The sequence below is a fragment of the Cupressus sempervirens genome, chromosome 7, assembly GCF_028749045.1.
Source record: "Cupressus sempervirens isolate cs-2001-9-10 chromosome 7, ASM2874904v1, whole genome shotgun sequence".
Taxonomy (NCBI): Eukaryota; Viridiplantae; Streptophyta; class Pinopsida; order Cupressales; family Cupressaceae; genus Cupressus; species Cupressus sempervirens.
The window spans coordinates 931,700,240-932,276,955 of record NC_143124.1 but is presented as its reverse complement, the minus strand read 5'-3'; the positions used below and the strand labels follow the sequence as shown (position 1 = coordinate 932,276,955).

General features: G+C 36.2%; 4 protein-coding genes and 3 pseudogenes across 10 annotated transcripts; 3 read left to right on the top strand and 4 right to left on the bottom strand.

Moving 5' to 3' along the window:
- The first annotated feature begins 9,175 nt into the window (after window positions 1-9,175).
- LOC149550630 (uncharacterized) lies at window positions 9,176-47,361 on the top strand. Of its 2 annotated transcripts, none has more exons than XM_089793614.1 (11): window positions 9,176-9,262; window positions 13,075-13,178; window positions 13,579-13,629; window positions 13,737-13,865; window positions 15,005-15,202; window positions 15,450-15,555; window positions 45,328-45,492; window positions 45,617-45,782; window positions 45,929-46,254; window positions 46,390-46,479; window positions 46,641-47,361. In XM_089793614.1, the coding sequence occupies exons 4-11, from the start codon at window positions 13,758-13,760 to the stop codon at window positions 46,703-46,705; spliced, it is 1,224 nt and encodes a 407-aa protein (XP_089649740.1). In that variant the 5' UTR covers window positions 9,176-9,262; window positions 13,075-13,178; window positions 13,579-13,629; window positions 13,737-13,757; the 3' UTR covers window positions 46,706-47,361. The 2 variants fall into 2 exon arrangements, with proteins under 2 accessions (XP_089649740.1, XP_089649741.1); XM_089793615.1 differs by having other exon boundaries at window positions 13,565-13,629.
- Window positions 47,362-61,480: 14,119 nt separating this feature from the next.
- Window positions 61,481-62,167, bottom strand: LOC149550629 (copper transporter 3-like). Its single transcript, XM_089795126.1, has one exon. It carries the CDS (start codon window positions 62,127-62,129, stop codon window positions 61,743-61,745), a length of 387 nt encoding a protein of 128 aa, XP_089651252.1. The 5' UTR covers window positions 62,130-62,167; the 3' UTR covers window positions 61,481-61,742.
- A 17,064-nt stretch (window positions 62,168-79,231) lies between these two features.
- LOC149550627 (ribosome production factor 2 homolog) lies at window positions 79,232-100,304 on the bottom strand. Of its 2 annotated transcripts, XR_016354221.1 has the most exons (10): window positions 99,997-100,178; window positions 83,180-83,288; window positions 82,724-82,933; window positions 81,591-81,836; window positions 81,415-81,483; window positions 81,016-81,189; window positions 80,767-80,832; window positions 80,417-80,671; window positions 79,700-79,748; window positions 79,232-79,473 (listed from the first exon to the last, which is right to left on the bottom strand). XR_016354221.1 is itself a non-coding variant. In XM_089793613.1 (8 exons), exons 2-8 carry the CDS (start codon window positions 83,246-83,248, stop codon window positions 80,522-80,524), a joined length of 984 nt encoding a protein of 327 aa, XP_089649739.1. In that variant the 5' UTR covers window positions 83,249-83,288; window positions 99,997-100,304; the 3' UTR covers window positions 80,266-80,521. The 2 variants fall into 2 exon arrangements, 1 of the variants encoding a protein (XP_089649739.1); XM_089793613.1 differs by lacking the exons at window positions 79,232-79,473; window positions 79,700-79,748 and having other exon boundaries at window positions 80,266-80,671; window positions 99,997-100,304.
- LOC149550628 (translocase of chloroplast 108, chloroplastic-like) lies at window positions 86,955-88,403 on the top strand (annotated as a pseudogene). The gene is made up of 2 exons (XR_016354301.1): window positions 86,955-87,195; window positions 87,227-88,403. The product of XR_016354301.1 is annotated as a translocase of chloroplast 108, chloroplastic-like (transcript).
- Window positions 100,305-194,390: 94,086 nt separating the features above from the next.
- LOC149550625 (D-alanine-D-alanine ligase family) lies at window positions 194,391-527,278 on the bottom strand. Of its 3 annotated transcripts, XM_089793611.1 has the most exons (24): window positions 526,537-527,278; window positions 491,563-491,634; window positions 490,484-490,527; window positions 487,968-488,079; window positions 487,521-487,592; window positions 474,909-474,971; window positions 472,513-472,590; window positions 469,276-469,368; window positions 469,030-469,149; window positions 448,756-448,842; window positions 445,659-445,880; window positions 445,355-445,402; window positions 381,152-381,391; window positions 368,802-368,905; window positions 323,731-323,975; window positions 303,037-303,105; window positions 302,866-302,930; window positions 275,425-275,594; window positions 242,124-242,202; window positions 229,193-229,448; window positions 228,089-228,134; window positions 196,303-196,411; window positions 195,106-195,168; window positions 194,391-194,998 (listed from the first exon to the last, which is right to left on the bottom strand). In XM_089793611.1, the coding sequence occupies exons 1-24, from the start codon at window positions 526,873-526,875 to the stop codon at window positions 194,912-194,914; spliced, it is 2,883 nt and encodes a 960-aa protein (XP_089649737.1). In that variant the 5' UTR covers window positions 526,876-527,278; the 3' UTR covers window positions 194,391-194,911. The 3 variants fall into 3 exon arrangements, 2 of the variants coding, with proteins under 2 accessions (XP_089649737.1, XP_089649738.1); XR_016354220.1 differs by lacking the exon at window positions 229,193-229,448 and having other exon boundaries at window positions 526,537-527,041; XM_089793612.1 differs by lacking the exon at window positions 491,563-491,634 and having other exon boundaries at window positions 526,537-527,007.
- LOC149550626 (SUMO-activating enzyme subunit 1B-1 pseudogene) lies at window positions 342,159-342,923 on the bottom strand (annotated as a pseudogene).
- Window positions 527,279-527,559: 281 nt separating the features above from the next.
- Window positions 527,560-529,164, top strand: LOC149550624 (UDP-glycosyltransferase 86A1-like; annotated as a pseudogene). The gene is made up of 3 exons (XR_016354300.1): window positions 527,560-527,594; window positions 527,689-528,105; window positions 528,195-529,164. The product of XR_016354300.1 is annotated as a UDP-glycosyltransferase 86A1-like (transcript).
- The last annotated feature ends 47,552 nt before the right edge of the window (window positions 529,165-576,716 follow it).

Genomic DNA, 576,716 nt, shown 5'->3' with positions numbered 1-576,716 from the left:
GAGGACTTTCAACCGCCTCCCATCTTTTAGAGTTTATCAACACTTTGTAGCCATATTTCACACTATACTTTCCATCATTTGCAACTGCCCAGATTAGATTGTCATTCCTATCAAGCTGTTTGATTTTCCTATCTTGGATGATATTATTGTATGCCTTGATTTCTGCCAAATCCAGCTTTGCATCTTCTGGTGATTTCCAGATCTAGTAGGAATGGTCTCCCTTATAAATCTTTGTTTTATAATCACTAACTTCCCTACCCCATTGACTATATAATTTTTCTTTAAGAGACTCTGCATCATAACTACTATCTATCGGTGGGAGCCCATCCCAAGAGTCTTCCCAAAAAATGGCATCTTCACCCTTACCAACATCCCAAGTAAAATATTTGCAAATGAGGTCTTGACACTTAGTCACGAAGTTCCAACTTTCTGATCCTTTAGGCAGAGTCTTCATCCTAAAAATTGAAGTAGGTTCCCCTACATCCAAGTACTTATTGTACATAATTTTGGCCCATTTCTGCTCTCTTTCCATATATAGATACCAAATTGATATAACCCCTAGAGCTTCATTCTGCCACTGAAGGTTTTTAATGCCTAACCCTCCGCAAACCTTAGGTTTGCAAATGTTGTCCCATTTAACAAGGGCCAATTTTTTAGATTCTTCACAATCATTCCAAAGGAAATTTCTAAGGTTAGCCTCTAGCTTGTGGTGGAGAAACTTGGGGAGCAGAAGGCAGGAAAGTGGATATGTAGGGATGGAAAATAAGACCAAACTTATCTTCACCATCTTTCTTGCTTTCGTAAGCCATTTATCTTTTCAACAACCAGTCCTAGCTTTTAACTTACCCAAGATATTATCCCATACCTTACCAGATTTTGCACCCTTTACTAGCTCAATGCCAAGATACTTACAAGGAAAAGTTCCTTTGTTATAACCCATAATATGACAGATCTGGTCTTCCCACATAGGATTTGTGTTCAAAAAATAAATCTCAAATTTAGAGTCATTCACTCTCTAACCGAAAGCTTTCATGTATAACTCTACAATGGATCTAAGATTAATAGCCTCTACCTTTGAACTTTCACTTGGCAAAATTGTGTCATCTGCATACTATTGATGTGTAATACTGGGGACATTGTTGGTGATAGTAATGCCTTTAATTTTCTTATTGTTGTAAGCCTCAGTCAGAGCTCTCCCAAAGGCTTTGGCCATGATGATATATAAAAATGGAGACAAGGAATCTCCTTGCCTTATGCACCTGGAGATTTCAAAAAAGCCCTCTGGATATCCATTAATGAGGACTGGAATTTTGGTCGTAGATATACATTTGAGAATAAGGTTCATCCACTAGTGAGAAAACCCAAATGCTTCTAATATTTTACAGAGAAAATGCCAGTCCACCATATCATAGACTTTTTGGATATCGAGCTTCATAAACATGCATGCCTCTTTATTCTTTGGGCAGAATGAATCATTTCTTGAATAGTGAGAATGCCATCCAAAATGGATCTACCCGGTACAAAACTTGTCTGTTCATCAAAAATAATCTTAGGGAGGATTAATTAGAGTCAATTAGCTAATATTTTTGAAATTTTTTTATAAATAGTATTACATAGAGCGATAGGCCTAAAATCTCTTGGGTTTTTAGGCTCTGACTTTTTAGGAATCAAAGTGAAAAAAGAATAATTAATCTTGGATAATAGGGATCCTCCCTTTCATGAAGCTTCAATTGCTTCCCAAAGGTCTATACCTATGATATCCTAGCATTTTTTATAGAAAAATGCTTGAAATCCATCTAGACATGGGGATTTGTCTAGATTCATGTTGAAAACCATCAATCTAACTTCTTATAGTGATATCTATTTATTAAGCGCTTTATTATCTTCTGTCGTGACCAATTTAGAGATTACATTGAGCATAGAGGCTTGGGCTACTCTATTGGACCCCTCAAAATTATTTAAATTTTTTTGAAAGTGCTCCACAAAGATATCTACCATTTCTTTTGGATCATTAGTCAAGATACCCATCTGGTTACTAATGGTTGCTATTTTACTTTTGGCCTTGTTATAAAGGGTGGAGTTGAGAAAATATTTTGTGTTCCGATCTCCTTCCACTAGCCACCTTTTTCATGACTCTTGTTTCCAAAATATTTCTTCTTTAGACAGTATATCTTCTTGTTTAGCAAGCAGTTCTTTTTCTAACATATAGTTGTCATTATTCATCCCATACTTGATGATTTCTTGATTTAATTCCTCTAGTCTTTTCTCTACGTCCAATTTTTCTTTAAATATGTTATTGAAGTGTTCTTTATTCCATCTCAAAATCTTTTCTTTGTGCAACTTCATTTTGGACAGAAAAATAAACATTTTAGAACCTTTAAACTTACCTAGCGACCACCAATCTTTGACGTGACTTAAAAAGCTAGAATCTAAAACCACATTTTTTCACACTTAAACAAATTCCTAACCAGTTTAAGAGGCTCAAAAAAATCAATTTTGACAGGAAAACGATCAAAGCCAACAATAGGGAGAATCGAGGATTGAAGGGAGAGATTATCTGAATCTAAGTCTCGTTTGATGAAAAACTGGTCTAGTTTTTTTGCAATGTATGCAAAATCCTTCCATCTGTTGTTCTAAGTGAAATTCCCATTATTGCAAGGGATGTCAATTAAATTAAGACTCACACCAATTTTTGAAATCTTTACTAGATTGAGTGATCTATTGAGATCCCCCAATTTTCTCATTCATATTTAAGATAATATTAAAGTCTCCTCCTAATACAATTAAATTATTCTAATAATCTATCAAAAACTGTCTAATATCTTCCCGTACTAATCTTTTCTCTATATTATTAATTGGACCATATATGTTAATGAGGACAAATTTGAGATTTGATTTCAGACTTTTAACTAAACCACTAATCCAATGGTTATTTGAACTTAGTAAATCTAAAGTTACTTTCTTGTGATCCCAGATAACACCTAATCCTCCAGAAGCACCTACAGATTCGTGGAAATAGAGCTCCAATTACCTTGTGAATTTTCTAATTTGATTCCTTCTTTCTTGTTTAATTAGTTTCCTGAATTATTATCATTTCAGATTCAAAATGTTTAATGTTTTGTTTTAATATTCTTTTTTTGCTAGGGGCATTTAAGCCCCTATCGTTCCATGTTGTGATCTTCATGAGTCCTTGGGAAGGATCTTCCCCTTCCCAATGTTAAAAAGTTGGCTGATTTTTGGTTGCTCTCGGGCCATACCATCTGCTTCTTTGAGTTCCTTGAGTGATTTCCTTCCTCTTCTAAATTTCAACTTGCCACATTTAGAAGATTTCATTCCTTCAAGATTTTTTATGATACCCAATTGTTCCAAATTCTCATTTGCACTATTAACTATATTAGATTGATTATTCTCTTCAACCTTCTCTTCTTTGTCACTCAATTCTTGTAGTATCTTATTTGTTATATGCTAGTATTCTATGGAGACTTTGTCCTCAACCTCATAAATCCTGCTTGTTGTCATAGTGTCTGTGCTTGACTTATTTTCTCCTTCTAGAGATCTAAGGTCCCTTCTTAGATCTTCAAACATATAGTCATCCCCTCCCAACTGTAGAACTTGTCTTAAAAGATCTTCTTTTTGTGATAGACTTATTTTATCTTCATTCTCAAAGTCAAAAACTCAGATGAAATCTTCTGAAAGCCTTTCTAAATTTCCTTTTTCCTCCTCTGTAAAAACATCTTCTTCTAAGTCTTCTTTTTCTTCCAAATTCTTATTTAAAAAATCCTGGAAGATTTGTACTGGAATGTCTTCAAACCTATTTGATTCTGGTATGCAAATTTTGGTCTTATCTTTAGAATACTCTCTCTTTGGGGAAGGAGTCTGCCAAAATTTGTGAAGCCGCTTTGGGATCTTTTTATCTAATGTTGAATTCAATAGAGGTGAATCTTCCATCAGCTACTTTTAAATCTGTGGAAGGGGTTTGGTGAGTATACAATTTTCACTCACTAATCCTTCTCCAAATAAGTGAGATTGTTCCAAGACTTCAATATTTTTAAGAGGGGAAGCAGTGCATTTCTTGCCTTCCACATTGGTATCTAAGGAGTACTTCTGATCACAATTTTCCTTGGTTACATCTTTCCTTTTTTTGACCTTCCTTTCTTTCCTCTTATGTTTTTTACTCTAATCACAACTTCTCTGTACCAAGGTCCTCTTGTCTGAAATGGGGCTCTTTTCTAGTCTGTCCAACTTCTTTAGTTTTGGAGAGTGTCGCTTCTCAATATTCTTATCTGTTTTAATGATCCCTTATGCTTGAAGACTCCCTCTGATATTATCCTGATTTGTTGTAGTAATTCTTTGTTGATTCCCAACCATTTGATATGTAGGATCACATTCTTTCTCTGCTATGTCATTATTTGGCTCTTCATCCCTTATTTCATCTATTGAAATTATGATGCTCTTTAAGCAAGCACCCTTAGCTTCATCATCCTCTTGCATCATATTTAAATGCTTATTTTTTTATCATGGAGAGGGATCTGTCGAGATCTAAAGTCTTTTGAAGTGTACTAAAGGGTAACATCTACTCATCATTAATTCTAATAATCTCTGTGATCTTGCCCTCATATCTCTGGATGTCCAGATTGTATATAGATCTGTTGGTAATGATTTTAATAGGTACAAGCTTCATCTTGTTTACTTTACAAATAATTGAAAGTTTGAGGTTATTACATCTCTCAAAGGAGGCATCTAATCCAATTAACTCTCCCATAGGTTGACCTATCCTTCTAATGATACCTAATTGATTTAGTTCTGGAGGAATAGGGTTAATGAAAAGCCATGTTGGAATAACAAAATTTAAATTATCTTCATTACAGTTAGGAAGCCAATCAAGAAATTTAACAACATAACCATTATAAAAATAATCAGAGTCAGCAAGAAAAACTCTTTTTACATCCTCCTCACAACAATGAATAAAAGCCAATCTATCTGTATAGTGAGAGATACTTACCTGGTCGCCACAATAATCCTCCAGTCAATCGATTAGGTTGTGCAACTCTTCTTTAGGGCCATTCCAGTAGGCGAATAGATAGACCTCCTGACATTCCTGCCAACATTCTTTGCTATCTTGGTTGCTAATAATTAGTACCTTGTCTACTTGAGATGGTGGATTGACATAGGAGGGTTGAGGGGAAACCAGAGTCCAGAGAGAAGAAGGGTTAGAAGAAAGCAATCTGCGGTGCAGTGGAATGTAAAGACTAGGAGAAACCGACACCGAATTCTTCAATCGACTAGACTGAATTGTATCTTCGGTGAAAGCGAATCCAGTTTGTTGGGTAAAGAAGGGATTGAGATTACGACTCGCATACTTAGTGAGATTGAAGACATAACTCTGCTTCTCTAGGTCAAAATTTGAATGAATCAAATGATTTTCACTGAGGAGGGATGATGAAATAGTCAACCTTCTATGCCTAGGGCATAGATCCAAAACAAGATTTTCATCACGATCTTGTATGCCAGCTAAAGCAGAGAACTAATTGGCAACCTCAATGTCAAAAACTACTCTTTTTGGGTTTTCATAGCCTGAAAGTCCCGATACCCGAGAGCTGCTAAATGGGTAAAGATGTGCTCTATTTGCTAGCAGAGATGTTGGAACCTGGGGAAATAACCCTCAATTTTTGGAGAATGGTTTACTACGGGAGAAGTCTCTAGTTGCTATTCGATGCGGATTACATTTTTTTCACTACTCTGCTATTTGTTCTAAAATTCACTTTTTTCACCATTTTTCTGTTGAATTAGGAACAAATTTTTATTACATTTTAATAATATAAACTTACTAAAGATTAAAAATAAAAAATTATATATTTAGAGATATTATTTTATTTATAATATGGTTTTATAATATAGTGAAATAATTATTTATTAAATTAATTTAATATTAAGGTTTAAAGTAAAATAATTATTAAGTTTAAGGTTAATTTTGATATTGTTTTAATATAGTTTAAAATGCTTAAAATAATTTTAGACATGTAAGTAAAAGTGAAAAACACAAATACATTCTTTAATAAAAGGATTAAGAAAAATATAAAATATATTTGTATACAATGGATTGTTAATATTAGTAATTTTTATAAATGATATGTTCTATTAATGTGGGTAGTGCCTCCTAAAATATTGGCTCGTTTAGTCAAATTCGTGTTTAAGATGTGAAATCTATCAGCTAACCATTGCTTACATAAATAATTTTGATCATTTTATAAGTTAAAAAAAAAGCATGCTAACTTTAGAATATTTTTTAAAAAATTAGAAAAGAAAAAATACTGGAAATAAGAAGTTTTAATAATGAGTTAAGATAAGTATTTAGCCTTTAGACAAATACTAAGAATCCTTTTCAAAACAAGTGCCACGTAGTGGCTTGTATTTGTCGTAAATAAATAGTACACATGAAAAATTATTAGTCATAACTTTGTTGTATTTGAGAAATTATTAAATATGTGCATAATTTTCAATGCTGTGCAAATTGTTTATTCTATTAGTATTAATTAGCATTACTATATAGCTATTGTAAGTAGTATTCATAATTATTAAATTATACAAAACAAAAGTTATATATTTATATTATGCTAAATACTAAGAAGAAATATAGTTTAAATATAAGCATATAGGCCATGTTGTATTTTGAAATACATTAGATCAAATTTTATCTTAAGAATATAAAAGTAAAAAAATTGGATACCAAAAAAAACTAAAAGATAGCTAAATTTAAACCATATAATAAAAATATAAATTAGAGACATTAAATCTTGACTATATCTATTTTCTATTACAATAGATAAATAATTCTTAATATATGATTATCTTATATTCATGAAACCTATATTTGAATTCTAGTACTAAGAAATATTTTCAATTGGAAAGTATATGCTATTTTTTATCATGATCGAGAATTATGTAAACACCCCTTAAATCTAGATGGCATGCCATATCATGAATACAATTTCTTTGTATCTAAGTCAAGGTAAAGATTTAAAAGATATCCTTGGATAACTATTGATGGTAACAAGAAAGTAGGAGGATTAGTAACTCTCAAATAATGTAATATAAAACTAGTAATAAAACATATCTAATGCAAAGTACACCAACCAAAGTGAACAATATTTGAGTAAGGTATCATTGATCAAATATTTTAAAATATATAAATTTTCATAATCCAAGTGGGAATTAAAGGGCTTGAGTGAATATTCGTAATTGGCACAATATAAACCTTGAATATTTCCTTTAAATTAATAATACCTGGTGTGTTAATATATGTGTGTTACTATGATTTAATTTAATAATACCTGGTGTGTTCCAATTTCTTTACTTTGAATAACCTAAAAGTGGCAATGGATATATCACAAAGAATCAAATTTTAATTAATATAAGATTTGAAGCATGCTTATTCAAGAGGTACTAAGGTTCTTATTGCTAAGATTCCAAGCTTTTTACAAGTCTGTTTGCACAAAGTGATTAAAGAAAATACCATTTTATATTGTCAATATTTTACATTCATTATGTTGTAATTATAGCTTATTTATTTATTTATTTTATCAAAATCTTGCAAATTTATTTGTTTTCTTAATAAAAGACTATTGCCCACTTTTGTTAATATCAATCAAGTTTTTGTCATAATCTTATATTGACATATGAAAAACTTAAAATATATATTACTACTCCAATTCATTACTCTTCTTTGTCAATACTTTGAATAAACAATATTACTAAATAATATTTCTCCAATAATATTATTCAAATGATACTATTCTTAATTAATAAATAATAAAAATAATAAATGAAGCTAAACATCAGTAATATTTAAAAATTAAATAATATTAATATAGAAGTCAATCACTAATATAATGTATAATATAATATAATTATAATTTTAATATTTTCATAATATTTGAGATGATAAAATTTTTTATATTCAATTTATAATCTTTTAAATTAATTATTCTATTTTTATAAATTGTTAGCATTTAAAGTATTCCTATTTAAAAAATGTATTAAAATATGTTTGATCTATTTCATATTTTCATATATTCTTACCCAAAATATCGCTTCATATGAATATGCTTCCTCAAAATCCGCCCTATAACATCCCAAAGATATGAGCCAATAAAATTGAAGTAAAATAATTTTATGAATTTTAAAAATTAAAAATCTCTCATATATACATTAGAAATTTTTTAAAAGAAACTTAAAAATAAAAATACTAAAATATAATTGGTTGAAATAAATAAAATTAATCACAACTTAAGTAGAACTAATTGCAATAGTATATTGCCTACGCAAATACAATAAGACACAAATCCCATACATTGAAATTGAAGTATTTTAACACATTCCAACAAATTTTCTCCTTTACACATGAAAATCCTTTTCAAAATAAAGACATGAATCTATCATATTGCATGGCATCAATGGTTCAGATTTCATCCTTGCTAATAATCCAGGGATTTCTCCACCGACGATGACCAAATATCTTCTTTCCACAGGTCGGAGCAGACTTTAGAGCCTTTTCGCTATCTAAAAAGCCAAGTCCCTCACGCACTTTTTATTTTCGTCCAACTCTACCAAATTTATATTAATTTTAAATAATAAATCTAATCTCCAATCATCATATCTTTTCCACAAAATAATACTCTTTTTAAGCCAATAGAAGGCTTATCAACTGCCACGCTTGTGCTTTAGAATCATGCCACGTGTCTCGCCGCAGGGCCCGGATTCAACGCAATCATTGACACTAGTGCAAAGATACCCTTCGCCGTTTTCAAATAATTTACGGGGAGCAGTACAAACTCGTTTTAACCGGCCCACGTGGTTGCAACACTCTCGTGCCACGTGTATGTCTTCTAATGGATATTTCCTACGTGGCGCTGTCGGTATGTCCGTATTAGCAGGCAGCAATCAATTTTGGAACGGTGGTCCCCCAGGGAATTCTGACGGAGTAAATTAACCGGATTTATAAATAATCTTACGTCCGGCAGGAAAAATGGTGACCGGGGCGAGCGGTCGCAGCCACGGGCTTCGGCCGGTGCCGTTTCATGGTTTTCGATCAATTGTATTAAAACTCAGTTTGTCTTTATTTGAAAGTTTGTTGTTTTTATTTATTTATTCTTGTATATATGCCGATATTTTTTTCGGAGGGGGGTTTAATTTGTTGCTGTGTCTCCCGCTCTCGTTTCAATGCAGCAAAGCGAAAAAATTGTTTATTCTTATGTGATTTGAGGTATGTCTGCTTTTATTGAAAGTTTAGTAATCTATTTTGAATTTTGTGGCGGATTTTTGAGGCAAGATTGAAGAAATCAGTGCATACATTCATCGGAATCATCTTACGTTACATGGAATTTTTTTTTGCAGTCTCTGCATCTTTTTAAATGAAGTTTCGAATCTTTTGAATGGCTGCACATGGAATTTAGAGGTCATGTAGTTTGATGAGCTTAAGATGTGTTTGAATGCTGAAAAGGACTCGTAGACGCGAATCTTCTGTCTCTTGACGGATTTGTTTTGTTTTTCGATGAACTTCAAATCTCTTAGATAATGCAAATGGAGCACAAGTTATGCGTGATTTGAAGTATATATGATGCATCTGTTTACTGGAAACGATGGAAACCTGTCTTAATTTAATAGATTTTTCTTAAAAAGATTATTTTGGCAAATCCACTGATATAATAATTCACGACAAGTTTGAGGAGTATGTATTTCTCGGTGAGAAGCAAATTTTGGGTTCGCTTTTATGAACTTCGAATATTTTAAATCAGTGCAAATGCAACAATTTTTTGAAGTGTAATTTAACGTACTTGCGATGTTTGAATACGGAAAATACGTAATACGACGCAAATCTGTGCTTAGTTGACATGAATCGAGTAAAATGGCTTCTAAAAAACCATTCTTTTTGGTGTCTTGAACAACCCGCAAGTTTTTTCCTAATCTTCACAGATATTTTTGAGGACGCAGTTTGAATATTGTTGAAATTGAGTAAGAAATAAATCTGTCTTATTTTTACATTTTTTTAGGGCGGGGAATGAAATGGCTGGAAATGATAAAGTACTTTTTGGGCAATTACACTTTTTTTGAGCTACTAGAATACTTTAAAAAACGCAATTGTTTTTGGTTGTGTTTTAACTTTTGACATATTCTGTTTAGCTTCAAACTGTATGACGAAATTTAGAATTTCCAAGGAAAATACTCAAAAACTGCATCGTTACTCAAATTACAAGTTATATAAGGCATACGTTTAAAGCTGTTTAATTCTTTGATTGTACTGATATTACAGAGGCACTATAGATGTTATTTAGGTAATATTTTATATATTTTGCATTCATTACTATTTTCGCAATATATTAATTGTTTTTTCCTGCTAGAAAATCATGTTACTTAGTTTGATTTTCTAGATTTGAGATCTCCCGCATCGTTTAGTCTTGATAGAAGATACTCTGTTAAATTGAAGTGTGTTTGGTCGCAATCAATCAAATTGTGATTTTCTTTCGGAATCAAAGGCCTAGTTGATCCCATCCACTTTTGAGTTTATATAGATAGATAGCTAGATAAAATTTTAACGTCCACGAGGCTAAAAATAGCCTATGGGAGAGCAAGACAACTCAAGCAGACTTAAGTAACAATGTTCGTTGCTTGTGTAGGATGATGATGAGTCCACCCAATTGCTCAATGTACTCTTCGTCGAATAGGTTATGCCAAGAACTGTCACATATAGTGTCCGCAAATTTATCTCTACTACTCTTGTAGGCTTCACATTCTAAAATAAAGTGCTGTTCAGTTTCCACTTTTCCAGAATTGCAGAATCTGCAAATTCTTTCTTCCCAAGCCTCCTTTGGCCTCTTCCAACGTCCGGTCTCACAACGAAGTTGGTGAGAGTTGGTTCTCAATTGAGCAATAAGAATTTTAGCCCTCCAAGAAATGTTCCCTCCTATGTATGCTTTTTGGAGTTGATCACAAGCGGGGTTGAACTCATCTATATAATATAATTTCTTCCTTCCGATCTCGCTTCTCTAATTTCTCTTGTAGAATTTCTCCATGACAAAGACCTTTATTTCTTTATTATTTGTGGGGCACATATTGAATTGAATATTCCATTTACTCATCCATTTGATGTTTTGTTGCATCCATGTCCTTTTTCGCTGACATAGTGTGTCACTAAAGACCACTTTAGGCCATCTATCCTCTACCATTTTTTCGATTCTTTTTAGATAACTTAGAAGGCGAACCATAGCAAGTGCCTCAATAGGAGCAGCCCCCATTTCACTTAGCATGATATCATATGGAACAATGCTTTTGATTTTAAACTTGCTTGTGATCAAGCACTTTTGGATTCCTTCGGTTTGTTTCCATTGTGCTATAGTAGTGTTGCTGGCCCATAATTCACACCCGTAAAGAACAACTGGCAGCACAAGAAGACCGAACAAGGTTTGAATAGTTTTCCAATCCCACAACTCTGCTTCACGGCACCTATTCTGAAGAGCATAAAAAGCCTTCCACCCACCTAATATCCTTTTATACCTACAGCTAGACCAGCTTAGTTTTTTGTTGAAATCGATGCCAAGGTATTTATACTCCGCAACTTCTTCAAGAACACTTCCATTGTAATAAAATTCATGTTGGTGTTGTTTTTTATTATTAGAGAAAATCATAACCTTAGTCTTGCTGATATTGACCTGCATCCCCACCATTCCGCAAAAGCGCTCAAGAGAAGATAGATGATCTTGCAAACCATGGGCAGATTTGGCAATTAAAATGAGATCGTCCGCATATAGGAGCAGCTTTATAACAGATTCACCTAGCTGAATGCCTTCACCCTTTTGCATGTTTAACCACTCTTCCAGTTTGTCAATATATAAACCAAACAAAGTAGGAGATAAAGGGCAGCCCTGTTTGACCCCGATATCGCTCCTAAAACATTCTGAAATGCCATTTGAAGTTCTGATTTTAACTTTCACCTCTTCGTACATCCTATGAACAACAGCTCTGAGATGCATAGGAATCCCCAATTCTTCCATCCTAAACCAAAGCTTGTCTCTCGGGACGGTGTCAAAAGCTTTTTTAAAGTCCACAAAGCAACAAAATACCTCTTCCTTTTTCTCCCATTATTTTTCAATAATGTGTCTCAAAGTGACACAGTGATCCACTGTCAAGTGCTTTGGCCTAAAACCAGCTTGCCCTTTAGCACGTTTATGGTTTTCTTCTGCCCATTTGCTGATCCTAGTTTCTATCATGCTGCCAAAAAGTTTAGCAAAGAGGGGATTGATCATTATAGTCCTGTAGTTGGAGGGATTGTTAACATCACCACTCTTAAAAAGTGGTATTGCAAGGCTGATTGTCCAATCTTTCGGAAACCCTTCTTGGCAAATTTTGTTGAAAATTTTAGTGATGTGCGGTGCAAGAGTTTTCATACCCCACTTCAGATATTCTGCTTGGAGCGTAACAAGGTCTTTTGCTTTACCTCCACCTAACTTCTTAATCCCTGCCTTTATCTCTTGCACAGTGAAAAGATTTGTATCATCATTGACCAAAGGTGGCTGTCCCACTCCACCCTCTTGTTCATAAAGTTTCTTAGCATATTCAAACCATTGGGTGACAGTAATATTATTATTTTCAGTTTGTTTTCTCCTTGGTTGGAGTTCTTTCCAAAAACTTTTGGGGTTATTTCTGCCCAAGAAAATTAACTCCCCTCTCCTTGTGAACATATAAATTTTCTGTTCGATTTTTGTTCTATACCAATGTTTGTGTAATTGCACCCAGCAAAAGGCACGTCAAAAGAAAATGTGCTAACTGATCGACACGTCTGTGCTTTATTAATACTGAATAGTTTAAAGAATTTTTTTTCCGTTATCTACTTTGTTTTCGGTACGCTAAAATTCTCCAAATTATCCGAGGTTGCTGTTCTTCCTGTTTAATCGCTTTACAATATAAAGTCTAAATGCTTTGTAAGAGTTGGAATTCTGTGAGTTCTTTTAGCAGCTATATTTGGAAGTTTCTAGATTCTTCCTCATTTATGTCACTGACTTTCTAGTTGTGTGATTGAAGACATATCGTAGGCAGAAGACTTCACTATCAATTTGCTACAGAAATTAAGGCCAGAATTATGCTCGAATGAGACAAAACCAACAAAGTGAATGCGGCATTTGAAGGTACCATTCTGAAAGCTAGAATTAAATAATAGCTTTTAAATCGTTTTTTGAATTCCACAGCTTAGGGTTTAGCAGTTCCATTCTAAGTAGTAGGAGTTAAGGTTGGTTACCACTGTAGAGAACTTCTGATTTGTCGAACAGCATTGCTCAGGGTTTAGTATTTTTGTTCTTTATAGTGCGACTCCAGATTGATTACATGTGCAAAGAAGATTATCTAATTTTTTCCCATGTCGAGACCCCTGTAAGATTATACAAATGAACGATATGTGTGAAAAAGATTTTAAAGACTCAAAAATGTTAATTAAAGCCAATATTTTTTACTTAGTAAAAGTTTATATCATTGATATATACTGCATTTCAGTTTCTGCTCTTTCTTATCCTTTCAGCTATAATGATGCAGGGGAGCAACTTATGTGGTGCCAACTGATCAAAGTTTCTACTTCTGGATCAAGTATGGTTAACTTATTTTTGTCATAAATCGTTTGTAGAAAGTTCACCTCCTGATTTCACAAATAGATGAAAGGCAAGTTAATACAATTTTGATGTTGTTATGAACAGTACAAAATCAAGTATAATCTGATGCCGCAGCATCAATTATCACCTCCTCCACCAAATCACAACTCGAAAAACAAAGAGCCACAACCAAAACCACACCCTGATCCACCCACATCATCTCCAACAAATCAGGTATATATTTTTACTCTTGTGACCAGAGTGTTAATAGAAAAAGGTACAAGTTGCTTTTCACATTGGGTTTCTGATTTAGCTTCTGTAAAGTCTTGAATTGTACTTGCATTTCTGTTTTCCAATAGATCTTTGTACAGGTAAGGAATATATTCTTCTCTATTATTAGATAGATTGGGGATAAAACATGGATCCATGATACAATGGTATACGTTTTAACATCATAATGGCAAACAGCTATGTTTTTTCTCCTCCATAATGCAAGTTGTTTCTACTTGTAGCACCCTGAGGTGGTTACAACTTACTGGCAAACAGCTATGTTCTCTCTCCTCCATAATGCAACTTGTTTCTACTTGTAGCACCCTGAGGTGGTTACAACTTACATCAATTAGCTTTCAATTTGGAAAAATGGTGGCCTATGTTCCACGGAGATAGATCTTCACCTATTGTTCACCTTATCCCATGCTTTTATTCATGTATTGTTCTGCCTATAATATTGGGTTCATGGGGGCTAGGTTGAACATGAGTAACATGGATACTAGTTGAACCTAGCTCCCAAATTCACTTACAAATTGGAAAAATGGTGCTCAATGTTCCACAAGGATGGGTCTTACTTGTTCATCTCCATGCTTTTTATTCATGTTTTACCTATAATTTTAGGATAAAAGTAGGCATCCCCTTTCCAAGGGGGTTAGGTGGAACATGAGCGACATGGATTGTAGTTAGACCTAGCTGCCAAATAGATCAACTTCTTCTTTGTTTTCTCTTCCAGTCATTGACTAGGATAGTCTTGTCAGCAATAATCTCCCTAATGCCCAAGACTTTGGTTGTCTGAAATACATGGGAAGTCAAAGTTTTTGTGGTAAGCTAGTTGCAAGAGCAATTGTCTTGAAGTAGGAAGAGCTAATGCTATCTCTTTAATCTTCCAGTCCTCTTAATTTGGCTTACTGCGCTTCTTGGTGGATTGATTGCATAATAATTGAATACTTTGATGACATCAAGGAACTAGATAGAACTATCAGTGGAGTTCATCTGATATGTGAAGGAGTGTTTTTTAAATTTGTGAGATGAACTTTCTATCTTCGAAGTTTGTCTATTGTAAACATCTATTTGAGGTTATTATCGATAATTTCTTGGTAAAGCCTGTAGAGTCTCAACAAGATCAGGAGGAGCAACACATTTCTCAAGAAAGTGGAGATCAGATATCAATATTAGAATTTCCCGAAGAGCTAGGAGATCAAGTGTCAGAGGAGCCAAGTGAAACTCCTGTTACAATTTCAGGTTCAGAACCTATTTCATGCAGTGAAACCAGAAAAGTATCATGTGAAGACATTCAACTCGTAAGTAAGGAAACTGTATAGTTTAGCTATCCTGGATTTTTGGCTTCAGACTGTCTTTTGTGAAAAGTGTTTTATAGTTTGCCATTTACAGTTATTGCTACAAGAGGCCAAGTTAGATGTTTGAAGTTTTGAACTACTTGTGTACTATGAATTTCAATGCACAACTAGGATGAAGTTAGACTGTGCAATTCAATGGCATTAATTGCTCTTAAACCATTGTTTTGTTGCTGTCTTGATTATCTTGCAGGTTCAAAATTTGATAGAGAGATGTTTACAACTATATATGAGTCAGGATGAAGTAATAAAAACTTTGTTGAGCCAAGCAAGGATAGAGCCTGGCTTCACCAGTCTTGGTGAGTTCTGTTTTGTGGAACTTTTTGATGCTAGTGCATTAAATGTTCCTGCAATACCATTAATTATTATGGTAGTTGGAATGGATTTCCTAAGCTGAGTCTATTTATTGAGTGCTAGTTATTTATTTCAACAAGAAATTTATTCTGTTTATGAACTTTTATGTTGATTGCAAGTTCGTTTATGAAAATGACTTTATCGTTGGAAAAATTTAAGTCACGGTCATTAATCAATCAAACTATGGAAGCACTTTTCTCAATGCTACACCAAACAGCTTTAGGTTCTTTTGATCCAGTCTGGACATAGGGTTTCTATATCTTTGATAAAAATTGGTTGATGTTAAACGATCAATATTTTTTTACATCCAACTTTCTCCTCATGTTCATAATCAGATGATATTTGTGCTGGAGCACTTCAATATTATAGTTAATTTGGGAAATAGGTTGAAAGTAGGTTGGAAATGATTCTTTAGGACATTTGTCCTTTTGAAATAATATTTGCATTCACATCAAAGTTACTCTGTACAACAAATATTTATGATGTCTAACCAAAGATAGTTGCTATTTCCTGAGAGCTGGCGTTAAAGCAATCAGCAGTACAATATAATTGTGTTGTTAGCCATCAACACCAATATAAATAATCTTCATCTCTTGCACAAGTAGGTCTTAGGTGATTGACACCTTAAGGAATTAAGTAAATCTAAGTTGCTGGTCCTGGTGAACGGATAGGTTTGAGGTTCAGGTATGCAGGTACACAAAATTGTTTTATTTCTTGTTGGAAATATTGTCATTAATACTGACAGAATTGGAAGTTATCATAGTTATCAAAGGTGAGAAGATGGATGGACAAGATGGACAATGTTGTCATTGATGTCAAAGGCATATGAGTGAATTTGTTTGAAGGTCAAAGACATTTATCCCTATCAAATATGAAATCAAGTGGCCGAAAGTAAAGTTAATGGTTGTTCAAGAATGCAAGTTTACCCCATGTCATATTGGAATATTTGCAAGACTGATTTAAATTAAGACAAGATGGATGAAGGAACAGCATTAGTATTGATTTAGGTGCAGCAAATTTATAAGATCCAGTGAGTGTATTTTAGAAGCAACAAGTAAGTGATTATATATATTGTTAAAGGCTTTGTTTATTATTTATTAGAATGTTATCGTTTGTTATATAAGGTAGGGATTATCCTCATCAATGGGACAGACACTATTAAAGGGCACAGAGGCAGGGATATAGCTTAAAGATATGTTGAAAATAATAAACAACATTTTAGAAGGCATCAATTAAGATAAAGAATGGATAATAAAAGGCGGTGACTTTTATAAGGGTTGTCTCTCTACAAGAGATGTATCCTTTTGCTAGGATATGAAGATTTAAAAGATGTCTGTGAATTAAAGAGAAGGTGTAAATGTTGTGTAAAACATGTAATATAAAAAATACAAAAACAGCTGATCCATGGACACTATGTAGTTTTGATAAAGAAAATATATGAAAATAATTGCATCAAGTTTGGGATGAGTGGGATGAAAATAAAATATATAAAAATATCAAATAAATATCTAAAGATGAATAAAATGTTTAAAGAGTTGCAATTAGTTTATAAAAGGTAAGATTTTTTTTTTTGCTTTGTAATACTTTGTTCATTTTATTAAGTTGGGAAATAACATGGCCCAAAGTTCCAAACTATGGGTGGCCACAAAATAGGGGTACCACCATCCCAAAGAGCCTACAAGAAAGATCCATAAACCATCCTTATCGACAAGAAAGAGCCTCTAAAATCATGACACAAATTAAGCTTCTAATTTAGTAATATCCTAGATCCAATGAGTTTGACTCAAAAACTACACAGTTAAATCTTGATAGCAATATAACAATTTGACTTGCTATGGAAATTATCTCCTACTTATCCATTGATGAGCTTAAGGGGCTTTCTAATGAATGGTTCATAAGGCACAACACTTGGTGAAGGTTTTGCAAATGGGGTTGCAAGCAAAATGGGTTTAACCATGGAGGAAATTCCGTAGTTAAGCATGCTTAAGCTCGAGTAGTACTGGGATGGGTGACTTCCCGGGAAGTCCCGATGCATTACCTCTGTGAGCATCATCTAGATCCGATGAGTGCTAAGTGTTCTATTTATTCTCATGAGAGATGGATTTGTGTTGAATCACTAGTCATGAAACATGGCTCAATAAGTTTGACTCAAAAACCACACAGTTAAATCCTGATAGCATCACAATTAGTAATATCCTTCAAATGGGACTGTAGAACTATGTCTAAGGAGATATTCTTAGTTTTTCTGCCCTTTCTCCCTTTTACGATGTGCCAACCATCTTCTATATTGAATGCCTCCTGCCATTCCATCTCCTTTGATACCTTGGAGATATCCTCTATGTATGACTCCATTGCCTAGGTTTGATCATCCTTTGATACTAAAGCCAATTTAACAATATGAGTCCCTGCTGGTCTGTTTTTCTTTGCCTCCCTTCACGAGTGTTAATTTCATTTGTTTGTGCTATCTCCCTCAACTCTTCATCTAGACCAGTATTAAAACTTCCTTGGTTACCCTTCTTGAACAAGGGATAATTGAGGCTTCTGCATCACATTCTTAGCGGCAACCTATGAGAAACTATCATTTCTTACCCTTCTTCTGAACTGTATAGTGTTGTTGAGAACTTGAGAAACATCTTTCCACCATGAAGCCTTCTTAACCAGTTTATCTTTTCCACATTGCGTTGTCAAATGACCATTTTGAATGCACTTTCTACATCTAAAGGGAGCCGCTTCATAATCCACAGGTGAATCCAACATCCTTTTAAAGTTTTTATTGAGATTTCAGTAGGAAGCCCTTCAAATATATCAATTTCTACTTAAATATGAGCATATGTAAAGTGAAAGACATTTGAAGAGCTTTCATCCACCAACAAAAAATTCCCCCAAAGAATTTCCTACTGCATGTAGCAGAGAATCATACCAGAGAAATTGAGTGAAGTGTTAGTGCCTCTAGTGGGGTATTGGTCAGAACTTGAACGATCGTGGGTTGATTCTCATAGATTAAATGAGGGGTTGGTGCCTCCAATGGGTTGTTGACTACAAAGTTGTAAGGATAATTTATATAAAAGAATATTATGCTGTGGCTTTTTCCTGTAAGAGTTTCTATGTAAGTATTGTATGTATAACTACGTGTCATCATTCTTGTGTATGGGCTCATTAACATATAATTTTAAATTGACATGTATTCAAATCTTTTTAAAGCAGAAATAAGTAATACTCACAAATTCAATCTTCATAACTGCAAATGCATTAAAAAGAAGTATTTAAACACCTTATAACTTGCAACAAAAAAAGTACTTGTGAATTGAAATTGAGTGATTGCCAAAGACTTGAATGTCTATACAATATAAAAATTAATATTGACATTGAATAATCTTCATAATCCTCTTCAACATCTCATGTCCCCTTTTTCAGAGCTAAATAATTAATTATATTATTCTGAGCTAGGCCTAACAAAATATATATTTAAGAGACATCTTAACAACATTATTATAATTAATTTGAAAAGTGCCTTTAAATGCTTAGTTATGAAAAATGTTTTTTTAAATCATTGGAGATAAATTTAATCTAATGGGCCAATTTTGGAAATGTTTAAAAAGTTGGTGCTTGGCTTCATTTGGATTTAGATTTTAATTTAGCATTCTTCACTTTAGAGAATTTGTGTTTGAACTCATAACCAAAGACAAACCCTTGGTTATTTAGAGGTTTAAGAGGAAAAAAGTACCAATAACAAGGTATGCTTCATGAGGCACCTTTGATCCTCAAATCCCAAATTGATCCCAAAACTCCTAAACTTGTGCTTATTTGCACTATTAATCTCAACTACCTCATGACATGTTTAAGTACCTCTAGTGCTCAATTTTGACATTATGGGTTCCACAAAAAGGAGTTCCTTGTATTGAAAACTTTATTTAATATGTTGGACTTGTATGCATGTGTGCTTGCTGTAGAAACGGAGTAGACAACCTTAGTTGTCATCAATGTAGTGGTTATGGTTTGAGCTTGCATGACTACTTGCCATTATTTCCATGGTTTGTTGTAGGTCTCAAATATCCCTGCCTGTCACTCTCCTAGGCAGCTCTACACACGTGGCATGGTTTTTTGTGTGTGCTTATTTTGGATTTGATGTCTAATAGATGTGGGGCCATCAATATTCTTGTGTGGCATTCATGGTTTTTGATGTTGATTTTGACCTTCCTACATGAGGTGTAATGGATTTTGAGTGAGAATAGAAGGGAATATTAAATATACACCAAAAAAACCCTAGAAGGAACTTGTTGCAAACATGTGTATTCAGGCATCCAAATATGTGGATAGGAACTTGTTGATTGTAGGCCTAATGAAGATTACCTTGTAGATATTGTGTTGGAGGATGAAATCCATTTGCTAATTGAGTGATCTCATATTGAGGTTACGTATGAGCTTTAATTGTGGCAAATATTTGTGATATAAGGGTACTAGATCCTTGTAGTTGTCGATTGTGCAGTTTTTCATTCACAATTGTGAAGTCTTGTTGCAAATATTTTAATCGTTGTAAAGATTTATGATATTCAGTTACTAGACACATGTGGTTGTTAATTGTAAAGACTTACAATGCTAGTTGTTTGTGTAGTTGACTTGTTAAACTATAGAACTCCATAAAATCACATGCAACTGAAACACCTATTAGAATACCATTGGATTTTTGTATGCAACTTGAAAATTGTTTTGATGCAATAACCTCTTGAATGAATGAATACAATAACAATAATGGATCTCTATGAAAAGGAGTAAACAAAAATGCAACCTTAGATGAGGATTAAATAAGATTATGACAATTGTCTTATGCCATGTAACCAAAAAGGACATAACCTAATAATTAGAAAATACTCCTTTGTTTAGCTCAAGTTTAATAAAGTGAAAAGGGATCTTGTTGAAAATGTTGTCATTGATGTCAAAAAGGTATTCATTATTATTATTATTGATATATGAATAAGATTGCTAGAAGACTATCATTGATGTCAAAGGTGAGTAGCTGTTTGTTATAGGACAAAGGCCACTTCATTTTTTTTAATGTAAACACTCTAATTCCTATGTAGTTCAAGGGAAGACCACATTTCTTCAAGGTAGTTAAATTTAAGTTTGATTGTGGCCGACAAGGGTAACTCAGTAGTTGAACCAGGCCTGAAAGGATTTCATAAGGATAAATCAACATTCTCTTGGCTTTAAATTTTTGGTATGATAAGAATAGGACATCTTTACGAGGTATAATTGGTTGAGGTTTTTGAGGTCAAAAGTAATCAAGTGTGAAATTTTCATGTTTGGACAAGGGTTGGAAACCACTTACGCTTATGGTAGGGATTGCTAGAATGATTGAACATCACATGAAATCAATAAATATAGGGATATTGGTAAACGAAACATCTAAAGCATTTAGTTCCAACTTCAATTTGAAGGGTAATGGAACCAATGGTGGGACAAGTGCAACCATCATGCATTATAGTCAAGACTTTAGATTTATATGTGTAAAGATAGTTTTTTTGTAACCACACTAGCCATACGTTTTGGATCAATAGGCATCCCATGGGTGGGTTTGTCATTAATTTAAGAAATAATGTACAATAATTTATTGAGTGCATTCTTTATGATATCACTCGACGTAAAGAACCAAGGTGATATCAGGGACATGCTTAAGCTTGGATTTCTCTTGTTCTACATTTACTATATTGTTAGCTTGGTTGGATTGGCGGCTATTAAAACTATCATCATCAGGTTCAACAACATTTGTGAAATGGGAATGCAAAGATTAGTAAAGATTTGTTAGTTTTAATTAGTGGTGCTATGGATTTATTCCCTTGATGATTCATACCATTCAGCTCTATGATATTGAGTCAATGAAGTCCTAAATTTAATTTTTAAGATGCATAGTTCTCTCCTTATCATGTTAAGGAGCATGATGATATTGACCAAAGGTCTTCATGTTTAACAAAGGAGATAAAGGCTTTAAGATATCTACAGGATGGATAGCGAGAAGCTCAGGTATATTGTTCTTAAAAAAATTGAGCAAAATGTGCATCATCTTCTATCAACTTACTTAGATTCTCAATCAAGGGAATTGCCTCTTCAACCAAGTGATCTCTACTCATTGATTGTTGAAGACCTGCCAATTTCTTATCAAGCTACATCAGTTGTTCATTAGGTACTTGTATTGAAGGGTCATCCTCATCATGAGAAGCATGATAGAAATGATTTTCAGGTATGTTAGGGAAGATTAGTGTTGGATTTAGGGAAGATTCTCCTGGACTTCTTGGTGGGAACAAGTTAACATGCAACTTAGGTTCAACACCAGTACTAGTTAAAGCATGGGAAGCTTGGAATTGGTAACTTCCTATAAGAATCTTAGATGTAGAACAATGGGCTATAAATCTCATAAACAAGTATAAGCTCCAACAACACACATTTTCTCCTATGAAACAAGAAAGGGAAACTAGAGACATAGATAGGGAGATTGGTTTTTGCTTTCAATGCCTTTAATTATCCACAAGGTTTATTGCAAATATAAATGATAATGATAATTAAGTCATAAGTTGATAACTTCTTTCTGAAAACTTAGATTTAGAATAATAAATTATGAAACTCATAAACAAGTATAAGCTCCAACAACACGATTGGTCCTATGAAGCAAGAAAGGGAATTTAGAGACAAAGATAGGGCTCAGTTACTAGGTTCTGCTATTTATGCCTGAGCCTTGGTATTGGCGCAGTTTTGGTATTGGTTCTTCTTGGGTACATCTTGTATTCTCTTTGGATGCTTCTATGAAGAAGGGTTGGAGAGAATTCAGGAAACTAGGAAGTACCCAAGGATGGGATCCAAGCAAATATACCAAAATATGTGCATGCATGTGAAATGATTTTGTGCGTTATGTTTAATTGCTCATCTATTCTCTCAATGAATTTACCAAGCGAATCTCTATATCAAGCCTTTAAATATTTAGAAGCAAAATCTGAAGTACCTAAGATTGTGTGTGATGCTGTTGAGGAAGAAAATATGAATATTAAATGTCAATTGAAATCAGACTTTTCTGTATAATGACATTTTGAGACTTAGTATTTTCAATTTTGCAAATTATGAATATGGTATATGAGGTTTGTTATTTATAATTTTATCGACAATTACGGATTTACGAGTATCACTCTTTTTTTATATTTATAACTTCAATTTTTTGAATAGGTATACATAAAGTTGTGTATATATGCATACATACATATATCCATGTGTGTGTAGACATCTTTATGTATATGCATATATTTACGAACGTACCCAAACCGAATCCGAACGTGAACCCGAACTTGAACCCAAACCCAAGGAATATTTTGCCATACTTGTGTAGACATACTCGAACTGTAACTGTAACTGTAATTGACAACGTAGAGATAAGGAAATTTGTTTTTGCTTTTAATGCACAATCATCTGAAGAAGTATATTGCAAATTTAATTGATTATGATGCCATCAATTAACCAGTTAATTAAAAGATATGAAATGGTAACAATAATGCAAGTGATTAAATTATGTGAAATAACAATGATACGATAAATACAAGATAGCATTATTATGATCAATTAATGAATTCAAGCACATAGGCAATAAATTTCAGAATTAAATATATGTAAATCCGAAAATTTTCTGAATGAACTTGTCATGTCCCTTACACAAAACTCAGATCTACAAACTTAAGAACTCAGATCTGAACATGCAAATCATTAATAGTGCAATGAGTTGGTTTCACCAAAATGAAATGTTGAATTTGGGACCTTCGGTGTATGGATGCAAAGTAAGGCCTTATTTTTAATTTATTTTCACTTTTTACAACCCTTCACTGTGGAGCAATGTACAAGGTTTAATTATAGTCCTAAAGAAGAGCTGAACACTTAATTGTTCCTCCTTTGATTGGATATGATTTGATTATTTTTTGATGTGAATATGCAAGATCTAGGTCATGGGAGATTGATAACTTTTGGCTTAAACAGTAACATACGAAACTAGAAATAAACACAAAATTTCAAATCTAGATTTAGGAGATAGAGAACACATAGCTGCAGTCTGGAGTAGAAACTGCTAGAAATGGTTGTAAGGAGTTCCAATTTGAGGGTGTCTTTTCTGGTAGAAGGTTCCATAGTCTGGATCAGAAGGCTTTGAAAGACTTTAAAGATCAGTTCAGAAGCTCTAGACATGGTTGGAAGATGCCATAGTCTAGGGGTTTCTACTTGTTCAATATTTGAGATTATGTCATTGTTTGCCTTGCACACCTGTAGCACTCCCTGCAGTTGGATTCGAGTCAAATGCATGAAAAGATGGAAAAATGGTTCTTCTGTACAAGTCAAACCTTGTGTTGGTGTCTCCATCTCCTTTACAACAATGTTTGATGAAAAGAGTGCTTGTCCTCAGAAAGGAGAGAGCTTAAAACCTTAATGGAATTGCATGAAATGATAAAAGTTACCTTTGATATGAAACCCTTGCCTGCCTTGATGTTTCTTGATTAACTTTAATGCACATTGTAATCATGGTGAATTACATAAAACTTGATTCCTTGTTTGTAGACTTGTGCCCAATTGGCTTGTACATGCTTGGTTGAATGCTCAAATTTGTCGCTCATGATAAGACTTGATAATTGTTAGAGTTCAAATGAGGGATGGCGTTGTATTGAACATGCTTGGTTGAATGCTCAATTTTGTTGCTCATGATAAGACTTGATAATTGTTAGATTTTCAATGAGGGCAGAGTTGTATTTAACATGTTTGGTTGAGTGCTCAGTTATGTTGCTCATGATAAGACTTGATAATTGTTAGAGTTGAAATGAGGGAAAAAATTGTATTTATATCCAACTTACATATTTTCGAATTTCATTTTCGGGGAAGGTCAAATTTGGGGAGCTCTTTTTCACTACTTTCAAAGACAACCATTCTAATTTCAAATTTGGGCCCCCCTGTGAGGTTTTCACGCCATTTCCCTGTTGCAAATGGGGACCCCCTCTTTTTGCTTCCAGTCGGTAGCTTTAGGTGGTAGAGTCGATTCTCAACAATACAATTTTTTGAGAGCCTCTTAAAATCAAGATGTCCAAATATTTTTTAAAAATGGCAGTAAATTGGCCAAGGATGAGAACAACAAGATAAGAGTCAAATGTTGAGTTGAGAAAGTCATTGGCATAAAAAAGGGGAGGAAGGCTGTGTTAAAAATCTCTTGGTTAGATAAAATGGTTGTTCCAGCTTGCCAGATGAAAAGGTGGAATCCAGTCCCTCAAGCGGCATCTTTGCAGATGAAAGGGTGGAATCCACTTCCTTAATGGCAATGGAATGAATTACATTTATTGGATAGTGGAGCCAAGGGGTTTGATCTAAGTGAAAGACTTCAATTCAACGAGATGAGAGGCAAAGTTAGACAAAGGTGTGAAGAATTCACAACCAATCATGGAGCCCCTTCCTAAGGTTTAAGCAGCCTCAATAAGCAACCTGTGGCCCCTTTTTGCAAAATATATACTCAACATTGAACTTGCAGCCCTTATAATCAAACTTATGAAGCTTGGACTAATCAACAGAGCCTAACGGTGTAACGTGTGGGCCTGAATTATTATAACTAAGCCCAAGTTCGATGCAAGATAAGTCCTAAGGCAGGACTAGAATGAGACATGTGGCTCTAAATTGTAGGGTGGAGCCTAAACTCAACACAAATCAGACCTATACATGAAACATGTAGGCTTTGATTCATTCAAGGCCTGGCCAGACTAATTATTCAAACGTATAGACCCAGAGATCCAAATCAGGCCCTACAAGGTAATGTAGGAGCCTCAAACCATGAACTACATCTTGAATTCGATGAATTAAGGCCCAAATGCAGCTCCATAATAAGATGTGTGGGTCTGATCCATTAAGATTAACAGATCAGGCCTAAGTCTGTTGAGAGTGGGCCTAAATCTGATAACTAATCAAGTATGTCATTCTAATTTTAAAATGCATAGGCCAATAGAATGAAATATGTGGGCCTTAAACCAAATGCAAAGCCCCAGTATGGAAGCGAGGTCTTATGAGCAGACGTATAATGGCAAACATGTTGCTTGAGTCCTAAACCAGGTCCTAATTTCGAAGTAGCAGACCCAGATTCAGCTCTAAGTAAAACATATGGGTCCGTATCTCTAACATGTAGGCTCAAACTCCCTAGATCGGACTTAAGTCAGGCCCCTACAGGAAATGTGCAGCCTCATTAGCATAAGTTGTGGGGTCTAAATTCAAAGTTTAGGCCCTATACATGAAATGTATGGCCTTGAGCCTATAAGCCAGGCCTTAAACTCAATAAATGCAGCCCTAAATCTGGGCGCAAGGCAGTGAGATCAGACCTATATAATGAAACATGTGGGCTTACTGTATTGCACCAGGCCCTATAATCAATTGTATGGGTTTAGTTTATTGGATCAGGCCTAAATTCAAGCAAAGCAAGGCCTTCATCAAAGCTGAACATGTGGGCCTGGATCTAAATGAGCTAGCCCTCATAAACATAACGGGTGGGCTCAAAGCTGAAAGCATAGACCTTTACATGAAACCTTCAGCCTTGAACCCACAAACTAAGCCTTCAAATCAATGGATAGGACTCAAATCAAAACACATGGGGGCTGAAAGGGGACAACCATGGTACAAAGTTCAAGAGGGATGTTTACTGTACTGGGGTAAAGAAATTAATGCACACAGAGAATGAGCAAGAACAACAAAACTCCCTTTATTATTTGCATATGCCAAGAGATTACATATAGATGATGATTACAATGGTCCCGAAGGGTGTATAAATGCTTTTTGAAGAACCTTCCCGAAGGGGTCTATCGGCTACATGACAATTACCGAAGGGCTTGTCGGCTACATAAAAAGAACCTTCCCGAAGGGGCACATACCGACGACATACATCCTGACACACACCCTGTCGGCTACACAATATTTACCAACAACATACATCCTAACACACACCCCGTTGGCTACACAATATTTACCGACGACACGGGAGGCCTTAAATCCAAACATGTGGCCCCATCGTAATTAACAAGGACAGTTCGATGAAGCAAGGTCTAAATCAAGCCTAGTAGCCAAAGTATGGCCTCACTTTAAATGCAAATTCAAAATTGCAAGCCTTGGATGGATAATCATAATCAAGGGTCTAAGCTCAAGGCAAGGCTTCCCAAAAACAATGCAAAGCTCCTATATTCAATGCAAGACCTCATCCAATTCAATGATGAACCTCCCATAGGCCTTGATAGGCCTCAAATTCAACCAAGGGAGGCCCAAATTTAAAAAAGGATTGCATTTATATGAACATAAGGAGCAATTTGGTTCATTTAGAGGGCCTAATTTTGAAATTCGAAATTGCAAGTCAATTACATTTAAGAAAAGGCCATACATTCAATGCAAATGGAGATTTGTCATTAATATTGCCATTTAATATTTGATGGTAGAAATACAAATTTTTGTAGCCTTGAAAGATGAAATCAATTTAAGAGATCAACTGTATAAATAAAGCCATTTCTACACTTATTTTTTGCTTGACGTCTTTATCGAGCAATTCGAACCAGCAAAATGGCAGTTTGAGGAAGATTTATAATCAATTTTAATGCAGGGATGCATATAGGTACTGGTAAAAAGCAGTTGTCTGCAAGTTTTGATGCCAAAGGACTGATAATAACATTTACCAGCAAATAATTTTTTTATTTTGGTCATGTCTAGAAAATTCAAGGCTTAAAATCGAGAGATCAACACGACGTGAATTTTTACCTTTCTGCAGTGTTTTTGCTGTTAGAAACAGAGATATAAAATCATTTTCAGGAATATATAATCCTTTACCAGTCATAATTATGTACATCATAGTCATCTTTTTGTTCAAACAAAAAGGTGAAAATAAGTTAGGAGTGGTATGATGACGCGAAGTTGAAAATGATTAAACATACAAACATTTCATACAATTACAGACCCAAATTCGCTGTTCTAGAAGTTTGATTGAAAGTTTAGGATGACTGGTTTTAATATGCCAGCAATTAACAACTAGCAACCTTAGGGTTTTATTTACTTGCAAATCTGATGTAGTGAACTCAAAATTTGATTGAGGCCTTGTATTGCTGGTTGAAGCAGGAAGGAAGAGATCCAACAACAAAGGCTAAAGAAGTAAAAGATCCAACAGAGAAGACCAAAAAAGCCAAAAACAATGAAAGTGCCAAAACATGAAAATGAGCACAAATTAAATATGATATGCTGGAAATGACACCATAGACAAGTTTTGAGTCCACTTGGGAAAATATTAGTGATACAAACCTTGGACCATTTGACATGCAACTGATAAGGGATAAAATGTTTGGAGCCTATCAGTCCAAGGAGAAAAAAGATGATAAAAAATGGCATAGTACATGCAGCAATCTTCCCACCCCCACTTTAATATCAAATACTTACAACCTTACGAAAAGACAAGTTCTTACACCCAAGGGGAGTGTTTCTGTTTTGCTCAGAGCAGATGCTATAAGAAATGCTGTCAACATCCTTCAGTATTAGTTTGATCTTCGCAAGACAATTATGGAAAACATGAAGGAATATAAAAGCAAATCATGTCACTATATCAGTCTTGTCAACAAGGAGTGGCTAGATGGACCTAAGAGGAACTGTTCTCAGTTGCCCAAGCTAACAAGACAGGTTTTAGAGAAGATGTTGGGGACCTCATATTATTAAACATGGTAATGGGCAGCCAACATGCAACATCTTTTGAGTCATAAATGTGTTACTTCATAGAGATGATGTTTGGTGAAGGGATGTTTGATTGGGCAACTATGATTGGGTTGGTTTACAGATTTATCATCTAAATCTATTTTCTGACGCCCAAACAAGACAGTAAACACAATCACAGTTGAATCAATCAATCGATAGCCATCACTGATCAATTTTCTGCCTATTTCAAAAATGGCAACTCCCTTCTTATGATCAAAACTAAAAGAACTACTGTCATGTCCCCATATTTATAAGGTTTAATAATGCATATATGAATAATAAAATTAATAATAAAAAATTATTATCTAATTTAATATTATATATTATTAATGTAATAAGGAGATTAGTAATATATAATATATATTGATTAATATATAATCATTAAATAGAATAAAATAATAATTAATTAAAATATATTTAATGGGTAATTATTGAGATATAAATAAGCTATATCCTATAAACTTAAGATTGAATAGATTGAATCTAATATTTTATAGACAGCTATTTATATATATATATATATTATCATATATTCTAAAGTATAAATATTACAATTTGAATTTACATATGAAAGTATAATATGAAAAAGTAATAATAACAAACACATATATAGAGTCGTGACTCATCACAGTCACACAAACACATATAAGTTAATCATAGGGAGGAATTGTAGGGGGATAACACACACCAGACGGACAACGTGGACAAACAACAGTGCACAGGAGAAGAAGAACAAACAATCAAATTAGTAAAAGATAACCCAATTCGACACTTACTGTGCAAGAGGGAAGTAAAGATGCAGACCATCTGAAGAGTCGACCCATCGTATTTTTTATACCAACTCAACAGAAGAGGGATAGGCATATATAGGTGGATTTAGAATGAAGAAAATCATTCCCAATCAGCACGAGGATTTCTTGTCATACATTCACAGCAGAAGGGAAATACATTACTACGACCACCGCAATTGGAAGGTATCACAGGAGTTGAGATATAATAACAGACTTAAGGAAACCATAGCCTGTCAACCAGTATCATATGGCAATTAAGATTGAGAAGAATTCGAATGACTTACTACTAATAACAGTTGCAGTAATGATTTAGATAAAGCCGGGAATGAACACAAATCAGTTTGACAAGGACTTAGCGTATTATGAGAAATGTAAAATCAATATAATAAAATATTGGTGATATCACTCAGACTGACAAACATGTGATGGAAAGAGGAGAGTGAAGAGCGATGGTTGGGGATTCTACCATCTGAAAGTAGGGAAATAAATTCATGATTTAAAAATATAGTCTTCCAACATGGCATATTTAATAATCTTCTTATCGTTACCTTCTATATAAGCTCCAAATAGTCGGATGACATAATCAGATCTACAAACATACTTATGAATTCAATAGTCATCATCAAGCAACTTATCTTCTTAAGTATAAGATTGTTACTGGTACCCGTTGCATCCAATAGATTGAAGGAAAACATGTCTGGTCTTATACGGAGAACCATATTACTTCATGCGAGAAATAAGTTGTATTTTTGTACAAGATTTTGAGGAGGCTGTAGGTGATCTAAACCCTTTCCATTTGTCGCATCAGAAGTCTTATGTACGGAGGCTGTTCCAAATTCTTAGTATGATCATTATCAGTCAGTACAATCTGATATTTACAAATAGATGATCGTCAATATTGAAGTCGTCAGCAGTTCACATGATCACAAGAGACCAAGAAGGAAATCATTAAATGGGGAATGTAACAGTAGAATCTACACTTCTTGGAGAAAAAGAAATAAGAATGTTATAGACATGGACAATTAATGACATGGATGGAGAAGGAAATAATGGACTTAGAACAGGAAGAGGGAAAATAAAATAATGACATATAATCCTCCAACAAATATGAAATGAGGGAACCATTCAATCACATCAGACATGAGTAGAGGGACAATTATGTAGTTCTGAAATACTAAAGCTTTTATATATATTTTCAAGGAGTGGAATACACATGGATATAGATATAGGTAGAAATGATAGAAACTTTACAAGGACGAGGATCTAATTATGGGAGTTAAAAGATCTGTATTCATTATCAATCAACTAGGCGGAAGGAAAAATATAAGTAATTTTATAAGACTGAGTTCTAATTGAGAATTTGAGAGTAAATTATGAAAGGTCTCAACTAGCGACATTACAACTACTTTCTATCAGTTGCTTTAAACCTGAAAGCTAGAAGGTGGGCTTTTAACTAGAAAGCTTGGAAAGTTATTTAATGCATTGAAAAGGAAAGCTAAAAGCTAAGAGATTCCGACAAATTAATTTATCTGTCAGGAACACGTTCATAGATGAGCCTCCACATTCAACATATAGAAATAAAGAGAACTTCAATGCATTCATCTATTGCTATCTTCTCACGTGAAAAACATTCACACATTCTGATTCAAAGATCAAATTTGCAGATTCCAATATGATAATCGCATTGAACTTTTTCCTTCAACAGTAGAGCATGAGATATAACATAAATTAAAGTATTTGTAATGAGTCAATCAAAGTTCACCCAAAACATCCAAAAGAGCTCAGCAATCTCATATTTTAAACATCATAAAGTACCGGTTTCAAGAAGCATTACTATTAACTAGTTCCTTTTAAAATTGAAAAGAAAAGAAAGTTATTTAAAAATGATAAAATGAAAACTCATGAAGATTTTCTAACTCCCACAACATTCGAGCCTTGGACAGTTGTCGCATCATGCAACGCAACTCCCTTTTTCGTTTTTGCTTCCCTGACTCTCTGACGATACTCTAGGTACTTGCTAACATAAGTCTTGACTTTATCATAGTGAGGAAAAATAGTGACTTGTAACTTGATCCTCCACCTGGTTAGCCCCTCTTTTGTATCTCTAATCTCCTCAGGAATTAATATGTCTTGGCCCTTGAGAGCTCTGAGGATCCCGTGTAAGTTGCTTAACCTGTCAAACACCTTTGTGTCGCTCTCTTGAACTTTCCTAACCCCTCGAGACAATATCTCATCGTATTGTTTCTTAATCTTCTCCAATTCAACAACTTTCTCCTCGAACTCATTAGTAAAGTTCTCATCCAGGGAATTGAAAGTCACCTTTAATATTGACTAAATTGTGAACATATTGGTCGAGGACTTGGTTGGTGTAACTTATATATTCATTACACAGAGATAGTCTCCATTCCATAGATTATAACCAGGAGGACTAGATTTCAACAGGGTTGTCTGCAATTTTCTCGGTTGCTAACACCACAGGCTTTAATTCCAATATGTTCTCAACAGTTTTATCGAGAACATATAAATTGCTCTGTTCTTCTCTCTTCATCTATAGTTCTTGAATTAGAGCTTTACTTTTATTGGTGATGCTTATATATAGATTTCTGAGGGAGGTAAGGTGTGTCATGCCTTGTTCTCGCATTTGTTTAATCCAACTAGCTAGAGCTTGTATTTTGCCAATTCTATCTTTAAATTGGTTAAGAACCTCTGTTTCATGGAGAACCTGAGTAGAACTAGAGGCTTCTCCTTTGGTGGAGTTGATGAGAGGTCACAAATTCTTTCTAAGGTTGAATTTGTAGCTCACAATTTTTCTTCTTCAGCTCTTGCAATTAGGACCTTGACATGAAAATTAGCATGGTAAGCTTTACTCCCCAAATTAGCAAGTCCCATATCAACATGAGAGACATTGTAATCAACCTCGTTGATGACATTCATATTTGTATCTATAATAGGATCAACTATCTCTTAGACATGATGGCGGGTGTTAGCATCAACAATAACCCTGGACATCCTTTTAGTCCTTTCAGGCTTCTTTGAACTTTGGAAGATCAAGGCGACAATGTCTACCTCATCAACATTTGGAGTGGCCTTCTCTTCTTTTCTACCTTTTCAGTTAACCAGATAGGGGAAGTAAGACTTGACCTAGTGTTACCCACTCTTGTCGAGCCTACCATTGCAGATGGAAGGGTTACAAGTGTAGTAAGAGTAGCATAGGAGGGGATTTCCATTATGGATGTTATAGTGCTATCTTGCATGATTTGCTGATACACTACGTTAGGATCTTCTTCAACTTCCTTATGCTTTGCAAGAGTACTCTCTTCATCCATCTCACATATACTCTTAATTTCAACTTATTTTCACCAATTTGCTCTTAATCTCCACTACTCTATGTGTCCCTCTTAGCTGGGCTAATGTGTGTGCTCTCATCAGTTATAAAAAAGTGATAGATTCTCTTCTTAGGTGGGCGAAGGACCAACAGATGTTTCTTCTCTAACGTGTTTACCTTTCTTTCTCCATTTCCCTTCTAGCCACTCAATTGTCCTCTTTATTACAGGGTCGATCCAAGCTGCCAAATCAAAAGTCTCTGGCTTGCTCCAATCTACCTTAGGAATACATTTCTCTTTTAGCTCATAAAACTTAGGATCAATGATAATGTCATCTTCTTGAGCCTCGATAGGGATATTCAAATTGACCCCGAAGGGTCAAATTTGTTGCAGAGAAAGCTTGGTGAAACTTTTCTTAAACACTTCCATATCATCCATGCAATTTGCCCATAAATCCTCCAATTTGGGTTTGTGAATTGAAGTCCGGGCTCCATATAGGTTCTGCTTGGCGAAATCTTTATTGTCGAACTGGGTTCTTTCGGGTAAAGTTGGGAAGTGATAACCTTCCATGATCTTCTCAACACTTTTAGCAACAATTAGGGTTTTGCATGAATAGGACATAGAAATAGGAAAGGTAAAACCCTTCTTCCCCATGCTTGAGTACTTAATATTTACTGCAACCATTTGATGATAGACTTCTAGAAACACAAGAAGGTTAGAAGGATATCTAGGAAATCGTAGGGGCGCCTTCTCAAAATTCCCTATTCTTAGCTATGCGAACTATCTAAATTGGGTGAAAACACTGTCGAACCCTAGGAAAAAATTGGTAGCTTCTTGAGATAGCTTCATATTGGGCTTTTCTTCGAACTCTCTTACCAATTTCATAAGAAAAACATCATTCACTAGGGTGAAGTCTTCGTTACCTTTATTTGGAGTGTGTTGGGAAAAAAAATTATAGATGGGGGCTCAGACAAAATGTATAGGCTATGGGGTCAAACCGTCCCAGAAACTTCTATGATTGGTAATGAGGTATAATAACACGAAAGAGAAATTGAACATGCTATCAAGAGAGAATTCCTTTAGTTGAGTATGAAGGTGATAGTTCATAAGACTGACCCATGCCACAAACTATCAAAATAAACTTACACATACAAAATTCAAAACTCTCAGAGTTTGGGCTCCCTACTAGTCTTTGCAGCAAAGTAATTACATCTGCAATAGGCTCTTTAAAGTGGGATTTCTTCAACTTACTGGGCAACTAGGACTTACCTTGCCTCTCGGATTTGAGCTAGGTCTTGGCAATATCGTTGAGACAAAACTCTTTGAGTGCTTTGAAATACTCATGCCCAACTTCAACAAAAAGCCTCTCCTTCACCCTATCATAGGGAATGCCCAAAGCCTACATAATGCTCTCCGAGTTGATTTTTGCCAAATCCTTCTTGGTGGTCGTTCAAATTTCCCACTCAGTAGTGTTTTAGAACCTCGTGCATGTGGCTACCAACTCAGGACATTGCATGGCAGAAGGAAAAGCTCTTGTATGCACCAAACTGCTCTGAAGAAGCAACTGCTCCCAAGAATCCAAATCTTTATGTTCATACATCTCCATAAATTGATAAAAGTCTCCATACTCCATTTCAATGTCCTTCACCTTTGATAGTTGGCTTTGAACTACAGACTGTATGTTGAGGAGGAAGTTGAAGCAGGTAGCGCAAATGTTAAAGAATGATACTAAAACATCCACCACCTGAGTGATATATTAATTTGGATGGGACGTGCATAAATTAACCATCATTCTTGTTGAAAGATAAGAAATTTCATTCCAAATTGTAGGCAAAGAGGTGAGGAACTGATGTCGCAAAGGAAGGACGCCTAAAGCGGAGTTACATTAAAGTTTGGGATCCATCGGTTGCTTGATCGCTCAACGTTCTAAGCTAGCAACAAGTGATTGGGGCTTTTATGTTTGCAAAAACCTCTACTGAGCAATTAGGATAACTTAAAAAGTGTCGAGGGATTGAGAAATTATAAGAAAGAACATAACTGCGCGACAACTTCAAGAAGACCACGCTAGACCGACAATTAGGAAATGGACCAAGGCCGTGATAGGTTGGGTAAGGATTGCTTTGCAAGAAAACACTTCCAAAAGGGAGCGAAAAAGAACACCACTAACAGATTGATGCAAGAGTATTCTTGGGATGTTGGCAATCTTGCATCAACCAAAAGTATTTGTTTGTTTTGTTTGGTCAGTTTTAGTATCTATGGGAGCCATCCTTTAGTTTTTCTCGCTTTGAATTGCACAATTGGGGTGTTGTAGGAACTCTTTGGATTCTGTGTCTGGGTTTGTACCTCGATCCGTTCTTCTTCGATGGAGATTTCTTAAGTTTGGGTCCAATCCTATACAGTTCTTTTTGTTCATACAAGCATATTGATTTTTTCCCTAACTTGCGAAGCTATTCCACGATCGATGAAGCTTGATGGCGCATGTTCAGTGTTCCTACATTGGAGGCAGACCTCCATATTCGATATTCGATCTCACGTTATTTAATCCTTATCTAGAGTTCTTAAGGATTTAGGTCCTAACTTATATGCTATAATACATTTCTTCTTTCTTGGAGATTGCAATAGGTTTGGTTGACTCATGGCTTGCAATCTTGTACATATTTGTTGTAGTTGTTCCTTTGTAGTGGGTGTGAGGGTGGTGATTGGAGATATATAAGCATCTAGTTTGGATCTGGATTTTTTCAGTGTAATGGAGCATGTATAGTGAAAGACTATAAGTTGCATGTTGCAGACCAATTTGATGTATATCTTTGATTTTTTGATAAAGGAAAGATTGGTTTAGCATGATCACTATGTTTCTTGTTATTTGAGCTTGTTGTTTCTATTGTGTTGATTCATGCTGCATGGTTTGGATCATTTCCTTTGGGAAACTTTGACAATGATCAATGATAATATTGGTGAATAGTTGAGGATTGTAGGATGCATTCTACATGACCTACTTCGTTTATATGATGGATTAGATGTGTAAATACCCTGGATTAAAATGTGTAATGTTCTAGAAGCCTTCGCCCCAATCGCAACCACCATGCATGACGCTTCCATACATGTACGATGATGACTTGGACCGTATGTTGGTTCTGTGTCTTTGACTCATGCTGTATGGTTTGGATCATCTCCTTTGGGAAATGTCGGCAATGACTACGTTAATGATCAGTGATAATATTGGTGAATTGTTGGACTATAGGAAACATGAATGTATTCTACATGACCTACTTGTTTATATGATGGATTAGATGTGTAAATACCCTGGATTAAATTGTTTAATGTTCTAGAAGCCTTCGTCCTAACCGCAACCTCCATGCACGACCTTCTGTATACTTATGATGATGACTTAGATTGTATGTTGGTTATGTGTCTTTGATCGTACAGCCAAAATGTCCATACGATTGTTATCTCTACTTTGACCGTGTGAATGTCTAGTGGTCTCACAAACCCATATGACTTCTAGGTGACTGTTTCAGATGCTAGGTAGTCTTTAACAGGTGGGTTCATATAGTCACCCCACGCAACGATACGATATAAGACCATATGACAACCAGATCCGTACAGTGGAACTTGGAAGACCACATGGTGACAATAGAAAGTTAGTATGGTGTAGTTATAGCACTTGTATGGTATTACTCTAGTCTTGCTTCGACTTCTGGAAAACTACTGCGTTGTTGCATTTGTACAAGTATGGATTTGATAGTGATGCTTGATGTCAGGGAAGTTGGGTCGATGCCTTGTGGGTAACTTGATACAACAATTATTATTATGCCGAAGTATGACAAAGATCAACACTAGTACAACTCAGTGGATGGATCTTTTAAATAAATTAATACAATAAGTAAAGCAGGGTGAGGAGTTACTGCTACTGAAGTTGCAAATACAAAATAGGAAGGATATTGCTTCTCCAAAATTGCAACAACGTTGAACTCCAACCAGAATTTGTAAATACGAAGAAAATATAACATTCACAATGCCTACAACTATGCCAAACTTGGCGTTGTAATGGGGAAACTTCTCGAAGGGTTACAAATAAGTTGACACAACAAAACATAAAAAGGAACTAATTAAATAAAAGGGCCCTAAAAATACTATTATTAAATTCAGAGCCATATAACAATTAATTTTAATATGATTATTTAATTATATTGGGAATGTTATAAAATGTCTTGAGATGATAGGGACCAAGAAAGGAGAGTTGATGATTTATAACTTATCCTCAATTACATCTCCATAACAATGATGATTTCAAGAATGCCAATAATGTATTCGCCATGCATAACGTGAGGCTACTAAAAGGGAACCCATTAAGGAGATCATAAAAGGAAGTTAAGGATTTAGTAAAGAAAAACTTGGTTTATGGTAGATCTAATTTCCCAAATTCACTTATATCAAGATTTTAGGGAGCACAATATGTCCAAGGAAATTCCCTAGGTTCCCACCTAGCAAGTTGGTACTAATGGAAATGGCAAGATAATTGGTGTCCTATGATAGGAGTCAAAAACACAAGCATAGATCAAGGATATTGTTTGCATTCAGCCTTAGAAGTGAAGGTTGCCCATCTCTTCAAGCAATAGAGATAGCAAAAGGATAATTTGAATTTTATTCATTGGGATTGTATTAAGGGAGAGCTCACTTTGACGACCAACATTAAATTAAGAGAGCCTATGGAGTTCAATATAAGCACATAACATACATAGAAGATCAATGGTCCATAAGTTATGATATGGAGATAAAGAGGATCATTTTCCAGGATGCCACTGAAGTTAATCAAGTAAGCATTTGGATTCAAATCCTCGATCAAGTTGAAGATGATAGGCAATACCTTCAACTTCATTATGAGGCAGCCAAGAAAGGTGGTATTCCTCACATTGATTGGACAAATGAAATTGAGGAATGCTTGGATGCAGTGATGGCATCTATTAGAATATTCACTTAGGATTGGTTGAAAGGAATCTTCTATAGACTTATGAATTGGTGAAAGATGTGATTAACCTTGAGGAAGAATCTTTTGGATAGGCATAAGGGATGAGCGTTGGATTTAAAAGTCAAAATAGTGAGAGAGGAGGCAATGAACCTTCCTAAGAAAACGATAAGAAAAGAAGAGAAATTGTCAATCAAGGGAAACAACAAAAGAAACAAAAGTCTCAAACAATAGACTTCTTCAAATTAAGTACTAGATAGAGGTGCCAGTTCTAGTTGCAAATGAGTCGACAATTACTAAAGGTCCTAGCTATGTCTCGTTGGATTTAGATAAGTCGATAAATTCACCCTCTCAAGGGAACAAACAGTGGCAAGATGAGTAAAGGGAGATTATTAACATAGAAACATGTTAAGAAGGTGGGGAAATTCAACCACAAGAGGTAAATGCAAACAAAGAGACTAATAGGATAGTTCAAGAACAAAATCAAGAAGAAAAACACAGTCAGTTAGGGGAGCTCATTGTACTGGCTTCATTTTTGGATTGAACAATAAAGAAGAAAGGGGTTTTTGAGCAACCAATTGATAGTGCGGAAGAGGTATTGAGGAGGAACAATGATGGAAAAGCTAAAATGGCAGCAAAGAGGCTCTACCATGTTACGAAGGATAGTTCAAGTGCGTGCATTATGTGGGGTTCCATTCCAAGGGTAGCTATGGTTAGAAAAGACATGGAACCACAAGTTTGACATAGAAGAGTATGAATTGGGATAGACTATCAAGAAGCAGGAGGTTGAAGAAGCACATGGATCTATTCAAGCTCTAGAGGAAAGGATAAACAAAAATGTTTGGAAAGAAAAGAAAATACAAAGAGGAGAATAAGTGGTTAAAAGAGTATATCAAACAGATAATGCAAACACGCTGATTAGACTTTTGTTCCTTTAGTTCCTAGTTCTAGTAGGCAAATGAATGCCTTAGAAGGAGTAAAACTAACAGGGCAAGCAGCAAAGAAATGGGTGGCGTTGATATTTGAGGAAGAAAACAAGTTCATCGCAATGTTTATAAAAGTTTAACACTGCTCTCTTTAGGAATGAGCTCAAGGGATAGTGAAGCAATGTGAAGATTTTCTCATTAAGTCAAGAAGACACTCTCTCATTTATAGGTCTTTTGATAAAGGTACCGCTACATACATGGATAAAGGATCAAGAGTTGAAGAAAGGACAAAATGCCGATTTTCTAACTCGACATCATGCATCGTCGCACAAGGATGATGTACTCAAATAGATTGAATTTTATTGTATGGGTATGACAGATGTTATTTTGGAAGTAAAGAATGATATACTAGAGTATGTAAGAATTGTGTTTCATTTAGAGTTGAAAGATGATATGAAATTAAGTGTTGAACTACAAGGAAAGATGAAAGATATCTACTTCATGGAGACGAGTCCACCTATGTTTGAACATTTGGAAGCAACTACAAAGTTTATAAACTGCACGACCATTTGTGATACAACTGATTGGAAGAAGACTTGTACCACTTGTACAAGTGATGTGGGATGTCATGAATATAGGCTTGGATTGGTGCCAAGTATCCCAATGGAGGAGCTCAAGAAGATGGTGTCTAGGTCCAATGAATATGTAGAAGAGGATGAGGATGAGGGGAAAGATTCCCAAGAAGCGACTTGATGTTGGCCCACATGGCTCAAAATTCACTTATTGGATAATAATTAAATGCTTCATTTTGATTGGCCCATTTGGTGCCATGTGGCGAAGGGCCCACCTAACTCTCTTTCTAATTGGTTCTCAAAAGCAATTTAGTTTTGTCAGTGGTCTATTGGTAGGTGATTGCTACAAGATTCTACCTAATCTTTCTGCTCATTTGCCCATTTGTTGGTGCATCTTATCTATTGGCTATGCCTATTCTATTTTCTCGTTAGTCTATGAAAAACTATTGAAGTAAAAAGATCGCTGCAAATGTAATAACACTGCCTGCGTATTATGTGTGCTTCAAATGCAACAATCTCTCTTGCATTTATATTTGGAATGAGTCAAGGAGAGAGACATGTCCCTTCATGGGGCATATCTATTCATTATGAGGAGATTAATATAATAATAATTTCTTATGTAACCATTTATATGTGTATATGTATATTATATTATATTAATTTCTCCTAATAGTATTTTAGACACACACACACACACACACATATATATATATATATATATATATATATATAGGATCTAATATCTTCAATATTTTAGTCTCATAGGATTTATCCGACAGAAGCTACAAAACATCAACACTCCCTGTTAGCTAGGGAGGATAAACATAGGATAGATATTACACCATTGGTAATATTATGAATGGCAAATTTTAAGGATATCTTTGATCAGAAGATCTCCACCATTTTGATATCATGAGTATTGGCCTTCTGAATATCAACACATGATATTCACCAAGTACCTATGATATATCTATACAAACAACTCATAGACTATCAATTGAATGACATCTAACACTTAATTAATGATTGACAAGATATAATCTATCATGATCTATTTAAACATTAAATGAAAGTGTATATCGTGATAGAAAGATTTAAGTTATTGTAAGATCATCACCTTCCAATAACTTTAATAAATACAAGTGATAATCATCTGGAAGTTGTCACTTCCTCATGATGTACATTGGGGGCAGGCCAATACACACTTGATATCAAAAGTTTACATGAAGTCACCAAGGATACTGTCAAGTAGTGTTGTCATGACATGATCTATTTTGTGGATTATCATTATTTCGAAAGGCTAACATTTTATTCTCTTCACGATATTGTCTCCAAAGTTTCTCTATCGCTTTCGCCACCAAATCACTTAGACCTCCATTGGAGAAGATTGTGACATGAACAACAAGAACACACAAATGCCTAACCCTGTCACCACCACAACCACTTTGTTGTACATGTTTATCAGATACAACAACCCTACAAATTAAATACAATGAGTATACAAATAATTCAGTGGATCAAATACCAAGATCTTCGTAAAGTCTCACACCGCATCAGTGAGCATCATGTGCTCATCTTTTCCGTCAGAGATTATTCCAATTGTATGCCACCAATCTTACCTTCGTGTCAGCATCCGAATGCATCTAAATGCCTTGTTCGAAGTTCTCTCAAGAAGTTTATTAATAGGTTAAAGATGGTGAAATATGGGGCTCTCCGAACCTTGAGCATTGAAAGGAAATTGTGAGTCACATCAAGACAACATCATCCTTACATTCCATTCCTTTGCTTGGAGTCAAAGAAGGAAGAACCTTGAGTACCTATGGATTGCTGATATATTAGACAAAGAGGAAGAAATGATTGGGAGGATTGAAAGAGAAGCCCACAAAAGGCTAGAACGCGAAAGACAAAATTAAAGTTTGTTGACCACGCTATAGATGATGAAGAATGGTTCTCCCTAGATCACAATAGTCCAAAGTTCCCAAACTCGGATCCGGCCCTGACTCGATTTGTGAACTGACTTAGACTTAGTCATGACTTGGCAAAGCGACAAAACCCTTGAGATTCTTATGAAGATTTACCCTTGCCTTCACCCTTTTGCTACCATATATTGAAACTTGCAGGACCGACTCAGCTCACTGACTCGGACTCGACAGGGCTGAGCTTGCTCGCCAACCCGAGATACTCACTCAACTTTTGGAGAGTTTGGGAACCATGCAACGATCAAAAGCACAGTGGGAAACACTGCCAAGATAATATTGTAGCAAATTTACACTCTACCATGTGGGGACTAAGAGTGGACAATCGAGAATACTTGAATATATCTGATTTGCTAGACAAAGAAGAAAGGTGAGCATGAAAGATATGGAATTTCAAGGAAGGTTCAAATGTGAAAGGGAAATTGGAAGAGGGATTGAAAGGGAAAGACTAGCAAAAAGATTAGCTCAATCAAGCTTGGAAGAGGATATTAGATAATAGATTAAATATATACCATTTGTCATGACAATATATTTGGAAGAGGATAATAGATTAATCGATCCAAAAGTACACTTTTCATGACAAAAGATTAAAAAGAGGTTAGGGTTGAGTATTAGATCTTATAGACAACTTTGGCGCATTTAACATAAAATATGGACATCGATTCGGTACCAAGTGTTTGGTGGTGAAAGGGAAGCGCTTTAATATGATGTTGGCATCCACTTTATGTGCTAAAGCATTCAAAATGTATGTGTAGGGAAAGGGAGAATTTCCAAATATGATTCCTCTTTGAACTCAAAATAGATTAGCAAGGCCCAAAAGGAAGGGATGCCAATACTGAATTTGAATCATAAAAAGGAATGCAATATAGGGAAACACTATCTTATGGCCGTGCGTGATAATGCGTATGCAAAATTGAACTAATTGATTAGGATTATAGATCTAGATGCTAAGTGTATAAATCAGCCCAATTAAGATACAAATCTATGCCAAAATTATGAATGGAAATGAAATATAAAAGACTCACCTTGAAATGCATAGAGGAAGTTGTATTTTAGCTTTGAAAAGTGTGGATTCGGATCTGTAACTTAAAATGACTATAGATCTCTAAATAGAATGGAAAACCCAGAAACTGATTTTTCGGCCGAGGAGCAAAGAATAGGTCAACTTGGTGGTAATTGTTTTGGAGCAATTCTCATGAGGTCACCATGTTCTCGGGACATTGTCACAAAGTCGACCTAGATTCTGCTCTCGGAAAGTTATTTCCAAATCTGCAAGCACAATTTCACTATCCTGCTCTTGCGCACATAAAATAATGGTTTTTGTTGTTTTGTGGATGAGGGCTTGACCAAGTCAATCCCTAGATTGAGGAATCAACTTTAAATTGAGAAATGTAAATGTAAGCGACTGAAACAAGATAAATGTAAGTATTCAGCTTGCTTGTAAAAACCCTTGTCAATAAGGATTTTGCCTTGTTGTATGTTGTAGATGTTGAATTCGATATGTAAATGTAGGATATCTCCACAAGTTACAATGGATCTACCATAAGCACATCATGGAGCCATGGATACAAGTGTGCATCAATGAAGAAGATAGTGAAAGCCTTGATATAGATCTCCCTTGATGGCCAACAATATGCTAGATCCTGAAGAGGAAATGCTCACAAAGAATCCTTTAATGCTTGATGAAAACTCCTTTGCTTGAATGCCTTGATTGCAAAGAGTAAATGTAGCTATCATGAAAGTGGAGGATTGCTTATGGTTGCAAATGAAGCCTCCAAGTCTCCTTATATACTAGTTTTCTAGTGATAAAACAATAGGCCGACCAGAGAGCAAGAGTTAACTATTTGGATTCTCAAGAAGTTTTGGGCCCAGAGCCCTACAATCACTGGGGTTGAGGTGGCTAGGTAGACCTAGAACAACCTATTCCCAGAGGGAAGCAGACAAGCCACAAAAAGCCCAGGAGGAATGCATAAAGACTAGGGAAAAGTGGAAGAAAACATGAGAAAAGGGACATCGAGTATAGATCCATCCATGGTCCAGGGAGTCACTATGTGAAAGGTGCTAAAAGGTCTTAAAAGACAAGTGCGTCCATTTTAAGACGATACAATAAGGTGCGAAATGCCTTGGCACAAGGGACAAGTTCATTGGCACCCCTCACCCTCGAAGGATATAAGAAACTTAGAGTGGAATTGGCATCGGAAGCATCAATACCTAACAACGTAACCAATTTTTTGGTCTTTGATGATGATAAACACATATTGGAAATTTTTACAAATGCAAGTGTCTTCCAACACCATTCCAAAAGGAATGATCAAGTTAGAAATAATATTTGATGTGGATCAATTTCACACAATTAAGCATTATAACACTGAAGGGGGCGAATGTGAGAGAAAGTATACTTAATGTGATGAGAGAATTTCTAGACATGATAGCATGGAGCTATGAAGATTTGAAGACCTATGACCTGTCCATTATCACACATATAATACCTTTTAAGGAGGCGAGCAAGCAATTTCGGCAATGTGAAAGACCAATAAACCCCTTGTTGGAACCATTGGTTATCAAGAAGATAAGAAGCTCTTAACTGTAAAGATCATATTTCTAGTGTGACACTCAATGTGGGTCACCAATTTGTTTCTAGCCATAATGAAAACTGAAGAGATAAGGTTATGTGTAGATTTTTGTAGTCTTAATAAAGCATGGGAAAAATGATAATTATCCATTGTCATCATTGGATGAAGTACTGTAGATAGTGAATGGGTACTCGGGATAGAATCGGGTAATATGATCTTCTAATATTGTTTGTAAATCATTCATAAGGGATGGAGGGCTTTTAATATTGTTTGTAAATCATTTAAGGAATGAAGGGTTTTACTGATAGTGGTAATATTTTTTTTGGTGCGCTAAATAAGTTCTTACTTGCTTTGGTAACCAATTATTACTGAAATGTTCTAATGGAGTCACTTTTTTTAGTATCATGGTAACAACAACTAGGTGAAGTTGCAAAATCTAGGCATTCACTTTGAGAATATGCTATTTTCAATGTTATTGCAATGGTCATGTCTTATGAGTATCTATGATAGCTATGCCAGCTGTATTAAGATTTTATAGCAACTATGACAATGCACTTTATTTTTATTCTCCTAGGTGCCCATGCATGAATGGTTCTTGATGACAGCTCTAAGTGGGTCTTTAAGGTTATTATGGGCTTGCATGTTATAATTCCAAGCTGTAGGCATTGGATTTTGGCCACTTTGGATATCATTTCTCATTATTGCTCCTTTTCTATATCTTTGGTGCTTGAAGTGAAGTTTGCATAAGTTGATTGTGTATATAGGAGCTGCCGGATTGAATGCTAAACAGGAGATCGGCATTGATGTGCTGTAATCTCATTTTGTCGATAATACAAGCTTGTTCCTCTCTTCTTGTGTAGAGTCTTTTCTTGAGAGGGGTTCCCCATGTAAATATTCTCCCTTGTGTTTGCTCTTCTATGTCTTGATTTCCTTGTAGTTGGCGGATTTACATTCTTCATTTGGTCCACCTGTTAAATCTGTTGTTGAGATTTGAACTTCTATTAAATAGTTGTTTACCTTCTGATTTCTAACATGGGGAAAATTGCATAATGGAAGCATAAAAAATATATAAAATTAGATTTTCAGTGTTGTAGTCAAGAATTGAGGATGTTTATATTGCAATTAGCATAAAGAATGTAGATGGTAGTTGACAGCTATAATGCACATTAACTTTCAGCCTATATGTTGTTTTTTATACAGCAGTTGGCCAATTTTTAGTCAATTACAGCTCTATGTAATTACAAGTTTAAATGGTTTTCACCTCCTTGGAGGCTGTAGCTTGCTTAGATTTTCGTCCATATACTTGAAGGAGCAATGATAGTTCCAGGATGGCAATCCCCATCAATGAACCCTAGCTTAAGAGTTGGACAATAAACTTATGTTACATGGGGCATAGGGAGCACTGTTGATTTTTTGGGTTTTCAGTCTTGCCAAACCTTACTTGGGAGGACCTTCTTGGCATAATTAACCACCTTTGGTTTCTTGTAATTTTTTTTTTATTACTTTGCTTGTCCATTCCAGATGCTAAACCTTTGGTCAGCAGGATTTTGATTTTTTCGCAAACTTTTGGTACGTAATTTTTGTATATTCATGTTTTGTACCTTATAAGAACTTCTATGGGGCACTAATATTGTCCAAACTTACTTACAATTGATTGAAAGCTGTATGTAAAAATAGCTATTATGATTCCATTTTGCAACTTCTCTTGCAATTATTAGTAAAATTTAGTCAATAAAACCTCAAGTGTAGTAAATTCATTCTGAAGTTTTTAGTTGCACATTTAAAGTATGTGACTAACTTTCCTGCTCAATGTTCATCAATGATGCAGTGTGGCAAAAGTTAGAAGAACAAAACAACGATTTTTTTACAGCTTATTATGCCAGACTCAAGTTAAAGAATCAAATTATTTTGTTCAATCATCTTCTAGATCAACAGTATCAGTTTATGAAGATGCAGATGCCTCCAAAGTATCCTCTGGCACCCATTCATAATGGTATGCATCTTCCTGCGTCAGGGATAATTTTAGTTTTCTGGAATTACCCTTCTTTTCAGCTGCTTATATTTTATATTTGATTTCATGGATTGTCCTCATCCAATGTAAAACTATTTGGTTGTAGCACATCATCTTCCTATGGGTTACCCAGTATTGCCACAACCATCACTTATAGCAACTGGACATCCACACATGGTTCCTATGACTTGTGGAACATCTGGTATTCCAGCAATGAATGGAGCTCCTTTTCAAGAAAACTTTATCTCTTCTCAAGGGAGTCCTGGAACAGAGTAAAATGAACTACCTGATTAAACTTTCAGATTGTAATTTAAGCCTATCATTTAAGTTTTGAAATGTAATTTATGTGGAAGCTATTTTTTCATTAAAAGATGGCATGGATGTAATGACTATAAATATAACAATGTTATTGGTGCAGTAATTTGACAGATATGTCAATGGAAGTCCCTCCTGTTGTGCAGTCTCCTTGTACTGCTATATCATCTATGAATGATATGTCATTGAGCCCAACTTCAGTTATGTCAAGCAGCCCTTTCCCGTTCAATCCAACAGATATGTCCGGTATGGGCATGTCTATAGATGGAAATATCTCCTCTGGTGATGCTCCAGGTCCAAGTGGCATTGGTGCGTTAAACATGGTCACGGATGGGGAAAATGGTGGTGTAAGGGACTCCCTTAAGTCATTATGTCAGCTGCCTCGTAATTTCAGTCTCTCAGACCTCACGGCAGATCTAACACATGGAGGTACGTCAATGATTTTAGATCAAATGTTTTGGTAATTGGCAATAATCTTAATGGGCTTCCTTTTGCCACTCCAGTAGTTACGCAAGAGTATTGTAAGTATGATTTATTATCCGGATGGTTTTCAATTAAATGTAGATCTTGGTCCCCTTGGAAGTTATTCGGGTTCACCCTTTTTGACATCAGAGACAGAAGCTTACTTTAGGTCCCCAGACAAGGATGAATTAGGTAATTCTTCTTGGTCCTTACACAGTGATGGAGTGAGTTTAATTGTTCTCACATTCTTCTCTTGATCAAGGAACATCATTATCTATAGATTATTGTGAAGTATTTGGAATAGGCAGTTCTTACAGATTGCATGCTAAAACTGACTTTAACTGTCATTGCAGATGAGGAAAAAATGTTGGAATCTATCATTGAACCTTATCAATCTGATGAAGGAAATGAAGGATGATTTTGAGAATTATTCTTTTGTCCCTGCATGGAACTCTACGTTATAATAGATCATATTATTAGTGGGCCATTCACATTTATTATTGCACTAGGCATGTGAGTGCCATAAAATTTAATTTAAGTCTACACATATTCAGTGCTGGTGGCAGCTACTTGATAGCTAGGAATGAGTTATTTGTACATAAATTGCGGCCTTTCCGTATGCAAGATAATTAATGTTACAGTTGGTCTTGGCTGTGTCAAGATGGCTCAGCTGACAGTTTTGACCCAATTAATCTTGTGTAGATTCCACTTAACATGTCTTGGCAAATGCGAAGATTTGATATTTAATGGTTACTTGGGCAAATGGCATACCTAGTAACCTTATGCTCATATAGTTTTATTTTTTGCTGTAATGCCATTCAATATAGCTCTCCTTCTGTTCTGAGCTACTTTTCCATGGCTACAAACTGTTAGTTTTTGTGGTTTCGTAACCACCTTAGTTGTTTTTCCTCTTTCTTTTCATCTGGCTCTGCATGTTTCCGTTTTTGTTTTTTTGTTGTACTCGGACACCGTTTGGTGGTCTTGCTGCCTTCTGGCCCCTGCTTGTACTCTCAGTCCCTCAGACCCGCTTGTGGTCTCCTGTTGGACATTAATATATTATCTTATCTTATCTTATCTCAGTAGGTTATTTCGAATTGCTAGCGAAACCCGTATTTTTGCAGCATTGAATGATGTGTACCATTTAGTAGAACTACATTTGTAAGGAGTAGCTTTCTTAGATTATCTATAATTTAGTAACTCTACATTCCTAAACAATAAAGAAAATATAACCTTCAATCCTTATATTAGTTTCTATTGGGTTGTTTGTAAGCTTTTCTTTGAGATGAATACATGAATGTCTTCGGGGTAAAAATCTCCTTTTGTGATAGCTTACTAAAGTAGCAGAGAGTAGAAGCTAAATACATTATGAGGATTGAGGATGAAGAATGAAAACTTCCTTAGATGGGAATGAGTAAGAATGAATTAGGATCATGATTTTGAAACAGAATACATAGAGGACAAAAATAATGTAGTTACCAATTACTCTTCGATGATTTCCATCCTTGGCTCCATAAACCTAGTTTATGTGAGGGAAAAACTCCTATCCCACCAATAATAGAGTAAAAAAAGAAGGTCGATTGACCCTGCTGAAGATGACTAATTCTATGAGAAGTTCGATACTGGTTTTCTTGTGACTTAAGTTTTAGTGATCCCTTGTCAGGGCGTCGGATTTGTGAGAAGTTTTATACTAGTGTCTTTCCACGACTCAAGATTTTAGTTATCTATGTCAAGATATCATACTTGTGAGAAGTTTAATAGTAGCAAGTTTCAATCTTTGGAGTATTTAGTCACTCTTTGTGTTGGGTATCAAACTTGTAGTTAGTCCCATGGTAAGATTTCCCATGCTAAGATGTTTATTTATTATACTTTGTGGCTGCTCTTGCATCAGGGTATCAAATTGGTGAAAAAGTTCTTCATGTTAGTCTTTTTCATTTTAATTGGGGTATCATACCAAGTAGTACACTTTAGAGAGTCTATTATCTACTTTATGGTTATCAAACATGGTCGAGTTTAATATCAAGGCTTTGGAATAAAGTGAAGTACAGTGCTAGGGAAATGTTAAAATTTGGACATAAAATTTCCATGAAGTTCAATGCTAGTTAAGGGGCATTGAAGTCGAGAGAAATTTGATACGTTTGGGAGTGAGGAACTTTAGATGATACTTTGATAAAAGTCTAGACCCTTGCTAGTTAATTGTTTTGGTGCCAACGATGATGTACCAACCCTTGGTATTTTAAGTCTTCTTGTGGCAACATGCTTGTGCATGAGGTGCATAGTAGGTGTCTTTATATTTTGTTATTATATTTTGCCCACATATTTAGAATTTTCCTAATACTATCTTGTTTTATTGACCACAATTTATAGCTAATGCCCTAGTTGGGTGTCTTGGGTTATTATATATGGTATCAAACTACAATGTTCAAATGTTGGGAGCTTTAATTTATGTGCTTAATTGTGACATGTGTTTTATGTGGTGGTTAATTGCTTGCTATTGTAATATTTCATTATTATTTTCCATCTAACATTCATATGGTTTTGTACCAAACACCTTAGATATGCATTATAGATTTTATTATGTGGGATTTAATCTGTACAATGGCTCTATATAAATATGCCTCTTAGGCATTGAGTTATTAGAGTGGAAAAATAGATGTGATTCAAGAACCACTTAAAGAATCTACATTGTTTCTCTAAGGTTATTTATCTTCTCTAGGAGATTATTGCAAGATTTGGCCCTTTTTATAGATCTCAGTTTGTTCAATCCCTCCCTTTTTAGGAAATGAAGGATGACTAACCTAGGATGAAGAGTGTTTGAGGATCCCTTGACTTTATAGGGTAGAGGAGAAACCTATTTCAAAAGCAGTCTATGGGGGAATCAACAAGTGGTTGACAATAATATTTTAGCGGCACTTGAAATTGGAATTCATGATGCATCACTATCGTAGAAGTAACAAGGCTTAATGTCTCATCATGTACTTGCGAGGCTTTGCATCCACTTGTTTGTGCCAAGAGAAGAAAAATTATCGTATAGAAATTGCCACCATCCCTTGGGAGAGCTTCTTTGGAAAGGTTCTAGTCACATGACCTTTCAAATAATTATTACAAGGCATCGGGGTTGATTTAGATGAGTACAATTTTTCAAACTTAAGTAGTATTCAAGCTCAATCGGGATGATGTGATGCTCAAATTTTGTTTATTGAGATGATTGGATGATTGAATTAGTGGTGGTGCTTGAATTAGTTAGATACCTTGGAGATTTGCATGGAGAAGGCTAGGATTAGTGAGGAGAATTTGACTAGGGTTATTGATTGTCAGGTTGGAGTTTAGATGGTGCTTTTGACCCGATTACATTTTGGTGCACAAGGTTCTCAAACTCAAACTATGAGGTTATTGAAACTTTCAATGCTTTCTAGGTCTACTCAACTACAACAATAGTACATGCACAATTATTTGTATGCCCAAAAATGTGGGCATGATCTTGGAAGAAGTTTTTATAGGGATCATGCCTCACAACATGAAATGAATTCTCATTTTAGGCAACTAGTGTAGGATGGGTAGCCTAGTTCTAGTTATAGATGAATGTCTACTAGTAAAGCACATCTAGATTAATTCTTGCTCGAGTTAGTGTAGCATGCTTAATGTGTTTGTTAGGGTTACTTTGCAATCTCATTGAGATGTTTGTAGAAGCAAGTTGGCAAAGGATTGCAATTTTAGAACTAATAGAGACACATGTCAGTAGTTGCCTGATATTTATAATGGTGGATAACTATCATTTTGAGCATTAGAGTACCATAATTGAGATCTCAAGTATGTTGATTGGAGCTCATGCTTCCATATTGGTTATCAACATTTGTATTTGCTTATTCTTGATAGCTCAACATTGGCTAGAGGCATGAAGGCAAAGTGATAACCGATAGATTGAATTATCTATCATCACTAACAATATTCCTTAACAAATCACTTTCTACTAGGTTAGTTATATAAGTATAGGTTTAAGTACATGAGATATTTTAGTTCAAATGCCACAAAAAAGAACTTTGCAGATTAAAAAACTAAAATCACAAATTATAGTTATCTTATATATTTTAAGTCATCTATTTAAGTGCTCCCTAACAATACAATATTATAGTGAACATGCTCTTTATGTCTTTAGTATCATTGTTTCATCTACAAATCCCTACTACCACATATAAATGTCTACAATTTTCATATTATTATAACATTACTTTTATTTATTTTAATTCTATAATTTATTATCACAAATAAATTTATTTATCATTATGATTGATTATATTTCTTAGAGTAGGTGATGTCTCCCCTATAATTATCATTTAACTTGTTCACAAATTTTTTTTTATTTGAGCATATTTTATCTTTATATTGAAGATCATATCTTGATTTTTTTTTATTATATACATTTTTCTTAATATTTAGACCTCCTTATAATAAAATTATTTCTTATAAATGATAATTTTTTAATTTTTAAAAAAATTCAAAATATATAATTTATTTTTTCTTAAACTTCAAAATAGAATATAAAATCTATAATCTTTAATTTTTATTGCAGTGTAACACCAGTACAGGGGTATGTTGGGACGTAAGAGGATAGGGTAGGGAAGGGTGTTATATACTATGCACATAGAACTTGAAATGTTAGTTATAAAATGATGTTTTAGTATAAAATACAAAATTAAAATACTTGAACATAGAAAAATTGCAACAATATGAACTAGAATTGTTGAACATTCAACATAGTAACATAGTACATACTCAATAGTAACATTCAAAAATCCAAATTCAAATAGAAATTTGCGAAGGATGGGGTACTCGTGTAAAATGTCTCGAGGACAGATACTTCGAAGGTTGATAGGGGGTGTGAGTCCTCGCATTACACAATTTTATTACAATAATAACAAGAATTATTAGTACAAATACATTATAGAGACGTTAAACCAATCTACATTTTTAAAAAACTTATCAAACAATATCATCTTAAAAGTGAGAGATTGCAATAAATGTGAATAAATAAATATTTTTTGTAGAGTACCAACATAAAGTAAAACATAATATCAAAAGTTTCAAAGGATTTTATCATGTCGAAACGTGGGATAAGTCCATGTTAAGCTTCATATATTCACACATATAAGGAATGGTTGTAGAAACAACTATTCAATCATTAGAATGCACTATTGCACCCATGACTAGATGTTACATAACAAATTGAGGTTTTTTTTTATTTTGCACCAACAAAGATTATTTGTAATTTGAAATAGGTAACACAATACTTTTGATATTGATATCAAGATTTAACCATGTAGTTTTTGAGTCAAACTCATTGACCCATGTTCCATGAGTATTGGTCCACACAAACCCATCTATCATGACAATGAATGGAACACTTAGCACTCATTGAATCTAGGTGATACTTGATAAGTGCTAAGAGATTCATTCATTCTCATGAGAGATGGGTTCGTGTGAACCACTACTCATGAAAAATGGGTCAATGAGTTTGACTAAATAATTGCACAATTAAATACTAATAGCAATATTACAATTTGACTTTGTTGTGAAAAAACAACTCTTGCTTAGGGTTATTGATTACAAGGTTGGAGTTTAGATAGTGTCTTTGACCTAATTACGTTTTGGTGTACAAGGTTCTCAAACTCAAACAACAAGGTTGTTAGAGAAACCTTCAATGCTTTCTAGGTCTACTCAACTACGAAGGTAGTAGAGACACTATTATTTGATGGCCCAAAAATGTGGGCATGGTCTTGGAAGAAGTTTTCATAGGGATCATGCCTCACAACATGAAAGGAATTCTCATTCTAGGCAACTACTGTAGGATGGGTAGCCTAGTTCGAGCCAAATGATTGTCTACTAGTAAAGCACATCTAGATTAATTCTTGCTTGAGTTAGTATAGCATGCTTAATGTGTTCATTAGGGTTACTTTGCAATCCATTGAGATGTCTATAGAAGCAAGTTAGAAAAGGATTGCAATTTTAGAACTAATAGAGGCATATGTCGGCAGTGACACATAGTATTGATAATGGTGGATAACTATCATTTTGAGCATTAGAGTACCATAATTGAGACTTAAAGTATGTTGATTGGAGCTCATGTTTCCATATTGCTTATCAACATTTGTATTTACTTATTCTTGGTAGCTCAAAATTGGCTAGTGGCATGAAGGCAAATTGATAACCAGTAGATTGAATTATCTATCATCACTAACATTATTCCTTATCAAATCACTTTCTACTAGGTTAGTTATATATGTATAGGTTTAAGGTCATGAGATATTTTAATTCAAATGCCACAAAAAAAGAAGTTTGCAGATTTAAAAACTAAGATCAAACTATAGTTTTTGATTAAGGAAAACAGGTTTTGAAAGGAGCTTGAAACCCTTTATACAAAACCGAAAAATATCTCAATGTAGCCCGACCCAAACAATACTACAGCCCATAGGTGGAACAGGTCACCAAAGAACCAGGTGACCATGGTGGCAACACAAATAACACAATATACCTCAGCCACAAAAATAGGTTTTGACTGGGCACTTAAAACCCCATGGTTAAAAAAGAAATAGACAATAAGTCCCTAACCATGTTAAACTACAAAGTGCAATAGGCCAAAAAAGCCAGGAGAGCCAAAATGGGACAGGGACTCAAGATTTCCCTTTCGGTCCCTTCTTTTGAGAATGTAATGCCATATCAAAAGCTGGATTGGTGGACTTGACCTTTTTTCCTTTAACTTTTGTCCAACCAACCTCCGCCATACCAACAACCTTCTGTCACGCAAAGTCATAAACACCACAACCAGCCCCCAAAACCCCCGTGGCCTAGGGAGAAATCAGGGCCACATCAGAAGAAGGTACATCAACAACATCCAAAGACAGAGCCACAAGAGGGGCTATAGTCGAAACATCAGTGACAAAATTCGAAGGAGGCAGAATAGAAGAGGTTACCACTATTGGGGCAACACTCGTACCATCAACAACCATTGAATCCACCACCAAAGTGTCCTAAGACAAGCCACTATCCCCAACAAAGGGGACTTTCTGAATCGTGTAGTGATCATTTGAAACCCCTTTCCACCAAGTAGGTGACGTCTTCGGTCTAGATTTATCAGAGGAGCATCAGGCAGCAAGATGGACGGTCTTGTGACATTTCCTGCATGAGAAGGGGATACCCTCATAGTCAAGAAGTTGAATCCAAGAGCTAAGAGGGGAGACCAACTTAATCTTTTCAAGGAGTCCTTTGGAGACGTCAATCTCCACAAGAATATGAGCATATGTGGTCTGAAACCCATTGGAAGACGTAGTATCAACCAACAAGAAGTCCTTGAGGGCCTCCCCCACTGCCTCCAGGACTGAATCCAGCTATAGGTGAAGGAGAAGATTCGACAGTCTAACCCACAAGGAGATGTTATTAAAGGATTATGTCGATGGGTCAAAATCCTTATACCAATGTTTAGCCATCAAGGGAAACTTCTCCCCCCATGAGAAACCATGGCGCAAGATAGCATTTCTATTTTCAGTAGTACCGAATTTCACAATGAAAAAACCCCTTGCCACACAGTAAATCTAGGCAATTTTTTAAATGAGGGGCTCCCAAGTACGGGTGATCCAGGCGTGCAAATCTGACAGAGAGGGCCAGAATCCCTTGAAACAAAAAATAGTAGCAGTGGAAGAGAAGTCATCCACATAAGTGGAGATCTCACTAGCAATATTAGACCCTAAATCAAGCATTATCGGGTTACTTATATCGATAGGCACAACATCCCGGAGCCTCGAACGCACAACCTGACTGCCAAAGTGACCTCTAATGTCGGCCTCAAATGTCGGCCTCATAAGCAACTACATCAACGTAAGATATGGTGGATCTACTCGCAGCACCACTACTCAGAGCAATAGCCGCCCTAGCAGGAACAACTGCAGAGGAGCTGCCAAAACCAGCCCCAAAGGCAAGGGCAGGAGAGGACTGAGTTTGAATCCCATCTAGGGCAACACTGCGAAGGATGGAGTCGCGAGCAAAAGAGGCAAACACAAGAGCTGCCAAGCCAAATCCAGCACCATCCATGCCCAAGGAAGAAGCTCGCATTAAGACCGACACAATAGCAGAACCAAGAGCAGTCGCTTGCACAGACAAAGGGGTCATATGGTAAGATCAAACTATAGTTATCTTATATATTTTAAGTCATTTATTTAAGTGCTCCCTAAAAATACAATATTATGGTGAACATGTTCTTTATGTCATTAGTACCATTATTTCATCTACAAATCCCAACTATCACATATATATGCATAAAATTTTCATATTAATATAACATTACTTCTATTTATTTTATTTCGATAATTCATTATCACGAGTCATTTCATTTATCATTATGACTTTCTTACAGAAGGTGATGTCTCCCCTTTAAGTACCATTTAACTTGTTCACAATATGTTATTTGAGTACATTTTATCTTTATATTTAAGATCTTATCTTGATTATATATTGTAATAAATTTTTATTTCATATTATTTGGACCTCCTTATCATTAAATTCTTTTTTATAAATGATATATATTTTTTTAAAATTCAAAATAAATAATTTTTTTATTTCTTAAATTTCAAAATAGAATATAAAATTCAAAATCTTTATTTTTTATTTTGGTGTAACATCAATATTGGGGTACGTTGGTAGGAGTTTCAGGGATGAGGAATAATGGGCCTTAATTTTGGGACGATGGGGGATGGCCAAAGGACGGCGACGAGGGGAGGACAACAAGGAAGGGTGTTATATACTATGTTATATAGAACTTGAAATGTTAGTAATGAAATGATGTTTCAATATAACATAACAATTAAAATGTCTGGACATAGAAAATTTGAAACATAAACTAGAATATTGAATTCAAATATTAAAATTCAAATAAAAATTTGCTAAGGATGGGGTACTTGAGTACTCCATGTACCCCATACACGAATGTCTCGAGGATGATACTTCAATGTTTGGGAGGGGGGGATAATTCAAAATCTTTTGTTTTTGTTATAATAAAAACAAAAAAATATTAGTTCAAATACATTATTCAGACGTTATCCCAATCTACATTTAAGAAAAACTTATCAAACAATATCATCTTAAAAGTGAAAGATTGCAATATGTTAGAATTGGTAATCTTTCCTTGGTTGTATTTATTAAATGGGATAAACCAAGGTATCCCTTATGTTGTTTTTCCTCTAGTCCACATGTGAGGACAAGTCTATTTTGTAATTCCTTTATTAAGGAAAATAGTTATTCCAACTTAAGAGGATTATGACACTTGTTATGCACACACTTATGAATGTGGCAATCATTCACTTGGGAGTTACAAATAACTCCTCTTCTCATCTCTTTATAAGAGATGCTTCTCTCTCATTCACAACACACAATCACTATGTAGTTCTTGTAATGAGCCAGTGGCTCCATTTTCTCTCTTCTGTCTCCTTTTTTCATTCTTTAGGCGTTTGCCTCATTCATATTATTCACAAGGTGTTTTCTTTGCTTTCCCCTTTCAAATCTTTGTCTCCTCTTGTTGATTCATTGGTGATTGTTCATTCTTTCACTCTCTCTCTCGTTGGATCCAAGTTTATGGTAACTATTTTCACAAACTCTCTTGGATTAATTGTTAATTCTTTTATTTTAGTTCATTTCGATGTTTTTATTTCTAAGATGGTATCAGAACTACTAATCCTTGTTTTGAGTTTTATGTGATTATGGTTGTCATTCATTGGAAGCATGTCGTATTAAATAATCTGCATCTAGCTATCTCTATTAAAAAATTTAATAAATTTTTTTTTGCTCTTGTTTTTAACAAGTAGCATTTATTAATTTTAGTTTAATAGTAATTTTTTTTTTAAAAAAAAAAAACTTTATACACACACACACACACACATTATTATTTTCCTAACATTTAATTGGAGGCAACATTTAAATAATAATAATTATGATTTTTATTATAATTGATTAGATTTATTTCTATTCATAGTATTATTTTGAAAAAAATTATTATTTTCTCTCATCTATTTTTAATATTTAATATCTATATATTTTTTTAGAACTTGTGTAAATTTTTATTATTTTAAAATCTTATTATATTCAATCTTAATTTATATGTCATACCTATTTCAGTTTATAAATAAATAAATAAATAAATAAATAAATAAATATATATATATATATATATATAATTGTCCCTTCATATATTTAACTTATTTTAGTTCTTTTAGAAATTATGAACAATTTCTAATATGAACTTATCTTATATATTAGTTTTTTAGTTTTTTCTTAGAAATTTCTTTATTTTGTTCTCCTCTTGATTTTATTTTTAACATGGTATAAGAATAAAGAGGCACGATCTCTTTTACACTGTGGTTGTTGTAACCCTCGGCAGTATTTATGTAATGATGGTTGTATTGAGAGATCTGGAACCGCTTTGGTGAAGCCGCAAAGATACCTCTCCACCTCATCCCAGTTTCCATTCAACACCTCCTCCTCAAAATACTTGATATTAAAGAAGAATCCCGATTCCTGTTCAAGCTTGTGGACGCTCTCCTTGAATTTCTCCTCGTCCAAAAATTGCAAAATGAGGAACACCAGCTCTTTGCTCAACGACGTCATTTTTCGTTCGCCCTACATTGCTCTGATCCTTATTATTTTCTCGTCATATCAGTCCAGATCTTCAAATCACAAACCCTAACGCCTTCAGATCCCCACCGTTACTGTGCGAAACAAGTTTGGTCATAACGTCTCGCTTTGGGGATTGGGAAGGGAGGTCCAAGTCCCAAGCACCTCCTAAAAATTCCAGTACCTTGTATTTCAGATTCGACCCTTTGCTTTTGTCTCGCAACGTTCTAAAAAATTGATTTTCATGATCTTTCCAAAAAATTTTAGGAAATGCTCTCAATTTTTAGGCTATGTCCATTTTTGAGGTTTGCCGTCCTTTAATGATCTGAGCGATGTTGATTAGGAAGTTTTGAACTGCTTGTATCGATATCGATCGAAATAGAGAAATTTGGCAAAACCCACAAAGTTTTGGGGCAATCCTCAAAGCTATGGTGATGCCCACAAATCTGTTGTGTCCTCTTACGCTAACGTAAGGCTTTATCAAGTTTTTTTTAAGCTTATCTTTAGCAAAGTTTTTATTAACTTATTAATAGACCTTAGTTTGGTTTTCAATTTATCAAACAAGGCATGTTTTGAAAATTTCAATTCTAAGTGTTTTAGAATTGTTAAATAAATATTTTCAAGTTATAAATAATGATATACAATTTCATAGTTTTTTTTCTCGTAAAGTTTAATATAGCTATTTTATTTTGTTTATCCTTGCTCCAAACAATCTTTAATCTAAAGTTTTTTTGTTTTATTAATAGAATTTGAGCTCTTAATTTATTATGTTTGTCACTAATCTAATTTTTTTCATTTATTAATTTCAATATGGTCATATTGTAGGTTATAAAACTAATTTATAACCTCTATATTTGGTCTTTGATCATATTTAGAACTCTGTTATAAATTTACTTTAGTTAATTCTTTTATAAATTATTTCGTTGCGAGTTATAAAATTCATTTATAACTTGTACATTTGGCCCTTATTCATATTTAGATTTGTCTGACTTCAAGATTTTTAAAAATAGTTTTCATTAAAGGGATATTTGTAGATTCCTTAGTAACGGTTCTGCATGTTGCAGGATTATTATTCCTCTAACGTTTTCTTACAGGATTGCATTATTATTCGCCTGTTACAACAACTATTCTAAGTTGTTATTCTCTGACAAGTTTTTTATAACTCTTGATTAATTTTTTAGAATATTATTCAAAAGTCTCATAAGGGAAGAATAATTATCATAACCAAAACTTTCATTTGCAGCATTTCCTGATAAAGAGAAATCATTACTAACAAGAAAAGTTGTTGCTAATTAACAATGTCACAACATATTTTTCTATGTTAAAATGAATTCATGTAGACAATGTATTTAGTAAGTCTATTTCAAATAAAATGAGTACATAAATGTTTTTGTTCTTTCTCTCTCTTGCTATCATGATTAAACCTAAACCTATTGCATGCCTAACTTTTTTTTTAACCCTCTCCTCTAGGCCCAACCCCCTTAATAGAACCCACTGACTCCACTATAATCCCTATGTTGTCATCCTCAAAAGATGCCCTCATCTGAGGATGAACCCTTCGATTTTCACAGTATCGAACCACAACTAAGATTGCATCAAATAATGCAAATGCCCTACCCACCATCTCCTCTGGCAGTAGCCTTGCAATATGAATCATTTCCCTTTCAAAATACAAGCGATTCCTTAGCCACAATCCTATCCTCATTGTATCCAAAAGAGTCATTCGTACCTTATCCTCGTCAAAGTTCTTGATGGAAATTATTCCTCCCACCCATGCCTTTGAACCATGCAATGAATAACCACTGATTGCCTCATCCAGTATGGCTACATTCACAAAAGGTGGATTAATACAGACCTCTTCTATCTTCATCATCATCCTATACTCAAGTAACATATCATATATGTTTGAGTACAATATGGACAATATTTGTGTTTGATAAATAGGACGCGGTGCTCTTGGCCTCAACACCCCATCTCCTATTATGCTCCTTATTGCATGCTCCACCTCTCTAGGCATTGCTTGAAATAGTTCATCAAAATCTCCTCTCAGGTATGTTGACTCCAGTGGAAATTCCCATGTTAAAATGGGAATCATCACTCGAATATTCAGTACTTTGTGATCCATTTCCTCTCTGCAACCTGCATTAAAAATACATAAGGAATATAAGTTTTTTTTCTCATGTCAAAAAGATACTTTTGCATGCATTACTTTTATATGCTTTACCTTCACCTAGAATTAGCTCGACTGAAGTTTTTTTTGAGTAAAACTCTAAATGCTTCTCTCTACTTCATTCTCTTTGTTTGCATCTTATAGAAGTTTTTTTTCTTTTCTATTCGATTACATTGTTGACTGCCCAATGCATGTTAGAGGATTCTTTTTTGGCTTACTTGCAACTATCTATTCAAGTTATATTCTTTTGTAACTGCTAAACTTTTCTAATCATTGCTTTAACGTCTCTGTTCATGTATGCACAAAATTAAGAGTTTTTTAGTTGTTCATGTAAGATGCTTTTTCGGCTTTCATCATTCTAAAAATTCGGTTATGTTTTTTTTAAAAAGAGTACTCTATTTTGCTTTGGCAATCATTACTAATTATTGTGATTAGATTTTGTTATTTCAAATTTATCAAAAATTAATATTTAAGAGATTTTGTCTTTATTCAAAATGTTCATTCTACTTGATCTATATATATTTTTAAAGAATCCTCTCAATATTGTGACTTATCATTTACATATATTTATTTAAGTATATATGGGTGCACACATATATACCCAGATAAATATATAATTTTATGACTATAATAATTCAGAAATTGATTTATACCATTACAAAATGAATTAAGTACTCATGTTTACCCTCAATGGAGTTTTATACCTGATATACATATTTTGTTTATTTTGATCATCCTTGGATCTCTGCATTTTGAAAATAAAGTTTAATTCATTTTGATTGGATTATGAGTTATCTTACACATTTGCCTTCGATTTTATTGTGATATTTTGATCATTCTATGCACATGTTGGCACTTTATGGTTTTATACCATTGATATACATGATTTATATGATATTTGTTTTGAGTTGCATAGGGAGCCAATTTTTTTCAAGGATAACTATGTAGGTCCCCTCAGTATGACTGATACATAGTTTCCTTATCTGGCCCATGGAGTATACCTTCATCCTATATTGGTGTGCACTCATTTTATATGGAGTTTACCTCCATTTGATCCTATCTGTTCCACTTTGATAGGATAATTTCTTTATGGAGTTTCCCTCCATTTGGTTCTATTGGTTCCACTTTGAAAGATTAATATTTATATGGAGTTTCCCTCCATTTGGTTCTATTGGTTCCACTTTGAAAGATTAATACTTATATGGAGTTTCCCTCCATTTGATTCTATATGCTCTACTTTGAAAGGTTGATATTTATGGAGTTTCTCTCCATGTTGTTCCATTTTGTTCCTTAATGCGAAGATGATATTTTTATGGGGATATCCCATTCCAATCTCCTTGTCTCCTTGGTGTATGCTCCTAGTTGTGATTTATTCATGGTATGGCTTCCTACACCTTGCTCATTTTTTTTGATAGGTGACGAGGCTACCATATCTTGGAGCACTCCAATATTGGAGACTCTATTTGAGAAAGTTGTTTTGACCCATGATGATTTTTTTTCTCGTGGCAATGAAGTTGCTTGTCCATGATGGATTTCCAATTTGAAGGCAATATGTTGTTACATCCTCATAATCCATTCGTTTGAGTATCCTAACAAATCATGATAATACTAATTTGATCAGTATGTCTCTCTTTTTACTTTATTTTCATATATTAATGTGATAATGATCTGCATACTTTATTGCTTAGATCATGAGTCATGCATGTTATGGATTGATCACCCATTAACTTGCAGTGGGATGATTCATTAAGTGGGCTGTCTATATCCATGTGATTGATGTAATGTTGATGCAAGTATCATTAGTTGGCCTTGTCTGTGGTCATTTCGATGTTTTTATTTCTAACACAATAGATGTAAATAAATAAATATTTTTTGAAGAGTGCCAACATAAAGTAAAACATAATATCAAAAGTTTCAAAGGATTTTATTATGTTGTAACATGGGATAAATCCATGTTAAGCTTCATATGTTCACATATATAAGGAATGGTTGCAAAGCAATCTGTTCTAGAAACAACCATTCAATGATTGGGATGCACTATGATACCCATGACTAGACATTAAATAACTGAGATTTTTGATTTCACATCGATAAAGATCATTTATAATTTGAAATAGGTAACACAGTACTTGAGATATTGATATGAGGATTTAACCGTGTAGTTTTTGAGTCAAACTCATAGATCCATGCTTCATGAGTATTGGTTCACACGAACCCATCTTTCATGAGAATGAATGGAACACTTAGCACTCATTGAATCTAGGTGATGCTCGATAAGTGCTAAGAGATTCATTCTTTCTCATGAAAAATAGGTTCGTGTGAACCACTACTCATGAAACACGGATCAATGAATTTAACTAAAGAATTGCACAATTAAATACTAATAGCAATATCACAATGTGACTTTGCTGTGAAAAAATAACTGAATACTTATCAATGAGAACTCAAAACCTATATAGCATCCGACCATTAATGCCATGTTACATCCTAGTGGCCGAATAGTCATTTCCGTTCGATATGACTCGAAGTCATGATCCTTGAACAAAGCCTGCAACCTAGTCCTCATACACATGGACAAGATATGAAGGAGATTTGAAGAGTGTGGGGAGGAACAACCAATTCTTTTCCTTTCCTCTCAGCCTTTAGATTCTGGATCAGCTGCTTCATCATCATTGGCAAGCCTATGGAAGACATAGAAGCCAAGCGCAGAGCCCAGAAGGATCACAATAAACACCCCCAAGTTATATGACATGACAGCAAGCATGCAGAGATAGCCAAGTGCCACATGCAGGCCATGGCTGAAAGCGGCTGCCACCCAATAATAATTGCTGCTTTTTCTCTCAATGTGATGAGGATGATGCAGTGACATGTACTCCTTCAGAATGCTTATAACAAGCACCGCCATCAGACCCAACATGTACATTCCTGCATCGTTGCCTGGCCATTTTGGAAACACAAATATAACTTCTTTTCCCCAGTAGAAACTGTTTCTCATCTGCTCATTGCCATTTCCCATATCCATTTCTTCTTTGTTTTTCCCTTCGCTAGGGGGGATGTATATGAAGGATTCTTGGAGATAGAGACAAAGAGTAAGCGTCGATGGAAGCACCAACTGTGTGAAGAAAAATCCAGGCACCTGCGTACATTACTAAGTGATAAGTACCGATTATGTGATGAGAAATCCACGCAACCACGTACATTACTAAGTGATAAGATTGCTTATTTTTATATTATAAATATGATGCGTATTGTTATTATCATTAGTAAATAATTTTATCGTTTGCATGCAAGGATGCCCACTACAAGTTTTGTTTGACATGAAATGAATTGGTTAGGCATTTGGAATCTTAATATTAGATTTGTGTTTTCATTTAATAATGTGGGAGTGGGCTTAGGAATGATTTTTCATATTTATACTTCATTATTTTGCATTCCTTGCAAATGGAGATATGTAGCTTGTCATCGAGGGCAAACCTGGACACCCTCAAAGGCCTCTAAGAGTTTTACCATTATTATGGAGTCTATGTAATTTGAAACATCGTAGAGGGATTTTGCAAGTCTCTTTTCGGACCAGAAGGAAGCTTAATAAATAGAGGGTTATATAAAGGGTTATCATGAAATTTCAAAGGAGTTTTCAATGAGAAATTATGATGCATTGCTAAGTGGGTGTTGGATATGTTTGTATTCAAATTATCTTAGGTTATATATTTCTACGTTAAGATTGTTATGTGTCAATGACTAATAATAATCACATATAATTGTTATTGGTGTGGAGTCTAATTAGTTTCTAAGTGGGAGATTGTTGTGATGTGGAGCCTAATCAAACTCGAAAATTTATATTTTTTTCCACTTCCTTCGATGTGGTTTCCCCCCAAGATTATTAGTGCAGGGATTTGGGGGCAATGCTCCCAAGACAAGGTCAAGGGACAAAGCCCTTTGCAGAGTCCTGGGGCAGTGCCCCAGGTGTGATCCTTGTCGCAATATAGGGTGGGGTCGAGGGGCAACGCCCCCGTGGGGAGTTTTAGGGGTAGGAAGCCAAAAATGACTATTATTGTAAAAGGCATCGACTGCTATTTTTCTATTGGACGACTTCTTCTAGCTCTAATTTTGTAACCAGCAAAAAACTTGTTTAAAATGGCTTAGGGTTAGGTAGTTCATAATGTATGATGAGATTGTAGGTTCTTGCAATAGTATTGATTAGTGAGGGATTGTAAATTGTAATCACTGGATAGTAATAATATTGGAATTGTTGTTGGTGGATGTAGCCCAATGATTGGGTGAACCACGTTAAATATTTGTGTCTTGTGTTTTCTTCTGTGCTATTTATTATTTTCTGATAAGGTTTACATTTGCATGTAATTGTTATTTCTATCCGTGATTAATCCTAACAATAATTAGTTAAGAGGTGGTCATTAATGCTTAAGGATTATTTGGTTGTGTGAATGCAAGTTACGGAAAACATGCAACGACTCCCTCCAAAGCACGGTTTTTCTTTAGGCATCCAAATGCATGCATTTGCATTACATGCAATGCCTTCATCAAACTATATTTTTCCTTTAAGAGGTTAGTTAAAACATGTATTTGATTTTCCAAACCTTGATTTGCATTGGAAAAATTATTTTAAATATGTAAATGGGTTTCCAAACCCCAATTTGTACTAAAATGCTCGTTTTCTGACTTTTGCTTCCTCTTTATTTGGGCATCCAAGTTCAATGGAGCTAATTTTGTGAAAATACCTCATATTTAAAATCTATAATGGTATTTTCAAACCCTGATTTTGGCTTGCATGTATACATCTTGCACATGTGATTGGACTTGTCAACCATGATTGGATCTTCTATGCAAAGGCGTTACATGTAAAGGTGATTTTGAACCATAATTTCACCATTTCATGCAAAAATGTTGCATTTAATAGGGCATTCAAACCATGATTTTCATCAATTTTGCCATTTAATGCACATGTAATGCAAGGTTCAAACCACAATTTACTCTTGGGAGGACATTTTTGAACATGAAAATCATTTGGATAAGCATGATTTGTGGTTAGGAAAGCATTTGCAACATCATTTGCTTCATCTTGCACATGCATATGCATCAACAAACCACAATTTGGAGCTATAGTTTGAATTTTTCAAAGCACTTGATCTTTACATGTACTGACATTTCCAAAACCTAGTTTCAGAGACAAGAATTCCATTTCAACTTCTTCTTGCTCCACGTTTTGCTCTTTTCTCTCTAAGTAAGCATAGGACTTGGATTTTGATTGCTTTTCTTGATCAGTTTGCTTATTTGTTGAAATCTTTTAATCTTTATCTTCCATTTGTTTGAATGCATCCCTAGATTTTTGTTCCAACTTATTAATTTGTGTCAAAGCAAGAGATATTTTTCTTCTTTCTTTTTTTTTTTGTAAATACTTTGTGCGCTTGTTTTTGTTTTATTTTTGGTTTGTTTGTGAAGAAAATGATGTAAGTTCTACTAAAGAATGCAAGTATCTTTTCACATTTCCTACCTTCACATTCATTTCATTTCTAAATTTGCCCAACTCCACATTCCCAAATATGTAATGGGACTTCTAAAACCCTATTTCATATTTACACAAGATAAAAATAATGAGTTTTAACCACATGTGAATGCATTTCCAAAACCCAAATTTGGTTAAAAAGCACATTTTCAAGCATAAAAACCCTCACCCTACACACACTATAAAGATTCCAACTTGCATTATTAGCCATTCAAAATAAAAGCCCTATTTTGCCTACATGCAATCCACCTTGTAAAACCTGATTTTGGCCATTATTGCCCAAAATACAAGTTGTTCCAATCATTTCCAATCTTACAAAGTGTTCAATAAGTATCTAAATCATACATAGAACACTTATCCTCCATGGATATGCTATTATTGTCCAAACTATGAAACTCTTATGGATTCAACCCTATTGGAAGATGTTTTCATTATTTGGAATCTTCATGTTGCAACAAACTCTCCAAGTCAAGAGATGTTAGAATTTCTTCAAAGAATAGAGGCACCCTTTCAAGAAGGTATGCTTCAAATAAGATAAGCAATATTCATTTGGTCTCCACTTTCCTAATGGCTTCCCTAAAACCTAGTTTATGTGAGAATTAGTTGTGACAAAAAAAATTAAAGATGTTGATGGGAAAGTTTTTTTAGGTTTACATACAAACATCATTGAGAAGGTTTTCAAAGTATCAGAAGTTCCAGAATGTTCAAATCTAGCAAAGGGGAATTCACAACAATTGTGGAATGAACAAAGATTTGACTACATCAAGTTTTCAAATGACAATTGACAATTCATCAAAGAGAATTAGAGGTTGTCAAAAGATGCAACAACACAATTATCAAGATGGATGCAGTGACATGAAATATAGAAAATCTTGATCCTGTGATCATCTGCGATTGCATCACCAAGTACAAGGCCTTTGTTGATAATCTACAGGGTTGATTCATTCAAAATCAACATTTTCTTCAAGTTTATTTTAGCTTTGTAGTTTCAAAAGATAGGTTGCATGTATATCCCATGTGCATGTAACTCGATTGCACAAACCTTCAGTCATGTAATTTACTAAATCTTCTTCCTTATTTGACTTAGTCAAGGTGGTTGAGTTTATCCCATCCTTTTCTCCTATTTTCTCTCATTCCATTACCTATATAAAGGAGTGCCTTTCAAAACCATCTTTTATTGTATGCAAAAGAGCTTTGCCAAACTTGTGCAAGTATAATTGTGATTATGTAGTACAAATTTAAAAGCAAAGATAGTATTTTGTTTTGAAGCTTTGACAGGAAGCAATTGTGGTAGAAAAAATTGGAAGTTGTGACTGTAATTTGTGTCTATTATCTTTAATTCATGTTATTATTGAATGTTTATTAGAGTAAAGTGAGTACAAGAAAAGATTTGAGCCGAAGCTTTCACTGGGAGCAATTGAGGTGGTATAGAATAGAAGCTTTGACTATGGTTTATGTTACTATCTTATATTCACGAAATTTGTTACAATTAAGTTACTTTCATGTATTTGAATTGAAATAACTTAAAGGATTATAGCAAATAAATCATCTACTTCTGGAAGTCTGTGCACCCCAATGGTAGACATTCACCTTTAAAATAATTGAATAGAGGTCTATAAGCTTCATATCCATTCTTAAAAATTAGAAAAACTAAATATAGATCTAAGAAAATATGCTCTCAACCAGCCTTTGAGTTGGTGTTTGGTATTGGTATCATTGTTTCTAACTGTTAGATAGAAGTGTAGTTATAGAGATAAACTTTGCACATTACTCACTCCACGAGTAAGTGGATTCTTTCTTTAAATAAGAAGAAAGAATACCGATAACACCCCTTTACAATATCTTTTAACTTCTTGCTTACCTTGAGTTGATCCAAGGAACAGTGAGAAGGTGGAGCCTTCCCTTTAAGGTAGGAGAGACTTTGTCTCACACATAGTGGTTGGTCAACCTATTTTGAGAAACAATTTGCATAAATTGTTTGTTGCATTATATCCACCCAATAATTGCATGTTTTAATTCAAACTCAAATTTACATTTCATGTTCTAAGTCCAAGGGTGGTGATTTTGTAAGGCATTACATGTGTTTTTAAAAGCCAGGTTTATAGCATGTCATTAGCTCCAAACAACTCGTCATAACTTAAGGTGGAAATATTTATATCATCTACATGTATTATATGAGATCTTCTCCAAAAGGCTTGTTATGACTATTAGGGCATGCAAATGCACTTCAAAAATGTATTTTGATATATTATTATATGTAATCTCCTCCAAAAGGCTTGTTACGACTATTAGGGCATGTAAATGCACTTTAAGAATGCATTTTAATATATTGCATGTTGTGTTTAAGGAATGATGATGATTTTTAGTTCATTTACATAGTTTAAGGTGTATGTATTACATGAAAATGACTTCATAAATCTCTTTTTAAACCTTTGATATGTATAGGTGGTGATTTTTTTACCAATTTTCATGTTTTGAAATACCAAATGATACATGCAATAACTATCCTAAAGTCCATTATTTATGTTTTAGAAATAAAGAAACATGTTTTTATGAAAGATGTTATGTATCATGTCTTCTAAAACTCTTGAAGGGGCATTTTTAGCTCGTTTATGCTATAAAATATGCACCACAATTTAGATGGTCATTGCATCTTGTAATTTGCATTCAATAACTTGTGTTTTCCTCCAAGAAACTCATTTGAAGGCATTATAATTAAAACATGAGTGGAAAGAGGTTATGTTTGGCATATCTATACCTTTTTTTGCATTACAAAGCATGTCTATGATAGTTGAACCTTGAAATGGTTTAGTTATAAGCTGCAATATATTTCTTTCTTTTTGCTAAATTTGTGCATTTTTGTTGCCCATCGTGTACATTTGCCAAGCACTCAAATTTTATGTTGATATGTATTGATTTCTCAAGGAGAGTTAGTCAAAATCATTGCCTATATAAACTATTTTCAGAGATCTTTCTTTAAATCCAAAAATTATTTGGGTTTGTTTTCAAATATTCTCAAAGATTCCTAGAAGAACTTTTTTCTTGTTTTCCCAAAAAAATAAACTTCTCTAGTGCAATTTTAGGATTGTTTTCTTGTATATATATTTTTTCATGTATATAAATGCAAGTTCTTCGTTTCTTTTCCTAGATTTGTATGTTTTATTCTTTAATTATTGAATCTTTCTACTACTCTCTAGGATTTCATTCAATTTTCTTATGCAATTAGGATTAAAGAGGTTGTTGGTGTAAATACGTATTTACTATTTACACTTACTTAAGTTTACTTAGGTTAATGCATTATTTTATTATTTTATTTTGTGAGACACTTAGGAGTTTGCGCACCTAAAGTATGCAACTCTATTTTAGCAAATGGTGTCTACATCACTGATTTGCGTGTCACACCCTTGTAGGCTTATCCTCTCATCACCGCACTTACCTCCGTGCTTAATGGAGGATAACCCACATTTGGTGGACATGTGCTTGGTTGTATGACATATCATGTAGCTAATTATGAGACATTCTAGATGTATCTTAGAGGCCTTTATATACAGGCACTCCTAGTGTACTCTAAGCATGACATATTGAATGAATATATCATGATTCTGATCATACTCTCTCTTTCTGGTCTACAGTTGTGCTTGTGTTTGAGTTCTTAGTTCCTAGGTGAATTTTGGCCTTAGGCAAATACTTACAGAGGCTCATTCTAAGATTATGAAACATTCCAAGGAAGCAAGTTACTTCTTTAACATGCAAATGCAAGCTAAAAGTCTAATGTCAAACATATTGAATGTATTTTCCACACTTTTCAAAATGCTACAAAGGGACTTAAAAATCATGTTTTTGGTTTCCAAATGCTTGGCAGTTGACTTATATTGGGATATAAAAACCATACTTATGATCAAAACACCTTATCACATGTATATATATCCATTCTTTATTTATTTTATTACCCAAATATTGTCGTATGTATATGCATTGCCCCTAGATAAATTCATTTTTGAATCCTCTCTCCATGTAAAGAGTTTATTTTACCTGAGATCAATTACCCTTCACTGCTCCAAAGCCTTCCAGTTATATTTCCCACTTGCATGTTTCCAAATCTACACCTTATACATTAAAATAGATTTCTATAGATCCATTTCCTGAGGATATACTTACTTTTTGGGACTTTTATGTAATAGTTCCTCACAGAAACAAGCTTTCCATGTTAGGTGAAGTTATTTCATTGAAAGGAAAAGAAAAGAAAAAAGTGAAGTACTAGTATGATAGTTATCATAATTCCAACCCTCCTTCATAGACCTCATACTATGATGAAGTTTGAGATACAAAGCTTTCTCATCTAGATATGGAGGATTTCCTAAAAAGGGGTTGATAATGCTATAACTGGTGACATGGTTTATATCAAACAAAGTTACATATAGTATATGGTTTCAATTTTCCCTTTTCTTTCCCTATAATTAGAATTTGTGTTAGCATATCCTATAAATTTTGATTATGGTTCTAGAACAATCAGAGATGAAGATAGGAACACCATCGTGAGTGTTGATCCTAAAATCCTAGATAGAATTTTAAAAAAAATCCACATGCTACTATTGTAATGAGTATCTCAAAGGAGAAATCTCTAGAGAGATGGAATGATGATAACCAATATTGCATCAAGTATATCAATGATCATTGGTTGATCAATGTGAGGCCTAATTTATAAAGATGGCCAAAAGGAGTGTTTCACTCAACTTATCTCAACTTTAATGTAAGTTTTTAGTCCATTCAAGTATCTAGAAACTTTCTCATTTTCATCCTAAAATAGATGCACTTGCTCCAATGCATTTGTCGATGACTCCCACTCTTCCCATTTTGAATGTTGTTGATGGAGAGAATATTAACATTGGTTCTCCACATGTCCCTCCTTGATTGGTTGGTGTTTTTGTGGGGAATGCTATTGGTGTGGTGGATCGTCTCTCTTGTTGTCCCCTTCACAATCTTTTGTGTTGTGTGAAACCTAACCTTCGAGTTGTAAAAGTGGCTATGCTTCCATTGCAGTTGATAATGGAGATGGAAACCCCTCTATACTAGGGGTTCTTTTGTTGTTGTCAATGCTTGGGCTCCCTCTACTTCTTATAATGGTCTTGTTAGGGCTTTTGTCATTGGTTCCTGTGACGTTGCATGCTCCCTACTTATTAATGGGGGGTCTTTGGTTGATGGGGATTATTAGTCTATTGGTATGGTTGTCCTAGTGATTGCATCTTCATTGAAGTGTAGGGGAGCTACTAAGGCTTCTTTTGGGTCTAGTATAGTCGATGGGGGATGTCCTTCTCACCCAATTGGAAGTTATGCGAGGAAGGTTGTGGATGGAAGTGGTAGTGCATAGGTGGTTCCATTTCCAATTTGTTAGTCCAATGTCTATTATGTGTAAAGAGGATACACTGACGAAGATTAATCAAGTGATCTTTGACCTTTCATCTCATGCAACAGTTTACAGATTTAGGGGTTTTTGGCCCTCTCTCCTTGGTCTTCATCAATGGACTACCAAACATTGGGAGCCACTCATTACATATACAGTACATAGTTTTCCTTTAGCTAGGGTGTTTTTTCCGCCAAGTTTCAAGATGCTTTGGATAGACAACTATTCTTTGCAAGCATTTTTGATGTGGGAAAATCATTTCCCTTTCATGATGAAGCTCTAGCATGAGTATTTCAACCCCTCTTTAGAATCCTTCTACAAGGTGTCTATTTGGGTCAGGCTTCCCTACCTCCCCCTTCATCTTTAGGTAGATTATCTCCTTAAAGAAGTGGGTGATGCTCTTGGATATTTTTAAATAGTAAATGGTGAGTCCTATAATATCCTCCCCTCTATCTTTGATTGCATATTAGTTGACGTTAATGCTTCTAAGGGGTTGCCAATGGAAATTAAGCTCAAGTCTTCAAAGGTTTCTTGGATTCAAACTTTGGAATATGAGAGGATTCCTTTTAGATGCAAAAAATGTTTCATGACAAGGCATTTTGTAGCTAATTACGGGGCTAAGAAATTCAAATAGGAAAAGTGTTCCCCTTGGTGGAAGGATGCCTCTTCTCATCATTATATGGTTTATAAGGGCGCTCCTCATACAAGTTCATCCCAACAAATCAGAGTTGGTCCTAGATGGTGTGTCTCCCACTGAACCTACTATGGTTTCTTCCTCTTTGAAGGTTGTTGTTTGTTCCACTTCTATAGATGTTTCACTAGAGGGTGATGTCCCTGCTATGTGAAACCCAGCTGATATGGTTGTTGGAATTTTAGTACCCTATTATTTCATCGTCTTTTAATGATGTGGTTTTTTATGCTAGTGTTGGTGTTGCAGATGATTTTCATGTTATTATTGTACCTAAGGTACCTTTTTGTCACTACTATTGGAGGAGGTGGTATTTCTTTTGGTTCTTTCTATTTTTGTTGTCTCTACCTTTGTAGAGCCTGTTGTCCATATCATGGTTGGCTTTGTTTTGTTTGTTGTCCTTGCCTTTGCAAAACCTACTATACTTATCATGATTGGTTCTATTAGTTCAATGGAACTGAGCTCTTGGAAAGCTGAGGTAGCTAAGGTTGAAGAAGGATGAATTGCAATTAAAGGAAAACACTCAAATGAATTTTCTTCTTTTGACATGATCCTTAGATCCCATAAGAAGGGATACAAGGGGAAATCTTAAGTTTTATTGATTCCTTTTTGTTGGGAAGACAATAGAATATTTGTTACAACTTTTCTTATTTGTCATTTATATTTTGGGGGATAAAGATGTTTCTTGGCTTCCTCTCTCTTGGCTTCGTCCCATTTTTCTTGTGTCCAGTTTCTTTTTAAGGATTTTATTATTTATCTTTTGATGTTAGGTTTTAGGTACCTCTTTAAAAACCTGATTTGTATAAGGTTCTAGGATCCCCTTAATCAAAATATTTCTCTTTTTCATCCTCACTATGCCTTGATCTAAGACTTAACTTGTGAAATTCTTTTGTATAGGAAGCCACATCTAGGTCTATTTAAAATTTTCAACCTTATGTATACTTACACCTCATGATCTGCAAGAATAAATTGACCCTAATCTTTGTCACCATTTTGTCTCAATAATTGGTCATAATCTTACCAATCTTCACTCTTTCCACCAAGTCAAGGCAATCCCCTTCAACTTGGATTTCACAAATCTTAAATTCTTTTCTTTAGTAACCTCCTTATCCTTTTAGTTATTAAGGTCATCTACCCATTACTTAACCCTCTTAGCATTCGTCTTCCCTCCATACATAGGAAGATCCATTTTTACATCTGAATTTTCCCCCTTTACTGATTTGAGAGCATTTAATAACCTACATTCTTCATGTGGTAGGTCCTCTTCTTGAGGCCTTTCTTGTGGGTCTACATCTTGAACCATTCCTTTCCCTTCCCCCTTGAAGTCACTCACATCCACTTCACCCCTTTCTCTTATTCTCTCTCTAGATTTGATCCCTTCTATCTCATTTCTAAGGGCCTTTAACTCTCTAGTGATTATAATAGGCACACCTTTTGGAGGTCTTTTTCTACACTAACTTTTTCTCAATCTTATTTTTATCCAATCAAATATCTAGATGTGATATTAATATGATGGAAAGACACTTGGAAAGGTGGAATAATTCACTCAAATATGAATAAAATGTTCAAACACCCCTTTTGACACATAAGAACATTTAACAACTAGGTCCTAAAACAAGGATTTGGATTCCCACATGACTTTTTGGCCCAATATGGTACTTGAATCATTCAAGAATAGGAAAATTCTTATAATAAAGTTATCATCTTCAAATAATTCCAAACAACTCATCAACTCTTTTTTTACAAACCCAATTCATCAACTAACAAAGTTTTCCCTCGAAGGCAATCTTGCATTACCTCTTGATCGAAGAAGGTTAATACACATCAATATTGTAGGGGTTGTGTTGAGATAAAATGAAAGGTTTCTTGAAATCAAGGAACCAAACAACTTCATATCAATCACTAAACCAAACCCATCACTTCCTTTTATACCGGTTGCTTTCTAAGTGCACCTCAATTCTTGTAGCCCTACTCAACAAGTATTTTGACCAAACTTTTAAATTGTTGACCAAAGGTACAAACAATGTACCACTAAGATACCCTTTTGGGAGATACAAAACTTACTTTAAAATCTGTATGGGTTCCTTTGGATAGATAGGGGTAAAACTCATTATTCTCAATGACCTAATATGGCAATTAGGCCTTCTCAAAGCAATGAATCTTCAAACTTGTCACCTAACACAACCAATGCATGGAAAACTTCAGTTGTACTCCTAAAACACGTAATCTACTAGTTTTTTGTGCCTATCCTCTTAAATTTACCATTGCAACTCAACTTGCCTTGAAACCTTTGCAACATAATTTTGCCACATAAAGTTGTCAAAGCCACAAAATACTTCATTTATTATTGACACCATGTGGAACTCATTTGAAATACCTAGAATCATAATGTTGACCCTTGACCCTACAATCTCATCGAGAAGAAGAGATAGATGCATATTTATGACAAAATCCTAACCAAGTTGAGTTTCAAACCAATTTGCACCAAAATTGTTGTCATTCTCAAAGCTTAATGAATCTATGAAAAGAAAACCAAATGAAAGATAATTCATTAACCTATCCAACCATATGTATTTCATATCAGTACTAATTCGTACAAGTCTATACACTAGGACTATTTATAGAAAAATCATGGATTTCAATGAAAAAATCAAAGCAATTCTATTTTATACCCTTAAATTCAACAACTAGACATGCCTCAACCCAAATAGGCATAAATAAACAAATTACAAATTCCCCAACTACTTCCAATCACTTGTTGAAACAATTGACCACAGGGGGGGTGGAATCATAAAAGTTGCAAAAGTTACTCGAGCAATTTTTGTATTTTTTACAATCCAACTACCAAATGACCTCATCTTCTCCAAAACTTTGTCCACATGCCAAACATGGATTACAAACATGAAAATAATAAATTCCACTCCCTTCCCACATATTTGGAGGGTTTGACCATGTTGACCCACTTGGTCTTAACTGGTTACACACTTGGTGATTATGCCTTGCAACTGTACTCAAAACATTTCAAAAATTATCCATAGAACCTTGTTACAATCATGGGCATCATTATAAAGAAAAATCTTCAATAGGTTTCATAGACCCATGGATGCCTCTGCACCATCAAGCCATCTAAAAGCATACAAAAGACTTCTCATCCAATCCTCCTAAGTTGGGCAACCAAAATTCACCATCTTGAGGGATGATAAATCTATACCTCTTACAATTTTCATAACAAATAATCATTACTAACAATACTTACAACTATAATAGAATTAATCACAACTATCTAATAATGATGGATAATCATCACCCAGTTTCGTCATCCACCTTCTGTATGAAATGATGCCTTTAACACTTAAACTGTCATAGATTGTCATGAGTCAGTATATTATTTACCCATCATTAGTTGTCATAGATAGGTGTGTCAAAATATTTATTACACGACTCTTCTCACTCACCACCACAAAAGTTCAAGGTCTTCTAAGTGGGACACCTATCTCCATGTAAGGAAAAACTACGTCATTTCATCTTCCTAGAAGGATGATGTAGAGGTTCTTAATTCCACTTGAGATTCACTGTTGGTCTAATAGTTTTCACGAATAAAGGGCAATTATCTAAACTAAGCTTGCCTTCATAGACTAGAAGTGGCATATGATTTATCAACACAAGGACATATACTTGAAATGAGTTTGCAATATAAATGTGCTATGAGATTCTCTAAGATATTTTATTAGTGTCTACAATCAATTAAAGTGAAAGCAATTAAAAAAACTAAAAACATAACAATGTTGAAAATCAATCTAACTATATAATAGTGGCTATAGGAAACAATGCAATAACATAACACTTCGCTATGAATTTTGCCTCTACAACTATCAAAGCTAGAAAATACCTTAAGTGACCCTTGATTAGTTTATTCATTTGTCAAGAAAATCCCTCAAAATTTCATACACAAATAACTTGCTAAATTAAAACAATTTGATGCTTCTAATATAATTATTGTTGTTATTACAAATTTGTTATTGTAGAACGATGACTTTAATTCTAATTAACTTATGTTATCTACTATATAATTTGATTGATTAAAAATTTCAAATATATAAGCTAATTAGCTCTTTAACAACCATCTAATATGTGTCTTGTAATTCCTTTAAACAAGAAAAAGATTTACTCTTTTAAGTGATAACAAAAGAATAACTAGGTTTTAGAGTCCTATCACAACTTGTTTGTTGAGTGATTGGAAAAGAGTTTGTATAGATTTTTATAACAAAGTTTTTTTTTTTTTGAGATTTTGTGTTTATAAATATAATATAATTTATATTCAATTTATTTTTTACTTTGATTGTAATAAATGGAAGTTTGACTATGTCGACTTTCATGTCATTTGTTTTTATATAGTCAATTCAAATGAATAGTGCTTCTTATTCTAACTTAGTTCAAAAGATTTAAAAGGTTTGTTAGCCTCCTTTTCAATATTCCAAATAATTCAACACCATACTTCAATGAATTTTTTTTTGCCATTGCCGCTGCCCTAGCCGTGAAGGTTGCTACCACTGCCTTGGCTGTGGCCGCTAGTCGGCTCCTGCAGCCCTTGCCGTGGCCATTGGCCTGTTTTTGCATGCTCTTCTTTGGTTTGAGTTTGTAGGATGCTTCTATTGTTGGTCACTGGTCGGTTTCCTTCGTGCTTGTGATCCAGTTCGCTTGGGTGCTTTGCTTCGCTGTGCCGTGGCCGTTGGTTGTTGGTTGTTGTTTTGGATGTGGGAGTGCTATGCCTTCTACTGTTGTTGGTGGTTCTGGGTCGGCTTCTTCTATGCCTTCAGGGGTAGATCTACCTCTTATGCCGATGTGGCCACATTTGAGGCAAGTCTTCATGGTGCTGCTCGAGCTGCTCATTTCGAACCTTCTCGTCCCCTGTATCTGTTTCAAACCCTATAAGGGTACTCTTGGACTCTGAAACAATCGATAATATTTTAGATATGACAGATGAGCTCTCTTCCTTTGCTACTATCTTTAGATTTAAGGGTTTTTGGCCCTCTCTTTCTAATCTTCATGCTTGGATTTCTAAGCATTGGGAGCCAATTTTAGATAGTGAGGTCCACATTTTTCTGGTGGCTAAAGGATTTTTCATAGTAAAGTTTAATCCTGTTAAACACAGGAAGACTATTTTGTGCAATAACAGTTTTTCATGGGAGGACAAATATCCTCTTATGGCCAAACCGTGGCATATGGATTTTGATCTGCTTACTGAATCCTTTAACAAGGTTCCTATCTGGGTCCAGATACCGAATCTCCCAATGCATCTCTGGCTAGATTCAGTTTACAAAGCTATTGGGGCTGCCATTGGTGATATTTTATATGTGGACAGACACTTTGGATATCTTTCATTTGACACATGCTCGATTTCTTGTAGAGATGGATATTTCTAAGGGCCTTCCTAAGAAGGCTTGTTTGGATTCCTTGAGAGGCTCTTGGACCCAATTATTGGATTATGAAGGTATCCCTTTTCGATGTAGAAAATGTCATAAGACTGGTCACATTGCTGCTTGTTGTGCTACTACGAAGACTAAATCTAGACGACCACCTTCTTGGTGGTCAGGGGCCTCTTCTGAACACTATACGATGGTTAAGTCCAAGGATGCGCCTCTGGATTCAGTAGTTGTATCTGCGGATGATTCCTTTGCTAATGATCTTTTGGTGTCGGTGTTAGAGGAGGTTCTCCCTGTTCCTTCACCTGCCCCTGTACTGGATGTTCCTCCTGGTCTTGTTGGGGGCCAGGATCTTCCTGCCCTTGCCCCTAGTTCGGACCTACCTCCTGGTTCTGTGGGGGGCTAGTTGGCTTCGGACTCTTCTAGGAAGATTGTTGGTGTTTTGGATTCCCTTGGACTTCATTGTTCTGTTTCTTCTGGGGATTAGACTACTGAGGCAGCTAAGGTGGAGGATGGTTGAACTGCGGTAAAAAGAAAGAATTCAAGACCATCTGCTCCTCCTTTAGAAATGCACCTTCGATCGTGCAAGGGAGGCTTTAAATCAAAGGGCAAATCGTGAAATATCTGGCTCTGCCCCCTTGTTGGATCTTTACTTTTGGTTGGTGATAGGCTTTTTGTCACCTAGGTTAACCTTTGTTTGGGGGGTGACCAGTTCTGCTTTTGCTTGCTGTATTTTTGTTTCTGCACTTATTGAAAATCTTTAGACTTGTACAAGGTTTCAAGCACCCTTCAAAATTTGTTGTTCTTAATAAAAAACATTCCAAATAATTTTGAAATTTGAATTTCATTGAGAAACATAGAACATAAGTATATTATTTTAAAACTAATTTTGACATTTTTAGCACTTCTAACAACTACTAAATATTGACAAGTGTTGACTTGTTTCTCCTTTCAAGTTGCAGAAACAACTCAAATATCTTGCAAACAAATTAATCCTTTCAACATACATAATATTTAATAATTATCATTCATATAACAATTTACCATTATTTAAATATTAACTAGCCAAAGATACATCATTTATCATAATCAATGCTTCATCAAAATAAGGTGAAATTTGAAAGTATATTGGAATGGCATTATAAACATGGATTGAAGTGACACAAATAACAAGATAAATAAAGATAATTTATAGGCTTATTAGATGACAAGTCAAAATAACTACCACTAGTGAAAAACTAACGTGTGCAAACAAATTGTCCTTAGACTTAGAAATTAACGAAAGGTCAAATAAATAAAACAAGATGCAATGTTAGGGCTTTAAAAGACTCAGACACCACAATCCCAACAAAAGGAACATCTTGTTGGCATGTAGTCTCATGCAGCAAATAACTGAATCACGTAGCAATTGACCTTGAGGTACGAATGTTATCTCTCTAATGTGAAGGGAAAGGCTCAAGTCGCCTTTGCAAAGAAATCTGTCAAGGTTCTCAACTATATTACTGTTAAAACCCAGACTTTTATTGGTCTACACGTTAGATCCATTTGAAATTTGAAATCTAGTAGATGGTTGTCTTCTATGGACTATAAAGAATGAAATTGAGATTGCTGCTTTCTCTTAACGCCTCCTCTTTTATCCTAGGTACGAAGTGATTTATCAAAGTTTTATCAATTTGCGAAGACTACCATGAATTATTATAGTTCTTACCACGTTTCCTTCATTTGATGCACCGTAGATGTTGATTGAGAGGAAACATAAATGGTATTGTATACTAATGACGTTACAACCCATCCAGTACTCGTGCTCTTCAATCCAATCTATTTATGAGGTGCGTGGTCTCCCGAGAGTAGAAATATCAAGCCTCATCATAATTGCGTTGGAGAACAATTCATTCAATGCTCTACTTTATGTTTAAGATGATTGAAAAATAGCATCACAAAGATGTCTACATGGAAGTGGATGTCTTTCATCTATTTATTTTTTTCCATGTAAACAGTCAAAAGCCTGGAAACTTGAATTCGAATAAGATGAAGTATGAATTGAAGGCTTAACCTTATGAAAAGTGTCCCACAGAAGAAAAATAATAATACGATATAAGACGAGAGCATGCTTGTGCATGAGATTAAGATGACATGTCAGAGTTGAATCAAATGAAGATATATCAAAAGGGTCAATGGATGCGATGGAGACTTATACCAATAAGAGAGCAACCTCAGACATAAAGGTGTAGATAAGGAATGTGAGAGGGTCAATAGTCGTGTGGGGTGCGGGGTTCAATAGTTCATTCACTCGTGAACATATTATCTAATCTTATCATATATTTCTTCTATAAATTGAAATTAAATAATCTACAAGTAAATTAAAAAAAATTCTAAATGTTGATATAAATAATATCAATACTTGAAAACGTTAGAACTTATAAATGTTACAATAAAACACATATAAACCCATTAACAAGTGAAATAAATAGCTTTTTGAATCAAATAAAATATCATAACTATTTACTATATGTGTCACTAAAAAAAATGATATCTTTACCTAATAAAATAGAATGCTCACTTCAGCAAATAATAATATCTAAATGCACAAATTATACTTGTGTACAACAATTGGGGTAGACAAGTATATGCATTAAAATATTTCATATTAACAATTTGTCTTATACAAAAGTGGACCGCAGAGTGTGATCCGAAACATTGATGCTAAAAAACACGCGCAATCGAATCTAGAAACAAAATTATATTATAAATAGATTATGAAAATCTGATATTATTAATTTGTGTTATTACAAATATAAAAAGTGAATACAATATATGCCTTATATTATCTCATGAAATGTGTGAGATTGTCAAAAAGTCTTATTGTTCAACTACTGGTCCTTTTGTGTTTGATATTAGTTGTATTTTATATAATGATGTGTTATTTTTATAACAAATAATTATTTTGTGTTGAAGTTTTGTCCTCTTGTGTTGTATATAAAAGTTAGATATAAAAAATATTTATGATTACTAATAACTATATAGTCCATTTAAGTTATATATATGTTATATTTTATATAGTTATACATTATTGTATTAATAACAAATGACATTATTTAATTCAACTATTAAAGAATTCCTAGATTATGTTTTAGTGATGTTTAAAAGTACATTTTTCACACATCTTACTAGGTGTGCTATTTTACGAATTGCATGACTAGTCGTGTCTTCATACCTTAGTTGTAGGTACTCAAGTGTTTGTTTTGCATTTCAAGAAAAAATAGACTCTATGATGTTCCATACAACAGCTACCTGTTGATGAAGTTAGCCCTCGCGACTTCTGGTCCTTCTCCCCTGTGAAAAAGTTGAGGCAAGAGTCAAAAGTCCTCAACAGTGCATACTCAACCTTCACTATGCAATGACATTAGATAGCGTGCTCACACGTGAAATCATGAGAGAGATATTTGTTCTTGTAATTATACGAATTGATAAAATAGCAGATTAAAGTATAATTCATTAAATAAATTATTTATTTATTAGTAAAATGAAAAGCAAAGGTGAACTCAAAGTGTGTACATACATATTTTGGAAATAACTAATTCGCGTCTTCTATTCATCGTTTTGCCATGCTACATCAATACGTCAAAATTAGGCTGGGAATAAGAGTATAAATTGGCAACAAAAAATAGTTGGTCAATTCAGAAAATGTTACTTTTGAGCAATGGAAAGATAATGTTAAACACAATGAAAATGAACATTTTACAGGATACTTAAAACAATCAATGGAAAGATCACGTTGAACACAATGAAAATGAACATTTTACAGATTATATCTCGAACAATCGATATACAAGAAGTATACCTAACCAAACAAGTGATATATATTGCAGACAAATGTACTTGATAAAAAAAATGGGAAAGTAATATGCACTCATGTTCCTTCACTAGATTTCATTAACCACCCAAGAGTAATGAAAATCTAATTTCCAGACCTTAAGTACCACTGTGAGCAGGATAATCAGGAAACAAATAACAATCAAATTTCAGTGCACAATGAAGCTGGTCAATTAAATTAAGGTTTCATTGCCTAATGTGTAGATCAAATTCCTAACAAAATATCAAAATTTGGAGCATCCAAAAAGAGACTTGTTAAAGAAGAATAGTAGTCTTTGCCAAAATAACACTTAGAATTACAAAATACAGATTCAAGTGACTAGTTATCTGAAGCCACTTAAATAAATTACAGGTTATGTAACTACATAACTCATGGATTTCCAGATGGTAAAAAAAATCTCACCTTGAGAACAAGGTTATGACACATTCTGAATTTTAACAGAATGCAAGTCATTAGTTCAGTGTAGAAATTAAATCAAAATGGAGAAACCCCAGCAGTCAAAGATTTCTAGCCTGTTTTTTGCTTCTTGTTTGATGTTACGGAATTTGTGTTTTCGATTTCTTTGTGTGTTTTATTCTTTGAGGCCGACAAGGCAGCTGCAGCTTCTCTCCGTTCCCTCTTAAGACCTTTCATTTTGGCTAGGGCCATGTCTCCAACCTGCAAAATGGAATAACACTCGTGGCTTAAAACAGCAATTCCGGATCTATTTAAAGGGGGAGGAATCTAGAAACTTCCAAGGCCCAAAAAGATACCTCTTGCTTTGGAACATATATCTTTCCAACTTTTCCAGCTAAAAGGTCACCACTGACATTCTTCACCTGAAAATAAGCACCAAAGCATGCACATATCACATTTACCAATAATTTCTTGACAAAATTGAATGTAAATAAAACTCGGCAAAAGAAAAACACCAAAGCATGCACATATCACATTTACCAATAATTTCTTGACAGAATTGAATGTAAATAAAACTCAGCAAAAGAAAAACAAGAGCCACTTACCTTCTTGTTCGGCTTCAAAATAGCAGATTTCATGGCCTCTTTCCTCAGATCATCATTTGGAAGTCTATGCCGTCTATGAACCAGGTCCATTGAAGGCCCTATTTCGACCAGTTCAATCCGTGGAACAATTGTGCCAGACTTTTTTAAACGTATTCCACAGTGCATGAAACGAACCTGAATATTTAATCAATTGCAAGAAATTAAGATGTCATGACATTAACCAAAAATCTAAGCAGATACAACTATTTGAATCACTACACAAAGAACAACTACTGTGGCTTTTTTAGAATAACATTTCCACATGCGCACTTGGAATGACTATTAAATCTTATAACCAGATATTACAGAATTATACATACGTAAAATCTAATCTAGAATCAAGAAAAGACACTAGCAAACCTTATCATCACCCAAAGCTGTGCAGACAAATACAGCGTCTAGCCCTGTAAGATTTATTTTTTCAACAACCTGACCAACAATAAGATAACTTCGTTATGCACAACTTAAAATTAAACCAAATTGTTATATTCACTTCTGTAAACAAACACAGAAAACTGAGGAAATGGTAACAATACCTCCCCTCTGAACATATCAAGTAAAACCTCTTTCAAATGTTTCAGGTGCTCCTTGGTCTCAAAGCCTTCCCCAATAAAGGCAAATAAAGGTTTTGAGCCTACTTGTGGGGCTATTTTCTTCCCATAACCAAATGATTCCATCGAACTAAAATTTTCTATGCCAACCTCAATCAGATCATATACATGATGATCATACATTCTTCCCAAAACGAGATTGTTAGGCCGCTTCTTTGAATGTGAGCCAAACTGCAGCAATATGAACAGTAACTGAAAAAAAATCTTTAAAAAAACCACAACACAATTTCAGAATGAATATTTTAAGCTATGCAGAGCTGACATTCTTGTTGAGATTATGCATTAGGGGTTAAAGAACCAATTTTGGTGCATATACATGTTAAACTGTTCTATGTGAATCAGAAAGTATAATGTGTGCTCAACTGTTCAGTAGGGAGGTACCTCTAAAGCCCAAGAATCTACTCACTACCAATTATTAATGTACAAAGCTGTGAAGCGTGACCAATTTCAGTTCATCCATCAGTTTTTGGGCCTTTAAACATGTCAAACAATTCCCAAAGGATAAACATAAGGAATTCCTGCTTTGTAAAGCATCAAATAATGCGGATGGAGCAAAAGAACCAAAAAAGAGGTACACTTGCAGCACAATCCAAGCGCTAGAACACTGCAATCAGAAGTTTATAAAAGCAATAAAGTTCAAACAAGATTTTCACTACCTTGAACTTGGAAAACCTAAGGCCTTCAAAATTCTACTTTTATTACCGACAACATCTTTGTTGATGTATTAGCATAAAATTCTAAAAATGCATCAAAATTGTCCACTAATTTACCTACGCACACTCAGCACTTATAACCCCAAAATCTCCTTTATCATGTCTAGATGTACATTTAAGTTTAATTAATATTTTACACCTTCCATGAGCTGTCTCACTTTTCACATTTTTAATTATGATCAACCCACACATATAGCTGATTTATGATGGAGAGATGACAAAACATAGCAGGAAAAAAAAAGGAAAAGAACTAAAAAAGATTTATATCACCAAATTAGTATTGAAAGTTAAAAGGCACAATCCCCTATAAATATCACAGATTTGTAATGAAGAGCAGAAACATACAATGAATAGACTACAATCAGTCTTTTGGGAAAGAAATTCCAAGGTAGTTTCACCCCCACTCTCAAATGGTCGAATATCTCCATTCTTTTTAGTGTATTTGATGGCATTTCCACCAGCCCTCTTGAGATGAAATATGTCAGTCAAGACAGAATTCAGTACGTTGCTAGTCTTTGTGCCATGCAAAATTAGTATTCTCTTGACATTTTCAACCTGCACAAGATACCAATAGAAAAATTATAGGGCTTTATAAATAGTATATTATTACAAACCCCCATAAAGAAATTTATGCTTTGAAATTAAATATTACATAATATTATCTTGAAACAAAATTTGTTAACCTCCATGTTTAATACTACTATTGCACTAGACAGAAAATACGTCGTGTTAAGGGATCCAGCAATCATTTTGAACCAACAAAACCACAGAACTATATAATTTTCAAATATAAGTTCTTACCAACTTTGGAGCACGCTTTTCAAGAATCCTTCTTGCATGATTTGTCTTAGGTTTTACAACTTTCAACATCCTTTCAGGTCTCCAGAATGGCAAATGTCAATATATATAACTGCTAGCTCAGAAAAAGATCCATTGTCAGTCAAGTAATCAAAAACTCAAATGTTTAATATAAAGTTATAAACTTCTCAATAATGAATTCATTAAAAAATATAAAAAGCTAAAAATACTCAACAAAGAGCTCAACATGGACCTATTAAAACGTATCCTAAATGGAAAGGGAGAGACTCATGTCAGAGGATTTACATAAATTTGAAAATATATGTTTACTCAAACAATCAATGATGGCTTGAGGGACACCATCCTTTATATTTCCTATGCCAACATGCAGTTATGATTTTACTCACTTTCCAGACAACTTTTATAGACCAACCAACTGGCTAAAGGGAATCCCTAATGTCCCATTGGCTTCTATGCATTAACTTTCTGACAAATTTGTAGATATTCATGTTTCCCTTAAAACAAAATGAAAGGACTTTAAAGGATAAAGGACAGCATTCATAAAGTAAGATGGTCCAGAACCAAGACACATCTGACACAGCTAGTGCATGCAATGGTTCCAAGAAGAACATGACAGAGTTTGGTGTCCAGGTAGAATCACTTTGTAAACCAACAAACATCAAAGAAACAAATGCCTGCAAAGATTAACTGCCAACAATGACATGCTCACTGTGAGTGTATATTTATATGTAAGCAAACTACTTCGTCAATCTCTCATCATTCATTTAGATTTCTTTTGAATGGAGAGGATACAATCATGAATAAATTGTCACATTTGCTTAATTTTGCTACGAACTAGCTCAGTACACTGAGAGACATTTGTCTGGGTTAGATCTACTCAGTTAAATTTGTTTTCCCTGGTAATTATTTTCTGTTAATAACTTCAGCTAATATTACAGAAACTTGTCCACGACACAGTTACTTCCAACACTTCTAGAAAATCAAGAATGTATTTATCTAGTATATAAATAATTTCCATGGTGATGATGGAATAGTTGCCAATTCCCCTCTTTATCAACAAAAGAAGAAACTAAAATCAGTTCATAAAGAATAATTCTTGAAGCTGCCTTTTGGTCAATAACTAATATTAGAAGAAATTTTTCTCCAAATTGTCAATTCCAAGTATACTTGATACTAAATGATTTTCATCTAGTATATACGTCATTTTGTGTCCTAAAAGAATTGAAAAAAGGTTCCTACTGAATATTGCTCCCTTCCTACTCAAATTGCTCCAGTCTTCCAATGTGGAGTAATCACTTCTGATTCTCTCAAAAGGTATTTTTCATTGATGATATTACAAAAATTACTTTCCCATTCAACCTGTCCCTCATGAGCATTTCCTTGTGGTGATTTTGGTAAAATCAATTAATAACTTTAAGACTATGGCTACCTTTCAGCTTATCTATGTATCACAAATTTCAGTTGTAATGGTAGCATTCTAAGCTATGCAATAATATCTGATTGTTGGCACAAGTACAGAATTCAAAAGCTGCTTTATCCAACATTTTCTGATCTTTGGAATTGCAGTTTGCTTTGCTTGCTCAAATTGAATTCAGAAATTCCAGAATTTGAACCATTATTTCTTGCCATGATGATAGATCTCATTAATTCCATGGGTATCTATAATTATAAATCAACATTTATGGATATACCTAAATTTATTGAACTCCTGAAACAGCTAAGATGCCGCTGTGCATAAGAGACATGAATAAGTTAAAATGTGGCCCATGGTGCCACAACAAATCATTTCTGTAAAATTACATTTGTAAGATCTAGCAGTTACCACAAAAATCTTTCTGCCATAGTAAAACTACAGAAAAGAAGTTATTTCTATTTCTTTATCTACTTTACATTTATTGGTAACCATGATTAGTTATTATAGAGTTACTAATGTTTTATCTAAAGGATCTTTTTTCAAACTATGAAGTACAGTAACTCCAAAGTGTTAAGCATGGGAATTTTCAATGGTTAAAATGAAAGCTTAAACCCTAGAGATTTGTAAAGTTGTTACACTACGATTCTTGAATGTTGACTCACTAAAGCACAATGTGTTGCTAATGCTAACCATGGAGTATATGCTTTCAACACTTCTTTTCAAAATCGTGCAGATTTATAATAGACATTATAACAGAATAGTAAATTGTTACCGAGTGCAAATGTGTACAATGTTTAAGCCTGGACCTTCTTACAGTAACAAAAATCAAGTATTTTAATACTCATTTCTCAATTGGGAAGGAAACCTTGGTTAGAGAAGGCCTAACATAGGATGTAAACCCTGCCTGAGCATATTCCTTTAGAACAGCTTGTGGTTAGTTAAGAGGTTGCTGCACCAATTTAATGGCTTCTCATTCTGCCTGCAGCAATCTGGCTTTACCAACTTGCACGTCCAGATAAAAGGTGTCACTTGACTATTGGAGCAGATCAGCCTATATTATGCAGGCAACTAATCTGGTACACAAAACCTGTCAGCAAAATAATGTGACTACTCTCCTGAAAATATAAATCCTGCAATTGGATTCTTCTTAAAGTTTTTGTGATCAGTGGTTTATGGTGTCTATACTGTTATCTGCTTTCATAGGACATAGACTTATTTCACAAGTAAGCAGTAGCATGGATGGTATTGTTTGAGAATTTTGCTGGCACATATCAATTTACGTTGCAGAATTAGTATTGCAATTTTTTTTCTGATAATCCATTTCAATAATCAGTGTTTGATCCATTCCAGTGGTTAATAAACTAAGATTTACATGCAAAGTCAAGTATATTCTCTCATCTAAATGGTTTGGAATACAAATGTCATGGTTTTACTGCTGCTGTTACAAGTATTACATACGTCCATTGGTTAAAAATTGTTGACCAGTAAATACAGAAAAAACCCTAGGTTCATTTAATAAAATCCTAAGTTGGTTTCATTGGCACGAGAGCCATTGTTCTTGTCAACCTTTGGGAACTGCTGTAATACACATTCATGGATAGGACCAATAAAATTATGCAAAGGGTTGTCGGGCAAAACAGATAATTTCATTCCTCTGAGAGAGATTCAGTGCATTGTTCCATGACTCTCCGTGAGCCAGGTGAGTATCCTGGGTCGGTGAGTTGGGTCAGCCCTCTTAGTTTCAATATATGATAGCTGAAAGGGTGAAGGCAAGGGTAAATCTTGATAAAAATTTCAAGAGTTTTGTTGCTTTGCCAAGCCACAGCCGAGTCCAAGCTGGTTCACGAGTCGAGTTACCCTTGTTGAGTCAAGGTTGGGTCCGAGTCTGGGAACTTTGATTCTATGGTAGAGATGGTTTGCAACCTAAGAGTGATGAATCAACAAAGGAATGTTGGTTGAAACATAGATCCAAACAGCCTTTTGCAGGAGGATGTTACTCAGCTGATGCCAGGTTTTCAATTAATCCAGGCAACAAGAAAATCAAAGTCAATTTTTTCCAAAGAGAAGAGGCAAGCCCCGAGGGAGAACAGTCCATAGCACCACAACATGAGGATGAAATAGTAATGTATAATGTTGAATATAATGTCTTGAACCCATTCATCCAATGGGACATGTCCTCCATTAAAAATTATGAGATGAAGACAAGAAATGGGGTCAGAGAAGAAGGTATCAGACCAAACACAAGACATTACTACAGACCAGACCATTGAATAGGAACAACAAGGATCCAAGATTCAAGATTCTTTGCTAGAAGAAAATATTTTATTGGTATCTGATAATTTCATGTGTCGGCAAAAGATCGATGATGTCAAAATAGAAAAGACATCACTTATCAGATGCAAAGACAGCAAAGTGAAGAGGGACACACCAAATCATGCACAATCTTTTGAAATACCACCAAATGGGATATCTATCTTAACCTATCATCCCAGCTTGTAATCTCCTGTTGTAAATCTATATTCTGGTTTTGGTCCTATGCAAGCTCCTAGAGAATATGGGCATGTTTCACCAATGGCATCCCCCAAAAAATGAAGATGGCCAGTTCAATGTGTGTCTTGCCGACAAAAAGGAGCACATGCAAGGGAAAGTCCAGATTATTCAAATACAAATTTAAGCACTGTAATTTGAGCACTGTGCAGGGGCTAGGTCAAATTCGTAGCGCTGAAAGATGGTTATGGATGTTTTTTCATTTGGTTATGACAGAGCTAGGGCAATAGCAAAGCAACAGGAGACTGCTTACCAAGAAGATTTGGAATTTACATGTACCATTATGCTTTTAAGAAAAACAGGTGAAGGTAAGAGTGCAAAAAGTAATTCCGTTTTTGATAAACTAAAAGTAGAACAGGATGTTTTCCAACCTATTACAAAGAAGGTCAAGAACGTACTTGGAACCATTTATAGGAACAAAGCAAAGAATCAGAAAGATAATGGACACTCGGGCCTGATGTCCTCTCCTGCTGCTTATCAGAAAAATAAGGCGATTGTGTCAAGAACAAAGAACTCTATTAGAAAGTATCCTCCAGATTTCGTATTTTATTTGGATCACCTAGACATGCAAAATGCTAACTATAGTGATTTTCAGCTACTCAAATAAAGGCTTTTGAAGCTGTCATCTGGTTCAATACCCTTTCAGTGCTTACTCATTCTTCTTCAGGTCTCCCAGATGGAACGGATGAAGCCCCTCTTAGCTATGAAATGTTTGTTGCTCATAATTCTCATCCTTTACAACACTTCATTTAACAAGCAGTTAGTAATGTGATGCTCAATCCTGTATCATTAGTAGAGAATTGTCTATCCTCTAATGGAGATAGAATCAATGAAAATATTATACCCAGCCAGGAAGAAAGGAAGGCTCATTTGTTGTTATCATGTTCTGCATCCAAGGTTTTAAAAGAAGCAAATAAAATTTTGAAGCTGGAAGATGGCATCCCAGGAAGGCAATTTTCTGTAAACTTGAGTGCCCCAAGGTTTACTTATCTGATGTTGTTTCTTCTGCAATCATGATCACAATCACATATACTATATGACCAAGGTGTTGCTGGAGGTGAATAGTATGAGGATTGAGAAAGGTCATTTGACTCAGAAGATAAAATGGTCTTTTTCATTTTAAGTTTTAAGCCATTGTCAAAATCTGAGTTCAGTGACCTTAGCAAAGATCAAAGAAGGGCTTACTTTGATGAGCTTGAGTATTGTTGGTTACATCTGCTCTGCCAAATATGCAAAATGTACTAAATATGTTGACATTGTCTTCATGAGATTATAAACAAGAAGAAGCTACATATATATTTGCAAATTTAAAAATAAACATATATTGACTTTTATTCAAATAACTATAATAATTGGCAAATGCCACCTTAATTCAGGTAAATGTATGCTCTACTGTGCCGCTAAGTTGCAAGCAATGCAAGTTATCATAGTGTTACTCCAAATTTGAAAATGGCAGATTTTAAACTTTTGACCCTATTCCGAAAATATGGAAGCATCCCATTTTGAGCTTGTAAGTCAAAGTTCAGACCCAATCAATGCCATTGATAAGCGTCGAAAAATTCAAGGTTCTTCCCTTATTAGGAGGTCGGGCTTTCATTGAAGTCTGGAAATGGAAAAGACCTCAATGGTGTTCCTCGGTACTGATGTCATACAACTCTCCAACTCAGCATGCCATGACAATTTTTTGTGAGTCTAAACCAAGTCTGGACTTTCTCGATCCATTTGCCAAAGTGGTAAGGTTCCAAAGTTCAAAAGTTGCTCAACCCTCCAATATGCCTGAGGATGCGATCCCATTGACTCCTAATCAAAGTGCAAGGCTCATTCTTTCATGTGAATCTTTTCAAATCTAACAAGGTACAATTTCTTTAATGTTGAGGTGTAACGGAACAGATTTACTGAGGTGACAACACATTTTTCCAAACGGAAATTATTGCTAAATTTCAATTTAGAATACATAAGAATGCAATGAACTAAAACAAAAAACACAAAACACAAAACTTATCTTGGAAAACCTTCAACTTGAGGGTGAAAAACTCAAACCATAAAATCTTGATCCTTTATTGAATGATAAAAACAAATGCACACATCACTATCTTCTCATAGTTGATACTAACCAATCAGTCACTTAGACTTAACCAAAATCATCCAACTATCTCATGAAAACTGACTTCAAATGATCATGACATATAAGTCTATTGCGTTTCAATCATTTACAACATAATATTAAAGAATATAAAAAACCCTCGATACAAATGATAAACATCTAAAGAGATCTTCAACATGGACGCATGGCAATTTCGTTAAGTCTTTGAGAATTATTTGCTTATGATATTCTTTGTTGAAAAACATTACAAACAAAACTTTGCCCGAGATGTATATACCCTTCCCATAGAAACAAGACACAATCACCTCCATGAAAAATGAACCATTGGTCTTCTAAAATACTACGTATGACATGTTAGTAACAAAATTGAATCACTGCCAATTATACAGAAGCCCCAATGCCATGTAACTCCATGATCACTAAAGAGACCTTCACAAAATGACAAGGGACAACTATTTCACACAAGATAAAGACTCTTCAACAAATTCCCTATAAATGTTTTCCTTGAATGATCGCAAGACTTAAACACACATACATCTACCATGATGCCAATACAACTCAAACACAATATCAGGTAGCCATTCCAAAAAATAAATGATGTGAATGATAGAACAAAGGAAATGGTTCATAAAAGAAATCCACGTCCATGACAAGGAATGCATCCAATGTCTCATCTCGATATTGACTATAGCTCACTTTTGATAGAAAACAATTACGTCTTAGGAGAAAAGATGCAACTCCTGAGAATACAAAACGAGGAATCAAGAAAGTAGAAGAGACTCATAGCAAGTGCTCGAATAAAAAACAATGATCACAGTCCATCACTGTAGATATACTTTGACGAAAAAATTGTGTTGATTAACACAAGTATGAATAATTTATCTCTCTGCTACCAAAACTTCAACACTCCTTAGCAACAGAGAGATTATTCATATGTCTTGGCATCTCCTAATATAACAAACATAAAAGTTGCAACAAAAAAAGTGTCAATAACAAAATCTCATCACAAATTTTCTCAACATGTTATTGTCATCTCAGCATGACATTCACCATGGCTACTCCCAGAGAGTGAAGGAATGTGAGAGCTAAGTCATGGATTCTCAAACATGACATCCACCATGGCTACTCCCAAGGGTTGGATCCACCACAGCTACTCCTTGAGGGTGAAACAAGGGCTTTCACCTCAAACTTCTCTCACAAAGAAGAATGCATTAACAAAGGGCTTGTGCCCCAAACTTCTTTAGCAAAGAAAAATGCGCTAACAAGGGCTTGCACCTCAAACTTTTTTTGCAAAGATAAGATTAGATAAGATAAATTTATTATTGTCCAACAAGAGACCACCAAAAAGGTCTAAGGGGTTGAAGTACAACAAAGGAAACTAATAGCAACAGAACCACCAAATGATGTCCGAGAAAGAGTAGAACTAAAGTAAAGAAGAATGCATTGACAAGGGCTTGCTCCTCAAACTTCTGTCACAGAGAAGAATACATTAACAAGGGCTTTCACATCAAATTTCCTTGTCTTAGAGAAAAATGGATTATAGAACTTAAAAGAAACAACTAAATGTTGAGAAAGTCTGCCCAAGAAATAGGAACACGTTACCAACAGTCACCAAAAGAGCTCTAACTTCAAGCTACTCCACTCATTATGTGCACATAGTAAAAGGTCTACCAATATGCCTCGAACATAACTGTAACCGCGCGAAACATAAGGCCCACAAAATCCAAGCCCAATGCTCCTCCACGGTTGTGCACTACCCTAGGATGCTCCTACATCATTACACACACACACATATCTGATAAAATTGATATAACTTCTTAAATTAAAGACTTGAACACCCAACAGAAATAGAGAACTAGCTTGCTGATTACTTCAAATAGCTAACCAACTAAGGTCGTTCACCATCTCTTTGATTCCATATGAATTCTTGAATTTGGATGAGTAAAGCTCCAATAACATCTCAATCACAATTATAAATCATATCTTTACTATAGAATTTAAACCACAATACAAAATCTGAATAAGTACTTTGAACTTGAAAAACTATGTAGAAGAATCGTTCTTAGAAAGAAAACCAATGGAGATTCAACAATAAAAATAACAATTTTGAATTTAGAAAAGTAATACCTCAAAATAAGAATCCTTTTGAATTATCGCCAGATTCTTTACGAGGTGAAGCATCATCAATGTTTGTAGCAGCAGCTTGATGCTCTGGTCATGATAAACAATCTCCGGCAATGTGACAGTATTAGTCACATATGAAACATTGAATTCTAGAAAGATCCTTCTTCCTCTTCGGATCAGGAGTTGAATCTGAATCCTCATTCCTATTTCTCTTGAAATTTCCTTTTCTCCATTCACTTCCTTTGCTTTTAGAAGCATTAGTAGCAAGTATATGATCTTCTTCATGGTGAGATTTCCTCTCATTTCTTCTTGCCTCCAATCTGCACTCCCCTTAAATACAATCAGCTCTCAAACAATCGAACTTGGGTAATTCATCTCTTCCACTAATCCCTTGAATAAAGGATTCCCAAGAGTAAGGAAGGCCATTCATGGCCAACATAACTAGGTCTCTGTTCTCAATTGATTCTCCAATAGCATTAGTTGATCCTTTAGTTTTGTAATCTTCATAAAAAAAGATACAATAGGTTCAACTTTAGACAACTTAATATGTAGGAGTTGACATCTCAAGGCTAGTGCTTTGCTAGTGTTGGTGAATTCATATAAACTTCGAAAACATTCAAACATCTCCTTAGCTGAATTCAACTTGGATATGATATGTACCAGATGTCCTTTAACATAATCAATTAGAATCTTCCTTGCCATAATGATGTTCTTTCTCCATTTGCACTTTCTTAGTGTCATTGGTATGCTCAACTACATCAAACTTCATGTGGTTAAGAAGATCATTCTCTTCAAGCGCAATTAGGACCCTAAATTTGCGAGAAGTGAAGTTGGATGCTACATCCAACCTATCTTCAACTTTCAGTCCATTCACCATTGTAGAGAGCTGAAACAACCAAACTGAAAGTAGAGCAGAAAGTAACATGTAACTTCAAATATTCTGGTTCTGGATCATTTCCTTAGACCCTTTTTGATACCATGTTAAATTTCAAACCAAAATACATAAGAATGCAATGAACCGAAACATAAAAACACAAAACATTTTTGGAAAAACCTTCCACTTCAATTTTGATCTTTTATTGAATGCTAAAAATAAATGCACAAATCACGATCTTCTACTTGTCGATACTCAACAATCAATCACTTAAAGTTAACCAAAATTCTCCAAGTATCTCCAAGACATTGACTTCAAATGATCATGGCTTAACCAAAATTCTCCAAGCATTTCACAGATACTAACTTCAAAAGATCATGACTTATGAGTCTATCGTGTTTTGATCATGTACAACATGATATTGACGAATACAAAAACAATTGATACAAATAATAGATGTCTACAAAGATCTTCAACATGCACGCATGGCAATGTTCTCAAGTCTCAAAGAATTTTCTGCTTATGATATCTTTGTTTAAAAACATTAAAAATAAAACTCTGCTCGAGATGCATACACTCCTCCCATAGAAATGAGACACAATCACCTCCACGAACAATGAACCATTGGTCTTCCAAAATGGAAAGTAAAACATGTCAGCACCAAAATTGAGCCACCACCACTTATACAAAAACCCTAATGCCATGCAACTCCACAATCACCACGAGACCTTCGTGAAATGTCAAGGGATCAACAAATTCTCAATAAATGCTTTCCTTGAAAGATTGCAAGACAAACACACAGACGTCTACCATGATGCCGATGCAACTCAACACGATGTCGAGTAGCCAGTGTAGCAAATATGATGGCGTGAATAATAAGAATGATAGATTAAAGGAAAATGGTTCATAAAAGAACTCCACAACCATGACAACAAATACACCCAACATCTCTTATTCAGGAAAAACCTATAACATCTTAATAGAATAGAAGCAACTCCCGCGATTACAAAAAAGGGAATAAAGAGAGTAGAAGAGCATCAGAGTAAGTGCTCAAACCAAAAGAAAACGATCACAGTCCATCACTACAGATATACTCTGAGAAATATTTAAGTTGATTAATATAGGTATGAATAATTTATTCTGCTACTACCAAAAATTCAACAATTATTATCATCTACCGTCAAAATTAGTTGAAGGCTTATTTATCAACAAAGGTGGTGGTATGAAGACAGAGGGTGTCAAAGCCAAAGAAATGGATGATCTAAAGGCCTTTGCAGAAAACATGAATATCCTTGCAGACCAAGTAGTGGATCTACTAAAGACCTTGTAGCTGGTTTTGTGCTGTCTTTTTGCTTTCTTTTTGTTGTCTTTTTCAGCTCGTTGTTTTTAGCTACTTGTTTTAGCTTGTACTGCTCTTGGTGTTGATGCACAGTTCTTTTGGGTTTCTCAGTTTTTATTTTTTTGCTACTCTGTAAAAGGTTTCGAGTCCTTTAAAACCTGTTTTTACTTAATCAAAATGAAGGTGGTGGTATTTTTAAGTTAATTCTTCTCTAAAAAAAAATGATTAACCGACTATCCTTAGAATGGTGCTTCAAACAGCTGGAAAAGAATGGAATGAGGAACCTGCACCAATGGTTCAACCAAATTTAAATTGACTCGAGTGTGCAAGGCAAAGAAAAACAATAATGTAATTAAGATAGTTAGTATTGGGTTTGGGTAGTTAGGTAGCAAGGGGATGTGTTGGTTGGTCTCTCTAACTAACCAAGCACTATTAAAGAACATTTGAACATGAATGATGTGCTTGTTAGTTTTGGTAATCAGTAAAGAATACTATTTTCCCACGCAATCATTTGGTATGGTTATGATTGGTAATGATTTTTTATGTTGGTATTGAGGTCATTGGATTCATATTGAGTGTACTCTAACCATTCTACAATTTGGCATCGTTGCCTAAGTTCGAGCATGGAGGTTATATGACAAATGGGATGGAGTAATGGGCAGACCATTCCAACCACAAGTACAAGTCACAAACAATGAAATGGAAGAAATAACAATGGGAAGATCAAGTGACACGAGACTTGGTGGTAGCTTGGGAAGTTTTCGTCGATTAGTATGTGCAAAGGGAAGCCCAAGAGAGAGTGGTTCCAAAGAGCATTGTACAGGACGAACTTTCAGTGCCACCAACAACGTACAAACTCCTTGAACAAATACCTCAGTTCCTGGAAAGAAATTTGGTATGAGTGGAGGAAGAGAGAGTGAAAGTTCAAAGAGAGCGAAGAAGGCAACAAGTACTCTAATAGTTTGATGAAAGAAGTACACGTGAATTCCAAGAACAGGAAAATCCTAGGCGGACAACAATACAATAAAACAATTCATGCCCCTAATCCCAAATAAGGCCTCGAGACGAGTATCAGAAGAAAACATTGAAGGGGAAATTGCCCTATGGCAGTTTCTACATACTATGGAGTAGGAAGAAAGGCATCGTTGTCTCAGAGGGGTTGCTAAACTCACGTGCCAAACCAAACTGAAGAAAATTTGATTAAAAACACTATACGGGGAATAGCCAATTTGGCAATTCCAAAAGGACAAGGAAGGAAGGAGGGGTGGACCGACCTGGATACCCCAGCACGAGTAGAGTATCGTCCTACCCAAGAACAAAGCTCTAATCGAGAGAGAGAACTTTAGGGGAAAGGAGAAGTAACTGGGCCAAGTACTCAGGGAGTAATTCTGTCAAGAGGGAACATTGTCCCGTCAAGATGGAACACCATCCCAGAAGGAAACACTACCTTGTCAGGAGGAAAAAGTGGAAGAACTAGGATGGCCATAGACAAACAAAAACTTCCTAGATTCATAGAAGGATTGGAGGATCTAAGTTGACAGTGTGAAACATGCATAACTATATAATAGGCCAATGGCAAGAACAATGCAAACGAGTGGTTAAAGGCATTTCTCACCACCATAAGTTGCACTGCCCAATGATTGGTACACAAATCTGGAGGTCGGGAAGAAAGCGACATGTAAGGATCTTCGTACAACCTTTGAGGAAGAATTTAGACTCTTTAAGGACAATGACAACATAGCAACAGAAATATACAATACAAGATAAGGGGAAAATGAATCCATAAGAACCTAGAGTAGGAGAATGAAAGAATTGATTGGGAAACTAGAGAACAAACCGCACACAGACTAAAGAAAAAATGATTTATTGAGGGGCTTGCTTCGTCCCTACATAGAAAAATCAAAGTTGTACCACCACAATTTTTCACGGACGCTTGTAGTTGTGCTATGGATACAGAAAGAGAAAGCAAAACCTCAAAAGGGGGGAGGCATGGAAGTGAAAGTGAGGGTTCAGAAGAGAGTGGGGACGAGTCTAAAAGCAACCTAGGCATTGAGGAAAGATATGATGAGAATGATGAAGGAGATGACAACAAGGGGAGAAGAAAATAAGGGAAGGAATTATGGTGCACTGACTATGAAAAGGATGGACACAAAAAATGGTTTCCCTAGAAAGGTCTTCTATGACATATGTCAGGTATTGGAACATTCAATTAAGGACTGCCCCTATAATTTGAAGGCATAGAATGCTCAGGTATTCTTTACGCAAGGAGAAAAATCTACACCACCCTCCACTCCCCCATGGAACACAAACATGGATGCATCACCTGGAGGATACCAAAACAACAAGAGGGGAATTAATAACAATAGCAACAATAATACACTCAGGAGCCGAAACCAATATGATTCGAGGGGACGTCCCAAGATACAATGCAGGAAGTACAATGAATGGGGACATTTTGATCGAGACTGTAGAGTGGAGGACAAAATGTAGAGATGCTTTGCATGTGGTGTGGACCTGGTAATCATGGGGATGCCAATTACCCCTAACAAAAAGGTGTGAACATGCTAGAGATTGTAGACCCAGAGAGGGAAGTACCAACCATCACAAGAATGCAAGCCAAGAAATTCACATATCCTGATGCAGGCACAGAGAAAGAGAGATTTGAGGAAGCCAATAGGGATATCCAAGATACCATGGCAAAGAAAGGAACAATAAGTACTTCTAAAAACCCCTCCTCAAGGTTTGTACCAAAAACCAACATCATGCAGCAAGTACTAAAGGCTACTATACCAGCAAACATTGTCGATCTATTCGAAGCATTACCTCAGCTAAGGGTGGCACTAACACAAGGAGGAAGCGATAAGGAAGAACACCCAAGGAAGCAAAAATAGGGAAGGACACAAACACCTTATTTACCATAGGGATGGTGAGGACACCTACTATGGTAGAAATGGAGATAATGGGGTGCAAGTTGGCAAACACTATTGTGGATGAAGGCTCGAGCATCGATGTCCTCCCTAAGGAGACTTGGAAGGCCCTCAGAAAACCAACTCTTTGGCCACCCACATTCCAATTAGTAGGAGTAGATCAACATGGAATTAAGCCCATTGGGAAACTGATGGAGCAAAAAATAATGATTGCCACACAACAGTTCAATTTGTGGTGATTACTATGGAAAAGAAGGGGTATGATGCATTGTTAGGGAGAGGATGGTACATCACAATGAAGTCGAATCACAATTGCAAGAAGAATGCCCTTTCCATCGAAGTAGATGGACGTAAATGTACTATTGACATGAACAACCAAACTATAAGTTAGGGACTCACATTTGATTTAGAGGCCAAGGATGAAGATGGCAAGGGAGTTGAGCCAGATGAAGAAGGTATATTACGGCTAGGAGAATGCTCAAAAGATGAAACAAGTTCCCTCAATTGTTTATTTCACTAGAAAACGGAGGCTATGAAGTGATTCAACTAAAATGTAATATGCTACAAAGTCTAGAAGAGATGCAATCTTAGGAGGAATACTCGGGGTGCTATGAGGAGTACAAGGAGGGTTCAGCCACCCTGAATGACACCCCAACACACAAATTCAAGAAGGACAAAGAAACAGAATATGAAGAGGCTAAGCTGGAAAAGATAAATCTAGGGGAGGTAAACCATCCTAAGGAGATTCTCATAGGAGATGACTGGGACCCGATGTTGAAAGAAGCAACCTTTAGAATCTTCCTCGAATATAAGATTGTGTTCGCATGGATGTACAAGAACTTAAAGGGTGTGCCACCAGAACTATGCATCTATCAAATACCTCTCGTACCTGGAGAAAGACCAATGCGCAAGAGACCCTATCAAATGAACAAGAACTATGCGGCCAAAGTACACAAGGAGATCACTAAGATGCTTGATGCAGGCACAATACTCAAGGTCCAAACTAGTGAGTGGGTACTGCCCATAATTATATCCTTGAGAAAAGATAGGAACCAAATCTGGATTTGTGTAGACTTCAGATGCCTCTAAGTGCGGTAACAATAAATTACCCTTTTCCAATTCCATTTACTAACACCATTTTAAAAGAAGTGGCTAATCATGAGATGTATTCCTTCATGGATGGGTTTTTGAGATATAACCAAATTAGCATTACGAAAGAGGGCAAATTGAAAAACCACGTTCATAGTAGAGACGAGGTGTATGCATACAACAAGATGCCATTTGGGCTATGCAATGCATCCACCACATTCTAGAGAATCATACTCCACATCTTTGATGGAAAGTCGGAAGAGAATTTCAAAGCCTTTCTAGATGATTAGTCGGCCTACAATGATGGAGCAACCACCTCTCATGAAGTCACTTGCTCGCACGAAGGAAGTGTTTAGGGGTACATTCCTTAGACTCCAACAAGAAAAAGAGTTGACAAAAAGAATGGAAGAAGAGTGGGAAAGGGAGAAAGAAGCTCAAGCATAGAAACTAGCATCAACAGAAGAGAAATTGGCATCCACAAAAAAATATAGGATGGAAGCCTTGCGACTGCCACAAGGAGTTCGGGCTAAGCAGATAGTGGTTGAATGAGATCTACAACATTTGTGGCTACAAGCATCCAATTCAGAGGCGTCTTCCCACCCTATATTTTGAAGTATAGTTTTCTTTTGGGTTATTGTTGGGTAGTCGACTGGAAGATGACTTCTTTTGATGGGGGGAATGTAGCGCAAAATAAAACAATAATGTAAATTAAAGATAGTTAGTACTTGGTTTCGGTAGTTTAGGTAGCCAAGGGATGGGTTTTTTGGTCTCCCTAACCAACTGAGCACTATTTAAGAACATTGGAACATGAATGATGTACTTGTTAATTTTGGTAATCAAATAAGAAAACTATTTTCCCTCATAATCATTTGGTATGCTTACAGTTACGATTGGTATAGTTTCTTATGTTGCTATTGAGATCAATGGATTCATATTGAGTGTACTGTAACCATTCTACCGAATGAAAGCAATTTGACATCATCTTTGAATTATGTTTTGTGGCATGGAAAGAGATGACCAGCTATGTAGAGTATTGAAGAGTAAATTTTGTCTTGGGGCAAGAGGAAGATCTCACCAAGATTCACCAACTTTTCATGGAAATACAATTGGAAGTTAAATGCATTCTTTCTCTTTAGGACATTTAATTTTGTTTTTTTAGTATGAATGGGATCTTGTCTTTTTTTGGGTTGGTAAAATTGGTTCTATTTTAAAATTCAATTCTTGATACTATTCATTTTCAAGGTCATTGCTTCTGTAACTTACATAGTTTCTACTAGGGGGCATAGGCATCAATCTTATCTTGGGTCAAATATGGTAAGGCTAGGGTGTTAGTGGCTTAGTCGAGGACTAGTTCACATCATCTCAGATGCGAGACGGGTAGATGGAAAAGGCCTAAAGAGGAATGGGGGGAGATAATTTGCAGGTTTTGCAAAAAAATGCGTTGAAGGCGAGCATGAGCAAGCATAGTTTATTTGAAGAGGATAAGATGAGGTAGGCTGCTAGTTTGATTTTCAAAAGTCATTGCAGGAGATCAAATATGGAAAGGAATATGGAGTTAATTTAGGTTTTTTTGGCACATGGTCCAAAAGGTCGTTGATCTCATGGACGTCATTGAATTCCTTCATTCATTCATTCATAAATAGGTCTTACAGAGGCTAAGTAAAGGGCCTTTTTTCCAGGAGGGGGATGGAGGGGGGATCGGAATAAATGGGGAATAAATTTTTGAGATGTAGCTATTTTTAGTAGTGAGATAAATTGAACCTTGTGTCATGGATTTCTCTGCAATTATCATTATATGAGAATATAAGTCTTCAAAGTTGTCCATTGTCGTGTCCTTATGGAGAGGTATCCCAAATGAATAAAGAAATTAAAATCCTCATACAAGAAAACCCTTGCAGCTTGTACAAGATATTCATTGCGTCTTGGAAGAGAAGGGTACAAAGAGTTTGTTTAGCCCGCAGCCTCCAAAGTCTACAGAGATTGAATAGAAAAGCTTTTAGGTTTTATAAACAGCAAAGGCACCGGCAAGAAAAAAGAAATATAGAGATTTTCAGGAAAAAAAAGATGGTCTGATCTCAGCATGATACAGAAACCCACGCCCGACCAGAGAACTTCAATGGCACAGAAAAATACGGCGACAAAGTTGAAAGAAACATTTTCTTGCAGAGATAAATATGTACAGAAAACGTTTACAGAGATAACGAGCCCCAATTTTCGGTCATGAAGTAATCAAATGGTAGTTCAAAATGAAAGGCGCTCTCAAAACACTCACTAACAAAGAGCAGAATGCATTCAAGGATTCAATAGACATGCAATGAAAAGTTATAGATATGGTAAACAAGTACAGAAAATGGAGTTAAAGCCTTCAGAACCAAGCGTACCTGTACATGGGAATCTGCTATTATTTTTTCTGCAGAACTTCAGTTCCGAGTCTTAGACTGGCGGCTGCAGGAAAGAGAAATAACAGAAGGGAATGAGAAAATTAAGAGTTCGTCGCGTTTAGTATTTGATTACCCTATGATCACCGTGGAAGGAAAGGCTTTTTGGCTTAGGGGAGAGGCCTGAGAAACGGAGCACCCTAACTTTGCGCTTATCAAAGGCTTAGGGGAGAGGTCCGAGAAACGGAGCACCCTAACTTTGCGCTTATCAAAATCTTACACTAAAATTTTAAATCACTCCCAATTTTTTACAACAACTTATTTAGCAAGTTGTCTACTTATAACTCAGCTTTCAAATTCACATCATCAATTATGATGCCACATCAACATGCTTTTTGTCAAGTTGTCCAAAACAGTCCAAATAAAAAATGAGACCATTGATTGTGCAAAAAAGGTACCCATATTTGCAGAGTTGATGTGGCATCACATCATTGGTTACTTTTTAGATCAAAGGGTACATTTTCACTCTTTTTTTGGTAATCATCATTGTATTGACAATTTAAAAGTCACAAGTATTGGTGCAATGTTGTCAAAAAAATTGGACAATAAGTCAACAAGTGTAGGTATAAAGTAAACGATTTCTATCACAACCATTGGAACCCGTTCAAGTAATGGGTCCTCTCCTCTAGTCCCTTTCTTTTTTTTTCTTTTTTCTTTTTTTTCCTGGAGTCTATTAAAATAACAAGGGGCCCAAGCGCCAAAGTCTCTGCCTTTAGTTTGGTGAAGTTTGGTGTAATATCACTTTTGAGATGTGAGTGAAGATTATTTGTTTATATTGATTGATTTATATTAATTAAAATAAATGTAATTTTAAATACATTCAATAGTGTGAATAGATCAAATATATTATAATATATATTTATATTATTTGTTATATTAATAAATATGTAAATAAGTATTTTCTTAAAAGCAACAATTTGTTGAAAAGTCTACACAAAGTAAAAAATTAAAAAATATTTATATACTTAATTGTTATTAATCCTAAAATTTATTTATAAATAGATTATAAACTAATATTTACATATATATTAATTATATAAATAAAAGAATTATATTTAAAATATCTTCAAATATATTAATTATATACTTATGTAAAAAAATTAATAACATTTTATATATACATACAATTAAAAATAGTAAAATAATCTTACAATATATTTGGTAAAATCATTAAATTTGTTATTATATTGTAATATAATTAAAAAGTTAAATATATAAATATAATTTAAAAATAATAAAAATTTAAACATATAAATATTATTACAAAAATAATTTTTTAATTTATCCATAAAAATTAAAACTCGATTAAAAAAATTCTACAGAAGTCTAAGATACAATAATTATATTGTACAAAGATTTTGCATAATTAAACCAATATCAAACATATTCATATATAACATAGGTTGGGCATGGATAACCAGTCACCCTTAAGACCTTGTACTGCGAGTGATTTGAAATATAAATTATACAATTGTTTTATTTACTAGCACTTGTACTTGTAAGAGGTTCAAGCGATAAGCCGATAGATTATTTTATGAATAAATTATCATTGTATGAAATTGCATAGATCACTAAAGGATTCAACATAATTTTCTTATGATATATAAGATTGTTGGTCATGAAACAATAATTGTAAGGATGGTCCAAAAGTTGATAAGTAGGAGATAATTTCCACAGCAAGTCAAATTGTGATATTGCTATCAAGATTTAACTGTGTGATTTTGAGTCAAACTCATTGACCCATGTTTCATGAGTAGTGATTCAACATGAACCCATCTCTCATGAGAATAAATGAAACACTTAGCACTCATTGGATCTAGGTGATGCTCATAAGGGTGAAGCATCGGGACTTCCTGGGAGGTCACCCACCCCAGTACTACTCCAGCCTAAGCGTACTTAACTACAGAGTTTCCTCCATGGTTAAACCCAAAGCTTGCAACCCCATTTGCAAAACCTTCACCAAGTGTTGTGCCTTATGAACCATTCAATAGAAAGCCCCTTAAGCTCATCAATTGATAAGTAGGAGATAATTTCCACAGCAAGTCAAATTGTGATATTGCTATCAGGATTTAACTGTGTGATTTTGAGTCAAACTCATTGACCCATGTTTCATGAGTAGTGATTCAACATGAATCCATCTCTCATGAGAATAAATGAAACACTTAGCACTCATTGGATCTAGGTGATGCTCACAGGGGTGAAGCACTAGGACTTCATGGGAGGTCATATATCCCAGTACTACTCTAGCTTGAGCGTGCTTAACTACAGAGTTTTCTCCATGGTTAAACCCAAAGCTTGCAACCCCATTTGGAAAACCTTCACCAAGTGTTGTGCCTTATGAACCATTCAATAGAAAGCCCCTTAAGCTCATCAATTGATAAGTAGGAGATAATTTAACAACAGTGTTTAAAAGTGTTTAACAACAAAGGTATTTGTGAAGGTGAATAGCAGTTTATCAATATAATTGTAAATTGCCATTAGAAGCATGCATAATGTTTGATATATGTAATCTATGTAAGTAAAAGTAAGTGTGCCAAATTTGATAGTACAATGTTTTTGTATGGGTAAAACTTACCAGTGCCTACTTATTTCGATCCAAGTACCATGTGTTATAATTCAAGATCAAAGACAAATTGTAGAAGATTATTTGAAAGTAGGTCTTTGTTTAAAATCCCCAACCTGCTGAGACTATTGCAATCCAAGCAAGAAATATGCTACAAATTTCTATCTGAACTTTTCTACCATGGAATACATAGATCTCCAAAGGCAAAAAATTTCAATGACAAGGAAATTTTCAGATTCGCGTGAGGAATAAACCCACCCCCAAGAACTTGATCTATGCTACTAAGAAAAATGGTTGGTCCTTGTACATTTTCTCTACCGTGGGGATACTCTTAACTCATCTAACGTGGAACGTTATAGGAGCCTTCCTATTAGGAAGATTTGGATTAAAAAATTAGAGGGGAGAGGGCTTGTTTACTCAAGAGATGGGCATTGATCGACCAATCGCTACTACTTCATCATCACAAAAAAAGGACTTTACTAAGAACTTTACTTATTATGATGTCAAGGTAAGTGTCAAATGATCATGGAAAATGATAGTTGTTGACTAAATAAGATTATCAAAGCTTGGGCTTTACAATGGTTTGGTAATTTAACAATTTAAATTTGTTAAAGAATTATGATTTCCTTCTAGTTGAATTAAAAAATAATAATGAAAAAATCTTAAAATCACAAGCCTGGCCTTATTAATTAAATAAAACAAATGAAATGTAATATTTTTTCCATAATACCTAACACTAATCACCATAGATATGTAAACAATGAAGAAAGATCCCAACACTAATCAACATAAATATGTAAAAAATGGAGAAAAATTAGAACAATGTGTAGTCTATTATAGAAACTCCATTACACATTTCTAAGAATAGGTTACCAATTTTTATTCCAATAAGAGATCTTAGGTGACAATTAAATATACATCGCTGCAAATATAACAACATAGGAGATTGTCTATAAATCTGACTCAGACCTCTATACATTACACATATGCGATTAATTTGAAGCACAAACAATGAAGTTTGACATAGTAAAGAGACAAAAAGGTATATATAGATATGGCCAAGTTGGACCTATCTACGTAGATCAGTTAGATATCACACAAAGAAAAGCATAGCCAAATGCCATTTTCAAAATAAACGGACTACACATTTTTAGTTGTTTTGTACCTCAGTGGATTCAGGCACCTCTTGCTCCAACGTCTTCCATTTGGGCTTCAATCCACACTCCTGCACGACTTTCTTGCACTTACCAACTATGTGAAATGCCTCCCACATCATATCTTCCTGGTATTCTAACATCCACTCTTTAAAGCTCCTTACCAAAATGCTAGGCAATTGCTCTAAGCAATCAACAACAACATCTATCAAGTAGATATGCAATTCTTTAATATTTATGGAATCATGTCTTTCAAGTTGTTTGCATACTCTATACATGTTGTAACTCGATACAATTTCATTCCAGTCCTTTGAATCATGTGGTCCCTCATAAATAAGCCCATCTGCTCTTTCAATGTCTTGATTAGTTTCATCAACTTGTAGCAGCTTGTGGTCTCTCAACTACTTCTCGGCTTCTTTCAGTAATTCTTGAGAGACATTTCTAGCATTGTTAGTTGTGGATGCCTCATGCACTCTCTCAAGTTTCTTAAATTTGTTGTCGGCAACCATACTCACCAAATCGACCTCGAAGTCGAAAACTTGAGTCACATCAATATTGTTGGGTTGTTATGTACTTGAACTCTCCACAAAGTTCATTAAGTCCCAAGCTTTCTTGTATGGTTTTATAAACTCTTTCTTCTTGAAAGAAACGATAAGATAGAGCAAGGAACGAGAAACAATCCAAGTAAGTTAAGTGTGAAACAATGTTACCATGAGATAAGCAAAATCCAAGAGCATACACCAAGAGTTCAACAATGGAGACAAGGATTTATAAGGGGAAAGCAAAGAAAACCCCTTGTGAGTATTATGAATGAAGGCAAATGCCTAGAGAAGAGAGAGAGAGAGTGTTGGAGCAAAATAGCTCAATACAATAACATCAAATTGATGTGTAGAGAAGAAAGAAAGAGGAGCATCTCTTTTAAAGAGATGAGAAAGGAGTTGCATGTGTTCGCATGTGTAACTCCCATTTCTATGAATGCCACATTCATAATAGGTGTGTGCAAAGTGTCAAGATCCTCTTAAGGAGGATAAACTAAATTCCTTAATAAAGGAATTATAAAAATGAGTTCTCCTCACATGTGGAATAAAGGACAAATAATGACATGTCTTCCACATATGTACAATAGGACAAACTACATTTAGGGATCCTTGGAATATCCCAATTAAATACATCCAAGGGAAGATTAACCTTTCTAACACCCCCCCTTAATCTTTACTTGGGGAGCTTACATCAAAGGGTTGTAAACCCAAATTTTTACAATGAAATTGAAATCTCTCTTTAGAAAGTGGTTTTGTCAAAATATTAGCCACTTGATGTTCACCTTTACAATAAAGAAGAGTAACTTGCTTGTCTTCAACTTGTTCTCGAATGAAGTGATGTTGAAGTGAAATATGTTTGGTCCTTGCATGAAAAACTGGATTCTTTGCCAAGGAAATAGCACTTTGATTATCACAATGTAGAGGGGTAGGTGCTTGTTGAGGTAGACCCAAATCTTCAAGAAGTCTTCTAAGCCATAAAGCTTCCTTAGCTGCATTAGTACAACCTTTGTATTTAGCTTTAGTTGAGCAAAGGGAAATAGAGTGTTCTTTTTTACTTTTCCAAGAAATTGCACCTGAACCAACAAAGAAACAATAGCCACAAGTGGATTTCCCATCATTGGGATCTCCACCTAGATTGGAATCAGTATAGCCATGTAAAATAAATTCAGAATTGGCATCATAAAATAATCCCATATTAATAGTTCCTTTAATGTACCTTAAGATTCTTTTAGCAACTTTAAAATGAGTTTGTTGAGGTTTAAACATAAATCTAGAAACTAAACCAACACTATAAGCAATATCAGGTCTAGTAAGAGTTAAATAATTAAAACTTCCTACCAATTGCCTATACAAGGTTTCATCAACAAAAGGAGTATTCATATCAGCCATTAATTTAGTTCCTAATTCACATGGAATTGAAACATGGTTAGAATCATTCATCTTAAATTTTTCTAAAAGGTCATGAGCGTACTTTCTTTGAGAAAGAAAGATACCCTTAGGAGTTTGCCAAATTTTCACACTTAAGAAGTAATGTAAAATACCTAAATCAGTCATCTGAAATTTCTGTTTAAGTTGAAACTTAATATCAAAAATCAAAGCATCTGAACTAGAAGTGAGAATTAGATCATCCACATAAACAATAACAATGATAATATCATCTTCAGTATGTTTAATATACAAATTAGGATCATTCTTACTTCTAGAAAAGCCTTGAGAAATAAAGAAAGAATTAATTTTAGAATACCATTCTCTAGGTGATTGTTTAAGACCATAAATAGATTTTTTAAATTTGCAAACCAAATTTTCACTACCTTTCTTAACAAATCTAGGAGGTTGAACCATATAGATTTCTTCATGTAAATCACCATTTAAGAAGGCACTTTTAACATCCATTTGGTGAACAGGCCAATTCTTTTTAGATGCTAAAGCAAGAACTAATTTAATAGTAGGCATTTTAGCAATAGGAGCAAAAGTTTCATTATAATCTAATCCTTCTATTTGTGAAAAACCTCTAGCAACTAATCTACCCTTAAATTTACTAATTTCATTATTAGCATTCAATTTTGTTTTGTATAACCATTTACATGAAACTATATTCTTTCCATGAGGTAAATTGACTAAGTCCCAAGTTTGATTAACAATTAAAGAGTCATATTCCTCTTGCATGGCCTTTTGCCAATGAGGTTGAGAGTTAGCTTGATCAAAAGACTTAGGATCATTAGAATTCATAAGAGTAGTCATCAAAGCATAATTACAATAATTAATCCTTCTATGTTTAATTCCACCAAATCTAGAAATGTAGTCATCACTTTCATTGATTAAGTTTTGAGCCCATTTAGGTTTATGTTTAGTTGTAATGGAATCATTACTAGAGGAAGAATCATTATCAATAAAAGCATCATTAGTAGCTACTTGAATATCATTATTAGTAGAAGCAGAAATAATAGGTGGTGCTTGAGTTGTAGGGTTAAGAGAAGGAGGTTGGTCCTCCACCAACACAATTTTAGTGCCACTGAATTCTACATCATGTGTAGTAGAACAATCATGGACACCATTTTCTGCAATGCAAACATCTCTTGCAACTTTAACTTTGTTAGTAGTAGAATCATAAACACGATAACCCTTAGTGCTTTCATCACAACCAACAAAAATATAAGGAGAAGACTTAGCATCTAATTTATGCCTTTTATGTTTAGGAGTATGAACATAAGCAATAGATCCAAAAATCTGCAAATGATGCAAATCAGGTTTCCTACTAGACCAAGCCTCTTCTGGAGTAATATCCTTGAGAGCTTTGGTAGGAGTCCTATTAAGAATATAAGTTGCACAAAACATGGCTTCAGTCCAAAATTTATAATGTAGATTCTTAGCATGTAACATGCATCTAGCCATTTCAACAATGGTCTGATTCTTTCTTTCTGCCACACCATTTTGTTGTGGTGTATAAGGAATAGTAAGCTCGTGTTTAATTCCACATGATTTCAAATAAGAATGAAAAGCATTATTCACATATTCCTTTCCATTATTAGTTTTGAGAATTTTAAGTTTAAAACTAGATTGCCTTTCAACATATAACTAAAATTCAATGAATATATCAAGAACTTGATCTTTGCTATGCAAAAAATAGATCCAAGTTCGTCTAGAATAATCATCAACAAAGGTAAGTGCATACCGAGAACCTTGGATAGAGTTATTCTCCATGGGGCCCAAAAGGTCACTATGGACAAGGTGCAACTTATGAGTTGCCCGCCATGATTTACCACTTGGAAAGGGCTCCCTATGCATCTTACCACTTATATAACTAGTACAAGCAAACTTAGAAGGAATAATGTGAGGCAAGCCATCAACCATATTGCTTTTGTGCATTAAAGTAATATAATCCGAATTTAAATGACCAAGTCTTTCATGTCATATACTGAAATCAATGGAAGTATGTAAAGAATATCGTGAACTAGCAAATTCATGGAATTTAAATAAGTTGTCATTATCCATTTTAGCATGAGCAATCACTTGTTTAGTTTGAGGATCTATGACATAACATGTATCTTTATAGAATTCAACTTTATAGTCCTGACATAACTTTGAAACAGAAACCAAATTAGTTTTCAGATCAGGTACATACAATACATCATGCAATTTACCATTAGGAATAGTGACATCACCTAAACCTTCAACTTTACAAGTCTGATTATTAGCTAACTAAATAAGAATGTTAGCAATATCAGGTTGCAGAGAATCAAAAATTTCTTTATGAGAGGTTACATGTTGTGATGCACCACTGTCAACAATCCACTCTAAAGGTCTACAAAGATTAAAGCTACAAGTAAAAGCATGACGAGAATTATAACCAGTAGAGTTACCTTTTTTATGATTTGATTTTTGATTATGGTTACTGTTGTTCATAGGTTTTTTATCATTTTGCTTTTTAAAACAGTTATTGACAACATGACCATCTTTGCCACAATAAGAACAATGAGGTTTGGAATTTGAATGATTCCTTTGATTATTATTATTATGATTGTTATTATGATGATTGTTATGGTGATTTTTATTATTGCTATATTTGGCATGAGATTTATTATTGAAATTATTAGAATTATTATTATAGTTTTGTTATTATTATTATTTGAACGAAAATTATTATTATTTGAATTTTGAGACATAAATGCATGTTTAGTTGATTTAAGAGTACCAAACTGAATTAGCTTAGCTTCTTCCTGTCTTAATAAATTTTGAAAAATAACATAAGTTAACTGAGTAGTTAATGTAGGAATAGCAAGTTGTGCATGAACATTAGTTATAAACTGTTGAAACTGTCTAGGAAGACATTTTTAAAGAATAATATGAATTAAGCGAATGTCATCTAACTGAACACCTAAAGCAATAAGTTGACTTTTAATAGAATCAAATTTTAACAAAAAATCATCCATGGTCTTAAAATCTATATACCTGAGATCTTCAAGTTGATCTTGTAACTTCTTTTTACGAGATTCATCTGCACTGTCATATTTGGTTTGTAAAATTGACCACGCGTCATGGGCCTTAGAGCAATGTGCAATTAAAACATATAAATCTGGAATAATGGAAATACCAATTAACCTTAAAGATTCTTCATTTTTAAGTTTCCAAGTATCTTTTTCATCATGGGTAGCCGCTGAACCAGGTTCAACAGAAGGATCAATGGCTATCTCGAAGAGGTGTTTAAAATGAAAAATGAACGAAATGTGAGTTTTCCAGGAATGATAATTAGTATGATTAAGTTTTATTTTTGGAATTAAGGTTGACATTTTTATGGAAAAAAAAAATGTCCCTCGCACACAGAAATATGAATGAAAAAAAAACTAAAATTAATTAAAAAACTTGCTGATGAAACAATGATTAAGTTTTTGAAAAAAAATGATACAACCCTACAAAGAAACATTAGACTAATGATTAATAATTATTAATCTGAAATAGAATGATAGAACCCTGCAAATAGATGTTAGAAATAATTATTATTCTATAAGAAAAGAATAAGGCAGAGGCGTTTTAAAATAATGAAATGATTATTAGGTTGAAAAGAATGACTAACTAACGAATCCAACTAGCTATAATTAGAATTCCCAATGATTCGGAATGATTGAAGAAAAAACAACTATAAATAATTATTAAAGGTCTAATTTTTAAGTTATAAATTGATTTTATAACTTTGAAATAAAACCAATAAATTTTAAAAAATATTTAAATGATAAACTAATAAAGTCCTTAATAATGTTTAATACTTTAAAACCTTAAAACTTAAGAACTAAAAAAACTTTTTAAGGCTTTAAAAAAACTTAATATTTCTAAAACTTTAAAAGAAATGTAATACTCTTTTTCAAGCTTTTTTTAAAAAACATACTACACATTTTTTTAAAAAAAAACTAAAATTATTTTAAAAGACTTCTTAATAAGCATGCAAAGGCTGATATAAAATGTAATACAATTTTAAGATATGCAATACATTAATGTTAAGAAACAACTTAATAAATGAAAAAAAATTCTTCTTCTTTTTTGAAAAAACGTAATAAAACTGCACCCGATTGTTTAATATGCAACAAAAAACTTCAAACGCTTTTATCCAAATGCTAGAAAAGAAAGACTCAACACACTTATTAAACTTTAATAAAACCCTTCACACGCATTTGAAAAACACTAGATTAAAAAAAATGCAATAATTAAAACTACAGATGCGTTTTAAAAAAAATGTACTCGCAGGTAAAACCGCCGCACAAGCATTCAAATGTAGTTAGAGATTGATATAGCTCTGATACGCCTCAAAACAATGAATAGAGCATATAAAAAAAATGAGTTGAGCTCATGTCTAAGCTGTAGGGTTTTAGGTAAATCTGTGCAAGGGTGAACCTTAGGCGATTAAGTTGAGTTGAAATGCTTGCGCAGGTTCAAATCTTGCTGAAAGCCAACCATGGCAAATGGGTTTTATGAAATTGGGGCGCAATAATATTGCAAACTGAAGGTCTGCAGTTTGATCTTGCGAGAGGGGGATAGGGTTCGAACCTGGGAGAGGAAGAAACAATGAGAGATACAAATAAACAAATGAGGACCAAAAAAAATATGGTAGATCGGACCAGCTTGAAGTGCTCAAACCCTAAATGGAAGCTACAGACCTTGTGTGCAGCCTGGATCGACCCGAAGCACAAGCACCCTCAAATAGACAATGAAAACGCATGCAAAGCTGAGCAAAATAAAAAACAAACAATAATGAAAAATAGGAACTCGATTAAGAAGATGAAAGATTAGAAAAAAAATAGGGAGATGAACGGAAAGGTTCTAAAAAGAACTGAAAACAGCATAGGAAATATCCGATAGATACTCAAAAAAAAATTAAAATTTGATAGATTAAAATATATAGATTAAGAAATATTTTAAATTTTTTTTAAAAGATTTAAAAATATATATAGTTTAAATATAAATAAGTCTAATAAATGAAGGACAAATCGTAAGTATTCCTTACTATAATAATATTAGGGAATTCTTTTAAATTTATAAAAAATAATGTACAAAAATTGTACAATTAAATGCTACTCTCCACTAAAAAACTTAAAATATTTAAAATTAAAAAAATGCACAATAAATGAGTGCTATTTAAGGAATGCTCCTTGTTTTGGCGGCACGTCTTCCAAAACAAGAGCAATTTTTTGAAATTTTGATAGGAAACCCTTTGGCGGCAAGCCTTCCAAAGAGGGTTAGTCAAAATAAAATAAAATAATAAATGATGATAAAATAAAACCTGCACACAAAAGATGTTAGAATAAGAAAACAACCACAACACAAGCTTCTTCTCTCAATAACGTCTCCAACTAAGGTGTGCTCCAATGAATGGCAACCTTCAACACAAAACTTAAAACGAGGATTAGTAACCAAGCTCTGATACCATGAAAGAAAATATAAGATAGAGCAAGGAATGAGAAACAATCCAAGTAAGTTAAGTGTGAAACAATGTTACCATGAGATAAGAAAAATCCAAGAGCATACACCAAGAGTTCAACAATGGAGACAAGGATTTATAAGGGGAAAGCAAAGAAAACCCCTTGTGAGTATTATGAATGAAGACAAATGCCTAGAGAAGAGAGAGAGAGAGTGTGTGTTGGAGCAAAATAGCTCAATACAATAACATCAAATTGATGTGTAGAGAAGAAAGAAAGAGGAGCATCTCTTTTAAAGAGATGAGAAAGGAGTTGCATGTGTTTGCATGTGTAACTCTCATTTCTATGAATGCCACATTTATAATAGGTGTGTGCAAAGTGTCAAGATCCTCTTAAGGAGGATAAACTAAATTCCTTAATAAAGAAATTATAAAAATGAGTTGTCCTCACATGTAGAATAAAGGACAAATAATGACATGTCTTCCACATGTGTACAATAGGACAAACTAAATTTAGGGATCCTTGGAATATCCCAATTAAATACATCTAAGGGAAGATTAACCTTTCTAACACTTCTGATCATCTCCTTCTAGCTGTTCGATGATGATTATGAGCAACGATATTGTTGTCATCTTCGACCAACTCTCATTCATTGCAAGAAAATAGTCCTTTACCAACTTTACAAGTGACAAATCTTCATCCGACTTAAGTACAAATCTTTCTAGTCCCTCGCCTCTCTCCCCTGTTATGTGAGAATTTATTTCCCTAAAGCTTGCACCCTTTCTCCTATAGTTGTTGCGTGTAGTTTGCAATATTGAATACACTATGCAAGTTTTCATTCATGCATGCTCTTTTTTTTATTCTGTAAAAGCTGTGATCTATTTTTTTTTTCAGTAGTTGGACCTGTGCAACGGTGGATACATGGATATTGGAGTATCAGGAAATGAGTGGTTTTCTTTGGCGTTAGAAAATTGAGATGACAAAGGGGGATAACACATCATCATACCACTTATGCAGTTGTGCTTTGTTGTTGATTAACACAAGACGTATTTTCATATCTCCCCTGTGTAGAAGTTTGGAGGAAATGAGGGAATTGTGGAAGAACTAAGAGGAGAAATTGATGGTGCCATGAGGCCTGCCTTCCTTCCGATCACCCTTCTTTTTTCTACCTCAGTATTTAATTTAAGACACATCATGATCAATCAACCTTACAAAGGGAAAAAACCATTCCTAGCTTTTTCATTAAATAATAAATAGAAAACCAACACAAATGTTCTTTTACGTGCTAAGTTGTCATAAATGAAGAATCTTAAGACTTAGTCATTTGTGAAATATTTGAATGAGCAGAAGGATAACAAGGAGCTAAATTAGGCACAAATAGTGGAGAATCGCACATGATGTGGAGAATCCCATTCGACATTTGTAATACTGAGTCATAAGCGAACTCAATCTTAAACAACTATTTGTAAATGGTAGGGAATGCGATAAACAAATACATTCTAATTTTTTGCATGAGACAGATGACTGTGCATAAGACCAAAAAAATGCATTTATTTTAGAGCATTCGCTCCATAGGAGAATCCTACCGACTTAATTAAGATTGTATGACATAAATTGTTGGAAATGAGAATAGAGTAACTAAGAGGGGGAGGGGGTGAATCAGTTACTACAAAAACTTTCACAGTCCCTAAGATGTCTGAATATCCCCTTGATCTGATTAATATAAAATGCTGAAACTTGATAATGCAACAAATGATAAATATTAAGAACTGATATGTTATTATGCACAAAGCAATTTAGCAATTAAGAACACAAGAGACACCAGATTTACCGTGGAAACCCAATATGGGAAAAACCACCAATGTAACTAGATATTGTTTTTCACTCTTCTGAAGTGAGCCCTGTTAGGAGCCAACCCTGTTAAAGGTTACAAAACACACTGTTAGGTGTGACCCTGTTAAAGGATTTAATCACCCTGTTAGGAGTGGCCTTGCTAGAGGTCTTTAGAACAATTCAACTGAACTGTCACCTTGTTAGAGGATTTATTGAATGGCTGTTAAACCAACTCTGTTAAGAGATTTTGAATTCACTGTTACAATGGTTAGAAAGCAACAATAAAATGACATGCCATAAGGTACAACTTATCTTTGCTGATTATAGATTTCTATTATTCTTGGCTGGATCCTCGCTGATCAAATGCAACTTTATAGCTCCTTCAACACATCTGATCCTTCATCAGACTTTTCTTAACATTTACCTTATTATTTCATACTATAATTCACATTCATAACTTCTTCTTCACAATCACACACTTAATTCATAATTGAAATGACCATATATACCTTTCAGATTCTCTAAGTTGGCTTGAATTACTAACTATTCAAACAATTACAATAGTTTGCTAGAAGTAATTAATTTGCACATCCCAATACTGGCCGACCCTACATGGTAAACTTTGTTCAAAAAATAATTTCTGTGTTAACCGACTGAGCTCGGTGTATACAGTGAACTTCATGACAATCCTTCAGTCGCCGAGAGAACTCGGTAAGTACTGAGTTTCCTGAGATAACTGAGTGATCCCGGTGGAAACTATCCTTTGGAGACCGAGTGAAGCTCGGTTAATACTGACTTCTTCATGATTTCTTTGATGACCAAGTGAGCTCGGTGGAAACTACCCTTTGGAGATCGAGTGAAGCTCGGTTAACACTGACTTCCACATTTCCTTCGTTGATCGAGTGAGCTCGGTGATCACTGTCTTTCACCTTTCCTTTGTTGACTGAGTTAGCTCGGTTAACATTGTCTTCCTCATTTCCTTCGATGACCGAGTGAGCTCGGTTGGCACTATAGATTGCATTGCAGACTATCTGAGCTCGGTGATCTTGAGACTAATGACTGATATGACATTTGTGTGACATCAAGGACGACATTATCCAACATAAATGACATTCCACCTTATTTAATGCGATGTTTCTATTTTTTGGAATTAAAGTTATGGAATATTTTTTTTTTCATTGCTATTTTCTATGAGAACCAATAGAGTTGTAAATAATTTGAATTACTAAATTCTTGTAAATATAATTAAATTACCAAACTATAGCATATATAAATAAGTTTAAGAAATTTGAAATTTTATTGGAGAACTAATAAATATAGTTGCACTCAACCATTCCATTAGGTTTTGCCTATGGCAGGAACTAAAAAGGCTTGCGGTTAACGAAAAAGACTTTGTGCCTCTTAAATTGATATTATAGTTTTTCTAACATATGTTAAGTAATATTTCTTAAAATATATACTAACCTAGATGTAACGTTATTTCTTCTCCTTTTACATGTTATACATTGTAATCAATGTTTATTTCATGTTAATTTATAAAGTATGTAATAACTAATAGTTGCACACTTTTGTAGGGTGCAACGATTAGTCATAGATTCTTTGTGTTGGAGAAAGGGGAATTTTTCTTGTACATTTGAAAAAGCTAAAAAAATTAGCATGGACATTTTGAATCATAGCTTAAGATCCATCATCTCAATGTGGACAATCATTAAAGAATATGATCAAATAATTCTCACATAATTAAATCCAAAAATAATAATAGATTTTCATATATCATATAAATTTTACATTCTTAAATTTGTTCCTTATTTTTTTCTGTGGCAGGATTACTCATTATTGTATCTAGATTCTTATAATCACATAAAACATGGATAATGATTTTCAAAATCATGTTCCAAAGCTTAAATGAATTGTTAAGATGACAATAACAAATCACTTGACAAGTAAGCATGCAATTATTTCACCTCTTCATCCTCTATTTGCTTATTTTTATTATAAAAAAAAAAAACAAATGGAATGATTTTCTCATTCAATGTCATTATTTCTCCCTGTTCCCATGCAACCCCTTCAACTTCTAACTCTTTTCCTATTTTTAAAAGTTAATGGGTAATAAGTTATTATATGAACTTTATTGTTTTTGCACAATTTTGGGACAATGAATGTTAATTTGTGTTGCATGAAGATGATACTTAGAAAGTGAATTAGGATACAAAATCTCTTTGCAATGAGATGGGAAATCCATGAACATTAAACTGGTAGAGGGTAGTGGGTTTGTAAATGACAAGTTGAATTTCCTTTATTTTTTAGCTTTTGGATTTAGTTACCTAAAGCCTTTGATAGGGAAAAGATTACCATCGAGAGGAAGAAAATGAATTGTCCTATATGACCTCCAAAATCAAAGACAAAAACTAGTAAATTTGTGTGTGGTACCAACAAGTAAAATCTAGGTTGTAATTCGACCTCAAAATGAAGGTTAATCTCTCATGCTCCATAAGCCACTAAAGATGTAAAAAGTATTTGAAATCTAAATTCAAAATGTCCTTTGTGTTATCAAAGGTTCCAACATCATTATGCATACAATTATGTAGCTTAGGCTTATCTAGGCTATGGTGAGAAATAAAGAGGGAATCTACATTGGGGAAATTAGGTGGTTCATAATTATAGAAAGCAAAACCAATAAGACTAATAAATATCTAAATCACCAAAAATAAAAATCATTAGATCATAAGCTAAAGAATTTAATTTCAACTCTCAAAAAAAAATTCACGGCATGTACAACTTCAAAAGTTTGGAAAAAGGACATTGAAACCAAACACTTATCAATTAAGAATAACTAGATAGAACCCTCCAAAGAACTCCCACAAGATTCATAGCTCCTACAAAAGATATCGATAGATAGAATTTTTTTAATAAGTGAAGGGAAAAATTAAATATCCATATTATCTAGTGCTAGAAAAAGGAAATTAGAATAAAACAAAAAAAGAAAGGCAACCCAACTAAAAACTAAAAATGACTATTTGAGATTTTGGTCGGGGAAAAAAAAGAGGCGAACTATTGGCAATTTTTCTGGGAAAGAAACTTTTTCAGGGAGCAAAGCTCCCACATATAACCTATCAGCTAAAATATTTGACTACAAATGTAAAATAGGAGTAAGAAATCATTCCCTTCAAGTTTTGAAGATGTAATTGTAATTTGTAAAGGAAAAGGAAGTGTTAATGGAGTTAATTGTTATTTGCAAAGAGTCAGAGTCTCTAGTTGGATATTCAAGGTAAATTTTTAGAACAAAGAGTCAATGTCCCTAGTTGGGTATTCAAGGAAAGTTTTTAGAATAAAAGGGATAACTTTCCTTCATTTTAGAACTTTCTAGTCACTTTTGATCCTAGTTAGATAACTTAAACAATGAAGATATGTTGGGGCTATGTATTCTTTATTCTAGGTTCGATTGTGTATTCTCTCTTCTAGGTTTGATGGTAAAAAAAGATGACACAATCGAACCTAGAAGAAAGAATACTTGACATGGATTGTGAAAATTTGATATTGCTTGTTGAGGCAAGTTTCCACTTTTCCTTATGATTTCAAGAAGATGCTCCAGTCCTTTCGAGGAGGATTTAATTCACCTTCAATATCTTTTAAGTTGTAAGGGAAATCCTTTTGATAAGACAAAAAAATATAATTCATTTTTTGTTATAGTCATTTCTTTCTAAATTTTTGCTTTACAAAGAATTTACAAATTGGATTATAGCTCTTGGCATAGATTTTCCAGACTTGTAACAACAAATAATTCTTTCATTATCAATAAAAAGCAACACTTCCTTCTCATAAGTATTCAAATTCTTAGAGATCGCCGTTTGAAACTGAAGTTAATTTATGTGGTTTTATTCTCAAGCCCTCTAATTTTCTTTTATTCAAAGTTTTATTTTGAAGAGATTCCACTGAGTTGTGAACATGCATGGTTTATTTGAGAAGTTTGTGTAAATCAATATGGTTGTTAGGAGTTCTTGAATTTTGTTAAGTTGGTGATTCACCATAGATGTGTTTTTTTTTTTTTTTTTTTTTTCTAGTTTCAAGCATTTTTTTCCCTTTTCCTACTACACTACTACATTTGGGCTCCAATTTGACAATCACCTATCGCCCGAGTGAAAGTAAGATGAATTGGCCCTCATCGGATGGGTGTCAGAATTTTGCAATTGTAAATTGCGATGGCATGGGCTTCTTGTTCCATCGCAATTACAATGGACAAAGCCATCGCAATTTGGAAAAATCAAGGTGAAGAGTTCCTCTTCATATCATCAAATGTTCAATTGTATACCATCGCAACTACAATGACCTACAGTTTCAGTCGGTCATCGCAAGTCCAATGACATTGTCACAAGCCTAACGAGCATTTGGTCGAAGGGACATCGCAATGACGATGACATACAATGGTAACATTGTTGAAGTGACTGCCATCTGTTGGTGGTTGTCATTGCAATGACAACAACATGCAACGGTAATGTTGTTGGAACGATGGCTATCCATCAGACAAGTTGTAGCAATTGCGATGGATTGTTGCATTATCAAAAAAAAAATTACAAAACTTTGTAGGGATTACATAATCATTGTATGCATGAATGGTTGTCATACCAGCTTTTGTACAAATTTTACGAAGATCTACTCCATTGAAGCCCTGATAAAAGTTGAAATAATCTCAACTATACAATAACTAATCAAACAAAAATTACCAACTTCATATATTGCAGCTAAGTTTTATAAATCAATGAGTTTGACTATGGTGTCCCTCTGCATTGCCTGAAACTAAGAGATTCACATAGTTAGTTGTCATGCAATCATAGGTTAATATTGAGCTTCACTTCGTTTCAAGAATAGTTTAATATTCTCTACTAATCAAGGGCAACCACGTGAAGGTGGAGGCTCATTTGCTCCCCCCCACCCTCAACATCTAAATTCCCCATTAACATCTAAAATCTTTAAGAAATGATCAATCTTTAAAGTACGGTTTCAGACCTACAAAAGTGACATCATTTTCCAATCTTCTAGTGCATGTCATTTTTTCGTCGCATCCAAAATAAGATTCTACCACTCTGAATCGAGAATGCACGTGCAACTGCGTTCTATATGCACAAACAATAGAAAGAGCTGAAAAAACCCAACACATTAACATTTATTTAATAGGTTGGGTTTTTTCAGCTCCACTTGATGTCGTATGCATATGAATTGAGATTTCATATTGAACTATGGCGTCCTTCTGCATTGCCTAAAACCAATAGATTCACACAGTTAGTTGTCATACAATCATAGGTTAATGTTGAGCTTCACTTGGTTTCGAGAATATATTAATATTCTCTACTAAGTAGGGCCAACCATGTAAAGGTGGAAGCTCATTTGCCCCCCCCCCCCCCCCCCCGCCACACCCCCCCCCCCCCCCCCCCCACCTCCCCCAACAACATCTAAATTTCCCCATTAACATCTAAAATCTTTAAGAAATGATCAATCTTTAAAGTACAAAAAAGGTTCTAAACCTACAAAAGTGACATAATTTTTCCATCTTCCAGTGCATGTCATTTTTCCATCGCATCCAAAATAAGAATCTGCCACTTTGAATCGAGAATGGATGTGTAGTTGCATTCTATATGCATGGACAATAGGCACAGCTGAAACAAACACATCACAATTATATTTATTTAATTTGTCTATTAAGTTTTTAAAATTATAGACCATCATGAACATTAGAACTCTAGTTGCTATGGCCAAGAGAATGTTCATGATGATCTATAACTTAAAATACCTAATTAAAGACCTTTAAGAAAAAATGCAAACCTGTTGCATTTTTTAGCTACATATGATGTTGTATGCATATGAATTAAGATTACATATTGAACTATGGCCTCCTTCTACATTACTTGAAACCAAGAGATTCACACAGTTAGTTGTCATGCAATCATATAAGGTTAATGTTGAGCTTCACTTAGTTTCAAGAATAGTTTAATATTCTCTAATAAGAAGGTCCAACCACACCTCATGCATAAAATGAGTCCAATATTAAAAAATACCCCCTAAGAAATAATAGTTCAAGTGAAATAAACACATGAAAAATTAGAGATAAAAAGAGGAATGTACTTACCAATAGGCATTGCCATCGCATCTGTGGCCATGCCATGTGTTGTGCCAAGATCTCTTTGTTTATATACATACATACATACATACATACATAAACATGTACATATGTGTGTGTGTGTCTATACATATGCATATGTATATACATACATACATACATACATACATACATATATAGAGATTACAAGGGCACGACAACGAGATGCAAAGATCACAAGGGCACAACAATGAAATGCAGCAATCACAAGGGTACATACATACATACATACATTCATACATACATATATACATACATACACGCATGCATACATATATACATGCATACATACATACACACATGTATGTATGTATGTATGTATATACAGAGAGATCTTTTTTAAGGTGCTAAGTGACTTACCTCAAGATCCTCCACAAAAATAATGCAGACTAGGAAAAATGGGCAGAGTTCGCAATTTTTTTTACAAAAACATATCATAGCAAATATTTTTTGGAAAGAAATAAGCCATAACCCAATTAAATGGGTCTAGTTGCTGATTAGCTGGGTTGATTACAAATTCCTGTAGAATTGCCATCATATTAGGTACAATAAAACAAACGAGATGCAGAGATTAGAAGGGCATGACAACGAGATGCAGAGATCACAAGGGCACAACAATGAGATGTAGAGATCACAAGGGCACAATAAGAAAATCCTAGATTTCCACTGATATGTACATACATACATACATAGAGATCTTTTTAAAGGTGCTTATTATGGAGAGATCTTTTTTAAGGTGCTTATTACATGTTAGCACAATAGAAAAATTGATCTAGTTGCATACATATTCCAGAATAAAAATAATAAAACAATAAAACTCACTCAACCTGTGCTAAGTGACTTACCTCAAAATCTTACACACAAATAATGTAGAGTTAATGGTCAATATGTATGCATGTAGGGGAAATATAATGCCCATTAATAATGACATTAAGTCTGCCCATTTTTCCTGGTTTGCATACATACATACATATATATATATATACATACATATATACATACATACATATACACATATATACATACATACATACATACATCAACATCCTTTGCATGGTTTAGAAGTAATGTCATCGTGGCAGAGGCTTCTGCAAGGGAATGAGCCTCGTGATTATGGCATTTACAAAAAACAAATGGGGAATGATTAATGTCATGTTTTCTTTTCTTTTTTATTTATTTTATGCAGTCCTTCACATGGCCTATAGTAATATATGTATTGCATTTTCATTTGCTTTGTCATTGCAACAACAACATTAGATACTTGGGATCCTCCCAAGGAGAGTGTGCTAATACATGCATGGTTACATCCTTGGCTTCCATTGTTGGGCCAACATATGGAGCCTTTATATCAAACCATTCATTATAAATTGGGGAATGCACTTCATGCCTAGAATTCAAGTGATGCATCTACATATACATTTTTATCACCTTGGAAAATTGTATTTGATCCTACTAGCTGGGAACAAATGATTGTTCATTTTATTGTACCTAATCTAATGATAATTCTATAGGAATTTGTAATCAACCCAACTAATCAACAAGTAGACCCATTTAATTGGGTCATGGCTTGTATATATATGTATAAACATACATACATACATATACACATATACATACATACAAATACATAATAATAATAGTAATATATGTATTCCATTTGCTTTACCATTGCTTATAAGAGTGTTTCAAGGTTGGGAACCACTTCAACATCCTTTGCATGGTTTAGAGGTAATGTCATTGTGGCAGAGGCTTCTGCAAGGGAATGAGCATCGTGATTATGGCATTTACACAGAAGCAAAACTTGCTTCTTCAACTCCTTACACTCAACTCTTCACTAAAGTTATTCTTCTAGCAGTGAGAATAACTGCTACAAATTCTTGGGAGCCAAGGGACTCTAAACTTATGGTACATTTTCTAGAGACACAAGAGAAAGTACTACCAACTTTAGTACTTCATAACATTCTGAATCATATAGTGATGCCCAAATTAACAATAACAATAGATATTTGGGATCCTTGCACAGAGAGTGTGCCAATACATGCATGGTTACATCCTTGGCTTCCATTGTTGGGCCAACATATGGAGCCTCTATATCCAACCATTTGTTATAAGTTGGGGAATGTGCTTCATGTTTGACATTCAAGTGATGAATCTACATATGCAATTTTATCACCTTGGAAGTTTGTATTTGATCCTATTATCTAGGAACAATAGATTGTTCATTTTATTGTACCTAATCTGATGACAGTTCTACAAGAATTTGTAATCAACCCAGCTAATTAGCAACTAGACCAATTTAAATAGGTTATGGCTTGGGAATCTATTATTCCCATTTATCATGTGGTTTCAATGTTGGAGGCATATTTTTTTCTAAAGTGGCAATAGGTTTTGTATCATTGGCTTTGTTCAAATCTTGAGTTTAATGAAGTAACATAGGTTTTTAGGGCGGAAAGGACTATTTTGCCTCAAGCTTCTTGCTAATGAGAGGACAAAAAGTTAGCTAAATGTATCCCTTGAAATGACGAATCAAGTTAAAGAGGGCATGATTGTGGAACAACGTGGGGCTAGAGAAAATGTAAACTATCTTAGGGTGATGAAGCAACGCCAATTTGAGGCACTTCAATAGAAAAAAGTAGTAGCAACATATGCTCAATAACAAACCCCAACTTCCATGGGCAGTGGGGCTCACCCAAATAATTCCATGGGTGCACCAAATATGAGTTTGAAGGAAGTGATTGAAACATATGCACAAGAACATGACATCCAATTTTTCCCTAAAGTGGGATGCACACATGATGGTCTTCAAGTTTATGGCTTTGGAACTGTCAGTATCTATCTAGATTCTGTAAAACAACAAGTGCTTGCACAATATGGAGATAGTTGGGTGATTGCATCATTGGAGCAACTAGTTAAGATGCACCCTAATCAAGTTGGAGGAAATCTATGATAAACCAAGCATATAATGAAGAGAAAACTTGAATGTTGAAATGCTAAAATGAAAGCTATCAAGGATCAAACACCTATGCCAGAGTTACAACACAATGTGAAGTTGATTTTAGATATGGTAGAGTTAGTATTCATAAGTTTGATCATAATTTAAGGCACATGAGAGAGCTTGTGGAAATATATCCAGGAAAGTGTTGTGGTAGGGACTCTGACATTGGAGTCACTTGCAAGTGTCTATGAGAATTTATAGTCCAAATATCAGAAGGACTACAAGTTGTGCAATTTGTCATGTATTGCATCTACATTTAGAGGAATAACAAATTGTTCCTCATCTTTGTCTAATTGTTGGACACAAGGTGTGCTTGAAATAAAAAAGTTTAATCATCTGCCATTAGTGGATAGATATAATAAATATGCCAAAATTAATTTCTCACTTGTTAAAAATGTTCAAAGGCAAACACCATCTTACAAAGAAGACCATGTTTTCACATTCACAATGATCTAATGACCAGAGTATTCACCTAATTTGATGACATTTAATTTTATTGTACCTAATCTAATGACAATTCTACAAGAATTTGTAATCAACCCAACTAATCAACAACTAGACCAATTTAACTGGGTTATGGCTTGGGCATATGTTATTCCCATTTATCATATGGTTTCAATGTTGGAGGCATGATTTTTTCCAAAGTGGAAGCAAGTGATTGTTCTGGGAACAGGGAACATGTTATTCCCATTTATCTCAATATAGCACTAGAGGCATACTCTATGGTAAAATTCGTAGTCCCAACCCTTAGCACACAGACCATGTTCCTTTCCAATTTTGATCTTGGTTGGTTATACATCAACAATATACAATGCCTTTTCTTCTACACATACCTTCCTCTCACTAAATACTCTTTGTTCATAAAGCACATGAAAAAAAGCCTCTCATCAGTTTTAGTGCATTTCTATCCACTTTTTGGTCAGTTGAAGAAGGGAGAATCTCATGGTAGAACACAAGTTGATTGCAACAATGGATGGGTATGTATATGGAACTAATGCAGTAAGCTCTTCAAGATTTACATTGTACGAGTTGATTTTGGATGGGGAAAGCCATTAGATGTGTAGATTGCAATAATGAATGAAATTGGATTAATGTTTTTGTCATGTGGAAAGGACAAATGAAAAAACATTTTGATCTCCACTTGCCTTCCTCAACAGTAGATGCAAGTCTTACATAATATTCTCTTTGTTTAACTACAATGACTTGCAATATTCCCTTGTACGATGCAAATTTTGGGTGATGACTAGTAATAATTAAGGTTATTACTAGAGGCAGTCCACAGAAACAATACCAAAAGATCAATATTTAAGTCTATATATAATTTCCAGTAGCAATCCAACATATATGAAGGCCAGACCCATAATGAGACTACATAAACAAAATCTACAAGATAATTTACAACATACACATCAAATCATAAAACAAAATCTCTATCTACTTTATTGTACCAAAAGATTTATAATTTACATATGAACCATTTCAATTTGTATGAAACTCATCTCCATTGTTGGATTATCAGGAACTTCCAATCCTTTCATAACCCACACACATATGTACCAATTAACGTTGCAATTAAGAAACTCATCTCCATTAGTAGATCATAAAAATGAAATCCCTTTACAACTCACACTACCAAAAGCTCTGTTGAATCTACAAATAAAATACAACATACCCACCAATTCAAAATTAGTTCCATAGTTAGACAATAAAGAGATTTTCGTTTATAACCCACAACACCAAATGATAATCCTTTTAAGTCCATAGGGAACTTACATAAAACCATAATTGGGTTAAATGTGGGACATGTTTTAGTGTAAGCACACTCCCATTTTCTAAACATACAACTATACTCATAGGTTTCATCACCTAATACAAAATGTGATAAATTCTTATAATAAGATTAATAAAGAAATGAATGATAACAAGCAAAATATATATGGAAATTTAATAATGGAAGTCACCTTGAGGAACTTGTGTATGCTCTTGGCAAACATGTCATAGAAAATGTTCATGACCTTTTTTGCTTCTACATGTTTTTGCATTGAGCCTTCACACACCCGGTGCTCACAAATGTCTACTTAAGAATATCTTATTATTTAGATTCTGGAATATGTGTGTAGCTGGATCAAATTTTCTATTGTGCCAAGATCTCTACGTGTATATACACACACACATATATATATATACATATACATACATACATACATACATACATACATACATACATACATATACATAAATAATAGTAATATATGTATTGTATCAACATTTGCTTTGTCATTGCTTATAAGAGTGTTTCAAGGTTGGGGCCCACTTCAACATCCTTTGTATGGTTTAGAGGTAATGTCATTATGGAAGAGGCTTCTGCAAGGGAATGAGCCTCATGAGTTAACATATAATGTCTTAAAATAGTTAAGTGCTACCTAACTATGTCCAAGGTTTCTGCACACTGGAGGCATACTTTTCCTACCAGGCTACCTATATACCCATATCCATGGGATCAAGACCCTTGAACTACTCTCTCTAACAAATATGTAGTTCTAGTTTCTAATTGTTTTGATGTAGTTGTATTCCTATAACCACTGGTGAGCTTTACTCACCTAATACATCTCTTCGCCATCATACACTCACTCAAGCAAATCAGGCGGCTTTCTATAATTACAATACTATAATACCCTGGTACAACCTTTATGTCATAGTTTATAGTTAATTGGTGTAGTTTACAGTTAATGTAAGGTTAACCTATATACGTCCTAACTCACTCCTTATATAGTTATGTTTAAAAGCTAGTTTTGAAGCACATATTCCTTTTATTAAATGTAAGGTTGATTACCTGAACATCCATATGTGTATAAGCATGGTAAGTTACCTGAAATGTCATGAGATAAATATTTAAAGTACTTGGAATGTCCTCATTGCCTCATGCTACCCTTAGGGGAAGTCCATCTTCATTGATCAAGAGCAATTCATCACACAGGTACATCCAGGAATGTCCTCATTGCCTCCTGCATAAAATGAATCCACTATTACAAAATGCCCCTAAGAAATAATAGTTCAAGTGAAATAAACAAATGAAAAATGAGAGATAAAAAGAGGAATCTACTTACCAATAGGTGTTGCCATTACATTTGTGACCATGCTACCTGTTGAGTGAGTTTTATTGTTTTTTTGTTGTGCCAAGATCTCTCTCTTTATATACATACATACATATATAGAGATCACAAGGGCATGACAACGAGATGTAGAGATCATGAAAATGAAATGTAGCGATCATAAGGGCATGAAAACAAAATCTTAGATCTCCACTAATCTCCACAATCCACAAGATTTTTCTATATATATATATATATATATATACATACATACATACACACATACATAAACACAAAAATGTGTGTGTGTATATATACATATACATATACATATACATATACATATACATATATATGTATATACATACACACATATATATAGACATACGTACATACATACATACATCATACATTTGCATATGCAATTTTATCACCTTGGAAAATTGTATTTGATCCTACTAGTTGGGAACAACTGATTGTTCATTTTATTGTACCTAATTTGATGATAGTTCTATAGAAATTTGTAATCAACCCAACTAATCGACAACTAGACCAATTTAATTAGGTTATGGCTTGTTTCTTTCTTAAAATATCTGCTATAATATGTTTTTCTAAAATTTCTTGTGAACTTTGCCCATTTTTCTTATTCTGCATTATTTTTGTGCAGGATCTTGACCTAAGTCACTTAGCACACATTGAGTGAGTTATATTATTTGATTATTTGGATTGTGGAATATGTATGTAGCTATATCAATTTTGTTGTTGTGTTAATATGTAATAAGCACCTTAAAAAATATCTCTTTGTATATGTAGAGATACAAGTTGTGCAATTTGTCATGTATTGCATCTTCATTCGCTTTGCTAATGCCTATAAGATTGTTTTAAGGTTGGGAATGTGCTTCATGTGTGGCATTCAAGTGATGCATCTACATATACAATTTTATCACCTTGGAAAACTATATTTGATCCTGCTAGTTGGGAATAACTAATTGTTCATTTTATCGTACCTAATCTGATGACAGTTCTACATGAATTTGTAATCAACCCAGCTAATTAACAACTAGACTAATTTAACTGGGTTATGGCTTAGGCATGTACTATACCCATTTATCATATGGTTACAATGTTGGAGGCATCATTTTTTTCAAAGTGGCAGTAGGTTTTGTATCATTGGCTTTGTTCAAATCCTGATTTTAATGAAGTAATGAACTGGTTTTTAGGGTGGAAAGGACTATATAATGAAGATGAAACTTAAAAAATTGAATGTTGAAATGTTGAAATGAAAGCTATCAAGGATCAAACACTTATGCCGTAGTTACAACATAATGTGAAGTTTATTTTAGATTTAAAAAATAAAATGAAAACACTACATAAATCATTCCCCATTTGTTTTGATTGTGGAGAGTTGTGTGTGAAAGAGGGTGGAGAGCTTCGAACGGGGGTGGAGAGCTCTGAACGTTGGTGGAAATTTCATTAACGTGCCCTTGTGATCACTGCATTTTGTTTCCATGCCCTTATGATCTCTGCATTTTTTTTTGTGCCCCTAGTGGAGATCAATGGAGATCTATGATTTCATTGTCGCACCCTTGTGATTGCTATATTTCATTGTCATACCCTTGTGATCTCTACATTTCATTGTCATTCCCTTGTGATTTTCATGCCCTTGCTCTACAATTGCATTGTCGTCTCATTCCCTTATGATCTTTGTGCCCTTTGCACTACAACATTTGGGGTGAAATTGCGATGACAATTTGCGACGGTGGTGTAATTTTTGGTGTATTGGGACCCAAATGTAGTAGTGCTCTATGATTTTCTTCAAGGAAAGAAGAGGTGCCTATGTAGATGTTCTTTTCTTTCCCTTCTAAACATGTATCTCTTTATATTCCTGCAGCAGGTGATTAGAAAAGCTTCTCTTTATGTATATGTATATGTATATGTATGTGTGTGTATATATATATATATATATATATATATATACACACACACACACACACACACACACACACATATGTATGTGTTTATGTATGCATGCATGTATGTATGTATATATACATAGATATCTCTATTTATATACATACATACATACATAGACACACATATGTGTGTGCATGTATGTATATATACATATATATACATATACAAAGATCACAAGGGCATGACAATGAGATCTAGAGATACATATCTACATACATACATCTACACATACATACATACATACATACATACATGCACACACACACATACATATACATATCTGCACGTATGTATATATGTGTGTGTATATGTGTATATATACACATATATACATATACAAAGATCACAAGGGCATGCCAACGAGATCTAGAGATACATATCTACATACATACATATACACATACATACATACATACATGCACACACACACACACATACATACACATATGTGCATATGTAATTTTATCACCTTGAAAAATTGTATTTGATCTTTACTCAATTACCAAGAGATAATATAATCTGTAAGTACAAATTTTTGCATACTTAGTTTGGTATGAATAGTTTCAATTGAATTCGTCTGAGGAGAGTGAGTCTACTCATGATGATAATGGCTTCATGTATTGGGTCTTTAGAGGAGAGAAACTTACAAAAGATTAGATGTTGTTTATGGATATGGGATGATTTGTTTGTGATGCCAGTATATCCTCCTCCATATTGAATTTCTATATCATCAAATTGCTAGATACAAATTATTGGACTTGGTCTTCTAAAATGGTATGGGCTACTTGGAATTGTCAAACTTTAACTATTGAATTGTACATTCATATTGATGAACCAACACTTCAAATCACTAATTTCATGTTCAGAACCTTTGGCCTTTGAAATGTGAACTTTGATTTTGATTTGTGGTCCATGGAATATTATGAACCAAAATACACCTAAATGTTATTGGAGACATTTGAAAGCATTCACACAAATTGATATGAATCGTTCAATCTATATTACATAGTCTTTGAATTTTAGTACTTTGATCCAAGCCAAGAGCCTTTTGAACATTGAAACCACTAAACTGCCTAGGACACTGAACTTATCAAACATATTAACCTCCTTGAACTAATGGAACCATTTTGAAATAGGTTTAATGAGTTTCAAAAACCAAGAGGGGCTAAGATATAAACCTCAAACAAGGGTTGTGTGCTATGGTGGGTTAGGAGGAAGATGGTTGTGTGAATGGTTGATTGGGCAAGTTACAGAAAATTAAGATGTTAGTTGCAAGTAGTTTCATTAATTTGAGAAGGGAATCAACTTTGAAAGTGGAATGATCAAAATTTAATGTCCATCCTTATGATAGATTTCTCTATCTTGAAATATAAAATTACCTCAAATGACAAGTGAAAAATTATTAAATGTATGGAAAATTAGAAGAACATTCACCTATAATAATTTTGAAGGACAAAAATATAATAAAAATATAATTTGGTGGAAAAAGCCATGAGCTATGTGGCTCCACATTGTGGCTATTCCACTGTCTAGTAGTGGAAACTCTTCACGTTAAATATGAAGATCTTGAAATTAAAAAAAAAAGATAACTATCAGAGATCTATATTTGTGTTTTAGTAATAACAAATATATAGTCTAATTTTAAGAAAAATAATAGTCTTAAATGTATATGATTAAACAAAACAAACAAGAGTACTAGTTGTAGTTGTATAATTCTAGTATTATTGATTATGTTAAACAAAATGTTCAATAAAACAAGTATGAAGTAACATAAATGGATCATCTACTCGATCCTATTATGACTTAATGTGAATGCATCTGATCATTACCTGGATGATATTATGCACGAGATCTTTACTCAAACACCAAGAGATAATATAATCTATAAGTAAAGATTTTTGCATACTTAGTTTGGTATGAATAATTTTGATTGAATGCAAGGATAATTGCTTGTGTGAATTCAATATATGAATGATTAATTTAATTTAGCACAAGTACTATTCAAGTTTGATGTATGCATGCAAAGCAGTTCACATAGTGAACTGATATACATACATACATGTGCATATGCATACATTCATCATAATTAGTTATCCTTAAATCAGACCAAAGCTATTATATATGAACAAGAGACACACGTTTAGAAGGAAAAAAAAAAGAACATTTACATAGGTGTCTCTTCTCCCCTTGAAGAAAATTGCAGAGCAAGGGCACAAAGATCACAAGGGTACAACACAACAACGAAATGCAACGATCACAAGGGAACATCAACAAAAGCCTAGATCTCCACCAATGTTGAGAGCTCTCCACCCTCATTCGAAGCTCTCCACCCTCTTTCGCGTGCAATTCTCCACAATAAATTAAAACAAATGGGGAATGATTAATGTCATGTTTTCTTTTCTTTTTTGTTTATAATCCATAATCCACAATCCACAAGATCTCTCTGTATATGCATACATACATATATATGTATGTATGTATATATACATACATATATACATATATATACATATATATATATATGTATATATATGTAATATATATATACATATATATATATACACATATATATATATATACATACATATATATATACATATATATACATATATGTATATATATTACATATATATACATATATATACATATATGTATATATATTACATATATATACATATATGTATATATATTACATATATATACATATATATATATATTACATATATATATACATATATATATATATACATATATATATATATATATACATATATATATGTACATATATATGTGTATGTATATGTGTATATATGTATATGTACATATATACATATATATATATATACACATATACATATATACACATATACATACACATATATATGTACATATATATATATGTATATATATATATATGTATATATGTATATACATATATACACATATACATACATACATACATACATATTTACATACATGAAAACAACAATGCACTTTCTAAGAGTTTACAATTGTTCAACAAAATTAATGTTTTACAAGATAATGCACCTAAAGGACTGGTATCTCAGAAGCAAGAATATGGTGTTGAAACAATACAAAAAAGTACTTGACATGAGAGATTTGCAAGTGAGGGTGTTGACCAATCTTGAAAACTTGAATGCTTAAATAAGAGCTATCGATGATCAAACACCTATGCTCGAGTTACAACACACTGTGAAATTGATTTTAGATAAGGTAGAGGCAAATATTTAGAAGTTTGATAATCAAATTTTAAGGCACGAGAGTGAAGGAGAAGGAGTGGCTTTAGAAAGAGACTGCATGACAGAAACAACAACTAGACAACATAGAGAATATTATGGGAGCCACTGGATAGAATCTAGGAAAGTGTTGTGGTTGGTACTATGACATTGGAAACACTAGTTAAATTGGTCTAGTTGTTGATTAGCTGGGTTGATTACTTCATTACTATATGATCCAACGGTAATGTTAGTTATTATTTTGACATACATGAAAACATTATTATTATTCATTATTATATATACATACATACATGAAAAAAATAATGCACTTTCTAAGAGTTTACAATTGTTCAATGAAATTAATGTTTTACAAGAAAATGCATCTGAAGAACTGTTAGCTCAGAAGTAAGAACATGGTGTTGAAATAGTACATAAAGTGCTTGAGATGAGAGGTCCACAAGTGAGGGTGTTGACCAATCTTGAAAACTTGAATGCTGAAATGAAAGCTATCAATGATCAAACACCTATGCCAGAGTTACAACACAATGTGAAGTTGATTTTAGATAAGGTAAAGGAAAATATTCAGAAGTATGATTATCAAAATTTAAGGCACGAGAGTGAAGGAGAAGGAGTGACTTTAGAAAGAGAAGGAGGAGATGCTTTAGAAAGAGTCTGCATGACATAAACAACAACTAGACAACATAGAGGATATTATGGAAGCCATTGGATAGAATCCAAGAAAGTGTTGTGGTAGGTACTATGAAATTGGAATCAATTGAAAGTGTCTTTGAGAATTTACAATCCAAATATCAAATGCCTATAAGAGTATTTCAAGTATTGGCACAATCTCCCTACGATGATCCCAAGTATCAAATGCTTATAAGAGTGTTTCAAGGTTCAGAACCACTTCAACATCCCATGCATAGTTTAGAGGTAATGTCACTATAGCAAAGGCTTTTGCAAGGGAATGAGCCTCATGATTATGGCATTTACATAGAAGCAGAACTTACTTCTTCAACTCCTTACACTCAAATCTTCATTGAAGTTATTCTTCAATTCCTTGCATATACAATTTTATCACCTTGGAAGAACAACTGATTGTTCATTTTATTGTACCTAATATGATGAAAGTTCTATAGGAATTTGTAATCAACCCATCTAATCAACAACTAGACCCATTTAACTGGGTTATGACTAGTTTCTTTCTAAAAATATCTGCTATGATATATTTTTGTAAAATTTCTTGTGAACTCTACCCATTTTTCTTGGTTTGCATTATTTTTGTGGAGGATCTTGAGGTAAGTCACTTAGCATGGGCTGAATGAGTTTTATTATTTTATTTGGATTCTGGAATATGTATGTAGCTAGATGAATTTTTTTTTTTGTGCTAAGATGTAATAAGCACCTTAAAAAATTCTCTAAATATACATGTTTAGAAGGAAATACAAAGAGATACATGTTTAGAAGGAAAATAAATGAACATTTACATAGCTCCCTTGAAGAAAAATGCAAAGCTAGGGCACGACAATGAAATTTTAGAGCAAGTGCAAGACATGACAACGAAATCACAAAGCAAGGGTATGACAACAAAATGCAGAGATCACAAGGGCACGCCAACCAAATCGCAGAGCAAGGGCATGACAACAAAATGTAGAGATACACAACAAAAAAATCACAAAGAAAGAGCATGAAAATGAAATGTAGAGATCATAGCACAAAATGCACCAATGACAAGGGAACAACAAGGTTCAAAGCTCTCCACCCTCATTCAGAGCTCTCCACCCTCTTTCGTAAGCAACTCTTCACCACAATCAAAATAAATAGGGAATGATTTATGTCATATATATTTTTTTATTATACTTACATGATGTCACAATTATGACACTAACATCTGTATTGTGACGACATTAGGGACAATTGCAAAAAAAACATGAAAACTGCCACAAATTACACTGTCGTTGCAATTTAACCCCAAATGTTGTAGTGCCAAAGTCAATAGTTATTAGGAGATTCAAAAAGAAGTCAACCTTTGATCCAAAGATAGATCCTCATTTAAGAATTCCCAAATGTCAAGGATCATTCCATGTTACATGAGATTATTGAACATTTTTGTTTCACATAAGGGTGCAATCTATGTAATAACAAGTGTATGGAAAATACATGAAAATGATCGATTTTGTTAACTTATTTCTCAAACCTTCATACAAAATAATCCATGATTCTTGAACCACACCCAAATGATTCATAAAAGACATATTTAACTTCCTATATGCCTTCTAATTGACCACAGTTAATTCTAGCTGCCTATTCCCATTAATTTGTGTTCTTACGATATTTTTTGAACTAACAACTTTTTTGTCAATGTAACAATATTTGGAATATGACTAGAAAAATTTATGTAAGACCTTAACATAAACCAACATAGACAATATGAGTCTGTAGACACTCAAAAATGGTTCACATCTATGACTTCATCACTTCTTCATACTAATTTGTCCCATTTTCTCATTCTACTAACTTTGATCTTTTGGCCAGATTGACCATATTTCATCATTTGTATCCCCTTTCACATCAATTTCATATCAACTCATAATCATATCAAATCAACTCGAAATCACCCCAAATCAACTCGAAATCACCCCAAATCAACTCAGAATCATTCAAAATTAGTCCTAATCAACTTGAAACATATCAAACATCTCAAATCAATCATCATTTATCTGCTCCTAGGCATTGTTGTGGCTTTCAGTGTCTTGGAAACCTATCAACTTATCAATCTTATCAATCTAACCTTAGTACTATCGTAGCTCTTAGTGCTAGGTCAAACTATCATTCATGTCATTCAATCTTTGACATTGTTGAGGCTTTCAGTGTCAGATCATGGCATCATCAACCATTTTAATAACATTGACAATGTTCGTTGATGTTATTATGATCAAACCTTATCAATCAATTTCAATCTTGTAGCATTTACAATGTTGGTTAAATGTTACATATCAACTAATTCATGTCATGTGTCCTTGGCATGTTATCAATTTCAATCTATTGATCAATTTGACCATGGCTTTGATCTACCTTTTCATCATCTTATTCGATATCCATCATCGTTACATTTTTATCAAAGGGTACAGTCGCATTCATTTAATCAATTTGGCCAATCATCTACTAATTTTCTTTATAGGATTAAATAACCCATAATTTAATTCTATTATTCTCACTAATTATTCTTCCTAATTATCATCCTCAATTAATTAATTTTATTAATTAATTGATTCATTATCTGCAAACCATGGAAATTCTTAATTTCCCAAGTTCCATTTTCCATCATTAATTCCATTTTCTACTAATTCTTATTTTGTGGAATAAGAGGATTTTTAATTCAAATATTCCATAAAATACTCCATCATCATGACATTTGGATATGACACCTCGTGGATTCTCCTTTGACACTTGGCTGAGATTTTTCATAATCAAATATTATTACCTCTTACGCATGTCTCTATTTGGCTTCTTTGTCATAGATTCTTGGCTTTAAGTGGGTTGAGGTGTCTTGCGATGTGTCATAGATTCTCTTCCACATTTAGCCAAGTTTGACTTGCATGTGTCATAGAATCTCACAATTGGCATATTTTGTCATATACGTCATGGATTCTCAAAGGAATCTCTGGACACATCACATATCTATGGGTGAAAAATCCAATGCTCACATCCTCCATGTCAATTATAAATTGGACACTCTTTCTCTCATTTTGGGTCCTTGAATCAAAATGCTGAAGTTTTGAAAATCCAAATCTTTGAGTCTCTACTTCTTTGCATTTTGCATTCTTGCTCTCACATTCAAATCACAACTTCAAGTATTCTCATGGCATTATCCACATCATAAACTTTTGCTTCAATTTTGTGTGCACTATAGGCAACTTTGGAGCTACAATCATTTGGAGAAGAAAGAAGGACATGGGAGCTACAAACGAAAAAGGGGGTTTCTATTGCTTTCTCTATTAGTTTTGCTTTCATGGTAGACTAGTGGGTGCTAATATATGATTATTGAGTTTTGTGATTTGCTCATAGTGTGTTATGCATTTAACCCATTTTTTTGGTCCTACATTGGTGAACCCGACGTGAATACATAATGTCTTGAAAAAATCCTAAAAATCTATGACAAAAAAAATCCTAAACATTTAAATACGATCCTAAAAAAATCCCTAAAAATCATAAAATGTCCTGAGAAAATCACTAAAAATCACATAATGTCCTGAAAAAATCCTGAACATTCACATACGATCCTGAAAAAATCACTAAAAATCATAACATGTCCTAAAAAAACCCTAAAAATCATAAAATGTCCTGAATAAACTAGTCACACAAAAACATCAAATATCCTCAAAAACCCTAAAAATCACAAAACTCGTCAAAAATTTGCAATAAACCTTGTACATATTCACTGTGGATAACTATCCCTTTTGTGTTCACACTTGCACTTTGCAGACTAAAATCAAAGCACTACACTTCAATGCCAATCATAATATCTGAGCAACAGGAACCAACAATCAATCCAACAGATCACTATGAACTTATCAACTGAATCCACAACCAATGCTATCACATCATCAACCTGTCAAACACCATCTAAACACCTAAAACACTAAAAAGCAAGTAATAATGGACAAGGATGGCTGTTGGCTCACATTGTTTAGTGAGTGATTTATTTTTTGCTTTGTTTTTCTTTGATCATGTTCCTATGCCACTCGATGATATAAAACTAATCTATGAGACTGGCCAGGATGGTTCATGGTCATCTTTTTCCATTTCTGTCTATTATAATGTACCTTTGAGAGTCTGGGGCATATACATATGCTTTAGGAAGGACAAGGTCATTCTCTGTCTGCATTGTGCTTGTTTACACAAAAGGCTTGCATTTGTGCTCTGGCCCTTTATGCCATGATGCATTGCATTCCATTTGCCATATCAAAATAAAGCTCCATTTGACATATAGTGCACTTTCTAAAAGAAAAAGTCTTTCCATTATGCTAACATCTCTTCATCTCATCTTTCTTCTTCATCTCATTTTCCATCACCATAATCATGTCTTCTGATTCACCAAATCATCATCTTGCATTCATGCATTCTTGCATCATCCTACACTGTCAATCAACTTTCTGTGGCTTTCCACCTGGTTCAACCTCAGTCTAACATTTGTCTCATCATATTTGACCAAATATGACCATTTTTGATGATTCCCCTCATGTTATGACATCTTTACATCATTTTGGGCATGCACACACAGTTTCGGGTCATTTCGAGTCCAATCGGGCTGATTCTGGGCCCTGGAGCCTTTTAGGGCAAAATCTACCTTGTCAGGGTGCATTTGGGGTTCCCAAGTGCATCATTGACGCACTTGGTCATTCCAAGTGCATCATTGATGCACTTGGTAGAGTTTGGGCGCACTTGGGGACCTAGGTTATCCCGAATTGCTCCTGAAACCCCTAGGTTGCACTCTAGAGGTCATAACTTTTGCGTTTCAACTCCGATTTGAAAACCGTTAGTTGCATTGGACTCATATATTCCTTGTGAAAATTCATTGTTTGGTCACTTTATGGAGTGTTAATCCTTTCAATTACTCTTGGGCTCCTAGTTGCCCCTCGTCATGTTGATTTTGGCCCCTAGAGCCTTCTCGGGCACATTTTTGCACTTTTTGAGACCAATTGGGCTTCCCAAGTGCATAATTGACGCACTTGGTACTGTCATGGCACACTTGGGCTTACCAAGTGCGTCAATGATGCAATTGATTGAGTTTTGGGCGCAGTTGGGGACCTAAGATACCCAGAATTGCTCCCGGAGCCCCTATGTTGCACTTTGGAGCCCATAACTTTTGCATTTTAACTCGAAATTGCAATCCGTCAGTTGCGTTGGATTCCTATATTTTTTATAGAAAAAATGAACTATCATTTTCATAATTTTTTATTTTTCTTGAGTGGTAACCCATGCCATCACTCTCAGGCTCCTGATTGACCCTGTTTTGCACTCTCGACCTCATAACTTTCACATCTTAGCTCTGATTTGAGATCCATCAATTGCTATGGTTTTGTCTTCTTGTTGTCAATAAATTGGATCATCATATGCTTATCTTAGTCAATTTATTGTGGGGGCACCCATATATATCATCCCTACTGGGGCATGTTGTAGCTTTCTCATCAGTTATTCTCTGATACAACGCTCTAAATCACATTGTATCAAAGAGGGGCAAAATGTAGATGTTCAAAAATGGTTCACATCTATGACTTCATCAATTCTTCATACTAATTTTTCCCATTTTTCATTCTACTAACTTTGATCTTTTGGCCAGATTGACCATATTTTGTCATTTGTATCCCCTTTCACATCAATTTCATATCAACTCGGAATCATATCAGATCAACTCAGAATCACCCCAAATCAACTCGAAATCATTCAAAATCAGTCCTAATCAACCCAAAACATATCAAACATCCCAAATCAATCATCATTTATCTGACTCCTAGGTATTGTTTTGGCTTTCAGTGCCTTGGAAACCTATCAACCTATCAATCTTATCAATCTAACCTTAGTACTGTCGTGGCTCTCAGTGTTAGGTGAAACTATCATTCATGTCATCCAATCTTTGACATTTTTGAGGCTTTCAATGTCAAATCATAGCATCATCAACCATTTTAATAACATAGACAATGTTCATTGATGTTATTATGATCAAACCTTATCAATCAATTTCAATATTGTAGCATTTACAATGTCGGTTAAATGTTACATATCAACCAATTCATGTCATGTGTCCTTGGCATGTTATCAACTTCAATCAATCAATTTGACCATGGCTTTGGTCTACCTTTTTCATCATCTTATTTGATATCCATCATCGTTACATTTTTATCAAAGGATACTGTCGCATTCATTTAATCAATTTGGCCAATCATTTACTAATTTTCTCTATAGGATTAAATAACCCATAATTTAATTCTATTATTCCTTCTAATTATTCTTCCTAATTATCATCCTCAATTAATTAATTTTATTAATTAATTGATTCATCATCTGCAAACCATGGAAATTCTTAATTTCCTAAGTTCCATTCTCCATCATTAATTCCATTTTCTACTAATTCTTATTTTGTGGAATAAGAGGATTTTTAATTCGAATATTCCATAAAATATTGCATCCTCACGACACTTGGATACGACACCTCATGGATTCTTCTTTAACACTTGGCTGAGATTTGTCATAATCAAATATTATTACCTCTTACGCATGTCTCTATTTGGCTTCTTTGTCATAGATTCTTGGCTTTAAGTGGGTTGAGGTGTCTTATGACGCGTCATAGGTTCTCTTCCACATTTAGCCAAGTTTGACTTGCATGTGTCATAGAATCTCACAATTGGCATATTCTGTCATATGTGTCATAGGAATCTCTTGCCACATCGCACATCTATGGGTGACAAATCCAATGCCCTCACTTTGAGTGTTTATTATAAAATGAACACTCTTTCTCTCATCTTGGGTCCTTGTCTTCTTGAAGTCTTGGAAGCCTTTAGGTCCTAATTTATTTTAGATTTCTCACTCCATATCTTACATTCAAATCACAACTTCAAGTATTCTCATGGCATTATCCACATCATAGACTTTTGCTTCAATTTTGTGTGCACTATAGGCAACTTTGGAGCTACAATCATTTGGAGAAGAAAGAAGGACATGGGAGCTACAAGCGAAAAAAGGGGGTTTCTATTTCTTTCTTGATTAGTTTGGCTTTCATGGTAGACTAGTGGGTGCTAAGGTATGATTATTGAGTTTTGTGATTTGCTCATAGTATGTTATGCATTTAACCCATTTTTTGGTCCTACATTTGGTGAACCCGATGTGAAAATTATAAAATGGACACCCTTTCTCTCATTTTGGGTCCTTGAATCCGAATGCTTAAGTTTTTAAAGTCCAAATCTTTGAATCTTTGAGTCTCTACTTCTTTGCATGTTGCATTCTCTCTCTCACCTAAAATCACACTTCAAGTATTCTCATGGCATTATCCACATCATAGGCTTTGGCTTCAACCTTGTGTGCACTATAGGTGAATTGGAGCTACAATCATTTGGAGAAGAAAGAAGAACATGGGAGCTACAAACAAAAAAGGGGGTTTCTATTGCTTTCTCTATTAGTTTGGCTTTCATGGTAGACTAGTGGGTACTAACGTATGATTATTGAGTTTTGTGATTTGCTCATAATATGTTATGCATTTAACCCATTTTTTTTCTGGTCCTACATTTGGTGAACCCAAATAACCCAAGAATCTATGACGAATAAGTCAAATAGGGACATGTGTAAGAGGTAATAATATTTGATTATGACAAATCTCAGCCAGGTGTCAAAGGAGAATCCACGAGGTGTCATATCCAAGTGTCATGATGATGGAATATTTTATGGAATATTTGAATTAAAAATCCTCTTATTCCACAAAATAAGAATTAGTAGAAAATGGAATTAATGATGGAAAATGGAACTTAGGAAATTAAGAATTTCCATGGTTTGCAGATGATAAACCAATTAATTAATAAAATTAATTAATTGAGGATGATAATTAGGAAGAATAATTAGAAAGAATAGGATTAAATTATGGGTTATTTAATCCTATAGAGAAAATTAGTAGATAATTGGCCAAATTGATTAAATGAATGTGGCCGTATCCTTTGATGAAAATGTGACGATGATGGATATCGAATAAGATGATGAAAAGGTAGACCAAAACCATGGTCAAATTAATTGATAGATCAAAATTGATAACATGCCAAGGACACATGACATGAATAAATTGATATGTAACATTTAACTGACATTGTAAATGCTATAGGATTGAAATTGATTGATAAGGTTTGATCATAATAACATTGATGAACACTGTCAATATTATTAAAATGGTTGATGATGCCATGATCTGACATTGAAAGCCTCAACAATGTCAAAGATTGAATGATATGAATGATAGTTTGACCTAGCACTGAGATCCATGACAATACTAAGGTCAGATTGATAAGATTGACAAGTTGATAGGTTTCCAAGGCACTGAAAGCCACAACAATGCCTAGGAGCAGATAAATGATGATTGATTTGGGATGTTTGATATGTTTCGGGTTGATTAGGACTGATTCTGCGGAAGCTTATCATTCACTTGCCGAACGAAATGCCCTTACTAAAAACTATGTTTTAGTGGCCAAAATCCTTTCTATCCACTAGCTCAAGGGGTCACCCATGCCCGTGAAGACATCCTACATTCTTGTGGTCCTTAGTAGAGGCAACAATCCTTTGGGAAGTCATGCCCCTTAGGAAGCGGATCTTGGTAGCCCCAAGAAGTGAGTGCGCTGTAAGGGGGAGCTTGTGGTGCCAAGATCCTAGGTTGTCCGCTCTGGATAAGCGTGGCTGAACTTCAATTCAAGTAGGAATTCAGTGGATACAGTCCTAAAATCCTAGGTTGTGGTGTGTTTGTTCAGTTTTTACAACAGCTATCCTTGTCTTAATGTGTCTTGCGTGTGTGTAAAACATAATCAAGATAAAAGCCAAACTTTTAAATTTACACCTTGGATATCATTTGAACTTGTCAAAACATCACACATTGCCAAAACATTTCAACCTTTATCAAACTTTGCAAAATTTGGTTCAACACACTCAAACCTTGAAAAACATGGTGACTTGTGCTCTTAAACGTGCTTGGAAAAATGTAGATCTCACACTTGCATAGACTTCACTTGCATTCACCCTAGTATAGACCTTATTCATGCATCATATAGACTTAATATTGCACCTTTTAGTCCTCATTTAGTACCTATTACCTTTCATGTTGCATCCTTGTAGGTTTAGTTTACCTCCCTTAGTCTTTTGCATTCCCATCTCAAAATCAACACTTTGCATTCACCACCTTGCATCCTTGCATACCTATTCATCATCTTAACCACTTTATCCATCATTTTGAGTGTCCTAACCATCATTTTGAGCATTCATACTGGCCCTAACATTGTTCTCTACTATTTACCTCTCTGTGACATCAATCCTGAAACCATAGCTCCCAGAATTGCCTTAGTTTTAGCCCAGTTTACCAACTGCGCCTAGAAACTACCAATTGCGCCCAACTAGGCCCCAACTATGTCATTGACATAGTCTACACTATCTGGGCACACTTGGTGGTCCTGAGATCTAGTTTTGGGTTCTAGATAACATTTTGGGGCTTCAACAGTGTCCTTAGGTACCTGGTTAGCTCCCCTTGCACTAGCTTGCCCAGATTTGCATTCTACAACACCTAATCTTCATAACCTTCACTTAAGACATCATTATATACATCATAACCTTCATTTTTCATCTCCCAACCCATCCTAACATCAACCCCAACATCTTAGCTTCCTGGCATGTCAGTTTGGTAACCATACCCTTTAGAATCAGCAAACATTCTTCCTAGCTTACCAATTGCGCCCAGAAACTACCAACTGCGCCCAAAATGGCTCCAAGTGCATCAATGACATATTTGGTACTATTAGGGTGCACTTGGCACTGTTAGGGCACACTTGGGTACCTGCATGACCATTTTGGGCCTCCAAACTGCACTTTAGGACCCGAAAACTGCATCTAGGAGCCTCTAGAACTCCCTGCTCTGCACTTGACCCAAAACCGTATCCTGCACCCAAAATCCCCTTTTGCATCATAGGAATTGTCTGTATCACATATCTACTTAGCATCACCATCATTTTGAGTCCTCAAAATGTCATTTTGAACCCCCAAAACCTTTGAATTTAGTAAAAAATCTAGACAAAGTTTAAGTCTTAGAGTATCTCCTAGTGTTGATGGATAATGGATCTTGACTAGTCTTTTTCTCTTTTCTTATCATTTTCTTTGGTCAAAATCTGTCTATGTCTTGATAGATTTGACCTTGTCATCTTTTATCAATTTGATCTTTTCATCTTTTATCAGTTTTTTGGTCAAGATCCAAAGTCCTTTATCACAAGGTTAAACTCCTAGACAAAATACTTTCTAAAAGATTTTACCTAAGTTCAAAACTTTCCATATACCCTTGTCATAGCATAATCATATCCCTAGCATCCCCAAACATCATTTTGACTTACCCTAGTGGTATATCCCCTACATATTGCATTGATCAAAATCCTTAGCATCATTTTCACTATCAAACCCTATCAAATTGTCCATCAACCAAATTACCTTCTTGAGCATTTACCCTCATTTTGCATGTCCCAAACGTCATTAAAAACCCTAAAACACCATCCTTTGCATAGTCTACCTTGAATACACCTACCTTTAGTATCATTACCAAGTCCAAAACATAACCCTAATTGTCATTTTGCATACCTTAGAGTCATTTTCATCCCTTCTAGTCAAACTTCAAAACATCACCTTGCATTTTGCATTTGCATAATATCCCTAGGACATTTTCACTTTGCACATCAAAACCATAATTCATCTATCATTTCCTCACATTTCATAACATTCCTAAACACTTAAAAATTCCAAAAACACTCATATCTTGCATACCCACCACTCTAAATCACTCAAAACACTCAAAAAATTCCATTGCATTTTCACTCTTAGGTATCATGCCAGCACTTATTAGGAGACAATCAGCTCAGAGACCCGAAGAAATCTATCAACCTTTGTTTTTTGAGGAACAAGCACAACCAAAACCTCATCCAAGAAAAAGAACGAGCAAGAAAATCCAACAAACCTTTGACGAAGACCAAATTGAGGCATCACAACCATTACTAGTGGACCCCTTGAATATGTATCCGTAAGATCCTCATAATCAAGCTATGGCACAACAAACCTTGAAAAATGCACCTACCATGAGATTTCCTCCAAACACTTCCCCCACACATGGGATGGTTCAATGGAGTCTCAACTTTGAACCTATATTCGTGCCAATGCCACCAGGAGGAGGAAGTGTACCAACCTCACCTAAAGATGAACAATCACATTCCTTTGAATTCAACCAACCTAACACATCAAACATACAACAAGGTACTATACACCTAAGTTATGACTCTAACACTGATTATGGCATCACTGATGAAGAAATGGCTAGGGCATGTCAAGACAAAAGTTTTCGCAAGAACTTCAAACGTTTGGTAGCCCAAGAAATTGTCAAATTTAACCCAAACTTGGAAGGTTCTAGGTCCAAAAATCAAACCAACACAACTATTGAACATCCAACCCATGATAAATTTGGACTTAGACAAGGGAAAACAACCTTTGGAGTTTTCAAACACAATAATGGCACCGATAAGGTCCCATCAAGAACCAACAATTGAAATCCTCCAAAGTACATTTGAACACATCAATGTTAACCCCTTGTTTGATGAAACACCACCAACCCCTAAACACCCCAAAAGGACATTAAGACTTGATTTTAGTCACATGATGCAACAACAAGATGCACCTAAAGGGACTTGTGCTCTAGGAATGCCAAACATACCTTCTTTGGAGGCAAATCAACAAAGTACACCTTTGCTCCTAACTTTACCAAGTGCTACGACATCAAACACTATAGAACCTCTCATAAGTACAACATGTGAAACATCAAGCACAACCATCCCTATGGACACACAAAGGAAAAGTCTTATTAACATTACACCCATTCCCAATAGAAATGCATCTCATAGTCAAGTCAATATGATGTCGCAAGAAGGAACATCTAAAACACAAAGGTACCAAAACAAAAATCCAAACATGACGTTCAATTCTCAAGGACTTAGTCAACCCCCATGACAACAACAACCTACAATGGTACAAGGACTCAACACTTCCAAGGCACAACCAAGTCTACATCCGCTTGACACACATCCCACATATCAAAAACAACATCAAACACAACGACAACAACCACAAGTGGGGCAAACATCCAATATTCCTAACACGCAATCCCATATGGACCCACTTGACTTACACACAATTTATCAACAACAATTTCAGCAGCAATTCCAACAACAACAAATGATGTTTGCTAAACAACAAGAGCAACTCAAGCAACATTTGGAATACCAAAAATTCCTTGAGCAACAAATCACATACCGGCAACATTTGTTACAACAACAACATGTGCAAATACCTCTAAAACAATAAGCACGCACATGGTCTCACATACAACCAACAGAGGTATCCCAACAACAACCACAACACACATCACACCAAAAACGCATGGTACAAAAATCGAATTCAATCCCACAACAAGTGATACCACAACAAGTTTCCCAACAACAAGGAGCTTTCTGTCTTCGAGGTGCCAAATACCTCCACCACCTAGTGACACTTCATCAGACTCATCAGACACAGAAATGTCAGAACCAAGTAGACATAGTTCTCACCACAGCAAATGGTCTACTCAAAGACACAAAAGACTTGAAGGAAAGACCATCATACAAAACCCCAATGAAGAACTATTACAAAAATTCAAACAACTTTCCAAACAAGTCGAGGCATTGCGAGTCCAAAAGAAACAGGCTCTATATACAAAAAGGGACCTACGTCCTAACCCATTCGATAAAAGTTTGTATATGCCTCCATTCCCAAGACACTTTGAGGCTCCCAGGTTTGAAAAATACTGAGGAAAAGGAAACCCTATTGATCACATCTGAGAATTTTGTGCTTCATGTACCGAACTCAGTGATGAGCCCACTTACCTTATGAGATTGTTCCCTCGTTCTCTAGGTGGGCCTACACTTGAATGGTACTCCAAACTTTCTGGTAATATCAAATCTTGGTCAGAGCTAGCAGACAAGTTTATCTCCCACTTTTCCTTTAACATTACAAATGAGGTGACACTTTCTGATTTGTGCTCAACTAAACAGAAGATAGGAGAATCATTCATCACATTCTTACTGCGTTGGAGAAGCTTAGTTAGTCAATGCTCACTAGACATTCCTGAAGAACGACAAGTAAACTTGTGCATTGAAAACTTAGTCCCGGACTTAATGTATGAACTTAAAATCAAGAGTCCAAGCACCATTTCTAAACTAATGAAAAAAGGGGCTAGTATTGAAGATGCTCTTATCCGTAAGGGAATCCTCAAGATAAACAAAGAAAACACAAACACCAACTCGTCTAATGAGAAGGAAAAATTTTCCTCCAAAAAAAAGAATGTGTTTAATGATGGCATTGTGGATGCCCACACGATTAGCACAACACAACCTCAATTGACTTTGAAAGGTGTAAACCCTACAAATTCACAAACCCCTAATCAAACATCAACTCCACAATAGAAAACTGAGACTTCCACGCAAGACAAAAGACATCCTAGAACCAAAGACAGGAAATTCACACCATTGGGAATACCACTTGAGATGACATTACAACAATTACTGAGTAATAACTTCCTGCAGCTACCCCCAATCAAAGATGAACCATTAACTAAAGCAGATTGGTGGGATGACAAAAAGTACTATGATTACCATCGCACCAAAGGACACAAGACTTCATCATGCTTCCAATTGAAACATGCAATACAAGACTTTATTGATGATGGTGTCATCACAGTTGATCCATCACTGTTAGCATCCAACTCTGATCATACTATTTTCAAAGATCCTTTGGGTAATCATGACAAAGAGAAACCCTCAAGTTCAAACTCAAACTCGCAAGGTAATGTGAATTACACACGTACCAGCTATGACTACACTATCAATTGCTTTAATGAGTCTGACTTCTGCATATCCACATTCACATTGAAGGCTGAAGACCCTAGTTGTGTTGTCACTACACGTCGTAGCAAGATCACCCTACCTGGAGCCCCATCTAGACCTATTGCTTCTACTAGACCTACACCCCCAAGTAGACCTACTGCTCCTACTTCATCTGATTATAGCCTTGTTGAAAAACTCAAAAAAACCCCTGCACAAATATCCATTTTGGACCTACTGCGTGCATCTCCCCAACATCAGAAGATCTTGGATCAAGCCCTTAAAGAGTCAGTTGTCCCAGATAACATTGATGTTTCCCAGTTCCAAGGCATGGTTGGGAACTTATCCGCATCACAACATATCACTTTTTCACCCTGAGATATTCCTAAGGAAAAACCTAACCATAATGATCCCCTTTATCTCGAAGTCTTCATCCATAATGCCAAAGTCAGACGTGTCTTAATAGATGGAGGAGCAGGACTAAACATCTGTACTCTTAAGGTTGTCAACAATTTGGGTTATTTTGAAGATGATGTGGATCCATCTCGAAGAATCACAATAAAAGCTTATGATGATGGTGAACACTTCTCCAAGGGCATCATCACATTACCTATCCGAGTTGGTCCAGCTATTGAAGATACATTGTTCCATGTCCTAGATATAGAAATGAATTGCAACATGATACTAGGATGCCCTTGGCTTCATGCTATGAAAGCAGTCCCTTCTACATATCATCAATGTCTGAAGTTTTCCTATAATAACATGGAGGTTACCATCCCTGGCGATTCAGATCCTTTCCAATTTTGTGCTAATCTAAGAGATGCTACTACATTCCAAATCCCAACAAATAATGAAGCACAATCCACAAATCCCTCTAAGTATGTGGATGCCGATATACTGCTTAGTAAAGCCAAGGAAAAGATGAAGATTGAAGACAATGGGTGTGGAGAGTACTTTATGTCTCAAGTCTCTCACATTAGGGAGTCACTACTTTCTCCCATCAGTACAAAGAATTATACTTCTATCAATGAGAATACATCTGTATGTATTGAGAAAGCAAAAGCAGAACGTGAACCCACTTTGATATCTCCTAGCAAGTATGGAGTTGGGTTTACCATCATACAGAAACAAGGCTATGATAGCTATAGTGGTCTTGGATCTCAGAAACAAGGAATCATTGAACCTATCACTACAGAAGGACAACCTCCTAGTTTGGGGCTTGGATTTAAACCATTACAAATAGGTCCTCCTAGTACCACGGTACCTACATGTAAGACCATGGATGTTTCAAATGACGAAAAGGCATCTGAGGATATCCCACTTGAAATCAACAATCCCCTAGTCTCTGAGCATAACCTCAATGACCCAGTTGAATCAGTTACCCATATATCTACCTTTAACCAAAGCCCATTCAACATTGATGATGACATCTCCTCAAGTTATCCTGAACCTTTGGATTGGGACCAACGTGGACCACCAATTTTTGATCGATTCGACAATGATGACACTCTTATAATAGAATTTGAAGGCATTATGACTAAAGATCATAAAGAAGTAGTTTCTCCTAAAGAGAACACATTAGCATATTTTGGGGAGCCAACTCCACTTTCTAGCTTCAAAGAAAAAAGAGAAAAAGATAGCAAGCATAGGTCTCTTGGTGAAAATCAAAAGGTGCCATTAGACTATAAAAAATCAAAAGCTAAGTAGCTCCCAAGGATACAAAATGAAAAATATGATGCCATGAATATCAGTGTTCCAGTGTTCAACATGCCACAAAGTCTTTTGGAGCTCTCTCAATCAACATTCATGCGGAAGGTCATTGGTCTCAACCCTCCCAACCCTCCCTTATATCCCTTTGTTTATCCCCAAATCCAACTACCTACTTTGTCCAATAACAAAAATTAGTCCTTTATCCAACAAGCCTTTGCATATGTCATCATCAGTGACATCCCACATGATACATCTATTGACCCAATTATCCTCACATGCCTTGATTTGCAAGAGATAGGCATTGTCTTACATATGGTACACGATGGTATATCTCGAGGCCTTTCTAGTGGTTTGATTTTAGCTACAGACGTGGAACAACTTCGACGTAGTTATGGTCAGTCATGGATCCAGAGCTCATCAGCTAGCAGCACCAACAATAGATATCTTCTCAGCATTTCTCAGTGACATTCTTGATTCAATCTAAAAGTCCTGAAAAAATACCAAAAAAAAAGTATAAAGTCATGAAAAAAGCAAAAAAAAAGAAAAAAAAAAGAAAAAAGAAAAAGAAAAAAAGGATGCCTTGATGAAAACTTGGCAAACAGGCATCTTGGCACAAAAATTTGAGTCAAGAGAAAAATTCCATCCAAAAGTGAAAACTTGGCAAACAGGCGCTTTGGGAAAGTACCATGGTGAAAACCTGGCAAATAGGCGCCATGTGTAATCAGTTATTGCTCCTCCATCTATCAGGATTCCATCTGGTCTTTTCCCCCTCTATCATTCCTTGATCATACCCTTCATATTGCAAGAAATCCTTGGTTCCTTATCATGGCTCACGAACTGATTAATGTCCTTCGTTACCTTGCTTAAGTATCACCTGTCTACACACACACTTTGTCATTGGCCTCTGTACATAATTTGCGTCTTGTCTGGGGGCATATTACCTACATGGTGTGTAATTTTGAATTTGAACTAGGGGCATACCTCTAAGTGCTTTTTATCCATTGGATCTATCGCATAACGGATTGGAGCTAACACTTGTATATGCTTATACGATTCTGAAAAAATCCCTAAAAATCATAAAATGTCCTGAAAAAAGTCCCCAAAAATCATAAAATGTCCTAAGAAAATCTATAAAAATCACATAATGTCTTGAAAAAATCCTTAAAAATTTAAATACGATCTTGAAAAAATCCCGAAAAATCATAAAATGTCCTGAGAAAATCTATAAAAATCACATAATGTCCTGAAAAAAATCCTAAACATTCAAATACGATCCTGAAAAAATCACTAAAAACCATAACATGTCCTGAAAAAATCACTAAAAATCATAAAATGTCCTGAAATAAACCCTAAAAATCATAAAATGTCCTGAAGAAATCAATTACAAAAAAAAATCAAATATCTCCACAAAACCCTAAAAATCACAAAACTCATCAAAAATTTGCAATAAACCTTGTACATATTCATTGTGGATAACCATCCCTTTTGCGTTCACACTTGCCCTTTGCAGATTGAACATCAAAGCACTACACTTTCAAGACAATCACACTATCTAACCAACGTGAACCAACAATCAATCCAATAGATCACTATGAACTTATCAACTAAATCCACAAATAGTACTATCACATTATCAACCTATCGAACACCATCTAAACACCTAAAACACTAAAATGCAAGTAATAATGGACAAGGATAGCTATTGGCTCACGCTGTTTAGTGAGTGCTTTTTTTTTTTTTTTTTTTTGCTTTGTTTTTCTTTGATCATGTTCCTATGCCACTCGATGATATAAAACTAATCTATGAGATTGGTCGGGATGGTTCATGCTCATCTTTTTCTATTTTTGTCTGTTATAATGTACCTTTGAGAGTTTGGGGCATGTACATATGCTTTAGGTAGGAAAAGGTCATTCTCTGTTTGCATCGTGCTTGTTTACACAAAAGGCTTGCATTTGCGCTCTGGCCCTTTATGCCATGATGCATTGCATTCCATTTGCCATATCAAAATAAAGCTCCATTTGACATATAATGCACTTTCTACAAGAAAAATTCTTTCCATCATACTAACATCTCTTCATCTCATCTTTCTTCTTCATCTCATTTTCCATCACCATAATCATGTCTTCTGATTCACCAAATCATCTTCATCTTGCATTCATGCATTCCTGCATCATCCTGAATTGTTAATCAACTTTATATGGCTTTCCACTTGGTTTAACCTCAATATGACATTTGTCTCATCATATTTGACCAAATATGACCATTTTTGATGATTTACCTCATGTTATGACATCTTTCCATCATTTTGGGCATGCACGCACAGTTTTGGGTCATTTTGAGTCCAATCGGGCTAATTTTGGGCCCCAGAGCCTTTTAGGGCACAATCTGCACTTTCAGGGTGCAGTTGGGCTTCCCAAGTGCATCATTGACGCACTTGGTACTGTCATGGTGCACTTGGGCTTACCAAGTGCGTCAATGACACACTTGGTTGAGTTTTGGGCGCAGTTGGGGACCTAGGATGTCTAGAACTGCTCCCGGAACCCCTAAGTTGCACTCCAGAAGCCATAACTTTTGCGTTTCCACTCCAATTTACGAACCGTCAGTTGCATTGGAATCATATCTTTCTTGTGAAAAAAATGAGCTATAATTTTCATTATTTGGTCACTATATGGAGTGTTAATCCTTGCAATTACTCTTGGGCTCCTAGTTGCCCCCAGTCATGTTGATTTTGGCCTCGGGCACATTTTTCACTTTTTGAGACCACTTGGGCTTCCCAAGTGCATCATTGACACACTTTATACTGTCATGGCACACTTGGTCTTACCAAGTGCATCAATGACGCACTTGGTTGAGTTTTGGGCGCAGTTGGGGACCTAGGATACCCAGAACTGCTCCCGGAGCCCCTATGTTGCACTCCGGAGCCCATAACTTTTGCATTTTAACTCAAAATTGCAATCTGTCAGTTGCGTTGGATTCATTACTTCATTACAGACAACATGAACTATCATTTTCATCATTTTTTGTTTTTATTGAGTGGTAACCCATGCAATCACTCTCGGGCTCCCGATTGACCTTGTTTTGCACTCTAGACCTCATAACTTTCACATCTTAGCTCTGATTTGCAATACGTCAATTGCTATGGTTTTGTCTTCTTGTTTTCAATTAATTGACTTATCATATGCTTCTCTTAGTCAATTTCTCAAGGGGTCACCCATATATATCATCCCTACTGGGGCATGTTGTGGCTTTCTCATCAGTTATTCTTTGATACAATGCTCTAAATCACATTGTATCAAAGAGGGGAAAAATGTAGACACTAAAAAATGGTTCACATATACAACTTCATCACTTCTTCATACTAATTTGTCCCATTTTCTCATTCTACTAACTTTGATCTTTTGGCCAGATTGACCATATTTCGTCATTTGTAACGCCTTTCACATCAATTTCATATCAACTCAGAATCGTATCAAATCAACTCGAAATCACTCCAAATCAACTCAAAATCACTCAAAATCAGTCCTAATCAACCTGAAACATATCAAACATCTCAAATCAATTATCATTTATCCACTCCTAGGCATTGTTGTGGCCTTTAGTGTCTTGGAAACCTATCAACTTATCAATCTTATCAATCTAACCTTAGTACTGTCGTGGCTCTCAGTGCTAGGTCAAACTATCATTCATGTCATTCAATATTTGACATTGTTGAGGCTTTCAATGTTAGATCATGGCATCATCAACCATTTTAATAACATTGACAATGTTTGTCGATGTTATTATGATCAAACCTTATCAATCAATTTCAATCTTGTAGCATTTACAATGTTGGTTAAATGTTACATATCAACCAATTAATGTCATGTGTCCTTGGCATGTTATCAATTTCGATCTATCAATCAATTTGACCATGGATTTGGTCTACCTTTTCATCATTTTATTCGATATCCATCATCGTTACATTTTTATCAAAGGGTACAGTCGCATTCATTTAATCAATTTGGCCAATCATCTACTAATTTTCTTTATAGGATTAAATAACCCATAATTTAATTCTATTATTTTCACTAATTATTCTTCCTAATTATCATCCTCAATTAATTAATTTTATTAATTAATTGATTCATTATCTGCAAACCATGGAAATTCTTAATTTCCCAAGTTCCATTTTCCATCATTAATTCCATTTTCTACTAATTCTTATTTTGTGGAATAAGAGGATTTTTAATTCAAATATTCCATAAAATACTCCATCATCATGACACTTGGATATGACACCTCATGGATTCTCCTTTGACACTTGGCTGAGATTTTTCATAATCAAATATTATTGCCTCTTATGCATGTCTCTATTTGGCTTCTTTGTCATAGATTCTTGGCTTTAAGTGGGTTGAGGTGTCTTATGATGCATCATAGATTCTCTTCCACATTTAGCCAAGTTTGACTTGCATGTGTCATAGAATCTCACAATTGGCATATTTTGTCATATGCGTCATGGATTCTCAAAGGAATCTCTGGACACATCACATATCTATGGGTGAAAAATCCAATGCTCACATCCTCCATGTCAATTATAAATTGGACACTCTTTCTCTCATTTTGGGTCCTTGAATCAAAATGCTGAAGTTTTGAAAATCCAAATCTTTGAGTCTCTACTTCTTTGCATTTTGCATTCTTGCTCTCACATTCAAATCACAACTTCAAGTATTCTCATGGCATTATCCACATCATAGAATTTTGCTTCAATTTTGTGTGCACTATAGGCAACTTTGGAGCTACAATCATTTGGAGAAGAAAGAAGGACATGGGAGCTACAAACGAAAAAGGGGGTTTCTATTGCTTTCTCTATTAGTTTGGCTTTCATGGTAGACTAGTGGGTGCTAATATATGATTATTGAGTTTTGTGATTTGCTCATAGTGTGTTATGCATTTAACCCATTTTTTTGGTCCTACAGAGTCCAATTACACCATTTCTCGTCATTTAGACATTTTTAAAAGCTTTTACCATGTTTGACCTTATAAAGACCTTATAGATCATTGTGAACTTAATGGCTTCAATAGCCTTATGCTATGATTATAATAGATTCCAAATGGTCCTTGGGACCTTACTAAACCTTAACAAAATATTTGTAATGATCCCTTTCAAGGCCATACTTTATTTTCTCTAGAATTTCCCTTTTTGAGTTTGAATCATACTTAGGATTGTTATTTGTAACGTTTCATGAGATCTTTGTTACATGAAGTTTCATTGCTTTCCCCATTACTAAGGTTATTCCTAATATGGTAGAATTATTATGCAAAAGTCATGTGAAATAGATTACAAGTAACGTCCCTCAAGGCTTAAACCTAGTATTCAGATAATTCACCGCATGTTCAATATTGCACCACCTCCCTTCCACAAACTCCCTACACTAAACTACATTAGTAATAGGTAGGAGATGAGATCTCATGTCTATATAATTTTAATTTATTAATACATAATTTTATAAATAAAGAATTTTACGACATACATATATTCATTATACACACATATATTATATAAATGTTTGTATATACTTCACATGATTATAAATATATTGATTATTATGACATATATCCTTACAATGATATCCCATTAATTTTTTTACCTAGTTAGGGTTACATGTTTTATTATTAATCATGTTATAATTGCATTATAAAGTTTAAAGAAAATATATTATAATTCACACCTATAAATATGTTGCCCATTTCCTAAATTCTTGCATAACCCACACCTTATACTAATATAAGATTAATCACATGTCCTACAATTTTGTGTTTCTCCCTTCTAAATAACCTTTATTATATACACTTTTATTGTTATTTTTATCATATTAAGTATCCAATTTATTTTATGCATGAATTTGAATAGTTCTCTTTCCATGCCATGGTCAAATAAAACTCTTGGTTGGTGTAATTTATCCTTTCCTTGACCTTTCCAAAAGTACATGCAAGGTAAATATTTTTCCTTTTTCTATTCTACTTTTTTTTACCCATAACTTTTTGCTATATATGTTTTCTTTTTTTACCATTAAAAACTTGTATTTTATGCAAGTGTCATGTTGTGTACTTGTTGTTATAGTTTAGAAATTAATTATAATATAATTTTAGTTAAAATTAATAATTATAATATAATAAAAATAATTTTATTATACTCTATTATTTAATATAGTAAAAGAGTAAAATGGATATGTGAAAAATCTCAAGATTTATTTGAATTTGAACTCTTAAATATGTTATACTAGCACTTGTGCCATAAGAGGTGCAAGGGAACAACCAATGGACAACTTTAGATGTGATGATTTTGATAATTGTCAACTTAAAACTTTTAATCACTTTGAAAATATTTTAATGATTGAACTAATTAACATTAATTTTTAAATATAAAATACTTGTAGCGTGTGATCAATATGTAAACATGGATTCATTTGTCAAAGTTTGTGTTAGAGTATTTTTTAGCTTTGAATATGATTGATGTTGTTATTTTATGTTGTACAAATGTGAAGGAAACATTATTCTATAATTAGAATGAGATGTTTAAAGTAAGTACCATTTGAGTTTGTGATACTTATTTTGTTTACATGTCCAAATAGTAAATATTAAGTTAATATCAATGCATTTGTCATAGTAATTGGAATGCAATTTTAAAATTATAATATTTGGACTTGACATTGTATGTTATCATCGAATATAAATCCAAATATATTTACTTTTAGTATTAGATTATGCAATAACCCTAAATATTTAAGTAATAGTTTGTTATATTTGAATAGAATACACATAATATTTTTCTTTATGCAATGAGAAGTTATTGAGTAATTGTATTACGATGGGTTGTTGTACTCAATATTTGTAGAATGTATTAATGGAGACTACCGATTCTAGATTCACAAAATTTATTTTTTCTTACATATTTGTGTTGGCACAAGGCTTGGATGGATAAATATGAAGTGTGAACGGGTGATGCAAGGATGGAAAGACAAAAGCACCTAGATTGATGGAGAACTAAGAAAGTTCAAGAATCATGGCATAGAATGAAAAGCTAAATGGTTATACAAATTAGGGGAAGAGTGCGGTGGTAGTTCTACAATGCATAATATTTGACAAGTCTAGTGGGTAAGATTAGTAATGATATTTTCAAGTTATGAATTCATAGATCAAGAGGTAGATTGCATATGCCACTCCATTAGAGGAGTTGAATAGAGTAATCATTCTAGTGTGCTCATGTGAATTAAGCATTCATCTTTGGTGAGAGCATGGTTTGAAATCCATTATCATAGTAAGCTACATGGTTTGGTCATTTCTAATATCAAAATAGAGAGAGCCTTATTGCCAGAAGGGGACTTATAGATCCGAAGATGATATTATCTCAATTTCCACATGACATTGCTCTACTTCCAATTAGGCATCCATAGCCTTGATAAAATTACCTACATTACTTGATTTTATTAACCTTTAATATTTTGGTTAGTTGTCTTGTAGAAATACATACATTGATGTCATTTATAGGTTGGAAACCATTATTTTGTTAAGGAATGATCTTTTGATTTTTCACTTAGTATAATTCTGTCGATCAATGATGCACTAATTCATATATGGATTTACTATATATTTCTCTAAAGATGTAATAAAAAATGTCCATTTAATTTTAATTAACACATAATAAGTCTACTCAAATGATGTAAGAGTTTACAAGCTAACAATGTCAAACAAAATCCTATTTCAAAAACAATCTAAGAAAGGACACATCTTCGATGTGCATAGCTTGGAGGAAGAATTAATTATTCAGATTGTAAAGATAATCCAATGCCCAATTTGGGTACGAAGGAATAGATTTATCTCATTGGGTACATTCCTCTACTGCATGAGGATTACTCCACATCAATTGATTTGCAATAACACAAGAATTTGTGAATGTTGGATAACTTGGTGAACTATAATTGTACAAAATATTATAGTAGTCATATTTAGTTTTGTATACTTATTTGTGAATATCATTGATGGTTTGTTTGTGATAGAGTCAACTTTTCCAATTTATATCCATTTTTCACCACTGAGAAGCGAGATGTTTCCCCATGTTTGGTAGTTCCTTCCTTTTGTCAATCTTGTTCAAATTATCCTATTTAAAAAAATGAATATAATTAATATTACAAATTATGCATATGTAAATATTAAATAGACATTAATGTGGTTACAAAATATAATAATTTTTGTTCAAGAAGAAAACTATAGCTTGTATGGTTTTCATTTTGGGAGATTCTTTAGGTTTTATGACCATGTTGATTGACATTGAATTGCAGGAGAGCTAATTGTTGAAATCTGGCTGAAAAGATCATTATTGAAGAAGCAAAGAGGGAGATTTTTGTTAGTAAAGAAGGGAGATTGATGATAAAGAATGTTTTCAATCATTATTTTGTCACTGATGTCAAACTTGCTATTTGTTGGAATGACAATTGCTTATAAGATCCAAGTACTATCACTTGGTTGATTGATGAAGAGGATTTAATCAATAAGATGTAACAAAAGCACCTAAGGGAAAGGTTGAGTTATGGTTTTGTAATGAAGTGCAAGGATTAGTTAAGACAATGGTAAAATGATGTATTGACAATAGAATTGAAGATGAAGAGATTCACCACACTTAGAAACTTTAGATGAATAAGTTGTAATGAAGTTGTCTGCAAAGTTTGACTGAATTCATTGGTAGGTGCTGAGCAAGTTAGTTCATGCCGAGAAAATTATTAGTAAGTGCCGAGCAAGTTCAGGTGTCAAGCAAGACAAAAATGTAATAGGTGTTGAGCATCAATAAAACTTAGTTGATGCCAAGTGAATCCACAGTAGGTGCCGAGTAACATAGTATGTGCCGAGCATCAAAAAGTCAATAGTGCTGAGCTGCTGCATTATTTGAAAAGTTGAAGATTTGCTAGATCTAAGTTGACAAGTTTGTTACCTTGAAGTTTGTGAACTAGATGGAAGATAAAGATGTTGAGCTAGTGGCATAAAATTCTAGGTGAACCATTTTCAGGCGAATACAGGTGGATTCTACATGATGTTTCTAGAAGAAATGAGATAAGGGGTAGATACATTGTATCCTACCTAATCCATTCAAACCAAAAATAAGAGTAGGAAGAATAGAGCGGGAAAAGTATTCCAGACTTCTATTTAAGGAGTTATAGGTCAAGAAGCAAGAGTGGTTGGTCAGAGAGAATATGTGGTGTTGAGGAGAAGACATTAAGAAAGAAGAGATTACAGAGACTTTTCTTCAATAAGTGACCACAGAGGTGATTGCATTGGCAAAATGAACATGGAGACTCAAAGAGACAAAGCTTGAAAGAAGGACAAGCTGTCAGAGTTGCAAAGACTAAAAACCAAGCAAATTTGTGAATTGAGTTGAGATATGGAATCTGCAAGTTATGTTGTGAGTTATATCAAGTCAAAAGCCCTTATTGTTACTCTCTAGAAATTGTATCAGTTAGGAAAAAATCATATGGACTTAGGTTGGTTTAACAACCATGTTGTAAATCCTTTAATAGGGTGACATTCCAAGTGAATGTTCTAAAGTCCTTTAACCAGGCTCACTTCTAACAGGGTGGTTGAAATCCCTTAACTGGGTTACATTTAACAGTGTGTTTTGTAGCCTTTAACAGGGCAAGCCTTTCACAGGGCATCACTTTAGAAGAGTGAGAAAGGACTAGCATGTTATTGGTGGTTTTTTCAAAATTGGGTTTCCACGTAAATCACTATGTTATGTGTTGATCTTTCATGTCTTATTCTTGCATATTGATATTATAGTAACTTGCTAAGATGAATGTTTAGCTTGGATGCATGGTTAGTTTAAATGGGTTCACTATACTTAGTTAAAAAGTTTTATCAGGACATTTGGACCTTGCATAATTGATTCACCCCCCCTCTCAGTTATTCTAAAGCATTTCTAACACTAACTTCTTTCAATTTGCATTGTTTCTTTTTTTGTAAGTTGTGTCAAACAATAGCTACATTGAAAAAAAAAAGCATTCTATTATAATTTTATTTGTAAATTTGTAGTACATATATTTAAATGTAAATGATATTGACCTCTCTTTTTGAAGCTACAAAGTAGATCTCTAGTATTTACCTTTAAAAAAAAAAATTTGATATATAGGATATTCAAATTAGTACTAACTTTGATTAGTAGTAGTAATTATTAGGTAATAAAGAAGCCAAAAATATATAAGCTTGTTAGTGTGAATACTACGACAATACTTTTCCATACATGGGTAACCTTTTTTATGCTACCTTTGTCTCCCTTGATATGTTATATTTGGAGCAAGTAGACTATTGTAAACATGTGATCATTTTGTTTGGTATTTTATCATTCTCGAGGATGCCATTTTGTGCTACTGGTTATTTCCTTACTTTTGTCAATCACCTAAAGAATGTTTCTTCTAAGAATGTTTCTAATAATTTTGAAATAATATATTTGTACATTTTGAGGAGGCATTAATGTGGTATAGTAATACACCTTTACTTTGTTTTAAAATTCCTAGTAAACCTTTAATGTCTCCCTTTCTTGCTTCATATAGTAGTGAAATGAGTAATCTAGCTAGATGAGACTATGTAATGACATGATCTAGAAGAACGTGTACTCAGTATTTTATTTGTAGTAGTCACTATTAGGTAAAGAATAATGCAATACAACCTTGTTAGTATGAATATTGGTGAACTAATTTTGCATAAATGGCTTACCTTTTTTGGTAGGGTAATTCTAAGTGAGATCTTATCTTTTTAGATGTGTTGTTTCATCCATTTACTAGTTTGAATTCTCATTGAGAATAGTGTGATGGTTCTATCCAAAGTCATTATATGACTCTTCTTAGATAGATGACATAGTGGTTTCTTGTCATTTGACTTTAACCATATTGGTTATGAGGCAATCACCTTTAGAATGTGTTAGAGATGTTATAGTGGCCATTCTAGAAGATATACAATGGTGAGTAGTCAAGGTTCTTTAAATTTTTCATATTCCTTTTGTAATGTAAGTCATTTCCATTTTTTTCATTTAGTGAAAATCAATGGAACAACTTGATAAGTATTTATATCTAAATACTTAGTAAATTTTGTGAAGTATTTCTTATATTGAATTTGAAATAAAAAGGGAATTCATTTTTTGAAAGCATTAAACAAAAAATATTGTATAGATGAAACAAAATTTTGTATTGGGGGGGGAGAGGAATGCAAAAATTCATCATCCCCTTTTCTTCTTATTTGTGAGTAGATATGTATACAATAAAATGTAGTATTTATCGAATTATAGTGAGTAATAGGTATTAATTAAGTTTTGATTATAATTTTATTAGTGTGAACAATGTAAAGGATGTTGGTTGTACCTTTCCTTTCTATTTTAAGAGCAATTGTAGATGAGCCTCTACTTCTTTCCTTATAATGTTGTATGCATTCTTTTTTATTTTGGAATTGTAATAAAAAGAGAATGGTGGTTGTATTCGAAGATCTTATATGTTTTCACCCAAGACACCACAACAAAGGTAAGGCCTTGGTGTTTGACTTTAGCAATATAAATAATTTCCTTCTTGAGTGTCAAGTCTTGTGATTTGTGTATAATGATAGCCCATGCCATTGAGATTGGAATTTGCCTATGGTTCCCTCTTGTTATTGGTTGCATTGGTATTATTTTTGGGGTTTTTTCATCCCATGGTGGACTAACATAGTTGTTGCAACCTTTTTCTATTGTGTATTGTTACAAGTTTATTTTTTGGGAATAAGTGTATGGATAGGTCAAAATCTTCTTGTTAAGTTTTTGTTAGGTTCTTATTTGTGCATATCATTAACAATTCCCAATTTGGTTATTTTGGTCCTGCATTGCACATATTTTGTAATGTTTCTCAAAATTTTACTTGCATTAGATCACCACCCTCTTGTCTGCAACTTCTTTACAATGTTACAATTATATAAAATTTTTGCCATATATTTTTTGTTGTTGTATGAGATGTGTAGATAGGTTTGTCGATTAGAGGCAATAGTTGTGCAAAGTCGCCTATGAGTATGATACTAATGCCCCCGAAGCAAAGATGTTGATTTTGGGATATTGCTTCACAAAGACTAATATTAATTTTTAGAAATATGTTTGGCCCAATGAATCTCATCTTATATCTTCTTGGAGAGATGTTAATGGTTGTACTTGGAGATGTTTCATGTCTCTAATTGGAATTTTTAGGGTTGCATCTATGGTTGAGGCTTGCATATTAAATGCAATTATTCCTATTTGAGAAGGAACAAGGAGTGGGTTTACTTCTTGTTGTCCTTGTCTTTGTAGTGTGTTTCTTATGCAATTGTTGAGATAGGATTTACCAATTCCTATTGTTCCTTGTATGGCCATACATAATGGTTGGTTGGAAGAGATAGCTGACAAATGATTTCTAATGATAGTAAGTGCATGTTCTTGTTCTAAAGATAAAGTGTTGCTCTAATGTGCACATCTTAGGTTGTTTGTGTATGTTACTAGGAGGTCTTGTTTGTGCCTACAAAGTTGGGTGCAATTTCATGCAAAGGTAGTGGGGCATTTTGGTTTTTCCAATCATTGTTGTTGTCAAAATCACATCGACCTAGCATTGCAAGATCATTTAAGTTGATTGTATTGACAAGTCCCATTTGAGATAGTAGTTCCCATTTATTCATTTATATGGTGCATCACCTTGATTGTTCATTTCTTCATCAATTGAGATATTATCATCTATATCAAATTCAATTTCATCTATTTTATAAACATGCCACATGCACTATATTTTTGTGCTTTCATTTACTTCCAATTGTCCACGATTTCTTCTTTTGTTTTCTCAATTTCTATATCAAATTTTTAGAAATATTTGTACAATGGTAAATCAATCCAACAAAATGTATCAAAATGTTTTGAGTCTTCTTTTGGGGTGGTATAAAATTGTGGAAACACTTGTACTATGCCATGTTCTTTTCTTTTCTTCCATTGACATTCTTTGCGAGAAGGAAGATATGTGTAAGATCTTGATGATTCAATTAGTGTCACCCTTTCTAGTTGATCGGGTCATTGCATGTAGGATTGGACATAGTTTGATTCTATCCCACTTCCATTATTTGTTTTCTTTAGACACTAGAGAACCTTTTTACCTATATTTAGTGATATAGATTATCAATTGCATATCACAAGCATTAATTTTTGAAGCATATGCCATGTTTCTTGTGCTCCTATATCTCTCTCTAGAACAATATTTGACATGAACTTTTGGAATTCTTTGAGGGGTGGGTGTTGTAATATTTTATGTGAGCAAATCCTTGCCAACATATTAACACAAGTCTCTAATTTTCTTTCTACCTTTATGTACTTGGAAATATATTTGAGAACAATATGACACAAGAATAGTGGTTTATAATCTATGTTAGCTGTCCATATTGAGAGAATGTCATGATTATGGGTGTTGATCCTATCATTATTTCTTGATGCTTTGTATGATTTTTGGCCTAATTTGTCACATGTTAAGGTGAATTCCATGCATTATTATTATGGAGCTTTATATCTACATTCTAATTAGTTCCCTTTTTAACAAAGGCAGGTTCATTCTCTGCATTTTATTACTTTTCATAATCATCGTCGGGGTTTATTGCAAAGATTTTAGATGTATCATTTTTTCTCTTCATATTTTTGGACATGAGTTCTAGGAGGTAACATACTTGTCAAAAAATTCCTTTGCTTTGATAATATCGGCTCTATCTCTCCAATTGAGTGTATTCATGTTAGGTGCATTAGGTAGCCAAATTAATCAGTGCAAATGTGTAGATCCTCGATGTTTCCATTCATAGTGGTATCAATAATTTGTTGCATGTAAGTTTTTCTCAATTACCTCTTTACAAAATATTGCAAACCATTGATGTAGGTAGAGAGTTGTGGTGTGTGGATTTTTAATTACATTATCGGTGTGTTGTTTGTTACTGAACATTGTTGGTGTATTATTTGTTTGAAAGAACATGTGCAATAAGCAATAAATCCAAACCCTTTCTCTAGAAAAACTAAGAAAGGAAATAGTTAGTATATTAAATGAACAATTAACACTTAACACTATAAAAAATAGACAACTACCAAAATGTTGATAATAGAAAATTCAATTTCTACATCATTCATATGCATATGTCAAATACCTTTTAGGTATGTGAGTCTTCTCAAATTTGTGTTTCTTTGAAATACACTAACCCTATATTTATAGGCATAAGTTCAACACATGAGAAGATTTCTACAAAAAAAAAGAAGGCAAATTTAAAATACTCAAGAAACATATAATTTATTTTAGAGATTTAGGTACCTTATTGTTATTTATTTTATTTTTATTTAATAAAAATGATAATTGATATTGATTTTGTTAATTATTATCAAATAGATAATTTTTTTTCATATTTTACTATCAAAATTTAAATAATATATATATTTCTCAATTAATACAAATCAATTTTATTTAATATAAATTTATTTTATTTATCATTGTAGAGAATTAACAATCTTATCACGGTTTATTTCAATTTAGTATTTTTACTTAATAATATAAACAAATTTTACTGATTATTTTAATTAATAAAAAATATATAATAAGACTTTTAGATTTTATTCTAATTAAAATTTTAAATTATATATTTTTTCAGTTAATACAATTCTATTTTTTTTTTATCAATAAGAGATTGAAACCAAGATTCATTATTATATGTGATTAATTATTATTATTTGTTAAGCTTGTGTAGAGTCAAACCCAAGACCTCTTTGATAAGAGGCTCACAATTTACTGTTGTGTTGTAGGCTCGTATCTAATTCTATTGTATTTATTATTATAGAGATTTATGAATATTGTTTTTGCTAATATTTATGTAAATTTTTTAATTAATTAAATAAATTTTTTTATGAAAATAAAAATATTGAGAAATTATTTATTTAATTTTTCATATAAAAAGTCATCTTAAATATAGTATATAAAATTGTGAAGATGTAAAAAAAAAAAAAAAAAAAAAAAAAAATGGCGCTCTGCTATGTTTTTGTGAAAAAATCGAACCCTTCTTAACCCGTGAAACCTCGAAGAAATTTCTTGCAAAAACATGAAAACACAAGCGGATTCAGGCCGATTTGGCAGCAGAAGAAACCACAAAGCACATATGATCAAAGATATTCAGTAAACACACCAAATAGATTTGAGATTCTTAAAAATGATGCAAAGGAACCTCGCAGCCAGAGATGTGGTAGGAGCAATAAAGAACATGAGATTTATGCCCAAAATCATCCCCTGCAGAATTCTCTGATCAGCTCTGAGGTATACAAAAATCTGATTCATCAGATATTTTCAGTAGAACAACTGGATAATCAAATTCGTATTTTTAATTTAACGAGATATGCTCACCTGGAGAAATACAAGGCTATGGATCCGGATCCAAATCAATCGGTTTTACCTCAGGCAAGAATTTTTTTGCCCTATGCTGTCTCTCCAAGATCCTACATCCCCCCTCATCGTAGAACCCATAAGTCATGTCATCCTATGAAGCCTAGCCCATCTCCTAGGTCATCTCTGCGCTATGCAAAGGATGAACCTGCCAAAATTTCAAGCATAACTATTGAATTATCATGGGACAAATGCTTAAAGAAAGGCATTTTTGCTATATGGAATGGTCCACAGGATGATTTCCCTCTGTTGCTCGACTGGTTGGAGGAGTCTTGCGAGAACCAGGTAAGTATTTCCACTTTCTCAGATAACATACTTTTTTTGCAATGTTTAGATGAGTCTATCAAAAAAGAGTTTTTATTATGGTCTAAATGTTTTTTTAATGGTTACTTTGTTAAATTTATAGATTGGTCACATAATTTTAAATTAGAAAATTTAGATTGCAAGTTGCCCTCTTGGTTTGTCCTGCCATCCCTCCCTCCAGAGCTTTGTCATGAAGACATTATTAAAGCCATAGGGTCGAAGGTAGGAGAGGTCAGAGGTATTGATGCTTCTTTCTACTACTGTAACAATGTCAAAGTGTTAATCAGTGTGAAGTTTAATCATCCATTAGAATTAAAAAAAAAAATTATAACCAGTAAAACATCTTATGATATCAAGTTTCAAAAATATAAAAAGAGAATAGTTGACATTTTAAGATTTGCTGATTCACATAAAATCATGCCCAAGATCCTTCCCCTTACCTCGAATATCAGCAGTCAACTTTCTTGGTTGAGAGCAATGAAGAACAAAATACTGGAAGATCATACCTCTCCAACAGAATTCCAAAATCAGGTTAATCAGAAAGAAAGGACAGTTCATAAATTTTCAGACAAGGTTTTACCTAATAATAGAAGACTTAAATTGGTTATAGTTTCTATTCCTAAAAAGGACTCAGATTTGGGATTGGAGGGAAATCGCTCTAAGATACAGAGAGGAAAAAAGAAAAAGGATGTGGTGGAACATGACAAGGAGAATTGTAAGTCTAATCCCTCAACAAAACAGTTGGTAGTTAAAGACAAAGATCCCCCAAAAAGGAGTGTAACAATGTCCACAATGATCATAAGCCAAGATCCAGAGCAAGACACATAAATACAAGAGGCCACTATAGAGTACAAAGGAAGAAGTAATATCGAAGATGGAAATGAAGAGAATCATTGAGAAACTGAAACTATAAAGGGGTCTTCTACACATATGTATCAGAAGGAGCTTGAAGAGAATAAGGAAAAGGAACGACAAGAAGAGATACAAAATAGTACTATAGAATCAGTGAAGAATCCAGACATAGATGAAGCTGAAAATAATATGCTTTTCTCTTCACCCAAGGGTAGGATAGAAAAAATAGTTTCAGGATAAAAAAAATAGGAACATCAGCAGTTGAATATTGAAATACTCCCTAAAGTAGAATTAACCACTCCGATACTTGATGGAACTAGAAGAACTTCAAAATTTTGGCAAACTCCAGATGGGCATCCCTCCTTGCCTTTCAGCCCAGTGGAGGTTCAGTCACAAACATGGATTAATGGCAAGAGTCTAGAAGCCTCGATTGTAAAATACATTCAGAATTTTTTAAACGAGGATCTAGAATATACACCAGAGACTGAAGTGTTAGAGTTTGAAGATAACAGACTTGAGCAGTTAGCAGAGGAGCTCATTCAGGTCTTTAACTTTGATAACATAGATAAGAGTACTCCCTCTCAAAAAGAGGAGATGATACAAAAGATTATCAAATTGGGAGGAGATGACTATATAGTTGAGGATCTCCAAAGGGATATCATAGAGATCCAGATGAAGGATAGTGTAATGAAGCAAGACAAACAGAGTGGGTTTAATTCAAAAGGCAAGCAGGAAATGGATAGGACAAACATGGGAGAGTCGACAGAAATAGAGAATAAAGAATTGGAGGAGGAAAGTCTCGAAAATCAGATTTCCAAGGAATTGGAAATGGAAGAATTTGATAGAATAGAGGAAGGTGTTGCATTAACAGAGCAAGAACTGGGTATTTTTCAGCAAGAGCTTGGTATACAAATGAATCAGGAAGGTATAACCTTTCCAAATTATGGCAAGCCTAAAGGAAAAAGGGGTAGGAGATCTCTGAAGGAACTACATGAAATAGAAGGCCTAGCCAGAAAATAGAGGAAAATTGATGAGCTGCTTAACATAGGGAAGGGGAAGAGCCTTCCTAAGGCAGTATGAGGATAACAACGTGGAACACTAGGGGCCTTAATGCTCCTAGTAAAAAAAGGTTATTTAAACAATATTTAAAAAACTTTAATTCAGAAATAATTTTAATCCAAGAAACAAAATTTAATAAGGTAGAAGGAGCTAAATTTAGTAAGATGTTGGGGTTGTGGGATTCTATCTTCATAGAGGCAATAGGTGCCTCGAGTGGTTTAGGAATTATTTGGAATTCTAGGAAAGTAACAATAACATATCTGGTAAATAATAATAATTGGTTGTGTGTCAGTATACAGAGTCTAAAATCAGATATGAAATTCATCCTTATCAATGTGTATGGTCCTAACAATAATATAGGGAAAAAAATTGTTTGGAACAAATTAAGTACGGTTATCTCAAAGCACAAAGATAGTCCAATTATATTAGGAGGTGATTTTAATTCGATCCTAATTTTAGATGAGAAAGTAGGGGGTACTGAACACCTGTCGCTCTCATCTATAGAATTCAAAATATGGATTGAAAAACTCAGTTTATTAGAAATTCCATCAAGTAATGGAATATTTACGTGGAATAATAGAAGAAAGGATAATGATTATATTGCAAAAAAGTTAGATAGATTCTTTATTGTAGGTAATCTCTCTTCCTATAGTAAGGATTTTCAATCCTCCATTTTGGCCTTTGCAAGATCACACCATTTTCCTATTTTTTTGGAGATTACAGAACCATCTAAACTACCCAAAAATCCTTTTAAGTGTGAGAAGATGTGGTTTCTAGATCCGAGATTTATGAAATTAGTGAAGACATGGTGGACTCAAGCAAATTTCGTGGGGTCCAAAATATTCATTTTCATTTCCAAACTCAAATTACTGAAAGAAAATATTTTGAGATGGAACAGGGAACACTTCAACAATATTTTTAAAGAAAAACTGGAAATTGAAGAAAAACTGAAAAACCTAAATTAGGAAATTATAAAATATGGTATGAATTATGAGAAATACACTTTAGAAAAAGATCTCCTCATGAAACAAGAAGCTATTTTATCCAAAGAAGAAACCTTCTGGAGACAAAAATCTAGAGCAAAATGGTTGGATGAGGGAGATCGGAATACAAAGTTTTTTCATAATTCGACTATGCTGGACCGATCTCTAAAAAAAATCACTAATATCTTGACTCCACAGGGCTTACGCACAGAAAACCCAATTGAAATAGCAGACACAATAGTCTCTCACTTTAAGAATCTACTTAATAATTATGAAGGGTCTAATAAGGAGGCACAATCCCGAATGCTCAAATTTATTCCAAAATTGGTCACTACAGAAGACAACAAATATCTAAATAAACCAATAACTCTGGAAGAGGTAAGGACTGTGGTCTTTAATATGAGTCCAGATAAATCTCTAGGCCCTGATGGGTTTCAAGCCTTCTTTTTTCAAAAATGTTGGGATATACTAGGGGAAGATTTATGGAGAGCAATTGAAGCATCTAGGAATGGTGGATCCTTGCTGGCTGAAATCAACTATTCTTTCTTCACACTTATCCCTAAGAAGGATTGCCTAGAACATCCTAGAGACTTTTTCCCTATAGCCCTATGAAAATCTATATATAAAATATTTTCAAAAGTTATAGCTAATAGACTCAAGGTCATCATGCCAAAATTGATTTTTGAAGAACAGACAAGCTTTGTTCCAGGAAGATCTATTTTGGATGGTATAATTATAATTCAGGAAGTCATCCACTTGGCTGTCATAGATAAAGAAGCATGTATGTTTATGAAGTTAGACATCCAAAAGGCTTATGACATGGTCGATTGGCATTTTCTCTGTAAAGTCTTAGAAGCATTCAGTTTTTCTCATCAATGGGTAAATCTAATATTTAAATTTATTTCTACTCTGAAGATTTCGGTTCTCATAAATGGGACACCTAAAGGTTTTTTTTATATTTCCAGGGGTATTAGACAGGGAGACCCACTATCTCCCTTTCTCTTCATTCTAATGGCTGAAGCTTTCGGGAGAGCAGTCTCCTTTGCTTATCAGGAAAGGAGGATCTCCGGTATTTCAGTTACTAGGAATCTCCCTAACATTACACATCAACAGTACGTAGATGACACCATTTTACCTGGCAAGAGCTCCATCCAAGAGGCCATGGGTTTTAAAAGCATAATTCAGAAATATATGGATGCTTCAGGTCAGAAGGTTAATAAAGAAAAATCTAAAATTTTCTTCTTAAATACTGCTCTTGAAATGGAAAATAGGATATGTGGAATTCTAGGATACAAAAAGGGATTGTTCCCATGCAAATATTTGGGTATCTCCCTGGAGAAGAACTCAAGGTATAAAAAATTTTGGATGGACACGATCGATAAGGTGGATAAGTGGATTGGTAGTTAGAAGAATAAGTGGCTCTCTAAGGCAGGAAAGATTACCAAGATCCGAGCAATCCTTTCAGCCACTCCAATTTTTCCAATGGCATGCCTTCCTCTCAATAATTGGATGTCCAAGCATTTTGAAACAAAACTTATAAATTTCCTATGGAAGGATAAGGAAAATGACAAGAAACTTTCTCTTATTAAGTGGGACAATTTATGCAAACCCAAGGAATGTGGGGGTTTAGGAATTAAGAAACCGCAATGCAAAACAAGGCTTTAGGAGCTAAACTTGTATGGACGTTATACCAAGAAAATGAACATAAATGGGCCAAAATTTTATATTATAAATATCTAGATCCAATAGACCCGGAATCGGTGTTTAGGATGGAAAAATTACCTAAAGGGTCGGAGTGTTGGAATTTCATGTCAAAATGCCGAGGAATCATTAGCAAATATCTAACTTGGGATGTGGCAGCTGGGAATAAAGCCTTGTTCTGGGAAGATTCTTGGGATGGGAAACCTCCTATTCATTCATCCTCTAACTTAGATAACCTGATTTCTAAGTTGAAATCATTGTGGGGTAATAAGGTAAAAGATTATAAAGTTAAAGAGATGTCGGATGGGGAATTGCGATGGAGATGGCACTCTATCGATGATTTAGAACTTGAACTGGATTCAATCGTAGCCTTCGAAAAGATCATCTCGAATAGGAAAATAAAATAATCTGAAAGGTTGGATAAACTCATCTGGGCTGGATCAAAGGATGGTATCTACAGTGTAAAGCTTGGATACCAATCTATTATTCACTCGCAGCAGTGGAACTATGTGGACATCCCTTTAAAATTGTGCTGGGATCCAGCTTTCCTTCCCAAGGTGGGTTTCTTTTTATGGATGGCCCTTCAAAACAAAGTTTTGACCGTGGACAGATTAGCTAGATTTGTTATCATGGGCTCCAACTGGTGTGTCATGTGTAAACAAAGAAATGAAGATGTAGACCATCTCTTCCTAAATTGCCCTTTTGCTCAAAATTGCTGGGAATGGATTAAATCCCGAGTAAAGTGGTCAACCCCTTTTCAGAATTACCTTAAGGGGCTCCTCAGTTCTTGGCCCACACATTTGGTTCGCGGGGTATATAGAAAACTTTGAAATATTTTCCCATCCCTAGTGGTATGGGAACTATGGAAAGAAAGAAATCATCATATTTTCCAAAATAAAGAGTAGAATTTAGACAGTTTTCTGCTAAAAATTGAAGTATCTATTATAGAAGTTATGAATGCTAATCTAAGGAAATTTTTTCATGAAGAAGGCTCTTTCTCATTTTGGGATGGTATAATGAAGAAACAATGGTCCAATCTGATCAACCCTCCTTTGGTATATGCAACCAACAATAAGGAGGCGAGGGCCAACTGCAAATGGGTTCCTCCTCCCCCAAGATGGCATAAACTGAATTTTGATGGAGCTACGAGAGGGAATCCTGATATAGTTGGTATAGGTTGTATCATCAATGATGAGGATAGTTGGTGGATAGCAAAGTTAGCCTCTCCTCTACCTCCAGTTCCAAATAATGTAGTAGAATTTGAAGTGCTGGAGAAAGGTCTGCAACTCTGTCATAAATTAGGTCTTCCTAAAGTTGTCATTGAAGGTGACTCTCAAGTAGTCTTGAATGCCATTAGGAAAAAAAAGACTCCTGATTGGGCCTTGAATTCAAAACTCCAAGAAATGTTTCTATTATTGGAAAATTTTGAGGATGTCCTAATCATCCACATTTATCGAGAAGGTAATACGATAGCTGACGGACTTGCGAATAGGGGTGCTGATGGAGAATCACTATTGATATACAACTTAGAGTCTCCTCCTCCCTTGTAGTTCCTAAAGGGTTTTTTCATTCATATTCACTCATATATTTTATTATAAATATATATATTCATATATAAATGCATATTTACATAAGTATGCAGACACATAAATACAGATATCTATATATATATCTGTATATATAGATATAAATTTTCTTAGATTTTACCAAAATTTATATTTATAAATATTTGAAATTATATATATTTAAATATTAATATTTTACAATATAGTAAGAAAGAAAAAGATAGAAAGGAGAATAATTTAAGATATATTTGAATATTTCATTTTTTAATCCTTATTATTAGTATTTGATAAAACCTATTATTATTAAAATTATTAATAATATCTAGCTATATTGCTATTACTTATATACCTGAGATATACTTCCCATTTAAAGTCTTCTAGATTAGAGTCCTTATTGCAGCTACGAAGGAGTAACCCCAAGATCTTTCATAATTGTCTCCCTTTAGGAATGGTGGTTTGATTTCGTATAAAGATTATACCCAGTGAGTATCGCATTAGGCATATCTAATTTGGTAAGATATAGAGATTATCTACCAAATTGGTCCTTATCCTAACCCACCTTCTATTTGGCTTTGCTGTTTCATGCTTTCCAGCTGTCATCCAGACTAAGATCTTGTTAATCATTACGAATTTAGGTTCTAGGAAGTTATCATTATTAGTTATGATTATGAGTTTAGGTTGGAGGGAGTTTGAAATTTTCCACTTGGCTTATGAAGTAAAGATTTTGCAATATGTGATTAGATATTCAATGTCGAGTGTGAGCAACTGAGGTCATTGCCAATCTAAAGCTTTTATTCTCGGTTAAGGGTCACATAGGATAGGCCAAATAATGATGGATTTCCTTTGTTAAATGGAAATGAAGTTCTGAGTGGGATAACTGATTGAGAGTGATAAATTTACCACCTCTATGTGTTTGCTCATTGTTACGATGGAAACCAATGTGAATGTCTTGTTAGGAAAAAATCATGGACAGAAATAAAAAACTACATGCAAATATAACCAATAACAGAAAATAATAGAACACACAGAAATAAACACAAGGCACCAAGATTTAACGTGGTTCACCCAATCCCTGGGCTACGTCCACCAAACAGCAAGTCCGATCTTATTACAATCCAGTGATTACAACCTGATTACAATCCGTAATCCCTTACAGCTCAATACCGCCGCAAGAACCAATTTCGTATCACCACATATATAAAATACCCAACCCTAAGCCCTTTTTATACAAGTATTAAACCACTTTAGGGTTATAACATGTCGGCCATATGTCGGCCATAATATGTCGGCTACCATGTCGGCTACTTCCAAAATTTTTTTGTTTTGTTTATGAAGTATGTACAGTACTTTCCTGATCAGTCACCACAATCTAACAATCTCCCACTTGGGGACTGATCAGGCTCCACACTAAACAACAATCTCCCACTTGGAGACTGATCTTGTAGCAATACAACTACCGCATGGGGCTCCCACTGGATCAAACCACCCTGGACTCTGCTGTTCTTTTATTCACATTTAGTCTAAAAGACCAACTGAAGCTGAAGAGGAGTTAAGCTTCTCCCTTGTTACAACCTTTGTCAACATATCTGCTGGATTTTCATTGGTATGTATCTTCTCCAGCTTTAACTGTCCATCCTCCAAAACTGACTGAATGAAATGGTACCGCAACTGTATGTGTTTGGTCTTAGAATGCAGAGCTGAATTCTTAGCAAGATGAATGGCACTCTGACTATCTGTGAACAAATAATTATCCTTCTAAGGATGTCCCAATTCTTCCAAGAAGAACTGAAGCCATATCATCTCTTTGGCTTCCTCTGTAGCAGCAACATACTCTGCCTCTGTAGTGGAGAGAGCATTAATCTTCTGTAGTCTAGAAACCCAGCTCACGGCTGCCCCACCAATAGTAAAGACATAACCTGTAGTACTCCGCTTGGTATCAATATCCCCAGCCAAATCTGAGTCAACATAGCCCTGTAAATCAGTAGTAGAGCCCCCAAAGTGCAAACACTTATTGGATGTTCCTCTCAAATATCTGAGAATCCACTTGACAACATTCCAATGCTCAAAACCTGGATGACTCATATACCTGCTAACGACTCCCACTGCATGTGCAATATCTGGCCTAGTGCATACCATAGCATACATCAAACTTCCTACAGCTAAAGCATAGGGTACCTTGGACATCTTATCCTCCTCTTCCTGTGTCTTGGGACACATCTCCTTAGTCAATTTCAAATGACCAGGTAAAGGTGTGCTGACAGCTTTAGCATTCTCCATAGAGAAACGTTGCAGCACCTTCTCAACATAATCAGCTTGAGATAGCGTCAATGTTCTGTTCTTCCTATCTCTGCAAATCTTCATACCAAGGATTTTTTTTGCTGCCCCCAAATCCTTCATAAAAAATGCATGTGCTAATTGGCATTTCAACCCCTTAATATGATCCATGTTAGACCCAACTACAAGCATATCATCAACATATAAACATAAAATAATGTAGCTATCATCATCCAACCTCTTAAAATAAACACAGTAATCTGAATGACACCTATTATATCCATGCTCATGCATAAAACTGTCAAATTTCAGATACCATTGCCGAGGTGCTTGCTTCAAGCCATATAAACTTTTCTTCAATTTGCACACTAAGTTCTCCTTACCTTTGACCTCAAAACCCTGTGGCTGAGCCATATATATTTCTTCATCCAAATCACCATGAAGAAAGGCTGTTTTAACATCCATCTGCTCTAAATGAAAATCTTCAGTAGCCACAAGACTTAAAACAGTACGAATAGAAGTCATTTTAACAACAGGAGAAAATATCTCATCAAAATCAATTCCCTTTTTCTGTGCAAATCCTTTTACAACTAACCTGGCCTTAAATCTTTTCTTACCTCCTTCCTCTTCTTTCAACCTGTAAACCCATTTATTCTGTAAAGCCTTTTTACCTACAGGCAACTTGCACAAATCCCATGTCTTATTTTTCAGCAAAGAGTCCATTTCATCTTTCATTGCAGACTCCCACTGAATCTTAGTATCCACCTGCACAGCTTCATCATAACTTTCAGGTTCACCAGCATCAGTAAGTAAAATAGAATACAAAGAGGGAGAAAACCTTTGTGGAGGTCTAATTTGCCTTGTTGATCGTCTAACATTCACTGGTGTGTGTGGTATTTGTTGTTGCACTTGTTGCACATCATGAGGAATGGCTGGAACATCAGCTTTTGGAGTATCATCTAGCACTACATAATCATCTTCTTTCTTCTCATGTTGCTGCAACAGATCTTTGTACAACACTTTTTCATTGAATATGACATCCCGGCTTCTTATAATTTTATGATTTTCAAAATCCCAAAGCCTATAGCCAAATTCATTAATGCCATATCCAACAAAGACACATTTCTTTGATTTAGCTTCTAGCTTGGTTCTATTTTCAGAGTCTATATGAGCAAAAGCTTCACAACCGAAGGTCTTGAGAAAAGAATAACTCACCTTCTTACCAGTCCATGCTTCCTCTAGAATACCACAGCCCAAAGGAGTAGAGGGACCTCTATTAATCAAATATACTGCAGTATTGACAGCCTCCGCCCACATGTGTAAGGGCAACCCAACATGCAACCTCATGCTCCTTACGCGCTCCATTATAGTCCTGTTCATGCGTTCAACCACTCCATTTTCTTGTGGAGTCCTTGGAATAGTTTTTTGTCTACGAATACCATTAGTGGAGCAATAATCTTCAAATTCATGACTGCAATACTCACCACCATTATCAGATTTGAGACATTTTAATTTCTTACCAGTCTCATTTTCAACCAAGCATTTCCATTTCTTAAAAGTTTGAAATACATCAGATTTCTGTCTAAGGAAATAAACCCATACTTTTCTAGTTGCGTCATCAATAAATGTAACATAATAATGAGAGCCACCAAGGGAAGATACCTGAGCTGGTCCCCATACATCTGTATGCACAAGCTCTAATTTCTCCTTTTTGTTTTCCTTCCCTGTCTTTACAAAACTCACTCTCTTTTGTTTTCCATACACACAACTTTCACAGAAATCCATATTCACACATTTTAGACCTGGTAAAGCTTTCCTTGAATGAAGTACTTTCATACCTTTCTCACTCATGTGCCCAAGTCTATTGTGCCACAGCGCTGTATCAGAATCTACAGCAGCTATTTGTTCTCCCTGCTCAACTACAGTAATTGTTCCTGAATATTCATTTTTCTCTGAAACAATCAAAGTAGAAGGAACAATATGACCTGTACAAAGATATAAGGTGCCTACTTTCACACCTCTTGCTACTACAAGGGAACCATTTGAAACCTTCCAATTTTTATCATTAAAAGTAACTACACAACCCTCATCACCGAGTTGCCCTGCTGAAATTAAATTTCTACTTAGTTTTGGAACATGTCTTACCTCATGTAGTAGCCAATGATTCCCATTCTGCAACTTAATCTTAATTTTTCCCTTTCCAACAATCTGACAGGGTTCATTATCCCCCAAATAAACAAGCCCAAAATCCCCTTGGACATAATCAATGAAATAACCTCTATGAGGTGTAGCATGAAAAGAAGCACCAGAATCTAAAACCCATGAATCATCAACATTCTCTAAAGACAGAAGCAAAGCATCCTCTTCGGATTTGTTACTTACCACATTTGCCTCTTTGTCTCCATCTGATTTATCTCCTTCATTTTTCTTTCGAGTCCAGCAATCTTTCTTTTTATGCCCTGGTTTCCCACAGTACTAGCAATCATTTGGTCCTCTCGATTGAGACCTCCTCCCCTTTGACTTTCCTCTTGATTTCCCACGATTTCCAGAGTTACTTCCTCTTTCAGTCGTTCTGCCCCTGCTTTGTGCATTTAAAGCACTTCCTGATGTAGATCCACCTGAGGATTTTCTACGAGTTTCCTCACTTAAAATAACACCGATCACATCATCATATTTTAGGGTACTAGATCCAGGAACAGAATTACTCACCTCCATTACCAAGCCATTCCAGCTTTCAGGCAAAGAACACAAAATCAAGAGAGCCCTAGTTTCTTCATCAAAATTGATACCCACAGAAGATAATTGACTAGTAATAGTATTAAACTCATTTAAATGATTTGCAACAGATCCACCTTCTGCCATTTTCATATTAAATAAACGCTTCATGAGAAATACCTTATTTGAAGCGGAGGGCTTTTCATACAATGTCGCTAGGGTTTTCATCAAATCTTCTGTCATCTTTGCTTTTGTAATATTAAATGCCACCGATGGTGCCAAGCATAATCGAATGCTTCCGAGTGCCTTTCTGTCCAAAAGATCCCATTCAGCCTCTGACATAGTTCCTTGATTCTTGGCTTTTCCTTCCAACGGCTTCCATAAATCCTTCTGATATAAATAGTCTTCCATTTGCATCTTCCATAACTAGAAGTTCTGCCCATTAAACCTATCAACCCTCAACTTACCCTCATCTGCCATCGCTCCCACTCAACTGTGAGACTCCCACTTAACCGTGAGACTTTCCTACAGAGGATAACTGAAAGACAACCTTGCTCTGATACCACTTGTTAGGAAAAAATCATGGACAGAAATAAAAAAACTACATGCAAATATAACCAATAACAGAAAACAATAGAACACAAAGAAATAAACACAAGGCACCAAGATTTAACGTGGTTCACCCAATCCCTGGGCTACGTCCACCAAACAACAAGTCCGATCTTATTACAATCCAGTGATTACAACCTGATTACAATCCGTAATCCCTTACAGCTCAATACCGCCGCAAGAACCAATTTCGTATCACCACATATATAAAATACCCAACCCTAAGCCCTTTTTATACAAGTATTAAACCGCTTTAGGGTTATAACATGTCGGCCATATGTCAGCCATAATATGTCGGCTACCATGTCAGCTACTTCCAATTTTGTTTTGTTTTGTTTATGAAGTATGTACAGTACTTTCCTGATCAGTCACCACAATCTAACATGTCTATCATGTGACAGAGAACAGAACGATGGCCTTCCTCAGGAAGGTAAAACCGAAAAGATGGAGTCGTCTCCTGAGAAATGCAAATGATATGACATGTTTTTTTGTGAGTAGGGCGATAGGGGAAGACACTTTTGACTATAGGGTGACCTGGAGAACCAATAGCTCTATAATTGGGTCATTCATTGGGGTGATGGTAAGGGCAAAGATTGATAGAGAAGAGATTGTTAGGCTTTGTTTAGATATTTTCAATCCTGTCTGGAGGTGAGGGTTAGAGAAGGCTGTTCTCAGTATTGATGACAAGGGCAGAATCCCTCACCCTGAGAAATACATGAGCCTTCCCCTGGATGCGGAGGAGTTAAAGACTGCCCCTTGACGACAGTGTCTAATGGTTAGGGATAGTTTGGCCTTTTTTAGGGCATGGCCACGAATGGAAGCGAGTGTGAATTTCCTTTTGGGCTGGCATGGGATTAGGATAGAAGAGAATCTGGAATGGGTGGTCAAGTACGTCAATATGTTTAAATCCTATGTGAGCCCAGGAGTAGTTTTCAATGACCTCAATGCCTTGGAATTCTGCATCCTCAACATGAAAAATCGAGTAGACTCAGGATCGATTATGTACTCCCTCCCAACGTGGTCATGGATGACCCAGACTCTATTCCAGAGGTGATTATGGTCTCATGGAAATAGTAGAATCTGTTTACAATTTTTGGTTTCTAGCTTTTAGACTGCTGTTTTGCTCCTAGATATTAAGGGCTTATATAGTAGGCCTTCAGATTTGCTTAGGGTTCTTATTTCTGTATAATACAGGGTGATATGTCTATCTCTATTATAGCAACAAATAGCATTGAAATGTAAATCTTTGACAATATAGTATTGAACTGTAAATATATGATAATAGTAATAGATTTCCAAATGGTTTGGTTTATTGAAGGACAAGAACTTTAGCCCTGCTTAATTAGATAATTTAAGAAAGAAATTTAAGAATTATAGTGGCTGGTAAATACAATATCCATTTAAGGAATGCTCTATTAGTGGTAGTTTCATAACAGAGATGGGATGTGTTATCAAGAAATGGTATTTCTCTTTTAAATTAACATAGGAATTTGATCTTTATTTGTATAGTCGGGAACCTGGATGATGTGCCCCAGAATTTCTTCAGAGTGTCACTGTTTGCAATCTCTGTTTGCTCCAAGGAGTCAAGACTCTGGTTTTCTTTCATCATTTGATTCAAGGGTGTCAGGTCGATATACAATGTTGTAGATTTACTATTATCTGCTTTGACTAGATTTCATTGGATGGGAAGTTTTGTTAATGCTTAATTAGGTTTGAAGATTTGTTAGGAAGATTATGAAATCTGAGTGTATGGTTAATTTTAATATTCATTGTCATTTGATGTTTTTATATTTAGACTTAAACATTGTGAATACCCGGGCTTCCTTCTTGGTCTTTTAAACTATCTTGGATCTATTGATAATCCCAAGTTTACAGAACAGGGGATTTGCAGTGAGATCTCCCTCAGCGACATGATATTGATTTCAAGATAATAGTGAATAATCTGGTGTTTAGAAATTTTATTTGTTCCATTTTATGTAAACCTAATCGTGACTGTTCTGATAGATCTGAGGGGCTGGCTTTTTTAGGAATAGTTCACAGTCAGGATGTATATAAGGTAGAAGTTGATTATGTGAAGACTGAAAGACAGTTATTAAAAGATCGAACCATGAGCTATAAGGGATTTAAGAGTACTGTATATGTCTAAATTCGCTGTTCATAGAACACTCATGTTAGATCAATATCTCCAATTTAGTTTAAACTAAGGATCAATAATTAATCAGACAGATTAATGGTCTATAATTAGATCTAATAAATAGACTGCTTATTAATAATTCTAGGTTTTATAAGGTTAATAATATTTATGTCTCTATTGAAAGTATTTTCATTTGCATACTAACTATCCTTGTGTCTTGAAGAAAGAATTTTTTTTTTTTTAGACAGGTATCTAACATTGGATCTTTCCAATTGTAGATAGAAGGAAATTACTCTGAGACAAATTTCCCTGGAATGCCCAGGTGTATTTTTATGTAATGTTTTGTAAATTCATGTAACTTTGAGATCCGGGGTATGCCCCTATGGAAATGTAATAATATAGGACATAAGTCCCGAGCAAGACTAGAGGTTTTCTTCTTCGTTCTTTCCTACCAGTGCCCATTTGAACGGAGTAACACATTGTAACTTTTATTTTATCTTTATTTTAATATAAGATCCAAGGCCTTGGCCGTTTATCGATAAAAAATAAAAATAAAAAATATAAAACTGTGAAGATACTATTAATTTTTTAAAAAATAAAATAAATATAAAGATATTATCATTGCATTTCTCTTTTTTCTATTTTATTGACTTAAGGATATATATTTTTTTTATTAATTAAAAAAAAGTAGTTATTATTTTAATTAATTAAAAAATAGATAAAATATATATGTATATTTTTTTATTGGTAAACAAAAGAAACCTTGTTTATTATCTTAGTAAAATAGTTGAAGTTTACAGAATTCTCCATTCAAACGGACATTGGTTAGGAAAGAACAAAGTAAGAAAACCTTTAGTCTTGCCCAAGACCAAGGTCCTCTATAAATTACAAATGTTAAAGGGGTATACCCCAGTATAAGCTTTTAAAATATTTTCTTCTAGTTTTATACTTCCTTTTTGTTATGTTATCCTCTTCATTATAAGAACTTATGCTTGGACCTTTTATATTTTTAGGGAGAAGCTTTCGATCCTAGACTCCTTGCACTTGTATGACCTTCTTAGGGAGATAGAGCTTACTGGTATTCTGCATAACAAATTAGAACATGCTTCCTTTTGGAGGTTAGTACTAAAAGTCCAAAATACATTGAGGATTAGTTTATAAAAGTTGTAGTGATTAGAACCAAAGGTATACTTGATTAAAATAACTAGAAGCCATATGGTTAGTTCTCAATAGAAATAAAAATATCAGATGAAAAGATAGGAAAGGAGAACCCTACAACAACAGGATTGATAGGTGGGGGAACATTGAGACTATTTGGTTCATAACCATGACGAATAAGAAAAAATTGAAGTTGCTATACTATTTAGAAGATAAAGCCAGGGCTGAAATAAGCCACTAGCTCGTAAACAAAGATTAAATACTGCCACTGTCCTAAGAGCTAATTAATACATGATTGAATTAAATTAATAAAATGTTAATTTTTTATGCCTCATACCGAGAGAGAAACCATAGATACAAAGATCTAAATGAGAGCCAACCGAAAAAGATAAAACAAAAAGAGTGACAAAGATCCCAAATTGTTAGCAAAGATCTGCTATTATACTTCACTAAATATACATTATAGGATGCAGGCTCAACCTATTCTGGGAGCCATAATAGCTAACCAAAAAATCTCCTAATACAAGGGGTATGAAGAAAGTAGATCCCACCTGCCAAACACAAGGCTATATCTATGTAACAAAAGACGAAGCAAAAACTAGAGACTAGGACAAGATATCCTAAAAAACCTATACTGGGAGAACACCAAAATTAGGGTTCCCCTTCCATCTTCCAACACACCATGATGATTTCAGCAACTTCGTCTAGATATTTTTCCTTTAAGCTTGGAGGAAAGATGAAGGCTGCCCTTTCCTTGCTAGATTTGTACAAATTTGGCAAGCAAGAATCCAAAGCATTGAGGTCTTCAAATACAACCCCATGTTGATATAGGGATCAAAAAGTCAAAGATAATACATGAGCCATCCCTTGTTTGGATCCTACATAATTCCTCTCCAATGAAGCAAGAAGTGAATGCTTGCTTCCATCTTAGGCCATTCCTGGTAGAATTGGATGTTTTCTTGAATAACAATTGCAAACTCTCAGGTGGATGAGACATATAAAATTCAAGCAGGGGAACCCTTAGTTTATCATCTATACTAAAGACTACATGTTCTAAGCCCTCCAGCCTACTAGGTCAAATTTTTATTTATAGAGCCAGATGATTTCCCATTTCCCATTTTTTTCCCTCACTAGACACCCAACAAACACACCTAGGATGTTGCTATTAGTTCTCTAGGTAAAATCATAATTAAAGACCCCTTCACCTAGCACCTAACTAATGGATACCGTAGTCATGTCATCTATCAATTAAGTATCCTGTTCCATCTCTCCGGCTTGACATTACCCCTAAAAGTCATCGTGCGGACCTCTACAGCATGATACAAACTAATGTTCAAATCCATACTTAATCCTAAGCATCTCAGTACCTAAGCAACCAAAAAATGATAACGACTGAAAAAGACCCAAAGTTGAGTATTTAATACTCATTTCAAGGCTTTGGAAAGATCTAGAAAGGTGGGAGAAAAAATGTCATCTTCTGATCATTACATAACATGAGCTAAACTAGGCATATGTTATATGATTACAAGATACAACCCACTTTATTCTTTTCCCATTGCTACTAAGTATAGCAATATATTGTATTTAAAATGTTACTAACTTTATATTTAACAATGATTATGCCATACTCGAGGAAGATGACGAAAAGGGGAGGAGATTCTAGAAGCCAATTTAAGTTAAGATATTTCAATATAAGGTGGTTCTACTACTAATTAGAAAATATGCTCTCCATCTGTTCCTCTATTAACTAGCTAGTCTACTTCTAAGTTTCCTTCTATGTAAATGTATTTCAATCTTACTTCTTTTAACTTGTCCATAAGGTTAAGGACTTTCTCAAGTTTAGAAATCATGACCCAGTTAGGAATTTTCCATTTTCTAAGAGAATTTAAAATAATTTGAGAATCTCCTTCTATGATTCAATTCTTTTAATCTTTAGTTTGAGACTCTATGTTAGCCCTTCATGGAGAGCTTCTAGATCCAAAATGTTATTTGCTACTATTCCCAAGGGTTTAGCTCTTTTCATGATCCAATCTCCTGAGTATGACCTAATTCTACAACCAATCCTTGCTTTCCTCGAGTTTCCTCTTGAGGCTCCATCAAAATTAAGTTTCTTCCATCATTTTGGTGGTGGTTCCTACCTGCACTTGATTTTGGCTTTACTATTTTTTTATTGTAGGTAAGTGGTGGGTTGATTAAGTGATGCCAATTATTCTTCATTTCTACATCCCATTTTGTGAATGTCCCTTCTTCTTTTACTATCTTTCTTAACTCACTATTCATTACTTCTATTATGCTTGCTTCTATTTTATTGAGAGAGGAAGCACTCAGTTCTAATACATTAAATATTTGTCTATTCCTTTCTTTCCATATTTCCCATATGAGTATAGCAGGAATGATGTTCCAAAGTTTTCCATATATTTTTTTGTTGGAGTCTTTGGGCCAACTAGATAAATGGTCTTTCAGATCCCTCGGAAGGGGAGTGGTCCAATTTAGTTTTTTCCTAAGCCAATCCCAACATTCTTTAGCATAATTTCCTTGATAAAATAAGTGCTCTACTATTTAAAAATTTTCTTTACATAAGTTACATCTTGAGGGGCCTTTGAATCTCATTTTCCTAAATCTATCATCTATTAGGATTCTATTTTGTATAGCTTCCCATAAGAAGATACCCGCCTTTGGTAAACCCACTAGGTGCCAACAAAGATTTAAAGTTATGATTATATTTTCCCATATTGGGTAATTGATTATTAGATTTTATCCTTTCTTTACATTGTATATTCCATCTTTTGAAGCCATCTAGATTATTTTATCTTCCTTATCATTGTAATTGATCAAGCGGTGTCCTAAAATAGCCTCTAGTTTCTCCTCTTCTTTTGGTAATAGTCCTATATTCTCTAGAGATTTTCATTTCTAGATTACTTCTCCATTGGATAATGTGTTTTGGATATAATCTACTACCTTAATCCCCCATTCAGAAGTTAGTAATTTTTTAGTACTAGCTGACAAGTTCAGTTTATCTAGGGGGTGGACCATTCCAAGAGTCCTCCTAGAATAAGGCTTCATCCCCTCTTCCTAGATCCCAAGTTACGTAATTAGAAATCAAAGGGTGACATTTTTGCATGAAATACCAAGCCCCTGACCATTTGGGGGATTCTTTATTCTCAGGAGTAATGAGTCATCAACTACATTCTGTAGACACCTAAAAACCTTTAGAAAATAAAGTATTTTTATTTTCTGAAAAAGTCCTGATGACATCATCATTTATTAATTAATTAATTAATTAATTTTTATGCCATTAAATCCTTTTATCTTAATTAAAAATATTTAATTAAGGAATCCCTCCCAAAAATGTTTAAATCTTATTTAAACATTATTTCCTTATTTATTAATTATTTAATTAATAAATTGACCAAAAATCCTAAAATAAATAAAAAATTTATTTTTTGCCCAAAAATTGGCCAATTTCCTTATGACCAATAACCTCTTCCAAAATCTTCTAATCCTTCTTTAATTTCGATTAAAGTCTAATCTCATCATTTCCTACCCCTAACCCCAACTCAAAATATTTAATTAAAATTAAATATTAATCCTCATGTTTATTAAAAAAGTTTTAATAAATATCTCCTCAACCCAAACCCTTGAAATAAATAAAACTTTATTTATTTCCTAAAAATCTAATTTATCCTCACCCTAAGAAGTTCTAGACTCTTCTAGAAAGACTTCATCCTCATCCTAGGAAATTCTAGACTATTCTAGAAAGTCTTTATCCTCATCCAAAATCTAGACTCTTCTAGAAGATGTCTTTAAACCTAATCCTAATCCCCTCCTAACCTTGTCACATTCCCTAAACATGGGTTAAAACTTACTAACCCAAGCCAAAGTTAACAAATATCTCTTCCTTCACCCACCCTCATTAAATGCCATCCACTTGCCTATCCTTAAGCTAATCCTAAACCATCCTAATCCATCCTCTAATCATTTGCACAAGCCTAAACAAGCTTAAAACATTTCTAATCAAGTCCAAGTCGAATTTGCTCTCATCACCCTCAAAATATCTCAACCATAAAACTTTATGAAGTCCACTAGGTCATAAATGACTCTTACAAGCCCTTTTATTGCTCTTACAAGTCATTATGAGGGTCTTTATGAAGATTTTATCTCTTGAGCCTCCTTTGTTGACTCATCCTTGCCCTTTCCTCCATCCTCTCACCATGTGACATGTGTCACTCCTTGATTGGCTATAAGGAAGCACAATCCATGTGCTCTCCTCTCATGCAATCTAAGCCCTCCATGAGCTTTTTCCCATCCTTGCATCTTAGCCCTCAATCCCTCAAGCCTCTTGCCTATAAATTGGATCCTTCCCCTTTGCAAAATAACACAATCCATGAAGTAAAGTTATAATGCTATTTTGAGAGCCAAATCCATACTAAAGCCATCTATCCACACCAAAAATCCACAATCATCCATTGAAGCCTTTGGAAGCATATTGAGCATACATCCTATCCATTTAGATAAAGCTACTCAACAAGAGAGCTTCTTATTGAGAGAGTCCATTAATGGCTCATATTCTCAATTGAGAGCTCATCTTATTCTATCTTGAAGTTTATGAATTTTGTTTAGTTTGTAGAAGCTTTATTTAAATTTGGTTTCTATTAGCATACTAACATTTTCTCATATACACATTCAAGTATTTACTATATAATATTCTAGCCCATTTACTATCTCTTTCTTGATACATCCACTAGACTTGTTTAGCTCACCATGCTTCATTTTGTCAACTGAGATTTTTGATTCCCAATCCACCTACTTCTTTTGGTCTACAAATATTTTCCCATCAAATTAAAGTTGATTTCTTCTTATCTTCTGTTCCTTTCTAGAAGAAGTCCCTGAGCTTTGTTTCTACTTTTTTGTTAATATTTTTCAGAATTTGGAGACATGACATTTGATATATGGGTATTGCTGAAAGAACTGCTTTGATTTTTGTTGTTCTACCGGCTTTGTTCAACAATTTTCCTTTCCAAGCTTCCGTATGGTTGTCTATTCTTTCTAATATTTTTTCCCAACCTTGATTCTTCTTTGCTCCTTTTTCTAGATAGATTCCTAAATACTTACATGGAAAAGTTCCTTTCTTATAACCTAGTTCATTGCAAATGTAATCTTCCATTTCTGTTGGAGTATTGAGGAAGAATATTTCTAAATTTTCAGCATTAATTTTTTTGTCTTGAAGCTTTTGTGTAGTTTTTTATAATTTTTTAAAGTTTTCTGCTTCTTCTTTGGAGCTAATTCCTGATAGGATTGTGTCATCTCCAAACTATTGATGGGTGATGTTCAAGATATTTTTTGTGATAGTCATTCCTTTAATTTTTACGTTAGTTTGTGCTAGTTTTATGGTTCTCCCAAAGGTTTCCATCATTATTATGAAGAGGAAGGGTGATATTGGGTTGCCTTGTCGAATACGTCTCGATATACTAAAGAAACCTCTCGGGATCCCATTGATAAGAAGTGGGATTTTAGGACTTGATATACATTAAAAAATGGTGTTGATCCATTGATATGATAATCCAAATGCTTCTAGAGATTTAAATAAGAATCTCTACTCCACCTTATCATATGCTTTCTGAATATCTAATTTCATCAGCATACTTGCCTCCTTATTCCTTGATGTTGAATGAATAGTTTCTTGGATGATTGATATACCATCTAAAATGGATCTACTTGGCACAAACCCTATTTTTTCTTCTAAGATCAATTTGGGAAGAAAAACTTCAAGACGATTTGCTAAAGCTTTAGATAATATCTTAAATATATTATTACAGAGTGCTATCGGTCTAAAGTCTCTTGGTTTCTTAGCGTCACTTTTTTCGATATTAGGGTTAAGAATGTATGATTAATTTATGTTAATAATGAACCTCCATTTCTAGATGCTTCTATTGATTTCCATAAATCTTCCCCTATAATCTCCCAGGATTTCTAAAAGAAGAAAGCCCGAAAACCATCTTGTCCTGGTGATTTATCAGGATTAATATTGAAAAGTGATTTTTTAATCTCTGTTAGTGAAAAAGGTTTATTGAGAGACTCGTTATCCTCTTCTAAAATAATTCTTGGAATTGCTTTCAACATCTTATCTTGAGCTACTTGGTTTGAGGATTCAAAGTTATAAAAGATATTCTCAAAATAATCTACAAATACCTCAAATATTTTGGTCAAATTTTCTTCCATATTACCCTCTTTATTTTTAATTTTCGTGATTTTTTTTATTGCTCTATGAAATAGAGTGCTACTATAAAAAAATAGAGTGTTTTGATCTCCTTCTGCCAACCATTTCTCCCTTGAATTTTGATTCCAAAACATTTCCTCCTTATCTAAGATATCTTCCTATTTTGTGAGTAGTTCTTTTTCTTTAGTGTATTTCTCGTTGTCCATTCCTTTCTTAATAATTTCTTGGTTTAACTTATTTAGGCCTTCTTTAGTTTTTAGTTTTTCTTTAAATATGTTATTAAATTTCAATTTGTTCCATTTTAAGATTTTTTCTTTAATCATTTTTAGTTTGGAAACAAAACAAAACATTTTTTATCCTTGGACTTGTCCTTCTTGCCACCAACTTTTAATGTTTTCCATAAAATTCTTATCTAAGAACCACAATTTTTTCACATTTAAATGGATTTCTCATCAGTTTTGTAGGTTCAACTAAATCTAATTTTACAGGAAAGTGACCAAAACCAGCAAGGTGCATGATAGCTGCTTTCATTTCCATATCTATGTTGCTTAGGTCTCCTCTAAAGAACAATATGTCTAGTCTTTCTGCTATGTAGCTGAAATCTTTCATCCTATTGTTCCATGTGAATATTCCATTATTGGTTGGAATATCTATTAATGCATTTTTTTCTGCCCAATTTCTAAAGTCCATTGTGGCTTGTGAAATAGTCAATGATCCCCCATATTTTTCTTCTCTTTTTTGTATTGCATTAAAATATCCTCCAATAAAAATGTTTTCATTATGATAATTTCCTAGGAAAGAATTGATTTCATTCCAAACTACTAGTTTGTCTGATGTTTGGGCAGGTCCATTACGTTTAGCAGTATAATCTAGAGGTTGTTTCTTAGACTAGAGACTCTGCACTGCATCCAATTATTGTTTATAGTAATTATATTTTTGTCTGTCTTTCGAGGATTCCAGATAATTCCCAGTCCTCCTGAAGCCCCATTTAATTCCTTCAATGTTATTTTCCATTGACTTAGTTTCTGTCCTAACTTATTCCCTTCTTCTATATTTAATTTGGTTTCTTGAATTAGTGTGACTTCAGATTCAAATAATGTGAGATTACACTTTAACAAGCATTTCTTGCTAGGGGCATTTAGTCCACTAGCATTCCAGGTTGCAATTCTCATTGATCCTTGGGAAGGATCTTCCCTTCCTTGTATGTAGGATCTCAATGATCTTTGTTTGCTCCTTTGCTTGTCCTGCTGCCTTCCTTAGTTCTTTTAGTGATTTCCTTCCTCGTTTTGGTTTCTGTTTGCCACAATTCAGAGTTTTAAGTCCTTCCTGATTGATGGATATTCCTAGATTATCCAAGGATATCTGCTCTTTTATTGAAATGGTTAAGTTTGCCTCCTCTACCTTATGTTCTTCCTCTTCTAGTAATTCTCTGATCATATAATCTTCTAATGTTGTTTCTTCATTCTCTAGGTCCTTACCTTCTTCATGGTAGCCTAAGTTCCCTTCTTCTTCATGGGTTTGGTTTGTCTCCTCCATCACTCCAAATTCTTCCCATATTTGGTTGTTCCCTAGTTGGTTTTTTCGATCTTCCCTTTGGTTTCCGATTCGACTATTTTTTAAATCTGATTCTTTAATTATTGTTTCTATCTCCATAGGAATTAGAGGCTCCTTTGTATTATCTTTTTCCATCTAGTATTCCTCTTTCCTTCTGATTTCAAATAGGTCCTTTCCATTAGCTGGTGCCTGCTAGAATTTATAACTCTTTTTCTTTGGCTTTTTTCTAATTGTCATATTACTCCAATGTTTTGATGTTGCTGTCAGGATATCTGTATGTTGTGCTTGTGTTTCATTTTTTTTCTTTTTCCAAATCTATTTGTCTCTTCCCCTATGACTTATGTGTTTCTAATTCCAGAATGTTGTTGTTGATTGTTTCAAGGTCCTGGTTCCTTCCTGATATATCTCGATTCTTTGTGATTGCTTCTTCTGACCTTTTTTTTCTACTTCTACTATTGCTTCTTCTAACATCTTTTTTGCTTCTTGATCCTTTGGTTTTTTCCCCTTTATGTTTTATGTTTTTTTGCTCTTCTATTATTATTTGATCCTCTATGTCATTTTTTGGAAGCAAGACCTCATGAGTTAGTTTATTCAAGTTTTTCATATTGATTTCCATCTTTTCTAAACTTTCCTTCTCTCTTTTACATTCTTCACATATTTTGAATTTTGATAGTTTATACTATTTTTCTTGAATTTTCTTCAATTCTACTGGTTCTTTTGTTCTATTTGTGTATTCCATTTGATCCTCTTGTGCTACTATTTTGTATATCTTTCCTGCCTCTTATCATTTCCTTCTGTTATTACTTCTAAGTTTTTCCTTCTTATTTGGTTTCCTTCTTTCTATCATCTACCTTTTCCCCCCATATTCTGATGTTCCTTAAGGTTTCTTTAAGATTATTATCAGTATTATCCAAACTAATATTTTCTCCTACTATTCCATGTATTTCTCCTTCATAATTAGTGAAAGTTAATCTATAGATTGATCTATTTGTTATTTTTTTTTAGATTTAATTTCTGTTTGACCTAGCTCTGTATTTATTAAGAATTTGATTTTTCTTGAAGTTTTAAAAGTTTGATTCAATTCCTATTAGGTTTCCTAAAGATTGCCCTATCTTGTTTAAGATTACAATGTTATTTAATTCTAGTGGGAAGTTTTCACATTCAATCCACTTTGAAATTTGTTGTTTCTTGTTGTTGTTGTTTTCGTTGAAATTAGGTTCCCATGCCATGAATTTAACTAGGTATCCTTTGTAAAAACAATTAGATAATCCAACTAATTCATTCCTAATTTTAATATTTAGACAATGAAGATATAATAAATGCTTAGCATAAGTAGTGATACTTACCTGGGAACGATAGATCTTTGCTAGATTTCTTACCAATTTTGCTTTGCAATTTTTTGGACTATTCCAAAGTGCGTATACTCCTAATGCAGAGTATTCCTGCCATCCATTCTCACTGGATTCATTATGAATAATTAAAATGTTGCAGTTATTCTCTAGACTTTTTCCTTTAGGATGAGTATTCCTGATTCCTCTGTATTTGAGTGGATTTAACTTCCTTTTCCTATGAGGTGGAATATAGATTAGGGATTTAATGGAGCAAGAGGGTAAGGTATTATGCCTTTGGATTGATCAGCTATTTAGGGGGATTAGGTTTAGGTGGGCCTAGAGGAATACTATTCACAACTGAAAAGTTTATAAGGTGAGAAATATTGCATAAGTTCAATGTTTGTATATGGTTATTTCCTTGTGAGGCTGATTTTTTCCGACTATCTCCTTTTTTTGTATATTTTGTCTTGTTGAAGAAATCTTTTTGATTCTTTTCTCGATCTGGTTCTTTTTTTATGAGAGTTTTTGATTTTGCTTTTGTTTGGGTATTGCTAGATCTCTTGATTTTTCAATTTACTACCTGCTACTAATCACTTCCATCTTGATCTTTGTTGTTCTTCTAGCTGATGGAGATTACTACATTTCGTGCTTCATGGAGTCAGACTAGGGCTTCAAATCCATTTTGTATTGCTGTAAACTTGTTGGATCGATTTCCTTCCTATTTTGATGATAAGACTTCAAAACTATTCCTAGTTTTAAATGGGCTAGATATTGCTAAGCTCTAAATTCTAGGTTTAAAGGTCTAATTAGGGTTTTGAGAATTATCGCAGTTGTTCACGAGGTGTTGATATGCTCTTTTATTATATTCTGCTTTTTTCATGAGGACTTTTTTTTTTTCACTTTGTTTGTCATTTTCACATATAGTATATTTAAAGATATATGCATTTTTATTGATAAAAGAACAATTAAATTAAAGAAAAAATAAACTTGGTATATTGTCATTTACTAAGAAAATATACAAACTTTTTTATACTATTATTTTACTTATACTTTTAATACTTTTTTGGATTAATACATATCTTTTTAATTTATTTACTTTGTTATTATTTTCTACAATATTAGTATTTATTTTAATTTTCAAATTAATTAATAAAAAATGATTAATAATGATTATTTTAGAGAATAAAAAATAGATAAGAAGAGTTTTTTCAAATAAAATTAGAAATATATAATGTTGAACATGTTTTTTGTAAAGTAAACAAATTTTTAGACCATTGCAAAATGGTTTTATAATTTTCTAAAGGTTGTTTTATGGCTTCTAAAGTAGTTTTATGGTGTGAGCCAAATTTTACAATAAAAATGTACAAGGGCAATCCCACATTAAAAGCCTATTGGCTAACAAGAAAATATACAAACTTTTTTATACTATTATTTCACTTGTACTTTTAATACTTTCTTGGATTTATACATATCTTTCTAATTTATTCATTTTGTTGTTATTTTATACAATGTGGGTATTTATTTTAATTTTCAATTTGATTAATAAAAAATGATTAATAATGATCATTTTATAGAATAAAAAATAGATAAGAAGAGTTTTTTCAAATAAAATTAGAAATATATAATGTTGACCATGGTTTTCTTAATGTAAACAAAATTTCAGATCATTGCAAAATGGTTTTCTAATTTTTTAAAGGTTGTTTTGTGGCTTCTAAAGTAGTTTCATAGCATGAGACAAATTTTCCGATCAAAAAGTACAAGGTCAATCCCACATTAAAAGTCTATCGTAATTATCCTATTGACTATTATCTTCTATTATACTAGCATAGTTATTGATTTAAAATAGGACATGTATTAATTGTTAATGAATTAGCACAATTTAATAAATGGCACAATGATTATTAGTAATATTAGGTAGAGGTTAGAATCTAGTGAAAAATTAGTAATCATGTGAATTCACTACATTATTTGGTAAAGATTAATGTTCAATTTAATAAGTTGGCAAATCAATTAATGTGTTAGTAATTTTTTAAAGAAGACTATGATATTTAGTTTTGGTTAACAATGTATAGTTATTATTGTCAATATCAGATTATCAATATTTAAGTAAATTTTGTAACGTGCATCCAAAAAATTTGTTGAACAAAATGTAATATGAACAAACTTTCAAAAAAGGGGTCCTATAAGACCAAACCAATTTAACCAATTATGTTTGTGATAAATAATTTGTATAATGCATAAAACTCAAGAATAAATATAACTACTTCAAAAAAATGTCAATTAAAAATAAATAATTAGAAAAAATAATTGATTATGATCATTGAACTAATTATGCCAGGCAAAAGCCTACAACACAATGGTAAATTGTGAGCCTCTTATTGAAGAGGTCTTGGATTTGAATCTACTCTTGCTTAATAAATAATAATAATCAATCACAATACATAATAATTACCGATCCTTTTTAAAAAAAATAATTGTACTAATTATGTACAATTGAATAGAATAGACTCACCTACGACTAGTACAATAAGACAATTGACTTTTGGAATGGGCCATGAATATTCAAAGATTGCTTTAAGTAGTTTATTTAATATTTATTAATAGTTTATTTCCATTTTTAATTTATGGGTGAGCAACAATGATTATGCCATGTTTTAGAAATTTAAAATTTTTTTTCTTATTGATATGAATATTACTAGTTTCCTTACCAGTTTATTATTGATTAACTTTATAAGTTTTTTTTTTTCTTATATTACTGATTAATAACTATTAATCAATTATATTTATTATCTACTAATCATTATTAGTAACATTGATGGTACATTTGGTTAATTTATTCAAGATTAATTGTTTTATGTAGCTATTGGGTTAATAAATTATAAACTTTTCATAAGGAGATTATTGCTTAAATATAATAGATTGGACAACAATCCAATTAAATGAGGACAACAATACTGAGATGAGCAAAGACCTAAATATTTGGACAACAATCCACTAAAATAGTGAACCGATTGACAACATCAAACTATGCCAATACAACTCCTTTGAAGTACATTAACAAATTCCACTCATACCTATTATGATCTTTGTCTCTAATCTAATTCTCTCCACTGGCCTCTTAAAATATGATCATTTTGCTCACATCCATAATCCCATATGAATTTAGGAATGAATTGCCTTTACTTTACAAATCTTTAACACTTATTAGATTAACACAATATGAAACCTAATTTACAAATTAAATTACAACCTCAAATGTTATTCCATATAAGTTAGCTAGAACACATAAAATATATTATAATAACAATAATCACACTACCAATCATTAATCAAGTGTAATGATCCAATTATCATGTTTCTTGAACAAGTTAGCAAGGAAAATTATTCCCTCTCTCAATTGAACAAAGTGATCTCCATGTCCTTGATCAACAAACAAATCCAAATATTAATGCAAAAGCAAGCGTGTATAACATATCTTGAATCACAAACCAAGATTTTGCTCCCTCAAAAATTTCATAAGATTGTACTAGACCTCTGTACAAAATAATTCATAGTAAAAACTATATGTAACCATTCATCAATAAATCCTTTGTAACTCCACTGAATCAACTCAAAAACTCGTGATGATAACCATAGCATATAAGCTCACCAGATAACATCTCATCGGATTTTTCTCAAAGATCCAACAAACTGTATCTTCACCAATCTAACCTCTACACCATTCTTCATCATGTTCCTCATTAACAAACATATATGTTTTTGATTAAGTGAAAGCAAGATTTGAAGGGATCTTGGAATCCAATACTAGATAATGTTTTTACTGGGGGACCTGAAACCCACTTTGTAAAATATGCAATTTAAGATCCACTAGGAGAAATTGGACAAGGACAAAGTAGAGACAAATAGAGGGGAGCCAAGCAACACACTTCTGCCACAGAAACAAGAGAACATTAATGCCAAACAATACCAACAACAATTTCAATTAAGAATCACCAACATTCAACAATCTCAACATGCCATTGGTGACACACATAAGCCAATACGAGTTTCTCTTTATTTTTCTATCAAATTAATATAATTAATCTATTTTCTAGCAAGTTAAAATCTCTCCTTTACATTGCATACATTTCAAGTATCTTTTTGTAAAGATCAACCTCAAATTGTTATATTGTACTTCTATTTCCAATGGGCTTATTTAAATAAAAAGTGTAGCATTTAATTTTGCTAGCATTCATTTTAGTCTAGGAAACAATTAGGCTTCTCTTGAGTGAAAAAACAAAACTAACACCTATACGAGTTCCTTCAAACCACTAGTTTTTTTTGTAATTAGGATGACACCATCTCCACAAGAGAGTAACCTTATTATACAATATATTAATTAGGTGCACTTCTTATTAACCCTTTTTAAACAACTCATCAATTTTAAGGTTAACCAAAAATGTTTACATCATTTCTTTAAACCTCTTTTATTTTGGTTAAGGTTTTGTAAGCCATATAGGTTTGTGCCTTTTTTTGTTGTTCCTTGTTGTTCTTCTATGCTTGTGCTCTTTCTTAATATATGTTAATGTTTGGTAGCTTATGTTGGATAACTTTATGGTTATTCATGAGATATAATATTATGTGAGATATAAGCTTATTATTTGATATATATATATATATATATATAATATTAAGTTTTTATTATTAATTATCTATTTATTGAATAGACATGTCTATTCATTTACCCATGCTCAATATAAATGAGAGGATGTTGCATATGGAAAACATATACTTGATTACAAGGCAATGCTATTACATACTGCAGTGATTCCATAAACTTAACATGGTATCAGAGTAGATTCGAACCTCTGGAAATATAAATATTTTTTTGTTAAGAGATCTGAAATGACATTGAGACGAGGTGTAATATGAAATGACGATGAGGAAGAAAGTGATGAAAACAGTGGGGATCTAAAGGATGGAGAATCCAGTTTGATTATTGAAGCAGGACATGATGATGATCTCCATGAAGAGACTATGCATCTCCAAACCGATAAGAATGACATTATGAGTTATAGAAAAGGAAGATAAATCTTTTGAGAAATTCATATAATGTTAGAAGGTGTTAATTATAAGAAAATCATGCCAAGTCCGGATGCATCTAGGGGCCACTTTCATCTATATATGCATTATGGTAGAGACACCATTTTGAAGAACATAGTGATTTTAAATATCTAAATAAATGATACAAAGCATTCTTAATACAAGCATTGGGTGAGACGTGAAGGGACCCACCTTTAAGGTAAGGTAAGGTAAGGGTCACTCCAAATATTACATATATTATTGTTATTATATTGGTATAAGGTTTTAAGATGGCAGAGATACCAATCACCCCTTCTACAAAGGTAAGTTGATAATATACTATACTTTTAATATTTGCATATTGTAGCTCTCTTGCACTATCAATATGTTAATGATAAGTATTTAAAATATGAAAAATATAATTATATTTGATATTAAAATAAAGATATATACTTAGAAGATTGAATATATATGTATATATGTTCAAAGTATATATTAATATTAGATCTTTATCTTTATTACATTGAAATGATCTTATATCATGATGCAAAATTATTCTTAAGTATAATAGTAGTCTCCTCCTTATGAGCATTTTCCTTGATCTTTTCCTCCAAGAATGTTTTATGCAAGAAGAGGGAGATTAAGATTCAGAGGGAGCTTGATTGTTTATTAGAAGCGACCTTGGAAACAAAGGGAGAAGACTGTGAATGCTATTTAGTTAACCTCTGTTATCTTGGTCTTATTGAGAGGGAGTAAACCATATTGATATGGATTCCCTAGTGATCTATAAATTGTGACATTCATGAGGACTGTGGTTCATAATTTGTGACAATGTGATTTCAATGGGCCTACCCTTGTGTAAATCATGAAGAAGTAACGACTTCTAAATGATCATCACTTGTATTTGGAGAAGTTGTTATAAGGTGACAATCTTACAATAACTTGTATTATGAGATAAAATAAATTGAGTAAATGGTGAATGTCTTGTATCTCAACATTTTGGGAGGCCATTACTCTTAGAGTACTTGGTTAATATCATTAATATTCTAGGAGGCCAATACTCTTGATATCAAATGTGGTATCTAAAAACATTTTGAGTAAGTGGTGAATATCATCAATATTCTGGGAGGCCAATACTCTTGATATCAAATGTGATATCTAAATGTTTTGAGTAAGTGGTGAATATCATTAATATTTTGGGAGGCCAATACTCTTGATATCAAATGTGATATCTAAATGATTTTGAGTACTTGGTTAATATCGGATGTCAATATTCTGGGAGACCAATACTCTTGATATCAAACCTTGTTTTTGAGTATTTGATGAATATCGAATGTCAATATTCTGGGAGATCAAGACTCTTGATATCAAATGTGTAATTGATGAATATCATATGTTGATATTCTGAAGATCAATACTTTTGATATCATATGTGATATTAATGGTGGAAAACTTATGAGATATTACCAATGGTGTAATATTTGTTTTGTGTTTATCCTCCCTTGTTAAGAGGGAGTGTTAATGTTTGGTAGCTTCTGTTGGATAACTTTATGGTTATTCATGAGATATAATATTATGTGAGATATAAGCTTATTATTATATATATAATATTAAGTTTTTATTATTAATTATCTATTTATTGAATAGACATGTCTATTCATTTACCCATGCTCAATATAAATGAGAGGATGTTGCATATGGAAAAAAAATACTTGATTACAAGGCAATGTTATTACATACTGCATCAATTCCATAAACTTAACAATATAAAAGGTATTGTGCCTCATGAAAACCTTAATAAAAATAATGTCAAAGAAGGTGAACAACTTTGTTTGATATTAATGTCAATTAAAAAAACATTCTAGTAGTCTCTCACATTTTCTAATTTTAGCCCAAAACTTGCTCATATAACATGTGAACTAAAAATCTATTTTCATTTGAGCTCTAAGTTCTCCCATCCTAAATTTATTAAAAAAAATAATGCCTAAGAGAGGCACCCAATATTTAAAAATTATGTATGAAAGTAAAGACAATCTTACCAACTATAAACTTGTTTATTTTATATTATATAACATAATTATTCATGTTATAAATTTTAATTAGTTACTAATGTTACCTCGAAAGACATGCATTATAAAATTATTTAATAAAATTTTAAAAATACAATATTTAAATTTTTTTTTTAACTTACCTAAAATAAAATAAAATGATTATTATGATCAATACAATCAATTTATTGATTACATCACGTCATTCTTCACTATATCATATTTTCAAAATTTAAAATATCTACAAATTTTTAAAAATAAATAATATTTCAATTTTACAAATACATATTTTATTAACTATTCAAACTAATTAATTAATTGTATTTGATTGTATCGATCACAATAATAATATACGGAATTAGGCAACCTGAACAACAATATCAAAACACCACACCAGAGCATTTCGAGCAACGTAATAATAATAATAATAATAATAATATACGGAATTAAAAAGTAACCTGCAAACCGAACAAGGCTAATTAAACAAAATGTATCATAATAATCCAACATTTTTTATAAAGCCACACTACTTTAGTTGCTGAGCTTCTGGAGCAACCAGATGAATGTTCGTATTCCTTCACTGAAAAATCTACGGAGTTTTGAAGCCTTTTCAGATCGTCGTTTATCAAGAACATCCAAGTGTCACGAGGAAACACTATCATATTTTAAAAATTTGAAGTGCCATTGGTTTGTCAATCTGTGGCAAACCATTTTACCCAAGTGCAATAGTTTGAGTTCAACATGAGCACGTTTCAATCCTCACAGGAACATGCTAAAAGGAAAGCAGTCAACATTTTTTATACAAATTGTATTCCGATTCTTCTCTGCAGTTTATGACTTTGTGCTCATCTGTTGGGTATGGTGATATCATCCATTTTGTTGCAATCCAAATTGTGTTATTATCAAATAGCACCATTTCTATTAGCTGATCGACGAACACCGTGGCTCCTTTATACCATGATTCTTATGTTCTTTCTTTCAAACACAAATGGCGAGGTAATTATAGTCTTTTGAACCGCAATAAACCTAAATTGGTAACATTCCTAAAAAATTCTCTAGGATACATAGGCGGATCCTCAGTAAGTGCCTGTAAAATTTGAAAAAAAAAACGATTAGTTATTGACTGAGTACGTTAATTTTCCACAGGAAAAATTCAAAGTTACCATGAATTTGTTGTAACATGGAGAACCATACCTGATGTATTAGCACAGTTGAAGGAGTCATTCCGGGTACAGTATTCACCTCTATTATCAATACCTGCAAAACAGCCAGTTATCGACCATATAAGTGCCATGAAAATGACAAAATACAAATGATGCATAATACATGCGATATGATAGATAGAAATACTTGTGATATTCTCAAAGGTAAAATTGCTATTCATCCAAATCCATACATAGTTCCAAATGCTCATAAAGATAAAACGGAATATGTTCCACTCTTCGTCAGTCATCGATTTTTCAACTAAGCATTAAAATACTGTTTTCAACGTTAAAAACGATTCAAAAACGCTTGTTTCGTCTTTATAATATAAGTTAAAGAAATTATCGACCCACATCAAGGTACATGAATTCTATTCCATCTGTTCCAACCTCTAGGGAGGACGGACTAAACTTCAACAAGTTTGTGTAAGCACGGGAAATTGTGAAGGCTAGACACGACATATATGATAATAGTATTTTGGTTTTCATCTGTCTTTAATCTGTTATTCGATTTAGCAGGAGGAAAACATAGCTATACCAGCAAAAGAAAAATAACCAAAAACCATAGTGTGCAACTGTTAAACAGTTTCAGTTCTACAGCTGATATTTGGGAAATTGGTCAAAAGACAAAAGAAACGTAACACCTGAATTTAACCGTAAATGGAACCAAGCATTTGAAAAACAAAAGTGCTCTTAGATCTATCAAATCAGACGAATATATGTTCAAATTAAAAAAAGTAAGGAACTAATACTACCGGAGAAGACTTGTATTCCTCAACATAGACAACTTGATCACCTCCTTATAATTCACAAAAATCTTATATATGATCAGTTATGTGTGCATATGCATGATGATTTGCGAATTGGCTGAAATAATAGAGCATCATGTCTTTCAAGGCTGTGAGCTAAAACGAAGCCAAACTAAATCACTAACCATACCAACAGGAAACAAAGCATATATATCATTTTCTATTCCATCGTCATAAATTTAATGAAACATCAACTCAGTAACCCTAACATAGAGAAGCTACCTGTCTTAATATCATGTTAGATAATAAACACGTAAATTTGCCAAGTTTGTCACATTGACTCATACTTCATAATATATATTTTATATCATATCAAACTGCAAAATGCTTTCGTAAAATCAAAAAATGACTCATGAAGCAATTAAAGATTAAGGGAATACTTCTCCAGTATCTGCATGAACAAAGGCATCAATACGAGAAAATCCTTCCAGACCTAGAGTGTTTGCCAAAATCTCGATCCTCTTTTTACAGGCTTGAAGTGCGTCCTCCCTGCAAGAACAAAAATTGAATCAGAAACATACTTTTGTAATTTTAATTGCCAGTTTGACCACAATATATGGTCACAATTAGCAATCATTTCTCTTATTCTAAAGATGCATCAAGAAGGTTCTTGAAATATGTAATTAATTTTCCTGTGTCTGTGAGCAGTTTAGTACTGTTTTTCTCCTTTAAGCCATTCCAGCTACTTATATGGTAAAGGTGACTACACTGTGTTAATTAGTGAATGTTATCTGCTCTGCCAGCCTGTGGCATGAAAGGAATTCAATTTTTAAAACAGCTCCAGCAGCAGCAGATTAATGAAAACGTAAATTTACTGATGATTTTTGAAATCTATCTAGAAAACACTCAAATCCTAGCCAGAGAAGATAACTACTTAAAAAACAAACTAAAAAGAGGCCATCAAATTCAATAAACACCCTTCCATCCTAAATTGTGATGAATCAAAAAGGAACTAAAATGAGGCCATCAAATCAATAAACTCTCTTCTATCCTAAATAGTGATGAAGGTTGTGTTGATGGGGATTTTAAGCCTGCCACCAATGCAGAATGAGAGTCCAATAGGGTAGAGTCCTATCCTCTCTTGAATAACGGTTCTCAAATGCTATTGGAATTGATCAAGTGAGAGATACCGAAGGTTGCTTGGACATACTTGGTGGTTGCATGCTGTTGTCCTACATTTTGTCACCACAAAATGTTGGTAACAACACAAAACTTTTTCAAGCTAGTTTCATGTTTCTCTAAACTTGAATTTGGTATTCACTTACTTCATGTTGATCAATCGATCCATTTCAATTCGTATATCAAATCTTTTTATTGAAGGCTTTCGTCAAGTCTTTTTCGTTTTGTTTTCTGTCGAGTCTTTGCTTGATTTTTGAAGCCTTCATTGTCCTTTTTTTTGCTTTTGAGTTTGCATTTGTTGGTTTTTAGTCCTTTGGTTTTGCTCATGTCATGCCTTCCCCTTTTCACTTCGATTCGGTCTAACCTAGAGCTCAATAGGAGTTGTCAAGAGATATGCCCATTTTAGTGCCTAAAAAGTGGACCTTTTTGGTGCAACCACACGAATTAAAAATATGATGTTATATTTTTAATTTGACTTTCACTTTTTGATAAATATAACTTAAATTCAATTTTTGTTATGTTTTTTAGTTACTTCAATTTTTTAACTTAAATTGACTACAGTGCACTTTATGATATAATTTTAAGTTGAGTTGTTTTTTTATTTTTTACTTAAAGAGACTATATAACTATAAAATTCCAGTTTAATTTTTGATTTTAAAATCAAATGCTCATTTAAATGTTACTTTTTAAATGATGTTTATATGTTATGTTTTTAAATATGATAGATAAATATTATTTATGACCCATTTAGTAACATTTTTATAAATTTAAGTGAATTAAATGACTTTACGTTATCAAAAGTGGACACTTCATATGCAACTATATGTAAAATCCATCAAAAGTGGACATTTTACATGTCACTATATATGAAGTTCAACTTGGTAGACCTTTTTGATGTCATTACATTACAAGGTTATCAAAAGTGGAACTTTTTTATGTCATTGCATCAAAATGTAAGTTTTTATGTATTTGCATCCAAAATGTGAGATGTAACCTAAAATGTGCATTTCCTTCTAAAAGGTTTGAATTTGATTGCTTGCACATTTTAAAATATGTTATTGACCCAAAAAGGTCTGATTTTAACTAAAAACATGTTTTAAAATGTGTCTTGACCTCCAAAAAGTCCGATTTTGAAGAAATGCATGCATTTGGCCTCCAAGAACTTGATTTTGGAGATTGTGAGAGATTTACTTGATAGTTTTTCATGAGATCTTCAATAGGGTCGTTTTTGCTTGGCAATGGATTTTCTAACATAAAAAATAGATTTATCTTGCTAAAAAATGTTTTCTCAAACTCTTTCCAAAGGCAAGTTTTTGAAAAAATCTTCAAATAAATCCATTTAGAGTGATTTAAATCACATTTTTGCAAAGAAAAGAGATGTTTTGACATCTTTAATCATTTGCAATACATGTTGGCTCACATTTTTGCACTTGGAAGCTAAAAACAAATTCATTTCATGCTTTTTATGAATTATGTTTTTGCTAAAAATGCCCAGAAAATTGGGGTTCTTATCCACTTTTTTGCATTTGGATCCATATATATGCATTTGGGGAAGTTGTTTTTGTATTCACAAGTCAAAAATGACTCAAAAACATGCATTTTTTGGCCACATTTTTGTAAAAACGGCTCATAGGTTTTTTTAAAAAACTTAAAAAAATGCATTTCCAACCTATACCTTTGATCAAGAGGGATTGCTTTTGAGTTTTAAATACATGATATTGTTTTTGGAGACTATGTATTTGGCACTTTCATATCAAATTCGACCCTTCATTGCTCATTAATTTTTGTTAAATGCACAAGTTGTTTGAAAGTCTGGATTTGAGGAAGAATTGGTCTTACAAGTCTATAAAACTTGTTATTTTGGCTCTTTAACCTCCAAGTAAGTGGACATTTTCAAACTTGCTCGTCAATTCATACTTATCTTTCTATTTCCATGCATATTATGGCTTGTTATTGCACACTTGTCCATATATATGCCGTGAAAAGTGCATTTTGCCTTTAAAGATGATAAAAACTTCATTTTCACACTTTTGGAATTTCCCCAAATTCCAAATTCGAATTTGCATGTTGAAGTGGTTTGCTTGTTGACATGTTCGAGTTTTTTGCTAAAGGCATGTGTTTGTTTTGTGCTTGTTTTTGTGTTTTGCTTGTTTGCATTTTGGTTTTTTCCTCCACTTTGAAAGAAATTGCAAGTTCTTTCCCAAGAACAAGTTGTTGCTTCATGCAAAAGTATTATCACGTTTCACTTCCATCTTCCATGTCACAACACTTCGCATCTCATCCGACAAATGCGATTACATGTTCACCATCCGCACATGCATGTAATCCCAGTTTCTGCTTCCATTTTCACTCATCTTACTTTCCGCATCCACTTGCACGACACGATTACATGAAAAGCCTTACATGTAATAATATCCAAAAGGGCCGATTGACTTAAGGTCACTTTTTGAAAAGTCAAAAATGTCATATGCATGTTTTCCCATGCACTTTGACTTCACCTTTTCACCTTAGACAACTATAAAGTTCATTTTCCCTCAAACTTCATTCCAATTTCACCTCTCCATATGCATTCTTGCCTCCATGAACAAATACATGCTTTTCCATTTTTCGCATCTTTCCATGCTTTGCACCTCATCTTCCACTCACTTACATGTAAAAGCTCGTCCTCCATCCACATTTGCATGTCATCTCACTTTCTATTCCTCATTACATGTTGCATTTACATGTAATCCATTTTCTATACAATGACATTTTGAAAGCCTAAGTCACTTTTTAAAAGTCAAAAGTTCTTACTTGCACGCATTCCCATGGGCCAAGCACTTTACTTCAAAAAAAAAGAAAAAAAGAAAAGTAAAGGGGCTGATGGAAAGTTGTTTTGAATTTACATCCGAACACCATCAAGAAGGTTTTCAAAGTGTCAGAGAATCCAGAATGTGCCAATCTACAAAAGAAGAATTCATGACAACTTGAACGAAAAAATCTTGATCACACGAAGTTTTCAAATGACTACGGATAATTCATCAAAGAGAGTCAAGCTATCAAAAAACACAACACCATGGTTATCAAGGTGAATGTAGTGGCACAAAATACAGGAACTCCCAATCCTATTATTATCCGGCATAGCATCACCAAGTACAAGGCCTTTAAGGACAATCCCTAAAATTGTTCTGTCTTTCATCTTCTTGTTCTTTCATGTTTGTAATTGAAGAGGATGTATTACATGAAGATGTGTAATTAGATGTAATGTGAGTTACATGTGTATGCAAAAGATGTAATACAAGTTGCATGTAACCCTATATTTTCTCTTTTAGTTAGACTATGCCAAAGTTGGTTGAGTTGCTCCCACTTTTTCCTCCACCTTTTTCTCAACTCCTATGCCTATATAAAGGAGTGCCCCCTCATTGTAAAAATCATTTTTTTTGTATGCAAGAAAGCTCTGCCACATTTGTGCAAGCATAACTTTGATTGTGTAGTACAAATTTGGGAGAAAAGTGAATAAAAAAAAACAGTTGGATTTGAAGCTTTGACTGAAAGCAATTGTGATAGAGCAAATTAGAAGCTTTGACTGTAATTTGTGCTTATTTGCTTGATTCATGTTATTATTGCGTGTTCAATAAAAGAGCATAGTGATTTAAGAAGCAATCGGAGCCGAAGCTTTGGCTGGGAGTGGTTGTGGAAATATATAGCTAGAAGCTTTGTCTGTAGCTTATACTTCTTTCTTAATTCGCAAAATAGTTAAGTTATTCTTACTTTTAGGAGTCTCTGTGCCCTAATTGTAAAAATTTTCGTATAGAAGTGCGACCGGACTTAGAGCCAAACCAGTATATTTTTAGCTAGCCTTTGAGTTAGTGAAGGTTTATCATTATCATTGTTTCCAACTCTTGATAGAAGTGTAGTTAGAGATTCACCTTGCCCATTACTCGCTCCATGAGTAAGTGGATTTTTTCTTAAAAGATAAGAAGAAAGGATATTGGTAACACCCATTTTATAAAAATCTCTCAACTTCTTGCTTACCTTGAGTTGATCCAAAGAATAGTGAGAAGGGGGAGCCTTCCCTTTAAGGTAGGAGAGACTCTATTTCATACGCTGTGGCTGGTCATCCTATTTTGCAACTGAATTTCTACCCCAAATTGTCGGTTGCAAAATATCTACCCAACAGTTTGATGTGATTTGTCGGTTCTCACTAAAGGACTTACACATCTGTTCTCCAGCAGTAAATGCATCTCTCTCTCTATGTTTCTAATCTAACTTCACACTAGGAAATAATTCAAAGAGGATAAAATTTAGAAAACTCTACTCTTATCTATTCCTAATGAAAGCCACAATATTTGACAACTGCAATCCCAAACTCAATATGCTTCACCAAGTGAACTCAACTACACCTGATTAGTGCTATCTTTTGGGGTGCTAAAAAGATTTTCATATCATTAAGCATTTGTTACACTAATATGCATGCAGAAATAACAAAAAACTTATAATTGAACTAGATTTCATAAATAAGTTCAAACCAACCATGCGAAGTGCCCCACATCAGCAAGCCACAAATGATATGAACATGAGAAATATAGCCCATTCAAACAAAGCAGCATCCAGGTATTTAACTATAACTAAACTGAAATAAATCTAGAAGGTAGAACCATGCAACTCACACAAAAGACACAACTTATCACCAAACCACTGAGAAGTTTGCATTCATTTTGGCAACATAACAAAAAAATCCTCAAAACCCTTCTTACAAAATGATGAGGCCATGCCCTACAATAGTTTTTACATTTCAAATTAATGACCAAGATTTACCATCTAGAAGCCTTTTAGGATTAAAAACATAATCCTACATCTACCTCCACTAGAGGAAAAAACACTTGCACCAAGTTCCATTACTGGACAGGACATCTGGACCTACCTTAGCTATATGAGTTGGTGACTGTTTCCTTAAATGAGAATATTAGATTTTGTTGTTCATAAAGGCCATCTACAATGTATACTATTTTAGCATGTAAAATAGGGCCATCTATCTCTGTCACTTGCCCTTTCCTTCTCTACATAGTCCCTGAATATTGATCTAATCTGGGGCCACTTAAAGTCTGAAATATTAGAAACCAGCCGGAGTCTGTAATTGCAGGTGCCCACAGGCACAACAGCTTCTTGTGACTCCTCTTCCCATTTCTCTTTGTTCTCACTATGCTTATCTATGATCACAAATCTGGGGGCCATTAGCTTTAACTTTTGCTTTGAGATTGGAATGCCAGGTTCTAGTGTAGCAATTGTTTCCTATGCTTGTCCCACTCATATTTCCTTCATCTCTTTGCTTCGTCTCCAACCATAGGCCACATATATTTATAGAATTTCTCCAATCCAGAAGTGAATTCCTTCTTATAATTGACAAGGTTATGAAAAATTGAAGTTACCAAGATCTTTTTGAGAGTCATGGCATGGAACCATTTTGCAGCTTACTCCAATTGCCTTGGCTCTAAGATCCCCTCCTTGTACAATTTCTCCTTATTTATTTTTAATATAGTAGTGAGTAAGATAAGATAAATTTATTGATGTCCAACAAGAGACCATAAGGGTCTAAGCGACTAAAAGACATACAACAAGGCAACAACCAGCAACGGGAGCACCAAATGGTGTTCGTGGAAAGAACATACAAGAGAGCAAAAGAACATAAGAAGAAAAGATTAAATACTCCTCATACGTGAGTGGTAGTCTAGAACTAAAGGATACGGTCGACGACGATAGTGAACCTCAGACTGTCTCAGGGAACCATTGGAGATAGGTTGATGCTATCGAGTGTATCCTCTATGAGGCCTCACAGACTTGGTGTGACCCAAAGAATGGTTGAGTGACCTCTTCGTTCCCTGTGCAGGAGACCCAAAGGGGAAGGAGGTGATGAGCTGGTCAAAAGTTTGTCTCAATGGAAATTGAAGCTCTAAAGTGTGATCACAAAGCCGCATAGTCTCTTGGAGATTGAGGGCAAGACACTATTGATTGGTATACCTGAAGAATGAGGAAAGGGAGCTACACTCTCTATACAAGTAGTAGAACCTCCTCCTAATCTCATAGTAAATAGGGCAAAGAAAGACAAAATGAGTCTCAATCTCCGCCTACCCAAGAGGACAAAGGTGGAAAATCTTGCCCTCCCTGTCAATCTAGTGGTCGGTCTAAACATGTAACTTGTGAGAGACTACTCTAAAATATCCGAAAGAGATGCGAATGGCATGAGTCCAGTGGCGAGTGAGGTACCAAGGGCACACAATGACCTTGTCCTAGATATCCATGTCGTGCTCAACATAGAAAGCCATCCTCGTGTGGAGCCCCCTTGAAGGGTTACTCCATGTCATGATAATATACTATCTGTAGATATCAGCCCTATTGTGCTCATTTAGCTCTTGCCGAGAGAGGAGGTGAGCAAGGGCATCTAGAGAGAACTGGAAGGGGGGAAGATGGTCCATCACAATCCCATCCAAACCAAGAAGAGTAGAGGCTCGGGTGAACCAATCACGAGCACTGCTAGTAGAGTCAAAACCCGCCACCATCTTAAAAGAGAAATAAGACCCTCAGTGGAGATTGCAAAGCCCTAAAGTCGATGAGTGGGAGGAGGCGTCTAGCCCTACTATTCTATGGGTGAATATTGTAAATAGAGGTATTCACTGATTCTCTCTCCATTGTGGTTGCTAGCATTTGGGTCCTGTGTTTTCAATCAACGTCGTCTCAGTTGATGCCCTTACCTGCAGGTTGGGAAACTTCCCTACTATTTTATGGGCTGCAAACACTTATCCATCATGCGCGAAGCTTATGCATGGCTTTAGATGGCCGCTTGAGTTAGATGCCACAAGGCCTTGATCCAGGCTTCGGCATGCCAAAATAGGTGTTACTGTATTCTAGGTAATGCAGGGATATAGGCTTCGGTATGCCAAAACCATCAAACTCCTTGTATTGTAAGCCACGCCTCTCAACTAATTTCTGATCAATAAAGTTATGCGTAGCACCTGTGTCTACCAAACCGGTGATCTGCTTACCCTTAAGTGTACCTTTCAACCGAAAGGCATGAAACTTAGGATAACTAGAGAGGGTAGCCATAGCTACTTTAGTTGATGCCACAGGCTCAGGGGTGTCTAACTCCAACTGTGTCTGAAACTGCTCAACATCCTCTGTATTATCCTCAATATCAGTATCAAGAACCTCCTCATCCCCTAACTCAAAAGTCACCTCAATCAAATGAACCTTTCCTTTACCCATACAACGGTGTCCTGGTTCCCATGGTTCTTTGCAAGAAAAACACAACTTTTTCCTCCTCAATTCATTCCTCGTCTCCTGATTCATCCAAGGAGTTTTAGATGAGGTCCCTCCTTTGTTCTGTGACGTATTGGCCTTCTGTACAGGCCGTGAATCTCTAAATGGTTTCTTATCTGCCTGATAAGAAGTGGGAACAGTGTCCAGTCTCAATGTCACATCAATAGCCTCCTTAAGAGTAGCTGGTTGGAAAGCACGTACCAACCCCTTTAGCCTATCCTGCAAACCCTCAATGAACAACATCACACTGCGTTTCTGGGGCATATCAGGTACCATAACTGCAATATGCTGGAACTCATTAATATAGGCTTCTGCATGACCAATTTGTTTAAGGTGAGCCAACTCTCTGTAATAAAGTTCTGTATCCTTACGGTCAAACCATGCAATGAGTCGCTCGGTGAACTCAGCATAGGAGTGAACTAAGGCATGATCCTGGGTGACCAATCCATGGTGCCACCAATCATAGGCAATCCCCTCTAAATGCAACACAACAAACTGAATAGCCTCACGCTCAGGCATGGGCCTTAATGAAAGATATATGTCTAGCTTGTGGACCCAAGCTCGTGCGCTAGTGTCTCCTGAGCCATTATATGGGGCCAATGTAATCTTCCCAGTAGCTCTGTTGAGGTCATAATTCTGCTGCTGTTGTGGTAGTCTATTACCACGATCTCCCCTAAACCTGTTTTTATCTCTACGCTGTGCACAATATTGGGGAAGAGGGAAGACGTCCCTAACCTCAGGAGGTAGAGCTCTCCACTCAGCTGTGGCCGCCAAAACTGACTCCTGAAACCCCACTTCTGGTGGTTCCACCTGTGCTGGCCGTTCACCTGGTATGAATTGGGGAAGCAATGGCCTATTTGTAGTAGGTGTATGATGACGATGCCTCCTACTGGAATGAAGGGAGCTCCCAACTGAAGAATGGGACTGATGGCTGCGCTGACTACCAGCCACTGAAACTGATCTACCTTGCCTGCCTCTGTGTCCACCCATCTCCAAATGCTCCAAGGAATCCTGTAATTTGTCTAATGCCTGAGCAATCCTGGGTTGAGTAGTGAATAGGGTCCGCACCATCTCTCTTTCTTCTGCCTCTGTAGGCATGCCGTCACCAACAACACCCTGTGCCTCACCCATAGTTGGTATCTGTGTGTCTCTGGTGGCCTCTGCTTGCCACTGGTTTCTCTTGCGCTCGTAGAACCTATGTATTTCTCCACCAGGATGCATAGATTTGTATTCAATCCACCAACTAGTGACTACCCAGATGCCAATATGAATTATCAAAACTTTTAGGCCAGTACCCAGATGCTGAAATGAATTATCAAAACTTTTTATCCAATACCCAGATGCCAATATGAATTATCAAAACTTCTTAGCTAGTACCCAGATGCTGAAATGAATTATCAAAACTTTTTATCCAATACCCAGATGCCAAAAACTGTTGTAACAATTTCTCACAAACCCTACAGGCTGGCAAGATGTAAGCTTTGATACCACTGAAAGATCCCTGATGGATCTCTGCTGCTAATCTGCTGTAGCTTTATTATATATATTTTTTAATTTTGTTTTTCCTGTTTATTAAAGTTTTCTTGCAGAACTAGACGGAAATGTAGAAGAGTTTGTTTGTTTTTGCGTTTTTGATGATTATTCAACATAGAAATGAGAAGGAGCAAATGATATGAAAAGAGTCTGAAAAGAAATAACAATATGCAGTAAAATCAGAATTGATACAAATCGTACCATGCAGATCTCTAAATTATAGAACCAAATAAAGAATCTAGTACATTTTCCCTAACAATGACGCCACACTGGTTGATGGAAAAGGACTGTGAACATGCATACGTCTGCTGCTGATTATCCGACTCTCTATATTTCAAAGTGTTGCAAATGGCAGCTACTGCTGCAAGGCTCATTTTCCCATGTACCAATAATCGTGGCCAACTAAACAATACTGCAGACCCAAGCTGAAATGGCGACCTTCCCTGATAACAGCTGATACCATTGAAAATTCCAAGACCAAATACTACCGAGGGTTACGTCCCAGCCAGTAAATACCCTGGGGTTTGCGTCCCAGAATAAAATCGCCCAAGCAGAGCAAATTTGTAAACAAGTTTAAAATGCATAATATGAATGAGGAATGGCGCCTCCATCTCCTTATAACCCCTTCCAAAGCAAATCGAACCCTAAAGTGACTCCAAAAGGCATTGGGTTACAAAAGTGATTTAAGTCTTATTTTAAAGTGGAAATGTTACTAAAAATGACCCTTTTTCTCCATAGACATAAATCCGTTCACTGAATCGCCCTGAGACCCAAGAGAAAGATTTAGAAAAGTTCAAGACCTTTCCAACGAGCTATCACGCCAAGGGGTACGCATCCAGATGAGGTCAAAATTCCCCTTATTACTCCAAAATGGCTATTAACTTAGCCTTATTTAATTATTAAACGCTAACTTAGAAAATATTAAAAATATAACCCAAATAGCTACAAAATGCCCAACTGACATCACAAACCATAAAATCATCCTGTCACCTGTCTGTGTCTGAAGTCGGAAATCAAGGATCCACTGGCAGTCTCATCCCTAAAATCTAGGGATGCTCCTAAATTTTAGGAAACAAGCTCTGTCCCTCTGAAACTGAACCCAAAGAGCAAACTCATGGAAACCCAACCCTGTGCATGATCATACCTCCTAAAAAGTAGGAATGAACCCCATAAATATAGGAATTGTCTCCTAAAAACAAGGAACGTCTCCCAACTGATCAATAACCGCCAGAACACCAAGTCTCCAACATTGAATAACCATACTGGGTCTCTATCCAACCTTGTCAGCCTACAAGACCCCATAATAAGCTGACTCACATGTCTTTGCTAGACTGAGCTAGAGTGGGGACATGACATCAACGTACAAAAGTAACTTCACAACATAGCCAACAAGTTAAATACCCTCCCCTCCCCATTAATATTGTTGAACTCTACTTCCATCTTAACAATTTATAGACCAAACAAGGGCAGGGTATAGAGGGCAACCCCATTTAACACCAATGTCCCTACAAAACATTTTGACATTTCCTCCTTATTTTCACTGTAACTTGTAGAGAAAGTTTGTGTTGTTGTCCAATGTTCATTGGAAATCCCAAGTTCCTCCATTCATAAGTAGATTTGATTCTTCTACTACTTTCACTATATCCTCTCCCACTAACTACCAACAAGTTTTGAATGCCGGTGCCATGAACCCATTTGTGTCTACAACCTTATCCAGATGCAGTTAGAATGTTTTCGCCTTTACCTTGACATCATTATAATCAGTTGAAACCGAGGGCAAAATAAAGTTTTTGAGAGCATGATTTATATTTGTTTCCTTGTCATCACCACCCAACAAAGATTGAAATAACTTGACACACTTGGCTTCAAACCTTCATAAGATCAGAGGTTAGGTAGCCATCAGACTACTGGAAATGAGTGATTTTAATCCAACCTCATCTTTGCAGAATTATGAAAATAGTTCATATTTGAATCTCCTTCTTTGAGCCACAACTTGTTTGATTTTGTCTTTCAATAACATTCTTCTTTGGCTGATTGTTCACCATAGTCTGCCATTAATTCTTTTTCCTTTACAAATTCAATTTGGGACATAACATGATGAATAACATAATTGCTTAAGTGTTCAAATTCTTCTATTTTCTGTTTCTCTTCAGAAATATTTCAAAATGTAACCTTGTTCTATTCCTTTAACCTTTCTTCTAATGCCTGCAACCTCTTCCAAAACACAAACATTCTTGTTCCTTTTAGTTTTTTGGATTCAACCCACTAACCTCGCATCGTGTCCTTTAAGTAAGAAAGGATACTTGGAATGGATACTCCTTCCAAGACAGTCACATACCAAAGGCTAATGGATCACAAACTCTTTAGATTGGAAAATGCAAACCTCCAACTGCAAGTAAACTCCAATAAAGATCATGCCTAGGAAATTGGTTTTACAGAAGAAAAACAAATTGAACTCGATAGCAAGCAAACTTCCCTTATGACGGAAATGGATCAACAACTCAGATCCTATGCTTTCATTTGCATCACCGCAAGTTTTGCACCTCTCTGGTGTGGAAAAGCTTGTGTAGGCTAGGTTGATAGATGAGAGGGTTAGGAGGGCTTATGAGCTCAACCTTAGAGTTTGTGCCTCCCCCCTCTTCCGTCAATCCTATCTCTATTGATCACTCATTCCTCAGCAGTTAGCTAGACATTGCGACATTTGTAATAACCCTGTTTGGTTATAGCTTAAACAAAACATCAATTTCTTTCATTAATCAAAAATCTAGTATTTTGACAAACACTTGGCAAGCATTCTCCAATACGAGCATATGATTTAAATTGCTACGGGCTGAACTAATCCACAAACAAGAAATTCCCAAGTAGCAGTCTTGTTAATTTAGTTCCAACTCATTTGCAAAAGTTCTTCTGGCTGAATTATGATACTAATTTAGTAATGAACAAAGAACAATTTCCTCATTCAATGTCTTTGCACAACAATAAACTGCAGATTCATTTATTTATATCAATTGAAAACAGAGAACCTGTTATAGAACATCCAATTAAATTCTGAACCAAATTACGACCTCTAGTGTTTGCTACATGAGCCTCACATAGGATAGTGGGGTTCTAGAATCAAATTGCAAACCTTTAGGTGTTGAACACAGCCCCACTTCAGCACAACATGGGCTCTCAACTTGCAAGGCAAGTCACAACAGTCAATGCAAGTTCTCCCAATACAATTGCAGCATGTCTGAAGATAAATGCAGGCCCTAATTGGTATTTGCTAACCTGTCAAAAGTGATTGTAGGCATGAAAAATAACACCAGTTGCTGCTACAGGAGAATATGGCAGCCTTCAATAATGCACAACAAACTCTAACCAACATACACAGGTCAGTAATATATAAATGCTGCTCCCAGATTTTTCATAATTGATCCCAAAATTCTTAGCTAACAAATGCTTCTCCTAGCCACAAATGAACATAGTAAGGAGATGTCACTATCTCAGATCCAATTCAATATACATCAGCAATGGATGGAAACTCACAACTCATAAACCCTCACAATAGATAATCAAAAGATAAATCACAACAAAAAATTCTCCTTAGACATAGTTGAACAATAGAAGAATGGCAACTTGTATACTTCAGCACAATTTGCAAGAGTAATTTTCAGAATAGCCCTTATACTTCAGCAAGGGCACACAAAATCAAAATTCAGAAAAGCTGCAACAAAAGCAAATAAATATTCAAGCATGCTTTTCTCAACAAATGGGCTTGTATCTATAACCTCCAGATTCCCTTTTGTTGCCAAAATGTAACTTCACTTAGAAAGCTTCACCGCACAACAATAATTAGAAGCTTCTATTAGATTCTCTCACTTGACTTGGCTTAACTAATTAATAAATGGCACTTTCCACTGATAACTCAACCTTCAACTTAAGTGAACACAGTAAGGAGATGTCACAATCTCATATCCAATCCATTAGGATGGAAAGTCACAACTCGGAAACCCTCACAAGAGATAATCAAAAGATAAATCACAACAACAAATTCTCCTTAGACACAATTGAATAGTAGAAGAATGGAAAATTGTATATTTCAGCACAATTTGCAAGAGTAATTCTCAAAATAACTCTTATACTTCAGCAAGGGCACACAAAATCAAAATTCAGAAAAGCCACAAAGGCAACAAAAGCAAATAAATATTCAAGCATACTTTTCTCAACAAATGGGTTTGTATTTATAACCTCCAGATTCCCTTTTGTTGCCAAAATGGAACTTCACTCTGGAAGCTTCACCACACAACAATAATTAGAAGCTTCCATTAGATTCTCTCACTTGACTTGGCTTAACTAATTAATAAATGACACTTTCCACTGATAACTCAACCTTCAGCTTAAGTGAAATTATAAAGTTAAATTATAACTTTATAATAAGCCATTTAATTATTTAATAATAATTTGGCTACTAAAAATATAATAACTCCCAAAATACTCATTATTTAGATATGTCATCTGAAATAGGAGTCATACCTATTATTTCTCCATGTGACCAAATACACTTTCCAAAAATAGAAAGGGTCCATCTCGATCAACACCAACTTACCACAAATAGTAAGTACAGAAAACTAAGCCCAAATGAAGACCAACCTGTAGCTTATTGAATTGTGGAGAAGATAAGACCCTCCCAAGTCAAGCCACTACCTCAGAAGACCCTCTATCCACAATAATTAGCTTACAAGGATCACATTAATAGGCTAATCCATGAAAGTCTAATACTGACAAAAATGAGGACATTACAATCCTCCCTCCTTGAGATTGCTCATCCTCAAGCAATCTGACAACACGGTGAACTCCAACCTTCACTTGGATCCCAAATGAAGAAGTGTGTGACATCCCTGTCGACACTAAACCAATTGCAAACCAGCATCGTTAGAACCAACCACATGTCTTGCAGCATAGCACCCAAAACTTGTGCTGATGATGTAGAAGTCAAAATGTCACCAGAAGGCAATTCCATAGAAGATCTATACATCCTCTTCTTCCCTGTTTCCACCCACATAATATATATTGGACTAGAACCCTGATCATCACCAATAGTCCCTGAAAAATATAGCTATAAGAGAACCATATGCACTCATGCCAATTGTATCAACAATAGGTGTAGCCACATCAAAATATGTTGTCACCAGAACATCACCAACTGCCGCAATAGAAAAGTGAAATGAATCTGCAGATGGTGAAAACTGAGTCCATGTCAAATATAGGATTATGCACGAAGTGAAACTCACCACTGTGCTGATCTGAACAATAACATGACTCTGCCTCAACACCACTCACCTCATCGTCATTGACACGTGTGCTATCATTAGGGCACACATCCACAACCACTGCATGCACACTACTAAACTCCTCGCTAGATGGCTCAATGACACAAAAGTGATTTTTGATATGATAGTATCCTCGCATGCTTCTACTCCCACTATCGTTGAATCACCATCAAATACATGATCCTGGAAACTCATGCCAACAACTGCGTCATCCGACTCAACCTGACATGAATTTTCATCACATTCCACCACAATTGTGCCCAACTCATGTGGTGTCTCATAAGCAATGTTCCGAGCATTTGTAGCCACAACTATATCATCACATTTCGCTTTTCAAAAAAGCAATAACATGCTCTTCTCAAATCTCGGATTTGAAATTAGTTCGGTCATCATTTGCGATTCTGATTCAGCTCATTCACCAGCACATCCAACTATTTCACAATATCCCATATCTCAGATTCTCCATCCCTAGGTGGAGAAGTATGCCCTTTGCGGGTATAATGAATACCAAACCTCCTATCACCATACATAACATTGAAAACCGAATCATAAAATCAATCTGACAATCTATGAAGTAAGCACTGAGCAAAATAATAATTGAGCCCAATTTCTGCAAGCTGGCAAGAAACTGCTCTGATACCACTCTAATAACCTTGTTTGGTTATAGCTTAAACAAAACATCAATTTCTTTCACTAATCAACAATCTAGTATTTTGCCAAACACTTGGCAAACATTCTCCAATACCAGCATATGATTTAAATTGCTATGGGCTGCACTAATCCACAAATTACAAATTCCCAAGCAGGCAATCTTGTTATTTTAGTTCCAACTCATTTGCAAAAGTTCTATTGGCTGAATTATGATACTAACTTAGTAATGAACAAAGAACAATTTTCTCATTCAGTGTCTTTGCACAGTAATAAACTGTAGATTCATTTATTTATATCAATTGAAAACATAGAACTTGTTGTAGAGCATCCAATTAAATTCTAAACCAAATTACAGCCTCCAGTGTCTACTACATAAGCCTCACATAGGATAGTGGAGTTCCAAAATCAAATTGCAAACCTCTAAGTGTTGAACGCAGCCCCACTTCAGCAAAACATGGGCTCCCAACTTGCAACGCAAGTCACAAAAGTCAATGCAAGTTCTCCCAATACAATTGTAGCATATTTGAAGATAAATGCAAGCCCTAATTGGTGTTTATTGACTCGTCAAAAGTGATCGCAAGCATGAAAAATAATAGCAGTTGCTGCTACAGGAGAATATGACAGCCTTCAAGAATGCATAGCAACCTCTAACCAGCTTACACAGGTCAATAATATATAAACAATACTCCCAAATTTTTCAGAATTGATCCCAAAATTCTTAGCTAACAAACACTTCTCTCAGCCACAGATGAACATAGTAAGGAGATGTCACACTCTCAGATCCAATCCATTATACATCAACAATGGATGGAAACTCACAACTCAGAAAACCTCACAAGAGATGATCAAAAGACAAATCACAACAACAAATTCTCCTTAGACACAGTTGAATAGTAGGAGAATGGCAAATTGTATGCTTCAACACAATTTGCAAGAGTAATTCTCAAAATAACCCTTACACTTCAACAAGGGCACACAAAATCAGAATTCAGAAAAGTCACAAAGGCAACAAAAGCAAATAAATATTCAAGCATGCTTTTTTCAACAAATGAGCTTGTATTTATAACTTCCAAATTCCCTTTTGTTGCCAAAATCTAATTTCACTCAGGAAGCTTCACCACACAACATTAATTAGAAGCTTCCATTAGATTCTCTCACTTGACTTGGCTTAACTAATTAATAAATGACACTTTCCATTGATTACTCAACCTTCAACTTAAGTGAAATTATAAAGTTAAATTATAGCTTTATAATAGCCATTTAATTATTTAACAATAATTTGGCTACTCAAAATATAATAACTCCCAAAATACTCATCATTTAAATATGTCATCTGAAATAAAAGTCATACCTATTATTTCTCCATGTGACCAAATGCACTTTCTATAAATAAGAAGGGTCCATCTCGATCAACACCAACTTACTACAAATAGTAAGTACACAAAACTAAGCCCAAATGAAGTCCAATCTGAGCCAAATGAAGACCAACTTGTAGCTTACTGAATTATGGAGAAGATAAGACCCTCCCAAGTCAAGCCACTACCTCAAAAGACCCCTATCCACAATAATTGGCCTACAAGGATCACATTAATAGGCTAATCCATGAAACTCTGATACTGACAAAAATGGGGACATTACAACATTACACTTGACAAAGATTGGGTTGGCATTGACGACACCCTCTTTCTCCAATTCCTCTCCTTGCGATGAGTAAACTTTTTTCTCTTCCTACTAAGATTTTTATTGATGAGGATCTCACTAGATCATAGGTGACAGAGTTGAAGCACTCCCTTGTTGCGGAGGCTAGATGCATCCAGAAGTGGGCAATTATCAACAACCTCAAAGTTATTACTTGGGATTCTCCTCCTTAATGGGAATTGAGGTCGGCCACCAAGGCCAAATGACGCTCTTGTCAGTAGTTGGGCATGTTTGAACATCACAGTGGTTCCTTGCATGTCAACTACTGGAATGACAATGGTACCCTATGGTCCTTACCGAGTCTTTCTTAGGACACTATTGTTTTTTAGCCGATATCCTCCTTGACAAAGAGACCCACGAGAGTCCCTCTCGTCCTCTTTGGCATCTATGATTACCAATGGTTGTCTCCTTTTAGGGACGAGTTCAAGTTTTCTGGTGGGGTCATTGGGTGCAAAAGTGTTGCCTATTTGGTTAGAGACTGCCTTTTCAACACGACTTTTGTAGTACATTCTGTTAGTTCAGCCAGGTTCATGTGGATCCGACTTAGCCGAATGACTTACTGAGACATATTAATCGTTGTTTGTTATTTTCCATCGGCTTGCTTCTTTGTACTGCACAATTCATAGCGTGAAGAGCGGTGACCCTTTTGAGGACCTTCACGAGTATATTACTAGGTTTTCGGCCTTGGGTGACATCATCATTCTAGGTGGATTTTAATGCTTGGAGGAGAGACCTTCAAACCCCTCTCCACAACTGCAAGACTGATTCGGTATGTACGATAGAGTCGAATTCGGGCACCTTGGGTTTACAACATTTTTAAGAGGACAAGCAAGGGCCCCTCACTAGATACAACACCCATCTACTAGAGTTATGCGGTTCCTTGGACATAGTGATCTTAAATGTATTCTCCTTTCTTTCCTGGTTTTGATTTGTTCACTTGTTGACCTCATTGTGACAACATGAATGTTGTTGAGTATGTTCTCTCTTGTGCCTCCCTTAACCCCTCCATCAACCACTTCACCATCTCTCGCCTTCTACTGGCCGATCATGCCCTCCATAGCCCTACACTTAGGGTTTCCCCTCCTTCCACTCACCCCTTTGCCCCCTCACCTCCAAAGGTGACTCCCCCCACACTCACTTCCTTCTGCTTTTCAAGAGCAACTGTGACCTCTTCATTCACCACCTTAGACAACTTATCGCCCATGATTCCTTTACAGCTTCAAGGGATGCTCTCTCAATGTTTGACTTGTTGGTGACCAAGATGTGGGAGACCACCCTCCTTCAATTCCCGACTACCCCTCTTGTTTTTGTAGCCCTAGGTATAGGGGGACTTGCCTCATGAACTAGTGGTTTGACAAGTATTGCAAGTCCTTCCATTGCACAATTTTCTCCACTCTTTTCCCCCTCTCATTCATCCAACTGAATCTCACCTATTGTTGTCTTCTTTGCCTCAACAAGCGAATGTTCTCCACATTACAGTGTAGATCTCCTTGTGCCCCTCTTCTTCAGTCCCAAAAGTTCTTCTGGTGTACCTTGTTCCCTCGCCACCGTCCCCCCTCCGTCTTGGATCACAACTCCCTTGTTTCTCACAATGCTACTCTCTATGAGATCCAAGACCACTCCCCTCTCCACCTTACCCCCCATTTTCATTGCCACCTCTTCACGTTCTTTGACATCGGTGAGGCAATTAGATGCACGAATAGAAACACGACTATGGATGAGAAAGGGATCCAAGCGAAGCTCTTCAAACTTGCTATTATAGTTTTGGGTTCTTTTCTCACAATGCTCTTCTCAGATTAGGCTTCAAACAAAGGAGTTCAAAACTTCCTTCTTCGGCACATTATCAGATGCCATAGGTCCACTCCTCACAACATCTTGGTTGAGTCTGGGTGTAACAACCGGTTTCTTACTAACTAAATTCCATTATTAAACTAACCAGTTCTATTTCATATTCACATGACAAAGGTTTTTCCATTAACAGTTTAAATTGAAAATAAATCCAATTTGCATTACTAATCTATCAAGAATTACATTGATAACATTAACTGATAAATTACTTGTTCAGAAGAAAAATAAATTCTTGTCTAATTCTATGATATCTACTGATTTGAAATGAAAGAACAACAGAGATATCTAAGTTCTAATCTTAACATCTATCTTTAAAGAAAATGACTAATAACTTGCAAAGAAATACTAAACTTACAGATTTGATAAGAGCATTTAGATTTGTGTAAAGCTTCCTTACTAGATTGTCCAAGCTCTGGCTTTGGTGAGAGGAGAAGCATTAACATTGGCTTAACGTCCCAGCCGCGGACCTTTTTACTTATCCCCACAGGTTCTAATTTAATAAAACGGCCCTTCCTACCCCAAGGTCAGGCTTGGGATGTTCATTGATCCAGCCATCAGAGTATTCACGTGGGTTGAGGTCCCAACAATTATCTAACGGAATAATCGAAGCGTCTGGACAACAACAAGATCAATTTTTCTAGCAAGTCTGCCTAATTTTCCACCCTAGCCAAGGATTTCGAAATGTGGGTTTATAACCTAATTTCCACCACTCAGCTTGACAACTTATTTCAGAAGTGGAACTTGCATGAGCTATTATATTAGTTTATTTAGGTGTGAATGTATTGGTTGCTGATTTCATTCTTGTTTTTCTCTTTAACAAGTTCATCTACACCTCCTCACCATAATCAAGCCATCAGGCCAGTGACTCCTTGGTGCCTTTCAATTAATCTCTACTGATATACTTTGCACCATTTCACCATGTTCTGGCTTTCAGCCTGGTGAACTCCTCGGTGCTCTAGTTTAAGGTCTATTATCAATTATCATCCATTATAACACATAACAAAATAAATGAAATTCGGGTTGACGAAATCTTTAAGGTGGGTTCAGTTTAAGCATACAATTTCAAACTTTAAAGATATGATAGCCGACTGATCTCAAAAGGCCATACTGTTTTAAACAGAAGTCTTGGTCGACTTTTACTCACTATCATGCAATACAGTTAATGAGAGACAGAAATAAAAGGTAAAGAAAAAACTTATGCTCAATTTGTAGCACCTACAACATATTGGCACACATATAATTAAGAGGACGAACATATATGTCTGCTACAAATTCGATCACCATGCATTATCAAATATTTTGAAATGGAAAACAATTTCATTAACTACAACTTTGAAACCTTACGTGACTGAGATATTTTGATATTTGAGAAGACTCCAAATCGCAGCAGGCTTATCCAGCCGTGTGAAAGGTTAAACTCACTACTACTATTGTGACTGTGTTGATTTCTAGCTGGGACAATCTCGAATGCAAATGGCTTAAAGAACTGAAGGTAAATAATGGACGGCAAGGCAAGAAAAATATGAATGCCGAGTAAGCTTGATGGTTTCGTAATAAAGATACGAGCCAGACCTTTTGGCTTCCATCCGTTTCAAGATCAAATATAAATTCTTTTATTCAATTGGTTAAAAGGAAATAAAGAAAAGGAGGGAAAAGTTAAAAAGAAAGGAGATGAAGAGTTTAATTAAATAATTAATATTATTATATTATCTTATTTTCTTGATTGAGATTATAGGTATGTAGTTGTAAGGTGGTATAATTGGATTAACGATTTTAATGTAATGATGCCACTTTATAATTATTTATCTATGATCTTAATTGAGAGAATAAAATAATATTAAAATGATATTATTATTTAATAATTTCTTAAAGGTAAGAACTTTGTTTATTTTTAATATTTATATTGTTTTTAGTTATAGCTCATGCAGTTCCACCATGAAATAAATTGCCAAGTCTTAATAACCTTGCCAGGGCCGTTTTTTTAGGTCAAACCTATCATTCCCGATGACTGAACCTTATGACCGTCCCCTTCTGATGACCTCATTTCGTAATGCTTCCCCTCTCTCTTCGGTCTTCATCCTATGAACATTTAAACAACATTCTCGCCAAAACATCAATTCAAGTTTCATAGTTTGTTAAGTAAAATCATTAAGTGACCGTTAGGAATTTCATCCTAATAACTAACTTATTCATCATGTATATACAATGGCTAAAATTAACTGACTCCATTTCACATGATCATAAATAATTAACACAACCGCTAGATTTAACGGACTCAATTTCATATGAACATTAAGGAAACGACTATAACTTAACATATTAAAACAACAGCTATAATTAACTGATTCAATTTCACATGAACATGAAGGAAACGACTATAACTTAACATATTAAAACAACAACTATAATTAACTGACACAAATTCACATGAAATAAATTGGGTTCAAAGGCTATAATCAATTTAAAATTTATCAGGAAAAAATTGGGATGTAACATACCCACCCCCTTAGGTTTTTCATTGTCCACGATGAAATAGTATCAATTTGTATTTAACAAATAAAAGAAATGAAATATTCAGTTTTCACTTTCAGTGAAAAGATAGGGATATTTCTGATAAATATCATGATAATCTTCCCATGTGGCATTATCTTCTGTATACTGGTCCCATTGGACCTTGCATCGAGTTACTTTTCGATTTAGTAAGCGCAGCTTACGTACCTCGAGTATTTTGAGCGGTTTTACCTCTACCACTCCTAGCTCTCGCACTTGCAACAATTTCTAATCAATCATGTGCTCATGGTGACTAACAAACTTCTTAAGGTAATACACATGGAAGATGTTATGCATCCTGGCAAGGGCTGGTGGTAAAGCAATCCTGTAGGCCATTGGGTTAACAACCTCTGAAATTTCGAAAGGTCCTACATATCTGCGGGCCAATTTAGCATTTTTGCGAAACTTAATAGTACTCTTCTAAGGCTTAACTCTCACTAACACCTTATCCCCTACTGTGAATTCTCTAGGTGTTCTTTTAGAATCAGCATAACTTTTCTGCCTGTCATTTGCTTCCTTCAACCTCTGGCGAATCTGAAGTACTTGCTCTTCCATCTCTTGAAGCATTTCCAGTTCAATAATGACCCTGTCTTCTAATCGATTCCAACTTACTGGGGTTCTACATTTACGGCCATACAAGGCCTCAAAAGGAGTCATCTTAATCGAAGACTGGTATGAGTTATTATATGCAAATTCTACCAAAGGTAAGTACATTTCCCATTGATACTGTTGATCCATGCAATAAACCCTTAGAAGGTCCTTTAATACTTGATTCACTCGCTCTGTTTGACCATCTGTTTTAGGATGATAAGCTGAACTTATATTTAGTTTGGTGCCCAAGGCTGAAAACAGTGTTTGCCAAAATCTGGAAGTTATCCTAGTATCCCTATCTGAAATGATTTTCTTTGGAATCCCGTGCAATCTAAAAATCTCTTTTATAAACTTATGGGCTATATCAGGTGCTCCATCAGATAAATTCCCTGGAATAAAGTGTGCAACCTTAGTCAACCTATCAACTATGACCAAAATAGTGTTATATCAATTCCGGGTCATGGGCAACCCTTGTACAAAGTCCATGGATATTACTTGCCACTTCCATTCAGGTACCTCATTTGGGTGCAACAATCCTGTTGGGTATTGATGTTCCGCTTTCACTCTCTGACACTCTAAACAACTTGCTACAAACTCAATTATCTCTCTTTTCATTCCCTTCCAAAAGTATAAGGGTTTTATGTTAGACAACATTTTCGTTACTCCCGGGTGTCCTAAATATGGGGTTGAGTGATGCTCACCTAAAATTAATCTTCGTAGCTCAGGATGATTGGGTACATAAATTTTGTGGCGATATCTCAACAATCCATCTTCTTCTAGGTTAAAATCTGAATACTTGGGGTCATGCGGATCTCTAATAAGTGTTATGTTGATTTCTGCATAAAACTCGTCATGCTCCAAATGTTGTAAAATTTGGTCCCTCAATTGGAAGTTTACCTTGGTTATTGCTGAAATATGTCTTCTCCGACGTAAGGCATCAACCACCTTATTTTCTTTCCCTTTAATGTAGCTTATGTCAAATTCATAACCAGCTTAAAATTCTAACCATCTTCTCTGTCTAGCATTCAAGTTTTGTTGAGTGAAAATATATTTTAAACTTTGATGGTCGGATTGGAGTTCAAAAGGTTTTCCAATTAGATAATGCCTCCACATCTGTAAAGCAGGTACTATGGCTGCTAATTCCAGATCATGAGGTGCATAATTTTTCAGCTTTCTAGACTCATAAGCAATGACTTGTTCTTCTTGCATTAATACACCCCCTAATCCTTCACCTGAAGCATCAGTAATTACCACAAATGGTTTCTGCGGATTAGGTACCCTTAAGATAGGTGTAGTGGTCAATTTTTCTTTTAGAAACTCAAAAGCTGACTAACATTTTTCTGTCCAAACAAATTTCTTTGCCTTCATCTGATGTGATGTGATTGGATAGGTTATCCTAGAGAAGTTCTTGACAAATTTTCTGTAAAATCCGGCTAATCCCATGCAGCTCCTGACTTCAGATACGTTTCTAGGTATGGGTCATTCTTTAATTGCTTTAATCTTAGCTGGATCTACTGCTATGCCCCGTGTTGAAATAATATGCCCTAGGTACTGAATTTCTTTCTGATAAAAAGCACACTTTGATAACTTTCCCTATAACTTATGTTCTCTAAGTCTTTGTAATACTATCTCTAAGTGTCTCTGATGTTCTTCTTCATTTTTGGAATACATTAGAATATCATCTGTAAAAACAAACATAAATTTGTCCAGACAATCCTGAAATATGCTATTCATTAAGTTCATGAAGGCTGCAGGGGCATTAGTTAATCCAAATGGCAGCATCGTAAACTCATAATGTCCATATCTAGTTCTGAAAGCAATTTTGTGTATGTCCTCTTCTTTAATTCGCAGTTGATGGTATCCTAATCTTAAGTCAATTTTTGAAAACACAGTCGCATTATTCATTTGATCGAAGAGATCATCTATCCTGGGTAATAGGTATCGATTTTTGATGGTGACTTTATTAAGCATCCTGTAATCTATACATAGCCTCATGGTTCCATCCTTCTTTCTTACAAATAACACAGGGGCTCCCCACGGTGAGACACTAGGTCGAATCATCTTCTTATCTAACATATCCTACAGTTGAATCTGCAATTCCATTAGCTTTGTGGTGGTCATCCTATATGGGGCTCTAGATATAGGTTCTACTCTTGGTATCAAATCTATGGTAAAATCAAATTTCTGGGAAGGGGGTAAGCCAGTGAGTTCCTCAAGAAATACTTCTTGATAGTTCTTCAAATAGGGATATTTTTCTTCGAATGATTCTTTTAATTTTTTCTTAATTTCTCCATCTTCATAAATATAATCATCCCCATAAATGGCTTCTCTTGTATCTTCTACCCTTATTGCGAATATTTCACAACCTTTCTTTCCATATCTCTTAAGTTGCATTACTGAAATCTGTTGGGCTCTAACTTCATGTTTGATCCCTGAAATACTTGTGAGTCTACCTCTATCATCCACACAATTGATGGTTTTGGCAAGGCAATCTACCTTAGCTTTATGTTCACTAAGCCAATTTATTCCAATGATAATGTCATAAGATCCTAGCAGAGCTCCATATAAATTCAGTTCTGTAGAGAAGTTCGGAAAATCAACTTGAGCTTCAAACAGGCATTGCTCTACCTTGGCCCTTGACTAGTTTACATATTCAACTGTCCATGGTTTTTCCATAAAACTAGTTCTTTTTAGAAATCTACTTAACAATTTAGGTGAAATAAAACATTCAATTGCTCCAATATCAATGAGTATAGTCAAAGGGTTTCCGTAAATCTTACCCGGTGTTTCAATGGGACCTATTTGCTGCTCCGCCTGTCGGTTATCCAAGGTTGCGTGAATTCTTTGCTGAAAAACCTATTGTTGTTGTGGCAAGGATGGGTATTGTGGCTGAATGAAGTTAGGACATTGCTTCTTATAATGGTTTTCTCCGCAAATATAACAAGCCCCCGGTGGTCCTCCTTTCTCATTATTCCTGTCACTTTTGTTTGCATGAAAATTTCCTTTGATGTCTTTAGTTCCATTGCTTTTGTTCTCAGGTTTTTTGTTCTTATAGTCCCTAAACCGTTTTCTTGGTGGTCCAGATTCAATGCCTTCTGGTTTCTAGATGGTCTTTCTCTTATTGTCTTGAATAGAATCATCCTTTTTAACCTTATATTATTGTCAAACAGCTTTTTCCAAAGCCTCCTCCATGGTTCGTGGTGCAAGTACATCTACGGCTCCCCCTATCCTGTTATTCAGTCCCATAATAAACTTTCTTACCTTTAGGTTCGTATCTTGTTGATATGGTGGTACATATTTCAGCAATCTGGTGAATTTCTCCCAGTATTTGTGAACTGACAAATCTCCTTGTTTCAAGTTTTGAAATTCCATGAGTTTCCGGTCATAGAAAGTTTGAGGCAGCCATCGCGTCCTAAATATGTCTACGAACTTTTCCCATGTGATATCAGTAGATCTAATGTTTAGTTCCACCTTGGTGTTTCCTCACCAAGTTGCCGCTTCCCCAGTGAATTGGTATATGCCCCAAAATGCCTTTGAGGTCTTTGAAAAGTTTCGGATCTCTAAGTATTGTTCCATCTCTGTCAGCTATGCTTTGGCTTCTTCTCTGAACTCAGTACCAAAGAACTTAGGGGGTTTAATTTTCTTAATATCTGCTGATAAATCAGCCACAATTCACTTCTTCCTTTGTTTATCAGCTTGTTTAGGGAAGGGGGTTTTATTATGTCCTGAGACTTCTGTCTTGACCCTGGGTGTGTCTTGCATTTCCTCATGATGTTGCCCCATCTGGGCTGCCATCTCGCTCATTCTTCTTTCCAATAGTTTCTAGTTTTAGTTGTGTTTCTTGTAAAATTTGAAGTAACAATTTGTTGAAGGATTGATGGTTCTCACGAAATATCTCTCAGTTTTCTGCATTCTCATTATTACTCATGTTATATTTCAAGTTTTTCACTTGTTAGTTTACACAGTTAAATTTATAGTTTAGTTTTCAGTGCTCAAAAAGAAAATTTCATTTCTATTGTTCAAAATTTCTCATTGTTTGCCAAAAATATTTTTTATAACAAGATTTATTTTCATTGCTCAACTAAGCAATCCTTAATTACAAATTTTCATTTATATTGCTCGACTAAGCAAAATTCATTTCCATTGCTCAACTAAGCAAATCTTTAGTTACAAAATTATATCCATTGCTCGACAAAGAAATCTTTATTTACAAAATTATATCCATTGCTCAATAAAGCAAAATTCATTTCCATTGCTTGACAAAGCAATCTTTATTTACAAAATTATATCCATTGTTCAACAAAGTAAAATTCATTTCCATTGCTTGACAAAGCAATTTTATTTATAAAATTCCTTTATTGAGGTAGTCTACATCCATAGAATATCTTTATTCTTGTTTTACAGCTTCTGGTTCTGTTTGGTACATGTCTCATACCATCCATGATCTATGAAAATGGAGGAGGGGGCTGCTCTGCCGAGCATTTCAGTTCTGAATCAGTTTATTCCTGTATGCTGCCTTCTTGGTAGGAGTCCATTGGATTCTCTCCTTTTTCATTCGTTGAATAGCTTGGCTCAGTGTTTCATTATCTTGTGGTTCGGAACAGCAAGAGTAATCATACATAGTCATATTCTTAATGAGGTATGGAAAAATAGGATGTCGAGTTTTCTTGCAAGTTTTCTTGTATCCAATTTTAAATTTTATTAGATCTAAAGAAGGTGATGTGCCCTAGGTTCAGTGTCGAACCCAGCGCTCTGATACCATATGTAATAGCTGGTTTCTTACTAACTAAATTCCATTATTAAACTAACCAGTTCTATTTCATATTCACATGACAAAGGTTTCTCCATTAACGGTTTAAACTGAAAATAAATCCAATTTGCATTACTAAACTATCAAGAATTACATTGATAACATTAACTGATAAATTACTTGTTCAGAAGAAAAATAATTTTTTGTCTAATTCTATGATATCTACTGATTTGAAATGAAAGAACAACGAAGATATCTACGATCTAATCTTAACATCTATCTTTAAAGAAAATGACTAATAACTTGAAAAGAAATACTAAACTTACAAATTTGATAAAAGCATTCAGATTTGTGTAAAGCTTTCTTAATAGATTGTCCAAGCTCTGGCTTTGGTGAGAGGAGAAGCATTGACATTGGCCTAAACTCCCAGCTGCAGACCTTTTTACTTATCCCCATAGGTTCTAATTTAATAGAACGGCCCTCCCTACCTTGAGGTCGGGCTTGGGATGTTCATTGATATAGCCATCAGAGTATTTAGGTGAGTTGAGGTCCCATCAGTTATCCGATGGAATAATCGAAGCGTCTGAACAACAACAAGATCAATTGTTTCGGCAAGTCTGCCTAATTTTCCACCTAGGCCAAGGATTTCGAAATGTGGGTTTATAACCCGATCTCCACCACTCAGCTTGACAACTTATTTTAGAAGTGGAACTTGTATGAGCTATTATATTAGTTTATTTAAGTGTCAATGTATTGGTTGCTGATTTCATTCTTGTTTTTCTCTTTAACAGGTTCATCTACACCTCCTCACCATAATCAGGCCATTAGGCCAGTGACTCCTTGGTGCCTTTCACTTAACCTCTGCTGATATACTTTGCAACTTTTCACCATGTTCTGGCTTTTAGCCTGGTGAACTCCTCAGTGCTCTAGTTTAAGGTCTATTATCAATTATCATCCATTATAACACATAACAAAATAAATGAAATTCGGGTTGATAGAATCTTTAAGGTGGGTTCAGTTTAAGCATACAGTTTCAAACTTTAAAGATATGATAGTTGACTGATCTCAGAAGGTCATACTGTTTTAAACAGAAGTCTTGGTCGACTTTTACTCACTATCATGCAATATAGTTAATGAGAGACAGAAATAAAAGGTAAAGAAAAAACTTCTGCTCAATTCGTAGCACCTAAAACATACTCGCACACATATAATTAAGAGGAAGAACATATACGTCTGCTACAAATTTGATCACCATGCATTATCAAATATTTTGAAATGGAAAACAATTTAATTAACTACAACTTTGAAACCTTACGTGACTGAGATATTCTGATATTTGAGAAGACTCCAAATTGCGGCAGGCTTATCTAGCCGTGTACAAGGTCAAACTCACTACTACTACTGCGACTGCGTTGATTTCTAGCTAGGACAATCTCAGATGCAAATGGCTTAAAGAACTGAAGGTAAATAATGGACGCCAAGGCAAGAAAAATATGAATGCCGAGTAAGCTTGATGGTTTCGTAATAAAGATACGAGCCAAACCTTTTGGCTTCCATCCGTTTCAAGATCAAATATAAATTCTTTTATTTAATTGGTTAAAAAGAAATAAAGAAAAGGAGGGAAAAGTTAAAAAGAAAGGAGATGAAGAGTTTATTTAAATAATTAATATTATTTATATTATCTTATTTTCTTGATTGAGATTATAGGTACGTAGTTGTAAGGTGGTATAATTGGATTAATGATTTTAATGTAATGATGCCACTTTATAATTATTTATCTATGATCTTAATTGAGAGAATAAAATAATATTAAAATGATATTATTATTTAATAATTTCTTAAAGGTAAGAACTTTGTTTATTTTTAGTATTTATATTGTTTTTACTTATAGCTCATGTAGTTCTACCATGAAATAAATTGCCAAGTCTTAATAACCTTGCCAGGGTGGTTTTTTTAGGTCAAACTTGTCATTCCTGATGACTGAACCTTATGACCATCCCCTTCCGATGACCTCGTTTCGTAATGCTTCCCCTCTCTCTCCGGTCTTCATCCTGTGAACATTTAAACAACATTCTCGCCAAAACATCAATTCAAGTTTCATAGTTTGTTAAATAAAATCATCAAGTGACCATTAGGAATTTCATCATAATAACTAACTTATTCATCATGTATATACAATAGCTAAAATTAACTGACTCCATTTCACATGATCATAAATAATTAACACAATGGCTAGATTTAACTGACTCAATTTCATATCAACATGAAGGAAACGGATATAACTTGACATATTAAAACAACGGCTATAATTAACTGATTCAATTTCACATGAACATGAAGGAAACGGCTATAATTAATTGATACAAATTCACATGAAGAAATAAATTGGGTTCAACAGTTGTTATTAGTTTAAAATTTATAGGGCAAAAATTGGGATGTAACATTGGGGCTCATCCTTTCAAGCTCAAGAACATCTTTGATTTGGTTTGGTTTAGCATCAGCTTTGGAGCTTCACAAACTCCTTTGGTCACCACAAATACTCTTACTTGGCTTATTTCTCTTACAAGGCAATCGTGAGTTCCAATCATGTGGGCAAGGCTCTTTGTTGGTTTGCCCATTTCTTTGCTCTTCCTTGGTTCGGTTGGGATTGCGATGGACCACCTTCCCCTTCCATTTCTCTCTGAATGTCCCTGTTAACCTGCTTCCCGCTCAACAGGAGTTGAATGAGCACATTAGGACTGACAACTACAAACAATATATTATCACAATATGGAGTAACCCTTCAGGGGGTTCGTGCGAGGATGGCTTTGTATGTTGAGCACTACATCAATATTTAGGATGGGGTGGTTGTGTACCCTTGGCACCTCACTTGCCGTTGGAATCATGGTCTCCGCATCTCCTGGGGTCTTTTAGAGTGGGCTCCAATTAGTTATGTACATAGAATAACCACCATATTGACAGAGAGGACAGTGTGTGCCACCTTTGTCCCCTCTAGGAGATGGAGACAAAAACCTATTTTATTTTCTGCTACCCTATCTATTATGAAATTAGGGGGAGGTTCTACTACTTGTTTAGGGAGCGCAAGTCCCTTTCTACATTCTTCAGGTACACCGACCAACAGTGCCTTGTCCTTTATCTCCAAGATGACATGCAACTTCATGATCACACTTCCCATCTTCTGTTTCCATTGGGATAGACTTTAGACCAGCTCATCACCTCCTCCTTTACTCTTGGATCTCTTTCTTGAGGACGAAGCGGTTGCTCGGACTTTCTTCTTCAGGTCACACCATATTTGTTAGACCTCACAAAGGATACACTTGACAACATCACCCTTGAGATCTAGCGGGTCTCTGAAATAGACCAAACTTTCCGTTGCGCCGGACTGCATCCTTTGGGTCCTGGACCACTTCTCGCTTGTGAGGAGTATCTAGTCTTTTTCTTTTTGGTTTCTTTGCTTTCCTGTTTGTTCTTTTTGACGACATCATTTGGTGTTCCTGCTGCTAGCTGTGGCCTTGTATGCTTTTTAATCTTTTAGACCCTTATGGTCTCTTGTTGGACATTAATATTTTATCTTATCTTATCTACGCTTATGAATTTCTAGAGCCTACCCAACGATAGTGGCACAATGAGAGGAAAAAATGTCTTTGTCAACAATATCAAAAAAGTTGACTTCCATTGCTTTGCTTTTCTCATCGCATTTAGGGTTTTCATCAGTATTCTACATTTGAAATCTTTTCTTTCTTTTCGCAAATCTCTACTTGTGTGCCATGTGAATACTTTTTGTGTAAACTTTACATACTTGAAAACCCCTAAAAAATATTTTATATGCTTGGAAAAATAGAAAAAAGAATGAACTAAATTCATGCACTTACAGAATTTCAATAAGTCATTCTTTAAAACCTCTAAAATATCATTCCAATTTATTCTTTAATCATCTAATGTTGTTGTGTGTGTTCAACATGGATGAATCGGAGTTTTAAAGCCAAAAAATCACATATTCATCTCCCAAGTGTTTTCTACATTTGGCATGTGCTTTTTTACATGGTGAATTAGTTGGACTTGTCAGGTTTTCAGCAAAGTTTTCCAAAAACTGATCAATGATACACTGCAAAGGCTCCCTGCAAGTACAAACACTATTTATACTCTCCATCTAGCAAAATGCACAAGTACTCAATGAATCAACTATGGTATGAGCCATTCCTAATATAAAAAAATCTATGGCTTGCAAAAAGCATAGATTTTGTACTTGGGTTGCCAATAATACAATCGGTAAATGATTCAATCTTTGTTGATGTTGCCAAAATTTCAAAGATGGCACACTTTATTGCTTTTATCAATCCACCCTTGATAAATTTTATCTACCCAATTTTCCACACTTTTTCCATGCATGACTAGCTAATTGCTGCAAGCATGCAAAACAAATCATCATATGTCTACTTTCAACTAAATGCTGTGTTCCTATCAAGGTAAAGGTTGTGTTTACAAACTTTCTGTTTTGCCATTTCTTCCTCTCCTCTTTGCAAAATAAGTGAAAAAGATTAAGGTCAAATATTAAAGAGGTACTGAAATCCACCAAGGGCAAGAAGTCTGAAACAATGTTGCATATCAGGGCCACACCATTACCAAGGGAAACAAAATTTAAAGTCATTTTCATCTGCTGCATGCTGTTCACTAGGAAACAAGCAGATTGTTTTTGCTCGATACATATATTATAAATTTTCTGCCATTATTTTATCTCTAATATAAACAATTGGCATACACATGGTTATATATGTGCAGACATGTTTTAAAAAATAGAACCTTAGGCTACAGTCTACAAACCTTATAATTGAAACTGGAGGTGGGGTAAGATTGATGCCCGTTCCACCTGTTAAAAGAAAAGCAATGGATTAATGCATGCTGTGGACGTACAGATAACATGTCTACTAATTAAGCCAACAACAATCTTAAAATGAATGGATTATTTCAGACTCAAAACGAATTTGACCTTTGTGCAGTATTAGGGCATGCATATACATAAATCTATGAAAAGTACTTGGCTAGGTTAATTTCTCTGGTAGATTTGATTTGCTAACATAATCCATTTGACGATAGCATCTTCTACAGATACAATACTGTCTTTCTTGATTCCTTTTAATTGAAAATGCCTAATGGTTGTGTAACTGTTTTTGGACAATCTCTATTTGTCTTGCCATGATGCAGCTTTTTTTGGGCTTACCATCTTTTTGTGCAACACCAGAAAGAATTGTTAATGCAACAGAAATTCTGTCTTTGAGCTTATAATACATGCAAGAAGAATTGGAGCCATGCTTTAAAGCTGTGTATTTTGCACCAAGCACCAGCCAAATTGCCAAAACATTCTGATCTCAGCTCCAGCCTGAATTTACCACCTTTGGTGGTTGAATTTCCTTAAATAAAGCTCCACTAGATGGTGCCTGGATGATCATGAGAGTGTTGCAACAATGGAGGTAGCTTCCTTCCTTTGTAAAATCAGATAATGCATGGTTTCCGCAGGATTATTTCTACTCCAAGTGGAAGAGTTAACTTGCAGTTTTTTCAAAATATGATAAACAATTCTAATTATTAATTTATTTCTGTGCTTTTCTTGTTTATGTTGCATTATATGACTTTTGCAGTAAAAATTAAAAGGATGATGAGATAAAATGACTCTAAATTTAATCTTCTAAAAGATCATTAAGCATTAGCTCCCACGGAAAAGGCAAATGCATAGGAAGTTCATGTTGCAACCATGTGGATCATTAAGTGGCTACTAAGATACTTTGATTTCCTTTATCTCTGTTAAGATGCATATTTAGTAGTAGCCATAAAAGAGCAATGTACAACAGTATTTCAGGACAAATTTATAAGCCGAAAATATTAAAAATAAGGGTCATCAAACACCAGGATCAACAAAAAGTGGATTACCTTGGAACTTCTCTTCTAGTGAGAGGATATCACCTCCTTCCTTAACAGTGATGCTAGGATTAAAAGAATGCATTTTTTCTTTGCTTCCCATGACCCCCACTGTCACTTCAACCCATCTACTAACACCCTTCCATATAAGGCCAGATTCTGTAGAAACCCCAACTTTATGTGTGACAACAATCTCATCAGTTTCAATAAAAGGCTCAAAGATGAACCTTTCTGCTGGAGGATCTGGCATCTCAATCATCCCATGTGGCTGGAAGGAATTGACCCAGTCAGTCTTCAGACAATAGTCTTGACTCTATTTACATGATTAACTAGAATTATATCATACAAATTTCCTTTTACTAGAAATTTTATTTTCAGAAAACTTCAAGAAAATGACAGAAAACTTAGGAATCACTAAACGCATTGTTCTAAAGTAAAATTTTCTGTTTCCGGAAAGCAACGTGAATCATCTATAACCATCTTGTTTACAGTTTCAAATGTAATCATTTTATACAATATTGGTTCTTATCTCGGTAATAAGAATTCAATTTCAAATATGAAATGCGAGGAACTTACAAATTGTACAGAAATTTTTATATCTTAGTATAACAGAATCCAAGAATGTAATAGTGGTTTACAAATGATTTCTCCCATTCTTAAAATGGAGTTCTGTCAATGATCTAAAAGGGCCAAATTAAATGACATGCAGAAAACTCTAAAGCATGTTTAATACATTTAATATGGTGCCCAAAAAAGGCACAGTATATTTAAATTACATTTAGCAATGTGGATAAGTTATCATGCTGCCAAAAATATAGAAACATCACACAGACTTTCACCTCTGCAAGAATCCTTTATAGATTAAGATTCAAATAGTTTTGCCTAATGTATACAGCTTCTCCTAGCCATATAGGATCTTTTTACGAGAAACAAAGAGTAGCTTGGATGAAAGTCAGAAAAGGATGAACGAATTGATGGTTCCCATGTTTAAGAGGACTACATCACAGAACAAAGAGAAAGAGGAACAAGAGGTCTCTACAAGTGAGGTATCTAGAAACCTCTACAAGGAGTTTGCAACAGTTAGTGACCAGCATATAGCCGAATCTAGGGAGGACAAAAATCAGACCAGCTTGGAGGAAGATGTTGGGCACACAATACTTCAGGAGAACTTCAAGGATGAAGCTAGAGATACTCGGCATGGTTTACACAGTTTGAGGAACCAGCTAAAGATGAATGACGATGGGGTAGAGTTTGAGTGGCAGGAGTTTGTTTCAGCCAGGGCTACCTTGTTAGTTGAGGGAGTTACTTTGTCAGTGACCCCTGATGATATTTGTTAGGATCTGGACTCTCAGTTAGTTGTAGAGGACAAGGGAGCTGGAGATTGTGATGATCAGATAGTTTCAGCAGCAGCTTCTTCAGAGTTAGATGAGGATGAGTCCGATGCTTGCGTTCAGAGTGTGGAGGTGTACTCAGATGTAAGTACACTGAGCGTTGGTGATCTTGAGGGGAGTTCGTTTGATTCAGCTTTCTCTCATAGTGTGGATAGTGTATTCAAGACGGTTAATAGGAGGCCCGTAGTGCAAAGTCACCATGTGACCGGCTAGTTGAGAGTTGGCGAGAGAGATATCAATACTGCTCTTGAGCATTTTGATACCGCTTGTCAGTTGTTGGCCGTTATTGGTTGGGGTGCTTCTATGACAAATGAGTCCACCGGTGGTTACCTTTCTTTGGCAGAGGTTCATGCCTTGCGTGAAGCTGTCAGAATTTTGAGACAAGATTACTTACAGTTGGTAGCCGATCGTGATCACCTAGTTGAGTGGGGGGGTACAGCCTATGAGGCACTCTTGGATCATGAGGAGGAGGTGAGTGAGCTTACCCAGGAGCTCACAATGACTACTGAGGCTTTGGAGGTCACACAACGAGATCTATAGGAGTCGCAACTCCAGTTAGAGGAGGTGACCGTGGAGTTGGAGCATTTGCGGTCTACACCAGCCCCAGACCCAGTTCATTTGTCTATTGAGGTGGTTGGTGGTGAGTACGCTTTGCAGTTATTATTGAGGAACATGTTGGGGCTGACACACATGTTCAGTATTTGGGAGTACTTGGTCTTGATGAGTTTGGGATACCAATGGAGTCGAGTCTCCAGATTGATTCTTCTCACACATATGACAGTGTGGTATAGTTGGCCGTGCCACCTTTACAAAGGGATCAATTGTGGTGTGCGGGGGAGTATGTTGATGCTTCCTCGTATAATTCTTACTGCACTGAACTGTTCATGGAGTATTTGCTGGATAGTGCAGGTGTTCATTTGGACTCGCATAAAATGTCAGAAGGTGTTCTCATCTGAGGTACTAGTGCTATTCGCAGATTGGTTGGGGAGATTATAGTGATCCTTTCTACTATGCTACCTCACAGGGATTTTGAGGTTTGGTTTGTTGAGTGGATTGCACAGGGTCCTATCCAGCCTACAGCCACTCGGAGTCAGAGATTGGAGCCATCTGTTGATTCCCAGTTAAGTGATGGTGAGCCAGTAGTGGAGTTTGGGGGTTCCTACCTGCATTATACGGTGGGGTACGCTCATCATTTTTCTTTTGACCTAGAGATAGAAGATTTGATTTCACGCAGGTGTAGATTGGCTCCAGTTTCTTACCATCAATTATGGGATGGATTGGCACCATCTTTTGCTGATGGAATTGGCAATTGCAAGTTACATAGCCTGCAGTATCGACACACCCAGGACAGTTTATCAGAGATTGGATTTGGTGGCAGTGACTCAGGTACCTATGGTTGTTGTCATATCCACAGTGCAATTGGGTGTGAGTGTTAGTTAGACAAGGACTTGAGTTTTGACAGAGTTGATGTTTCAGTTGGCTTGAGTTCCGCAGAGTGGTTTCTTCTATCGGCATCTACAGTTGGTCTTCAGATGATTTTGTCGGTGATATCAGTTGTTTGGGTGTTGAGTGTAGTTTCTCAGTTGCTGATTTTTGTATTGTTGATGCTGATGATTTCTTCACATGAGTATGGTGAGGATTGGGACATTACACAAGTTTTCACTTGGGATCCAGGTGGAGGAGAATGGTACTTGTTGCTGAGATTGCTTGGGGACAAGCAATTTCAGGGGGGCGGACTGTCATGTCCCTTCTTTTTGGAGGTAATTTGATTTAATTAATTAAATTAATTAAGTTGTCCAAAATAATGAATATTTTATGGGGATGACTAATTAATTATTTTAATTAAATAAATAAGTGGTATTAAGTTAATTATTTATAAATTTATCAAATAAACAAATATTAAAAGGTAACTTTATATTTAATTAATTTAATAAAGTGACTTGAATTATAGAATATTTTATAAAGTCACTTAATAAATAAAATAATGTTCTAGAAGTTTCTGGAGAAAGTGGAGAAAAAGAATAAATAGGCGTCCTGGGCTTCATTCTCAGCAGAGGCAGATTTGATGTTGTTGTTTCAATTTGTGGAGCCTAGGGTTTCTGCAAATTACTTCTTTGTCATAGGAAACGAAAACTTCCTATTGATAGCAATTTTGAGGGTGTGAAATATCACTTGAATTATTGTAGCTGGGAGGAAGATACTTCAGTCTTCTATTTGTGCTACATTGAGAAAAAATATTTAGTACAAAAAGCAGTCCAAAAAAGCAATCCAAAAAAGCAGTCTGAAAAAGCAATCCGAAAAAGCAGATCCGAAAAAGCAAAGTGAAAAAGCAGATCCGAAATAGCAAAGCGAAAAGACAGCATTGGTGAAAATTATTACAGCCATCTACAATTAAGTTCCTTTGGATATTTCATACATTTTTTCTTATCATTTAGATGCATATTAGAAGGTAAGGGTGTAAGTGAAAGTTTGTAACAGATTGAAGCATTATTCTTGCAGAAGTAAGCCAAGAGTCTTGGCCATTTCATACTAGCATTATAGTTGACATTTTATGTGCAATAAAGGAGACAGAAGTTGCTGGTCTGATATAGTGTAATTGAATATGTATTTATCATTCATGATCAGCTTATTAGTTTGCAAGCCAATTGTTTGACAAAATGTCAATTGGCTATAGGTTCTCTTTTTGGCATAAATAATGTTAAATTATGTATACCAAGTGTTTGTATTAATGCCACTTGTCTATAAGTGCATTAATGCCATCATAGGTTGCATCCAAAGTGTTTGTCATAATTACTATTTGCTGTAACAGCATATTGCAAGTAGTTTTTTGTACATATATGCATTGAATATTGTCAAAATAGGTTGCACATTCATGTTAGGTCATTGTGTAGTCAATTTTGAGTCTTTGTTTATCGCATAGGTTAATTTAGAAACGCACACAGACAATGAACACGCATACGAACAGCAGAACTCTTATTATTATTCGCATATGCCAAACAGTACATTATGTTTCCATGATAAGATGAATACAATGCTTCCCGAAGGGTTTATAAATACTTTCCGAAGAACTTTCCCGAAGGAGTCCGTCGGCCACATACAACATGTCACTACATAACAAAAACCTTTCCGAAGGGACCCGTTGACTACATAACAAGAACTTTCCCGAAGGTATCCGTCGGCTGATACACAATTTCCTTTCCGAAGGGACCCGTTGGCTGATACACAATTTCCTTCTCGAAGGGACCCGTCAGCCGATACACAATTTCCTTCCCGAAGGGACCCGTCGACTGATACACAATTTCTACCGACGACATCATCCCCCCCAAAAAGAAAAGTCGTCTCCTGATGACTACAGAACAAAACTCAAACAACTAATACAACAATATTGATTTGCCACATCACTTTCACATTCATCTCGTTGCATCTATAGCCTTTGCTAACACAATACTGACTCCTAAAGTTGACCTTGATAGCCACTTGTGCTGCTTTCTCTGCTTCCAACTCCTCAGTACCCTGAGCCAAGCGTCGCTGCACTGCCTCCAACTGGATGATCAGCTCCTCCCGAGCTCTCTATGCATCCACCAAGACAGCCTCACGGCCAACACCTACTCTCAGTGCCTCTAATACACACACTCTATGCTTGCAACAGCTTCAAGTCTTCTCAACTGGTCAGACTCCCACGACTGATATCCGCAACGACTGGGGGTCCAGGGGGCAACGCCCCTGCAGGGTCCTGGGGAACACACCATTTCTGTCATTTTCTGCCGATTCTACACTCTTTCTAGCAATCGCTAATCCTTCCCCTTCCCTATGACATCATCTGATACTCATTCTGAGCATGCTTGATTTGTCGACGTTTTTTTTTTTCCAGAAAACCTCCTGCCACCCTCTGCCATGTTCCACCAATTCCTTATGCAATAACCTAGAATGCCATTCAAAATCTAAATGCAATAACAGGTAGAAGCCGTACAACAAATTCGTACGCCATATTTATCATTTATGCAAAACCCGTACACCATATTATACTGAAAATCCGTACATTGGTTGCTTCAAAAAATCTGTACGGTGACCATGTTGGAAAATTTGTACGATGGCTGTTTTAAAAAAAGCCGCACTAAGACTCGAATTCCGTACAGCAAATAACATATATATGAGAAAATCCGTACGGCAAGCTTTTTAACAAAGTCGTACGGTAACTCAACCTCCAAAATCGGTACAATGACTGGCTCCCAGAATCCGTACAATGACTGGCTCCCAAATTCGTGCGCAGCCTTGCAAAGAAATTCCAAATCCATACGGTGCCTATCTGACTGCATCTGATAAACCCGTACGGTCACACTACATCTAAAAAGTCCGTACAGTGATAGGGACTCAAAAGCCGTACGGTGACTGCATAAAATCCGTACATAGCCTGCCTGCTAAACACTGTACGGTAGCCTTTTAAAACCCGTACATTGCATCTTCATTAGAAAATCCGTACTCTAAAGAAGTTAGAAGGAAAATCAAATAACAAAGCTGTACCACCAGAAGACCACAAATCCGTACAACAGTTTCCCTCCCTGAATCCATATGACAGGAATGATGGAAATCCGTACAGTGCATCATTGTTATAAAATCCGTACATCATACATTAAAACCCGTACTGTTCAAAGCTCAAAAATCTATACATTGTCTTCACTTTAGCTCCTTTCAGAATCCGTACACCGTATGGATGCAAAATGATGAATTCCGAACTACATAAAATCCGTACTTTCCAAGGAAGGGAAAAATCGTACACTTGCCAGAAAGCCGTACCTCTCAGACTTTACAATCTGCAAAACCGTACTCTTCCTCCAAACTTCGTACAATGAGCAAGTTAAATCCGTACGGTGCTTCAGAGTTTAATAAACCGTACACTAGCTCCCAACTTAAAAACCGTACAACTCAAAAACCAAGTGAAAACCGTACGGTGAGCAGACAAAATCCATACGGTACTTTTTTCATTCTTTTTAAAAAAAAAAATTTAAAACTTAAATTTTTTTGAACTAAGTACAATATTTACATATGTACAGTACTTACAGTCTTCTTCTCTCAGTTGTTCGTCCATGGAGGTGTGTTACTTCTTTCATGGCAGACGTTCAACTTCGACCTATTCACTGTGTCGGCAACTTCCTTTCCGTCTAGCATCCATTGTTTTACTACTCCATTATCACCCACTTCCCGAATTTGATATGGTCCGACCCACTTAACTCTGAACTTGCCTGGGTCGATCTCATTCCGTCCATCATACCTCAACGCCAACTGTCCTGGTTGAAACCTGCTACGCCTATTCTGTGTCATCTCCATATCGCCCAGTTTGTTCCCGAAGCTCCATAGCATGGACTCCATCAGTTGCCCCTTCTGGCCGTCAATAACACGTCCACTTCGTATTGCTGCAACTTTTATTAAACCCTTCTGCTTTGTTTCCTGTGCGAACCGTATGATGTGTCTTCCTTGCTGCTGGCACCTTTCTGCTATATCTGCGGTTCGACGTAATACTTTCTTTCTGCGCGGTCGTATAGTGGAATCTTTCCTCCTTTCGGGTTCATACTGTATGTTCTTCCCTTCAGCTTCAGTCATACCCGTGTTTTCTTCTTCGGCTTCTCTGTGCTTCGAACATTCATTTCCTCCTTCGGCTTCTCCAAGTTCCTTCGGACATTCATTTCCTTCTTCGGCTTCTCTGTGTTCCTTCAGACATTCATTTCCTTCTTTCTTACCTTTGTCGACTCTTAACATATTACAGCTTGGAAAGAGTTCATAGTCCTCTATCTGCTAGTGGTAAAGACCGTTCACTGAATCCAGATCGTCGTCTGTCAATCCTCCTTCCAACTGTTGGACTCCCTCCTGATCTGGTTCCATATTCTGCCTCCTTTCATCCTCTTCTTCTTCGAAATCTGACAAAAGAGCTTCTTCCCCGACCATTTGAGTGTGTAGATCAATGACATACTTCCGGCCTTTGCTTTCGAGTGATAAAGTATTTTTCTTCCAATCGTGCTTTGCTTTTGCTTGTATCAGCCACCCCCGGCCCAGAATAGCATCGTTCCCCTTCCGCCTGAGAGGAATCACAATGAAGTCCAATAGGAATGGTTGTGTTCCAATTGTCGCTGGTTGCGCTGTGAGTATTCCCAATGGCTTGATTCCGTGTTGATCGGCTGTTAACAACTGGAAGGTAGGTGGCCATAATGTCGGCTGTCCCAACTTTTTCCAAGTATCCTCTGGTAGCACATTGACACCGGATCCTCCGTCGACAATCGTGTCCATTAGCACAGTCCCAAGAATGCCCATTTCAACAACCGCCGGATAGCGTCCAGATGAAAGAGCTAACAACATCGGGTCTTCTGCACTTGTACCCCCCTGTTTCTCCTTGTCTTGCTCTACGGGTTGCTTAGCACTCGGGACTATATTTGTGAGGGCCGTATGGAGTTGAGGCATAGTGAGCAACAGATCATTTATCCTAATGGGTATCTCAGCTTGCAATATTTGTCGTACAATATTCTGTTCTGCATAGTTCCGAACGGAGGTACTTGGCGGGTCCTTCAGGTGTGTCGTTTTTGCCTGTGTTGCTTTTCGGATCTTTGCCCGTGCTTCCTCCAGTCTCTTCTTTTCTTCCGCTGGGTCCGGGTATAGCTTCGCTTGCTTCCGAGTGATTGCCAGATTTCTTCCTCATCCATCCCGACAGGAATCAAGTTGACTCCGGACTTCGGGCACTTAGCATCGTCATGATCGCCAAGTCCACACCATTGGCATAGCAACTTCGGTGTGTTCGTCGTTGTGCACTCTCGGGCAAAGTGACCCCACAGATTGCATGCATGGCATTGAACAATTGGCCGACCGTTCGCATCGTATTGAATTCGACTCCTTCCGCCATTGTTGTTGTTGCCGCCATTGTTGTTATTACTGTTGTTGTTTTGATCGCACCGGTTATTTCTGTACCCACCTGATGTGGCACCTTCCGTATTTGTGTTCGCGTTCCCTCCTGATGGGGATGCCTCCTGCGTGAGGAACACTTGCTGTGGTGTTCTTGATTTCAGGTTGAAAGGACATTCCTTTACCGAGTGTCCTAGAATTTGGCAAATCTCACAAAATTGATCTTTTGGGTAGGATCCCTTCGTCTGGCCTTCTTTCTTCCACTCCGTGTACCATAAGTCATTGCCCTTAGTCTACTTGTTCATGTTTTTGAATTCCTTCATCATCCGAATCATGTCCTTCTGGAGGGCATGGACCTTCTTGTTGCTTCCCTCGTCATCGCTGCTATCTTCTCCTGAAGATGCATCGTCATCTGAATCGGACGAGCTATTTTTCTTCTTCTTCTTTGTCTTCTGGTCACTTTCGAGGTTCATTGCCCGATTGTACGCTTCATTGTATGTTGATGGTGGCACGATCTTCATCTTTTTCCGCAGTTTCGGGTGAAGGCCTTCAATGAACCATCTTTTCTGGAGCCCATCTGCCGGCTTATTCTCCATTTTACTGATTAAGTCCTTCAACCTCCTGGCGAAGACCCGTACTGTTTCATTCTTCTTTTGCTTGGTATTGAATATCTCCGCTACGATTTCATTATCATCACGCAAAAGTTAAAATTCTGCGATGAACTCCTTAATGTTATCCCAACTGTTTAATTTTTGTGGATCAACATCAGTAAACCAATCAATCGCAACACCCCGTAGGGTAGCGGAAAATTGTCGGATCCATTCATTTGTATCTATTATGCCATTTGCCCTCCAGATCGTTTCACATGTTTTACAATGTCGAATGGGATCAGCTGCTTCATCACCATCAAATTTAGGCAATTTTCCTTCGGACCTGCCATTATCACTGTATGGTGGGGGTTTTGTTGTGTACCTGCGCTGTTTTGCACTCCCGTGCTGTTTTGAGCTCCCACGCTGTTTTGAACACCCGCATTGTTCAGCACACCCGCACTGTTCTGCAAAGCCGCGCTGTTCTACACACCTGCGCTGTTGCCAACACCCGCGCTTTTTTTGACTTCCGCACTATTTTCAACACCTGCGCTGTTTTTGGCTTTCGCGCTGTTTGGTGAAGAGGGTTCGTCAACCGAAGCTGTTCGTTTCGGAAGTATATCTCGGACGAAGAGGTCACTCCACGCTCGTGCTCCTTTGGCAGTTCGAGCCGTGCGAGTCGATCTCCTTCCGTCAGGATTCTCTTCCCGTGGCGTATGCAGGTTCAGAAACTCCTCCCTCGCTTGTTCCACCAAATCGAGCCGCTGCCGAGTCTCTTACAACAATTTTTTAGTACTTTTGTGTCCGTTGGTAACTTGCTGAAATCTCTGTCTGGGTTCAGCCTGTTGTGCCAAAATTAAATTTTCCTGTGCTGCGCGCAATTCATCCTTTTCTTTCAATTTATTCTTATTCTTGTTCAACTGATTCGGCATTTAATCTTCATTTCCCTGTCACCGTACTAGGTCCATCGAGCAACAGTGCCAAATGTTTACTGCATAGGTTAATTAAGAAACGCACACAGACAATGAACACGCATACGAACAGCATAACTCCTCTTATTATTATTCGCATATGCCAAACAGTACATTATGTTTCCATGATAAGATGAATACAATGCTTCTTGAAGGGTTTATAAATACTTTCCGAAGAACTTTCCTGAAGGAGTCCGTCGGCCATATACAACATGTCGCTACATAACAAAAACCTTTCCGAAGGGACCTGTCGACTACATAACAAGAACTTTCCCGAAGGTATCCGTCGGTTGATACACAATTTCCTTTCCGAAGGGACCCGTCGGCTGATGCACAATTTCCTTCCCGAAGGGACCTGTCGGCCGATACACAATTTCCTTCCCGAAGGGACCCGTCGGCTGATACACAATTTCTACCGATGACAGTCTTCTTGCAAAAGTTCTCATTGATGCAAATTGAAGAAAAGAGTCATTAAAGCAAATTGAAATACTATATCAATCATATGACCCTTGTATGCAAAGTGTTTTCTTGAGCCTTTATCAGCATTTTGGGATTAGATTGGAGCAGGGACATTACAACATTGTACTTGGAGTGCATATTGCATATAGGAATAAAGTCCGTGTTCTATGTTACATCTTAATCTACTGAATGCAATAAGTATCCTTTTACCTTATACGGTAAACAATAGAAAATAAAGTTGGTGTGTAATTTGAGATATTTTTTTCAATTTGATGTGCATTGTTATCTTACAATCTGAAAATTACAAAAAAAACATTTATTTCCAAAATACAAAAAACAATATAAAACTTTTAAAACAAGAAAACATTGTTCTTTAGCATTGTGGAGTGTGAGCTAGCAGGACTCATCATAGAGATTGCACTTAATGGAGTTCCTCCGGATTTAGATGGATATTTGGCATGTATGGTGCATTATTTTAGTGGAATCATGATGAATGCTTCACAATTCTAGGCTTGGTGTCATTTACATTAGAGTGGAGCAGTGGAAGCTAAATGGAGTATAGCATGACAACTTACTGAGGCCCTAGATTGATTTGGGATCTAGGTATTAATGCGAGCATTCGACACATGATTGTTCGAATGCAACCAATCTCTAAGAAGGGATGACTGTAATGTCCCCTCGAGCAACCAAGTAATTAAATTAAATCAATAATAAGGGCCCAATGAAATAAATAATAATTAATTGGGGTCACATTTATTATTTTTCCTCCTTACAGAACCATTGAAATTCAAATTTATGGAGGGAAAACTGTTGTTAAGAAATGTAACTGGGAGATGCGTTTGCAGCCCCCAAGACACATCTTTGAGACTTTACACATACCTGGTGACCTCAAAAATGAGCCGAGACTTCATCTCGACATCTCCCGCCATACCATAGTCTCTTGTGATGTTTTATGGTGTCTCCAGCATGTCTCTAGGTGAATCGTCTGAACCCCTAGTTGACTGAAGTTGTGAATCGCGTGCATAAACCAAATTGCACCTAATGGAGAAGCTACAACCATGGTGGAAGAATTGTTTGCCATAGATGGCCTTAATTAATTACCCCCAATTGTACTACCATCAGAGGAGCTTGAGTTGGAGAGTTGTAATTATTTGGACAGTATCATAGTTGAAGACCTTAAGATGGATGATCAAAATATTCTAGATTAGATTTCTGATTTTTGTTTACACTTAACAGTTTTTTGTTTGCATATCAGCAATTCAGCATCAAACTATATGTTTATGAATTTTAATGTGTAATGATAATCTGATACGATCATATGCTATATTCAGAAATCAGATATGCAGTGCAAATTTTGAACTATTTGACTTATGACACAATATTAAATGACATTACTATTAGTATCAATGATTTGATTTCAAATTTGATATTTTGATTTGATGGTTTTAATATTCAAGCTTAAAACTTTAAATTTCTTGTTTTCAAAGCTCTATGTTATAATATTTCCTGAAAATTATTAAATTATACAAAAGCAATTGCTGTCTCCAAGCACCCTAATCGTACTAGTAACGGAACGGTAGTACCTGTCTCCAAGTTTCCCTGTCTCTAGGTGACCTTGGCTGTAAGTATGAAAGGAGATCAAAGGGTAGCTTGAGGGCATGGAAGAGTTGTGAATTCATCATTCCTTCACTTAAGGCTTGCGAGCTGGAGGAACAGATTGCAGTTTTGGTGGGAGTAACTCCTCACCCAGTCTGCCAGGAAATCAAATTTGTGAAGTCTCCTTCCAGTGACAATTATTTTGTTGGAAATTCATTAATCTTCAGTTCAAGGAACGAATGTGGAATTGTAATGCAAATAAGTGCGGATCATAAAATAAGGTGATCTAGTTAGTTCACACTGCAAATTTGATCCACAGATATTGCCAAGTTCATAAGGAGCAATCTAAGACTGAGTTGTACACTTTCAAATTGAATATTCCAACCAACGAGCTTGGTATACAGATGGAACAAAATATTAAGAGAGCATGGTGAGCAAAATAAAAGCAACCACGTTGAGAAAATTAAGAATTAAGACACAAACAAATCTCATTGCACAAGAGCATGGTATGCATTTTTTAGAATTAAGAGTTCTTACAGTTCTACATTTAAAGAACCAATTTATCAGTCTCAAATATTTGAACCCTGAAAAAGACAAACAAATCTCACTCTATTGATAAGATATGCTGAAAATAGAAATGAAAAAATTATCATTTTCTCATTGCTATTCTTTCCAATCAAAACTAAATTATAAATGTGAAGGAAAATTCCCAACTTCAGTGTAAAATTAAAAATAATTAAATGCCTCCTTTTTTCAAAAAAGGTGTATCCACTTGTGTTGAATATGTAAAGCATCACCTTCTATTAGAAGATTAATGATCCAACATCCACTTAATATCCTCTAATGTAATCGAGAATAGGAGAGACTAAATAACTTAGATGTGGAACTATTTTGTTTCCAATTTTACCAATTTCAAAACATACTAAAATTTTAATAATTGAATGATAACAATACAGACAAGATTTCTAAGTTTATTCGTGTTTGCCTGCAAGTTAGTATTTTTCTATTTTCTTGCAAGATAGCATAAAGTTCAAACAATAGGGTGAGAGAAAACCTTAGATAAAGTATTGGGAAGTAGGCGAGGGAGCTTTTCATGTAAGGCATGTACATACATCTCCAAGTCGTTCATACAACTGAGTTCAGATGACATATGAAATGGAAGTTAAAGCTTTTGAAAACACAATGCTAATCTACAAAGAAAAACATTTTAAGCAAATTGATTCTAAAGAAATGTCTAACATGGAAAGTATATTATGAATTATTTTACTAAATCAAATGAGTAATACTTTAACATAGCTTGAAAATATTCTGGCGACTTAACTAATGTGTTCAATTAAATATTGATAAATGATTAAATGTGCATTTACCAGTTTGTTGAATAAGTGCATATTCAGAAATTTTATAAGCTAAAACTATCACGAGGATGTTTTCAAACATAATTTCAAATGGCACCATAATGGGAGTACAAAACTATGAGATAAGATAAGACAAGATAAATTTATTAATTTCCAACAAGAGGCCACCAAAAGGGTCCAAGGGACTGATGTTAGTTGAGAATAAATTTGCATAAATACAATGATCACTGAAGAAGAGGGATCAAACCACAATCATATATAATTCTGGTTCTAGTTACATGTTAATGGCTCAAATTTGTACGAGATAATGATCAGGAAGAAATAACATAGTCTAATTTATCAAATGGTCATGTCCATCAAAATATTCTATATTGTCAATGGTCTTTGATGGTTTGCATTATACAATTCTGCAATCCTATTTTGATCTGAGATTATTCTTTCTTGGCATATGAACCCCAATATCTAATTCTTTCCTACCAAAAGTACCTACTACCTTGTCATATTCTAGAAACCAATTTTACAAATCAATTTTTTTCTTTACACAATAATAAGTAGGAACAAATTAACAATACACTTGTTACAAACTTCTCAAGTGTGTATATTATCTTTCTTTAACTCTAAAGGCATCAGACAAACAATATCTTGTTATAAGCATAAACACTAACCTATGTGATGAAAACAGTTGTAAATCTATCCTTTTGCAGAAAACTAGCATTAATATATCCAAGAGGTCACTAAAAAAGGGTATAACTCACACAATGCCACTGCAACAAAAACTCTATCGTTGGTAGGCAAAAGGGGCATTACTTCATCGGCACATTCAACATTTAAAGGATCAATGTATATCTATTAATATTTTAATTTGTTACTTACAAGACAATAGAAAACAACATGCAATGGTAATCTAAAACTACCCGCAATACTAAGCTGTGAACAACATATAAAGCTATCACCACTGTACAATGTTGTTGTGAGGTTTTACAAAGGATAATTAAAACAAAGTTTTGTTTTATCTTTTCATTTTGGTAAAGAATGCAATCTCCGAAAGGATCTTTCCTCATAAGCAGGGCTATATGTTTTAATACTTCAAACCAAAAGAAACTAAGCAAGGAAAAACAAATGTTAGTGGCTGAAATCAGAGATTAATGAATTAACATGCACAATAATATAATAAATGAATTACATGTGACACAACTGATGCAACCTACACTTACACCATAGAATTCGTTCTCATTATTGTAAGCCACAACAAAGATCTCATAAACTTCCTTAATTATCTTCCATTCCTACCAATTTTTATCGTATCCCTTTCAATTCTAAATTAATTTTCTAACTCCTTAACCTCAGAATTTCATCAAACACTTTGCACACAATGGATATATTGCAGATTTAAATTGTCATTTCTTTCTAAATGCCAAACTTTAATAAATATGCTTGCAAAGAACTCCAAAACATCTAAGTTTCTAACAATGAAGATGTAATTTTTTTGTATTTTTGAAACATATAGCATTGGTTACAAATAAGAGAATATGCATCTACAACAATACGACATTAGGGCAATGCCTGCTATGATTTTCAATAATATTCTAATCATTTTTGACAATTTTCTGATATAAGATTTTGATAAAAATTAGATTACAGACCTCCACAACTGATTTCTAAATCCTTATAGATGCCCTAAAATATTCAGATCTAACCTCAATACAATGCAAAATATAAAAGAATAGAACCTGGAAACTGCCCAAAATATCTGGATTTAGCTGTAGCAACAATACTGTAGCGACAACGCTGTTCACCTTCAGCTACAGGAGAGTCTTCCAAACTCTTCCAAAATCCTTATCCAAATATCCCAACCCTACTACAATATGTATGGGGATTGATATTAGACTTATTACTTCAAACTTAACTTCTCAAATCTGGCCCTAGGCCACAAATTCGGCCCAATGAAAAGACTGATTTGTCTTCTCCAATAGTTGCAAGCCTTCAGAAGATTTTTCACCACCTCAATTATGCAAATCAATAAGAATGTTTATTCCCAATGACCAATGTAGCAAACTGCAGAAACCTTTGGCTCCACAAGTTGTTAGGCAGAGTAGATGGCAACACGTTCAATATCCAACAATGAGGCTTCCCTCCATATTTATTCTTTTCCTCCAAGAGGTTGACCTCCTTCTAGAAGAAATAAAAATAATATTTAATTTCGCTTTCTAGAAGATTCACCCTTTCTTACAATAATAAATAATTGCACTTTAAAATAATATTAAAAGTATAATTAATATAAAGTGCAAATATCATAGGCTACAGGAAGTCCATGGCTGCAGGAAGAATATTGTGACAACAATAAGAACTGCCCAGATGACCCTCTCCTTAACACCTTAGCCTACGAGGGTCCAATTATAAGCCAAACTCCATTAAATCTGAGTGATAGTGAGGAGGGGACATTAAAATTTTTCCTAATATGAACTTACTCTTTTGGACAGTTTCTAGGAGTATTTTGACTTGCCATCTTTTGTAAATCCAAATGCTTATTCGTAGGTCCATGAAAGTTAACAATTTTTAGCTTAATAACTTAGGACTAATTGTTAAATTTTTAATTGATTTGCAAATAAAAATTTGAAACTAACTGAAATACCAATTTTAAAAAAACTAGAAAAATAATTAAGACATCAATTTGAGGCTCTAGATGATTGAAATTGACCTTGGAAAAGAGTCGAGAAAGGCTCCAAATAAATAGGTTTGGATGACACCAAATTAAATTCTTCCAAACACATCCACATTAAATTTCAACTCAAACAAACTCCTTGAATAAAAGTTGTAGCCTTCAAAAGTCCTTTCATCATTCTACTCTAGTTGAAAACAACTTGACTCTTGCGAATTTATTTCCAAGAACTTGTACCATTATCTTAATCCAACTTCTTCAATTCCCACTCTCTAATCTATGAGATATCTTCATACGCTAGCCTTTCCCATTCTACCAAATATTTATTGTACCGATGTTGGAATCTCCTGTTTCCAGTCAATTTCATAATAATTATCTCACTATGGTATAAATAGATCTTATAATAATTATCTTTTTAAAAAATCATATTTATCCATATCATATAATGAAATGAGTAAGGAATGATTTAAACATATTAATATGATGTGAACCTTGTCATCATCTTCCTTATGCAATTATAATTTTAGGGCTCGTTTATGTCTTTATTTGTTGACGTGGTATGATAGGTCAACGCTTCTCATTTTATATATTTCCATTTTATTTGTGTACGAGTGTGTTATTCTAAATTACTTGTTTGAAAGCTTTATATTACAAAGAATGCGGGGAATGGTAGCAAGGATTATAGAATTTCACATTAGCTTGCTGTGTGACTTTAAATGGTCTTCAAGTTTCTCTCCCATTCTCAAATGACCCCATTACTTTGCATGCATGTCTAGCTACAACGTCATCAAACCAATGTTCTTAAAAGCTTCCAAAAGTGTCAAATAACTTAATAGTAGAAGAGATGAATATATTAGACTGCGGGTTTTGTTATATCAGTACACATTCTCTTGCACCATTATTCTCTAAGTTTGACATAAAGGTGGCACTTGACAATCACATTTGCATGCAAAAACATGACAGATCTTCAAAATGATCCCCTGTGAACCTTTCTTTGTTTCAATGCTCATGGCGAGGAGGTTAAACTTGTGAAGAGTCAATGTTTCTTGGTATATAAATAACCATCGCGAGTGGAGAAACGTTCCATACCCCAAAACAACTGCCCTTCCATTTATTATATTCACTGTGTTTTACTCCTCTTCCCGTTCGGTCGACCAAAAATGCTCCACTCTGCAATTAACCTGTCGACTCTCTTCACATTGCAGTTGGGTGCTTGGATTTCATCATGTTCACACTATAATTGTCGTATAGTCCCGATTATACACTGTTGTGTTGTCAATAATCCAAAGAGACTACTGTCTTCTTTTCTTAGTGGACTTTTCTGACCCATATATTTATTTATTCAAGACAGACACCTTCCAAGGTTGTGTGAAATGAATAATAAATTTAAAGTATACAAATAAGTTAATCTTTTTCATAAATAGAACTGCTTCAACAAGCTTCATTATCTACAGTCATTTTGGACGTTCACAAATATGAGAAAAAATGATAGATAACGACAATTTGAAAGAGTCTGGTTAGCCTGATCATCCCTCTAGGGGGTTTTGTTTACCGTATGGGGTAAACGGATTAATGCATATAGATAACGAACAAGAACAACAATACTCCTTTATTATTTGCATATGCCAAAGACATTACATTATGCTTATGATGATTCTTTCAATGATCACGAAGGGTTTATATATACTTTTCGAAGAACCTTCCCGAAGGGGTCCACTGGCTACATAACAAGAACCTTCCCGAAGGGGTCTGTTGACTACATAACAATTACCGACAACATCAACCCGTCGGCTACACAATATCTAGCGAGGGCATCATCCCTCCCCAAAAGAAAAAAGTCGTCTCTAGACGACAATTACAAAATATCTGAGACATTAACAAAACAGAGTACATTAACTGACTACTACAACAAATAGATCTGTTTCTGTCACACCACTTTCACATTCGTCCCGTGCCTGCACCAAACTAGTCTCCAAAATACGTTGCATCTGTAGCCTCTGCTAACACAATATTGTGTCGTTAATCAAGCTGACCTTGATAGCCACCCATGCTGCTTTCTCTGCTTCCATCTCCTAGTTACCCTGAGCCAAGTGCTGCTATACTACCTTCAACTGAATGATCAGCTCCTCTCGAGCTCTCTATGCATCCACCACGACACCTTCACGTCCAACACCTACTCCAAGTGCCTCAAAGTGTATCACCCCTCCCGAAAGGCTTGCTCTGTTGTTCTCTCCACCTCTGGTATACAACCACTCTACACCAGTAGTAGCTCCAAGTCTCATCAACTGGTCACACTTCCCATGACTGATAACTGCACTCTCAAAGCCACACAAAACTCCATGGAACATACCATTTTTGTGATTTTCTTCCGATTCCATACTCTTTCAGCCAACCGCTTACGTTTTACTACTTTTTATGTCTTTCCCTTCCCTTCGGTATCATATGTTACTCATTTTGAACATTTTTTATTTGTCGTCTTTTTTTTTTTGCTCCTTTCTCTTCTGACTGCTTCGAACGTATGGTGCCCAATAAAAAAATTGCAATTGCTGTATGGCAATCTCTGCTTACTCTGCCAGGTGATATCGTCGTATTGTCTATGCTAGGAGAAGTCACACTTTTGTACAGTGGATATCAAGAGGTGTATTTTTCGCTGATCCTTGATTGAAATGTCCACACGGACCTAAGGCTACTAGAAGAAGCCATACGTTGGAAGGAAGCAATAAATTCGGCCCCTAAACACCTTACAGGCATCTCATAAAATTGCTGTATGATGACATTAATTAGAATTTCGTACAGTTGCTTCTTTTGAAAGTCTGTATGGTGAAAGGATACAATCTTTGCTACTCAATGAGGCTATAGCCATATGATGATCTTTTGCAACTTTGGACAATCCACTCCTGTTCTTCTTGAGCGTATGGACATCGTATGTAATGCCTCAATTATTTCCCTAGCTCTCCTGAATCAAGCCATACGGTTTTTTAAGTTTCCTACTTGCCTTGATTTCCGTATGCTGAATCCCTCCTTAAAATTGGTCGTACGGTGTCTTTAAAGGTTGCAAGTTCCTTTGTTAAAGTCCATATAGGTACGAGTCTTTACCAAGGTTGTACGGTGATTTGCAAGACTTCCGTACGGTGCATATCAGGTGCACTATACTCACCGTACGGTGCCCAACATAGAGTTTAATCCTTCAAAATCTGTACGGGTATGGGGGTCTTATACAGAGACCATACGGCTACTGAAATTTCCGTACGGGGTCTCTCAGGTGCAGACTTTTCCAAAAAATTGTTTTCTTTTTTTTTTCCAAATTTTTTTTTCTTTTTTTAGACAATCAATTCTCCCTCCGAGTTTCGTCCTTTTCCGATGACGAGGTCGTTCTGGCATGGTACATCTTGAGCTTTGGGCCGTTGACTGCCTTTGGTATTTCTTGTCCGTCTAATGTCCACAACCCGTTGAAGGGAGAATTGATTGTCTAAAAAAATAAAAAATAAAAAAATTTCGTTCCATCCATCATACTTCAACACCCACTGTCCCTGTTGGAACTTGTTCAGTTTTAGGTGTTTATCATGCCACACTTTGCGCCTCTTCTGTGTCACCTCCGTGACCCATTGTGCCTGCAATCATCGCTCATCAAGTTTATTTAAGTTACACGATCTCTCCCTCAGGCTTTCCATATCTCCAAGCTTGTTCTTGAAACTTAGTACCATGAATTCCGTCGGCTGCCACTGCTTGCCGTCAATAACTGTATTCTTGATTTTAGAGCCTTCACTCTGTACTGCTAAGGTTTTTATTAAACCCTTCCTCTTCATTTCCTGTGCAAATCGTATGATGTGTTTTCCTTGTTGCCAGCACCCTTCTACTATATCAGTGGTTCGACATATTATTTTCTTTCTACGTGGTCTATTTACTGTGTTTCGTACGGTGGAATCCTTCCTTTTTTTGGGTTCATACTGTATGTTTTTCCCTTCAACTTCAGCCGTAACTGCCTTTCCTTCTTCCGCTTCTCTGTATTCCTTCAGACATTTATTTCCCTCTTCTTCCTCACCTTTGTCGACCCTTAACATATTACAGCTCGGAAAGAGCTCGTAATCCTCCATCTGCTAGTGGAAAAGGCCGTTCACCGAATCCAAATCATCGTCCGTCGATCCACCTTCCAATCGTTGGACTCCTTCCTCATTGGGTTCCAATTGCTACTTTCCTTCATCCTCTTCTTCGAAATCAGAAGATACAGTTTCTTCATCGGCCATTTGTGTGTGTAAATCAATAATGAATTTCCACCCTTTGTTTTCCAACGATAATGTATTCTTCTTCCAGTCATGCTTGATCTTTTCTTGCACGAGCCATCCACAGCCCAGAATGGTGTCGTATCCTCTCCGTTTCAACAAGGTGACGACGAAGTCGAATAGGAATGGTTGTGTTCCAATCATCACTGGTTGTGCCATTAGGACTCCCAACGGTTTGATCCTGTGCTGGTCCACCATTAATAATTGGAACGTAGGTGGCCACAACGTCGGCTGTCTAATCTCTTCTAGGTGTCTTCCGGTAACACATTCACGCCTGACCCTCCGTCCAAAATTGTGTTTGTTAGGACAGTTCCCAGAATTCCCACCTCGACGATCGCCAGAGGCCGTCCGGATGTGAGGGCTAGCAGCATTGGGTCCGCTACACTTGCTCTACTTTCCTTCTCCCTTTCATCCGCTGTACCTGCTCCACTTTCCTTCTCCCTTCGTGTTCTTCTGGTAATTCAACAGCTGGAGTGATGCTTGTGAGTGTTGTTCGGAGTTGAGGCATTGTGAGCAGCATATGATTTATTGACTGGTACTTCAGTTTGTAATATTTGTCGTACAATGTTCTGTATCGCACAGTTCCTTACTGAGGTACCAGTAGTGTCCTTTAAGTGTGCTTTCTTCGCTTGCGTCACCTTTTCAATTGTTTACCGTATTGGTAAAGAAATCAACGCATATAGACAATGGAATAGAATAGCAAAATTATATTCGCATATGCCAGACATACATTATGCTTGATAAGATTCACAATAGTAGATGAATAATGATTTACAATGATCCCAAACGGGATATAAATACTATCTGCCGAACCTTCCCGAAGGAGTCCGTCGGCCACAAACATTATATCCGCTACAAACTATTACCTGTCGGCTACAAAATACAAAACATCGACGACAATCATTCCGTCGGCTACAGAAACACCGCCGGAACCATCCAGTCGGCTGACACCATCCCCCCAAAAAGAAAAGTCATCTTCGGACGACAATTACAAAATATCTTAAACAAATTAACAAACAAAATACATCATCAGAGTGACTACAACAAGAAAAATCTGCTTCTGTCACATCACTTCACTTCGTCTCGTGCCTGTAGCCTCTACTATCACAATACTGTGCCTCCTTAATGAAGCTGACCTTGATAGCCACCCGTGCTACTTTCTCTGTTTCAATTCCTCGGTACCCTTAGCCAAGTGTCGCTGCACTACCTCCCATTGGATGATTAGCTCCTCCCGAGCTCTCTACGCATCCACCAAGACAGCCTCCGGGCCAACACCTACTCCGAGTGCCTCTGGTACATAGAAGGTCCATGCTTGCAGCAACTTCAACCTGTAGAAACCTCAACTCTTCTCCACTGGTCAGACTCCCATGACTGATATCCACCATGACTGGGGGTCCAGGGCGCAACGCCCCCACGGGGTCTTGGGGTAGCGCCAAATTAACACTGCGAACCCCACACAAAAATGCATGAAACAAACTATTTCTGACATTTTTTGCCGATTCTACACTCTTTCTGGCAGCCACTAATGCTTCCCCTTCTCTTTGGCATCATCTGCTACTCATTCCGAACAACTTGAATCTGTTGTCGGCTTTTTTTTTTTTTTTTATTGGTTAAAAAGGTAAACGCTTTGACCTGGAGCTATGAACCAGTGAGGCCACAAATGAGGGACCTCATCCCCATGAGATTTGAACCTTGATGGCAAGGATAACATCACAACAACTTAACCATCACAACATGCCAGCAATGGCGCCAAATGTTTACCGTACTGGTAAAGAAATCAATGCATACAGACAATGGAACAGAATAGCAGAATTATATTCGCATATGCCAGACATACATTATGCTTGATAAGATTCGCAATAGTAGATGAATAATGATTTACAATGATCCCAGACGGGATATAAATACTATCTGCCGAACCTTCCCGAAGGAGTCCGTCGGCCACAAATATTATATCCGCTACAAACTATTACCCGTCGGCTACAAAATACAAAACACTGACGACAATCATTCCGTCGGCTACAGAAACACTGCCGGAACCATCCAGTCGGCTGACATCAATTTCCACCCATGCTTCTTCTAATCTCTTCTTTTCCTCCGTTGGGTCGGGATACAGTTTTGCTTGCTTCGTGTGATTGCCAGAGTCTTCTCTTCATCCGTCTCGATGGTGATCAGATTCACTCCTGATTTCGGGCACTTGGCATCTTCATGATCTCCAAGACTGCACCATCTGCGTGACTTTTTTCTTTTGGGGGGGATGATGTTGTCGGTAGATATTGTGTAGCTGACGAGTTGATGTCGTCGGTAATTGTTATGTAGCGGACGGACCCCTTCGGGAAGGTTCTTGTTATGTAGCCGATGGACCCAGTCGGGAAGGTTCTTCGGAAAGTATATATACATCCTTCGGGATCATTGTAAGAATCATTATAAGCATAATGTAATGTCTTTGGCATATGTGAATAATAAAGGAGTACTGCTGTTCTTATTTGTTGTTTGTATGCATTGATCCATTTTCCAATCAATTCTCTCTCCGAGTTTCGTCCTTCTCCGATGACGAGGAGGTCATTTTGGCATGGTACATCTAGAGCTTTGAGTCGTTGACTGCCTCTGGTATTTCTTGTCAGTCTTATGTCCACAACTTTATCGCTCCGTTGTTGCCTACTTCCCGAATTTGGTATGACCTGTTGTCTAATAATTGATTGTACAACTTTGGTTCATTTGCCGTTGTACAGTCTCGAGCAAAGTGGCCCCACAAATCGCAGACATGGCATTGTACCATCGGGTGACCGTTCGCATCGTACTGAATTCAGCTATGGCTCTCATTATTATTGTTGGCATTGTTGTTGCTATTTTGCCCTCGTCTATTATTTTTGTATCCTCCCGACGTGACACCCTCATTACTGGTGTTTCCGCTCCCTCCTGACGCGGAAGCCTCTTGGGTCAGGAGCACTTGTTGAGGTCCCTTCATTTTCATATTGAAGGGGCATTCTTTTGTGAAATGTCCCATGATTTGGCAGATCTCGCAAAGCTAGTTCTTTGGACAGGATCCCTTCATGTAAGCTTCTGTCTTACATTCCGTGCACCATAAGTCATTTCCCTTTGTCTCTTTTCTGCATGTTCTTAAATTCTTTCATCATTCAGATCATATCCTTCTGGAGAGCTCAAACCTTCTTGCTGCCCTTTTCGTCATTGTTGCTCTCTTCTTCTGAAGATGCCTCGTCATTTGAATTGGATGAGCTACTTTTCTTCTTTTTTGTTTGCTGCTCACTTTCTAAGTTCATTGCCCAATTGTATGCTTCACTGTATGATGATGGCAACACAATCTTCATTTTCTTCTGTAACTTTGGACGTAGTCCTTCAACGAACCATCTCTTTTGTAGCCCATCCGCCGGATTACTTTCCATCTTGTTTATTAAGTCTTTCAATTTTCTGGCATATACTCGAACTGTTTCATTTTTGCCTCGCTTCGTGTTGTATATCTTTGCTACGATCTCATTGTCATCGCACAGTAGTTGAAATTCGGTGATGAACTTCTTTTTAATGTTGTCCCAATTGGTTAATTTTTGGGGATCCATATTGGCGAACCAATCAATTGCTACCCCTTAAAGTTGTCGAAAATTGTTGGACCCATTCATTTGTATCTGTTGTGCAATTCGCCCACCAAATTGTTTCACATCTCTTACAGTGTCTGATTGGATCGGCCGTTCCATCACCATCAAACTTTGGCAACTTCTCCTTTGGTCCTGCCATTATTACTTGGTTTTGTGGATGGGTGTTGTTCGGCGCTACAACACCAATGTTCTGCACTCCAACACCGATGCTTTGTATTCCAACACCAACGCTATGCACTCCGGCACCAACATTTTGTATTCTGGCACCAACGTTATGCACTTCGGCACCAACGCTTTGCACTTTGACACTGACGTTGTTTCCAACAACTGTGTTTTTTGGTGAAGAAGGGTCTTTGCTAAGTGAAATTGTCCGTTTTGGAAGTATATCACGGATGAAGAGTTCACTCCACGCTCGTGCTCCCTTGGCACTCCAAGCCGTGCGAGTTAATTCCCTTCCGTTTGGATTCTCTTTCCTTGGCGAATACAGGTTCAAAAATTCCTCCCTTGCTTCTTCCACCAATTCTACCTGCTGTTGAGTCTCCTCCAACAATTCCTCAGTGTTTTGGTGTCTGTCTGCAATTTGCTGAAACCTCTGTCTGTGTTCGGCTTGTTGTGCCAAAATTAAATTCCCTTGTGTTGTGTGTATTTCATCATTTTCCTTTAGCTTATTCTTATTTTTGTTCAGCTGATTCAGCATTAGTCTTCATTCCTCTGCTTTCATTCCAGGTCCATCAGGCAACGACACCAAATGTTTACCGTATGGGGTAAACAGATTAATGCATACAAACAACGAACAAGAACAGTACTCCTTTATTATTCGCATATGCCAAAGACATTATATTATGCTTATAATGATTCTTACAATGATCCCAACGGGTGTATATATACTTTTCGAAGAACCTTCCCAAAGGGGTCCATCGGCTACATAACAATTACCGACGACATCAACTCGTCGGCTACACAATATCTACTGACGACAGGTTCCTGTTCCATGATAGATCTGCAGGATCACACAGTGGCCTTGACTTTACAATATGCACCAGAAAGAAGACCATCGCCAAAAGAAGCACAAACCTCCAACAGTTAGGTAAGCTATCCCTCGAAGAAAGTTCTTCCTACCAAGGAAACTTCTGGTAGAAGGCACCAACTTTTTCTTTCCACTAAAATTGTAGGTATTGTAATTATTAGCTAGGATGACTTCAGTGATGTCATTTGTATTAAGGTCAACCTCAATCTTTCCATCTAGTTTTCTAAAGGTTGGAAGTGTTGTTGTTCGCATCCACACAATAAGATCCTCTAATTTGCTATCCAATGGTGTACCCCCTTCTGATTGTACTACCTTATCTTGTTAATGCATTTGTAGCTTGTTGTGATATCAAGTTGGTTTTCTCGAGGATCACTGCAGATGTAATAGCAATGCATAATGTTTTGTATGTGTGTTCCAAATGCAACTTCCTCTTAGATTTATATATATAGAGAATAGACCATGAATAGACATGTCCCTTCAAAGGACTTGTCTATTCATTTATCAAATAATTACTAATAATTACAAATTTAATCTCATATATACATATTATATATTTTTCTCATCTAATAATGACCTTATATCTCACTATAAAGAACACCTAAATATAAATTATATCTCATATAATTTATATATATAGGTTTATTTGACTGAAGCTATAAAACATCAACAAGTACCCTACAAATTGCTACAATCCATCCTTTGTATAAGATAAGATAAATTAGTCAATATCCAACAAGAGACCACAAAGAGGGTCTAAGGGACTGTAAAACATACAACAAGGCTGTAACCAACAATGGGAAAACCAAACGATGCCTGAGAAAAGATAAAGCAAGAAGAACCAACCACAAAATGAAAGATCGGAACAAGAAACAACTAAACCCTCTAGCCGAGGAGTAGTCCATAATAAAATGATGGGGTCTGGGGTGAGAGTGGGCCCCAAAACATCTTGTAATGTCCCCATTTTTTGGCAGCATTAGAGTTTCAGAGATTAGCTTATTATTGTGATCCTTGTAGGCTAATTATTGAGGGTAGAGGGTCTTTTGAGGCAATGGCTTGGCTTGGGAGGGTCTTATCTTCTCCACAATTCAATGAGCTTCAGTTTTGTCTTCCTTTGGCTTAATTCGAACATCATTTGCTCTACTTACTATTTTTAGTAAGCATTGAATCATTGAGATGGACCTTGCTATTTTTTGAAATGAGGTATGGTCGTATGCAGCTTGGTCATGTCAGCCCCTAGTTCAGACAACATGTGAAGATGATGAGTAATAATGGAGATATTAATATTTATTTGGTGAAAATAAATATTAATTTTTGAGCTTATATTATTAAGTTATAACTTAAGCCACTTAATATAAATGAAAAAAGTGGAACTATATCTTTTATCCCATATTGGGGAGAAAAGAAAGTGAGTTCCCACAAGGAAAGAATAAAGGGGCATGAGAGGTTCTTTTCTTATCATACAATTATTGTCATTTGCATTTGATGAGTTTTGTGGAGCCAAGGGTTTCAACATTTGCCACTGGAGAATGAAGTTCTTTTGTGTGCCTCCATTTGAGCTGGTGAAATACCCAATGAATTTGGTATTGGAAGGACATCATACAGGTGTTCTATTCGAGCATATTGGTGAAAGATCCTCAAGGGGTTTGTTGCCCCACTTTTCATTCTCTAACCGATTGGCAAAAGTGAGTTCTTGTATTTTAATGATGGGAGAGTAGTTTTAGTCTGGTTTGAGTCTAGGTCTAAGTCCCTTTAGGTTAGGTGAATCTCTAGCGGACTTCCCTTTTCTCCCTCTCCTCATTCCTAGCCGGGTGGTTTTTCCTTTTGTCGAGTTATCTTACAGGTAGGTTAGTGCCTAGTCCGATGGAGATTCATGTTACTCATTCAAAGATCAACTACAAGTTACATCCGTTTACGACTTATCACTGTTTGAAAAACTGATGCTAGCGGAAATTTAGAAATTGTCTTCTCCTCGGCAGGTTTCCTACCTATGAGGATGATTTCTTGCGAAGATCACTAAATGATGTACATGTATCGAAAGCATGCAAGTAACAAGGTATCCTGCAATGAATCATGTTTTTATTTACGATTATGACTCCTAAATATGGTTCAGATTCATTGTGGCCCTCATAATTGTCCTCGGCGAAAAACTCAAAATTGAGTTCTCCTTGGCAATTTTTCAATCCATGAAGTTGGTTTTTCAAAAAGGCAGTTTAGAATGAAAAGGAATGTTAAGTGGTCCTCAAGAAGGTCTTCGCATCTCATTTAGACATTTTCGACTTCAAGAGGGGTGATTATCCAAAGTCTAACTAAGAAAGGAAACATTAATGGAGAAGCAGAAACTATCTTCTCCTTGGCAAGTTTTCAACCCGTGAGGATAGTTTTCCGAATTCCGAAGAAAATCAAGTTAATGATCAGATTGGATTCACAAGTCGTGTTTAGAATATCTCAGAATGATAATAAAGCGAGCCTAATCATTACAAAAAAGAAGTAATAATTAGGATCTAACTTGGCGGACATTCTCCCACGGAATACCCTAATGGTAGCTTCTCGAAACCTAAAGGAAAATGGGAAAGTATGGAGATATAGAAAGTTACTGTTGAGCTCAATAGAACAGTGAAAAGACTTCTAGATGTCCATTAAACTCTTGCATTTACTATTCAACCGATATCTCCTTAAATTCATTCGTGTGGCACGAATTCTAAAGATCAACAAATGATTTGAAGCTCCCATATATAGAAACATAAATAGTTGAATGAGTGATCGCTCTTTCTTTGAATTGTTATTCTGTTAACATTCATAGCTTTTTGAAAAGCCAGTGATTGTTGCATTAGCCATTCCTTTCACTTTCTCAATTCAAATCTTGTTCTCAAAGTCATGGCAACCAGGTTCGTAGGTTTCGATGTATAGACTGAATCAAATCCCAATTGCAAAATTTCGTAGACACTTCTCTTCGCTTCTACGACATAGAGGATTTTCAAAAAAGAGTAAAGTCTGAGCAGATTCACCCCATCACCGAGAAACTTTGAGGATACAGGTTGGTCGAAGCCGCTGGTTTTCCAATTGCAATTCAGGCCCCAGAGCTAATTTACGAATGCATACACCATTACAACCTGAAGACAAGGCAGATTGCACTATCCTGATGACACAATGTTGATTTCAATTGATAAGTAAATTGTGGTGAATTGCATTTGTGTGCCAGAATGGGAAGAATGCTCAGACTTGACCTTTGGGGGAGTTGTTTCCGAGTTCTCCGCAAAGAAGATGATCTGGAGGAAAGAAATCATGTAGACATGGTTCTAGAAACCACGGAGTGCTAAGAGTAAAGTTCCTAAAACTTCGTTTGGAACCAACCTCAAACCGGAGATTATTGATATTTTGGTTCTCCTACATAGGCTGAAAGGTGAGGTATAAGCCTTAAATTTTGTTGAGTAGTATTTCTTTTTAGTGTAAGTCATTTGCTTTGACACTTAATACATTGATTGGGCTCAAGAGGTAAGCGAAATTTTGTCCAATGTTCTCCGTGTAGCCAAATTTTATAATACGTTCTATATGTCCTCTTTCCTCATCTATATGTTGGCCTCATTGCAATTATGGCTAGGCCTCCCAAGAGTAGAGAATTTTCCTAATGATGTGAAATCTTATGAGTTTTATCCATGCTTACAGTTACAAAATAGTTATGCAGAGTATGTGAAAGTAAACAATGCATTCACTATAAGGATTTGCAGGGAGCCAATTTGGGAGTTATTTCATTCAATTCTCATCTTTCTCTTATTTGCGTCTTGCAACTTTTGATGGATTCCCCTTGAAGCTACCGAGGTATCCCAGTGATATGCTCATGCTGATCAAGATTGTGCTACAAGCCATTCAAGTGAATATCTTGAGCGGGAGTTTGAAGAAGAAAGGATACGAGATTCCCATGAAGGTGGGGGCTTTCAATTGCAACACTCACTCCGACGCCAAGAATATGTTGAAGGTATTTGAGATGAAGTATAAACTGGACATGTACGAAGTCTTGAGGCCCATGTTTGATCTGAATGGGTATGCCAGGGATGTTTTGCAGATAGGAAGTGTAATAAAGCATATAACCACCATTGAGGATTATTGGGCCGACTGCAAGGATGAGTTCGAGAGTCGTGAACGAGTCTTTGCTAGATTAACAGTTGATCAGGTGAAGATGTACCGAGTTAACACTGATGTAGAAGGGGTGGAAGACGATGGCCAAAATATGTATAGCAACACATGCCTAACCAAGCTCAGAAGCATCCCCATAAGCTCGGAGCCTTATGAAGACACCGAGGAAGAGCTGGATGTAATGATAGCTCAAATCTACAAGAGGATAGGAAAATGGGTCGAATGGACCACAACTTGGAGAAGTTACTGCAAAGGCACATCTGCTCAGGCTTCCCCAAAAGTTGCAGCGGCTTCCTCTTCCCAAGGTGGTGCATTAGGTGCAACCTTGTCTATTACTCAAGGGCTAGCACAACCATCAGGTGGAGGTGATCAACCTCTCGACTAGAGCATTCCTCTTGCCAAAACTTGTCAGGATGGTTCTCTGCCAGTAGTCGGAACTGCAACATAAGCTTAGAAGAAGGCACAAGAATTGAAAGATAGCATAGTTAGAGTGGCTCTCTCCTCCCAGAGCGGTCCTATCCCATCTGTGAGTGTTGCACTACTCCTTCCAAGTAGTCTCCAAGTACAAGTGGTGGATCTTGGAGATGGTGGAAGCAATGAAAGCGAGTCTACAAAGTCCGATGAAGCAACAAAGAAGACTACAAAAGTAGACAAAGGTCCCGAATCTTCAAAGCGCATTCCATAGGTCCCAAAGAATGCTTTCTCTTCAGCTACGAAGACATTGGCCTCGATCAAAAGAAAGATGCTCAGTATAGACATTCTTGGGACCGCATCCAAGGTGATTCGCACAAAATCATGGTTAGAAGGCACCTTGGACAAGAAGAGGAAGAGGAAAGAAGAGGGAGTCCCCAACAAAGAAACTTTATCTCTAGCTATCCGTTTTGGATCAGCATTGAGTAAAGTCAAGAAGCAGAAAACCTTGTCATTTCTTGGACAAGATCTTGACACAAGGCATCTGACTATGGAGATTTCCAAGCCCACTAAAGAAGGGAGAATTGAAGACATGTCTACAGATGATTTCGCCTTGCATTCTGTAGATTTCGGAGAAGTTAGACATGACACCAAGGTGGGCCTCTAGAAGTCAACAAATGATGTAGTAGAGGGACAAGTCAAAAGCCTTATGCTAGCTAAAGTTAGAATGAAGGCGGAGATTCATGAACTTAATTGCTTCATCAGGCAATTAGTCAGCCCGTTAGCAAGCATCTCGAGAATGTCAATTGCCAGTGATCCTACGACTATTGATGTTCAAGCTCTCATCTCCTAGTTACAAGAAGACGAGCACTTCGGACAGATTGGTAGAGAGTGGAGTGAAAAACTCAAGTCAGAGGGACTTGCAATCATAGAGCAAATCGGCAATGCAGTACTAAGGCTCGACACAGAGAAGGATAATATCTCAGCTAACCGAGTTACCCTGGCAGCAGAGAAAGTCAAGAGTGAAGATTGCATTTCTTTACTGAAGATGATTATTCACATGAAGGCTAAGTAAGTTGTGAAGGTAAAGATTCTGCCTAGGGTAGACGAGCCTCTATTTGAATGGCTACAGAGCATGCAATTCAAATCTGAAATGATCCTGGTGGGAGAGGAAGGACTGAAGGAAACGGAAGCTAAAGTGAAAAAGGATGCTAAAGTGAAAAAGGATCAAGACAAAGACTATGAACTATTAAGAGGTCTGCATACAGATTCCCAGGCAAGTGGCCAAGGAAAAGGAATAATTGGAGTTGCTGTCATGCAAAAGAATTTCTCCAATTATCTAGATAGCTTAACAGAGATATCATCCAATCATCGAAATAGAGTGTCTGAGCTTTAGAAACTTGACGGGTGTATACACGTGGCTATGGAGGACATATAGGAGCGGTTGGATGCCGTCAAAGATCTAGCCAGAAAGCATTCCAAGTGGCTCTTAAGATACACTAACGTCCATGTTCATAGACATGAGGAGTTTATTCCAATCATTGTCGCCGCTGAAGCCTATAAGGCGAAGTCAGAAAAAGAAAAGAAGTCGAAGTGATTATTATCCCACCCTTTAACATTTTGATGTAATGATTGTAACTACCAAATTGGCTCCTCGCCATTTGTCAATTTTGAGGAGATGAACCGATTTGAGTATCATTTTGTAACGGTCATCTCGGAATCCTATATGTATCTAATTGAAAGATTAATAGAAGGTCAACTAATTTTTGGTGTGAAATACTTGATGTTGCAGAGACAATTTGATGGTATTTGTGTCAATCATTTCCTATTCCACTTTTTTTTTTCTAGTTTTATGTTTCTCTTTTGGTCTGAATCGAATCAAGGAATGAACAAAGTTTTATTCCCCTGTTTTGAAGCAGCGAGCCGAAGATAATAGTATCGTCATTGGAAGTTCAAGAGAGTTTCTTTTCCGTGCTTTTCTTTCCAGCTAGTCTTTTCCATTCTTAGAGCTAGGATCTTGCTGATATCAGTTTAGTTATAGATAGCATTTGTTGCGGAATTGTTAAACTTTGTGGGTTCATAAGATGTGTGTTTTTTTTTTCTAGTTTTATGTTTCTCTTTTGGTCGAAATCGAATCAAGGAATGAACCAAGTTTTATTCCCCTGTTTTGAAGCAGCGAGCCAAAGATAATAGTATTGTCATTGGAAGTTCAAGAGAGTTTCTTTTCCGTGCTCTTATTTCCAGCTAGTCTTTTCCATTCTTAGAGCTAGGATCTTGCTGGTATCAGTTTAGTTATAGATAGCATTTGTTGAGGAATTGTTAAACTTTGCAGGTTCATAAGATGTGTGAATCCATAAACTTGACTAATCCTAAAATTCAAACCCTTGCTTAAGTCAGTTCCTGTTTAGGCCTAACTTGGTTCACCTTTCCTGTTCTTGGGTTAAGAACATACCCCATTTAGAGTTGGAATAAACATAATTCATTGAAAATTACAAATACAAAAGGGAGTTGTACCTAAGAATTTAGAGGGAAGTTAGTCACTTAGTACCAACTTACCAACTATTGGAATCAATTGTTGTTCCCAAACATTGGGCATCCAAAGAGTAAAAGGAAAGAACAATCTATTTACCAACAAGATTGTGGCTATTGGAGAACACAAATCAGTCTTTTCATTGTGTCAAATTTGTGGCCTAGAGCCAGATTCGTGGAGTAAGATTGAAGGAATGACTTGGATATTGCTACAGTAACTTGGTATGGTATCACCGCTATAGTAACGCCGCTACAATAACACTACTACATTAACGCTGCAACAGTAATGCTGGTACAATAATGCTTCTATAGTACAGTGTCGTCTCTACAGTGATCTGCTGCAGTAATTTGCTACAGTGTCGTTGCTGCTAAAGGAACTAGCTACAGTAAAAATCCAAATTTCCTTGAGCTGGTTTCCAGGTTCCTATCTATTTCATTTGTATTGCATGGAGGATAAATTTTAATATTTTAGGGCATGTGTAAGAATTTAGATATCAATTTTAATCTGATTTATATCAGAGTTCCACATAAGAATTTGTTGCCCTAATGTCTTATTGATGTAGATGCATATTTTCTCATTTATAGTCAATGTTCTATATTTCAAAAAAAAATACAAAAACATTTGTTGTTGGTTGTTTGCAGTTTTGCAAGCGTATCAATTAAAGTTTGGCATTTATATATATCCCTTGTATGCAAAGTGTTCGACAAAATTCCGAGGTTAGGAATCAAGAAATAAAAATCAGAATTGCACGGGATATTACAGTGGTATCAGAGCTTTCTTGCGAAGTGTTTGACGAAATGTCAAACAATTGAGTTAGAGAAGAATTTGGTGTTTGACGAAGTTATTACCGGTTGGGGTTATTATAGTGGTATCAGAGCTTGCTTGCAAAGTATTTGACGAAAACAATTGAATTAGAGAAGAATTTGGTATTTGTTGAAGGTATAACCTATTGGGGTCACTATAGAGGTATCAGAGCTTGCTTGCAAAGTGTTCGACAAAATGTCAACCAACTGAATTAGAGAAAAATTTGGTGTTTGATGAAGTTATAACCAGTTGGGGATATTACAGTGGTATCAGAGCTTGCTCGCAAAGTGTTTGACGAAATGTCAAACAATTGAATGCACCCTTATGGGACTGCATAGATTTGGTGTGTCCCCAAGGAGGATTGAACAAATACTCTATGCTTTGGTTGTAGACACGAATGAGGAGGATGATGTGATGAGCTGATCTAAATCATGTCTAGATGGGAACTGACGCTGCAGGGTGTGATCACAAAGCCACGTGGTCTCCTGGGGGTAAAGAGCAAGACATCGCTCATTGATGTATTTGAAAAATGAGGAAAGAGATTTGCACTCATGAAATAGACAGTAGAATCTCCCTTTGATCTCCCAGTTTTCGCCTCCCACAGAGGAAAAAGATGTCAGGTTCAGTCCACTCTGTCAATATGGTGATTTGTCTTAATACATAGCCCGTGGGAGAACCCAAAGAAAGTGGACGGCGTCAGTCAAATGACGGGCAATGTACAATAGGCGCACAATAATCCCATCTTGGATATCCACATAGTGCTTAGCATAAAAAAATCATTCTTGGTCAAAGTCCATGGGAGGGTTACTCCATGTCATGTGAATATACTATCTATAGATGTCAAGTCTAACATACTCATTCAACTTCTATCGAGAGCAAAGGAGGTGAGAAAGGGCATCCAAAGACAACTGAAAGGGAGGAAAACAATCTATGTCAATACATTTCAGAAGTGAAGATTGGTTTAAAGGCAGATTCCACTCCTTGTTCTTGCTTGGTTTCGTTTCCCTTATATTCTTTTTGCATTCATCATCCACCACTTCATCATCCCATTGATAGGTTGAAGTTTGGAGAGATAAGTGTAGATTTCATGATAGGAAACTCGGTGAGGCAGAAATAAGCTAGACCACCCTAGGTTGAAGTTGGGAGATATAAGCGGAGTCCATCCTAAGGTAACAAAGAGGACAAAATAAGTGGTAGTCCCACCCCTAGGTTGAAGGTTGGAGATTGATAAGTGTAGAGATAGGACTTGGAGAGGCATAAATAAGCTAGATTCCATCAATAGAAAGAAGGTTAGAGAATGATGAGTGTAGTCCATATCATTTAAAACAAAGAGGCAGAAATAAGTGTTTAGTATGGTAAATGTTAGTGCAAGCAAGAACCCAAAGGGAACGAATACCAAAAAGCACAAGGAAGACATGATGCCTAAGACCACCTTCTTCTCGAAAGTAAGGCAAATAAGTGACACCAATATTGGTATAGTGAACATGATTCAATTAAAGGACAAATTGAAGGAAGGGCAATCCCCCATGGTAAAGAAGATCTACAAGAGCAGAATTGTACATGCGGCGACTTTCCCTCCTACCTTGCCTTGTCCAAAATTGGTAATGGAATATGCATCCCGATTTTATTTGGTTAGTAAGTCCATTTGGATGAAAGGAAGAGTGTGTTAGCCAACATCGGTAGACAAGTGATCGAAGAAGCATTCAATATCCCCCAGTACAAAAGTATGACAATAGGCAGCTAAGTTATTCCAGGACAACCAGGAAGCTTATTTCATTCATCTAAAGCAGGATTGGCTACATGAGGGCAAGAAAGGTGTTACCAGATCATCAAGGCTCACCGTATCAGATTTCAAATCAGAGTATGGCGATCTCATTGTGCTTCTCAGCCGGATCATGGGCCTAGCTCAAGGTATGCAATTCGAAAACTAGATGTACTTCTTCTTTGATGAAATTGAAAGAGAAAAAAGAAGATTTGATTGGGCTAGGATCATAAGTGAGAATCTAGAATTGCAATTTAGGATCATGCAAAATCAAAAGCAATTCTATATGGCATCCTATATGTTCTATTTGATTGCGATGTTGTATGAAAATCTGGGACTTAAGGCCTTAGAAGTAATTGGTAATGGGTTGGGGCAATGTTTGGTGCATGAATGCTATCCACAACTTCACTTGCACAACAACAAAGACTATAAGATATTTTGTGACGCCTTCACCATGAAGAAGGTAAGGATATTGCAAGGGACACCTGCTAAGAGACTCTTAGTGGAAGCAGAAGAAAAAGTCAAAAAGTATGGGAGTTGGTTCATCTAATTTCCGCAATTCACATATATTAGAGTAGCAGGAAGTATAGTTTGTCCCAAGAGACTTCCAAGGTACGCACCCAACAAGGTAGTTTTGATGGAATTGGCTAGGCAACTTGAGCATTATGACAAAATGATAAAACTCAAAGGTGAGACAGGCATTACCTTCTCATTTGGAATTGGCAATGATAGTTGTCCCAATCTTGTCGCCTTTGCAGCTACGGAGAAAGAACTAGAATGGTATCATCTAGCATGGTATAGAGCAAGGCAAGGATTTGATCCTAATAGTCTTATCAAGGCCTCTCATGGAAATACATTCAAACATGTTCCTACTATAGAAGATTTCTGGGCCAATGCACACGATGACTTTCACGTAAGGAAGCTAGCTTTCTCAAGATTGTTAGTGAACATGATGAGGGCAATCAGATGGAAAGGCCTTGATATTCCCGATCAACTGGAGGATGATGAAAATGTGTTGAGAGAATATTATAATACAATGGAAGGAACAAAGTTGAATCCAGTGGATTGGAACGATCATCAGGATCCTTCCTTGGCGGCAGTTACAAAAGTCGTTGATTTGCACACCAATTCGTGGTACAATGGGAAGTTGAGGAAATTACAAAGTCAAAGGGTACACCTTATGAAAAAATGAAACCAAAGGAAGGTCCAGCAAAGTCAGTTAGACAGAAGGGTGAAGGAAGTAGCTGGCAGCAAGGAACAGTTAGAAGCAAGAAGAGAGGTTTAAAGATTAAAAAGGGTAAAGAACATCAGGAACCTCCAACAAAGAGACAAAATGTAGCACCCATCAAGGGAGAGTATAATTGAGGCTAGAGGTCAAGAAGATAACACAAGTGAATAAGGGGCCGCGGTAGAGGTGAGCTTCGATTCAGAATCAAGTGGTTACAATGATAGCATCGAGTACTCTCCTCTCTCAAAGAATCAGCATGGAGATGACATGGCAGTTACTAGTGGAGAAGAAGATGGGCCAATTGATATTGAGGAAGTAAGCCAGGCGCCTGTGGTCGTTGGTGATGATCGGATAATTGAACCAAATCCATATTTGGGGAGATGCACCGGACCACTATGGTTAAGGTAAATGCTTATGCCAAGAGGCAAGGTAGTGACTGTCCGAACAATTGAGGACATCCAAGGATTAGTAGAAAAGGGTGATAGCGAGAACCAGAGACAAATTGCAAAAACAATGGCAAAGGTGATAAGGAGCAACAACGATGGTCACCGAAAGGTTCAGATTGCTATACCAATGGTTAACAAGGCATTGGATGAAATTGTCGCTCAGGAATACGAGATAGTAGAGCATAACTTGGGAAGAAACACAAATGACATGGAATGTGAGGAGATCCAGGAGAGCATAGTTTCAATCAAAGAAAGGTTGAGGAAGGCGAACAAAAGGATTGTAAAGTTGGAGGCCGAGAACAAGTATTGGAGAGATTGCCAGCCTATCCAACAGTTGCACCAAGCAACCCTTCCTCAAGACAGTGGGAGCAACACAGAAGAGATACTTGCTCAGCTGCGTGAAGTCAAGGATTGGATCCATGATACAATCCAAGATGGGCAAAATTTCTTGCCTTCCTTTGTCTCGACATTCAGGTCATTGGTGGCTATTAGAGATAAATTCAGAATATTTGAAGGTGAGTGGAAGGATTTTCTTCCGGTCAAGGACTTAGCCATTCCCAGGCTACAGGCATTCATTGAGCTACTGGAGAAATATTTGGAAAGAGCCAAGTTGGTAGATGGAGGAATGAGTGCGGTGGAGTCTTGGTTTGTTGCCTTGACTATCAGATTGAGAATATTTGAAGAGGTACATAATGAGATTGTTTAGCACAGCCCAAGCGTTGACACTTCCATTTCAACCATGATGAGCAATGTTGGGGCTGCGCTTGATTTTGAAGATATCAAAGAGGAGAACATCAATGAGATAGAATTTGGATCGAGATTGGATGAGTTGGGGAAGGTTGCCATCAAGAAGAAATATTTGGGCACCCTTGCCTCCCTCAATGCCTTTATTGGATATGAAAAAGGGTATGAGAAGGATCATGAGAAGACATTGCAAACAGCAAGCAGCATGATGAATTCATGATGAATTCAGCTGAGCTCAAGATGAAACACACACCTTGTCCTCCCATGAAGGAAGTCAACAACAAGGTAGCCAAGTTCATTACTTTGGCTAAAAAGATGAAAGAAAAGGGTAGAACTATATTAGAAGATCATTTGATGTAAGCCCAAGTGGCAATTTCTCTTTCTTCTTGGAAAGGACAAGTGCCTAATTCTGATTGGCTACCATTTTGGTGTCTTCTCATTGGTTGCCACTTTTCCTTTTTTCATTGGTCCATTGATGAGGTGGCATCTTCTCATTGGCCGATGGGGTGGCAACCCTAATTAGGGTTTCTAGGATCCAATCTGGATCATTGGTTTTGCCTCTTTATCTCTATCGTCGGTTGTAAATTTTGGCCTCTATATAAGACCATTTGCTCTCATTTGTAAAGGGTCGGAGAAAATTGTTGCTAAGGTAATGCCAAAATCACTTTTCTTTCTCATTGTTGTGACTTGCATGGTGATTAAGAACTTTTGGTATTGTTGCATGGTTTCTACTTCCAATAGTTAGAATAAGCTTTGAAGTTGCTAAAGTAGATTTCATTTCAAGAAGATTGTTAAGTAGAGAGAAAAGTAAATGGATAGTTGCATGGCAGTATTAGTGGATGTTTGATAGGGATCTATAACCAGGCCACTAGCATCCTAGCGGCTTGTTGGGAAGCCTTGTGTGGTAAACTAGTTCTTTTCCTTTGAATCATTGCATCGATGGGGGTGGAGCCATCGATTAGCTTTCATTAGATTCGATCCCTATCCATTTGCTAATCTTTCCATTCATAGGAGTAAGAGTAGAATAGCAAGTAGTATAGTAGTTGGAGTTTTGAAGAAGGTTAGGAAGGCGTAAGTCATTAGAACATTCACCCTCCATCAGCATCACCATCTCCATCAGCATCATCTGGAACTCATACAAAGCCACCGTCACCATCATCCCACCAAAAGTCTAAGTTGTCCTCAAACAAATAGTGTAAGGCCACCTATGTGATTACTAGCAAATCACATCGATATACTGAGTTAGTATCCACAAGTGGAAGGAAGATTGGAGTTTTGCTTATGTCTGCATGAGTATTAACTTTTCAAGAGAGGATTTGAAGATTTGATATTCTATATCAAGTGTTCAATTGCTATATGTTATGTAGTGGTACAAAAACTGACATCAACACATGGTTAGTCTGACTAAGGACTCTAAACGAGACATCTTGGACGTGGTGTCCTAAAATTTGTGTTTGAAGCATTGCCTCTCCAACATAGAAAAGGAACCAAGTTCCTTACTAACACGAGGCTCCATGGTAGGCCTCATGGTAAAGTGAGGTCCAAAGAACTTGGCCCCCAGGTAAATGGAATAGGATGCAATCTCAGTCTCCTCACCTTGGAAAAAGAAGTGGAGGTGGGAGGTCTTCAAACAGTTGAAAACCATCACCCAGGTCTTACCCAGGCTCACAACCAACTGTCGTAAGTCACAAAAGGACGCTAAACCATCAAAAACCCATTGGAGACCCTCCAGGGAGGAGGCCATTAGAACACATCATCAACAAACAATAAAATAGAGATAAGGACATGATGTAAGTAACAACCGTCATGCAAGAGCGAGAGATCCCGAAGGAATACCTTGAGCTTATCGATGTATATCCCAAATAAGGTGGGAAAGAGAGGGCATCCTCGCTTCACCCAAATGGTGTTTTTGATAGGGTCCAATAAACCATATGGAGTCCTATATCTATCTACCACACTTGCGTACAATCTCTTAATAGTCATCAAAAGAATCTTTGGGATCCCAATGTCTCTGAGTCTTTGGAAGAGAGTTGCCTAAGGAACAGAGTCAAATGCTTTGCGAAAGTCAACAAAGCCGCAATAGACTTCCACTAAGTGGTGCCAAGCCTCCTCAATGATAGTCCATAGAGTCAAATTGTGGTCCCTGGTCTAAAAGTCAATCTAGAAGCCCACCTAATGCCTAGCTTGGCACTAACGCCGATCAAGCTCTTTGGATAAGATAGTATTTAGCATGGTGGTGTAGAGTTTGGCAAAGGTGTGCTCAATCATGATGGTCCTGTAGTTGCTACAGTCCAAGGGTCCAAGATTGACCAGGTCTTATGAATCAGATAGATAATATGCCATGACCAAGAATCAGGGAAACCGGCACAAACCCCTCTATTAAAGAGTACTAAGAGGAAGAAGCCCAAAGCTATAATACCAAGCTTGAAGAGTTTCGCTTGGAACCCTTCCTCATCCGCTAATCTACTACTCATGGATCTAATAATCTACAAATGTTGAAGAAGGTGAGGAGATAGCAATGGACCAGACAGGCGAGGGGTGAGGTGGAGAGGACGCTCGCCGAGGATATCATAGAGAGTGGAAGTGTGCGAGATCAAAGAGCTTTGGTCCAGGGTGGAAGGGTGAACAAAGTGAGCTAAGATTGTTTGCGGGACTGCATAAGACACACACTAAGGGATCTGCACTGCATTGTAAAGAACAAACACTTTAAATCGCAAAGGAAGCAACAATATGCAAGCCTCAACTGGATGGTTGAGGGTAAAGGGGCGGAGAGGATCGAGCAAACAAAGAGGTGAAAGGTCTTACAATATATCTCAATTCAAAAACATCTCAATTCTTCCGCCTGATCTTGCTCATTAACAATAACTTTTAGAAACTCTTTCTTTTCTTGTATATGCATGCATATATCCCAAGGTCCATGCTAGTGAATTATTGCACCAAAAATTCTCAAATATGTACAATTTGAAATAGTGAGTTCATTTCAAATGTAGGTGCCAAATTCTACTTAATGCTGACCAACAATAGTATAATTTGCAAACCCTTTTCAATCAAAATGGCCAACTCCAAATAATGGTTTCAAAGCTCACGGGCTAATATGAACTTTGGTAAAAGTCCTCAAAAGCATAATAATCAATGAATTGCATAAAATCTAACTTATCTATCTGGTGTTATAATTTTGAAACCATTGTATGTTCAAGCATATATAGCAGATATAATTACGATGATAAATGAAAGCCCAAAGCGATTGGAAATTAATCAGCTTCTGCAAAAATAAACCCTAGATCAACACTTGTAAAGGTTTGCAAATAATTAAGAAAGTACTTTATTGATTCTAACCCATGAACACATCAGCAATTTTGCATATGATAACAATTAGGGCCTACAAATCAGCAACATATAATAGAAAATAGAAATTCCAATCCTCCAATCGTAACGATAAATATATCTCATAACCTTTGCAAAATCAATAGCTACAAATGATGACTAAACAATGTATGAAAATAGAGTGACAATAGTGTGATATTTTTGCAAATTTAAACCCTTGTTAGGATATCAGCATTAACAGTTCCAAAATAAGCAAGGCTACAACAATATGGTGGCACTAGGATGCAAGATATAGTCTGGAAAATGCCGAAACAGCACATCCAATGTCTTATACGAGTTACAACAACAAAATATCCAAGCCCTAGGAGCAAAATTAAACTGGCTGCAAACATTGATTAATCATTGGAAAGCACAGCAAATAGAAGATTCAAACCTTATGTCAGAAGCAACACAAAAATTCCCTCCAAATGATGGCTGGAAAGTGGAAACATAAACTACAACCGATCCCACAGCCAATCCAGCAATTCAAATATCACACAAAAACAAAAATAGTCTATAAAACTGCAGGCATCTTGATGATGCTTTCTAAAAACAATGATAAAAAATCATTTATGTTGGCTCCTGATTTAACAGTGTTTAAACAACCAAGCATGCAAGGCAAGAATGCGTCTATGGGCAGCTATCTCCAATAATGGACACACTTCACCAAGAACCTGGGCCAACTATAAGGCTATACTCCTTCTGCAATTCAGGCTCTGCAAAACCTAAGCGGGTGGACCTATAGATTCTTTATATGGTACCAGTTATCAAAGCATACACTGAATCTAATGTAAAGCAGATAAGAACCCCTAAATCTTCTATACTTAATCAGGAATCACAAGCATGAAATAGCTAAGAACATAAATCATGAAACTGACAAGCTAAGTGCGGGTTAACATCGAATAGCTTTCAACATAAAAGGGAAAATTGATTTAATATGTTGATAACAGCAAGACCCAAGTATGAGCAACAAAAATTAATGATCCTATCTCTGACCAGTGCCTTATCTATTGGGCAATTAAAATGAATTACAACAGTACATCTCCTGGAAACCTCTAACATAATTCCTATATCAAGATCCCTTATCTATCTTTCACCTTGTGAATAGACATCTGCTTCATATTTGAATCTCATACTCAGACAATCCTTTCATGAAATCTGTAAACCCTGTGATAAACACCAAGCAATTACATGGCTCTTTGTTCCATCTGCAAGATATTTCAATCACATACATCACTAAACGAGATGCAACCTAATCTATGCTCTTTGATCACAAACTAGAAAAGATTACAGATCCACAAACAAGAGAGAAGATTCAAACTGAATTTGAAACCATTGCTGCTCTTTATTTGCTTTCCTTGAAACCATATACATGAAATGTACAAAAAATAACTCATAAATCACCTAACAGAATAGAACTATCTATATAAAACATCAAATGCTGCTCAATACAAACGAGAAATGCTGGGTGTGTGGCTTTCACAGCCTGAGCAGAGCTCCAAGAACTGGAAAATAGAAAACCAACCAACAACCTTTTTTTAGAGAAGAAGAAAGAATAAATATGGAGAAGACAATTCTCGGATTTAATTTGCAATTGACATGTGTCCCTTTAGAAATCCTTCCCAAGAAGATCAAAAACCTCTTTCTAACTTCTCTTTCTAACTGAAAATCAAATCCCCATCATTTTACCTCTCAAAGGCATCAAAATATCTCAGAAATCTGATGATGAAAGGAAGTAACTGACTTTTGTGTTGAAATGTACTCGGTAAAAGTAACAAATCAGTTGAAAATGGCTTGTAGGATGCAAGAAAACTATTTAAGCTTGATTTTCTTCACATTCAGATTCCAAAAGGTCTTTAAAACTGCCTTGTAACTGATTTTGATCATTAATGAAGAAATCGGCTCATTCCACTGCTAATGCCCTAAAAAACAAAAATTGACTTACAACACGAACCAGTGAATACCTATCCATAATCTGACTCCATATTTGAAAAATTCAGGTTCTCCCAGTTCTGGTGGTATATTGGAGTGCTAGTTTTTGATAAAAATCACCCTAGATATGGCCCTCTGAAGTTCTCAGTCCTGTTCATGGCTTCCATTTAAAATTGGAAAAATTTATTCCTTTTATAAAGTTTGGACTATACAAAATTTCAAACTTTATTTAAATGCCTTGCACGTGAGTTTGAGGGAAAATAAATAAAATATTTTAAATTTGCAATTTCTCAAATTCCCCACCATACTTTATCTAGGTCAAACCTATTGACCAGCCTAATGACATGTGTCAAGACGTGATTGGCTTGAACCCGCACTACTGGCACCACATGGCATCACCTCATTCGTTCTTGTCATTGCCACGTCATCGCGCCACCCAGATGCCATGTCATACTCACTATATTAACTTCCCTGCATCTTTCTTATAGCGAGTTAACGAGAACCCTCAGATCTGCCACGTGGCACGATCTGGTGCACCTCAGAAATCTGATCGCCACATCACTGCTCAATTACATTGTACACCCCTGCTGACCACCACTTGTCACTCTGTGATTCGCCACCTATACTCGAGCGGGACCCACATTTCTGTCACAAACTTCACCGGATTTTGGAGATTTCTCGACAACTCACTATGTCGCTAGCCAGAATTCCGAGATTTCCTGGCTAGCAACTAGCCGGATTTTTGCTTTTTCGGCATCTTTTTCTGACAACTCCTTTGTTCTTCCACATGATGCCACTTGGAAGTTTTTGGTTCATAGTCAGATTTGTAGCCTGGTCTCACCTCCATCTCGCCGGATTCTTAGGTTTTCCAGCAAGTCGCTATCTCGCTACCGGAAAACCTTGCCATTTTCTGATGGCAACATAGCGCCTTGCCGGATTTTGCAACTTTTCCGGCGGGCTTCAATTTGCTGACGTCATCAAGTTTTATATGCGAGTTTGTTTAAAATTAACCCTACACTAAACGGCTTACAAAAGCCCACGCTCCTATAGACATTAAACTAATCAAGTGTTTTAGTATTTAACGAGCTAATGGAAACACTGCCCACTCAATGTGGGACTATTGGCGGCTTGTTTTCTGTTCAAATGCCTACCTAAGTTCACATTCATAACCAACTTTCCTTTGAATCCACGTGGGAAGGCTCTTTGCCTTTTGCTATCTCTTTGTCTGGCTTAGACCTTTGATGTTCTTAGCCGGCTCTAGCTTTTAGTGGCCTGATCTCTCTGTTCATTAACATGCCAAGGGGGTCTTTCTTTGAGATAGCATCTTCCTTTGTTCCTTTGAAACACATGCGAGCTGCTAATTTCCTACACTGCTGGTGGCTCCTTTGAAACTTCATGCGTTAACTGATCCTCCATGCCTTCATGCGTTTTTCTTTACTTGCCACGATTGGGTTTCCAGGCATGGAGATTCATCCGTTCTATTACGTGGCCGTTTCCTTATAAACTATGTTGGGCTTCTTTTTAATACTGCGCTGACTATTATGTCTTTTCGAATTGCGTGCTATGCCCATGTAGGTGGATAGTAGTATTTTTAAATTTCTCTTGCATGAAGAGTTCCATGCTTGCCACAAACTAGCATCTCCCTTTTAAACATGGCTTGTGATCTCTTTACTTCACAAAACACTTTATTGATCTATTTGAGTCTTTGGCTATTTCCACATGCTTGACTACGTGAGGCTCTCTGTGCCCTAGCTGCTTAGATTGATCCTTGTCTTTGAAAGATGTCAATACTTTTTAAAACTATCCCAAATTATTGAGAGTCAAAAACTCAAAAACACTTAACCTCCAAACATATTGGGACCGTTACAATTCTTTTATAATCATTTAAGTTATAAAAGGGAGGAATGTTTCTCGAGTTTATTGTTTACACCTCTCTCAATTCAAAATCATTTTTACAATGATTTTAAAACCATTATGACCTCTCTTCCCTTTTTTAAAACATCTTCAAATCCAAATGTTTTATTAATCAGACAGAGATAGTTGGACCCCAAAGTGGGTCCGGCTAAAAAACTTTCGTTTTCGGACAACTGAACCTTCAAACTAATCCACTGACCTTCTTAGACTGATTTGAATCAATTTTGATCACTAATTGATCGTTAAAAACTCATTTTATCACTTCCTGTCAAACTGTCAAATTGGTGTTAGGAGGTCCATTGACTGCCCTTAAAAACTGACCAAATCACTTGATCGGGCTCTGGAAACTGGCACGCTGATTCTCTCTTCCGCACACTTCTACCCTGTTGAATCTCGTCTCATGATGAATTTGAGGTCAAAAGATATTGACCGTCAAAGTTGCCTTCTCAGATTTACCTGAATTTTGCAGATGGGAAACATTGTCAGAAAAGTGATTTTCGCAAATGGAAATGACCTGGAAAAGTGTGCATATTGATTCGTCATGACTTGCAAATTGACACACTTGGAGCATTTTCAGTGGACAATACAGGGGTACAATCCATTCAATCTTACAAATCACGGATCTCAAGTTATGACATCACGAACAGGGCTACCAAACAATCTGCAAATGCTGACACCAGTAAAAAGATAGAAATTCCATTTGGAATTGTGTTTGAAAATTGATCAAACGGATTCGTCAAGAGTTGAAACTTGAAACATAAAAAGTTTCTGACGCTTACAATACAATGCAACAGGAATTTCAACATTTGGGTCAACTGGTCAAAAGTTACAACCTGTCAAACAAGGCTTCCCAGAATTATATGCAAAGTGCATAAGGATGAAAACAATAAACTACCGACTTTGAGGGACTCGAAACCTAGTCAAATGGAATCGAAATGACTTGAAATCTGAAACATAGGTTCTTAAGTACAAACACTAGATAGTCCCAAAGTGGCAGGCCATGACACAATTCTGGGTTAAAGATATTCAGATGCAAACACAGCCTCCTGTTGCTGTTTGACACTTTGTGAAAATGCAGAAATGACACCAGCTCAAAACAAGTCTTCGCCAAATGACTCGGAATGTCAATTTATCATCAGGGAACAAGTGGACGGGCTGAATGGAAGGTGTCAGAAGCATTAAACACCTTACATGGCTCAAAAGTACAGCCGGGTACATTTGCATCAAAAAAGCATTTATAGGCCTGATTTTCTCAAAATTTTAAATGGTTGCTCAAAATGAGAACGCAATTTTGAGCACCAACAATTTCCATGGCTAGAAATACTGAATTGATCACTAGAGACATCACAAATAGCATATTCAATAGAAGTGCAGCCATAGAATAATGGAAAATCAATCACACTCGATATAAAAATATTGCAAATGCTCAACAATCATTAACAGTTTAAAACAATTGTGAATCTAAGATGGCTTCACCTCCAATGAATAAGAATGTTTTGTTTTTCTCAAACCCAAATATGGAAAGCAAAAGATTTTGACCTCAACATCTCCCACACCAAGGCTTTTCATCATTGAATGCTTTAAGATCCAATTTGGAAGGAAATGTGAAATGACAGATTCAGATCATTTATCAGGAAGCCTAAGAAAAAATGTCATTTACAACAGGTATGTTGAGAATACTATGGCTACGTTTCCGAATTTCAGTCTTTCTTGAAATAACCAGTCACGCCCATTTCAGGGCAAAATTTCAAGCTTCCAACAAGATAGAGTTAAGAAATTAGTTAGATAATAGTTTAAAGGGTTTCCATTCTTCTCATGAACAGGCATATCATCTAGTATCATACAGATGGTCATTGAGCCCACAAAACATGAGTTAGTTCTATATCATTAGAAAAATCATGACATGTGGATCATAATTATTAATAGTGCAGCTAACACTGTCAAATTTCTTGGATATTTCATTGGACAACATGCTGCTACTCGATAAAATGGCGAGGCCAAAATTTTAACTGCCTTAGATGCTTGATTATTTTGTTTTAACTTTCCATCAAATGACTTTGGATGAATCCAAGAATACAAAACCTGTAAATGAGACAAATTGCATATTCAAATAAATCCATTCTTCAAACACCTTGAAAATCATAAAAAATATAAATACCATAATCTTGCAACACCGGTTGAGCAACCATCTCCAACAGGCTTAACACATAATGTCGAGCAGTCAAGTTTATTGGTTAAATTAATCCAAAGATCTGACTTTGAGTTTGTCAATAAGTCTTCTCTGTTGTGTACTTCCTTATTTATTGTCAATATCCCTGAATCAGACAGCTGTAAATACACAGAGTTGTCTCTTAAATTTGCCATGCAAATAGCACACAAACAAATATAGTAAATACAGAAACCATCAATCAAATTAAACAACATATTTGAAAACATACAGTGCAGAGGATTGATAATAGGATGGGCAGGTACTTTCAACATGCAATTTTAAGTTGGCACTAAACAATGAAATATTCTGATAAATTTCAAAACATATTTTGGTTAAGTAAATATTACAATTTCAGTATGTATGCAGCTTTAGTGTAATCTCTAGCAAAGAAGACTGTAGATCTAGGTGCAGATTCCAGTGAACTGGCAACTTCACAACAAACAAATCGAAATGTTAAAATAATATGCTAGAGAAGATGTCAATTGCAGTCATGAACTGTACTATCTCTCCATTCTTCATCCAGTTTTATTTTAAAAAGCCCTCTGCAGTATAAAATTAAAATTTTTGAACATGGTGGAGATCATGTCAATTGCAGTCATGATTTGTGTTATTTTCCTTTCCTAATGTGACCTTGTTTTTAAAACAACATACATTTAAATTTGTTAAATTCTAGGATCTCTGCAAATGTAATAATATTGCCGTTATAATGGATATGTTTCAAATGCAGATCCCAAACTCTTATAAATATAAGATTGGGAGACATGTCTCATGAAGAGACGTGTCTTTATGATTAATCTTTATTAGTTAATATATATCACAATATAACATATGATATATATATATGTATCAACATAGCATCTTAAGATTAAATCAATCCAACTGCTATAATCTTAACACTCCCTCTTAGTTAGGGAGGATTTGCTATAGAACACAATATGCTCTCAAGTATATGAAGATATATCATCCCAATGTGACATTTACAGATATCAACAAAAATCCATCAACTCACACATATATTAACATATATTACATATGGAATTTGCTTCACTTTACTATGGGGTTAAATTTCTCAACACTCCCTCTTTAACAAAGAGAGATTTAAAGCAATTTTATTACAACACTTGAACACCACCTTAAGTGTGGTCTACGATAGATTTAAGTTATGGTGTCCTGCAAGATCTGGCCCATAGAACCGTAGCAACTTTCATGGTGTCCGGCAAAATCCAACCCGAAGAACCATGATAACACTTGCTCCAGCACATTTTGGTGTTAGGAGATAGGTCTACTATTGATATGATCATCACCTTTCAATAGTTACCTTCTATTCATTATCATAACTTCTAGAACTCTGGACAACAACTTAATGTAGTCTATTATAATAACATATCCAACTATTGATAAGATCATCACCTTTCAATAGCTGCCCTCTAAATATATACATCAATGAAAAATCATTACCTTTCATGACATAATCACAACAACATCATCTAGTAACTCACACGATATCCACCATGAACCAAGTCATAGGGTGGACCCACCATAGCCACTACTAGAGGGTGGAACAAGGGTTTTCACCTCAGACTTCTCTCTCATAGAGGAGAGCACATTAAAAAGAATTTCTCTTAGAACTTCTCATAGAGAAGATATCATCCACAAAGGATTGCATCTCAAAATATCTCCCTCTGACCATCGATCCTAGGAAGTTAGGTCCTCTAGTTACTTCCTCATAAACTATGTTCCCCAAGGATTCTTGTTTCCTACATTGCCTTAGAAGAAGTGTCATACTCCCTCTTAATGTAGAAAGATCTCATAATTTCAGTCATCAATGATGTTTCCTTCAAGAAACTTGCTTCATCCATCTTGATCATCAAGGCCTTTGGAGCTACTATCATTAGATTGAGTTTGCACAATATTTGGTAGCATGTGTAAAGTACCAACCTTCTTTTCTCTTAAGAACATCCTCAAACATAAAGGAAAAGATTAAGGCAAATAACCCTTATAGTATGTATAAAATTACAAATAAGAGAGAGACTACACATAGTAGATAAATGTAAAACATAAAAATACTTATCTGCACATGAAGATTTAGAAATTGTCTTTTTAGATTATTTGAAAATGGAACAAAAGGGAATGGAACATTGACTATTATTCCCCTCACAAAGTAAAATTTCCACTTAGTTTTATATTGTTGAACAATTTTGTATCAAATATGACAACTCCTTTTTTAAGTTCTAGCTTGCTCTTTTCATCCAAAGAAGCTCCAAACATTCATTTAGGTTAATAGAAGCGAACATGTCCTTCCATTTTATCAAACTCGTCCACAATACGCCAATGTCTTGATTAAGCATGATTGTGCCACATGAATGACTATATAACTCATACATCAAGTTTCATTCATCAAGGAGAGACTCGTAGATGGTTCAAATGAATTCTTAAAAACTTCATTGACATCTCAGAACAACTCAAATTTCCTTATAGTAACTTCTGCAAATAAAAGCGACATCATTTAGAGATCATCACTTCCTCATGATGTACATAGGGGGTGGGCCCATCAAAATCACAGTCACAAGGCATATTCAAGAATCACAATCCTCTTGACTGCTACAATTTGTGGACCATTGGAGAATCACATTCTCTATCTTCTCCCTCTCTTTCAAGGTTGTCTCTACTGAAATGTTAGTCTCCCTTTGAATCTCAATCATTTGAGTGCCTTATCCAATGATGCTTCTGATGGAGTGTCAAACTCCCTCTGAATCTAATATGAATCCTCCTTTACCTGTAAGAACATTCTTGGAGGAAAATATCAAGGCAAATAGCTCGTATAGATTATAAATAAGAGAGAGACAATTAGATAATACCCAAGGATAATAATAATAATTAGAATAATCAATTATTCATAATAATCACAACAGTGTAACATTGTCTCTTCCCTCTAAACAATATAATTATTTTAATGTTCGACTGACGTTCTTATTTATAACTATTCATATTCAATATTTATAATTTTATTTGAATTGTATTCTATTCTATATTCTTGCTAGCAATATTAGAAAGTTTTTAAATAACTATTAACATGGTTCAAATTACCTTGTTCTAATTACCTTGATGGCCGGTCCATTTTTATGTGTCGTGCAGTCTCTTACATTATTAGTGGTTGATGTGGACAATACTTAATAAGAGGTGAAGTCAAAGAAATTACAATACGTTCTTACTCATCTCGGTAACTTCATCTGGATAACTTTATGCACGATATAGTTTATTTTCCGCCTTGTAAATCCTTAAATCACTCAGCAAAACTTATAACTCTTGATGGCTCCACCATCAACATGGTCGCCCTGTTTCAAGCATTCATAATATATTCCCCATCATAAATAATACTTAGCCCCTAAATCACAGATTTGGTGGTGCTGACGTGAAGTGTCATTCATTTAATCTAACACCATATCATACATATCCTTCATTCCTTTTCATAGTCTGCGCACTTGCGGATTAGATTATAATTAATACATGTCGTTTACAATATAAGTTTATTTGCAAAATTGTTTCTTTGGTAGCCTTTGAATCACCATCACATTTTTGTCTATTGCTGCTCTTCTATCCTGACAAACTATATTTTTTTTTCATAAATTATATTCGCATTGAAATTTATAACTGTAGATTGATGTATATGGTTCTCTTAAATAATATTATTCCCTAACTTGTGCACTCCATATCTGATGAGGAACTGTTCATTGTTGTGGATATAAACTCCATTTGAATCCTTTTGATTATCAATGACATTTGGCACCATCAATCTTTGTATTGAATATGCTCTTGATATGAGCCCTTGTTGCATTGAAGCTTTTGTCACATTTCTAGAAAATGGTATCTATTGTAAGTCTTGATACTTTAGTATTGAGATCGTTTGGAAATGTCTTCAGTATCACTGTGGATTCCTTCAACGGTATAAAGATCTGCACGGCATTGCTCCTTGCCATGCTAATATTCATTCAATGCTTTTTCACAATAACATTATTGATTTTGATTAACTCACTGACTTCTAATCCTTGTCATTTGACTTCTATTCATAATTGTTGCTATGTGGATATTTATTCAAATCAAATCACTGCATCCTTATAATGATCCATCCAACAGTATGGCAAACTTTGTTCTTCAATTTGTTTGTGGCGTGTCTCAATCACCAATACATTTCTTTTAATATATTTGCTATTATGTATGCAGTTTTTAGAACTTATTTGCTGCGTATTATTTGGCCTTTGTGTAAGGTCATAATAAGCATTTAAGAATGTGTTGCCTTTATCTGATTGATTGATTGTTGTATTGTTTCAGTGATGTCTCTGTTCAGGATAATCTATCTTTCAATCTCTGTTGCAAGATCCTTGTACACAGCCTTCATAGTATTTATAATACCAGTTTTCTTTGAATCTTTATTGATGTCTTCATTTATTTTATGCTGATTAATTGTCTGTCTTTGTAATCTCAAAGTGTCTGATGCATATCTTAGTTCTCAGACTAACTGAAGTTGCTACATTATAATATAGATGATTACAATGATTTGATAAATCTATTTCTTCATTGCCACTGGTCAATTATGTATTTTCTCCAAGACTTCTGTTAAAGATGTATCATCGATTTATTGAAGACTTCCGATTCTATCTGCTCCATACTGACTTATCTTTTGTCATCACAATCCTATCTTTTATTTGTCATATCCACATTGTTGTTTTCTTTTGGTACATCTGCAGTTGGCTCTTATACCATGTTAAATTCTAGGATCTCTGCAAGTGTAATTATATTGCCATTATAATTGATATGTTTCAAATGCAGATCCTAAACTCTTATAAATATAAGAGTAAGAGACATGTCTTTATGATTAATCATTATTAGTTTATATATATATAAACATTGCATCTTAAGATTAAATCAATCCAACTGTAGCTATAGTCTTAACAAAATGATCAGATTGCAACCTCCAAGTGTAGTATTAAGATTCAGTACACAGCCCTAGCACCCAGACTATTCCATAGTTTTCTCAGACCTTCAAATCATAACTTCCCAGCAAACACAAGACTTTTTAACAATTGCAAATTATCCTCGGAACTTCCTGAAACATGATATGAGGAGCTGCATAACAGAGACAATTTGGTAAAAATAATCAAAACTTTATTTTTCGATACCCAAAATAACACGATCTGTCATCAAAAAACACAATTGAATACTGCCACTGGTGATATTTTCAGCCATAAAAAACACTCAAATGAGATTCTCAGATCCCACACATGCCAATCGTAACTTGGGCAGCCTACAAAAATGGTACAACTCCCTCTAACAAATTAAGCTACAACCCCACAAGTAATCATAGACTGAAAAATACCCATTATTATTTACTGAATCAAAAGCATCCAGGGGTGTGGGCATCATCCAAAAATATTGGCATTTTGATTTTCTATTAAGGTCGAGTGATTCAAAAGAAATACAATATCAGGTCCCCTTTCCAAAGACAATGATTTTCGTTGCGCGGATAGCTTGTTTTGCCTTGGTCCCAAGGATTAACAGAGTTTTCTCTTGGATCAGTTCAGTTTTTGGCCTAGACAGTTTCAATTGCTGGTCAATCGGGGTTGTTTCAGTTCCAATTGGGGTTTGTTTCAGTGGCCTTTCTAGACACTTACTATTTTTAGTTCGTCAAAAGGCTCAGAATTCTTCACTTTTTAGGGTTGGACTAGGAGCGTCTTGTTGAGACCTTTCTGGCGATCTGTCATACATGCATATCCAAGACCATTTGATTAGAAATTTTAATGCCTGAAGTTTAACTGATTTATGATAAAGTGACTTTATACCTTAAGTTCATATTGTTAATGCCACTTTATTATCTATGAGCACTTTATTTCCTTAAGTGCAGGAAAATTATTATTTCAAAAAAGAAATAAAGAAACAAAAAGGGGATTGTGAATAGTCACTTGTTTGTGCTTAAAAAGGGAAGAGGGAGCTCATTTTTAGCATACGTGGTTTTGTGATTTGGATTTCATTTTCTCTCTTAAAAGTGTTATTTTTGAAAGTCTCAGCTTTTAGAATGTGAGAGGATGAAAACCCTCAAGTTTGGGCAATGGAGAGAAACCCATTGTTGGTTGGAGAAATTGCACAAGTGTTTCACATTGTATTATAGGTTCATCTTTTCTGTTATCCAGTCTTGTTGTAGTTACTGTATCTATGATTTGATTTCTTGGTCATTTTTGCTGAAGAACTTCAATAAAACATTAGTTTTGAAAATGTACTTTGGTTGGAGATTTAATGCAATAATATTTTGAGACTTCTTTTATGTGGTTGTTTATTGGGGGTTTTGCTAGTGAAATCTTAAATACATTGCATGAATTTCTTTATTTAAAAAATTCTAAGATTTTATTTGAGAGGTTGAGAAAATATCCGATTAAGGATATTATAGAGGTATCAAAGCATCAAACTTGCCATCATGTAGGGTACAAGCAAAGATTTCATTAGGAACAACGATAAAGAAAGTTGTCTCAAATAGGGAAATTTGATAACTTTAAGTAGGCCTTGAGAATATCTGTGAAAAGATTCATTGTGGATCAGATTGAAGAATTTGCAGTGAAGCTTATTTCTTCCATCAATATTATGGAGCTAAAATATTAGTATTAGTATTTGGCGAATTGCAAATCATCTACGGAAGTATAGTTTTGAGGATTATATTTGAATGAATATTGGGTATGCTGTATGAAATATTGGGACAGCAATAACATTGGAGCTACCAAGACTTGGATGTTGGGCGACCAATATTATAATCAAAGTTTAATACAATGATTATATTGCTGAACTTTTAAATGTTGCTAAAGAGCCATTCATATTTGGTGATCACAAGATCTCTTTATTTCAGGAACTACTATATATTTCATTGGGTTTTTTTACATAAGGATGAGATACTATTCTTGAATACATAGAAATAATATTGTCACAAAGTTTTATTTCAGCCACTCAATCTGTGATTATGTAGTTGCCCCGAATAATAATATTTGCCGACTCAGGGAAATGTTAATGTTGTTAGTGCTCGATTTAATATTTGCCATTTCATTATCGGTTGTTGTGAATGAAGTTTGACAAAATTATTCACCTAATGTGTTGGCTGATATCTTATTAAAGACAGTTATTTTATTATAAGCCGAACTAACTTTATTGTGCCACAAATAATATTTGTTCGTGGGACCCAAATATCATTGTGATGGTATTGAAACATGTGGAAACAAGGATGGATATAAAACATTATAATTAGCACCTAAATAATTCATTTGGCATTGGATGTCAAGTTCTAGAAGAATATTTGATTATTGCATGCTAGTTTTGGATGCTTATTCTGGTAAGGCAAAAATATTTAATTTCATCTGAATGGCATGAAAGTTGTATGTAAAGAAAATTTTGGTTTTCGTGGGCTATATTAAAGGGGTGGAGGGGATAAATTTCAGCAGGCCTTTGTTTTGGATTGATGTTGTTGAAATTAGGCTGCTAAGAATTTTTTGGGGACAATAAGAGCAAATAGGTCACAGCTATCTTGATTGTGGCATATTCTTCTTGGTTGGGTAACGAAGTCTTTGAATGCAGAGATAGGACATTGGAGAGTTCAGGGAATCTGACAAGTCTCTATAGGGAACATTCTTCTTTTGAGTGGATGGTTTGAATTTTTTTATTCATGGTAAACATGACATAATCATTGGAAGCTGCAAGATGTAAAAGTGGCAGGTTACTGTTGAACACCGTATATTTATTCGACTAGAGTTTGGCGCTTGTAATGACCCGAACCAACACTATAATGTTCAAACCATATTTTTCCATTTTTCCTCCTTAATGCTAACCCAGAATATAAACCCTCTAATCAAATAACTCGCAAAGGTGAATAACAAATGATAACCGGGAAGATATTTCTACAACTGTTAAATATAATATTCAGGAACACTCACATGAAGAAGAAACACGAACAACAAATATAGGCCAGAACTCACTCCAAACACTCAGTCTTCTTCAAATTGACATTAAAGGTGCAAACATATAAAAATGCAATACAAATCAAAGTACAAAACCAGTAACTTTCTCACACTTCAGAAGTACGTTGTTGCATTAGATATCAACACTGCCATAACCAGCAACTTCTAGATAACTCATAAGATGTTATTGTATTATACAATAGCAATACAATAACCAACAACTACAAATCCAATCTTAAACACAGTTCTACAGTCAAATTGGAAAACTAAAGAGAAGAACCTATAAGCGCAACCAAAACACCTGAAATGATATCTCCTCTGACAATGGGTTTTCGTCCGCTGCCTGCCTGCACGAGGGGCTACGTCCTCACACTGGCTGAAAGCTGAAGCTTTCTAAAAACTCTCACAAGAGAGAACTGGAAATCTGAATAGTAAATCAAGCATAACAAAGGATAGAGCCTCATCTCCTTTTATTCTCGCAACGATGACCCTTCGACTTCTTTTCTGGGTTTCGTCTTATCTTTCCACATCCTCCTTTGTCCACTTGGAATATTAATTTGACTTTTAATTAACGACATTTCAGCTCTCATAGTCAATTTAATATTATAGTGATGACCCCCCTTAATATTTCTAATGTCCCCAGGAAAGGGACATTACAGTGCTGGCGAAGAGCCTTTGTTTTATGCAAGCTGCAGTTACAGGGATACACGACGATACATGTGATGCAGTGGTCCTCACAGAAAGAGATAATTTTTACTGTGTAATCATAAATGCAGATGGTGGGGCAGCATTTTCTCTGGATAATTTTATGCACGAATGCAGCTCTGGCAGAGTTTCAAACGTCGGACAGATTGGTGATTCTGTAAATGCTTCAGGTTGTAAGGTGACATTATTTACAGGATTAATCAGTTATCAACATCTTTTCCAGTCTGCTGCAAATAATGCTCAGAGACTTTGTTTCCAGATTTATTCAACACCTACTCTTTCATGGAATGTTTCTTCTATCAATTTCATTTCTGAATTAGTCCTTGTAGCTCATGGATAATTTATGTATGTCTCTTTTTGATGAGTTAACATTCAAAGGAACATGACAGCAAAACATGGAACAAAACACAAACATCTGAAACTACAAACTGTGTACTAGCAAATCTGTTTGTCAAAATTCCTATGAGGCAACATGCAATACCTCATTCATCGTTTGAAAAATTTCCAGCTTTAGAACAACAAGCATATTACAAATTTAAGGAGATACTAACTCAAATTCACACCAATTGCTTGACAAAGTACCTTAAAAATCAAACTGAAGATTTGGTGAATGAAAACAGTCGTTCGCTACTGTACGTGCTTGGGATGCATATTCGAATCATTGAGACTGTAGTTCATCCAAGAGCTTTGACATTTATCGCAAGGCAACCTATACAGATCGTTGTCTTCATGCTTGCTCCCAGCATAACCTGAGCCAAAAGATGGGCATCCTTAAAACCCTTGCCATGCGAGCTTTTCGAATTTGTGACGAGGATAACCTTACAGATGAGTTGGCCCATCTTTGCCAGGTCTTCATTTAAAATGGGTACACTAGAAAACAAATTTCTGAATCTCTCAACCAAGCAAATCTCACTTTCTCTCCCAATCTAAACCCACCCATAGTCAATTTGTCCCAGGTGCTTCCCTTCCTTACAATGAAGGCATCTCCCACAAAATCTCCAAGATTTTTCTCAAGAAAGGCATTCAATGCTCATTTAAGCCTTTTCATATTTTGAGAAATCAGTTCCCCCCCCCTGAAGGACCGAAGAGACATCTTGCTAGACTTGGGGGTCTATAAGATCACTTGCTCATGTGGCACTCCCTACATAGGAGAGATTGGTTGTTCATTCAGTACTAGAATAAAAAAGCATAGTGTTGACATTAACCATAAGCGGGCCCTCAAATCTGCCCTTGCAAAGCACTCCCTTGTGACTTAACATCACATTTGTCTTGAAAACACTCAGGTGCGCTCCAGCGAAGACAATTTTTTCAAAAGAAAGCTCAGGGAAGCAATAAAAATTCACAACCACCCATCCAACCTAAACCAGGATGATGGTTGCTACATTAGTGCTTCATGGCATTCTCTGTTAGCTAAGCTAAGATAGCCCCTCTCTTGCTTCCCCCTTCCACTTCTCTCTTTCTGCGTCCCTCACCCCCCTCCCCCCCTCCCCCCCTGTCTTGGTGCCTCAATCTCTCTCATTTCTTGCCCCTTTTGGGCTCCTTCTGCTCAATTTTCCTCTTTCTTCCTTTTATTTATTATTTCCACTCATTTATCATTTATTCTATGTGGTTTTTGCTTCTATTTAGTTTCTACTCATGTCTATGTTTTCATTCTCTTTTAGCTCCTTTGGTCTTTAGGTGTGAGGGTGTTTAGTAGCTAAGATGCTTGGTCCTCATTCTTCTTTTCTCATATTGTTTGCTTATCTAATTTCATTTATTTGTTTATGTTTACTGTATGGGGTGAATAAATTAATGCATATAGACAATAGACAAGAACATGTAATAGTAGTACTCCTTTTTTTATTCGCATATATGCCGAAGAGATTACATAGTGCTTCCAATGATGATTAAAGTCCATTTCGGACAGTGTACATATACCTCCCCGAAGGGCTTGTCGGCTACATGTCAGCTACATAATAATTAACCCATCAGCTACACAATATTTACCGACGACATCTCATCCCCCCCAAAAGAAAAAGTCACTTCTGAACGACAATTACAAAATATCTGAGACAAATTAACAAAATGGAATACATTAACTGACTAACTACAACAAGATAGATTTGTTTCTGTCACACCACTTTCACATTCGTCCCGTGCATGCACCAAATTGGTCTCCAAACCACGTTGCATCTGTAGCCTCTGCTAACACAATATTGTCTCCTTAGTCAAGCTGACCTTGATAGCCACCCATGCCGCTTTCACTTCCAACTCTTGGGTACACTTAGCTAAGTGTCGCTCTAATGCCCTCAACTGGATGATCAGCTCCTCTCGAGCTCTCTATGCATCCACCAAGACAGCTTCACATCCAACACCCACTCCAAGTGCCTCAAAGCGTATCACCCCTCTCCAAAGGCTTGCTCCGTTGATCTCTCCACCTCCAACACACTATGCCTGCAACAGCTCTCGGTCTCATCAACTGGTCACACTTCCCACAACTGATAACTTAACCGATTGGGGGTCTAGGGGGCATTGAGGGGTCGACAATTTGTCTTTCTCCTTTTCTGTTTTGTCTTCCGCAGCAAAGGTTCTGACAATTTCCAATTTGCTAATTCCCACTTAGCTGCTCGGAACTTCCCCAAAAATATCCCTTTCTTACATTAAGACTTCTTTTTCTCCCACAGTGTGGGGAAGGAGTCCGCATGATGCTTGATCTTCTCTTGGCAAGTTTTCCTCCTTGGATAAATTTGCACACACAATGCCTTCTTTTCGTCACCGTTACCTTCCCTTAACACACTCTCGCGGTGACATTGAAGAGTTTAACTTCTCTGCGCTAGATCTTTCATATGCATTCAATGGTCCTAGAGGGAATACTTCTTGCGACCCAGTCTTACTTTGAAAGCGAACAGTGGCAGTTCAATTACCTTAGATGCAACAAAAGCACAACACTCAACACCAGCATCACCCCTTAAGCTTCGTTGGCAAACTTGGATTCATCATTCAGCAATGTTATAGTGAAACAACAAACTCTACAACCTCCGTGCCTCCATTATTATTTTTCTCTGTCAACGGATTGGTCGGTGTCAGGAATGAGGCCGCGGGAGGAAATTGTAAGGCCGCGGAGCAAGGAAGTTCACGCCGGCCAAGGGAAAAGGGAGTCCATGGAGGGAAGGCAGCCATGTCCGCGGAACACTTGCCGGCAGGGCTGGGGTGTCCGCGGACAAGGATGTCTGCGGCCACGTGTCCGCGAAACACCCCCCGTGGGACATGTGTCCGCGGGAGTCTTTGCATCCGTGGAAAGTCTCTCTTTCCTCTCTTATTTTTTGATTTTGATTTTTTTTAATTTTCTTGTCTCTTTTTTTTTTATATCTCCTTTCAAGCTTCGTCATTCTTCATCGACAAGGGAGTCGTTCTCGCATGATATATCTTTAACTTTGAACCATTGACTACTTTTGGTATTTCTTTCCCGTGCAATGTCCATAGCTTGATTGTTCCATTACGTATTTGGTATGGTCTGACCCATTTGACTTTGAACTTCCTCGATTAGATTTTGTTCCATCCGCTTCACTTCAACACCAGCTGTCCCAATTGAAACTTATTCAATTTCACATGCTTCTCATGCCATATCTTCCACCTATTTTGTGTAACTTCCATGACCCATTGTGCATGCAGTCGTTGCTCATCTAGTTTATTTAAATTATACCATCCCTCCCTCAGACTTTCCATATCTCCAAGCTTGTTCTTAAGACTTGGTATCATGAATTTCGTTGGTTGCCACTCCTTGCCGTCAATAGCTGTATTCTTGATTTTAGAATCTCCACTCTATACTATTGAAGTTTTTACTAAGCCATTCTTCTTTGTTTCCTGTGCAGACCGTCCGATGTGTTTTCCTTGCTATCGGCACCTTTCTACTAATTTCATGGTGCGGTGTAACCTTTTCTCTCCGCGTGGTCTGTTCACCGTGTACCGGACAGTGGGATCTTTCCTTTTGCTGCCTTTAGCTTCAACCGTAACCGCCTTTGTTTCTTCCACTTCTCTGTATTCCTTCAAACATTCCTTTTCCTCTCCCTTTTCATCGACCCTTAACATATTATAGCTCAAAAAGAGTTCGTTATCCTCCATCTGCCAGTGGAAAAGGTTCACCAAGTCTAGGTCGTCCTTATTCGATCCTCCTACTCTCAATACTCCTTCGTCTGGTTTCATTCTCTTCTTTCCTTCATCGTCACCCTCACCTTCTCTTTCTGAGTCTGACGACGCAGCCTCCTCACCTACCATTTGTGTGTGCAGGTCAATTATGAATCATCTGCCTCCACAGTCCATTGATAGGCTATTTTGCTTCCAATCATCTTTTACTTTTGCTTGCACTAACCAATTCTGTCCCAGAATAACGTCATATCCTTTTCTTTTTAATGGGATGACCACGAATTCCAATAAAAATGGCTACGTTCCAATAGTTACCGGTTGCGCCCTCAAGGTTCCCAACGGTTTGATCCCGTGTTGGTCTGCCGTGAGCAATTGAAATGTTGGTGGCCACAGCGTAGGTTGTCCTAACTTTTTCCATACATCTTCTAGTAACACATTCATGTCTGACCCTCCATCCACAATTGTGTATGTCAAAACAGTTCCCAGAATGCCCATCTTGACTACCGCTGGATGCCTTCCTGTTGCGAGTGCCAATAGCATTGGGTTTGTTGTTGTCGTTCCATTACCGTCCCTTCCTATTTCCTTCATCGTCAATGGTGTCATATTCAGAATGGCCATTCATAACTAAGGCATTGTGAGAAGAAGGTCACTTAATTTGATCGGGACTTCCATTTGCATTACTTGCCTTATTATGTTTTGCTCAACCAAGTTCCTTGTCGAGCTACCGATAGTGTCCTTCAATTGTAATTTCTTTGCCTGCGCTGCTTTCTCAATTTCCACCAGCGCTTCTTCCAATCTCTTCTTTTCTTCCGTCGGGTCGGGGTACAGTTTTGCTTGTTTATGTGTGATTGCCAAGACTTCTTCTTCGTCAACGCCTATGCTAATCAAATTCACTTTTGATTTCGAGCACTTGGCATCTTCATGGTCTCTAGGACCGCACCATCTGCATAACAACTTTGGTGCATTTGTTGATGTACAGTTCCTTGCAAAGTGGCCCCACAAATTGCATGCTTGGCATTGAACCATCGGGCAGCCATTCGCATCGTACTGAATTCGGCTGCGGCTCCCATCCTTATTGTTGTTATTGTTATTGCTATTGTTACTAATATTGTTGTTCTGCCATCTTCTATTATTTCTATACCCACCCGAAGTGGCACCATCATTGCTTGTGTTTCCATTTCCTCCTGACGCGGAAGCCTCCTATGTCAAGAGCACTTGTTGATGCCCTCTTGTTTTCATATTGAAGGGACATCTTTGGTGGAATGTCCCATAATTTGATAGATATCGCAGAACTGGTTCTTCGGACAGGATCCCTTCGTGTGACCTTCTGTCTTGCATTCCGTGCACCATAGTTCGTTTCCCTTCGTCTCTTTCTGCATATTCTTAAATTCCTTCATCATTCTGATCATATCCTTCTGGAGAGCTCGGACCTTCTTGCTGCCCTTTTCGTCACCGTTGCTATCTTCTTTCCAAGACGCGTCATTTGAGTTGGATGAGCTACTTTTCTTTTTCTTTTTCGTTTTCTGTTTACTTTCTAAGTCCATTGCCCTATTGTATGCTTCGGTGTATGATGATGGCAGCACAATCTTCATTTTCTTCGTTAACTCCGAGCATAGTCCTTCAATGAATCATCTCTTTTTTAGCCCATCTGTCGGCTTACTTTCCATTTTATTGATTAATTCTTTTAGTTTTCTGGCATATACACGGACTGTTTCATTTTTCCTTTGCGTTGTGGTGTATATTTCTGCTACGATCTCATTGTTGTCTCGCAACAATTGAAATTCGACGATAAACTCCTCTTTAACTCCTACCCATGTGGTTAATTTTTGGGGATCGACATCAACAAACCAATCAATTGCTACACCCCTCAGGGTTGCTGAGAATTGTCGGACCCACTCGTCTGTGTCAGTTACACCATTTTCCGTCCAAATTGTTTCGCATGTCTTGTAGTGTCTAATTAGATCGACCGTTCCATCACCATCAAACTTTGGCAATTTCTCCTTTGATCCTGCCATTATTACTTGATTTTGTGTACAGGCGCTGTTCAGTATTGCAACACTGGCGTTGTTCGGCACTGTAGAATCGGCGTTGTTTTGTACTTTGACACTAGCGCTCTGCACTCCAACACCGGCGCTGTTCTGCACTCCCACACCGACACTTTGCACTCCCATACCGACGCTCTACACTTCAACACCGACGCTGTTTTAGATAGTCGTCTTATTTCCAACAGCTGCGTTATTTGGTGAAGGGTCTTCGTTAAGTGAAGTCATCCGTTCCGGAAGTGTATCCCGGATGAAGAGTTCACTCCATGCTCATGCTCCCTCGGCACTCCGAGCTGTGCGAGTTAATTCCCTTTCATCTAAATTCTCTTCCCTTAGCGTATACAAGCTAAGAAATTTCTCCCTTGCTTCTTCCACCAAATCCAACCGCTGTCGAGTTTCTTCCAACAATTCCTCGGTGCTTCGATGTCCATCAGCAATTTGTTGAAACCTCCGTCTGCATTCAGCCTGTTGTGCCAAAATTAAATTCCCTTGTGCTATGCGTATTTCATCTTTTTCCTTTAGCTTATTCTTATTTTTGTTCAGCTGATTCGGCATTAGTTTTCATTCCTCTGCCTTCGTTCCAGGTCCATGGGGCAACAGCGCCAAATGTTTACCGTATGGGGTAAATAAATTAATGCATACAGACAATAGACATGAACATGCAACAGCAGTACTCCATTTTTTATTTGCATATATGCCAAAGAGATTACATAGTGCTTCCAATGATGATTACAATGATGATTAAAATCCATTCCGGACGATGTACATATACCTCCCCGAAGGGCTCATCGGCTACACAATATTTTGTAAAGTGCCTTGACAAATTTGAAGTTTTACTCCTATTTTCTGCCTTGGTAATTTTGTCAAACACTTTCCCTGCAACCTGGGTTTGCTGACGTTTGCTTGTTTTGTTTTGGTTTTTGATGCCAATGATGTTTTGGTAAATACGAATGATTGCAAAGTAACTACTTGAAATGCTAATGATATGCAACTTCTTTTTATTTCTTTTTTTTAATGCAAATACATGAAACTCTTATATGAAAAGTACTCCTACAGCCAAGAGGTATTTTCACAAATACTTGGCATGCATCCCATGAATGAATATGCAATGAGGCATTTTTTCGAACATTTGCCATACAAACTGAATAGCTAATTTTAACTGATTCCTTAAATGACTGAATGTTTAGCACAAATACTTGGCAAGACAATAAATTCTTATCAAAATGAACCTCCTTTCACAATTGTAAAACAAGGAGAGAACCTGGAATAGTAATGAAAGTGTTTATGGCTGAGTAGTCTCCATTGAGTTTGGAAAGCCACCAACAGTACTAGCTGTCCCTGGATTTGCTTCTACACACTCTGTCTTCTAGTTCGAACTATGCATTACTTCCTTCCACTGCTGTATCTATACTGCTGAACTAAACTAGTACCGACCTATACCTTCTTGTTATCCACTATGAGGCTGGAAACTTCTGCTATGCACAGCTGCACCAAACTGAGTCACCTTTCACCTCTTCAACCTGTTATAATCATTGCTAGGAAGTGACGTTATATGCCTAGGATAAAATCACATCAACCCAGCTACACTGCGATTTTGCTGTAGCAATTTTTGTGATTATTTATGGGTGCCGAAAATGCCTTCCCAGGCCCAGCCATACAGCCTTAAACTCCTACAAAAAGACTTGAAATTGATGCCACCAATGAACATGGATTTCCTCCAAACTTTCGAACTACTCTTCCTTGATTCACTTCACCAAATTCGAACCCCTTTCCTGGTCCAAGAATTTCGAACTTAGCTCTGCCCTTCACCTTGCAAAAATGATGTCAATTCTTTGATGCCCAATCTGAGACAAACCCTGCAAAAAAATTAACTCCGAGTGAAGCTCAAATGAATTGGCTGAATACCAATTCCACTCCTCCAACTAGGGTTGATATCTCACAACCGAAATTGGCACCTTAGAGTCTTCAAACCCTCAGGCAAACCTGCAAGCACTAAAGCTCTCAACACAATAGATGATTATACAACTCAAGATGTCTCAAATGCCCCCCCAAAAGCTCCTTTTAAAGAATTCATAAGTAACTTCAGAAACTTCTAGAATAATCTATTACTTTATTCTTTTAAGTGAATTTTTTTGATATTTTATTACTTTAGTCATTTTAATATTAAATTAATTAAATATAAGGTTACTTTTTAATATTTTTATTTTAATAACCTTATAAGTAATTAATCTAATATATTTTTCCCCTTTATTTCTTCCCTTTTTAGCCTCCGGGGAAAATTAAAGGCTAAAAAAAACAAGTAGCTAGTGCCTGTCAAAAAGGGGACATTACATATTTATTGACAACATCAACCCATCGGCTACACAATATTTACCGATGACAGTTTATATGGTTGCTCACATATATATATATATAGAGAGAGAGAGAGAGAGAGAGAGAGAGAGGGTGGGGGGGAGGGGAAGAGGGAGAGGGAGAGGGAGAGGGAGAGGTCCTCTTCTATATTTACTTATGCACTTGCTTTTACTCTTCCTTTCTCATTTATTTTCTATCTGATTTCATTTATTTGTTTATATGGATAGTCATATATATATATATATATATATATATATATATATATACACATGTAGATATAATATACATATATGTATATAATATATATACATGTGTATATATATGTGTGTGTGTGTATATATATACACACTCTTTATATAAATTGTATACATAGTATATATATTTTTATTTTATTTTAGCGTTGTCATCTTTATCATTTTGTTGATTATTTTTTTTATTATAATAATTATCATCATCATTACCTTCTTATCATCTTTGTTTGACTTTATTATTGTCTGTAGTGTAATATCTTATTTTTATCTTTTTATTGTTTGTGGTGATCCTAATTTTGGCTTTCTTTTTCTTTCTTTTTCTTTGTATTGGTATGTTTCTTTCTATTTGTTGACCTTGTGTTGCCTCGATCTTTGTGACCCTCTTCCTCTCATACATTGGCATTCTTACATATATTCTTTGTTTGGTCTGCAACTATTCATTTATCTCCTCCAACTCTTCACATCTTGATGATGGATCACTTAGTGTGATTCAAAATGTTGATGCAAAAATATGGCACACAATCAAATCCAAAAGATGCATCTCTCAATTCTCGGGAGTATTAGATTTACCAAGTGTTGGCAGAAATTATTAATAGCGTTGACTTATCTTGCCTCTACAGCAATGTTCAGTGACTAATTACACGTTAGAAAACAAATTGGAAAGTATTGAATCCAGTTATGAATATTCAACATTGGGAAAATGCCTGATCAGGAAAAGGTTATTAAGGATCTTGCTCAAATACAGGAAAAGCTAGCTCAGGTTTGGCAGCTAGATAAAAGAAAAGAAGTACTCAACATGTGAGATGAATATAATAATCCCTCCACAAATTTAGAAAGATTTACCCTTTATTGATAACACAAACATTCATCCAAAGCTACAAAACAAGAATACTTTGGCAAAGAAGTAACATGAATTGGTCCAGGATCTGCTTGCAAAAGAGAGGTGAAGGAATTTGTATGAGGAGTTTTCAACCGACAATAATCAGCCTCCACGTGAATCAAATCTCAAACAAGATTTGAAAAGCAAGGAAGAGAAAATTACTACAAAGGTTATTGATGGTCTTATAAAAGAGAAGCAATTAAATACCAGTGATTTGCAGCCTTCTCATGATCACGTAGAAGATGTCAAATATAACACTGGTTTGTTGATAGGTAGTATGGAGGTAGAAGTTTCTTGCAGGGCTGTCTACGGTAGTGCTCTTGATGGGCATGTTGAGAATCCATCGGAGAAGATTGTCCAATCAGCCAATGCTGATGACTCCACATCTTTTGAGGGTGTTGATGCTGATTTTGATTCACATAAGGGTCTCTACACATGATATGGATTCTTCTTGTGATGAGTATGAAATCAGACTATCTACATCTTCTTTCAGATCATGACCATCTTCTCAATATCATAGAGATCTATTCTAAAGCATTACAGAACAAGGAAGAAGTGGATATCCTTTCTTGTGAGCTCATCAATACAAAGGGCATCCTAGAGGCTGCTTTAGCAGCATTTCATGAAGCGAAAAAACAATTCTTGAACTAAATAAAAAATTAGATTTGACATACTCTAATCTAGCCCAACATTCAGCTATGACCGTTGAGAAGGTTGTTAGTAGAAGTCACCCACTTCCAGTAAGTAGATTGCACATTATGATGAGTCATTGACTGAGGTTGGAGTTATTTATTGTGCTTACATTGTGAGGAGTGCTCATCATTTTTGTTTTGATCCACACGTGGAAGGCTTGATGAGGCACAGGTCTAGGTTGACTCAATGATTGTCATCCATTGTGGGTTGAAGGTCTATCATCTTCAGAAGATGGGAACAGACGTTGCAAGTACCCAAATTAGGTGACTGTGGCAGATTACTTACAAGGACCACCATAATGATACCTATCCGAAAGGGGTTAGTTACTTCTATAACACAAAGATCTCATGTGGACACAAGGTTACATGATGATTATGGTGTTAGTTTCTAAAGGCTGGATTAATTGCAGAGGTGCACATCCATCAAGGTCTTGTAGAGGTTGGAGGTAGTTGTGGGGTTAGCAAGTTCTTGGAGTAGTTTGTATCTCCTTATGACTGTTGGATGTGAGAGCAATTTTATTTGAGGCCCGAGTATTGATAGAGTTGGCAGTATGGCTTGGGTGGGTTCCATTGATGGGCTTCACCACTTTTGGTTTGGTGAAGATAGATCTGAGGTGAGCAATAGGAGCTTGATGATCTTTTTGGACCTATTTTGAGTTTGATGGATTCCTCGTGTGTGCGGGCTTTGGATAGTTGGCATGGTCTATAATTTTACGCAATTGAGGGAGGTATGATAGGGTGGCATTGTGAGTAGCTCTCTATTGAGATGTCCACCCCTGCGACACGTACCGTTGGACTACTCCACCATTTCTAGCATGGTGGCATGTTGGTTGTGTTAGTTGGGCAAGATTTATCCTCTTCATGGGTGCAATTAATGCAAGAGTTAGTTGGTGATAGCATGGACAACACATAGGTGTAGACTTGGGATCTAGGTGGGGCATTCACACATGGGTATGGATCAAGGAGTTGAGAGGACGAATTTGTTGCACTCCTTCCTTGAAAGAGTTTGGTACAGTGTTGAGCTTCTACCATCTCTTGGTATTAGAGGTGTGCGTAGTACAGTTGGAGTGAGGTACATAGTTGGGTATAGAGCATTTTCTTTTATGATAACAACACATTACATGTTGTCTCGATCAAGTATATAGGTGGGCATAAAGCATTTTCTTTTACAATAGTAATGCATGGCAAATTGTCTCGATTGAGTATACACATGAGACCAAGTTCTACCATCTCCATTTTGTGAGACCAATCTCACAACTCCTACCACTAGTGTTTGATGCAAGAGCATCGAGGGTGTACGATAATCCTACATCACACAAAATATTCATATTTTGATTTTCTATTAAGGTTAGGTGATTAGAAATAAGTGCAAGCATCTATAGGTGTACATGGACCTAGGAAAGCATCCAAGTAGAGATAGGGGTTAAAATTATTTAATATTTGAACCCTACATGTAAAAGTAACTATGGTTTTCAACAAGGGACTCATTTTTCTATGCTTTATAATGCGAAAATTATAAAAATCCCCATCTTGGCATGGAAATGGGGAAGAATCATGCACTCATATATATCGACTTATTACATTGAAAATAGGAAAAGACAGATCTTGAAGTGCCCACTTTGGATTCTTGACAAGAAACCTCTTTACAAGCTCTCCTAGGGATGTTGAAAAGTCATCTTGGGATATGTGTTGTGTGTCTGATCTCCAAGAAGCACAATAATGCTATAAAAGAGAATCTTGCGATAGAGGTTCTTCATTTGGAAATGAGATATTCTCTTTAGAGATAGAGTAGTAGTTGCTAAGGGGTCTATAAGAGTAGCTTTTAGCTCTAGCTTGCAAACTTATAAAGTGGCTAATATCTTGTAACTAATGAACTTTTGATTCATTTCATTATAGAGATAGAAGGTGAGCTATTTCTTACAATTTAATAATTTATTCTTGTTGCTATGCTATGTATAATTATTAAGTGGAGTACCCCTTCATTTAGTGTAACAAAGAATGTGTTTGGATCTATAATAGGAGTCCTCATCATTTACTTGACCCTTCAATCAAGGTGACCAATAAAGAAAAGTATGGTTAAAGTGATGGGATTGTGCAGCTAGTTATAAATTGTGGGACTCGCACCACTTAAATCGTAGAGTCACTTTATAAAGTATTAAAATGAAATAATAAATTAATATTCCCTAGCCTTAGGAAAATCACCAATTCTTGAAACTAAAGACTTTGTACATTGAAGTTGAAGGAAGGATAAGACTAAGACCTATCAAATATAGCAATTATTATAAATAGAAATGTTCCCCGAAAGTCTAGAAACTGAAGATGTTGCACATTAAAGGTGGGTGATTAAAGCTACGATAGTTTCCAAAAGAAACCCTTACTATAAATAGTAATATTCTAAAGTAGAAAGTCAAACCAAACTGACCTCATTGATGTCTAAACTCTAGACAGACAATTACTAAAAGTTATAACTAAAATGGTAAGAATGAAAAAGATGTCTAAAACCACTTCAAAAAGTGTCATTCATCTCCATCAATCTATTGAACACTAGAAACAATGAAATACTCCTCAAATCATGCTAACATCAACCTAGAAAGACAACAACTACATTACAATAGAACTTGAAGATTTGGACATTGCACCCTCCCTCATAGAGATCCCAAACTCATTGCAAGTCAGGCGAGTTGTCCAAGTTAGCAAGTTGGGTCAACCCGACTGAGTTATGCTAACTCGACAACTTGGCTCACCAAGTTTTGAGCATAACTCAGCCAACTTGGCGAGTTAGCATAACTCATCGAGTTCGAGCTGCGTGACTCAGCCGACGACAGTGCCATAGTTGACACAGAAAAAAATAAAAATAAAAAATAGATTTTTAATAGTTTTTCTTCTGCATTCCTTTTAACACTAAAAGGTTTTCTAATTGCTTAGTATGGGAGAAAAATCAGAAAAGTGAGAGAGAGGAAGAAAAAAAGAGAGAAGTCATTGGTTTACCACTAATAGGGAAGAAGAAGAGCATCCACAAATACTTTGAGGCCATAGGCTTGCATTGGGAGCATTAAGGAGTCAATAGCAACACTTCTCAACTCATTTGCATGATTTAAGTGTTAAAGTTTGTAGATTTGTTTTTTGTATGTTAATGCATTTTTCATTAATTGTTAAATTTTATAGTTTAAATTTCTAACTCTTGAATGATTTTTATTAAATTGCATAAGACAAGTAGAATAATAGCAAAGTGCAAACTGCAAACCCTGCAATTGTTTTAGAAAAAATTGTAAACATGCATTTTACAATTCTTTCTCAAAATAATGTAGGGTTTGCTGATTTTTGTTATTAGTTTATAACTTCGTAACATTTTGAATTTTCTTTCTGCAATAGCCTTAACAATATTTTTTCACAATGCCTCCAAAGGATCCAATGTGGAAAAATACCGAGGATTTTCCTAGCAGAAAAAACAATCAAACAAAATGTTTTTTTTTTGTAAAGAAACTAATTATGATGGCATTAATAGATTCAAATACCATGTTGCTGGCATACTTGAGCATCTATTACTATATGCGATAAAAAAACTGTTGAGGCAAAACATTTTCGTTATGTCCTCTCAAGAACACATGAACAAGAGAAGCTAACTAAGAGAGGCAATTGGAAGAGTTTAGTGCTATTGGCTCTAATGCTCCCACATCTGCATCCGCATCCGCAGATTGTATTGGAAAGGGTTCTACGAGGTCTCAATTTCATCCTAGTGCTAGTACTACTACTTTTTCTTCTGATAGTGGCACTATTACCTTTCATCTTAAAGTGTGGACGTCGAGATTCAATAGTTATTTTGTGTTGTACAACTCTTGTTTGAGAGCATGGGTTGGAAAGAAGGAGATTCATGATGCTGCCAAAAAACAAATTTGCAAATTTTTGTACTTTTGCAACATTCCATTTATTATAGCCAGGTAATTCTTTTTTATTTGTTTGTTTTAAGTATAAAATTAAATTTTTTAATTTGTAGTTTGAATTGGAGACTATGAAGTTGAAGTCTACATTCTCTAATCATAATGATTTATCATCTAACCATAATCTGTTCGTGATAGGTTTTCTTATTGGCAAGCCATGATAGATGTCACGACTCACAACTATTTGTGGTGTGCAGTTTAAAGCGCCTACTGATGTCGAGTTGAGTGGCCCCCTCTTACTAGAAATGGTTGAGGATATGAAACTTATATTAAATATTTCATTATTCCAAATATTACTAGCTTTAACTAAAAACATGTTTTTAGACCTCGAGCACAACATTAGGCCAACAGTAAATTAGTATGTAGCATAAATGATGCAAGAGCACTTGGGGATCTGAGCATTCAGCACAACCCAAAAAGAATAAAAGAATTAAATGTTTCCAATATGTTTTGGTTTAGTGGTCTTTTTGGGTAGCTCTTCTTCAACATTGTTTGAATTAAGACAAGTAGTTTTATCCACAAATGCCTAAAGTAACAATACCACTTACAAACAAAATAGAAGCTTAAAAAAATCAAGTGGTAGATGAAAATTGTCATCTTCCAAAATTTTAATGTAATAATTAAATTTAATTAATTAATTAATTGGTCCCCAAATTTAAATAATATAATACAGGGACCTTTAATTAGTTACTTTAATTAATTTATATGGGGCTCAAGTTAATAATATTTGTATTTTGTGGTTCCAATTGATTTAGTATATCTCGAACCCATTTTTATTTTAATTGTTTCCGTAGGTGTTGCATTCAGCTATCTTTGTAAACCCTTGGGAGTTTCTTCGAATGGTATTTAAGCATGGCATGTAAGTAGTAGTTGTCATGTGATTTTGATTTAGATTTTTTGTTGTATTTCCGGAAGTTGGAGACTGAAGTAGTTCATTCGTAGTTTCGGAGGTGGAAGGTCCTCTCTATTTTGCTTGTGCAGTTTGAGTGTTCCAACACCACCCTATTCTTCCATAGGGAAATATCACTTAGATATTTCATTTATGCACCAAATCTATCCATTGGGCCTTTCGCTCATATTTCACAGTTTGAGCTGAATTTGTTAATCATCTTCGTGGAACAATCGATCATGGTGTCGCCACTCCTAGTCATTTTATTATATCTTGCTATTCAATGATTATGTTATGCCATCATTGTAGGAATTGAGAGTAATTTGAGCATTCTAGAATAATATATTTATTATGGTTAGAATTGTACGATTTTATTGTTTGTTTGGGTAGAACTTAATTGTGAGGCGGAGGCAAATATAATTCCCAAAGCATCAAGTTCTGGAAGTCCACATAATAGACGACATTGTTCTTGTAGCATAACTACCGTATGATAGACTCTTGTTGCCATATTGCATGAATCCCAACACTCCTCATACCATGGTACGCCATATCCTTCGCTCACTAAACATCCCTATATTCTACACTATTGCACCCCATCTACACCTTATGGCATTCCTACCTTGCCCCTCACCATACACCATCCATTCCCTCCATCATCCATTCCCTCCACCATACGACTAACTGAGATCACCATACATTGTGTTCAACACACTCCTCCCTCACCGTACGAAAAAATCCTATCCACTGCACCGTACAACAAACTCTTGTCCCACTTTGTAACCCACCGTATAGGCTGCCACTTGCTTCCACCGTACGAAGAACTTAACGTAAGTTTCCTACCCCATTCTGCACACTCCCTCAACTCTATGTACGGATCATATTGCCACTGTACCAAGGTCTATCACTATTGTACGAACATTCGCTGTCATCGTACGGGCATCTATGGTTGTCATACAGTTCCTATTGCTCCCAAACAAACCTTGATATGAAGATTAAGGAATTCTTCCTCCTGAGGACATCGGGAACATTACAAAAATCCAAACTACTCCAGCAAGCCGCAGCCTATGAAGTTTTGAAGTAGGATATCGACATCCACTAATTTCCAAACCAATTCAAATGGCAGATATAACTTCATTATGCTAAGAATAATAGAAAGAAAGGCATCTAACAAGTAGATGTTGGAATTCAAGAAAGATGAATGTGGAGATGGATGGCTTAAAGAGAATGTTAGGTTTGTAAGACAAACTCCAATGTAAAACTGTGAAAGATGTCAGAATTGGTCAGCAAGAGAGACACAAAGGAATGAATTGCAAAACAAAAACCGTCCACTAAATGGTAGAGAGACAAACTATTTGAAGTGATGGAATTAATTCTCAAGCACAATTGTAAGAAGATAAGAACAAAATACCAGAAGTCGAGAAGGAAATACGAAAATACGCCTAAGACAAAAGAATGAGCACTTAAGGAAAAAAAAGTATGTGAGCATGAAAGAACATTGATAGTAGTAGTTCAAAAGATTAACACTCCTTCTGTACGAGGACGCGTATTTTGGACTTCCAAACCTATTCTAGTCCCCAATATGGTACAAGGACAAATTTTTGTCGCCCCCAATGGCATTTCGAAATGGGTAATTTGGATACAATCCCCAAAATGCCACTTTGAGAGCAGCAGGGTATGGGGTTATGGCTAGAAGTCCCCAAGATGGTCAGGGGACGACTAGAAGTCCCCCTACCCATCTTGGGGACTCTTGGGGACTTTTGGCCGACCCCTATGGCCCAAGCCATTTTGGATAGCCAATGTTTAGAAATAAGGCATTTTTTAATTTGGAAAAGACGCTTCATGGGCCACAAGGGCATCCATTTCACACTTAACAATAACAAAACCTAATCTAAGCATAAAATAACTAGAAAGAAGAAAAATAATTCATCTTCACATTTGCAAAGGAGAAGAGCAGCAAGAGAAGGAGCAATTGATCAAGAAGTGAACAACGGTTGAAAGGGGAGGTTAGGGCATCAAATATACTTGATTTAGACTCTTAGACCTGCCGTCCACTGATTATGGATATTTATATATTATTGTGGCCTTCTATGTTTACTATTAATATTTTAATTTTAGTACTTAAGTTTTTATATTTTATGTCATTTCATGGTTGAAATTTGCAGCCTTTGGGCTTTATCGCTATATGTATGCCATATATTGACAATAAAAGCATTTGAATTAAGCTTTTGAAATTCCTATGGTGAATGCCTTATCAATGTTATGATATGCACATTTGAAATATCTCTATATATGAAATGACCCTATGTTTTAAATATCCATCCCCTACCATCCCTTAAAATTTGGCCGTAAGCTATACTTGTACCTCAAACTTGTCCTTGACCCTGAAACTGTATGGTACATAGATTAACATCAAATGATAAGAAGAAAAAACAGAGTCCAGGGTTAAATTTCAACAGTGGAAGTCCATACGCAGCCTATGAAAGAAATAGAGGTTGTCATTGGTCATTTGAAAAAAAAGAAGTGAAAATTATGAAATGGTATATAAATTGCAAAAGAGAGGGGATGAGGGATGCACAGCTTGTAATAGGGATGTGCGGCAGTAATGAACCAATTCGATTCTCTTTATGCTGTGCATAGGTGTATGGCATAAAGAACAGAGTAAGTAGTGTGTGTGGGGCTGCAATAAGAGGAAGAAAGTAGTGGAATAGGGTGAGAAGAAAATCAATGTGCACAAGCAGGAAGAGACCCTTAGATTAAAAGGGAGAAAACAAGCATGAAGAAAATTGGAGCAGCACAGTTGAAGCAGGTTTCCAGTACGTGAGAGTAGAGGAAAGAGAAAATTCCCTATAGAATTTAAAAACCATTTAGGGTTGCAATTGTAAAAATAATATATAGGTAATATAATGTTCCATTGCTGCTATCCTTGAGTTTGATTAGAAGCTGAAAGTCTCTGAAGTTAGTTTGCAGTTTGTGGGGCTTAGAAGAAGGGATGGACTCCTCTGTCAATAAACATCACAGAAAATACATTATATAGAAATATAAGCTCGTGAAATTAAAGTTTAGGATCAAATGACATCAACAATCAATCTTCCCAAAGGTTAAGGAACATGTCTATTGTTCATGATCATAATTATAGTCAACATGTCCATTTATCTTGTCATCCAAGATAAACATAACATGTTTTTGAAATGGAAACCAAGGGTGACCAATAAATTGCTATCTAAGTAGAATATTTTTGTAGCTATAATAACAGATGGATACATTTTAAAGATAAATGTGGCCATGTAATGGATATGATTTAAAGACAAATGTGAGAACAAAAATGCCGTTGTATATGACTACAAGAAAAACCATATATAAGTTGGCTACACATGTCTGCCAACGAACACTTGTATTTTGAATCTTCGTTCAAACAATAATTTTTGATTAATAATAGATATAGCCAAATATTATATAGAAATACCTTTTAAACAAAATATTCACTTTAACGTAAAAAAAGAAAAATGTTTTTCATATAAAATTTCTACTTACATGGGAAAGTGCAAGTGATGTGGCAACCTTATCCATACAAGTCCTAGAAGCTTCCACACCTGGACCTACATAGTGTAGATAAGAAATAAATAATTAAAAGCTATTTTCATTGAACATATCTATCACAAAAAATATATAGAACCAAACAATATCTGCAAAATAAATCCTCACCAGTATGTGCCACTTTGGCAGCTTCTAACATAGACTGCAGTGTCCCATCCTCACCAATACCACCATGTACTAATAATTAAAAAGAAACATTTTAAAATGAAGTAAGGAAACTGTATATGTAGAAACTCAAATAGACTAAAATTACATTCAACCTACTCCTAGAAGCCTGTTAACTATTATTTAACATGTTGTGAGCATTATAATAATGTCAATAAGAAAAGAATTGTCCTAACCTCATCAAAGTAATTTACTGTCTAAACAACAAGCTTAAATAGTAAACCTGTAACAGGAAAGATAGATAACGTGTTTTTTATCTGCTTGCTCGTGTGATGTAAGCTAATATCCTTAGCTCTTATGCCATTACACGTGGTAGGATAGTCTATTATCCAGCATGTGGTTGCTGCATTTAATTCCATTGTGGGTTTGTCATTTTTATATATGGTATTTGTTACTAGTTTGGTTATTGTAGAAGTGATTTATTTGGTGGTTCCACATTACCAGCCTTATCATAGTGGTCTCTTAAAGCTTAACTTCCATTGCAGAAAGAGCATCTATCAAATAGGAGAGTAAATGATATTTTCTCCAGCTATAATGAAGTGGCCTAAGATTTTCTGAAGGAGATTTTAGGAGAGCAAGGTATGGGCATTATTGGTCCTCCATAGTCAAAAGTAATCATCCATGAACACTTCACTACAATGTTAGCAGTGGTAATACCTGATGTCCAGTAGAGATTATTGTCCATACATTTCTCATCGTCTGCAGCATAGTTGCTTTGTTGAAAAGGAGTTTGAAGAGGCAAAGGAGAGGACAAATTAGTCAAAAAAGATTTTTTACCTCTGCAGGGACTACTTGATTACACAGGGTAAACAAGATAACAGATCATTATCATAAATAATAATAGGAAGAAAGTACTATTACAACAATACAGCAGAAAGATATTCTCTTCTATTTCCAATGTCCAATATATGCAATATGACAACCATGCTTCTGTGCTTCCAATAGAAAGTAATTACACATAAATAGCACCAGATGGTGGTAAAGGGTACCAATTGTCGGCAACTGCCAAGAGCTGATTGAAAGTAAAATAACATTACATAGCCAAATAAATACTAACTACAATTGTTTATTTCAAACTGCGGCAACGCTGCCATCTTCTAATGTCCCCTACTAGGAGGCTGTCAATTTTCAACATTTAATGTAAATTTCCATGCATCCAAACAAATGCGATTTAGGAAGCCAATGAATAGTTGCATAATATATTTTGTAATTAACATATTTAAGAACTCTTCCTTATATCTCTCCTAAACTCAATCCTAAGGAGAATATGGATTTACTTGTCGTTGGCACTTGACAGCAGTCTATAGGCAGGCTCCCTCGAGGCTCATTTTGAAGTCATTTCCAATCTATTCTCATCAGCCTTATTGACTGGTTCTTAGATCTGTTATTAAGATAGTTTTGACAATGGTTTTGAGAGTCGATATGGACCATTGGCCCATTCTACTTTGCGTACTCACTGTGGCATACAGAATGAATCTAGGGCATTGTAATATAGATGTTTCTAACCTTTAATTTGCAAGGGAGGTCATGAATGAGTAAGGTGGACACCTTAGAGTAAAGGGTTGTGAGTTGACATAGTGAATGCAACGTGCCATGTATTGGATTGAGTAATTTCATTGAACAAAGGAGCATTTTATATTAGACGGTGTTCGTACTAGTTCAGTAGATGGTGTTTGACCCACTTGGAGGATCCGAAAGAGATCTAAGGTGAGAGTTTGAGAAAGACCTAATTTATAGGCTTAAAAGTAAGGGTTTCGTGTTTGGGTGTGTACATGATGTTAGTGTAAATAATTAATTATTATTTACACTTTACTTAAGTTTACTTCGGTCAATGCATTATTATATTAGTTGTCATGTAGACACCTAGGAGTATGCGTAGTCGTATGAGTTGTCTTGTTGACAACACAGGAGTTTGCACATTCAACTGAGCTGTCATGTAGACAACACAATTGTTCACACTCTAATTGAGCACATCATGTCTATAACATCTTTTTATGAGATACACTTATGTAAGCTTATCCTCTCATCATCGCACAAACTCTTGTGCTCAATGGAGGATAATCCACACTTGGTGGACATGTGCTTAGTTGTGAGGCTTATCACTTTGCTAACTCCTAGTCATTCTAGAGACCTTTATATATAGGCACTTCTAGTATGTATTAATGAATTATTCATTTTCATATTGTTATTATGATCATACATTATTGGTCCATATTGTGCTTTGTTTTTGAGCTTCTTGATCTTGGTGTCGTTTTGCCCTAACGCAAATTCTTACATGGTATCAGAGCTATACCAAATTCTTATATGGTATTGGAGCCACAGGAGCTTCATTGCATAGCCATTGGAGAGGATTTTTTTGCAGGTCAAGATTGGAGCTTGCTAGTGCAAATCAGATATTGGTATCACATTCAGAAGGTCAAAAAACTCCCAAATCGACTTTTGTTTCATCAAAATCGGACATCTGAGGTGAAATTTAGTCATTTGATTTTTTCAGATGCGACGACAGCGATTCAAGAAAAATAATTATAGAGGTATTTTCAAATAGTGATATCTCCCTCATACGGACTCCTTTTTTCGAGCAATTTTTTTTGTTTTGGGGTAGAATTTCGTGATCTACACATTGGTGCATGATGTTTGAGATCTCCATTCTTGAAATTTTCTGCAAATCGCAAATCCCAATTTTTGCAACTTCAAAGGTTTAGTTCGAGCTCATATGGATACATATTCAAGTGTTTTTTTTTTTTAAAAGTGCATGATATTTTGTCTACTTTCCAGATTTGATATCAGTTTGGAGCAATTTTGAGTAGATATAGTACTTTCAAATTTTGGTCTCATTTTGGCCTATTGGCACTTGTAATTAATCAGAGCTTTGAGAAATCTTGTGTCTTATCTTGTTGAGTCTAATATAGCTTCATATTTGTTGTTGTAACCGTCAAAATCAGAAGTCCACTTACGCCCAAAATTGACAAGTTGCCATTGTAATCGCACTAAATATAAAGTGCCAAATCATGCATTGGGGGGGGTTTCTTTGATTTTTTTTGCATTTTGGGGGGTGCATACATTATTTGATCCCATGGAGTCATGTCAAAAGTATCACTTTGGTTTAAAATTGAAGTTGACAAAAAAGAACTATCAGAAATGAAGTGCTTTGATGATTGATCATCTAAAAGAACATAAGGAAGTAATTCCTTATCTGTTCCAAAGAACTACCCTCTTACACTAATCAGTCGCCTATTAGCATAATTCTTCAAGCTATTTTTATAAATATTAGTATAGATTGCTTTGCTGTCCTTAGAAAGGCAAGTGAACTTTATGACCTTTGAATGTGTCTTTGGAAAGCATATGGAGATCCACAAGTCCCTCCATTCCTAGAGGACATTCTACCTCCAGTCACTCCAGTTGTGGTACCTACAACTCCAATTGAGATCCTACCTCCTGATGCCTATGTTGCTTCTATTGATCCAGTTCCAGCCATAGATGCTCCTGATTCAATGCAATAGGAAATACCATGTCTTCCTATTTCAACTTCAAGGGATGACTTCCTTCCAGACATTGCAGTGTTGTTTGTGGAGTCTTACATTGAAGATGTGGGAGACATTATTGATGACATCCACCTTCTCTTTGTTGAGGAGACTTCTTCTTCACTTGTTGCGAGGGAACACTCTAATCCTCAACCACTTGATCTTTCGTTTGAGACTGACATGATTGTGGAAATTTCTTTTCAGCAGATGGAGAAGGACTCTTTTACTTCAGAGGAGACATATCAGTCTTTGGAGATTGTATTCCAGTTTCCTTAGACATCATATCTTATGAGGATTCTTCCTACTAGTTGGGGAGCATTCTCTACTACACCTATGCCACCACTTCTTCCTACAAGGAGGAACATCATTCAGTTTTCATGGTGCAGCTTCTTTAGTCATCAAGGAACTTCTTTCATTGGTATGCATAATCATTGAGGGGAGGCTACATTGCTTATAAGGATGATTCCTTGTCTTTGGAGTTTGATTTGCTTTCATACATGGACATGTTACCATGTTTGCCAGCTTCTATGGGGCATCCATCAGATTGGCTTATGGCATCTACATTCATCAAGGACTTGTCAACATATGAGCAGACTTCAAAGGCAGCATCCATAGCATATGGATTCCTCATCCATCTTCCTATCCACAATGGGAAGTATACTTGCACCTATACTTGGCGTATCTTCTTCCTAAAGGAAGAAATGTTGTTTGTAGGCATTGGATACTTTTTTGTCTTCATGACATCCATGCAGGAGATTATACAATATGGAAGGATACCATCATGTATTTTTTCTTATGGGGGATATATGCTTGTACATGCATGATGTATGTCTGATGCAGGAGCATCTTGCATGGAAATAAATAAATAAATAATTTTTTTTTTTTTTTTAAAATCTGGAGGAGAGAGAAAGTGACGAAAATTAGAGGAGAAATAATAAAAAAAATAAAAAAGGGGAAAAAGGAGAAAAGAAAGAAAAAGAGGATTTGTATTTTCGAGGTGCATAAGTGGCATAATAGAAAAAAAATAATAAAATAAATGGTTGTCATTCCATTTATCGAGGTGTGTGGGTAGAATTCTAGAAAGTTATGAATATTGTAGAAAGTTGTGGATATTGTAGAAGGTTATGGAAGTTGTAGAAGGTTGTGGAGGAATTCTAGAAGGTTGTGGATAGGTCATGTATTGGGTGGTAAGTGCCTATTTAAGCAAGGCATATGAGCATTTTTAATCAAGCTCGAGAAGGAGAAGCTTGAGAAGTAGAAGCTCGAGAAGTAGAAGCTTTGGAAGGAAAAGCTTGGAAAGGTGAAAGTTGTGGAAGGTGAAGCTTGGAAAGCTTGGAAGGCTTCAAGGTGTGAAAGAGAAGGAGAAAGTGAAGGGTGAGTTTTCTTGAGTCTGTGGACAGAGCGACGAATGTGAGGCAGTTTACAGCAGGAGTTATGAGTGTGTAGACAGAGTGCCAAATGTGAGGCAGTTTACACTTGGATCTTGGATAAAGTTGGAGAAGAGCTAGTGACTGCAGTTAAGATCTTGGAGGTTTCTACTAGAGTGTGGATTTGGATTTGGACTAGAGTGTTGCATTCTTGGTTGTGAGTTGGTAAGGGTGGTGTGGCCCTTCATCAGTGGTATCAGAGTGTACCTACATCAAGTGGTATCAAAGTCGTACCTTCATTAGTGGTATCAGAGCAAGAGTTCCTGAGTGTACAAGCAGATCGCCGAAGTGTGAGGCAGTTTGTACCAGGACCTTGGTTGGGTGAAGTTTATCAGAGCAGGAGTTCTTGAGCGTGTAAATAGATCGCCGAAGCTGAGGCAGTTTGCACTAGGACCTTGGGAGAACATGCAGATTGATCGATTGATGCGGAGATGGAAGACTGAACTTGTTAAGGCATGATTGTGGAGCTCTGGTGGATTGCAAATCCGTTGTCCTAGACTTGTGATGTGGTTCCTGATTGTTCGTGCGAGGTGGCAGGTTGCGATCTGACTTGCAAACAATTTGGTTGTCACAAGGAGCATGGGAAGGATTTGTTGCAGAGGGTTTACGAAGATCTTGGAAGATGGCTCCAAGAGGATTGGACCCTAAGATGATTGCGAAAATTCATGATATAGTGGAGAGAAATTTTTCTAAGATGTTTTCTTGGTTGGATGATAGATTGGCTGATCAAGTTAAGGAGGTTCGTGAGAGAAGATGGCATCGCAAGGTTGAGGTGGAAGAGGTTGGTTTTGTTGATCAGTTTGTGGAGCCTGATGCAGGACCTACAGAGCAACTAGAGGTTGTTGCTGAAGATATTCCTAACTTTATTGATGTTGGAATGGAGATTGGTTTTCATGATCAGTTGGTTGAGTTTGACATGGATATTGTGGAGCACTCGGTCGTGAATGATCCGATTGTTGTAGGTGAGTTATGTATTGCAAAGCATCTTGTTGTGAGCAATGAGGTTGCTGGTGTTGAGAGTTTGGCATGTGTTGATGGAGATCTACATGTGGCTACTGATGTGGAGTTTGTTATTGCTCGTATGGACGCACTAGTTGTTGATGTGAATGGGAGTTTGCTAATGCAGCATTATGTTCAGTTTGTTTCTGAGGGTGAGCATGCTGATTGGATGGTTGAGATTTTGGTGTTTGATAGAGTGATGCAGATGTGGAGGATTTGCACGTTGGTTTTCTTGTCCCCGTTGAGGTTGAAGACCTTTCTTTTGGCGTCAAAGTGTGGGACACTTTTCTATCTACCGGGGGACTCTAATGCAGGAGCATCTTGCATGGAAAAAAACAAAAAAAAAAAAAAATCTGGAGGAGAGAGAAAGTGACGAAAATTAGAGGAGAAATAATAAAAAAAATAAAAAGGGGAAAAAGGAGAAAAGAAAGAAAAAAAGGATTTCTATTTTCGAGGTGCATAAGTAGCATAATAGAAAAAAAAATAATAAAATAAATGATTGTCATTCCATTTATCGAGGTGTGTGGGTAGAATTCTAGAAAGTTATGAATATTGTAGAAAGTTGTGGATATTGTAGAAGGTTATGGAAGTTGTCGAAGGTTGTGGAGGAATTCTAAAAGGTTGTGGATAAGTCATGTATTGGGTGGTAAGTGCCTATTTAAGCAAGGCATATGAGCATTTTTAATCAAGCTCGAGAAGGAGAAGCTTGAGAAGTAGAAGCTCGAGAAGTAGAAGCTTTAAAAGGAAAAGCTTGGAAAGGTGAAAGTTGTGGAAGGTGAAGCTTGGAAAGCTTGGAAGGCTTCAAGGTGTGAAAGAGAAGGAGAAAGTGAAGAGTGAGTTTTCCTGAATCTGTGGACAGAGCACCGAATGTGAGGCAGTTTACAGCAAGAGTTGTGAGTGTGTAGACAGAGCGCCGAATGTGAGGCAGTTTACACTTGGATCTTGGATAAAGTTGGAGAAGAGCTAGTGACTGTAGTTGAGATCTTGGAGGTTTCTACTAGAGTGTGGATTTGGATTTGGACTAGAGTGTTGCATTCTTGGTTGTGAGTTGGTAAGGGTGGTGTGGCCCTTCATCAGTGGTATCAGAGTGTACCTACATCAAGTGGTATCAGAGCAGACCGTCATTAATGTCATACTAGGGGGTTCTTGATTACTCCATCCTTGCATGCATCTTGTATTTCTTCATCTCTCTTTCTGGAGGAGGTTTTCCCTTTTTCTCCGTTTTCAGGGAGATTGCATTGCATAGCATTGTATGTAGAGCATTGCATTTGTACATAGGTACCTAACATGGCCTAGTAGCAGGGACCTATCATGCATTTCCATCATAGCTTTTGTGAGCTTAAGTGCATTCCCCTGAGTTGCACTTAACGGGGGGTGTTATGAAATAACCCCAACTAGTTATTGCTTCTTTTCTCACCCAAAACTTAAACTTCAAGGGTTAGACATTTCATCAAACACTTCGTTGACAAGCACTGTAATAACCCTGACTGAAAGGTCACTAAAACCAATGCTGTACTGTGGCAATTATTTGTCAAATATTTTGCAAACGAGCTCTAATGTTACTGTAGTGATTCTACCTCGAGGCCTTGTAAGGAAAATGCTGGTCTATGGAAATTATACAAATATATATATAGCATACTCACAAAAAAGAATGTGACAACAATTTCCCCAATCAATCAGATCCAAAGGATATTTAGTGTTGATATATAACTTATTGTATTCGAAATGGATAACAAGCCTGGCCCTGTCACAACTTAATTTGCAAATGAATAACAACTCATCTATGTTTTTTTACAACAACCAAACGAATGTCAAACTTGAAGTTCAAGCCTCCACATGAATTGCCGATGACGGTTTTAATTTTGTTATGGATTTATCCCTGATCCTTGCCCCTTGGAATATATAGGAATGCATGCGATTCCCAGCAGTAACGTTTGCGGAAGAAGTCGTCGGAGTTTATGTGGAAAACACCTTTCTGCCTGATGACCTCTCTCTGCCCGCTGAACCGGCTACTCACAGGGAAATGTGACTAATCCGGAAATTATTCTCTAGACTGGTTTTCTTCTGCGGTCGGCTTGATGCAAAATTCTATTCCCGACGCTGTTCTACCCATCGGATGTTGATTTAGTTGTTTGACCTTAATGACGACCCTGCGACTTCCAATTTTCGGCTTGCTGTGATTTATTACTTGCAACCTTAATCGAAATCTGGTCTTGGGTGGTTTGATAACAATTCTTGCGCAATTCGGATACCGCTAATATTATGTGAAACCCGCAATGGATGTTGTATTGCTCAGACAGTGGTAAATTTATTGACGGATTCCCCAAGTACTGGAGCGGAAGTTGGAGGCGCACAAGTCTGAGGGTCGTTGTTGAAGGTTGCTATGCTGTTAAATCCGCTGTGGAACACAAGAATTAGAAGATCGAATTTGAAACTTCCCCTGACCACCTGTCAATACTGCTGTTTGTGAAGCCTGATCGCGTTCCTCTTAACTGGTGCGATTTGATCTATCCTAACCAAGACGTTGCACCCATGGTGATATCCTTCCGTGCGTGCCTCTGTTTGTTACCTCCGCCAGTGATAATAATTATGGACGCCTTCCGATGGGACTCGGGCTGGTTACATCCACATTTGCTTGGCATCGATCTTAAATCTACTCGTTATCCTTAAGTTTATGATTTTGTCTCTGACATTCAAATCAGGCCCGCAGTTTCATTAATTCGTAATCCTTGGTTTCTCAACTCCTGGCCAGACCTTCAAACTCTTCAGTCCTCACGGTTATCAGAAATTATCATCCTTCAAAATTCTGAATATACAAATAAGCCCAACATGAAATGGTTAAAAACCACCTCCAATGTGCAATAATTCAGATGATATTTCACACCCTCAAAATTGTGTACTGATTGAGAGTTATCGTTTTCAATGGCCCAGTTGTGACAATTGCAGAAACCCTAGGTTCCACAATGCACATGTGATTGAATCACAATTTGATAACAAGAGAGAAATAAACAACTGCTTCCCCGAGGTGCCTATTTATTCTTTTCTCTCCATCTTCTCCAGAAACTTCTAGAACATTTTTGATTTTATCTCTTAGGTGACTTTATTAAATATTTTATAATCCAAGTCACTTTATTAAATTAATTAAATATAAAGTTATCTTTTAATATTTATTTATTTGATAACTTTATAAATAATTAACTTGATATCACTTATTTATTTAATTAAAATAATTAATTAGGCGTCCTTATAAAATATTCATTATTTTGGAGAACCAAATTAATTAAATTAATTAAATCAAATTGTAACCAAAAATGGGGACATGACATGTTAGTGTAAATAATTAATTATTATTTACACTTTACTTAAATTTACTTAGGTTAATGCATTATTATATTAGTTGTCATGTAGACACCTAGGAGTATGCGTAGTCATATGAGTTGTCTTGTTGACAACACAGGAGTTTGCATACTCAACTGAGTTGTCATGTAGACAATAGACAACTCAATTGTTCGCACTCTAATTGAGCACATGGTGTCTACAACATCTTTTTATAAGATGCACCTATGTAAGCTTATCCTCTCATCATCACACAAACTCCTGTGCTCAATGAAGGATAATCCACACTTGGTGGACATGTTCTTAGTTGTGAAGCTTATCACTTTGCTAACTCCTAGTCATTCTAGAGGTCTTTATATACAGGCACTTCTAGTGTGTATTAATGAATTATTCATTTTCATATTGTTATTATGATCATACATTATTGGTCCATTTTGTGCTTTGTTCTTGAGCTTCTTGATCTTGGTGTCATTTTTTCCCAAGGCAAATTCTTACATATGAGCATGGCACCCTTTAAAACCTAGAAAGTCTTGGGCTTGGGAACATCAAGAGAAGCAATTTCATTGTTTGGAATCTTGGAGGTAAGATTTGAAGGAAGTTACTTTGTAAAAGTGGCCTAATTGGGCGAGTTGTAAGCATTGTAGGATAATGGTTATGGGTGATGGTCTAAGCTACCTGTATTTGAGTCTAACATATGTTATACAACTTGCAAATGGGTGTAATGTTCCGTTCTTGGAAGGGCATTTGGTAATAAATTATTAACACTAAGAAGTTGTAAGGAGAAGTAGCCAGAAGGTCGTACGATGGAGATGGTGGTGGTTGTACGTTGGGCAATGAATTGGGGCTATACGGTGGAGGGTGCAGCCATATAGTTTTCCAAACAAGCCATACATTAGAGGAGGTTAAAGTACGAATGAGTCTATACAGTATATAGTGAAGGCCATACACCAACGGAAGATGGGTGAACGTACAATGATGACAGGATGAAGTATGGCAGACGGAGTACGGGAGAAAAGGTCGTATGGAAGGTCAAGATGGCCATACAATAACACTGGATATCCATACAGTGAGTTGTTGGAGAGGAAGGATGGAATTGGAGATCTTCCGTAACAAGAGTAACGCATTGTACTTGATATCAAACCAATATATTAACCAAATATGTTATACCATAGTAGAATGAGAGATTTAATACAACTCCAGATATAGATATATGCATCAACTATAGAGATGGTGCTCTGACTCGCCAGATCCGAGCAAAGTGTTACAAATGACGAAATAGGGTGAGGGTTGAATCCCACCAAAACCGAACAAACCAAATAGGGAAGGTTTTTTCACTTCTGAAATGACGAACAACAGAGAATTCCAACAGGAATTCGCAGTACTTGATAAGTGATAGGTAATTCGCAGGAATTCGCAGTACCTGATAAGTAATTTGTTTGAGAAATTGTATACCTAATAAGTGTTTGACGAAATTCCTGTCACATTAAGTTCAATATTTTTACGTCAATCCATCTGAGATTATTACAAAGTCTATTGCATTATGGTGAGTCTCTATGCATGACAATTGGATGTTTCTATAATTCACAATTAATGGTTATTGAGATATTATATTAATCTATTTCCATAATCTATACCAACCCCATTTCCACAAATATTCAGGCCACTGTACAATTTGTCCTCTCACTGTATGGCCAACATCCCTTTGCCAAATAACCATACGTTTCCTGACAATTCCCCTTGTACGATTTCGTACAACCCATACGACTTGTCACTACCATACACCTACATACCCTCTCACCGAACAGTCATCCCATATCTTTCCATTATATGGACACAAATTCCCTCCACTATGCATTTGGAGTATTATAGCCATACATCCTTCCCCTTCGTACCCTCTCTTGCTCCACCATATAGATTGATATTGTCTCACTTGGTGTTGAAATAGGTACCTTGAGTTTATGAGACCAACAAGTAGAGACACCGTCTACTATAGGGAGACGAAGGCCGCATGATAGAAAGTTAGAGGCCACACGATCAGAAGTCGGATGCCACCCAGAGGGAAGTTCAAGGCTGCACGGAAGGAAGCCAAAGATCGCATAGTAGGAAGCCAGAGGCTGTGCGATAGGATCCGGATGCCACACGGAAGGAAGTTGGAGGCCTGCAGGGAAGGAAGCCAGAGGCCGCACAGAAGGAAGCTGGAGGTTGCACAGTAGGAAAGGAAACATTAATAGGAATAAATAAGGTGTCGTACGGGGTTCAAATTCGCTATTCGGAAAGTACATTGAATTCCAACATAATATGCTAGATAAGATAATATTAGAAAACCAATTGCACAAGATAGATGCCAAACAAGAAAAGATGTTGAACAGAGATATTCGAAAACAAAGATTGCACTCCAAATGTGCCAGATCCAAAGCAAAGTATTACTGAGAACTGAATAGGGCGAGGGTTGAATCCCATCGAAACAAGAAGCAGCAAATAGGGAAGATCTTTCAATTCTGAAATGACAGACAATACATAACTCCAACAAAAATTTGTAGTACAATAAAAATAACCCAAATTTCTTACTAGCAACTTCCTACGTGTCACATATAAAAACCCTTTCAGAGAAAACCTCCAAAGGTTTGCAAAGAATACCAACATAGCAAACACCTACAGATAATTAATAAAAATGCAGCTCCTCTATTAATTAAATCAATTAGCTAAATAAGTCCTTGTTTACCATACAGGGTAAAAGATAGTTATTGCATTCAGATACTAGACTATAACACAGAATGAGATAGTACTTTATTCATATAAGAAGAGTATACAATCACAAGTACAGTGATGCTTCATAGTTCAATTCGGACGATGTACATATATCTTTCAAAAGGGTAACTCAATTGTCATGCAACCTTTCAAACACTAACTAATCGCGTAGGTCGTGGGAATAGCAATAGTGTCGCGGTAATGACTTCAACCTCTTCGTCATACTCCACATCCTCTTCCTCTTCATCTGTCTCACTATCGTCAGATGATGTCTCCTATCGATTGCTATTTGTATTCCCATGCTTTGAACCTGCATCCAAATTCTATCTGGGTTCCTTTTGGCTGATCACGGCCTTCTTCCTGCCTAGTGTGTCTAAATGTCTCCACTGCATGATGGGGGGCTCACCTGGCACAAGATGGCCAAGTTTGACCTCCAGCCTGTTTAAGGGAATCATCTGTGATGTCACGTCAAGGAATTATCCAATAGCGTAGTGGGGCATGTAGAATGTCCTATGTTGTAGTGTCATGAACTCATACATTCATTCTGCTAGTAATGCAGCCTAGTCATACAATCTCTTGTTCATGATCCCATTCATCATTGCTACCTACAGAAGAAGATATCAAATGCGCGGCTCAATCCTGTAAGCCTACTCTTAACCAGATTCATCAGGCAGAGTCATTGCCCTTCCTGAATGTTAGACTTTTTTAGTCCCCTACCTTTCGAAGTGTCCATCAATGCTTCTTTTTCTCCCTGAGATAGTTCACTACACACAAGCTCTATCATATGCACCTTCACCTCTTGACTTAACTTCTTTGGGTTGCTATCAATTTTCCTGCCTCCCTGTGCATGGCTGGGTATGCCAAATACCCTAGTGAAGTCTGGTGCCCTGAAGGACATTACCAAGTCACTCTCGAGATATGAAAACAACTAGTTCTGGAGAACCGATCATAGGTATCTACCATCGTGCGCAAAAAACCCTTGTAATCACAAATACAAAACACTAGTATTCGTATTGTCTGCTCTACCTATGCCTTTCTAATGCTATTTTGTACCGGATGGTTTGCAGGAGTATCCTGCCACCATTTCCTGTAGTTGACTCCATTCAGGCTTCAAAAGAAATATTTTGTGGTGTGAGCTACACTACTGCAGCCGCTGCCTGTGCTTGTGTTGGCTGTTTGCCCTTCTTTTTGCTTGTGCTTCTGTTTGTGCCTCCTGCAACACAAACACCTGAAGGCAATGTCTTCACATTTTGATTCATCCTCTTGCTGGTAGCTGAATTTTCTTCCAACTTTTTCTTCTAGGCTCTCTTACCAGCCGACTCAATAACTGTCTTCTCTTTTGTCATTTTGTTTGCCAAAAAACAGTAAGGTTTTTTGTACCTTCCAACTCCTTATGGCTGAATGGTATGGCTATATTGTTCATACAGCTCCAATAAATTGAGTGTTTAACAAATGCGTTGCCTTCTTGCTTATGTCAGTCCGTATGATATTTTCTCTGCTCCCTTTGGACTCCTACAAAAACCCAAGTCTATGGTGGTGTTTTCTTTACTTTTAGATCGTTGGCTTCATGAGCATACATGTGCGGTCTGCCTTGGAATGCTGTATGGTGTATGGTGCGCTCTCTAATCTCGACCAATCCTTTATTCTGTACAGCCGTATGGTAGCCTTCAATACATGAAGCTTGTTGTTTTTCTCATTGCCTTACAGTGCTACTCAAGTACTAATTGCGTGCGATATCTCTGTATAACAGTACGTCCTAGCAATATTGTACAGGTATATCTATGCACTCCCACATATGCCTTCCCTTTGTTGACCATATGGCTAGCTTTCTTTCTCTTTGCAGTAATGTACAGTGATATGTTCATGCATGTACCTTCTTCCTTAATCAGTTGTACGGCCATACGCACTAAGGCAACTTCTTGTGTTTTCCCTGTGGACACCATACAGTGTTAAGCTACTCTTTCCTCTGTCTGTACCGTGTTTTTGGTTTCATCATGTTGGCCGTATGGTTGTGTTTCTTTCCTCATGCCTCAAGGCCATACGCTTGTAATGATTCCCTACTGCCCGACTGTACAGTTATTAGAAGACATGTTACTCTCCTTCACAGTGACTTCCCCATGTTCGTATGACAGGATTGTTTTCTTTTGATGTTGTGCGGTCTCCTTAGTATGAATTGTCTCTTATATAGGTCATACGGTACTAATATTCTATCTCCAGATCATAATCCCTTTGTTTGCTCGTTTTAAAATGCTGATGTCAGTATTCGCCTATAGTTTAGTACTATTATTATTAATCTTTGACAATCATTCTTTGGCAGTTCACATTTGTTGTTTCTTCCTTGGGATTTTTTCAGCATATGTGCTTTAGAGTAGATATAAATATGAAAGAAATTACAAAGAATTGCCAGGAAATATGTCTGAAGTAAATTTCAATTATTATATATACTGAGTCTGCAACTATATTAAATAAGACAGCAGCAGTAACAAATTTGCTCCAGATTCAAATTAAATGTAAAGGAACCTGTTTATTTTTTGGTAGAATGTGAATGCAAATACAATGTCCTCAATTATCTGACCATGTTCGCAGATCCTAATACATTACTAGTTGCATGTAGCGTCTTCAGGCTTCCAAACTTTGATTGCAGCCCTCCTGAAACCAAATGCAAGGTCGTTAAATCAGTTTGCAGGCCCTCTAAATCAGATCGCAGGCCTCTTAAACTCCCATGCAGGTGACAAACATGAAAATGCAAGCCTCTATGTTGGTCACAGCCCCTACAAAGACCAATCCGCAGCCAAGGAAAATCATGGACGACTGCTAGTTCCAATTTACATGCCCAGAATTCACTATTGTGGGTTCATTATTTCTCAACACAAGCCCTTAATAGCACAAACAGGTTCAAAAATTAATCCTCAAAATCTCAGAATAACTGCCCTCCAAGAAACAACAATGCAGTAATGGAAGACACTAAAATATTTGTCAAAACTAATAATTCCAGAATTCAAACCCTCACCCAGATTTCAAGATAATAATATAATAATATCCAAGGATTTCTCAGCACAAATGATATCTCCCAGCAACAAATAAATACAGTAAGGAAATCCAACCAATGCCCAAATCACTTTATCTTAGCAGTGATTTCAAATAATCTTTAGGAAGGGAATTCACAATATCTGAACTGTAAATTACCCAACACTTCTTAGCTTCAAACCCTTATTCTTCATTAAGGGCAAATGAAACAACCTCAGAAAAATGTCACAAAGATGACAAAGCAAATAGACAAATCAATAATTGGATGCCTTTTCCTATGAAATGAGCTCGTATTTATAATCCTTTATTGCCAAAAGTTTCCCAAAAAGAACTCAACTCCAGAAACTTTCCACCACAACTTCACCTTATAACATTTAATACTTGGCTTATGATTATAATGAATTAAATAAATGGCTCCCTTCCAATGATGACTCAACCCGCAACTTAAGTGAAATTATAGCTTTACAATAAGCCATTTAATGATTTAACAATAACTTGGCCACTAAGAATATAATAACTCCCAAAATACTCATCATGTAAATATGACGTTTGAAATAGGAGTCACACCTACTATTTCTCCATGTGATCAAATGCACTTTCCAAAAATAGAAAGGGTCCATCTCAATCAACACCCGACTTACCACAAATAGTAAATACACAAATCAAAGCCCAAATGAAATCCAATCTAAGCCAAACGAAGACCAACCTATAGCTTACTGAATTGTGGAGAAGACAAGACCCCCCAAGCCAAGCCACTGCCTCAGAATACCCTCTATTCACAATAATTAGCCTATGAGGATGATAAAAATAGGCTAATCTCTCAAACTCCGATGCTAGCATAAATGAGGACATTACATTGAGGAACCTACTATCTCAATCACTAACTATATTCCTTGGAAGACTGTGCAACCTAAGAATCTCTCTAAGGAATAACCCAGAGATCTCAACTTATCAAAATTCGGCAGTATGCCAAAGAAGTGGGCATACTTGGTCAAATGATAAACCGCCAAGTAAATGCAATCCTTGCCCTACACTTTAGAAAATCAAGTGATGAAATCCATCGAACTGTTATCCCACTTCTAATCCAGAATGTGTAAAGGTTGAAGTAACCTTGCTAGAAATGTATTCTTGGATCTTGATCAATTGTAACACATCATCCTTGAGACCCTTCCATGAGGATGTCTCATGTACTTGCATATATGCATCAAGGCATTTGAAATGTCTTGTTAATGGGGATTCATGAACCTCCCTCAACATATCATTCAACTTGAACTCAAGAATCAATAAAATCATTTCCTTATAGTCGCTGACATCATCCACCACCTTCTACCTATCATCATGAATTTGTCCGTCCATCAATTGGAAAGCGAAGACATTCTTCTAGTACTCCAACAAATGAGACCTCCAATCAATTGAAACCTAGGAAAGAGAAAATATGGTGGGTCACCTAGACTCTAGAGTATTGCACAAGAATTGGAGCCAGCATATGAAGACCGCGATACGGTTTGCTCGAGGTGGAAACCCATCATTTGTGTATCAAACTAGATGACAGTAAAATGTAAAAGTGAAGAGTCACCAAACCATGAAGATCCATCGAGTAATTTGCTTGGGCCGAGTACCGTCATGGACCAATCTCATCATAGAGGAAAATATAAGGAAGATGATTAGCATTCAAAACACCCAAGAATGAAATATTGCCAACTATTATGCAATCCAACTTGAAGGTTCGCAGCAGCGACAGTCATAGCAGGGATTGAGGGCGACCAGATCAGTGTGGAGTTCCATGATAAGCCTTCCCTAATCTCGGTGAGCTTGAACCATCCTCACAGATCAAACATCCAAAAGTGAATATGTGCGTATCTAATATCTGTATGTGTGCTCGGATCTCAAACTAAGCATCACAATTATGTGTTAGAATCAAAACACAGTCTGCATAGAGAAAAGCTTGTTGGGAATAATCAGCAAGACTTCCATGATCCTTATCAGCTAAAATCTACAGTGATTCTCAATACCCAAACAGAACAGCACAGGAGTCAATCAACTCATTCCACCTACAGAAGTCAGTTCAATCCAAATACTGATGTTTTCTGTACATTGTCATTTGCAACTTCCAATGCAGATTAATCACCAACAATAAACCCTGCAACAGGTGCAAGGGACTGCTCCAAGAAAAGATCCATAGAGGTTATTCATGTATTGTACTCATTTTACTTGGGATTGGTTTTTATTGCATTCAAGTTCTAGATTTTGAATTAGTCTCAGTGATAATCAAATATTTTGATCAAATTTCTTGGAAGCATTTCTTTACGATGCATTGAAAAGTCTGGCAGGGACATTTATATTCTAGCATATTGTTGTGATCTGCAACAAGTTCCATAAGTGACCATTGTGTACTTCCACTATCTATGAATCAGCCTCTATTCTAATCTCCTTCAAGTGATATTTGGTTACTCTGTCATTACACTGCATAAAACTAAAACACACACAGTTGAACTCTAAATTCATATGCTAGCAATATAACTGCCCCACATACCACACTAATGTCCAGTGACCAACACAATAATTCATGTCCAATTTCTACCCTTTAACAGAAAAATATTATTTGAAGCAACACTATTAACCCTATCATTCACTTAAATAATTCAAATTCAATTTATGTTTATGAATCAACATCATTATATTTCAAACATGTAACGCAAATAACTCTCAATATTCTTCTTATAATTAACTAGAAAATAACAAATGTAAATCCTAACATTTTTCTTATTACAATGACTGCTTTATATTCAAATAGTTCTACAATACCATAATTATATCGAAAACTAGATCAAACCAATTGTAATGTTCACGTTATAAAATAGATCATTTATCAAACTATTGTAATGGGCCGATTGATTTTTTGTATCTCGGACCCATTTTTATTTTTGTTTCTGTAGTTTGTGTCGCCATTGGCTATCTTTGTACACCCTCGAATTCTTGTACCACGAATTCTTGTTGGAGTTCTTTGTTGATTGCCATTTCAGAAGTGAAAGACCTTCCCTATTTGGTTTGTATGGTTTCGGAGGGATTCAACCCTCACCCTATTCCGTTGCTTGTAACACTTTGCTCGGATTTGGCAAGTTGCAGCACCATCATATTGCGAATATCCATTATGCTGGTTTGATCTACTCTTTTGTCCTATGGATTTCCAATTGTTATTCATCTACATTAAATCTTGCTATTTTTTTACACAATCTGTTAGTCTACAAAGTTCTCTGTCCATCACCTAGGAATTCCGACCGTCTATCTCCAATCCCCATGGTACACTGTACGGCCTCCCTTTCCGACAATGCCCTTCACTCTTCCACACATCTTACTCCTCACTCCGTACCTTCTTGTTTCCTCACTCCACTCTCCGTATGGCTCTTCTGCCATTCAACCCCCGTACAGCCATTCTCAGCACCTTTCACTTTCCTCACATTGCATGGACTCGGCCCCCTCACTGTACGCCCTCCGTACTCACACATAGTCCCACCGTACAGTCAATTGTGCTTACCGTACGACCCTCTCTTCCTGCCGTACAGACTCCTCCGTACGGCCATTGTGCCATCCACCACATACGACCTATCTTCCGTACGAACTCCACCTACATCAGGCTGTACAGACTGTCCGCCCATGGTGTACGGTCACCTCCAAATTATCACTCTGTCCAGTCATCTAGCCACTATACAGCCTTCAATTGGCATCTGTACATCCATACTACACACTGTCTCCATACCGTACTGCCTTCCAGAATCTTAGAAAGAGATTTTAAGAGTCATTGCATGGGTTGAAACATTTCACCAATGCACTTGGGATCTTGTTCATGTGAACAATGTTTCTGATCACCCTCTAAAATTGCTAGGGTTCTCATACTGGGACTCTCGTCTTCAAACACTACTACTCACAACTGTCTTTGAATAGAATTTGAGTTACTGGAGATGATGAATAAGATGAAAGAAATCACTCTTGCATAGTCTTCACAAATGTAATACGCTGGCCACATTGTGTATAGCCACAACTGCAAATTTGACAAATGATCATGGGCAGGAAACATTCCACTTTGAAAGTGATGGCACCCCCCAAAAAAAACCTAGGAACAATACGACATGTGCTAGCAATTCAGGCAAGAATGTTGACATAGGAAGAGATATCAACAATACATGGCCATCTGGAATACAGCACTCAAAACTATGGAAAGAGGTTTCATGGGTCGAGAAACAAGCATGACAAGATGTAAAAAGTCCGAAACACCAAGTAGAAGGAAAGAGCACAGTTGGAAGAATATACATATTCAAGAATGGAAAACACACAACAGATGGAAACAAGACATATGGACCTAATATGTATAGACCTTGATTGATTGCAAAAATGGCATGACAAAGGCTGATGGAGGGAGGATGGGGGATGATGCGGTCATATACAATTCCTTCATTATGATTTCTTAATATCATTGTATCCAATTATGTATTAGTTATTGCCAGATTTTCGGTTGTTATAGTCAGTAAATGCTTTTATTGTTCTTGCCAATCATCGGGATATTTAAATAAGCTTTCAATACTCGAGGAGAGTCTGATCCTTGGTTTGTCATTTCTGCTCCACTTTTTTAGCAATTTCATGTGTGAAATAAAAATAAATTTTGATGCTCTATCAATTCACTTTCAATATAAAATGCTGATTGGCTACATTTAATCAATCATAGGAAAGTAATAACAGGACATGCCTATGGACTAGGAAAAGGATTTGTTTGATGGATGGCAAGAAACAGAAAACATCTCTTGCCTTCACAGAAAGGAAGTATAAACTTGCTGTTATTAAAGCTTGTGAGGCACTCCAGTAGTTTATTCAGTGATTTGAAGGTGAGCAAGAATTCATTCATGCACACAGCTAGGTAGCTTTCCATTATATGTGACAACTTACCCAAAATTAGGATATGCAATTATGGTTCAGAAGAGAAGACAACTAATCATATGTATATTCCAGCATTATTGTGAATTTGAATGACACAATGGTTTCTAGCAAAATTTATGATGAGCATTTACAATATTTGAGCCAAACTAGTAAGTTCCAATAGCTAATATGCTGTCGTTCTGTGAGAGCCAGGATTGTAAGTTCCAAAGTCCACTGTTCGAGGCCTTCCAATGCAAACAGAGCCAGGATTTTTAGAGGTGCTGTTCAATATTTGTAGATGTACATGGCATCATGTTGGAATGCTTGCATTCTAAGACCACAAGGGTAAAAATCAGTATCATGCACATGAAGAGTTCATGAGACACGTGAAATATTCCAGATTTGTAGGTATCAAGAATGTCTCTCTCTCTCTCTCTCTCTCTAGACACACACAGCCCCTGCAATCTATAACCTCAAGGATATTTAATTTTTATGTGAGTTCAGAATCAGCATCATGCATTTGAAATATTCACAGATCAGATCAAAGCTATTTGACTTTAAGTATCATGAAAAACCTTAATCTCTTTATAAATTTACTAGTATATGTCAAAAAAAGGTATAATCTCTATGCAGTATCAGATGCATGTTTGTCAAGGATTTCAATACCATACCTGCAATGAAGACAATGGCCTCAACCTGTTTAGCTCTTGCTATCCATTCGTCCAAAGTAAGTTTTTCAGGAGAGTCGTAAGATATATCACATCCACTAAACCAACTGTTTGAACTGATATGCTTCTGAAGATCCAAAATGACTCGGTCTCTGAGGATAGATGTCAGCTCAGCTCTCTTTACATCACTAGCTTCCATGCATGCTTCAACTACCTCTTCAACCGTATGTCTCAAGACCAAAGAATAGCTGTCATTTTCATGGAACAAGCTATATGAGAAATTTGTGTTATCTGCAATACTTCCATCATTTATATATTGATTCCTATAAAATATATAAAATCTCAATAAATATAAGTAAAACAGGTTGGCAAATTATGTTTTAAGTTAATTCCTTTCCATGAAGCAAATGCTTACCAACGCCCCTATTATTTTCTTACTTTGTATTCAGCTAGAATAAGGCATTTTCCATAATGTTCAAGTTTAATAAATGTATTACCGTAAAAGGTAACAGCTCTGAATGAACATAAACTTTATAAATAAATAAATAAATAAAATGCCTCAAATACCTTTTTAATCCACCACCTAAAATGTTAATTTTCCATTTAACTCGCAGTATAAGATAAGATAATGATATTAATGTCCAACAACAGACCAAACAAGGGTCTAAGTGACTGGAAGATACAACAAGGGTGAAAAACAACCCAAAAAGAGCACCAAACGGTGATTGAGAGAATGTAATGTCCCTTGGTGTGGCCTTGAAAAGATTTCTACAATTCCCCTGTTTTAATGAACCTGCACATGTGTTAGTACTCAGCAATTATTATAGAGAAAATATAAAACATTACACATGGGACTTTAAACATATATCCTATTTCCTAATCAGTGCCTCCTTAAGGAGAGGTCGTGATCCGACACTTAGCTCCTGGGAGAGGGCCTCCTGGGGTTCCTATATTGGAACAGCTCTCCACTAAGTGTCGTCATCTCACAATTATCCCTCTCTTTACGCCTTATGAATGATTGATCAAATACATCCATCCTTCTTAAGGAAGATTACTCTCCTCCTAAGCCTTATGAACTACCCCTTAGGTATGTTCATCCTTTCATATGGATATGCTCCATTTCTTCAGTGTTACTAACCTTCAGAGATGTTATCTATCTCTGCCTTAATTCTTCTTAAGAATTATAATCTTCAAAAAAGATGTTTTCCTTCCTTGCTTAGACTCGTTAAGTTCAACTTTTGGTATTGTTTGTATTCTGCTTGTCATGTCCCCACTCTAGCTCAGTCTAACAAAGACATGTGAGTCAGCTTATTATGGGGTCTTGTAGGGTGATAGGGTTGGATAGAGACCCAGTATGGTTATTCAGTGTTGGGGACTTGGTTTTCTGGTGGGTATTGATCAGTTGGGTGACGTTCCTTGTTTTTAGGAGGCAGTTCCTACATTTATGGGGTTCATTCCTACTTTTTAGGAGGTATGATCATGCCCAGGGCTGGGTTTCCATGAGATGACCCTTTGGGTTCAGTTTCAGAGGGATAGGGCTTGTTTCCTAAATTTTAGGAGCATCCCTAGATTTTAGGGATGAGACTGCCAGTGGATCCTTGACTTCCGACTTCAGTCACAGACAGGTGACAGGATGATTTTATAGTTTGTGATGTCAGTTGGGCAATTTGTGGCTATTTGGGTTATATTTTTAATATTTCCTAAGTTAGCGTTTAATATTTAAATAAGGCTAAGTTAATAGCCATTTTGGAGTAATAAGGGAATTTTGGCCTCATCTGGATGTGTATCCCATGTTATGATAGCTCGTTGGAAAGGTCTTGAAATTCTCTAAATCTTCCTCTTTGGTCTCAAGGCAATTCGGTGAGCGGATTTATTACTATGGTGGAAAAGGTCATTTTCTAGTGACATGGTCACTTTAAAATAAGATTTAATTCATTTTTATAGCCAACACCAATTGGGGGTCACTTTAGGGTTCGAATTGCTTTGCAAGGGGTTATAAGGAGATGGGCGCCATTTCTCATCATTATGCATACTTTTCAAACACTTCTTTTCAGATTTGCTCTGCTTGAGCGATTTGCATTCTGGGACGCAAACCCCAAGGTAATTGCTGGCTGGGACGTAACCCTCAACAGCATTGGGTATTTACTGGCTGGGACGTAACCCTCAGCAATATTTGGTCTTGGAATTTTCAGTGGTATCAGCTGTTATCAGGGAAGGAGGACGCCATTTCAGCTTGGGTCTGCAGTATTGTTTAGCTGGGAACGATTATTGGTACATAGGAAAGTGAGCCTTGCAGCAGTAGCTGCCATTTGCAGCACTTTGAAATGTAGAGAGTCGGATAATCAGCAGCAGACGTTTGCATGTTCACAGTCCTTTCCATCAGCCAGTTTGGCGTCATTGTTAGGGAAAATGTACTGGATCCTTTATTTAACTCTATAATTCAGAGATCTGCCTAGTACGATTTGTATCAATTTTGATTTTGCTGCATATTGTTATTTATTTTCAAACTCTTTTCATACCATTTTCTCCTTCTCATTTCTATGTTGAATAATCATCAAAAACGCAAAAACAAACAAACTCTTCTGCATTTCCGTCTAGTTCTGCAAGAAAACTTTAATAAACAGGAAAAAGAAAATTAAAAAGAAAAAAATATAATAAAGCTACAGCAGATTAGCGGCAGAGATCAATCAGGGATCTTTCACTACTCGGCTCTATTATTTCCCAGTATTGGAGTTGCCTAGTTCAATTTACAAGATGTCACTGATATTACTCTTCTCGGTTTTTCTTTCCACGAATTTCCCTTGTGTTTTGATGAGACAATCCCTTGACTGGAACTTCGGTTGACCCTATCCTTAGTATATTGCAACCGATGGTGTGATGTATTTTGCTGGAGACGGAATGGTGGATGTCTAGCCATTTGTACCCTTACGAGTCTATTATGTGCCTTGTTTTGTTGGCACCTGCACGTAATGGGTTGTTGCTCTGCATGACCTGTATCTGATCCCAGATTCGAAAGCGACTAAGGATGTAACCTTCCCGTGGTTTGATTCTTTCCTTTAAAAAGGAATTGCCACGTCAGATTTCCTAGTGGCGATTGAGAGCTTCCACCAGATATCCTACCTCCTTTCTGATGCCTTCATAACCCGTCCTTTCTTGGATAAATATCATGGGTTTTAGGTGTCGAGACAAAATGCATTGGTCGTGACTTTTCATATATATGTTTAAGGCTGGGGTCCCAAGGGCACCCGCTACCTTTAAAATAGAGCAGGTGCTGCTGAGATTTTTTAGGAATATTTAAAAAGGGAAGCGGTCCTATGAATTTATAAGTGAATCTGCTTCAAAACAACATAGCTGCTAAATTTAAGAAAACTTTTCTGTCATGAATTTTTAAAAAAATTAATTTAATTTGATCATAAATTTTTTTGGTGGGAATTCATTTTGGTGAAAAAATAAGTGTAGATTGTTGACAAATGACATAATTCCTCCCTAAGCTGGTGGGGCTAAATTTGTCATGTCCCCTTTTTAGTGACATGGCATTTTCAGTGAATTTGCCTATCATGGACTCTCATAGACAGATGATTTTGGTGAGAGAGTCATTCTGATGATTATTTGGGGATTGGACGGTCTATTCTGCTCTTGAAGAGATGGGGTTTATCATATTTTTATTTTATGTGTTATGTTTATTTTATAAAGTTACTTTTTATATAAAAGTGCATTATAAAGGAATTTCATAAGAATATTTTATGGATACTTCTAGAAGTTCTTAGTGGCTTCTTAGGAAAGTGAATAAATAGAGTGCTTGGCCTCTCATTTGGACATCCTATGACTTCAGTTTACACTACTTTTCACTTTGAGCATTTGTGGCACCATCTTGGTCTGCAGATTGTCATTTGATTATTAGGAACAAAGTCTCCTAAGGATTTGCATAACTGAGGAGGTGAGATATCCTTTGAAGGGTTGCACTTTGGAAGTCGTATTCAGCTACTTCAAGTTGGGCTTATTTGGTATTTAGATATTTCCAGTAGGGTTCAATTTTCAGCCTGGACATACCTTTTTGCTCATATCACGTTGTTGGCTAGGAGTTTGATTTTTAATTTTCTAAGAGAATTTTCCTTGGAGCCTAGTGATTATTTCTATACCATTTTCGGCACCTTTCAGTCCAGTATTTATTTTTGCCAAGTGTCGTACCTGTTCGTACATGTACGGATGTACCTGCAGGTCATACGGTCAGCAAGTTTGAGGGCAGGTTTGAGTTGCATTTTCATCATTTCATCTTCAGCATTCAGTCTCCATCATTTACTCAATCCAGGTTCTTTCATTTCAATTTGTAGTTGCAAGAAATTCTCATTTGCATTCAACCAGTGAGGGTTTGTTTGTAATGTGCCATGTTGTAATGCTCTAAGTTGAAAATCGCATATCATATGTAAAAGCATTTGGATATCATTGAATAAATATATTGGCACTTTTTTTTACATCAGCTATTTGAGTATATTTGTTGCGCAACTCCTACGATAGATTTGCTGAAGAAGGGAGCCTTTGTTTGGACACCAAAGGCACAGGCTTGCTTTGAGAGATTCAAGGAGATCATGACTACATGCCCTGTGTTAGCATTGCCTGACTTCTCGAAGCCATTTGAGCTTCAGCGTGATGCATCTGGAGAGGGTATTGTTGTTGTTGTGATGCAGGACAAGCACCCCATTGCCTTTGAAAGCAAGAAGCTCTGTGGGCTAGAGAGATCATTTAGTATATATGACAAGGAGATGTTGGCTATAATGCATGCATTGGCCAAATTCAGGCAGTATCTGGTGGGTGGTAAATTTTGCATTAAAACTGACCACAATAGTTTCAGACATTTCCTTGGACAGAGAGATCTCAATGACAGGCAGCAAAAGTGGGTTAGTAAACTACAGGCTTATGATTTTGACATCTCCTATGTGAAAGGGACTCAAAATGTGGTAGCAGATGCATTGTCACGTAGACCACATCTCAGTGCTATGATTCAGATATCAGAGGATTGGACATGCTTGATCATTGCTGAGTATGCTAGAGATTCATGGGCATCCAAGATTATTGATGGGACAATTATCGATACCAGGTATACACTTGTGGATGATTTGATTATCTACAAAAACAGGATACTCTTAGTCCCAGGATCGAAGGTGAAGCGTATTGTTATGAGAGCACTTCATGATTCACCCACAGGTGGAGATCCTAGATACTTCAAAACATACAAGCAGGTACGGGAGCAATTCACATGGAAGGGGCTCAAGGCAGATTTGTTGCAGTATGTTAGAGAGTGCCCTGTTTGTCAACAAAGCAAACAAAAGCACACCTTTCCAGCAGGGCTCCTACAGCCACTTCCCATTCCTAACAGGAAGTGGGAGTGTATATCCATGGATTTCATTACAGGCTTCCCTAAGGCCCAAGGGCGAGATTGCATCTATGTGGTGGTAGACAGGTTGACGAAGTATGCACACTTCTTTCCCATCACTACTACTTACACGGCAGTGCAGGTGGCTGAAGTCTTTTTCACGGAGATTTTTAGACATGGGATACCCTGGAGCATAGTGAGTGACAGGGACAGCAGGTTCTTGAGTCATTTATGGCAGGAGGTGTTTCGTTTATGTGGCACTGAGCTCACACCTAGCACCAGTTACCACCCGCAGACTGATGGGCAGACAGAGATTGTAAATAAGTGGGTGGAGGGATGTTTGAGGAACTACGTGGCTGATCAGCAAAAAGCCTAGGTTAGATGGATTTATTTATGTGAGTATTGCTATAATACTACCTATCACATGTCTATTAAGATGACTCCTTTCAAAGCACTATATGGCTATAATGCACTGAGCTTTGTTGATTTGCTTATGAGTGATGTTAGAGTTCCTCGTGCTGGGGATTTGCGACAGGAGAGCAAGGACATTGTTGATGCTCTCAGAGATAATATTGCCAGAGGACAGAGAGGAATTTTGAGGTTGGTGACATGGTTTACCTCATATTGCAGCCTTACCGATAGTCTACTCTCAGGAAGAGGGGGACAAAGAAGCTTAAGCCTAGATATTATGGCCCTTTCAAGATTATCAGGCGGATAAGTGAAATGGCTTATAAGCTTGAGCTACCAACAAACAGTAGGGTGCACAATGTCTTCCATGTGTCACGGCTCAAGAAGGCGTTGGGTCAGCATGTGGTGCCTTAAGCAGTTCTTCCTCCATTGGATGATGAAGGGAAATTGGTTCTTGTTCCTGAGTACATCATTGTTAGCAGAGAGAGACAGCTACGTAGGAGCACTATCAGAGAGTATTTGGTGAAGTGGAGAGATTTACCCGAGGAGGATGCCACATGGGAGGGAGAAGATATTTTGTGACATCCAGCTTTGAGATTGCTTGAGAGCAAGCAATTTCAGGAGGGGCAAACTGTCATGTCCCCTTTTTAGTGACATGTCATTTTCTGTGAATTTGCCTATCATCGACTCTTGTAGGTAGATGATTTTGGTGAGAGAGTCATTCTGATGATTATTTGGGGATTGGACGGTCTATTCTGCTATTGAAGAGATGGGGTTTATCATATTTTTATTCTATGTGTTATGCGGGGCCAAAATATTATAATTTTGAGTTGAGTTGCACTTTTTTATTTTATAAAGTTACTTTTTATATAAAAGTGCATTATAAAGGAATTTCATAAGAATATTTTATGGATACTTCTAGAAGTTCTTAGTGGCTTCTTAGGAAAGTGAATAAATAGAGTGCTTGGCCTCTCATTTGGACATCCTATGACTTTAGTTTACACTACTTTTCTCTTTGAGCATTTGTGGTGCCATCTTGGTCTGCAGATTGTCATTTGATCATTAGAAACGGAGTCTCCTAAGGATTTGCATAACTGAGAAGGTGAAATATCCTTTTAAGGGTTGCACTTTGGAAGTGGTATTCAGCTACTTCAAGTTGGGCTTATTTGGTATTTAGACATGTACGGCTGTACCTGCAGGTCGTACGGTCAACAAGTTTGAGAGTAGGTTCGAGTTGCATTTTCATAATTTCGTCTTCAGCATTCAATCTCCAGCATTTGCTCAAATCCAGGTTCTTTCATTTCAGTTTGTAGTTGCAAGAAATTCTCAGTTGCGTTCAGCCAGTGAGGGTTTGTTTGTAATGTGCCATGTTGTAATGCTCTGAGTTGAAAATCGCATATCATATGTAAAAGCATTTGGATATCATTGAATAAATATATTGACACTTTTTTTTACATCAGCCATTTGAGTATATTTGTTGCACAACAATTTCCTTTATTCAGCATTTTACTTTAAGCAGTGTATTTAGTTTACATGACAAGTGTTTGACGAAATTTCTTAGTTCAGTATTAGTGGTTATTGGTGGCCTATTGGCAAGGGCCATTACAAAATTCAGCCCCACCCCTTTTTAACTCGCTCAAATTGAGAGGGCTAAAAATTTGAGGCTCCTATTTTGTAGCAAAAGATTCCAATTAACCCTTTAGCCCCCCCTTAAAAAGTATCATAGAGCCACCCGCTCCACAAAAATAGAGCCCAAGCCCCTCCCATGGGACCCCTGCCTAATTATATTTTAATCGGTATGTATTCAATCTTTATTTATTTTCAATGATAGTTATTAATAATATGTTAATCGAATGGTATGTATTATTTCATTTATTTTTAATACTAGTTATGCATTTTTTGATAATAGCTTATAATAACAATTATATTGATAAAAGGAAGTTGACTCCAATTATTTTGTTTAATAATTACTGACTATTAAATAGAAGTTAAAGTATAATTATTAACAAGGAAGTTTTACAATCGTTATTCATTTATGATTATTATAAAGGAAAAATTTGTTTTCTCCTAAGCCACAAGGGTCATTACAAAGAAAAACAACTAGGAAGCAAAGAAAGAGAGCAACAACAAACGAGAGAAGGACTAAATATCCTTTCTCAGCTCGGCAAAAAGAAATCCAGCACCAACGGATACGGCCCAAGCCAAACAAGGGTCCGGGTCCGTCTCTACGTAGCACTGGAGGTAGGCTTTCCTTGCCAAGGTGAATCTAAGACGAGCTCTAACAGATCTGGTGTGCCTGGAGATAGATGTACCAAGCGGCCGCTTCATGCCCCTGGATGGAGACATGGGTGGGAAAGAGGTAGTGATGAGCTGATCTGAGGCCTGGCACTGAGGGAACATATGCTGTAAAGTGCGATCACGAAGTCGCAAAGTCTCCAAGAGGTATAACACAAGACACCACTGATCTGAATAATTGAAAAAGGCAAAAAGCGATCTGCAATCACGAAATAGGCAATGGAATCTGCCTACGATCTCGTAATAAATGAGGCACCAAAAGATGAAATGCATCTCAGTTTCTATCTCGAACAAAGTACACAGATGGCAAACCCAATCACAACTAATAATCTGACAGAGAAGGGTCTAAACCCACTCAATCGACGTCCAATCTGAATCAAGAAGAGAGAATCCAAAACAATAGAGCCATATAGACTAGTAGGTCTGACCAAAAAATTCAAGAGGGATATCTTGGACTTAGTATCTCGAAAGTGATATCAGAAACACTGCCTCTCCAGAAGGGTGAGGGAACCCATACCCTTAGCAACACTGGGTAGGTGAGTGAGTCTCATGCTAAAACGAGGGTCGGAGAACTTAACACCGAGATAAGTGTATCAAGCAACAATCTCAATCGGCTGGCCCTAGAAGCTAAAGCGAAGATGTGAGGTCTTCAGACAGTTGAAAACCATAACCCGAGTATAACTAGTTCTAAACATGGAGTAACAAAAAATTTGTCACTTTAAGTTTTAAGAACTTTCAAAGAATGTAAGGCCTTACCATAAATACTTCTGTTTACAAAATGTAACAGTTTAATGTACCTAGATATGCTAAAACCTAGGTTGCCAATAGGTCAACACTGGTACAAGAAATTGAAATCAATACCAATACATCTAATTTTGAGTTAGGAGGCATGAGAACTTAGAGAAGTAATTTTTCCATGTAATTTAATAATTTATAGAAAATATCATGACAGTGAACTTTCAGAAATGCAAATCAATTGCCAAGGGTATGCCAAAATACGAAACACACAATGAAATAACAAGGGAAGAACAAGTAACATGAGATTTGGTGGAGGCATGAAACGTCTTTGTTTGCCCAATATGTGCAAAAGGAAGCCTGGGAGAGAGCAATTCCTGAGAGCACGGTATGGGACGAGCTTTCAGTACCAGAAATTGTGTACGATCTTCTTGGGCAGATACCCCAATTTCTAACAAGAAACATGGTATGAGTGGAGGAAGAACGTGCCTAAGTGCAAAGAGAGCAAAGAAGGCAACAAGTACTCTAGCAGTTTGTAAAAAGCACACGTGAACTCCAATTGAGGGGAAATCCAAGGACACCCAAACAACAAAATAATTTGTGCCCCTATTTTCGAATAAGGACCCAAGGCGACTACCAGAAGAAGAAATTGAGGGGGAAAATGGCCTACGGCGGATTATATGCAATAAGGAGTGGGAAGAAAGGCACAACTGTTTGAGAGGGTTTATTAACCAATCCCAAGTGCAAAACCAAAAAGAAGAGAATTTTATTGAAAACAACATAAGGGGAGTAGCCAACTCAACAATCTCAAAAGGACTAAGAAGGAGGGGTGGATGGACCCCGAAACCCTAGCATAGAGAGAGCATCGTCCTATCCAAGAACAAAACTCTAGTCACATAGAGGGAAAACTACAAGGTGAAGAAGAAGTAACTGTGCTAGAAGTAATCTTGCTAGGACCAGTACTCAAGGAGTAATCCCATCAAGAACTAGTAAGGAGTGATCTAGTCAAGAACAAACACTCAAGGGAAGAATGGGAGAACCAAGATGACCATAGACAAGATAAGATATGATAAGATAAGATAAGATAATGATATTAATGTCCAACAAAAGACCAAAAAGAGGTCTATGGGACTGAAAGATTACAACAAAGCAGGGCTGGAGCCAGTAGGAGCACACAAAGGTGTCCGAAGAAAAGCAACAACAAAAAACAAAAACAAGCCACAGAAAGCACTAGGATTCTTTCTTGGGTGAGAAGAAATCAGTCACAGAAAGATACACGTGTCGATGCGTAGAGGTACTACACTGTCTCCGACCTGTCCTAGAAGAGTGTCGCTGGTGCCATAAGCAGAACGGGATCTGACGCATCAAGAAAGATCACTAGGCCGAAAAGAGCTAGAGGGCCTTTTTACACCACGCAAGGGGGATAAAGGTGTAAAAAAGGCAGTAATGAGCTGAGGAGATGAGTGCCGGTGTGGAAGTAGAGCCTGAATCATGTTATCCCGAAGCATAGTGGCCTCATGCAGATACAATGCAAGGCATCTCTGATCATAATAGCTGAAGAAATCATAGAGTGAGAAGCACTCTCTGAACAAACAAAAGAACCTCCCTCTGATCTCATAATAAATAGGGCATCAAAAAAGAAAGTGAGCCTCATCCTCCACCTCCCCTAAAGAACAGAACAATCCCTGTCAATATGATGATCCAACTGAGCCCGAACACAATGGGAACCAACTCTGAAAGAACCTAAAGAGATCCGCAGGGCATGAGACCAACACCGCGAAAGATAGCTAGGTCGGGCAATAATCCCATCAGAGATCTCCAAAAAGTGTCGCATAAAATGACATACGTGCATAAGCATATAGAAGGCTAATGGAGAGATAAGATAAAGTTGCCATGTCCCCTTTCTAGCGACATGACTCCTACAGTAGATTTGCCTATCATTAACTCTTGTAGGCAAATGATTTTGGAGAGAGAGTCATCCTGTTACTAGATGATTGCATTTTGCTCTCGAAGAGTTATAATTAATCCTACATCCAGTAAGTGGGGCCTACATGTTCTAATGTTGAATTGAGATTGCACTTTTAATTTTATAAAGTTATTTATTTAATTTTGTAAAGTTATTTAATAATAAAGTGCATTATAATAAGACTTTATAAAAAGATGTTTCTAGAAGCTCCTAGTGCCTTCTTAAAAGATGAATAAATAGAGGGCGGTAGGCACCCATTTGGGACAAGCATTTTGTGGATTCAACTTCCTTTCCTATAGGAGCAATTTGTAGTCATTTGGTCTGCAAATTCTCAAAGTATCTTTGGGAACGAAAACTCCCATTGATAGCAATTTTGAGGGTGTGGGATATCACTTGAATTATTGCAAATTGGAGGTGACGTTACAGTCATTTCATCAAGGCAAAAATCTGGGCCTAAGGCCAATTGCAAAGATCACTACTTGGAGACTGTTAGCAGTATAGAGTTACTTTGAACAAAAAAAAGAAAGGGGAAACCAAGACTTATGGCAGGAATTCCTCAAACCGATCTGAAACAGTAGAGGCACCGCTAAACATTGTTGCTGAAGTACTCATGAACATCGATTTGCATTAAGGACTGAAAACGCATCATCCCTAGAGTCAAGCCGGAGGTATTAGTGAAATCAGTGATTGAAAGTGTCTTAGATTATTTACTTGTCCCAGGAAAAATTTGCGGCTCACTCGTGATTCCGGAATCCACATTGAAGAGGGCGGACAGTAAATTTTAGTCTCTCATAACGGTTCCAAATTGCATGCGATCCAGAGCACTAACTGTCTTGACGCCGGGCAGACTCAGTTCACATCAGTTTGGGTGCCATTTGGAAGGGTGTGAATAATAATAAAAATCGCACAAAATACAGCGAATCGGTAATCAAGCCAAGGACGATGATACAACCCTAATCGTGGGTTCTATTTGCAAAACGCAATGGTAACTCATGCCTAGGACAGTTCGACATAACAATTGGAGCAACTAAAGACTAGTGCGGCAGCTTGGGATTAATCTAAAAGCGTCGACATTATTCTCCAGGTTGTGAAGGGCAGATTGATACAGACCAGATCCATTAGTAAATCTCAACAGCAGCATTACAGTTAGGCAAAATCCATGGAAGCAAGAAAATCCCAGGTTCTTAATGTTATTCTCATTATTTGAAAACTAAGTACAGAATGGAATATATTCATTTACATTCAATTGTTACAATTACTGTAAGAACTTGCTGTTAAGTCTGTGACAGATCAGTCTCTAATACGAATTACAATAAGTTTTTTCTTCTCTGAAAATTATTGGTGTTACTGTTATTACATTCGTATGGCCATCTCATTTAGTGAATTTGTTGGAGACACCACAACCTTACCCATTTGATAGTGCATACTAAGTATTTGACAAATAGTCACAATTCAACATTGGGGTTTTTTAGTGGACTTGGAGTGAGGATCATCTCAAAAGTTATTAATGTCCAACAAGAGACCACCAAAAGGATATAAGGGGCTAAGCATACAAATCAGGAATCCAACAACCACAGGAACACCAATGGTGACCTAGAAAGAGCAAGAAAAGAAAGCAAGAAGCAAAACAAAAGAGAACACCTAAGGGTACAATTTGGAGCGACCAAGGATCCCAAACCGTCTCTGAGTACCAATGGAGGTGGAGTGCCACTGCCTAGTGAACCTACTACAGAGTCTCACGAATCTAGTGTGACCAAGAACAATAGTACAAAGTGGCCACTTCATGGCCGTAGTGGGGGACATAGGCAAATCTATACTGATCCAAGGCCTAGCTCTAAGGAAAATGAAGATGCAAAGTGCGATCACAAAGCTATGCGGTCTGCCAAGATAAAGCGCCAAGCACCGCTGATCAATGTATCTGAAAAAGGTAGACAAGGACCTGTAACCTCCGAAAAGGCAATGGAACCTCCATTTCAATTAATAGTAGATGGGACAACAAAAAATGAAGTGGGTCTTGATTTCCACCTCAAATAAGGAAAATAGGCGACAAATCCTCTCGCGGTTACTCCCATTCCAAACTGCCATTGGTTCCAAGGGACAAAGACAACAAACGTCTATCAAAGAAGCCTTCATTGGAGGAAGATACCAAACAAAAACTCCAACGGAAGAAATTATGTTTCACCTAAAAAGAGTCGTGGGAACCTTCGCACAGATGCCTTGGTAAAGGAAAAATACACTACATAGAGGTCATATCTGATGATGATGATTAGGAAGATATACCCACAAAGGGTGCTCACCCATAGGAGGATACCAAGGTGGTCAGCCAAAATCGTATAGAGATCGACACATTGGTATGTCGCAGAGGAACCAACACCTTGGCTATAAGCTTGAGATGTATGATATTTCGCGTACAGGGAACCCTTTAAGGAGAGAGGGTCATTGTCATGCTAGATAGCGAAGCCATTCTAAACTTTATAAACTCATCGTTGGCGAAACGAAGAGGTTTACCTACAAAGGCACACATAATATTCCAAGTCAGGGTCATCAGAGGAACACTCTTACCCTGCACGCACCTTGTTCCCCAACTAAGTATCACCATAGCTAATCACACAGTGAGACAGGATTTTTTTTAAGTAGACCTGGAAAATATGGAGGTCATTATGGGCATACAATGGATGGAGTCATTGGGCAAATACACAAGGAGCTTCAAACAAATGGACTTCACTTTTGTTCTCGATGGAAGGTTGTTCTCAAAGGGTTGGCCAATAAGGGACTGAAGGAAGTTTTTGCACAACAGATGGAGGCCATTTTCTGGCATGATGATATTGTGTGGGTTGTGTATTGCTTTGTTTCAGCAGAACCAATAAAAAAGCAATGGGTGTATCATCAAGATGTTGAGGTGTAGGTCATTTTGAATACATGTGATAAGGTTTTTGCAGACATTCCTATTGGCATACCTCCCCATCATGGTTTTGAGCATACCATCGAATTGGAATCTAGCACCAGACCAATTATCAATTCGTCATACTGCCATCCCAGAAAATTGAAAGATGAGATTGGAAAGACGATTCAGCAACTCCTGGAGAAGGGATGGATCTGTCCCAGCACTGGCCCTTTCGCATCATCATTGGTGTTGGTGAAAAAGAACGATGGGACGTTATGTGTCTGTGGACCACTGTGCATTAAACAAGACAACAATTAAAAATAGATACCCTCTTCCCTAGATCGATGAATTGTTGGATGAGTTACATGGTGCGGTTTACTTTTCTAAAATAGATCTCCGCTTCGGATACCATCAGATCCGCATATGGGAGGAAGACATGGAAAATATGACTTTGCATCGTCACTATAGGCATTATGAGTTCCCGATCATGCTATTTGGATTAATGAGTGCACCAACCACATTTTAGTCTTGCATGAATCATATATTCAACAAAAAGTTGCATAAGTTCTTACTGGTATTTTTTGATGACATTCTTATTTACAGTGAAACATAGGAAGAACATTTAAAGCATCTGGATGAAGTCCAAGGAACTACTCAAGAAGGGATGGATCTGTCCCATCTCTATCCCTTTCGCATCATCAGTGGTGTTGGTGAAAAAGAACGATTGGATGTTACGCATGTGTGTAGAATATTGTGCATTAAACTAGAAGACGATAAAAAATGCATATCCTATTCCTAGGATTGATGAGTTGCATGGTGCAGTTTACTTTTCTAAAATAGATCTCTGCTCTAGATACCATCAGATCCGCATGTCAGAGCAAGACGTGGAAAATATGACTTCCCATTGTAATTATGGGCATTATGAGTTCAAGATCATGTTGTTTGGATTAACAGACGCACCAACCACATTTCAGTCTTGCATGAATCACATCTTCAACAGACTATTGTGTAAGTTCTTGTTGGAATTTTTAGATGGCATTCTCATTTAGAGTAATACATGGGAAGGACATTTAAGGCATCTGGATGAAGTCCTCCTAATCATGGAAGCACAATCATTATTCACCAAACAATCAAAGTGCAAGTTTGGGATGATGGAGATACTATACATGGGACATGTCAATAAATATGGAGCACAGGTCCACCATGAGAAGATTGGGGCTATCCTTGATTGGCCTTCGCCAAAATCACTCTGAGTTGTGAGGCTTCTTTGGGTTGTGTAGTTACTACAGTAGTTTGGAAAAGGATTCTCTAAACTCAATGCACCATTAACAAATTTGACTAAGAAGGGCTCATTCCAGTGGACTGAAAAGGTACAACACACTTTTGATAAATTAAATGAAGCAATGAGTACTTGCCTAGTTCTTGCTCTTTCTGACTTCACTCAACCTTTCATTTTAAAGTGTGTTGCTTCCAAAGAGGGCATTGGAGTTGGACTAATTCAAGAAAAGCACCCTATAGCCTTTAAGAGTCGGAAATTTACACAAGGTGAACGCTTGTATTCGCCCTATGAGAAAGAGATGTTGGTCATGGTACATGCCCTAACCAATTTACTTTAATATTTGGTGAGTCGCAAGTTTATGAGTAGCTTTAGATATTTCTTGAAACAACGTGATCTGAACAAGGCAACAAAAATGGGTAAGAAAGATTTAGACTTTTGATTTTGACATTGAATATGTGAAGGGAAAGAATAATGTCATAGCAGATGCTTTGTTAAGAAAACCCGCCATCTTAGATTTTAACCGATTGGAAGGTGTACTTATTGGTAGAGTACTCTAAGAACAATTTTAAATGCAATCTAATGGAGGGTGACATTCAGGACGACCAATACAAGGTAGTCGATGACATCGTCAACTACAAGGACAAAATATATTTGGTACCTATATCCACAATGAAGCATGAAGTTTTGAAGGAAATGCACTACTCACCCTTAGCTCGACAACCGAGATTCCTCAAAACCTACAAGCAGATCAGAGAAAGATTTTCGTTGGAGGATCTTATGAATGACGCCCTGCAACATGTGCGGGAATGTGCAACATGCCACCTAAACAAATTTTGAACACACCTCACTGACGAGCTTGCTACAACCCTTGCTCATACTAGAAAATAAATGGGATGACATCTCAATGTATTTTATTACGAGACTTCCGAAGCTAAATGGAAAGGATTGCATTTTCATGGTGGTTAACCGAGTGACAAAGTACGCACACTTCTTCACCATTCCTATCGAGTTTCAGGCTGCCCAAGTAGCAAATTTATTCAAGAAATCTTTCGCTTGCACGGATTATCAAGAAATATTGTATGCGATAGGGACCTTCATTCCCTCAGCACCTTCTAGACAGTTGTATATCGGCATCAACAATGGAATTGTCACCAAGTACAAGTTATCATCCCCAGATCGACAGACTGACGAAAATTGTGAACAAGTGGCTAGAGGGATAACTTCGCAACTATGTTTTGGCACAACATGGGGCATGGGTTAAATGGTTACATCTCGAGGAGTATTGTTATAACACCACTTACCTTATGTCCATCTAGATGGCACCCTTCAAGCCACTCTAGGAAAAGGAACCCCCTCATTTGTAGATATGGTTCTGAGTGACACTCATGCGCCGAAGGAAAAGGATTGGTTGCAAGAAGAAATAGACATTTTGATGATCTTGAAGGAGAACCTCCAACAAGCATGGATTTAACAAAAGATGTATGTATACATACATTAAAGTGAGAAAGGTCGTGTGGTAGAACATCCCTGTATCAACCAACATGCCACCTTTAAATGATGAAGGAAAGTTGATATTAGAGCCCGTCAAAACCTTTGCTGTATGGGATAGAAAACTGTGGAATTGCACCATCAAGGAATATTTGGTCCACTAGAAACACTTGACACTCCATGACGTTGTTGGTTCGCAAAACCGCAAATTGGAATCTTACGAGCCTTGCCTGCTTGATGCTAGGATATCCAACCAGTTAAGGCCAACTTGACGGGATTGATCGATGCGATCCAAATCCCCTACGATTTTGGCTCTGCAAAACCAAGTCGGGTGTACCTAATCCCAGATAACATTAAATCCAAGATGCTTAAAGCAGATCAGTTAAAACACTAATACAATGAAAGTTTTCCTAACGGCAAGAATTATAAAAAGCTTCAAATTTGTGAATTGTGAATTAAGAATAATAAAAGAATATATGAGAGATTTTTAAATAAAAGTGATTATTATAGATGATTGCAACAAATGAATATATTATTTCCTCAATGGAAACAAATAAAACAATTGCCAGCATATGGATTATGAATCAAGAATAAAAGACCAGTGCTTAATTAAATGGGCAATCAGAGTCAATATTATAAGTTGACACAAACAACTTTATAAAGTCTAATATATTTAAACTATAAACAATTTTAACAATTCAAACGCAACAGATCAATTATTTAAATGCAATTTTAAACTAGTCTAGGATGCATTTTAACTCCTACAGAGACAAACTAGACATAAATAGGGAAACAAGTAAAAATTTCACAATATCTATGTTTATCAAATTTAAAATGCAATAATGACCCAGTCCACTTATCCGAATATTAAAATATTCATAGAAATTAATAAAAAATATTTATAAAGGACACAACTTAATAATAATTTAAAACTCTAATACAAATAAATTAAAATAAATATTTCTTACTGATCTCGAAATAAAATTGTACTGGATGCTCCTTACGGATGATCCATCCAATACAGTTTGACTCTAGAATTGCACAAGAATTCATTCGATAATCCACCATCCACAAGCTTAGTTCAAAAAAATCATTTCTTTGCAAATGAAAAATATAATATATCATAAGTATATCATAGTATATAAAGATTAGGATAAAGTATCTCTCCCTTTGTAAGATTTTACATCTTATATTTATAAAGGATGGAGAGGCATTCCTCAACCATCACACCTCTTCAATATACCTAATCCTAGCTCAATGACTATAACCGCAAGGATTATTTTATCTTTCCAATTATTTTAGAGCACATAATAGCTCAATTAGATTACACAAATGATTAATTGAAGTGTCAAGCAACATTATTCCAAAAACTGTTATGAATTCTTCACACATGGACAACACCCTCTTTTTGTAATACGGCAAATGTACAGGCCCTCAAACTCCTGAGAGCTACTAACGACCATGAATGAGTCACCCCTGGCTTCAATCAAATCCTTCTTCCATCATTCAAACGCCTGCAACAAATACAACATGATAGATATAGAAATCAAATCAAAACACAAATCGATTTGTGTTTGTATCCTTTTAAATTGTTTTTCTACGGCATCTGCTCCTAGATAGATTTATTTCGCTCCCGATAATGTCATTAGAAGGCTTTCTTCTCTAAAATCTTCAATGCCTGAACTGCACCTAAACCTTGCTCGAATATGGTCTCATTTATCGCAAATGGTTTGCCTTTTCTGAACGAGTGTACCCAATGTCAAAAATGTTTTCTCTCGACTCCTTATTGCCATTGATTCCTTTATACACTGCTCTTTCTTCATAATGTTTCGTGGCTTCCTTTTTCATTGCTCTTCATGAGACAAATTCATAGGTTTTGCTTGTAAACTCTTTATCATGAGTCACCATTCAAGACATATATATTCTCCACTGACTGTGCTACCGACATTTGATTTAGAAGCTTGCAGCTGCATCTAATTTTGACATATATCTCTAAAGAATAAACTCAGTTTTTGTCTCCGTTAGACATGTCCTCCATTATCCCCTTCCCATCCATTACATTAAAGAAGAAAAAAAATTATTCAACAGATCACCCTTGAAGGACATTGCCTTAATGACTTCCTACCCGAGGACGCCCCCCCGCAATGGCACAAACAGGAGGGAGTTCTCTCTTTCCAGCATCAACAATTCTTTGCAAAAGAAGATCTAGTATTCGAGATTCAGCAAACTCTTGTTCTTCACAGAGCTTTTTCCACATCTTAAGTATAGATGGCATATTTATGGATGACAGATCACCGGGCTCCCGACCCTCAATTTGTTCAAACATTTCTACAACTCGAATAGAAAAGTAAAGCTTTGATGTCCTTCTAGGAAAGCTGCTCCAGTGCACCAATGTAGCCTCCTCTAAGCTTGGAAAAGTAACTTCCAATGGAGCATTTTCCATATTTTTCTGATTGTATGTGTGCCTTTGTAGATCAACAAATGTTTCTCCACAAGACCCTCGATAGTCAGCTGAATAAAATGCAACTCTTTGAGACCTCTTGCGGCACAAATCATTCACTTTCCTTTTAGTGGCAACTGATGCACGTCCCAAAACCACAGCATCAAAGTTGTTCAGAATATCAGCAGTTATCTCAACTAAATTGCCAAGTATGCACATCTTCCAGGAGGTTGTATTTCCTTGGTCATTTATAATTACAGTATCTTTCATCATGTCTGACTGCATAAGATCAGGAGGACCATATAAAGAACAACTCTCCAAGCCTTCCATACTCCTGTCTAAAGAAGAATACAATCACATTTAATTATTGTAATGTGATTCATGATGTCATTCATTACTTTGTCGTCAGGAAACAGTGTATCGGGATGTTCCCGACGGTGTATCGAGAGACTCCCGACGATGTTTCAGGATGTTCCCGACAGTGTATCGGGAGACTCCCGACGGTGTATCGGGAGACTCCCGACGGTGTATCAGGAGGTTCCAAACAGTGTAGTAGGATGTTCTCGACGGTCAATCGGGAGGGTTCTGTCAGTGGATCGGGAGGTTCCCGATGGTGCATCGGGAGGTTCCCGACGGTGTATCGGGATGTGTGCCGTCAGGCCGACATATATCGAGATGTATCCAAAAGGTTCTATTATTGCAGTTGGCATGTTGCATATGGCCGATGGATACCTTCAAGAAGGTTCCTCGGATAGTATTTATATTTCCCCTCAAGATCATTGTAAGGATGATATTGGAACCTAATGTAATATCTTGGCATATGCGAATACTAAGAAGAGTTCTGCTGTTGGAGTTCATGTTCATTATTTGTGTGCAATTCTTAATTAACTTATGTGGTAAACATTTGGCACCGTTGCCCGATGGATCTGGAAAGGCAGAAGAATGAAGAGTAATGCCAAATCAGCTGAACAAGAATAAGAACAAGCTAAAAGACAAGGACGAAATACGCACCGCACATGGAGATTTGATTTTGGTGCAGCAAGCAGAACGCAGAAAGAGATTCCAGAAGATTGCTGCTGACGGACGCAGAAGCGCGGAAGCATTGTTGAAGGAGACGCGACAGCGGGTGGAATTCATGGAAGAGGCAAGGGAGGAGTTTTTGAATTGGTGTTCGCCGAGGGAAGACAATCAACTCACACGGCTCAGAGTGCCGAAGGAGCAAGAGCGTGGAGTGAACTCTTCGTCCAGGATCCACTTCCAGAAGGAACAGATTCACTTAACGGAGACCCTTCTTCACCAAACACAGTTGTCGGGATACCAAGTGTGAGCATCAGAATACCAAGCGTGAGCGTTGGGATGGCAGGACCAAAGGAGAAGTTACCTAAATTTGATGGTGATGGAGCAGCTGATCCCATCCGACATTGTAAAACCTGTGAAACAATTTGGAGAGTTAATGGCATAATGGATACAAATGAATGGATGAGGCAATTTCCAGCAACCCTACGGGGTGTTGCAATTGATTGGTTTACTGATACCAATCCACAAAATTTAAACAGTTGGGATAACATTAAAAAGGAGTTCATCGCCGAATTTCAACTCCTGCGCGACGATAATGAAATTGTAGCGAAGATATTCAATACTAAGCAAGGGAAGAATGAAACAGTCCGAGTCTTCGCAAGGAAATTGAAGGACTTGATCAATAAAATGGAGAATAAGCCAGCTGACGGGTTACTGAAACGATGGTTCATTGAGGGCCTTCACCCAAAGCTGCGGAAGAAGATGAAGATCGTGACACCATTGACATACATTGAAGCATATAACCGGGCAATGAACCTGGAAAGTGAACAAAAGACCAAGAAGAAGAAGAAGACTAGCTCATCCGATTCAGATGACGACGCCTCTTCAGGAGAAGATAGCAGTGATGATGAGGGTAGCAACAAGAAGGTTTGTGCCCTTCAGAAAGACATGATTCGGATGATGAAGGAATTCAAGAACATGAACAAAGAAACTAAAGGCAATGAACTATGGTGCACAAAGTGCAAGAAGGAAGGCCATACGAAGGGATCCTGCCCGAAAGAGCAATTTTGCAAGATCTGCCAGATTATGGGACACTCGGTAAAGGAATGCCCTTTCAATCTAAAAGCAAGAACACCGCCGCAAGTGTTCCTAACACGAGAAGCATCCGCGTCCGAAGGGAGCGGGAACAACAGTACGGAGGGTGCCACGTCAGGAGGATACAGAAATAATCGGTGTGATCAAAACAACAATAGTGGCAACAACAATAATGGCGGAAGAAGTCGAATCCAGTATGATGCGAATGGCCGACCGATAGTTCAATGCCGCACATGTAATCTGTGGGGTCACTTTGCCTGAGAGTGTACAACAGCGAACACACCGAAGTTGCTATGCCGATGGTGTGGACCTGGAGATCATGACGATGTTAAGCGCCCGAAGTCTGGAGTAAACTTGATTACCATCGGGACAGACGAGGAAGAAGTTCTGGCAATCACTCGGAAACAGGCGAAGCTCTACCCTAATCCGACGGAGGAAAAGAAGAGACTGGAGGAAGCCCGTGCAGAAATCTAGAAAGCAACACAAGGAAAAACGGCACACCTGAAGGACACAACTGGTACCTCTATACGGAACTATGCAGAACAAAACATTGTAAGCCAAATCTTGCAGGCCGAGGTACCCGTCAGGATCAATGATTTGTTGCTCACTATGCCTCAACTCCACACAACACTCACGAATATAGTCTCGATTGCTAAGCAACTAGTAGAGAGAGAAAAGGAGAAACAAGGAGACGCAAGTGCAGAAGACCCGATGTTAGCTCTTTCATCCGGACACTATCCGGCGGTTCTCGAAATGGGCATCCTCGGAATTGTGTTAACATACACGATCGTGGACGGAGGGTCTGGTGTCAATGTGCTGCTAGAGGATACCTGGAGGAAGTTGGGACAGCCGACATTGTGGCCACCTACCTTCCAGTTGTTAACAGCCGATCAACATGGAATCAAGCCATTGGGAATACTCACAACGCAACCAGTGACAATTAGAACACAACCATTCCTGTTGGACTTTGTTGTGATTCCTCTAAGGCGGAAAGGGGATGATGCTATTCTAGGTTGGGGGTGGTTGATACAAGCCAAGGCAAAGCACAACTGGAAGAAAAATACTTTATCACTCGAAAGCAAAGGCCGGAAGTATGTTATCGATCTGCACACTCAGATGGTCGGGGAAGAAGCCCTATCGTCAGACTCCGAAGGCGAAGAAGATGAAAAGGAGCAAAGTATGGAACCAGATCAGGAGGGAGTTCTACGACTGGAAGGAGATGATGATTTGGATTCAGTAAATGGTCTCTACCATTGGCAGATAGAGAATTATGAATTGTTTCAGAGCTGCAACGTATTGACAATAGAAGGATACAGTAATGATGAATTTCCAAAGGAGTTTACTGAACTGAAGGAAGGCGATGCGTCACTCGATGTGACCCCGGCACATAAGTTCGCTGAAGGGGAACCCATCAAATACAACGAAGTCGCATTGTAGACCATGAATTTGGGAGACGAAGCCGAACTATGAAACATACTGGTAGCAGACAACTGGGACCCAGTACTAAAGGCAACAACATTCAAAATATTTTTAGAGTATAAGGATGTGTTTGCATGGACATACAAGGACCTGAAAGGAGTACCACCGGAGTTGTGTGTGCACCACATTCAGTTGATTGAAGGAGCAATACCTGTACGGAAGCGGCCCTACAGAATGAACAAAAATTATGCGGCATGGGTTACGGAGGAAATCAATCGAATGTTAGAGGCCGACATTATTTTCAAGGTGCAGACCAGTGAATGGGTATCCCTGATAGTGATCTCACTGAAGGACTCCACTCAGATCCGAATATGTGTTGATTTCCGATGCCTGAATGCCGTCACCATCAAGGATCCATTTACGATTCCATTCACAGACAGCATCCTGGAAGAGGTAGCGGGACACAAGATCTACTCATTTATGGATGGTTTTTCCGGCTACAATCAGATTTCCATCGCAGAGGAGGATAAGCTGAAGACGACATTTCTCGTAGAAGATAGGGTGTATGCCTCTAATCAAATGCCGTTCGGTCTGTGCAATGCGCCTGCGACATTTCAGCGAATCATACTACACATTTTTGATAAGATGTCTGTCGAAAACTTCAAGGCATTTTTGGATGATTGGTCGGTGTTCAGTGCAAAGGACAAACACTTGGCAGCATTGGGCGAGTGTATGGAAAGGTGCCGACGTGCGCACCTGACACTAAATCTGAAGAAATGCAGATTTATGGTTCCCCAAGGCAGGTTGCTCGAACACATAGTCTGTAAGGAGGGACTGAAGACAGATCTAGACAAAGTGTGAGTCATATTGGAGATGCAGCCATCCACCAATGTAACGGAGGTAAAAAATTTCCTTGGACATATAGGCTATTATAGACACTTCATCAAAAATTTTGCCAGGGTAGCATATCCACTGGACAGGTTGACGTGCAAGGGAGAATCATTCCGATGGGAAAAGGATCAAGATGAAGCATTTGAAGGGCTCAAAGTGAGGTTGGCTACTACACCCATCCTGACCTACCCAAATTGGAATAAGGAGTTTCATGTGCATGTTGATGCATCTAACTATGCGATCGGAGCAACTCTCGCACAAACAGGAAGCCACGGGTTGGATCATCCGATCTACTTCGCCAGTCGGTTGCTATCAAAAGTAGAACAAAATTATAGTACGACCGAACGGGAAGCATTGGGGATGGTCTATGCTGTGCAGAAATTCCAACATTACTTGCTGGCTACTCCGTTTGTGTTCTATGTCGATCATCAGGCCCTATTGTATATGATCAATAAATCAGTCATTCAAGGAAGGATCAGCCGATGGTTACTCCTGTTGCAGGAGTTTACCTTCAAGATCATCGTACGGCCAAGAAAGAAACATGTAAGCGCTGATCATTTGTCACATATCAGAACAAGAGAACCAGTAGACGGGGTGAATGATGACTTTCCTGATGCACAATTGTTTCAGATTGCCGCACTACCGGAGTGGTATACAAGCATCGGCGAATGCTTGTCGACGAGACAATTTCCAAATACCATGCCATCGAATGAAAGACGAAAGTTGGTGATACGGAGCAGAACATTTCAGCTGATTAATGGACTGTTGTACCCAATCAGATCCTGAGGCGTTGTGTCCTGGAGGAAGAAATTCCACGGGTACTAAAGGAAGCGCATGAAGGACCGGCAGGAGGACACATGGGCCCAGACACAATGGCACGAAAGATACTTCTAGCAGGATTATGGTGGCCAACAGTATACAATGACGCCAAGGAATGGGTTGTTGCATGCGATACATGTCAGTGCGCGGGGAAACCCCTGAAGAGAGACTTCATGCCTTTGAATCCCTCTCATGCTTATGAGCTCTTTGAATGGTGGGGTTTGGATTTCATAGGACCCCTGAAGATGAGCAGAACCAGAAGGTGCCGTTACATTGTGGTCGCCACGGAGTACTTGACTAAGTGGGTGGAGGCGCATGCACTACCAGACAACTCAGCGGTAAGTACAGCACAGTTCATTTATGAGCAAATTATTATCGGGTACGGCATTCCATTACAATTAACAAGCGATAGAGGAGGACATTTTGTAAACCATGCGATCCGACTGCTTACCACGGAGTTCAAAATTTATCATTCACTGTCAAGTCCGTACTACCCAAGAGAAAACGGACAAGCCGAAGCTACCAACAAAATCATGGTATCAATTATATACAAATCCTCCGTAGTCTAAGGGGAGGATTGGGAGGAGAAATTACCTTCTGCTCTGTGGGCTTACCGTACAGCGTATAAAGTTACAAGACACGCCATTTCAACTGATGTTCAGACAGGAGGTTGTAGTACCAGTGGAATTCATGATACCAAGCCCGCGGATAGCACTAGAAAATAAGTTGGGCGACATGGAAAGCCTAAGGAAGCGACTGTACGAACTGAATAGGTTGGAGGAGAAGCGATTATTAGCACAGTGGGCCACTGAAGTAACACAGAACAGGCGAAATGCGTGGCACGATAAGCACTTGAACTTGAATAAGTTTCAGCCTGGACAGTGGGTATTGAAGTCCGACGGTCGGAATGAGATCAAGTCGGGCAAGTTCAAAGTTAAGTGGGTTGGACCGTATTAGATTCGGGAAGTAGGAGACAATGGAGCAATAAAATTATGGACTTTGGATGGAGAGGAAGTGCCTCAGGCGGTGAATGGCTCGAAGCTAAAGGTATACCACGGCCGGAAGACTTTTGTGTCAGAGAATGACCTTCGGGCGACCCCTTCGCCGTTGCAGACCGACGATGACGACGGTCGAAGGGAAAACTGATTTGTTGCTATTTGAAATTTAAAAATTAAAAAATAAATTAAATAAATAAAAAATAAAACGAAAGAAGAAAATTCAAAAAAAAAAAAAGAGAAAATTCAAAAAAAAGAAGGAAAATAAAAAAAGAAAAAAAAAAAGAAAAAAGAAAAGAAAAGAAAAGAGCGAGAGAGATCACCGTACGGCAGGCTATTCCATGTCACTGTCACCGTACGGTGTTATCCATGTCACCGTACGGTCCTATTCTGGTTTGTATAAGAGCACAAAATGTAAAGAGAGGCCATTCGACTTGGAGTCAGAGATGAGTGAAAGCTGAACACAAAGGCCATTTTCAATTCAGCTGTACACAATGCTTGCAGATTAGGAGAGAGAGGGCGTAGGGTGAGAAAGCAAAAACGGAGTTGAAGGCGAGAATCTTCAGATTTTACCCTTTTGGCGTTCAGAATACCACCAAGGCCCTTGACGTAGTGAATGAGTAAAACAACAAAGGGGAGAGTTTTCAGACTATCATCAGCCCTACTCCGTTTGGATACTTGACATGCCACATTTCGAATGTCTTTTAGCAATATGTTCTTGTCCTTGCCTATAGCAATATCATTGGAGGTTTCCTTCAAATGTTTCTGCGCCTATTGAGAGTCGTCAGTAGGTATTTGGAAGCCGTCTACACCATAGGTTGGAAGTATTGCTTTCAAGGTTTTCATCGAAGGGCACTCACAGTAGGAGTTACTGTGCTGTTAGGGCGAAATTGATGATATGGTTGCACAGACCCTTTGTTTGTATCAGGCAGTATGAGTTTTCACACAGATTTTCTTTCAAGCCCGGTAAGCATGAAGTGATGGCATGAGAGACAGTTTTGATTGCCCAGCGCAAAACTAAGTTCCCCCTATCAACGGTGACACAGGCAGAACACGTCATCCCATCGTCTATGCTTATACTGAGCTATTGTAACAGTTATACGTTGTGATCGGCAGGGTTGTTGGCATCAGCCTGTGATCAAATCAGTTCAAGAATGGACATTTTCAGAAAGAAACCCACGGCTAAAGAGGCCCTCCATACAAACAAGCAAAAGATAACAGTCGCAACAAGAAGTATTAGGCGTGAGATGACAACACTGTAAAAACGACACCACAGAAAAACCACAAACCATGCAACAGTACGAGTCAAGATAACCAAATTTCAAGCAGTAGGAAATACGTGGGAAATTTGGGAATCCGTACGGCTGTACGACAGGCACAGGAAAGATAGTAAGCATCTGCACTCACGTCAAGAAGGAAATTTTTGCAAGCTGTACGAACACGTAACTGAAATACCAACTTTCTTTTCAGCAAAAGGCATAGTATGCAATCAGCCAGTAAGAGAGCTTGGAGGAAACACCTCGAGCAGGATTCTGTCATGAATCAAGAGGTGCAGGCAGGACCCTCGCAAGCACGGCCACGGGGGAAGGAGACAGGCAAGCACAGGGCAAAAGTACAGACTCAGCCAGATGTCCATACAACGCCACAAACTGTAGCTTTTGAAGGGCTGAATGGAGGGGACTGTCGGAAATGGTGGGAGGAACATCCAAATACTCACTTGGTTAAAGCAAGCATCAGAAAGGCGCAGGTGGAGTGGGCTATCTGGATGCCACTTTTTTGTATTAGAGACTTTGAGGGCGTTCTGCGGCCAATGATTGAGGCTTATGACAGGCATTCTCGAAAATGGTCAATTCCATATCTGGAGTATGACATAGTGGTATCCTTTCGGCCAACTGATTTTACGAGAGTCCTTGGTATACCAGGGGAGGCGCAAGGTGGAGCCAAGATTGATGGTATACCCAAAAAGATGAGCAAAGAGACGAAGTTGCAGCTCATACGGATGGTAAACCCAAAAAGATGAGCAAAGAGGCGAAGTACAGAAGCACATCGATACCCTCATGGACGCTTCGAAGAAAAGAGGGCTGCGGAAGTCTGAGATTCGTGAAGCACATTGGAAGTGCTTGATGGATGTGGTGAAAAGCAGGCTTACAGGATCCAGCAGGGCATCTGACATTTCCTTCCCCTTGGTCAGTATGATGAATGGAATCATGAACGGCAAGGTTTATGACTGGGCTTCATTGTTAGCCACGCGCATGGAGTTCATGACCCTACAACACAAGACGTTCTATATGCCGCACTACGCCATCGAACTCTTTTTGGACGCCACAGCCAGGACGATACCCCATGAGTAGCTAGAAGTTAAGCCATCTCCGGCAATACCTGGCGAGCCTCCAGTAATGCAATGGAAGCACTTGGATACACCTATAGGTCAGAAGAGCAGGGGCCAGAAGAGGACACAGCAAGAGATGGAGGAATCGGGTAACACCGACAGTGGCCATCGGGACACATCCTGCAATAAGGAAGACGACTCTGAGAGTATGGAGGTGGAACAGGAGGAGGACGAAGAAGATGAGGAAGGTAGAATAGTCTCAGCAGTCCCACTTCGCTTTCCGCGACCAGCTGCATTTGTGACAACTACTTCAGCTCCGGTAATTTCGGCACCCCACATACACACCATGGCAGATGTTCACATCCCAGGGTTTGGTCAGTTTCAGTGTCCAGTGGTGATCACCTCGGTTACTCTACATCCTACATCATGAACAGCAGTAGCACCTGTGCAACCAGCAGCGCGCCAATGAACAGCAGCACCTGTAGCTACGAGTACACAGCCAACGGTTCAGGAACCAATTCTCATACCTGTACTAGAGAGTTTGCCTCAGCCACTTCCTGTGGCAAAGCCTGTGACAGAGGAAGGAGTCAGAGAGAGAGGTACGCAGGAGCAGGTTCGGCTAGAAGTGATTGGGTCAGATGCGGTAGTCACTGTAGCAGACACCTTGCTGAGTAAGGATCAGGGTGCTCACTGCAGTATTCCTGAAGCGGCACCCCAGGCCCCAGCAACAAGCATAGCAAGTCGGGCGAGTGAGTACCTTAGGCGCCGACTACTTGCCCCTGTCACCAGAAGTCACTCCATTCAGTCTTCCATGAGAGAGCACATGCCCTTGGAGGCCAATTGGTCCAACAGTGAGATAGTCGAGATACCGGCATCACAGAGGGAGGATCAGAGTGCAGCGGCAGCCAAGAAAGTGACTACGGAAGTGCAGGAGTCAGATCCTCTACCAGCGGAGACGGAGGACATGGATATTCATTCTCGCTTGGCTGTCATTGCTGAGCAGAGCAAGTCCATAGCGAAAATGGTGTTGACAGAGCGAAGAAGGGCAGAAGCTGGGCGGAAGGCTCGGGAGGCGGCAGAGAAGGCTCGGGAGGAGATGGCTGACCAACTTACCAACCAGCACCTTGCATGGGAAGCGGAACAGATAGCCCTGTTAGCACAGCTCGAGGAGAGTACGCAACGGAAACAGTAGGCAGAACAGCAGTTTACCACAGTGGAGCAGCAACTAGCCGCAGCCGAGCAGCGGTTGGCAACAACACTTCAGGAGAAGGACTCAACGCAACAGGCTCACGATCAGAAGGAAGCTGAGTGTCACGAGGTTGCTTTGATGCTAAAGAAAATGGTGGACGAGAACTCACAGATTAGAGCTGATTTGCAGATACAGACAGATCAGGTGTATCAGCTTCGACGCAGCCGATCGTCACAGTCCGAGACTCCGCCTTCGGGTTGATGATGTATACGTCCATGTTGTTTTTGTTTTATGAATAATGTAGATAGTGTGAGTTTTTTTTTGTTGTCTCGTCGTCGAGAGACTTTTTTTTTTGGGAGAGATGATGTCATCAGGAAACAATGTATCGGGATGTTCCCGACAGTGTTTCAGGATGTTCCTGATGGTGTATCGGGAGACTCCCGACGGTGTATCGGAAGACTCCCGACGGTGTTTCATGATGTTCCCGACGGTGTATCAGGAGACTCCCGACGGTGTTTCAGGATGTTCCCGACGGTGTATCAGGAGGTTCCCGACGGTGCATCGGGAGGGTTCTGTCAGTGTATCGGGAGGTTCTCGACGGTGCATCGGGAAGTTTTTGTCAGTGTATCGGGATGTGTGCCGTCAGGCCGACATATATCGAGATGTATCCAGAAGGTTCTATTATTGTAGTTGGCATGTTGTATATGGCCGACGAATACCTTCGAGAAGGTTCCTCGGACAGTATTTATATTTCCCCTCAGGATCATTGTAAGGATGATATCGGAACCTAATGTAATATCTTGGCATATGCGAATAATAAGAAGAGTTTTGCTGTTGGAGTTCGTGTTCATTATCTGTGTGCAATTCTTAATTAACTTATGCGGTAAACATACTTCATGAGAATTTTGGCTCCATTAGACGCCATGTGGGAAGGTGAACAACTTCTCCAACATCTAGCACTATGTTTTCTTGAGGGCAAGCAAAATCTGGGAAAAGAGGACTTTTTAAGTTTCAGGATTTGCACCCTAAATTGAACTGAAAAATATTCAGTAACCCTTACTTAACATGGGAATCATTTCACTATGTGAGACTGGTTAATGAAATGAAACCTCCGGGTTCTAGGCCGGCTCCTATTTAATCTTTCAGTGAAAATCTCTTAAAACTTATGAAAACTTGCAGGGAAAAGTTAAGAAATTGCTAAAAGCAAACCTAAAACCTAAAGTTTAAACTAAGGAGGTGATACACCAGAAGTGATTTTGAAGATGTAATAAACATGTAACAGAGAGGATTCTCTAGTTATATGAAACACACATAAAGCACAACTTCCTGTAAAGGCTTGCACAAGTGATTTACGATAAGGTTTCAATATTGAAACTACAAAAGGAGGATAAACTAATACCTCACCTTGATTAATTTCACTTATAAACACATATCATAACCTGCAAGCAAACTTACTTTTCTACAAAAAGATGCTGGAATGAGACAGAAAACAAGGAACAATGAAACCTTCAAAAATTAATCCATCAAATCATCCAAAGACGCACACAGAATTTGCAGAAAGGAAAAGGGCTTAGTAATTAACTCCATAAAGCATGATCACACTGCTATCACTGGTATTATTTCTTCAAAAATGTTAAATTATAGACTCTACAACAAAGCTTAGGACTCAGAAAGATGTCTCTAAACTCTATAAAAAATCAGAACTCCCTCTAAAATGAGTTAACAAACTCAATAAGTACCAACCCAGCCTTGGGTCGAATGCAGAATAAAAGCCTCAAAAAGAGCTCTCAATAACTCACATAGTGAAGTCCTACCCCTGGGAAAACTCCATTACCTCATAAAGAAACCAATGAGTCACTTATAACTGCCCTAAAAATGCTCTAACAGACAATAAATCCACTCCAGCTACCAAGGCAAAGTTAAATTCGACCCAGAAAACCTATATTCCCTCTAAATGTTCCCAACTGATTTCTGATTTAAAGACCATAACATAGGGAATAAAATAACTCACTTGATTCCTTTTGCATTAAAAATAGAAAAATATTAAATGATTTATAAGTCTCATCATTTAATATTTTTCTTTACAAGAATATTTATGCAAAAGAAAAATGATGAATTTTTTTTTAAAAACCCCCTTTATTTTTTGCATTTTAAAATAAGAAATAATATTACATTTTATGCAAAAGAATAAAGTTGACCCACGCTAATAAAAACCCCTCCCACATTATGCTTAATTCAGAGCAATAAAAGGGATAAAAATCCCATACCGCAGATTCCAAAAGTTATTCAAAAGAAAATAGGGCATACAATGTTGAAAGACCCTAATCTCATCTTATTTTCACATTCTAAAAGTTTTCTGGAAGGGTCGAGGGTTTCTGTGGTTTTGTATGGCCGCCGTGAGGAAGATTCACTGGTTTTTTGCGAAGCCGCTGCCATGGAAGAGAAACTTTTGTTGCTTTTGTTTCATGCACATCTTTTGTTGGTCATATGCATAGAGATTTACTGGATACATTTGGAGGTACGCTTTTCTTTTTATAATGAAATCTGGCCACTATTAGACTTTTGCTGATGTTGAATTCATTACATTTATAAACACCAATCTGTGCATAACTTCATGCTGTTTTATTGCCTGTTACTATTGTGCTCATTAATAGTAATCTGGAGCAAGTTTTATCAAAGATTTGTTATTTCTCTTCATATCTGAGCTTGCTGTTCTGGGTTTTTAAGTCCATATTATTTTCTTTTCTGAGTCTTGTTGGAAACTTGCTCCTTTATTCCCTTTGAATTTGCTGTTTTTCTCCTTTATGGGCTTTCACAAATTTTAGCTTGCTCTACTGCTGTATCTTTGTTCTTCATATATAATGCAAGGCGGCCAATAGCTTCGGCCATGATTTAGGAATGCCACCTGGCAACTCAAATTCAAGAAGTTTTTCTCTGCTACGGTGAAACTCTTCAATGGGTTGGCTCTTGTCATGATAGACACGAAGCCTTTCTTTCACAACTTTTCTGTATTATCTGCCCTGGTTATCACTTGGAGGTGGTAGAAGAGTTGTCATGTGCATAGCTGGCAGCTAGAACTAATTTGTCTTGGTTCACAATGCTCTTCAGCTCATTTACCGAAGGTCTAGATTCTATGAGCTTCTCTCTAACAAGGTCCCCTATGGCAATATATGGAATGCTCAACAGCTTTAAAAACCTGCTAGCATAAGTTCTTTTACCGACTTCAGGGCAACCAAGAAATGTCTACTGAACATTTCTTTCTTTAGGTTCTTTCTTAAACAAGTGATTCCATTACTCTTTATTTATCCCTGCCACAGCCCACTGATTGGATATTTTTTGAGGTTCCAAAGAAGAACAATATTGCATTCGAGAGAGCAATCTTGTAAGGCGATTGATAGTTGCTATTAGTAAGGACGGGAATGGCTGCACCCACATGGTCATGTATACATGTATCAAACTCAGTTCTAGCAGTCCACCATTCTTTTGATCCATTTTGTCTTTGGAAGTAAACCCGAGGATTCATCATGACTATAATGAAACTTGCAAGTACCTTTTGCTTTATCATGCTAGTTAGATATTCTCAGAGGCTTCTAAGTAAGGATATCAATCAGAACATAGCAAGACACAAGGTTTCCACTTTATACACATTAAAGGCTGTCTATCTGAGATGTAAGATCAACTGGGTCTTCATACAGTTGTTGCTCATGATTAAGTTGTTATTACCTGTTCTTAAACATATACTTTTTTGCTGTTTCAACATATTGTTGAAACCTCATACTGATAACACTTCAAGCCCATTTTGCATTTGTTATGCATCTCTTCTTCAAGGTAATAATGATAGAATCCTGATCATTTCAGCATATAAAGCTCACTCAGATGCTTATTTGGCAACTTAATAAGATAAGCTGCAGCCTTTAGCAAAGACAATTTACTAGCCTCATTGCTTCCTTTCTTGTGGGTGTGTATATGATACTCGGACCCAATCCTACTACAGTGTTTTCTTCCTCAAAGATTGAATGATCAGCTGCTTTGTCTGGCCATGAATTCTTGTTTTTTCTCAAGTGAAGCTTTATGTAAATCTTCATCCATCTGCTCATCTTTGAGGTATTCAGCTGTCATCACTGATTTTCCTAAGAATCTTATTTATCTCTGCAAGATACAGCATAATGAATCATCATGATAATGGCTATGAGCTTTTTCCATATAAATCAATTTCATTAGGAGAGGATGTATCTGAATTGGAAGCATTTTCTCTTGTGAGTCTTTGTTTCTTTTCAGGAACATGTTGCACATTTTCAAGATGAAATCCTGTTTTTTATTTGTTTCACTAAGATCAGCACCTTTATTTTCTTTAACTTCAAATTTACTAGAATCTCTTTTAAATCAGCAATGAGGTTAAGATATGCGCATCTTCTTTCTATTCCTTCTTTTGCCATGTTATAGTTGAATCTCTTTTTACTTACTTTTACTTTTCCATCTAGATACTCTCTATCTTTGCATGTTGAAATGATGCTCTCCTGACTGTTAGGATGCTCTAATTTTTTGATGATGTATAAATTGTATTTCATGAGGTTCGAGCATGGGCTGGTGACACTCATAAATAACATTTATTTATATTTCAACATTTCATTTCAATGTCACTGTTAATTTTCCTTTATGACAAAATACACGACAGATAGAGTATGTGTAGTTGTATAGATAGGCGGTCATTGCTTAGATCCTTCGGGATCTAACATCAGTTGCTTTCATGTTTTTTGCAACTGCTGGAGATCATGGAGCTCGATTCTGCTGCGCCAGGGAAAGAGTTTATAACCAGTCAAAGCAACAAGCAATGACTGGTTATCTCTACTCTTTATTTCTTTCATTCATATATATCTATTTATGTATTTCCTTATGAAAGAAATTTAGTACAGTGAGCTACACTCACGGCTTGTGTGAGATCATTTCTTTCCAGTATATTAATTCATTTCATTGTTTGAAAACATGAATGTATATTTGAAAGTAAATAAATACAAAGACATTTCAAATGTTTGAATGAAATGAATAGCACTTTTGTACTTTCATTGCATGTATACTTAAAATTTTACAAGTGCAAAATTTTAGTAACAGGACTATAATGGCCCCTATCATAAAATCAATTATAAATTAAAACTTCATTTATTGAATGATTGATTTAGCATATCGCAGACGCATTTTTATTTTTGTTTCCGTAGGAGTTTGTCATGTCTTTAGTCGGCATTTAATTTCTCCCTCAACAATGTACGTCTTTGAGGTTAAGTTGTATTGGTAAGCAATTTGGATTATTTTCTTTGTATTACGAATTCATGTTGGATTTCAGTACTGTTCACTATTTTGAAAGTGGAAGACCTTCCCTACTTGGGTTTGCAGTTTCGGTTGGTTTACCCTAACCCTACTCTGCTTACATTGCTGCATTTCGGATCTGGCAAATTTGAAACACCATCTTTGTCTAAAAAATGTGTGTGTGTGTGTGTGTGTGTGTGTGTGTGTGTGATTATGTCTATGGCAACATTCCACTATTTGTTTGTGCAATTTTCCTTTAATGTTATTAATTCATTTCCAGAGGGCCAGTGGTAGTGTCAAGACACAAATCCATTAGCGTCGACAAATCTAGAGAGGTATCATACTACCAGCTACAAGACAGCGTACGACTTTCTTCAATACACCATATGGTCACTGTCGAGACATGTACGACCTGCTAAATGTATCATACAACCATTTCCCAATCTACCATCATCCTCCCTAACCCTCCTGTTACCATACAACTATTGGTGGAATCCATCACCACACACTCAAAGGAAAATTGACCATACAATCAATCACAATCATCGTACATACACAACGTATTTGTAATGTTCCCGTCATAAAATAAGTGTATTTAATTAAACTTTGTAACGGGCCGATTGATTTAATTTATCACGATCCCATTTTTATTTTTGTGTCGAAGTTTGTGTCGCCATTGGCTATCTTTGTACACCCTCGGAATGGGTTTCCAACGGGTACTTAAGCACGGCTTGTAGGAAGTCTTAGGTATGCTTTTGGATTATATCTCTCTGTATTGCGGACTCTTGTTGGAGTTCGGCATTGTTCGCTGTTTACCGTACAGGTAAAGAAATCAATATATACAGACAATGAGCACGAACAGCAGAATAATATTCGCAATAGTAGATGAATGATGCTTTACAATGATCCCAGACGGGATATAAATACTACCGCCGAACCTTCCCGAAGGAGTCCGTCGGCCACAATTATTCTATCCACTACAAACTATTTATCGACGACGTCGGCTACAGAATACAGAAACACCGCCAGACCGTCGGCTACAGAATATAGAAACACCGCCGGACCGTCGGCTACAGAATACAGAAACAGCGCCGGACCGTCGGCTACAGAATATAGAAACACCGCCGGACCGTCGGCTACAGAATACAGAAACACCGCCGGATCATCGGCTACAGAATACAGAAACACCGCCGGACCGTCGGCCACAGAATACAGAAACACCGCCGTACCGTCGGCTACAGGATACAGAAACACCGTCGGACCGTCGGCTACAGGATACAGAAACACCCCTGAACCGTCGGCTACAGGATACAAAAACACCGCCGGATCGTCGGCTACAGGATACAGAAACACCGCCAAACCGTCGGCTACAGGATACAGAAACATCGCCGGACCGTCCAGTCGGCGAACATTCGCCATTTCAGAAGTGAAAGACCTCCCCTATTTGGCTGGTGCGATTTCGGTGGGACTCAACCCTCACCCTATTTCGTTGGTGTATGTGTTATTTTGATCGGATCTAGCATATCGAGACATTATCCTCTATTTGCATTCAAGTCTCTCTATTTGTGTGAATTTCCATCTACAAATTCTCTGTGTTTTGTATGTGCAAGTCTGCGTTTCAATTCCAGTTGCTTTACCTCTGCATGCGGCCTTCTTATCATCACCGTACGGCCTGTCAAGACACTGTACGGCCTTCTTCCAACCACCTTATGGCTTCCACTTAGCTCTCTGTACGAATACCTACTGCACATCTCAGGTACAAAAATTTTCTGTACGGCTATCTACCCTCATTGTACGGACTTCAAATATCCATATGGCAACCTAGCTTCCTTCCACTGTACGGGCTGTCTAATCTCCTCCATACTTCCTCTGCTCACCGTACGCTATCCAATCATCTTTCCGTACAGCTTAGTTATTCTCACTGTACGGGTCTCCTGTGCTGACATCCCTTACTCCTCTCCGTACACCAGTCTTAACCATCGTACAGCTATGTTTTCCTGTTCAATTTCAGTCCGTACATTTTCCTATCCTGCGCATTTGGGTTCATTTCTGTATGATTATTCCTAGGTTCCTGTAACTCGTTAGTCGGTACATTATAGTATTACCATACGGTCAGGGAAGTCCAATCCAATGCATGGTGAAGGAGGGCGAAGTTAAAGGAGATGGTGTGGTTTGTAATTTTGTCCAGCAACAGAAGGGAATATTACAACTTTTGAGGAAAAAAAACGACCAAAACCAAACACAATCCTTGAGGTGAAATTTTGATCAAAACCAAACAAAAGGAGATATATGTATCAAAGAATATGAAACTCTATATTTGAGGAAAAATGGTAAAACCAAATTGAATTTCAAAGGAAAATTATGAAAACCCACCAAATAATTTTTGACAAAAATTTATTAAAACCCTCCCATGATACGAGTTGATCAGAAAACATTAGAGCAAAACTCCTCATTCGAATGCAGAGGGGTTGGGGCCTTTGACTAAGACCATTCATATGAAGATTGTGCAACTACAAAGAATTTCCTATAATCTTTCTTCATGTGACCCAACTTGTGACAATAATTGCACTAAACACTCTTCTTCCTGGAAGATATTGGAGGTTCACCAAAGCCCTTCTACAAGGCAAATTAAGTTGTACCTATGTTCTTGTCTGAGGCTTGGCCTAGAAAAGCCACACGTTCAAAAGAGGAAAAACAACATCTCTTCCAAAAATGATATGCCTTAGGCATTTTTGGCTTCGAAGTGCAAAAATGGGGTCTTGGAGGGTCATTACATTAGTTTTTAGTACAAAATTAGACTCGCCAATGCACATTACAAATAACATTCATTGGTTGGAGGTGTATTTACATGTATTAAAGTGCAAAATCGCACTCTCCACAAGGCATTACATGTAACATGTTTGGCTGGAAGTGCATTTACATACTCATTGCATATTTAAAAAAATACTTCTTTATTTTCCCAAGGCCACAACTTGGCTTCCTAGAGCAAATCACTCTCTCCAAGTGCTATTACATGTGACATATTTTGCATGTGGAGGGAAGTTTTCATGTAAATTGGACTATTGGAAGTCCATAACATATTTAAAATGACTTGCCTTCACATTTTTTCCATTCAAGTCCAAAATCGTACTCTATAGATGTAATTGCATGTTTTATTTTTGGCTAAAAGTCAATTTACTTGCAAATTGGACTCTTAAGATGCCATTACATGTAAAGTGATTTACAAGTAGAGGAGAGTTTTCATGTAAAGTAGGCTCTAGGAAATCCATTACATGCATTTCTATGCCAAAATCAATCTCTAGAAATGCATTTGCATGTAAACATGTAAAAGACATGTAATTGAGTTTCCACAATTTAAATGACCAATTAAGCACATGTCTAACCATAGTTCCAAGAATCACGGCGATTCATGCGATTCACGCGATTCGATTCAAGCCAACCGATTTTTTGTGAATCGGTGAATCGAATAAGCGATAAAGGGTTTATGAAATAAGTTACTCACTAAATTTCAAGGGTTTTTTTAATTTTCCGATTCATGGCCGATTCGATTCCGATTCATGGCCGATTCACGATTTGATTCGGCCTTGCCGATTTCTATCCGATTCCGATTCTTGTTACTTTGTGTCTAACTGTAAGAATTTGCCTAAGGGCAAAATTCACCCAAGAACTAAGAACTCAAACACAAGCACACAATAGACCAAAGAGAGAGAGTATAATCAGAATGACAATGTATTCAATATACCATATTAAGAGTACACTAAGAGTGCCTGTTTATAAAGGCCTCTCAAGAAGCACCTAGAATGTCTCTAGAAACAACCAGAAGATAAAACAACTAAGCACCTTATCCAACATTCTATATGAATGGATAAGAATGACAAAGTGTCACATGTGTGTAGAAGATTCTTGTGTTGTAGACAACATATGCTTAAAAGAGGTGCGGACCCCTGCACAAGAGTGCACAAACTCCTAAGTGTCTCACAAATAAAATAATACAAAATAATTAAATAATGCATAAACCTAAGTAAACTTAAGTAACTGTAATAAGTAAATACTTATTTATGCCAACACTAATTAATTTTTGAGTTAATATCACTTACTTGGGTCAAAAAGTGAATGTCAACATTATAATGTAACATAATATTTTAAATATGCAATTACTTCTGGAGAGTCCATTTTTTGGACATTTAAATGAAAGATATACCAAATCAAAGGGAAAACCGAAAGCAAGAGATTGGATGAAACCAAAACACTAAAAGCAACTAAACACACTCGAAAATGCGAAAAGGGATGTTAAAGGTTTCAAAAATCAGGCATAGGCTTTAATAAAATGAAAACCAAAAAGGACTTGATGAAAGCCTTCAGTAAAAGGATTCACTATATATATTGGGGTCGATTGGTTAATCAATGTTGCCCAATTAAATAATGAACTATCTCTGAGAAATGAGAAACTAAGTTGAAAAAGTTTTGTATTGTTACATACATTTTGTCGTGGCAAAATGCATGAGAACACAATAGATAACAACTGATACTCAATTCCATCCTTCATCCCTTGCATAACATAGTTAACCTTGTTATGAACATATTGTTGTCTTCTCTTAACAGTATGATTCATCAAAGAGACCTTATCAACTAGACCTCTCTAGAGGAACCTTCTGCATTCCAATATCATATTCACAATACTATCCCGCAATCAAAATTGCCATCACCCCTTAAACCAATTAGGTCAAAGAAGCCAACTATACCTTAACCTCCTCAAGTTCACGAAGAATATCCTTCTCTCTAATTATCTCTTTTTATTTCAAAGTGTCATGCCGGAATTTCTCAACTAGGCAAATCCTAATTACTCCACATCTGTCATCCCCTTTGTCCTACAAAGGTAACAACTTATGTCTCGAGCCTCCATGACTCAACACATAGTGTTAGCATTACCATCAAACAACACATGCCTATCAAATTGTCATGGTATTCCCAACAATAGGTGACAATACATCAGACAATATATCATCATGATAAGCTCCAATTTTGAAACTAACTAGGCATTGCTCATCAACCCAAACCCTAGAATCATTTTGTAGCCAACTAACTAGCTAAGGACTTGGATATCTTCTCCTTCCCAACTTTTTTTACTAACCATTTCCTCTTCAACAAAGTTAGCAGAATTACCACCATTAACAATAACATTACATGCCTTAACCTTACACTTACATCTGGTTTTGAATAAGTTCCTTCTTTGCACTGGTTGTTCAACACATGCATCAACTTTCTTCCTAATAAGGACTTCACCTTCTTAAGAAGCATTTATTGTATCTTTCTTTGTCTTAGCCCCTCTATTCAAATGTGCAATCCTTCTCTTACGACATTCAAAAGTTCTCTGACCTGTTTTACTACACTAAAAACAAATACCCTAGAATCCACTCTTCTTCTTTGTCCACCATTGTAACCCTTAGTGGTTTAACTGTTGCTTAATCCTTCACAAGTCTCCTTTAGAATGTCCACAAAATTACTCCGAGTAGATGATGCACTAGGCTTAGCACTCTTGTTTCGGTTACTTTGTCTTTCGTGAAACCTCATTTTCAACCTCTCTTCAATCCTTAATGCCTTATGATAAGCATCACCAATCATTGTCATCCAAATTGTAAGAAACTCCTGTTGAATAGCAGATCTCAAACCAAAGATATACCTAGCAACCTTTTTCTCATCAGCTTCGGAATGACCAACCCTAATCATGATCCTAAGAAATTCCACAGTATACTCCTATATTCATTTGTCAACTTGCTTCAATCCTTGCATTTTCTTTAACGTTTCATATTCATAATCAACTGGTATGAATTATCGTTTCAACTTTTCAACCATTTGGTTTCACTTGGCAATCTTTTCCTTGTCTCTCTTGTCCCTTTCCAATTGAACTTGTATCCCCCAAATACTTGCATAATCCTTCATCTTGGTCTTTGCAAAATGAACCCAATTAGGATCCTCCATTTCTTCATAATCGAAGTATTCTTTTATCTCATTAATTCAATCAAGCAAATCTACTAACTTAAGGCTACCAACAAATGTTGAAACTTCAACTTTAGGTCTCTTTGCTATCTTGGACATAACTTTCAGAAATTTGGCCTCCTCAAGCTCTCTATCATCTTCAACAATTTATTCTAATTGTTCTTCTTCGTTAGAATCTTCATCGCTATCCTAATTAACTTGTGATACAATTCTCCTTCACAGTTCACCTTGTAAAGTTTCCACTTGCCTCTACGAAACCCTAAAACTATCATCAACAATACCTCTAACTCTTGTTAGAGGCATCTTTAATTTCCTTGCATTTCATGTGCAAATCTTCTGCAATTATGATCAGATCAACACTCTACAATCCCACAAAAAATCAAACTAGGGTTTGCAAACGATCCAATTCCACAAGGAACAAAACCTTCCTCTGGTACAACCTAACACAAACAACGAAAAAGAAATCCCCAAAGGAGATGCCCAAACCTTGCAGCAATGAGTTGCAGAGCGGAAAGCAAAAAGATACAACTGAAAAAAAAAAGCTTTTACTATCAAAAGGTATCTTATTACATCAAACAGTCATCGAACATGCAAAGTTCTAAGGCCTTCTCACTTGCGGCCACTAACAAAGTAAAACCAAATCATATCTTCCTCACAATCCCTCAGGACCTGAGAGCTAATCTCTAGGAGCCCTCCACCTACCTCTCCCTATCCTCCCTAGACACCCTATTTCGTTTTATTTATACACCACTTTTGATAGGTCAACCCACAAAGAAACACATTTTGCAATAAGAGGAAAATGTATTACAACAGCTAGAACAACCCTAAAAACAAGATCAATGATTGAACAAATAAGCACATAGAGATATGCAACCCGAAATATAAATACACATATGATCCAAGAATCTTCATGAAAAGCCTCAAGCTAATGCACACTCAATTCATGCATCGCACAATAAATTTTCCTTCATTGCTCAAGTACCAATGAACAACATGCTACCCAAGAGAAAAGATCAATAACCCATCCAATACAAATCCAAATGATGTGTGATCGTGGAAGAATGATCCGCAATAGGTCCCATTAAGCCACCAAAGTTGCACAAGCCAAAATGCATGATCGAGGAACCACACATTGAATCGTCTAAACCGACTAACACAAAAAGAAAAGAACAAAACTCCACCAAATGATGCAAGATCACCAAAAACCCAAGATGCTCTTGCATCAATAAGTGATATTGAATGTTTCTATGAAATGCTTGTAGGATCAAGGTAGACATTTCAACATGATCACTAACATATCTATTTCCTCCATCTTGTGGCCAATAGCCTCTAAATGGTTATGTAGATCCTTGATTTTTAAAAGATGTGACTAGAGACTTGTTTTCTCATCTTTCACGATAGAAAACAACAAATTCATGAGAAAGAAAGTGTGGCTCTTGTTGGAAGTCTCATAAAGATCCTTCAAGATGTCCTAAATTTCTTTAGTTGTTTTACCAGAAGGCATCTAAGGGGGTTAATCATTTGTAACTAATAGTTTGAGCAACATGACAATTTCTCGATTACAGTCAACCCATTTATCTTGATCTGTTTGAATTGTCATAAGACGTGGCTATATACCCAAAACGATCTTAGCATGACAAAGATATTCAAAAATTATCATCATGTGCTGCTTCCATGTGTTGTAACTATGGCCATTAAACCAATGGCTGCTCTACAACATTATGTTGGTCAAAGATGTCATCATTGACATAGAAGTTGTTGGTCAAGCTAGTGAAGACACAAAAAATGAGCCAACTGGAATACTAGAAAAAAAGAATTGGATGAACATACGAAAAAAAATTATTAGAATTTTTTTCAAAAACCCTAATAGAGTTTGTGTTAAAAACATTGTTCCCCACAGCCACAAGAAACCCTAGCTAGAAAAATCTTAGATCTAAATTTATGGTTTCAAAAATATATGGCAAATACACATCTTGAAAGACAAACCCTAGCTCGTGGATTTGACAAAATTACCCAAAAAACATGATAAATGATGGACTAAGGCTTTAGTTTGACTGTTGACAGGCTAGGAATAAATGGGTTACAATAGAAAAATGAAGGCCTTTGAAAACACAACTCGTAGACTTGCTAAGATAAAGAAAAAGACTAGGAGCGGGCAAAAAACAAATGCTAAAGATCGGAACATTTTTTGTTCGTGTACATCTAGAAGCAAGCCACAAAAAGGTCCAAAAAAAGCAGACCACAAAATACCAAGAAAAAAAATGTGTCCATCAAATATCTCTCTACCAAAAGCTGTAAAATAAAAATGAAATGCTGAGGTGTGGTGTATCTTCCTTGAAAATGACAAAATAAGCAAGAGTGGGCCGAAAAATCTTCGAAAAAAGTCATCAGTCAAGAAAACTTTTGGAGACAGTCTTAAAGAAAAGACAACCGATGGTCACCGAAGACTACTAATGGGATAGTTAAAAAAATTGATTATTCACTTTTCAATCTGCCGAAACAAAATTGGGCATAAGCTTAATATTTGCAAACACGTTGAAAAAGTTTTTGAGAAAATCACACGGACAACTCCCAAATTTTGCTAAAAAACCCTAGCTCGCACTTTGCAATAGACTACAAAGTTGAATTTTGTTTTAAATTTTCCAATAAATATTCCAAAGATATTTATTGATTTATTTTTCCTCATTATAGAAAAAATAAAATCCAAGAAAATTTTCTTTAATACCATGATATTTAAATATCAGATTAACAAAAGAAACAAAATTATTATTGTAATAACAATAAACTCTTACATAAAGTTTGCATAGCCTAGTCTAAAAATAGACTTAATTGGGAAAAAGCAAAAGGAAAGCGTAAATGACAATTAACTAAGGTTCTAGATCAGGCTAAATGTAGAAACAACCTAAGATACTAAAATTAATTTAATATCCACAAGCGGGTCATCAAGGTTATTATGAAACATTAAAGACAGTTTAGGGAAATATTTTCTTGGAAATGCCTCAAAGGGATGTTTTGAAGCATGTTATATATGTTTGGTCAAAGAAACAAGATAGAACAACCATTTTGAGTCATTTTTTACAACCCTTACAAATACCAAATAAAAATGAGAGAGACTATTACCAAAAAATTTCATCACATCGCTTTTGAAAGTACAATCAAAGAATTGTATAGTTGTGGTAGTAGATAGCCTAGGTACACTCATTTCTATGCGATATCCTATTAATATAGTCTCAGAAATAGTTAATCTCTTTTTAAAAAGTTTTAAACTACATGGACCACCCAAAAATATCAAAATTGTAAATTCCTTGTTTTGCTAGTAACTATTTAAGTTCGCCGAAACAAAACTTATGAAGTACTTCATACCACCCACAAATGGATGTGCAAGCCAAAATCATAAACAAGTCACCTCAAGGATATTTGTGGAGCTATGTTATTGGATGACAAAATTCACAAGAAAAATAGTTACATCATGGAGAATATTGCTAAACTTCTACCCATCATATGTTAATAGGAATGACCCTTTTCGACACACTATATAATTATGAGCCAATATCAATTGAGGGCTCAATTCTTACCAGATAGTCAATTCGTTTTAGCATCAAATTTGGTGCAATAGAGTATGGATTTCTAAACACACAAAGAAAACCTGTAATACAGCTAGAACCATCCCAAAACATATCCTAATTATCATAGGTTTGAAATAACATTTGAGATTGAAGACATGGTTTTCCTAAGGCTACATCCTCATAAACAATCCTCTATCAAGGGAAGAGGTGCAGAGGAAAAAAAAAGCCACAATTCTATGGACCATATAAGATTAATAGAGGGATCTAAAAAACAACTTATGAATTGGAGTTACCATGAAACAGTCAAATTCATGTCTTTCGCATATGTCATCTCAAGAAGGTGCTAAACCTACATATTACAATATATTCAAATTTACTCCCACTTAACGAAAAGTGAAAATTTATTTTGGAACCTGAACCATCATCATCATGCGAGAAAAAGTTAACAACTAAGGTTAGTTCAGAATGTTTTGTTAAATAGAAGAATGTTTCTATGGAAGATGTCACTTGGGAAGGAGCAAAAATTCTTGACCATCCAAATTTTAAAATGCTTGACAACAAGCAATCTTGGAAAGGACAGATTGTCATACCCTGCCAAACATAGAGGGTCGCTACTTAAAATGTAGTCTAGGTGATGAGAATAGTGCCCATGTATTAAATGAGTAAAAAGAAGTGCTAGCATGAGAATTCAATTAAAATTAAATTAGAGTTATCAAAGTGTGGCATTTGAATAGCAAGGGTTGTGACTCCTCCAGATGAGAAGTCTGAATTCCCCCAATACTAAATATTTTAAAAGGAAATGATTTACATGAGGACCAAACGTGAATCAATTAGTCAATCAATCAATCTGGTGAATAAATATTATGACTGCTACCAATGAACTGCAACTGAAGTGGTTGAAAAACCTCTACAGTAAATCAAGAGTTTTAAAAAGAAACCCCATAAATTCTCTTGACAATTTAAGGAAAAAAGCCCTTAATTGCCATTGTTTAGTTAGGGACAAAAGCCACTTGATTCACGCAGGTTTGAAAGCAGCTACAAAGTAGACATTCAAGAGGAAATCGTCACAGTTAGAAGGATAATTCTAGAAGAAAATCAAGATGACATATTTTCAAAATTATGTCATAAATTATTAATCTGATATTATGATAAATTCATAGTTTTAGACAAACCCATTATTAATTTGAGTAAAGATTATTACTTTAAGGCAAAAATAAGAAATTTTCAAAAAAAGGAGATTAAGAAAAGATAGAAAAGAAATTAACTGTGAGGTCTAGAAGACACTTAAATCGTAAGAAACCTACAGAAAGTGACACAATGTGAGGAACAATGGAAGACTGATAGAAGTTAACTTATATAGTATATGAAAATCATAATCTTCTGTCTGGAAGAAAACTAAAATTATGGTAACAGGAATATCTTCCCAATGCGATTAACAACAAGTACCAATGTGGCAGCACATGTAGAGAGCAAGCTTCAAAAAAATATAAACAACAAAAACTACAAAGAAACTACATTACCATGCTAAATTGAAGATTGATCTCTAAACATATTACCAAGTATTTATGAAAGATTTTCACAAAAACTTACGGAAGAGCCCAAACGGTTTTCGACCCAATACAATTGTCTTTTGGCTCACAAGTTTGTAGAAGAGAATCGCTTGCAGAGGAAAGCAAAAATGGAGTAACCTCAAACTGCAAAAAGATCACACATTCAAGTATTAGCTAAACTCAAAATTTTAATGACATAAAATGCTTGAAAAGCAATGAAAACTGTTGTACTAGGTTGTCATGCAGCAATTCTCTATATCATAACGAATATGCCAAAAGCAGACCTAATGTAATATATCCATTAGTTTGCAATTGGCATCACAATATTATAGATAGAAATAGCCACACATAGGTTCCGCTATAGATATAACTAAGGAAAAGCATTGAAAAAAATTATAGTAGCTTGTCATGTGGCAGTTTTCTATATCCTAATCAATATGACGAAAGCAGAGTTACGGTAATATATTCATTTAATTAGCAAATGGTATCACATTATTATAGATAGAAATAGCCACATATGGATTCCACTGGAGATGCAACGAAGGAAACAAGATAGGTCAAAAAAGATAACAAAGCGTCATAGTTGAAGGCAAACCTAATCCACCAATCTTAAATATGTGCGATTGATTTATGTCTTTGAGCCTCTGGTTCGTTCTTGCTTGTCTATATCTATATTTCTAACTCTCATAAACCTATTTTGAATTCTTGTGGGCATTAACATAAATTCTTCTTTCTTCCTCTACTAATTGAAATGAAATGTGATACATATGTTTGCAACTATACACATACAATTGTCACCCATGGATTGTCTCTGTCACTTTATGTTGGAGAAAAAACTATTCATCATGCTACTATTGATGAGAATAACTAAAGGATTTACCAATGCAAAACAACAAAGGAAACAAAAACTAAAAATAAATTGAGTTTCAAACATCCACTTATATCTATAATGCAATAGTCAAAAAGATACAAAATGATCAAAGCTATAATTCTATTTATATACACTATTTCTAGCAATATGGTAAAGTCTACTGCCAAGTACAGAACTTTATGCACTTAATCTAGTTTATCACAACATTTATATGATTGAATAGAACAATAAACACAAATGGTAAAATATATTTTATTGATTGTACCAAGAGAGTTTACATACCAATACCAATGATAACTAGTTTTACCATGTCCTTTCCCATACACTAAAATCTCTATGGGCTAGGGTCGATTACGAGAGACAACCATTGCCATCCTTGGTACATGACTTTTCCTAACAACTAGTTAAAGTACTTATTTTACGTAGTTACCATCTACATTATCCCCCCTAAAAATTGAAGTCATCTTCCAAATGACAGTATCAACAATACAATACTTTATGAAGAGGGTTGAGATGACATCCATGGAATGGTGGACGTTTGTAGTCTTGCCAATTGTTGTCGAAGAAGTCCCATATACTATTCCACTGTCATTTGTTTAGTGCGTGCACCTCTTAGTAGTTGCAGTGCATCCATTCTACCTATTTTTGATACTGTCGATTGCTCTGCATGGGTAGTTGTCACTTGCGCAAGTTTAGATTCAAGTTTCTCAACTTGCTCCCCCATAATAATTCAGTCGCCTTCTGTCTTTGCCAACTCCCAAAAAACTTTTTGGAGCTCTATCAAGGAGGATCAAAAAAACTTCCTCAGTCAAGGAGGGCAATCCACCTATACAACTCCTGATACCTGCCACTATTGAGACTATCCCTCTGCTTCTTCAATAGGTCATCCCTACTCAATGAATAACCTCTTAAATTCCCCTTGGCAGTCATCTTTCAAGAAATGAAATATTTATTCTACTGCTGAAACTACAATGGTCATGTCTGCCTCCCTGGCTCGTCTTCTGATCTCATTTGTAGCTTTAGTCATAGCCTCTAACTCCTGCAGTAATTGTTTGGTGCATTCTTCAAAGTGTGTTGGTGCAATGTGTTGACTTTCTACTTCCATGCCTGTCAACTCTATCTGTGGACATCCTTTCACCTTCTAAAGTCGTAGAGATGTTTCCTCTATCATATGTGGTGTAAGATCTCCCAACAAGCCTACGGAAGGGGGTGGTATGTCCCCTACTTCGAGCTGAAATCTGGCTAGTAGATTATCTGCCACCTCCAACATACCACGGTCTTGTTGTTCCAATGGCCCTATCTCCATTGTACTATGATTATGTTGCTCTTTTGACCTTGTCAATTCTTGAGTATGGGATGTTGGCAAGGGTGTTGTTATTTCACTCGTTCCTCTTGTAGGTGCTATCAACAACGCAACTGGTTGTGTTGTCTTCATTTTGTGAGGCATAATAATTCCTATCGTATGGCTTTCCCCTTTCATAGCCCTTAAATCTAGCACCTTTGTATTTGGTATTCTATTGACTGGAACAAAGTGAGTCATCGATGAAATTTGGGAGGGTGCATAGTTTATCCGCTTGGCTCCCCAATCTGGAAAAGTTGGTTCACTGCCTACTCCTTCCTTGCCTGTACCTTCAATGCTAGAGCAAGTGCCACCTGGCTATGGCATGCTTGTGCAGTCCTCCTAATCTATACGCATAGTGTTGTGTAAGGGCATATGGCCTATGCTTGTGCTCATACAACCTACGTTTGTATGGCCTATGCTATCCTTGGAGGTCGTACACATACGGATTATATGGCTCTCCTTTCTAATTGCGGCATCATCTCTTATACGGCTGGACTCTTGCCTCCTGCTTGTACCACTCACTTCCCCGAAAGTGATCCCTCTACTATCTCCACCATCTCAATGTCTTCCGGTGTGCCTTCCTGTAATGTTCATTATAAAATTTATTTTTATTAAGCTATTGTAATTGGTCCAATTGATTTAATATATCTCGGACCCATTTTAATTTTGTTTCTGTAGTTTGTGTTGTCGTCGGCTATCTTTGTACAGCCTCGAAAAGTTTTCCCCGACAGGTATTGAAGCACGGCTTGTAGGTAGTCATTATGTATGCATTTTGGATTATTTTCTTTGCACTGTGAATTCATGTGGGAGTTCTGGTCGGTTCACCATTTCGGAAGTCCAAGATCTTCCCTATTTGGCTCTTGCGGTTTTGATGGGATTCAACCCTCACCCTATTCCGTTGTTGCATGTAATACTTCGCTCGGATCTGGCAAATCAGAGCACCACCTCTTGGCAGATATCGATTGAAGGTTATTCGTGTTCAAATCTTTATTCTTGTTTGGATCTATTTCATGAGTTTGGATTGACAAGTTTGTGGTTACAGGAATTAGCATTCCCCTCCATTCCGCACATCATCTATCACCATAGGTCAGCACAATTAGCCATACATCTTCCCATCACCATCCGGTACGGCCATCTGGGCCTACCGTACGGCCCTCTCCTTCTTATCGTACGACCTTGTTTCATACGGCCAACTACATACTCCTCTACCATACAACAACCACTTCCTTGACCCACACCGTATGGCCATCATCCAATTGCATACCGTACGGCATCTAGAGTTCAACATACGGCCATCAACACACACTGTATGACTTTCTCTTTTCCCCTTCCAACTTGGTGTATCGACTCACCTGCATTGTATGACCATTTCAATGGTCTGAAATATGAATTGCGAATTGAACAAAAATCATCAAGCAGACGGAACATAGCGGAACGGAACATCACACTTCCCTGGCTGTTTTGGAAGTCCAACACTCTTCTTCTTCATCCCAACTAGATTCTTCTGATGATGTTTCTTCTTCCTCTTTAGCATTGCCTACCACGTCTTGTGTATTTTGTTTTAGTTGCATCCTACCTTGCCTTCTTGTGTGGCTCAACACTACCTACAATTCCTCCTGCTATTGCATCCAAATGCAACCAATAGAACATAGTAGGTTTGTACAACTCTACTCTATTTGCTGGAACAAATTTTCTCTAGGACTCGAGCATTGGTTGCATGCACATTGCTTCAAGAAACAAGGCTATAGCATGGTGGGGCATGTAAAATGTTGTGTGCTTTAGTAGACTAAATTCCTTTATCCTATCTAAAAGTAATTGTACCTTGTTATAAACCCTACCACTGTGTAGCACCTTTACCTATGGAAACATTCAAATGGCAATGTCTGAAATTCAGCTTCCTCTGTTAATGCTCCAAATACCTTCCCACTATTCTTCTGTCAAATTCTCCTTGCATACAAGTTTTGCTAGCTTTCTCTTTTCTTCCATAGTCATTTTGGGGGGTTTTGCCACTTAATGCCCTCTATTCGGGACTCCAAAGACCTTGTTGAAATCCTTAGTTGCATCTGAAACTACCACATCCTACTACAAATATTTGATGGTGGACTTTTGGCGCTTTTTTTCATAGTTGTGTATCAAGGTTCTCAATACTGGCTCTTATTCTTTAAGATTAAAAATGGGCATCATCACAATTTTGTCTACCTCTTCTTTTCTCAAGGCAACCTTTAATGGATGTTCATCATCCATTCCTTGCCACCAATTCCTACATTTTGTTCTTGCAACCCCTTCAAAGGAAATGTTTGCCACAAAGACATCTTCTATTTTCCATTTGCTCTTTTGGCTTTTGCTTGCACTTGTAGTCATCATTTTCTCCTTTGCTATTGTCTTTCTCCCTCCTCTTGCATTTTTGTATTGCAAATGAAGGTAGTACTTTTTAGGGTCTTTGAAACGTCCATTTCCCAAATTACAAACCCAATTTATAATTGCATTGCACCAATTTTTCAATATTTTCAACAAGGTTCTGAGTGGGCCCGTGTTTGAACAACTTTTTTGTGTTGGAGTTGTGAGTTGTACAACCCTATTTGTACACCATATGACCTCTTCTCCTTTCCTCCCTTGTTGTACACACTTGGCTCCTCTTTTGTGCGATGTACGCAACTTGTCCGTACAAAGGCAAAGACACATGGTCTCTACCTCTTTCCACTGTACCTTCCTTCTCTTATCCCTATGTGATCATGGCATCTCTATACAATACATGTGGATTGGTGATGTTCTTCGTACGCCACTTGTTTACACATGTATAGTTAACTTGGTTTTTCTTGCCATGCATGTCCGTACAAGATCCTCCTTCCACCTTACACTTTTTTTGGTTTCCCTCAATCTAGGACATTGTGAACTTTATTTGTTTTGATCATGATTTTATTGTCCCCTCTTCTATTTTGGTTGTTTTTCATAATATTTCTCTCCCTTCTTTTTTCAAACAAATTAATATCCGTTTGCTCAAGTATCGTACCTTTTCGTGCTTTGTCATTTAAACTTGAGCCCCCTTCCTTGATTTCTTTAGGAATTCTTCTCATGATAATGCACCCGCTTTCTTCTTCTCTTCTTGGTTTTTGACTTTTATTTCTAAAGCTTATAGCCATATACAAGAGCCTAGGAATGTTTGATAGCATTTGTTTTCAAAACAAGTTCGTAAGTACAGTCAAAAATTTTATCCACTAGGGGAGTTGGTCCCACACCTTTGTAACTTCCAACAACATACCTCCCACCATACCTCTAGTACCAAGTGACCTTCTCCGCTTCAACTATTGGCACTTTTGCTTGGTTGGGGATTATGCACCAAAGTGCACTTGCTTTTATTTCGTATGGTGTTTTTCTCTAGCATTCTCACACTTCTCAATTACTTCATTGATGGATCCATCTCACTCGCAAATAAATAAATCGTTTGTTTTAACTACCATCTTGGGGGGGGGGGGGGGGGGGGGGGGGGGTTCAAGAGTGGCACCGTATTCTTCCAGGTCAATTTCTTTTGTATCTTGCTTGTTAGGTTCTCTTCTGGATGCTTTCCTTATTGCACTTTTGCATCCTCATCAATATCACATGCCAGAAATCCTTCCCTCCTTCCTTTGTATGATGCTTTCAATCTCTAGTACCCATTGATTCTTATCCATTGTCTAGGTGCGCCAAATAATGTGTTTGTGAGGAGCTTATGAATCCTTGGGATTGCTTCACTCTACCCTTTTCCTCACCATCTATTCTTCTATGTCCATGATGTGTTATTCCAACCCTTGTTTGGTTTATAAGATTCCTCTTTGATGACCGGGTCTTCTTCAATTTCTTTGTCCAATAGTGCGTCCAATCACCTTTGGTAACATATCCTAACATATTGAACTCCTCTGTATTCCATTCTTGATAAAAATATCATTTGCACCCGTTTACTGGTTTTTTAGTTGCTCCATCTTTGAGTGTTGCTGATTTCTTTGCTTTGTTGTTGCCAATTTCTCTAATTTTATACAGTCCAAGCCACCGAATTTTGAACTTCCCCAGTTGAATTTTGTTACAACTATTATACTTCAGAACCAACTACCCTCGTTGAAAATTCATTATTCCAAGATGTTTGTCATGCCAAAATTTCCTTTGACGTGGTGCCACTTTTGTCACCCATTAGGCTTCCCTTCGCCTCTCCTATAGCTCAATGAGATTATTAGGTCTTTCTTTCAAGCTGTCTTCCTCGCCCAATGTGTTTTGCACTACCACCCTAAGGCTTGGTATCATGAACTCATTTTGTACAACTATTTCCTGCCCGCACATGATCTGAAATGGTGTGTCCTATAGTTGCCTTATATAAAGTTTGGTAGGCCCAAAGTACTGCAGGTAGCTTTTCGACCCAATTGCCATCCTCCACCTCACAAGTCTTATATAGGACGGATACTAAAATTTTGTTAGTGGATTTGGCTTCCTATTGGCATGTGAGTAGTACGGCTGGATAAGTTAGGAAATATCTGGAACTCCTGTATCATGTTTCTTACTACTTGATTTACGAAATGCACACCTCTGTGGCTTGTGATGGAGATCGGTATCCCAAATCTCATGAAAATTTGCTCATATAAAACCTCGTCATACTCACCGTTGTGTTTTCTAGGAGCACTCTTGCCTCAACCCATTTCGTGAGGTATTTCATAGCAACCACAACATACTAACAATGCCCAGTTGTACTTGCTCTTATGTGTCCCCACTCCTCAAATAGTTCCTGCGATTGTGAGGGAAATAGGGGCACGAAATCTCTTTTCAGTGTTTTCCCCGTCCTTTAGCATGTGTCACAACCCACCACCCACTCTTTTGTGTCTGTATAGACTCATAGTGTTGGCCACCATAGTCCGGCTAAGAGTACCTTCCTAGTTGTGGCTTCTAGTGCATGTTCCCTCTTGCCTTTCCTTTGTGCGACTCCTGCAGAACACTGGGAATCTCTTCTTCCAACACAAATCTACAAAGCACCTGATCAAGTCCCATTTTATAGAGTAATCCCTGTATGAGTTGGAATGTTTTAATTTCAAGGCTAGCTTCCTCCTCTCATTAGCTACCGGATCTGGGGGAAATGATATCATGGACAGGTATCTCCCAATTTAATTGTACCAAGTTGAAAGTACTACAATCCAGAAAAGGTGGGTGTCTTGAAAATCTTTATTTATTACCTCCGCTAATTCCCCCAACTTGATTCTTGACAGATGATCTACCATGACATAACTCTTGCCTGATCGAACTATAATATTGAATGTAAATTCTTGAAGTAGGAGGAGCCAACTACTCATCCTACTATGTATCATGGGTTGTTGACAAGGCACAATAGTGTCTGTTGGTCCACATAAAAGGTGAAAGGAGTGGTAAGGAGGTAACACCGAAATTTCTGAACTGAGCACACTATGCCTAATGCCTCTCTTTCGGTCGTACTATAATTCCTTTTTTCTTTTGAAAGCAACCTACTGGTAAATTAGACTGGGTGATCTAGTCCTTCAATTCCTACTTGCACCAAGGTTGCCCTGAGAGCAAAGTTGGATGTGTCCACGTGCACATGGAATTCCTTGCTCCAATTTGGGTCGACAAGGATAAGTGCCTTTACGATTCTTTCTTTTAGTTCCTTCAATGCATCAGTATGCTTGGTCCCCCACGCGAATGCTTTCCCTTTTCTTGTAATTTTCTCTAGTCGTAATGCTATTTCTACAAATCCCTTTATGAATCATCAACAGTAGCCCACATGGGCAAGGAATGACTTTACTCCTGTTACGTCCTTTGCTTCTTACATTTCCATGATCACAATTTGTTTTATTTAAGTCAAGGCTCAATCCTTTCTTGCACACAATGTGTACCAACAATTTTCCTTGAGGCACCATGAATCGACATTTTTTTGGATTTAGTGCCAAGCGTGCTCTCCAACATTGCTCCATCCATTATCGCAATATTGGGAGGTGGTTCTCCTTCCTGCTGAACATCAACCAATCATCTAAAAGTGACTTGAAATTGCTTGTTTCCATCTTGTCAAATATGTGAAGTATGATCTTCTAGAATGTGGCAAGGGTGTTGCACAATCCAAAGGGCATCTTGTTACATGCCTAGACCCATCCTCTACCACTAAGGTGGTTTTCAATTTATCTTCCACAGTTATGCTGATTTAGTTATAGCCTGAGAACTAGTCCATGAACAAGAGATCTCATGTCCTACTACCTCCACCAATATACTGTCTGTAAATAGTATTGGGAAATGACAATTGGAGACACCCATTCGCTAGTTTGCACTTTGGAAATAATATCTGCCTCCAGCATTTTGGCAATCTCTTCTTGTACTTTAGTTACGTAGATTTTAATTAAACAGTACGATCTTTTTCATACGGGTTTGGCATTTGGTATCAATGAAATTTTGTGTACGCACAATTCCGATAGAACCCCTTTAGATCCTTGAATGTCCATGCAACGAATCTTTGTATTCTCTAAATATTTTGAGTTTGGCTCCCTTAAGGATTGGGTCCCAATCATCCCCCACTACTATTAATTGAGATTCTTCTGATGACCCAAGTTAAGTTTTGTTATATTCAACTTTGTCTATTTTACCTCCTCATGTTCCCTCAATGTATCATCCACCCTTCAAGTCCCTTATACTTTTTGTACTCCTTGGGGTAAGTTCCCGCATTCTCCTCAATCATGGCAACTTGCAACTTGGTTGGAATACATCGTACTCATCCATCTATCAGTGGAACAATCCTTTAAGTGAGCTCATCTCGTCTTCCAAGCAGTTGTCATGTCTCAGGATGCCTTCCTTGTTCGACTCCAACTCTCCATTTTCACCGCATCCATCCCCTTCCGATTCTAAATTAGATACCAATTCCTAGCTCACTCTTTGCTTCTCCAGGTTAGTATATTTTTTTCCCTAGCTTTCAATGGACAGGGTCTTCTTTTTCCAGTTATGGTTGGCTTTGCTAACACAAACTCGTCCAAGTAAGGCGTCGCACCCTTTTTTTCTCCAAAGAGATGACCACAAAGTCCAAAAAGAACAATTGTGTCCCAACAATCAATTTTTGGTTAATGAGTCTGTCGAGTGGTTTTATGTCATGTTGGTCTACTTTTATTAAGTGGAATGTGCAAGGCCAACATGCAGGTTTTCCCAGGGCTCGCCATGTCTCCTCAAGAAGTACATCGCCTCCGGATTCACCATCAACAATGGTATTTGTAAGTTTGTGTCCAAAGACTTTCTATTTCCACAATGATGGGGGTTCTCCCTATCCCCACTGTAAATAGTGTCGGTTCTACTGCTAGATATTCCTTTGGCAAGGTTTTTTAGTTGCCATCTTCTTCTGGTGGCTTGTCGCATCCATGTTTAGTGGCATTATCTATTGTCCCTGAAATTGCTAGCCTTAATTGAGCTAGTGTATCCAGTAAGTTGGTCACCCTTCTAGAATAGTAGATTGCAACATCTGTTTTATTATATTGTTTCAAATGTCGATCGTGTCAAAGTACTTGTTTCCTTCTCACGTCTTTGTTCTTTCTCTAATGTTATCTAATCTTTTTCAATTCTAGGGTCTAGGTACATAGCCTTCTTCACTTGCATTCTCGAAACTGCAATTATTTCTACTTCTAGCTTTAACTTAATCCTACCACTTAGCTGATTTTGGCATTCACGTACAAAGTGTACCCACTCATTGCATCTTCAGCATTGTATAATCAGTCAGCCCTTCGCGTCATACTAGATGCACCTTCGTGGCATGTAGTTATTGCTTTTGTTGCCTCCACGTCTATTATTCCAATAGCCTCTTGGGGAGGCATCACAATTCATATTTCTTAGAGTGGTTGGTGTGTGGCCTTTAGGTTGTATGAGCACTTATGGGAGCATTTCTAGCACTTATGAGAGCATTTTTAGACAATTATTCTTTGTATGCCCTTCCTTTTGGCATTCTGTAAACTACAGTTCCCTACCTTCTTTGATTTCTTTTTCACCTTTCATCTCCTTCGTCATCTACATCATATCTTGGTGGAGTACTTGAATTGTCCTTGATTTTCCTTCACCTTCTTCGTCACTACTGCCATTACTTCTTTTTTTATTCCTTGTCAATTTATTTTTACTCTTGATGTACATGGCTCGATCGCAAGCATCCTTATACGTGGATGGAGGTACTAGCTTCATCTTCCTTTGAATGGAGTGGTTTAGGCCTCCTATGAACCACCTTTTCTTTAATTCATCCATTGGCTTGTTCTCCAACTTCCTATTAGCTCTTTCAATTTCCTATGATAGACTCAAACACTCTTGTTTTTCCCTCAGCATGTGTTATATATCTCTACCACCACTCCATCATCCCTTAGTAGTTTAAATTCCACCTCTAAAGCTTTTTTTAAATCTGCACATGTTGTTTTCTTGTGGCTAACAGATATGCATACCAATCGATTGTTATCCCTCACAACATGGTTCGAAAAGCCTTTAGCTCATAGTCATCATCTTAATAGTATCAGATTTCCATAATCCATTTGATGTGAGCTAGTTTATTTCCAGATTCGATTGTGTGTGTTTTTTATCATCTTGCCCTAAGGCCTCCCGGATAGTTATACATGTTTGACAATGTTGTATTTCGTCTCCTTCTCCTGCGAATTTTGGGATTTTTTGTTTATCTGTTGTACTCGTCATTTTCCCTCTCGTATTCTTACTTTGGTAGTTTACTCCTTGCATGTTCCCTCCTTGCATGCTAGACCCCCGTGTGCAAGTATTATTGGGTTGCGAGGTTTTTCCTTCTCTGTCACTTTTTGATGTATTCTAGTAGAACTAACACTCCCTCCTACCTAGGGTCTCCGACTCTATCTGCCCTATGATCACCTCGTCGAAGATAACAAATCCTCTTATTCTCTATACGATGTTCTCAAACAGATCCGCTACTTCTTGTAGGCTTCTTTCTACGTTTCTGTTGTGGGAGTCGTGGAGTGCTCTATCTCTCCTGATTCGCTTCCCAAACTTTTTGTATCTTCACCGTAACCTACGGTGCCAATTGTTGGTTTCTTTCTAATGGCACTTCCGCCTGGTGCTCTTTTGTGTTGACATTAATTGTAGGTGATATAATTTTGTTGGTATTCTCAAGCAAGATTTTCAATCTTTGTCACCTTTCCTCATGTGGGTGTATCAACAAAGAACACCTTGTCGCCTCCTCACTATCCTCCGAGTGTGCTTCCTTCTAGCATCTCCTATCTTTATTGGGAAGGAGAGGCATTAATCGTTGAACTAGACATTCCTTATGTGGTTCCTTGTGTCTCTCAATTCCTCCACCAAAGATTCGTTCTATGGTTGCTTCTGTCTCTAGACTCTTCCTCTATGTGAGTCCTTTGGTAAAATCATTGTAGTACTTGTTGCCTCCTTCGTTCCCTTTGGATGGCTTCTCTTTCTCCTCAACTTCTACCAGCCTTCATGCAAGCAATCTTCGAATGATCCCGAGGAAATCGCACACAGCCTCGTTCACGGTGAGGTCAGCCCATACCATGTCAGTGGGGAGAGCCCTCTGCTTTGCCTCTCTTTATGAAGGGGTTGGGTAGGTTACAAGAGTCAATTGTTGCCATCCTTGGTACATTTACTTTCCCAGCAACTAGTTAAAGTACTTTATTTTATGTAATTGCCATCTACATACACACAATATGAGCAAGAAAACATTGAGATTGAGAGGAGACAATCTATAAAGATTTGGAACCTTTATCATCTTGAGATATAACAGGAGCACTTTGCGCCGTATATCATCTTGTGATACAACATGATGACAGAATACATTTATATAATGGCAAAGACTCAAATGATTACAGCAAGAACTGAACCCACTTCCGGCCTAGAGCGTTTATTGTCTAGAGTTTGGACAACATTAAAGTTATAATATGGATTTTATAACTTTACAACATAAAGATATAAAATGTTTACTTAATTAAAACATAAGTTCCCCTGAAACAAAGGACTATAAATTAGCTTGATCATCTAAGCATATTTTACTCATAAATAACATTAACAAAAATCAAGCATATTCAGGAGCAATCACTATAATTATAATATGATTAAAGATATGTCTGTAACTGATTTCCCAGCTCTGGATTTTAGAATTGCAAGCTTTCCAAGGAGAAATAAGATTTGCAGAAAATTTGATAAATATATGGTATAGGATATGAATACTCACATCATTGCAAGCTCGTAAATTAAGCCAAACATTTGTCCCACTCATAAGGGACACCTGACGTTCAGATGTGTCTCCACCAAATATAACAAATACTTTCTGACGTTGCTCAAATTTGGTATCACTTACGCTGTTAAATCTTTCATGATTCTGTGCAGACCCCGCATATGAATGCAGCTCAGTAAAACGTGTGCATGCTCTTTGAACAATTGTACGAAGGACGCCCGCATGAGATAAACCAACCTAAATTTGCATACAAATTCATACAAAAATGTGAAACAATTTTTTTTTTAAAAAGACACATAAAGCAAAGTTCTCTCACAGGTAAGCTGCCAGTCGACAATGGTCCCTGATTGCTGAAAAAAATTACAATAGAATCTTCTAACATTACAATTGCTTTACAGAAGATGTGAATACCTTTTGCTTATTAGGCTTGTTGATGGATCATCTATTTATAAACATCCACTTGCAGACCTCATAAAGAAAACACAAGAAACTAAATAATAATATGCAACATCAAATCCACTAGTATATAAAGCAGTTAATCCAAGGAGGTGAATAGCTTAAACTTCAATGTTCACAACTTCAACAATTTATTCTTAAATTAAACGAATAAATTGTTAAGAATTGAGAAAAAAGGATCTATTCATCCACACACCATGCTTGAGGCAGTAACAAATGCTACCCAAATCAACAACAAAGAGAAAACTATGAAAAAACGTAACTTAAAATGCTTCTAAAGTAAAGGTCAGTCACTATTAAAAAAGATAGTGACTATTAAACAAGGTTGTCTAACTATAAAGATCCACTTGTAGACCTAGCCAATCACGAAACATTCAATAATAATATGAAACATCAAATTCACTGGTATATGAACCAGTGAATCCAAGGAAGCCAACACCTAAAATTTCTTACCATCAACATTTATTCTGCAAAATAAATTGCTTAAAATTAAGAAAAAGCATTCATCCGCAAGCCTTTCTTGGGCAGTTGAAAATTCTATACAAAACAACAATTAAGAGTAAATTATGAAATCCTCAACAAACAGAAAATTAAACGTAGCTTAACACAATTCACAAGTGAAGGTCAATGACTATTAAACAAAATTACTACAATGTAAAGAATGATAAATAAATACACACATCCACACACGCACATGTTCACACCAATTCAGTAACAGAGTATTAAAGGAAAGTCTCATCAAGGCCAAACTTATATAAGATATTAGATTATCACGTCAAACATTTATACATATTGCAAGTTTACATCAAAATTACAACTACAGGCAAAATATAAAGTCTTTACAGTGATTGATAAAAAGCCAAACTTCATGAATTTTTAAGGTCTGATATCTTAAAATCTTCTTGTATGAAGAAAAAACCTCAATATCCCTAAAGGATATGTGATCAATACACTTTCTAGTTTCCTAGAAAGACATACAAAGTATGCATTTCTTGAAATCTTATCAGAAAAAGTGTTTAACATGGCAAGAAATCAAGTAATGGACAATTGGAATCAATATCTATAATTTTAGACAAAAGAAGAATTTCCATCTTTTTTGCATAAGTAGAAGAAATTGAGTACTGGACAATTGGGAACAATATCTATGAGTTTAGACAAAAGAAGAGTTTCCATCTGTTTTGCATAAGTTGAATTTCACTTATTGTTTTGCATTTGTAGTTGCTAAGTTGAAAGAATAAAATAAGGCAAGATCCGACGGAACAATGGTAAATTGTGAGCCTCTTATCTGGGAGGTTTTGGGTTCAAGTCTACTCGAGCTTAATCATAACAACAATAATAATTAATCACAACACATAATAATAATTTATCTTCGGTTTGGTCTCTTACCGATAAAAAAGAAAAGGAATAAAATAAAATGAATGTAATTACGCTTAGTCTCCAACACTTGTTGATTAATTGACAATTACCAATTGCTGCTGTCCTCGGCCAACATTGGCCTGCCTATATATGTCATATTCGACATGCAGGCAGGGACCACACTTATGAGATCATGTACACATATCTGACTAATGGCGATAAAACTATATCATTTTTAATATGTTTGCAATTAATTTAAGATATCAATATGCAATTTTTTTCATTTACTCTGAAACTCTGTCAAAGTAGAATATGCACGTAAACATCATCCTCCGTTCATCAATTTGAAAGCTTGAAATCAGCTGTAGGAATCGCATTTTTCTTCAGAAATAGAGTTGGAAATATTTGTCATTGATGTCAAGAGTTGATGATTGTCATCAAACAATATCTATGTCAAGGACATCAGATCACGTGTTTATAAATTTTATAGATTCATAAAGACAAACTTCGTATTGTCTCAAAGATGTGTAAGATAGTGAATAAATTGATAGTAATCCTCACTGATGTCTTCATGTGCAAGTTTACAAGAGATGTTGATGTCTAGACTATTGTGGTTACTTGAATCACCTGAGCAAGCAGATCGGCCGTTTATATAGAGCAGTGATGAAGATGAAATTATCTTAGATTTCAACATTGATGTCAAGTAGTATAAAGATATTAGTTTACCATTAACGGACGATGCTTAGTAAGATAGGAACATGATCAGTATCATGCATAGAAAAATAATGAAGACAGAAAAGTCAAATGGCAAAAAAATTCTGCTCCACCAGATTAGAGAGATTAAGACAAGATAAAGAACAGTGATCCTCTAGTAAGAAGAAGGAAACAATAGTTTGTCATAAAATCGTATCAAGCAGCCTTTACTATAATTATTATCAGGAAGAAGAAAAGTGTGCAAACTTGCTAATGATTCTAGAAGCAGCAGACCTACCACCGCTCAATGAGGAAGGAAAGCTCATATTGGAACCAGCCGAGATCATCGAAGTACGTGAGAACACCCTACGGAACTGGACCATGAAGGAATATTTGGTATGTTGGAAAAACTTGCCGTTGGACGACACAACGTGGAAGGGCAAGCACATTCCACAGCATCCGGCATTGCATTTGCTTGAGGACAAGGAAAATTTACAATGGGAGGACTCTAATGTTCCCGTTATAAAATAAATTCTAATTAAGCTATTGTAATTGGGTCGATTGATTTAATATAGCTCGGACCCATTTTTATTTTTGTTTCCGTAGTTTGTGTTGTCGTAGACTATCTTTGTACACCCTCGGAAAGTTGTCCCTGATGGGTATTTCAGCATAGCTACTAGGTAGTCATTAGATATGTGATTTGATTATACTTCTTTCTACTGTGACGAATTCATATTGGGATTCTCTGTTGTTCGCCATTTCGGAAGTGAAAGATCTTCCCTATTTGGCTTGTATCCGATTTCGGTGGGATTCAACCCTCACCCTATTCCATCGCCTATGATACTTCGCTCAGATCTGGCAAATCGGAGCACCATCTTTTGGCAAATATTAGTTGAAGGATTACATGTGTTCAATCTTCAAACTTGTTTGAATTTATGAATTCGTACCTATAAGTATTTTGGTTACAGAACTTAGCATTCTCTTTCTGTTCGCACACCATCCGTCACTATGGCATAGCAACATCACCATACACCTACCCATCACCATTTTGCACGGCCCCTTAGGCCTACCTTACAGCCACCCAAGACAATCGTACTACCTAGCTATTCCATCGTACGGTCTTCTACCGTATTGCACCTACTCCATTGTACGATCATTTTCCCTCCCATCTGACACTGAAGCCATCACCATATAGTAGTCGTAAACCTCTCCCATCACTGTACGGACATAACCCTGACACCATATAGTCATTCTTGTATGGCCCTCCTGTGAGCTATCACCGTACGGCTTTCCTATTGTAACTACTCTGTCATCGTATGACCTTCTGGTGTACCTGCCCAGTACTATACGGCCTTCAACACCTCCCAACTGTAGCACTACCGATCTAGAACATTACATCTCATTTTTGTTTTGCATTCTCTCGCCTTGTGATCAAAATAGTTACATGAGTAACAATATCTATAGAAGCTCATTTTATATCCTTTCTTTAATCCTTTTAAAGTTCAATACTCTAAATATTGTGGATGAATCACCAATACTACTTCCTTCCTTGACAAAGCCTTAGAATAAACAATCCTAAGTGTTTGACTCTCCTTCATAGCCTACTCCCATTATGCTTGAAGATGGGCTTTGGCTATTAATGATATTAGTCAAAATTTCAGATCTCTTTTCAAACTTAAGACTAGTACTCAGTTTGATAGTCATTTCTCTAAATCACTTTCAAACATGATGACTTCATCCTCTAATTTGGCATAATCCACTTCTTTTGAATTTAACTTCCTCTTTGTATCATTCTACAATTGTTTGGCATCTTTGGTGCCTCAGTTTTGGGCCCCCATCTCTCTATTCTTTTCAATAGAGTGAATCACATTGGGTTTCTGACCTCCTAGTCCAGGCATCTGATTTATCCTATTTATAAGACCGAACCTATCTCTAGTTCGAGGAACTACAGAACCATCATCATTAGGCACACGTTTGCCAAATTGTATGCTACAACCCTTAATGCTATGCTATCTGTGGAGCTAGACAGGAAAGGTTGTAGGGCTAGAGGGCAAGCTGGTTTCCGGGCAGATTATTAGACTATGGATCACATCTTCACCCTACGGGCTATTATTGAGGAGGCCAGACACAAATCAGAGAAGGTCTACTGTTGCTTTGTTGACTTTCACAAAGCTTTTGATTCTGTTCCTAGGGTGGCTCTTTTTGAGAGACTTAGGGAGGTTGGTATTTCTGAGATGTTGCGTACCACTATTATGAGATTGTATGAGACTGTGGTCGGCAGATTCAGGATTTGTGAGGGCTTCTCGGATTCGATCCATAGCACCATTGGGGTTAAGCAGGGATGTCCTCTCTCCCCTACTTTGTTCGGGTTATATATTGATGAGCTTGAGGAGTTTCTCCTAAATTCTTCGCTCCCTAGCGACGGATTTTATCTTCATCAGGTTTTGATCTCCATCCTTCTTTTTGCAAATGATGTTGTTCTCCTTGCTTCCTCTCCAGACAAGTTACAGAGACTTCTTAATGGCTTGGCTTCCTTTTGTGATCAGCGAGAGCTTGTGGTTAACTTGGATAAGACTCGGGTCATGATCTTTAATTGTTTAAAGACTTCTCATCTTCACTTCATTTTTCAAGGTCAAGAGATTGAGATCACTTCATCCTACACATATCTGAGGGTTATGTTTTTTGGTCCACATTTCAGTATGAGCCCAGCTATTCAACCTAGAGTTAATAAGGGTTTGGGTTCTCTTGTTTTTCTTGAGAAACAGTGTTTCAGACATCACTTCCAGGATACCTGATCCAAGTTATCTCTCTTGGACTCTCTTCTACGGCTGACTATTCTTTATGGGTCTGTGATTTGGGACCCTTCTCTTCTTAGCTCAAATTGAACCTCGATACAGCCAGTTCAGACTTTGTTCTTAAGGCGCATCATCAGATGTCACAGGTTCACTCCTCATAGTGTCATTTTTGCTAAGTTTGGTGCTCATCCTTTCAGTCTCGCGGCCATTTTTTATTTGGTTTGGTTCCTCCATCGCCTTAGTGGTTTTGTGCATAATGTTGGTGATCGTGACCGATACTCCTATTTAGTTCATTGTTCGTTTGTTTCTACTATGAGTGTTGAGTTTGGTTCTCGCGCACGTTGTTGGTATGCACAGGCCTCTTCTTTGTTGGGTTCAATTGGGATTGACATTGATCGTCTCCCCCCTTTTCAGTTCTCATTGGATGCCCCAGCTCATCTTCTCCTCTCCCGGCAGGAGTTGAATGAGCATGTTCGACTTGACATCTATAGATGTTACATTGCCACTACCTGGGTTAACCCTTCTAGCAGGTTACGCCAACAGATGTCCTTTTACACAGAGCACTTTTTGGAGATTTCTTGTTGGATTATTGTCCGTCCTAGCTACCTTTCCTGGCGATGGTCTCACGCCCTATGCATCTCGTTAGGTTCTTTCAGAGTTGGCTCTCACCGTCTTCAGGCTCACACTGATCATCATATTGATAGTGGGGAGCGGATTTGGTGGAGACTAAGACTCACTTCCTTTTTCGATGCCCTATATATTACAAGATCAGAAGGAGATTTTTTTGTCTGTTCCGGGAGTGTTTCTCTCTCTATGACTTTTTCAGCTACTATGATCAGCATGTCTTGCACTTTATCTTTCTGAGGCCACTATGCTCCATGATAGCACGATCCAATCACTGCTTCCACACCGACACTCATCTACTCAGCTCATTACTGCCTTCTTTACACCATTATCTCCTTTGCGTGGTGTGAAAAGGCCTTCTAGCTCCACTAGATCTACCGAGCTTTCCAGATATGTCAAAATCCGTTCCAGTTATTTGCATCGACACTCCTCTGCGAGTGGCCAGAGACAGTACAGTGCCTCTACACATCGACATGCATATCATTCAGTGACTGATTTTTTTTCGCCTAAGAAAGACTCCTAGTCTCTCTTGGCGTTCTCTCTGTCTCTCTTTTTTTGTTGTTGTTTTGGTTCTGTCATTTATTTTACGGACACCTTTGCGTGTTCCTGCTGGTGTCAACCTTACTCTTGTAATCTTACAGTCCCATAGACCTCCTTTTGGTCTTTTGTTAGACATTAATATCATTATATTATCTTATCTTATCTTATCTAATTGCTTTTTCAAAATTTCAATTACTTTACTTGACTATTTTTGGGCTTCATATAGTTCTTGAATTTGTGATTTTTGTTTTGCATTCTTTTTCTTAAGCTTTTTGTTTTCTTTGTAAGCATAATGAAGTTCCTCCATGACATCAACAACCTCTTCCTCGTTGTAGGCCTCTTCTTCATCTTTTGTATATATTGTAGATACGCCTTTATGTTTTCCATCATCTAGGACTTCTTTAGTATCGGATTCATTATCTTCTTCTATCATTTCTTTTCCATCATTCACAATATCATTTTCTATTTCCATGTGTTTTCCAAGTGACACTTTATCACATATGTTAGCTTCCATATTATTACAAGCATTTGATTATATAATATCAATACAATCATCACTGCATATAGAGTCACCTCCTTTTTCAAAGAGTTCATTATTGATTACTTTATCTCCAGTAATCAATGCATTGTTATTAATAGTCTTCTTCGAATTTCCTTTTCTCTTTTTCTTTCTTTTTTTCCCATGTGTGCTTGAACGATTTACCTTCAAATTGTTACACTTTATAGAAGGAACCCTCTCTGATACCAATTGAAGAGCACTCGGTTATACTGAAGGGGGGGTGAATCAGTATAATAACATCTTTGTCAATTTAAAACTTTTATCCAAACAATTTCTTTAATAACTTTAAATTTTGAAATCAACAATTATGCACATGAACACAAAGACACAGATTTATGTGGAAACCCAATGCGGGAGAAAACCACCGCAAATAAATGTTGTATATATTACAAGGTAATTGGTAAATACTTGCTTATTAATAACAGAGACCGAAAGGTCAATTTATACAAAAGGAAGAGACGATGTTTCCTTAGGAAACGATCATAAAGAATAGAAACATTCTATTCCAGAGAAAGCAAAAAACGAAAGCAAACTAAAGCTAAAGATATTTACAAGATAAACATTAACTAATAATAGACGTCTTATCTATTATTGTAATACCCTCCCTTAATGGTTAATCTATCTAACACACCAAGCTGTCCTCTAAATTTGACAAACTTATCAAGACCAAGAGGCTTGGTGAGAATGTCTGCAGTCTGATCTGAGGTAGGATGATACTGCAGATCTATAGTCCCGTCTTCAACCAGCTGTCATATGTAATGACAATGAACATCCACATGCTTGGTTTGTTCATGGAAGACTGGATTCCGTGCTAACTTGATAACGCCTTCGTTATCAACAAACAGAGTAGTCGGTCCTGTTGGTGACATCTGCATATCCCCAAGCATCCGACGAAGCCAGACAGCTTCACATCCTGCCTTAACAGTCCCTCTATATTCAGCCTCTGTAGAAGAGAGAGAAACTGCCTGCTGCTTCTTGCTGGTCCATGTGACTGCACCGGATCCCAAACTGAACACATATCCAGATGTTGACTTTTTATCATCAACAGAGCCTACCCAATCTGAATCTATGAACCCACTGAGTTTAGGATTAGAACTCCGAGAATACAGAAGTCCATAATCAGAAGTGCCCTTCACATAACGAAGCACACGCTTTGCTGCCATCCAATGATCAGCCTTAGGAGCCATCATAAAGCGTGAAATATAGCTGACTGCGAAGCTGATATCAGGCCTAGTAGCAGATAGGTAGATGAGGCTGCCTACTAGTTGCCTATACGTAGTATCATCAACGGAAGGAGAATCAGACTTGGCTGATAACTTGAGACCTTTCTCCATAGGTGTAGATGCAGGTTTGCAATCCTGCATTCGGAATTTGTCTTGCAAGGCTCTGGCATATTTGGACTGAGAGATGAATATACCAGAAGACTGTTGCCAAACTTCAACACCTAAGCAATAATGCATGAGCCCAAGGTCAGTCATATCAAAAGAATGGCATAAGTGTTGTTTGATTCCCTGAATAAAAGATGCCGAACTGCCAGTGATGATCAGATCATCCACATAGATAACCAGAAGGATCATGTCACTGTCAGTAGTCTTGATGTACAGATTTGAGTCTGAAGAACTCCTCTTGAAGCCTTGATCACTGAGGTACGTATCAATCTTGATGTACCATGCCCGAGGGGCCTGCTTCAAACCATAGAGAGCTTTTACCAATCTGAGAACCTGATGGTTTTTACCAGCAACCTTGAAACCAGGAGGCTGCGTCATGTAGACCTCTTCATGGAGATAACCATTCAGGAAAGCACTCTTTACGTCCATCTGATGGACCTTCCAGCCAAACTGTGCTGCCATGGCTAGGACTAATCTGATGGTGCTCATCTTTGCAGTAGGAGCAAAGGTCTCCTCATAATCAATGCCCTGACGCTGAGAAAAGCCCTTTGCCACTAAACGAGCTTTGTACTTATCCAAAGTACCATCTGATTTGTATTTGATTTTGTAGACCCATTTGCAGCTAATGGGTTTCTTCCCTGGGGGAAGATCAGAAAGGACCCAAGTGTTGTTCTTCAGCAGGCTCTGGTGTTCAGATTGCATGGCCTGTTCCCACTCTGGAATTCCTTTAGCCTCGGAATATGTTTGAGGTTCAAACACACTGTGAATGTTGGCCATAAGAGCAAAGTTAACAGAATCTATAGTTTTGCTCTTTTTTCGAGTAGTTCTCCCATCAATGAGCTCATCATCATGAAGATCAGCAAGTGTCTTAGCCCACCACTTAGGCCGGAGAGGAGAATGACCAACAATAGTACTAGGAGATGCTTGATCAGCAGGACCTTGATCAGAAGAATCTGGATCAAACTCAGGTGAAGCATCTTCAAAACGAGGTGATCCTGCAGGAGAAGCCGGAGGTGGCTGTACAGGTATCACTGGCAGGACTGGAGCTGTAGGAGCTACTGGAGCCCTCCCATCAGGTGGACCTAATGGAAGCCGAACTCCCAAATCATGAACCTGCATAGGCTGGTCTGCTGGATTAGGAACAGGAGAAACAGGCATGAATGGTCCTCGCTGCTCATCAAAGACTACATCGCGGCTGTATATGAGACGAGATGTCTCAACATCAATAAGGCGGTAGGCTTTGTGAAGACTGCTATATCCAGCAAGCATCAGTTTCTGACTCTTGGCATCCAACTTGGTGCGTGAAGCATCAGGGATCCAAACAAAAGCAAGAGAGCCAAAAACCTTCAGGTGACTGATTCTGGGCTTGCGACCTGACCAGGCCTCTTCCGGAGTTTTACCTTTGACCGCCACTGTGAGTGACCGGTTCAACAGATAAACTGCATGTTAACTGCTTCTGCCCAAAAACGCTTCGGAACATGTCTGTGTTCGAGCATGGAAAGAGCCATCTCGGTGATTGTCCTGTTCCGACGTTCAACTACATTGTTCTGTTGTGGCGTGTGGGGTGTGGTGAACTGGTGTTGGATGCCATGTGTATCCAAGAAGCTGGAGAAAACATTAGAACAAAATTCCCCCCCATTGTCTGATCTAAGAGTAATAATAGATTTCCCAGACTCTTTTTCAACTAAGGGTTTAAACTTCTGAAATACAATAAATGCATCGGATTTCTTTTTAAGGAAATACACCCACATTTTTCTACTGAAATCATCTACAAACAACAGAAAATACCTGTATCCATGAACAGAAGGAGTGGCCATAGGGCCGCAGATATCAGCATGAACAAGCTGAAGTACTTGAGAAGCTCGCCAAGAATCGCCACTGGGGAAAGGTGTGCGATGTTGCTTCCCAGCCTGACATGCGTCACAAACTCCAAGGTGTTGGGTTTGAATCTCTGGCAAACCAAGAACAAGCTCATCCCGAGCAAGTTGTGAGAGATAATGCACATTTAAGTGCCCATATCGTTGATGCCAAAGTGTGCTGATGGAAGATCGCCGAGCAGCCATAGCTAAGTCCTGAGAATCACCAGAATCAGTAAGTCTGAAAAGACCATGATCCTCAAGACCAACTGCAACAGTAGACTTAGTCGCCCAATCAGTGATGGTGCACTGATGTGAACTGAAGGTGACTGCCAAGTGTGGAGAATGTCGCAGCAACTGACTGACCGAGAGTAGATTTAGTTCCATCCCTGGAACGTAGTACACATCAAGGAATATGAGCTTCCTCCCAAAAGACTGAATTTGAATGTTGCCTTTACCAACAACCGTGTACTCTTCTCCACCACCAAAGATAACAGAATCTAAATAAGGCTGGTAGTCAATAAACCAGTCTCTGCGGTGAGTGAAATGTCGAGAGGCACCTGAATCAATGTACCAGGCAAATGACTGTATATGATCTGCGGGTCTTTTAGCCATGAAGGCATAAAAGGCAGATTCCACCTGCTCAGTGTGCTCTACACTGTTCGCTTTGGGTTGCGAACCTGATTGCTTAGACTGGGCAGCTAAGCGTTTCCGACATGCAACCTTCATGTGGCCATACTTGTGGCAATAGTTGCATTGAATGTTCTTCTTTTTTGTACCATCGGATGCTGGAGCAGAAGACTTCTGCTGAGATGGTTGCTGAAACTTGCCCTTATCCTTCTGAAAGGATTTCGCAGCAAAGGCTTGCTCAGTGGAGGTGGAACTGGAGCTGCTACCGAACTGTTGTTTCCACCGATCTTGCTGAAGTAGCAGGGTGCAAAGATCAGTGAACTTTAGATCAACACCAGTAGATGTGATGTTGAGAGTCTCGATAAAATGCTCATAGGAATTTGGTAAACTCCGAAGAGTGATTACCACAATATCCTCTTCCTCCATCTTGCGACCGATGGCAAGTAACTGATCACGGATTTCCTGAATCCGATTCAGGTGTGCCTGGAGCGAGGTGCGCTCATCCATGACAATAGAAAACAGAGTGTTTTTCAGAAAGAAGGCTCTGCTCTTGTCGGAAGTCTCATGAAGACCTTTTAGATGTGTCCAGATTTCGGCCGCTGTCTTGCCGGATGGAATCTGAGAAAGCTGGTCATCAGCTACGGATAGTTTGAGAAGCATTACTACCTCTCGATTATTCAGATCCCATGTATCTTGATCAAGACCCGGAGAAGTCGGACGCTGCGTAACACCTAGAACAAGTTGATCAGTGTTTCGATATTCGAAGATTGCAATGATGCGTTGCTTCCAGGTTCCATAATTGTGACCATTGAATTTGGAATTATGCTCGAGCAGAATATTTGTCAGAGATGCCATGGCACGTTTTTCAATGAAAAACTGTGAAAATCTGTGAAGGCACGTTCTTCGAGGCAAAAATACGGAAGACCCAGAAGAATCAGAGAATGACCCAAAAGAGAGCTCGAAAAACCCAGAAGGAATCTGCTGTCGTTTTTTGAATCCGCTGGCTCGAAAATCGAGGCACAAAAATCGAGGCACCCAAAAAAAACAGATGACAACCCAGTTGAGCTCTCGAAAAACCCACCAAGAATCTGCAAACAAAAAAAAAAAATTGACCCCAAAAATTAGGGTTTCGAAAAAAAAGGCCCTAGCTGAAAAAAGCTTGAAAAAACTTCAGATTTCTTGATGAAAAATGGTCGAATCTGCTTCCTAGAGCACGATGACAGACTGAGACGGCTAAGAGCATGAAGATTTTATACAGAAACATGCAGATTTTCACCCCAAAAACGCGAGTCTTCAAAAAATGGCCACGATTTCCACGCGATTTGCAGACTCGTAATTCGGAAATTTCTCCAAGCAGTAAAACCCTAGGTGGGTTTTGGAGAAATTAGCTGAAATAATTTTGGAAAAATTTAAACAAATAATTTCAAGAAGAAATTATAAATTTTTCCGAAAAAATTTAAGTATTTAGCTCTGATACCATATTACAAGGTAATTGGTAAATACTTGCTTATTAATAACAGAGACCGAAATGTCAATTTATACAAAAGGAAGAGACGATGTTTCCTTAGGAAACGATCGTAAAGAATAGAAACATTCTATTCCAGAGAAAGCAAAAAACGAAAGCAAACTAAAGCTAAAGATATTTACAAGATAACCATTAACTAATAATAGACGTCTTATCTATTATTGTAATAGTATATAAGCTAGTTCTTTTACAATGATTTGTAGGCTCCAATCTTTATGTTTATGAGCACCAACTCACTAGAAGCTCCAACTCCCACACTTTGCAGGCTCGGACCTACTGGAAGCACCAACCCAAACTGCATTCTTCGTCAGCACCAACCCACTGCAGACAAACTGATTTTTCACCTTGACTAAGTTGCTTGCTTCAACTGATTATGGATACATTCTTAGCCTCTTAAAACAGTTGTCCCATAACTCTGCTAGTGCATACTTCTTTTAGTCTGCTATATTCTTTCCTTTCTCAAATACTTCAATTACACTTTCTCAAATTAATATATTTCAGATAATAAATCTGCATATTTAGTTTTATATTCAGTACTTCTACATGTTTCTTCACCCTTAAATAGATCTCATTTACTGTGTTGCACCGATCTGCTTTACACTCTTCTTCTTGCACTTTATATCTTAAAAATTTACTTCAACATATATATATTTATATCCTTTTATTTCAACAAGCACACCTCTTTAATTGAATGGTCATATCCATCCAATGACGTGGCCTTTCCATTTTAATGAGTTGCTTAGAACAATATTAGTTAGAGATTTATTATTATTATTTGTCTTTAGTAGCACCAACCTTCTCAGTGTTTTAACAAATAATTTTCTAAGGGCCCAATACCTCTGTTTTTATATTATACTGACTATTGTTTCAATCGTTGTTATTTATTTTTGTATATAAGACAAACTTTCTCTTATTCAACTTTTGTCATCATGTGCTATTGAATTTTTGCCTTTATATGCTGCACAGAAAAAAAAAGATTGATCGCTGCCTGAATATTTTATTTGTTGACTGCAGTGCTATAAATTGACCGGTGACTGAGACTACTGCTTCATCTTTTATAAGACATGATGAATATTATATTGCCCTTTTTTTGTCTTATCTTTATTTTCTCTCTCCGACTAAGAGGGATATACAGGCCACCACTATGTAAAAACAACTCTATACATATTCCTTTTATTTTAATGGCTGTTCATTTTCAGTGATGCTTATACAAACTGGTGTCAATGAGCAGTTCTTTCAGAAGTCACTGATGTCCTAGTTAAATCAACATCTTCGCTATCTTTCATTTCCTGTGTTAACAACTACTCCCGTAAATACCACTATATATTATTATTTTGCGTCTGTTCATATATTTTTAATGCCCATATATTATTCTTGTCAATCTTCCATCAATCGTGCTACTTTCTAACTCCATTTTGTCTTTATTGGCATCTTCACTATAAACTAACGTTTAAAACTCCCAACTCGTTGACTTCAGAAGTTTGTTGTTTCCTGTAGATGTATATTAACTAAAAGCTTTGAATCTGGCTTCAGATATTATCACACTAAAGTCTCCATTCAAACTCTTGTTTTCCCTCAACCATTCAATGCTGTTCAATGTCATAACTGATTTGAGATTTCTCCTTGTTTCCTATCACTGCTTCATATAGACCATCATAGATATTAATGCAGCTTCCTATACACCATCCAACTTTAGCATTTGTTCTCATAAAATTGATATTTCTTAAATTTATAATCTTTTAATTGGTGTGGTAGCATCTGTAGACTTTATTGCTTGTGTCTTCTAAAATAGTCACAAATGGATATGAACACCGTTAAGCATATATCACTGAAAACATATAGTGAATGCAGAAAATTTTACAGTGCAGGGGCTGTCGTCCTTCATTTTATCCATTTCTTGGAGAAATTTCTGCTGTAAACTTTTGATAATATTCTCAAGATTGTTAGGCTTTATTTAGGAATATCTCGCTGCTTTTTCATATTATACTATCATTAATAATATTGTTGTTCAGGCGATCCAAGCAAGGTATTGCACGATATTAACAGCTGCCCTGAAACTTGTCAAATATCATAGCTTATCTTTCTTGTCATTTCACATTCATACCTTTGACATTGATGATAGTTGTACTAACAATCTTATCCTTGGTAGTGAAGCTCTTTGACATCAATGACAATTCTATCATCATATATATGCCAAGAACTGTAAGAAATATATAAAAAAATCATTTGATAGTATGCTACTTTACCATTGATCAAGATTCAAGATAATTATAGTTCAACTACAAAATTCACAAGCACACAAATACAAATTGAAATAAGTTCAATAACTAATTAAACTTACTTTATGATTCAATGTTAATCAATCAAGACTCAAGACTCAAGATTAACTAATCTGAATCCAGATCATAAGTATTCTTAAGCAAATCCACATTCTCATCATCTCCAACAGCTACAAGTTCAAGATCATTCAAACCAAAAACTGTTCCATGTGTGCTATATGCACCATGTGCCATGATGCTATCATCATCACCGACAATTGTAGTAAGATCCTAAAATGTTGCATCCAAGTTTGCACATTCAAAGGCTACATCCCAAAGCTTGGCTAACCCTTCCTTGTATTCATCCTCCTTACATTACAGATAACACAAGTTGGTATGAATGTAAACAAATTCCTCAGCTTTCTTTGAGCACAATCAATTGCGCTTCATTAAATAGATATAGGAGTATGTACACTGATTCTGTTCAGCAGAAGAAGAACCTGCGACTTGGATGATTTTCACAAAATCAAACATTCAAATGAAAAACAAATTAAAGAATGTTATACACTAAATTGTAAAATACAAGTGGTAAACAAAAAGCCAAAAAAACTTACTTGTGAGAGGATCTTGATTGTGTGATGTTCCCATTATAAAATAAATTTTAATTAAGCTATTGTAATAGGGCCGGTTGATTTAATATATCTCCGACCCATTTTTATTTTGTTTTTGTAGTTTCTATTGCCATCGGCTATCTTGTACACCCTCGGACAATTTTCCCCGACGGGTATTTAAGCACGGCTTGTAAGTAGTTATTAGGTATGCAATTTGGATTATTTTCTTTGTGTTGTGAATTCCTGTTGGAATTCTCTGTTGTTCACCATTACGGAAGTGGAAGACCTTCCCTACTTGGCTATTTCCGGTTTTGGTGAGATTCAATCCTCACCCTATTCCGTCGCCTGTAATACTTCGCTCGGATCTGGCAAATTGGAGCACCATCTTTTGGCAAATCTAATTGAAGGGTTTTGTGTTCTAATCTCCAATTTTTATTCTATCTTATCAATTCGGGTCTCTGTGTTATTGTATGTCTGAGCACTACCTCTCTACCCGTACACCATCCACTTCTCCTAATATGAAGTCCATCTTTCCATGTGACTACATTGCCTACTGTACGCCCAACTTCCCAACTCCCTCATTCCATCACCGTACGGCCATTTGGCCTTCACCTTCATGCTACCATACGGCCAATATTGGTCACCACACCATACTGTTGCTTGATTCCACACTGTACAACCACCAATATGGTTGCTCGCTGGTCATCATATATTGTACGGCACTTACAGCCCTCACAACGTACGGCCTCCTTGGTCACCGTACAACCAAAGTAGTTCACCACACCCTCACCGTACGACAAACCTATAGCTTAACACTATATCGTTCGGCCTCCCATTTTGCCCGTACTTTGGTCAAATCACCTAGACATACTACCCTCCAGAACACTATACTTGTTCCATCTAACTGACATTGTGCAAGAGAAAGGATTGTTTGAAAGTAGTTGCAAGAATGAAACATTACAGTGGTATCAGAGCTTTGATCCTGCAAGCCCGTGAACAGTGAATGAGAGTTTATACCCGGAAGAGAAAGAGAACCCAGTCGGTTGATTGAATGGCAGCAGAACCAAAACCCACAGTGATCAAACTCATGGCACTGCTAAGAGAGCTTGCGAGGAACCAGGCACAGATCAATGATACTCATCAACTCATGGAAGAAACTCTCAAGAAATTGGCAAGCAATAAAGTATCCAGTGAACAAAATAGTCACAGGGCGGACTCTACATTGGGTACAACAAACCCTCATCCTGCACGTTCACAACCTTCCATGCCGCCCTTTCCCCCACAAACGGAAGCACCACAAGGATGGAAGCAACCAACTTTTGAGGAGGTTCAAGAACAACTGAGAGACGAATGGACGAATGCGAATTTTCAGGACCATATATCTTACAAAGACTACGCAGATCTAAGAATGAGATATGCCAGAGGTAGAAACCGAGGATATTTTAACAATGATCTCAAGAGGAAGTTGAGTAAAGTAAATTTGTCTCCATTTGACGGAGCCGGATCCATATCTGCGCAACCGTGGGTGATGAAGGTCGATACTTACTTCCAGTTGAATCCTATGCTAGAAGAGGAAGCAATTAAATTTGCGGCATTACACTTGCAGGGAGTTGCGCATGAATGGTGGCATCACAACACCATCACACTGGGGCATGATCAAATAAATACCTATGCGGAATTCAATGAGAGATTGATAGATCGATTTGATTATAAAGATCTGGAACTCAATTTCAAATATTTGACACAACTAAGGCAAACTGGATCGGTTGACCAATACATTGCGGAATTTGATAAACTCTTTGTTTTGGTCACAAACATTTCTGAAAGAAGATGGATAATGCTCTTCATGGACGAGCTAACAGAACCACTGAAGGGTTAGGTAAAAGGGTCCAATCCTACCACCCTGTCAAAGCATGGAGTATGGCATCATCGTTAGCATCTGTCTCTTGGGCTTACTTGCATTCCAAACCGTCAATGTTTCCAAGGGACAAAGATAATAAACCTGCACCGAGGAAGCCATCGTTGGACGAAGCTACAAGACAAGAGCTCTGAAGGAAGAAAATATGTTTCAACTGCAAAGGACCATGGAAACCTGGACACAGATGCCTCGAGAAAGGAAAGATCTACTACGTTGAGGTCGTTTCTGATGATGAGGACGAACAGGAAGATATACCCACGTAAGATAGCCAACCCCACGAGGACACCAAAATGGTTACTTTGATCCATACGGAAAGAATTGCAACATTGGTATGGTGCGGAGGAACTATTGGCCTAGCCGGTAGCCCGAGGTGCATAGTGTTTCATGTACGGAGAACCCTTCAAGAACGAAGGGTTATGATGATACTCGATAGCAGAGCTACTATAAACTTCATAAACTCCTATCTGGTGAAACGAAGAGGTCTACCTACAGAGACGCACGCAAGATTTCAGGTCAAGGTTGCTGGAGGGACTCTCCTGCCCTGCACACACCTTGTTCCTCAGCTAAGTATCACAATGGCGAATCACACAGTGACTAAGGATTTCTTCATAGTGGACCTTGATGATATGGAGGTTATTCTAGGCATACAGTGGATGGAGACACTTGATGAATACACTCAAAGCTTCAAACGGATGGACTTCACTTGTGTTGTCGATGTAAAGAAGGTTGTTATCCGCGAAATGGCAAATGAAGGTCCGAAGAAAGTTTCTGCATATTGGATAGAGGCAATTTTTCGGTGTGATGACGTTGCTTGGGTTGCACATTGTTTTGTCTCGGTGAAACCTATAAAAGGGAAACGGACACCTCCCCACAATGATGATCTACAAAATTTTTTGAGTGAACATGATAAAGTTTTCATTGACATTCCTCCTAGCATACCGCCTCATCCAGGGTTTGAACATACTATCGAGTTGGAAGTTGGAGCCAAGCCGATCATAACCACACCCTACTGCCATCCCAAGAAATTCAAAGATGAGATCGAAAAGACTATTCAGGAACTGCTAAAGAAAGGATGGATCCTTCCCAATTCTAGCCCCTTCGCATCATCAGAGGCATTGGTCAAAAAGAAAGACAGAACAATGTGCATGTGTGTGGACTATCGTGCGTTGAACAAAAACAAATAAAGAATAGATAACCCATTCCAAGGATAGATGAGTTGCTAGATGAATTACATGGCGCAATCTATTTTTCGAAATTACATCTCCGTTCTTGATACCATCAGATCTGCATGAGGGAGGAAGACATGGAAAAAACGGCCTTTCGTTGTCACTGTAGGCATTATAATTTCTTGGTCATGCTGTTTGGATTAACAAATGCACCTACTGTATTCCAATCATGCATTGAATCGCATCTTCAACAAACAATTGCATAAGTACTTACTGATATGACATTTGTGTGACATCAAGGACAACATTATCCAACAATCTCCCTCTTTGGCATTGATGGCAACACAACATGTCATAACAGAATGAAATTTTGAAAACAAGTCCAACAAGATAACAGACTTCTCCCTCCTTCAATAATCTCCCTCTGTTAAGGGACTTCATGGAAAACTTTTCAAATCTCACAAATTTCAGAAGGATATGACAGTAAATCTCTCCCTCTTTGACAACACATGCCAAAGACAACAGAAGTTAAGTGAATTGTAATGTACCTTTAGTACTGATTCATATGCAATGATTTCTGATTAAACTGCATCAATAGATAGATCTTCAATCTTGTATGCGTTGATGCATCACTAGAACTTACTTTTAGTGGACTTCAAATAGGGGAATGACCCCTAACTTACCTCTGAGATACAAAAATGCATCCTTAGGTAAAGGTATGGACATATTCCAATCTGATCTCCTTGTCTTGCACCAATTCTCTGACAAAATGATATTTTATTGCAATATGCTTGGTCTTGGAATGCATCACTGGATTCTTAGATATGTTGATTGCACTAGTATTGTCACAGAACATGACAACTGGTTCTTTGATTTCCATCTTCATTCCTTGCAATAACTGCTTAAACCAAACAAAATTTGAACAGTTTACTGCTGCAGCAACATACTCTGTCTCTGCTGTAGATTGGGATGTACAATTCTGCTTTTTGCTTGTCCAAGAAACCAATCTTTTTCCAAGAAAGAATGCTCCTCCACTTGTGCTTTTTCTGTCATCAAGGTTTTCTGCCCAATCAGCATTAGTAAACACTTTCAAATCCAAATTACTTCCAAATTTGTACCATAAGCCATAATCTTCAGTTCCTTTCAAATATCTCATTATTCTTTTGATTGCCATCAGGAGAGTTTCTCTTGGCTTTGCTGAAAATCTTGCAACAATACATACTGCAAGGGCAATATCTGGCCTGGTATGAACTACGTATTGCAACTTTCCAATCATAGATCTATACAATGTTTGATCTACCTCTTTGGATTCATCATCTTTGGTGAGTTTCAATCCAGTACACATAGGAGTTCCAACAGGTTTACAGTCCTCCATACCAAACTTTTTCAATATCTCCTTGATGTATTTTGATTGAGTGATGTAGATGCCATTCTTATTTTGTTGAATTTGAAGACCAACAAAGAATTTTATTTCACCAAACATAGACATTTCAAATTCCTTGTTCATTTGTTCTGAAAATTCTTTGCAAAGATCATCATGCCCATGCTCTAGGGGCTTGTTTCAAACCATACAGTGCCTTGTGTAATTTGCAGACCATGTTCTTTTTATCTGGATAAACAAAACCTTCAGGTTGTTCAATGTAAACCTCTTCATCCAGTATTCCATTGAGGAATGCTGACTTGACATCCATCTGATAAACTTTGAATCCTTTGTGAGCAGCATATGCAAGTAAGGTTCTGACTCCTTCCAATCTTGCAACAGGAGCAAAGGTTTCTCCATTACCTATGCCTTCTTCTTGAGAGTATCCTTTGCATACCAATCTATCTTTGTTTCTGGATACCTTACCATCTTCAGTCAACTTGTTTCTGAATACCCACTTGGTTCCAATTACATTCTTATTTTTAGGCTTGGGTACAAGAGTCCATGTCTTGTTCTTCTCTATCTGTTCTATTTCCTCGTTCATTGCCTCAATCCAACTATCATTTGCCAATGCATCTTTAATGCTTCTAGGTTCAAAATCAGCAAGTAAACAAGTATTTTTCAGCTTGCTTCTTGTCAAGGTTCCTTCAGATTTGTCTCCAATGATCTGATCTGATGCATGATGTCTTCTAACATATTTAGCTAATACAGGTTCTTTGCCTCTTGAATGAGTTTCATTGCTATCTCCTTGTGCTTCAATTTCATGTTCTGGCTGTTCTGGCTCGGTAAGAATTGGCTCGGGCGCTTCAGACTCGGTAGACACTTGCTCGGTAATGTCTGAATGTTGTTGTGGCTCGGTTTGAACTTTTTGCAACTCGGTTACTGATGACTCGGGAGTTGAGAATTCTTGAGTGAACGGTATGCTTGGTATAGTATCTGGTTCAATGTAAACAAATCTTCTGTAATCTTCAGGTACCTTTTTGCTTTCTTCTTCAGATTTGTCTGCAAACTCATCAACTTTCACATGTGCACTTTCTATGACTTTGTGAGTGGATAGATTTAAACATCTATATGCTTTGCTTTTGCAAGAATATCCTAAAAATATTCCTTCATCACCTTTTACATCAAATTTTCCTTTTCTAGATTCTTTCAAAATATAACATTTGCTTCCAAATACTTTCAGATAACTTACATTGGGTTTGTAGCCATATCATAATTCATAGGGAGTTTTGAATGAGTCCTTCAACTGTACTCGGTTTAAGGTATGAACTGCAGTGCTGATGGCTTCCTTCCAGTATTTGATAGCAATGTTCTTTTCTATCATCAGGGTTCTTGCACAATCCATGATGGATCTGTTTTTTCTTTCAGCTATTCCATTTTTTTCAGGAGTTCCTGGTGCTGAGCCCTGTCTTTTAATACCTTTTTCAATGCAGAAGTTGTTGAATTCATGTGAGATGAATTCACCACCTCTATTTGACTTTAAGCATTTTAGTCTTTTTCCTGTTTCTTTTTCTACTGTTGCCAAATATCATTTGAACTTCTCAAATGCTTCTGATTTATTCCTTAGATGCATGACAATCATCATTCTTGAGTAATCATCAACAAAAAGAATGAAAAACTTTTTTCCAGTACAGCTTTCTATTCCAATGGGTCCACATAAATCAGTATGCACAATTTCTAATATATCTTCAGACTGATAGTTCTTACCTTTACAACTAGTCTTTCCCATTTTACCAATCTGACAATTCTTGCATAGACCAACCTCAAGTTTCTTAATGTTAAGAATGCCTCTTACTTTCTTGAATTTGCTTATTTTAACCAGATTATCAAAATTGACATGACACAACCTTTTATGCCATAACCAACTTTCTTCAATTTGAGCAATAAAACATGAGCATTCACCAAGTTCTAGCTAGAACAAGTTACCTTTAGTTTGGGTGCCAGATCCTATCAGCTTTCCTTGCTCATTCAACAGTCTTGCCTTTCCATGCATGAATTCCACCTTGAATCCAGTATTGAGTAACTGTGCCACACTTAGCAAATTATGTTTAAGACTTTCAACCCAATAGGCATTATTACATACAAGTTCTTTGGTTAGACAGATTCTTCCTCTTCCTTTTATGAAACGAGGTTCATTATTACCAAACCTTACACTGCCACCATCATAGTCTTCAAACTGATCAAACTTAGTTTTATCACCAGTCATATGATGTGAGCAACCACTGTCTATAATCCATGTATCATTCTTACTTATATGAGAAACAAGTGCCATTTTATCTTCCTCATCATTGTCAGAATCATCTTTAACGGCAATATAAACAATTTCATCCTCACTATTATCAGAATCTTTAGAATTTTCAGCCATAAAGCATGATTTCTTACCTTTGTTCTTGGATGATTTGAAGTCTTTCTTGCCATTCCATTTGTAATCTTTCTTTTCATCATTGTTTTGCTTGTTTGGACACCTTGCTGCAATATGACCAATTTCTTCACAAGAAAAACAGATTAGAGGAACTTTACCTTTGTATTTTCCTCTGCCTCTAGAATATTTCGTTGCTAGTAGAGCTTCAATCACTTCGAGGTCACTGTCTGAACTTTGGCTTGATTCATTTTCATTTTCTGACTGAGATTCCTTCTCCTTTTTTTTTTTCTCCTTGAGTGAGAGCTTGGCTTGAAATGTTGATTCAATGTTCTTGGAGGCTGGAACATAGTTGTCAAAGTTATCTAGTTCAAATGCAGTTAGTCTTCGACCTATGGCCTCAAGATTTATCTGATGATTTGCTTCACACCTTCTTTCCTGAATTGCAGAAACTTTGATTGCATAAACGGGAAGCAAGGTTCTGAGAACTTTGCTTATAATTGTTTCTCCTTTGATATCACCTCCAGATGCTCTAATTGCACTCACACATGCTTTAACTCTTTCAACATACTTTGCAATGTTTTCGTCCTCTCTCATCCTCATTTAATCAAATTGTCCTCTTAGACTTTCTGCTTTTGCTCTTCTCACATTATCATCTCCTTCATAGATCTCTTTTAGCTTGTTCCACATCTCAAAGGCAGTTTTGCAGTCCTTAATGTCATCAAATTCTTCATAACTGAGAGCGGATGCTATGTCTATCATCATATTGTTGTGAGTCTTCTTTTCAGCAATGTCATTGACAGACAATGTGCCAGGAGGTTCTTCATATTTTTCTTCAAGGTATTTTAGTCCAATATCACCAACAGTAGCCAGATGAAGTCTCATCAATCCTTGCCATGCGGAGAAGTTATCTCTGTTGAGTTTTGGATTTTCTCTTTTGTAAGACATCTTGATCTTTGGCTTAGATCCTTGAAATCTTTTATTGCAAGCACCAAAAGCTCTGATACCAATTTTTGGAAATGAAAATAGAGTAACTGAGAGGGGGAGGGGGTGAATCAGTTAATACAAAATTTTCCACAGTCCCTAAGATGTCTGAATATACCCTTGATCTGATTAATATAAAATGTTGAAACTTGATAATGCAGCAAATGATAAATATTAAGAACTCATATGTTATCATGCACAAAGCAATTCAGCAATTAAGAACACAAGAGACACCAGTTTTAACGTGGAAACCCAATATGGGAAAAACCACCAATGTAACTAGATACTGTTTTTCACTCTTCTGAAGTGAGTCCTATTAGGAGCCAACCCTGTTAAAGGTTACAAAAACACACTGTTAGGTGTGACCCTGTTAAAGGATTTAATCACCCTGTTAGGAGTGGCCTTGCTAGAGGTCTTTAGAACAATTCAACTGAATTGTCACCTTGTTAGAGGATTTATTGAATGGCTGTTAAACCAACTCTGTTAAGAGATTTTGAATTCACTATTACAATGGTTAAAAAGCAACAATGAAGTGACCTGATATAATGTGCAACGTATCTTTGCTGATTACAGATCTCTGTTATGCTTGACTGGATCCTTATTGATCAAATACAACTTTACAGCTCCTTCAACACATCTGATCCTTCATCAGACTTTGCTCAACATTCGCCTTTTCATTTCATACTATAATTCGCATTCATAACTTCTTTTTCACACTCACACACCTTTTAATTCATAACTTGAATGACCATATATACCTTTCAGATTATCTTAGTCGGCTCAAATCACTGACTAAACAAATAATTACAACAGTCGGCTAGAAGTAATTAATTAGCAAATCCCTATACTGGCCGACCCTGCACAGTGAACTTTGTTCAGAAAATAATTCTTGTGTTAACCGACTGAGCTCGGTTAATACAGCGAACTTCGTGACAATCCTTCAATCGCCGGGAGAACTCGGTAAGTACTGAGTTTCCTGAGATAACAGAGTGAGCTCGGTGGAAACTACCCTTTGGAGACCGAGTGAAGCTCGGTTAACACTGACTTCTCCATGATTCCTTTGATGACCGAGTGAGCTCGGTGGAAACTACCCTTTGGACACCGAGTGAAGCTCGGTTAACACTGACTTCCACATTTCCTTCGTTGTATGAGTGAGCTCGGTGAACACTGTCTTTCATCTTTCCTTTGTTGACCGAGTTAGCTCGGTTAACACTGTTTTCCACATTTCCTTCGATGACCGAGTGAGCTCGGTTGGCACTGTAGATTGCATTATAGACTGTCTGAGCTCGGTGAACTTGAGACTAGTGACTGATATGACATTTGTGGGACATCAAGGACAACATTATCCAACATATGTTTGTATGTAAAATTTTACCTTCTCTACCTTGGTGTCCAAGCCATTGTACATATCACCCAAGTAAGGCGAATTTGTATCAGCAAAGTGGAGCATAGTCATGATAGCTCAATGGAATCCAATACAAATTGTACACAATCCCACCAACATTCATCCAAGACCAAAGCCTTGACCTTCGGCATTTATCTGAACTCGAAGCCTTTCATATACCCTATTGGGTGGATACTTTGCAACCGACAGTTTTGGGTAAAAATTCAGTTGAAAAATAGGATGACCAGCCACAACATATGAGACAGAGTCTCTCCTACCTTAAAGGGAAGGCTCCCCCTTCTCACTGTTCTTTGGATCAACTCAAGGTAAGCAAGAAATTGAGAAATTTATAAACTGGGTGTTACTATTATCCTTTCTTCTTAACTTTCAAAAAAGGATCCACTTATTCGTAAGGCAAATAATGGGCAAAGTGAATCTCTAATTACAGTTCTATCACGAGCTGAAAACAGTGATACTGATAAATTTTAACTAACTCAAAGGCTAGCCAAAACGTACTAGTTTGGCTCTAAGTCTTGTTGTACTTCTCTGTGGTAAAATCTTTACAATTAGGGCACAAAGACTCCTAAAAGTAACAACAATCTAACTATTTTGCAAATTAAGACCAACACCCAAGCTACAGAAAAAGCTAATAGCTATGGATTTTCACAATTGTTCCTGGTCAAAGCTCGGGATTCAGTTGTTTCTTAACTCTTTTCTATCAATCATAAAGGATACAATATCAATAACAAAAGATAATACGAATCAAAGATAACTTGAATGAATAATAGACAAAGCTTATAATTCATACAAGTGACAATTTCACTTAATCAAAGTTAAGTCTCAAATGCGCCTTTGTATTCACTTTTTTTCAAAATAATGCTCACACAAACAAAGTTCTGCTGGCACAATTTCTCCAGAGCTCTCTTGCATAAAGATAATGATGATTCTACAATGAGGGGGGCACTCCTTTATATAGGCAAAGAAGTTGAGAAAAAGGGGGAGGAAAAAGTGGGAGCAACTCAACCAACTTTAACCAAGTCTAACTACAGAAAATAAAGAGTTACATGCAATTGCACGTGCAACTCGCATTACATCGTTTTACATACATGTAACTCGCATTACATGTAATTACACTTTTTCATGTAATGCATCTTCTCCAACTACAAACATGAAAAAAGAAGAAAAAAGACGGAAGAGAAAAGAACAATTCTGAAGGGCCTTGTACTTGACAATGCAATCCCAGATGATAACAGGGTTGGGAGTTCCTGTACCTTGTATTGCTGCATTCACGTTGATAACCATAGTGTTGCGTATTTTGATAACCTTTAGCTCTCTTTGATGAATTGTCCATTATCATGTACAAACTTGATGTGATTGTAACAACCTGCCTTGTTCTGTTATTTTAATGTCTATTTCATCCTATAATTTTGACAAACAATTGTCTTGCAACTAAATTTCTTATAGTTTTCAGCTTGATGTTGATCAATGGTTTCTCAAGATTGTTTGTGTTTCACATGAGATGCAAATAGGAGGCAACATAGAACCATATGCAACTAATAACAATGACCATTCATTTATTTCTTGTTTTAGATTATCAAAAAATTACAACTACCATAACAATCATATCTTCTCATTAAACTCAACGCATTAAATCAACTACAAAGTTCAATGATGGTCCATACCCATTGCAGTTACAGCTATGTTAATAGTTCTGAAATTGCTACAGTAACTTGCAGCTACAGTGATCCGGACTGCGAAAGTAACTTGCTGCTACAGTAACTCGCTGCTATAGTACTACACTAAAGTGATTCAGGCTGCTACAGTAACTCGCTGCTACAATGATTCCGGCTGCTACATTAACTCGCTGCTACAGTGATTCCGACTGCTACAGTAACTCGCTGCTACAGTACCGCGCGACAGGAACTTGTTGTTACCATGTTGAATCTCAAGACCATATCTTTCAATGGCGTCAAGATTTCCAACTTGAAGGGATTTTGTCTTTCAAACTATTGAGATATAATCTCCAGAATATTACCCAATTTCTTTGATATTTCCAACCAAGCATGCTAAAAAGAAGCTCTTCCATTTCTTTTATAGTGTTTTCACAAGAGCTCAATCCTTCGTTTTCTCAATGTGGGATAAAACGTAACTCCCTTAATGTAACTTATGTCTCCAATGTGTTATAAAATAAAAGGGACTCTTTTAATTTAAATATTTTCCACAAACTATAGTCTATGCATTAATAAAGTTAAATATTTAAATTTAACTTTATAGAATAGCTTTATCAATGCATAACAAATCTTATCAATGATAAACAAGTCTTCTTGTTGATTTTAAACAATTACCATCAACATACCGCTGCCATTGGATGTCCGACCATATCCAAGATGACTTACTATAAATAGTAAGTATGCCCAAAGTTGCCTCAAAAACCCCTCAAAAAGACCTACAACTGAAACTATCTAGGCAAAATGGTCTCTAAGTCCCTCTAATATCCTAATTAGCCTACGGGACCATGGGGAAATAGGCTAACGACAACATTATGCTATGAATGCTAAAAAGGAGACATTACAGTGATCCATCTTTTCTCGCTCAAGTTGTCATGAATTCTCCTTTGTAGATCAGCACAAACTGGAGTTTTTGACACTTTGAAAACCTTCTTGACGATGTTCGGATGTACACTCGAAACAACTTTTCATCAACACCTTTAACTCCCTTTTTCTTTTTTTTTGAAGTAAAGTGCTTGGCGCATGGGAATACGTCTAAATAGAGATTGCCAATTTCCAAAAAGTGACTTGGGCTTTCAAGATGTCACTGCACGGAAAATGGATTACATGTAAATGCAACATGTAACAAAAGGTGGAGGGTGAAATGAGATGCAAGTGTGAGTGAAAGATATGCTTGTCATGCATATGCAGATGAAGGCTAAGATGGAAAGCATGGAAAGATGCGGAAACATGTATTTGCTCATAGAGGTGTGAATGCATATGGAGAGGAGAAAATGACATCTTTTTGACTTTTCAAAAAGTGACTTTTAGTCAAAATTGGACCTTTTAGATGCAATTATACGTAAGACATTTCGTGTAATCGTGTTGTGCGAATGAAAGCGAAAAATGAGATGGATGAAAACGGAAGTGAAAAATGAGATTACATGCATGTGTGAATGGCGAATGAGGTGAAAAACATGTAATCACATTTGTCGGATGAGATGTGAGATGTAATGACATGGAAATGGAATGTGAAAAATGATAACGCTTTCGCATGTAATGAAAGAAAAACAAATTTTTGGGAAAAAACGTGCAACTTCTCCAAATGGAGAAAAATCGGCAAACAAACACACAAAACCAAAACAAAAGAAAAACATAACTTAGAAAACAACTCAAAACATACCAAGATGCAATGCACAGCAAAGATGAAATTCAAATTTGGAATTTGGGGAAGAACCAAAAACATTAAAATGAAGAAGAAATTCATATTTTAAAGGAAAAATGCACATTCTAAGGCAAAGATTCTTACAAATGGCATCCATTCAATGATTTCATGCATAAAATCAGCAAAGATAAGCATAAATTAAAATGCATGAAAGAAGAGGTCCACTTACATGAAGATTAAGTGCCAAAAATGAAGGAGAAAGAGCTAAAATAACAAGTTTTATAGTCTTAAGACCAATTCTTCCTTAAATCCGGATTTTCAAACAACCTTTTGACTTTTTCCGCACTTGCATGTAATGAACATTCAATGGTCGGATTTGACATGGAAGTGCCAAATAAATGGTCTCCAAAAACAATATCATGCATTTAAAACTGAAAAAAATCCCTTTTGATCAAATGTATGGGTTGAAAATGTAGTTTTCTGAGTTTTTTGAAAAAAACATGACTTTTTTATTCAAAAATCTGGGCCGTTTTTGCAAAAACGTGGCCAAAAACTGCATGTTTTTGAGTCATTTTTGACTTGTGAATGCAAAAACGACTTCCCCAAATGGGTATACATGGATCCAAATGCTAAAAAGTTGCTTAAAAACACAAAAGTGGATTAAAACCCCAATTTTCCAGGCATTCTAAGCAAAAACGTGTTTGTCCAAGCAAAAACAATTTGGTGTTTTAACACCAAAATAATGATCACAATGTAATGGAATCAGCAAATAAAGTCAAAAACAATTTGATTCCAAGCAAAAACATGTTCCAAATTTGAAGATTTATGAAGTTTATGTAGTGCCTGCTCCTAGTTCGCATTTTTGCTAACATTGTCAAACTCTTTTAGGGCTAGTTTTATGTTGATAGTTGGCAACATTGTATTGAGACTATCAGATATTGTGCTATGGATTCAGTTATTATATGATGAGATTACTTGGTATTTTATAGTTCATGTATGCATGATGATTATTCAAGTGATTTCAGTTATTGATGGTTATTAGCTAGATGGTTTTTATTATCATATGTGTTTCTTATGGATACTTACCCCATACTTGCATGTGTATGGTATGCGTGTTTGCTCTTATGTATGGCGTGTCTGATGTGGTTAAGGAAGGGAGTCATAGTCACCTGCTAGTCGGGATCTACACGATGCACCACTACCTGCCATTGCCTGTTTAGTTTAGTATATATTGTGCTTGTACATACATGATTTTTATGCAGGTTGCAGGTATTGGGTATCGACTTTCCTGAATTGCCAGGATGAGCGTACCCTATCACATTATCTCAATGATAAGAGAGGGGAGATAAATTCTCAAATCCAAATCCCAACTCTTTTAAGCCATTCGTCCTAATTGGAAATTAGGACAAGTATCTGAGTTGAGTACCCTCCGAATACGTTGGATAACGTAATTCGTGATATAAACCCTTGGTTTGATTTTGTATGTATTTTGACTATGATGGGTTTTCGTATTTTATCTTGTGAGTCTTTAGTGTATTTTCTATTAAATAAGCCTAATTAAAAGATTTAATTAATGGTTTAATTTCATGAAAAATTAATATGGTATTTTAATATTTATTTTATTTAATTAATTGGGAAATTAATTAAATAAAATAATTAAATTGCAAAATAAAAGTTATAATTTTAAATTTGGAATGTGACAATATTTATTTTAATAATAATATATTCGGAGTTCATTTTTAAATAAATGACTAAATAATATTATTATTAAAGCTAATAAATATTTTAGCAATTAAGTTTAGAAAATGAAATTTAAAAATGGAAAATATATTTAAAAATTATTAAAAGATTCTAGATTTCATGTGATTAAAATGTAAATATATTAAGATTGAAAAGTGGAATTATTAAAGTTAGTGCATGAGATTTAATAAATAAATAAATTAAATTGGAAAGAGTAAAGTAAATATTATATTAATTATTGTGCATTATTTTAATATTCGCTCACATAGGAGTTGGCAAATTCTCGGGAGTTATCATGTAGACAACACAGAAGTTTGCACTCTAAGAATGCACTAGTTGTCTACACTTGGGAGTTAGCATTTTATTTGAGCACATGGTGTCTAAAACCTTAAGACTCATCTAGAAGGTTGGAGAAGGCTCATGCTTAGTTGTCATGCTTATCTTCTAGTTGTTTCTGGAGACACTCTAGATGCATCTTAGAGGCTTTTAAATAGAGGCTCTCCTAGTGTGTTTGGACAAGCTTCAAGCTTACATGCATTTGAGAAGCTCATATGCTTCTACACGCTCATATGTTTCTCCATGTTCATATGTTTGTACATGCTCATATGCTTCTACATGCTCATATGTTTCTTCATGCTTCTAAGCTTCTTCTGGCATTTCTAGTCACTTGGAGGTTTTCGGTTGGCTTGGATCTTGAAGGAATTGCGAATGATGGAGAAGGAAGGGATTTTCTATGGACTTCTGAGGCATGGCAAATTAGAATCAGTGTCCAGGTGCACTCGTGATATTCGCATATTCCCTTTGCACTCTTTCTCTTCCTGTCTTCATCGTGTTTGTTATATGTGTCTGAATACTCTCTGTGATTGAATCTGCAAATTGAATTGGTATCTAGATATTTTAGTTGGTTGAGAAGAAAACAATAGAAAAATCCTAGATCCAATTAAGGAAGAAATTAGATTTAATTCAGGTTTGGGTTCGAATTAGGATCAAATTGAAATAGATTTGAAAATGGTATCTAAAACTATAGTCAAACCTATTAGAGAAATTATTGGAGAATCGTATGTCATATCGCTTTGCGATTTGCGTTTTCAGCAAAACGTTTTAATTAAAACCGAATGTTAATCGCATCGCGATTTACGTTTTTAAAGAAAACGTTATAAAATTTTATAAAGGAATAATCGCATATTATATGTGGGCAGGGAGGGCCGAGCCCCCGTACCCCCACCTCTGTACCTATGGCAATGGCCAGTGGCACTGCTGCCGCAAGCTTTGCAACCACTGTCATAGGCCTGCATCAGCAGGCCGGCACGGCACCCCATTTCCTTTGATGTGTATTGTCATATGTATATGACATTGATATGATATCATGTGTTAAAAAAAAATGTGACGCGATTTGCAATTCAATTTTTATATGATATCAAATCGAAATTGTTATAATTCGATTTTATATTTCGTTTTTTTAATAAAATGTTAATAATTATTTATATATTTATATATGTATATATATATATATATTTAAATATATATATATGTATATATGTAATATGTAAATATGTTATTAATAAATAATGTTTTAAATAGTTATCAATTAATTCGATTAGAGTTAATCTAGTGGAGATTATTTTATGATTAAAGTTTTGTAAAAGATATTAATTTTTGGATTTGAAGTATAATTGATTTTTAATCAATTGATATTCATTGAGTGGTCAATATAATTATATTATGCGATAGCGTCTTATTTGAAATGATTATCATTAATACAAATTTGTTAAGAAAATATTAGTATGATGAATGTGGTCATTAGGGATGAGTTTTCCAAATAACTTATTATTATTATTGAAATATTAATGTGTATTGGATTGAAGTTGACTTTTACGTACAAATTATTGTTAGTCAACTGATATTTATTGGATTGCTGGTATGGTTGTGTAATTATTTATTAAATTAATTAATTAGAGTTAATTAAATTTAATTAATAATTAAGTTATGTAACAAAGTTTTAATCGATATGATAATAACGATTCTTTTAGTGGAGTTGTTAAGTATCGAAGTTGATAAGTCTTATTTTAAGGACTTGAATAAAGACTTTAGTTATTTTAATGGTTATTAGTGATGATTTAATTATTACAACGATTGAATTAAGAGGCCTAAATTTTAGTAATATTTAATTAAGTTTTAATTAAGTATTATTAGAATGATAAAAGTCATGGATTGTGTACCTAGGTTAATTGATCATTTTAATAAGTTATAATCTTCGTATTCGAAGATTGATAATTGGCTCTCTTATAACGATTAATGATCCTTGTTTTATGTTGGAAGTTGAAGTAACATTAAAGAAGAGTTATTCGATTAGAATATGGATCTTAGCAAAATAAAGTGAATGATTTTATTAAGTGTCAAATGATTTAATGAGTAAAGTATTTACCCTTAAGCTATTCTTAGAATATTATTTTAAAGGATAATGCTATCGGGGAAACTAATGGGTTGACGTGTAGGTCAAATAGTAAATCCTATACACTTGAAGTATACTTGAAATGAAAACTGAAAACCTCTACACTTAACTCATTATGTAATATAGCAAAACCAAAACATGTGTTTGCATCGTGTATTTTCTATGCTTCTTGTTTTGGGTTTTTGGGTTGACTAGTGTTGACCAGTCTCAGGTTGTTACCAGAGGCTCGGGGGTTATGAGATGTGATGGCATGTTGATTTTATTTGGTCTCGATCTTTATAAACCCAACCATGGAATGTGATCGTATGCTCTATGAAATGTTTGTATTTACTGATTGTTATAGTTGAGATTCTTATGTATCTGACACACTTGAGCTAATCATTTTTGAGTCATCGATCAGTTATCCTTGGATTAGTTTTTAGTCGCCATGATGCGACTAAAATGTTGATTTATTGATGATGTCATGTTTTGACAAGTTTTGACTCAACCATTTTGGAGTCTTCGATCAGTATGATTTTGAGATATTCTGGGTTGCTTGTTGAGAACCAATGGATATAGTGATTTATTTTGAGATATATTTTGGTTATTGAGAACCAATAGAAACTTATGATTATCAGTGATGCCTTCAGTTGCCAATAGAGAACTGTTGTGGTCATGATTTTCTATGGATGCTTTCCAGATGCTCATGGAGATTTGATGATTCTTATTGTGGATATTTGATGCTTTTATCATGGATATTTGATGATTCTTTTTATGGATTATCTTTTGGTATTTTTACAGTCGCTTGTACAGGACTGTGGTGATTTATGATTCCATGAGCTTAGGGTAAGTAATCTACTTGTAGTGTCGGGAAGTGGCTTGCAATGGGGGTCGGGGCCCTAAGTGGCTGCCAGGGTAACTCATTGTAAGTTTGGTTAATAAGTGATAACATTTACACACTAAATAGGGATTAAATGAACCTAAAAAGATAATTGTTTTGATGTTCTCGCCCATGCCTCAAGTGCTTGTACAGACTAGGATGGGAGTAGAGAGAACGCATGGTTGCGACCTTGCATTCCGTAGTATGCCTTGTCAGTATGAAAGGATACTAGTCGCCGCATGAGATCAGTATGGACCCGTGGAGTTTAGCTAACTGTCAGGATAACTTGTACGTGATAAATGCGATGACAATTTCCCGCTTGCAGAGTAGGTTTCCTACATGTCATTGTTGTGCCTCTGAGAATTAGATGTCGGTTTTGTGTGATGGAACCTTTGAGTTAGTATACTTTTAGGATTCCTGGACTTAAAGAGTATTTTTATGCTATGTGATTTTGATAGCCTGTTTGGGACTTGAGTTTATCTCCTCAGCACGGTGGGAGTGGACCATTTATGTTCCACGCGGTCGGGTGGTAGTGTTTTATCACTCTTATCATTTGAGATCCGTCCGAGACACCGTGACTGGAGCATTCTTGGTTGGTATTTATCTTCATTCTATTCTTGGATCATTATGATAGATGATATACCCTATGATGGATGTATTTACTGGTATGTTTCTTACAGTGATGATTTGCATATGTTAGATGATGTTATCTTATGCTTTACTTTGCATGTTAGTAGGATGTTTTAGGAGTGACATTCCTACTATGATAATACCGATAATCTTTTCGGTGCTTTGGAATGTTACGCACGGAGGGATGGCTAGGATCCACGATGGTCTAATGATGCTATTTACGGTTGGGAGGAACCATGCACTTAGTTATTTATATTTGTGATCTATGGTTATCTTTTATGATGGATGTTTATATCTTTTGTGATGATGTATCATGTATGATATGTGGTTTCATGTACTTTAATTGCATCATGGAATAGAGTTAGTATGATGATGTACTTTATTTACATGAATGTATATTCTTTTAAGCTTTTTCATACCCTATGACATGTATAGTAGATGATTGAGCAATCTAAAATGTAATTACTTAAAAGACACTTGTATATGGTTTAAGAACATTGGATGTATCATTGTTAATTCATAAGGATGTGATGTTAGATGAATAATTAATTTAGATGTGATACAATGTTAAGGGATTTTTAAAGAATGTAATCTGTTATGTTGTGTTATGGTTACTTTCAATTGAATTTTACTATTGCTTCCGGAAGTGTTGTGAATGGTTTTACTTTCATGTTTTTTTTTTTTTTAAATTGTTTGACAAACTTAGCGAAATTCTTTGGATTCCTTGGCGGGGCATCACAGTTTTTCGCAAAATTGTGCCCTAGCTTAGGAGTTTTGAACACGTTTTTGGGTGAAATAAACTGATTTTTGATGAGGGCAAAATGATCACCTCTCCAAAACGTTTTGAATGCAACTGATTTCATCCAAATCCATGGAGAAAATTAAAAGCTATGATCAAAATAGGAGGTTTTTGGAGCAAGAACATGTTTTCTCCACATAATAGGACATTTTTATGTTCATTACATATTTTAAAACATGTTGGAAGGCAAAAGAGGACCTTTTAGAGTCCATTACATGTTTTAAAATATGTCTTGAGACATAATCTCACTTTTTAAGAGTGGTGATGTTAACAATCCCTCCAACTACAAGACTATAATGATCAATCCCCTCTTTGCTAAACTTTTTGGCAGCATGATAGAAACTAGGATCAGCAAATGCGTAGAAGAAAACCATAAACGTGCTAAAAGGCAAGCTGGTTTTAGGCCAAAGCACTCGACAGTGGATCACTGTGTCACTTTGAGACACATTATTGAAAAAGAGTGGGAGAAAATGGAAGAGGTATTTTGTTGCTTTGTCGACTTTAAAAAGGCTTTTGACACCGTCCTGAGAGACAAGCTTTGGTTTAGGATGGAAGAATTGGGGATTCCTATACATCTTAGAGCTGTTGTTCATAGAATGTACGAAGAGGTGAACGTTAAAATCAGAACTCCAGATGGCATTTCAGAATGTTTTAGGAGCAATATCGGGGTCAAACAGGGCTGCCCTTTATTTCCTACTTTGTTTGGTTTATATATTGACAAATTGGAAGACTAGTTAAAAATGCAAAAGGGTGAAGGCATTCAGCTAGGTGAATTTGTTATAAAGCTGCTCCTATATGCGGACGATCTCATTTTAATTGCCAAATCTGCCTGTGGTTTGCAAGATCATCTATCTTCTCTTGAGTGCTTTTGCAGAATGGTGGGGATGCAGGTCAATATCAGCAAGACTAAGGTTATGATTTTCTCTAATAATAAAAAACAACACCAACATGAATTTTATTACAATGGAAGTGTTCTTAAAGAAGTTGCGGAGTATAAATACCTTGGCATTGATTTCAACAAAAAACTAAGCCGGTCTAGCTGCAGGTATAAAAGGATACTAGGTCGATGGAAGGCTTTTTATGCTCTTCAGAATAGGTGCCGTGAAGAAGAGTTGTGGGATTGGAAAACTATTCAAACTTTGTTCGGTCTTCTTGTGCTGCCAGTTGTTCTTTACGGGTGTGAATTATGGGCCAGCAACACTACTATAGCACAATGGAAACAAATCGAAGAAATCCAAAAGCGCTTGATCACAACCAAGTTTAAAATCAAAAGCACTGTTCCATATGATATCATGCTAAGTGAAATGGGGGCTGCTCCTATTGAGGCACTTGCTATGGTTCGCCTTCTACGCTATCTAAAAAGAATCGAAAAAATGGAAGAAGATAGATGGCCTAAAGTTGTCTTTAGTGACACACTATGTAAGCGAAAAAGGACATGGATGCAACAAAACATCAAATGGATGAGTAAATGGAATATTCAATTCAATATGTGCCCCACAAATAATAAAGAAATAAAGGTCTTTGTCATGGAGAAATTCTACAAGAGAAATTGGGGAAGGGAGATTAGAAGGAAGAAATTAAATTATATAAATGAGTTCAATCCCACTTGTGATCAACTCCAAAAAGCATACATAGGAGCCAACATTTCGTGGAGGGCTAAAATTCTTATTGCTCAGCTAAGAACCAACTCTCACCAACTTCGTTGTGAGACCGGACGTTGGAAGAGGCCAAAAGAGGCTTGGGAAGAGAGAATTTGCAGATTCTGCAATTCTGAGAAAGTGGAAACTGAATAGCACTTTATTTTAGAATGTGAGGCCTACAAAAGTAATAGAGATAAATTTGCGGACACTATATGTGACAGTTTTTGGCATAACCTATTCAACGAAGAGTACATTAAGCAATTGGGTGAACTCATCATCATCCTGCACAAACAGCGAACATTGCTACTTAAGTCTGCTTGAGTTGTCTTGCTGTCCCATAGGCTATTTTTAGCCTCGTGGACATTAAAATTTTATCTATCTATCTATCTTTTCAGACTCATTGCATATTTTAAAATGTGTAAGACTCTAAAATCTCACTTTTTGGAGTCACATATTTTTAAATGTCTCACATTTTTTATGCACAAGCATAAAAACTCAAATTTTCATGTCATTGCATCAAAAAGGTCCAATTTTACAAGTTTTTGATGTAATGGTATGAAAAGTATCCTCAAAGTGAATTTTTAGATGCAATAGCATGAAAAGTTTCCACTTTTTATAGATTTTTATATGCATTTGCACATAAAAAGTCCACTTTGAGGCATTTAAGTTATGTATTTCACTTAATTTTATAAAAATGTCATCAATATGGGTCAAATGTAATGTTCCCATTTTAGCAGTTGACCAAGTGTGTGTGCATTAGCCTTGTTCTACATGGTCCCGAGGGCTAACAAAGGGTTTAATGGGATCCTGGAGTGTTTTGGCCTAATCATTTCCAGTTTGGGCCAAAACGAAGTTGATTTACTCAGTTTCAGGCATACTTACTATTTTTAGTAAGTCGGCAGGACACAGTGCAGGTCAATTTTGGTGATTGGATTTGATACTCCTCGGTGAGAGCTTTCCGATGAGCTATCACTCGCATTATTTGGAGTCTGATTGCTAATACATTTTAATGCCTGAAGTTTTATTAAAGTAACGTCTAATTTAATTGTGAAATATTAAAGTGTTACTTTAATATTTATTTTATGGGGATGTGTACCCAAGGGAGACATAAGGGATATTTTATTATATGTTTTATATATTACACATCTTTTATCCCACATTGCCCATATGAGTTGAGCGGACCCTTGGAAATAGAATAAAAGGAAGCATTTGTGGCTTCATTAGACAGGTTGAATATGAGAAAAAATTGGTGTGTGAGTTGCAGCTCCGTTCTTGGCATTTGAGGACATTTATCCTCTCTTGTAACATTCTAGACGTCATTCCCTTGGGATTTGGCCTTTGGAATTCTTTGTTATCGGCTTCATTATCAAGCAGTTTAGTTGCATTTCCAGCTACAGGCAGATTTGGTATTTTGCTCATATCTTCTTCACTACTTGTCCGATGCTTATGCCGCTTTGAGGGAATGATATTACGAAGGTAGTGGACTGATTGAAGGACAAAGTACTGTAGCAGCACTGTTCATGTGGCACTATTCACACAACACTATTCACGCAGCACTATTCACGCGACACTATTCACGGGGCACTGTAGCAGCAAGTTCAAAAGCATGGGCTGGAGTATTATGTCAATAATGCTGAAGTAATTAGTGAGTTGATAAATCTGCTATCCATTTGGTTTTATGAATTCTGAAAATAACATTTTATTGGCAGCAGTTCATTTCCACTTTGCATATTATTGTAGTTTCTTTCTTGTTTATGTTGTATGATACCAATTCCATGCACAAAACACAACAAACAAATAAACGTTTGATTACCGGAGTTATAAGAGGTTTAAAACATTAAACGGAGAAATAAGAGGTTGAATGCAAACTGTTTGACATAATTCCTTTCAGCAATTTGGTTTAATTTTTTGGGACATTCAGGGGTGCCCATTACATCAAAAATAACATTTATGCATCATATTAATCAATATAATACATAAACATTATACTAAAGTGACATTTATATAAGTATTTGATTTAAAAATCAAAAATTTAAAAACTAACTATATAATTCTATAGTCACTTTAAGTGAAAAATTAAAAAGTAACTCAACTTAAAATTATAACATAAAGTGCACTATAGTCACTTTAAGTTATAAATTTAAATGAAAAGTAACTTCAAAACATAACAAAAAGTGAGTAAAATGTTATATTATCAAAAGGTGAATATCAAAATGAAAATATAACATCATATTTTTAATTCGTGCTGTTGCACCTAAAATGTCCACTTTTGAGGAACTAAAATGCCCATATCTTTTGACTGACAACTCTGATTGTCCTCTAGGTTAGACCGAATCGAAGGGGAAAACAAAAGGATTGACATAAGCAAAACCAAAGGACTAAAAACAAACAAATGCAAACTCAAAAGCCAAAAACTGACTTTGAAGGATTCAAAAATCAAACAAAGGCTCGACAAAAAGCAAAACAAAAAAGACTTGACGAAGGCCTTCAATAAAAAGATTCATTGTATCAATTGGTACCGATTGGTTGATCAATACTAACTAATTAAATAATGAAATAAACTCAGAGAAATGCGAAAATAATTTGAAAAAGTTCCGTACTGTTACCTACATTTTGTGGTGACAAAATGTAGGACAACATACCCCACTAGCTAGAAATAGTTATTTTGCTCAATGATCCTTGCACCTTGAGAAGTCGTCTCATAACAATAGTATGAGATGCAAAAAACTAGAGTATTACTAGGATGGGTGACCTCTCAAGGAGTCCTAGTGCTTCACCTCCATGAGCACCACCTAGATCCAATGAGTGTTAAGTGTTTCATTCGGTCTCACAAGAGCCACTACTCATGAGACATGGGTCAATGAGTTTGATTCAAAAACACAATTGAATCTTGATAGCAATATCACAATTTTACTTGTTGTAGAAAATATGTCCTACTTATTAAAATTAGCTTAAGGGGTCTTCTAATGAATGGTTCATAAGGCACAACACTTGGTAAAGGTTTTGCAAATGGGGTTGCAAGAAGAGTGGGATTAGCCAAGGAGGAAACTACGTAGTTAAGTGCACTCAAGATAGAGTAGTACTGGGATGGATGACCTCTTGGGAAGTCCTGATGCTTCAACTCTATGAGCATCACCTAGAGCCAATGAGTGCTATGTATTCCATTCATTCTCATGAGAGATGAGTTCCAGTGAACCATTACTCATGAGACATGGGTTAATAAGTTCGATTCAAAAACTACACAATTGAATCTTGATAGTAATGCCACAATTAGACTTGTTGTGGAAAATATATCCTACTTTTTAATTGATGAGATTAAGGGGCTTTTTAGTGAATGGTTCATAAGGCACAACACTTGGTGAAGGTTTTAAAAATGGGGTTGCAAGCAGAGTGGGTATGAACAAGGAGGAAACTTCGTGGTTAAGCATGCTCTAGCTAGAGTAGTAATTGAATAGGTGACGTCCTGAGAAGTCTTGGTGCTCCACCTCTATGAGCATCACCTAGATCCAATGAGTGCTAAATGTTTCATTCATTCTCATGAGAGATAGGTTTGTGTGAACCACTACTCATGAAACATGAGTCAATGACTTTGACTCAAAAACTACATAATTGAATCCTAATAGCAATATCACAACTAAGGCAAGCCAACAATATGTCAATAAGTATAAAGAAAACATATATACGATTTGATAATTGAACATAAACATTAAACTCATTCAAATTGAATAAATAAATGAAATTTGCTAAATACAATTTATCTTCAACAACTCCAATTTAGAGAATAATTTAAATATGGATTGTGACATGTGGTGGTTTGTCACAAACATGTGTATCTCCTCTCCCTCTTGGTATATTTGCTTCATCCAATCTATTTGGGTGTCACATTGATGCAAGACAAGGTTGAGAGAGTGTACGATGCATGTCCATTAAATATGGTTATACCAACTCTCAACTGAAACACCTACACCTCTACAATTTTTGCCATTGTTTGTAACCACTTGGACCACATTTTCACTACCACTATATCTATAGCCTCAATGAGAATTCTACAAATGAATTGTGGGTCCTTCACTTCTCCTTCATAGTAAACCACCCTGAAAAACATTGACCCTTTGGGGGACACAACTATCACATTTCCTTCCTGTATGGTGATCTCACCAAGTTGAAAGAAATAACATTGGCACAGAGGCAACATGCAATGGCTTGATCAACAAGCACTCTTGCCTCCATTTTAAATGCAGTGTCCAATTGACCTCTTTTGCGGGCGGTACCTTCTACTTCTTCCTCTTCCTCTTCTAGTATAGGTACTTGCAATACTTGCAAGAATACATGTTTGGAGGATACAGATGGAAGAGTGGACAATTTAATTTTGTTCTTTCCAAATAGAGGTTGATAACTAGATTGCTTGATATTCTAACCAATTTCTCAGCAACCTCTTGTTCTCTTATAAATCCTGCTAATTGTTCATCAGTCATCCCATTTCCATCTTCGCTTCCTTTGTGCATTCTCATTCCATTACCAAAAGGGCCCATAAAATGAAGTTTAACTCCAAAATATGAGTTATTGAATGCTTTACTATGACGTACATTGCATTTCCAAATATTTGACCCACTTGCTAAAACTTGTGATAATGTTGTGGTATATCTCCATAATGGAGATCCTAAATCAATTATGAAGTTATCATTTCCTTGTCTTGCCACTGACTTTGAGTACTGGTAGTGGGCATTCTTGCATAGTACAATCTAATAAGAAAATAAATAAACTTAAATTAGAAATAAACTATTAACATCAAGGATACAAGAGCAAAAGAATAATACAAAATATTAAAATATGTTGTCCTCAATTTTGACATTACAAAAGTAGGGCAACCCTACGCATATTCCTCATGAATTCGTAGGTGTTTCCTCTATGCCTTTGACTTATTGATAATGTCTCATGAAGGCAGTTTGTCATCCTTGAGTTCTTTATTTAGCATTATCTGTGCATTATTTTTCAAGGTTTGCATCAGGTTAATCACCTTAATGCTTGTCAAAACAAGTTTGTTTTCTCTTGCTGAAAGTGCTTGATTTTTGACAACTTTCAAGTTTCTTCTTCATTTTTCTTTTTTTTTGTTTAGGTTTTATTCTTGTTTTTAGCAAGTTAATGCAGTTGGCTTGGTCAGTTCACCATCGCAACCTTTGTGAGCTAGCGATGGGATTTAAGGATCTCAGTTGTGGGGTTACAAGCTTTCCAATAGCCTATAGCATGTTTTGGCTCCATTTGAGGGACATACTATTTATAGTAAGTCAAACTATTGGTTTCAATGAGCTCAATTGAGTTAGAGGAGTTGAGTGATGCTCTCAATTTTTTTTTGGGCTTCCGGTTTGGTCTCCAAGAATCTTTGAGGGAGCATCTATTTATAGTAAGTCACCTCTTCAAGTTCATTCATCATCTTTCTTCATCACGATCACTCTGGTGTTGTCAGATTTTGATTCTGATGCTTCTTCAATTGCTTTTGCAAGACATGTAAATTATTATTATTATTCATCTAAATATGTTGAGGATGTTATCTTTGTTGGTGTTGTATGTTGCTCACCTTAGTATCATAGCTTGTTACAATTGGGATGAAAAGTTTTAAAATGTGGGCACAAGAAACAGAGGCCTTGCGTGTCAGAATATTATGTTATGGTGGAAAAGGTTATTTTTGGAGCCAAAAGTAATTAATTAATTATATTATAGTAGCACTTTATTATATTTTAATGTTGTGTGGAGGATGCTTCTTAAGTGAAGTTCATTTGAGAAACTTGTGTCATTTGGAGATTATAAATATGAAGTCATTCGATGGGAAAGGCATCTGATTATTTGTTTATCTCTTTGCTTTGTTGTCTTTGTGACAATCCTGAATTGTGTGCCCTTGCTGAAGTATAAGGGTTTATGAATTTCTGAAGATTGTTTGAAGTCACTATTGAGGTGTAGTGCTTTCATCCTTATTTCCCAAGCCTCAGGTACTAGCCCTTCTCAAAGTTCACTCTTCTATCACATCCTCTTCTCTAAGCTGGATGAAAAATAATCCCTAAAGACTCCACAAAAACCACCTACTTATACCCAACTAAGCCACAAGTCAACCTAGCCCATTACAAATTAAAATAACCCTTTCATTAAATATATGCATAAGCCACAAGTCTGTCGCAACACTCATTAAATATGTACAACCCAAATTAAATGCCAAAAGGTCGGCTCACAGACAACTCGGGTAACACAAAAACGAAGACATGACTGAGTGTCAGAAATCACCGCCAAACATCAGCAAATCCTCAAGATCAACTAGACTCCTTCATTGACCGAGCTACTTAGTCATCACTACTATCGAGCTCCCAGTGCAAACCGAGCTTACAGCATATGTCAAGTGCCACAAACACCGTCGAACGCCTTCATTAACCGAGTCACTCGATGAACACAACCACCACAAACAACTCAATATCGATCGAGCCACACCTCTTCCTTTGACCGAGTCCCCCAACTCCAAGGTCAAACCACACCATCCTGCAGGATTGCTAGCCAACCAAGGATGCTCCTGTGTCAAACACCCCAGGTTCGAAAAGATGTTAATAGCTAGAAGAACATCTTCCAAGATTCAGCACATAAATCCCAAATTGGTTCTTCACATACATATCCTCCAAGTCCTCAACTTGTACACTCTTTCCCCCAATCTTCTTCTACTTAATCACATCCATCCTCAGTGTTCCACTAGTTTGCTTTCCACACTAATCTCTTACCCTCTCAGAATGTATCAACTCAACTCTATTGCCAATACTCAAGTTCCTCCAACTCAGTTCTTCATTCTGCAAAGGAATTTGGGTATGCTTCCTGCCACCTTCCACAATTGTAAACAAATTCTTGACACAATCATGCACGGCCCTATAATCATAATGCCAAGGTCTACCAAGCAACAAATGACAATTGTTCATGTCCACAATATCACACAACACTTGATCCTGATACTGCCCAATCTGGAAATCAACAAGGTACTACTCCCTCACTTCCAAAGCATGCTCACCTTGCAACCAGCCTATCCTATAAGGATAAGGATGTCTCACTCTCTTCAAACCAAGTTTCTAAACCATCTCCTCACCAACAAGGTTATTTGTACTACCACTGTCCACAATCGAATTGCAAACTTTACCACTAGACTTACAACGAGTCTGGAACAAATTACTCCTCTGACAAGATTCCAGTGTCCTCTGACCAACTAGTACTCACCGAGCCAATAAATTCTCTCCTAGCTCAGGTTGACTGTCATGGTTTTCATCCTCATTCACAAAAGCAACTCTTCAATCACCAACCTTAGGACATTCATAAAATCTATGTCCTTCTCCACCTTTGTAGCAAGTACCCTTAAACTCACCTCTGCCTATCCTTTGCTTCTAATCATCAGGTTTTAGTTCATCTTCTGCACTCTTTTTAGCAATCAATTTAGCCTTTTCCGAATAGTCCCACTTCTCCTTCCCTCTAGAACTACCTTGACTTTTCCTCTTCAACTTATCTTCTACCTTCAGGGCATACAGATAAGCATCCTCAACCGAATCAGTCTTCAACATACCAACCTCATCTTGGATATTCAATCTCAAACCATTAATATACCGAGCTACCTTCTCTTTTGACAATTCTCTATGCCCAGAGCAAATAATCAACTTGTAGAACTCCTCAATATAATCTTTCACAGACATTTCCTTCTTCTTTAAATTCTGCAACCTCTTGAACAACTCTAGTTCATAATCAGCAGGAATGAACTTAGCCTTCAGTTTAGTCACCATCAATCTCCATATAGTGATCTACATTTCACCTTCCTCCTCTCTATCTCTTTGCAGTTGTTTCCACCAAAGAGCAACATGTCCTTTCAACTTAGTTTGTACCAACCTTACTCGAAGGGAATCCTCAATATCCTCGAGCTCAAAGTAGTCTTCCAATTCACCAATCCAATCAATAAGGTCTTCAGGATTCGAAGTACCTAAAAAATTAGAAACCTCCATCTTATGCTTCAACTTCAACTGAGATCCAGGTCTAGCAAACTGACCAGCCCTATTCCCCATAGATCTCTCCAAAGATCAATTCTATCCTCACCACTCGATCCAACAACTTCAAAGTCTTCAGCATCTTCCTCACAACCATCTTCAGTACCCACATGCCGAGGTACACCACCTATAGCACTTATGATCTCAGCAATCATATCACTCTTCATCAACGCCATCTTCTCTGAGAGCCTCACTTCCACAGCATCACAGCGATCATTAATCGCCCTAGGGTCCAATCTTCTTGGAGGTATCTTCCAAGATCCTTTGCAAACCCAAAGCAATAAATCTACAAATTCAAAAAATCAATCAGCTCCACACGATCAACCTTCTCTTCCAGGCTTCACCCAAGTCTTGGTGCAAATTGCCTTTGGTTCGGTGCTCAATCTACACACTTAGAAAACACCTCTGCTATGATACCATCTCACACAACGCAAGGAAGGAGAATCCCCAAAGGAGATGTCCTAGCCCACAGCAAATAACCACACAGCGGAAACACAATACAAGATAAAAGATCTGATACCAAACACAACTCTTTATTCATAAAATAACTGACAACATGCAATGTGTCGGGCTGTAAGGCCTTCTCGGTTATAGCTAAGTACAAGGCAAGTAATAGTTCTGCAAGAACCCTCAAGATCCAACCCAAACCCTAGCTAGTCCAAATCCACACTTTGGTAGAAACCTTCAAAGAAGGTCTAAACTTGTGCTCACAAGCCTACCAAGCAATCTCCTTGTTTCCCAAGCCTCAACTACTAGCCCTTTTCAAAGTTAGCTCTTTTGCCACATCCTCTTCTCCAAGCTGGATGAAAAATAATCCCTAAAGACTCCACAAAAACCCACTAGTTATACCCAACTAAGCCACAGTCAACCTAGCTCACTACAAATTAAAATAACCCTTACATTAAATATATGCATAAGCCAAAAGTTAGCCGCAACACTCATTAAATACCTACAACCCAAATTAAATGCCAAAATGTTGGTCACAGACAACTCGGGAAACACAGAAACCAAGACATGACCAAGTGTTAGAAACCACCGTTGAGCATCAACAAATCCTCAAGATCAACCAAACTCCTTCATTGACTAAGCTGCTTGGTCATCACTACTATCGAGCTCCTAGTGTAAATCAAGCTTACAATATCTATCAAGTGCAGTAAGTATTGCCGAATGCCTTCATTAACCAAGTCACTCGGTTAACACAGCAACAACAAACAACTCAATATCGATGGAGCCACACCTCTTCCTTTGACCAAGCCCCCCAACTCCAAGGTCAAACCACACCATCCTATAGGATTGCTAGCCAACCAAGGATGCTCCTGCATCAAAACTATAGTTAAATATACATATATTGACATGAGACACTTTTAATGCAATAAAGTGGGAAATTTATTCAACATTGCATGTCATCATAACACAAATCACTTTTAAGTCTCCATTATCGATAAATTCAAAGTTCCAAATGCATAAAGCTGGACTCTTTTAATGCAAATGCATATATTAAGTAAAACATATATGCAAAAACATATAACTTAACGTGTGTAAGTAGAGTTTTAAGATGTGTTTGAATATAAGAAGCTCATTATTATAAACTTTATAACTTAAAGATTTTATGGTGGCAAGTTTCAACAGAAAAGCACATCCATTTGCATATGAAAAGCCCATCTTTATAGACTTAAAGAGATAAACGGCAATTTTGAGCCCAAAAGCATATATTCTTAATTCTCAAAAGTGGGTTATTATGTTTTAAGCTTATGTTTTGCCTATCAAAGCAAATGGGTGGCGATTTTTAGATGAAAAAATGTGGTTTCAACTACCAAAAGCATCTTAGTAAGCAATATAACAGGCACTTGAGATTAGAAAGTCATTTGCATATGTTGTTGAGATTCAAAAGCCCATCTTTATTTGTCAAAGGCTTGTATATTTAATTTTTGGAGAGGGGTGGCGATTTGAAGGCTGAAAGTACATATTGTTGGCATTAAGAAACACGTTTTTCCCTTCTTCCATAAGCGTTTTTACTGGGTGGCAATTTTATAAGTAAGAGCATATGTTTTAAAGATCAAAAAACATGTCTTTTCCTTCTCCATTCATGTGTTTGGACCTCATAGAGCTGAGCAGCAATTTTATATACATATGCATATTGTTTTGTGTATGAAAAATGTCAAAAACAATGTGTCCTAGGGCACATTTGGCCAAAATCGACCTCTAAAGAGAAGATTTTTGCATACAACCTAAAATGTTTGCATCAACGAAGGATTAAGGGTAAAAAAATTCATTTCCAGCTTCTTCCTCATGCACATCCAGTTGCATTTGATGCCCAAGGCACTATTTTTGGTTATCATTATAATCCATTTTTTTGATGAATAGTCCTTTTGAATTAATAAAATTTACTAAGATTACAATTCATAAAAAAGGGGCCGGGGGATACAGGATCACCCCGCGAATGAGTTCAAACGACCGAAGCCAAAAAAAACAACATGGCCTCAGCCAGAAACTATAAACTATTCATTAAAAAAAAAACACTTTTAACAACCTCAGGCTGCCAAGGCAGTACCAACAGAGGGAGGAGGATCATCTTTATCAGGAAATCCTCATGCATCAGTGGGATTGTGAGGCGGACTGGGAACACTCCAGCCATCAAACAGCATCAGCAAGATCTGGGGTAGTCGCAGTCTCCGCATCCTTCTTGTCTGGCCACGGAGGAGAAATTGCCAAGGCCAGTCAAGGAAACTTGCCAGAGGGCGCCTGTCCAGGGGGAGGAGCTGGAGACCGGCCAGAAGCCCACCCAGGGGGGGGGAACCGGGGACCAGCCAGAAACACCACGCGGTGGGGAAGCGGAGCGGCGCCTCCAACCGCCATGACCACCGCTGGCAGAGCGGTGGTGGGGACCCTGGGAGCGCGGCGTGTGTGAATGGCAGCCAGAGGACTGGCGTCGGGAACGGCGACCGCGAGACGAGGAGGCATCGGCCGAGGCATCCGGAGGCACTCTGGCAATGGTGCAAGGAGCATTGCCCCAATGATTTAACAATTCCTGTAAGTGTGCAACCTCCAGGGCAACTTTATTAGCTTGCACCTGTATCTGCATAATGACATTGTTACAAATGCATGCCTTAGTGTACATTGCAATGTTAACATCCAAAAAACTATGAGTGAATAAAACTGCATTCCTATCTTTCCATAGAGAAAACAAAATTTCTGTCCTGAAAGTATGCCAAATCTGGGAGAACTTCCGAGGAAATCTGGGGGAATCACCCAGCAGGATCATGTGTCATGAAAAAGGTTCGGGCCTGAAAGGCTTGAAAAAATCATGAATCCAGTACCAATAATTCTGAGCACGCTTGCAAAACCAAAAAAATATGCAAAAAGGACTCAGGGTGGCCACAGAAGGGGCATCTGGGATCAAGAACCCCAATGTGCTTGAGCCGAGGCCCCAGGGGAAGACCTTAGAAGGCAAGGCACCAAGCAAAGTGTGCAATCTTAGGTTCTGTAATGGCACTCCAAATGGTGTCGAACCGTTTTCTCCATTGAGAAAGCGAAGAATGCAAATGCCACTGTTGATTAAGCGTGTCCACCATCGGAAGGTGGGGTGAAAGCCATCTATATCCCATATTGGGCTTATAATTGGTAAATGGAGTGGCAGGAAACCACTTCCAATCATACCACCAAGGACGAACAGACTGAATCCCCACTTTATGAAGTAAGTGCACAGGAATGGAAGACAACAAAAGGTAATAAGTCTGGCGGTCGGCACGAACAAGGCGGTATTGAACTTGCATATCCTCCCATGACCTGACATTCATGGTGACTCTTGAAAAAATGTCCTTGGTAGTGCGGATGCCACGTTTAAAGAAACGCAGAGCACTGGCACCTTGAGTCTTGGCAAGAGGAGTACCCTGGAAGGCAAACAGGGGGGACCACCAAATGTTATGTTGATTTAAGGACAGTCCATTGCGAAATTCATCACCAGCCCAACGAAGCCAAGGTTTAACAGCTTCCCAGGCTTTCCAGATGCTCTTTATAACAAAAGAGCCTTGTATGACCACTAGTTCACGCATAGTGAGAAGGGTCTGAAAACCAATCCCCTTCCACATCGGTCTGTTAGCAGGGAAGCCTTAAGAGATGCAATGCCTAAAAAGAATTTTCCAGGCTTCATCTCCAAAAATAGCTCTGATAATCCATTTAGCACAGAGGGCAAGGCCCTGCTTCCGAGTGGAAAGCAGGTCGAGACCCCCAGATTCCCTTGGGAGACAACAGCCCAAGCAACTCTGTGAAAACCATGATGGTCAGAACCAGAGGCCCAAAGAAAATCTCTGAGCAAACGTTCTAATTTGAGATAGGAAGCTTTGGAGGGAGCCCAACAAGAAGAATAATACACATGGGTGGCAGCCAAAATCTTAGAACAAATCTGCAATTTACCAACAAGAGAAAGCGGCTTAGTGATCCAATAATCAAGCTTTTTGATAATCTTTGTAAGCACAGCATTCCAAAGTTCCACAGGGGAAGCCTGGAAAGCAAAGGGAATACCAAGAAAGCCGAAGATTTCTCCATGAGTAACCCATTTCCATTGGAATTGGTTGAGCCAAGGTGGAGCTGGCAAAAAAGACTGTCGGTAGCAGAGCGTTTTATGCCATTGAATGGCAGAGCCAAAGGCTTGACAAAAAGTGTCCAGACAATTTAAAGTATTTTTGATGTTTTCTTCATCTTCAAGAAGAGTAAGAAAAGAATCATCAGCAAAATGACCATTGACTAACTGGGAGGAAGAATCAGGCAAGGAAATGCCACGGACTAGTCCTGAAGACACAGAGTGAGCAAATAAATAACCAAAACCTTCAGCAGCAACGACATAAAGCGTTGGAGCTAGCGGACAACCTTGTCTGATGGAACGAAAAAGTCCAAAAGCTTCAGATTGCGAATTATTGATGGTGATGCAAGCATTAGCGTCACCAAAGAGCATCTCCACGGACTGAAGGAAATTGGGACCAAAACTCAGAGCTTGAAGCATAGTCAAAATGAAAGGCCATTCAATGTGATCATAGGCTTTAGCAAAATCTATCTTTAAAAAGATAGCTTGCTGCTTGGACTTACGGGCCCATTCCATACCTTCCCAGAGAGGAATGATGTTGTCAAGAATATACCTGGATTTGATGAAGCCAGTTTGTTCAGGCCGCACAATTAGAGGAAGCATATGGCAGATTTTGAGAGAGAGCGCCTTAGCAATGATCTTATAAGACACATTCAAGAGGGTAATGGGCCTCCAGTTGCAGATGTCCTCAGGATCACCAACTTTAGGTATGAATTTAATATTGCCTTTATTTATGATCGCTCCTAAGCTTTTAGAATGGTATGCTTCAAGATAGACTTTGTGCAGATCAGGACCAATTTGCTCCCAAAGATGTTTGTAAAATTCACAGGGAAATCCATCACACCCAGGGGATTTGTCATCCGCCATGGAGTAAACTGCCTCTTTAAGGTCTCGGAGGGAAAGAAGTTGCTCACAGAAAGCGCGTTGCTCAACCGCGAGGCGGTTTGGAGTAACAGTAATACACTTTCTGAGAGCCTCCTCCTGAGCAACCGAATGGCCCTGCGAACCAAAGACGTTCTCATAGTGAAGAACAAAAGCTTGCAGGATGTCAGGCAGACTGGAAAGAACATCAGTTCCCTGTTTTATCTTTTTAATCCCAACATTGGTATGACGGGCTCGGAGAGCCTGGAAGAACTCCTTCGAGGCTTTGTCGCCAACCTCCAACCAGTGGAGACGGGCTTTGATTTGAGCTCCTCGAGCAGGATAGTTATCAGCAATTTGCTTTTCATGGCGAAGCTTGGCAAGCTGAATTTGGAGATCCACATCAAAGGGGTTGAAGGTGAGCGCTTCAAAGGCTTTTTTGAGGGCAAGGGTGTTGGCTTCATAAGACCGTTTTCTGAAAATTGCCAATTGACGCCCGTAGATGCGCAAAAATCGAGCCGTTCTAGTAATGGCATCATTCCACCATTGAATCCAACCTCGATGGGAATGTGGACGTGGTTCCAAATTCCAGACACGTATGTGGGAGATGGTGGAAGCATGCAACAGCACAGATGTGTTGAGGAAGAATTTAGACTTGGCCACTTTGGGGACAGCTGTTTGCCGAAAAATGCCAAAATAAATGGGATAGTGGTCTGACAACGTCACATCTGTCAGGGGAATGACAGGTAGATCACGATCTTCAGAAAAGGAAAAAAAAGATTGCGCTGAGATCATAGCACGATCAAGACGTTTCAATATGCGATCAAAACCGGCTCGAAAATTGGACCAAGTGTGCCAGGCCCCACTATCATGGCGGCGGCTAGTATTGGAATCAAAAAGGCCCAATTTATGACGCATGTAAAACCAGGCTTCTCTTTCCCCAGCTGTCCAATGGAAAGGCAGAATGCCAATTTTGTCAGAGGCCACTTCAACCATATTGAAGTCCCCACACAGGACCCAAGTAGCTGGCGGCAAGTTGTCAGCAAGCCAAACCCACATTTGTGCCCTTTCCACAACATCATTGGAGGCATAAACATTAATAACTCCAAAAGAATGATTGTTAATGGAAAGCAAAAGCCAAATAATACGGTGTGTGGGGTCAGAACCGTGCGAGATAATAGCAGAATGAAGGCGAGGTGATAGGAGAGTAACTACACCACCTCGGCCAGCTTCATGCTAAGAAGAAAACATGATGCTATCCTGCCAAATGACACGGCATGCAACAGAAAGCATGAAACTAAAAATCTTAACTTCTTGCAGGCAAAGAAAATCTATATTCCCAAGTCTATGACAGGTATCCCAGACATAGAACTTTCTGAGGATGTCTGTAAGACCTCGAACATTCCAAGAGAGGAAGTTCATGAGAACTCTTCCATATCATCCTCGTCCTCCAGAGAGGAGTAACTATTCTGCAAAAAGATAGAAACAAGGTGGAAGTCAGACGGAAAATCCTCTGGACTTACAGCCTGCCATTTTACCCCTGATATCTCTGCACGTCCAAGAGGACTGTGAGAACACCTTGTTGCTGGTGGTACTATGGAAGAGACTGCAAGACGAGAACGAGCCCCAACCAAGGACGAGGCCCTGGTGGCCTCCTTAATCCCCTGCAAACCAGCAGGGTTTGAAACCTGCGAAACCGGAACAAGTGCAATGGAAGCCGCGAGCGTCTCCACGCTAGCAGGCGCTGACACCGGTGGAAGCAAGAGGAATCGCGGTAACTGCCGCATAGGATGGCTTGGGGGCCAAAGGATTCAAGGCAAGCTTGCCCTTGCGCCCAACAGTAACCCATTCTTCTTTTTTTCCTTCGACCTGTTTGACAGGCGTCGCTTTAGGCTGGGGTTTGACCCTAGGCGTAGCCAAAGGGCAATCCCTGATCTTGTGTTCCGCAGACTGGCACCTATAACAAGTGTTAGGTAGGTTCAAGTAAAGCACCTTCTGTGAGAAGGTTTGAGCGCCAATCTGGATTTCCACAGAATCCTTGAGATCTTTAGAAAGATCAACTTCAATGCAAACATGCCGCTAAGGGCGAGCATTAAAAAATTTCTCTGGCTCCTTGGTAACAACTTTGCCAAGGGCTTGGGCAATAGACTTAATAAAAGGCCAGCAGGGCAAGGGTAGACCTGGGAATTCGACCCAAACAGGAACCCTAAGCTTTTTATCATCCGAGACAGAGAAGTCTCGAGACCATTTCTGAAAAACAAGCAGAGAGGAACGCAAAGACCAAGGGTCGTTGGTAAAAACCGCGTCTGCTTGCGACGGGTTAGCAAAGCGAAATAAAAAAAAACCTTTGGTAAGGATTTGCACAGCGTCAAGGCGGACTCCATGAGGAGTCCAGCTTTTGTTGACCCATTCTCTGAGCATAGCTTCAGGGGGAGTCCTACCAACAAAATACCCTATCAAGGTATGTTGTTCTAACCAATCACATACAGCATCAAATTCTTGCAAAGGAAGGACAATATCAAGATTACCTCGTGGAAAACCTTCGGGACAAACTTGCGCGGGCGTTTGTTCGGTGGCGGCGCCATGGCAGTCCGAAGCAGCAGCGTGAACACCAAAAACAACTGGTTCACCGCTAACCGGAGCCATTATATTAATCCATTTGATTTGCTTAATATAGTTGCTATTCTTGTGCATAATATTCCTCTATCATTCAACACTTGGCAAGCAATGAATCTTGAATCCAAAATGCATTCATTTAAAGAGGATTAAGTCAAGATTCAAAGTCTATATAATTCTCTTATTTGTAATGCCTCCATCATATAATAAATATATTTAATTAAACTTTGTTAATGGGTCAATTGATTTAATATATCTCGGACCCATTTTTAATTAAGTTATTTCCGTAGGTAAGTTTGGCCGTCGGCTATCTTTGTACACCCTCGGAAGTTTTCCCAACGAGTATTTAAACACGGCATGTAGGTAGTCGTAGGTATGCAATTTGGATTATTTCTTTCTCTATACTGCGAATTCCTGTTGGAGTTCTCTGTCGTTCACCATTTCGGAAGTGAAAAACCTTCCCTATTTGGCTCGTGCAGTTTCAATGCGATTCAATCCTCACCCTATTCCGTCTGTGTACTTCTTGGCTCAGATCTGCCAAATAGAGCATCATTTGTAAGTGGAACATCATTATTATTTGGCACAAGTGTGTATCTATTTGGTCTCTGGTTTCATGCAAGTTATTCGTGTTTATTATATTGCATTTGCATTACAAATTGCGTTGTCGAGTTTCTCTACATTCACCTTGTCGTATTGCATTACCACCATCATCGTACACCACATCCGACACCATCCACTCAACTGGACTTCCTCTGTACAGGCACCAACTTGCCATACGGCCCCTTTTCCTACACACCATGCGTTTACTAACCACCGTATGGCCATCCCAAGACTACCATACGGCCACCAAGATCGATCGTATAGCCTAATGCCATTTCCCCACAGTCTCACCACTCTACTACTCCCCGTACGGCCTAATTGTCTGCCAATCTTCTCTTCCACACGACTTGTCATTCCTTCCTGTCGTACGACCAACTGCATCATCCGTACAGTCAACCCTCACCTACAATACAGACTATCTTCCCTCCATCCGTACGGCCAACTACATGACATGTGGCTACACTCATCATAGCAACTGTCCACCATATAATTCCCTAGACACCGTACAGTCATTCCTTCCATTAGTACACTCCCTCCTCAAACCTTTCTGTACGGTAATTAAGTTATCAACCATACGAACCAATTTTCTCCAAGCTATGCATTTCGTGGAGGAAGCAACAAAGAACGGAACATCACATTATTGTCTTAGAATTGATTCAAATTTTACTCAAGGAATTGTGAAGACATCTTCTCCTGTTTTTTATGAAGAGAGGTTAGTTTTCTTGCGTTTGCCTTTGGGCTTTTTATTGTAAACAATAATTACCCCATTTTAAAAAATGAAATTTAATAAGAATTCAAATATAAGATTAAATATTAAAATAAAATAAAATATATATATATATATATAATTATGACTCAAAATAAAATTGTTATCATTACAATGAAATAAATAGAATAAATAATTATATATTGAATCTGAAGACTATGAACCCACTACAGAATGAAGAACATAACAATTTATTCCTAAACTATTATAACATCACCCATTAATATTATAATATTATTAAATTAGTTATGAACAAATAATTATATATATATCATATGAGTAAAGTCTAATTTAAGACTCACTTATTAGTAAACATCGATCACAATAAACTTATAAAGGGAGATTAAAGATAGGAACCGATCACATAGATATGAGTACCAATGGTAATAAAATAATGGAGCAGATTATATAATGGATAGTTTGACTAGTAGAGTCTATTTCATAATCGACTTATAAAGGAAGATAATCATTACAGTAAATGATAGTGTGAATCAAGCTAAACACTAAAGACAACAAATAATTAAATGTGATAATAATATTATTAAGGGGTCCCTTAATAATAACTCATATATAAAGCTGTTATGGGAAGGTACAATCATTGTGTCAACACAGACGACTATCTTTGGCATCCAAGAGATGCATCCATATGCTGAAGAAGATATTTATATTGACAGGCAAGATCATTTGAGAGGCATGAATCAGAATATAGACAAATAAACACAAACAGTGAGTAAAGATACAAGATATCGACAAACAAATACATATATGCTAGTTTAGAAAAGTAACAAGGGCGACAAATAGAAGGCGAATGATCGGGTAAGAAGGAAAAGTCGAACACATAGAATATTATGGCACGTACATATTGTTGGGTGGATATTTTGCAACCGACAATTTTGGGTAAAAGTTCAATCGCAAAATAGGATGACCAGCCATAGCATGTCAGACAAAGTCTCTCCTACCTTAAAGGGAAGGCTCCCCCTTCTCACTGTTCCTTGGATCAACTCAAGGTAAGCAAAAAATTGAGAGATTTATAAACTGGGTGTTACTATTATCCTTTCTTCTTAACTTTCAAGAAAGGATCCACTTATTCGTAAGGTGAATAATGGGCAAGGTGAATCTCTAATTACACTTCTATCACCAGCTGGAAACAGTGACACCGATAAATTTTAACTAACTCAAAGGCTAGCCAAAACGAACCAGTTTGGCTCTAAGTCCTGTTGTACTACTATATGGTAAAATCTTTACAATTAGGACACAAAGACTCCTAAAAGTAAGAACAATCTAACTATTTTGCGAATTAAAAAAGAAGTATAAGCTACAGACAAAGCTTCTAGCTAAATATTTCCACAACCGCTCCCAGTCAAAGCTTCGGCTCTGATTGCTTCTTAAATCACTATGCTCTTTTATTGAACACATAATAATAACATGAATTAAGACAATAGGCACAAATTACAGTCAAAGCTTCTAATTTGCTCTATCACAATTGTTTCCAGTCGAAGCTTCGAATCCAATTGCTTCTTTTATTCACTTTTGTCCCAAATTCGTACTACACAATCAAAGTTATGCTTGCACAAATGTGCCAAAGTTTTCTTGCATACAACAAAAGATATTTTTTACAATGAGGGGGCACTCCTTTATATAGGCACAGGAGTTGAGAAAAAGGTGGAGGAAAAAGTGGGAGCAACTCAACCAACTTTGACCGAGTCTAACTAGAAGAGAAAATATAGGGTTACATGCAACTGCACGTGCAACTCACATTACATCTTTTACATACACATGTAACTTGCATTACATGTAATTACATATGTAAGTCGTATTACATTCTCTTCGATTACAAACATGAAAGAAGAAGAAGACGGAAGAGAGTTGAAACAATCCTGAAGGACCCTGTACTTGACAACGCAATCTCATATGATCACAGGATTGGGAGTTCCTGTATTTTGTACCACTGCATTCACCTTGATAACCATGGTGTTGCGTCTTTCTGTAACCTCTGACTTTGATGAATTGTCCGTTGTCATGTAGAAACTTGATGTGATCCAGCTTTTCTCGTTCAAGTTGTTGTGAATTCTCCTTTGTAGATTGGCACATTCTAGATTCTCTAACACTTTGAAAACCTTTGACGATGTCTAGATGTAAACTCGGAATAACTTTCCATCAGCATCTTTAACCTTTTTTCTTTTAAGTGCTTGACGCATGGGAATGTGTACAAATGGAGATTGCTGATTTTCAAAATGTGACTTTGGCTTTCAAGATGTCCTTGCACGGAAAATGGATTACATGTAAATACAACATGCAACGGAAGGTGAAGAGTGAAATGAGATGCAAGTGTGAGTGAAAGATACACTTTACGTGTATATGCGAATGAAGGCTAAGATGGAAAACATGGAAAGATGCGGAAACATGTATTTGCTCATGGAGGTGCGAATGCATATAGAGAGGCAAAAATAAACTTTATAGACACCTTTGAGGAAAAGCAAGGTCAAATTGCATGGGAAAACATGCACATGACATCTTTTTGACTTTTCAAAAAGTGATTTATAATCAAAATCAGACCTTTTAGAGGCAATTACACGTAAGACATTTCGTGTAATCATGTTGTACGAATGGAAGCAAAAGGTGAGATGGGTGAAAATGGAAATGGAAAATGGGATTAAATGCATATGTGGATGGCAAATGGGATGAAAAACATGTAATCGCATTTCATTGAGTGAGAGATGAAGTGATGTGACATGGAAATGGAAACTGGAGTGAAGTGAAACGTACTCAAGTTCTAGGAAAAGAACTTGCAATTTCTTCCAAATGGAGAAAAAATTTGAAATGCAAACAAGCAAAACACAAAAGCAAACACAAAAATAGACACATGCCTTTGGCAAAAGACTCAAACATGTCAACAAGGAAGCCACTTCAACATGCAAAGTCTAATTTGGAGTTTGGGGAAATTCCAAAAGTGTGAAAATGAGAGTTTTCATTCTTTTTAAAGGCAAAATGCACTTTTCATGGCATATATATGGACAAATGGGCAATTTCAAGCTAAAATATGCATGGAAATAGCAAGATAAGCACAAATTAAATAGCAAGAAAGAAAGAGTCCACTTGCATGAAGATTAAGTGCCAAAAATGAAGGAGAAAGTGCCAAAATAGCAAGTTTTATAGACTTAAGACCAATTCTCCCTTAAATCTGGATTTTTAAACAACTTTTTGACTTTTTTCGCACTTGCATGTAATGGACATTCAATGGTCAAATTTGACATGAAAGTGGCAAATAAATGGTCTCCAAAGACAATATCATACATTTAAAACTCAAAAACAATCCCTCTTAATCAAAGATATGGGCTGGAAATGCATTTTTTTGAGTTTTTTGAACAAAAACATGACTTTTTTATGCAAAAACCTAGGCCGTTTTTGCAAAAAGTGGTAAAAAGAAATACATGTTTTTGAGTCATTTTTGACTTGTGAATGCAAAAACGACTTTTCCAAATGCATATGCATGGATCAAAATGCAAAATAGTGGCTTCAAAACGCATAAAAGTGGATTTAAACCCCAATTTTTTGAGCATTTTAAACAAAAACGTGATTCATTATGAAAGTTTCAAAAATGTTTTTGAGGCAAATAAATCCATTTTAGAAGCAAAGAAACTCATTGCCATGCAAAAACATTTCAAATCGAACAAATCTCATGCAAATTCATTGAGTAAGACTCAAGTTATGAGCAAAAATGAAGAAATTTGGAGTTTTTCTTCAAAAACGTGCCCTAGATATGAACTCCCAAAAATGGTTTTTAGTACATTAAACTCATCTTTGATGGAAGCAAAATGATCACTAAGCAAAAACGCCTTGAATGCAAAAGATTTTGTTCAAATCCATGAAGAAAATCTTGAGTTATGGCCAAAATCAAATTCTTGGGGAGCAAGAACACATTTCCTTCTCAAAATCGGACATTTTCATGGTCATTGCATATTTTAAAACATGTCTTCATGTAAAATCAGACCATTTGAGGTCAATTACATGTTTTAAAATGTGTCTTTATGCAAAATCTCACTTTTTGGAGTGCATTGCATGTTTTAAAACATGCTCATGGGCAAAATTGGACCTTTTGAGGCCACTTGCATGTTTTAAAATGTGTCTCACCTCTTTGATGCTTAAGCACAAAACCTCAACTTTTCATGTCATTGCATCAAAAAGGTCCACTTTTACAAGCTTTTGATGTAATGGCATGAACAATGTCCTCAAAGTGAGTCTTTATATGCAATAGCATGAAAAGTTTCCACTTTTTATAGTTTTTTACATGCATATGCACATAAAAAGTCCACTTTAAGGCTTTTAAGTTATGCATTTAACTTATTTTTATAAAAATGTCATCAATATGGGTCAAAAATAACATTTATGCATCATATTAATAAATATAATACATAAACATTATATTAAAGTGACATTTATATAAGTATTTGATTTAAAAATAAACAATTTAAAATATAACTATATAGTTCTATGGTCACTTTAAGTGGAAAATTAAAAAGTAACTCAACTTAAAATTATAACATAAAGTGCACTATAGTCACTTTAAGTTATAAATTTAAAGTAAAAGTAACTTAAAAACATAACAAAAAGTGAGTAAAATGTTATATTTTTGAAAAAGTGAATGTCAAATTGAAAATATGGCATCATATTTTTAATTCGTGCTGTTGCACCTAAAATGTCCACTTTTGAGGCACTAAAATGACCTTATCTCTTGACTGACAACTCCAATTACCTCTAGGTTAGACCAAATTGAAGGGGAAAACGAAAGGCATGACACGAGCAAATCCAAAGGACTAAAAACAAGCAAACGCAAACTCAAAAGCAAAGAACGGACTGTGAAGGCTTCAAAAATCAAGCAAAGGCTCGACAGAAAGCAAAACAAAAACGACTTGATGAAGGCCTTCAGTAAAAGGATTCATTATATCAATTGGTACTGATTAGTTGATCAGTACTAACCAATTGAATAACGAACTAAACTCAAAGAAATGCAAAACTAAGCTTGAAAAAGGTTCGTACTGTTACCTACATTTTGTGGTGACAAAATGCAAGACAACACATATAATCAATGGCAGAAATGGTGAGGACAGATCATTTGCCGACAATTTCCTATCATCAAGAATCAAAAGAATATATATTACTACCTTTTGCTTAATACAGTTTGGGTCTGCTCTCAGTATAACCAAAGATATATAACCTAACGATCAATAAATTAGGAAGAAGTCGAACATTGCATAGTTATTAATTCAGAACTCATAATAACATCCCGATAGGTGAGGATTGGAAAACATTGCCCACTTAGTATTTGTAAACCAAAGGAAATATAACAAGCATATCATCTAAATAGAGTTTTCCATAAGAGGAACCAATATACATCAGCAATATATATATATATATATATATATATATATATATATATATATATATATATATCAAGGGAATACTTTGTAGGTATAAACATTATTATACGACATCTGTTCGAAACAAAGTTAGTTGGCTCATTGGCGTAACATTTCTCAAATAAAATAGTGGAACGAAATAAACTATTTGTCCACTAAAGACAAACCTTAAGCCATTACTTTCAATTGCATCACAGTACAATTTATCATTCTCATAATAAGTGATGACCACCAACATCAATACAAATTTGTAAAGTATATTGTGCTAAAAAGAAGATTTTTTGACTATAAAAGAACCTCTTAACTCAAATTTTGAAATAAATCAGTCATAAATCTTTAAAGATCATACTAGGGACATTACAGTGGTATCAAAGCATAATTTGTCGTCCTGTGAGTGAAGGCTTCTACAAACTTATAAGAGGAGAACAAGGAAAACCACAATGAACAACTTAGAGTACAAGATGAGAATCTATATAGAACAAACCAACCAAACCAGCCAATCTATACTCAATCAAACGGAAAAAGTAAATCAAGCACTTCTCCAAGTATTGCAAGATATGGGAAATTCAATCACCAATTTGAGAGGTCAACCCAAGCAGGCAAGAGACGCTAGCTCCAATCACTGAGAAAATAATAGTGTATTTTATGTAATTGGGATACCACAACTATCATTCTTACCAAGAGAAAAAGAAATAGAGCAACCAATGACTAGGACTGAAGATATTGCAAGGGTATATTCAGCTCTAGAACCTAACATTAGATAAGTGGTATCATTCAGAGAGTTTTGTGAAGATAAATGAAGGGAGACATCCATAAGGCTTATAAAATGAAGAACTCAAACATAAAGTCAACAAAATAAAAATTACAAATTTTGATAGGTTGGAGAAGATTACACTGCACCAATGGTTAGAAAAATTAAATACATTTTTTATTCTATATCCCCTGACGGAAGAAGATGCCCTCCAATTCGCTGTAGTTCATCCAGAGAGAGCAGCACATGATTGGTGGACTAATGGACGTATCTCATCAAGACATAAAGATGTAAAATCCTATGAAGAATTCACCCAAAAGCTCATGAACAAATTTGATGATAAGGACATCAAAAGATATTTCCAAGAACCAACTCAACTCAGACAAACTAGAACAACGGAAGAATTTGCTCGCAAATTCCAAGAGTTATCCATTATGGTCCCAGACCTTTTGCAAAAGAGACTTACACATATGTTTATCAAAGAGTTGAAAGACTCAACCAAACATGCTAAAAAATCGCTTGAACCTCAAAACTTGGAAGAAGCAATTAGAAAAGTGAGAATGGTCGAATTTGATCCTTCAAAAGAAAGATCTAAGAATTTCTAAGCCAAGATAGGATATAGACACGAAGACCCTAGAAAAGATGATAAAGGAAAAGAGTATTATTTCTACAAAGGGCAATGGAGTGTTGGGCATCAATGCCAAGGCAACGATGCTCTCAAGCAAAAAGAGGACGTGATAAGAAAAGGCCTATGTTTTAGGTGCAGAGAACCATGGGCCTTAGGACACTAGTGTAACAAAAGAAATCAAATCAATAGAATAGAAGCAATATCTGAAAGGGAAATAGAAGAGTCACATAACAAAGCAAGACATGATACAGGAGATCTCAATGATCTCCAATTACAAAACGAAGGGGACAAGTGATGGATTTTTGAAGAAATTCAATCTAGTACATAAATTTGAGAACGAAATTAGCAACCATTACTAGAAATGAACGGAAATAAAATTGAGAATTTATTCACTTCACGTTAGTTAAATTATTCATACCTATTTTTTCCAAGATTGACAAGTAACTGATTATTAAAACAAAATGAGAATTTGTAATAAGTATATTAACACAAATTTTAAGTTGTATTTACACTCAAAATCTTCCCAAATTCCTTGTATGAAACTACAAAAAGATCATACACTTCTAGAGGCTTGGGAAGGGATAAAGTCTCCTCCAAGGATTAATAAAGATGGATAGTCCCAAAGGGATATCCATAAAGGCCTTAGGATGAGATAAAGTCTCTTTGAAAGGATTATGTAGAGAAGGATAATCCTAAAAGGATACCCCTAGTGACTTGGGATGAGATAAACTCTCTCCTAAACGATCACAAAGATGAGTACATCCTAAAGGGATACTCATAAAGGCCTTAGGGTGAGAGAAAGTCTCTCCTACAGATTAAATAGAGATGGATACTCGTAAAGAGATATCCATAAAAGCTTAGGACAAGATAAAGTCTCTCCTAAAGACTATGAAGCAGGATAGTCCTAAAGGGATATCCAAAGAGGCCTAGTATGGGATAAAGTCTCCCCCTAAGGTTCACAAATGCATATTAAAAAGTAACCATAAGTTCTTCGAAGAGATAAAGTCTCCCTGAAAAATTATAAGCTTTATTCATTAGGACTCATCGTGGGACAAGAAAATGCATGACGAGGAGCTGTCGAATTCTACACAAATCCAGATAAGTTTTATATTTTGAATTGTTCTTTGAACTTTAAATTGAATAGTAAGCAGTTCTTCGTAGTAGATCTATCCGGGACTAACCGCAGAAATTTTTCACTAGTATCAACTAATCACAAAAGTGTTTCACAAGAATATTCAACTAGCAGAAAAAAAACGTTAAAATTCATAGCAGATCTACCCAATACCATCCCAAAAGAACCCACAAGGAGAAAAGATTATCCATCATGCATTAAAGAATCAACTTTGAAAAGGTGGAAAATACAATAAGGGGATGGTGCTTCTAGTGAGTAAGTGCTCATGAATAGAATGATGGACTGGTGCCTTTGGTAGGTTAAGCCTACGAACTTTGTAAAAGAAGATTTTATATTATAGCATTGTTTTCTCCCTTTAGGCTTTCCACACATATCTTGTGTTCATATGAAATATCCCAAACTAGGGTCTTGTCTCAAATCTTATTTGGATTTTCAATTACTCCCATGTTTTGCTTCATTGCAATGCAAAATAACATGTAAACGAAACACACAAAGGAAACAATATAGATTTTCAAGGAAATAAGCCATTACAAACACAAGTCTATTGATTATAATTCTGATAAAAAACATGCATGGCTGTTACATCAAATATATTGTTCTTAGAATGCTAGAACATGCAAAAGTTCTCCTCCAAAATCTGTTTAAAAGAATGGCAATCTGCTCAATGATGAACCCGAAGTGAGCCCGCCTCTCAAGTAGTGTTGGGTTTCAATCCAACCTACGAATTTGGAAAGTTTACATCCTCAGATATGGCTGCTAATGTCAAACCAGCAACAATGGAGAGTAGAATGACACCCAAAACCCCAATCGAACTAATTACAAGAAACCCCAGCCAAAAAGCTATCAATTTCCTTGTTTTGATTCTTTTATTGAAAAAATCATTTAGTAATTCAATTTGATGGCCTAGGAAAGACTCAAGTCATATCTCAAGTTAGCCCCTTTTAATAATTATCAATAAATAATTAGATTCATATTAGAAAGAACTACAGCTTTTTCCTCCTATTTAATTAAACATTTAACACGTTTTATTAACTTAATGCTTTAGCCTATAGAGAGAATAGATTATAGGCTAGGCTTATTATCAATGTTCCACGGGGATGCATCCCCTGTGGTTTTAGGGTCATACTCATACTGAGGACGAAACAAGGACGCGGGGATGGATTTTGGCTGTCGCTTAAGTAGTCCCCTTTTGGCAAATTCAGAAACGTCCCCGAAATGACCAATTTTTTTTGGCAGGTAACTTGGGGACGGCCAGCAGTACCGAGAACGGTTTTGTCGTCCCCTATCCATTCACGAAACTGCTGGCCGTCCCCTTTTTTCCAGCCAATCTGGTAAAGGCAAAACGCCCCCAAAATATCAATTTTTTTTTCTAATTTTTGCTGTCCGCACGGCCCCTAGTCGTCTTAAAGACATAATAAAAATATGCAACCTATATTTGGTCCATTAAAATACTAACTCTTCTAATCATTTTTAGATTTGACATACTTGCGAAGAGGTAGAAAAAAAACATAAGAGTAATAGCAGCAGTGAGGAAAGATTGTGTTTAGTGAAGAAAGCTTGCGTTTAGTATCTACTAAATATTTTAGTAGACTTCTCTTTATTTCATTCTGATTTCAGCATGATACTTGGAGCCCTTAGACATTTTGATTTTTGCTATATATGTATGTGATATTGTTATAATGGAAGTAATTAGTATTTGTCATTTGATAATATTCCATGTATTGATCTTCTAAAATGTCTATGGTGAATGGTTTATCAATGTTATGCATATTTGAATTTTGTCTCTATGTATAAAAAAATCCCCTATGTTTTTAATTGCCGTCCCTTGAGGTCACGTCCCCTAAATTTTGGCTTCGACCGATACCCGTACCGGAAACATGTCCCCGTCCCCTAAAACATCCCCATCCCAAAAACTCCATGGAGCATATAGATTATTATGTATTTCTATAATTACATGTCAGGCAAAAAGCAGACATTACATCATAATAGTTAGATCTTTGTGAATGTTAAAGTGCAATGAACATGCTTTGAGATTACGTTATATGTTTATGATACTAAGTTGAAAACATAAATGTTTGTCAATATACAGACTTGCCCCCTCTCCTCTGAATGTAACTGTGTTCTCAAAAAATATAACCCCCATAACTGGAGGAGAAAATTGCTAGCATGGGAAACCATTACAAAGTTCAAGAAGACAGAGTGGACCTAACTTAACAAGAATAAGACTCAATAATAAATAATCATTATGGAAGGCCTAGAAAGCAGCTCCAACATTGTCTCTTCTAGGCATGCCTCAAGCTGCTAAAACATAGATATTTAATCAGGATAGGACCATAAAGCTTGCTTCTCCTGAAATCCTATCCAAACTTGGACCAGTCTAGACCAGGTGTTGATCTCGATCCCTACTCCAAGTTTTGTGACAAACTAGTTTGGTTCTGCAAATGAAGTACAAGATAGACTAAGTTTGCAAGCTTGACCACAACTTTGTTCAAACCCATGGAGACCTTGCTAGGCTACCACAAAAAGGAAAACAGAAAAAGATCAAAAAAAACAAATAACCTAACCCTATAAAGGGAATTCAAAATCACAAACAAGACACAAAACAATAGTTTAAATACATTCATAACTCTCACTTCTCACTAACAGAAAAACTTCAGTTCATAAAAATATTCCACCATAAAGGTTAGGGACCCTCACTATTCAGTTGCATATACCACAAGCATAGTTTAAAGAACCTGTTACTTGTTGGATTAATAACATGTAAAAAGAGAAAGCTCTAAAGCACCTTTGCAGCTTGCTGGAAAAGGAAACTTGTTTGCTCCATCCCACTTATCTGGCAGAAAGAAAGAAAGTGTTAAAACAATAGTTAGCTGTCCAAACATGCATAGCATTATGAATTCAAGAAAATAATTTTAGCTACCTATAGAACATGGATCTTAATATTTAAAATAAAAAAACTGCAGGTCTTAGATATCAATATTTCAGAATGTACCATCTCATCTGATCAATAAGGTAAAATGTTATTAATGTGGAATCAATAAAATTGTCTATATTGCATATCAAAAAGCTTCCACATAAACAATACTTACAAGATTTATATCAGTGAAAATGATTGTGCCTGACTTGAGCTTGCCAAATAAATTCTCTTCATCATTTTTAAATTTTAAAGAGCTTGAGTTTGAAGATGGCAAGAACCAACCATCAATACGTGCAAAATCACGTAGCCCCAAGCACCGAAAGAGCATTGCTGCTCCCCTACGAATATGATCAATAACATCAACTGAAAATCGCGGTGGAGTATGATACGTAACCTACCATAAAAAAAAGATGCACCCATTAAGAAAACCTACCATGTGTATAGCAAGACAGAATAGAAGCAATGAAACAAAAATGAAGCTTTAGTCTATAATATATGACAATTGAAAACTGGGATGACGTGAAAAGCAATCGGCCATTCCAAACCAATAAACGATAGCAACTTAACATGTTACATCCTAGAAATAGGTTTTCATTCACATTCAAATCTTGTTCAATATAATATGGTAGAAGAAACAAGGTACTTTTGATTTCTCGGCTAAAAGCTTTTTAGTCAATATGACATGATATTCTGCTGATCTAACTTAAAAACTTGAGAAATCGAAACACCTGACCCGTATTTGACTCAATTACAGTAACTCGGCAAAAATGTACCAGAACTCAGCAAAATTTCTAAGCATTAGAAAGCCCATATATTTACCAAGGTTGCACATGTACAGAGGTACTTGGGTACTTTGGGTACAGGTATAACTATTTTTCAATATTGGAGACGGGGTACATGGGTATGCCTAAAAAAATTTAAATATACTTTTGATATTTTATAGAAAATCTGAATATATGAGTCATGAGTCATGACATTGAGCTTTCAAAACAAGAAATCTGAAAATATCAGTCAATATTTATGCTGAATGTTTAAACTTTAGATGCATAACAAAGAAGGCAAACTTTAAATATGAACAAAAAGATCATAAATCATATAGCGATATATTGCAAATGATAAACTTCTAGTTCTAACTTGAACATTGAGAATCAGAAAAAGTTTAGTAGTCTACCGTTAATCAATATTTTATCAAAGTTCCAAACTGATTACATATTGAATTAAGCTTGATAAACAGTATGCTCATATGCAAATGAAAAACTGAAACAAAAATCAGACATCATAATCTACGTGGCAATTTTTATAACGTTTTGCGAGGGGGAAAATGTGTGAACTGACATTGTGTTTCCGGCTACATGGTACATACCCAGGCAAGTACCGATACGGGATACACATACCAGTACCCATTACACATACAATGGGTTTGCGCATGCATACCCATGCAACCTTGATATTTACAAAATAATCTTAAAAAATGTTATGTGCTAGATATGTAAGTGGTACTGTTACATGCCAAATATGGAAGTAATATTGTTAATGTAACTATGTACTAATGTCATGCAGCAAGTTATATTAATACCAGTGGAACTGTATGAAGAACAACACGATAGAAAACACACACACATTCCAACAGCAGAATGTAATTTTATTGATTCTACCAAAGTCTTACATTAACATCCATACCAACATTCACCACCCCCTAACTTGTTCCCAATTCCATACAAATAGACTTGACACAGTTGGTTAAGTCTCCAACTATCACCAACTGAAAACACAACTGAAACCCCTTCGGGTATTTGGTACGAGTGAAGAAGCAAGGAATAGAACTTACAAAAACTCTGCAATTTAAAAATGTACTTGAATTCCTTAACAAAATAGAACTTATTTAAAATATGTGGGCATTGAATCAACGAAAGTTTCTAACAATCTGTAGAACATATTAATAAGAGTACCAAGAGAAGTTTGCAAAAATAGTCCAGATTTATGCTCAGTACTCACATAGGTATTGTGGGAAGTCCACAAAAATTAAAGGCATTTTCTAATTGTGTCCAATTATACTTGCATCCAACAGCAGAATAATTTTAGTAACAGTTTGTTTAGCATTTTTAGTCAATTGTAAGTTCCAACTCAAATTAGTCATCTTATAAAAAACCTCACAAGTGCTCGCTGAGTCTATGAGTACTCGAGAAGTATGTGTACTATGATTCATTCAATAAAATTTAGTAATGTGAATCTTACTTCTAAATCCTCATTAAAATATTCTCTATCATTTGTTATAAAATCTAAAGTAAAACGAATCATTTTTAGCAAGTTTGCAAGTTTACTTTAAGTTGGAGATCACTGCTTTGTACTTTATCCTTAATTCAATTTACCAAAGCATTTAGATCCTCATGTTTAGACCTATTCATGTCATTACATGCACTTGTGCTACTTAACCTCTGCATCTAGCTAAACAACATAAGCATGGTAGTTTTCATAGGATTTCATTTAGTCACAAAGTATAAAAATCCTATTTGTGTTGAATTGAAGTGTCTGTCAACATTTTGCCCAAAACTGAATCCAGATTACGAATCTTTTGTTTTGTTTCGGACATATGCAAAGAAAGTAGCTTCTAATTCATAAGTTTATTAGCCTTTATAGTTTACTTGATGAACATTGTATGATAAAAACTTTAAATCCTTTCAAAAATAGCCATATCTTATCATTTGTAGTTTGCTATGTCCACGTCAATGTCACCCTGCCAAGTACGTGTCAGATCTATGTCCAGAAGTCAAAATCACTCTGCCAAATACAAGTCTTATAAATATGGCATGAATTTATATGCTCAATCATTTAATGCTTTCAAAGTTAACCCTTGTCATAATAAATATGAAAAAAAATCAGAGGAATTTTTAATAGACAATAATAGACTGCTTTTGCAATCCAGACCAAACCATAGTGCTATTCTGTTAAAATAAAAAACTAGAAGCATGAGGTAGTTTAACTGTTAACACATTACTAAAATCAATCAAAATGATTATGATCAAAATAATGTAACAGATCCTACCAACTTCTTACATTAATGTTCCATTCTAGCATCAACTACTGTATAGAAGTTCATTTTTTTCACCGCTCAGGTATCTCATATTTTATTCTTCTAGCACAGTACCACATCAGAATATCTTTAGATCAGGTTTCTCAACATGTGAGGAGTCATAAGCCATGCCAAAAAATCTATCCTCTTTAAAATAAAATCAATAAAATGGAGAAGATGCAACAAAAACTGTACATGCCTGTTGAGTTGGAAGATATTTGTGGCGATAGTTGAATATTCCTCCATTTCCATCCACAACTGAGCTTTCATGAAAGTGTAATTCCACCTGGTTAAAGGCATGAGTGCATCACTACATGATTGCAAAGTGCTTTCATTTAACACTTCAAAAATCATCATTTCTTTCATTTTTTTAATGTATGCTGAAATAACGCAATTTTAAAATAAATAGAACACACTTTTTCCTTTTAATGTCAATGAAACATGTGTCAGTGAACTTGACACAAAAACTACACAGTTGAATCCTGATAGCAATATCAGAATTTGACTTGCTGTAGAAAATATTTCCTACTTATTAATTGATGAGCCTAAGGGGCTTTCAAATTGAATGGTTCACAAGGCACAACACTTGCTGGAGGTTTTCCAAATGGGGTTGCAAGCAAAGAGGGCTTAACTATGGAGGAAACTTCATAGTTAAGCGCACTTGAGCTGGAGTAGTAATGGAATGGGTGACCTCCCAGAAAGTCTTAGTGCTGTTGTCAGTAGATATTGTGTAGCCGACAGGGTGTTGTCGTCGGTAAAGATTTTGTAGCCGAGGGGTTCATATTGTCGGTAAAGATTTTGTAACTGACAGGTAGATTAGGATTGTTATGTAGCCGACGGACCCCTTCGGGGAGGTTCAACGGAAAGTATTTATACCCTGTATGGGTACATTGTAAATCACCTTATGCTCTGGATGTAATCTGTTGGCATATGCGAATAAAGGAGTACTGTTGTTGCTGTTCGGGTTCATTATCTGTGTGCATTTCTTAATTAACCTATGTGGTAAACATTTGGTGTCGTTGCCCTATAAACCTGGAAGGAGGGAGGAATGAAGTTTAATGTCAAATCAGCTTAACAAGGATCGAATAAAAGAGTACTGTTGTTGCTGTTCGCGTTCATTATCTGTGTGCATTTCTTAATTAACCTATGTGGTAAACATTTGGTGTCGTTGCCCTATAAACCTGGAAGGAGGGAGGAATGAAGTTTAATGTCAAATCAGCTTAACAAGGATCGAAATAAGGACAAGGGAAAAGATGGAATCCGTACTACACAAGAAAATTTAATTCTAGCACAGCAAGCCGAATGCAAAAGAAGGTTTCAGAAGATTGCCGACGGACACAGAAGAGTGGAAGAATTGTTGGAGGAGACTCGACAATAGGTGGAATTGGTGGAGGAAGCAAGGGAAGAGTTTTTGAATTTGTATTCGCCGAGGGAAGAGAGTCCAAACGGAAGAGAATCAACTCGCACAGCTCAGAGTGCCAACGGAGCAAGAGCGTGGAGTGAACTCTTCGTCCGAGGTACACTTCTGGAAGGGACAACTTCTGAAAATACTTCTTCACCAACATTCGCAACTGTTGAGACCGCTAGTGTAGGAGAACAATCCACCGATGTGGGAGAGCAGACCGCCAGTGTGGGAGAACAATCTGCTGGTGTGGGAGAGCAGAGCACCGGTGTGGGAGTGCAGTCTGCCGATGTGGGAGAGCAGACCGCCAGTGTGGGAGAACAATCTGCCGGTGTGGGAGTGCAGACCACCGGTGTGGGAGTACAGACCACCGGTGCGGGAGTGAATAGCGCCAATGTTGCAGGACTGAACAATGCCCGTGCACAAAATCCAGTAGTGATGGTGGGACCAAAGGAAAAGCTGTCGAAGTTTGATGGAGATAGTACGGACGACCCCATCTGACATTGCAAGACATGCGAGACAATTTGGAGGGCAAATGGCATAACCAATACAAATGAATGGGTTTGGCAATTTCCGGCCACCCTACGAGGTGTTGCAATTGACTAGTTTGTTGATGCAGATCCCTAGAACCTAACCACTTGGGATGACCTTAAGAAAGAGTTTACGGTGGAATTTCAACTACTCCGCGACGACAACAAAATTGTAGCAGAAATATACAATACAAGACAAGGAAAAAATGAAACAGTCCGAGTCTATGCCAGGAAGTTGAAGGACTTGATCAACAAAATGGAGAATAAGCCAGCAGACGGACTGTAGAAAAGATGGTTCATGGAAGGCCTACACCCGAAGTTGCGGAAGAAGATGAAAATTGTGCCACCGTCATCATACACAAAAGCATACAACTGAGTGATGAACTTGGAAAGCGAGCAGAGGACAAAAAAGAAGAAGAAGAATAGTTCCTTCGACTTAGATGACGACGTGTCATCGGGAGAGGATAGCAGTGATGATGAAAACAGTAGCAAGAAGGTCCGCACCCTACAGAAGGACGTGATCCGTATGATGAAGGAATTTAAAAACATGCAAAAGGAAACAAAGGGAAGCGAACTATGGTGCACGGAATGTAAGGTGGAAGGTCACACAAAGGGATCTTGTCCAAAGAACCAGTTTTGCGAGATATGCTAGATCATGGACATTCCATAAAAGAATGCCCCTTCAATCTGAAAACCAAAAGATCTCAACAGGTGCTTCTTACACAGGCAGCTTCCATGTCAGGAGGGAACAAAACCACAAACATTGATGGTGCCACTTCAGGTGGGTACAGAAATAATAGCAAAGGGCAAAACAACAATAACAATGCGAACAATAGCAATAACAATGGCAGCCGAAGTCGAATCCAGTATGATGCAAACAGACGACCGATTGTTCAATGTCGAACTTGTAATTTGTGGGGTCACTTTGCCCGGGAGTGCACAATAGCAACCACACCGAAATTATTATGCAGATGGTGCGGACCCGACGACCATGAAGGTGCCAAGTGCCCAAAATCCGGAGTAAATTTGATCACTGTCGGGACAGACAAAGAGGAGGTTTTGGCAATTACACGAAGGCAAGCAAAAGAGTACCCAAACCCAGCAAAAGAAAAGAGGAAATCTGGGGAAGCGCAGGCGGAGATTGAAAAGCCATCGCAAGCCGAAACATCTCAGTTGAAGGACACCATCGGCACTTCGGCGAGGAATTCCGCGGAACAAAACATTGTACGGCAAATTTTGCAAACGGAGATACCTGTCAAGATAAATGATTTGCTTCTTACGATGCCCTAGCTCCGATCCACTCTCACAAATATCGCGCCAACTCCGAGGATACCAGGAGAACAAGGTAGAGGGAAGGAAATTGCTGCAGGCGGAGAAGACCAAATGTTGCTAGCCCTCACATCCGGACGACATTCGGCGGTCATCGAGATGGGGATCCTCGGACATGTTCTCACAGGCACAATAGTTGACGAAGGGTCCGGCGTAAATGTCTTACCCGAGGACACCTGGAGGAAGTTGGGACAACCGACGTTGTGGCCACCTACATTCCAGTTGTTGACAGCAGACTAACAGGGCATTAAACCTCTCAGCGTTCTGATGGCACAACCAGTGACGATTGGCACACAACCGTTCCTACTTGACTTTGTCGTGATCCCGTTGAAGAGAAAAGGATACGACGCCATTCTGGGCCACGGATGGCTTATTCAAGCTAGCGTTAAACATGACTGGAAGAAAAACACTTCATCACTTGAAAGCAAAGGGAGGAAATTCGTCATTGATTTGCACACCCAGATGCTGGGGGAAGAAGCTTTTTCCTCAGATCCTGAAGCAAAAGATGAACGCAGGCAATGTATGGAACCAGATCAGGAGGGAGTCCTGCAGTTGGAAGGAGGATCAATAGATGACGATTTGGATTCTGTCAACGGTCTTTACCACTGGCAGATAGAGGACTACGAACTCTTTCCAAGCTGTAATATGTTAAGGGTGGACGAAAGTGAGAAAGAAGAGGAAAATGAATGTTCGAAGGAATATAGAGAAGTGGAAGAAGGAAAGGCGGTTACGGCTGAAGCTGAAGGGAAGAACATACAGTACGAACCCAGAAAAAGGAAAGATCTCGACTGCGCAGGAAGAAAAGGTTACGACGAAACACTGATCTATTAGAAGGGTGTCGACAGCAAGGAAAACACATTGTATGGTTTGCACAGGAAACAAAGAGAACAGGCTCAATAAAAACTTCAGCAATACAGAGTGAAGGTTCTAAAATCAAGAATATAGTTGACGGCGAGGAATGGCAGCCGACGGAATTCATGGTACGCGGCATGGAAAGCCTGAGAGAAAGGTTATATAATCTGAACAAACTCGAGGAGAAGCAATTGCAGGCACAATGGGCCATTGATCAAGATAATGAGGATTGTCCATTGGTTGTGCTGGATTCCATAAAGAGGCATCCAAAGAAGCGGTTGCCCAAAGTTCGACTCCGAGGGAGGGATATGGGGGATTCTTCTAAGGGGGATTCAAAAGGAGCCCTTTTTAGAAAAAGCATCTCTTCAATTATTGGGAAGAAGCACTTCAGAGCTCAATCTATGGTTCAATGCGCTTTGAAAAGACAGGCAACGAGGATAACTCAAGTGTATGATTACATTCAAATGCCGGATAAGCTCATGTAGGTGTCTGGAAAGAAAGTTTCGCCAAGAAGAAGAAATGAAAGAGCAGAAGTGGTCCCGCGGATTGAGTGTCTCGGGGATAGGGTGTCCCGCGGACACCTTTGCCACGGAGGGTGACCCGCTGGTTGCTTTTTATCCTCGCAGCATATCTTTGTTTCTTCCACGGACAGCATAGTATCCCCGTAGATGCTAGATTGTTTCTGTTTTAACCTCCCACAAGATAATTTTTCTACTCCTTTAAATCTCGAGTCCATTTCTACCTTGGATTAGTGGTTGTGGTTTTCGGCGAGAGTTTGGAAGTTCCTCTTTCATGTGAGATCTCCCACGGCTTTCGTTCTTACAAAAATAAAAAAGAAACCAAAAAAAAAGAACGACAACGACGACTCAAAAATGTTCAGAATGAGTAACGCATGATGCCAAGGGGAAGGGACAGACGTAAACAGGTGGAAAATGCAAGCAGTTGCCAGAAAGAGTATAGGATCAAAAGAAAATCACGAAAATGGTGATTTGTGTGGCTTCGGAAGTCCTAATTTGGTCTTGGCGTCGAGGGGCAGCGGTTGCCCCCTAGACCCCCAGTCATTGTGGTTATCAATCATGGGAAGTGTGCCAGTTGATGAGACCTGGAGCTACTGCAAGCATGGAGTGTTTGTATACTAGAGGCACTTGGAGTAGGTGTTGGACGTGAGGTTGTTTTGGTGGATGTATAGAGAGCTCGAGAGGAGTTGATCATCTAGTTGAGAGCAATATAGCGACACTTGGCTCAGTGTACCCAGAGTTGGCAGCACAGGTGGCTATCAAGGTCAGCTTTACTAAAGAGACAGTATTGTGTTAGCAGAGGCTACAGATGTGTGTGGGTTGGAGACCAATTTGGTGCAGGCACGGGATGAATATGAAAGTGATCTATCTTGTTGTAGTTAGTCAGTTAATGTATTTTGTTTGTTAATTTGTCTCAGATATTTTGTAATTGTCGTCTGGAGACGACTTTTTCTTTTGGGGGGGATGATGTTGTCGGTAGATATTGTGTAGCCGACAGGGTGTTGTCGTCGGTAAAGATTTTGTAGCCGACGGGTAGATTAGGATTGTTATGTAGCCGACGAACCCATTCGGAAAGGTTCGGCAGAAAGTATTTATACCCCATCTGGGTACATTGTAAATCATCCTATGCTCTGGATGTAATCTGTTGGCATATGCGAATAAAGGAGTACTGTTGTTGCTATTCGGGTTCATTATCTATGTGCATTTCTTAATTAACCTATGCGGTAAACAAGTGCTTCACCTATATGAGCATCACCTAGATGCAATGAGTACTAAGTGTTTCATTCAATCTCATGACAGATGGGTTCTTGTGAACCACTTCTCATGAAACATGAGTCAATGAGTTTGACTAAGAAACTACATAGTTGAATCCTGATAGCAATATCACAATTTGACTTGTTGTGGAAAATATCTCATACATATCAAGTTGAATTTGCATCTTCAAAGTTATGGAAGACTAAGTTACCAATTCTAGAAAGAGTGCAAGTACACATATAAAACCACAATATGATGGTACAAGAACAACAATTTTTTTCCTTGAGTACGGGTTGTGTGTGTGTTGGGAGAGAAGGGGGATGCGCATGGATGTATATATGCTCTAAATTATAAATTATAAGAACAATGATACTCACAATACCAAATAAATAGAGTATTCAAATGCCTAATATTCATAATTTGTAGAAATTTACAAATACTTTCGTCCCAAAAGCATCATATTCATAAACATCGTTGGTCTAAGTCTTAGATTGCAATAAAGTCATATATCATTAATTAATAATTGTGTAGTTGTGTTGTAATGTCCTCGTTATAAAATAAATGATTTAATCTTTGTAACGGGCCGATTGATTTTTTTTTTCTCAAACCTAATTTATCTTGTTTTATTTTCGTAGTTTTTCGCCGTCAGCTAACTTTGTACACCCTCGGAAAGTTTTTCCCGATGGGTATTTAAGCACGGCTCGTAGTAGCCTCTAGGCATGCTTTTGAATTATATCTCTCTGTATTGTGAATTCTTGTTGGAGTTCGCCATTGTTCGCCATTTTGGAAGTGAAAGACCTTCCCAATTTGGCTTGCTCAGTTTTGGTGGGAATCAACCCTCACCCTATTCTGGTGGTGTTCTTGGACTGTATTTGGCAAATTGTGGACTTAATTGCATATCTGTTCCTGTTGGTGAATCTGTGGACTCTGCGTATGCAAATTGCGTATGTTACTCTCTGCATTTCTAAGTGGTATCATTTGACATCTATTATTGTTCAGCATTAGGCACTGTAGACTGACCATATGGCCCCATTATTTCCTTCCAAAAAGTCCCCTCCATCCGTACGGCTTCTAACTCCTTCATTCCATTCCTTACCTCACCGTACAGCCTTGGAGTACAGCTCCCTACTTTGAAGTATTTCCTTTCTCCAATCACCTTCAGCTTGTATGAACACTATTTGAGCATATAGATACTTATAAGGAAAAATATAGTAGGACATTGAACCGTACGACCTCCTGTCCTTGCCTCCCACCTCTGTACACCCTCTACAAACCATTGCCATCAACATACGGCTATCCCAATAGGCAATATCCTCACCGTACGGACTCCATTCATCCTCTACATGTTATTGGCAACATATGGTCTCTAAGTACGCCTGCTATACACCGTACAGCCCATTAACATATAATCTCCATACGGCTTCATCTTCTGAGCACCCTTTCGTACAACTTCTTACCTGTATTTGTTGGATTGCCCTAGACATCCTTCGTACGGCTCTATCAATAGAAGTTAGAAGGACATTGGTCCATTACAGTGGTATCAAAGCTCTTCGATCTTGCCAGCCTATGGACAGTGAATGAGAGTTTATAGCCGGAAGCGAAGAAGGACACATTCCGTTGATCGAATTGCTGACGAACGGGAATCGATCGGCACCGAACTTGTGGCACTTCTGAGGGAACTTGCCCTGAATCAGGCACAGATCACGGGTACGAAGCAACTCATGGAGGAAACCCTCGAGAAGTTGGCGGAAAACAAAATATCTAGAGAACAAAATGGACACAGCGCGGACTCGGTATCGGGTAAACCACACCCTCAGCCAGCATGCTCTCGACCTTCCATGCTAACCTTCCCACCACGGACGGGAACACATCACGGAGAAAGACTTTCGGCTTTCGAAGAGATAAGAGAGGACTGGAGGAATGCAAACCTTGAAGAGGACATTTCCTACAAGGATTACACAAATCTGAGAATGAGATACTCAGGAGGCGGAAATAGAGGAGGATATTTTAACGATGATCTCAAGAGAAAATTGAGTAAGGTGAATCTGTCTCCATTTGACGGATCGGGTTCTATTTCAGCACAGGCGTGGGTGATGAAAGCCGATAAATACTTCCAACTGAATTCTATGCCTGAAGAAGAAGCTATCAAATTTGCCACGCTACACTTGGAAGGAGTTGTGCACGAATGGTGGCACCATGGCACCATCACATTAGGGCATGATCAAATAAAGACCTATGCGGAATTTACAGAGAGATTTATAGAACGATTTGATGAGAAAGATCCCGAGCTCAATTTCAAAGATCTGGCGCAACTGAGGCAAACTAGATCCGTAGATCAGTTCATTGCGGAATTTCAGAGACTTTCGTGTTGGTCACAGACATCTCCCAAAGAAGGCGGGTCGTGTTCTTTATGGACGGGCTGGCAGAACCACTAAAGGGTTGGGAGAAGGGATTCAATCCGCCAACCCTATTGGAAGTGATCAGTAAGGCACGAAGCATGGCATCGTCGTCGGCATCATCCTCATCCTCTTGGAGTCACTCACATCCAAAACCGCCAATGTTTCTAGGGACAAACCTCTGCCCAAGAAGCCATCATTGGATGAAGCATCTAGACAAGAACTCCGAAGGAAGAAATTGTGCTTCAATTGCAAGGGACCTTGGGAGCCTGGTCACCAATGCCTCGAGAAGGGGAAGGTTCGTTACATTGAGGTAGTGTTTGATGAAGAGGACAAACACGAACAAGAGGAAATGTCAGTCGAAGATATCCAAGCTAGCAGTGACACCAGCATGGCCAGTTTAAACCATACAGAGAGGATTGCTGCCCTAGTACAGTGTGGGGAATCCATTGCATTAGTTGGCAATCCGAGGTGCACAGTTTTCCGTGTGCAGGGTACCCTTCAGGGACAAAGGGTCACGGTGATGTTGGATAGTGGAGCTACTTTGAACTTCATAAACTCATCCTTGGTAAAGCGCAGAAGTCTTCCTACGGAAGCACACGCAAGCTTTCAGGTCAAGGTTGCAAGAGGGACTTTCCTGCCCTCCACGCTCACCACACCAATGCGACAAATCACGTGATAGGGGCCATAAAAACATGGCTTCAGTTTCTCCTTTCCTATTCCCTTTAATGAAGACTATCGGTATGGCTAAAGCCAATGATAGACCAGATCCCCTACTTCAAAACTCCTCTCTATCTGGTGTCTGTCGTCGTACACCTGTCGACTTTGTGCCTGCTATAAGTTTTCTTTCAAGCTCCTCAGTATGTCTTGTCCTCCTAAAGCCAATCTTTAGCCTTTGGAGTGCAATTGTCGCCCAAAAATGTGTCGATGAAGGAGAGGGGTTCATGCCCATACAGAGCTTTGAACGGCGTCATCCCGATTGACATGTGATACGTTGTATTGTAGCAATACTCCCCGAGATGGATCCGTTTTACCCACGCACGTTGTTGTGCCGAGACGTAGTTTCGTAGGTAGCCTTCGAGCCATTTGTTCACAACTTCTGACTCGCCATCTGTCTGCAGGTGTTAACTCATGCTCGATGATAATTTTGTCCCTATCATCCGAAACAGTTCTGTCCAGAAGATACTAACGAATCATCCATCCCGATCACTAACGATGTTTCGAGGTAAGCTGTGCAAGCGAAAGACTTCTCTAAAAAACAATTCTGCGACTTGTGCAGCTTGAAGCTCTGAGGGGATGGCGAAGAAGTGAGCATACTTTGTCATCTGTCAACCACCACAAAGATGCAGTACTTTCCATTCTGCTGACAAACAGGGCACTCTCTAACATACTGCAACAAATCTGCCTTGAGCCCCTTCCATGTAAATCGCTCCTGTACCTACCTCTACGTTTTGAAGTATCTAGGATGTCTAGCTGTAGCTGAATCATGTAGTGCTCTCATAACAATACGCTTCACCTTCGATCCTGGGACTAAGAATATCCTATTCTTGTAGATAATCAAACCATCCACAAGTGTATACCTGGTATCAATAATTGTCCCATCAATAATCTTGGATGCCCATGAATCTCTAGCATACTCAGCAATGATCAAGCGCGTCCAATCCTCTGATATCTGAATCATAGCACTGAGATGTGGTCTTCGTGACAATGCATCTGCTACCACATTCTGAGTCCCTTTTACATAGGAGATGTCAAAATCATAAGCCTGCAATTTACTAACCCACTTTTGCTGCCTGTCATTGAGATCTCTCTGTCCAAGGAAATGTCTCAAACTATTGTGGTTAGTTTTAATGCAAAACTTACCACCCACCAAATACTGCCTAAACTTAGCCATTGCATGCATAATAGCCAACATCTCCTTGTCATATATACTAAATGATCTTTCTAGCCCACAGAGCTTCTTGCTCTCAAATGCAATGGGGTGCTTATCCTGCATCAGAACAACACCAATACCCTCTCCAGATGCATCACACTGAAGCTCGAATGGCTTCGAGAAGTCGGGCAATGCTAACACAGGGCATGTAGTCATGATCTCCTTGAATCTCTCAAAGCAAGCCTGTGCCTCTGGTGTCCAAACAAAGGCTCCCTTCTTCAGCAAATCTGTCATAGAAGCTACATGGCGTGAATACCCACTGACAAATCTACGGTAGAAATCACACAACCCAAGAAACCCTCTCAACTGTGTCAGGGTCTCTGGAGTAGGCCAATTCACGATAGCACGGATCTTATCAGGTTCCATCCTTACTCCCTCTGCACTAATCATGTGACCCAAATACAATAGCTCTGTCATGCCCAAATCACATTTGGACTCCTTGGGGTACAAGGACTCCGACTGCAGGATCCCCAAAACTGTCTCCAAGTGCTCCATGTGCTCCTGCCAAGTCCGACTGTAGATCAGTGTATCATCAAAGAAGACTAACACATACTTCCTCAACTAGTGACGGAAGACCTTGTTCATGGTGGATTGAAAAGTAGTTGGCACATTGGTCAGCCCAAATGGCATAACCACAAACTCAAAGTGCCCGCAATGACATCTGAAGGCAATCTTCTCAATATCCTGCTCTCTAACTCTGATCTGATGGTAGCCGGATCTCAATTCAATCTTCGTTAAGTAACATGCACCATGAAGCTCATCAATCAACTCATCATGTAATGTCCCCTTTTTCTGGGACATTACAATTCTTTGTGGCCAGCTCACTTCGCCTAGGTTTCAGGGGCGAAAAGGTTCTGTACAGGGTTCAGTTCGAGATTTGGCCTAGACATTTCCAGTTCCAGACCCATCAGAGCAATTTTGGCAAGTTGTCCAGATACTTACTATTTTTAGTAAGTAATCAGAGCTCAGTATTTTCAGTACTTCAGTGTTGGGTTGGAAGCGTCTTGTCCAGAGCTTTCCAATGAGCTATAGCACGAGCTTATCCAAGTTCGTTTGGTCAGTTATTTTAATGGCTGAAGATTTTATGGTTTACTAGCTAAGTGACTTAAAGGTTTATTTAATTTGTCACTTTATTTTAAAAAGGTACTAAGTTCACTTAAGTGACTAAAGGACAAAAAGTTGCTTTATCCCACATTGCTTGAATGAGCGTGCATCTCTTTGGGAAAAGTAATAAAGGTACAACAAGCTCCACTTGAGAGGATATATGAAGATTATAATATTGAAGACAATATTAATCTAGGAGCTGGAAACAGTTCTGGTTATTTCTTTGAGGATGCAAACCCTTGAAGAAACTTTCAAGGTTGGACGCAAACCTAGCCTTCTTTCAGGTTCTATCTATATTGCCAATCTGACTGTTATTTCTGTTTGTAAGATTGGATATTCTAAATTGTTGCACGTTATTGTATTGCTGTTATATAATACAGTAACGCATTTTGGGTTATTTGTATTAATCTGTTGGTTTATGTATAAGTTTCTAGATATTGGAGGAAATAAACACATTGTTTCTGGGTTTCTCGAATGTATATCTGCTGGTTATATATCGGTTTAAGCTCTGAAATTTGTATCAAATACTAGATTACTGTTCGGATTTAAAATTTGTAAGTTTTAATCGAGGGTTTTAGTGAATATCTGAAAAGGGATATTTCACATCAATCAGTGGAATGGGGTACCTGTTCTTGATTGTCCTTTTGTTCAGCACCCTGTAATCAATGCACATCCTCAATGTACCATCCTTTTTCTTCACCATCATAGTAGTCAATGCACGTATAGACTAAATTATCTCTTGCTGTCCAGTAGCCATAGCCCGAAAGAAGTTTCTAGCCTCATCCTCATCAGTTCTAGGAACTCTAGGTGGACTCTATGACTGTCTTTCACCCATAGTATATCTCTGAATTCCTGCTCACCTTTAGGTGCTGCTCTCTTGCGTGTATAATACTTGTGATACCCAAAAACTAAAGAATGCATAGAGATTCTTTACCCAACAAGATGGCAAGAACACCACTCTGATACCATTGTAGTGGCCCTTGCCAATAGGCCACTAATAACCACTAATATTGAACTGTGAAATTTCGTCAAACACTTGACTTGCAAATTAAATGCACTATTGAAAGTAAAATGCTAAATAAAGGAAATTGTTGTGCAATAAATCTACTCAAATAGCTGATGTCAAATAGTGCCAATATATTTATTCAATGATACCAAATGCTTTTACATATGATATGCGATTTTCAACTCAAAGCATTACAACATGGCACATTAGAAACAAACCTTCACGGCCTGAATGCAACTGAGAATTTCTTGCAACTACAAACTGAAAAGAAAGAACCTGGATTGAGCAAATGTTGGAAACTGAATGCTGAAGACGAAATGATGAAAATGCAACTCCAACCTGCCCTCAAACTTTCTGACCGCACAGCTTGCAAGTACAATCGTACATGTACGGACTGGTACGGCACCTAGCAAAAATAAATGCTAGGCTGAAAGGTGCCGAAAATGCTATGGAAATAATCGCCAAGCTCCAAGGAAAATTCTCCGAGAAAATAAAAATCAAACTCCCAACCAACAGTGAGATATGAGCAAAAATGTATGTCCAGGCTGAAAATCGAACCCTGCAGGAAATGTCCAAATAAGCCCAACTTGAAGTAGCTGAATACCACTTCCAAAGTGCAACCCTTCAAAAGATATTTCACCTCCTCAGTTATGCAAATCCTTAAGAGACTTCGTTCCTAATGATCAAATGACAATCTGCAAACCAAGATGGCACCACAAATGCTCAAAGAGAAAAGTAGTGTAAACTCAAGTCATAAGATGTCCAAATGAGGGGCCAAGCACTCTATTTATTCACTTTTCTAAGAAGCTGCTAAGAACTTCTAGAAGTATCCATAAAATATTCTTATGAAATTCCTTTATAATACACTTTTATATAAAAAGTGCAACTCAACTCAAAATTATATTATTTTGGCCCCGCATAACACATAAAATAAAAATATGATCAACCCCATCTCTCCAAAAGAAAAATAGACCATCCAATCCCCAAATAATCATCAGAATGACTCTCTTACCAAAATCATCTGCCTACAAGAGTCCATGATAGGAAAATTCACTGAAAAATGACATGTCATTAAAAAGGGGACATGACAAAACACCTCCACAGGATAAAGAGCTTCAAGATATTTTAAGTGGGCATGGAAAAGTTTTCATGGATATTCCTCCTGGCATACCACCGCATCAGGGGTTTGAAAACACAAGATAGTTGGAATCAAGGGCAAAACCAATCATAACCACACCGTACCACCACCCAAAGAAATTCAAGGATGAGATCGAACAGACGATTCAAGAGTTTCTTGAGAAAAGATGGATCCGTCCCAGTTCTAGCCCATTCGTGTCATCTATGGTGCTGGTCAAAAAGGACGGAACGATGCGCATGTGTGTTGACTATTGAGCGCTAAACAAAAGCACAATAAAGAACAGGTACCCCATCCCGAGGATAGATGAGTTGTTGGATGAACTACATGGCGCGGCCTATTTTTCAAAAATCGATCTTCGTTCTGGATACCATCAGATCCAAATGAGGGAAGAGGATGTGAAGATAACGGTTTTCCACTGCCATTACGGACACTATGAGTTCCTGGTCATGCTATTCGGTTTAACCAACGCACCTGCTACATTCCAATCGTGCATGAACCACATCTTCAACAAATAGGTGCGTAAGTATCTATTGATATTCTTTGATGACCTTATTTACAGCAGGACATGGGAGGAGCACCTAAAGCATCTGAACGAAGTTCTGAGTATCATGGAGGAACAGTCCCTGTTCGCCAAACAATCCAAATGTGAGTTTGGTATGACAGAGATATTGTACTTGGGGCATGTCGGCAGTCAATACGGGGTTCAAGTGCATCAAGAGAAGATTCAGGCTATCCTCGACTGGCCTCACCCAAAATCACTCACAGATCTATGAGGGTTCTTCGGATTATGCAGTTACTACAGGAGATTTGTCAAGGGTTTTTCTCAGCTCAGCGAACCTTTAATGGATCTAACGAGGAAGGGGGCTTTCCAGTGGAACAAAGAAGCACAACTCACCTTTGATAAGCTAAAAGAGGCCATGAGCACTTGCCCGGTTCTTGCACTGCTTGACTTCACCCGACCGTTCATTTTGGAATGCGACGTGTTCGGGGAAGGCATTGGAGCAATTCTGATGCAGGATAGACACCCCATCGCCTATGAGAGCAGGAAGCTTACACCAGCAGAACACTTGTATTCCATCTACGACAAAGAAATGCTGGCCATTGTACATGCACTAACCAAGTTCCGGCAGTATCTGGTAGGTACCAAGTTTGTCATCCGTACAGATTACAACAGTCTGAGACATTTTCTGGAGCAGCGGGACTTGAACGAACGGTAGCAAAAATGGGTAAGCAAATTTCAGTCATTTGATTTTGACGTTGAATAGGTAAAAGGAAAGAACAATGTTGTTGCAAATGCCTTGTCCAGAAAACCCCCCATCTGCTTGCTAGAACAGATCACAACCGACTGGAAGGCACAACTGTTGGTAGAATATTCCAAGAATACGTTTGCCTATGAGATAAGGGATGGTCACATCCATGATGATTGGTACAGGGTGGTGGATGATATCATCTATTATAAAGATCGGATCTACCTAGTGCCAAAATCCAAATTGAAGCAGAAGATCTTGAAGGAAGTGCACGACTCCCCTCTAGCTGGACATCTGGGCTTCCTTAAGACTTACAGAAGTGAGAGAATGTACGGTTTGCCAACAGAACAAATCCGAACACACCCTTCCCAACGGACTGTTACAGCCTTTGCTGATTCCCGAATATAAGTGGGAAAGTGTATCAATGGACTTCATAACAGGCCTTCCCAAGGTGAACGGAAAGGACTGCATCTTCGTGGTGGTTGACAGATTGACAAATTATGCTCACTTCTTCGCCATCCCCTTAGACCTTCAGGTTGCACAAGTCGTCGAACTGTTTTCAGAGAAGTCTTTCGCTAGCACGGGTTACCCCAAAACTCGTTAGTGATCGGGATGGATGATTCGGCAGTATCTTCTGGACAGAATTGTTTCGGATGGTAGGGACCGAATTATCACTGAGCACGAGTTACCACCTACAGATAGATGGCCAGATGGAAATTGTAAACAAATGGCTCGAAGGCTACCTACGGAACTACGTCTCGCCACAACAACATGCGTGAGTAAAATGGATCCATCTCAAGGAGTATTGTTACAATACAACATATCACATGTCGATCGGGATGGCGCCGTTCAAAGCTCTATACGGGCACAAACCCCTCTCCTTCATCGACACAGTTCTGGGCGATAGTCGCGCTCCAAAGGTTAAAGATTGCCTTCAAGAGGGACAAGACATACTCAGGAGCTTGAAAGTAAACCTACAACAGGCACAAAATCGACAGAAAGTGTACGCTGACAAACACCGGATAGAGAGGAGTTTTGAAGTAGGGGATCTGGTCTATCTCCGGCTTCAGCCATACCGACAGTCTTCATTAAAGGGAATAGGAAAGAAGAAACTGAAGCCATGTTTTTATGGCCCCTATTGCGTGATCCATCGCATTGGTGAGGTGAGCGTGGAGGGCAAGAAAGTCCCTCTGGCAACCTTGACCTGAAAGCTTGCGTGTGCTTCCGTAGGAAGACTTCTACGCTTTACCAAGGATGAGTTTATGAAGTTCAAAGTAGCTCCGCTCTCCAACATCACCGTGACCCTTTGACCCTGAAGGGTACCCTGCACGCGGAAAACTGTGCACCTTGGACTGCCAGCCAATGCAATGGATTCCCCACGCTATACCAAGGCAGCAATCCTCTCCATACGGTTTAAACTGGCCATGCTAGTGTCATTGCTAGGTTGGATATCTTCCACTGACATTTCCTCTTGTTCATGTTCGTCCTCTTCATCGGACACTACCTCGATGTAATGGACCTTCCCCTTCCCGAGGCATCAGTGGCCAGGCTCTCAAGGTCCCTTGCAATTGAAGCACAACTTCTTCCTTCGGAGTTCTTGTCAGGATGCTTTATCTAATGACGGCTTCTTGCGCAGAGGTTTGTCTTAGGAAACATCGGCGGTTTCGGATGTGAGTGACTCCGAGAGGATGAGGATGATGCCGACGACGATGCCATGCTTCGTGCCTTACTAATCGCTTCCAACAAGGTTGACGGATTGAATCCCTTCACCCAACCCTTCAGTGGTTCTGCCAGCCCGTCCATAAAGAGCACGACCTGCTTTCTTTCGGAGATGTCCATGACCAACGCGAAAAGTCTCTGAAATTCTGCAATGAATTGATCTACGGATCCAATTTGCCTCAGTTGCACCAGATCTTTGAAATTGAGCTCGGGGTCTTTCCCATCAAATCGTTCTATTAATCTCTCCATAAATTCTGCATAGGTTTTTATTTAATCATGCCCTAATGTGATGGTGCCATGGTGCCACCATTCGTGCGCAACTCCTTCCAAGTGCAATGCAGAAAATTTGATAGCTTCTTCTTCAGGCATAGGATTCAGCTAGAAGTAGGTATCGGCTTTCATCACCCACGCCTATGCTGAAATGGAAACCGATCCCTCAAATGGAGACAGATTCACCTTACTCAATTTTCTCGTGAGACCATCATTAAAATATCCTCCTTTGTTTCCGCCTCTTGGGTATCTCATTCTCAGATCTGCGTAATCCTTGTAGGAAATGTCCTCTTCAAGGTTTGCATTCCTCCAGTCCTCTCTTATCTCTTCGAAAGTCAGAAGTCTCTCTCCGTGATGTGTTTTCGTCCATGGTGGGAAGGTCAAGAGCGTGCTGGCTAAGGGTGTGGTTTACCCAATATTGAGTCCGCGCTGTGTCCATTTTGTTCTCCGCCAACTTCTTGAGGGTTTCCTCCATGAGTTGCTTTGTATCCGTGATCTGTGCCTGATTCCGGGCAAGTTCCCTCAGAAGTGCCACAAGTTTGGTGCCAGTTGGTTCCCGTTCGTCAGCCATTCGATCAACAGAATGTGTCCTTCTCTTCCGGCTATAAACTCTAATTCACTGTCCACAAGCTAGCAAGATCGAAGAGCTTTGATACCACTGTAATGGACCAACGTCCTTCTAACTTCTATTGACAGAGTCGTACAGAGGATGTCTGGGGCAATCCAACAAATATATGTAAGAAGCCGTACGACTGGGTGCTTGGAAGATGAAGCCGTACACAAGTTATATGCTGATAGGTTGTATGGTGTATGGCAGGCATACTTAGAGACTGTACGTTGCCAATAACATGCAGAAGATGAATGGAGTCCGTATGCTGAGTGAGGATATTGCCTACTGGGATAGCTGTACAATAATGGCAATGGTTTGCAGAGGGTGTACGGAGGTGGGAGGCAAGGACAGGAGGCTGTACGGTTCAATGTCCTACTATATTTTGTCTTATAAGTATCCGTACGCTCAAACATTGTTCATACAAGCTAAAGGTGATTGGAGAAAGGTCGTACTTCAAAGTAGGGAGTCGTACGGTGTGAAGATATGGTCGTATGGTTACTATGAATGAAAAAGGTCGTACGTGGGCTGAGTGATGTCATACACTACTCTAGGATGATGCTAATGAAGTTGTACGGTGATATTCCAAGGCCGAACGGTGAGGTAAGGAATGGAATGAAGGAGTTAGAAACCGTACGGATGGAGAGGACTACTTGGAAGGAAATAATGGGGCCGTACGGTCAATCTACAGTGCCTAATGCTGAACAGTAATACAAGTCAAATGATACCACTTAGAAATGCAGAGAGGAACATACGCAGAGTCCACAGATTCACCAAAAAAAACAGATATGCAATTAAGTCCACATGTGAGGTAAGGAATGGAATGGAGTTAGAAGTCGTACGGATGGAGGGGATTGCTTGGAAGGAAATAATGGGGCCGTACGGTCAGTCTACAATGCCTAATGATGAACAGTAATACAAGTCAAATGATACCACTTAGAAATGCATAGTAACATACGCAATTTGCATACACAGAGTCCACAGATTCACCAACAGGAACAGATATGCAATTAAGTCCACAATTTGCCAGATACAGTCCAAGAACACCACCGGAATAGGGTGAGGGTTGATTCCCACCGAAATCGAGCAAGCCAAATAGGGAAGGTCTTTCACTTCCGAAATGGCGAACAATGCCGAACTCCAACAGGAATCCACAATACAGAGAGATATAATCCAAAAGCATTCCTACGGGCTACTACAAGCCATGCTTAAATACCCATCGGGAAAAACTTTCCGAGGGTGTACAAAGTTAGCCAACGGCGACACAAACTACGAAAACAAAACAAAATAAAATGGGTCCAAGAAAAAAAATCAATCGGCCCGTTACAAAGATTAAATCATTTATTTTTATAATGGGGACATTACAATCCTCCCGTCCCAAAATTTGCTTGTCCTCAAGCAAGTGCAATGTCGGGTGCTGGAGGATGTGCTCGCCTTCCTACGTTGCGTCGTCCAAAGGTGGGTGTTGCCAACGTACCAAGTACTCTCTCACAATGCGATTTCGCAAGACCTTTTCACACACTTCAAGAATCTCAGCAGGTTCCAGAATGAGTTTCCCTTCCTCACTGAGTGGCGGAAGGTCGGTAGTGATTGTGACGTTTTGCCTGATAGCCTTCTTCAGATAGGAAACATGGAAGGCATTGTGAATGCGGCTACCCTCCGGAAGGTCCAGTTCGTACGCTACCTCACCGTACGGCCTTGGAATATCACCGTACAGCTTCATTAGCATCATCCCAAAGTAGTCTACGGCATTACTCAGCCCACGTACGGCCTCTTTCATTCATAGTAACCGGACAGCCATATCTTCACACCGTACGAGTCCCTACTTTGATGTGCGGCCTTTCTCCAATCACCTTCAGCTTGTATGAACACTACTTGAGTGTCAGATACTTATAAGGCAAAATATAGTAGGACATTGAACCGTATAGCCTCTTGTCCTTTCCTCCCACCTCCGTACACCCTCTGCAAACCATTTCCATCACCATACGACTATCCCAATAGGCAATATCCTCACCGTACGGACTCCATTCATCCTCTACATGTTATTGGCAACGTATGGTCTCTAAGTACGCCTGCTACACACCGTACGGCCCATCAGTATATAACCTTCGTACGGCTTCATCTTCCAAGCACCCTGTCGTACGGCTTCTTACCTGTATTTGTTGGATTGCGCCAAACATCCTCCGTACGGCTCTGTCAATAGAAGTTAGAAGGACGTTGGTCCATTACATGTGTATCGATGGTTCATTAGGATTTTGCTTACAATTGCAATTACTCGGCATGTAGTCAGGATAAAAGTGTTTTTGCATGACTCTGCAATGATGTATTGAGTCTCAAATCCCTACGTTAACAAGAATGGTTGCCTAGGTTGAGGAAAGCTACTGACACTTCTAAATGTAATTGACATAACTCAGAAGTAGCGGAGTGACTTGTCTAAAGACTACGCTACCCAAGCGCATCAGTTTTATGTGTTTTTGTTTGTGTCTAAGCTCCCTAAGTGCTTCTAATCTTACTTCAGTCTCAACTATTAGGCTTCAGAAAGTAGCAGGTATCATGATTGAAAGTTCATTCCTATGTATACCAATGGTATTGCCTAGACACCCAAGTTCCACGTGAAGGAACCACGAGGAAACCAAGTGCCAAGGCAGTACCTTGTGTGTACCCAAGGATGAACCAGTACCAAGATAGAACCCACATGAAAATAGGGACCAAAATAGAACTCGATAATGACAGTGAATTTAATTGTTATTGTTTTACAATAACTGTATTTAAAATAAAGTGACCTATAGTAAAGTAATCCTGCAAATTGTTAAAAGAGTTGGAACAACAGATAAATACTTAACTAAGGTGGATGTAATCCTCCTATCTACACACCAATTCCATGGATGATACACAAGTCTAGTAATTCAGTATTCTCATTTAAGTGGTTCAAAGTAAAGATCAAACATTTATGGCCACATCATGTATAGGATTAAGTAACTTCAAGGAAAATATTATTATTTCTCAGGAATTTTCTCATCATAATCCATATTGCAAAGGCTACAAAAAAATGATAAACCACCAATGTTTGCTACTTGGTGAGAACTCAAAATATCCTTCAAAGAGTGACAATTTGCAAGTGTCATGTGATAAAGTCCTCATTAGATTTATATTATAAGAATCGTTTACCTCAGTTGGAAGAAGCGTAACTGGAGAAGAATCAGATCCGCAGCCAAGATCGAGAACAATAGCTGTAAATTCCCTCCCTTCTTCAAGAAAGATTTCAATTACAACTCTTACATCTACACCCTGCATATCCAAAAGAAGACTATAGAATAAAATGCAATTATTTTCTTCATTACTCCAAGAACAGGTGAGTACTGCCTTTGTAGCCCTGCACTAATGACTTCATCTTAAAAAAATGAAGTTGCAAACCTCTGTTATCAATTTATTTGCCTTTCTAAGGGCATCATCAACACCAAAGGCAACATTAACACCAATGCTTGATCCTGCACAAGCTGGTTTAACCTGCAAGTGACAAAAAAATATAATTGAAGACCTAAATTATATCTTTCATGGAAGAAAGCATTTAATGTCTTCAACTTACAAAAGTGCATTTTTCTAAAGAAAATAACAAAAAAGAATGGCCATGCCTTAAATTACTGGAACTCTTTAAGAAATATTCATATTCAAACTTAAAGCTTCACATTAAAATTTGTTCAACTCTTCTACACAAGCTGTCAAACTAGGTTCATATGCAGTTCAGATGTTCTCCATGGGTATGGAGGCAGACAATATCATACTCATATTATATTGCTTACACCAGTAAAACAACAGTCTATTTGGTAATACAAAAAACTTTATATTGAACAGAGCCTCCTCCGTTTTAAGTTTTAACCTCTTAAAGATGAAGTTACTGGAAGTGAGCTTATTGTGTCTAGGTTATCAGTGTTTCCATTATTGGATCATTTTAGAGGTAAAAATGATCAGTAGTGTGATTACGAAATGTGGTGAATCAGGGCCTCAATTGGTAACCGCAGCACTCTTCTCAAAACTATGATCACTTCACAGCCTTTATCTCAGTAAGTGTACGAAAAAAGATGTCTTCAATACAAATTTCAACATTCAGCTTTCCATTTCCATCATCTCATCTCAAATCCTGCTTGACTGTGATGAACTAGAGAATCTCTCAAGTTCCAACATTATCAAATTTTCTTTCAAATATCTGCTTCAGCACTTTTTTTGGTCTTCAGCCTGATTCTAACAACAGTTATAGTTTTACCAATCTGCACAGAACTCGGCTCACTTCAAGATTAATGCTGGATAAATACATGTGTTTTCTGAATGTTTACTCATTTTCACATGCTTGAGTCTGATTCATTTTAAAGAAGATGATGTTTGGACATCCGTGATTAATATAGTGAGACCCTTTTGCAAAATTTGATATAAATACAGATGGTGTTTCAGGACTATTTGTTTAATTAATAAGTCCAATATCAAAAAACAGTATTGTTGTTCAAGTCTAACTTTGGTTGCAATTTGACAACTCGTGAGAAAAGTTATTCTTGTCCTTTTCATCTAAAGTTTTCCACATTTGCTTACTTTTTAGTGCACTCCAGAAATAATATTAATATTTGTTTCTCTAAAACTACTAAGCTGAGATAGAGATATCAATCTTCAATAAACCTGATACAGCTGTGAGCTTCTTCTAACAATTCAATAGTGATAAAAAAAAATGTAAAATAATAAACTTGTGATCTTATTGTTTGAAAGATTATTTCCAACCATGAACTATCATTGTTTCTTTTTACTTAAGTGCCCCTTTTAATAAACTCTAGGACATTGGTTAGTCTTCCTAGTTTGAAATGATATTGAGATGCATATGCACCAATTGAGTTGAAAGGCTTTAGTGATTCTTATAATCTTCTAATGTATCTAAACAAGTTGTTCTTAGATCACAATGTTAACGTGGTGTCTTTGAGTTATTGTTTCATCAGTATGTTTGAATCATTTTTCTGATACTTTTAGAATGTTTGCTCTTGTCCAAACACAGTATTGGAACCCCTTTGGGCAGCCTATTAGCCTTTCTTGTTTCAATCAGTTCATATATGGTATTTAAGCCATTTTTGTTCATCTTTTGTTGTATTTTCTTCATATTTCACAGGTGACAGCTCCAACAGACTCCCTAAATAGTCTATCAGTAAAAAAGCATATTGCATTTCAAGCCTATAGATGTACAATATTTTCAAGAAATATACAGTAATATTTAATAATTTAAAAGTTTTTAATAAATATTTAGAAATTACTAAATGCTCTTGTTTACACTACACTTGAAAATTTTGTTGTTTTGAATGAAGCTATACAACATATTTCTATATTGTTTGTTTCACCAAAAAAATTATTGTTCAAGGGAATTGACAGATTTGCCGATTTGTTTCTTCCTTTATTTTTGCATGCGTCAGACTTTCCCAATTACTTCAATTCTTCTGAATTTACAAAACCCATCTTTTGGTAGCAACCACACTAATTAGCTCACTGCAGCACTGTTGATAACATCATATGCATTCTTAACTTAAAGCCTGTTGGTAATTAGATATTAAATTCCATTCATATTGACATTAGGAATCACAGTTAAGCTACTACTGATTTTTACAATATTCTAGAATACCTACAGAAATTGTTGTTCTTAAATCACAATGTTAACATGCTGCCTTTGTGTTTTTGTTTCTTCAGTATGTTTGAAGCTTTGTTGTTCCTTTCAGATTGTTTGCTCTTGTCCAAGCATGGTATTGGGACTCCTTTGGTCAACCTGTTAGCCTTGCTCGTTATAGTCAGTTCTTGTATGGTTTTTAAGCTATTTTTGTTCATATTTTTTAACTTCTTCATATTTCACAGGTGAGAGAACCAACAGACAACCAAAATAATCTAACAAAAAAACAATATTGCATTTCTACCCTATAGTTGTATAACATTTTCAAGAAATATACAGTATATTTAATTATTTATAAGTTCTTAATAATTATTTAGAATTAATTATATGCTCTTGTTTACACTAAATTCAAAAAAATGTCATTTTAAATAAAGGTATACAACATACTTCTATAATGTTTGTTTCACCAAATATATTTCCTTGTTTGTCTACAATAATTTATATTTTTGTTAATTTGTTTCCTTTCTTTTCGCTCGCATCAAATTTTCCCTATTACTTCAATTCTTCTGAATATACAAAATCCATCTTTTGATAGCAACCATGCTAATTAGCTCACTGCAGCAATGTTGATAAAATCATAAGCATTCTTAAACTTAAATCATGTTGATAACTAACAATAATTCCATTCATATCGACATTATGAGTCACAGTTATCCTACTAGTTGTTCTTGGCTACCTACTAGTTACCACAACAACAATGCCAATATTTAATGGTAAGAAACTGAAGTTCAAGATGAAACTTGGGAAACTTCAAATTTTTAAGAATTTATTTGCATAGGAGAATGTCTTTTTCACTTAATTAAAAAAAAATCATGTAAAAGATGCAGATGTGTTTCTGAGGATAATACACAGGCAATGTAAAATGTATTAATCAAGCATCAAATGAAGATTTGTACTACAATTAGGTAGGCTGAATCTATTAACGATCAATAAAACATCATTGAATATCTATTCTCACTTACCACAACCTTGCCAGAGCCAATGTCCAAACCATTGGATGTAAACCAATTCAACAATTCATTCTCGTCTGCTTCAGTTCCCTGATTTTCCAATAAAAAATATAATTCAAACTTGAAGGATCTCTCAGTCATCAAATTTAATAATGTTATTTAACATTCATGGAAAACAATATTCCTCATATAACACAATTTAAGCTGTACACAATGAGATTTTTTATATCATGATAACATTTTTCAAACATCAGTTAAATTTAGAAATGTCTCAAAATAATCTACATAAATACCATTGATCACAAGTTCATATACTTTATGTAAGAACCTCATCCAATTCTTAGTTTTTTATTCAACTAAAAGAAAAATAGATATGTATTACTTATATTAAGATAGAAAATCAAGGTGTACTAGAAACACATAGAATTCAGGAAATAATTACTAGCATATTACTTCAAAACAACTTTTGTAATAGTTGTTCCTCACAAGATCACTAGTTACAATTATGTCACATCCATTCCATATTATTATATGTAAATTAATGTTTCAGAAAAAAACCAAACAGTGTTGCATTAAGAAAGTTTACTCTATCAATCTCATATCAACCTCGAGAATGTTACTCTGTCAATCAACTGCGCTACTCTGATATAAATAACATGCCTAGAATTGTGAAGCCACTGGTAAAAAACTCACTGAAGCAATGCACTAAACATGTCAGTACTAGATCTCAAATTGTCATGTTGTCAGTACTGTTAGATATGAGGATATAGTAGTATCTCATGAAGCTAACACCACTGAACAACTCTCCAACTAAGAACGATCTCCCATGTAAGTGCACAACGCCCATTATAGGCACAAACTAAAACATATCAGCCCATCCTAAGTTGCCGACATAATCCATAACAACTCTCAGAGGTATGAAAACTCTACTAAGATCAACGTCATGACATATATTCTTCCAAGGTAACTCAAGAGAACCCACCTCATAAAACTCCCTGCCAATCACAATCCAAGGACTACTCTGGTAGTCAACTACTCAAAACCTACCATCAAAAATTAATATCCAAAACCCACACACAAGTGTACTTTGATCACAACAGCTCCAAATGACGGAATGACTGCAATTTTGCACAAATTAATATCCATGCAAGAACCGGCTGAACGCAGGCTGAAATGCAATTAAGTTCCCACACAACAATGTCTCCCAGCTACAGTCAAAACAGAAGGAAGACTCCAGAATTTAAACTATAACAACTCTCAGAATTCATTCACAATACCTCAACTGTGAATTACTAGGCGCTTCTCAAATCCAAAACCTTCTACTTCAGCATGGGCATATAAAATTAGAACTTCAGGAAATGTCACAAAGACGTCAAAGCAAAATAAGATAATTAAATGATCCAATTCTTTTCTCATCAAATGTCCCCATATTTATAATGTCCAAATGACACCAGTTTCTCAAAAGAACTCCACTTAAGAAGCTTTCTCTACACAACATTAAAATATAATAAAGTGCCATTAATATAATTTATTAATTGCTTTTGGCTCAAAAAATGACCTTTTCCGCCATAACTTAATATTTTGACACGCAAGACCACTATTTCTTTTTCCCAAGATTTAAAAGTTTTTGTCCTAGTTCCAATAAGCTATGATACTAAAGTGACCAACCAACAAAACTAGCAAAAATAGCAACCTCAGTGTATTTTGATGAATAATAATAACAATTCACCCATCTTGCGAAACAATTGAAGAGGCATTAGAATCGAAATCTGACAACACCAAAGTGATCCTGATGATGAACGATGATGAATGAACCTGACAGGGTGACACTATAAATAGATGCTCCCTCCAACATAAAATTTAATTATTTAATCGACTAGTAATCTCCCAAAAAAGGGGACATCAAAGAATGCAAGAGAAGGATAAATAATGTATACAAGACACTAATGAAATGTGTGATATATGTCAATAAGATACTTGCTTATAATCCCTTGCTGATGCCATCCCATGTTTGACTATTCTTATATTCTAGTTTAGACAACTAATTCTTAATAAACATGAAGACAACTTTAATAACATTAAAATTTGTTACACGTTATTGTTACAATCAAAGAGAATTTTTTATTCTTGATAGACAAAATTGATCTGGAGGAATAATTGAAGATACATTTAGAAAGAACCCAATTCATAAACACATAGAAGACAACAATGACTCTCGTAAGTGACGTACATCCATTGAATATTGAAAACCATATAATGCATTGTAGATAGATTTTTAAAACTTCATTTACAAAAAGACGAATTAAAAGAAGCCATAAACTCCATCTATAAAACTGTACCAAGAGAAATGAAAATGGGAGGGCATTGGAAAAGTTCACCTAAAGGGTGTAAACTGTTAACTAAAATACCTGTACAAGGAAGTTTGGAATCGTTACAAATTTTTGATTGTCAAGCTCCATTGACGCATTATACTGTCAGTCACAGATATTGTATTTAGAGAAGCAAAAGTAGCAATTGTTAAAAAAAATTAATTTACACTTACAGATTTCAACTAGACTGTAGGAGTTATAATGACAGAAAAATAGAATGAAAAAGGATAATTATAATTACAAAAGTGTATGTTCATCATATAGCTCAGGCTTTTATTTGCATGCATAACAATCTCATCAGAGACTTCTAATAATGGAAGTTCCTGTAGTTCAATTAATATTTGAACATGAAAAAATATTACCATTATAATCAAATTTTTCCATCTCTCAAGATTGATTTCCACATCTCAATTTTCAAAGAAAATAAAACCTCTGTAGATGTGTTCACCAATTTTGCTAGCTTAGTCTGCTTGCTGTAGAGGTCTACTTGCAAAACCTACCATCCCAGTTGCAAGACAAATAGTTGCAAACTGACTCATGTAGCTATTCAATTACAGCCAATAACAGACAATCGTAAAACAAAAATGAATGTTAATATTATATATAATCTGATGTGAAATGATAATGTATTATCTTCATAAAATGGCATGAAACCCAATATTTAGTTGTGATCGCTGGAAAATTGTTTGAATTAATTAAACAGCAAGGATTTATTGAATTTATACTGATTTGCAACATATGGTAACAGAGCATCTCTATATATCTCAAACAAATAGAAGTTAAGGAGAAATACGGCAGCCTTGGTATTTGCTTGTTATCTTTACAGGGTGGTGCTATTGTTTTCCTCTACTTTCAGCTTTTTCTGAATTTATGTGTGCTTCTGACAAAGATATTTGCACCTGCTGAAGATAACAAGATATGAGGCATTGGAAAACTTATAATTGTGGATAATTATACAATTACCGATTGAAGGTCTGTTGTGAATATACATCCAGATAACATTTAGAAAGCTTGGGTAAGCCTACCATTTGGCCTCCAACTGTTCAGCTGGTGGGAGCGGCCTGACAAGAATAAAAATGTTTAGTGCTGTACCAATACAAAAGACCATAATTGGCTACTCAATCATTTTTATCGACTAAAAAGGTGTATGGTGTATTACTGGCTCAAAGGCACTTGGTTGTGACCAAAGTCAACCAAAATTGGGGAATAATATACGCTCCATTGAAAATAACTACAAGGATAGGAAATAAATAACTGATGTGATAAATTAGGCAGTAAGTGAAGAATCAAATTCATTAGTTTCAGACTTTGAAGAAAAATGGCCAAAGAAAAAGTGATGAAGGCCCAATGGCCCAAACACCAAATGAAACTTGCATCTGCGTCCAAACACTAAAGGCATTCCCTCAATAGTTGTAATGTCCCCATTTGTAATGTTAGTACCACCTAGAAGGATTATCCTATTAGCAGAGTTTCATAAGCCAATATGATGGATAGGGAACCCTTTCATGGGACATGATGACATTTGGGGATTGAACAGCCAGTTTGGTAATTTTTTGGCAGTTTCTTAGAAGTTACGAGAAATCCCTATTTTCTAGGGATGGAATGGGAGTCAATAGGAATGCACTAGATGAGCCCCAGGATCATTCTAGATATTTTTGGCACATTTCCTATTTTTTATGAAGTTACCAAGATCAACAGCCAGAACAATTAAGAAAAATATTTGATAATGAAGATTTGAAGCATATTTAGTAAGTTGGGGAGAAGTTCAAAGTTTGAGGTAAAACCGTGTCTACATTCACTGTATTTGAGCTGGAGATTGATCGAACGATTGTGATTAACCAGAAAACCACTAAGGAAAATGATGAAGTGGCAAAAACCCATTTATATAAGAGTGTAAAGTTCCAAACTCAGTTTTTTTATATCCTTTCCAAAATATGGCAATGGAAATATGCAGAATATGAATACTCGGATAGATAACTTCAAAAAAGAAAGAACATACCAACATACATTAAAACATGTATTTTACTCCTTGTTGCCCCACTTTTCATCCTGTACCCATTTTGCAAAGTGGAAAATGAGCTTGTGTCTTAGTTTAGTCTGGTTAGGTCGAAGTCTAGTTCTTTCCCCTCAAGTGAAAAGTTTCTCCATCAAGTTTTCATCTTTCCTCTTCCCCCGCATTACATAACCGGGTGGGTTCTCCTTGTTGTAGTCAGTTTTGTGGGTAGTCTAGGACCTTATTCGATGGAGATTCTTGGGTCATATAATGTTTTTCACAAAGTCATCTCCGAGGATGAACTTGCTCGCGGCTCATTATAGTTTGCACATAAAGAAAATGAAGTTTGCGAAAAACCCAGCATTGCCTTCCCCACGGCGGGTTCTCGACCTGCGAAGGTGATTTTCCACAGAGGTCAACAAATGAGGTATACAAGCTAAAGCAAGGAAGAAATGAGTTGTTTTATGGATAGATAGTCCCTACATTGCAGTATTCTACTTTGCGAGTCACTCAGAATTCATTACAATGATCAGAATAGCATTTGGCAGAAAACTCTGAAGTAACTTCTCCGCAGCGGGTTTTCGACCCAGGAAGTCAGTTTTCCAACAAAGGCATTCCTTTTTCACTTTCACAGCCCTTTTTAGACTTTCTGAAGCTTGGAGACACATTGACTTAAAGGGTTAAGTGAAAATAAAGACAATGGCGGAAAAATAGAAATTGCTTTCTCCTCTGTGGGTTTTCGACCCTAGAAGGCGATTTTCCGCATCTATTGAAAAATCACTCCTACAAGCATGTTGGGCTCATAAATCGATCACAAGATGTTTAAAAATGATAATGGAAGCAAGTTAATCACATGTGGGAAGGTATCTTAAGCAAAATCTGACTGAGTGGATTTTTTTTACAGAGTACCCTGTTCTTAATTTTTCGGAACTTGGTGAAAAAGGGGAAAGTAAGTCTATAATAAAAGAAAGTTACCGTTGAGCCAACGGAAATAGTGAAAAGACAGGGAAAAATCCGTTAGAAACTCCCGCATTTACTAACCTAACAGATTTATCCCTTAATTCACTCATGTGGCGCGGATCTTGAAGATCAACAGCTGAATTAAGGATTTCTATATAGAGATGAACATAATGGATTTTCAAACTACCGCTTTCTTTATTGGACTGTTATGTTGTTGAATTAAATAGTGATTTCAAAAGCTCTCACAGTTGCCAAGTTTTACTCTCTGCACTGCCTTCAATTTTAAGATTTCAATTCATCTCTATCTCAAATTGGATAGCAACTAGATTTGTTGGTTTCGATGGGCTAAATGGGGATTAAGTCAACATTGCAGAGTGTTATAGATACCTTGCTCTATTTCTTCGACATGCAAGATTTCCAAAGGAGGCTGAGGACGGAGCCAATTCACCCAATAACAGAGAAACTCCAAAGAAGCAAGCTAGTGGAAGCAGCTAGGTTTCTAGTGGCAGTTCAAGCCCCGAGCTGATCGTTGAATGTATTAACCACTACAATCCGAACACTAAGCAAATTTTGCTACCTAATCATACAGTTTTGATCTCAATTGATTGGCAAACTGTGGTAAATTGCCTCCAGATCCTAGAACGAGAAGAATTTTCTGAATTGACAATAGGAGGAGCCATGTCCGAGTTCTCCTTGAAGAAGATGTGGCGGAAAGAAATTATGAGGTCCTGGTTCCAAAAACCACGAAGAGCTAAGAGTAAGGTTCCTAAGACTCTTTTTGGCACCGAGGTCAAGCCTGAGATAGTGGACATTCTGTTTCTTTTGCATCGATTGAAAGGTGAGGTAGAAGCACTCAATTTCGTAGAGCAGTATTTCTTTTTGGTACAAATCATTTGCACAGATACACATTATGTTGATTGGGCATATGAGGTAAGCGAGCATCTGTCCAAAGCCCTCAGTGTTGCAAATTTTTACAATACCTTCTACATGTCTTCTTTCCTGATTTATATGTTAGCCTCTCTGCAATTGTGGTCAGGCCTTCCCAGAATAGAGAATTTCCCTAATGATGTGAAAAGTTATGAATTTTATCCATGCTTGCAATTACAGAATAGCTATGCAGAGTATGTCAGAGTTATTGATTCGTTTACCATGAGGATTTACAAGGAATTCCAAAGGTGCCCGAAGAGGAGGTTCGGCACAGAAGCGATGGCGGCCATCAATCAGTTTGGTAGCTACTTTATTCAATTCTCATCCTTCTCATATTTGCGTCTTGTAGCTTTCAACGGATTTCCTTTGAAGCTGCCCAAGTACCCAAGCAACATGATCGTGCTAATAGAGATCGTGAGACAAGCTATCCAGGTGAACGTGTTGAGCACCAGTTTAAGGAAGAAGGGGTATGAATTCCCCATGAAGGTGGGGGCTTACAATTGCGAGTCTCGGTCGGACGCCAAAAACATGCTCAAGGCATTCGAGAATAAGTACAAATTGGAAGAATATGAGGTTGTGAGACCCATGTTCGATCCAAATGGATATGCCAGAGAGGTGCTACAAATTGGGAGAGTGATCAAGCATGTCACCACTATAGAGGATTATTGGGCAGATTGCAAGGATGAGTTAGAGAGTCGAGATTGTGCTTTCGCCAGTCTCACGGTGGAACAAATAAAGACATATGGCATTGATCTCAATGTCGAAGAATTGGAGGATGATGGTCAAAATATGTATAGCAATACATATTTGACCAAATTAAGGGGGATTCCTATCAGTTCCGAGCCATATGTAGATGTGGAAGAAAATCTTGATTCATGATGGCTAGGATCATCAAGAGAACCGGAAAATGGGTTGAGTGGACAACCAGGAAGAGTCGAAGCAAGGGTGCAGCCACGCAAGCTTCTCCGGCAACTGCAACGCCTACTTCATCGCAGAGTGCTACAGTGGGCGTGACCGTAGCTTCCAATTCAACCTGCAAGTGGAGGTGATCAACTTCCGGAAAAGAATATTCCTATAGCCTAGACTTGTCATGATGGTTCCTTGCCAGTCATAGGAACCCAAGTTGGTACTGAGGAGAAGAAAATGGAGGAACCAAAGGACAGTGTCTCCACTCCAGTCTCATCCCCTCATGCTACCCCAGTTCCATCTCCGCACACTACCCCTGTTCCTTCTCCGCATACCACCCCAATCCCATCTCCTCACCATAGGCCCGTGTCATCAGCAAGCGCTTCATTTTTTAAGCCAAGTGGTTCCCCTATACAGATAGTAGACCTAGGGGATGGAAAGAGTAGCAGCAGCGAGTCTACTGAGTCAGATGAGGAGACGAAGAAGACTTCAGATTTGGAGAAGGGCCAGACTTCTTCCAGACTCATCTCTAAGGATTCAAAGAATCCTTTCTCTTCAACTGCTATAACAATGACTCCAGTGAAGAAGAAAATGTTCTATATTGAATCACTCGGAATAGCTTCCAAAGTGATAGGAACAGATTCCTAGTTAGAAGATACTTTGGAAAGGAAAAGAAAGAGAAAAGATGAAAGTGCTTCTACAAAAGACACTGTATCTCTTGCAGTTTGTTCCGGGACTGCATTGACAAAGGTGAAGAAGCAAAAGACTTTGTCAATACTTGGGCAAGATCCAAAAACAGGGCACTTGACAATGGAAATAGCCAAGCCAAACAAAGGAGGGAGAATTGAAGATATGACGCCTGATGATTTTACTCTGCATTCAATTGATCTTGGAGAAGCCAGACATGATACAAAAGTTGGCTTGTGGAGATCAAGTAATGAAGTGATAGAAGGACAATTGGAAAGTCTCAAATTGTCAAAGATCAAGATGAAAGCCGAAATAGAAGAATTGAACAAATTTATCAAGCAACTAGTCACTCCACTAGCAGCTATTTCTGGTATGTCTGTAACCCAGACTCCTAGTGCAGCTGAAGTGCAAGCCCTCATTTCCCAGCTCCAGGAAGATAGGCATTATGGCCAGATTGGGAAAGAATGGATTGAGAGACTTAAATCAGAAGGAGTTTCTCTCATAGATCAAATTGGAAATGTTATCCTCATACTGGAGACAGAAAAGGAAAACATCTTGTCTAATAATAATACTCTGGTCGGAGAAAGGATCAGATGTGATGACTACATCTCCCTTTTAAAGATGATCATTCAGATGAAAGCAAAAGAAGCAATTGAAGCAAAAATTCTAAAGAAAGGAAATGAACCTTTGTTTGAATGGCTCCAAAGTATGCAGTTCAAGCAAGAAATGATTCAAGTAGCTAAGAAGGGACTCAAAGAAACAGAGAGTAAAGTAAAGAAGACTCAAGACAGAGGATTCGAACTTATGAGAGGGCTACACACTGATTCACAAACCAGTGGTCAAGGAAAGTCTCTCATTGGAGTGGATGTAATGAAAAGTAACTTCTCTACATTTTTGGATAATCTGTCCGGAGTAGCCTCCAGTAGTCAAAACAGAATTTCAAAACTCCAAGAGCTCAGTAGCTGTATACATGTAGCTGCGAAGGAGTTGTTGGATCAGTTGAATGTTGTAAAGGAGCTAGCGAGGGAACATTCAAAATGGCTTTTGAGATTCACTAATATACATGTGCCCAACCACGAAGAGCTAATCCCAATAATGGTTGTTGCTAAGGCATATAGGGCAAAAACCGATAAGGGGAAGAAATCTAAATGATTCATATTATGCTCCCTTTTTGTTCTCTTTTGTAATTTTGTAATACGACAAACTGGTACCTTGCCATTTGTCATCCTCAGAAGATGAACCGATTAAGCTTCCATTGTAACGGTCATCTCAAAAACTCTATATGTATGAAATTAAAAGATTAATAAAAGGTCGGCAAATTTTTGGTGTGAAGTACTTTTTGTTGCAGAGACAATTGAATGGTATTTTATATCAATCATTTTCTGTTCCAATTGATGTGATAGTTTACGTTTTCTCTTTTGTTTGAATCGAGACGAGGGAGAAACAGAGTTTTACCTCCCCTGTTTTGAGGCAACGAATGAGCGTAATAAGTGTTGTTATTGTTCATTCAAAGAGAAATCCTTTAGTGTTTTCAATTTATTAATCAAAGTTCAGATTCGAATTTGCTTAGTTCAGTATTCATTATTGTTCAAATAAGTTTTATAAATTCATAAGATGTGTGAGTGCATAAAACCGTTTTGGTGTTGGAAAACTTCTATTTGCCTGAGTTAGATTCTATTTAGATCTAGCTTGGTTATACCTCTACTGTTCTCAGGTTAAGAACATACCCTAAAGTAATTTAGGAAGAAAACAGAATTCATTGCAAATCTATTTTTAGGGAGTTGTACCTACCAATTCAGAGGAAAGCCAAATCAACCATAGGTAGCTTTCCAACTGTTTGTGATCAGATATTGTTCTGAATTGGGCATTTAAGTGTAATAATTTGAAAGAACAAATCTGTTTACCAACACTCCTCCATGTTACTATCTCCTAATGGATGTGTAATGGCTTTGGAACTGTCATATGATCATATTAGAAGTAAAATCTAGAGGCATAACTACTAATGTAAACGAGATGCAAATACAAATTAGATAAGGGAACCTGATATGGAAGTGATGCTGTTGGTCTTCTAAGCATCCACGGCTGGAGGGTGCACATATAGAGGAATCCCTTGACTACCGTGGAAGATTGGACTACACGTGTCACGAATGAGAACTCCCAAAAATCACTGCGGCCTCCCACAACATCCACGCAACCTGCTACTATCTTACCACACCCGCAGTTTATGGTCTACTATCCACGGTAGGAGAGCGTCAAACACATCAACCGAGCTCCCTTTTCTTCCACACAATTTGTTACAGTCGGCTTCCTCTTTTCTGTGAGGATAGACACCTGATATCCTGAACATCATGCCACTGTCCAGTCTATTTCTTTTGATGCTCACACTGTTGTTGAGCCCTTATGGCTATACTGATTCATGGTTGGGCCTGTCCTGAAGTTCGATCATACAATTCCCATTATTATCAGAATTTCATAAACTGTTACTACTTGTTAATGAACTTACTCCTTGGAAGTTGATTCCAAATAGCAATGACATTTCACAATGCAGCTCCACTTTTGAAGATGAACAAGTCTCTGATGAGAGGCTAGGGCTACGTCCAACTCCTCACACTGCCTTAAGGGGTTTCGTCCTCAAAACAACCAGTCCCATTTAAGCAACCTTTCGTATTTTGAACAATATCATATTTTTCATGGTCTCAATCCCAAGGAAGCTCATTGCTTTTATAACCTCAATATGAAGGGAAGTACAAACAACTAGGCAATGTGGGATAAAAGCCATTTTCGTCTTTTAGTCACTTAGTTTACTTTTGTTATAAAATGAATTTAAGTCATAAAGTAACTTTATAAAATAAAGTGACTTAACTATAGAAATGCTCCTCGACTTAAATATTTCCCAAATGAAACCAAATAAACTCCTGTGACTGGTTGGCATCCTCAAGATTAATGTTATTAGCCTATCTAGATGGAAAGATAGACCAACAAGGAGCCAGTAAGGCCTAGCGCGGAGAAGGGGACATTACAAAGAGATAAGTGAGATGGAATTCGATGCTAGTTTAGTTGATAGCCAAGTTAATGAAAAGTTGTTGAAGGAGATCCAATTGAGCAGATTTGGAGTGTGAGATGAAGAGTGTTAAAGTGTTGATGAGATGGCCAGTCAATAAGCAAAGATATGGGCAGAATGGAGATCACAACAAGAAAAGTGAGTTGCATTTTGTCAAATCATTTCACTGTTAATTTCTAACCATTGTAATAGAAAATCTCTTAACCAGGTGGACTTAACAATACTGAATTGTAAATCCTTCGTAAAATGACATTCCATTGAATGTTTGTAAGTCCTTTAAATAGGCCTCTCATTGAAGGGTGACAAGGTCTAGATGATCTTTGGTGAAAATTCCCTAACAAGGTCACACCTAGCAGTGTCCGTATAACATTTTATAGGGTTAGGTCTTAACCAAACTCACTTCAGAAGAGTGAAATTATTTCGCATGACTAGTCCAAGGAGGTTTTTACCCTAATCGGGTTTCCACATTAAAAATCATGGTGTTAATGTGCTCATGAATGTTATGGATATTATTTTCTTTTACAAGTTGAAAATTGTTATTCAGTGTTGTAACTCAATTAATAAAGCTAACACTCGGTATAGGAAGCAAATCTATTAATTGTATAAGATTGATTAAGTTCACTATTGCTATTGAATTGATTAACTGATAAGATAAAGTTGTTAATAGTTGGTGAAATTGTTTTTAATGACCTGTAGGGTAACTGAGGATAACTGATTCAAACCCCCCCCCCCCCCCCTCTCGCCACCTCCCTGCCCCCCTCTCAATTATCTAGCAAACTACACATACTTTTAAAACATCAAATGCATATGACGTGTTATTGAGTTTAAAATCACCACTTATGTGCTTTTAAGTCATAACTCAAGTTAAAATACATACTAATAGGATTTTGAAATGCATATGCATGTGTTATTGGGTTCAAATTCCGCACTATAAGCCTTTAAGTGATATAAGGTTTATAATACAAAGATTTTAATATGCATTTAAATATATAAACCTCACTTGCACATGTTAAATGACATTCTTTATTTAATGTAGTTGCATTTAGGAGTTAGATTTTATGGGTAGTGGATTTTTTAGGAAGTGATTGCATCAAATGATATGCAATGAGGAATTAAAACCCCACTTAATTTTATTTAAAGTATCTCATGCAATTATTTTTAATATATAACTATAGCTTTCAATAAAGTAGCATGGAAATAGGCTTTAAAAGGCCATTTTCATTTAAACATTAAAAACTATGGTCAAATCAAAACTCATAATGAGTTTGAAACTGTAAGTCAAAATCCACTTTATATATTAATATTAATTTTATTCAATACAATTGCCAATAAAAAGCCTGCTTTTGGAGGATCTTCAATAAAATGTGTTGTCAGCCTGAAAAACAGTGAACACCATGTTTTCCTTCACAACTTGAGCTAGACAACTTTGTTTGAGACCTAAGATAGCTCGAAACAAGCAGGGTTCCAAGGGCAATTAACCTAAGGGATAACAAAGATTAAAAACTACTAACAAGAAAGGTAAAAACAAAGAATGATCTTGAAGATTGTCAAAATCAAGTACTTGCAATCAGAAAAGAAACCCTCGTTCTGACAAGCATTTGCAAAGATTAACTTGATGGGAACCTTCAAAAAGAAGACCCAAACAAGATTACGTAAAGTACAATTCAAGCATTTCAAATTGTCTGACACCTTATTAATGTGTTGAAAGTTGAAATACAGAGGATACACCTGCAAATCCATGAGAAAATCCAGTGGGGTTGCCACAGTTTTGACCTATCAAATTTGAGGACAACAAGCAATACCTGAATTGGAAAATACCCAGCTACAGGCATTGCAGCAGATAGAAGTGCCTGGAAGCCATCACAGATTGGATCAGAAGAGAATTTGGAAAGAAAACAGCCCATTCACGCCGTCAGCAGTATATGCATAAGTCAAAATTTCCAGTGAGGACGTGGGGGACAGAAAACAGTCATTCTATCATATCTGGGATCTTGAGAAGGAGATGCCAGTAATAAGATTTGATAAACGTAGCCTGTACAAGTGTCAGGGAACAAGGACCCAACTACCTGGTACAATCTGTAGGATCTATCATTCTCAGAAAGTTCAAATTGTTTGCACAAATCAGACTTAATGGAAATTGGTGTTGATTTCTGTCATTATATTATTTTCAATTTGATTGTAATAGATTGGGATTTCTTCTTAGCATTCTTTGAAAAGCCAAAAAAATTTAAAATACTCAAAAAACTCCCAAAACAAGCAAAAAACTATAAAAATAAAAATAAAATCAATTCACCTGTTCAAAATCACCAACTATTCAAAACACCAACCGGGGCAGTATATTACAGAAGTCCATTTCATTGCAACTGGAAGACTATTAATTATTCCAGCCTAAGTGCAATCTAATTGAAATTTCAAATAAAGGGATTAATGAAGAAGAGCAAATAGATGTAACGAGAAGCAAAAGAGTGTAAGATTTTATACAATATAACATGAAATACATGCAAAGTTGGATGGTAGACCAGCCCATCACTTCAGAGTAGAAGGAAGCATGAAATAGTATGGACTTACTACTGTGAAGGTAAATCCAGGATCTCGTAGAAATTGCCTTGGTTGGCAATAATTAGAATCCAACACCAAATGCATCAGCATTCAAGACACTCATAGACTACAAGGATGTTTTTGTAAGAACATACAAAGACTATAAGGGAGTCCCATGTGGATTATGTGTTTGTAATATGCGTTTCGTACTAAGGGCACAACTAGAATGGAGAAGACCATATACAATGACCCAAAAGTACACAACTAAATTCTTGGAGGAAATTGAAAAGAAGCTCCATGCAGATGTTATCTTCAGAATGGAGGCAAATGCTTGAGCATCTCCCATACTTATTTCCAATAGAGAGAGTCAAAACAAATATGAATAGGTGTATATTTTCACTGTCTGGAATCAATCACAATCAATCCAGAACCCACTTTATATTTCATTTACAAATGTTGTCCTTAAAGAAGCAGCAAAACATGATATTTGTTCATTAATGGATGGGTTTCTGGATGCAACCAAATTGGCATAGGCAATAAACTAATAAAGTCAAGATGTAGACCATTTTTATGGTGGAAGATGGAGTCTACACTTATAACTGAATGCAATTTGTACTCTGTAATGCTGCACCTACATTCTAGAAAATCATCCTGCACATCTTTGATAAGACAGCCTCAAATGATTTTAAACCTTTCCTAGATATTGGTCAATATACAATGACTAAGAAATAGACTTAAAGGCATTGAAGAGGTGCATGAATAGAAGTATAGTTTCTCACTTAGCAATAAATCCAAATAAGTATAGATTCACAGTGACAAGGGAGCCGTCTTGGTTACATTGCCTAGGACTCATAAAGTGCTCTAGAAACAAAACAGTTCACCAATTAGGGGTTTTGTAGAAAGAAAACTATGAGAGCAAATAAATAACTGACATGGTTTAATTCAAATAGATACATAACATGAAAATAGAAGAATCTCATCAACTAAACCTTAACAATCCCAGCAAGAGGTAGAAAAACTAAGCACTAAACTAGGATGTTTAGTGTTCCAAATTATGACTTTTAATCACAGGAAATCATCAATTGCATCATTGAGGTATGAGACAATGGAAAGCACTATGTTACGAGATTACAGACATAAATGAGATTGAAGATGACCCAAAAAGCTTGATGACAACATTGTTATTCATGAGTCAGTAATTTCATTGATAACATCACCATGACACCTATGACATGATTGTTTAAGACTAAATGAGTATAGCATATTTGTTTAGTAAGTCAATCTGTCAGCCTATCAACCCTCATGCAGGTCAACTGAGCTCTTATAAATGGGACTCAATGACCGAATTTAGAACATGCCAAGAAAAATGGCTTCAAAGACACTAACATTCAAATCTAGTTCCTTGGGCCTGCCTCTCTCTCACACGTAACACATTGCATTTTATTCTAACTGCACTTAGCCCAAACAAACATTTGCTTGACAAAACTCTTTTTTAAAGAAGCGGGCACTTGTAGACCAGTGTTTGTCCTTGCATGCAAATACTCCCCCACATAGATGCATAGCTCTACACATGTATTACCTTGTCAAAAGCACGGCGTGCTTCGTTTGATCCTGTACCAACAAAGGGTATGCCTGCCTTTTCAAGGAGTTCCTGAAAAAAAAATGAAACCCACATGAGTATGCTGTATAATAAAAATTATTGGCCATATCTTTGATGGGCTGCATTCCTCTAAAAGCAACACAACCCTAGCCCCATTTAACTCAAGGAAGTCAACAAAATATTATGTCATTTGAAATCATTGTCACCTAGAGACATGGGGCTATGGTCATGTAGATAAGAAAAAATTGAAACAAGTACAGAAGTAAATAAAAAAAGATAAAGCTATATCATCTATAAACACAGCCACCAGAAGATGCAAGTATTAGAATAGGAACACTGTCCTCATATTGGTACTGAAATCTCCTGGTGACTATGCTTGAAATCAATTTTCGCATGACATGCTCGCTGTTTAAGAATCCAACCAACCTGAATGCTTCCATCTTCACCAAACCGGCCATGTATCAGTGGAAATACAATATCTGTGGAAGAAGTAAGGTGTTCCATGAACTCAGACATTGACTTGAAACCCTGAGCTAGACTGCATAAAACCAAAAGAATTAACTAGGTAAAAAAGAATAGCAACAAAAAGTCACAACGTCAGTCTCTTATTTAATAACTTCTATTAATTCCTTAGACCAAGAGGCATCTTACAGTGGCAGCAGAAGGCAGAAGCATCTGGTGTCAAGACCATGCAAAAAAACACTCTTGCCTTTTACCTTACATTTGACAACCATTTACATGTCAAAATATTAATGTTTAATAATAAATATAAGATTAGTGCTGCCAATGGATATTTAAATAGCTCTCTAGTAAAATAAAAAGTTAAAATATAATTCATTTTCATTTAAATTAATAAAAATACATATGAAATTTATGACCTTTTTATTGGATTTGAGATATAGGTGTACTAGGGGCCCGGGCAATGATATCTCTGTGTCTTTTACATATGTTTATCTAAGATAGGTATACTACTATTTTATATATTACAAAAATTCCAACATAACCTTAATGCCAAGAAGCCTTAATTTCTCAGTCAATAACATAACGGAAAGAGAACTTTACACTAGTTCAAAATGACAATTTCTTTTCAACATTTAGCAACTGCCATATCAAATATACAAATAAGATTTCTTTTTGAAGCTTGAAATATAGCAGATAGTCAAATCATAGGCAAATAATACATTGAAATTCCATATCTAATACCCATGTCCAAAGACAAATAATTATTGACTATATGTAGAGGATAATTGATGGCATTAATATGATTTTTCACCCAATTTCATACCCCTCTGTAATGTCCCCGATTTAGCAGGTCTTCGGAATATGGATTTGTCAACTCATTATCGCGACCCTCGTGAGCTGATGCTTGGATTTGGGGGTCTTTGTCACGAGATTGCTATTTTTGGACTTACTATTTTTAGGGGGCAGCACTTCCATAGGGTGCAAAGCTATGCCCCACAATCCAGAGTCAATTGTTACTTTCTTATGCTAGTCAACCTAACCAATAGAAGGTGAAGAATCACACATGTGAAAGAATAACTGTTACATCTTTCATTAACAATCATTTAGACATCACAGCTTTTTAACACCATAAATGTATATCTACATAGATAATTGTCATTACATATCAACGTATAGACATAGTAAAGAGAAGCTAGCCAGCCATAAAACTCCCAAATGTATGCCATGTACCAAATACACAGAATAAAGAAGGTTCCGTTACCAGTTCTTAGAACCTTGCATATGCAACATTTTATCAGCATTATTCATCATTACCAAATCACTGTCTGATATTACTTTCACATATACTATATCTGGATTTTAAAAATGTAGTACATTTTTCCTCAGATTAATATGAATACCATGATATGTGCAAATCCATTATTCCTCCTAAACTTCACTGTATGTGACAATCTGATGCAGGAGCATCCATGGTGTAAGGGCAAGGATTGAATACACTTGAATGCCTTTTGTGTAGGTGATGACAATGAAGAACGAATTATTTAAGTACATCTTCTAATGAGAAATGCAACAGTTATTTAGATCAAACTACTAACATAGAATACCCCTATTTCGAATTTCAAACAAATGAAAATGCTTGTTTATGCATAGGCATCTTAATTATTCTCAAGGTTTTGTATTCTTACAGTAACCATTTCAAGCTTTGCTAAGAAAAATATCTGCTAATAGATATATATAACTTTTTTACACAATAATCATCCAAATACCAGTCTATTAACTTTTTTCTTCAAAACTTTTTGACTTTGCTCAACCAATTCTTAGCACAAGAGGAGGAAAAGAAACAAGTAATTAGATGAGATGTACAAGAAAAATCTGTAGTATGTTTTGTGTCTTCCCATACGGAGATGCTGCGATGAATCAGCTTTAAGTCTTGGGGTATGTGGAGATGCACCTATATGCATTTCTGGGACTGAGATGTGTTTCTAAGAAGGAAAATCAATACCAGACATCACAAGTGCATTTCAGGATAACTATGTTAGATATTAATTAAAGTGCTGGCAATGTTTCAAGAAGATAACCAGTGCAGTACACAGATTTGCCCCCATTCAAGAAAGCCATCTTTGAAATGGATACCAGATGATACTAATAGCTATCAACAGTCCAACTGTGAGTACTACTAAACCAGTGCATTATTTATTTACTCTAAAAGAAATAAAATAGAGTTGACCAATCATTTAAACAATCATAGGAAACCAAGTAGCCAATCAACGATCATGCAGAAGAAGCAGACATAAATAAAAGTTGCTAATGCATAAATTTCAAAAAGGAATCTAATCAATACTGTTCTTCCCCATCCTTTCTTAGCTCTACATAGATTTTGTCTTTGACTACTAACAGTGAATCTCATTTTTTATACTGGAAAGTGAGAATAGAATTTCCTTTATCATTAAGTGATAGCTCATTTTGATTAATTTGCTAACCTGCCAAGTTTGAAATCAAAATCAGCTGGAGTATTTGAATACATCTGTCCAAAAACAAAAAGTTATTATAAACATTTATAATACTGCAATAGCGTAAGGAAAGAATGTCAAAATAAACCTAAATCTTGTAACCAAATCTACTTGCTCAAATTTTACATCACAAGGAGGAACTATCAATTCTAAATGACTAGTGACCTTGTTCTCATCTACATGCCTCTGAGATATTGACTTGGATTTATTTTGTCTAGAAAGAACTAATTGTGCAGCCAACAGATAACCAGTAATTACATCTAGAAATATTTATCAACAATATACTACACCTTTTGATATGACTCGGGAACATACAAATTGGTAATTTGAGCTCATCATATAAAATTAAGTAGGCCAAAACTGTCTTTTCACCTCACTAAATAATGTTGTTTAAAATAAATCCCCAATTGATTTATGCATCCAATCAGCAGCTAAGAACTATTAAGATCCTCATTACTGTGTCCTAGTATTCAAAACAAAAATCAACCCCTTTATAGGAACCTGTCGACTTCTACTGAAGTGATTTAGGAGGGTACAAACTGTTAATTTGAGCTCACCAACTAAAAATTTACTATGCCAAACCTAGCTTTTAACCTCACAATTTAAAATAAAGTCTGAATTGTACCATGTAAGAAATCAACAACAACTAAGTACAGTTAAGTTTCCTCTTATTATGCCCTAGCACTCATTAAAAAAAATCACTCCTTTATAGAACCTGGGCAAATCACAAAATATTATTCTTCTCATGATAGTATGCTTCACTTAATGTAGACTCTTGAAACACAAATATCATTTTGTATTAAGCTCTCAAACTAAACGTAACTGTACGGATAGAGAATATTTTCTTTGTCAAAATTCATAAAATTTCTAAGACAAACAAACCAACCATACTTCTAATTGCATGATATGCAAAGAAGTTTCTTGTACACCCAAAATTTAACCATACTTAGCACAATATTCAGTGAGTTGCAACAATGACTGTTGTGCAAACCTTCACCAACCTCAACATCTAAAGCTAAAATAAAGAATTCCCTTGCTAAAGAACAAACCTGTGCAGAAGATATTGCATAAGCATTGAGCTCATAATCAATATAATAGCAGCTCACAGATAAATCTTCACCCTGTTGCAAGAATCAAAACTGATTACAATCTGATCAAGCTTTCCAATTGTGGGAAGACATCATTCAATAGTAAAGAAGATTTCCATCCCTATGCATTTTTTTAAAAAAACTTAAAATAAAACACATAAATAAACATGCATAATTTAATCAATCCAGCCCCTTACAGAACTATGAAAAAAGGCATGCAAATGTGCAAAATGAATTTTTAAAAAGAGCAGATCCTACATCATATGAAGAAAGGTATAATCAGCACTGTAGAAAAATAGCAGGGTGATCAGAAAAGGGATTCCTTCATCCCACTTATCAAAAAAATTCTTAATGTATCACTAAGCTTATATGTTCATCAAATCATACAAATCAATGGATGAACTTAATACAGTCTATGACAAGGATGCTACAGAATGTTCCCCTTCCCACAAACTTCCCACAGAAGTTTGTACTTCAATCATTTGTCAAGTTTTTAATCTAAATAATCTAGCCATATTTCTACATTGAAAAGAGTTTCTGTGAGTATTCAAGTATAAATTGTTAATGTTTTCAAACCAGAATAGTATAAATACAATAAACAGAAACACTAGAAAAGCATATGAACAGATGACACGATTGTTTACCCTGGGAAAATCCTCCTAATCAAGGCAAAACCCAGCCACACCAAAATATCCATTTTATTAAATAATCAATGGAACTTGTAATAACCCCTAGCCAGTTATAATTTAAACAAGCATCACTTTCCTTTACTAATCAACAATGTGGCATTTTGTCAAACACTTGGTAATCATACTTTGATCATTCACAAGTTTAGCTTCTTGCTCTTTGCAAATTTAGGATTTTTAAATATATATGTGTTGAAACAAATATAGATATATGAAAGGAAATACAAGCAATGACAATATTTACTTTGAAATAAATTGCAAAGTTTTGTATTCAATTCTGATTTTTATTTAAGAATGAACCTGTGATTTTTATATTCAATTCTGAGCTTGAATACTGGACAACTGTTCGCAGCCTCCAAGTGACCTGAAAACCACACCAATCTTCAAATACACACAGCAGACCCTTCAACTTGGATGCAGGCCTCTATAATTAAATAGCAGCTTTTCCTAAACACAATGTAGGCTCCCTGAATGCAACACAGCCCTCCAATAGTCAATGTGAACTCCCAGCCAAGAACGCAGGCATACACAGTAAAGAAATTCAGTCTTCAATTCCACCCAAAGCTCGAAACCTGCTCACTAACTCTGTCCACTTCTCAATAACCATAGTCACAGAGGAGAAGTGAACTAAATTGGCTTTACAATTCACAGCTTCAGCTTTAGATTAACCCTCAGCAGTGATTCAACAATTCCCAAGAGACTAATTCACAATACCTCAGCTGTGAATTACAAAGTACTACTCAGCTCCAAACCCTTATACTTCAGCAAGGGCACAAAAATCAGAACTTCAGAAAAGTCACCAAGACAACAAAAAGAAAATAAAATAATTGGATGCCTCTTCCACTACAAAGAGGTCATATTTATAACCCTTTGGTGCAAAGAGTTTCCAAAAAGATACAACTCCAAAAACTGCAGAGTTTCCCAAAAGAACTCAACTTTTTAGAGATATCTCTTAATGACATTATTATAATAATGCGACTTAATAATTAATAAATAAGAGCTCGTGCAAATAATAACCGTATGCATTGCAGGGGACGACCAACTACCAAAGCCACCCATTGCACTGCCAAAAATAGACTTACTGAAAATAGTAAGTCGGCAACTAAGACCCACAAATCACTCCATCAGCTCATGAGGGTCGCTATAATGAACTGACTCAACCAACTACAGGAACCTGCTAAAAAAATGGGGACATTACAAAACTCAATACAAAGCTCACAAGCTTTATCAAAAGAATCACATCTTCATTGAGCCTCACAGATACCCAAGACAAAAGAAAATGATACACACATTGAAATGATCATGCACAAATCATACACCAAATAGATATGAATCAAACACCGCGCTTGTTATCGTAGATAATAACAACCTTGTATAGCCACATAATTTGCTAATATTTTACATATGCTAAAGTCGCACATTGTTACATCCCAAATTTTTTATCTTTTAAAATAATCTCATAGTCATTGTAATAGTTAGTTAAAAACTCTCAGATATCATGATCTTGTGAAATAGAAGTTATGATTAACCAAATTGATGCATGTGAAAATGACTTGTTAGTTGATTATTGTTATTCCAACTAAAAATGAATGCTTATATTTTAAGAGAAATGTTAGTAGTGGTTAGCCATTGTGACAATTATCATTTATTGTGTTTTTCTTGATATTACAATTTAAATGGAGGAACATGTTATTATTGCATTGCTAAATGGGATTTGAGAAATGGGGCATCAATTTAGTCCCCATCGTCAAACCATCAGGTATGGGTTCTAACTACTTTGGTGAAGGATTTAACGGCTAGGCAACAGAGTACACCTTGGACAGTCATGAGCTACTTGGTCGATTCTTAAAACAAGAGAAAACATTTAACATTTAATATCATGAGAAGAACTATTATCTCTCTTTTATTTTGAGACTGTAGAAGCGGTCAACAATCATAACTTTATATATATAAATATATAATTTCACCATGATATTCTGTTAATATCTATAATTTGCATGTACAGGTATATATACATATATGCGTGTATCCCTAGAGAGAATATAATGATAAAAAGGAATTATATATACTCTCAAGATTACACAAACATCTAGATATATGTATATGTATGTACAATTATAGGTAAAAATTCAATAGCATGATATATATATATATATATATATATATATATATATATATCATGAGAAAGTATAATCTTTATGTCTTAATTTTTGGCTCCATATTGATGGGCGCTTGTCACCTTCATATCAGCTTTATTTTTTTCTTTTAAAAATTTGGAAGTTATGTTTCTTGTAACCCATATTTGGCTTTGATTGGGATTCCTTCTTGTAACTGATGAAGCTACGAGAGACATTACTTACTCTCCTCGCAGCTAGGTTCGAGCATTCGAAAATCATTTCTTTCCTCATGCGATTGCTCTAAACTGAAACTCCTCCTCTCTCCATTACAACTTCTCAGAACAGCGTTACTTGGAGAATCATAATTTGATACCTCAATTGTAGTATCAGCCACACTTGACAATATTTCCGTGTTGGAGTTGTATTGCCAAACCATGGCATCAAATCTGAAGTTACAATCTCAAGTCATGAAATCATTCGACCAATCTTATTTCTTATTTCATATGTATGTCTCTTGCGTTGCATTCTCTCAGATAAATTCCACAAGGAATGATAGAATTTAAATGCATCCACAATCTTGAATAAGTATTTAGCCAATGCCAAGGCTCAAGTATATTAAGAACTCTGATAGAACATTAGCTTTGTTTTCCATTTTATGTAATTATTCTTTTTTCATACATGTCGGGTGCTAGTACAAACCCACAGAATCAAAACCGAAGTGACTCCATTATGTCTGTTGACAAATTACTTGTACAATGCTTAATACTGAACGTTGGTATAAGCATATCCCTTCATATTTCACAAAGGATATATCTGACTTTATAGTGGTACTATCCATATACCAGTTGAGATAAGAATCAGATTTGCGTACATAAGTTATGATTGATAAAGAGTACATAGATACCGGCCTATCTCCTAAGATGCACCCAAGACCAACAAGGTCAAGTATAAATGGGTGAAGAGGAGAGGTATCCCTGCAGGAATAAAGTGAGAATCAATAACCAAAGAGCATGAACATCTAAAAAAGGAAACTGTTTAGTCCAAGTCAGCTCATGATTGTCCAAAGTATATTCAGTTGTCAAGTCAAGCGATGGTGATCGGGTTGTTCATTTGCTCATCTAAATCTTTGGCCAAAGTAGATTAGAGACATGCTAGCCACAATTGATCACAAGAGGTCAAGAGTGCTAGCTGACAGAGGAAAAGTTGATGGAGGAATTCCTCAACCTTGTCTGCTGCTTAGCCGACACTCTAACACCGGAATGCTCTGATGGCAGGACTATGGTGCCCCAAGCCTAGCCCAGGGTAGGGAGGGTCTTTCTCATAAAAGATTGTGTGGGGATATGTTAAGGTCCACGGTTGGGAGGTTAAGCCTATGTCAATGCTTCTCTTCACTAGATGTCAAGGCTTGCACAACACATCAACAGTTGTCACATTTCATGTACAAATTCTTAATCTTTTATTTGTAAATACTTTCTATGTTACTTTGAAATGCATAATTGTAGATATAGTTAAATTAGTAGTTTCTTTCAAAGTGTAAATGTAGAAGTTGGTTATGGAAGTTATATCAGTTGTCTTTCATATGAAATGGATATAGTTGTTGCTTAAATTTTGACTACTTATCTATGTATAATGAATTCAGTTGATAGTTTTCCATTCTATATGATGTAATGGATTTCAACTACTTTATGTCATTTTGTTATGATGTTTGGTTATAATCTTAGAATATGTTCTCAATTTTCAGCCTACTAAAAATGTTATGTTACACACATGATATTGCAAAAAGCACATAACTAGATACCTGACACGCGCACAATAACATCTCTCTTAAAAATAATAAACCCATCCCTACTCAGCTGAAAGATAGATATATAAATGCTAACAGCCTCTGCCATGTTCAACATATCCTCAAAAGACTTGTATCACCAAACGACAAAGAATCATGCTCAAAACGTATCAAAAACACTAGATAGCAGCTACAAGACTGATGGTTCATCTCCACATCCATGCAATCTGCCAGACGAACGATGTCTCTAATGATTTTATATGCTTGAACAAAAGACATCATGGTAGGGAAGTCACTACTATGGAATACAAAGAGACCTCCATCTGTTACAACCATAAAGAAGATTCGTCAATAAAGCCATAATATGAGCTTCCTTGAATTGGCGGCAAGACATATTAAGTGCCAAGTCACCAAATAAGAGTCAAATGGTGACATGAATCTAGACGAGACCAACAACAGAACAAATTTGAGCCTTTCCCAAGTGAAACAATAAAAAGGAAGACAGAATCATCTTCACAACTTCCAGAACAAAACAGAGAACCAAGAATCATCACAAGTATATTTTTGAGAAAATCTCGAAGCAGACCACTGTAGCTATATCTTTAACACACCATCTTAGCAAGAGAGAGATCATTTTTATATTATAGTGTGACAAGCACAAAGAGCTACAACCAAAAAAAGTGTTAATAACAAAATCTCATCACAGATTTTCTCAACATAATATTGTCATCTCAGCATGGCATTCACCGTGGCTACTCTTAGAGGGTGAAAGAACAAGAAATTGAGTCATGGAGTCTCACACATGACTCTCACCATGGCTACTCCCAGAGGGTGGATCCACCATAGCTACTCCCAAAGGGTGGAACAAGGGTTTCACCTCAAACTTCTTCTGCAAAGAAGAATGCATCAACAATGGATTGCACCTTGAACTACTCCCTCATGGAGAAGAACTCATTAACAAGGGATTGCACCTCGAACTTCCCCTTTCAAAAGAGAACTCATTAAGAAGGGATCACACCACGAACTTCTCCCTCACAAAAAAGAACTAATCAACAATGGATTGCATCTAAAACTTCTCCATCACAAAGAAGAACTCATTAACAATGGGTTTGTGCCCCAAGCTTCTCTGTCATGTCCCCATTTTAAGATAAAATTTTAATAATAATTTAAAAAGGTAATAGTATGAAAAGAATAATGATAACAAAATCATATATTACAATTAGTATTAATTTATATAAAGTAAGAAAGAGCAATAAAATATTATTATAGTATATAAAATTGGATAATAATATAATCTATTATCAATAAAATAAGATCTAAATACAAATAAAATTAAATAATTATAAAATTACAATGGATGAATAAATTAATTAAATTGACTACAAGGAATAATATTGTAGAAAGTAAATAAATAAATAAATAACTCATTAACAAGGGGTCGCACCTCGAACTTCTCCCTTGCAGAGAATAACTCGTTAACAAGGGATTGCACCTCGAACTTCTCCCTCACCGAGAAGAACTCATAACAAGGGACTGCACCTTGAGCTTCTCCCTCATAAAGAAGAACTCATTAACAAGGGATTGCACCTTGAACTTCTCCCTCACAAAGAACTCATTAACATAAGATTGTACCTCAAACTTCTCCCTCACAGTCCACCAATTAATCTTCAATCATCACACAGTGATAGGGCAGGCAGAGAATGAAGAATTTGAACACCAGCACATCTGCTATCTTCATAGATGTGGATGCTAATCGTGTAAGCATAGACAAGCATCCTCCTCGTTGATGTAAAAAAGAAAGAAAGCTTTGGACATGATAATCTCCTAAATTTCCATCAGCAAGCAACTAGCAAGAATTTCTCAATATTCAATAACCATCAAGCCACATATTTGACACCCATTAGTCATTACAAATCTTCTAGAGTCCAAATTTCCTCTTTTGATTTGGATCATTTCCTTAGACCTACTCTGATACCATGTATATATTTCAAACAGAATAATATAAATACAATATACAAAAAAACTAGAAAATCATATGAACAGATGACATGATTAATTACCATGGGAAAACCCTCATACTCGAGGGAAAACCCCAGCCACACCAAAAGATCTCTTTTATTAAATAATCTATGGGACTCAATACAAAGCTCACAAGCTTATCACAAGAATCGCATCTTCACTGAGCCTCACAGATACTCAAGACTAAAGAAAATGATATACACACTGAAACGATCATACACAGATCATACAGCAAACAAATCTGATTCAAACACAATGCTTGTTATCATAGATAATAACAAGTTTGCACAATCACATAATTTGCTATCCTTTCACCTACACTGAATTCACACACGGTTCCGCAAAAATCAACTAGATACCTGACGCAGGCACAATAACATCTCCCTCTTAAAAATAATAAACTCAACCCTGCTCAGCTGAAAGACATATCAATATATACAAATATATAAAATGCAAACAATCTCTGCCATGCTCAATATATCCTCAAAAGACTTGGATCACAAAAGCCAAAGAATCCTGCTCAAAACATATCAAAAATGCTTGACAATAGTTACAAGACTGATGGTTCATCTTCACATCCACGTGATTTCCCAAACAAATGATGTCTCTAATGATTTTATATGCTCGAAAAAAGAACTTCATGGTAGCAAAGAGACTCCTGCGGAATACAAAGAGACATTTGTCTGTTATAGCCATAATGAATACTCTTCAATAACACCACAATATGAGCTTCCTTGAATCGGCGATTAAGACATAACAAGTGCCAAGTCATCCATACATGATGCAAAGCCATCAAATAAGGGTCAAACAGTGACATGAGGCCGGACAGAACCAACAAAAGAACAGAAAAGGAAGACAAAATCATCTTTGCAACTTCCAGATAAGATAAGATAAGATAATGATATTAATGTCCAACAGAAGACCAAAAGAGGTCTATGGGACTGAAAAGATTACAGCAATAAAGCAAATCCCAGCAGGAGCATACAAAGATGTCTGAACAAAACAAAAACAGCCAAAGAAATAACAACAAAGAACAGAGACCAAGAAAGCACAAGGAATCTTTCTTGGGCGAGAAGAAATCTATCACGGAATGAAACAACTGCCGATGCGAAGAATCACTGCCCTATCTCTGACCACTCCTAGAAGAGCGTCACTGGTGCAAGTAGTCAAAACAAGATCTAACACATCTGGAAAACCCATTAGCCTGAATAGAGCTGGAAGATCTTTTCACACCACGCAAAGGGGATAATGGTGTGAAAAAGGCAATAATGAGCTGAGTAGATGGGGGCCGGTGGGGAAGCAATGACTGGATCGTGCTATCACGGGGCGTGGTGGCCTCCCGAATATAAAGAGCAAAACATCTCTGATCATAGTAGCTGAAAAAGTTATGTAGAGAAACGCAATCTCTGAACAAACAAAAGAATCTTCCTCTAATCTCATAGTAGATGGGACATCGAAAAAGGAAATGAGCTTCATTCTCCACCTCCCCCAAAGTACAAAGCAAATAGATCCGCTCCTCACAATCAATATGATGATCAGTCTGAGCACAAAGACGGTGGGAACCAACTCTAAAAGAATCTAAAGAGATCCACAAGGCATGGGACCACCTTCGTAAAAGATAGCAAGGACGGGTAATGATCCCATCAGATATCTCAAGAAAGTGCTCCGCATAAAAAGAGATACGTGGACGCAACCCGCCGGGAGGGTTAATCTAAGTAATAGAAATGTAAAGTCTATAGATATCAAGACGAACATGCTCATTCAGCTCCTGCCGAGAGGGGAGAAGATGAGCAAGGGCATCCAAAGAGAATTGAAAAGGAGGGAGATGATCCATGCTAATCCCAATCGAACTCAACAGAGAAGAAACCTATGCATACCAACAACGTGTGCGAGAACCAGAACTAGACTCAGCAGCCACAATGGAGACCGAAGGAGGAGTAGCGGTTCCGATCCACAGCAATATCAGTAAACCCACGAAGATGATGAAGGAACCAGACCAAATCAAAAATGGCCGCGAATCTGAAAGGATGAACACCAAACTCAGCTAAAATGATACTATGAGGAATGAACCTGTGACATCTGATGATGCGCCTCAAGAACAAACTCTGAATCCGCTCAACCGAGGCCCAATCAGAGCTAAGAAGAGAAGGGCCCCAAACCACAGAGCTGTAAATGACAGTCGGCTGCACCAAAACGTCTAAGAGATAACTTAAACGAGGTATCCTGGAAGTGATGTCTGAAACACTATTTCTCAAGCAAAGCAAGAGAACTCATACCCTTATTAACTCTGGGTTGAATAGCAGGTCTCCTACTGAAACACAGACCAGAAAACATGACCCCCAAATAGGTGTAGGATGAAGTAATCTCAATCTCCTGACCCTAAAAAATAAAGTGAAGATGAGATATCTTTAAACAGTTAAAGACCATGATCCAAGTCTTACCCAAGTTAACAACAAGCTGTCTCTGATCACCAAATAAAGCCAGACCATCAAGAAGTCTCTGCAATCTGTCTGGAGAAGAAGCAAGGAGAACCACATCATCCGCAAAAAAAAGGATAGAAATCAGAACCTCATGAAGATAGCAGCCATCACCCGTAAGTGAAGACTTTAGGAGAAAATCCTCAAGCTCATCAATATACAACCCAAATAAAGTAGGCAAGAGCGGACAACCCTGCTTAACCCCAATAGTGCTGTGGATCGGATCCGAGAAGCCCTCCAGAGTCCAGAATCTGCCAACAACAGTCTCATGATAGCGATACGAAGCATCTCAGAAATACCAATCTCCCTAAGTCTCTCAAATAGTGCCACCCTAGGAATAGAATCGAAAGCTTTGCGAAAATCAACAAAGCAACAATAGACCTTCTTAGATCTGTGTCTAGCTTCCTCAATAATAGCCCGTAAAGTGAAGATATGATCCATAGTTTGATACTCGGCACGAAAATCGGCTTGCCCTCTAGCCCTTCCTCCAATCCTGTCGAGCTCCGCAGATAGCATAGCATTAAGAGTTGTCGCATACAATTTGGCAAAAGTATGCCCAATCATGATGGTTATGTAGTTCCTTGGATCAGAGACAGGGCCGGTCTTGTGAATGGGAAAGATCAAATGCCTAGACCAGGAGGTCAGAAACCCAATGTGAATCACTCTATTAAAAAGAATAAAGAGATAGGGGCCTAGAACTGAGGCACCAAACTTGAAAAGCTCAGCCTGGAAACCCTCCTCATCAGCAGCATGACTATACTTCATGAATCTGATAGCCTCAAAAATGTGGGAGGGGGTGAAAAGGCGGATGAAAGGAGGTGAAGGGGGGTGAATGGAAGGCTGCCCAGGAATGTCATACAGAGTCGTGGCGTGCGAGGTGAGGGAGCGAAAGTCGAGGGTGGAGGGCGGAGGGGTATGGGGGAAAAGGGTGCGCCAAAAGAGCTGGAGATTACGAATCAGCGTGGAGCAAAGAGATTTGCACTTAGAAGCAATAAAATTACGCTTCTTGTTCCGAAGCAAACGGAGATAAGACAAGCGAATACTAGCAAAGTCGGTGGAGTGAACCTCGAAAGCAAATCTCAAAAGATGATGAAAAGACTTGCAGTTTGAATCAAATCACTGGTTCATGGGGCAGGTATTACGATGCTTGCTACGAAGGAGCAAAGGGGGACGATGAGGAATGGCAAGGGTGGCAGACTTAAGGATAGCCAACGCGAGCAAGTCAAACATGGTGGTGGCCTCAAACAAGTCCGAGAAGCATGAAGGGCTGAGGAGTCTCGAGAGATGAGCGAAATAGAGCTCACAATCACCATCGAGAAAGTGGAAGCGAATGGGCGAGCGAGCAGTGATAGGAGAAGAATAATGAGGCGACACGAGAGGGGAGAGGCAAATATGAGTACTGAGGAGAGCATGATCAACCAGAGGGAGGCGCAAAATCGTGAAACTACGAATACACAAAATGAAAGAGGGACAGGTCAAAGCGTAGTCAACGACACTAGCACCACCCCCATGAGGCCAACAAGTAAAGATCTCAGAACCCAAAAAGCAGGAGAGACCATTCAAGATCACTAATCCAGAAGACTCACAAAGCCGCAACAAATGTCTGCCATAAACGGATAACGGCCCATGCACATCCTCGAAACACCTCTGAAGCCCTAAATAGGCAGGATCAATCACAATGGAACATATGGAATCAGAACTGCAATCATATAGTGGAGTCTGGAGCATTCTGGTTCTCGCATTAAAGTCATCGAGTAAAACAATGTCCCTTAGAATAGCGAACTAAGAGATGGTCTCACAAAGATCAATTTAGGGGTCCCCATCATCGGTAGCATGAATAGCATAGTGAGAGGAGGCCGGTGGAAAGTAGCAAGCAGCCAAATAAAGATCTCTCTGGCGGTGACACTTACGGTCAATATGGACCCACATAAATCTGGCAAATGTGTCTAAATGTACAATAGAAGTGCTGCTGAAAATATTATCCTTAATCAAGCACGAGACACCACCCGAGCCCCGTACGCCACCAGACACACGAAACTCATCACGACAAATGGATAACCGCTAAAAATCGTTAACACCTGGAAGAGGACATGCGGGACTCTCGTGAGTCTCGGTAATAACAAGAATATCATCAGTACCCACAGCATCACAAAGAAGACCAGGTAATGACCATAAAGATCCATTACCATTCCAGCAGTTAACAAGAAGGGACCAAGTGGGGGTCTCCCTCTTGTCCGACTGCTGGTGGGACAGTCATTTGGCCTTGGGGGCCTGCCTCTCTTCCCAACCACTGGGAGCAGAATCTCTAATAACTACTTTCAGGTTTCTAATAATTGCCCACTTACCATCCCGCCTCCTATCTGCCACAACTTTGCGAGCTTGTTTGAGCTCTATAACCTGAGCCTTCATGAGATCTTCATCTAAGAAGATTTTAGAAGGAAGGGAGAAGAGCATTCTCTTAGCACGATGAGCCCAAAGTCTGTCAACAAGTGAAAGGAATCAAATAAAAAGAACATCACCATGACCAAACCAAAACAGAACAAAGAACCAAGAATCATCATAAGTATATTTTTGAGAAAAACTTAAAGCAAATCACTGCAAGTATAAAAATGGTCTCTTATGCAGCTATATCTTTAACATAAATCACAACCTTCATCTTGACATTGCAATGCTTCTTATGCAACTTTGAACATTGATATGAATGCTTTAATATATAAAAATTAATAATTCCATCCACCTCCATGTTCCAGCTAATTTCTTAAGGATCACTCAGTAATGCCATGGTACACTATTCCCATTTTCCACCACTACTTACATAAATGATTGACTGCTATATGCCCTGAGAAGACCTTGAAGTATTCCAATAGAGGTTGTACTAGATGGATTGACACATGCCATGAAATGGTCTAACAATGCTCTAGTAGAACATATGTAAACATAGTGTCTTAATCCACTACCTAAGCTATGTCATTAAGAACTAAACAAAGAAATGTCAAGAATTTTTCGGAAATAAGTACATATCTAGATCTGGATATGGATATAGTTATTTTTCAAGGCCCCTTTAATATGGATATGACAAGATCCAGCATCCATAAAAAGAAACATATATATAACACAATTTTATAAGCTAATAAAAGAATATTTTCATTACTCTAGAAACAATATTGACACATAATTGCTACTATATTTCATAATGTTTATTTGAGATCTAGCTTTTCCATCAAAACAAATAAATAAATGAAATCACATGCAATCAAAACTATATAACAATTCTCTCATTATTGGCATTCCATGTCACTGAAATTTTGTAACAAACCAAGGAAAGTTGGATTGTATAAAACCATAGATTTAAAAAATTGCAGACTTCTAGGTGAGAAGTTTTCTCACGAGAATGTTTTGCTCACAAGAAATTCTAACTTTTACTCGCCAATTTTTTGGGAAATAAGTACATATCTAGACCTGGATATGGATATAGTTATTATTTTAGGCCCCTTTAATATGGATATGACTAGATCCAACATCCATAAAAACAAACATATATATAACACAATAAAAGAACATTACTCTAGAAACAAAATTGACACATAATTGCTACTATATTCCATAATGTTTATTTGAGATCTAGCTTTTCCATTAAAACAAATAATCAACGAAATCACAGGCAATCAAAACTATATAACAATTCTCTCATCATTGGCAATCCATGTCACTGAAATTTTGTAACAAACCATGGAAAGTTGAATTGAATACAACCATAGATTTAAAAATTGCAGACTTCTCAGTGAGAAGTTTTCTCGCCAAAATTTGTTGCTCACAAGATATTCTAACTTCTACTCACCGAATTTTCTCTTCAAGAAGTTTCTCCAAGTCTCGTAGAGTTTTTGACAACTCTCTGAGAAGTCAATGAGCTCGTGCCATTTTATTAGTCACAGCTATATAATAGATTTAACGTCAAACAAAAAGTTTTTTTTTCATTTTATGATGTCATTTTGCTCGCAACCCACAAAAAATTCTTCCAAGGTAGTGCTCTGTGAGAAGTTTTCTCGTGAGAAATTTTTGCTCACAAGAAATTCTAACTTTTACTCGCCAAATTTTCTCTTCAAGAAGGTTCTCCAAATCTCGCAAAGTTTTTGATGACTTCTCATTGAGAAGTCAATGAGCTTGTGTCATTTTATTAGTCGCGGCTATATAATAGATTTAACGTCAAACAAAAAGTTTTGTTTGCATTTCATTATGTCTATTTTTCTCCCAACCCACAAAAAACCCTTCCAAGGTATTACAAGGTCATTTGCAAGGATTTAGTCAATTTGGAGATTTGAAACAAATTTGGAGAGGATTTTGAAGCAAAATTTGGGTTCTTAGTTAGGTTTTCAAAAATAAAATCTTTCTTTTTTTTAATCATTCATCTCCTTTTTGTTGCATCTAGGCTTATAGAAACTCAAAAAGATTTAACACCATCTTTTTTTAAAATTTCTAATTTTTTCACTATTCTCAAGAATCGCAACTTTTTCTAAGAGTTTCAAGCCCTAACACTTTTCCTTGTTTTATTTCAAACTTCAACTATGTCTATAATTATTCGAACTAGTTTAGTTTGTTTGATAATTTTTAATTAAAATATTAATTTGTAATTTCTCTATAAAAAAAATGATGTGTAGGTTGAAATTTGATTGTTAATGGTAAGTAGAGATTCTTCTACAGCTAGGTCAATTTCAAGGTTTGTCAGTGACTCAATAGATGTGTGCCCCTAAGTCACAAGGTTTGAGTTCGAGTTCAGGTTCAGCAGCTATGAAGTTTGGATGAAGTTTGGCAAGTCAAAAAATCGAAAAAAATCGATATTAAATTCACCTTATGTAATTTCCAAAAACATATAAGCATCTTTCTATTTAATCTTTACTAATAAAGTAAAACGATAATAAAATAAAACAATAACATTACAAAATCAAAAATAATAAAAAAGTCCAATAATAATTAATTAATTAATAATCATATATAAACATTAAAAAACATTAATATTGTACAAATTAAAAATACATAAATATCCACAAAATATAAATGTTTTCCTACAATAGATTTTTTTTGAATCATTGATTAAAAAAAATTTAAATACCATTTAATATTTATTATTATAATCTTATAAAATATTGAAACCTAATAGTAATAAAAATAACATTCATTATAATAATCTTATAATAACAACATTTAGGTTTGAAACATTTGCATATAATAATAGCCGACGGTATCCAAGTTATAGCATACACAAACCTAATAATAAAAATATCGTTTATTATATATAACATTTCAAACTTGGTACCATAAGCGACCAAAATGTAGATGCTGGAAAAAATGGAGATGCAGTTGCAGAGGAAAACACAATTTGGCTTACAAGAATGGAGCAACCGACAAAAATGGAGCAGCAGAAGCCAGACACGACCTTCAAAGTCTTAGACAATGAAATCTTCAGACCCCAAACAAATGGAGCAAGCGCGGCCTTTAGCGACCTTCAGACACAATCTTCTTGCCACACTCAAACCTTTCCCAAAAGTGTACACAAATCAAATTCTGTACTTGAACTCATTCATACTGATCTATGTGGTCCCATGTTTGTACCTTCCCTAAATGGATGTCTCTATTATGTGATCTTTATAGATGACTATTCTAGGCAAACTTAGATCTACTTCCTTAAATAAAAAGAATCAAATGAAGTGTTATCTCAATTCAAAGAATTCAAAGGACTAGTTGAAAATCAGCCTAGATCGAAAATCAAAACCTTAAAATCAAAAAATGGAGGTGAATACATCTCAGAAATCTTTAAAGATTTTTGGGTTATTGTTGAGATTAAGAGGGAGTTTTTGTATCATATAATCCTCAACAGAATGGAGTCACAAGATCCATTGTTGAATCAGCTAGAGCTATGATGCATGACCAAAATCTTCATACCTATTTTTGGGTTGAAGCTTCTAATATTGCAATTTATATTCAAAATAGATATCCTCACTCAATATCGGAAATTACAACTCCTAGAGAAGTATTTACAGGCATCAAACAAGACTTAAGCCACCTAAGAATATTTGGGTGTCCTGTTTATATTTATATTCCTAAAGAAAAGAGAACAATTTAGAACCATTTGGAAAGAAGGGTATCCTCATCAAATACAGTGAATCAACCAAAGGTTATAGTTTCTATGTCCCTGGTCAAAAAGAACCATCGAAGTCAGTAGAGATGTAAAATTTGAAGAAGTCATTGGCTTTAATCTTTCAAAGAACATTGATGAATCATACACAGAACCTATCGTTGAACTAGATGAGGATCATTCAGTAGAGAATGAGAGGGAGAATGATACTGAACATATTACACCTATTATTCCAAATTCAAAGAATACTGAAAATCCTAACAACAAAAGTAGACCACTTTGGGCTAGAAAAATGATAGAAGACAATCATATAGAACCTGATGAAGTAGTCAAAGAAAGCAAGAAAACAAGAAATCAATCATGCTACGTAGCACTACTCTCTAAACTCATCAAAACAGAGCCTTCAAATGTCGAAGAAGCCTTATCAAGCAAACCTTGGAAAGAAGCAATGATTGAAGAATATCAATCAATCCTAGAAAATGATGTGTGGGATGTTGTACCCAGACCAAAGAATAAATCAGTTGTCTCTTCTAAATGGCTATACAAAATCAAGCATGCACCTAATGCCAGCATTGAAAAATACAAAGCAAGATTTGTAGCTCACATATTCTTGCAAAATGAAGGAATTGATTATGAAGAAACATTTTCTCGAGTTGCTCGTTACACAGCTATTAGAACCATTATTGCAAATGCAACATCCAAAGGGTGGAAGATACATCAAGTGGATGTCAAAACAGCATTCCTAAATGGTGAAATTGAAGAAGTATATATTGAGCAACTAGAAGGATTCATCACTCATGACAAAAATTCTCATGTGTGTAAATTAAAGAAAGCACCATATGGCCTTAAACAAGCACCCAAGGCATGGTATGAAAGAATAGACAGCTATCTCACAAAATTAGGGTATTCCAAGAATGAAGTTGATCCTAACATATACTTCAAAATAAATGGAGATGATATGATTATTCTTGTATTATATGTTGATGACTTGCTTATAACAGGTGAACATCTCATAGCTAAATGCAAACAAGAACTAACAGCAGAATTTGATATGAAAGACCTAGGACTTTTTCATTACTTTCTAGGTCTAGAAGTCTGGCAAAAAGAGGACTACATTTTCTTAAATCAAGGAAAATACATTGTTGATATTTTGACTAAGTTTGGAATGATGGATTGTAAACCAGTTGCTACTCCTATGGAAGCTAACTTATAGAAACTGAAGAATGACGGATTTGAATCTGAACCTACTAATCCTACTTACTACAGGCAGATCATCGGATCACTAATGTACTTGGTTAATACTCGTCCTGATATCTGTTATGCAACTAATACATTAAGTCAATTCATGTGTGAACAAAAGACAATACGTCTTATGGCAGCTAAGCAATCTTACGATACCTAAGAGGTTCAGTTGGTGTGGGACTCAAATATGATCAAGTTGAAATCAATCTTCAAGGATATTCAGCTTCTGACTGGGCCGACAGCTCTATTGAATGTAAGAGTACTGCAAGATGTTGTTTCAGTCTTGGATCTGCAATGATTTCTTGGTTTAGCTAGAAAAAATCTTCAATTGCCTTAAGCTCCACTGAAGCAAAATATATAGCCTCGTCCATGGGAGCCATAGAAGCAGTATGGTTGCGGAAGTTGCTAGTTAGGTTGTTTAAAAAACCTTAGAAGCCAACTATCATTCACTGTGATAATCAAAGTTGTATTAAACTTTCAATAAATCCAGTTTTCCACAATCGATCTAAGCATACTAAGATGCCTTATCATTATTATCAAACTAGAGTACGTAAGTACAAATGAGCAAACAGCGGATGCTCTTACCAAACCTCTTGCTAAGGTTAAATTGGAATTTCTCAGAGGAAAACTTGGTATGATCAAACTGTAATTTTGAATATTGAATTTGAGTTTTAATTTTATATGTGTGTATATCCTTCTAATTGAATAGTTGCAGATATGTAATGAAAGATAACGATCTTTCATAGACATACATATTCAGAAGGTAATCATTGTAAGGTGACGATCTTACAAATGATAGGCTTATTATCATGACAAATTATGTTATTGTTTCGGATACACCGAAAGTCATTAATAACGAACGTATTATGATAACTCTTATTGTTGATCCGGAATGCCAGAGATCATAATACATGTTATGATAGTGTTTATAACATTGTGATTATGATTATTTAACAAGTCACTATTTCAAAGTGTTAAAAGTCAGATAATCTTTTATGTGTGTGGATATCATTAATATTGATATCTTGTTAAGGTTTGTCAAATATGATTGATATTTCACTTCTACCTTGCTAAGAGGGAGTGTTAATGTGTAGCTTCAGAAGAAGTGAAGTTTGCATATATGCTAAGTATATGATCTATGATTTCCTCACATAGATATAAATATATATATATATATATAAAGTATCTCTAATATATGTTTACTAATCGTCGTATACTTAATCATAATCGGTGCCTGATTATTGTTAGTTTGTTATTGAAACAGTTAGTTTATTAGAAGTTCGTGACCTCGTAGGGTTATGACTGTTCATGGCTATTGGCCACATATAGTCATGTCCCTACAGGACATGCATTTCTACTTCTCATACATAATCACCAATCACTGGATGAATGAGATTATCAATTACACAGCAATGATCTGCTCTTTTCCAGCGATAATAATCAAGTAATATTGTTGCCACACTCAAACCTGTCAAAGATATATATAGTTCAGACTGTGATCAGAAATACTATCGATAAACTTACCATATCAAGAGCACATTGTTATTATTAATCAGAACCAGATTCAATTGTGTTCATATATGTATATACAGTACTGATAATATCTATATCAGTATATTGATATTGCATCAAAAGAGATTTAGTTTATCTTTATCAGAGATCCCTCAAACCTTTACATACCCAAGCTTCAGAGGGTTGCATTTTTAGCAAACGAAGTGCATTATTTTATAAACTTTCATTTGCCAAAAAAAGCCTAAAAATCACTCAAATATTATGTGATTTCCTGCAAAAAAAACATGAAAACAGTTCCATACAAATTTTATGAAAAATTTTAGCAATTTTTTTTACATTTTTTAGGATTCCACAAATTTCAAACCTGAAGCCGAGAATTTGACGAACCTTGTGACGTAGGTATGCCCCACTAGATATGTAGGCATGCATAGGCATGCATCCTAAAGGGACTAGAGCTAAGGATTAGAGGTGTACCTTTGAAGGATCGAAACATAATATCATAATTTGCATCAAGTTGGAAACAATAATCTATGGAGGCATACACCACTTGAAATACCACTTTGCAAGAACCACAAAGCATGATGTGAGGGTTTGTGAGAAGACCACAAATGAAAAAAAAAAAAAAAAGTTAATGTTTTGTTTGCTGCCCAAGAAGAGGAAAGATTGCAAATAAAAAGGGCAAAACCAGCCATGAGAGCATGCATAGACGAATCTCTCGGTGTTATGATCAACCTTGAACAAGAAAAGACTGCACTTGAGGCATAGTGGGCTTTCTTCGTGGCATGCATATCCACAAATCCACCACCCCTTTGACCACCACTCACGCTACTTTTAGTAGAGTGTCGCCAACGATGCCGAAAGTACAGTCTAACGAAAGTACGGTCTAATAAATATTTTGTGCACACAAACAGACTTGGAGCCCAGCCATCATTGTAGGGAACTAGGAGGAATAGAGAGGTGCATCACAAGAAGTAGACATTGCTTGTGTTGAATTCTGGTGCTTCAACAACATCCCTTCCAATGTGGCAGAAAATCCATATTGGCTTAAGGTGATTACTACAATGATTATGGCAAGAAAAGACTACAAGGCACTTTCTTGCATTGACTTGAGTGGCAAGTCCATTCACTTGTTTTAATTTTAAAATATTTTAACTTTTTATTTTTCGTTTTGAACCTTGAGAACTTATTTTGAGTTTTGGCTTTTAGACTGTAGACTAAATTTATGTTCTTTTTTTATTTAGAGTAATTACTATTTTCTATTGAATTTAATTTTTTTTTATCAAAATTTTGTACTTAACATTATTTTATTTTGTAATCATAGGTTGCTCACAAATGCAGTTGCTAGGGCAAAAGAAGTGGTAGAAGAGCAAAGAATAGAACGGAAACAATTTAGCTGTACCATTCTTTCTGATAGGTTGATGGATGCAAAAATCATCATTGTTAATTTTTTCGTTTCTTGGAAGGATGATGTGGTGTTCTTGAAATCTGTAGATGTCTCCAACAAGGTGAAGATTGTTAAAACTTCGGCTCTAAAGCTAGAGCAATTTGTAATGGAGATGGGAATTGATAATGTGGTGCAAATCATAACCAATAATGCAACAGCATATGTGGTAGCTGGTAAAATCTTCCAAGAAAAATATAATACACTTTTTTGGACACCTTGAGCAGCACATCTCATTGACCTCCTTTGGCAGAAATAAAAAAACTAGATTGGGTGAGACCAGTTGTAAAGGATGCAAGGAAAATCATAAAATACATCTACAATCACCCTTGGGTTCTTCGCTAGATGAGAAAACACACCCAAGTGAAGGAGTTGGTAGGAGCAAGTGTCACAAAGTTTGCAACAATTTTGTTAACGTTGCAAAGCATTCTTACTTCTTTGATGGCTTTGAAGAAAATGTTTGAGAGTCGAGCATGGCTAGACTCAAGTTATTTGAAGAAGCTTAATGGAGAGACTGAGAAGGTTTCAATCGTTGTCTTCAACAACTAATTTGCATAGAAAGCTATAGAGATTGTGAAGGTAACTTGAAAACTTAAATATTTACTTTTTTGTATTCAAGTCTTTCATTATTATTTTATAATTTTAATGATTAATCTTCTTGTATTTTTCAATTGTAGGTGTCATTGCCCTTGGTTAGAATTCTTCAGTTGGTAGATGGGAATCAAACACCAATGAGGTCTTCTTTATAAGGCCACAGATAGGGCCAAAGAGTCTATCCAAAATTACTATAGGGGGGAAAACCTCAAATTTGAGCCCATATGGGAAAATTATCAATAGGAAATCAAACAATCAACTCAACCAACTCATTCATGTAGTTGTTAGCATGAATGCTGATGATACTACTTTGGGGAGTATCCTAAGCATTGGAGAGTATTGACATGTTGCATTCATGATTGTGTTTGTCATTGATGTCAACATAGCATGGTATCTATAAAGACTAGCTGAGTAACAGACAGAGATCTTAATGGTACGGACAATGGTTTGATGGTCTAGTGATGCGCAATTATAGACATGTTCGACACAATGTCCTAATGACGTGATCGAGTGCGCAGAGTCTAAGTCGAAAACATACGAAAGTTGTACCTGATTTACAAAGAGTAGTTCAGAGACAGAGTATTGGGAAAGCAGTTCCTGATATTTGTTTACTAAGTTACATCTGAGATGTAGTAAGAAGATGCGCAATCAGGCAATGACAAAGGACAGTCTGTTGATGACATCAGCGAGTGCGCAAGCCCAAGTATCGCACATGTGAAGTTCTATATAGACTATGAGCCGACAATGCTATTGTAATTGTAATTAATTAATTATCTTATTATAATTAATTCGGAAAGCCTCAAGGCCGACTCAAGGAATTATTATGAAGATGTGGTATAAAGGAAAGATGTTTTCCTTGTTTGTAAATGTGAGAAATCTATTAAAGTGCAAAGTGAGAAAAGGAGCAGAGTGCTTATTGAATGCGAGTAAGCGATCCAAAGGATTATTGGATGTGAGAGTTGTGATTTGGTTACAAGATCAAAAGGAGCAGAGGTCCGATTGACAGGACAGAGGAAGAGGAAGGAAGTACGTTTCATTTCTATTATTCTATAAGGAATAATACAGAGATCATTTGGAGAGTGGGTTCATTAGTCTTGCCCTTGAAGCTGTTTGGGCAGTGGGTCTAGTTATCTTCCACAACTCCTAACAAGGTTGGCACAACTCCTAACAGGGTTGGAATCTCCTAACAGCGATTCAAAGTCTCCTAATAGGGACTCATATGTATTGAATGTATTCATAGACTCCTAATAGAGTCCATCCTCTAACAAGGAATATTTATATTAGTACATCATCTTGTGGGTACCATCCCCACCAAGGTTTTCCCTCTAATCAAGGGTTTCCCTAGTTAACATATTTGGTGTTATTGTGTAGGAGTATCTTGTTGTGGTTTCAGTTTATATTGCTCATATGGTTAAGTTTGTTTAAGGTTGATAATAGTTGGATAACTAATTCACCCCGCCCCCTCTCAATATATCAATGGACTATATATTCTAACAATTGGTATCATAGCATCAGGTCCTTGAAGGATAAGCTTAACAGCTTTGGGAGATCGATGGCAAATCTTTTCAAAAAAGATAGTCCTAGATTTGATGGGGCCAACTATGACACTTGGAAGGAGAAGATGAAGACTCATTTGTTGTGCATGGGTCCGGGATATTGGATTTTGACAAAGAGTAAGAAGAAAATTGTTGAAGAAGAAAAGCTTGAAGGATGCAGTGAAGATGAGAGAGATTTATTCATATGTAACATGAGTGCTAGAGAAGCTCTACTATCAGCTCTTCCAGAGAATTAATACAGTCAGGTAAAGTCACTTGAAACATCGTATGAAATTTGGAAAGCATTAGAATCTACTTTTGAAGGTGATACACATGCAAAGAGAATGAGAATGTAGAATTGGATATGTGCATTTCAAAATGCTAAGATGATGGAAGATGAATCTGTAAGAAGCTATATTGGTAGAATATCAAAAATTGTTGCAAGAATTCGATCTCATGGTGGAGCCAAGGAAGAAGATGAAGTAATATAGAAGATCTTGAAAAGTTTGACACCACCATTCAAGCAAGTAGCTCTGATGATTCAGCTAGTAATGCCCTGCACTAAAGATTTCACAAAGGAAATGTTGCTTGAAAGATTAGAATCTACAAAAGTAGATTTGAGACAGTTTGGAAATCTAGCTAGAGTCGAAACAACTTTCAATGCCCTAAACATTCGACCTAATCTGACAAGGAGTGCAAGCACACCTGGAGATTTTGTTGGTAGCAACAGATCTGATGAAGACAAGAAGATTGAGGAAGGAATAGCCCTTCTTGTGAGAAGAGAAAAAGATGGTAAGAAAAATTTGTAATGTTGGACTTCTGATGAATTTGGTCATTATGCATCTAAATGTCCCAAACGAGAGAAAAAGTATAAGCGAATGTTTAAGCCTAGAAGAGATAGAGATAGAAATTGTTTGTATGCAAATGAAGATGAAGAATTTGATGAGAAAGGTCAAAGTGAAAGTGATGAAGATTTGGGATTTGTGGCTATCAAGGAAGATGATCTTGATAGAGATATTAGAGAAGAAAGAGCTCTAGTTTCCCAAGTGGAAAAAAAAATCTGATTGGATAATAGACAGCGGTTGTTCACATCACATGACTGGTAATATGAATAAGTTTGTTAAGTTCAAGAATCATGATGGAGGTATTGTTAGAGTTGGTAACAATGCAGCCTATCATATAACAAAAATTAGATCCATTACTCTTGATGGTAAAACTAAAACTGATGATGTTTATTTTGTTGATGGATTGAAGCATAACTTGTTGAGTGTTGGACAATTGGTGGACAAAGGTTATTAGTTGCAATTTACTGAGAAGACCTGCATTATTAAAGATAGAGATGGTAAGCTGATTGGAACAGGCACAAGATCCAAAGGTAATGTATTTCAATTGAACCCTACTGAAATGACATGTTTGGTAGCTAAAGTGGACAACAATTGATTGTGGCATAGAAGATTTTGTCACATAAACTTTGATAATATTGTGAAGGTTAGTAGCACATTTGCAGTCAGAGACTTGCCTAAGATCACAAAGCCTACTGATGTTGTGTGTAAAGAATGTATTTTGGCAAAACAGAAGAAAGTATCATTTCCTAGCAAGAAGTTCACTACCACAAAGAAGTTTGAGATCGTTCACACAAATCTAAGTGGTCCTTCTAGAACAAGAGGATTCTATGGTGAAAGGTACTTTATGATTTTTGTTGATGATTTCACTAGAATGATGTGGGTAGCATTTCTTAAAGAGAAATTTGAAGCTTTTGACAAGTTTAAGATATTTAAGAATAGAGTTGAGAATAAATCTGGTGTTAAGATAAAGTGTTTGAGATCTGATAGAGGAGGAGAATTCACCTCTAGAGAGTTTAACATATTTTGTGAAGAGAATGGAATCAAAAGACAGCCTGTCTTCACCTAGAACACCTAAGCAGAATGGGATTGCTGAAAGAAGGAATGGGTCATTAGCAGAAGCAGCAAGAGCGATGTTGTTTGAGAATGATGTTTCTAAGACATTTTGGAGAGAAGCAATCAATACAGTAGTATACACTCTAAACAAAGTACAAATCAGAAAAGGTATGAAAAAGACACCTTATGAACTATGATTTGGTCATTCACCATCAGTTAAGTATTTTAGAATATTTGGAAGCAAATGTTATATTTAGAGAGATGATGACATTGGTAAGTTTGATCCAAGAAATGATGAAGGTATGTTTCTTGGTTATTCATTGAAAAGAAAGGCATACAGATGTTTTAACTATAGAACTAAGACAATAGTTGAATGCGCAAATGTAAGGATTGATGAAAAAATTGGAACTAAGGAAAAGATGCTAGATTATAATTCAGATGAAGAAGAAGATAATTCTAGAATTGTTAGACACAATGCTGAAGTTTTCATTGAGACTAAAAATGATTTGCAAAATGATGTGCTAATTGTTGAGCAAAGAGGAGAGCAAAGATCTGAACCTAGAGAAGAGATAAGAGTTGAGATGTCAACTCCTACCTCTAACAGGAATCTAACAAAGAATCATCCTCCTGAGCAGATAATTGGAAGCAAAGACAAAGGTGTAATGACAAGAAACAGAGTAAATGAGGATATATGTTTGATATCTCAAGTTGAATCTAAGAGCACAGATGAAGCATGCAAAGATGATCATTGGATTCAAGCAATGAAGGAAGAATTAGATCAGATTGTGAAGAATGATAGTTGGGAGTTAGTTCCTAGACGTAAGAACAAGAATGCGATAGAAACCAAATGGGTATTCAGAAACAAGATGAATGAGCAAGGCGAAGTTGTGACGAACAAGGCTAGACTTGTATGCAAGGGATAGTCACAGCAAGAAGGCATAGACTATGAGGAGACATATGCACCTGTAGCTAGAATGGAAGCAGTAAGGATGTTTTTGGCTTATGCGGCAAATAAGAAGTTCAAGATTTATCAGATGGATATCAAATCAGCCTTCCTGAATGGAGAACTTGAAGAAGAGGTATATATTGAGCAACCTGAAGGTTTTCCTTTATCAAAAGACAAAGACATGGTATGCAAACTAAAGAAAGCTCTATATGGTCTAAAGCAAGCACCTAGAACCTGGTATGCAAAGTTGGACAATTATTTGGTAAAGCTTGGATTTGCTAAAGGTACGGCAAATAGTAACTTGTATTTGAAAGAAGTTGAGAATGGTTTGCTAATAATAGCAATATTTGTTGATGACATCATTTTTGGAGTTAATGATGAAGTAAGTGATAAGTTTGTTGAAGAGATGAAGAATGAGTTTGAAATCAGCATGATAGGAGAAATGAAGTTTTTTCTAGGATTGCAGATTGTACAAAACAGTGATAGTATTTTCATTTCACAAGCTAAGTACCTAAATGACTTGTTGAAAAGGTTTGGTTTAGAAAGTTGTAAACCTATTGGTACACCTATGATAACTGGTCACAAGTTATCCAGCAAAGATGAGACACCTGCAGTAGAGCAAAAATACAGATCCATGATTGGAGGTTTGCAATATCTGACTCACACCAAACCAGATATAGCAAATGCAGTTGGGATTGTAGCTAGATTTCAAGTTGATCCTAAGGAGTATCATTTTGCAATAGTAAAGAGAATATTCAAATATTTGAAAGCATAATCTGACTATGGAATTTGATATGATAGATCAAGTAATTTCACTCTATATACATATACTGATGCAGACTGGGCAAGCAGTATGGATGACAAGAAGAGTACCAATGGTGGAGCATTCTTTCTTGGAGGAAGATTGGTTTCTTAGCTGAGCAAGAAGCAAAATTGCATTTCTCAAAGTACAACTGAGGCAGAGTATGTTGCAGCAGCAAATAACTGTAATCAAGTTATGTGGATGAAGCAGATGTTGAAGGATATCAAAATTTAGTTTGAAGAACCTGTTATCATTTACTGTGATAACACAAGTAGAGTGAGTATGTCTAAGATTCATGTATTGCATTCTAAGACTAAGCATGTATCTATTAAATATATGTGTTGAGAGAGAAAGCAGTAGAAAAGGAGATCAAATTGGAGTATGTGAGTACTAAAGATCAGATTGCAGATATCTTTACGAAGCCTTTGCCTAAAGATACATTTGAGTACTTGAGAGGTATGCTTGGGGTTATGCCCTTGCCTACTTTTAAGTAGATGATACAGAGAGTGCATCAGTCCACTGGTACAAAGTACTATTGTTAGCCTAGACTGGATGCCGATGCTTCCCGTATAGGGGAGTATTTGTGATGAGCAGAGTTATTGAGGACTCTTAGTATTTGGTTTTGAATAGTGTCTTTGGCCACTCGAGCTAGCTGAAGACTTGGTATTTAATAATTGGTATGTTGTAACACTAAGATTGAGGCCTTTGACATTGATGTCAATGGGGGAGAAAATGCATGATAAACATCTCCTAAGGTATAGGGAAGAGTAGAGACTAGCTGAGTAGCAAACAGAGATCTTTATGGTATGGACAATGGTTTGATTGTCTGGTGATGTGCAGTTACAGACTGTAACGTCCCTTGTTGGTAGAACTCTTTAATTGCCTCCAATTTATTATTGGACAATTTACAAATGAATAAATTTGAATATATTTTTCACTTGAGAATGTATGAACTGGTGTTTTAACATATTAGTTATTTAATATCCAGTTGAAATATATTACTATTTCAAATTCCTTCTAATTAAATAACTTCTCAAATTATTATGCTTTATTATATTCCTTTTACACTTAATTCTTATTATTTTAAATACCTTCTCACTTCTCTTATTCTATGTTATTCTGTGATGTTTCCTAGATTCGTTGTTTTACTCTTTAAGAATCGCCCCTGAATGAAGTTGATGGCTCTGAAATACACATCAATATGTTTTGTTTACAATCAATCCCAGCCAATAGTTTGACAATTAGGAAGTATGTTGCAACATCTTCATAATAAATGGTACAAGACTGACATTTGTATATTGTCCAGCACAATGTAATTGAGTTCCTTCCGAAACAGAATTAATTTGATGTCTATCTATAAGTATATCTGCAAACTCCTCTTTACAATTTAAGATTCCTTTCACTTCTTTCCAATATTCTTTGATTCAGTACTTAGATCGGACATGTCATTAAATACAAAATGCTCTAAACCATTCGCTGTCTTGTGTATGATTTATGATGTGGAAAGTGACTGTTTTTCAGTTGTTGGATCTCTTACAATCTTGGTCTAATGAGTGCCGGAATATGCTTTGGGAATTCCAAATCTGAATAGTCTTCCTCTTTATGTTATATTCTTCCTGTTCTATCTCCCTTGTCTTCAGAATTTATTATCCTCTTTTATATTCCTTATACTGAATGGGCGTGTCCCCTAATATTGGTCCATACAGCAACAAGTGGTGAATCTTTGATTATTATTTTTATCCTTCTATGTAATCATCTCTTTCTTAATAAATCTCTTGTTGTCTTTCAATAACTAAGCTTTCATCTGTTAATGGTGAGTATTTACACCATTCATATATTTGTTGACCCGATGCACGAATTAGCATTTTGACATTTCTATTAATCAATGTATCTCTGAAATCATTCTTTAGCGAAGACCTTTATTATTATCACTAGTATTGTACGACATCCATTTGTGGCAGACGTTATCCACATTAGTTGTATTCTATATATCGTGCCTTGAGCATCAATTGATATTCGGCCGCTCCAATTATTTCAATCCCATGACACTATGACTAATGTTATGGGTTGCAGTCTTGCCGTAAGGCATACAATCTCTCAGACGGTATTAGTTTCTTTATGAAGAATTTAGTCTTCTTAAATTCCTCCTTTATGTTATTATAAATTTTATATTGATATAATAAAACATAATATTATTTATTATTATATAAATTATAATGAATATAATAATAGTATTACTTAAGATTCAATTAATATTGTTTTATCTTTATATTAAAACTATATTGTTATATACTAATAATCTCTTAGGTTGTATTTTATATATATATATATATATACACAATTATATTCATTTATCTTTATCATAATTTTAATTTATATATACGATTATATTGATTCTTAATAGGTTCGTTATTTCTCAGTATAAATTATTTATGTACTCAAATATCTTATTATTTTAAGTGTTATTTAAATATTATATTTATAATAGAAAATAATAATATATTATTATTTATTCTATTATTAATTTAGTTTAATTTTATTATTTAATCTTATAAATATGGGTACATGACACTCCGCCCTTCCTCAAATTGCTTGTCCTCAAGCAATATGAATTACTTGTATATCTTGCAACAACAATTTAATTTGAGATCAAAAACGTTAAATATGATATTAAATGTAAAATTTTATAAATGATTCAAAGGGTAGAACTTATCTTGATATATTATAGTACTTCTATGCTCCATGTTATGCATTTTCTCTTCCCCTGACGAGTACACTTATAATTCCTCAGGGTGGCTTTGTCTTTGTCCAAGACCTTATGGATATCCTTTAAGGTCTCATTTATGTCTTTAATCCATAGGAGAGACTTCATCTCTTCCTTGGCCTCTATGAACGCCTCTTTTAGGATGCATCCATCTTATAATCCTTGGGAGAGACTTTATCTCACCCTAACACCTCTATGGATATCTCTCTAAAGACTATCCATACCTATTAAATCCTTAGGAGAGACTTTATCTCATTCTAGGCCTCTATAATTTTTTCTGTAGTGGGGTGCCTTAACAATTCTCCCTAATCATAGTGTAGTAGGGTGCCCTGCTAGCAATTCTCCCTTTACTATCACTATAATAGGGTGCCCTTAGCGGTTCTCCCTCGACTATTCCTGTAATAGGGTGCTCTAGCGGTTCTCCCTTAATTACAGAGCAATAGGGTGTCCTGACCACGGTTCTCCCTACATACCACTGCAATAGGGTGCCTTAGCTATTCTCCCTTAATTAATTCTACAATAGGGTGCCCTAGCAGTTCTCCCTTAATTACAGAGCAATAGGGTGTCCTTACCGCAGTTCTCCCTATATACTACTGCAATAGGGTGCCCTAGCTATTCTCCCTTATTGCCCTCTTAGGAAGGTGCTAACAATAGGGTGTCATGAGCAGTTCTCCCTTAATTGCCACTCTTTCCTTTTATTAAATATTAAAGTTCTATTAATAAAAATATTTACATGTATGTATTGTTTGATATTTACATTTCCAGATCAGAGTATGACCAAAGTTGAACTTCTTCGAAGCTTCAATAATTCTCTAGTCCCATATCCTCTTTTGATCACTGTTCACACTCTTGTTCTAAAGCCTCTTCATTATTTATTTTGTGTGTTGCTTCTATTTGATAGAGTTGATTTTTCTTGTCACATTTATGTCCAGGTTCCCAAGGGCCTCTGCATCTAAAACATATGCCTTTCTCCAATTTATCCTCCTTTTGCTTTTGGGCCTCCTTACTCTGGCATTGGTGTCCTCTGCTCCATTTCTCTTTACAAAAATAACATTCTTTCTCTTTTTGGTCTTTGTGCGAATCTTCATTTTTATGCTCCGTCTTAGTTGAGAAATTCTTAGATCTTTCTTTTGATGAATTAGATTCCACTTTCCTAGCCTTCTGAATGGCTTCTTCCACCGTTTGAGGTTCTAATGGGTTAACTATATTTTTGATAGAATCCTTTAGGCCTTCAACAAATAGGTATGTATGCCTCTTTTGAGATAAATCTGCGACCATGACTGCAAGTTTTTGGAATTCATTAGAGAATTCTTCCACTGTTCCGTACTGCTTTAAATGGGTCAGTTCTTTGAAGTACCATTCAGGTTCAACTTGGCTGAATCGTTTTATCAGTTTTTGGGAGAATTCCTAATATGAGTTTATGTTTTGATGTCCTAAGGAGAGAAGCCCATTGTACCACCATTCATGTGTCGTGCCTTCTAAGTGAAGTATAGCAAATTGGAGTGTGTCTTCTTCCATCATTGGGCTAAGAGTAAAATATGTGTTTAATTTTTGAAGCCAAGCATGGGCTATCATTTTTCTTGACCCATCAAAGTTGGGCAATATCACTTTGTTTACCTTGTGTTTCAGATCTTTATTAACATATCTTCTTGTTCTTTTAGGAACTTCATGTTTTTGACCCTCACAAAACTCTGCAAAAGTTATGAGTTCCCTAATTTCGGGTTCAAGGTTTGCATAGGCTCTTGCATTCTCCACTGTGCTATTAATAGGTTGGTTTATTCCCTCCTCTTCCCTTTGAGTTTCTTCTCTTGGTAAGAAGGGAGGTCTTGGAATTCTAGATGATGATGATTTGTTAACATCTGATTCATTTGAACTCATATCTTTCACGTGGGAAGAGTTATTCCTTAGGTTATTAATGGAGTTCCCCGTGTTTTGTAATGCTTGCAGGAGGGCTTGATTTGATTTCTCCATTTGATTCAATATAGTTTGGTTGGTCTGGTTTGCTTGCTCCATATATGTTCTCACTTCATTTTCTAAGTTGTTCATTATAGTTTTATTTGTCCTTCTCTAGTACGTTTCCATAAGCCTTCACTCACAGGATGGCAAGATCGATGCTCTGATACCACTGTAATGTCCCTTGTTGGTAGAACTCTTTAATTGCCTCCAATTTATTATTGGACAATTTACAAATGAATATATTTGAATATATTTTTCACTTGAGAATGTATGAACTGGCGTTTTAACAGATTAGTTATTTAATATCCAGTTGAAATATATTACTATTTCAAATTTCTTCTAATTAAATATCTTCTCAAATTATTATGCTTTATTATATTCCTCTTACACTTAATTCTTATTATTTTAAATACCTTCTCACTTCTCTTATTCTATGTTATTCTGTAATGTTTCCTAGATTCGTTGTTTTACTCTTTAAGAATCACCCCTGAATGAAGTTGATGGCTCTGAAATACACATCAATATGTTTTGTTTATGATCAATCCCAGCCAATAGTTTGACGATTAGGAAGTATGTTGCAACATCTTCATAATAAATGGTACAAGACTGACATTTGTATATTGTCCAGCACAATGTAATTGAGTTCCTTCCGAAACAGAATTAATTTGATGTCTATCTATAAGTATATCTGAAAACTCCTCTTTACAATTTAAGATTCCTTTCACTTCTTTCCAATATTCTTTGATTCAGTACTTAGATCGGACGTGTCATTAAATACAAAATGCTCTAAACCATTTTCTGTCTTGTGTATGATTTATGATGTGGAAATGGACTATTTTTCAGTTGTTGGATCTCTTACAATCTTGGTCTAATGAGTGCAGGAATATGCTCTGGGAATTCCAAATCTGAATAGTCTTCCTCTTTATGTTATATTCTTCCTGTTCTATCTCCCTTGTCTTCAGACTTTGTTATCCTCTTTTATATTCCTTATATTGAATGGGTGTGTCCCCTAATGTTGTGATCTGGTTGCAAGATCAGAAGGAGCAGAGGTCCGGTTGACAGGATAGAGGAAGAGGAAGGAAGTACATTTTATTTCTATTATTTTACAAGGAATAATACAGAGATCATTTGGACAGTGGGTTCATTGGTCTTGCCCTTGAAGCTGTTTGGGTAGTGGGTCCAATTGTCTTCCACAACTCCTAACAGGGTTGGAATCTCCTAACAAGGATTCAAAGTCTCCTAACAGGGACTCATATGTATTGAATGTATCCATAGACTCCTAACAGGGTCCACCCTCTAAAAAGGAATATTTATATTAGTACATCATCTTGTGGGTACCATCCCCACCGAGGTTTTCCCTCTGATCAAGGGTGTCCCTAGTTAACATATCTAGTGTTATTGTGTATGAGTATCTTGTTGTGGTTTCAGTTTATATTGCTCATATGGTTAAGTTTGTTTAAGGTTGATAATTGTGATAATAGTTGGATAACTAATTCACCCCACGCCCCCCCCACCTCTCAATTATATCAATGGACTATATATTCTAGCAGTAGTAGGGTACTTCCTCAACCCTCAATTTCACTTCTCGCCATCCTTCTTAAATCCCAAGGTTAAGGTCATGAAGGGCCTCACTACATGCATTCCAAGGATGATAGCTAAAGTTGAGGTGAGAGACCTCGTTGTGTCTGAATTGGAAACTCAACTATATGCAAGGGGCAAGCTATTCTCTTCAGACTGGGCCAAGAGAGGAAAACGCACTCAAACCTCAGGCATAATATTTAAAATTTTGGAGTCTCACATGCATGATAAGTGGATAAAAAATAAAATATGTTTTCACCTGTCTTCTAACTCTTCAAGATTTTATTTTGCAAATGCTTGGATGCAAAATGGGATAGAAATGTCCCAAATCTGCAAAATTTGTCCTTTAAATCTTATGCTAGACATGTAGTTCATTCATTTGTGACCACAACTAGAGCTTGTTCAAGTCCATCCACAAGAAGTAAAGGAACGAGTTAGTACAGAAATACCTCAATGACCTTGTCTTTGTTAAAAATAACCTTCAGTTGTACAACACAAAGGTAGAGGAGACAGTAGCTAGTCCACTTGATTTCAATAACACAGATCCTTGCAATGAGATATAATAGGAGTAGCCTCCACTATTTACAGAGGATGTGATCTATGATTTAGAGATGCGGGCTATGGAGGAGGGTATGGATTAAAACTAGATGACATTGAGGAGGATGAGGAGGTTGAGGATGATGAGGAGCCATCATTGCCAATGCCAGCACCATCTACATCCAAGATGGAGGTTGAGTCACACCCAATTGTGTCGAGCAAAACCATAGAGTATTCCTAGGACTAGATTCCCTACCCCTCCCAAAGTTTTACTCAAGTTGGGTAAAGGAAGCGGAAGAGGTCGATTGTTTTGATGTTGTATTTACTTATAGTTTTACAAAGACAATTTGCTACTTTAGTTATGCTTCAAACTATCAGTCTACCAGCCATCCACATTCCACATGAGGATGTCATTTTGTACCCAATTTGCATTTAAATTTACCTACACTCAACGTCTTTCTTTTGTTTACTCATTTACTGACCCGTGAAATGCATCTCCTCATGAATTTTTAAAAAAATGTGCATTTCTATTTTAAGTTAAGTAATTTTTTAAGTTCTCAAGTTTTTTGTAAAGTATTTGCCAAGCTTTCACTGAGTTTTTGCTAGGCTTTTTTGGGAACCTTGGTGGTAGCCATAGTTTAGTCATTATAAATAATACTTTATGTTTTGGTTGGTCATGGCAATGTAATTATAACTGGTTCTTAAGTAATTTTAGGAAGTTGTAGAAAACAGTTTTTGGTATGCTCAACCATCGGGTGATTTATATATGTAAATTGGCATTTTTTGACAAAGAGAATATCATCCTGCCAATCGTATGTGCAATGTGTTTATTCTGAATTATTGTGTTTTTCATGTTCTTGCTTGAATCCACCTGTGTATTTTATGTATAAAACAATATACCCCATAGAGAGCAAACGGTATAGCGTCTTTTCCTTGTTTTTCATTAAAATAGTGACTTCTGTCACTTTAATGTCATCAGATTTCCACAATCTATGAAGTAGTTGCTCGTGTTTATGGAGTTGATTGTGTGTAAGTTTTTGCACCAACCTTTTGGAGCATACTTCGTAATTTATCATCAGGATGAAAGAGAGCACAAAGAGCAGGAAAGATTATGATCACGAAGTCTGGTCTAAAATGTTGGTACAAAAACTTACACAATTAAATCCGGAAACACAATCAACAAGGTTAATTAGTTGACTCTTTTTGCACAAAAATTTATGGTCAATGACTTAATTCAATTTGTGGAAATAACAGTTATTAACTCATAAAAGAAGGTAGTTACAAGGAGGCAAGTCTATATAAAGGAATTCAGAGAATACTGTAGGGAGTTTTGGATTTATGTTTTTTTGGGACAGCAAGAATTGAGTTGTATAACTCCATCAAATGAATGTAAGACATTTTGGAAGTGTCCTATTGTTGTAAGGTGATCATGTGCAATGTTGTGTGTCTTCTGATATGATAATAACATTTTGTGATCTTATTCCCATTTTTCATAAAGGCAATGGTTGTGTATATTTATGAGTTTTATCATAGTATATCCTTCTTTGGTACTTTCAAAGCATGTATATTGCATATAAATCAGATTTCCATCATATTCTTATGCATGGACTTTGACCTCCAATGGTGAAGTGAATAGAATTCAGGTTGCTTAGTTAAAATTTGATAGCATTTGTATAAATGGTGGTAAGGATCCTAAGGACTGTCAAGTTTTACTTTCTTTTTCAGGTAAACTCTATCCAAAAAATCAAAAAAATTGATCATAAGAGGGAGTTGCCTCTCTCAAACGCAAAGCAAGCTCATACTCTGGAAGTGATCAATCCAACTATTGGGAGCATATTGTCACTTCTCCATCATACAATTCACTGAAAATATTAAAGTGGCAAATCATTTTACCAACAGGTCACAAGTTTTTATAATTTGAAAAATATCTAGAAATTTTGAAAGACAGATAGATCCCTTTTAAAATAAAGCAACATATTCTATTAAACATATAAAAATTTAAATATTATTAAGTTATTTGAACACTATAGTACAGCTGAATACATTATATTATTTAATGATGTTAGGCCTCCACAATCCATAGTTATGTCCAATGTTGTTTCTAAGATAGATTGTGCGGAGGGTTTTTTTTCACCGGGATGAAGAATGCTAGAGGAGAAGAAAAGAATTTTGTTGTATACTGAAGAACTAAAGAGAAGAGCATGGGAGAACAGAGCGAGGTTAAAGGTGGCCCCAACACCAAGGAGAATATTGTTTTTTAAATCTTTGCATCACTCTTCTCCATTTTCTGTCATAATTATTTTTGCTTTATCATCTTTTCTCATTTTCCACCCTTCTGTTAATCTCTAACTTCCTTAAGTGCCCTTGATTCCTGTGCCAACTTTACTGTGTCTCTCCTCCCACTCTCTTCCTTTAGTTAATTGGTCTACAAGAATACTCATTTCTTTTCCTCTAGCATTCTTCGGCCTGAGGATGAACACCACACAATCTAATCTAGAAACAATACTGAACATTTATTTAATTTTAATAAAATTAGACATTACCTCACAATCCCTAAAATTTTGCCACCACAAAACTGAATCCTTCAACTCCAACTAGAGTAAAACACTCACGAATATCCAATTTTTTTAGTAAATGTAAGGCTCCCTAATTAGTTGAAAGAAGTAACATAAGCGTTAGGTCAGGAGATTCTATTCAATAGTACTACAAGTCGACTAATATTCATTCCTCTAAATGAAACTCTCTTATGTCTCATAGCGGGCTTAATTATTTGAGATAAGCAAGTTAATGAGGTGTTCAGTCAAAAAGCTCGATAAACTCAAGTCATGACTATTCAAGTCTTTGGAAGGCTCTTACTAATTGTAGCTACCTAAAAGAGTCAAATAAAATAAGCTGTGAAAATATTGAAGATAAATGACCTGGATATGATCGAGCACTGATCTTGCAGAGTTCAACGAAATGCCCCTCTCAGCAGACGGACCGCCGCATATCAACCCCACTCTTAACGCCCGCTTCTTCTTCTCGTCACCCTTACCCGGAGGTTCGCTTACGAATTGAACTGCCCCGCGAACATTGAAACTCCGTTTACTTGATCGGCCTTCAAATCGGCTACGTAAGCTTAAAGTATCCCTCAGTTTGGAATTAAAAGAGCTCAAATTGCTCTTAAAATTGCTTAATTTGGTCTCTCCACCGAATCCTTTCGTTGTTGGAATCCGCATTGGCTTTGAAATGTTATTTAGCATCCCTGAAGCCGCCATGACTGGCTGACCACTTTTAGCAGTAATTGTTCTAAATTAGCAGCCAGATAGCTTTTCAAACCCTTTCAAGCAGAGATTGCTGAGAAGGAAAGGAAAGGTATAACCAACATGATGGGAACAACTTGATACGTTCGCGAGATTCCCTGGAACGACGCAATTATAAATTGCTGGTCTGACGCATAAACATTTGGCGTTTATAAATGCCGGCTTCCTCATTGGGCGGGTTCTGGCGCATTATTTGAACGCTCGCTACAAAATTCGGAGATCAATGTTTGTTTGTTTTTTGTTTTTTTTGGTTAAGTGTCTCGAGCAATTGTTTGTTTTTTTGGCCTGGCTAGGCTTGGTTTAAATTTTTTGGTGGGAGCAGATAAGTTAGGGATTATATATTGTTATTTTTTGATACGAGGCGATGTCTTCTGCTCTTTGGAATTATTAGTCCCTGTGTAGACTTATGTTTTCACCTAGATTATTAATCTCTTTTTAAAAAGGTGAATACATGATATAAACTAAAGTGTTTAGCAATATTATTTATTAAAAATAATTTTTGAATAATTTTTAAAAAAAATCAATTGGCCCTATGTATTTTTCCTGGTAGTTTAAATATTTTATAGACAAGAAAAAATATCAAATTTCGTAAGCATTAAATGTTATTGTTGTGTTGACCTCTGGAGGGAGCATAGGAAAATGGAATGGCCTTTGCAGGCATACGACGGTTATCAGTAAATGATAATAAGGATAAGGATAAACAATTGTCCATGATTAATGTTCAATAATGACATGTGAGAGTGGAGAAGAAAGTCGGTGAGTAAAAAGGCGTAATAAATTTGGTAGTTCAAGATCTGCCTCTCACCAAAACTTAAAGCTCGCCTCTCACCAATTCCCTATTTCATTCGTGGTGACCGAGTCATGGCACACTACTCACACAGGTAGACGACAATCCTTTCACAGAAGACCCAAACCTCCAGGCAGCAATCATTCCAGACTGCGTGGTGGGGTAATCCGAAAGGTTTGCTAACATGCCTAGATTTTTTCAGTCGCTCAATAATATGCAAGCGCATGTGGCTCAACTCCTCACAACTCTCAAACTCTCTGAAACACCTGCAACATGTATTGTCACCGACGTATTCATCAAGTGGGTTGTTCCTATTGCAAATAGACTGTCTCTCCACTTTGTTTCGCTCTGACCAATGTCTATCACAAGTTTCTCCGTCTTTTATCACTTAAATCTGGGTATGGAACTTAAACTAATGATTTCACTTGCATGATTATGGGTTTTTTAGGAATAACAAATTGATTTGGGGGGTATTATCTTGTTGCAGGATTAGAACGATGGAAGGATTTTATTTATGGGTGGCTTCCTTTATAACCAACAGACCTCTCAAACGAATTGATCGCTCTGTCTCCTTTGGACAATGAAATAGCAGAATGCTTCGACAATGTGAGGACGGCAGATTGGATTGTGTTGAATTCCTTCTACGATTCCAAAGCCGTTGAGATACAGCACCACAAAACACTCATCTATGTTTCCTTCGACATCTTCATGACCGTGTCGAGAGGTCAGATAAGGGAAATAGTTGCTGGACTCATGAAGAGCGAGTGCTATTTCATGTGGGCATTTCATCCAGATAGAGAGGCCAGTCATTTGTTAGAGATGTTGTCGACTGGATTTCTAGAGGAATGTAAAGAGCGGGGCTTAATCGCAACCTAGTTTCCACAGGCGGAGGTTCTAAAACATCCTGCGTTGGGAGGGTTTTTCAGCCATTGCGGATGGAACGCCGTTACGGAGAGCATTTCGACGAGTGTTCCCATGTTGGGGTTTCCACTTATAGTGGATCAGTTCTCTAATAGCAGGCTAATGGCTGAGGAATGGAAGTTTGGATTAGATGTGAAAAAGGCAGAGGATGGGAATAGGATTATAAAAGGTGAAGAAATAGAGGAAAATATTAGATTGTTGCTAGAAGGGAAGGAGGGAGTAAGAGTGAGAAGAGCTGCAGAGAGATTAAGAGGCGTGGCAAAGAAGGAAGTGAGTAAAGGACAGTCTGCAACTAATTTTGAATTACTGGTGAACAGATTCAAGGCAATATGATAAATTGCTTGATTCACAAATCTTTTCAGTTTGACATGTGATATTTTGACTGAACTGCAATGCATTGTTTTGTCTAGATTTATAACTGGATCAAAGCTCTCTCTTTTCTGTGAAAACTACTTTATGTGGTTGTATATGTCAATGATGACTTCATGTTTTAGTATGGTAATAGCAATAGCCACACCTAGATGTTATCTTGATTATTTCTGATTTTAAATACTAGCCTGGTGCATTAGTTCATACAAGACATAATTTGTTTGTCATCGAGTTTAAAACACCTTTATAATGGTACTAAAATCATTAAAAGAAGATGGGCTAAATAAATATTCTAAATAAAAAGAATTTATTGTTAAAATCCAAGTATATTGTTATATTTTTTTATTAGTCCCTGCCTTTTTGAAGGCAAAGACTATTATTTTCATCACACTTAATAAATAATTAATTGGCAGTTGAAAATCCCTTCAATAGGAAATTTAAATTTTATCTTATTGTTTCCATTGTCTCCATTTTCCATAATTTATTATTCATTGATTTTCCCATTGATGTAAAAATGGATAATGAGTGGCTTACATCCCTGTGACGCTCATAATTTTACCTCTTGAATAGTGGGGTGAAAATTGATTATCTAAGTTGAAGAATTCAGATGGCTTGACCAATGTTGCTCTGGTGACATGGATATGGTCACTATTGCATCACTAGCTTGTAATGACCAAGTCCTCCACTTAAAATCATTGCATTCAATCTTACAAGAGATAAAACCCTTTGAGAATAATCAACACGCTTTTTTACATACTCTCCCTCTCTGAGAGGGTTGTTTTTATTTGTCTCTATAGGGAGAAATTGCTCTCACGACATGTATTGAATCCAAGCATTTTCTTTCAATTTGATTCTTTTTTGGGTTCTTCACAATTTATATCTTGTACCTATATTGAACCCAATATAAACTCACTTTCCAATCTATTGCATGTTTACTTACTCTATCTCGTCCAATGACAAAACACCGTACCTTCCAAGCCATTACTGTGCACTAAATCAAGTGTTAAAATTCAATATTTTGAACTTTTGTTATACACGTAATAATGTTAGGAAAAATTGGCTTCAAATGCAAGGCTTTTTTCCAAATACATGTCCTCCTAAAAATTCCTTATGAATGACTTCAAATTTAAGGCTTCTTCAAATACATATGTTGGCAAAAATGGCCTTCTTCCTTTGAACTTAACACTTTCATTTCCATCATTGCTTTGGTCCGATACGTGTCAGTGCCTCAATGAATACACTAGCAGATGCTTACGACACTAAAATAACAAATATCAATCTACACACAAAATCATTTTTGAATACCCTTTGGTCATGGTTTTATTATTTTTATCTTTATTGTTTATTTCACCATAGACATTAGCATAATGGACCAAAACATGGATTTTATAAATGTCCACAATAAATAATTACCCCACACTCTGCAATAACTCTTTATAATCTAATGATTTATTTCCCAATCTAGTTGAGAGGTCCCATGGTGGCACACATAGGGAGAATAGAGGAGATTAACAACTTGTGCATTGTTGTTTTCTGTTATATTTGCAGCTAGTAGCTAATAAAGTTTTTCACATTCTTGGTTGTGTTTTACATCCATGCTAGAGATGTATTTCAAAACTAGTTTAAATCTATCTTATTCTAGGGTGTGCTTTTGATTCAAGTCATCATTGCTTCAATTCTAGGATAATCCAATATATATGTTTATTTGAGCTAAATCATATACTCAAAATTGAGGCACCATCTGGTACATATGGTCCAAGTGTAGAATCATGTTTTGTGTTTTGTTGGGTTATGAATAAGTTATGTTGGATTCACATGGGGTCTCCCTTTTTCTGTTGAGATTCTTTGTTTTTCAATAGATTTTTTATTCTATTTTCCATGCATATTATTAAACCATGCCAATTCCTAATTAGCATTATAGAATCCTATAACATTTGAAGTATTGTTTGTCTTCAATTTCCAATTTCATATTCCTACTCCATTTTAGCCTTGAAATTTTTATTTCTTTTGTCGATCCATCTATACCCGTTTTCTAAACTAACTTTGTCAAATTTATTTGAAGTCTTCAAATATTTTGATAGTTCTTTCCATTATCTATTTCAGTCAGCTAGTTTTTATTTATAATTTAGTGAACCTCTAAGTTGGAAGTGTGACATGTTGAAAAACATTCTAAAAAACATATAAATAATAATAAAGTAGAGATTACTATGTTTCTAGATCTACTATAATAGGATTAGAAAATTAATTAAGTATTGGATGAAAGATACCATTCTCTAATCTACCAAAGGAAAATTATGGGACAAATTTAAGACATTAAATGCTAGAAAATCTTAAAAGAAATATAGATTCATGGAAAATGCTTAAGAAGTTGCCTCTTGCATTGAAAATTTTAATGACAATGACATTTACACGTTGCTACATAACAAGATTGACATGAGAATATCATGCATAATACTTGCAATTCAAACCACAAAGTTGCAATTTTCTATACCACCCACCACATAGTATTTTCCAAGTAATAGATTTTGCTAAAACAATGATGGTGAAGCTCACTAAAAATTGCTACCATTTCTTAAAAAGTTGTAAAAACACAACAGTTGCATAGTACACAAGAATCATAGTGTGTACAAGCATACCACAAAAGACATTGTCAAGTTAACTAAGCATCTACAAGTATGCATTAATTCTTGACTAGCCTACGATTTTGGTGAATTGTCTTCTACCTAAAAGAAATTTTCAGCCTTTAATTTGATCTTTCAATTGCCCATTTTTTTTATTCCACAAAAAATAGCAATATTTTTGTATTCAATTTGAATACTTAATAAGCACAATTTTTTCCCTTCAAAAGGATAGTTCTCCGACAAAAATATTGCCCAGACTATGGTGTATGTGTTTTCTTAGTGTTTTCTTCTGCTAGATCCCAATGTTTTAACCCTCCATTTCTATCAAATGGTAGGGACTAAAGCTCCATCAGAGCTCTTGTATTTGATTTGTGGCTTCTTGAATTAAATGGATATTTATTTTCTTTGAGCGTAATCAAAATTGTACGTTAAATAGTCTATTTTTAGAATAATGATTTAAATTAAGATAAATTTAGATAAATACTAAAAGATGTTTTTCCTAATTAATATTGTTTAACTTTGGTAAGTTAATATCTTATAATGTTGATTTGACTTTTTGAAGACTGAATTCTATATGATTGATGAGAGTAATCATATAGATTTATAAAAATTTATATTGTGAAAGTGTAATATAATTATATAACATAATTTTCGTAAAGTAATAAGGTATTTAATTTATGTAGTGGAAAAATGGCAAGTAGAGCGAAAAAAGCGAAACAAGCAAAAAATGTGAATTTCTCAAACGCAAGCAGGCAATTCACAAGCAGAACCACAAATGGCAAAAGAAAAGGGTTTGCCCGTGCAAACCGACCACTCTGGCATAATCCGAGGAGCCCTTCCATGCAGTAACGGATGGACAATTCAAAGTATGCAAGGCAGTCTGGGGTCGAAACTTCAAACATTTTTTCCCCATTGGTAGACCCATATGCTGAGAATTTTGAAAATCCTACAATCTGTTGCCATAAGTGGCATCCATTATGCCAATTGGTGGAAACTCAGAGCAAGGCAGAATTTGGAATCCACACTACAACAAGCTTAGACAAGCAAATTTATGTTTTCAATGCCACTAAATATGCAAACCAAAATCTAAATTCCTTTTACTTAAGGCAAATGGGTTTTGATTTTCATCCACTCGAAGTATCTCCAACGCATCAAATGGAGTCCACCTCTCTGCATTCATCGACCATTTATATCTCTCTGCATCATAGGGAGCCTTCCTTCCCCAGGCAAACCTAGTACATTCCAAGGCTTCTCAACCCCTCTTAGAAGATCATGAAGACAATGTACTCATCATTAGTAATCAAGAAAGTGAGGAATATTGGCAAGATTGTCAAGATTTTGGTCTTTTTGCCTTTTGGAACAGCCCTAAAGCAGAGTGACACCATTCGATTGATTGGTTGGAGGACCTCTGTGGTCGTCAGGTAAGTATCTCACATTATTCTGATAGATTAATTTTTATGCTTTGCTATGATGGTGAAGTGAAAAGAGAATTTTTTAGGGTTTCTGAGTGTTTGTTTAAGGGTCATGCAATCAATTTTTTTGATTGGGTCCCTAACTGTAGAGAAGACAATTTAGATCTAATTATGCCTACATGGTTTGTTCTTAATTCTTTCCCACCAGAGCTAAATCTAATAGGTATTATTAGAAGAATTGGTAGATCAGTTGATGAACTAATTGGTCTAGATGCTACTTTTGAAAGTTGTAATAACTTAAAACTTCTTATTAAACAAAATGTGAATAATTCAAACCCTAAAAAATTGAAGCTAATTACAAACAGATCTACTCACAATTTAAACTTTTAGAAGTATGATAGTAAGATCTTAGAAATTATAAGGCTCGATGATGAAAGAAGTTCTTCCTTCAGATTTCTTCCCAGAACATCCAACCTTGACTACTATCTATCTGAGGTAAGTAAAAGGAAATTGAGCTTGAAACAGGGAAAGCATGCATCAGGAAAAAAGTGGTCTACAAACATAAAAGATGAAACTATAAATTCAAGGGCAAACAAATTAAAGGAAAAGAAAGTAAGGAAGGATAACAAGGTAGGACATCAAGATAAGGAAGATCAGCAGGACAAAAATTATATATCAGCAGTATATAAATATGAGAATCTTTAGAATGACATAAATAACTTCTCAGATATGAATAAGGCTAAGGGACTCCCCTTGGATCAGCCAGCACAGAAGGATAACTTAAGTCCCATGAAAGAGTCTCCTAAAGACTATAATAGACAGAGACTACAGAGTATAATCATGGATGACATGAAGCATAGGAAAAGAGAGAGAGAGGAAATCTAAGAAAAAGAAAGCAACCAAGAAAGCAAACAATGAAGCAAAAGCTCAATCAGAATCTAATCCTGAGGGTTATAAGGAACCAATAGTTTCACCAAGATATTTAGAGGACGGGGAATAGTCATTACTAATTAAAGTTTCAGCAAAGTATGAAAGAGGATCAGAAGATAATATCTCTAAACTACAAAGAACGGAACCATCTCTGACAAATGTTACCAATGAAAAGGAGCCTATCAAAAGGTTAACCAAATTTTGGCAAACCCCATCTGCAAAGAAAGATTATTCAGAGAACAGTGATAGATCACAAGTTTCAAAAGAACTTAACTCTAAAGATATTCCTATTCAAGATTTTCAGAATTTTTTGAATCAGAAAGTGGATAGGAAAGAAGAAATAGAAATAGAATGGCTAAAAAAGGAGGAGATAGATTATATAGAAAAACTATTAGAAGAGCTAAGTAAGGTTTTTGATTTTGATAATGAGGATAAGAATAACATGACACAAAAAGAAGAGCTCTTGAAGAAAGTTCTATAGTTGGGAGGAGATAATTATACATTTACAGATCTTAAGAGGGACTTGCTATCATTTGAACAGGTGGACGAAACTGTCAAATACTCAAAGATTGAAAACACATTTGAAGAATATGAAGATATAGATACTGAATTACAAAAAGATTTATCAGAGCAGTTACTACAAGAAATGGAATCCAAGGATAAGGAAATTGTAAAAGAAAAGGAAGAAAGTACTAAAAATGAGATTGTTAAGTGTGCTCAAGAAAATTTGGAACAATTGGGCATTATGAAGAACTTGGAAGGAAATAAATTTCCTAATTGCGGGAAGATATCAACAAAAAGAGGTAGAAAATCGCTCAAGGAGCTTAGAGAAGCAGATGGTAAAGCTCGTGAACAACAAAAAATAGTCATCTTTTCAATAAAGGGAAGGGGAAGAGCCTTCCCACGGAGCCATGAAGATCACTTCATGGAACGTTAGGGGCTTAAATGCCCCTAACAAAAAAAGAATTTTGAAACAAAATCTAAATAAGTTTGAATCGGATATTATATTATTATAGAAAACTGAGCTGAATAAATTAGAAGGAATAAATTTAGGTAAAAAGTTAGGTAATTAGAGTTTTAGCATGCATGAATCTATAGATGCATCTGGGGGTTTAGGGTTTATATGGAACCATAGGAAAATTTCTTTAGATATTTTAACATCTAAAAATAATTAGATTAGTGGTTTAGTTAACAGTGTCAAATCTAATATCAAGTTTATTCTCTTTAATGTTTATGGACCAGTTAGTACCTTAGAGAAAAAGATAGTTTGGAAAGAAATTAGTCTGTATATGGGAAATTTTCAAAATATTCCAATAATTCTAGGAGGAGATTTTAACACAATTCTTAATCTGAATGAAAAAATGGGGGGAGTTTCATGAATCTCCCAACCCATGAAGGATTTTAATGAATGGTACATAGATCATAATTTGATTGATATTCCTTCTAACAATGAGATATATACCTGAAACAACAAGTGAAAGGATTTCGCATACATTGCGGAAAAACTAGATAGGTTTTTCATCAAAGGAGATCTAGAAATAAATAATCTTAACATCCAGACTTCAGTACTGCCTATTGTTGGCTCTGATCATTTCCTTGTCAGATTGGAGCTGATCGAACCCCATAAACCCATTAGAAGTTCATTTAAACATGAAAAAAATGTGGTTTTTGGATTCTAGTTTCTTAGATAATATCAAAGTGTGGTGGACTCAAGGCAAGTTTGTAGGATCAAAAATGCTTGTTTTTGTTTCTAAAATGAAGATGCTTAAAGAAAATATTCTTAGATGGAACAAAGATCATTTCAAGAATATTTTCAAAGAAAAATTAGAAATTGAAGATAGATTAAAAGAATTAAATTTAGAAATTATTAAACATGGCATGAACAACGATAGTTATGAGTTAGAAAAAGAATTACTGGCTAGACAAGAAGATATCTTGACTAAGGAAGAAATTTTTTGGAGACAAAAGTCCAAAGAAAGGTGGCTTGAAGAGGGAGACCGGAATACAAAATATTTTCACAACTGAACCCTCTATAATAGAACAAAGAGCACTATAACTAGGATAAAAAATTAGGAAGGAATAGTAACTGATAAACCATCTGAAATTGTTGAAACTTTTGTCAATCATTTTTAGCAATTGTTAAACAACATGGAAGGGTCAAATAGAGTAGAGCAAGACAAAATGCTTGGAGTAATTCCCAATTTGGTTTCTCTAGAAGATAATAAAGCTTTAAATCAACCAATCACGCTAGAAGAAGTAAGAAGTGTAGTATTTAATATGAATCCAGAGAAATCCCTAGGACCAGATGGATTTCAGGCCTTCTTTTATCAAAAATGGTTGGATATTCTTGGAAGAGATATTTGGGAGGCATTAGAAGCCTCAAGGAAGGGTGGTTCCCTTATGTCAGAAATCAACCATTCTTTTCTCACCTTAATTCCTCAAAAGTCCAAGTGATTTTAGGCCTATAGCATTATGCAATACCATTTATAAAATTTACTCTAATATTTTAGCTAATAGACTGAAATTAATCTTGCCCAAGATTATTTCAAAAGAGTAAACAGGCTTTATGCCGTGCAGATCCATTCTAGAAGGCATCATCATTATTCAGGAAGCCATACATTCAACTCTTAAGAATAATGAAGCATGTATGTTTATGAAATTGCATATTCAAAGCATATGATATGGTAGATTGGCGTTTCCTCTGCAAAACTTTAGAAGCATTTAGCTTCTCTTGTCAATGGATCAATCTTTTTCTTAAGTGTATCTCCACCACCAAGATTTTTGTCCTTATCAATGGGTAGCTTGAAGGTTTTTTCGAAATATCAAGGGGAATAAGACAAGGGGACCCATTACCCCTATTTCTTTTCATTATTATGGCTGAAGCTTTTGGAAGAGCTATTTCGAAAGCTTAGAAGAATAAAGACATAAAAAGGGTAACTGTTACTAGGAATATGCCTAACATTATGCATCAACAATATGCAGATGATACAATCTTACCAGGAGACAGCTCACAGTAGGAGGCAATTAATTTCAAATTAATCATTGATGGATATATGAAAGCCTCCGGGCAAAAAGTAAATGAAGCTAAATTAGAAATATTTTTAATCAATACGGATGAAAAGATGGAAAATCAAATTTGTCAAATAATGGAGTATAGAAAAGGTCTCTTTCCATGTAAGTATCTCAGTATAGATTTAGAAAAGAGCACGAAATCTAGGAAGGTATGGCATAACACTTGGGGAAAAATGGAAGCCAGGATCGGTAACTGGAAAGACAAATGGCTCATGAAAGTAGGTAAGAGCATCAAGATAAGATCGATCTTATCTGTGATTTTGACCTATCCTCTTTCCAGTCTTCCCCTTCCTAAACATCTTTTCCACAAGTTTGAAGCCAAACTTAGAGACTTTTTATGGAACAATTACGTGGAATCCAAAAAATTGGTGTTAATTAAATGGGATAAAGTTTGTAAACCAAAGGAGCTCGGTGGTTTAGGCATTAAGAACCTTTTATGGCAAAATGAGGCATTAGGGGCTAAATTGGTTTGGCGTCTATGTTCAAAAAGAGAGCACAAATGGGCTAAAATCTTGTTCAATAAGTATCTTAATGCAAATGACCCAAGGTCGGTCTTCAAAATGAAGTGACTCCCGAAGGGTTCAAAAAGTTGGAATTTCATGATTAGGTGTCGACATTTAGTTAGAAAATTTCTTACTTGGGATGTTGGCAAAGGTGAAGAAGCTCTTTTTTGGAAAGATTCTTGGGATGGACTCCCACCTATAGATAGTGGTCTTGTCCCAGTCAGTCTCAAAGAAAAAATTATTAATTGTTGGGGAAGGAAAGTCAGAGATTATAAGACAAAGTCCAATTTGGATAATAAAGCTACTTGGAGCTGGAAATCATTGGATGGAGTAGATTTGGATCCTGAGGAGGCTATAGCATATAAAAAGATCATCTCTACTAGGGTGATCAAACAGTGAGAGAGGAAGGATAAACTGATTTGGGCTACATCTAATGATGGAAAATATAGTGTTAAAAATGGATATAAAACCCTCATTAATTCCAAAAGATGGGAGGAAGTGGAGATTCCTCTTCAGCTATTTTGGGACGCTACCTGCTTACCAAAAGTAGGTTTTTTCTTATGGTTAGCTTTTCAAAACAAAATTCTAACGGCAGATAGACTCAAGAGAATTGGTCTGGAAGGCCTGTCGAGATGTTTTCTTTGTAAAAATGATTGTAAAAATGTTGACCACCTCCTTTATAATTGTCCTTACTCTTGTAAGTGTTGGGTTTAGCTCATACATAAACTCGGTTGGTACTCTTCGTTCTCTGGAAATCTTAAGGATTTTCTTATTGGATGGCCAACTCACATTTGCAAGAGTGTCTACATTAAACTCTAGAATATTAGTCTATCTATTCTCATGTGGGAAATTTGGAAAGAAAGAAATAGGAGGATTTTCTACAATAAAGAGATGAATGCAAAAGAGTTGATTCTAAAGATTGAAGTGAGCTTAATACAAAATGTTAACTCCTATCTCAGGAAATCTAGAAGGGTAGCAGGTTCCTTTTCCTTTTGGGATGGATCAATCAAGAAGCTCTTGCCCAAATTGATCAATCCTCTGCTGGTCTACCCTATGGAGAATAAGGAGGCTAGGAGAAATTGAAAATGGTTTCCCCCTTTGAAGGGATGGACAAAGCTTAATTTTGATGGAGCTGCAAGAGGCAACCCAGGGGGGGTTGGTATTGGATGTATCATAAATGATGACTTAGGTAAATGGCTAGCCAAAAAGGCTATGTCCATTAACCCTACCACTAATAATCTAGCTAAGTTTGCAGGCTTGGAAGAAGGTTTGCATATTTGTCTACATCTAGGTGTACCTAAACTTATTATTGAGGGTGACTCACAGATTATTTTAAATGCAATTAGGAAGTAATCAACTCCTAATTGTATCCTTAATTCAAGATTACAAGAAGTTATCCTTTTGCTTGACAAATTTGAAGATATAAGGATTTGTCATATCTATAGAGAAGGTAACTCAAAGGCAAATTTATTAGCTAATGCAAGGACTGATGGTATTATTTTTTCCAATTTTAGATCTTAGGCTCCATTTTATTATTAAACTTTCCTAATTTGAAGTTATATTATTAAATGTTTAAAGGAGGGTACCAAGTAACTTATATAATCTACCCATGAAGCCATGCATTCTTAGGTGTTCTACTCTTGTTATTAGAGCTTGCACATTTTATTGGTATAGGAATTACGAGCACCTAGGGTTTTTTATGTTGCAAGATAATGTTTTGACATTAGGGGTGTTCAAGCACCATCATGAACTATAAAAGGTAGACATGGACCCATGAACCTAGGATAGAGTATTCATTAGTATTAGTGTCCATTAATACTTAAGTAGAGGACAGATTGTCACCTCATAATGAGGTGGTATTGGGAAGTTTTATCTATTAATCTTGGCTTCTAGTTCTTTCAAGATATTTCGCTATTGGATCGTTGTCTATTTCTCCTTTTGTTGTCATTATCGGGAAGGGTTTGTAGCATTGGAATATGGATACAAACATCTGTGTATTACATACGTTTGAAGTGTGAATGATGGCTTTTATTAGGAATGTAAAGCTAGAAAGGTGGAACAATATTCTTAGGCCAATAGATGGCATGACAAGAATTGCTGCCAGTCGAGCGGTTGGAGGAGTATTCAAGTATGACCACTCGTGGAGGATTTATAGTGATGTATTTGGAACTTTTATAGGTTTCATGTCAAGAATTGGTTTCAAAAAGTGGGCTATGATCTGTCTGTGCCTGAATATCTTCCAATCAACCTAGTGCAAAGGTATTGAGGAGGCCATTATGGGTTTGGATGAGGACTTATGTCTTTCGCTCCCTGAAATGTACATGGAGCACCCTTCGAGGAGTCTGGACATTGCTAATATTCCTAGGTACCCGACCCTAATCATTAGAGATAGGGCTACCTTTAACATGGCTTGGCCCAAGATGGAACCCTGCTACCACTTTTAATGGGATGGAGGAAGATTGCTCCTGTGATAGGGCATGGGTGGGTAGTTAATTGTCTCAAAATTCATAAGGTATACATTCACCCTGGAGTGACATTTGGTAACCTTGACATTTTGGATTTCTACACACCTGATATTGAGAAGACAAGCAGGGAGAAATCCACTTTTGAGCTCTCTCCTTTCTTCAAGGCAGATACTGCAAGTGATGTTGTTGAAGTGATTATGTTCTATTGGAAAAAGTAATGGTTGTTTCAGTGAGGTTGGTTTTTTGTTGTTTTAAATTTTGGTCTCTACTGTGTCTTAGATGGTTCTATGGGGCGAGATGTATTTTGTTTTTTCTCATCTTAGATGTGGCCCTTGTGTTTTAGGTTTTGGTTTTTCATTAAATTAGTACTGGTCTGGTGTTTACTGTATAGACTATGTATCATCGACTGTGTATTTTGGTCATATTCGGTTATGCATCTGATGTATACTTAGACTTGGATGGCTGTAGTGGTTCCTTTTAGTATTCAAGACAGGAATTCTACATTCTTTGTATATTGGTTTAAACATTATTAAAGATTAATATAAATAGTTTAGTATTATTAAAATTTTGGTTTGTTATGAAGTTATTGCTCTCCCTCGTGTGCTTTGTTTTTTGGATTCATTGGTTTGGCATTCGGGCTATGAGCTCCAACTTGGTTTGGATGGATTTAACTTACCATTAATAGAGTTGTTAAGAGGTTAAAGGATTACATCCAAATTCAATCAACAAAAATTGAATTTAGAACATGGTTTACTAATTTTCATGGTATTAATTTGAAGGTTGGTAGTATTTGATGGAGCTCAATGTATTATCTTACTTTTCAATTTAATTGTGTTGCAGATGATGTGGTTAAGCTACTAAGAGGAAACCAAGATATATTTCTCATATAATATTCTTTTCTGGTTTCCTTATTGTAGGATTAATTTAAGGGTTTCTTTTATATTGGTTATCTATCATTTTAGTTGTTGTTTTATGATATGTATATTGGTTAATAAATATTAACTAAGATAGGATATCAAATCCTCTTGGAGTCCTTGGATGGCTAACATTTTCTTTTTTAGTTTAATATGTTTTTAAACCTTGTTGATTGATAAAGTTGAGTAGGAGGAATGTGTGTTCAGTGCGGGAGGTATGCCAACACAGAGGTGGTTTTCGACTCTAGACCAGGTGGAACCTGACAAATGTATTGATAAATGTAAACAAAGCGGACGTAAACTATTAGGGGTATGCCCCTTTATATGTTGTAATTTAAAATTATGTATTGATAAGTGGTGATTTAACTGGGATATGCCCCTTTTAAGATGTAATAATATAGGACGTTTGTCCCAAGCTAGACTAGAGGTTTTCTTCTCTGTTCTTTCCTACCAATGCCCATTTGAACAGAGTAAAGCTATTGTAATTTATTTATTAAATTAATAAAATTAATCAAGGCCTTGGCCATTTACCAATCAAAAAATAAAATAAAAAATAAGGTATTTAATTTTTAAAATTACGATGATGAATGAATATTGATGTTAATTTTGATATAAAAAAAATTTTACGCTAAAATTGTAAAAAAAAAATTTAAAATTAATATTGTAAGATTGGATATATTTGTCATGTAAGAAAAAAACTATGTATGTTATATTAGTTATGCAAGAAAAAAGAAAAATCGTCAAATAGAATTAATGTTCCATGTACAATCATTCTTAATCATTAAACTTGACTACAAATACATATATTTTTGAGTAATATATGAAAGATCTATTTACACTTTACTGTAGTTTGCAACATGGTTAGGATGTTGGTGAATGTCTTCAACATTTCATTAATTTGTATTGTCAACCAAAGTAGTTCTTTGGTTGTAGAGTTGTAGTGTAGTGCCCACACATAGTTTATTTTTCCATTATATTCACCAAACTATGTTTATGCCTATTTCATGGATGTGTTAGTTTCAAGGACATTATTACATAACTTGGACTAGAGATATATCAACAATGATTACTTAGTTGACTATATTTCATGTGTTGTTTAATGATTATTATTACTAGTGCATTAATGATGCTTTAATGATTTGTTGTTAATAAATGTAATTTATTTCATAGCAATGTTAGATGATGCTTTAATGACGATTACTTCATATTCTTAATGATGCATTATTTTATTTAAGCATTTGATGTTTGACTTATAATTATTATGGTACTTACCCTATACTTGCATGTGTATGGTGCATGTGTCTGTTTTATCTTTTTGTTTGTCATGTTTGATGTGGTTAAGGGAGGGAGTTGTAGTCACTTACTAGTCAAGATCTACATGATGTATCACTCCCTATCATTGCTTGTTTAGTTTAGATATATTTATATAAATGTACATGCTCGTCTTTTATGCAAAATGTAAGTACCAAGCATCAACTTTCTTGAATTGCCAGGATGAGTGTGCTCTATTACAAATACTCAAATGGTGAGAATGGGGAGATAATGATCAGGTCTAATCCCAGACATAGCCTAAATACTTGTCCTACAAGGAGGACTCGTAACAAATTGTCTACCCTTTTTAAACCCGTGAGTTTATCTTTGTCTGTGTTGTTTGATTTTGGGCTTTGGTCTATTTTGGTAATGTTGCTTTTATGTGGATTTCACTATGTGATTTATTTGGTAAATGATTTAATTATAATATTTCAGTTAATCATATAATATTGAGAATTATTAAATATTATTTGATTAAAAAGAAAATACTAAAGCATGAGAATATTTAATTAATTAAAAAACTAATTAAATATGTGTTTTAATTTAAAAGTCTAAATTTAAAAAATTGGTAAAGAGAAATTAGAATATGATGATATTTAATTAATTATTAATTAATTAAATATGTATTTCAGTTTAAAAGATTTAATTAAAAAGTCTAATTTAAGAAGTTTGACAAAAAGAGAATTAAAATATTAAAATATTAAAGATTTAATATTACTTTATTATAATTATTATTTTTAATAATAATTAAATTAGAGTTGCATTTAAACAATGAACTTTGATTATTATTATTAATTTAAATAATAAACTATGCTTTAATTAGTGCTTGCATTAATTAATAAACTGAAGGAAAATAAAATATAAAAGAATGAAATTTAAAAATAAAGTTATAGTTCTAATTGTGGCGTAGTTATATTTATTTAATTTCATGATAATTTTATTTTGATAATAAAATCTTAATCATTTTATTACTTAAATTAATAAATATATTATTAAAAATGCTTCGAAAATTAATTTAAAAGAGAAAACTAATTAATTTAATTTAATAAAGATATTTTAATTAAATATCTAAAAAGTTGTGCATGAAAAGGTAAAAGATAACAAGTAATAAACAATAATTGATCAATGAGTTCCCTCTCATGATTGCACAATCAGAGCCCCAATTTAGGAGAAAACTCTTTATTAGAGATCTAGAGCTCATTTTGCAATGATACAGGTTTTGGGGAGCAAAATTTAGAATGAGATCAAAAGAATTGTGGAAAGTTTCAGAGGGTTTGAATTTGCATGCATTCACAAATTGTCTTAGATTTTAGTTGTAGTTTTGAGGTAGGGTTTGAAAACTCGTTGTAGAATTTCATTGAAAGATCAGTTTACTCTGTGTCTTCCTAGGTGTTTGCATATTGTTTATTAATTTATTGTGTTGTTTGTTGAATAAAGAATTATGTTGTAGATTTTGAAAAAGAAAAACTTATTAATCAAGAAAACTTGATTGAAAAAAATTATAGAAAAATTGTATAAAATTATTGTGACTATTCTTATAAACACTTTTCTAATATAACAAAAATTTGATTATTGAAAGTTGGAAGAAAACAATAAATTGAACTATCAGGGTTTCAACTTTAAATTTGTCATAATAACTATGTGATTATCAAGAATTTTCTAAATATAGATGAAAATTCTTCTTATATCTAAAAGAATTTAATTGCAATACTTATTTGAAAAGCAAAATATTAATTGAGAGGAAAACACGTTATAACTAAATGTATACATGCTTGTGAAAATAAATATACTAAAAATAGAAAGCTAAGTATAGTATGGTTACAAGCATGTGAAAACAAATGTGCTAAAAATAGAAAGCAAAGTATAGTATGGTTACATGCATGTGAAAACAAATATGCTAGAAATAGAAAGCTAAGTATAGTATAAGTACATGCATGTGAAAACAAATATGCTAAAAATAAAAAAACTAAGTATCTAATATGATTGCAGGATTTGAGAGATCAAAGACATGCGAAAATACTAATTGCATGTGTAATTTTATTTTATATAATTTAATTTTCAGATTTATTTATTTTTAAAAATAATAATAATTTATTAATTTCTAAAATTAAATAAACATTATCCATTTAATTATAAAATGAATGTTAGTATTAGTGATTATTTAAGTCTAACTAAACTCTTAGTTGCATATAAATAATTTTATATTTATTAATGCAAGAGGAAGGTTAATAAATAAATATTTAGAATTTTATTATATTTTAAGAGAAGATGTGGTAGAGTTCACTTTGCAACCATCTAGTTTAATAACTATTAGAATTTGAGAGAAATTATAAATAATTCAATTAGATTTATAATTTTATCTCTAGTTGCATTATAAATTAAAGGAAAAGTAAATATTAATATTGGACTTAAAAGTGAAATTAATATTTTAGAAATGAAATTGATATTACTATTTAATCTACTAGTATACATTTATGTTATTAATTAAATCATTTATGATTTAAAATTATTTAAATTAATAACATGATAATATTACATGATATTTTATATGCATAGCAGGATTAGATATTTAAATACTTATTATTTTAAATAAGTTTATTAGCATAACAATTTATATTAACACGTATATTCTTACTTTATTTCAAAACACATCCTTATGACCCAAACTAAACAAGAGAAATTGGTGGAATTAAATCATGTGGCTAAAAAGTATGTGTTTTCTAATATTTTATTTATAGTCTTGTAATGTTTATTTTCTTGATAATTTTCCTTTGTGGTTGTTTATTTGGCCAAGTTAGGATGTGCACCAGAGGTTGTCTTTGTGATTTCTTTTATGACACATATTTATTCTGAATATTATGATGAGCTTGTGTTTTCTTTTAAATCTAAAAGAGCATTTATGAGTTTTTCTATGTGGTGCATTTATGTCTACTTGGATTGGGAGAACCAACTTATTTTTGGGTTGCCTGTTAAGGAATCGGGTTTGATCTTTATGAGTGTTATGGTATGGGACACAACTATATTTTATGTACTTAGGAGAGGTTGTCTAGGTACATGTCTTTGGAAGTGGCTTGCAGTAGGGGTCTGGGACACAAAGTGGTCAGTGCCAGGGTAACCTATTGTAAGTTATGTAATAAGTGATAATCTAGTCATTAATATTTTGGGAAAACAGACTAAAAAGATAAGTTAGAAATATTTGCCCTACCCATGCCTTGAATGCTTGTATAGACTAAGGATGGGAATGGGATGATAGTATGACTGGTTTGCCTCATCTTCTAGAGAGGGTTCTTTGGTTCCACATGTGTCACATTGAGAGTCTGGGGTTCAAAGTAACCAGTCCAGGGTAACTCAATGCTTAAGGGTTCGGGGTCTATTGAGAGACTTGTCTAGGGTATCTCAAATAGTTTGACCATGTGATGAAACTCCCTATAATGTAGCTTGAGTCTCCTATATAAAATTTTTTTGTACCTTTGGATGTATTTAATGTGGTTATTTACTTTCATTAAATGGTGATTGGTGGTTTGTGGATATTGTACTTTTGTCATGTGGTCCTTGACTTGAGATGGATATCTTTCATTAACTTTATCTTATGATTTTGGTGATTTGATATATTCTTAGTATATGTATGTTGTTTGTTATGCGATGTTAGTATTGGATTGAGTGTTCTTTCTTTTGGAATATCTTATCTTCTTGAGTAGTATGTGTTACCTTTGAGGTAGTTTTGGCTTTTAGAATTCCTATCCTAGGAATGCTTTATGTTTAATTGGGCATTTGTGGATCGTTCATTATCTTCCCTGCACGGTGGGAGTGGAAACTTGACTAGGTAACTGTCTGGTCAGGAGGTGGTGTTTTCTTACCATTTGAGTTCTCAAGTGAGGTGTTACATTTGGTATTAGAGCTTGAGTTTCAACATTGGGAATTCTAGGCATATTGTGCGCCATCACTTGAGTAATTAGTAAACTTGAAACATGATTTAAACAACAAACATTTATTAACATCAAACTTGAACCTAAACATCTTGAACAAAAAAATTAGTAGTGAAACTTTTGAACATGAAACTTGGAAACTTGTAACATTTATGTTCTTAACTCTTGATTTGTCTATGCATTATAACTTTTATGTTTTCCAATGGATTTAGAGATGTTGATCTTTTATTTGGAGTATTTTAGGGGATTTATTTCTGTATTTGCTAAAAAGATGAATGTTGGATCAATATGGTTTTTGGTTTATTATTAAATTAGAATCATATTGCTCTAAGTGGCTGAAAGTGTACACATAATTAACCCTTTCGGTATTAGTTTCTCAAATGACCTTTTTGTTTGACATAGTAGATAGTACTCTTTGACTTTTAGTTACCCTAGTCATTGCAATAGGCTTCCAGGAGTAAGCCTAATTCTAGGACGAGTGGATGTAGTGCCCATACATAGTTTACTTTTCTATTATATTTACTAAACTATGTTTATGCCTATTTCATGGATGTGTTAGTTTCAAGGATATTATTACATAACTTGGATTAGAGATATATCAACAATGATTACTTACTTGACTATATTTTACATATTGTTTAATGATTATAGTTATTGGTGCATTAATGAGGCTTTAATGATTTGCTGTTAATAACTGTGATTTATTTCATAGCAATGTCGGATGATGCATTAATGATGATTACTTCATATTCGTAACGATACATTATTTTATCTAAGCATTTGATGTTTGACTTATAGTTATTATGGTACTTACTCCATACTTGCATGTGTATGGTGCGTGTGTCTGTTTTATCTTTCTATTTCTCATGTTTGATGTGGTTAAGGGAGGGAGTTGTAGTCATCTACTAGTCGAGATCTACATAATGTACCACTCCCTTTCATTGCTGTTTAGTTTAGATATATTTATATACATGTACCTTTTCATCTTTTATGTAGAATGTAAGTACCAGGCATCGACTTCCCTAAATTTTCAAGATGAGTATGCCCTATTAAAAATACTCAAATGGTGAGAATGAGAAGATAATGATCAAGTCCAATCCCAGACATAGACTAAATACTTGTCCTACAAGGAGGACTCGTAATAGACTATCTACCCTTTTTAAACCTGCGAGTTTATCTTTGTCTGTGTTGTTTGATTTTGAGCTTTGGTCTATTTTGTTAATGTTGTTTTTATGTGGATTTCGCTATGTGATTTATTTGGTAAATGATTTAATTATAATATTTCAGTTAATCATATAATATTGAGAATTATTAAATATTATTTGATTAAAAAGAAAATACTAAAGCATGAGAATATTTAATTAATTAAAAAACTAATTAAATATGTGCTTTAATTTAAAAGTCTAAATTTAGAAAATTGGTAAAAAGAAATTAGAATATGATGATATTTAATTAATTATTAATTAGTTAAATATGTACTTCAATTTAAAAGATTTAATTAAAAAGTCTAATTTAAGAAGTTTGACAAAAAGAGAATTAAAATATTAAAATATTAAAGATTTAATATTACTTTATTATAATTATTTTTTAATAATAATTAAATTAGAGTTGCATTTAAACAACGAGCTTTGGTTATTATTATTAATTTAAATAATAAACTATGCTTTAATTAGTGTTTGCACTAATTAATAAACTAGAGAAAAATAAAATATAAAACAATGAAATTTAAAAATAAAGTTATACATCTAATTGTGGCATAGTTATATTTATTTAATTTAATGATAATTATTTAAGAGTTTTATTTTTAATAATAAACTCTAAATAATGTTATTAATTAAATTAATAAATATATTATTAAAAACGCTTCAAAAATTAATTAAAGAGAGAAAGCTAATTAATTTAATAAAGATATTTTAATTAAATATCTAAATACTTGTGCATGAAAAGGTAAAAGATAACAAGTAATAAATAATAATTGATCAGTGAGCTCCTTCCCGTGATTGCACAATTAGAGTCCCAATTTAGGGGATAACTCTTTATCAGAGATCTAGAGCTCATTTTGCAATGACACAGATTTTTGGGTGCAAAATTCAGAATGAGATCAAAAGAATTGTGAAAATTTTTAGAGGGTTTGGATTTGCATGCATTCACAGATTGTCTCAGATTTTAGTTGTGGTTTTGAGGTAGGGTTTGAAAACTCATTGTAGAATTTCATTAAAAGATCTATTTACTTCATGTCTTCCTGGGGTTTGCATATTGCTTATTAATTTACTGTATTGATTGTTGAATAAAGAATTATGTTGTAGATTTTGAAAAAGGAAAACTTATTAACCAAAAAAACTTGATTGAAGAAAATTACAGAAAAATTGTAAAAAATTATTGTGACTATTCTTATAAACCCTTTTCTAATATAACAAAAATTTGATTATTGAAAATTGGAAGAAAATAATAAATTGAATAGTTAGGGTTTCAACTTTAAATTTGTCATTAGAACTATGTGATTATCACAAATTTTCTAAATATAGATGAATATTCTTCTTACATCTAAAATAATTTAATTGCAATATTTATTTGGAAAGAAAAAAGATTAATTCAAAAGAAAACACGTTGTAACTAAATGTATACATGCATGTGAAAATAAATATATTAAAAATATAAAGCTAAGTATAGTATGATTACATGTATGTGAAGACAAATGTGCTAAAAATAGAAAGATAAGTATAGTATGGTTACATGTACGTGAAAACAAATATGCTAGAAATAGAAAGCTAAGTATAGTATGGTTACATGCATGTGAAAACAAATATGCTAAAAATAGAAAAACTAACTATAGTGTGATTGCATGATTTGAGAGATCAAAAACACGCAAAAATACTAAGTGCATGTGTAATTTTATTTTATATAATTTAATTTTTAGATTTATTTATTTTTAAAATAATAATAATATATTAATTTTTAAAATTAAATAAACATTATCCATTTAATTATAAAGTGAATATTAGTATTAGTGATTATTTAAGCCTAATTAAACTCTTAGTTGCATATAAATAATTTAATATTTATTAATGCAAGAGGGAGGTTAATAAATAAATATTTAGAATTTTATTATATTTTAAGAGAAGTTGTGGTAGAGTTCACTTTGTAATCATCTAGTTTAATAACTATTTGACTTTGAGAGAAATTATAAATAATTCAATTAAATTTATAATTTTATCTCTAGTTGCATTATGAATTAAAGGAAAAGTAAAACTCAAATTAATATTTCAGAAATGAAATTGATATTAGTATTTAATCTAATAATATACATTTATGTTATTAATTAAATAATTTATGATTTAGGATTATTTAAATTAAAAACATGATAATATTTCATGATATTTTTATATGCACAAAAAGATTGGATATTTAAATACTTATTGTTTTAAATAAGTTTATTAGCATAACAATTTATATTAACATGTACATTCTTACTTTATTTCTAAACACATTCTTATGAGCCAAACTAAATAAGACAAATTGGTGTAATTAAATCATGTGGCTAAAAACTATGTGTTTTCTAATATTCTATTTATAGTCTTGTGATGTTTATTTTCTTGATAATTTTTCTTTGTGGGTTGTTTAGTTGGCCAAGTTAGGATGTGCACCAGAGGTTGTCTTTGTGATTTTTTTAATGACGTATATCTATTCTGAATATTATGATGAGCTTGTGTTTTCTTTTAAATCTAAAAGAGCATTTATGAGTTTTTTTATGTGGTGCATTTATGTCTACTTGGGTTGGGAGGACCAACTTATTTTCAGGTTGCCTATTAAGGAATCAAGTTTGATCTTTATGGGTGTTATGGTATGGGGCACAACTGTGTTTTATGTACTTAGGAGAGGTTGTCTAGGTACATGTCTTTGGGAGTGGCTTGCAATAGGGGTATGGGACCCGAAGTAGTCAATGCCAGGGTAACCTATTGTAAATTATGTAATAAGTAATAATCTAGTAATTAATGTTTTGGGGAAACACACCAAAAAGATAAGTTAGAGATATTTTCTCCATTCATGCCTTGAGTTCTTGTATAGACTAAGGATGGGAATGAGATGACAACATGACTGGTTTGCCTCGTCTTTTAGGGAGGGTTCTTTGGTTCCACATGTGTCACATTGAGGGTCTGGGGTTCAAAGTAACCAGTCCAGGGTAACTCAACACTTGAGAATCTAGGGTCTATTGAGAGACCTGTCCAAGGTAACTCAAGTAGTTTGACCACATGATGACACTCCCTAGAATGTAGCCTAAGTCTCCTCTATAGATTTTGTTTGTACCTCTGGTGGTGTACTTATTGTTGGATGCATTTAATGTGGTTATTTACTTTCATTGATGGTGATTGGTGGTTTGTGGATATTGTACTTTTGTCATGTGGTCCTTGACTTGAGGTGGATATCTTTCATTGACTTTATCTTATGATTTTGGTGATTTTATATATTCTTGATATATGTATGTTGTTTGTAATGCGATGTTGGTATTGGATTGAGTGTTCTTTCTTTTGGAGTATCTAATCTTCTTGAGTCGTATGTGTTACCTTTGAGGTAGTTTGGGCTTTTAGGATTCCTATCCTAGGAATGCTTTATGTTTGATTACTCGTTTGTGAATCGTTCATTATCTTCCCTGCACAATGGGAGTGGAAGCTTGACTAGGTAACCATGCAGTCAGAAGGTAGTGTCTTCTTACCATTTGTGTTCCCGAGCAGGTTGTTACATGTATAAAAATTTATGTTGCAACTTGGCACTCATTGGGTCAAATAGTATGGAGGAATTAGATAGATTAGGACAATTTTAGAATTAAAAGGGACCTATTACTAAAGAGGAAATCTTTTGGAGACAAAAATCAAAAGAACCATGGTTAGCAAAGGGGGACAAGAACCCCATTTTTTTCATGATGTGCCTAATAAAATTTGGGGTTTAAATAGAATCTTGAGTTGAAAAAGATCAAATAGATTCTTCATTGAAGATGTGAAGGAGATAGCTAGTCAATTAGTATCTTATGTTTTTGGTCTCTTGAGCTATTTGAATGGATCATATATTAATGCAAAACACAAACTCATTATACATGTCCTTAAAATGATAAGTTTGGCCCCAAAATGGAGCCTTGAATGCAAGCTTTACATTAGAAGAAGTTGAAGAGGCTCTAACACAACAACATCTTGAAAAGCTTTGAGACCATATGTCTTCTCAACTAGTTTTTTTTTTTCAAATACTAGAACATTGTAGGTGTGGAATTAATGGAGGCATTGGAGGCTAATAGAAATATGAGCAAAGTTTAAAGGAAATTAGTAGTGTCTTTATTGTACTTATTCCTAAGATACAAAATGGTAATGCTTTAGATCACTTGGGACCAATCTGCATTTGTAATATTCTATACAAAATCAAGGCTAAGGTATTGGCCAATAGGTTAAAAAATATCCTACCTAATATCTTCTGAAAGGAACATACTAGTTTTTTTTTGTTGTAGAAGATCCACCTTAGATGGTGTCATCGTATCTTAAAATTTCATTCATTTAATTGAAATCAATAAGTCTTGATATTCTTATAAAGATATATATCAAAAATGCCTATGTAAAAGTTGACCACAAGTTTACTTGTAAGATCCTTAAGGCATTTGGATTGACAAAAAATGGATTCATTAGGTCTTGAAGCATATCTCTACTCATCTACTCTATGTCTCCCTAAATTAATCTCTAGGAAAATCCTTCAAGGATTCCAATAGTTTTAGGTAGTGGGGGCCCTTTTCACTATCCCTAATAATTATTGTGGCTAAGGATGTTGGAAGAGATTTAAAATTCTCTCAAGATATAAAACTAAATAAGAGGATCTAAATGTCAATCATAATCTAGATCTTCGCTCATTAGGAATTTGTAGATGAAAAACACTTATTTCGGCATTGCCAATAAAATATAGGCTCTCCAATTTCTAAATATTTTAGAATAGTATGCTAGGAATTTGTGATAGGAAATTTGCTAGTCAAAATTATAAGTATTTTTCTTTATGTTCCATCTAATACTCATTATTGTCCCATATTTTCTTGCCTATATAAGTAGGCCTATTTTGTAAAAAGCATTCTTTCATCTTAAGCAATTATGTTGACATTCTCTTGTAGAAATTATCTTGGTCTTTCATTTTATATTGAGGATATTGTAGAGTCAACTAAGACTCTAACAAGAGTTATGTGGAATAGAATATCATGGTTGATGTTCTTCATGTATAGAGTGGCCTTAGCTCATCCAAATCATATATGAAATGATATCCCTCTAGAAATTTATTTTATTTGCATGGGTAGTCAACTCATCTCTTAAAGTTTTTTCTTACTACCTCATCCTCCTCAAGGCCTCCAATAAATAGCACAATTAGGTATGAATATGATCACCATTAGGGTCACTTCTATAGCCTTTATATACCATATGAGATCCTTGACCTAGATACATAGGATGTCATATTCCTAATTGGCACTTTCTAAGAATATATTCTAGATCTCTACAACACCCTAGTCCCTATGGCCTATCATAGTAGTCTCATAGGTCTCCTTTTATATTATCTTCACTTGGGTACCCTCATATGTGTTCCTAATTCATGCCACCAACTCAAGTAGTCAGATGTGTCTCATAGCTATTTTTTTGTGATCAGTAAGGATCGAGAATTCTGCCCCATGTTTGGAGAACTAGCACAATTTTTGTTGGCGATAAAGTAAAAACACTTTGCTATGTGTTAAAAAACATAGAGAAGAGATAAATATCAACATCTTCATCATATAATGATGTGCAAAAAAATGAAGTACATTTTTATCATAATCCAGAGTATAATAATTCATGGGTTACTATTTTCTAGTTAATATTTTAATAATAATTCATGGGTTACTATTTTCTAGTTAATATTTTATATTGTGACCTTGATACTTGAGGTTCCTAGTGTCTTTATTTGCATGATTGGTGTCATCCTATTTTTTTTGAGTCTATGGCAGTAGACCCACCAAACATATCAAAACTTGTGGTCCTAGTGTTAGGATTGTAGGGATGACCAACACCATCATTAAGGAGGATATACTTTATCATTGCCTAGGTCTATTAGTGTCTACTCCTCCTCCCAGCATGTTTCTACATTTTTTTACCACTACAAGGCTCTTTTTCAACATCTTTGTTGTTATGTGGAGTCTGATGAGACTCGAAGATTAATTTATCCCCCACTTCATTCTGTGTGGTTTCTCCCCAATTTTTTCTACAGGGGTTTGGTAGTAGCACCCTTTGTCGAGTCCTAGGGTTGATGGCCCCATAGGTGCTCCTTATCTTAATATAGGGTGAGGTTGGGGGGCAGTGCCCTTGAAACTAAAAAAAATTGAATTTACTATTGTAAAAGGTGTTGAGAGTTATATTTTTTTCTATTATTTGGCTTATTCTAACCCTAATTCTGTAAGCAACAAAAAGCTTGTATAAAATGACTTAAGGTTAGGGATTTTATGATGTATGATGAGATTGTAACTTCTTGCAGTGGCATTGAGTTGTAAGGGATTATAGATTGTAATCAAGTTATAATCACTAGATAATTAGAATATTGGGCTCATTTTTTGGTCAACGTAGCCCAGGAATCGAGTGAACCATGTTAAATATTTGTGTCTTTTGTCTCTTCTATGTGCTTTATTATTTTTTGATAGTCGATATATTTGCAGATAATTTTTATTTCGATCTCATTAATCCTAAAAAGTGGTATTAGAGCAAGGTTGTTTCAATTATCCTCTATAGGAAAGTCTCACAATTGAGTGGGAGCAATGGTAGACGAGGGTAAGTTGAAGGTTGAGAGGTTTAATGGGTAAAACTTTCAGTTATGGAAAATGAAAATGGAGGATTATCTTTATCAGAGGGATTTATGGAGGTCATTGCAAGGAAAATCCAACAAATTGGTAGCTATGATAGATGAGGACTAGGATATTTTAGGCATAAAGGCACTTGGAAGTATTTTTTTATGCCTGGCACAATTAGTGACATTTAATATTATGAAAGAAAAGATGACTCATGAGTTGATGCAAACCCTAGCAAAGTTGCATGGAAAGTCCTCTGCTTCAAACAAGGTATTTCTCCTTAAGCATTTATTTAATATGAAGATGGAAGAAGGTGGGTTGGTTTCTGATAATTTAAATGAGTTTGATATAGTTACTAGTAAGTTATCTTCTATAAATATCAATTTTGATAAAGAAATTAGGCTCTCTTGATTTTGTGTTCTTTGTTTGAAAGTTGGAATGGCTTGGTAATCATTGTGAGTAACTTTGTTTCTAGTTCTAATACCCTAAAATTGGATGATGTTATTGGTGTTATTCTTAGTGAGGAAACTTGTAGGAAAAGATTAGGTGGATCTACATCAAGAAGTGTCATGAACACACAGAGTATAGGCAGAACGAATGAGTGTTGAAATAATTTTGAGAATAGTGGGAATTAAGATGAAGATTAAAGGGAAAGAGGTCTCAATCCAGGGAACCAAGAGATTTTTGGTACTGTGGGAATCCAAGATATAAGAAGAAAGACTGGTGGACTCGAAAGAACAATGAGGGAGGCAAACAAGAAGGAAATAAGGAGGCAAGTGTGGTAAGTAATAAATCTGAAGAGGATACTTTGCTTCTTTCTTTAAAAAAAATTTAATCAACATAATGGTCACTCACCTATCATGAGATTAAGCAACATGGTATCTATATCCCACTACTCCATAATCACCATCCACATGGGAAGGTAGAGTTTCAACTAAGTATCTAGTAAATCCATCAAATCACACTCATTGTAGTTGTCCATGACAAGTTTTGTAAAATCCTCTAGGAGCTCACATAGAAAGATTAATAGATGAAACCTTGTATGCTCACAATCCTTTAAGAGAACCTAGAAAAATGAAAATTTATCATTAAATTATTTTACCTGTAATCTATCTATTTCTACTGAAATCATCCTTCTCTACCTTTTCACTCTTCTTTTTATGCTCTAGTCACAAGGATTCGTGTGCGTCCTGAGGCCACCAATATGATTTCATCCTTCAGGTATTTATTTGTCCCAAGGATGCCAAGACAAAATTTCATTCTTAAGATGAACATATGAGGGATGGACCCTTCCATAGTCCTACAGAAAACACATTTTAATTATTTTTCCTACACAAAACTAAAGTAATAGGTAAGCCCAAAAAGACAAAACAAGTAGCTTACCTCATTGAGTAGCTCACCTTACTCCATAATAGTGTATAGCTCCATAGTATCAAAAAATTAAAAGTCTTGTAATTGAGGCCTATTAAACTTATAGAGTTATGTATGAATATCCTTTAGATAAATATAGAAAATGACTTTTGGGGGGCTTATTCAATGAGTATATAGTTGATATTCTTCCAAAAAAATGCTTATTTATTTATTATTATTATTTTGTGGTGGTTTTTGGATAATCTCCCTTCTTATTTTTCTCCTCCTGGAAGGGAACGAGGATCATCTCCCTTCTTGTTTTTCTCCTCCTGGAAGGGAACAAAAAAACAAGGAGGCAAGTATTAGAACTTCAATAATTTTTTCTTTCTTATTCCCTAATGTTCGATTATGCATTCTTATCAACGTAACTTCCTCAAATTTTAGCATTTTATACAATTTGATTTTGGATTACCTAATCTTTCATGTTATTTTTTTTAGCACCAAACTAATCTCTCACACTCGTGCGGTTGACTTATGGGACCTGTATATATAATTTTTTGAGGTAATTGATGCATTCAATCTATAACACGAATCCCTATTGTTTAGCAGTGTAATGGAAGCACTCGAATGGGGTAAAGACCTCCAATTCATGTGACTAGAACATTATATATGTGTATGGGGACAAGGAATATTTCTAAGCACAATCGCTTTCAAATTTAAATTATATTAGGAAGACCCAAATAAAGGAAGGGATGTCAATGCTTAATTTGAATGACTAAAAGGAACATTATACAAAGAAATACTTCTTTATCACATGTGTGATGTATGTAAATATATATGCAAAATTGAGCTAATTTCCTAAGTAAGATGTGAAGTGTGAATCTAGATGCTAAATGTATGTAAACAACCCAATTAAGATATGAAATTATCAAAGAAAATGAAAGATAAAGTACTCAGCTTGAAATGTGTAGAGGAAGATGAATTTTTTTGTGAAAAGTGAAAATCTAGACCTACTACTTAAAATATGATCATGAAACCCTTAATGAAACAAAAAACCTAGAAATTGATTTTTTGGTGAAGGTTTTTGGTGTAGGCTAACTTGGTGGAAAAGCATCTGAAAAACAAATTATGCGAGGTTACCATCTTCCTGGGATACCACAACTAGATCAACTCATATTTTTTCAAAAGCTTTTGGGGAGTTATTTCCAAATTTGCAACCAAAAATTGCTATCCTATTCTTGTGTACATTAAATTTGGATTTTTGTTTTTGGTTTGATGAAGGATTGCTTTGTTCAAGCCCTAGATTAAGGAATCAACCTTGAATTGAAATGTAAATGTATGTAAAGGAAACAAGCTAAATGTGAGTATTCACCTTGCTCGTAAAAACCCTTGTCAATAAGGATTTTTCCTTGTTTTATGTTGTAGACATTGAATTCAATATGTGTAAAGTAAGATATCTCCACAATTGTAATTGATCTACCAAAACAACATCATGGATCCATGGTGTAAATGTGCCTCCATGATGAAGAATGATAAATGGCTTAATGTCTCAATGTAGATCTTCACCCTTGATGACTAAAAAAACACTGGATCTTGAAGAGGAAATGCTCACAAAGAATACTTGAATGCTTGATAAAAAATTCTTACTTAAATTCTTGAATGCCTTGAGCTTTCATGTGAATTATCTATGATGAAGGAGTAGGTATGAGTGTTGTATGAAATTAAGATCCCAAGCCTCCACATATACTAGTTCTTGAGTAGGAAAACAATACAAGTCGCCTAGGGAATAAAATTAAATGACTTATACATGTTGGGATGATGTCCTAGATGTTAACCCACACATGGAAAAAATAATTTAAAAGGTTTAGAAAATAATCAAGCAACAAGGCCGATAGGATGAATTATTTTGGTATAAAGGAAGAACTTTTTGTTTACAAAATTGTGGAATTGTAATGTAATGTTACAATATTTAAATGCATACTATATATAATTTGTATTGATGCAAATTTGATGCTGGTACAAATTAGTACAGTTGCATGGTTAGTTTTCAAGACATAGCTACAAGGACATTTTAGATATCGGAGATATCAACACTGTAAAAATGGTTTTTGTATCTATCTTCTAGATATCATTGTAACGATATAATTGGTTGTTTGAGTAGTGGGCTCTTTTAGCATACCTTTGTATTGTAATACCAACTCATAATAGGGTTGAGGCTTCTAACAGGGCCTAATCCTTTAATAAGGACATATACACTATATGGATGCAATAGACTCCTAACAGGGTCAATATCTTTCACAATATACTTTTGATTAGTGGATCATTTTGTGGATACCATTCCCACTGAGGTTATCCCTTGACCAGGGTTTCCCTAATTAAAAAATAATAGTGTTATGAGTTGCATTGTGTTGTGGTTACATTTATGTTTTAGTTTGATTATATATGCAAGTTTGAAGTTTTTTAATGATATCCATAGTTGGGCAAAAGTTTGTAGAACACCACCTCCCCCCCTCAATATTCCATTTTTCTAACAATTGGTATTAAAGAAAAATTACTTAGAGGAGGCCTAAAAACTTGAGTAAGATATCTACGGATATGGATCAGTTGTAAAAGAATCTTGAGGAAGACCTTGAGGAACTTGATATAGTTACAGAAGATAGAAATAAATTGAAGATCAAAGTTGGAGATGCACAAGAATTCATTCAAAAACTAAAAGAGTAGATTGAGTCATATTAATCCAAGAAGAAAGAGTCACATAATCATATCAAGGATAATGAAGTAGTTTATAATCTTAAGAAGGATAAATATTCTGAAGAATGGGCTCGAGATTACAAACTTGGAGATGAGCATGATAAAAGATGAAAATAAAAGTTAGTCAAATTTGAGATCTGAGAATGTAGGAGCATCGAGTTCAGATTTGTAGAGTTATGGTTCATGTAATTGAGGAAGTGTTTGAGGAACTTTCTAGAACCTTGTCCTAAGTGTGCATGAAGTTTGGAGTACCATCTTGGAGTTAAAGCCACTTTGGTGGCTGCTAGTAGTGTCTTCCTGATTTATTGGCAAACTTTGGAGATTGTATTCACAAGCTTCAATCCGATGGAGTTAGCATGTGCACTCTTGGATTTGGATCATTGGTTGGCACTTGGACCTATGTCTAAGTGCACATACACTTATGTAGTCTTTTGCGTTAGTTATGAATTCTAAACATGGGACTTGTCCTAAGCATTTAATCATTTCATGTATTTAATGTTTGTTGCCAAGCTAACTTGTGGCTTGATGGTTTATTTAATACATGAGTGTTCACTTATTGTAACTTTATAGGCTAGTTTATGGCTTGATTTAGTGCAAGTAGGGAGGTCTTATGATGTCTAGAGTAAATATTCGTAATCATTCACCATGGAGTTCAGTAGGGAATAGCTGAGAAGAGTGAAGTTTAGCAAAGTTGGTAGCTAAGTGTGGGCTTAGGAAACAAGAAGGTTGCTTGGTTGATTGTGAGCACAAGTTTATATTGAGTTCTCTACCATATTATTATCTAGGCTAGCTAGGAGTTTGGATCTTGTGAGGTCTTGCAAAATTATTATTGTAATTGCTTATGTACTTGGTTGTAACTTGGAAGGCCTTATAGTCAGGCATGTTGGATGTAAATCTTATGATTCTATTTGTTGATCTCTAAGCCTTATTACCTATTAATTTACAACACTTAGTCATTTTCTAGGCAACATTTCTAGTTCATCACTATGATCGAACCATCCTAAGAAGGTCGAGCTACATGAACTTTTTTATATTCCCCTATATGTCAAACAAGTCAAAGGTTGTCGAGCACCCTAGTAGATATCAAGTCACAATACATGTTGAGTGAAACATATAGAGACTGAGCAATGTAAAAATAATTTAAACTGAGTGAGTTAGTACATGTCAAGCCTATAGAATTCAAGGGACAACATGAATGTTAGGTACGACTGAGCGTCAGGACATTCAATTGTTGAGTAAACTATTTTTGGCATATGTATTTGTAATGACACAAACACTTATGTAATTCATTTTAAATGACTTATACATGATCTTTTTGGATTGTAGAGATAGTCAAGGAGCTAATTACATTTTTTTTCAGAGGGCATTGATCCATAGAAAGACAAAGTAACCAATCAGAAAATTAGAGGGACTAAGTGGCAAAAGAATGAATTGTGGATCATTGATTTTGATCTAGAACCTTCCACGATTGTCTATTTAAGAGGGGATCGAATCCTAAATCATTATGGGATAGGAAGGAAGATCATGAATGCATGAAAAGGCTAAGGATAAAGAAAGGAAGGCTAAGTTTGATAGAGAGATCAAGCAAAGCAACCTAGTAGTGAAGGGGAAAATAAATCAAATCATATAAGGAGATCAAATTTAGACATTGAAGAGAGAAGATCTGTAATCAACTTGATGAGAGAAAACCAAAGGATCAGGTACTAAGACATTATAACAAGTGTATCAGGGAAAATATCTTAATAGAGTGGTTTTAATAGACCTACTTAAATCTCCTAACAAAGTGCTTACTTCATTGAAAGTTTAAATCCTTTAATCAAGGTAGACTTAATAGTCTTGTAATACTTTTAACTAAATAAACCCCTCACAAGGTAGATCATCAAAAATGATAAAAATTGTAGCCCTAACGGGTGAACTTTTTTATTGCAGCAGTGAAGATTCCTTCACCTTGGAGGGGTTATGGGTTACCAAAATCTTTGTGTTATGTGTTTACATTTTCATGTTGGTGGATTTCGTACATAATTAGATTTGTTTCAATTTTATAGTTCATGATTATATGGTATATGATCTAGTTATGAGATGGATTAGGAGTGAATGTAGTTAATCTTTAATTTTGTTCAAGAAGTGAAAAAAGTTTTATAGATCTTGATTCACCCACCCCCACCTCTCTTAGTATCTTACTTCCCAATAAGATTTCCAACATCTATTATGATAATTGGCATTTTCATGGATCTAAATCTCTATGTTATTATTTATATTATGGTGTGTGCTTAATTTCTAGGGGCAAGTACATCTCCTTTGTGGATTCTCTTGCCTTGCACTAGGTCAAGATCTGAAATCCAAACTTACCAAGGTGACATCTAAACTTAAGACTACAAAGTTACAACATACAGAGCTTGAGAAGTACAACACTATTGTAAAAGGAGAACTTACACAAACAAAAAAACATCTTGAGAAGTTATATTCAAGCACTGAGAAGTTTCATGAGAAAATTATGGCGCAAAAACCTTTTAGAGACAAAATAGGGATTGGATATATTGAAGGAGGATCATCTAAAGGATTTGAAGTAACTAAAGTACAAGATCTAGTGAAATAACAACCTAATCAGCAAGAATATTTGAATAAAGAAGTACCTAATCAATCTGAACAACCTGAAGAAGTACAAAGAAGTAATTTAATGGAAGATGATTTAAATGTAATCAATTGGAAACATGAAGAAGGATTGTATAGGTAAGTATACTAAACCCTTTTCTGGTTATTATTATAATTTCTTTGCTTATGGACACAAATCTAATGAATATAATAAATCTAGATGTTATAATAATGATAGAATGTATGGAAGTACTAACCCTTCAGCTAATAGACCTTTAGGAACAAAAAATGTCATAATAAATGGAATTATGTGTTATAAGTGCAAAAAAATTGGACATATTGCCAGAGATTGTAGATTACAAATTAATCAATTTGGACCTAGATATGGAAAACATGTTATAGCATGTCATATTTTGACATAGGGAGCAATAGGGATTCAATAAAAACATGTGTAATAAACTCAACTGAAACCACTCAACATTCCCTGCTAAGAGATGCACACAAAAGCTATACACAAATCAGTGAAGCCACAGAGAACACAAGGCTAGATGAAACATATTTGTAGGTGTAATTATTTCAATTCACATATAAAGAAACCACAACATGTCTGGATATGAGACTTCCTGAGTCGCGGCCTTACAAAACAATAATTTTTAAATCTCAAATCCTTAGCTTGCATCTTCTATCTATTATCTTCTACCATTCCATAATACTTTTCTACATCTAACCAAACTTATTTTATAGCTAGCTAAGTGACAAGCCAGCTAATCAAGCATTTAATTCTAGTATAGGTCCATACTTGGAAGAGTAAGCCAAGATCTGTGCAAAGGAAAATATGAAACAATGCACACTTAAAGGTAGGTCCACATGTGTGTTAGGAGTCAGCTCCTAACTGCACAAGGTGCCATGTATTCAATAGAAACCATGCCAATTAGAACACCTAGCTTTTCTAGATGAAAACAACAATAAATAGGACCACAAAGAATGACACATAGCTTAAAGAAAATGAAACATAAGAACTTGCATGCTTGGGACAAGGATTTAGAACAAATCCTCAACATGATATACAAAACAAGAAATGTTTTTAGTTGATGAAAGATTTCTCAAAGACCTAAAATTCTCCTACATTAGACACCTATAGTTAATAAATAACTCAGTTCCACATTAGGCATGACTGGTATTCTAACCTGAATCATAGAGATCCAACTCAACTTGTGTGATCCACAAACTATCTTCAATTGTTTTGTCTTTCCATTGAACTAGGTATTCCATGTAGTCCTTTCCTTTGGTACTCTTACTTATTCAACTATCCAAGATCTTCTCAATGTTATCTATTTTCTTCTTGGGATAATCTAAGTTGTCTTTCAGCTCATCATATGATTCAAAGTACTCAAAGATATCTGCAATGTTGAATATAGGTGAAATATCATGTCTTTTTGCAATTCAACTTCAAAAGTATTTCCACTCTCAAACCTCTTTAGATTGTTACAAGGACCAAAATTCTTCATCTTCATCTCACTGTAGGTACCAACTAGAAATCTACTCTTCTTCAAGAGAATCATAACCTTACATCTCCTCCTTTCATCAGATCTCTATTTGTATTCCATATTGTTATCTTCCAAATTCATTTTAATCTCCTCATGTAAAGCCTTCATGAATCTACAAATTCCTTAGCTTTTGCACTACTCTTTGTCTCAAAGTCTAGATCTCTCAATTTAGTAGTTCCCTTAGGATTCATTCGAATAACAATCTCAAAAGGTGTCTTCTTAGTGCTTATGTTCACAGAATTATTAAATGCAAGCTTTTCTTGTGCTAGAATCAAATCCCAATTAGTAGGCTTATCTCCAACTAAACATCTCCACAAGTTACCCAAACATTTTTTTTACAACTTTAGCTTGTCCATATGTTTGTGGATGAAATGTACAACTAAACTTCAACTCTGTATTTAGCTTCTTCCAAAGTGTCCTTGAAAAAATAACCTATAAATTTAGTTTCTCTATCTAAAACAATAGTTTTAGGAAATCCATGCAATCTTACCACTTCTTTAAAGAATAATTTAGCCACATGCACACTATTAGTTGTCTTTGATAAAGGGTGCTCCCCTTAATACCTTAAAAACATAACATAAACAAATAAAAAAAAAATTTGAAAGAATAAAATGTGGGCTTCTTATCATCGTCGCAAATATGAAATTACAAAATTTAGTATTACAATATGCTAACCCACATGGGTGCCTTCATTATAGTAATCTACAAGACAAAGTTGTGAACTATCACCCAAAGCTCTCTTAGACAATGTATAGGTATTTCTTAAATAGGAAATTTTATGCCACTCGAGAAGGTTCTAGACACTCAAACTTGAGACCTAGGGCTGATAGACCCTAACAATACATATAGAGTTGGCCAAATACACTTTTGACATTTATTTTGGAAGTTTTGGTCTACCCAACTTTGGAAGGCCATAACTTTCAAACCGTTGCTCTAATTGGCTATTATGGCCACTTTTCAAAATCCTTAGCTTTTGATCTATAGGCTTAGATCCACACAAGCGCCCATCCGTCGAGTTTTCAGGTCTCATCTAGGATTATTTAGGCCTTCAATGGTGAGACTAAAGTTTCTATAACAAAATTGCACACCAAAAATCTACAATAAATCCATGAATACTCATGATGTGGCATAGAACCTCAACTGGTAGGCTGATATGTTGAAGATGAACATCCACCTTTGAATTTAGGACATTCTAAGATTGTATGGTTGAGTTACTAAGTAACAAGCCTCCATAGACAATAAATCTACATTAATACAACCCTTATTCAAACAACTAAAATGAAATATTTTTGGTTGATGCAAGATTGCTCTTATACCCAGGATGCTCCTACATTAGTCTTCTTATGAGGTATGAAATGAGTCATTTAAAAAAAATCTATCCACAACTACCAAAATAGAATTATCACCTCTCTAAGTTCTAGGCAAACCAAGAACAAAATCCATATTGATATCTTCCCAAGGCTTATTAGTTACTAGTAATGGTGAATACAAACCTAGATTTTGACTAGTTCCTTTCCTTTTTTGACAATTTTTTTTTAACTTCTCACCATTTTGTGCACATCATTATAAATCTGTGGCAAAAAGTAGCTATCTAAAATCAACTTTTGTGTCTCATCAATCCTAAAATTTCCAACAAGTCCACCACTATGCTTCTCCTTCATGGTGTTTTCTCTCATAAATCCTCCAGGTATACACAATTGAATTTCCTTAAACAACATATCTTCCTGAATGAAATAATTAGTTTACTTATATGAATTTATGGTTTTAAGGGGAGCACCCTTCATCATCAGTCTACTTATCTCTCACCATCTGTTCTTTTCAAGCTTTCCAAGGTTTTACAAAATTAGGACCAATTTCATAAAAGCACTTCAAATCATTAAAACCAAGTACCTCAACTCTCATTTTTGTCAAAAAAAAAATTTTTTTGCTCAAAGAATCAACAACCATTTTGACTGTCCACTCTTATGTTTCAATGAAAAGGAAAAGTTTTGCAAAAAATCAACCCACATGTCTTTCATTCAACTTATTTTGACTTCCCAAATACTACAATGATTTATGGTTAGTATACAACACAAAATATTGAGGCATCAAATAATGTCTCCATTTCTTCAAATCTTGAACAATAGCATAGAATTATTGATCATAAGCTATATATTTTCTCTTACCATGATTCAATTTCTCACTAAAGAAAGCTACATGTCCTCCACTAGCATCACATTCAACTTGAAATATTTTATTGAAATTATGCAAAACAAGTGAAGGAAATCCTGCAATTTTTTGTTTCAACATTTTAAAATTCTTTTGTGCTCCGTGTGTCCAATTGAAATCATTTTTATCTCCTCTCATAGTCTTAGTCATAGCATTACAAATAGAACTGAAAATTTCAATGAACTTTATAAAAATTTGCTAGTCCATGAAATAATGTTACCTCTCCAACATTCTCAGGTGTTGGCCAATCCAGAGTAACTTTCACCTTCTTGGGATCCATCTTCAAACCATCAATTGAAATAACAAAACCAATATACTTAATTTTTTCCTTCATAAATGAACATTCTTCAAGTTAATTAATAATTTCCCCTCCTTCAATCTTTGCAATACTTGTCTGACATGCTCAAGATGTTCTTCTCTAGTCTGATTGTCGAATATCAAAATGTCATCTAGATATACAATCTCTTCAAAACCTCTTTCATCAGCCTCATAAAAGAACTAGGTGCATTAGTTAGGCCAAAAGGCATAACCAACCACTCATACAAACCTTCATTAGTCTTAAAAGTAGTTTTCTATTCATCTCCTTCTCTAATAATGATTTGATGATAGCGATTATTGAAATAAATCTTGGTAAAATACTTTGCTCCACTCAAAATTTCCATTATGTCATCCATTTTAGGCAAAGGTAACCTATATTTCACTATTATCTTGTTTATAACTCTAGAATCAGGGCACATTATCCATTATCCGTTCTTTTTAGGTGCTAACTCAACATGTAATGCACAAGGACTCAAAATTTCTCTAATTTGACCCTTCTCTAACAACTCTTGCACTTGTCTATTCAATTCAGACTTTTCATCGAGTGTCAATATCTATGGTGCTTTATTAGGAAAACTAGCTCTAGGTATCAAATCCATACAATGACTTATGCTTCTCACAAGTGATAAACCATTAGGTACATTATCAAAAATAATATCTTTAAACTTCGCTAACAAGTATTCAATCTCAGGTGCATACTCTAACTCGTCTTGTTTGTTAATCTTTCTAGGAATCAAAGCAAAAATAATAATTTGTTCTTTCATATCCCTAACAAATTGATTGTCTTCAACCAAACATACTATGACTATGGTACAATGATTCTCCTCAGGTTTCTCTACCAAAGAAAACAATATTTGTTTCTTTTTATCTACCCAAATAGTATATTGATTCAATTTACCATTGTGTAAATATTGTCTATCATACTGCCAAGGTCTACCCAAAAGAATATGACATCAATCCATAGGCATAATATCACGCAAGACTTGATCATGATAATTCCCAATTTTGAATTTAACAAGGCATTGCTCACTTACAAGTAATTTATGCTCCTTCTGAATCCAAGCAATAGGGTAAGGATTAAGATGTCTCAATCTCTGTAACTATAATTTTTTAACCAGCTCCAGATACCAAATTATTAGAACTTCCATTGTCAACAATTACCTTGCAGCATTTTCTAGCGATATCACATCTAGTTTTGAACAAACTTCTTCTCAAAATAGGCTCTCCATCAACTTTCTCATTCCATAAGATCCTTCTTAATGTTATCATCACCATTCTTAGAGTCATTAGGAATTTCAACAACTTCCTCACAAGAAAAATTATTTCTGTTATTACCTCCAATCTTCTTTCTAGAGTTAGTACATTAAAAAGCTCTATGTCATTCTTCTCCACATTTATTACAATTACCATTAAACTGAGATATTTCTTCTCTTTTCCCACCATTATTATTCCTTGTGTTACTAGTATAGTTACGTTTAGTGTTGTTACCCCTTTTACCAATACATTCTTCCTTCCATTCTAATTTCTCTTTATCTTGTATTGCACTGTCAGGTTTGCTACCTTCTCCATATGTTCTACCTCTACTTCTCTAAAATCTGCCATCTCTTCCTCTCTATCTTTGATCGTGTCTCTTTTCCAATCTTTCTTCAGCCTTCAAAGCATAATGATATGATTCTTCTACACTATCCATCTTAACATAGCTAATCTCATTTTGAATTGATGTCCTCAAACCATTTAGATATCTAGCCACTTTCTTAAATTCATCATCCACATGTCTAGATCTAATATCCAATCTATAGAATTACTCAGTATATTCCTTCACACTCATATCCTTTTGCCTCCAATTTTGCATCTTTTTCAACAAATTAAATTCATAATCAATGAAGAGGAACTTATTTTTCATCTTTACAATCATCTTCGCCCATGTTTTGATCTTTTCTTTTCCCCTTTTCTGTCTCTTAGTTTGAAAATCATCCCACCAAAGTGAAGCATGACCTTTCAACTTTGTGATTTCTAATTTAACCTTCTTGTTATTGATAGTACCTTCATACTCAAAGTATTTATCTATCTTAGTGATCCAATCTAATACAACATTAGTCTAATTTTTTCCATCATAGCAATGAATTTCAACATCAAGTCTAGCATTCACCCTAGATAAAACTCTCAAAATCCTTTCCTAATCTTCTTCAACCTCATGTTTAGGGTTAGGATTTGATGTTGCCTCTTCATCATCACTAACATCTTCAAGATGTACACTTCTTCTTTGCATTATTTCCACATCTTCAAGTCTCATTGCAATCTACCTCAACATGTCCATGGTAGCATTATCAATATTTCCTCTACCATGAACCATCTTGACAATAGTTCCTACAAGATCTTAAACTTATGCTAGTTATAGGTTAGATTTTATATTTGCCACCATACAACCAAATTCAACAAGGTTCTCCACAATCTAAACCTCAAGAAAGAACTCGCTCTGATACCACTTGATGTAAGGAGAAATAGGAATTCAAGAATAACATGTGGCATAAACTCAACTTAAACCACTTATGCTCCCCGCTCAAAGATGTACATAGAAGCTATATATAAATCAATGAAGCTAGAGACAACACAAGGCCAAATTCAACATATTGGTAAGTGTAATTATTTCACTTCACATAAATAAGAATTTTAAAATATTAGAGCCTTATCTTGCATCTTTTATCTTTTGTCTTCTACCAATCCATACTACTTTCCTACATCTAATCAAGCTTCTTTTATAGCTAGGTAAGCCACAAGTTAGCTAGTCAAGTAATTAATTACAATATAGGTCCTTACTTGGAAGAGTAAACAAGGATCCATGCAAGGACAATATGAAACAATGCACACTTAAAGGTAGGTCCACACATGTGTTAGGAGTTGGCTCCTAACTATGCAAGATGTCGTGTAACCAATGGAAACTACACCAATCAAAATTGGAAGTGAACCCATTGAAATCACAAGTGACTTAATGCATGAAGTGATATGTCTAAACAACAAAGGAATAATACCCATCAATGAAAATAATGTAAATAAAGATGTACAAAAAAACATAGAAAGATAGTGGAATGGTAGAGGAATTATGTTAAGAAACATCAAACAAGATGATGTGAGATTTATTAGTGAAGTCTTGGCAGACAAAATGAATACTAGTTCTAGAGAAGATGAAGTATCAACAAGATTCATCAATGCATCCTACAAGATATGCATAGAGAGAAAAGAGGTTAACATTTATGAAATTTTAAGACACCAATTAATTAACAACCTAGAAAGGATAAAGAAGAACAAGTATGCTACTTTTAGATTTGAATCACTTATCACTTATCTATTCTTTCATGTTCTAAAAATATTTCCCAACATGACTCAATTTGAATGGAAATATGACAAGTGTACAATGGAGTTAATGAGACATTATTATAGGAAAACATTTGAAGACTACATAAACAACTCGACAAGAACATTTCAATCTGAGATGAAGAAGAGGATACAAATTCCTAAATCAGTTGTGGACAAGTATAAGGAAGATATATGTTTCATGATGAAGACTAAAAAAACATGCATGGAAGCTGTTGAACCAAGAGTTATGTTTGCAGAACCTTTGGGCTATGAAGTTACTGAAGATATGATAAATGGATATGTAAAAGAGGTTTTGGAATCAAACATGGATGATGATAGTGATAGATAGGGTACAACAAAATAAATATTGGTTGAGGCACAACAAATGAAAATTTCTAAGGTAGCCAAGAAGAAAGTAGGCAATGAAATACAAAAGATGCTTCATGACATAGAAATGATCAAAGAAGAATACGTTAAAACTAAACAAGTAGTTTTAGAAATGAAAGAAAGTGGACAAAGTGAAATTATGTTAGTTCAACCATTGTCAATTGCACCAACATCAAGCTCACTTGCATTTAGTTCACCATTAGTGCCCACCCCAACAAAGAATTTACTTATAGCCACAACAAATGTACCACCTACAATAGATGAAGAAGAAGTTACAATAGTAAAGACAATTCCTACAGTAGCCAAAATAAGGTTAAGAAGGACCTCTCCACAAATCACATCAACACCTATCAAGCAATAAAAAGTAGAAGAAACACCTAAAAGGTCAAAAAGGATAAAGGAAATGGCTAGTAGACCTAGACATAAGAAAAAGTCTAGGGTATTAATGAATTACATTGAGAAGAAGACACCAAAATAAGAAGAGGAAGAGGCACCTACAAAGAGGATGAGAGGTCAAGTCTCACCTCTACAAGAAAAAACTTAGGAAAAGTCACAACAAGCTTAGAAAATAAAATGGAATCCAATGATAGGAAAGATGAATGAGACAATTATGACTGATGGAAACTTGGCAAAGTTGTATTATGATGCAAACCAAAGAAGAAACTTGGATATATGAGTGATAAAATACATTATCAAATTCAAGACACCCTCATCCATTTGCAAGGATAATTATCTGAGGAAATGTGTGAAAGGCTAAACAAATCTTGATTAAGAATAGTAGAAGAAGATAATTTTTTTAGAGAAGTGTGTATAAAGAAATGTTGTATATTAGTCAATAATGAAAAAATGGAAAAGATCAAGAATTTTTTTTATCCTTTATTAAGAGATAAAATGTGAGCAATTAAAATCATGGGAGGATTGTATAAAGAGGTAAGAGGAGAAATAGAAAAACTAATATATCAAGTACTTCATGAGCTCAAAACTATGAAACCACCTGTGGAAACAGAGACAAATCCATAGGATAACATTCTTATGAGAAAAATGTATGCACCAAATTTATGAAATGACAACATGGTCATAGAGGGAGCTACAATTACCATTCATACCAATGAAGATCATTTTGCTGGTGCATTTGATAATCCATTTGCAAGATCAAAAGAATTCAATGTGTAATTTGGTTAGTGGTAACATTGTTGATTACTCTAGTGTAGAAGAAGAAGAAGGTTATATGAAGAAGAATCATAACTCTAGCATTGTGTGTAGTCAAGAATCACCTGAAATGATGTCCTTGGCACCTAGTTCTATGAGTGCAGAGTTTGATTTTGATGGGGAGCTCTAATTGTTTCACAACAGATCTTATAGCTCTCCCTAGGACCAATCCTTTGCCTTTTTAGGGTATTTTATTTAACCCACTCTTAGATCACTACTAATATCCCTACTCCCTCTCCACCAACTTCAAACTTCAAACTATACCCCAATTCTCTCCTGGTGCACTCATGGGCACAATTAACCATTCTTCTTCCCAAACTATTCTTGGGACTACGAATAGGATTTATTACTATCCCTTTTTGGTTTTCCATCCTCCTTGATCCATCTTGGTGGTTTCTCACTTGTGTTTCCTATTGATTTCTTACTTTGATAGTTTTAGGCCTTGTAACCTTTTTGCGCCAATTAGGCCTCCTAGAAACTAGGCTTCTTGAATTTCTCACAAACTCCCTTAACAACCCCCCGAATCAACTATGGATTCTTTCTGCCATTTTCTAGGACTCAAATATTTCTTGGATATTAGGTATTTACATTTTCCATACACTTCATTTCTACCAAACCCCTATTTTTAAGGGTTTATAGGGCATATGCACCAGTCTAACTTCTTTGCTTCCAACAAGTGCATTATAGGTCTTCCCTGCACTCCTCCTTGTTTTTACATGTCCAATAAGCATTCCACTTCACTAAAACACACCTATATTGGCACATCCAATCCATTCAACAAGCCCTATTGTTGCTATTTTGAACAAACGCCTAGCCAAAATGCCTCTACACTTGGCTAGAGCTTGGCATTAAAATTAGCTTTTATGCAAACCATGAATCCAAAAATTGTATTTAAAATATTTTGAAAGTTTCCTACTTGGTTCCAAGAGGCCATTGAATTTCAACCACATGAACTCAAATAGGAGTCATTTTTGCACAACTAGCTTTGAACTAGGCAGTAAATGAACACAACACAAACAATTAACAAAATGATAACCAATACAGTAAAATTAAAAAAAAAGCTATAATTTATAAGTACAAAACACAAAGTCAGGTTTCAAATAATTATTTCATTCCTTTTAATCCATGGATGACTGGATGAAGGCTTTGTTACACGAATACAACCAATTCTTGCTCTTTCCAAACCATAATATGTACAATGTCATTCCTAACTATTGGATTAGATTTAGAGTGGTATTATATATTTTACCCCTATATGTATAGACAATTAGGTTGAGGTTTTGGCACCATTAAAGCCAATTCCTAGTTTTTAGGAAAAGCTATCACGAGCAAATTTTACATCTTTTACAATTTTGCCAAACCATTCACCTCACTGGTTCAAATTGAATCCAAACCATTACATAAGACCTTAAAACAAATTAAAACATAAAAATCTCAAAAATCATTCCACTTTGGGGTTTTGGTCAAATTTTGACCCTTTGGTTGACTTTCTAGGACTTAACACCTAGATCCTAAAAGACCACCCCAATCCCTTGACCCCACTCATCGCTAACCTATACACACACACAAATAAAATTAAGACTTCATAGATTAGTCCTTATTAATTGGTGGTTGGCTAAACCAACCTAAAAGCCAAAATGTATTGAAGAGCTTGAGGTGCTCCCGCACTATTCTTCCCCTACAAAAAATAAGTTAAGGAACTTGTGGTGTTAGGAACTCCTCATGGATTCCATGTTTCTTGAAGTCACTCTCAGCTATCCAAGTAGCCTATGATTCTAGTTGGTGTCTCCAGTTTACTAAGTGCTCCATGTAAAGCTTGTGTCTAGTTTTCATCTTCACCTTAGAATCCAGAATCTTCTCACCTTGTGGCTTGATCTGATCGAGTACCTTGAGTTCTTTGACATCCTTATTTACCTTAATATTGTACTGTTCATCCTTCCATCTTTAGTCATTTGTATTTGATCAAATCCTTTACATTAAATATGGGAGAAATGGACATCTCCTTGGGTAGTTCCACCTTGTAGGCATTTGGTCCATATTTGGCCAACAACTTGCATCGTCCAATCCTTCTCATATGTAGCTTCCTTGTTATACCCTTATGTAATCTAGCTTTGTTCAAGAATACCATCACCAAATCACCTACCTCAAACTATAGATCACTTCTCCCTTCATCTCTCTTAGCTTTCAATTTTTGATTTGCGTCCATTAGAGTCTTCTTTACCTGCTCATGTACCTCTCTCATTGATTGAGAAAAGTCATCGTCATGATCATTGATTCCTTCATAACCCTTCAAGTCTCTGAACTCAAGTACCCCTCTTCTATGTAACCCATATACCACTTCAAATGGACTTCTACTAGTAGTCCTATTAGTACTATCATTGTAATAAATTTTTTCTTGAGGAATGACTTTCTCCCATCCTTGTCCATACTCCTTAGTCAAACACCTCAAAAAGTTTCCAATTACCTTGTTGACTATCTCTGTCTGACCATCTATTTGAGGATAGTAGGCAGAGCTATGAGAAAAATTGGTTCCTAATCTCTTCCATAGTGTCTTCAAGAAATGGCTCATAAACTTCACATCCCTATCTGTCACTATGCTCATGGGTAAACTATGTATCTTGACTATCTCCTTGAAGAAAAGGTGGGCAATGTGACTGGCATCATGTGTTATTTTGTATAGAATAAAATGACCCATCTTACTAAACCTGACCACCACCACAAACACACTTCTAAACTAGTAGATGTTTTAGGCAGGCCTGCTATAAAGTCCATTCTGATGCACTTCCAAGACCTACTTGGGATGGGTAATGACTGATAGAGACCTGCATTTTATGATGTCCCCTTTTCCCTTTGACACACTCCACACTGGTCCACATATCTCCTTACATCTTTTTGCATCTTAGGCTAATATTAGAACCTATCTACTAAGTCTAGGGTCTTATTCAACCCAAAGTTTCCACTCAAACTCCCATTATGTTTTTCCTGAATAATATTCTCCCTCATAGAGCCTCTTGGGACACACAATTGTTTTCCCTTGAATAGTAACCTATTCTGCAATGTGTAGTCAACATATTCACTATGAAAATAATTATCAAATTCAGTGCATACCTTATGAATCTTTGAGAAGTTTGCATCCCCTTTGTAAAGGTATTTGAATTCCTCAACTCCAATGCTCTACAATTGGATCTCTTGAATAGTGAGTAATACATGCTATGTGCATCTGCAACCTTGTTATTAATTCCCTTCATATGCTTGATAGTGAATGTGTAGGACTGTAGTAGTTCCATCCACTTGATATGCCTCAAACTCAACTTGTCTTGTGTTCGTATAACTTAGGGCCTGGTTATCAGTGTGAACCATAAACTCCTTAGGCAATAGGTAATGCCTTCACTTTTTAAGGGCTTGTACTAAAGCATATAGTTCTAAGTCATAAGATGAATACCTAGACTTGGCCTCATTTAACCTGTCACTAATAAATGCCACTGGCCTGCCTTCTTGGCTTACAACTACACCCACTGGAATGTTACTTGCATCACATTCTACTATGAATGACTTATCAAAACTAGGCAATACCAGTATAGGTTGGGTAGCCACTTCCTTCTTCATTCTCTCAAAACCTACATTGACTTCCTTGGTCCACACAAACTTTGTTTTGAGTCCTCCTTTTACAGTGTCAAGGATTGGTGCACAAATTTCACTAATTCTTCTTATGAACTTCCTATAAAATTGAGCCAACTGATGAAAACTTCTGACTTTAGTCCCTGTGTTAGGATTAGGCCAACTTAAAATGGCTTCAACCTTTCTCTTTTCCATCTTCAAGTTGCCTTGTGATGCTAAAAATCCTAGGTAGACTAGTTCTTGTTTCATGAACTCACACTTTTCAAGGTTTATGGTGAGCTTTTCCTCTTGGAGTTTCCTCAACACAAGTTTTAGGTGTTTCATGTGTTTTTATTTGGTTTTACTAAAGATGAGAATATCATCTAAGTAGACTACCACAAAGACTCCTATGTAATCCATTAGAACCTCATTCATTACCCTCATAAAGGTACTAGGTGCATTTTAAAGCCCAAATGACATCACTAGCCACTCATATAACCCCTCTTTAGTCCTAAAAGATGACTTCTAATCATCTCCCTCTTTCATTATAATCTAATAGTATCCACTTTTTAAATCAATCTTAGAGAATTATTTAGCACTCCCTAAGAAATCCATTAAATCTTTTATTCTAGGAATAGGAAACCTATATCTAATAGTTATCCTATTTATTGCCCTAGAATCAATACACATTCTCCACTTACCTCCCTTTTTAGGAGCCAACATCGCTGGAACAACACACGGGCTTATACTCTTCCTGATTAGACCTTGATTCAAAAGCTCTTGTACTTGTCTTACTATCTCCTTATTTTGTTCTAGTGTTATTTTGTATGCAAACTTGTTAAGCAATGATGCCCATGACATAAAATCAATTTGATGGCTAATTTCTCTCTTTGGTGGCAATGTAGCTAGTGTACCTTCATAAATGATGTCCTTGAACTGATCTAATAGTCTTCTGGGATGGGTAATTGTTTAGGCACCTCCTCCTCACTTGGTTTCACTAGTATGGCATAGCTAGATCCTTCTTCCTTCTTCAGATCCTTTAGGAACTCTTTCCCACTCATCAAAAGTGTATTAGACTCTACCTTCTCTACTGCATCTTCTTCTATCAAAGACTGGATCTTATAAGTTATCCCATTATTCTTGAATGAGTACTTATTCTCCTTACTATGGTGTACCACCTCCCTGTCATACTTCCCTAGTCTTCCAAGAAAAATGCAACATGCATCCATAGGTAGCACATCACAAAGTACCCTATCTTGGTACTTCCCTATGGTGAACTCAACCCACACTTGTTCATTAACCAATATGTTCTACCCCTTATTCAACCAAGTGACTTTGTATGGACATTCATGGGGTATCTTAGTAAGTTTCAATTTATAAATTGCCTCCTCTAAAATGACATTAATTGTAGATCCTGAATCAATTATGACCCTGCATACCTTACCTAGTATCTTGCACTTGACCCTAAAAAGATCCCTTCTTTGCTTATGCTCATCTTTGGTAGGTTCTTTAATGAACATCCTCCTTAATATGAGGTTCTCTCCTTTCTCTAAATCTAGGCTCACCTCTAATTATTTTGGACAATGCTCCTCTTGGACATAGGCAATCTTCTTCTCACCTTGTGAAGATGATGGTTTGTTAGGACACCTATATGCAGGGTGACCCAACTGCCCACAATTGTAGCATTTCATGGAAGCAAAGTGGGAACTTCTTCCAAATCTACTTGATCTTCCTCTTCCATTGTTGTAAGAGCTTCTACCTCTGGCATATCCACCTCTATTATTTGACTCATGTCCTTTCTCTGTAAGCTTGGAGTCACCTTGTCTCCTACTATCATTACCTCTTCCACTTGAACCACCTCTATGACCACCTCTAGTGTCTCTACCTCTTCATTTACCCCTAGTCTTCTTTCTTCTTGATCTTTTCCTCCCCTTTAATAGCCATATGATAACAACTATGAAGGGTAGTAAGTGTGAAGATACTCAACTCTTCTTGAATGTTCCACCTAATACCATTTAGGTACCTTGCCACTTTAATGCTTTCAAGCTCTTGGACTCTAGACCTTAGGCTTAGTTTTTGGAACTCTTTTGTGTAAGCAACTACATCTAGGTCTCTTTGTCAGAGATTTTGCCTCTTCTTGTGTAATTGGATGTCATAATCCTCAGGTAGGTAATTCTCTTTCACTTTGGCCACCATGGTTTCCAATTTGTTATTGGTTTCTTTCATTCCTTCTCTCTTTCTTCTTGCAAGAATTTCCTCCAAGTTAGTGCTTGTCCTCTTATCCTTGATTTGGCTATCTTCATGTAACACCTCACCAGGGAACCCAAAAGAAACTGACCTAAAGTTTCACTAAGTTTTCCAAACAATTTTTTTAAATAAAGATAATAAACAACAATAGATATAATATGGCAAAAGCAATAATCACACACATAAACACAATCCAAAAAAATAGAATACATCTCTTAAGGGTCCCATGACATTGAATCACATTTAAGTTTTATTAATACTAAATCCAATACACAAAAAATCCCCATCATATATTTATTACAAGTACAAATCCATTTAAATAATATACAATTATATTGAATGCCACTTGGCATAAACATAATGCATAATCATCTACTATACAAGTCACATGGCATGAAAAGCTTAAAGAATATACATCAAGGATGAAATAAATCATCTCATAAGATATCTTATAATCAAATACATACAATAGAGTATAATCATCCAACGAAAATACAAGATCAGATAGAATGGAAGATTTGCACAAACACATTCAACAATGACATCCAACTGTTGGATCTCAATGGTATAAGAAAAATGCACTACAACCCAACCTCATGGAACCTAAATGGCCTACTCCCATTTTGCTAAGAAGATAATCTCAAGTACCATATAGGTATCAATCCAAAAAATCAAATCCAACATCTAGGTCAAGGAAAACTTGAAAGCAATCTATCTCAAAGGTACCAAGACACAAATAACATCTAAACCCAGAGGCAACAATGACACATAGGAAATATACTATGTAAGTGTTAAAATGTCATCACATGAACCAACTCAAAGGTTACCTTGGTAGCCTCTCTGGACTTTGGCCCCCTAGTGTTTCTATGCGGCACTGGTATCCTTTTGTACATACAAGGCATACTAACGAAGCAAGGTCACAACCAAGCAACCTCTCTATTCCCATCCTAGCCAGTATTAGCACTCGAGGCATGAGCAAGGAAAAATAATGACTCTTATTAATTCATTTCACTCTCATTTAATGAAATGTTATTACTTATTAAAATAACTTACAATGGATTACCCAAGTAGCCACTTAGGGCTTTGACCTCCATTGCAAGCCACTTCCCAACATACACACATATTAGCTACCCTAGGCTCATAAAAAGTATAACTCATAGAATCATAGTTTTCACCTCAG

What these genes read in the sequence shown, in the direction of transcription:
- LOC149550630 (XM_089793614.1), top strand. Translation starts at nt 13,758, where the DNA reads ATGCCGCAGCATCAATTATCACCTCCTCCACCAAATCACAACTCGAAA. An exon ending in GGCAGATCTAACACATGGAG is followed by an intron (nt 46,255 to 46,389) that starts GTACGTCAATGA and finishes AATTAAATGTAG; the next exon opens with ATCTTGGTCCCCTTGGAAGT. An exon ending in CCCAGACAAGGATGAATTAG is followed by an intron (nt 46,480 to 46,640) that starts GTAATTCTTCTT and finishes CTGTCATTGCAG; the next exon opens with ATGAGGAAAAAATGTTGGAA.
- LOC149550629 (XM_089795126.1), bottom strand. Translation starts at nt 62,129, where the DNA reads ATGGATATGGGAAATGGCAATGAGCAGATGAGAAACAGTTTCTACTGG.
- LOC149550627 (XM_089793613.1), bottom strand. Translation starts at nt 83,248, where the DNA reads ATGTTGAAAGTTGTAAAACCTAAGACAAATCATGCAAGAAGGATTCTT. An exon ending in AAAAGCGTGCTCCAAAGTTG is followed by an intron (nt 82,934 to 83,179) that starts GTAAGAACTTAT and finishes TATCTTGTGCAG; the next exon opens with GTTGAAAATGTCAAGAGAAT. An exon ending in TTGATATGTTCAGAGGGGAG is followed by an intron (nt 81,484 to 81,590) that starts GTATTGTTACCA and finishes ATTGTTGGTCAG; the next exon opens with GTTGTTGAAAAAATAAATCT.
- LOC149550625 (XM_089793611.1), bottom strand. Translation starts at nt 526,875, where the DNA reads ATGGCGGCTTCAGGGATGCTAAATAACATTTCAAAGCCAATGCGGATT. An exon ending in CACGCCGTGCTTTTGACAAG is followed by an intron (nt 474,972 to 487,520) that starts GTAATACATGTG and finishes TGTGACTGACAG; the next exon opens with TATAATGCGTCAATGGAGCT. An exon ending in ATTTACGAGCTTGCAATGAT is followed by an intron (nt 368,906 to 381,151) that starts GTGAGTATTCAT and finishes ATCTTTTTGCAG; the next exon opens with TTTGAGGTTACTCCATTTTT.